This window comes from Capricornis sumatraensis, chromosome 5 (assembly GCF_032405125.1).
Source record: "Capricornis sumatraensis isolate serow.1 chromosome 5, serow.2, whole genome shotgun sequence".
NCBI classification, from domain to species: Eukaryota; Metazoa; Chordata; class Mammalia; order Artiodactyla; family Bovidae; genus Capricornis; species Capricornis sumatraensis.
In genome coordinates this window covers 90,187,232-90,763,947 of record NC_091073.1, presented here as the reverse complement: position 1 = coordinate 90,763,947, position 576,716 = coordinate 90,187,232, and the positions used below count along the sequence as shown (strand labels likewise).

Here is a 576,716-nt window from a genome sequence, read left to right as displayed (position 1 = left end):
AAATTTAGATACTGGTGGCTCAGTGGCAAAGATTCCACCTGCCAGTGCAGGAGATACAGGTTCAATCCCTGGGCAAGAAATATCCCCTGGAGAAGGGAATGGCCACCCACTTAAGTATTCTTTCCTGGGAAATGCCTTGGACAGAGGAACTTGGTGGGCTCCTGGGGTTTTGTCCATGGGATTGCAAAAGAGCCAGACATGATTTAGTGACTAAAAAAAAAAAAAAAAAAAAAACAATGAAATTTATATATTGTCTTTCGATAACTCTTTGAGAAAAGGACTTTGTGGTATTAGAAATGAAAACTGTAATAGTTATACATTCAGAACCTCTTCTTAAACCCTGATATTGTTCAACCTTTTCAGTCAGCTTCACCTTCCTTTCTAATGTGCTTGTGCTCTATTAGAAATATTTTTTACACATATTAAGGATTTGTTTAAAGGAAAATATCTTACCTTTTTTTCCATAAGAAAGTATTGTGACATGATGGTCCTAAAGAGTTAAGTAAAATAGTTTCTTCCTATTTTTCATGTTACAACATGCATTCTGGTTCAATTTTTAATCTCAAATATGTATTCTAACCATCCATTAATTTCAGTGGGATATGTACACAAAATGTATTTGAAGAGAAAATTGTACCAGAGGTTGAAAAATATTTCAAGGATAAAAGTATAACCGAAGTGTTCAGTGAGATCTAAATCTTTATTATTCAAATGATGTTAAATATACATCAAAGTTAATGACTCTTTTGGTGTCTCAGACACTTGCTAGTGCAAGTAGAGGTTACACTATTCTTTTCTGCAAATGGTTGGATGGCATCACCGACTCGGTGGACATGAGTTTGAGCAAGCTCTGAGAGTTGGTGAAGGACAGAGAAGCCTGGGGTGCTGCAGTCTATGGGGTCGCAAAGAGTGGGACACAGCTGAACATCTGAACTAAGGCCTCCAGAGTGTATGTGTCGGATATTGATGTTATTGCTCACATATTTCACTAGATGGTGCCATGAGCCTCTTAAATAGAGTACCAGACACAAGCACCCTTAATAATATATATTTCTTTATTTCAGCATTTCCTTAAATTGTAAAATAGTCTTTCTGAAAAAAATTAATTACTTTTGCACATTCTATATTTTTATGAATACCTAAACACATGCTTTTCTATCAATGTTTTTAGAAAGTCATAAAATTCCATTGGTGACTATAATTTTTTTACTCTACTTGCTATCATCCTGCCAAGCTGCTAAGGTTGCACTTGTAGTACCTTAATGGCTTATTTTTTCAGAATGTATACATGTCTACGAGAAAATTAGAAATAATGGTTGATGAAAGGTAAAGAACCATATCTGAAGTCAGATCAACAAGAGAATGGTCGTATAACCCAGCTCTCATAATCAGGAATCATCACAGTATAGTTTCTCTGATTTCTAAGATTTATTGAACAAAGCAAGCCATGAAGTGGGTTGGAAAATTATGGCCTCAGAGTAGAATCCTTCCCTTTGCTGATGTTGGAAAGCAGTTTCTAATTTCCAGACTACTGAGCCTCCATTAAACAGTAGGAGCTTGTCAGCATATAATTTCCACTAGTCTTTAGGAGAGTTTCTTTCTTTTATTATTTAATTAAAGCATCAGTGTGGAGATAATGGAGTAACGTGTATGAAGGACGAAATGTTCACAGGACTGGCTTGGACTCTGCTAGGTATAGGTACAAAGATCAACTGAAAATTGGAAACAGGAGGAAGAAACCCAGAGAAAGACTTGTGCAGTCAAGCCCAAAAAGGTCTTCAAGACAAGGATCTCACATAGTTTGCTCTATGGCATTTTGCAAGGCCTTGAACCCAAATTCTTAGGACACAATTTGTTAATACCTACTGCTGGGCTTCCCAGGTGGCGCTAGTGGCATAGAATTCACCAGCCACTGCGATAACAGTAGACGTAAGAGCCTGGGTAGAGAAGATCCCCTGGAAAAGGGCATGATAACCCACTCCAGTATTCTTGCCTGGAGAATTCCATGGACAGAGAAGCCTGGCAGGCTACAGTTTCTAGGGTCTCAAAGAGTTGGACACAACTGAAGCGACTGAGCTCACATGCTACTTTGCACACAGCTTTCCTGGAAGAAGATACTTTCTGATCAAATAGATCAAGTAACTAAAACTTACTTTAGTTATCAATAGGAGGGGGCAGGGATATCCAGAAATTGGGCCACTGCCCACTCTTTGACCTTTTATGGTCAGTTTAAGAATTGTCATGGCACCTGTGGGTGAGTTGTTTAGTATTTGCTAGTATATTTCAATGAGCATACAATGAGGATCAAGGTCTACTGGAAGTGGAATCTTCTGCCATTGTGGACCTGGCTGGTTCTAACTAGTTTATGTCATGTTCTAGCTGGTTCAAGCTAGTTTATGTGATATAGCTGAAAATAGCTATGTCATTCTTTTAAATGTTGTGCCCTGCCCCCTTTCCTCCCATCTCATTGGTAGAAAATACATATGTGTGTTTGTCTTAAGGAGAGAGTTCTAAATGTATAGGTTATTTACTAATTTCTGAAGAATTCCCTCTGCAGTCATAGCAGATATTGAGAAAGTATGAAACTGTCAGTTAATAGGTGTGTGATCCTGAGTGCAATATTAACACCACTGAGCCTCAGTCCCTTGTCCCTAAAATGGGGATAATACTGATCTTACATAAATGCTTACACGGATTAAGAAAATTTAGATGTCTAGCCCAGGCCAACACTTACTAGATCTTCAGCGGATATGATTTTCTCACTTTTCACAACTGCTCTACTCAGAGTGATAGGATGTTATTTAAAATGGGCAGGTAAGCACTAAATTGATGGTATTTTAAAACAATGTAACAGTCTTTATTTTCTCAGTGATTAGATTCACTATAACAGCAACATGTTGTTGTTGTTATTTAGTCACTCGGTCCTGTCTGACTCTTTGCAACCCCATGGACTATAGCCCAGCAATTTCCCAGACAAGAATACTGGAGTGGGTTGCCATTTCCTTCTACAGGGAATCTTCCTGAGCCAGGGACAGAACCTGGGTCTCCTGTACTGGCAGGCAGATTCTTTACTGTTGAGCCATCAGGGAAGCACCATAACAGCAATGTAAGTCTTAAAAAACTTAAAATTCCCTGCTTTCCATATCTCTAATTTAGAGATTATGCAAACAGTACTAGTAGCTCTCATAGTCTTATCTGATGGTTCTATAAGCTGATAGCTTTTCCCCTCCATTTCTCTTGTCTGGGAAGTAAAAAGAAAAGAGAATGCATCCCTAACCAGTACCCACTCCCCCAAGCCACGCAGGGAATTCCCCTGGATCCTGAGCATAGGGCAAAAGGAACCCAACAGCTATGAAGATTTTGTCTCTGTGTCCAGCTCCTTTCAGGAGAAGGAACAGTTCTAATCTTAGCTAATTGCTCCTGAAACAAAGAGTAGGATGTTGGCTAAAGGCTAAAGGGGAGGGGTTTGTGTCTGGTTTTGTCAGCAGTTTCAGGCAAAAAGGGAAAAGTCTGTGTTTGACTTTGTCATACAGGAGTCATAAGAGAGAGTGGACAGCAAATCTCAGCTAAATCAGATGCAGGAGGATGGCTCTTTTTGGTAATCTGATCTTCAGAACATAAAGTGGTGAGGGATTTCAGAAGACCAAAATTTAGACAGGTTTCTCAACCATCATTGTTTTCTGAAAACACAGTTCAGTTCAATTCAGTTCAGTTCAGTCGCTCAGTTGTGTCCGATTCTTTGTAACCCCATGAACTGCAGCATGCCAGGCCTCCCTGTCCATCACCAACTCCTGGAGCTCACCCAAACCCAAGTCCATCCAGTCGGCGATACCGTCCAACCATCTCATCCTCTGTCAGCCCCTTCTCCTCCTGCCCTCAATCTTTCCCAGCATCAGGGTCTTTTCAAATGAGTCAGCTGTTCACATCAGGTGGCCAAAGTATTGGAGTTTCAGCTTCAACATCCGTCCTTCCAATGAACACCCAGGACTGATCTCCTTTAGGATGGATTGGTTGGATCTCCTTGCAGCCCAAGGGACTCTCAAGAGTCTTCTCCAATGCCACAGTTCAAAAGCATCAATTCTTCAGCACTCAGCTTTCTTCACAGTCTAACTCTCACATCCATACATGACTACTGGAAAAACCATAGCCTCGACTAGGTGGACCTTTGTTGGCAAAGTAATGTCTCTGCTTTTAAATATGCTATCTAGGTTTGGTCATAACTCTCCTTTCAAGGAGTAAGTGTCTTTTAATTTCCTGGCTGCAGTCACCATCTGCAGTAATTTTGGAGCCCAGAAAAATAATGTCAGCCACTGGTTTCATTGTTTCCCCATCTATTTGCCATGAATTGATGGGACTGGATGCCATGATCTTAGTTTTCTGAATGTTGAGCTTTAAGCCAAGTTTTTCACTCTCCTCTTTCACTTTTATCAAGAGGCTCTTTAGTTCTTCTTTACTTTCTGCCATAAGGGTGGTGTCATCTGCATATCTGAGGTTATTGATAATTCTCCCAGCAATCTTGATTCCAGCTTGTGCTTCCTCCTGAAAGCACAAGGCTCATACAAAGTTCAACATTGCCAGGCCCTTCTGCCCTTTAGTTCGAGATGAATGAACTCCATTCATTGTTGAACTCAAAGGTGACCATGATCACCTGAGTGTAGTGAACCAGGATCTAAAAATCACTGATGGGGACTCTCGTTGTAGTTGTGTCTACAGAATTAATTGAATTATCTGTTAAGAGGCAGTGGCAGGGGTCAACTGTTTTAGAGTTCTGGAGATCAGTCATGCAAAGAGAGGGATGTCTTAAGTGAAAATAGAAATGCTAATATAAAAGTTTAGGTTAAAGTGAAGAGATAGGAGCGAAACCCTGATAATGTTTGGTCCAGTGGAATCCAAATGTTGGTGGGTGGAAATCTTTATATCACACAATACTGCTCATTGAAGTTAAGACATCAGTACTCTTCGTGGTGTTGTCTAGTCTTTTCATTGTGTAGTTGCTAAGTCATGTCCGACTTTTTGTGACCCCAAGAACTGCAGCACACCAGGCTTCCCTATCCTTCACTATCTCCCTGAGTTTGCTCAGACTCATGTCCATTGAGTTAGTGATGCCATCCAACCATATCATCCTGTTGCCCCCTTCTCCTCTTGCCCTCAATCTATCCCAGCATTAAGGCCATTTCCAATGAGTCAGCTCTTCACATCAAGTGGCCAAAGTATTGGAGCTTCAGCTTTAGCATCAGTCCTTTCAATGAAAATTCAGGGTTGGTTTCCTTTAGGATTGACTGGTTTGATCTCCTTGCTATCCAAGGGACTCTCAAGAGTCTTCTCCAGCATCACAGTTTGAAAGCATCAATTATTTGGCACTCAGCCTTCTTTATTGTCCAACTCTCATATCCATATATGACTACTGGAAAAACCATAGCTTTGCTAGATGGACCTTTGTCAGCAAAGTGATACTTTTGCTTTTTAATACTGCTCGCATAAAGACATTACGGCCCAAACATTTCACTAACCTTCCTTAGTGGCCCAGGGACTTGGACAGGGAGAAATCCAGCCCATGCATGGTCTTCTGTGGTGGTGAGCCCTTCAAGGTTGGTATCATGTCAACAGGCTTTGGGCTTACTGGGTAGCTCAGCTGGTAAATAATCAGCCTACAATGCAGGAGACTCCAGTTTGAATCCTGGGTTGGGAAGTTGCCCTGGAGAAGGGATAGGCTTCCCACTCCAGTATTCTTGGGCTTCCCTGGTGGCTGAGACTATAAAGAATCCACCTGCAATGCGGGAGACCTGGGTTTGATCCCTGGGTTGGAAAGATCCCCTGGAGGAGGGCATAGCAACCCACTCCAGTATTCTTTTCTGGAGAATTCCCAGGGACATAGGAGCCTGGCAAGCTACAATCCATGGAGTCACCAAGAGTTGGACATGACTGAGCAACTACTCACAGCAACAGGCTTGAGTTCAAAATGCTTCTTCAGAACCTTGGAAGAAGGCCAACAACAAGGCAACCTAGAGTCTCCATAAGCAGCCATGCCATCAGATTTCTGTTGTCAGTGATGCCAAGTGAGGAGGGAGGGAGAAAATTTGGAAACATTAGTTGAAGGGCTGTAGCCAGATAGTGAAGGAAGCAAGAGTTTCAAATTTGATAAGAGTTGACAATCTGTGCAAGTTTAACAGCATCCAGTCTAACTTATAGGTAGGTAACTAGTTTTTCCAGAGTCAGGAAGGAACTCAACTGAATCTTAACCAAACGAGACAGAGTTTGCATGTCCATCAGTTACCTGCAATTTACAAAGAGATACAAACTAGTTTAAAGACGATGAACATATTGCTGTGTCATCAGCTTCATCCATCCTAATCTAAGCCTCCACATTGAAAGACCCACCTTAACCCAAACTTCAAATTTGTTAATATCGGACCTTGATTTTGCCTTTGGAGACAGAGCTCTGTCAAGGGAGGCAAGACACAATAAGCAATAAACTCAGATTTGTCTTGTCAACAGTTGCATTAATTGTATACTGGGAGGGATGGCATTTGACAATTGAGTATCAAACACTGTTGGGTTGGAGAGCTGGGCAGTTTTTGGGTACCAATGATAAAAGGAAGTAGGAATATAAGACAGGGTCAGGTGTCAGTTGAAACTTCTTCCAGGTCTGTGTCTTAATGAGTCTTAGAATTAACAAATTTGAGGTAACCTTCAGGCTGAGAAACAGATGAAATTTGACATTTCTATAACAAGCAAAATTTACTGAAGTCTTTAAAGCAATTGATTCCATTTAGTTAAATTTGTTTTATACAATGTCATCCTCTATTAAGCATGCTTTGTGAAACTTTTCTATCCTGATTATGAAAAGGAAATCTCCCATCTGGGATTAATCACAATGTCCAAACAAATAAAATTCTGATTTTAAGTTTAGTAGCCATTTGTGTTTCATTCAATTACGTTTAAAATTAACATAACTTCTCACTAATATTCATCATCACCACCACCATCGCAAAAATTCAGGAAAATAAACTGAATAAAATTTAAAAGGTAAATGTTTTCTGACTCTTTAAGGTTATTGTTGTTGTTTTTCAGTTGCTCAGTCACGTGCTACTCTTTGCATCCCTACGGACTGCAGCACGCCAGCCTTCCCCGTCCATCACCAACTCCCGGAGCTTGCTCAAACTCAGGTCCATTGAGTCAGTGATGCCATCCAACCATCTCATCCTCTGTTGCCCCCTTCTATTCTTGCCCTCAGTCTTTCCCAGCATCAGGGTCTTTTCCAATGAGTCGAATTTTCACATCATGTGGCCAAAGTATTGGCGCTTCAGCTTCAGCATCAGTCCTTCCAATGAATATTCAGGATTGATTTCCTTTAGGATTGACTGGTTTGATCTCCTTGCAGTCCAGGGGAGTCTCAAGAGTCTTCTCCAGCACCATAGTTGTAAAGCATCAATTCTTTGGCCATTCAGCCTTTTTCATTGTCTAGCTCTCATATCTGCCTACATTGCAGGAGACCTGGGTTCAATCCCTGGGTTAGGAAGATCCCCTGGAGAAGGGAAAAGCTACCCACTCCAGTATTCTGGCCTGGAGAATTCCGTGGACTGTACAACCCATGAGATCCCAAGGACTCAGACACAACTGAGTGACTTTCACTTTCGCATCTGTACATGACTACTGGAAAAACGATAGCTTTGACTATATAGACCTTTGTCGGCAAAGCGATATCTCTGCTTTTTAATATGCTGTCTAGATTTGTCATAGCTTTTCTTCCAAGGAGCAAGTGTCTTTTAATTTCATGGCTGCAGTCACTGTCCACAGTGATTTTTAAAACCAAGAAAATAAAATCTGTCACTGCTTTCACTGTTTCCCCATCTATTTGCCATGAAATGATGGGCCCAGATGCCATGACCTTAGTTTTTTGAATGTTTAATTTTAAGGTTACAGTAGGTGCTTTAAAAATTAGAATTTGTAAATATACATACTCCTTAATTTCTGTATCTAGTAAATGCTTTAATGAAGGTTTTTATTATAAGTTTTTAAAAAAGGATTTAGCTATTAAAAGGGAAGTTTTACAACCCGTGTGAATAGACCTGTGAGAATAAATGTTAAATAGACAAAGACAGAGATGAAACTCTAATATATGATCATTGGATTTCTGGGTGCCACATTTCTTCATATTCTGGGTTTCTTGGGCTTATGTGTATTGTTACATTATAATTGGAGACTCCCACCCAGTTCAGAGCTGATCTTTTCACAGCTTATGTACTCTTAGGTTAGTTTTATCTAATAGCTTCAGTCAAAACTCAGTTTGCATAGAAATTATGCATGACAGAGAGGGAGGAAAAAGAAATTTTTTAAAGGGGTAATAGAGATACTACTATGTGGCTCTGAAACCAAAGTATTTTCCAAACATATTATAAACAAGAACTAAAACTGGTCCTTCCTTGGTATACTGGCAAACTAGGAAATCTTTAGCCATCTCTTTTGTTTCCAATGTCTTGTCAATATTGTAAAACACACACACACACGCATTAAAATATATATTTTTTAATACAGATACGATAAACACAGCCAGAAACTAAAACCTCCTGTTCATTTCAGTTTAGCCGCTCAGTCGTGTCCGACTCTTTGGGACCCCATGAAACGCAGCACGCCAGGCCTCCCTGTCCATCACCAGCTCCCAGAGTTTACGTAAGCTCATGTCCATCGAGTTGGTGATGCCATCCAACTATGTCATCTTCTGTCATCCCTTTCTCCTCCTGCTTTCAATCTTTCCCAGCATCAGGGTCTTTTCAGATGAGTCAGCTCTTCACATCAGATGGCCAAAGTATTGGAGTTTCAGCTTCAGCATCAGTCCTTCCAATGAATATTCAGGACCAGAAACCTGCTATAAACAAGCGTGTGTTACTCTCCCTTCTCAGGTGTTAATTTTTGAACTGGTGACTGTATTTGGACAGAGGATTAAAAGTTCACTTTGGGTTTAAAGGCGCAAGTGTGACTGAGCTCATTGGAATTACTGATTAACATTTATGAGACTCAACTTAGCATGGTGCTTGTTGGTAAATGTCAAAATCCCTCATTAGGATTTCATGAGTACAATCAATACTACTAAAGGAAGTCAAACAAATTTGGTTGGCGGTTGTTTAAAAACATACTTCAAAGGTACTTGAGACTAGAACAGGCAGCATTTCTGGGAAGTAATCTTTGGAATACACTTTAAGGAGCTCATTCTATTCCGGTGCTTTGCTTACTCCGTTTGCACTGGAGGTGTATTTCCTTTCTTTCTGCTCTATTTACCTCTTCTGTGGTTGCTTTTTAGCCACTAAGCCGTTATTTACCTGCACATGATTTATACTCATATATATATATATATATATATATATATGCATAATGGCTTCCCTGATGGCTCAGCAGTAAAGAATCCGCCCGCGATGCAGAAGATGCAGGAGATCTGGGTTCAGCCCCTGGGTCGGGAAGACCCCCTGGAGGAGGACATGGTAACCAACTCCAGTGTTCTTGCCTGGAGAATCCCATGGACAGAGGAGTCTAGTGGGCTACAGCCCATACAGTCGCAAATAGTCAGACATGACTGAAGCAACTGAGTACACACAGACATATGCATAGCCACTCATTCAGAAAAACATTTTTGAGTGTCTCCTAGGCTGCTGACACTCTGTTGGGTGCTGGGAACTTAGAGTTAGTGATAGAGACCTGTTTCTGCCCTCACAGAAGCTTCCAGTCTAGAGAAGGACACAATTACAACACACTGTGGTACCATGGACGGAGGAGCCTGGAAGGCTGCAGTCCATGGGGTCACTCCGGGTCAGACACGACTGAGCGACTTTGCTTTCACTTTTCACTTTCATGCATTGGAGAAGGGAATGGCAACCCTCTCCAGTGTTCTTGCCTGGAGAATCCCAGGGATGGGAGCCTGGTGGGCTGCCGTCTATGGGGTTGCACAGAGCTGGACACGACTGAAGTGACTTAGCAGCAGCAGCAGTGGTAAAACAAGATAAAATGGGGAAAAGTCCAGTGTGATTTCACAGCCTCCAGGAAGGGCACCAAACAACTCTGAGAATGGAGAAAGAAGTCAGAAACAATTCCTGGAAAATGTACAATAAAATGAAAAGGTAAGTAGGAATAAGCCATGTCAAGGAGGGAAGAAAGGCAGCAAAGATTTTCACCTGCCCTGTAGGGATGTGACTGAATCAATCAAACCTAGATTATGGGCACTTTCAGAGTAAAAACTCTGCCTTATTTATTTATGTAACCTTTCTGTCTAGTTCAAGGATTGGCATTTAATACAGGCACCATAAATGTCTGATGAAAGAAATAAAGGGAAAGATGCAGAGAGTTAGAGTGTGACCAGAAAGGAGACACAACCTGCTAGTAGGTGAGATTTTTTGATACCCCTATACAGGTGATCCTAGGCGGTTAAGTAAGGTAACAAAAGTTAATTTCATCAGGCCAAGGATGCCAACAAAACAGGTAAAGGGACCTCTCAAGAGTTATGTGTTCCATTTGAAAAGTGTAAACCATGACTCAAGTGAGAGCTGTTTCTCATAGTCAGTGGGCATGTGACGCAAGAGTAGATCAGCATGAGAATTAGACGTAAGCGTATGAGCCCAAGTGTGGATGAAAGATTCCCTGGCGGCCCAGTGGTTGCACTTCCAATGCAAGGGCTGCAGGTTCAGTTCCTAGGTGGGGAACTAAGATCCCACACACGGTGTAGCATGGACGAGAAAGTATAAACAAAACAAGGTGTGGATGAGATGTAAGGAAGGCATGAGAGCAGGAAAGAGTAAAAATCGATAGGTTAAAAAAGTGCAAAAAGAAAACACAAAACTCTTTGAGCAAGAAGTTAAACTGGGAATAAAAAGATAAACAAGTGGAAAGAAGCAAAGTACAATGCAACAGGAAGTAAGGTTTAATATCCATTCCAAGTCAAACTCATGAGAACAAATACAAGGAGAAAAACCTCCCAGACTTTCGGGGCTATATTATCAAATACCTAAAGTCAGTGGGCCAGAAAAAAATACACACCTTATTTTATGACGGGAACAAGAGTTTCTATGTTATGGAATCAAATTTTTGTCAGGCAAATAGATACTGATCATTTTGGGAAACTATTGCCCTGCTTTTTCTCCTTCAAAAGGGATTTTTTCTCTAACATATATTTATGGCATTTGTTTAACCACAAGGAAACAGTCAAATTATTTTGTTTATAACCTCAAACCCCAAAACTTGTTCAGAACAGAAATATGAACTAGAAAAAAATTACATGGTAAATCAAACCCTCATTTTGGGGCTGGGACACTATGCAAAGTGGTTTATAATTTGTTCTTTGCAGTGTAAATGAAAACCCCAAGATATTGGCAGATGAAGAAAACTTTTTTTTTCCTTTAAAATTATCTTTTAGTGTACATGAGACATTTCCCCACTCTATAAAAATGTGGAAGAAAAATTACCTTTGAGAAAGTGGTAATTTTTAAGTATAAAAATGTATTACTTAAGAAAAATGCAAATCAAAATTACACTGAGATACGACCTCTCACCCATCAGATGAGCCAAGTCTGAGAGTTGGAAAACCCACTCCATCAGCGAAGCGACAGGAAGACACGAGTGAAGGTGGTGGCAGTGCAGAAGATCGCAGCCACTGGGGATGAAAATTTGACAGTATCTAATAAAAGTGCACACGCATGTCCCTTTTGACTCAAGCAACACTGCTTCCAGGAAACTGCTCCAGATAAACATTCCAAAACATAAACACACAAATGAAGCAGAAGTAAAAATCAACAAAATAGAAAAAAATAGAGAAAAACCAATGAAACCTAAAGCTGGCTCTTTGAAAAGATCAATATAACTGATAAACCAGAAGTGAAAAAAAGAACAGAGAGGGAAATAGAAAAAATGAAGAATATCAACACAGAAGGAGTGAGGCGGCATTCTACAGATTGTATAGAAATTTTGAAAAAGAGCGAGTAAGATAACAAAAAGCAGAAAGATGACAAATATCTTTATGTTAATAAATTTTACAACTTATGAAATGAACAAACTTTTTGAAAAACCATTTTTTAAAGAAATGAATTTGTAATTATTGCCTCCAAGTCCACTTGACTTTACCACTGAATTATATCAACAATTTAGGAGGAAATAATATCAAGTTTATACAGACTAACAAAATAGAGGGGGCAAAACTGCTTTCCAGTTCATCTGATGGCATAAAAGCATAACCTGGATACTAAAACTTTATGAGAATCCTACAGAGAAGGTAATTATATTGCTCATAAACATAGACATAATATTTTAACAATATATTTATTTAAAAACTCATCAATTTATGAAAAAGATAATATGTATGACTGGGATGTAAAGCAAGATCAGCTTAATATTCAAGATCAATTAGCACATTAACTGAGAAATTTTCTATGTTTAATTCAAAAAAAAGTATTTGCTAAAATTTAATATCAGTTAATGATTTTTAAAACTCTCAGCAAACTCTAGAGAGAAATTTTCTCAACGTATTCAAAGGCATCTTTAAACAAACAATCAAGCCCTCAAAACTATGAAAAATTTTCATACCTGATCATCAAAGGATAAACACTTCCCTTCTAAGATGGGAAACAAGGAAGGGGTGGCCACGCTCTCCACTCATATTCAGCATTACTCTGAGATATTCTTCATGGTATGAGTGCAGGGCTCTTTAGCCCCCTGGAGTACTTCCATAGTGCGTCCAGCCTACTACCCCAGTCAGACCCCTGTCTGCTGAAACTTCGGGCACTATTCATTCAGAGCATCTATATCCAGGCCATGCTGTGGAACAGGAAGACTTGAGGGGACTGCGTGTACTGTACTGCTTCTCCATGTTTAAGTTATCCCTGGTAAAACCTGTATTACATCTATGCTGCATAATTCTAGTATTTATTATAGTGAATGTGATCCCTTCACGTGGGTACTGAATACAACTTGAAATTTATCCATATAGATTTTATCTATACACATTCTAAAAGATTAGCCTAGGAAATGGCAACCCACCGCAGTGGAAAATTCCATGGACAGAGGAGTCTGGCAGGCTACAGTCCAAGGGCTCGCAAAGAGTCAGACACAACTGCGCACAGCACAGCAGCAGTAGCATTCTAAAAGATATTTGTGAAAAGTTATTACGTGATTATTTTTAGTAATTGCAAAATATTGAAAACAATCTAACTGCCCAACAAGAGAATAGTGGTAAAATAAATCCTATACATCCAGAAAAGAGAGGGCTGAACAGTCACAAAAATGCCTGAAGAAACTCATTATGTAATAAAGTGTATTGATCTCCAAGATACTATGCTAAGTGAAAGGGCATTGCAAAGAAAATGTGTATCATACAAGAAGAAGTGAGAAAGAGATAGAAAGACAGATAGATAAATAGAGATAGATTTAGTTGAATCTGTATACCATATTTCTGTAAGGATACACACACACACATGCGCAAAAAAAAAAAAAAAAGTCAGTATTAGTTAATGGTAGAGAGGGCAATTTGTTGGCAGGGTAACAATAGAAGGGAGATTTTTTGCTATAGCTGCCTTCTCTTCTTCCTTTTGAATGTCGAACTGTCATGATGTAGTAGGTAATCCATAACTAAATCCAATTTAAATTTGAGAAATAAAGAAAAAAACTCCCTAGTATGCATCACAGTAATATGTCATTTTTTAGCCAGCACATGAAGTGTCTCCTACTATTACGCATAAGACAGGTTGAAATGTGAAAATGGGAGTGGAATCTAGATGAAGAGAGATAATAGTGCAGAGAAACAGCATGAGAATGAAATGTTGCGTGCCAAGTTCCAGGACACTGCAGAGACAATCTGCAGCTTGTAGGAGCCAGACTTGAAGTCTCTCCTATGAAAGGTTGATCCAAGTAGACACACAGGACTCTCCCACAACCCCCACCCTTTTCACCACTGCCGCTGCCAGGCCATCCTCCAGCTCAGTACCAAGGCTGTGTAAACACGGCTGTCTCTCACTCCTCCCCGACCCGACCTCATTTTATCTGATACTTGAAAATCCTTCTCCATGCAGTCAAAGCTAGCAAAGAAGATAAAGTAGGATTTGGAGGGAGATGAATAATTGATGGAAGAGGAGGGGAAAAAAATACTATGATCAAATCTGGGAATCTCACCACCAAATTTTAACATAATTTACATGAGAAAATTTATTTTTTGTTCCTACACCACTAGCATTTATATAAAATACTTTGCTTGGCAATGGATTTTTTTTTTTTTTAGATTTGACACCAAAAGCAAAAGCAATGAAACAAAATAAACAAGTGAGACTGCATCAGACTAAAAAGCTTTTGCACAGCAAAGGCATCATCCATCAGCAAAATGAAAAACCAGTGTTTGGAATGGAAGGAAATATTTGTAAGTCACACATCCCATAAGGAGTTAATATGAAAAATATATAAGGAATTCAATAGCACTATGGAACACAGTATGGAGTTTCCACAAGAAAATCAAAATAGAACTACCATATAATCCAGCAATCCCGCTTCTGTGTATATATTCAAAAGAAAGGAAATCACTGGCTTAAAGAGATATCTGTACTTCCATGTGTTCATTGCAGCATTATTCATAATAGCCAAGGTGTACAAACAACCTAAATACCTGTAAGCAGAAAAGTGAAGAAAATTTAAAACAGAATATTATTCAACCTTTAAAAAGAAGGAAATTCTGCCATGGATGAACATGGAGGGCATTATGCTAAGTGAAATAAGTCAGACAGAAAAAGGCAAATGCTGTATGATATCACGTATATGTAGAATCTAAAAACAAAAATCAGAAAGTAAAATAGTGGTTTCCATATCTTGGGGCTAGGGGAAATGGGAAGAGTTTGTGAAAAATGTGCAAACTTACAGTTAAATGCCTAAGTTCTAAGCATCTACTGTATAGCTTGGTGACTATACTTGCTAACACTTGTATAACTGAAATTTGATAAGATAGCAAATCTTAAGCATTCCCACCGAATACAACATACACACACACACACATATATACAAAAAAATTTTTTTAAAAATAGGTAACATTATGAAGTGATGTATTAAGTGGACTTGATTGTAGAAATCCTTTCACAAATTATTAATATGTTGTTGTTGTTCAGTTGCTAAATCATGCCTGACTCTTTGCGACCCCATTGACTGCAGCACACCAGGCTCCTCTGTCCTCCACTATCTCCCAGAATTTGCTCAAACTCCTGTCCATTGAGTTGGTGATACTAAGTCATCACATTGTACACTTTAAATATATTATTATTTTGTTAATTATACCGCAATAAAGCTGGGAGGGGAAGCACTTGGACAGACATCTTGATTGTAAACGAAGGAACTTTGTATTTCCACATGTAAACATAAAGTCTAAAGGTCATCACAGCAAATGAAAGGAAACAGCAAGTATCAGCAAGACTGATATTTGGACCCCATTAGTAAGAATTCACTTATTTCTTGAAACTAAATCTTATATTGAAAATCATTTGGGCACAGATAATGCTGGTTAGTTTACAAAGATTGCCAGAAACAGAAGATATTTTAGCATAGACCTTAAGGGACAGTGGAAAATTCATAAGAGCTTCAAGTTGGCAACTTTAACTTTTTTTCCTCATATATCACTGCCACAAAAAATACGTGAACCAGATGGTACTGCTTGGCTATTTATAGTTTGTGTTGAAACTTGTTAAAGACAGTTTGGATCATGATTGAGAAATCTTATCACCTCTTAAATGAAACATACCACAGGGTTTATCTTAGAAGGTGTTAGGAAGGCAGCTGGTGATTATAGTCAATGTTTCTTCTTTCTACAGATGATAAATCTAAAATCACCAATGGCCTTCTGGATGTAAGCAAATGTACACAGAAAATCAAAGACAAAATTGGGAGATATTGAATAAACAGGTGTCTATTGAATAGCCAGGTGTTCCTTGGGTCCCTGACATATAATGATGATGATAGAGAGACAGACAGGGGTTTAGATGCATATAAATACATATTTTACTTCAATGTATCTTTTCCCTTGAGTGAGTTGTAGATGTCATCAGAGCTGTTCAACAAGTGTTTCCTGTTCCTGCCCTTCTGGACACTTTGGAGATTTATACTTCTTTGCTCCCTTGCCTTTGGGTGAGGCTATGTGACTACTTCTAGCCAGAGAACTGTGAACAGATGTGCAGGGTGATACTTCTGCGCAACTACACCTAAGTGACAATGTGTGTATGTGTTAGTCTCTCAGTTGTGTCCGACTCTTTGCAACCCCATGGATTGAAGCTCACAAGGCTCCTCTGTCCGTGGGATTCTCCAGGCAAGAATACTGGAGTGTGTAGCCATTCCCTTCTCCTGGGGATCTTCCTAGCCCAGGGATAGAACCCAGGCCTCCTGCATTGCAGACAGATTCTTTATCATCTGAGCCACCAGGGAACCCTAAGTGACAATGCCAGACATCAAAAAGATTTTTTTTCCTCTTGTTATGCTAACCAGCAGCCACTGAGGCCATGGTTTCTCCTGTAGCTTCGGGCTTTAAACAAAGTTGGCAATAAGCTAAGTCTTGTTACCAACCTGTGATAGGTTTTTATTATGAACAATATCAGAAGCTAAGATAGCACATCTTCATTTGGCGCTCCTATATGTCTATCATAGAAAATTATTTTGAATTATTTCGTTCTGAATTTAATATCCTTATTTTCCTCTCTTGTGGAAATCCTAATCAACCTCCTAAAATCATTTTCTAACTTGCTGATGTTTGTTCCCCTAATGCCTATTTCTTTTTTCTTTACCTTCTGGAAGTTTCCTCCTTTTGTGAGATAGTAATAATGCCACAGTCCCTATGTTAACATTAATTCTAGTAGCTTCTATGTTTTTGCAATCAGAAGAACTTAACTGAGAGAGTTATTTTTTTAAAATAGTGAATATTCCCTGGTTTTTGTTTATTTATTTTTAATTTTCTGCAGCATGTGGATTTTAGTTCCCTGACCAGGAATCAAACCTACACCACCTGCACTGGAAGGCAGAATCTTAACTACTGGACTGCCAGGGAAATCTCTAAGAGAGTTATTTCTGTGAGGCAGCTATAGCATTGCAGATATTTGCCAGAAGTATCTCTTTGGTTTGTTGTTTATTTTTTATCCTGCTTCATGTAGAGAAAGAAATGTTTTCTCTAGGAATAGTCTTTGTCCTTTGTTCCTTTTTCATTAATAAATCATCGGCTGCTGCTTTATTGCTTACTGACTTCAGCATGACCTGCTCCAGTCAGGATGGGCCTGTGTTAAGATAACATTAAGTGCTGTATAAATTAGACCACAAACATTAAATGGCTCAAATATATTAGCTTATTTTTTCCCTCAGGAAAAAGCCTAAAATGTCTGGTTAACAAGCATTTCCTACATATTTAGAAATTCAAGGACTAAGTCTTTTTCCTATGTTAGTGAAAGTCTCTCAGTCTTGTACGACTTTTTGAGTCCCATGGACTGTATAGTCCACGGAATTCTCCAGACAAAAATACTGGAGTGGGTTAGCCTTTCCCTTCTTCAGGGGATCTTCCCATCCTAGGGATAGAACCCAGGTCTCCTGCATTGCAGGCAGATTCTTTATCAGCTGAGCCACAAGGGAAACCCTTTCCTATGCTAACGGTTCCTATTCTGTAGATCCACATTCTAGTCTGCATTCGGCTGGCAAAACAGGAAAGGATAAAGGAAGCATACTTTTCTCATAAAAGCTTTAGCCAGGAAAGGAACCACATCACTTATGCTGACATTGCATTAATACCAGGACAATTATAACTATAAGAAACACTGGAGAATGTAGTGCGGCTGTGGGACAGGGAATACATACAACAGGATTTGGGGTAAATAGCTAGCCCAGCAGTGTGGGAGAGAGAGTAATAAGGCCCAGTGAGGCCATGAGCAAGAAAGAGGCCTGATTCCTTTCAGAATCTAAGGGATTAAAATGCTGCTTCCATGCAACTGTGCAATAGAAAATAGCATTAAACAATAAAAACTCAGGATGCTTGCTTGGAGCTGAATCATTTTATGTATGTAACTGATCATAAAGACATGGCTTCGTATACAGTAGTAGGTTGGCACCTGCAGGCTGATACAAATTCCTAGTGGTGTTGACAGTATCTCCCTTGCTTGGGAAAGGTTAGGAAGCTTTAGCTGGGGAGAACACCAACATATGTGGATTCTGGTTCTCGTTATCATTTTTCTCTGACAAATAAACTGCACTCCACAGAGATATCTGAAATAGCACTTTTGTCCTGAAACAAAAGTGGAGAATTGCCTTGGAGGCAATCATTTGTTAACTGCTAAAATATCAATGAAATGTGAGAACAGAATAAAGATGTTTTCATATACACAGAGTTTCAAAACTTTTTACTTAATGTTTGTGTAAACTAAAATCAGAAAATATGATGCTAATACTCAGTACATAGATTCTCGTGGCTTGTCAGTTTTTTAATTAAAGGCAAGATAGTCTAGTGAGGGCTTCTCCAATGGCTTAGATGGTAAGGAATCCACCTGCAATGCAGGAGACCCAGGTTAGATGCCTGGGTCAGGAAGATCCCCTGGAGAAGAGATTGGCTACCCACTCTAGTATTCTCACTTGGAGAATTCCATGAACAGAGGAGCCTGGTGGGCTCCATGGGATTGCAAAGAGTCAAGCATGTCTTACTAGTGAAATGAGTTTAGATTTTATAATCAACCGCACTGAATTCAAATCTTTGCTTGAAATGTTAATAAATATATGACAACAGGAAAGAGGTTATATTGCTGTTGTCTGTGTCTCACTTTCTTTCATTGTAAAAATCAAGATGAAGATGGCAATCTCTCCGGGTTTCTGTGATGATCAAAGAAAGCATGTATGTGGAAGCATCTGATACTTAAGATGGGGACCGAGGGAATATTATTATATTATTTTAGATTCTTAGCCCTTATTAGCAATAAACACTCCCCACCTTCTATGTTTCATATGTATGTTTCATAAAAATTCTTTTTCTTAAAATGTGGATTTTTTTAAAATCCCTTATTGTGGTTGTTTAGTTGCTCAGCCATGTCCAACTCTTTGCAACCCATGGACTGTAGCCCACCAGGCTCCTCTGTCCATGGGATTTTCCAGGCAAGAACACTAGAGTGAGTTGTCATTTTCTTCTCAAAGGGATCTTCCAGACCCAGTGATTGAACCTGCATCTCTTCCATTGGCAGGCAGATACTTTACTACTGAGCCACCAGGGGAGCTCTTCTTTATGCCTATATCCATTTATATACAAGCACTGTGCTCTAGGGTAGACGATTTACCATATGTGACCTACGATTATTACACTAGAAACCATTATCTCCCAAAATACATTTCTTGCAGTTAGTTAAATGTGCCTTTTGACTAATATCCTCTCCAATGCGATCAATGTAACAACTGATGTGAGCCACCTCCAAGATATCTGGGGCAGTAACCATCAGGCTGATCCTGAAATCAGTATTTCCAGGATGATATAGCTCCCTTTAGTCTGGGTCTTCAATGATTGTATGGAGAAAAAAATCACCCTACTGAACTAAACAAGCTCCCAGGACTGGTTAGACAGAAATGAATGGTATTCGACTACTGATATTTTGTGGTCTTTTACAGAAACCTACTCTAATCAATATGCCAAATGAACATATTATTCTGAATCTCAGGATCCATATCTGTAAAACAAGAGAGTGGACCCAGTTACTTCTAATATTGCTTTTTACAAACATGTGCTATGATCCTTAAACTTAGCTTAGGAAAGGCATTCTATAAATATTAATGTGTTCCAAACTGTACAGAGCTACACATTAAATAGAATACTTAAATTCCAGATATTAGGAGGGGAAAGTAGAAAAACAGGCATAAATTTAAAAAAAGAAGAAAACAAGGTGAATCTAAGAGACAAGGAAAGGCTTTGGGCAAGAGGGAACGGAGGGGAGAAATAGATTACACAGCAGATCCAGAATAACCAGAATGCTGTTTGGCCTTGAAGGCTGAGGGCTGTGCTTCTCAAAGCAAACAGAGGGAGCCTTGTACCCACAAAGAACAAGACAGTGTAATGTGATCGCTTGACTGAGGAGAGAAGCAGGGTTAATTGAGAGGGGAAAAAGACTTAAGGAGAGTCAGACAAGAAAAACCCATGTTCAGGAAGAGTGAAATTAGAAACCCAGTTAGAACCACTGGAACCTAAGAATGGCCACTCTGAGTCAGACCAGGGGATCCGGCAGCCCACTTTTCTTTTGCCATCATTGACCTCAAACATGTGCCTTCTTTGCCTTTTCTGGTTTTATTACACTCTTTTAAAAGTGCAGCAACAAATTGGGAAAAAAAAAAAAAAAAGAAAAGTAGAAACCAAACTCCATAAGAACATGAAAAGTGGTTTTACAGAAAGCTGAAATGATGGTTCCAGTTTGTTTCAGAAAGCATTTGCTCTATCTCAAATGGACTCAGAAACGGAGTAAGTGAGAATGTTAACCAAGTACAGATGATGGCAGTAATGACGGGAGGTATCAGAGGGTAAGCTAAAAGCAGAGCATCTTCCCAAAGTCAGACAAAGGCCCAAGGTCTAGAACCAATCATTTAAGATGCAATAATAAAACATATAACTTTTTTGAGTGCCACCATATGCTAGCCACTGTGTTAGGGATTTCTCATGTGCTATTTCATATCTTTCCCCCAAATAACTTTATCCTCACTTCATAGACTTGAAAACTAAACTGTGGAATAGCTAGAGCAATAAGTGGGTTGCAATTTCCAATACAGTCTGTCTTATTCCAGTATCTACATGGATTAGCTACATTAGATTGGTAAGCAAAAGAAGTACTGAAGGGTAAAGAGCAAATAGCATCTTTACGAGAATCATAAAGATTCAAAGACTGAATCTACAGATAACTTTCAAAGGTAAGTTGGTAAGTTTCTTCCTTTGTTCTAAACCCAGTCTAACCAATTTACAATAGTTTCTAGACTGGATTCATGCCTTTCCTGTCTCTTCTCACTCCAGGGACCTTCCCCCTTCCCACAGGTCCCCTCCTACCATTCACACCACCCAAGACAACCAATCAACTGACCTGTTAATAATCAATTAAATTTTCTTTCTCAACAATTTGAACTAAGAGACAAAAGCTGTCATTGGTTGAGAGCAAGTACTTGAACCGAAAAATCCCACGGTGTCTGGGCAGACAAAATGACTACAGACAAGATGAGCAACTCAATGACACATATATGAAGTATATTCTTAAAATACAAGAAGAATGGAATAAAGGAGAATGAGAAGAGAAGAGAGAGAGGAGAAAACTCAGTGGCCCCTAAGAGTCTCAGCTCTCCTCTTTCCAGTTTCCATCTCCAGTGTCATGAATGTTTAACTCTCCCTTCTGCCTTTAGAAGTTCTGGGATTCCCCAGGTCCAGAAACTAATTGTTAAATAAATGGAACTATGTGCACGGTTTAACATTAGAAGACTCAATAGTGTAAACATTTCAATTAATCTCACATTGATTTATAGACAATATGATCTCAACCAACAGCTCAACAGTTTTTTGCTTGTTTGTTATTTATAGAAATGAACAAACTGGTTCTAAAGTATATATGGAAATCTGAACCCCTGGAATATCTAAAATCTTATGAATAGAGATGGAGGACTAATGCTAACAGCTATCAGTACTTAATATAAAGTGACAGTAATTAAGAGAGTGGTATTGGCATAAGGTGGACATGAATTTGAGCAAAATCTGGGGGATAAAAAAATCCTGGGGTCTCAAAGAGTCAGACATAACTTAGCCACTGAACAAAAAAAACATTGATTGAAATAAAGAAAATATAATAAATCAAGGAAATAGAACAGAGGCTCTAGAAATAAACAGACACACAAACAGACATTAATTTATAATCAAGGCTATTGTGCAGAGTTGCTGTATGCTGTTTATTTCTCCCAGCCCCATATGCTCATGTTGAGATCTAACCTCAGTGCAATTGCGTTAAGAGGTACAGTCTTCAAAGAGGGTGATGAAGTCGTAAGTGTAGAGCCTTCATGAATAGGATTCATACCCTTTAAAGGCAACCCCAGAGAACTCCCTGGCCCCCTGCTCAGTTGCTGCCACAAAGGGTCCCCAGAGCACACTTACAAATTTCCTTTCCACCACCTCAATCTCCCTCTGAACCTTAACTGATTCTTTTATTCTCAGCTATCAGGAAAAAAAAAAAAAATCACATGTCTCCACCCCATTTCAAGATGAGAATGAGCCCCTTCACTTGTTGTCCATATTCTGTCCTTCCACCCTTTTCTCATCATTTCCAGAATGTTTCCCATCTAACATCACACTTCACTGGCTTTCCTTTCTTGCTGTATAAAATCAACCCCCTCCCATTTAAAACAAAACAAAAAGAAGCTCCTGAATTTAAAAAATTATATTTACTCCTCAAGGCGGAGTCCTCAGACTCTCTACCATCTCTCCAAAATGAATTTCCCTTAGTATTCCCAGTGATCTGGCCCTAACCTAATCTTTTCTGACTCACACTATCTGCCTTTCTCTTTTCCAGCAACACAGAACCATGCACTACGTCTGCTCTCTGGCTTCACACACATTACTACAACTTTGCAGCATTTATTTCTCGTCATTTTCCTCTTGTGAAAACTCCATCAATCTTTCAAGGCTTAACTAATGTCACTTTCTCCGTGAATTACTTCAAAATTTTCCGGTCTATATTAAACTCTCACATAAAGGAAAGGTTTATGTTGTCACTTGATTTTTATAGCTTTTAACATATACTGCTCCATATTTTATAGCTTTATACATTTTTATTAGGGTATAATTGACATACAACATATGAATTTCAGGTGTAGAATAAAATGATTCAATATTTGTATATGCTGGAAATGATCACTGCAATAATTCCAGTTAACATCTGTCATCATATATGTTGCTGAATTTTTTTCTTGTGATGAGAACTGTTAAAATGCACTCTTTAAGCAACTTTCAAGTATACAATACAGTATTATTAACTATAGTCATTCTAATTGAGTTGAGAAACCATTAGAGGATTCTGAACAAGGGGATCACGGGATCTTTTATTCATATACATTTAAATCATTCTGGCTGTAGTGTTGAGAATAAAATGTGAGAAAACTTAGGAAATACTGAACAGTCCTGGAGAAAGAGCATAGGAGATGATGAGAAGAGATCAGCTATGGAGCTTTTGTTTTTTCACTATACCAGGTGACATGTAGGATCTTAGTTTCCAGACCAGGGATCGAACCCATACTTACTACAGTGGAAGCTCAGAGTACTGAAATTGGACTGCTAAGAATTTCCCTGGAACTCATTTTGAAGTGAGCATTCTTAGGCCTTGATAATGTATTAAATGTAGGCAGGGGGGAGGGAAGGTAATCATGTATGAATCTTCCATTTCTGTGTTGAGAAACTGGATAGAAGATAATAAGTTGGGGAAGGCTAGGGGAAAGCACAATTTTTTCATTAGAAAGTAAGGCAGGAGAGTTCTGTGTTTGATACACTAAGTTTTGGAAGGGTTAGACATTTTTAACCCTCACAAAAGTCTTACGAAATAGGTGATATCATTATCCTATTTTACAAGCAAAAATGCTGGATGTTTAGAAATATGTTTCATCGTCCTAAGAGTGAAGCTGGAATTCCTTCTCAGGTCTTTTTAAATGAAGTGTTTCAAAGATGCCCCATTGCTTCTCTATGAGGCATCCAATATAGGTCAGGATCAAGGCAGAAACAACTCAGTTTGGGTCCTTCACATCATTGAACATCAGCTATTTAAAAGACGCTTCTGTAAAATCAATCATGTTGGAAATTTTAGGTGTTTAAACTCATATATAATTATTATTTAAAGTGAAATTACCTTCCTATGCCTTGGGAAATATATTCCTCCTAAGAAACATCCTTCCATATCCTTGACAAAGGAAGTAAATTTGGATAGTGAGTGGAGTGCCTTTCACCTTTATATATAAGTACTTGAGAACTGCTTCATTGATTTAGCTCTGCTTCCAAGGAAAAATCTCAACTATTCTGTTGGTGAGCAAGAATAAAAGAATGAAAGCAGACAAGCAGCCTTTGCAAACATATGAATCATAAGAGTAAAAGCCTGCTTAGTTATCCCCCTATCATCTTTCAAGTTCATTTTTACCATAATCATCATAAAAGCTGTGGCTTTATTAATAATGAAGTGATTGTGATAACAAAATGAGACCTAAGTAAATGCCACACTTTTTAAAAACATATATTCGTGTTTTACTAAAAGCTTTCATGAATCAAATAATAACCTTCCTAATTCTAATAGCTGGACTCTCCTGTGAAATATTTATTATGGTCTTGACCAACAGCTTAATTTTCCATTGTACTCAAAGAGCCTCCATTTATATTAATTGGTGTGTGTGAGTAACCAGAATAAACCTTTCATTCTCAAACTTTCTAATAGTTGATATTTTGTTCCACAGAAATAACCATTTTCCTATGAGAATAATTATTATTTCAGTTGATCCAATCTGCCTTCTCTTTCTCAAAAGCTATTAAGCTAAATACAAAGCTTTGATCTTTTGCAGTATTCTGCTTCCTTGAACCTTCTATGGAGCAAAATGACTCTTGTACAACAACACCCTGGGGAGATGAAGTGCATATGGTGTAATTTCCACTTAACTATTGTAGTCTCTACTCTTGGAGACATGTTTTCTTATACAACTGGGCCTACGGTTCAGTCCAGTATGGTGATTAGGACAGTGATAAAGAATAAAGGCACTGCCTAGGTTCAGACCTACTGTTACCAACTCTCTTGAGTTTGGTCTTCATCTGCAAAGCAAGAATAATACTTATCCTTTACTATTGTATAGTATCCTAAACAATTAATAGATTATTTGAAAATTTAACTAATAAATGTACACAACACAATTCCTAGCACATATGTGAGACTAAGTATTTTTTTCCCATTTGTTTCTCCAGTTTGACCACAAATAGGTGGCATGTGTTTCATTTCTCTTTTACTATGTTTTCTTTTTCTCCTTTCATCCATCTATGAAGAACAAAAATTAGAGTTCATGGTCTAGTTGAAGAAATGAATAAATACAAGTTAAGGTTAATAGGGATCTATGAATCAAGTAACATATCTCAAAACTCTAGAAACATATGAACTGCACTTGAAGATTTTTTTGGAGATAATAAATGTAAGGGTTGTTACTCATAGAATGGTTGACACATAATGAAAGATAACATTTGAGTAGTAAAAACTGTACATTCTCAACTGAATGACTTCTGCTTAATTATGTATTCAATTGTACTCATCTCACACACTAGCAAAGTAATGCTCAAAATTCTCCAAGCCAGGCTTCAACAGTACATGAACTGTGACATTCCAGATGTTCAAGCTGGATTTAGAAAAAGCAGAGGAACCAGAAATCAAATTGCCAACATCTGTTGGATCATCAAAAAAGGAAGAGAGTTCCAGAAAAACATCTACTTCTGCTGTATTGATTATGCCAAAGCCATTGACTGTGTGCATCACAATAAACTGTGGAAAATTCTGAAAGAGATGGGAATGCCAGACCACCTGACCTGCCTCTTGAGAAACCTATATGCAGGTTAGGAAGCAACAGTTAGAACTGGACATGGAACAACAGACTGGTTCCAAATAGGGAAAGGAGTATGTCAAGGCTGAATATTGTCACCCTATTTAACTTATATCAGAATACATCATAAGAAACACTGGGCTGGATGAAGCACAAGCTAGAATCAAGATTGCCAGGAGAAATATTAATAACCTCAGATATGCAGATGACACCACCCTTATGGCAGAAAGTAAAGAAGAACTAAAGAGCCTCTTGATGAAAGTGAAAGAGGAGAGTGAAAAAGTTAGCTTACAGCTCAACATTCAGAAAATGAAGATCATGGCATCTGGTCCCATCACTTCATGGGAAATAGATGGGGAAACAGTGGAAACAGTGATAGACTTTATTTTTTGGGCTCCAGAATCACTGCAGATGATAACTGCAGCCATGAAATTAAAAGACGCTTGCTCCTTGGAAGAAAAGTTATGACCAACTTAGACAGCATATTAAAAAGCAGAGACATTACTTTGCCAACAAAGGTCCGTCTAGTCAAAGCTATGATTTTTCCAGTAGTCATGTATAGATGTGAGAGTTGGACTATAAAGAAAGCAGAGCACTGAAGAACTGATGCTTTTGAATAGTGGTGTTAGAGAAGACTCTTGAGAGTCCCTCGGACTTCGAGGAGATCCAGCCATTCCATCATAAAGGAAATCAGTCCTGAATATTCTTTGGAAGGACTGATGCTGAAGCTGAAACTCCAGTACTTAGGCCATCTGATACGAAGAGCTGATTCAGAAAAGACCCTGATGCTAGGAAAGATTGAAGGCAGAAGGAGAAGGGGATGACAGAGAATAAGATGGTTGGATTGCCTCACCAACTCAATGGACATGAGTTTGAGTAAACTCCGGGAGCTGGTGATGGACAGGGAGGCCTGGCATCCTGCAGTCCATGGGGTGGCAAAGAGTTGGACACGACTGAATGACTGAACTGAACTGAACCGATGTATTGGAAACTAAGAATTTGAATCAATATGTTTTTCAGGAAGTCTTAAGGCAGAAAATGAATCAATGCTCTATTATTTTACTGGTCTGGAGGTACAATAATTTAGGGATCATCATATGGTAACCCCAAGGATAGAGGAGCCTGGCAGGGTTGCATAGAGTCCCTAGGGTTACAAACAGTTGGACATGACTGAAGCCACTTAGCATGCATGCATGCACGCATATGGTAACCATTCTCTGTGCTCCTAAATAGAGCCACAGCCTTATAAATGTTGTCCAGAATTCACCAAGACCTGGTTCCTTGGGTTACCAAGAACACATTTTGTAGGCTCACCAGTATAAGAGAGGATGATAATAGGCTTAACATTTCCTTGGCCTGGAGTTCTCTTCCACCAGACACCTGCATTTCTATATTGAACTTCACATTATGGATAAGCTCCCAGGGACCACACCTCAGGAAAACAAGAGAGCATCCCCCTGCCTTGAAGTCTTGATCCTATCTTTCAGCTTTGGTCTTATAGTCACTAGACATAGTTTAACTTTATTTATGAGGGTTGAGATTTTTTTTTGTTACTGCCCAGTGATTGGTAGATTATTGGTGCTAAATGAATAACCATCTATTAAGTAAATGAATAAATCTGCACTTTAAAAAATTCTATGTATGTGTTATATTGATATACATATATATATATATATGGCAATCTTTGCTTTGCTTAGTAGTAGAGAACCATTAAAATGACCGTGCAAGCTGAAACAATGAAAAGCAATCATAACGGATGGGGGAAAATCCTGATTTTTCTATGACCTTTCAAAGTGAAAGTGTTAGTCACTCAGTCGTGTCCAACTCTTTGAGACCCCAAGGACAGTAACCCACCAGGCTCCTCTGTCCATGGGATTTTCCAGGCAAGAATACTGGAGTTGGTTGCCATTTCTTCCTCCAGGGGATCTTCCTGACCCAGGGATCAAATCCAGGTCTCCTGCATTGCAGACAGATTCTTTACCATCTCAAAACCCTAAAAATTATCTTACTGTCTAAATATATAGACACTTTAAAAATAATAGTAAAACTAACATTTACATAGTACACTATAATGTAAAATATTAGAAACATTGAAAATTAAAGTGGTTTATTTCTTTGTTTAAAAAAATTAGCAAGAATAGTTTAAAGAGTGCTTGCCTTCTCATCAGATAACTCACCACATGGAGTGAGCATCTTTATTACACCTTGATGAACTGTCATAATCCTTTCTAAATTCAGATCAGCTTGACCAACATTTTACCCTTTGTCCTTCCAGTAGCATGAAATACCTCTGGGATTTCCTTTAATGTAAGGTCTTTTTTCAATGTGACTTCTGAGACGCATCATCTTTTTCATTACAACCTTCCCCTCATTTTATGCTGATGAGGTCATCCTCATTAAGTTCTTCTGGCAGCATATCGCCAGAGCATTTTCAACATCACCTCTGGCAGCATTGTAACTTCATTTACATCTGATTCGAATCCCACAAAGTATGTGCATCACGCAATAATAGTTTTTGTCCTACTGAAAAAGTATTACTTGCTTTTGTTTCTGCCATAATGCCTAAATGTTTTCAACTGCATACACAGTTCTCCCCAGATTCAGTTAAACTTACCTGCTTTCTGCTGTAGTATCCAGAGCCTGTCCTAAAGTCTGTATAAGAAAATAGGCTTTAAAAATTAAAGCACCTCCTTGGCCCATTGGCTGGATTAATAACATTGTATTTATGTAAAAATACAGTATATTTTGCCTTTCACTTCTCTTCTATTCATAGCTATTTGTAAGGCCTCCTCAGACAACCATTTTGCCTTTTTGTGTTTCCTTTGCTTGAGGATGGTCTTGATCCCTGCCTCCTGTAAAATGTCATGAACCTCTGTCCATAGTTCTTCAGGCACTCTGTCTATTGAATCTAGTCCCTTAAATCTATTTCTCACTTCCATTGTATAATCGTAAGGGATTTGATTTAGGTCATACCTGAATGGTCTAGTGGTTTCCCCTACTTTCTTCAATTTCAGTCTGAATTTGGCAATAAGGAGTTCATGATCTGAGCCACAGTCAGCTCCTGGTCTTGTTTTTGCTGACTGTATAGGGCTTCTTCATTTTTGGCTGCAAAGAATATAATCAATCTGATTTTGGTGTTGACCATCTGGTGATGTCCATGTGTAGAGTCTTCTCTTGTGTTGTTGGAAGAGGGTGTTTGCTATGACCAGTGCGTTCTGTTGGCAAAACTCTATTAGCCTTTGCCCTGCTTCATTCTGTACTCCAAGGCCAAATTTGCCTGTTACTCCAGGTGTTTCTTGACTTCCTACTTTTGCATTCCAGTCCCCTATAATGAAAAGGACATCTTTTTTGGGTGTTAGTTCTAAAAGGTCTTGTTGGTCCTCATAGAACCATTCAACTTTCACTTCTTCAGCATTACTGGTCAGGACAGTAATAGACTTGGATTACTGTGATATTGAATGGTTTGCCTTGGAAATGAACAGAGATCATTCCTGGACCTAACATTCCAGGTTCCTATGCAATATTGCTGTTTACAAAATCAGACTTTACTTTCATCACCAGTCACATCCACATCTGGGTGTTGTTTTTGCTTTGGCTCTGTCTCTTTATTCTTTTTGGGGTTATTCCTCCACTGATCTCCCATAGCATCATGGGCACCTACTGACCTGGGGAGTTCATCTTTCAGTGTCCTATCTTTTTGCCTTTTCATACTGTTCATGGATACTGAACTATAAAGTAGTTGGACTATAAACAAAGCTGACTGCTGAAGAATTGATGCTTTTGAACTGTGGTGTTGGAGAAGACATTTGAGAGTCCCTTGGACTGCAAGGAGATCCAACCAGTCCATCCTAAAAGATATCAGTCCTGGGTGTTCATTGGAAGGACTTATGCTGAAGCTGAAGCTCCAATACTTAGGCCACCTGATGCAAAGAACTGACTCACTGGAAAAGACCCTGATGCTGGGAAAGATTGAAGGCAGGAGGAGAAGGGGACGACAGAGAATGAGATGTTGGATGGCATCACTGACTCAATGGACATGAGTTTGAGTAAACCCTAGGAGTTGGTGATGGACAGGGAGGCTTGGGGTGCTGCAGTCCATGGGGTCGCAAAGAGTCATACACGACTGAGCTACTGAACTGAACTGAACAGTCTATTTTTGTATATTATATTTTGTATATTGGGGTTAAAAAGCAAACTTTCCCATTTTTAAGTCCCCAAGAGAAATAAAGTGACAGTAGTAAATGCTTTAAATGTTAAACTAGTTTGCTTAGATTTTCTCTTTTCTACTGGGAACTGAGAAGCAACACAACTACATATATTGCTTTCTGGGCATGAACTGAATGACGAGTGTGTAGAGATCAAACATTGACAGGTTTTGAAAAGTGATGTGAAGGTTCACTGATCATGACTGGCATCTGTTATTTATGTAGTGACTTGTGAGCCAGCAGTAAAATTTGTACCTTATGTAATTACTCAGTAAATATATTGTGGAAACTAAAATTTGAACAATGGTGGTGTTGAGGTACTTGGTGTCATTAACTCAGGTAACTGAAATTCATGTGTGTTGAAATGATGCAAAGTGAGGACTCCCTATACACATATATATACATATATATATGTGAAGGGACCTGTTTCCAGAATCCAAATTTGCTTTGTTCTGGAACTGATAGAGAGAAAAGCAATTTAATAAAGTGTAGGTGCAGAAAATATAAGTCTAGCCAAATGATAACAGGATAAAAGAGCCAGAAAGATAAGAAAGTAGCAATGAGGGTAAAGAAGAAATTCACATTCTATCTCAACAAGGAATTGGAATATGCTTAGAGTCTGCATTCCTCAGCTAAATATCAACGTACGGACCCAAGGACAAGGAAGGATAGAGTGAGTCATCAGAAGACTGCCTGAAGGTTCTGCTTGATTTTCATTCATATAAACCTTGTCTCTAGAGATAAGTTCAGGTAAACATCCAAGGTGTGTATGGGGGTGGGTAGGGGAGTGAATTCAGTTGGCCTCTGCTGCCCAGGAGAGTAATTGGTACACCTGCCATGCCTGATAGTGTGATCTGGGAAATCCACACTTGCGCTGAGAGCAAAAGGAGGGCTCTGAGCAGGCTGATAATGTTTTATCAGGGAAAGGAGCAGCGTATCTTATTTGGCCTTCAAACTGCAAACGTAGCCACTGAACTCCACTCAGCCCCAGCCAGACACACCCACTCCCACTCCGCAAGATATTGCTTCACTGGCCCTGCTCGTCAGCCTTCCAGGCTCATATCAGGCACAGAGTTTCTCACCTTCTCAGTTTTGCTTCATTCACCTTTGCCAACAAGAAGGCTTGGGCCCTTGCATTCAGCTGGGTAGTCAACTTTGCTTTCCTCATTGGTGAAGGAGAGTTTTACCCCTGAGTCACTTCCTAGATCCAGCTCTAGACAGATCAGATCAGCCATTTCCCTTTCCCTAGAGAGGACAAGAACTTCCCAGGTGGCGCAGTGGTAAAGAATCCGCCTGTCAATACAGGAGGAACAAGAGACATGGGTTTGATCCCTGGGTTAGGAAGATTTCGTGAAGGAGGTAAAGGAAACTGACTCCAGTATTCTTGCCTGGGAAATTCCATGGACAGAGGAGCCTGGCAAGCCATAGTCCATGGGGTTGCAAAGAGTCAGCTATAACTGAGCAGCTGAGCCCGCGTGCACACACACACACCGACACACATACGCACAGAGGACACTGTTCGTCAAGCACCACCAGGGTATGCCCCCTTCCATGATTACTTTCCATTTCCCATCCATCAGTTAGATGTCCCCACATATATCTGCTGATTTCTTACTAGGAGTGTTTCATCACAAACTGTAAAATGTATTTAGTTCTTATTTCAGAACATGGAGTCAGTTATTTTCACTTACTTTCCTTTATTTTCACATGTTTTCAGAATCTTACAAGTGTTATCCCCAGACCTTGAGTGAGAAGGGCGCCCATTTAACAATTACAATACAGAATTGTTTTAAGTACTCCAAATAAGGAAGAGAGCTTGAGCTTGTTGGCAATCCCTACAGAAATTTATTCCATACAAGGCTTATTTCTGTGTACTTGTAGTTACTGTCTTTTTCTTGCCAGTAAATTTGGACATAGGATTTCTTGAAATAAGTTTTTTGTGTCTTCAAAAAACTAAGTGACTGATACTTGGGTAACACGTTTGATTAGGAATCAGGGTCTTAACTGTGAGAATAACACAAAATTTTCATATATACAAGACAATGAAAGAAGTCTTCTTTGGAAGTGCCCTGGTCAATCTTCATTCACTGTAGTACACTTCCCTTGTTGTTATTTTAGTCACTAAATCATGTCTGACTCTTCTGCAACCCTGTGAACTGTAGCCCACCAGGCTCCTCTATTCATGGGATTTACCAGGCAAGAATACTAGAGTGGGTTGCCGATTCTTTCTCCAGGGATCTTCCCAACCTAGGGATCAACCCCCTGTCTCCTGTGTTGGCAGGCAGGTTCTTTACCACTGAACCACCAGGGAAGCCCAGTATATCTCCCTACAGAATAGTAAAAAATGTCCATTGAGAGACGGGACATCAGGTGACCAGCTACATAAGGCAGGGCAGTTCAGTAGTGGAATTCTAAACATGGAGGGGCTTATAGTTAGTAAAATATGATACTATCAAGCAAAAAAAAAGAAAGAAAGAATACCGTTCAAGATAGCTGAAACAGTAGCTACAACCTCAGGCTTCAGGACAAACAGACACATTTCCCCCTGGGACTTATGCAGTTCAAAATTCTGTCCACATCCAAGTTCCTCAGACTTCAGTTGATCTTATGCCAGGATTCTCATAAATCTATTTTACATAAGAAACCCCAAAGGTGTTTACCAAATATACAGCTATTCTAACTCCACTCCACAGAGATCCTAAATCAATTAGTTTAAGCTGCTCTTATTCTAAGTACTGCCTTGGCCTACTGTAAAACACGAAAATATTTCTAATGCCTAGAGAAGAAACATTACTGCTCGTGTTTAAAGAATAATTAGAAAGAATGCTAAATGGCAAACATCTTTTATAGTTAGTGATGGGATATGTGTGTTTTGGACTTGCTTTCATATTGAATATAATCTACAGCAGTGGTTCTCTAACTTTGTTCTGCCTTAGATTTACCTGGAGGGCTTGTGAAAACAGATTGCTGGCCCTTAACCTAGCCTCTTCTTTCGAGAGTCTGAGGGTGCTGGAAATTTGCACTGCTAACAAATACCAAGAGTTACTGATGTTGCTGCTCTGGCACGTTTGGAGCACCACTATTTATAAGATATGCTTGTATAAGATATGTTTTGGTTTACCTGTTGACTTCTTGGTAAAGACAATTTAAAAATGAAGATGACTACACATACTGATTGAATGCCTAATACATGCTGATTCTACTTTGGACATTTGTGATATTCTGAGGAATCAGTCAAACACTGACTGCAACAGTTTGATGTAAATAAGTAACCAGAGATGTGACCGAGAACCATGCCATGTGTATGTGACTATATGTAATTGGATCTTAAGAGAACAATAACATTCAAGGACATTCAAGATAGCAAAGGCTACCTCATAGAGATGTTGTAATTAGCCCTCCAAGCTCCTCTGTCCATGGGGATTCTCAGGAATACTGGAGTGGGTTGCCATGCCCTCCTCCAGGAGATCTTCCCAACTGGGGGATCAAACCTAGGTCTCCTGCAGTGCAGGCAGATTCTTTACCATCTGAGCCACCAGGGAAGTGCTGTAAATGATTAATTATTTGCAATATATTGAAATAACATGTAGTCCACAGTAAGTGCTATTTGTGTTAATTAATGATTTTTGACAAAATATGTAATTTAATCCTAATGACACTACCATGTGGGTGCTGTTATTAGATCTGTTTTAAAGATGAGAAAACTGAAGCACAGAGGGCTTAAGTGACTTCCCCAAAGTCACAAATTAAGTGGTGGAACCACCTCTGTGCACTCATGAAGTTTGACTTCAGAATTTATTTTCTTAATCTCAGTGTTATATTGTTTCTCGAGAGAAGTGACTTGGCGAAGACAAAGTTCATAATATATACTATATTAAATATACTTAGAGCATATAACTCAACTGCAAGTCAGTCACTTTAAAAACATTAGCAGTAGGTCCACATTTCCTTCAGACCAATGAGGAAATTAAGCCATTATTATAAATATTCTTTCCAGAACTGAGACCACTGGAAAACAGGCAGCATAGTTTTATAGAAAGAACATTTGCTTTAAAGTCTGACAGCCCTACTCTGCTCTGTATCTGCAGACAAGTTATATAAATTCTCTGCGGCTGTTCGATCATCTGTAAAGTATTGGTGGCAGTACCAACCTCATGGCATTGTTTTGCAGATTAAATGGCATGCTGTCTGTAAAGTCACTATGACAATCCCATGCATAGGTGGATATCAAATAATATGAGTTCCTTCCTCCTCTAAAAATTATATACTAGAATATTTCCAGTTATGAAAATACAGTAATACTTCCCACAACAATGTCTTTCGCATAAAGAAAAAAAGCACATCTAGCCTATTCATAAATACAATGAACCACTAAGTGTGAGGTTTGACCTAAGACTATAATGTTCTATTGATGGTTTCAATGGGCTCCTGCCTTAATCCAGTGATTGAAGCTCTCCTGCTGCTAAGTTACTTCAGTCGTGTCTGACTCTGTGCGACCCCATAGATGGCAGCCCACCAGGCTCCCCCATCCCTGGGATTCTCTAGGCAAGAACACTGGAGTGGGTTGCCATTTCCTTCTCCAATGCATGAAAGTGAAAAGTGAAAGTGAAGTTGCTCAGTCGTGTCCGACTCTTCGCGACCCCATGGACTGCAGCCCACCAGGCTCCTCCGCCCATGGGATTTTCCAGGCAAGAGTACTGGAGTGGGGTGCCATTGCCTTCTCCGGAAGCTCTCCTGAGTAGATGGCAAAGGAGAATCTTTCTTCCATTTTTACTTAAGAGGCAGAAGTGAGAACCTCACTGAACTGTTAGTTTGCTTTTATCTCTCCACTTAAACTGTTGAAATTTTCCATATCCTCCTCCTTCTAATATCATTTTTAACCATAATTTTAATTGTCAGCTATCATTTAGTAGAGTACTTAGATTTCATCCCTAGAGAATATAGTACAATAGCTTTTTATTTTGAAACATCACTGGGTAAATGGATAGAAAACTGGAGTTGGGAAAGTCAAAAGTGATAAAAAGTGAACAATTGTATGTGCTATAATTTAAATATGTCAGCAAATATTACCTTTACTGCCCTGATTGTGGAAGTGATCCTATGTAGCCAGAATCGGGTTATGTATAAGTGCGTATACACACACACACACACGCACACACATATGCATACTTTTCTCATATATGTATACATAGATACGGGCCTCCTGGGTGGCACTAGTGGTAGAGAATCCACCTGCCAATGCAGCAGACAGAAGAGACATGAGTTTGATCCCTGAGTTGGAAAAATCCTCTGGAGGAGGCTACGGCAATCCACTCTAGTATTCTTGCCTGGAGAATCAGGCACAGGCTGACACCTAGATCAGTTCACACTGGCTTTGGTCTTGGTTTGAGCAGACGTTCTGCAGACACCAGGTTCTTCTTCAGAGAACTAAACACACACACCTAGCCCAGGAGACAGAGAAGCTGAAGAAGGATTCAGAAGATGGAACAGTTACAGGCCTGGCTTCCATTCTCCAAATCTCCCAGGAGAATTTCTCTCATGGCCCAGGGTGACCAGAAATGTACAGGAAGGAGAATTAAAGGTAGTGTAGCTCAGCCAATGGATCAATATTAGTTGGCATATTATTAACTTAGAAAGAAATACTGTTATGAATATTACTGAAAGGTTCATAATCAACAGACAGTTTAGAAAAGTCTTTTGTTTTTTCCCTCTCTCTCGTGAACAAGTCATTTTTCTTTAGCCTGGCTAGATGTCTTCAGACCTAGTTTCCCAATTGTCATTTTAAAATCTAATTCCATACTTTATGTTAGTTAGTTTGTATTTTTGTATCCATGAAGTTTACAGGGCATAGTTTTCTCAAATACAAAACATCTTGCAAAATATAGTTGTGTGCATTTTCATGTTTTCATAGATTATTTTTAAAGCTAGTGATTCTCATTACTTAAATTAGCACTTGGATGTAAATTAGGCAACTTAAAGTGACAAACTACTCTTCCAATTAAATCAGGTATTATTTAGTTACTAGGGATCTTTTACCGCTGATACGATCTTGCTACCTGCAAAGTAACATCTCTAAATCACAGATTGATGGTCAGGCTTCCAAATTCCAGCCTCTTTCCCTACCTGGTGAATTGACTTAGTAATATAAAAGAAAATGAAAAGGAATCCTCATGCTCTACTTTCTTCTTTTTCCTGAGTCCCAAACCTCTTTCTCTTTGTCTGGCCCTCACCTCATCCTTATAATTCACTGCAGCCAAATTTGCCTCTATATCAAGATATCTCCTTACCCAAAGCCACACAGATCCCCCAACATGCTTTTCTCCCCCACCAAAAAATCACTCTCCTTTCCTGGTCTTGAACAAAAATGTATTAATGCTCTAGCATTATAATATCTAAAGCAATAGGTAAGAGTACTAATGTCTCTCATTTCTGTCTTCAAACACTACTGCCACCCTGCTACGGAGACAGCAGCTGAGCCGCCAGGGTGGAATATTGCTTCACATCCTTCCAACACTTTCCTTTTAACTTTTTAAACCATTTTTTCAGCTAAATGCTATTCCTTAGGCAACTAATTAACCCCTTATGGGGCTCACAAAGCTGTGAGTACTTGAAACAATCCTCCGATCTTTCTTTAAGTTTCTGGGTAAATAGGGTAGAATAAACTCCTTTTATATTTTCAATATATCATAAAACATATTTTTTGGTGTTGCTAATTCATATGGATTTATCTTAAGGTATATTGTGGCATAGCACTTTATTCAAGGTGCTTTAATACTTCCTCCTGAGTTACATGGTGATTTATCTACTTATATGACCTTTTTTCACTCCACATCACTTTCCCCTGCAATTTATTTCCAGAGTGTAGCAAAGAATATGTAAGTAGTAGTATATGTAGTATGTAGTACTGATAAGTACTGATACATAGTAGCCATTCAGGATAGGATGGTTGGATAACAAAGGTTGTAAATGACTAAAATCTTCCACTAAATTGTATCTAATGTCCACTTCCTTCTTATCCTGAGGGGTAGCCTGAATCAAGAGGGTTGTGAACCCCATCCTCAGTAATCTGTATGAGCTGTGCCTTCCCTGGGCTTCCCAGGCGGCTCAGTGGTAAAGAATCTGCCTGCCTGTGCAGGAGACGCAGGTTCGATCCTTGGGTCAGAAGATCCCCTGGAGAAGGAAAAGGCAACCTCATCAAGTATCCTTGCTGGGAAATCCCATGGACGGAGGAGCCTGGTGAGCTGCAGTCCATGGGGCCACAAAAAGTCAGACATGATTTAGCGACTGAGCATGAACGTGTACCCTCCCCACACGCAGTGAGAAATGAATGCTGAAACCATCCTCAGGCAAAAGCGTCAGCTTAGAAATGCCATCTGGAGGGCCTTGTGACATCCCCACCCTAACATGAAATATCTGTCAGTGTTCCTAGTTGCAATCAACAGATGATGACTCTGACTGATTAAACAAACAGGCAGTTTATTCAAAGCATATCCAAAAATCTCAAAATTGCAAGGAAGGCTGGTGAACCAGACTTCAGGCTAATTCTCAGGAACCAAGCCCAAAACCTCACAAGAGAATTGGCCTGATGAAAGAGCCTGCTGTCGCTACTGCTTTTCTTCCCACTGAACACTGGAGGAAACTTGGCAGCCGTCACCCCATCCAGGCTACTTCTGTGCCAGCCACTCCACCTTGGACCCTCTGGGAAACGGCCCCCACCACTGCCAAGGCTGAGAGTTTAATGCATCTGTTGCTACATGCCCAAGCCCAAATGGAAGCTCCTCTCAAGGCCAGTACCTTCCTGTTTGTTCTGGTGCCTGCCTGCGTTTTATCTGCTAGGAAGTCTGGGGATTTGAGTTGTAACACAATAAAAAGCAGGCCTCATTGTGCAGTAATTTCTCCAAATACTTCAAAGGAGATGACTAACTTTTAAAATTACAGTTACTCTTTAGAGACCAGTTCATGCTTGTTCTTATGACTTATTAATCTCCATTTTCCTTTCAACACTCAGCTTTGAATCTCAGTTTCCTTAACCCTAGGTGAGAGCCTGTGTCAAACTCCTGGAAGGATGCTCACTGGTCAAAATAGTCCAGCTAACCTTTCTCTCTGTAGGATCAAGAGATGAGATTAAGACAGGAACTGTAACACTATGTCCCTTGTGCTCATGCTTTGCGACCCCATGGACTGTAGTCTGCTAGGCTCCTCTTGTCTATGTGATTCTCCAGGCAAGAATACTGGAGTGGGTTACCATTTCTTCCTCTAGAGGATCCTCAAGGCCCAGGGATTGAACTTGTGTTTCCTGCATCTCCTGCATTGGCAGGTGAATTCTTTACCACTGAGCTAGCTGGGAAGCCCAAACTTATGTCCGTACAGATAACTAATTTTAGATGACCTGTCTACAGAATCTGTTAATGAATCATATGGTTGAAATCAATTAGATGCAGCAAAGAGCTGCTCAAAGAAGTAGATGCTGTTAATCTTAGGGAAAATATTATTTGTATTTCTTAAACTGATAATGACTGAGCATATAGTTATAATTTCCTCTTTTTTTTTAATTGAAGTATAATTGACACAATATTATATTGATTTTAGGTATGCAAAATAGTGATTTGATATTTTTGCTAGAGTATATTCCATATCAAGTTGCAGTAAAATATTGATTATGTTGTACTTTTGTATTATAAATAGAATGATAAGATGTGTTTTGGTAATATTAATTTATAAGTGCCATATAAAAAAAGTCTTTTCAGAAGTCAAAAGTAGACAAGATTATACTAATGGAAAGCATCTAGTTGACAGTCATTTTTCAATTGGTGTCATAAGTTTTGCTTTAAACTTCAATGCATCTTCTTTTGCCTCCATTTCAACCATACATTTATATGACCAAACCTCGACTCATCATCTTCCTTCAAAAATATTTCACTCCCAGGTTCCTAAACTCAAATGTTCTTTCTCTGACTGTATCACTCTTTCCCCTTTCTCCTTCTCCTGTTGTGTCCACTGAACCTGTTTCCCCACTTCACTGTGACTGACAGGCCCTATTGCCGTATTGTCGCTGTTTAGTCATTGTCAAGGTCAACTCTTTTGTGACCCCATGGGCTGTAGCCCACCAGGCTCCTCTGTCCATGGAATTTTCCAGGCAAGAATACTGGAATGGATTGCCATTTCCTCCACCAGGGGATCGTCCCAACCCAGGGATCAAACCCACGTCTCCGAGTCTCCTGCTTGCAGACAGATTCTTTTAAGGTTGAGCTGCAGGGGAAGCCCTACAGACCCTAAGTTTTTCCAATTATCCTATCACATCACATTTTCTAATTTTACTTGCCATCCAATGAACCAGAATCCCATGATCACACCACACTTGTCTCTTTCTCAGCTTCCACACCGAAGTTGCCAAACTTTGCTGGAGTTAGAAAATCATACTAATGAGATTTGTTAAATGTGTGTCCTCTCACTTTGAGTGTCTATGCTGCTCATCCTCATTTATGTTCATCACTTCTTGTTAATGTCCTATTTCACCAAAATGGTTCAAAGAGACAACTCTCATTACACCCTTTCTAGATCTTCCCTTTGGTAGATTATTTAACTTTTACTCAATTGAGCCATCACCAGCATTAAAGCCATGCTGCCTATCCAGAGAAAAAGTGCTGAAAATAATGATAAATTATAAAGTGTGATTATATAAAATTTTAATATGTTTGTTCCCATGGTTATGACCCTGGTTCAGGCTCATATTCAAAGGCATATTTACCATAAAGCAAATAAATCAAGCTTTGAGGCCCTTTATTTGTACAAATCGCAAAACACTTGAAGGGATCTGTTTTCATTTTCTATTGATATATAATAAATTACTTTACAATATATCAACTTAACACAACACACATTTTATCTCATAACATCCTTGCATGCTTGATTCAGGAATCCAGATATGGCTTTATCTGGGTCCTCTGATTCAATGTTTCTCATAAAGCTTCAATCAAGGAGTTGGTCAGAGCTGGGATCTCATCCAACAGGAAAAGGACTGATATCCAAACTCATGCCATTGTTGACAGATTTCAGTTCCTCAAAGGTGGCTGGACCAGTAACTTTCTGCTTCTGTTTCTAACTGGCTGTCAGCCAGAAACCACCCTTATTTCCTTGCCACATGGGTCTCCCCAATATGACAACTTGCTTTATAAAACTAGCAACAAAGAGAGCTTGCTGGCAAGATGGAATTGGCTGTCTTATATAACTTACATAACTTGATCCCATTATCATTGTCACATTTCATTTGTTAGAAGCAAATCACTAGGCCAAAATACCCTCAAGGGGAGGAGGTCACAGAAGATTATAACTTCCTGGAGATAAGAATCACTGGGTCCATCTCAAAATGTGTCTACCCTAACAATATGTTCAGTGGGTCATATCTTCAATATTTTCATAAAATTTACAAAAATAAGATATGTTAATTGCAATTGGTTAAAACTACTGTTTCTCTCCACTTCTACATCCCTCCGGTCACAAACTCCCCAGCAACGTCCATAGTCCTGGGAAGTGGCACTGGAATCATTACTCATTCACAGGAATTTTGTAATACTTATCAGAGAAAATTATTAAGGGTTAGTTGCAGATTCTTTACTATCTGAGCCATCAGGAAAGCCCAAGAATACTGGAGTGGGTAATCTATCCCTTCTCCAGGGGATCTTTCCAACCCAGGAATCAAACTGGGGTCTCCTACATTGCAGGTGAATTCTTTACCAGCTGAGCTACCAGGGAAGCCCCACTTTCACTAGTATGGTCTCTTAAGTGGTTCGTAGTTACTTCCATGTGCAGCTAATTTATTGCTAGTTACTCAGGTATGTAAGGGATTCCCCAATGGCTCAGCAGGTCAAGAATCCACCTACAATGCAGGAGACACAGAAGACACGGGTTGAGTCCCTGGGTTGGGAAGATCCCCTGGAGGAGAAAATGGCAACCTACTCCAGTATTCTTGTCTGAAAAATCCCATGGCCAGATGAGCATGGCAGTCTATAGTCCAAAGGGTCACGAAGAGTTGGACATGACCAAGTGACTAAATACACACACAAAGGTATAGGAATGGCTTCCAGGAATATACCACTTGCCTACTATACAGACTCAGCCAGCCTTGTGATACAACGCAGAGGCCTATCTTTATATGAACATGTCTCAGGATGCCAGCACTGGCAGACTTTAGGGGATTTGAAAAGTACAGAGACTGAAGCTGGCTTCCCTGGAGTCTCAGATGGTAAAGAATCTGCCTGCCAATGCAGAAGATGCAAGAGACACTGGTCCAATCCCTGAGTTGGAAAAATGCCCTGGGAAAAGAAATAGCAACCCACTTCACTATTGTTGCCTGGAGAATTCCATGGACAGAGGAGCCTGGCGGGCTACAGTCCATGGGGTTGCAAAGAGTCGGGCACAACTGAACGACTAACACTTTCTTTCACTTTCAGAACTTGAAACGAATGTGGGGGCAATTCAAGATGAGATATATACAGTTAGAAGTGGAGGATTTGGTCCTTATCAGTGTCTAGTCAAAACAAGTTCTTTGCTGTCAAGAAAATGTCCAATAATGCAACATATACAATTATAAATGTACCACATGTTTTTTGTATTTCCTGAAGGCTAATTTGTGAAATATAATTATTAGATGTCCTGTGTTAAAACAATAGCACCAATGTCTGTGGGCAAAGTTGTATATTTTATGTATTTCATCATATCAGAGCACATCTTAGTGTGACATTACCAGTAGTGAAAGTCGCTCGGTCGTGTCTGACTCTGTGATCCCATGGACTGTACAGTCCATGGAATTGTTCAGGCCAAAATACTGAAGTGGGTAGCCTTTCCCTTTTCCATGGGATCTTCCCAAGCCAGCGTTCAAACCCAGGTCTCCCACATTGCAGGCGGATTCATTACCAGCTGAGCCACAAGGGAAGCACATTACCAATAGAAGGTTGTAAAATCAGGAGAAACCTTTTAAAATTACCAATAATTTTTAATCATTATTCATCATACTGCAAAAAAGGAAATCTTCCTGTTCTCTCTATAGAAAAGTATATTATAATAATATATATTATTATTATTATAATAGGAAGAGGCCATAGGTGAGTCTGCAACCAAAATATAGATGTAAGAAAAATGAAATACTGTGAATGTGTCTTGGGTGATTTTTATGATGAGAAGACAGTGAAGATCTTGAAATTTTTCAAGATTAGAGCAATAGTTTGTCCCACATTTCTGAAAACCAGTACATTCTTGGTGCTGTTATTCTGAGGGCATGGATGAAACTGAGAAGCCCCAGAGGGGAGCTCAGTTCTTTCTCCGGGACAATCCTCCCTTTCTCTGAGATTGCGGTGGTTGGTAGCTGAGTGTTCCCTGTCTTGGTGCCACTGCAGGCCAGTGCACTTGCTTGCACAAATCGTGAAAGTTCTGTTCCCAGGCTTTCCCAAATTAGAGAATTATGGGTTGAATTCTGTCCCTCCAAGAGAGAAATGTTGGAGTCCTAACCCACAATACTTCAGAATGTAGCTTTATTTAAAAAACAGGGCCTTTACTTAGGTAATCAAGTAAAAAGGAGGTCATTAGGAAAGGTACTAATCCAATATAACTGGTGTCCTTATAAAAAGGGGAAATTTGAACACAGAAACAGACATATACAAAAGAAAGACATGCAAAGACAGACAGAAAATGCCATCTCTAAGCAAGGAGTGCCTGAAGCTATCAGAAACTAGGAGAGAGGTACAACCCTCAGAAGGAGCCAACCTTGAACTTCAATTCTTCAGAACTATGAGATAATAAACTTCTGTTATTCAAGCCTCTCAGTTTACAGTACTTTGTGATGGCACCTCTGGCAAACTAATAAGCGTTTATTTCCATAGAAAAATGTATACCAAACAAACGTCTCCTGAATATTTATCCAATAGAATTTTTTCAATTTCTTCAGAATTATCTACATTTAAGCCTAAATGCAAATTCAGAAATACCCCCTAAAGCCTAAATGGTATATGGACATGAAAAAAATAACAACTAAAAGATCTCTTGATATGAACATTTCTTTTTTGGAACTGCCTTAACTTCACCAAGCCAGTTTGGCAGGGACTTCCTCCTCTGTGCTGCTACCTCTGACAGTATTAACAGGCAGTGTAGCCATTACACCCTTAGGGCAGAATGAATGAAGCCAACAAGTTCTTGAACTGAGAGGTGAAGAGGAATGTGCCAGGAGCACAATGTAGTTTTGTATTGAAGTCTCTCAATTCTTGGGCCAATAACTTATTTACTTTAGGGATTGAAGAAATCATTGTACATCCTGGCTTAGTGCGAAAGGTACTTTAAAATTCATCCAAATGGCTGTTCCTTGTAAAGGCGTGCCTATAAACGAACTCCTGTTTTTCTTCACAATGGACAGCCTGAAGCGGGTGTCTTCCATCTGGTTTTAAAAGGAGAAGAAGGGGCACGCAAATAACTGCATGTCTAGATGTTAATGGGAAAACTGGTGCAATCTAAGTAAGTTCTGTAAGTTAATTAGTAGATCATATCAAGGATAATTTCTTGGTTTTAATCATTGTATTATAGTTACAAAAGATGTTGGCATCAGGAGAAGCAAGTTGAAGCATATATAGGAATATTGTGCTATTTTTCAACTTTTCTTTAAGTGTAAGATAAGTTTAAAGGTAATGTTTTACAATTGACTTTTATTGGAGTATAGTTGCTTTAGAATGTTGTGTTAGCTTCTCCTGTATAGCAAAGTGAATCAGCTATATGTCTACATATATCCCCTCTTTTTGGATTTCCTTCCCATTTAGATCATTGGTTTTTGTTTGTTTGTTTTTTACTATAAGCTTCAAGAGTTCTTTTTTATGGCTCAGAAATGGACCTGTTTCTTATTCAGCAGATTTACGTTTGCATAATTTGTTGGGAAAGAAGATAAATGAATGAATGGAACCAGACATATTGTGTAAAATAAATCAAAGAATTTCATTGTTTAGTGAAAATGCCTTGGGATATATATAATATAAACATAGGTCTTTCCATGTCCATGCTTATACTCAGTCATGTCCGACTCTTTAGGACCTTTGGACTGTAGCCCGCCAGGCTCCTCTGTCCATGGAATTTTCCAGGCAAGAATACTGGAATGGATTACCATTTCCTCCTCCAGGGGATCTTCCTGACCCAGGGATCGAACTTGCGTTTCCTGCATTTGCTGCATTGCAGGTGGATTTTTTACCACTGAGCCTTGGGGGAAGCCCTTGTCATCAGGTCTTCGCTCCCTGAGAAAGTGCTGGGGAAAATCTGTTTCTCATCTCTTCCAGCTGTTAAGCATTCCTTGGCTTGCGGCTGCATCATTCTAATCTTTGCCTCTGTTGTCACTTGGCTTTCTCTCTTCTGTGTATACAGTCTCTGCCTCTCTTTTTATAATGCTTGTGACGACATTTAGGGCCCACCTGGATAGTGAAGGATAACCTCCCAATCTGGTGATCCTTAGTTTAGTCACCCCCACAAAATCTTTGCCATATGTAATGGATTAAATAATGTCCTAGAAAAATTCTTGTCTACCTGGAATCTTGGAATGGAATTTTATTTGGAAATATGATCTTAATTACCATCGTAATTACAGGAAGGATTAAGATGAGATTATATGGATTAGGGTGGGCCCTAAATCCAATGAGAGCATCCTTGTAAGAAACAGCAAAGGAAAAAGAGACACAGGAAAGAAGCCCATATGAAGATGGAGACAGATATGATGTTATCACAAACCAAGGAATATTAGGATCCATTAAAGCTGGAAGAGGCAAGGAATGATTCTCTTCTGGAGCTGTCAGTGAGAGAGTATGGTCGAGCCAACATCTTGATTGCCAACTTCTGGCTTCCAGAACTATAAGCCACCTGGTTTATGCTTATTTCTTAGCAGCCCTAGAAAACTAATACACCATAAAAGGTACCAAGGACAGGTTTCAGGGATTAAGATACAGACTCTATACTCCTTACCATACCTACTGTAGCCTCAAAAGGGTAGGTATATTTGCATATCACCTAGGGCAGGTGACCTCACATTGCTCTTGCTTGGTGACAGTAACTGTCCTAGATTATTTTATCAGACTTGTTGAGACAAAGTGGCAATCAAATGCCCCCTTTGGCTCAATTTTGGCTCCTCTTTTTGTATGCTTTTTCTCCTCCCCTGAGCCTACCCTATGTAAACTGGGCTAGCCAGGAGGGCTGTTTGTTTTATCTGAGATTCTCTCTCAAGTCCTTGGACCTTCCTTTTTCTATTTTCATGGGCTTTTCCCTTGTATTTTAGCCACCACTATTCTGGACTCCTTTTTCCTATTCTAACTACCTAATATTCCCCCCTCAAGAGATACGAGGCCCAAATCTTTGGGAATAGGAGCGTCGAGGTCTCTCTGGCTACATTCTGCTGAACTGGGATGGGAAGGGGCACTGGGCCTCCCCCTCTTGCTAGTCTCAAGCCTCAGAGTCCTTATAGCAGTGTCCATCTAAGAGTGAGTGATATTTTCTGTGGTTGGCTGTAATTTTATATATCCTTGTTGAACTGGCCCTGCCTGTTGTAGCTTGTTGACTTGGGCAGACACAAAACGTTTAGACAATTGATTATACATGGAACAATCATAAGCAGCATCAATATGGTGATGAGAGGGACTAGTAGGGGGCATTAGCCAATTTTGAACTTCCCATTGTCAGGAGGATCCCCCAAAGAGAGATTGTAACCACCCTGAGAATGCTCCAGCTGATTCTTTGAGATCCTGTAGGGTCTAATGTCTTTCTTGAGGACTGTGAGATTTTCTTTAATTTAGCTGGAGGTATTTATCTGGAAACAATACGTCTCATTCAAGATGGCTCGAGTCCCTGTTTGTTAAGGGATCAGGAGATCTACCCCCTGTCTATTTTGGAGTACAGCCCCTGCCAAGCTGTGTTGGCTCTTTAGAGCTGTCCTGAGAAATGTTATCCCCAGAGACCTGATTTTGGGGGTGTTCATTAGAATGGCACTCATTTATAGTCCTGAATAGGTATCTGAGATTTCCCAGGGGCTCACAGGTGTATTGACTGTCCTCTTCTGTTTTCTTCCACAGTTTGACTTGTGAGTAGTGAATCCGGAGTCATGTCCTGGTATCCTGACTGCTGTGGCAGTAGAAAGTATTACAGGGTAGGGGCCCTTTCCATGTAGGCTGGAGTTAAGCCTTTGGGGACCCATCCTTCCAGACTTGCTGCGTGTGTCTTTCTGTTGCCTCCCTATCTCCTGTCCCCTGTCTCTGTCAGGTTTTCTAGATGACCCCTACCCAACCTTTCATATCCACATGATCTCTAGGAAAGGATTCTGAGGTTCCCTTTGGTCCAGGTCTTTCTCCAAATTCAAAAGCCTGAAGGATCAAAAACTCTCCTAACATTCTAAAGAATCTCCTTCTAACTATGCTTATCTCTCAGGTGAGGAGGGAACCAAGGTTCCCCACTCCTGAACATCCTAAAGAATTCCCTTCTAACTACTCCTGTTTCTCAGGGTGAGGAAGCACCCAGCTTCCCTGACTCCTGAAATTCCCTTAACCCCTCAGATTCTTCTGATGAGATAAAGACCTCACTTGCCACCAGATGGAGAATGAAATGGCAACCCACTCCAATATTCTTACCTGGAGAACCCCATGGATGGAGAAGCCTGGCAGGCCACAGTCCATGGGGTCACAAAGAGTCAGACATGAATGAAGTGACTTCACTTTCACTTTCTTTCCTTCCAGACTTTAATTAGGACTTGAGTCCCTGGAGCATATAGTGGTGGCTCTTAAGAATCTTTTGGGCCCTGGTTGATATTCCACAAGTGTGTATCTTGTTGGAATTGCCCAGTGGCCATAGTATAAGACCACAGGGTCTGAGCCTCTGGATCTAGGAAGATGTCATTGACATAAACAAAAGGTCTCCCATATAGCATCTCAAAAGGACTAAGACCAATCTATTTCTTAGGGGCAATACAGGTGTAGAGGAGAGCTATTGGTAAAGCCTCCTTCCATCCCAAGAGGTCTCCTGGGTTATCATGTTTATCACTGATTTTAAGAATTGGTTGGCTCTTTCTACTTTTCCTGAAGACTGAGGCCTCTAGGCACAATGGAGGTAATGAGTAATGCCCAATGCTTTAGAGAACCCTTGGGTGACTTTAGAAGTAAATGATGTCCCATTGTCACTTTGTAATGACCTGGGCAGACCAAATCTTGGAATGATTTCATGGAGCAGTTTTTTTGTTTTGTTTTTTACCACCTCCTCAGCCTTCTGAGTCCAGGTAGGAAAGCTTTCAATCCATCCTGTGAATGTATCTATCATGACTAATAGGTATTTATACCCTTGAGAAACTGGCATCTGGGTGAAGTCCATCTGCCAGTCCGCTCCTGGGTAGGTCCCATGTTGTTGGACTGGCTGGGCCAGCTGGGGTCCTCGAGCTTCTTAGAGGTTGTTTACCTGGCAAATGGGACAGGAGGAGACCACTTGCCTTGTAGTCATTTTGGAAGCTTGTTCTTCTGAAGGACCTTTCTAGTAATCTTTGGAGGGCCTTTTCCCCTAAATGAGTAGTGGCATGTAAGGAGTTAACCAACTTCCATTGGAGGTTCCCAGGCAGAAAAAGGAGTCCCTCCTTTTAGAACCACCCCACATGATCTTCTTGAAAGCTCTCACTCATAGATTTAAGAGTCTTACCTTCAGTATAAGAAAGAATTTCTGGCAAATTAGTCTGTGGAACTAAGGTGGCAATCCCTATAAGGTCATGGTTCTGTAATGCTGCTCTCTTAGCTGCCTGATCGGCTGCTTGGTTTCCTCGTGCCACTTCCACGCTCCCTTTTTGGTGTCCTTTTCAGTGGGAGACTGAAACTTCAGTGGGAAAATGGACTGCCTCCAAGAGCCTAAGGAGGCTCTTTGATCACCATATTTGACTGGGGACCCTCTGGTTGTCAAGTGGCCCCTTCCTTTCCAAATAGCAGCATGTGCATGTAGCACCAGAAAGGCATACTTGGAGTCTGTGTAAATGGCTACTCTTTTCCCTTTTCTCAACTCTAAAGCTTGAGTCAGGGCTATGAGCTCAGCTAATTGGGCTGAAGTACCTGGTGGCAAAAGCTGTCAAGATTTTGAAGGCAGGGAAAGATCTCTTCCAAATAAGGGATTAGGACACTCGGGGACCACCAAAAACTGGTGGGAAAATATTCATCCATCCCAGCAACAAAGAAATGCTTGGGTGAATCTTTTGTAATTGTTTTTCCTGTAGCACCCCAAATGGTACAGGTTTGGGAGGAGAAGGCTCTGGAGTAGGTCAGGACAGATACAGGTACACAGGTAGCCCCTGTGTCAACCAAGAAATTCTTGGACCTACCTGCCACATCCAGTTGCATCCTTAACTCCAGCCCCATAATGGTTATCTATGACTGGCAGTCTGGCTGGAGCGGGTCGCTTCAGTCCTGTTGAACCATCATGAGGGAAGGCTTGGCACTTGACCTTGAGGCTCTTGTGACCCGAGGACAGAGTGCCGCCCAATGTCCCTACTGATGGCATTTATAGTAAGCCATTTTAGGAGACTTGTCAGTGGTTTGGACACTCTTTGGTCTAATGTCTCACCTATCTACAGATTAGGCATTTGCCTTGTCCTTTAAGGACTCAGGGGTTACCATAGGGCTCCCCTGGAGGGCAGCCAGCATCTGGGCATGCCTTGTCTCTTTCCTTTTCTCCCTTTCCTGGGCCTTGGCCTCCCTCTCCTGTTCGCTGTTATAAAAGGTATAGGTGGCTATCTGGACCACTCATCTTAGAGGCAGCAGGGTCCTGCTGGTGTAGCTGTTGTAACTTTATCCTGATGTCTGATGCACATTGAGACAGGAATTTGTCATTTAAAATCGCCTATCCCTCATAAGAGTCTAAGTCCAGATTGCTAAATTGTTGGAGAGACTCTTAGACTTTCCAGGAATGCAATCCAGTTCTGGTCAGACTCCTGAGTTATTGGTAAGACTGGGCACAGTCCCACAACTAATAGGCTTCCTTCTATTTCCATGGGTGGACTTCCTTAGGGATGAGTTTTTCTGAAGCTTATCCTACCCAGTACTGTTGCAACCTGAGAGCCAGGCATCCCCAGATCAGGGTGCAGATCCCCAGGCAGGTTAAGGGATGACAGCCTCCTGGAGATTGAACGCTGGGGCAGGTCGAGGCAGGTCAGCCTCCCAAGAATTGGGTCCCTGGGCAGGTTGAGGCAGGTCCACCTGCTGGGACCCCCAGGCTGGAGTTGGGCATCCCCAAGGTCTCCAATGTGACCAGTGCTGGGTAGGATTAAGAGGCTGTAATCTTAACTCTTTGCTGGTTTGTCTATCATGGATGGGAATAGATATCATGATGTAAGTAATCCAAGTTTGTGCCCTCAGACTGGGAACCTGGTGAAACAGCTGTAAGCCTTATCCTCTTAATGCTCTGAGGGACTGTAAGTCACTAATTTCCTTCCCTCAGTTCAGTTCAGTTCAGTCACTCAGTCGTGTCTGACTCTTTGCAACCTCATGAATCGCAGCACGCCAGGCCTCCCTGTCCATCACCAACTCCCAGAGTTCACTCAGACTCACGTCCATCAAGTCCGTGATGCCATCCAGCCATCTCATCCTCTGTTGTGCCCTTCTCCTCCCGCCCCCAACCCCTCCCAGCATCAGAGTCTTTTCCAATGAGTCAACTCTTCGCATGAGGTGGCCAAAGTATTGGAGTTTCAGCTTTAGCATCATTCCTTCCAAAGAAATCCCAGGGTTGATCTCCTTCAGAATGGACTGGTTGGATCTCCTTGCAGTCCAAGGGACTCTCAAGAGCCTACTCCAACACCACAGTTCAAAAGCATCAATTCTTTGGCACTCAGCCTTCTTCACAGTCCAACTCTCACATCCATACATGACTACTGGAAAAACCATAGCCTTGACTAGTCGGACCTTAGTTGGCAAAGTAATGTCTCTGCTTTTGAATATGCTATCTAGGTTGACCATAGCTTTCCTTCCAAGGAGTAAGTGTCTTTTAATTTCATGGCTGCAGTCACCATCTGCACTGATTTTGGAGCCCCGCCAAAATAAAGTCTCTCACTGTTTCCACTGTTTCCCCATCTATTTCCCATGAAGTGATGGGACCAGATGCCATAATCTTCATTTTCTGAATGTTGAGCTTTAAGCCAACTTTTTCGCTTTCCTCTTTCACTTTCATCAGGAGGCTTTTTAGTTCCTCTTCACTTTCTGCCATATGCGTGGTGTCATCTGCATATCTGAGATTATTGATATTTCTCCTGGCAATCTTGATTCCAGCTTGTGTTTCTTCCAGTCCAGGGTTTCTCATAATGTACTCTGCATAGAAGTTAAATAAGCAGGGTGACAATATACAGCCTTGACGTACTCCTTTTCCTATTTGGAACCAGTCTGTTGTTCCATGTCCAGTTCTAACTGTTGCTTCCTGACCTGCATACAGATTTCTCAGGAGGCAGGTCAGGTGGTCTGGTATTCCCATCTCTTTCAGAATTTTCCACAGTGTATTGTGATCCACACAGTCAAAGGCTTTGGCATAGTCAATAAAGCAGAAATAGATGTTTTTCTGGAACTCTCTTGCTTTTTCCATGATTCAGCAGATGTTAGCAATTTGCTCTCTGGTTCCTCTGCCTTTTCTAAAACCAGCCTGAACATCAGGGAGTTCATGGTTCACGTACTGCTGAAGTCTGGCTTGGATAATTTGGAGCATTACTTTACTAGCGTGTGAGATGAGTGCAATTGTGCAGTAGTTTGAGCATTCTTTGGCATTGCCTTTCTTTGGGATTAGAATGAAAACTGACCTTTTCCAGTCCTGTGGCCATTGCTGAGTTTTCCAAATTTGCTGGCATATTGAGTGCAGCACTTTCATAGCATCATCTTTCAGGATTTCAAATAGCTCAACTGGAATCTATCACCTCCACTAGTTTTGTTCGTAGTGATGCTTCCTAAGGCCCACTTGACTTCACACTCCAGGATGTCTGGCTCTAGATGAGTGATCACACCATCGTGATTATCCGGGTCATGAAGATCTTTTTTGTACAGTTCTTCTGTGTATTCTTGGCACCTCTTCTTAATATCTTCTGCTTCTGTTAGGTCCATACCATTTCTGTCCTTTATTGAGCCCATCTTTGCATAAAATGTTCCCTGGGTATCTCTAGTTTTCTTGAAGAGATCTCTAGTCTTTCCCATTCTGTTCTTTTCCTCTATTTCTTTGCATTGATTGCTGAGGAAGGCTTTCTTATCTCTTCTTCTATTCTTTGGAACTCTGCCTTCAGATGCTTGTATCTTTCCTTTTCTCCTTTGCTTTTCACCTCTCTTCTTTTCACAGCTATTTGTAAGGCCTCCTCAGACAGCCATTTTGCTTTTTTGCATTTCTTTTCCATGGGGATGGTCTTGATCCCTGTCTCCTGTACAATGTCACGAACCTCATTCCATAGTTCATCAGGCACTCTATCAGATCTAGTCCCTTAAATCTATTTCTCACTTCCAGTGTATAATCATAAGGGATTTGATTTAGTCATACCTGAATGGTCTAGCGGTTTTCCCTACTTTCTTCAATTTAAGTCTGAATTTGGCAATAAGGAGTTCATGATCTGAGCCACAGTCAGCTCCCGGTCTTGTTTTTGTTGACTGTATAGAACTTCTCCATCTTTGGCTGCAAAGAATATAATCAATCTGATTTTGGTGTTGACCATCTTGTGATGTCCATGTGTAGAGTCTTCTCTTGTGTTGTTGGAAGAGGGTGTTTGCTATGACCAGTGCATTTTCTTGGAGCAGTTTAAGGTATTTCCAATGGTAAACATTTAATTGTCATAGACCCACTTTAGGTAATAGCAGAAGTAATGACAAAGGAGTGGGTTATCTGGTCCTGTTAGAGGCATTAAGAGTATTTTAATAATAAGCAGGGTGGAGTGTTGTTGCCTACAAGGGGGCAGAGTCCTGGTTGTAGAAGTTAGTAAATGGCTTAAGAACAAATCGATAAGAGGCAACCGACCAGATGTTCAATAAAAGTGGAATGGAGATTTGACCCCAGGATATGTTTGTAACTTTAGGAGGAGGGTGGTAAGGATTTGGGCCCAAACAGCCTGCAGGGCTAACTCCTAAAGTGGCAAGCATTATCCCTGGAAGCCCAATTGCCCTTTAAGGGATGCCATCAAAGACGAATGTCTAACAGGCATTGTGTGTCTGTCACTGCCCTAGCAGGTTCACTGAGACATGCTGTTCTTGCACATGTTGTAGGAAACACAGAAGACAAAGGCCTGAATATCTAGAGGGATTGGATATTATACAGTATTTTCCTCCCAAGGCCCAGCTATTTTCTGGTTGTCCCTCCAGAAGATTGTAAAGGCAACATTGTGGGCCCAGCCAGGGCTCAGGAAAAGAGCATAAAACAGAAAGGAAGGGGGCGAGGCACAACTTTTTAAAGAATGCCCATAACATGAAAGTGAAAGTGAAGTCACTCAGTTGTGTCCAACTCTTTGTGACCGCGTGGACTGTAGTCTACCACGCTCCTCCATCCATGGGGTTTTCTAGGCAAGAGTACTGGAGTGGATTGCCGTTTCCTTCTCCAGAGGATCTTCCCAACCCAGGGATCAAACCCGGGTCACCCGCATTGTAGGCAGACGGTATACCATCTGAGCCACCAGGGAAGTCCTAAATCAATTAAAATCAAATGAGTCCAAGATGACAAGTCAAATTCAACTAAACCTTGATCCTCATTCTGCAAGAAAAATGACACACCCAGAGGTACTAGGGCAGTTCCAAGGCACTGTCAAAAGACCAAGGAGTGGATGGTTCCCCAGTTGTTGGAATGATTCTCCCACTTATTAGCATATGAAATTACCCAGCCCATATAAAACTAACCACACCACATTCCATGGCCATTGCAGTCGCACTCTTCAATGGCCCACACCCTGTGGAGTGTGCTTCTCTTTAAATCTGAGCAAATCCACCTCTTACCTATTGCTGTGTCTCTCAGTGAATTATTTGGCAATGAGACATCAAGAACCTGAGTTTCATTAGGTCCTGAAGCCAGACACCGTGGGTTTTGGCCGGGCTCAAGTCCTGGGAGAGAGGAGCTGAAGAACAGGAGGAAAAAGCAGTGGGAAAAACATGCCAAGGAATCCCCTTCATAACCTGCCAGAAAATCTGCTAAATACCTGATCTGTGCTCACAGTTTTCATTGGCCTGATCCTTGGCACAAAGAAGATTAAGGACAGAAGAACTTCACCCACTTGGGCAACAGCTACTAGGGCACCACAGATAGTGGAGACTTTGGGACACCCTGGGGCACTCACTGGTGCTTGCCTGTTTGCAGAGGTTCAAGGAAACAAGAAACAAGAGATTGAAAAGGAATTAAGATTTTGTTAGTCATATGTCCTTCCAGCCATAGGAGCGAGGACTTCCTACCCCAACAGGAAGTCTCCTGGAATCTGAGACTGAGCCGCGTGGGCTTTCTGCTGAGTTTGTTTTTGCTGTCCTGGTTTCCGGCATGGGGGGCTTCTTGTCACTTCTACTGCACTGGATTTTCTTCACATTCAGCTTCCACCGCGGGAGCTTTTGCTGTTGGGTTTCTGCTGTGCTTGGCCTCTGCCTCATGGGGGCGGAGCCGAGGTTGTTCCAGCCTGGTTAAATCTGAGAAATGGCACCATATATATCAGGGGAGTGTGTAATTTCCTCGGTTCTGTCTCGCTGCAGCAAAAATTTGAAGCAATGGACAGACTAGTGTTATAGCTCAGTTTTATCTAGAAAGCAAAGGAAAATACATGCTCAAGGCATGAGAGTGGGCCGATCCACAAGAGGAGCAAGCCCTTGGCTCAATTTTGGCTCCTCTTCTTATGTTTTCTCTCCTCCCCCTGAGCCAGGAGGGCGTTTGTTTTACCTGAGGTTCTCACTCCAATCCTCGGATCTTCCTTTGTTTTATTTTTGCGGGCTTTTCCCTTCTTTGTCTCTTAGCCGCCGCCATTCTGGACTCCTTTTTCCTATTTAGCTACCTAACAGTATCATAAGACAACTGACCCCCAATTCCAAAATACTGAAGAGGTGATAATTCAAGGGAAGGAAAATTATTTGAATTACATGTGAATATTAACTTACATAAATGATAACTGAAATATGCCAGGGACAATTAAATGAGAAGACATAATAGCATATGTAATTTATGTAATATAAACAGTAAGGCTCAGAGGAATTAGGTGGAGAGGGAGAAGGAATTTTGACTTGAGGCAAGTGGAGAAAATTTATGAAAGAAAAAGAATTTGAAATAGGTCTTCACTCCTGGGTACTTCCCTGGTGACTCAGTGGTAAAGAACCCACTTGCAATGCAGGAGATGTGGGTTTGATCCCTAGGTCAGGAAAATCCCCTGGAGAAGGAAATGGCAACCCACTCCAGTATTCTTGCCTGGAAAATCCCCTGGACAGAGGAGCCTGGCAGGCTACAGTCCATGGCGTTGCAAAAGAGTTAAACATGGCTAAGCTACTAAACAACAATAACTTCACTCCTGGGTAACAGAGGAGACAGGAAACCATTCTGCCATCACTCAGGACACGTGGACTTGAGGACTCTACTCTCTGAGCCCTCCAGTTTGTTAACCATGTTGGAGTTTCTGACCCTTGTGCTCTTGCGTTTCCTCAGTGAACCAGTCACTCTGGTCTTTCTTTTCTTGCCTCAGTTCAGTTCAGTTGCTCAGTCGTGTCTGACTCTCTGTGACCCCATGGACTGCAGCATGCCAGGCCTCCCTGCCCATCACCAACTCCCAGAGCTTACTCAGACTCATGTCCATTGAGTCGGTGATGCCATCCAACCATCTTATCCTCTGTCGTCCCCTTCTCCTCCCACCACCCCTGACTCATTCTACTCTGGCTCTAATCCTATTGCTCTCCCATCATTGCTTTTCACTCTTCTCCTTAGCTGGCTCTCTGCCACATCTCTTAAGCAAACATTCCATTCAGGCAGTAGTCTATACATCTCCCTCTTACCTCCTATATATTAGCCTGATAGACTTTGAGTTTCAATTCTCCACATAATAAACCAACTTCCTTTTCCTTCAGCAGGGAGGGTAGAGATCAGTGTAATTACCTGGCCCTGTGAAGCACAGGAGCAGGCCTACAGGCAGCCCCAGCTCTCTGTGTAGACTCTCACCCAATCCCTCTGTTTTTAGCTCCTCCGTCCCCCAGTCCCACATGCCTGCCATCCCAAGTCGGGATTTTCTGGATCTTGTTTCCTGCTGGCATGCTTCCTGCGGGTCTTGAAAATGGCAGGTTTCTTTATCATCTATATCAGCAGCCCCTCCTCTCTTCCTTCTATGTCATTTTCCTGTTATTTCAGAAGAGATTTATCAATAAGGAATATTAGCAGACAGGAAGCTGATTTAAAAACTATGGGCTTCCCCAGTGGCTCAGACAGTAAAGAATCTGCTTGTAATGCAGGAGGCCCAGGTTCTATCCCCGGGTTGGGAAGATCCCCTGGAGAAGGGAATGGCTACCCACTCCAGTATTCCTGTCTGTAGAATTCTATGGACGGAGGAGCCTAGTGGACTATAGTCCTTGGGGTCTCAAAGAGTCGGAAACAACTGAGTGGCTAACACACTTCAACTTATGCATTTGTGCTGACTTTTCTTTACTGCTTTGAATTTTGCATTATTTACAAATACATGCTTAATTTAAGGTCATGGCTATGAAGGGCTTCTCCACTGTATAATAAAGCCACCACCAGAGTTTCTTTGACCTTTCAAGCATCAGAGTTTACTCCTTTAGGCAATAAAGTGTGTCATACTGAAAAGCTCGAATATCTAAATTTCGAATATCGAATGTCTAAATTTCCTAGTGCAAAAGTTCTCATATCTTTAAAGGGAAAATTAAGGAACTAGTACTTATTAACTTGATTGTGCTCCTGTCACTCTCTAATTTAACTCTCATGAAATCTTTTGAGATAGGTTCTGCTGTATTATCAAGACTATTTTTATAGATGAGAAGCCCCGGACCAGAGGTTAAAGGAAATTTCTTAGTGTCATACACAGCTAGAAAAGAGAAGTGTAGGGTTCCTTCCAGGATTGCAGAATTCATGTTCTCCTACCATATAATCAGTTCACGTGACTCCCTGCCATTGCCAAGGCATGAGTTTGACAAATTCTGCCAAAATTGATGGGTTTCATTAAGATTCAAGTGATACGATATGACAGTTATGGTCTCTCCTGAAGTTGTCCTGTAAATCATGGCTTACAAATGGTTTTCTGTATGTCATGTCTATCTTTAAAATTATGCATTTACATCAGAAAGTCAAAACCACATTTCATTTCAAAAACCGCCAGTCAGTTAAATGCATTTTTCTTATTTGTACTTTAGTTTTTAAAAAAGTAGTTTTGGCTCAAAGCTAAGAACACTGCTTTTTTTCATTTTTCACTATCAAAACCCTTAAATACACCACCTAGCACATGTGGAACACAGTGGTATTTACCAACTTGGAGCAAATTTATTTCATTTGTGGTTTTGCTTGTTTTGTACCTTGTTTTCTAAAAATAAAAATAAATTCTTATTTTTTAAAGAGCTTTGGCACTTTGGAGCCAGACAGTCCTGGGTTTGATTTTTCAGCTCTGACACTCAGTAGGCTATGTGAATTTGAACACATTTCCCAGGTTTACCTCCATATTCTAAGTTGGTGGTTATGATAACTAACTTATGAGTCTGTAAAGAGGGTTAAAAGAGACAATTTCTTGAGAGGTCATGTGGAGTACATTCTTTAGTGATTATCTCTGCCTGATTGGTACCATGCAAGGAAACAAAAAAGAGTTTGATTCAGGCTAGTACAAGTGAGAGGAGTTATTGTAAAGGTACCTGTGAAGTAAAGTTCATTGAACAGTCATCAAGAATAAAAGCAACTTGCAAAACGGGCTTTGCCAGCTTTCTTTTAGGTGATTAACACATGGGCTCCATCTTCAACACCCCATCTCTGCTCCTCTCTGAATTCCTACCTCATTCTTGTCTTTCTGCTAATATGTTTCCTCTGGTTATTCACAATTTTGCTCCTTGTGACTTCTGCCTGGATGTGGTTTTGACTTACCACACTACCAACTCCTTCTTATGGCATCTTTCAAACACCCTCTTTTGCTTCTGCTAATAATTGTCAGATTATTTCATTTACTTTTTAATTCAGATTTTTTTTCAATTAAAAAAATCTTTAATTTTGTTTATTTACTTATTTTTTGCTATGCCAAGTGGCTTGTGGGATCTCAGCTCCCTGACCAAGGATGGAATCCGGGCCTTCAGCAGTGATAGCTCAGAGTCTTAACCACTGGACCACCAGTGTTAGTCTCTCAGCCATGTTCGACTCTTTGTGATCTCATGGACTGTAACCTGCCAGCCTCCTCTGTTCAAGGAATTCTCCAGGAAAGAATACTGGAGTGGGTAGCCATTCCTTTCTCCAGGGCATCTTTCCCATCCAGGGATCAAACTGGGTATCCTGCATTGCAGGCCAATTCTTTGCTGTCTGAGCCATCTGGGAAGTTCCTTAATTCAGATTTTTAAGATTAGTAGTTCTTTGATTGATTTAGTAGTTCTTTGATTGATTCAGTTTATCTTTTCAGTTTTTGACCTAGATTGTACTGGGTAAGTATATTATGGTAGGTAACTAGCTTAAACAAGGTGGAGAAGGCAATGGCACCCCACTGCAGTACTCTCGCCTGGAAAATCCCATGGACAGAGGAGCCTGGTAGGCTATAGTCCTTGGGGTCTCTAAGAGTCGGACACAACTGAGCGACTTCACTTTCACTTTTCACTTTCATGTATTGGAGAAGGAAATGGCAACTCACTCCGGTGTTCTTGCCTGGAGAATCCCAGAGACGGGGGAGCCTGATAGGCTGCCGTCTATGGGGTCACACAGAGTTGGACACGACTAAAGCGACTTAGCAGCAGCAGCTTAAACAAGGAAAGAGAGTCAGAGGGTCCTCCTGCAAAATGCCATGCAATCTTCTGTAAAAACTAAAGGTAGTGGTTGCCTTGGAAGTTATGTGAGTTGGTCAGATAACTCTGAAAAACTTTAGAACAGCAGTCTATACCCTACAAGTTTTAGTTTCCTTTTCCTTTTGATTTCATGGACCTTGAGTGACAAAATTACTCTGAAGATTCACCATTTGTCCCCTAATCTCATTCCATTTTCCTTTCTTAGGGGATTGAGTGATGTTTTCAGAAACAGGAAACAGTAACTAACCAATGGGCCCTGCAATTAGCTTACCATGTATTCTGGATCTACCAGAATTAGTGCAGGTAGCTGGTATGATGAAAAAGCAATTCACTAAATTTTTGCTGAGTTTCTTTGTAAGCTCAGCACAGTATTGGGCATTATGGTAGCTGTAAGAATCAGGCCCTGTCTTTAAAGACCCCTGTCTTGTTCACTTATAAAGTACTGATTCACAGGAAACAATCTAGAACAATTAATAAGACACCAGTGGGGGAAGCATAACTAGAATTGAGACTAGATTTGCTCTAGTTCTGAGTTTACCATCAATTAGGCAACTGAGATTACCACTAACTAGGCCTCAACTAATTTGAGATGAGGGAATTATGCTAGGTAATTTCTAAAATCCATTTCAAACCAATAATCCATGTTTCCATTATTTTAAGACCAAAAAAGGAGATTTTTTTGTCTTATAATTCTCCCCCTTGCCTTCCACCAGTTGAACTTAGACTCCATGCAATAGGATTTCTATCATATAAGTCTCTTTCACTGATTGAAATACATTGGAATGGCCTTTGACCCCCCTTCTATGCTCAGGTTAACCCCCATTGACCACTGAGAGGCAGATCACTCCCTTGTGGGAGCCATGCTTGGTATAGGCTTGGTGACTTTCCTTCATACTTTCAGAAGAGTCCCACACTTTTCAGATATTAGCTGGGTTCATCCTGGTTCTAGATGAGATTTATCCATCTCTTATTCCACAACTGTGTGAAAGGACCTGTGGCTTTGATAATAACACTTAAATCACAGCACATCTTTGGAAACTTCCATATCTTAGGTTTTCTCACTTTATTTTCACTGGTGCTTAAGCCTGGAAAGATCTTAAAAGTAACTTCCTGAATTGTAATTGTACCAAAAATGTCCAGAGTAGTAAGCAGAGTGCCAGACAATTGTGTGTGTGTGTGTGTGTGTGTGTGTGTGTGATATATAACATCTAGTATTACCTATTGGAGAAGGAAATGGCAACTCACTCCAGTATTCTTGCCTGAAAAATCCCATGGATAGAGGAACCTGGCAGGCTATAGTCCATGGGGTCACAAGAGTCAGACAAGACTTTGTGACTAAACTATATTACCTATAATGTATTCAGTTCAGTCGCTCAGTCATGTCTGACTCTGCAATCTCATGACTGCAGCATACCAGGCCTTTCTGTCCATTACAAACTCCAGGAGTTTACCCAAACTCATGTCCATTGAGTCGGTGATGCCATCCAACCATCTCATCCTCTGTCTGAGGTTCTTCAGTTCTTCAATTTCTGCCATAAGGGTGGTGTCATCTGCATATCTGAGGTCATTGATATTTATCCCAGCAACCTTTATTCCAGCTTGTGCTTCATCCAGCCCAGCATTTCTAATGATGCACTGTGATATAAGTTAAATAAGAAGGGTGACAATATACAGCCTTGACATACTCCTTTTCCTATTTGGAACCAGTCTGCTGTTCCCATGTCTAGTTCTAACTGTTGCTTCCTGACCTGCATACAGGTTTCTCAAGAGGCAGATCAGGTGGTCTGGTATTCCCCTCTCTTTCAGAATTTTCCACAGTTGATTGTGATCCACACATTCAAAGGCTTTGGCATAGTCAATAAAGCAGAAATAGATGTTTCTCTGGATCTCTCTTGCTTTTTCAGAGATCCAGCAGATGTTGGCAATTAGATCTCTAGTTCCTCTGCCTTTTCTTAAACCACCTTGAACATCTGGAAGTTCATGGTTCACATGTTGCTGAAGCCTGGCTTGAAGAATTTTAAACATTACTAGAGTGTGAGATGACTGCAATTGTGTGGTAGTTTGAGCATCCTTTGGCATTGCCTTTCTTTGGAATTGGAATGAAAACTGACCTTTTCCAGCCCTGTGGCCACTGCTGAGTTTTCCATATTTGCTGGCATATTGAGTGCAGCACTTTCACAGTATCATCTTTCAGGATTTCAAATAGCTCAACTGGAATTCCATCACCTCCACTAGCTTTGTTCATAGTGATGCTTCCTAAGGCCCACTTGACTTCACGCTCCAGGATGTCTGGCTCTAGGTGAGTGATCACACCATCATGATTATCTGGGTCACGATCTTTTTTGTACAGTTCTTCTGTGTATTCTTGCCACCTCTTCTTAATATCTTCTGCTTCTGTTAGGTCCATACCATTTCTGTCCTTTATTGAGCCCATCTTTACATGAAATGTTCCCTTGGTATCTCTAATTTTCTTCAAGAGATCTCTACTCTTTCCCATTCTGTTCTTTTCCTCTATTTCTTTGCATTGATTGCTGAGGAAGGCTTTCTTATCTCTCCTTGCTATTCTTTGGAACTTTGCATTGAAATGAGTATATCTTTCCTTTTCTCCTTTGCTTTTCACTTCTCTTCTTTTCACAGCTATTTGTACAGCCTCCTCAGACAACCATTTTGCTTTTTTGCATTTCTTTTTCTTGGGGATGGTCTTGCTCTCTAGCTCCTCTACAATGTCATGAACCTCTGTCCATAGTTCTTCAGGCACTCTGTCTATCGAATCTAGTCCCTTAAATCTATTTCTCACTTCTACCGTATAATCATAAGGGATTTGATTTAGGTCATACCTGAATGTTCTAGTGGCTTCCCCTACTTTCTTCAATTTGAGTCTGAATTTGGCAATAAGGAGTTCATGATCTGAGCCACAGTCAGCTCCTGGTCTTGTTTTTTCTGACTGTATAGGGCTTCTTCATCTTTGGCTGCAAAGAATATAATCAATCTGATTTCGGTGTTGGCCATCTAGCATGTCCATGTGTAGAGTCTTCTCTTGTGTTGTTGGAAGAGGTTTTTTGCTATGACCAGTGCATTCTCCTGGCATAACTCTATTAGCCTTTGCCCTGTTTCATTCTGTACTCCAAAGACAAATTTGCTTGTTACTCCAGGTGTTTCTTGACTTCCTACTTTTGTATTCCAGTCCCCTATAATGAAAAGGACATCTTTTTTGGGTGTTAGTTCTAAAAGGTCTTGTAGGTCTTCACAGAACTTTTTAACCTCAGCTTCTTCAGCATTACTGGTCGGGGCATAGACTTGGATTACCATGATACTGAATGGTTCGCCTTGGAAATGAAGAAGGATCATTCTCTCATTTTTGAGATTGCATCCAGGTACTGTATTTTGGACACTTTTTGACTATGATAGCTACTATATTTCTTCTAAGGGATTCCTGCCCTCAGTAGTAGATATAAAGGTCATCTGAGTTAAATTTACCCATTCCAGCCCATTTTAGTTTGCTGATTCCTAGAATATTGACGTTCACTCTTGCCATCTCTTATTTGACCACTTCCAATTTGCCAAGATTTGTTAGATTCATGAACCTAACATTCCAGGTTCCTATGCAATATTGCTCTTTATAGCATTGGACCTTGCTTCCATCACCAATCACATCCACAGCTGAGTGTTGTTTTTGCTTTGGCTCCATCCCTTCATCTTTCTGGAGTTATTTCTCCACTGATCTCCAGTAGCATATTGGGCACCTACCAACACACAAACACACACATACACACACACACACACACACGTAGATTTTATATATATATATATATATATATATAAATCTTTAAAAAATCAGGTATTTTGTATATTTTTATATAAGATACTTACTGTTCCTACTGCTGCTAATTCGCTTCAGTCATGTCAGACTCCGTGTGACCCCACAGACGGCAGCCCACCAGGCTCCCCCGTTCCTGGGATTGTCCAGGCAAGAATACTTGAGTGGATTGCCATTTCCTTCTCCAATGCATGAAAGTGAAAAGTGAAAGTGAAGTCGCTCAGTCGTGCCCGACTCCTAGCGACCCCATGGACTGCAGCCCACCAGGCTCCTCCGCCCATGGAATTTTCCAGGCAAAGGTACTGGAGTGGGTTGCCATTTCCTTCTCCAATAAGATATTTAATTTCTTTGTAATTTTTAGTACAGAAATAGGTCCCGTTCTGGGCCTTTTGCTTATGATTCTCCAACTGTGAGTCATGACATGTTTAAGTCCCATAGTTTTGACAGCTTTTAGTGACAGTTAACTTGAGGCTATCTCCACCTGAGATGACTGAGAATTGAAAATACAGTCTTCAGGTTTCAAACATATGAGGCTTCAGTTCAGTTCAGTTCCGTCACTCAGCTGTGTCCTACTCTTTGCGACCCCATGAATCGCAGCATGCCAGGCCTCCCTGTCCATCACCATCTCCTGGAGTTCACTCAGACTCACGTCCATTGAGTCAGTGATGCCATCCAGCCATCTCATCCTCTGTCGTCCCCTTCTCCTCCTGCCCCCAATCCCTCCCAGCATCAGAGTCTTTTCCAATGAGTCAACTCTTCGCATGAGGTGGCCAAAGTACTGGAGCTTCAGCTTTAGCATCGTTCCTTCCAAAGAAATCCCAAGGTTTATCTCCATCAGAATGGACTGGTTGGACCTCCTTACAGTCCAAGGGACTCTCAAGAGTCTTCTCCAATACCACAGTTCAAAAGCATCAATTCTTCGGTGCTCAGCCTTCTTCACAGTCCAACTCTCACATCCATACATGACCACAGGAAAAGCCATAGCCTTGACTAGCCGGACCTTAGTTGGCAAAGTAATGTCTCTGCTTTTGAATATACTATCTAGGTTGGTCATAACTTTTCTTCCAAGGAGTAAGCGTCTTTTAATTTCATGGCTGCAGTCACCATCTTCAGTGATTTTGGAGCCTCAAAAAATAAAGTCTGACACTGTTTCCACTGTTTCCCCATCTATTTCCCATGAAGTGATGGGACCAGATGCCATGATTTTCATTTTCTGAATGTTGAGCTTTAAGCCAACTTTTTTTGCTCTCCTCTTTCACTTTCATCAAGAGGCTTTTTAGTTCCTCTTCACTTTCTGCCATAAGGGTGGTATCATCTGCATATCTGAGGTTATTGGTATTTCTCCTGGCAATCTTGATTCCAGCTTGTTTCTTCCAGTCCAGTGTTTCTCATGATGTACCCTACAGTCTTCAAGTTTCAAACATATGAGGCTTAACAGATAAGATATTTTCCCTGGATTGACAAATAATACATTGTTATTATTTCTGTACCATCTGACTCCGATTGACTAGTGGTTTATATTTTTAATCACATCTTTTCAGAAAAGGAAAATTTACTTGACTTCCTTCTTCCTTTCTACACCTAATTCCATGAGAGGAAGAATTTTCCAGTTTTCTGTTTCTCTATTTGTTCTAATGCTCGATTGGGTGGAAGGCAAGAATAGATGTCAATAATCGCTAATATCAGGTTAAAGGAATTAAAAGCCAAAGCAGCTAGGATTCTAAGGAATACCATAGAACTAAAGGAAAGCACAGGCTGCCTGTCAGGTGATGAAGACTCCCTCGGCCTTAAAACAAGAGGGGAAGGCATCACCCAAGTGTAGGATTACCAGCCTTCAAGAAAGTGGAAAAAGAGATGTGTGTATTTTTTTTTTAATCTCAAATGGTCCATGAAGTTGATACAGGTTTTAATCTGAAGATCATTTCACTTTTTCAGTTAGCAGAGCTTAGGAGAAAACTGAAAACCAGTAGCAGAAAGGTAAGTGAATACTTTAGACAACTGCCTACAGAGGAAAATAGATGTTACCTCTACCAGAAGGGAGTGTTAACACCGGTAGAAGTAGATATAAGATGCTCAGATCATCACATATGATGCTAATCAAGGAGGACACTGGACATGTCTGCAATGAAAGGGCTATGTGGTTAGTATCCTCTTCTCTCTGCATCCTCATCTCCCACCCGCCCACCCATTCCCACCACAATGCAAGGGACTGTATATAGAACACAACCCAGGGAACTACAGGAAGCAAAGTTAATTGCCATGCATTTTCCTTTACACAAGTTAACTAATAGAGAAAAAAAAAAACAAACTTGTTAGTTTGTTTCAAAAAGTTTGACCTGGAATAATATTTTATGCGATTAAAAATCTGACACTTTGCCTTGCTGATCTAGAACCATTGGTGTTGCAGCAGGGGATACTACCATAGTCCCCTGGGGTATTTTGTAGAAAGGAAGCCCTGTTCTCTGTGAAGGAACTTCGCATCGCAACACTAAGTTTTCTCACATTTTCTGCAGGTCTTCTGTATTTAAATTCATTTTGGGTTCTCTGCATAACGTTCTTTCAGCACAGTTTCTGGCAAACTCGTGACCTAGAGCAGAAAATAGAATTCAATTGTCTCTTAGGTTTGTGTGGGGGGGGGGGGAGTGGGGGGGAGGGTAGTTTTGCTTGTTTGTTTAAAGTCTTTGTTGAATTTGTTACAATATTGCCTCTGTTTTATGTTTTGGTTTTCTGTCTGGAGGGCATGTGGGGTCTCAGCTCCCTGGAGGGGGATCAAACCCATGCCCCCTCCATTGGAAGGTGAAGCCCTAACCACTGGACCACCAGGGAAGTCCCTGTTTCTTAGTTTTAAAGAAAGGCCCTCTCCCTACTCGTCACCACAGAACTGGAGGCAGCGGAGGAGTTAGAATCGTTTCAACCATCACAGAACCCCTGATTCCTAGCCCATAAGGTAGGATATTGCAGCCTCACCCTCTGGGTTTCAAAATCAGGTATAGAAAGAAGCATATCTAATCTAAATCCAGGGAACTGTAAGAGGCTTACCAACACTGTGTTATTTCCTTCAGTATCTTCCTTGAATTTGGCCATTTACCTCTTTCATTGTGCCTACTTATTTGTCTCTCTGGGTCGGCTCACCTCTTACTTATCATCAGTTATTATCCCGTAATCCCTCTAGTCACTTACTGGAAACAAGGTGTTCTAGTTCAGTTGGATTTAATGGGAGCATAACGTACTCAGATTGTACCTCGACGCAGATCGCTTCCAAAAAGAACTTTGCTTTTTAACTACCTAAATATGAGGCCTGATGTCTTCGGATCTAGAAATGTTTTATCTTGCTTTTCTGGGTCCTGCTAAACACTCTGCAGGTCCGTAAACATCTGGGGTGGTGACAGCCTTCTGTGCATGGAGACTAAGGTCTGTAAAGGATTTTAAAACAGTAATAAAAACAACTAAAAATTAGCCTTTTTAAAATCATTATCACACAACAACACTCTACAATGATTGTATGGGAATGGGGATGGCCACCTCTCTAGTCCTGCCCTTGCTAAGCCATTCCTCTTGGGTCCTGAGCCAAGAACCTTGGGAGAGAATGGCATTTTCTTTGAATGGTTTCCCAGAACTTCTTTATGGTGTCTAGCCCTTGGCATTCACCTTTCAGATCCTCTGATGACTTATTTGGAGGTCTCCATGCCTCTCTCTGTGGGACTTGGTATCCTCTGTCCAGACATGTTTTCCTCTGTCCTAGTAATCTTATTGAAAAGTGGTGGTTCAAACTGGCTTCCCCATTAGTTGAGCAAGCCTTCTTGCTCTTTGTTCCAAATGAGCCTGGGATTTACTTTGCCCTTAAGCCAGTGGCTTCAAGTGTGAATTTCGTATTAAAAAAGCCTACTCATATTTGACTAACCCCCTTCCATCATACAAAATGCACTTTGACCTTGCCCTCTTTGCAAGCTATTATTTTTAAATTTGCTACTAAAATCCTATTTTGGTCTCTTTTTCCTCCATGGAAATCATCTTTGATTATTTAAAAATAACTAATGAGAACACATTGTATAGCACAGGGAACTCTACTCAGTGCTTGGTGTTGACCTAAATGGGAAGGAAATTCAAGGAAGAGGGGACATGTATATACATATACCTGGTTCACTTTGCTGTACTGCAGCAACTAACGCAACACTGTAAAGCAACTTTACTCCAATTAAGAAAAAGTCATCAAATAAAAAAATTCAGGTACATGTTTAACTAGAGGCTTAAATTTATTTATAGTTATAAATTTAAATGCTTATAGTTAGGTAGTTCATGGTATCAATAAACCTAAGAGTCTGGAAATGCAAAAGCAAATTTTTAGAAATTATTATTCTTGAAAGTACATATTTCCTCATATTTTATCTCTATAAAGCATAGTAAAATTGTTTTACTTTCAAAATTGGTACAACATAAAGACAAATATTAAGAGATGATATTTAAAAAGAGCCAGAATCAAGCAATTAATCAATAAAAATACCTAAACCAGAGTTTCTCAGATGGTAGTCTTTCACATTCCACCTTTACAAATTTTCTTCTATTTAATTTCCACTTAAATAGTTGTTCACTTAGTAACTGTCATAATCATGGTGTTTTCTATCAGTAGCTCACATGCCATAGTTTGGAAAATCTAGCTTTATATAAATCTACAGTATCAATAATAGACATTGTTCCACCAAGAAAGAGAAAACTTGTTCTTTCAACATACAATATCATTTTCTAGAGAAAAAAATATATTAATGTATTCATTTTGTCATGACTAATATATACTAAATATTGGTATTCATGAATGCCTTTCTGACAATTGATAGTGAACTAGTGAATGAAGGAATATATTATAAAGAACAGAAGACTAAATTAGCAATGTGTCTTCTCATGGAACCCTTCTGATTTTTCTCCCTTTCCTCAATAAAAAATTTCTAGGAGATTCAATCCTCTGAGACACCTAGTCTTCTGATTAAATTATCAACCAAACCCTCTGCATAAGTGATTTTTTAATCACTTGATACTTTCACTTTTGATTCACTTTGTTGGTATGGTTTTGAGTAAACTCTCAATGATCCAAAGATAAAGTTGAATAATTTGTCAGAGGACCATTGAGTAGTATGTAAAGAATAACTATATATAGAATGCTTTTGAACTGGTGTTGGAGAAGACCCTTGAGAGTCCCTTGGACTGTAAGGAGATCAAACCAGTCTATCCTAAAGGAAATCAACCCTGAATATTCACTGGAAGGACTGATGCTGAATCTACAATACTTTGGCTGCCTGATGCGAAAAGCTGACTCATTTGAAAAGACCCTGATGCTGGGAAAGATTGAAGGCAGGAGGAGAAGGGGACAACAGACAATGAGATGGTTGGATGGCATCACTGACTCAATGGAAAAGAGTTTGAGCAACTCCAGGAGATGGTGAAGGACAGGGAAGCTTGGCGTGCCATAGTCCATGGGGTCGCAAAGAGTTGAACACAACTGAACAACTGAACAATATATAGAATGCTCCATTTTGCTGAGTATCACTTACTGACATGCTTATTTGTGTTTTAGACTTTCAAAGTGTTCTTTTCATGAACTCTAACTGGTTAAAATAAAATTCTCTCATCTGTTCTTGTATATATATATATATATATAACCTTATATATATATAAATATAACCACATATATATATAACCATATATATATAACCTTTTATATATGTATAACCTTTGAATCAAAGAATGATTGTGGGAGGTTTTCAGAAAGTGGTAGCCTTCAATAACTATTGCAAAAGGTAAGAAATTGAGTTTTTCAGGTGTTCAGTAACCTGAACCATGATCAAACCGTGAAATAGTCCATTCTAGTTATTTTGCTCTTCGGAATCCATGTAATGTCTTTCAAAGACCCAGGAGAGTTGAGTAGCTTTTGAGGCAAAATGACTAGATTTTTTGATTCCCCAAATTGCATTAGGTTTCTCATCACTCTCATGAGAAAGGGTAGTGCAGACCCTTGGCAACAAAGCTAAAGAGGGAACAATGTCCTGACTGTCTTTCATCTGAGTAGTGAGATGACACACAGGAATCCCTGGGTTAATATGGGTTTCTCAAGCTATACCCTCTCAACTTTGAGAAAGCAACTTTATTTCACTATTTTTATTGCTCAGTTGTGCCCTTACTACCCAAACTTTGTCAAGGTTAGATTCAAAATCAGTTACACTACATGGGAGGCACATAATCCCATTACTTAGAATGTAGTTTCAACCTGGTTGTAAAAAGTGAGAGAGATTTTTGTGTAATGAGTAATATAGTCATTTTCTAATATTAAATCATACAGGTTAAAAAATGCAGTGATGTTACATGAAAACAGAACTGAATAGAGAATTACATTACATTGATTACATTTGACACCAGCAAAAATTCAAGTAATAGGTAAGCATAAAACATTCCAAGAAATACTGTAGCTTTGTAAATTGAACTGGAAAATGCTTGCTCAAATGATATGATAAATTCTGATTTTTAACCCTGAAGAAAATTGTAGATTTGTAAGGCAAACTGAACAACGACTCTATTAGAACCAGGAGTAGAAGGTAGCGTATTACTAAGGTGATCCAGATTTCTGAGGATTTCAAGATTGTGTCCTAAAAGATTGAGAAGACTAGAAGCTGAACTCCAGGTAACTAGGTGGCATTCTCTAATATAGCGTTGCATCCATATATGAGGGCTAGAGGTAAAAGTTTACCCTTTGATTGTCATATACTAACTTTACATCTTCATTTTTAATGTAGAAAATAATATAAAAACAACAAAATAAGCATAAGTGAAATAAGAATTGAATAGCTACAAAAATTTAGAAATCTTGGAAATAAAAACAATAGCATTATGGAAATGGAAACCCTGAGAGGTGGGAAAAATTCTAGAATGAAGAGAGACCAGTGAATTAGAAGATGGCATTGGGAATTCACTCAGAACTCAGAGAACACAAAGAAACAAAAACACATAAAAGAGATGAATTAGAAATAAGAAGCTCTGAAATGTGTTCAGTAGGTGTTAGAGAAGAACAGAAGGAAGCAGCAGAGAAGCCAACCTGTGAAGAGGTTACCGAGAGTTTTCCTAAACTGAGGAAAAATTAAAAGTACTCAATGTCAAAGTGATACAGTGCAGGGCCCTTTGGGCACAAAGCCTTTCTGTGTCCCCCATTTCTTTGATTATGGGAAATAACCTTCATTCAGCCTCTGTGACCTTCCCTTTGCTCCAGTGGGCAGATTCAAGCAGTTGATTCGGAAAGGGAGGAGTTTTGAGACCAAGAAGAAAAAACAGACAAGAGCAGCCTTAGCTCAAGGTCCTGTTTTCTCCATCAACGGATATGCACAACATCTTTGAGCTATTTTGCAGACACTGAAACCCCTCCAGGTAGAAGAAGTCAATGATTAACAATGGTAGACTGCTCACAAGCATGTAAACCCCAGACCAGTTAGACCTGAAGGTTGATGAGGCAGACTCCCATTTATCTCACCAGCAACCCATCAGAAGAATGTCCACAGGCTGATCACACCCTTTTTGAACAAATACTATAAAAACTTCTCATTATTTTCCCCAAGTTAGGTCACGTGGTTTGAGGGCATTATCACACTGGGCCCTCTTTGCCTGACAAGGTAATCAAGCTATTCTTTTCTACTTCACCTAAAACTCCACTTCTGAGATTTTATTTATCACCTCTGTACACAGAAGATGAGCTTTTGGCATGAAAAGTACAAATAAAAGTTAAATTTATGTCTAGGTATTTTCTAATGGAACTGTATATCCATTAAAGAGAAAAATCTGAAAAGCTATCAGAGAGATCACTTACACTAATTAGGCTGACAGAAGACTTTTGAGCTCTGCACTAGAGACCATCAGAAAAATATATAAAAATGAAAGGGAAAAAAATGTATTCCAGTATTACACAGCATGTTCCTAAAGAATAACTTTCCAGTATATGAAGCAAAATGGAAATTAAACACAGTGAGAAACTCACTATCATAGCAGAATGCTCATCATGGCATATTTTATGGTCGACAAACTTGGAAACAAAGACAATGTATATCATCAGGATAATGATTCAAAACACTGTGTATAATAATATCATGAGATATTATTCAGTCATTCAGTTCAGTTCAGTTGCTCAGTTGTGTCTGACTCTTTGTGACCCCATGGACTGCAGCACGCCAGGCCTCCCTGTCCATCACCAACTCCTGGAGTTTACTCACACTCATGTCCATTGAGTTGGTGATGCCATCCAGCCATCTCATCCTCTGACATCCCCTTCTCCTCCCACCTTCAATCTTTCCCAGCATAAGGGTCCTTTCAAATGAGTCAGCTCTTTGAATCAGGTGGCCAAATTATTGGAGTTTCAGCTTCAACGTCAGTCCTTCCAATGAATAGTCAAGACTAATCTCCTTTAAGATGGATGGTTGGATCTCTTTGCAGTCCATGGGACTCTCAAGAGTCTTCTCCAACACCACAGTTCAAAAGCATCAGTTCTTTGGCACTCAGCTGTCTTCATAATCCAACTCTCACATCCATACATGACTACTGGAAAAATGATAGCCTTGACTAGATGGACCTTTGTTGGCAAAGTAATGTTTCTGCTTTTTAATATGCTGTCTAGTTTGGTCATAACTTTTCTTCCAAGGAGTAAAGCATCTTTTAATTTCATGGCTGCAGTCACCATCTGCAGTGATTTTGGAGCCCCTCCCCCCAATAAAGTCTGCCACTGTTTCCACTGTATCCCCATCTATTTGCCATCTAAACTGGATACCATAATCTTAGTTGTCTGAATGTTAGCTTAAAGCCAACTTTTTCATTCTCCTCTTTCACTTTCATCAGAAGGCTCTTTAGTTCTTCTTCACATTCTGCCATAAGGATGGTGTCATCTGCATATCTGAGGTTATTGATATTTCTCCCAACAATCTTGATTCCAGCTTGTGCTTCATCCAGCCCAGGATTTCTCATGATATACTCTGCATATAAGTTAAATAAGCAGGGTGACAATATACAACCTTGACATACTCTTTTTCCTTTTTGGAACCAGTCTGTTGTTCCATGTCCAGTTCTAACTGTTGCTTCCTGACCTGCATACAGATTTCTCAAGAGGCAGGTCAGGTGGTCTGGTATTTCTATCGCTTTCAGAATTTTCCACAGTTTGTTGTGATCCACATAGTCAAAGGCTTTGGCATGGTCAATAAAACAGAAACAGATGTTTCTCTGGAACTCTCTTGCTTTTTCAGAGATCCAGCAGATGTTGGCAATTAGATCTCTGGTTCCTCTGCCTTTTCTAAAACCAGCTTGAACATCTGGAAGTTCACAGTTTATGTATTGTTGAAGCCTGGCTTGGAGAATTCTGAGCATTACTTTGCTAACATGTGAGATGAGTACAATTGTGTGGTAGTTTGAGCATCCTTTGGCATTGCCTTTCTTTGGGATTGGAATGAAAACTGACCTTTTGCAGTCCTTTGGCCACTGCTGAGTTTTCCAAGTTGCTGGCATATTGAGTACAGCACTTTCACAGCATCATCTTTCAGGATTTGAAAGAGCTCAACTGGAATTCCATCATCTCCACTAGCTTTGTTTGTAGTGATACTTCCTAAGGCCCCCTTGACTTTACATTCCAGGATGTCTGGCTTTTGGTGAGTGATCAAACCATTGTGATTATCTAGGTTGTGAAGATCTTTTTCCCACAGTTACTCTGTGTATTCTTGCCACCTCTTATGAATATCTTCTGCTTCCATTAGGTCCATACCATTTCTGTCCTTTATCAAGCCCATCTTTGCATGAAATGTTCCCGTGGCATCTCTAATTATCTTGAAGAGATCTCTAGTCTTTCCCATTCTGTTGTTTCACTCTATTTCTTTGCACTGATCACTGAAGAAGACTTTCTTATCTCTTCTTGCTATTCTTTGGAACTCTGCATTCAGATGCTTATATCTTTCCTTTTCTCCTTTGCTTTTCACCTCTCTTCTTGTCACAGCTATTTGTAAGGCCTCCCCAAACAGCCATTTTGCTTTTTTGCATTTCTTTTCCATGGGGATGGTCTTGATCCCTGTCTCCTGTACAATGTCATGAATCTCTGCCCATAGTTCATCAAGCACTCTGTCTATCAAATCTAGTCCCTTAAATCTATTTCTCACTTCCACTGTATAATCATAATGGATTTGATTTAGGTCATACCTGAATGGTCTAGGGGTTTCCCCTACTTTCTTCAATTTAAGTGTTCATGATCTGAGCCACGTTCTGCCCCCAGTCTTGTTTTTGCTGATTGTATAGAGCTTCTCCATATTTGGCTGCAAAGAATACAATCAGTCTGATTTCGATGTTGACCATCTGGTGATGTCCATGTGTAGTCTTCTCTCCTGTTGTTGGAAGAGGGTGTTTGCTATGACCAGAACATTCTCTTGGCAGAACTCTATTAGCCTTTGCCCTGCTTCATTCTGTACGCCAAGGACAAATTTGCCTGTTATTCCAGGTGTTTCTTGACTTCCTACTTTTGCATTCCAGTCCCCTATAATGAAAAGGACATCTTTTAGGGTGTTAATTCTAGAAGGTCTTGTAGGTCTTCATAGAACTGTTTAACTTCAGCTTCTTCAGCATTACTGGTCAGGGCATAGACTTGGATTACCGTGATATTGAATGGTTCGCCTTGGAAATGAACAGAGATCATTCTGTCATTTTTGAGACTGCATCCAAGTACTGCATTTCAGACTCTTTTGTTGACCATGATGGCTACTCCATTTCTTCTATGGGATTCCTGCCCACAGTAGTAGATATAATGGTCATCTGAGTTAAATTCACCCATTCCAGTCCATTTTAGTTCACTGATTCCTAAAATGTCAGCATTCATGCTTGCCATCTCCTGTTTGACCACTTCCAATTTGCCTTGATTCCTGGACCTAACATTCCAGGTTTCTATGCAATATTGCTCCTTATAGCATCAGACTTTACTTCCATCACCAGTCACATCCACAACTGGGTATTGTTTTCGCTTTGGCTCTGTCTCTTCATTCTTTCTGGGGTTATTTCTCCACTGATCTCCAGTAGCATATTGGGCACCTACCAACTTGGATAGTTCATTTTTCAGTGTCCTATCTTTTTGCCTTTTCATACTGTTCATGGGGTTCTCAAGGCAAGAATACTGAAGTGGTTTCCATTCCCTTCTCCAGTGGACCACATGTTGTCAGAACTCTCCACCACGACCTGAGTGTCTTGGGTGGCTCATAGTTTCACTGAGTTAAACAAGGCTGTGGTTCATGTGATTGGATTGGTCAGTTTTCTGTGATTGTGGTTTTCAGTCTGTCTGCCCTATAATGGAGAAGGATAAGAGGCTTATGGAAGCTTCCTGTTGGAGAGACTGAGTGAGGGGGAAACTGGGTCTTGTTCTGATGGGCAGGGCCATGCTCAGTAAATCTTTAATCCAATTTTCTGTTGATGGGTGAAGCTGTGTTCCCTCCCTGCTATTTACCTGAGGCCAAACTATGGTGGAGGTAATGAAGATAATGCTGACCTCCTTCAAAAAATCCAGGCATGTACTGCTACACTCAGTGCTCCTAAACCTGCAGCAAGCCACCACTGACCCACGCCTCTGCTGGAGACTCCAGGACACTCACAGGCAAGTCTGGGTCAGTCTCTTGTGGGGTCACTGTTCCTTCCTCCTGGGTCCTGGTGCACACAAGCTTCTGTTTGTGTCCTCCAAGAGACTTAAAGCTTAGTTGTTGATAAGAAACCTGAATACATTTTAAAACTGCATTTGATTAGAGGAGAAAGCAATGGTCATCACATTTTTTATAAACACAACAGTCTTGCTGGGGCTTCTCCTTTGTCCTTGGATGTGGGATATCTCCTCACAGCCGCTCCAACGACTACTGTCTTACTGGGTTTCTCTGACCTTGGACATGGGGTATCTCTTCATGGCCCATCCAGCCATTATTCAGTCATTAAAAAGATCAAATTAGAATCATGTCAGTTTCTGTTATATTTCCACCTAAAAGAGAATATCAAAATGCAGAGAGGTATATATAAAGTGATACCAATATTTAAACCTAAAATGATTCCAGTGAAAAAGAATGCCCACTCCATTCATATATGTATATATTGTATGCAATTATAGGAGAAAGAACCCTTCATGGATCATAACCTTGTCATGGTGAAGGGGCTTATAGAACTCAATGAAGCTATGAGCCATGCCATGCAGAGCTACCCAAGATGGACAGGTCATAGTGAAGAGTTCTGACAAATCATGGTCCACTGGAGGAGGGACTGGCGAATCACTCCAGTATTTTTGCCTCAAGAACCTCATGAACAGTATGAAAAAGCAAAAAGATATGACACTGGAAGATGAGCCCCCCAGGTCAGACAGTGTCCAATATGCACAGGGATGAGATGGTTAGAAAGCATCACCAATTCAATGGGCATGAATTTGAGCAAACTCTGGGAGATAGTGGAGGACAGAGGAGCCTGGCCTGCTGCAGTCCATGGGGTTGCAGAGTTGGACATGACCGTGACTGAACAACAACAACTAGAAGAAAATTATGGAAAATATATACAAGATTAATTAGAGAATAGTTGAAGGAGGTGTGATAGGTACAGAAACAGTGGAGGAGATGAAAATTTTAGTTCATTTCCATTATTACACAAAAAATAGTTTTGATCAGAGTTCCTCAGGAAAGGCTAAAATTCCTCAGGAAAGGCTCTACAGCAAGAACACAAACTAGTAGGAAGGGCCCCTATGGGGCATAAAGAAAAGGATCTTTTGTTGTATTTGCATAAGGTGACGGGAGGGTCTATCTGGTCCCCATGAACAGACAGGCAGGCAAACATCATTTGTCTAATATGTTAGATGGTCCATCTCTGCCACACCTTCCTGTGTAGAATGCTAATGTTTTCATTTCTTCCTGTTATTTCACCTTTGTTTTTAATATACATTTCTGATTAGAAACAGTTACTTCCTTTTATAAGTTGATCAAGAAATAGGAAGAAAGTCATTAAATGATTCCTGTCGATAATGTACAGTTTTGTTTTTGAAAAAAGAAAAGGCAAAAAAAATTAAAAATGCACATTTTTCCAAATAAAAACTTAATTCTCATGTGTCAAAGGTTGAGAATAGAAGGTGAGAAGGTAGAGTCTTTGAGGCTAGAGAACTCTTTTATGGAATTCTGTTATAAAATGAAGCAGAGATAGGAGTCAATGGCTAGAAATATTGGAATTAAGTCAGACACAACTAAAGTAACTTAGCACACCCGTACACATTTACACATACATAAATGAGGGTGCTTTATTTTGAAAAGGAAATAAAACTATATTTATTTATGGTTATCAGGGCCCAGAAAGGGGGCAGAGGGAAGGCATAAAAGACCAAAGCTCTCTACAAATTTACCAAGGCGGGGAGTTTCCAACCTCACTACTTCTTTCTAGTTTGCTAACTCCTGGTTTTTGAGATGCTTTAAAGCTAAACTCAGCAAGAAATGCAACCCAAAGATGTGACTGAAGTTGAACTGAACTGGTCAAGTTTCATGTTATGTATATCCTTTAATATAACCTTTTTATGCCAATAAGTGTGTCATGCATAAATGAAATGTTATGCTGGCTGAAGCCTTAGCAGTATTGGTCTGGGTCTCAGATGGGTGGTTAGAACTCAGCCTCTCATGATTTCTTTGCCCAGCCATGCTTATTCACATCTAGGTGCCCCATGGTTTTGTTGCTATGCTTGTGTAAATTTATTTGAGAATATAGGCATTGTCCGAGGCAAAGAGCTAAGTATCTAATAATCTATTCCTGAAAAGTGAAAGCAAGTGAAAGTGAAACTTGCTCAGTCGTGTCTGACTACAGTCCATGGAATTCTCCAGGCCAGAATACTGGAGTGGGTAGCCTTTCCCTTCTCCAGGGAATCTTCTCAACTCAGGGATCAAACTCAGGTCTCCCTCATTGCAGGCGGATTCTTTACCAACTGAGCCACAAGGAAAGCCCAGGAATACTGGAGTGGGTAGCCTATCCCTTCTCCAGTGGATCTTCCCGACTGAGGAATTGACCCAGGATCTCCTGCATTGCAGGCAGATTCTTTACCAACTGAGCTATCAGGGAAGCCCAAATGCATAAAAAGGAACATGGTGGGAAAACACTGGGATTCCACTAAGATGCTTTTCACCCATCAAATTCTTCCTAAATGATGGACATCCACCAAAGCACCTCATGCTTTTGTCTCAGAAACCAGTTTAGTTTAAATCAAGACTTAAGGATGGTCAGCGCTTGCCACCAGCCACAGGTCACTATTCAAATTTGGATTTAAATGTTAAAGTTAAATAAAAGGAAAAATTCTGCTCCTCAGTTGCACTAGCCACATGTGAGTGAACAGCACAGACATTTCATCATCGCGGAAAAGTTCTGCTGAAAGCGCTCATTCAACCATGGAAAGCTCCTGTAATTTATCTCATCCTCAAGATTGTTTCTGGTCCAAGGGATGCATAAAGAAACAGGAAATCTTGATGCAGCCTCAGAACCACCTTGGACTTCAAACAGACCCCAAACTAGAACTCTGAGCTTTTCCAATCTGGCCCTCACTCAGTGTAGACCCACATCAACCATCAGAGTTTAGAAGGAGGATACACTGAACTTTATGCCTCAAATGACATAATAGTGTCTGGGAAGATCTTTTTAAACTATGAAGTGCTATGCAAAAAATATTCTATTTCCCTAAGCAATTGCATTTACTTTGTTGTGGGAATCTCCCTAGGTTATTATATTCAGTTTTGGACTCTACAGCTTGAGACAAATGCAGAAAATTTGGAGGCAGTTCAGAGGAGACCCACAAAGATGATGAAAGGCTTGGAAAATAAAATATGGTGAAAGACAAAAGTCATTTATTCTAGGAGAAAATTTTACAATTATCTCCAAGCATATATTGTATATTATATGAAGAATGTTGTCCAGCTACACTTAAGAGATGTTATGGGCAGAATAGAAGAATTAGAGCAAATTAAGAGTGCAAGGGAAATTTCCTGATGATGGTGGCTGAGCTGGAGCAGGATACTGAGCAGGTTTAAGGAATCTTTTCTGAAAATACTTAAAAGCAGGAAACTCCATGTAAAACATTTTTTGGTCACTGACTCCTGAGGAAGCCATCAGGGATAATTCATGATGCATATACTGTAATGTTTTATACCATGTGCAAATCTGGTCCCAGTTGGGCTGGCCCGGGAATTGAGTCTGGAAGGAAATGGCAACCCATTCCAGTATTCTTGCCTGGAGAATCCCACGGATGGAGGAGCATGGTAGGCTACAGTTCATGGGGTCGCAAAGAGTCGGACACGACTGAATGAGCTTCACACATACCAAGCCAGACTTCCCTTGTGCCTTAGGCTTCCCTTGTGGCTCAGCTGGTAAAGAATCCACCTGCAATGCGGGAGACCTGGGTTTGATCCCTGGGTGGGGAAGATCCTCTAGAGAAGGAAAGGCTACCCACTCCAGTATTCTGGCCTAGAGAATTCCATGGACTATAGTCAGACACGACTGAGCAACTTTCACTTTCACTTTCAATCCAGGCCTCCTACAGCCAGATCAATAACTACAATGAGGGCCCCGTTTCACTGGGGGACTTTATGCTGGGAGTGATGGAGAGGATAGGTTATTGCCTCCCCAGAATCCATGTATCCTTTTCTTATAACATAACTCATTTTTCCTCTGACCCTCCCTGTAGAACCCAGGTCCATTTAATCATCTGGTTAACTCCCCCTGGTCACAGTGATTTATTCAGAAATAACAAGCAACACAGGTAAATCCAATGAGACTCAATTCCAGGATTTTTTTTTTTTCTAAACTGTTGCAAGTAGAGAATCTCTTTAGCAACTTGTTTGGGGGTGTGAGACAATAAGCCTCTTTCTGCTGCTGCATGCAGAGTAGAACTGTCGTGCTCCTGAGAAGCACTTACATTCCATTTCTCCAGAGCAGAAGTATTTGAGCTCCTGCCAGGGAACAAGCAGCTAGAGACACTGAGCAAACCCCTAGCAATGGAACCAGGGGAGGAAGGGGGAAGGAAGGGGCGGGCCAGCTGCTCTTCAATACACAGACTTTCCATCCATCTCTCTCTTTATGGCAACTCACTCTCTCACATTCAATGATCCTTGACCTCATCACAGTTCTTTGGAATGAATATGTGCTCATAAATATGTGCTCTTCTCCTCCTAAACAGTTTTCCTCTGCCCCTTAATTCAGTTATTACTGCACCCTGCTTTCCCTCAGCCAAACATTTACTGAAATTTCCCAGCCATGGATGTTCACTCCCCTGTCTTTTGAGTATTTATTTTTCTTTGCAATCTTTTTTGAGTATTCTTATCCCTTACCGTCATTTTAGTGTGGTCTTAGGAAGGAGATAGATGTCTTTGGTCAATTCATCATCTTCAAAGTATTTTTATGATGACAGCAAACCAAAATATGTAAAAAGAAGCAAAACAGAATGAGGATGAAGAAGGAGAATTAAAGTAAGACAGTGTTTGTTAGTTGTTGTCCTGACAAAATGACAGGGGTGTAAAATGGTCTTACTCAAGTGGTTCCAAAACCCCGCCATGTCCTTGCACATTCTCAGAATAACAGCTAACAAACACTTTGGAGAGGTTGGAGAGCAAATCCTTCTGGATGCTGGCAGAGACCTTGTCTGTAGATGTTTGCAACTACAATTTTCCCCTGGCCCAGTGAGAGTCTTATGTAAGTTAATTTGGTTGTTTGGGTTTTTTCCCTCTACTTCTGGATTAATTTCAGTTCTTTTCTCTTAGGCAGTTTTTTAGTTTACTTAACCCATATTTAATAACTAACTAACAAGTTCAAAGTACTGTGTTTTGTCCTGAAGAACAATGATGAAGACAAATCTTGCTTCAATTTTTTGTTCACTCTTTGGGAGAAAATCAGTCTGTATATTGCAAAATACAAGAAGAGAAGTATTTCTGAAAGAAGAGGGCATGGCAGAGCAGGAACTGGAGATGAGGTGGGTAAGGCAGTAGTTAAAGGCAATAAGAGGAAATATTTGGAACTAGTCAGTCCTTTGGCAGAGAAGGCAATGGCACCCCACGCCAGTACTCTTGCCTGGAAAATCCCACGGACGGAGGAGCCTGGTGGGCTGCCATCCATGGGGTCGTGAAGAGTCGGACACGACTGAGCGACTTCACTTTCACTTTTCACTTTCATGCATTGGAGAAGGAAATGGCAACCCACTCCAGTGTTCTTGCCTGGAGAATCCCAGGGATGGGGAAGCCTGGTGGGCTGCCGTCTATGGGGTCGCGCAGAGTTGGACACGACTGAAGCAACTTAGCAGCAGCAGCAGTCCTTTGGTGTCAAAAGGGAACATTGGTGTTTCCAGATTCCTCTTTAAAATTTCATCTCAATAGCAGGATTAGTGTTAGAGAGATTTACCCAGATATGTGCTGCTGTGCTCAGTCGTGTCCACCTCTGTGGACTGTAGCCCACCAGGCTCCTCTGTCTGTGGAATTTCCCAGGCAGAGTACTGGAGTGGGTTGCCATGCCCTCCTCCAGGGGATCTTTACCCAGGGATCAAACTTACATCTCTTGTGTGTGTCTCCTGTGTTGGCAGGTGGGTTCTTTATCACTAATGCCACCTGGGAAGCCCACCCAGATATGAGGGTGGAAAATCTGTCTGGTGAAAATATTGTTGCTGTAATGCACACTTTCATTCTATTTTTGAGCTATAATCTACAATATCTTTCATGGCCTTTAGTTTCTTATTTAAAAATCTTAAGGTTGTCCTAAAATTTTATTGTTTGAACCCAAATTCTGGCTTCTGAATAGTCTTCCTATCTCTACCACATCCTATTCCCCAAACCATCAAATTCTTTTACTTTAACCTTGATTTGGATTTCTGCCCTACTTGTTTCAGTCCCCACCTTAATCACATTTCTTTCTACCAATTTATTTCTAAGGTTTAAGCAAAGTTCAAATTAAATGTAGCAACACAAACACTTACAAAAAAGGAAGAAGACTATAATTTCTTATCGATGTAAAAGATACTATTTGCAACTCAAAGCATACCAAATACTCCCAAATCCAGGAGTGGATTTATATTAATTTTATTTTTTCAAGGATATCCTAAAATGGGATTTTTTTTTTTTTGCCTAAATGAATCATTCTACTGTTATGATAATAATAGCCCTCCCAAATTGAGAAAGCCTAGGTTTTTTGATACTATAATATACTGCAGAGTCATCACTCTATCATATAATTTGGACAGCAAACTTTAATTTTGTTTTCCTTTATGATTAAAAAGACTGTCTTAAAATTGGATGACTTTTTGAAATGGCCAAGAATTCTTCATTTTTGTTCTCTTATCAGAATCATCCAAGTTTGTGCCCAAAGAAACCTTAATTATAATGATAAAAAATTTACTGAAAAAAATAATACTATGCAAGCAGTGTTTTCTCCTTTTTCATATTATGAAAAGTGATAATATTAGTGTGGCATGCAAGGGTAAGCTGTCGAGGCTCCTGTCAGTCAGAAGCAATAAGCTGAGTAGTGAAAGGAATCCTACAGACGGATGGGACCTGTATTTCAGGATTCAGGTTCAACACCAAGGATCCCCAAAGGGAAGCTTGGGGTGCATCATAGGCTTCAGTACAATCGTTGCCTAAAGCTCCATCCATTCTTTTCTGTTGCTGTTGCCCACAATGCATGCCGTATGGGATCTTAGTTCCCTGATCGAGGATCTAACCTGCATCCTTGCACTGGAAGTCTGAAGAGTAGAGTCCTAACCACTGCATTACCAGGGAAGTCCTCATTCAGCCTTCTAAACCCGCACATCTGTCTACCCCACTTCACATCCTCACAACCTTGTGTTTTTGCTCAAAATGGACCAAGCATATGTGATGTCTTTTTCATAGCGGTTGAATAATTTTTAAAAATCAAGAGGAAATAACAGGTGAAAATAGAATTTTACATTAGGGTACTATTACTGCATTATGCATTATGACTTTAGAGTTAGACCTGCTGTGAGGGGTCGGTGATAAAACTATTGGGTATTTAACAGTTATCATATCAACCATTAGAAGTACACATTAATTCTCATTGTGACTTAAGTTGTATGAATCATCAAAAGCCCAGCAAAAGGCATTATGAATTCAAGAAGTGTCTCCTCTATTACCCATTTTAAAATGCCTTAAAATTTTTGTTCATTACCTTCTACTGACTTAAGTTTGTAAAAGATCCTATAAAGACAATGAAATTATATGCTAGTTTGAATCTGCCTGCAATGCAGGAGACCTGAGTTCCATCCCTGGGTTGGAAAGATGCCATGGAGAAGGGAATGGCAACCCACTCCAGTATTCTTGCCTGGGGAATTCTGTGAACAGAAAAGCCTGGTGGGCTACAGTCTCTGGGGTCGCAGAGTTGGACATGACTGATCTACTAACAGTAATCACTAACTGTGATTGCAGTTGTACAGTTCTGTTACAAAATAACTCCCATGATGAAGGAGAGGAGAGTCATAGTGGTAGAAGAAAGGGATATCTTTTTTCCTTTTTCAAAAATTAATTTTGTAATAGAAAAGAAATGCATACTCATTATGAAATCTTTAGATAATAAATAAAGGAAGATTTGTCTCAGGTCAAATACTGAAAAGGCTCAAAGACTTTTTTTTTAATAAATAAATAAACAGATATAAAATTCTAAGAAAATAGGATGATGGCTAGAATGCATTAAGTTTTGGATCCCAGACTCAGTGCAAAGCAGTTTTTCCAAACGTTCCAAACCTATCTAATCCTCAGAACAATCCAGTGAGGCAAGCATGCTATCTTCATCAGATAAATGAGAAGAAAGAAAGTAAACAAAATTAATTGGCCAGTCTGAAGATGCACAGAGCCAAAAAAAGATAGAGCAAGATTAGAAAGTTGGAAGGACCAATGTAAGTGCCCTTCATCTTGACTGCATTGCTGTAGGCCCATCATTGCAGGAAACAGACTTCAGAGAAGTTAAATCAGCTCACTATACTCACTTAACAAGATGGTGAACAAATGCCAGCAGTCCCCACACTATGTTTTATTTTATTTTATTTTATTTTTTTCCCACACTATGTTTTACATTGGACTCATCTGGGGGAGATTTTAAAACTCCTAACACCCAAGCTTCATTCCATATTCTTTAAGTCATAGTGTCTGATGGATGGAGGAAACCCAGTGTCAGTACTTTTAAAGATTCCCAAGCTTGCATGCTTAGTTGCTCGCCACAGTCCGACTCTTTGCAACCCCATGAACTGTAGCTAATCAGGCTCCTCTGTCCATGGAATTCTCCAGGCAAGAATACTGGAATGGGTAGCCTTTCCCTTCTCCAGAAGATCTTCCTGATCCAGGGACTGAACCTGGGTCTCCCACATTGCAGGTAGATTCTTTACCCTCTGAGCCACCAGGTGACCTCTGAACACAGACAAATTTAGAAATTACTAACTAATGCTGATTCTGGAGGTTTTGACCTAAAGCTCTTCCTGTTGTTCTAAGTATCACATAGGAAAACCACTGAACTGAAAATCCTGGAGCTAGACATTGAGCTCCAGACTAAGACTGCTTCCCAAGTGTGGAAACCTCCCCTTCCACCTCCACTTTCAAAAGAAACCACTGATATACATTATTCAAGCAATGAGCTATGCCCAGGGGAACTGAGCAATGGCAGCAAGATTTCTCATACACTAGAGAAATGATGGCTAAGTATATAGAAAAGTGTGAGAAAAAATTTGACAATTAGCAGTTATTTTGATACTGCTAGACAGCCAAAAGGGTAAATGAGGCCCAAAACTTTACTTGGGGACCTAATTATCCCAATGGATGTCTTCCATGAACAAATTAGTCATCAAATGGCCTCTTCCCTTGTTTCATGAACTCCAGCATATTATAAAAGAAACACTTATTTAGGAAACTTCTTTTTGCTATCTTTTGTAGAAGGCAGGGATTGAAGAGGATCTTACAAATAATCCAGGCCAACAATTTCAGTGTACAGCCAAGGAAAATGAGGCCCCAGATTACTGTTTTCTTCTCCTATCAAAGCCACAGGGCCCTGAGGATTTCATGCTCCAGTTTATATTATCTTGGGGAAATAACCTGGGGTTGGCACAGTGCAAAAAGGGAGAGTCAAAAGGCTTGGCAATGGCAGTCTGTCTGGGGAGGGATGAGGAAGTAAAATTCTGTGTTTTGCTTCCCTGGGCAAGTGATGCATTCTGCCCAGTATGACCTGAACATAGAATTTTTTTTGCTTTTTAATGTTAAAAACATTGTCTATCAGAGCTCTCTCTCTCAGAACAGGCTGTGCTAGAGGTTTTGGGATTTTGTATAGCAATGCAGCAACTTGCCTACTCTAGGGCTTTCAGAGGAAATGACAAAGAGTCCAAAGCCCCTGCTTTGTGACGACCCTCCCCTCACCTCCCACCGCGCCTCCCCCCCAACACCCCGCCCAGCGCGGCCACCCCGCCCCGCCCCCATCATCCTCCCGCAGATCTTGAGGTCTCAGGAAGGTGGGCTCCTTCCTCACCCTCAATTCCTACAGATCTGGAGTGCCTACCGAGACCTGAATGACCTATGACCTCAGAACTGCTGTGGGCCCTGGGCCTTTGTTTGCTCTGCATCTTTCACAGGAAACCAGACAGCTGAGAAAGGAAAGGAAGAAAGAATCAGGCTTGGGGGTGGTTTTCTGAGGATTCTCACTCCGATCCTTCCACACAATTACCATTACCTGGGGCTTCCCTGGCGGCTCAGACAGTGAAGAATCTGCGTGCAACGAGGAAGACTTGGGTTCAATCTCTGGGTCAGGAAGATTCCTGGAGAAGGAAATGGCAGCCCACTCCAGTATTCTTGCCTGGAGAATCCCTTGGACAGAGGAGCCTGGCGAGCTACACTCATGCGGTGGCAAAGAGTCAGACATGACTGAGCAACTAACACTTTCACTGTTTTCATATCATTACCTATATCCACACTGGTCTCCTAACTTTAATAACTTAAATTTTTTAAACTACATTTATTCTCTTAAGAAGATCTCTATAGAGGAGGAGAAGAAGGAACATAGGTTTTCTCTTGAATTACTAGAAGAAGTGTAAAGATTAGATACCTTATAGAAGTAAAATCTGTGCCTTAACATGGCCAGATAAAATATATCCTAGCAAACCAGTTCATTAATGACTGCCTTGTGTGTGTTAGTTGCTCAATCGTGTCCAACTCTGCGACCTCATGGACTATAGTTCGCCAGGCTCCTCAGTCCCTGGAATTCTCCAGGCAAGAATGTTGGTGTGGGTTGCCATTTATTTCTCCAAGGGATCTTCCCTGCCCAGGGATTAAATCCAGGTCTCCTGCAATACAAGCAGGTTCTTTATCATCTAAGCCACCAGGAAAGCCCACAAATAGATTATTTCATTACAGTGTTAGAAATGCTTCATTTACTCCCCGCAGTAAATATGGTAGAAGAAGATTACTCTGTTAGAGAGAGGATAACTGCAGGAGAGTGGTCGAAAATAATAGCAATTTTAGAAGTCAAATCTCAGATTGTGTTTGCACTGAATGCATGAATGAAATTTCTGACCTCTTTTCTACATGTAACGTCAATCAAAACAGCTCTTCCAAAATACATCAAATATAATTGGTTTTATTTGTGTACATTTTGCATTGACTCCACTCATATGTGGTCTTTAGGATGCTAGAATCAAGTAGGTTCTTTTTTCTGTGTCTGTATTTAAGCATTTCTAAAACTTGTAGGTAAACTGTCCTCTCTTTTAATGCCCATATCTCCCTCCTCCTCAAGCCACAAATAGAAAATTTATCCATCTGCAGCTGAAAAACTCCCATATCTCTTGTTCTCCATTCCTACTGCTCTAGGCAAATGTCCATCACCCCCAAAATCTTCTGAAAGTTTAGATTCATCCATCCTAAACCCATCTTTCCTCATGCCAAAACCTTCCCACTGTTATTCCCTTCGGCTACAATGCATTTGTAACAGGAATGAAAATTTGCTATAGAGAAAGATGACTCAAACTTACTTTCATAATATAGGACAGCTGGATGAATTATGACTTTTTTGTTCAGAATCGTTTACTTATATGAAGGCAGGCCCTGGAGCTCAGTCAGAATTGGAATAAGTGACATGATGAAGACATAAAATTCTCAGTATAATTAAAGATGTAAAAGAAACAATTTTCTTTGGAAGTCAGGAGAGATAAAGAGGTGAGAATCCTGCAACTAGAAAAGAGGCCTTAGACAAAAGATTTAAGTAGAAGGTAAGAAAGGACTAGGGAAAGAAAGAGCAAGTGAGAACATCCTTCTGGTGAGGATGTCTGTGGATCTTGAGGAAAAGTGACATATGTGATTCAGAGGGGCTTGGAGAACTCTCTTTACCTGGTCAGAGAACCTCTTTTTTTGTACCGTATATTATGAAATGTATAAGATTCAAGGCTACCTGTGTGAACTATAACACAGAGAAAAAATTCACCTCTGTAAATTACTATGTTAATTAAAAGGAAGGACATTCACTAAAAATATTAATCATGAGTTGGGAACTGAGAGAGAGGGCTATCATATTAGTAACATGAATCATTTATTAGTGCAACATGTGGTGGAAGATTTTCAATAGAGAAGATAGAAACTTCACTCTGGAGGAAGGTTCCAGATAGTACTAATGGGGGGATAACTTTGTATGTCAGACTACACCTGTTGGAGGAGATTGAAAACCTGGAACAAATTGCCCCAAGGTTAGACTATATCCACAGACACTTTTCTTTTCTGAATTTTGTGAAGGGTGCCTTTCTCCCTCACTCATCAATGTGGGAGTACAAGAAAGTTCCTTGGAGTAGTCCAGTTACATTAGGCATCTCCGTCACACTGACTTCTCTCTCCTCCCTCTTCTCCTTCTTTCATTCTTTAGAGAAACACAGGGCAGTGGGAAAGAATAAGCCACTCTAAAGAAATCAAGCCCAATTTCCCCTCTGGATTCTTCAATAGGATTGAAATCACTCCTTTAATGAAGTAAGTGAATTGAAACCTTGATAGGGTTTTGTTTAGGGTTGTTTTTTTCTTTTTTTTGGATAGGATTTTTTAAATTACTTATTTGGCAGGGTCTCAAGTGAAATAGGAGCACCATGAAGACATGGATTTTTGTCTCGTTGTTCAATACCTTAAGCTCAGCATCTAGAAAAATGTCTAGGCGGTACATGGTGCTAAACTCTACATGCTGAATGGAATAAATGAATGTTCATATGGCCCCATTATCCTCAAAGCCGATATAGATGGCTGTTACATAAAACAGCCCCGTGTTATGGGTGCTTCAGTGGATATAGGAGGTACAGCAGCGATGTTATGTGGTGTGATTCAGGGTGAAGGTGACAGCTGCAAGAGCTAAGAGCATCAGCAGGGATTAAGAGGGAGCGGAAATGATGTGGAATAAGAGATCAGGAAGACAGGGGGAGGAGGAGAGACCCTCCTTCCTCCAGAACATAGGATGGTGGCCTAAGCCAACTGCTTGGATTGGAGGGAAAGGTGACCCAGAAAGGCAAGAGAGGTAAATTGAATGAATAAACTGTGAAACCATTCTTTCCCTGTGGACAAACTCCTGGTCAGTCTAGATCTTTATCTAAGCCTGAGATTTGAAACTGGGGAAGGAAACCTCAATCATGTCAGATAAAGGACCAAGGGTAAGCCACACCTTGCCCCACTGTCAGTTCTTAGCCCTAGACCAGCACACCTGCACTCCAGGAATTAATGATGATGAGCTGAAGTGTCATCCTAGACTGCCTGAACCCGCCTTGCTTTTTTGCTGAATTGTTCTCTATCCCTGGTCCAGGCTCTGCCTAGCTCTTGACATAGCAGAACTAATTTCAAGCCTACCTTTGGTCTTTTTAATTTGACACCGACGACAAAAACAGTAAAAGCAAACAAGTGGGGCTATACCAAACAAAAGCACTTTTTAAAAATTATCTGTGCACTTTGTTTTGTGGTTGTGTTGGGTCTTCGCTGCTGCTCATGAGCTTTCTCTAGTTGCTTTGATCAAGGGCTTCTCTTCTTTGTGGTTCACGTGTTTCTCACTGTGGTGGCTTCTCTCGCTGCAGAGCAGCTGTTCTAGGTGGGCAGTACCCCAGTCTTCCCCCTGGTGACCGTAAGTTCATTCTCTAAGTCTGTGAATCTGTTTCTGTTCGGTAACTAACTTCACTTGTATCATTTCTTTTTAGATTCTGTGTATAAGCTATACCATGCAACATTTCTCTTTCTTCGTCTGACTTACTTCACTCAGTATGACAATCTCTAGGTCCATTCATGTTGCTGCAAATTCTCTTTAATGGTTTAGTAATATTCTGTTGTAAATATGTGCCATATGTTCTTTATCCGTTCCTCTGTTGATGGACATTTAGGTTGTTTGCACGTCTTGATTATCATAAATGTACACATAGAATCTTTCTTTTTTTTTTTAAGTCAAACTCATAGAAACAGGGAGTAGAAAAGTGGTTGCCAGAAGCTAGGGATGGGGGAAATAGAGAGAGGATGGCAAAGGGGTACCAACATTCAGTTATAAGATGAATAATGTCTGTGATTCAAATGTTTAATAAGGTAAAATGTTGAAAACACTGTACTACATGATTGAAACTTTTTAACAGAGTAGAACTATTGTTCTCATGTACAAAAAATGTAAATATATAAGGTGATGGACGGATGTGCTAACTAACTTGAGGGGAGGAATCCTTTCATTACATATATATGTGTCAAATTACCTTGCTGTGATTGGTCAGCTTATCGATTTCTCCAAAAACTGTGCTTGACATTATAATTAATTGTGAAACCAACCCAGTGTAGAATTGGAACGCCTCTTGGAGATCATTCAGACCAATACTCTTACTCTATAGATGAAGAAAGATGTAGAGAAGCTGGGTGACTTTCAAAAGTCATGAAATGAGCTGGTAGATAACCTAAGACTAGAACCCAGTCACCTAACCCCTAGTCCAACATTCTTTCTGCTTTATCATGCTAATTTTCTGAGAGAACTGTGAAAGTGAAAGTCGCTCAGGAGTGTCCAACTCCTTGAGATCCCATGGACTATACAGTCCATGGAATTCTCCAGGCCAGAATACTGGAGTGGGTAGCTATTCCCTTCTCCAGGGGATCATCTCAACCCAAGAATTGAACCCAATTCTCCCGAATTGCAGATGGATTCTTTACCAGCTGAGCCACAAGGGAAGCTCAGAGAGAACTGTAGTAGCTCACATTTGAAAAATATTTTTTAAAAGCCTTATTGACAGCATTCTGCAATTAGAATGGCTTAGCTGATTTTTTTCCTACCCTGAGCACCAAAACTTTTGATGTAATAATAAAAATTATTTTTAAGTATTTACTAAACTGATATGCTAAGAACTTTTTATTCTGTTCTTTGGTTACAAGCAACAGACAATGGCAAACTTTTCAGGTGGCACCAGTGGTAAAGATTCCGCTTGCTAGTGCAGGAGACATAATGAGACATGGCTTTGATCCCTGGTCCAGAATATCTCCTGGAAGAGGTCATGGCAACCCTCTCTAATATTCTTGCCTAGAGAATCCCATGTACAGAGGACCCTGCTGAGCTACGGTCCCTAGGGTGGCAAAGAATCAGGCATGACTGAAGTGGCTTCTCTCTCTGTGTGTGTGTCACACACACACACAAACACACACACAATAGACCATGACATTGCCATTTAAGCAAGAACAGTGCTTCTAAAAATCAAACAAAACAAAGCAAAAGTTGAAAAATCAGGTCTTAGAAAGGGCAGGAAACAGAATGCCTCCCAAGATCCAAGTAGCAACAATTCTCCTAGAAGGCACACTTCTCAATGTGTCTCCATTCAAAATTCAAACTTCTGGAAAGAGATTATGGTCACTCTAGCCTTCATCATATGCCCCTACTTGACATTAGAAGGTGGGGTCCTATGATTGACAGCCCTCCAAAATCACAGGTAGTAGCAAAGAAGCAGAGCCTCAAAAGTGAGATGCTGCATTAGCAAAAACAAAAGTTCCCCATTCTTTTGTTTAATCCTGACAACATGATGCAGTAGGTTATATTATTCCAGTTTTACTAAGAAGGAACTTGAGTGTCAAGAAAGTTAATAACATGCCTACTAGAAAGTGTCTAGGAAGCGACACTCACATGTCTAATATTTCTCTTGGCTCAATCCTGAAGCTCTTTCTCTTTTTTGAGCACTGTCTGGCCTACATTTTTGTTCCCCTCTCTTGGTGGCATTCCCTAGTCTGTTGCTGAGAGAAGGAATTAGTTAGGGTAAGATAGGATAGGCTCCCTTTATAGGAAAGGTCACTTACAGATTTAAAATTCTGGGATGAAAATGGAATGCATGACCATGATGCTCTATTTCTATTTCTGAAAAAATCACATCTTCCCTCATGGCAGGATTATTACTTAACCCCTTCACATCCACTACAGGTGGGGTATGCTACTGCTAAGTCGCTTCAGTCTTGTCCGACTCCATGCTACCCCATAATGGCAGCTCACCAGGCTCCGCTGTCCCTGGGATTCTCCAGGCAAGAACACTGGAGTGGGTTGCCATTTCCTTCTCCAATCATGAAAGTGAAAAGTGAAAGTGAAGTCGCTCAGTTGTGTCCGACTCTTGGCGATCCCATGGACTGCAGCGCACCAGGCTTCTCCACCCATGAGATTTTCCAGGCAAGAGTACTGGAGTGGGGTATGGTAATGTGCAACTCACCTTGGATTTGCACAGCTCATTTCTGTCACTGGATGTGTTCCTACCTATCACTTCAACAGAAGGTGGTAAAATTTGATAAAGATAAAATTCTGTGCTTTTATACATTCAGAGTGATCGTTAACAGCTCCTCTGGGACAAAAATAAAAAGAGCGTAGGTTGGGGAAAAATATAGGTCTACCCACAGTTTTGCAAGAATTTTTCTTTCTGTTTCTTCCCAAATAGTGATAATAATCAGCTCATAATTGATTAGGTTTAATAGATTTTTTAAAAAAATCTCATCTAGCAAAAAACCTCTTTCTTTTAAGGAGTTTTATGCTTCAAATTTTAATGGCATAGCCTTTTAACTATTTACTTTGAATTATGTAAAGACTAAAAGTGTGTGTTAGTTTTTTAAAATCTCTAATTACTTGGTTTAATTAATAGAGACAGTTTCACAGCATAGATGAAAACCAAAGCTTTTATGAATCACTAATTTATTTATCATAGGAATTAACTTAATTGCCTGTTTCATGGTTAAAACAGCTTTATAATCTTGGTTAAGTAAGTTGCAATACAATCCATGATATGTATTGTAAATGATGCTCACTTATTTTTTGTTATTGTTGAACTGAATTAGTATTGTTGTACGATACTTCCACTGTAAGGGCAATTTTCTACATAGAGCATACATGGTGATGAGGATGGCTTCTTATTAGAGAAGAGCACTTTAAAGGGTATTTAACCTGGAAATTTAGAATAAAGTATTTGAATAGCAATTGTGTTGTCATCTCCAACTGTACTTTCTTTGTTTATATGCTTATCCTCCAAGGAAGATGTTATGTTAGTCATGGTAGTCTTTTCTTTAATAATTCTTTGGACAAATATTTATTGAGTGCCACTTGGTATATTCTATCTCCAGTGGACCATGTTCTCTCAGAATTCTTCACTATAACCCGTCTGTCTTAGGTGGTCCTACAGGGCATGATTCATAGCTTCAGTGAGTTATGCAAGCCCCTTCACTACAAGATTGTGATCCATGAAGGGGAAGTGGAAGCAGTGATATATTTTATTTTCTTGGGGCTCCAAAATCATCATGAACAGTGACTGCAGCCATGAAATTAAGAGACGCTTGCTCCTTGGAAGAAAAGCAATGACAAACCTAGACACTATATCAAAAAGTAGAGACATCACTTTGCCGACAAAGGTCTGTCTAGTCAAAGCTATGGTTTTTCCAGTAGTCATGTATGGATGTGAGTGTTGGACCCTAAAGAAGGCTGAGCACCAAAGAATTGATGCTTTTGAACTGTAGTGGTGGAAAGACTCTTGAGAATCCCTTGGGTTGAAAGGAGGTCAAACCAGTCAATTCTAAAGGAAATCATTGGATATTCATTGGAAGGACTGATACTGAAGCTGAAGCTTCAATAGTTTGGCCATCTGTTGTGAAGAGCAGACTCTTTGGAAAAGACCCTAATGCTGGGAAAGGTTGACAGCAGAAGGGGAAGGAGGCAGCAGAGAATGAGATGGATAGATAACATCACCGACTCAATGGACATGAATTTGAGCAAACTCTGGGAGATAGTGGAGGACAGAGAAGCCTGACAGGCTACAGTCTTTGGGGACACGGAGAGTTGGACACAACTTAGGGACTAAACAACAACAACACTGGTTTATGGCACTATTCTGTGTCCTAAGAAAATGGTGATTGAACCAGGCTAAGGGGAGCTTAAATTCTTATGGCAGATAAACAATAAGCGAGCAAACAAGTACTATAAACTTACTATTAGTACCATGAAGAAAACAGAGTGAGGAACTAGTGAGTGCTTAAGTGGTAGGTCAGGCAAACACTCCCTACTGAAAGCTGAGCAGAACACTGAATGATGAGATAGAGCAAAGCTCTGAGGGAAGAAAATGCCAGGTAGAGATAAGAGCAGGTGTATAGACTCTGTGGCAGGAACCAGCCTGGCTGGTTGAGGAACAGCAAGAAGGTCAGTACACCCGGGGCCAAGTAAACAGGGAAGAGGAAGAAATGAAGTCAGGAAGATAAGAGAAGTGCCCGATTTCGCTGACTATGCGGACTTTGGACAGGAGTTTGGTTAGACTGGAAATGAATTGGGTATAGCTTATGAAAAGCAAACATTTTTGTGGTTATCATAGTGTATTAGTCAATCTGGAACAGAATTTCTTAGTCTGGAACACCACAGCTATACTTCAGGCTCCCAGTCAGCATTTCCATGGCCTGCTGTTAAATCTAAGTCCACAGCCAAGTGTACTCAGGCACCTAAGGCAAACCTGCTAGAGAGGCAGAGATCAAAGCAAAGACAGACGAGACGGCAGCGCACAAGCAGGAGAAGCCCTTCTGAAAAACCGCATTAGAATCTTGAGGATGGCAGAGAAGTCCAGTCCTACAACAGAACCACAGCCGCCTAGGGCAGAAGCGCAGAGGGCAGAGGTGGCAGGAATGAAGGTTCTAGCTTAAAAAATGAGAACTAATTGGCTAATGATACATTAGCCAATGTGATGTACAATGTTGATCAGAGATTCACACTTCTCTAAGAAAGTTTGAGAATGAATTAATTATAAATACATAGGAAACTAAGCAAATGAGAAAACAAGACAGCTGTCACCAAGGAAAACATTTTAAAAGAAGAAATAAAATTTGGCTCAGCTTCAAACAGAATTTACTTACTTAAATGCACTAAATATTGATTTAATTCTTATTAGTATTGTAGGAAATATCCTGTGTTTTAATAAGTTTTGTCTTGAACAATTGGGAAAACTGATACTAAATGAAAAACGCCAGAAGAATGACACTGAATACTGATTTCTGTGTATGTATATGCTATAAATGTGTTTGCATATATGTGTGAATATGGGTGAATGTGTGAATATCTATGTGTATATGTGTGTGTCTATGTGTGTATGTGTATGTTTGTGTGTATGTGTGCCTATGTGTGTATGTGTATGTTTGTATGTATGTGTGCCTATGTGTGTATGTGTGTATTTATGTGTGTGTGTATGTGTGTGTGTGTGTGTACGTATGTGTTCTGGATGGGATGAATTTCATATACCAAAAATCTAGCAAAAACAGTTGAAAATTTAAGTTAGTGGTGACAATATCTGTAAGAAAAATTTGTTATTTTTTAATTGCATTTTAACTCTAGACTATGCCAAGTTTGTCAAAAATGTTTTCTGACAAAATAAAAACTCAGGGTCATGGGCCAAACAAACCTGAAAATTAGGTAAAGCGGTCACTGTATGCTCTTACCTGGGAGTACTAAAAGCGTCAGTAAACATAGAGACTACAGGTCTATATATTTTTTTTATTTTTAAAAAATTGACCCTTAAAAGAAAAAAAAAAGTTAAAGTAAGCATCCACAAAATTGAGAGCAGTCATTGACAGCTGCCAAGAGTCTAAGGTGAGGAGTCTCTTACTCCATGAAAAGCAAATCTTTACTGTAGATTAGAATTTTTAATCTTAAAATTTGACTCTAATATACTTGATATAAAGTTCAAGGTATATCTGTGAAACAAAAACTTGAATAGATATTGAAATTTAGTGGGTTGAATGGAAGCTCCCAAAATGATACATCCATGACCTAATCCCCAGAATCTGTGACTATTACCTTATTTGGAAAAAGAGTTTTGCAGATATGATTAGGATCTTGAGATGAGGAAATCAAATACCCAATCATCTATCCAATTAGGCCCAAAAGTCAATGATGAGTGTCCTTATAAGAGACATAGAGAGAAGAAGGCAGACCCAGAGAAGAAGGTGATGTGAAGCTGGAGGCAGAGGTCGGACGGATGACACATGTGAACACAGTTGGTAATTCTTCCTTCAGCATCAAGCGAAAGTAATTGATAAATGCCTGGTTGTTCCTCCACCAAACACCGAGCCTTACATCCCCATCCAATCTATAACCCCTTCTTTGTTCCTCTTTTTCTCTTCAAAATTAAAGTTCTCCTTTGGTTCTCAAGCTTATGTTCTCTTTACCATATTTCATGTATACAGACATTAATGTGCGGTTGAATGACGAAGTACTTTATTGAGAATGGTGTGGGTTCCACACTGTTTAGAGAGAATCTAAGTGGAAAAATCTGCGTGTGCCCTGAGTTAGCCAAATAAACTCTCCTAGGTGGCTACCTGGTTATCAGGCACATGCGGGGTTCCTTTAGGTTGGGGTAAGTTATGGTGCTATGCTTAGCTGCTCAGTCGTGTCTGACTCCTTGCAACCCATGGACTGTAGACTGTAGCTCTTCTGCCATGGGGATTCTCCAGGCAAGAATACTGGAGTGGGTTGCCATGCCCTCCTCCAGGGATCTTCCCAATCCGGGGATCAGACACAGGTCTCTCATATTGTAGACAGATTCTTGACCATCTGAGCTACCAGAGAAGCCCAAGATACTGGAGTGGACCCTGTCCCTTCTCCAGGGGATCTTCCCAACCCAGGAATTGAACCGGGGTCACCACATTGCTGGTGGATTCTTTACCAGCTGAGCTACCCAGGAAGCCCACAAGTTATGGTGAGTAAATAAACAATTAGAGCAAGAAAATAGATTTACTTTACTTCCATAAGTAAATGACAAGTATTTCCCTAAGCAAATGCTTTTAGGAAGAGAGCCAACATTGTATAACTTTAATGATAAATCTAGTAAATAGGAATGAAAAATATACAACCTATGAACACTAATTAGCTTTTAAATTGGAGGATAAAAGTTTACCCCCTTTCATTTCTGTGGAACTTCAAAACAAACTTCACATGCGTAGTTGACAACAAAAACTGTTGAAATACAAGAAACACTACCAAGAATATAAATACTAATATATCTTTACTTTGTTCAAAATCTTAGTGACATAGGTGTGTTTTGTTAATCCTGTACAGATTGTATAAAATGAGAGTTAGGTCAGGTCCAATGTGTCTGTTTTCCAGATCCTATTGACAAAGATGGATTTATCTCATTCATCTCATTCACTTCCTTCATGAATTATGGGATCAGGAGTTAAACATATTCATTGAAATATGTTAATAGTGAATTGAAAAACATAATTTTTAAAAAAGTAGATGTTATTAACCTTTATTATTCTCCTTCCTTTAAAATTTCTCCCATGTGGAAATAGAAAACAAAACAAAACATAGCTTTAAGCAATTATAATAAATTAGCATAGTTCTTGATTCAAGTAACTTTCTGATTGATTATATGCTTTAATTTCATCTTTTACGCCCACATATGCTGTGAGACAACAATCTCTATTTCTTCTTATTTCTAAAAATCTATTATTTTCTGATATTGTGTAATCTCTCTCAATTTTGATCTATGATGATTAGAAAGATACATAGATTTCACTTAATCGATTACCTTTTTAAAAAATTCTAAAGATGGCAAATAGAGTTGTATTAGAGGCTGATACAAACTCATATTCACTAGTTCCTGAGGGTACGCTTCAGTCAATGCCAAGTTCACCTTCTTGGAGTGACTGGAAGGCTTGTCCCTCTCCGAGCTATCCTTTGTCCTTCATTTTCTATTACATTTCCTTCAGGTATTGACTTTGGCCTCTGCCCTTGAGCTTGCAAAGTTGATCAAAGTTTCCTGCCTTGGAAATTACAATCTCAAGTCCCCTCTTACCTCAAATCCTCCCCTATTGTATTGTAAGCTTTTTGAGGACCTGGATTTTTACATGTTCTTCTCCGAATTCCCAATTCCTTCAGCTGTACTTGGTACAAATAGATATCAAAAAAACATATATTCAGTGAATGGATTCTCACAGGCATTATTAGGGTAACTAAAAGAACTTTCTCTTGCTAATATTGAACAATTTGCTTAAAGACCATGGGGAACCCAAATGGAAAAGACAAAGAAGATGAAGAAACGGAAAAGCCCACCCTAGTAGAATAATAAACCACTTCTGAAAAAGGAGTCATCAACCAGCATCTGGGAAGATAGATTAGGTGCTTATTGGGTGTGGGCGTATTGATTGATCACATATATATCACAGACCGACTAAGATGAAGTAAGATATCTGAAATTTGAAACCAACGCTAAAACGCATTAGGGTATGAGCATTTGGAAAGAAAATTGACAGGCAAGAGATAGTCTTTCAAAAAGATGGCATCACCAGAAGCCATGTGGCTGCCAAAAGATTAGGCCAAGATATTTTCCCAGGCAAGTAGTGAGGAAGCCACATCCTAGAAAGCTGAGCTCATCTTAATGTCTAACCGTCTTCCTAAACAAGGGCTCCTTCTCTTCCTAGGCTCTGGATTAATTTTCATGTAGGAGAAATATTTTGGTATTTCGAGGGAGAAATCACTAAAATAAGATTTAAAAAATTTAGATGTAGTTATAATAAAGAAGAAAAGGTGGGGGAAAGCCAAGGCAGTCTAAAGCCATGTGGTAGAAGATTTCTTTATGAGTTGGGCACAGAGGTCTTAGGAAAGTGAGAGTTACACAGAGTTGGAGACCAGCCCAGTGCCAGGTGACAGACAAGAGCATTCATTCAAAAGGAAAATGAAAAAGCAGGCTCCTGGAGGGACAGAGATCCCCACTGACTCACTTACCTTATCTAGCTATGGGGACAACAAAAGACATCAGAGGCGGGCTTTCTCTGGTTGCGAACAGTGGGAGCTATTCTCTAGTTGCGGTGCACAAGTTTTTCATTGTGCTAACTTTTCTTGTTGCTGAGCACCAGCTCTGGGGCACACAGGCTTCAGTAGCAGTGGCACCAGGCCTCTAGGGCAGGAGCTCAGTAGTTGCGGTGCACAGTCTTAGTTACTCTGAGGCATGTGGGATCTTCCCTGATCAGCGATCAAACAAACGCATGTCTCCTTCATTGGCAGGTGGCTTCTTCGCCACTGAGCCTCCAGGGGAAGCTCTCTATTTGCTTTAAAATCTGCCATTCTGCTCTGTGATGCCCATCCCCTGTTTCTCTGTTACTTTTCTTCATTTCAATTTTTCTCTTAGCCTCTTAATGAAGTCATTTTATCATATTATAATAAAACTTGCCCAGAAGTTGCCCAGGATGAAAGAATTTTTTCTTCTCCTACCTAGATGAGAAGAAGCAGGGAGTAAAAAATAGCCTAAAGGTTGGTTTATGGTGGTGACAATATGTATGGAATTCACAGAGGGAAATGATGAATGGGATCTATGGAGGAAGCAGAAGTTAACTGTGGTAAAATGAGCCTCAGGATCTAGATTTTAATGGTGGTGTGTGCTGGGAGGGGGATATTGTCAGATTGTGTCTTTCTATCTACATTCTCCTTTTTTTTTTCCATAAAGGACCTGTTAAGAGCAATAGAGAATTGAAGTATTACCCGTTAAATGTAATTCCACTGCCTGTTTAAGGTCACTGAAACTTGACAGTGGAAAGTGACTATGCAAAAAATACAAAGATGTCAAGGATTGACTTTTAATATCTGAAAGTTTATCAAAATGATTAAACCAAACCTAAACATATCAGGTATGCTTAGTAATTTTTTTCAATACAATCGGTCAAATGTGTGTTAATAACCAACCACTTACCCTTTGCAGTATGGCCTTTATGAAAGCTTTCATAAAATGTTAACTCTATAAAATAAAATTCTGAACATGATATCCTTTGCACTGTAAGTTGTGGAAAAGTGTTTTAAGAGTGTTATACGAGAAGCAGTCTCACTCCCAGCCCACCAAATTCGTTTTACCTTTAGGATGCTCACTGGTACTTGAAGAGGAAATAGGATACACAGTAGGAAATCTGGCCAGTGGGGTGATTTGCTTAGCAATCTGTTGGTAATTGAGAGAGTTGTTCAGGTGACTGCAGTCTGATGTTTATGGATGGGCTTCAGGAGGTCCCTATATCTTCTGAAATGATAGGCATGTCAAAAAGGGAAAATGCTATTTTTAAACCATAACTTCCTTCTAAGGAGACTGAAAGAAGTCAAAGGAAACCACAAATTCTCAGAAAATGCTTGATTGCTGCCTACAGAGCAGGTGGCCCCTTTGTTGGGCTAAGCACTTGTATACTTTCTTTCAATATTTTTTCAAGGGAAAAAGATCTATGGTTTTCATCAGATACTCATCTGTACAGAGAGGCAAAGAATTTGACAAGAAAAGGAACTAACAAAGAGGACAACTTAATTTTACATTGAATATTTCTGGACTCTCCTAATATATATTTTTTTAAATCTCTATGTCTCTCTCTTTTTTTTTTTTTTGTTTACAAAGACAGATCAACATCTCCAGGAAATTAAGATTCTTTTTCAGCGTTTCCTCTTTTTCTTCTTTCTAGATATTTGTGCTTTGACATTGCTAAAAAGATTTTTTCAAAACCAAGATGACTCATTCCTTTCCTTGAATTTTTCAGTTTTGAAAGATTCTCAGCCTTTTCTTTTTGAAGCTCACTTCACAAATTTCCATTAGACTCTGGACTCATGAAATCCAGCTGGATCGCCTGTGCCCCTTGAATGTCTGCATGTGGCTGACCCATGAGTTTATGAAGGGTTTAAACCTGCCTTAAGCCAATTTGCTCATTACGTCATTCAGATTATCTGTTATAGTTACTGATAGTTGCCAAGACAGGTGATTGAAGGCTAATACCTACAAACTTGTCAACAGTGTATAATGAAAGCGAGCCTTAGATCGAAATCTGCCATATATACATTTATTAAACAAAGGTTTATTAGCGACATGGGCACAAAACAAGATAAGACTGTTGACACAAACGCTTCTATAAACTCTGTGAAATACCAGTTCTCTGTACTCTGAAGAGGTTTGAACACAACTTGCTTAAGAGATTCCATTTGATTCTGACACAAAATTCTGGAGGTGGAAACATTCTAGAGACAGTAACTTTGGGGATCACCTTTCAGAATCCAAGGTGTATGCGTGTGTGCTGTCACTTCAGATGTGTCTGACGCTTTGTGACCCTGTGTGCCCTGTGAGGCTCCTCTGTCCATGGGATTCTCCAGGCAAGAATGCTGGGGTGAGTTGCCGTTTCCTTCTTCAGAGGATTTCCCCGACCCAGGAATCGAACCCACATCTCTCCTGTCTTGTGCATTGGCAGGCAGGTTCTTTACCTCTGGCGCCACCTGGGAAGCCCAGAATACAAGTTACTAGAGCCTTATATCTTGATCATACAATGGGGATGGAATGGTAAAAAAAAAGTTTCTTCTAATACGTATATCACAGAGCCACTAATTCTGCCAATGAGTGAATACAGTTTGAACATTTGTTGTACTAACCAGCAAAGTCTTTGGTGTTGATGGGAGATAAACACAACTGTCATCCTTGCAGTATAGCTGCTTCTAGGGAGCTGCTGCTAAGTCACTTCAGTCGTGTCTGACTCTATGTGACCCCATAGACGGCCGCCCACCAGGCTCCCCCGTCCCTGGGATTCTCCAGGCAAGAACACTGGAGTGGATTGCCATTTTCTTCTCCAATGCGTGAAAGTGAAGTCACTCAGTTGTGTCCAACTCTTAGCGACCCCATGGACTGTAGCCCACCAGGCTTCTCCGTCCATGGGATTTTCCAGGCAAGAGTACTGGAGTGGAGTGCCATTGCCTTCTCTGTCTAGGAAGCTACCTTTCTTAAATGTGAACAGGTAACTCCAAACTTGTCAATTTCTGATTAAGGCACTGATTACTCTAGAGTCCAGCTCAAACTTAAACAAACATGTTATCACATTCTCAAATCTGAAGTGCTTTACGATAACATACAGATGTCACAGCAACCACTTAAGCTTTTCCCTCATTCCTGAGATGCCCACACATGACCTCTTCTAAGCTAAATCAGCTTTGCTACACCTCATGCAAAGAGCAGCTTTGGGGAAGTTGGGAGATTAGAAGCTTTCGTGGAAGGAGGGGTGTCTAGGTTAGGAAAGGGAACCACAGCTTTAGAGCCAAGAACAAGGAACCTGTCAAGGACCACTTAGCAAGAAGCGTCCCAAATCTTAGCCCTGGAGGCTTACTGTCCACTCAAGTTCACATTGCAATATATTAGGTTGGCCAAAAAGATGGAAAAACCGAATGAACTTTGTGGACAACACAATACCGAACATGTCTAATCACCTTCCTCCGGGATTAGCTTTGTTTCTAACTGGTAATTTCTGGCAACAGAGCTTTCCAACTTCTCTGTCATCTAAAATCATAATCTTGGTACATTTCATTTATGCAAGATTTCACATCCATTCAATCCTGAAGCTTGTCTGGTCTCTATTTATGGTATTTCTCAACCTACGACATCATTTGTGCAAAATAAAAAAAGCTGTGCCTTGTTCAAAAAGCACAAAAAAGCTACTGTGAAAGGAACTAAGTAGCCTTTCTCTTTCACTCTGTCCTGGTATTATTTTCATTTGTGATTCAGTGAGGCACTCCCTCAACATAGGGTCACTTGGGCCCCGGCTCATGATTACTAGCAGCCAGGTCCACTGTCCCATTAACTGCTAGATCACATTCCAGGCCCCAGTTGAGATGAGGGAAGCCCTCTGCCCAAATCCCCAGTGGATGATGACCCATGGGATTGTAGCCTCTGTGCCAGGACACGCTTAGGGCTTGGATTGGAGGAATGAGACAGCTTGCTCCAGTGGGGTTGCCCACTGAAAACACCATGCCCCTGCCAGCTAGGGGCTGGGCCTCCAGGCCCTCTGTGAGATGCAGTGGAGCACACATACGCATCTGTAATGCTCTCTGTGCCAGCAGGAGGCCTCACTGGGGCAGAGGGAGTAGTGATCACTTTGCCAGGGCAGGATGAGAAAGTTAGGCACAGCTTAGGATGCCAAGGGTAGGGGTGAGTCTGGTGGTAGAAAGCCCACTCTGGGGCAATAAGGAGGCCTGGGGACGTGGGTGGTATTACAAATGAACAGTGGCTCCAAACATCTGAAACTTGCTTCCTTGCCCCGTCAGATTTCACTTACAAAACACAGATTCGAAGATAAAATTGTTAAGAATTTAAAGACAGTGACCACAGAGCATTAAATTGCAAGCAGGGTCCTTGTGACTGTGGGGCCCTATGATGGTTAGTCCTACATACATATTGAGTATGTCAATTTGACTGGGTCATTTCGGTGCCCAGATATTTGATGAAACGTTATTCTGAGTGTTAGCATGAGACTGTTTTAGGATGAAATTAATATTTAAGGGATTTCCCTGGTGGTCCAGTGGTCCTATGTGGGAATGCCATTTCAATCCCTGGTTGAGGAACTAAGATCCAACATTGTGTTTTTATTTTGTGTCTAAGTCGTGTCTGACTCTTTTGTGACGCCCTGGACCATAGCTCGCCAGGCTCCTCTTTCCATGGGACTGTCCAGGCAAGCATACTGGAGTGGGTTGCCATTTCCTTCTCCAGGGGTCTTCCTGACCTAGGGATTGAACCTGTGTCTCCTGCACTGGCAGGCAGATGCTTTACCAGTGAGCCACCAGGGAGGCCCAAGAGCCCACATGTCACAGGGCAATTAAGCCCATACACTGCAACTAGAGAAACACCCTCTCTCCACAATGGAACGCTAACCCAGCCAAAAAGAAAAAGAAATTAACATTCAGATATGTGTGTGTGTGTGTGTGCTCAGTCATGTCTGACTCTTTGCAACTCCATGAACTATAGCCTACGAGGCTCCTCTTTCCATGGAATTTTCCAGGCAAGACTATTGGAGTGGGTTGCCATTTCCTTCTCCGGGGGATCCTTCTAACCTAGGAATAGAACCCATGTCTCTAGTGTCTCTTTCAAGTCTTTATCACTACACCACCTGGAAAGCCGCATTGTAATCTGTAGACAGGAGTAAAGCAGATTGCCCTTTCTGATGTAAGTGGGTTTTATCCACTAGGGTGAAGTTTGTTTAGAATAAAAGGCTAACCCTTCACTGAGTAAGAGGTTTCATCCTGCTTGACTGCCTCCAAACTGGGGAAGCAGCATTTTTCTGCCTTCAGACTCTGCCCAGGGCTTAAATCTTCTGGTCTTGGGACCAGAACTATGCTAGTGACTCCTCTGGGTGGCTAGCTGGCCAGCTCACCCTGAAGATTTGCAGACTTAGCCTCCATAAAAGCATGAGCCAGTTACATATATTTTCCTATTGGCTCTGTTTCTGGGAGAACCCTGACTAATAGAGGCTCCATGTGCCTGAGTGCTCCCCTGTAAAGCCTGCCTTGGGTATCTTCCATAACCTTCAGTTTCTTTTGATTCCCACCTTTGCCAGGTAAGCTCAGAACTTTGTCTCTTCTTGTGAGTGTCATGCCAAAGCTCCCAGCTACTCTCATTTGGGGCACTTTCCTGTCAGAGTCTCACAAATAAAATCAATCATTGTCACCCTCTTTTAAGAAACATCCATGGTTCTCCTTATCATAAATTTCCTTTATTACATTCACAATCCTTTGGGATCTAACCTCAATGTAAAACTTCCCTCAATATCAGCCATTTCGCCTCATTAATTTTAACTTCCTTCATACTTATATTTGGGTACTGAGGTCATTTCCACCACAATACTTTTGCCCACATTTTTCTTCAACCCTGAAATGAAGCCCACTGCCTTTTAAGGCCCAGTTTAAGCTATTTGGGCTTCTCTGATAGCTCAGTTGGTAAAGAATTCACCTGCAATGCAGGAGACCCTGGTTAAATTCCTGGGTCAGGAAGATCCCCTGGAGAAGGGAAAAGCTACCCACTCCAGTATTCTTGGGCTTCCCTTGTGGTTCAGCTGGTAAAGAATTCACCTGAAATGCAGGAGACCTAGGTTCAATCCTTGCATTGGGAAAATCCCCTGGAGAAGAGAAAGGCTACCCATTCCAGTATTCTGGCCTGGAGAATTCCACGGACTGTATAGTTCATGGGGTTGCAAAGAGTCGGGCACGACTGAATGACTTTCACTCACTTAAGCTATTTTTATTTATTTCACATAGCTCATGAGAAATCTACCTAATGCCAGTTTACAGTGGACTAGCTTTCTTGAATTTCTTGTACTTGACTCCTCTTCTCACTTGTATTTACGCACTTCTTATAGCTACTGTCGTTAAGCTTTGGCAAGTGTTTTCCCTATAATGTGACTACAAGCTATTCATAGATACCATGGTACATGGATCATCTTCCCTGGGATAATGTTATATTCCTATTTAGGAGCTCAAGGAATATTCTTAAAAGAATAAGAATGAATGGATAAGTTAACTATTGCTCATCGGTTAAATGGTGCCCCCCTGAAAGATATATCCACATCCCAACCAACCCCTGCACTTGTGAAGGTGACTTATTTGGGAAAAGTCTGGAAAAAGTTCCTTTGTAAATGTCTTATTAGATTGGTGCAAAAGCAATAGTAATTGAGGTACAAACATAATTGTGGTACAAACATAATTGTGGTTGACTTTTGTACCAACTACAATTACTTTTGCACCAACCTAATAAATTAGGGATCTTGAGATAAGAGCATACTGCATTATTTGGCCCTAAACACAAAGACAATTATCCTTATAAGACACAGAAGAGAAAACACAGAGAGAAAAGGAAAGGGACAGGTGAAGACAGACACATTGATTAGGGTGATACATTCACAAGCCAAGGAATACCGGAAACCACTAGAGCTGAAAGGAATACCGGAAGCCACTAGAGCTGGAAGGAATACCGGAAGCCACTAGAAGCTGGAAGGAATACCGGAAGCCACTAGAGCTGGAAGGAATACCGGAAGCCACTAGAAGCTGGAAGGAATACCGGAAGCCACTAGAGCTGGAAGGAATACCGGAAGCCACTAGAGCTGGAAGGAATACCGGAAGCCACTAGAGCTGGAAGGAATACCGGAAGCCACTAGAAGCTGGAAGAAGAAAGGAATTCTCCCCTAGATCCTCCAGAGTGATTTCAACCCTGTCGGCCCTGATTTCTGAATTCCAGCCTCTGGAACTGTGAGATAATCAATTTCTGCTGTTAAACCACCTAGGTTTTGGTCATTCGTTATGGGCAGCCCTAGGAAACTAACATGTCCATCTTTCCCTTGGGATCTTTGTAGAATTAGTCTCCATGATGTCTGTGTATAATAGTAGAACCATTTTTATCTCAGAAGCTAAAGATAAAATTGCCCTAGGCACTTCACATAATGTGTACTACTTGAAATCTTTAAAACGACAGGTGCAAAATTCTTCCAGCTTTTTCAAAAACTGACATTCAAATTACATGATTTTTTCAAGAATGCTGTCTAAATGACTCATGTGTATTTTAAAACCTTTTATTTTGAGATCATTTTAGATTCACATGTAGTAGTAAGAAATAAGAGAGATCCAGTGTACCCTTTTCCCAGTTGGTAAAATCAAATGGTAACATCTTACAAAATCTTAGTGCAATGTCAAAACCAGGGTATCAGTGTGGATACCTGATCTTATTTGGATTTCCCTGATTTTAATGATACGTCCTTGTATGTGTATTTAGTTTATGTAATTTGATCCTCTGTGTTGGTTCATGTATCCAACACCCCAGTCAAGAAACAAAAGTCTTCTGCCACAAGGATTCCTCAGACTGCCCTTTTTTAACCACACTGCCCTCCCTATGTCTCTGCCTCCACCTATCCTATCCTTAGTTAGTTCAGTCGCTCAGTTGTGTCCATCTCTTTGCGACCCCAAGGACTGCAGCACACCAGACTTCCCCGTCCATCACCAACTCCTGGAGCTTGCTCAAATTCATGTCCATTGAGTCGGTGATGCCATCCACCTATCCTTAAGGATAACAAATTGATGAATCTCAAGGGCACTAAGCTGAGTGAAAAAGCCAGTTCCAAAAGGTTAGATACCATATGATTCCATTTATATAACATTCTTGAAACAATAAAATTATAGCAGTAGATAATAGGTTAGTGTTTGCCAGGCAGTGTGTATCTTCTTGAAAGTAAAAGTTATTCAAAATCTCTCAGAAGACTTAAAGTTATCCTGTACAGCAAATTAATTCTGAGACTCAGTAAAATATTTGGGGAAATATTTTGTTTGCTTGTCATTATTTTGATACTGGGTATATTCAATTCTTGCTTTGGGAAATGCACTAAAATTCCCAATGAGAAGCCTCTGAAATGGATTATATGCTAAGCCCTTTGGTAGGGAAAATGACCCACTTCGTATGAGAGGTTTTCAGAGAGATATGATAGAACTTAACAACAACAAACAAATGAACAAACTATGGATGGAAATAATCAGTAAATAATCTATAATGAGAATAGAAAAGTATTTCATTCTAGCCAAACTGAGAGCTATCACCCAGGAGATACAGATTCAAGAAGCACTTTAATTGTGTTCCATCAGACTGCAAATTGGGGAGCAGGGAGAGTTGTAAAGGCAAAAATCACAAGGTTATAGTTACTTACAAGAGTTATCATTGGAGCTGGCAAGGAGTGCTTATTAAGTAAGGATTGGTTGGGGTCTGAGACAGTTGTGTGGTTACACAGGGAAACCTTGAGACCTTAAGGTTGCAGCTGGCAGCTGTTGGCAGATATAATTTTGAGAACAGCTGATGATGTCCTTGATACAGTTTGGAAAATTCAAGTTCTCAGTGATGTAGTAACATGGCTGAACTCACATCCACAATGGGCACCTGGCTCCATTTTGAATGCCTGAATTGCAGTTATTCTATTTTGATTTTTAAATACATTCTTTTGTTTAATGGTTACAGTAGATGAGCAATACATGTTCAACAGAACAAAAGACAGTCTATTCTAGGCAGCATAAAGTTCAAGACAACACCTGTATAAGCCAGAATGACTTCCTTATACCTCAATATGTAAAAATTTCTTCCATCAAAACAAAACAAAAAACAGAGACTTCCCTGATCCAGAGATTAAGATTCTGCCTTGCAAGGCAAGGGGTGTGGGTTCGATCCCTAGTTAATGAAACTAAGATCCCATATGCTGCCAGGTGTGGCCAAAAAGTAAAACAAAACAAAACAAAAACAGACAAGACTGCAGAACAGGTACAATAGTGATTACATAAGAAATAAGTTAAAGTTATGTCTCCAATAAAGAATGAGAGAAAAAAATTGGCAGATGAATTAAGGATTTGAGAGAATAAGTACTTTAGGTTAAGATAGAGGTACAGACAGTTAATGATAAGCCATGTGGCTTCTGGATTCCTGAAAGAAGGTAAATAGACTTGTGATAAGCTTGACTACTTAGGTCTATCATTGGTGATGGAGAGATGACAGTTCTGCTGGGTTGAATAGTGGCAAGGGGGTGAGGAGACACAAGGTGTCATCTCCTATGAGTCAGAAAAGCTGTACGTGAAGCAGTAGAACAAAAAATAACAACAGAGGCTTGCAAAGATGGGTCCCAAGAGTTTCAGGGAGAACCAAAGTAAGGCCATGCAAAGTTCCAGGACAACTGGCAGTCTGAACTGATAAGCGCATATGCTGCGTGCTAAATCACTTCAGTCGTGTCTGACTCTGTGCGACCCTATGGGCTGTAGCCTGCCAGGCTCCTCTGTCCATCGGATTGTCCAGGCAAGCAAACTAGAGTGGGTTGCCATGTCCTTCTCCAGGGGATCTTCCCAACCCAGGAATCGAACATGCATCTCTTATGCCTCCTGCATTAGCGGTACCTGGGAAGCCCTGGGAACTGAAAAGCATATCTCCTCAAAGTTTTGCAGTCAGATAAGTGGGACAGTGGGGCATTTAAGAATTCTCTGAGACCATATATAGCAAATGAGTTTTATCGCCTATGCTAAAAACCATACTAAATATTTTCCACTACTAAAGAAAAAAAATGCAAACTTTGTCAGGGAATTGTTATTGTTTTCATTTATGGGGTGGAAACTGGCTTGGACAGAGGAAGCAACTTGCCTAAGGTCACTTAGCAGCTAGTGACAGACAGAGTCAGCAACTATTGATAAATTCATCTGTCTGACTTCAAATCCAACCCAACATTCCCATCTCAATGATGGGGTCAGGGAGGGGTGTCCTGGAGGTACAGAAGAGAAAGGGAATTTAAGAAGGTGATATTATTTTGGAGTCTACAGAGACTAGATCCTAAGAAAATCAGTCATGAATATTCATTGGAAGGACTGATGCTGAAGCTGAAACTCCAAAACTTTGGCCACCTGATGTGAAGAACTGACTCCTTGGAAAAGATCCTGATACTGGGAAAGATTGAAGGCAGGAAGAGAAGGGGATGACAGAGGATGAGATGGTTGGATGGCATCACTGACTCAATGGACATGAGTTTGAGTAAGCTCCAGGAGTTGGTGACGGACAAGGAAGCCTGGCGTGCTGCAGTCCATGAGGTTGCAAAGAGTCGGACATGACTGAGCGAGTGAACTGAACTGAACTGATAGAAACTGAAGGTTTAATCCCTGACTCCTGTCCTTTTGAAAGTGAAGTGAGCAATTTCCCTGGCTTTTGCTTCATGAACAGAGATGGAAATTTTGACTATTGGATAGAACTCTACAAAATACCAGATGCTATATTTGAGCAGAACTTCTCTGGGTAAATAAATTACACTTGAAAATATGTACCAAACCTCATTGAGGCTGCAGCAATTCTACAAGAAACATTTCAAAATAAAAATGCAAGAAATGAAGAGGTTAGGGACTCATAAATGTCCTTTGATACTTAACCAGGATACAAGTTCAGAATAGCTCAGATGTAACAAATTTGGGCGGGGTGGGGAGGGCGGTAGGGGGTCGAGACTGAAGAAATTGCAATAGAAAATGACCTAAAATTATATCAAGTTCATGAACTTGTATCATGCTCATTTGGGTAAGTAGATAGATTCCCTTCCCTATCTGTGTCACAGGTGTGCCAAGGAAAGACATCTGGCACATACAGCCTTGCACAGATCACACAGGCTGGAGGATTTGGAAGTCAGTGGCATCGTCTGGGATTCTAATGTTTCTAACTTTTTCTTTGGACAGGTGATGTTGAAATTAGTACACGTTAGGGAAAAGGTTCAACGAATTTAAGAGAGCATGTGTTGTCATTCAGTTGCTAAGTTACATCTGACTCTTTGCGACCCCATGGACTGTAACATGTCAGGCTTCCCTGTCCTTCTCTATCTCCCAGAGTTTGCTCAAATTCATGTTCACTGAGTCGGTGATGCTCCCTAAACATCTCAAAAGATGAAGACTCTCATCTTTTGGAGTCCTCTACAAAAAGAACACACAAAAATGGCAACAATGCATGGAGTAGGTATTGTTTCATTTTATTCTGCTTGGTTTGCTACTTGTATGTTTGTAGACATCCTGTAGTTACATGGGATTTTTGGCCTCCTGGAGTGTTACTGAATTATCTTTAGTGACCACTAAATCCACTAGAGAACAGGTCTTAATGCAATACTAACCATTGGTTGATATTTTGTTACCCATATTCCTGTGGTTTGGCTCAACTCAGAGCAAACAATGCATTTCAGTTTAATGTAACTAGAGATCTTAGTGCTTAATAACAATACCATAGTCACAGTGAATCCTTTCATGCTTGGACTAAAGGATTTTTGTATTTGGTTCTTAATCAAAGATTGAAGTTACAGACTGAAGCAATTATGCTTTCAGTTCAGTTCAGTTCAGTTCATTCGCTCAGTCATGTCCGACTCTTTGCGACCTCATGAATAGCAGCACGCCAGGCCTCCCTGCCCATCACCAACTCCCAGAGTTCACTCAAACTCATGTCCATCAAGTCCGTGATGCCATCCAGCCATCTCATCCTCTGTCGTCCCCTTCTCCTCCTGCCCCCCAATCCCTCCCAGCATCAGAGTCTTTTCCAATGAGTCAACTCTTCTCATGAGGTGGCCAAAGTACTGGAGTTTCAGCTTTAGGAAAATATAAAATTTGCTCGGTATTAATTTAGTTCCTTCTTCTCAGAGGATTTTTCTGGCGGACATTTTTTTTTTTTTTTTAATGAGACTTAGAAGTGTTTTTAGATGACTTAATGTGAGGATTATTCATTAATTTACTTAGAATTATATGAATGTTAGAAGTGCAGTCACATTTTTCCATTGTCTGATTAATATATTTTAAAAATATCTTAGACATGTGTATCATGTTCATGTAAGATATGTTGGGAGTGTGTATATGTGTGTGTGTGTGTATGCGTTTAAGTTGATTTCTGGCTTCTGTATTTTTGCTTGGCATTACAAATAGGTAACCTTGCCATATTAGACTTTAAAAAAGTAGTTTTTAGATTATGATGCTGACTCAGAAATTTTTCTAGCTGGTAATACTTTATAAGACAGAATAACAAGCTATTTTTCTGAAGAACCACTAATAATCTTAATAATTGTTTATAATATACACTTGTACATACTTTCAGGGTAAGAAGTTTTCTTGGCAGTCATGAGTCCATCACATATTTTAGATGTGGGTTGCCATATTCAGTATATTATTTAACATGATTTATAACTGAGACAAAAGTGCCAAATTTTCCCACACTGAAAGATCTATTAAAAGATCTAGTTCAAACCAGAACTTCCTAGGGAGTAGAATAAAGACATCAATTGAAAATTCAATTTTTTGTGGTATCTGTAATTTTCTTACATGTTGCTAGAAAAGTAGTAATAGATGGAAAACTGGAGTCCTTTATGTAAACATACATTTGTTATAATGATTGCATTGTATTTTACATATGTTTCATGGTAAATTAAACCACTCATTTTGTATAGATGGTGTTTCTTATGTATCAAATGTACATTGTCTACACAAAATGAAGACAGTCCGCCAGGCTTCTCTGTCCATGGGATTCTCCAAGCAAGAATACTGGAGTGGGTAGCCATTTCCTTCTCCAGGGGATCTTCTGATCCAGGAATCAAACCTGGATCTCCTGCATTGTAGGCAGATTGTTTACCATCTGAGCCACCAGGGAAGCCCTATGTACCAAGTGCAGTGTCACAAAATCTGTAGGCATGCCAGCTTTTAAAATGATACTATTTTCCTTATATAAGGTTTTAAAGTAATCACACTCATAGAAACAGAATGCAGAAGAGTTGCAATGGACCAGACAGAGATAGGAGGGAGGATGTGGAGTTATTGCTCAATGGGTACAGACTTTCAGGTTTTCAAGATGAAAAGCGTTCTGGAGGTGGAAGACTGTGCTGATTACACAACAATGTGAATGTACTTAAATCACCAGACTGTACACTTAAAAACGCTCAAAAGGGTAAATGTATCTAAGGAAAGGAAAGGAGGGGAGTTTAGGGTGAGGCATTTAGGCAAAAGTCCATCTCACTCACTAGGCCAACACAGGCTGTGAAAAAGAGAAGTCGGGAAATTTGGCTTCTTTAAAGAGACACCTAGGAGTAAACTTGGCTCATGACCGGTCCCACTCACCAGGAAGGGAGTTGGTGGGATGAGAGGAGTGACACTCGTATCTTGTGGCTTTTACCTATAGGCTGGAGGAAGTTTGAGAGGCTTGGGTCTTTTTTCTTTTTTTATTATGTATTTATGTATGGCTGTCCTGTGTGCACTTTTCTCCAGCTGCAGCAAGTGGGGGCTACTCTTAGTTGAGGTGCGTGGGCTTCTCGGCTAGCTTCTCTTGTTGCACAGCATGGGCTCTAGGGCACTCAGGATTGAGTAGCTGTGACACGTGGGCTCAATAGTTGCAGTTTCTGGTCTCTAGAGCACGGGCTCAGTATGTGTGTTTGTGACTAACAACAGCAACAACTGCCATGTGGGATCCTCCTTGACCTGTTTCTCCTGCGTTGGCAGGTGGATTCTTTACCACTGAGCCACCAGGGAAGCTCAGTTTGAGAGTTCTAAATGCACATTTTTGTGACTATTCTGAACAACACTTTTTAAGCCACACCTGAGCGTGGTATTTCGGAGAAGGCAATGGCACCCCACTCCAGTACTCTTGCCTGGAAAATGCTATGGATGGAGGAGGGAAGGCTGCAGTCCATGGGGTCTCTGAGGGTCAGACACGACTGAGTGACTTCACTTTCACTTTTCACTTTCATGCTCTGGAGAAGGAAATGGGAACCCACTCCAGTGTTCTTGCCTGGAGAATCCCTGGGACGGCGGAGCCTGGTGGGCTGCCATGTATGGGGTCGCACAGAGTCGGACACGACTGAAGTGACTTAGCAGCTGCAGCAGAGTGTGGTATTTAACTCAGTGTATAGGTATCGCATTTGACACTTTTTATTATTTTTTGTTTTTATTATTCTACCTCTGTGTTTTTCCCCCCACCCATGATATTCTTTAAAAGCTTGTAGAGTTTCTGGCTATCCCTCTACAAGTTTGGGGATGGCAGTCCAATATAAGCATGCTCTAATATTTTAATGTAATCCCACTCCTAGGACTAGTCAGCTTGTATTTATGTATGTGTTTATTTTTAATTGTTGTTTGTTTGTTTTTTGTTACAAACCTTTCCCTCCATGTTTTAGTGACCTATTACTACATTAAAAAAAAAGAAAGAAAAGAAACCTACCATGGAACTTAGCAACTGATAACAGCAACAAACAGTGATTTCTCAAGATTGTGTGGGCTGGCTGGTTTGGATGGGGTGGTTCCCACATGTTGCTGTTTGGGGTCACTCCTGGTGTACTCAGCGAGGAACTCCACTCGGGCTGGACCATGCAGATGACTTCAGTCATCTGCTGACTCAGCTGAGTGGTTGGATGGTTTGGGCCTAACCAGGCCTCTCTTTCTCTCTATGGAGTTCCTTCCCACTCAGTAGTCTGGGAAGTTACCCAGCATCACTTCAGCTGCATTCTCTGGGTTAAAACAAGTCCCAGGCCAGCCCAGTTTCCAGAGGAGGGACACAGACTCTACGTCTTGGTGGTAAATGTGTCAGGAATTAACAGAAATGGGAGCAAGCATTGGTTGCTATATTTGCAGGCAATCTCTACTCCGTATACAGATCATTGTTGTTTAGTTACTAACTTGTGTTTGACTCTTTTTGTGGCCCCATGGACTGTAGCCCGTCAGGCTCCTCTGTTCATGGGATTTTCCAGGCAAGAATAAAGGAGTAGGTTGTCATTTCCTTCTCCAGGGATCTTCCCGATCCAGGGATAGAACCTGCAATTCCTTCATTGGCAGGCTGAATCTTCACCACTGAGCCACCTGGGAAGCCCGTATATACAGATAAGTGATGCCAAATGAAATATTCTGCTTGAGAATGGGCCCAATTAATATTCTGAGGCTTTGCATCAAGCTTAACCTTTAGCAATATTATGTAATTCTTATGTGGGAAATTGTACAGTATAAACTACAGTTTTATGTAAAAACTTGCAGCCATTGAAGAGGGAATGAATTTTCTTTTCCAAGTATAGGCAAGGGTGAGTTTTGAGGCTTGAAATTTTGGGCATAGGGGTTTGAATCTTGGCCCTGCCACATATGAACACAGAATCCTGGACAACTTTCCCTTTCTGTTATGCACTTTTCTCCTTGGTATTTAGGATTTAGGTATAATAGGATTATTGTGAGGATTAAATGCATAAATATATATAAAAAGTTTAGGAAAGAGCCTGGAACACAGCAAATACATAATAAACATTGGCTTTAAAAATAAAAATCATCATAAAAATGTGAATTATCATTACCTATTATTATAATGTAACATAGAAACGTTTATTTGGATTAAGCCTCTCAGAGCTGCAGTTTTCTGTAGTCTTATTAACTTTATTGTTAATCCTGACTATTTTTCCTGCTTTCCTGCCTCTTGCCAAGTAAAACAGTAGGTAAAAAAAAAAAAAAGCTGACTAACAGCTGTGCTAAAAAAATGATTTACCAACTTTTAAATAATGCAATCCAGTATGAAAAGATATAATTTACACTGTAGCCCAGGATGCTGTAATCCACTCAACTGCACTTTATATTGTACAAATATTTCATGAAACAGTATGTATTTTCAAGTTGTGCTAGGAACTCTGATTTTTTTGTTCTATTCTATTTCAGTGAATCAATAACAAAATGTCGATTGTGACCCACTATTACTAATTTCATTACCTACTGAAGGGTTTGAAGCTATATATTATGGTCATTGGTTATTCAGCACATGTTCAACCCAGAAATTGTTTCAAGTGTAGTGCTATAATACTATGCCATATGTTCTTTCCATACAGGCAAATTTGATTATGGAGCAAAAAGTTTCTTTTCACAAATGTGGCCTGACCTCTCTAATCAAGAGTCTTCTAAATTCTCTCTTTGGCCACCTGATGTGGAGAGCTGACTCATTTGAAAAGACCCTGATGCTGGGAAAGACTGAGGGCAGGAGGAGAAGGGGGCGACAGAGGATGGAGTGGTTGGATGGCATCACCCACATGATGGACATGGGTTTGGGTGGACTCCGGGAGTTGGTGATGGACAGGGAGGCCTGGCGTGCTGCGGTTCATGGGGTTGCAAATAGTCAGACACGACTGAGCGACTGAACTGAACTGAACTTCTCTCAGTGGGACCTAGGGATCAAGGGAAGGTGTGTAACATGTTGTATTTTTGTATCATAAGAAACGAAGTGCCATATTTGTTTGAAGCTAGATGGACCAGGCTAGAATTCCAACTTCACAACGTACTCCCTTATATTTTCAAACAAGTGATTTAAACTCAACTTTGGAGTCTTGGTTTTTTTATCAGTTAAAGCAAAACACAGCTATTATCGACTTCAGTCTGAGTTGTGAACATTAAATGGGAACACATTCCCAAATGCCCAGCAAGGTGCAAGCAAAGAAGGCTCTCAGAATGCATTTATTGCTTCTTTATCCTATCGTGGAACACAAACTTCCAAATTCATAGTTATTATTTAAGTTCTGTATTTTCTATTTTTCCAGGTATGTTGACTTGGTAGAATACTATGATTAAACCCTATTATTTCTTTAATGCAATTTAATTTCTACAACCATGTATTGTCTTGATATTCTACCTAATATTGCTAATAAGAATTATAGCTATTAATTATTTTGGAATGTGGATCAGAATTATGAAACAATTTTGCATTTGCAGCTTTTGGTTTGATCTCCCAGTTAACACATGATCGTGTGAAAAGGTGTGTACAGGAGAAAAACATTTCTGTTATGTTGCTAAATACATTACAGGATGCTTGGGGCTGGTGCACTGGGATGACCCAGCGGGATGGTATGAGGAGGGAGGTGAGAGGGGGGTTCAGGATTGGGAACATGTGTACACCCGTGGCGGATTCATGTTGATGTACGGCAAAACCAATACAATATTGTAAAGTAACTAGCCTCCAATCAAAATAAATAAATTTAAATTAAAAAAGCAAAAGAAAAAAAGAAAGTGAGGTGCAAAATACAAGAACTGCCTTTCTCCTTGAGTCCAACATTTAAGGTTACCAGCGTTCTACTGCTCAGTCAGGTAGTATCTTTGCCATAGGTGAGCTAGTTTAGAAGGAGTCAGGAGGATATAATGATCATCTCGAATATGGAGCTCTAAAATGGGACTGATTATTTTAAAATTTCTTCCTTTAAGGCGGAGATTATGGAAGTGTGACTGAAGGCAGAGGGTGGCGGACGAGGGAGCGCGGGGAGAGGCCGTGACACTTCTGCCCTGTCCTGGGGTGCAGACGGCCGCCGCCCCCTCCTATCCCACGTGGCAGTTCCAGACAGCCCGGCGCGGACAGGGGGCGGGGCCGCAGAGCCCTCCCTTGGCTATCCGGCCCTTCCTCAGGCCTGCACGGCGCCGGCTCAGTCCTCCACCGCCAGGGGGCGGGCGCGGCTTGCCGGCGGCGGGGGCCCATTGGTTGCGCCGGGGAAGCGGGGGAGGCGGCCCAGCGGCGAGCTGGCTTCCTCCTGGCCACTCGCAGGGGTGAGGGGAAGCCGGAGGAACCCGGGAGGAAGCGGAGGAGCGAACGGGAGGCGGCGGCGGCGGCTCCTGTCGGCCTTCTGCAAGACTGACCGCAGGGAGCCCGGAAAGCGGGCGCGCGCGGCGGAGAGGCGGGCTGGAGGCTGGTGAGACGGACCGGGAGGCGGACCGAGCCGCGGCCGAAGGCAGGGAGTCTGGAGGGAGGCTGGGGGGAGCCGGGCACCCACCTTCACCTTCATCCTCCCCTCCCGCCGCGATCGCCGGCCCGGGGCGTGCCCGGGTGGTCGGCGCGCGTCCCGCCGGGGGCAGGGCGCGACAGGAGCGGGGCACCGGAGCGTGGCGGGCCGGGGGTCCAGGCCGCCGGCCCCGCGCGGGCATCCCCAGCCGGGCGGCCAGTCTCCGGGCTCGGCGGAGGGCGGGGCGGCGCCTGCACCTGGCGCCCCGGCCTGGGGCTGGCACCTGGGGCGCGCGTCCAGCGCTCGGTCTCCAGCTCGGGTCGGAAATGCGGGCCGAGTGCTCTAAAGGGGCGGGGATGGAGTTGGATGTTGCGTTAGAACTCTGTGGAGGGCGATCTTGGCTCAGTTGTAAAGTTTTAGTGTCTTCTGAGCTGGAGGTACTTTTTATTTTTTAAACCTATCCAGCCCATTGGTATTCAGTATCACGGATGGACGTACTATTCTTTTTTCTTTTCTTTTTTTCCCACTTGTTTGCCGCTAAGCTCACAGTTTCTACAATATGTTACAATTTGTGACCCTAGATCTTAAATAATGAGTGATGGACTGACAATCTCCAGCTGAAATTTTTTTGTTTTCATCACTCTCTGCATTTTTAAAAAAATTTTCTTATCATACAAAACTGTTTAATTCACAGAACCTTTTCTTTGTTTCTTTCTATTTGACCAAAAAGAATATGAATACAGTTGCTTACGAGGCGCTGTGCCAGCTGCTTTCAGATGCACATTGATTTCTTAACGACCCATAGAGTAGGTCCGTTTGTGTATTTTCCCAATTTTACTGAGAAAATATGAACTCCCCTAGAGGTTAGGTTCAAAAAGATAGAGACTAGCAGGAGATCCCAGACCCCTTGAACTCTTAACTACCTTTCAGGGCTAGTGATATCCTGTCAAATTTTATAGGTTTTGGGGAGACCTTAATGTTATTCATGCAGTGCATTATTGAGTACAACGGGATCTCCATTTAACTTAGAAAATTCAAGTTACTAACACCAGCAAGAAATTGGCAGAATCAGCATCTGGTTGTGGTCATATCCATATCATTAACTATACCTCTTTTTAAAGGCTGCCAGTCTCAAGTTCTGTGGCAGTTTACTAATTAAATCACAGCGTTTCTGCCGCCCCCGCCCCCCACTTTATACAGGTGTGAGAAGCTTTAGTCTGTGTAATGTTATCTAAACTCATTTTTCTTGATAGCAAGAAATAAAGAGTTTGATGCAGTGATACTCTCCCAGGGAATCTCTCAGAATCACCTATAAATGAGACTTCAAAAAAGGACACAGGTCAGGTTCCTCCCCAAGACCCCAGTGGAGGGATCTTCTGTTTAAAAGGGAGTCAAAGTAAGACTGAGGGCCACTAGGTTAAAGTGACGTTTTAAATAAACTTAATAGCTGTTACAATTTTAAAAATAATTACTAAGTAACTAAATCTTTTTGTAATTAAAGAAGATACCTTCAAAAGGAAAAGATCATTGGAGAGAATGTCAGAGGATAAAGAGATTGTTGTTGAATGGTGATATGTAGTCCTTGTGGGGCATCAGAAGAGTCTTAACTTTTATTTAACCACATATTTTAAGTCTTAAATGGTCAGCCTCAGTATTTGAAAACTTGTATATTCATAATTAGACATACCAGAGTACTTATTTGTGCCTGCTGGTAATTATAGGTAACATGGATACCATAAGGCAGCCTTGGCTCTCAAAGCTACTGTACTCTCTCTGAGGTAGTGAGCCTTCCCCCACCCCCGACTCCTTACTTTTATAACTCCTTTCTCAAAGCTGAAAGGTCCAAGACCTAAGAAGTAAGAGATTTTGGTCTTATGTATCGCAGAAATGCATCTAGCTGAGAATTTAGTAAATAGCAAACATTTGTCTTAAACTTAGTCCAGAAGAGTTCCTGAACTTGGGATCAGAAAATTGGGATCTTAAGCAGTAATTCTGCAATTAGTTCATTGCCCAATAGAGGGCATTGATCAACTTATTTAATATCATATTTTGCCTAATTTCCTTAATCTGATTGGGGTGATTGCACATGACTCCCAAGCCCTTTAAACTTGAAAAGGTTTTGTGAATTTTATTCTGCTCTTAAAATAGAGTCAGCTGATATTTTCTCAGGGGAGAAAATTATGTTCCACTACCTCTGAGTTTCCACAGTTTCACCCCATCAGTATTCTTCCATTGTCTTCTTCACTGGCCTGTTCATTTGATGCAAGCTGTTTTTATTACTTATATCTCCCTTATTTCTAATCTAATTAATTTTCATCTGTTCTTTATTTTTCTAGCTTCACTCTGGTGAGTTTTTCAGTTGCCTTTAAAAATTAATCTACGCAACATAAAACTCACTATTTTCAAGTGTACAGTTCCGTGACATTTAGTGCGTTCATAGCATTGAGAGGTCATCACATCTTTTTTAAAAATAATTTATTTAATTGGAGGCTAATTACAATATTGTAGTGGTTCTTAACCATACATTGACATGAATCAGCCATGGGTATACATGTGTTCCCCATCCTGAACCCTCCTCCCACCTCCCTCCCCATCCCATCCCTCAGGGTCATCCCAGTGCACCATGTCAGGTCAGCCCTGAGCACCCTGTCTCATGCATCGAACCTGGACTGACGATCTGTTTCACATATGGTAATATACATGTTTCAATGCTATTCTCTCGAATCATCCCACCCTCGCCGTATCCCACAGAGTCCAAAAGTCTGTTCTTTACATCTGTGTCTCTTTTGCTGTCTCACATATAGGGTCATCATTACCATCTTTCTAAATTCCATAAATGTGTGTTAATATACTGTATTGGTGTTTTTCTTTCTGACTTCACTCTGTATAATAGGCTCCAGTTTCATCCACCTCTTTAGAATTGATTCAAATGCATTCTTTTTAATAGCTGAGTAATATTCCATTGTGTATATGTACTACAGCTTTCCTATCCATTCATCTGCTGATGGACATATAGGTTGCTTCCATGTCCTAGCTATTGTAAATAGTACTGCGATGAACACTGGGGTACACGTGTCTCTTTCAATTCTGGTTTCCTCAGTGTGTATGCCCAGCAGTGGGATTGCTGGGTCGTATGGCAGTTCTATTTCCAGTTTTTTAAGGAATCTCCACACTGTTCTCCATAGTGGCTGCACTAGTTTGCATTCCCACCAACACATCTTTTTAATTCTACATTTTTGTCACCCCAAAAGGAAACCTCATGTTCATTAAGCAATTACTCCCCGTTCCCCAACCTGTGGCAACCACGTCTGCTTTCTCTACAGATTTATCTGTTCTGAATATTCCATGTAAATGGAGTCATAAGATAGGTGATCTTTGTGTCTAGCTTCTTTTACTTCACATTATGATTTAAAGGTTCATCCCTGTTGTAACCTGTATCAGCATTTTGTTCCTTTCTATGACTGAGTAATATTCCACGTATAGATACATACCACACTATGTTTAGTATGCATCCATTGATGGATCCTTGTGAGTTTTTGTGTGCTAGTAAGAAAAAGTTATGGGGATGTTTGTAGCTGTGAGTCTGAATTGGTTTTCATCATGAGTTCTGCATGGCTTGTTTAGGTGGTATCATGGTTATCAGATGTACTGCTCAGCTATCCATGTGCTGTGCTCTGCTAAGCTGCTTCAGTCATGTCTGACTCTTTGTGACCTCATGGACTGTAGCCCTTTAAGCTCCTCTGTTTATGGGATTTCCCAGGCAAGAACACTGGAGTAGGTTGCCATATCTTCCTCCAGGAATCTTCCCGACCCAGGATCCAACCTGTGTCTCCTGTTGTTTCCTGCTTTGGCAGGGGGATTCTTTACCACTGTGCCATCTGCAGTTAGGATATCATTAAATGTGTCTTGAAGGACCCGTGATTGACAAAAAATGAATTTTTAATTGGTTCAGGAAATTTTACACTAGAAGCGTCTTCCTATCTGTTCCTTGCGAATGGCTGCTAACTTGCCTTCTTGATTTTGTGATAGAAATGACACAGTCTCCAGGCCCTTGGGCAGATGGAGTCTCTTTTCTCCTCCATTTCTTCACGTAAATAATTTGACTAACAGAATTATGTCTGCCCTGGTACAGTGAAATTCTGAAGACTAAGTTAAAGACTATATAAATGACGGGAATATATAGGGGACTTCTAAAACATTCAGAATAGGTACCTGTAACATCCCATCTGATACAGTGTAAAATACTGGAATTATAGGAAATGAAGACAGTTATACTCTATGGAAATTTGTACCTTTTTCTTGCCTCTTTTTGCAGTGATTTGTGAATTAGACACTTCTTTACTTATGTTTAACTTATAGTTAAAATGTATTTAGTTTTATTTTGGCTACTGATCATATCTCTCCCTCCCTCCTTCCCTTTGTGTCTATCAATCCATTCGTCCATCTCTCTTTCTCCTCTTGGATGGTATAGTGTAAGATTAAAGTAGGTTACATTACAGCGATTTAGTCAGCAATTGTGGAACTCTGCAGGAGCTGACAGAACGAATGTCATTTTGTCTTGTTTTCTGTTTGGGATATGTTTGTACTCTTAGTTAAAGAAATCTGATCCCCACTTCATTTCTTCAGTTGGATTATGAATTTTTAAGCAAAATTCTTATTTGGTAGAGAGGAAAGCTTCAAGAAGATATTGGGATGATTTTAATTTACACTCTGTTGTAAGCATTGCAAACAGGAGTTCTCTTTGCTCACAGTGTTCCTCACAGTGTTTCCAGGTTTATTCATTGCCCTTCTCTTTCTCACTCTTACCTGAGACAAGGCCCAGAGTCTAGCTGATTTCCATTGTTAAGGAAAGAATGAAGATTCTTGCCTTGTGAATTTTACCTTTGGGCTTTTTTGGCCTAGATCTGACTCCCTCCCCAGCCCTACTCTAGACTTCTCTGTGTGTTTGGATTGATGTACTGTTGGGCTGAAGTTCTCACATCTGAGCTTGGCTGAGGGTCACCTGGGGAGTTTATTAACCATGCAGGAGTTTTAATCCTCTCTCCAAGAGATTCTGGGCTCAGGAATTTGCCATGTATTGGGTTGGCCAAAAAGTTCATTTGGGCGTTTTCGTAAGATGTTACAGAAAAACCTTGATGAACTTTTTGACCAACCCAATAAAAAGCCCACCAGTAATTGTGGTGCCCATGATGTTGTTGTTTAGTTGCTAAGTTGTGTCTGACTCTCTGTGACCCCATGGACTGTAGCCCACCAGGCTCCTTGGTCCATGGGGATTCTCCAGGCAAGAATACTGGAGTGGGTTCCCATTCCTTCTCCAGGGGATCTTCCCAACCCAGGGATGGAACTCAAGTCTCCTGCATTGGCAGGTGGATTCTTTACTCCTGAGCCACCAGGGAAGCCTGTGTGCGCATGATGTGGGCTGTTTTATAGTTAGGGTTTCAAAGAACCAGATATGGTATTTCATTGAATCTACGCTGTTTGTAAGGTACGCCATTATTTTATACACTACTAAGAGGAAGAAATGTGGTTGTAAACCTCATCCTGACTTAAGACTTGTTAAAAGAAAGGAGATAGTGTGCATCTTAGAATCAGAAAGTAGAATGTTAGGTTCCTGAGACACCACAAGCCCCTCTTGTTACAGTGAAGGGTTATATGAAGCCGTGGGCTAAAAGAATTATAATGTAACAGTCCTTTAGACCTTATACTTTGTAAAATGTGTTTATAATAGAGTTTAACATACGATGCCTGTACTTGACATGTGTTTGTAATGAAGATTACACTGATGTCTTTGTTTTAAAATGCAGTGTAACTGTATCAGAGTGTAATGCACTCTAGTTTGGCCCCATGTTATTTTCAGCATACCCATTTCCAGTCTTTTATGTGTGGGTGTTGCAGATCAGTTCAGAAATCTTATTTCTAAGCTTCTATGTACTTTAGTGATTTCCGTTTTGTGCAGTCCATTAAAATTTGTACTTTATGCTACAGTGACATTGGTGTGGCTTGCTCATTTGAGTTCTTTTTTGTCATCCTTTCTTCTGTTAGAGAGTTCATAACCCCTGATGCCAGCTAGCCAGTTACATGCATATACACCAGCCACCTGTGCTGAGTAGTTTTAGGATATTGTGGTAGTAATCGGTGTCAGCACCAAGTTTGGTGTTGACTTAAAAAAAGTCACAGCCTAAAAGTTGAGAGTTGTGTTCTACTTGGTGGAATTTTTAGGACTTTAAGCCCAGGAGACAGCATCTCAAGTGACCCTGTGAGAACTGCTCTGCTGAGGAGAGGCGGGGGACAGGTTATATAGAAGTTTCGTAAAAAGGGACAGGTAGTCTGAACAGCAAAAGATTATTGTTAATTAAAGGAAGCCAGATAACTCAAGGAATTTACTGCAAGAGTCTGGGCTCACTGAAATCATTCCTTTCATATGCATCTCAGCTATCTGGGTCCAGTATCCTGCGTTTTCCACATCTTGAGCTTTCTTGGGACTCAGTGTAGGGAGTGGCTATAGTTTGATGGCTGCTAGATCACAGGTATTCTCTTTTCTGAATGCCTTAAGGGCTTAGGAACTCACATTGGAGGGCTGGAATCTCTGTGACTGAGACATTCTTGGTTACTGATGTGGCAAGAAATACTCCATTTTTTAGTGAAAGTCTCTCAGTCATGTCTGACTCTATACAACCCCATGGACTATCCTGCCAGGCTCCTCTGTCCATGGAATTCTCCAGGTAAGCTTTTTCCAGGGGATCTTCCCATCCTAGGAATCGAACCCAGGTCTCCTGCATTGCAAGCGGAGTCTTTACATCTGAGCCACCAGGGAAGCCCAAGAATACTGGAGTATTCCAGTATAGAAGGTAGCCTATCCCTTCTCCAGGGGATCTTCCTGACCCAGGAATCAAACCAGGGTGTCCTGCACTGTAGGCAGATTTTCTTCCAGCTGAGCTACCAGGGAAGCCCATTTCTCAGTGGGTCACAGTGAACCAGAATTCTGGCTACCAACTTCAAAAGAAACACCACAGTGGAACATTGGGGCCTGAAGAAGAGAATAGGTTAAAACGAATCTTTCTTCACCAATGAGAATTCAGTGAAGGACAGCCTCTCCTGCTATGGTGCTTCCTTCAGTGGCATCATTTTGGCAAATGGAATATTTTTATCTGTGGAAAGCTGCTTAGATTTGGGGTGGGGGGGAGGGGGATACGTGTCCACTTAGTGTCTAATCAGTTGGAGTATTTACAGAAAACATGGTTAAATGCCTGTTGATCAACTGAAGTATTTCAGATATCTAATATCTCAACTATCTGAAGAGGAAAGAACTTTAGGTCTCTAGCTGATTCATGTTGGTGGAAGAAGTTGTCCTGTGGAATTCTCGGTGTTGGGTGAACAGTTTTGCTCTTAGAGGGTGGTGTGTGTGGTCTGGCAGGCTCGGTTCCCTCTCCTTCCTTCCACTCGTTATTGGGGCTGAGTCAGGACAGGCAGGACAGTTGCATGGTTAGCACGGCTGCTTGTAACTGGCTTTTAACTGGAGGGACAAGACAGGATGACAGTTATAGTTTGTCTTGTCTCATTCTTAAAAGAATGGAGTTTTATCCAGCTGCTGCAGATCAGACGGAATATCTCTAAAGTGCTACTTTGTCCAGGCACTGCCAGGAGAATCAAATAAAAGCAAAGGATAGCAATTTATGGTAGGTGGACTACAGAGGAAAGCTGAGTGCACCCAGAATATTTCAGGGAGAGAGGTGCTCTTTGCGGTCATTTGTGCTTTTCCATAGTATGCTTTTAATTCTGTTTCTGAGGCCCAGTTAGATACTAATCCTCTTTTTAATGTAATTTCAATGTGATGCTCTTAGTAAAACCATATGATGCTAGTTCAGAAAAGTTTCAAATCCAGGATTAGATCATTTGTATCCCTCTCTTCTTGAGGTTTTCAGTAGAATATTACCATTTCCTTCTAAAGAAACTCACTTATTGGATCTATTGAATTATTATTTTAAAGTGTTTGGTCTGTTGCTTTGTAGTCTCATCTTTTTGAAGGCCATTTTGCACGAGAGTGGATACACTTACATTTTCCTCAGTCGACTTTGGAAAAAGTGAATATATTCTTGGCACTGTAGAATTATACAGATGTCCTCCTTTCCTTCCCCGATACTTTGTTTTTAGCTCCTTTTTCTTTTCTTTTTCCTTCTAGTAAGATTAGTTTGATCATTTAAAAACCTAGGATACTTTTCCAGTTGTTACGCAGACATCTAAAATTTTCCCTTTAATCATTTTCAGGTCATACTTCCACTTAGGTGTCTGACACATGTGTGTGTTAAAATGGTAGATTTTAGAAACATCCATTCTGTAGGATTCTGTATCAGAGTCTCCTATGAGAACTAAAATACTTTCAAGATAGTAATTGGGTTTTTTTCTGTTGCTTAACAGAAAAAAACAAATTCTGTTAAGTTCACAGTACTTATAGTGATAGCAACTCACGTATTTTGAATGTTAAGATTCTTTCAAGTGAATGCAATCTTCTCACCCTCTCCATTTTATTTCAAAAATGTATCCCTCTTGGTGAAGATGTGTGCACAGTGGCATCTGGATGAGACGAGTACTTGAGAACAGTCTGCACCTGATATAGTGACAGCTTTCTATTAAAGCAAAGGTTCCTTTAAACTAAATATTTTAAATTTTAAAAATTGATCAGACACAATTACTTATATCCTTTCGCCCTTTTTAAGTCCATCACACACACACACACACACACAAAAGCAATCACTTTTAAACACTTACCAAAGCAGTTAAGCTCTCCTCACCATCATTTTTACAGTTAATGAAAGGATATATAATGAGATTAATTTTTCTCCATTTTTTTTTCTCCTGGGATCCTTTGAAAAACATTCCAGAGTCTATAGATTTATTCCTGTCTTTACTGTAGGTGGACAGCTTCATCTGTAGGAAAGGAAAGACGCCTTCCTTTCTTTTGAAGAGGATCTGTGATGTTGCTTCTCATTGAGTAGGTGCTTCTTATATGGAGAGCAGTTGATTGTGAAAATGTGTGGTGAACATGAATGGAGCAGAGAATTCAGAGTTTTTGATCGGTCCTACTTCTCTACTGGTACTGGTCAGAGTTCCCATAGAAGCCGTATGGGAATTGTATCCTGCAGGTAGTCCAGCAAGAAATGTTGGCATATTTGAGTATGGTCAGGAAAGTTTTTAATTCCTCTATTTTAAAAGTTTTTTAAATTTCAATTTCATTTTTTATTCCTTTACCTCAGGTGGCAAATTATGACTCATGGGTCTAATGGGTCACAAGCCAAGATTGGCTTTTGTATTTTTAAGTGATTGAAAAGAAAAAAAGCAAAAGCAGAATAATAGCTTATAATGTGAAAATTTTAGTAAGTAAAATTTTTTTTTTTTATAACACAACTGGGCCCATTTGTTTCAGTACTGTGAACAATTGCTCTCTAGCTATAACCACAGAGCAGAGTAGCTTTGACAGAGACTCTGTGGTCCACTGGTGGCTCAGCTGGTAAAGAATCTGCCTGCAATGTGGGAGACCCGGGTTCAGTCCCTGGGTCCAGAAGATCCCCTGGAGAAGGGAATGGCAACTCACTCTGTATTCTTGCCTGGAGAATCCCAAGAACGGAGGAGCCTGGCGGGCAATGTTCCATGGGGTTGCAAAGAGTCGGACTTGACTGAAGGACTAACACTTTCACTTTGACACTGTGGTCCACAGAACTAAAGCATTTACCCTCTGGCCCTTTTATAGAAAATTGCCAGCACTTGCTCTATTTTATTTACATAAATGCAAGTATTTTTTGCAAATAATTTTCTTTAAATCCTATACTTTTATTTGTAAACATAATATAAGAATAACGTCCCCATGTGACTTTTAGCTGTAGCCTTCTTTAGATTTCAGCACTGAGTTTTTTTTCTCTTTTACTGCTCTGGGACTGAAAATTTCATCTACTACATTCTGATCTTGAGGGGATTTGGGTTCTCCAGAGAAACAGAACCAATAGGAGACCACCTGTCTATCTATCTACCTGTCTGTTAATATCTACCTTGTGTGTATGTACTCAATCGCTCAGTCATGTCTGACTCTTTGAGACCCTGTGGAGTGTAACCCACCCAATTCCTCTTTCCATGGGATTCTCCAGGCAAGAATACTGGACTGGGTTGCCATGTCCTCCTCCAGGACGTCTTTCTGACCCAGGAACTGAACTCGAGTCTCCTGCACTTGCAGGTGTATTCTTTACCTCTGCACCACCTGGGAAGCACACGTATATACCTACCAAAGATAAGTAGCTATCAGAAGGAATCAGCTTGCAGTTGTGAAGGCTGAGAAGTTGCAGGATCTGTAGTCGGCAGGCAGGAGACCCAGGAAAGCCAGTGATACGGTTCCAGTCTGAGGCCACAGGCCTGAGAGCCAGGAGAATTCAGTGGTATAAGTTTCAGTCCAAATCTGGAGGCAGGTGAAGACCTGAATATTCATTGAAAGGACTGATGCTGAAGCTGAAACTCCAGTATTTTGGCCACCTGCTGCAAAGAACTGACTCATTAGGAGAAGGGGACAACAAAGGATGAGATGGTTGGATGGCATCACCGACTCGATGGACCTGAGTTTGGGCAAGCTCCAGGAGTTGATGATGGACAGGGAAGCCTGGCGTGCTGTGGTCCATGGGGGAACAAAGAGTCGGCCACAACTGAGTGACTGAACTGAAACTGAAGATCAATATCCCAGCTTGAAGACTACAGGCAGAAAGGGTGAATGCTGCTCTACTCAGCCCTTTTTGTTCTCTTCAGGACTCCCAACTGATTGAACAAGGCTCACTCACTTGGGGAAGGCAAATTGCTTTACTCTAATGTTAATCTCATCCAGTAAGATTCTCACAGACACATCCAGAATGTTTAACCAAGTACAGTGTCTGGGCACCCAGTGGAGTGGACACATAAATTAGCCATCACAAGGCCTAAATGTACTTCAAATCAATTTTTTAGACCTCGACTTCTTTTCACGTTGGTCTTCTTGAGAAGCCTCAGTTCACGTGAATATTAGAATCGTCTGTTGATTCTCAGTTGATTCATTTAAAATTGCCGTCTGGGAGGAAACATTTTCCTGTACCCTTTTAGTTTCTTTTGGCTGGTCTAAAATTAACATGAAACAGATTAGCAGAAAATCAGAAGTTTAATAACATGTCTACATGGGGGAGACCCGGGAAAACTGAGTAACTTGCCAAAATGGCGGAAACTCTCACATAAAATACTATCTTCAGCTAAAGACAAAAGAGAAGGAATATGAGGGGTAGTGGTTTGGGACTTCAAAGGGGAGGAGGGGGCAGTTCCCTTGGAGAAAGAAGAGCAAATGTTTGGTAAATGTTTTCTGGGCCTTGCAGTGACCATGGGATACCTAGAGGAGTTTAGCAGGCAGATTTTTGTAGGTTCCTGGCTATCGAAGCATCTGGTTGATACTATCATTATCTATGGTAATAGCTCCTTCTGAATAGACCCGCTATAAATTCTTCAGGCAGCAAAGGGGGACGATCAGGATCTTTCTCCCTTGACTGTTTCCAACTGGAAATAATTAACACACCAAAGAGACCTTTGGGGTTGCAAATTTTTTTCCTTTGCCATTTGGCCATAACTGAGTTAAAAGTGGATTGAATGGACCGGTTCAGCTCAGTTCAGTTCAGTTGCTCAGTCATGTCCAACTCTTTGCAACCCCATGAACCGCAGCACTCCAGGCTTCCCTGTCCATCACCAACTCCCAGAGTCCACCCAAACCCATGTCCATTGAGTCGGTGATGCCATCCAACCATCTCATCCTCTGTCGTCCCCTTCTCCACCTGCCCTCAATCTTTCCCAGCATCAGGGTCTATTCAAATGAATCAGCTTTCCTTATATTTTGGGTGGATAATTGGTAGTATTTTCTTCTGGTTTAATTAAGTGATCGTTGTTTGTTGGTATACTTCATTCTCCTGAGGCCTTTCTGTCTTGCACGAAGTGTTCTAATACACAGGCTTAGTCATTTTGACAAGCCTTCAGAGCCATAGAGTGGCTAGTTGGCAGCAGGGATTAGTGATTCCCAGAGCAATTTGCAAAAGCCAGATTGATTGGCATGGAATTTTGTCAACAAGCTTCTTAGAACATGTCAGAGAGCTGCTGGGGTGAAAGGGAGGTGGAATTGTTTACAGTATCAGCTCCTTACTTACCTTTTATATGACCTTGAACAAATCTCTTGACTTCATCTATAATGCTGTAGGGTTGTTGGGACGATTACATGAAATAAGAATGTATGTGACTTACTCAGCTGTTTGCCTCATTACCTAGGTTTTGCTAACTGGCACAGCCTTACACTCATGGTGAATAATTGTTCTTATGGCTTATTTTGTTGATGTAGAATGGTGCTCTTCTAATTGACTGGATATAGCTTGAGTCCACTTCTCAAGGAAAGAATGACAGTATCATTTGACCTGTGTTTTTATCCATCATCCCACAGTTGACTGATTCTAACAAGGTCTGTTTATTCAGGCCTGATTTTAGCAAAACTCCATAAATTAAACCAGAGTAGATGGTTGGACTAAATGAAATGTTTAAATTATAAGAAATTTGAAGAAATCTAGTGTGTCAATCAGAGATCCTAATTCAGGCTCCCTCCTTCATAGGTTGCTTACTTAATTAGTGTTTATCCAGAATGGTGTTTCATTGGTCAGAGCAAGCACGGTGGCCCTGCTTGCAGTGGACTCTGATGGTTGTGTGCTTTACACATTAGCAACCGATGATACGGGTACATTGATCTAATATACTGGAACTTGTTTTGACCTAGACTACACTTTTGGGTGGGGATGGAGAGAGAAAAATGTATTTCACAAATATACTATTTTTTTTTTTAATCTTTAAAAACACTCTTCTTCCACCCATATTCCTGTTTTGGTAAATGGCTCTAATTTTTATATCTCTTTTTTTTAATGAATATATAAGAACAGTTATAAAATTCTCACCTCTTGACTCTGAATTAAAGAGCTCTGAATTTCTAGCAGAGGCCTTGTCCACCCTTTTGATGTGTTGTTCATTTTCTCCGGATCTCTTCTACCTCCATTTGATTGTTGGAGATTCAGCCTGAGGTGAATACCAGACTCCATTAAGATGTTCCTCCCCCGGGACAATTGTCTGTAAATGTTTTGTTTGTTTTTAATGTCCTTCTAAGAAGACAAGTTAGGAATGGTTTGGAATTAGCACATTGTAAACAGATGCTCCTTGATTTGCTCTCAAATATTTTCAGTATTCTTTCCTTATGCCGATCTACACTCTTGCATCATTAATTTGCTTCTTAAGCAAACTAAAAATGTGTTTGTGGCTGAGATTTGATGAGGTTTTAGAGATTTTATTAAATGTTATTCTCTGAGAAATTCAATGGAAAACATGAATTCAGCTAGACCATTGTAGTTGCTTGTATTGTGGTCTTACTAGTGGGAAGTTTAGAAGCAGGCTGGTTAGGCAAACCAAATGAGGGGCAGTACATAAGGCAGTGATTGTAATTGTACAGGTGTGACCTCCTTGGCAGGTAATGGAAACCAAGAAATAGAACTGCCGGTGTCTGCTCAACTGCTTATCATACTCCAAAGAAATTATCCCAGGCCACATTCAGATAAGAGTGAGGATATTTTGCAGTATTAGCTGGGAGGAAAGGCATGTTGTGTGTGTTGTGAACATAGTATTCTAGCTTGCTGGAAGTCAAAAGAGGATTTATAACTAGTTGGGGTCTTCATTTGAGAAGCCAAGTTTCCCCCCCTGCTTTTATGTGGTGGCTTGTGGCTACTTCAGTATCTGTTTCCTTTTAATGTTTTCCTGGCCTGTGGCTAAGTAAGTTGTTTAAACAGATATATAACATATACTTTTCCTATTATATAGAAGGTGTTTGGATAACTCATAAAGGAAAAGAAATCAATAATGCTCAGTTCAGCACTAGTATAAGTGTTGATACTTTCTTCAGGGTAGATTGAGCAGAAGGAAGTGAATTCACATAAGAAACACTGGTGAATTAAAGAAAACTGGATGTCTCACTTCCTTTCAGCGTCCTTCGAGGATCTGCTGTTGGTTTTATTTGAGCCATTCTATGAATTACACGATCAGACAGCAACATTGAAACATCCGGGTTAAAATACAATCTAAAATAAAGAAATATATATATTTTTATGGGTGTACTTTATTAATCAAAATTTTCTTTTGAATTCTTCTCCTGTACAAGAGATTGAGTAAACTGTGGAAGGTGTCCAGCTGACCTTCAGCACAAATTTCCTTTCAAACTCATGTACTTGCTTTCCTAATTTTTTAAAAAAATTTTTTGCCTATCTTGAGTTACTTCTTAGGGGGGAAACACACAAACCTATACACAGATTTTTTTTCCAGTACCTACTTCTTGTTGCTATTAGAATAATATAAAATTATAATTTATTTGATGTATAACATACACTGTCAATAATCATAATTGCTAGGGATATTTAAAATGGCAATTCTATATGTCTAAATATGTTCTTTCACAAACTTATATTGAAAGCATGAAGGGGAAGAGGAACCCTGGTACTCTTTCTGATAAGTGCTTTCCTATTTCCTGGTGCCTCTGCTATAAGTGCTTATTATAGTGACACCTGAACTGTGTCCTACTAAAAATGAAATGGCATCATATACTGGTGTGAGCCCTGGAGCAGGAGCAAGCAGACATAAATCCTCGCCCCATTTCTCAAGTAATTTGTCCCTGACTAGATAAGCAGCTTAAGTTCTTTGGATCTCAACTGAAAACTGAAGGGTTGGAACTAAATATCAAAAGTTTGTTACAGATGGGTAGTCACGGAGAACAAGAAGACATTATCTTCTGTCCACATGCCTGATGGCAGGTTTTCCCGCGATCCTTCAGTTAGGGAGCTGGGGGACAGAGTACTTTTAGATACACCCTCCTCTCAGGAACTTTTATGGTCCAGTGGAAGGAAACAGGCCCAGTGCTAAGGGGTTTTTTCATTAAATTTTAACATTGGTAGAATACTTAGAAATATCATGACGTTTATTTAGTTTAATATATACACTCCAAGGGCTTCCCAGGTGGTGCTATGGTAAAGAACCTGCCTGCCAATGCAGGAGGCATAAGAGACCGAGGTTCAGTCCCTGGGGCAGGAAGATCCCCTGGAGGAGGGCATGGCAACCCACTCCAGTATTCTTGCCTGGAGAATCCCATGGACAGAGGAGCCTGGAGGTAATGGAGTGAGTCCACGAGGTAACAAAGAGTTGGACATGACTGGAGCGACTTAGCACGCACGCACATTCACTCCAAATTAAACTCAATCTAGGGAGGAAGGCTCATTCTAGACCTAACGATATTTGCCTTTTCTTTCGATTTTAGGAGCTGATTGAATGAAAAGTGCCAGAGACTGAAAAACTAACCATGAGGGTAGCAGGTAAGATGCTTAATTCAGTAGGAATGACTTGACTTCTTGTGTAACCTGCTTGTTTTGTAATGACTGAATGAGATTATAAAAAAATAATCATTTTCTATACTGAGTGCAACTGAATATAACAAACTAAATCATTATTTAGCCTTTTCACCTTTTTCAGGTAGTTGGCAAATCACAAATGGAATCTTTAGTGGCTTCTGTATAAGTTTTTTTTGGGTACTTTTGTTGAAATTATTTATGCTAAATATTTTAAGTTAGGTTTTTTTTAATGTTTATGTCTTTGTACATGAAGCTTGTTCGCCTAGTTTTATGTATGTGTGTGTACGTGCACCCCATCACAGCCACTGCCATAGAAGGCATTCACATTTTGCATAGACATTTCCACTAAGTAGTGTGTGTCCATCCTAGGAGAGACCTTGTCATTTCTCAAAATCAAAATAGTCTTTCTTTTGATTATCATCTCATCAGTAAACAAAAGGAACATCTCTAAGAGTATAGATCTCAAAGTACATTACTTAAGCCCAGAGTAAAGCAAATTTCTCTTTCTCATATAATTCTGCATTCATTCTAGTTGAAATCAGCTTTGTCATCTAGTCCATTTCTCTGATTCTGACAACTAATACCAAGGTTAATTGATGCATAATTATTCACTGAATGCTGATTTTATGTTTGGCACGCTTCCTAGTATTGGTCTCAAAGGGACTACCATTAATGAAGGAATAGGAAGATTAGCTTGTTAGTTTATTGCTTTTAGACTAATTAATCTCTTCTAATTAAAAAAAAAGATCCTGGTTGCTTTGAAATATCCTTATAGCCATTATTCTTACAGTGAGACATTAGTAAATATCTCAAGTTTTTGTTTCTAGGTTTATGAAAAACAGAGACCCTCTTGGACTAGAGCAATCCATGGCTGAAAGGAAGAGGGAGTCTCATGGGTGGAGTGGGAACTGTGGTGTGCTGTGGGTAGGCCCTTCCAAGTCCAGAGGTGGATAGTGACAGCTCTGGAGGAGGCCCTCTGCAATAGAAGGTCCATAACTAGCCTCATGGAGGTGCTGCTGGTGTTCGCCTGCCTACCTCTCTCAGGGATCTTTTGCTTATTCTCTTACCAGTTAGCTTCTCCACCTCCAACTTCTCTGTCTCTTAGAGCTTTTGTTTTATCCTAGTTCCTTTCATGGTTTCTTATAATTGAGTAGGTCTTGATTTAAAATTAAGTTCTGTCACTAACTAGTTATGTGACCTTAGTAGGCAAATGATCTAGATTTTTCACCTTGGTTTCCTTATTTGTGAAATGAAAATAGTATCTTGAAAGGCTGTGCAAATGATACTGCGCTTATAAAGCATTTAGCTCTGTAGTAGGCACCCAGTAAATGCTGTGTGTATATATATTATATATATGTATATATTTATAAATATAATGTAGATGGTTTGTTTAACGTAGGCTTATGTTTAGTTTGGTATGGCATTTAGTCTGGAACATTCGGATATTATGAACTTGGTGTTTTAACCGTTCTAATATTTCAGTAGTGAACAGCCAAGGTTTCATATATCTACTTTAAGGAATGGGGAAAGATTGTTTGCACATGTCCCTGATGCTTAGAAAATGAGATGTTTAGACTGTCATGTGACATATAATCTTCCAGCCCTTGGTCTTAAATGATGAAGAACATACCACCTGTTAATCATTCATCTGTTTAGCAAACATATGTTTGTTGAGAGTATTACATATGTTGAGAGTATGTTCAAGGCACTCTGCTAGACCCCGTGAGGGAAGAGTTCAAAGCCCAGTGGAACTTTATTTCTTCACATAGATGACCCGTAGTCAGTCTTGAAAACAGGAGGCAATTTTGGGAGTGGGAGAAGGTACAGCGCAGGAGGCAGGGATGGGAACTGATTAATAGTTAGGCTTCCTCCTTGCCATCTCATTTCTATGTTTACAGAGCGTCATAAGCCCTTCTGATTACCATCAGTTCATTCACTTCCCTCCCCTGTAAGGATGCATTCCCAGTCATTTCAGGTTTATAAAATTAGGATGAACACAGCTCTTTTTTCCTCTTCCTTACCCATTAAGTTGAGTTTGGGTAGTTTCTCTGAAAAACGTGGTGCTTTGCTGTTAGTGAGAAAGCACTGGGCTGTGTCAGGATCCCCAGGCTCCTGTTCTTGTGCTGATGCTAAGAGAGCTGTAATCTTGGACATTTGCCTCACTTGGGGACTTTGTTTCCTCAACGATAGTGAGATGACTGTTGATCCTTCACATCAGTGTAAATGAAAATTTTAGTAACCTGAGAGGGGAATGGAGATTATACAGAAAAATATTAATATTGTTTCTGAATAAACTAATGAGATGTCTCTGAAATTCTAAGAGTGAGAATATGCTGTTCCTTTCTGGTCATTTTCATTTCTGTTCTTTTCTCATACTTTCACTTTGCAAGATTTGCTTAGCTCTGGAGGAGAAAGACAAGTGATGATTCATATTAAGCAGTTAATTAGTTAGCAGCAATGCTATTTGTAAGGCACTCAGAAATGGTTAAAGATAGGTGTGGAAGGCTAAGAGTGTTCACAGAGCTTACCATGCGACCATTTTATGAAGCAAATGAAGTAGGTGCTGAATTAAGTCCTGCAGGAGTGGGGAAGGCATGTCTTAAACTTCGGCGTTAAGTACAAGGGGAGATATTATTGTTCCCCATACCAGGAGTACTTGTGTGCTCCATGAGATTTGTGGGTTGGAGAGGACAGTAAACTCACTACAGTTCACTTGAGAACTCCTTGCTGAGTGGACATCCCATCTGTCGCCTTTGTGTCTCCAGAAGGTTCAGTGTTTTTGTGTCCTCTCTGTCTAGCAGTGCCCTTTATAATTGAAAAGGACTGGAAGTGAGTCATCCCACATACTTGGTATTGGTATTCCATTAGTCATGATACTTCTATGTAGTCAGTCAGAAGTTGATAGCAGGTCATCTCTTTTTACATGTGAGAACTCAGCAGATGACTTAAAAGAGTCCTGTGTCTAGGTTGCTAGCCAATCTCATACTTCCTTGATTAGCAAAGTTAATCAAATTGATTGTTGGTATACTTTTTGTTGTAACTCAAGTAAAATTAAAATCCAGTAATAAGTATTATTAGATATTTAATAGTCTTAGGGAGCTTTAATATACACATATACTTTTTCATGGTAATGCATAATACGAAGTTCTGTGCACTCATAAGTTCATGTTCAATTGTTTCTGCCCTTTATATAGGTGCTGCAAAGTTGGTGGTCGCTGTGGCAGTATTTTTACTGACATTCTATGTTATTTCTCAAGTATTTGAAATAAAAATGGATGCAAGTTTAGGAAATCTATTTGGTAAGTTTCTATTTTTTTCACCCTTTCTTGAATTTCATTTGTGATGAGATTGTCTTTAAATTTTTATGAGTTATCAACATTGAGTCACTCTACTGTTTGGTCTGTCTAGAAAAGAAAATGTGATTATATTGGTAAGTGCAGTTGATTAGAATATTCTAAAATACACAATAGAAAGTCTTACAATTAATTCTATATAAAGCATGAATCTTGTATTCAACCTTTTGAATGTATTTAACGGGGCCTATTTTACGTGTGCCTAGGGATATTAATCATGGCATTTTAAATGCACATTCTAGAAGATATCACACCCTATTTGAATTGGCTGCTTAAAAACTTGGAGCCAATTCTAACCCTCAATTAGCAAGTGATTAGGAGTCATGATAAAACATTTTAAATAGACATAGACATCCATCTTGCTTTTCCTACCCTCATTTTCTTCTGCAACATTTTTCTTTTTACCAGTTTATTTGATGCTGTGTTGTAAATGTCCCACTCTAAGCTGCCTTACTTCAGTTTTAAACAAAATCTTTTAAGTTTATAAAATAAGTTAACATTTGAAATATTTGAATAAGCTTTGGCTGAGCACTGTTTAAAGTATTAAAAAATTACTAATGAAAGGTCAGACTGTGAAACATAGAAACAGTGTTTTGACCTAGTAGGCAGAGATTAGATGAAACAGCCTATAGATCTCTAGAATAGTTCATGAATTTTGCTTTCCATAAGTTAGTATTTGGAAGGGATCCCCAAGACCTAATAAACTCCCTCTCACATCTAGTTTCAAGACTCCATTAAACCACTGTTTCTCCAATTTTTTGATGTCAGAGGAATCTCTAGGGAATCTTGATAAATGCAGGTTCTGATTCAATGTCTGGGATGGGGGCTGAGAGTCCGCATTTCAAGCTCCCAGGTGATGGCTGATTTCCTATCCAGAGACCATGTACTGATATTGGGCTTTAGACAGTTCTGACATGTAGTCCTTAATTTCTGTACATATTTATTTTTATACATTTTCAGGTGACTTTTCTTAAAATGACTACTTAAAAGTGCTTCCTTGTATTGCACTGAATTCTACCTTTTATACTCCCAAGTAATTTTAGTCCATTGGTCTTACTTCTACCTATTGGATCTCTCATATTGTTAAGCTGTGGTCATTCTCCACCAGGCCATCTTTGTGTAAGATTTTATCTTATCAATTTATGAAATCCTCCCTTTGAACCATTCTTCTTAATGTGCTGGTTATTTTCCTCCTAACCGTCTATTTTTTGGCATGCAACTTAAAATGAAGTATCCAGGATCAAGCAGAGAACAGTTGTTGCAAAGTGTAGAGAGACATGTCTTGACTTCTGGGCTATGTTCTGTTTCTGCAGAGGGCCAGCCTGGCTCCTTAGAGAGCACAGCTGGTTTCAGTTGAAGGGTGGAGCGAAAACAGGGAAGGCATTTAGGACTTGTTCCGTGTCGCTGTGGAAGCAGTGGGTTGTAGCTCGTTCTTCTAAGAAAGGTTATGGTAAAGGAAGATGGTTATGGGATCCTACTCAAGGCTGAAAGAAGTTGAACATTTTTTTTCCTTTTTGATGTAAGGGAGAGGCTTTGGCTTGTCGGTAGTCCTTGGGCAAAAAGTCAGTGAATTACAAATCAACGGGAAGAGATTGAACAGACAGAAAAGGTACAAATGAAAAATTACTTTGGGAAAAAATCCACTGTTTTCAGAGAGAAGAGATTGGGTGAGGTCACACTGTTTCTCTGGTTTGGATCATCATCTCTAGTTTGGATGGCTTATTTGGGCATCTCAGAGATGTTCCTGTGTCTATTTCTCATCTTTGATATCTGCCTGTGTCAGCACTGCCAGAGGGATTCTCTCAAAACTTTTGAACCTTCAGTATTTGCAGCTACTGGAGAGTAAAATCTAAACTCCCTCCCAGGGTAGCACTCAGTCCCAGCCTGCTTCTACCTTCCTGACCTGTCCTTCCCCTCACCCACTTGCTGTGTCCGTGTGCATGTGATCTACAGACAAAAACCCTCAGCCTTTGTTCATGCTGATTCCTTGTTGCTCGGTCTCGAGGTCATGTCCAGCTCTTTGCAACCCCATGGACTGTATAGCTTGCAAAGCTGCTCTGTCCTCCATTATCTCTTAGTTCAGTTCACTTCAGTCGCTCAGTCGTGTCCAACTCTTTTGCCACCCCATGAACTGCAGCACGCAAGGCCTCCCTGTCCATTACCAACTCCCGGAATTTACCCAAACTCACGTCCGTTGAGTCGGTGATACCATCCAACCATCTCATCCTCTGTTGTCCCCTTCTCCTCCCGACCTCAATCTTTCCCAGCATCAGGGTCTTTTCCAGTGAGTCAGTTCTTCTCATCAGATGCCCAGAGTATTGGAGTTTCACCTTCAGCATCAGACCTTCCAATGAACACCCAGAATAGATCTCCTTTAGGATAGACTGGTTGGATCTCCTTGTAGTCCAAGGGACTTTCAAGAGTCTTCTCCAACACCACAGTTCAAAAGCATCAATTCTTCAGTGCTCAGCTTTCTTTATAATCCAACTCTCACATCCATACATGACTACTGGAAAAACCATCGCCTTGACTAGACGGACCTTAGTCGGCAAAGTAATGTTTCTGCTTTTTAATATGCTGTCTATGTTGGTCACAACTTTCCTTCCAAGGAGTAAGCATCTTTTAATTTCATGGCTGCAGTCACCATCTGCAGTGATTTTGGAGCCCCCAAAAATAAAGTCAGCCACTGTACCCACTGTTTCCCCATCTATTTGCCACAAAGTGATGGGACCAGATGCCATGATCTTAGTTTTCTGAGTGTTGAGCTTTAAGCCAACTTTTTCACTCTCCTCTTTCACTTTCCTCAAGAGGCTCTTTAGTTCTTCATTGCTTGCTGCCATAAGGGTGGTATCATCTGCATATCTGAGGTTATTGGTATTTCTGCCATCAGTCTTGATTTCAGCTTGTGCTTCATCCAACCCTGCATTTCTCATGATGTACTCTGCTTATAAGTTAAAATAAGCAGGGTGACAATGTACAGCCTTGACATACTCCTTTTCCTATTTGTTACCAGTCTGTTGTTCCATGTCCAGTTCTAACTGTTGCTTCCTGACCTGCCTATAGGTTTCTCAAGAGGCTGGTCAGGTGGTCTGCTATCCCCATTTCTTTCAGAATTTTCCACAGTTTATTGTGATCCACACAGTCAAAGGCTTTGGCATAGTCAATAAAGCAGAAATAGATGTTTTTCTGCAACTCTCTTGCTTTTTCCATGATCCAGCGGATGTTGGCAATTTGATCTCTGGTTCCTCTGCCTTTTCTAAAACCAGCTTTTACATCTGGAAGTTCATGGTTCACGTATTGTTGAAGCCTGGCTTGGAGAATTTTGAGCATTACTTTACTAGCGTGTGAGATGAGTGCAATTGTGTGGTAGTTTGAGCATTCTTTGGCATTGCCTTTCTTTGGGATTGGAATGATAACTAACCTTTTCCAGTCCTGTGGCCACTGCTGAGTTTTCCAAATGTGCTGGCATATTGAGTGCAGCACTTTCATAGCATCGCCTTTTAGGATTTGAAGTAGCTCCACTGGAATTCCATCACCTCCACTAGCTTTGTTCATAGTGATGTTTCCTAAGGCCGACTTGACTTCACATTCCAGGATGTCTGGCTCTGGGTGAGTGATCACACCTTCATGATTATGTGGGTCATGAAGATCTTTTTTGTACAGTTCTTCTGTGTATTCTTGCCACCTCCTCTTAATATCTTCTTCTGTTACGTCCATACCATTTCTGTCCTGTATTGAGCCAATCTTTGCCTGAAATGTTCCCTTGGTATCTCTAATTTTCTTGAAGAGATCTCTAGTCTTTCCTATTCTGTTGTTTTCCTCTATATCTTTGCACTGATCACTGAGGAAGGCTTTTTTTTATCTCTTCTTGCTATTCTTTGGAACTCTGCATTCAAATGGGTATATCTTATTTTTCTCCTTTTCTTTTCGCTTCTCTTCTCACAGTTATTTGTAAGGCCTCCTCAGGCAGCCATTTTGCCTTTTTGCGTATCTTTTCCATGGGGATGGTCTTGATCTCTGTTTCCTGTACAATGTCATGAATCTCCGTCCATAGTTCATCAGGCACTCTGTCTATCAGATCTAATCCCTTAAATCTATTTCTCACTTCCACTGTTTAATCATAAGGGATTTGATTTAGGTCATACCTGAATGGTCTAGTGGTTTTCCCCACTTTCTTTCAGTCTGAATTTGGCAACAACGAGTTCATGATCTGAGCCACAGTCAGCTCCTGGTCTTGTTTTTGCTGACTGTATAGAGCTTCTCCATCTTTGACTGCAAAGAATGTAATCAATCTGATTTCAGTGTTGACCATCTGGTGATGTCCATGTGTAGGGGTGTTTGCTATGATCAGTGCGTTTTCTTGGAAAAACTCTACTAGCCTTTGTCGTGCTTCATTCTGTACTCCAAGGCCAGATTTCCCTGTTACTCCAGGTGTTTCTTGACGTCCTACTTTTTCATTCCAGTCCCCTATAATGAAAAGGACATCTTTTGGGGGTGTTAGTTCTAAAAGGTCTTGTTGGTCTATGTAGAACTGTTCAGCTTCAGCTTCTTCAGCATTACTGGTCGGGGCATAGACTTGCATTACTGTTATATTGAATGGTTTGCCTTGGAAATGAACAGAGATCATTCTGTCGTTTTTAAGAATTTGCTCAAATTCATGTCCATTGAGTCGGTGATGCTATCTAATCCTCTCAACTTCTGCTGTCCCTTTCTTCTTTTACCTTCAATCTTTTCCAGCAATAGGGTCTTTTCCAGTGAGTCGGCTCTTCATATCAGGTGGCCAAAGTATTGGAGCTTCAGCATCAGTCCTTCCAATGAAGTCAGGGTTGACTTCCTTTAGGATTGACTGCCCTTATGACTCTCAAGAGTCTTCTCCAGCACCACAGCTCGAAAGCATCAGTTCTTCAGTGCTCAGCCTTCCTTATGGTCCACCTCTCATATCCATACATGACTACTGGAAAATCCATATAATTATCTGACTCTGCTGATTCTTTACCTACACATCTTTGTTTCTCTCTCCCCTTCATCTGTTAATTGTTCTCGTTTTTCAAAACTGCACGAGTCCCCCTTCTTGGGAGAAATGGTATTTGAGTCTCCCTCTTTGCCCTGTTAGATTGTTGCTCCTTTCTGTAAACTGTCAGTTCTACTGCTTAGTACTTATATCTCAGTTTGACCTGATTTTATTCTGCCATAAATTATAGAATTTCTTTTCTTTTATTCTTTATCATGTATTTGGCTTTCCTTACTGGAGAACAAGTGTTGGGAGCAGTAATGTCTTGTTGACTCACCCGGCATCTAGCACCAGATCCTGTAGATAGTACATGCTGATTGAATGGAAAATGAATGTAGATAATTAAAGATTAGGACTTTTGTGTAGAGAAAGAGTATTTTCAAAGTGGGATTTGTTTAAGGCTGTGTTAGTTGACAAGCCCCTGATCATCAGCTGTGAACAAATACTGAGCTGCTTTAACTAAGGCAGATGTCTGTGTTAATTTTCATTTCTCCAAGTGTTAGGAACCTGCAAGTTTTTGTTGTATGTGTTTTAGCTATGTAGTTTAGGCATTCTTTGGGAAGATGGTTGATTTTCTTGTCATAATCGAAGTTGTACTCTGTATCCATGTACACAACCTTATTGGATTCCAATCTATTGAATTGGTGAAAATTTAATTTGTGTGGTTATTTTTAATTCTCATTTCAGAATAATTGAGCAAGAATGGAGATATAGTTGTATTTGTCATTTGTTGAGCATCTAACTTAAATTTAGCTTGACATTAAGATTGTTTCTATAATCAGTATTTTAGAAGGCCTCATGAGGTTAACTATAGTTCTTTGGATGGTGAATTTTTCCCATTTTTCAATTTGTTGATTTAATAACTTACTTGATCGTTTATGTAAATTTACATTTGAGTTGATTATTTAGTACTGTTTTAGAAAAGTAAGACAAACATTTCTAGAAAAGACAAATGAAAATTTTGCCTAAAATTAGTTGAATATACAAATATAAATTGTGATTATTTTCTTTAAGCAATCTTTAACAAAACTTTTTAAGATAATTATAGATTAATGTGCATTTGTAAGAAATAATATGGAGAGATTCTATATACTCTTTACTCAGTTTCCCACTGGTAACATCTTAAATTCCATACAGTATCACACCAGGACATCAATGTGGGTACAGTCTACCCATCTTATTTATGATTGTGGCTTAATACAGAATTAGTTTTCAACATGGATACTTAACAAAAATGTGCTGAAAGTATTCCACATTATTTTTGCATATATTGTTGCAGTCAGTCCTTACTATTCTATTGAGTTAATTTATTTTTACCTTTTAAATTTAAACCATTGAAATAATATATATGTAAATCACTTGAGCTATTATTAAAAACTAAAGTCCAAAATAATTATATTAGGTTTCTTTAGCCTGACTCATTGAAAGACATTCACTGAAAAAAACAAATCAGAAATGTTTGTTGTTTCCTTGAAGTGAAAAACTGTATATATTGAAAGACCTTAAGAATTAAAGTCATCAAGGTCGTCTGAGGAATTAAGTTGCAGAAAAGGAGGTATTTTTTTGTTTGTATGCTGTGACCATACTCTATAACCATCCTGTTTGATTTATGAAATTTTACCTGTTTACCCTCCAGATGTTAAAAATTCTCAGAACTGCAGGCCAGATAGAGGACTTTTGCTTATACATATTGGATAAAATTAGTTTTAATCTGAAAAGATGTTCACAAAGGTTTTTTTTTTTTTTCCCTCCTCTGAGCATCTTCTCCCCTTACTCTTACACAAATTAAATGGAGGTAATTTCCTCAAAAGTCTGATAATTAAGAAACATTTACCCCAGATTGTATCCCAGTAAAGTTTTTAAATTGAATAACATTATTACTTATTTATTAATCTCTCTCAAGTTTCCCAGTCATACCTTCTACCTCCTTTTCATCAGCCACACTCTTCCTTTGAATATTAGCAGATATTGATGTCTGTAAGATTTCTCTCATCAGCCCTCTCCTCATTTGAAATCCTCTCTTTGCATGACCTCATCATTTGCCAGTTTTCCAGTTTCTATCTTCATCCCCGGTCTCATTTATAGCCGGCTTTTAGACTTCCACCCAGATCATCTCAAAGTATCTTAAAATGAACAGGTCCACAGGGAACTCAGCATCCATCCCACATCCTATCTCCTTGCTAGATAGCAAACATCATGAGTGAGAGATGGTGTTTTTTTTTTCTTTGGCTCATGTGAATGGATGAAGGGATGCTTCTAAAGGTGGATGTCTGAGAAGTAAACTTGATTCCTTCCTTTATTTCATGCCTCCTTCAGGTCTTTTCCATAGTCTTGTCAGTGTTGCTGCCTTAGTTGTTCTGAGCCCGTCGACTACTTTCCAACCCACAGTCACTACCTTTCTTTCAGCTGCTACCTGTTTTTTACCTGGATTACTTTAGCAGCATCCCTGTCCTTGTGGACTCATATCAAGTCTGGAACCCTCTGCAGTCTATTCTCCATTCTGCAGTCAGAAGAATGGTCCTGAAAGCTCCCTATCCTGGCTTCCGGCTCCTCAAAGGACCAGTGGCTTTTGTACCTGTGATAACTAAACCTCAGACTGTCCCATTTTGGAGGGGGGCGGTGTGCAATATGAGTTTGGGTGCTCGAATGAGATCTGGCTTTGAAAACTGATTCTTGTCAATGACTGATTATGGATAGGACAAATCCAATCGGTGAACCTATCTGATGTCAGTTTCTTTCTCTTTAAAACAGAAGTGTTAGTGTTAGTTGCTCAGTCATGTCTGACTCTTTGCAACCCCTGGCTCCTCTGTCTGTGGAATTCTGCAGGCAGGAATACTGGAGTGGGTTGCCATTCCTTCCTCCAGGGGATCTTCCCAACCAGGGATCGAACCCCAGGTCTCCTGAACTGCAGACAGATTCTTTATGTTTTAACCACCAGGGAAGCCCCAAGGTGATAAGCAAATCAACTTGATAGAGTGCCCCACGTATGTGAATGAGCTGTTATATTACCCATGTTCTGATCCCACTGTCTTCCACGTATCTTTCTGTCATTAATTAGGTATACAAGCATTCCTGATTTGAACAGTGTTCTAATACCTGAGCCTGATAGTGTGTGTTTGTTTAGGTCTAAGTGAAATTGAGACTTTCTGGTCTACATACTGTTGATTACTGGTTGCTAGTTACTCTCTGATTTTCATTTTCTTATTTACAAAAGTGAGAGCTTTGGACCAGATGGTGTCTAGAATTTATCTTTCCCTTTTATGATATAATTAAGGAAATTGAAAGAATGAGCCCCAGCACCTTCATTTACTAACTGATCATTTTTTATTTCCTTCAAGTCTTTGTCCTTATCCATGTATGTTCTTAGTACTCACAGATAAAGTTTATTTTTTGCTTTATTCCATGCATTAAACTTTTCCCATGTGACTGCATTGCCTTTATGACTTCAGTGGTGCATAGTATTCTGAGTATTCTGTAGAGCTGATGACCTTCAGTTACTTAGTCATCTTCCTGTTTTTAAACATTTACATATTATTTTCAGTCTTAGCATTCTTTTCTGTTCTCTCTTTCAGTACTGGTTTTACAGGAAATTCACAGTTACCGAAACAGTACAGAACTAAAAACTAACTGTCTATTTATAGTCAAACAGCTGGCAAGCATCTATGACACCTCATGCTTATTAGCCACATCCGGAAATGGCTATCCACAATACTATTGATTATCTGTATTGTATTCTCAGGTAGATCTAACGGTAAGGAACCTACCTGCCAACGCAAGAGATTCGGGTTCAACCCCTAGGTCAGGAAGACCCTCTGGAGGAGGTCATGGCAACCTGCTTCAATATTCTTGCCTGGAGAACCCCAGGGACAGAGGAGCCTGGAGGGCCCCAGTCCATAGGGTCTCGAAGAGTCAAACACGACTAAAGCAACTTAGCACACATAGCATGGGCTAGGATCAAATGTTAGTGCTTTTAAGAAGCTCTAAGTGTAGATTTCTAGGTTAAGATCTACTGCATTCAGGTTAAGATTGATCAGGAAATTCTGGCTTCCTTTAACTGATACATGATTTTTTTTTTAAAGCCCTCTTAGTAATGACTTTTTTTTTTGTTTTTTCTAATTACACCTAGTACATTGCGATTTTAGGGAAATTGAACCTTTCTACCACCACTGGCCCTCTTGTGTTCTTCCCACCAAATCTCTCAGCCTAACCCCTGAGATAGATTCATGTATATTATCCAGGACTTTATATGCATATGTATACAACACCATACAGCAGCAACAGTTTTTAATAAGGCCATATAAAGGGAACTTTGAAATACTGTATGATATCACTTACATGTGGAAAAAAGATAAATGCAGAGGAACAGAGGTGAAATGGTGGTTACCAAGAATTGAGAGAGGGTGGAAGTCATGAAGGAGATGTTGCACAAAGGATACAAACTCCCAGTTTTAAGATTATCAGGTTTGGGAATTGAATGTTCAGTTTAGTTCAGTTGCTCAGTTGTGTCCGACTCTTTGGAACTGCAGCACACCAGGCTTCCCTGTCCATTACCAACTCCCGGAGCCTACTCAAACTCATGTCCGTCACATCGGTGATACCATCTAACCGTCTCATTCTCTGTCGTCCCCTTCTCCTCCCACCTTCAATCTTTCCCAGCATCAGAGTCTTTTCCAATGAGTCGGTTCTTCGTATCACATGGCTAAAGGATTGGAGTTTCAGCTTCAGCATCAGTCCTTCCAATGAATATTCAGGACTGATTTCCTTTAGGATTGACTGGTTGGATCTCCTTGCAGTCCAAGGGACACTCAAGAGTCTTCTCCAACACCACAGTTCAAAAGCATCAATTCTTTGTCGCTCAGCTTTCTTTATAGTCCAACTCTCACATCCATACATGACTACTGGAAAAACCATAGCTTTGACTAGACAAACCTTTGTTGGTAAAGTAATGTCTCTACTTTATAACATGCTGTCTAGGTTGGTCATAAGTTTTCTTCTGAGGAGCAAGCGTCTTTTAATTTCATGGCTGCAGTCACCATCTGCAGTGATTTTGAAGACCCCCAAAATAAAGTCTGACACTGTTTCCATTGTTTCCCCATCTGTTTGCCATGAAGTGAGGGGACCAGATACCATGATGTTAGTTTTCTGAGTATTGAGTTTTAAGCCAACTTTTTCACTCTTCTCTTTCACTTTCCTCAAAGTTCTTCATTGCTTGCTGCCATCAGGGTGGTGTCATCTGCATATCTGAGGTTATTGATATTTCTGCCAGCAATCTTGATTCCAGCTTATACTTCATCCAGCCCAGCATTTGTACAGTGTGGTGATTATAGCTAGTAATATGATTAGGATTTACATTTATAATAACAAACTAAAAACAAAATCTAAAAGTAAAAGCAAAATTCTCTATCAGTAATAAAATAATGCCCCCATAATTCCTCATGATTGTTTGTAGTAAATTATGTAGCCTAAAGTTACTTTCTCACTTTTCTTCTAAAGTAATATTCATGTTTTATTTATTGTATGCTAAGTAATAATTCAAACACATTTAATAGATCTATTACCTCTATCCATGTTAAAAAGTGATACTTGCCAGTAGCCTTATTCTTTCTAACAAAAATAACTTTTTTTTCCTTAGCAAGGTCAGCATTGGATGCAGCTGTACGTTGTAAGTATTTCCTCTCAATATTTTGCATATAGTTTATTCTTTTTCTCTTAAGTTATAAGGAAACTATTTGATTGGATAGCTCAATATTTTGGGTGTTAATTTATAATGGATATTTTGTTCCATTAATGTTTTTTAGCTTCAGTATTTTAAGTATAGAAAGTACGTAAAAGGAGAATTCCTAGTTAGACTTAGTTTGTGAGCAGATATTCAGTGATGCATCAGGCATATGTGGAGTGGAAATGAAGAGTAACAATCCCAAACCTCCCACATCCTGGCTTTGTAAAATAAACCTTAAAAATAATTGGATAAATTATATTTGCCTTCAGTGAAGATCATGTTACTTGTTCCATTTATATTCATTTTTAGTTTGTTTCCTAGAAGATTATGTGTTGGTTTTTTTTGTTTGTTTTGTTTTTATTTTTGAGGTTCTTTGAAACTCTCAGGAAAAAAAAAAAAACTAGCATGTAGTTTGAAATATATATATATACACACACACACACATATATATATATATATATCGTGGTATTTGCATAATACCCTTTGTGGTTTGAGATATGAAGCAAACTAAACACAGAATCTGTTAACACTTTCTTCTAATTTTTCTCTCCAAAGCTACAAAACCTCCCAGATACAAATGTGGAATCTCAAAAGCTTGCCCTGAGAAGCATTTTGCTTTTAAAATGGCAAGTGGAGCAGCCAATGTGGTGGGACCCAAAATCTGCCTGGAGGACAATGTGTAAGTGCTTCTCAGTTTGGAAGTATAAGGTGCACTATTAAACTTCAGCAAATTGAATCTGAGTTTATTGGATCTTTTGAAAATGTATTGGGCATGCCTTTACTAAAGAAAAGTGATCTCCATTTCCATCATGCAATTTTCCCCACTCATTTAAGGAGTCTTAAAGTTCTTAAATTTTGTGTTAGGGTGTGGTAAGAACATAGCATTTATCCAGCTTCATGTATAGATGAGAGATTTTTCTGAATGAATTTTCTAGATCGCATCTGATAGTCATAGAAATAGATGGCTATTTAATTTTGATTCCTAAGTAATAGGGGAAAAGTTAATTCATTTGAATTAATGAAAATTAAAGTTCCCTTCCTCAGTCATACCAACCACATTTCAAGTACTAATAGCCACATGCAGCTTGTGCCTGCCCAGTGTAACAGCGCAGGTAGAAAGCATTTCCATCACTGCAGAAAGTCCAGGTAGGATTATTTTTGTCAACTAGACTGCCCTAGATAATGAAGGCTTTATCTTACAAACTAACATTTCTCATTTTAAATGTTTGAATGCTGCCTGCATTCAAAGTGTGAAATAGCCCAGTAATAACCTCAAGTCCGTCATGGCCCAGAACTGCTTGCCACTAAACTGAATGGTTTCCTTTATTGAGATGCTCTGCAAAGTATACCTTTTAGGCTTTTTTAGTCTCTGACTCCTGTGTCACTTGTCGTGAAGTTCCTGGATTAGAAAAATGTTCTTTGACCCACTCAATCTAAAGTTGGACACCTCCACCTCACTTCAGTCAGCCCCATCAATATTCATCACACCCTTGCCATCACACATGCTCTGGGCAGTGTGTGCCATATTTTCTAATTATTCTAATTATCATTTCTAAGTTCCTGGCTCTGAAGTCACAAACCCTGCTTTTTGTTGGTTGCTTCTAATCGGGTCTTGTCTGAAAAATTAGATATATGATAGGCTTTACATAAAATAATATATGTGCCATTAAATTATATAAAGAGTGAGGTAATTTTACAGATAGGAGGAAATGAGGCTTTTTTTCCGAGCTTTTTGTCTTTTCTTTTTAATATAGAAGACACTAACATTTTTATTCTCACCCCTCTTTTCAGTTAGCTGTATGTAGGATTTAGCCTCTTAGAATAAAACTTTTACTGTAAAATTAAAAGCTTGAGCCAGGTGATCCTAAGGTCCCTGCTCATTTCCTTTATCCTCATGCTGATGATAATCCATTGTTCATCCATCGTCCTCTGATGTCTCATAATAGTCTTGCTTTACTGAATTGAAAGCATTTGGCTTTTCAAAGTTTGTATATTTTGCATTAAGTAACATCCTTCCCATTACCTTAGAATGTTCCATTCCCCTTTTTCACCTTGTTCAGCTAAAGGGGCCAGATATTTGATCCTGAATAATAAGTAGGAAGTTCTCTTAGAATGCCCAGCCCATTCATGACAGACTATCTTCATATTATCTCTGCCCCCTTGAAGCATGTAAGTTTTAATTCAAAGAAGAGATCAAACTAGTAAATAATAGCAGGTTGTCTATTCACAGATTATAATAAGTTAAAAAGAAGAGAGAAGTGTATTAAGCAGTGGAGTCTGGTTAAAAAAAAAAAGTATTGGCTCAGAGCCAGAGAATTTGGTTCTAGCATAGGGGGTGTGTCATGTAGAATTTATATTTCAGTTTGTTTAACCATAAAACTGAGACAGGCCACCTGTCCATCCACTTTTCAGGAATTATTCTGCATTCCTGTGAGAGAGTGAATAATTGATGGGATTTTATAGCTATGCCCCAGGCCCTGAAGTCTAGTCCTTGAAAGGGGACTGAACTATTGACCAGGGATCCCTAGTGGAGAGCTGGTAAAGACAGTTCAGTCTAGTGCTTTCTTTCCAGTATGTTCTAATTCTGTATTGAAAGATTTTTCCAACAAAAATTTTAAAGAAGTCTGAATTTTCTTAGCGTCATTCATTCCATTCACTTTTTATTCAACAGGTATTTACTGAGCACACTTCCTGCTCTCATGAAACACACAGTCTGGTAGGGAGAAGGATATTTAATAAGTAAATGCAAATACATAGAAATTGTGGCATACCCTGCCCAGAGCAGCAGGGTGTGGCAGATACTGATCGGGGCAGTGAGATGAGATCAAGGTGTCCAACTTTAGATTGAGTGGGTCAAAGATTGTTTCTCTATAACAGTGATGTTTAGTCTGAGAATTAAAGGATAAGAAGGAAGACCACCAGGGGAAGACCATTCTAAAGAGCACGCTTGAAGGCCCAATGTGGGAAAGAGCTGGAGAGAAGTGGATAATGGCCAGGTCATTGGAACTTACAGACTGTGCAGAAAAGGAAATGAGATCTTTTTTCTGAGAGTGCTGAGAGGTTGTTGAAGGTTTTCAAACTCTGGCATGTCTTCACTTCATTTATATTGAAGAAAATGATCTGACTACTGAGTAAAATGATGAGAGAAGTAAAAGCAGACAGAACAATTGGAGGGCCTTTCCCAGGTGCCGGTGCAGCCTTTCGATTGCCCCCCCGCCACACACAGTTGGCAGGAGACTTGTTTGCATGTGTGCTCACTGAAATATCTAAGTGCATCCAAGAATACATAAGTAGAAGTTTTAATATTTGCCTACACATGCTCTAAGTATACGCAAACTCATTTTGCAGACTACTAGTCCAGATCAGTGCTTCTCAGTGGGGACAGTTTTCTCCCGAGGGGAAACTTGTCAAAGTCTGTAGACATTTTGCGGCATCAAAGTTATGGAAGTGCTGCTTGTAGAGACCAAGGATGCCCTTAAATTTCCTACAGTGCACAGGACAGCCCTTCCTCATGATTTATCAAATCTATGATATCATCATAGACTAAGATTTAGAAACCCCAATACAAACAAAGATTAAAATAGGGTCATGATCATGATTTAAAGGGCAAGTAGATGCAGTCAAGATCTATTATGGAGATTAGATGGATTTGAAACTTCTAATCAGTTAGAAATATTTAGAAAATCCCAAGTATAAATATGAGGTATCACATAATACATGAATTATAGCTTTTTTTTTTTTTTAGAGAATTGGGGATAATTTTTTTAGATATTGGGAATAATACTTAATCTTTTATTATCATCTTAATGTTTGGTACAGAAGTTGTGTGGTGGACTATTTTGAGGGATTTTTTTTTTTTTTTTTTCACATTGACGAACAAGATAGGATTTTTGGCTGGGAGGACCAAAAGATAAAATCAAGGATATGATGTAGGTACTTATGTAATCATTTTAAATGTAACCATATAAAAATATAAGAACCATTCTAAGCTCATGAATAGGAAAACAAAACAGCTAGCCAGACAGCTGGCTAGATTTGACCCATGGGCTGTAGTGTGTTAAACCCTTCTCTAAACAAATCATTTTAAGGCATAATAGCTGGAACATGGTGTAGGTATTTGAAACAAAACTGTATTCAAAGGTGTAAAATCTGTCTATAGAGTATATAATCTCTTTATTTAACTATTTTCCTGCAGGTGTGGAGTGGTGGGGGGAACCTTCATATTCATGAAAGAGAAAAGAAAGTATTTCAGCTTGTGTTAGTACTGGGTGATTAACCTGTATACATTTAAAATCTTTACTTATTTGTCCTTTGCTGACTATAGGTTTCCCCTGATTGAAGTCTGGTTTTTAAAACTTGATAAGCTACTGCCCTCTTGTGGGAAGCCCATGTCACCATGTAGCTTTGTTGCCTTTCTTTGCTCTCTGATAGACCCTGCTGCTGCTGCTGACTACAAATGATCTCTCCTGGAGAAGACACCGTGATGCTTAATTATAACTCTAGCGGTTAATTAATCATTATTGTGGCTTCTTCATGTTAATGATGGCTATAACACATTTACAAAAGGAGTAGAACAAATGTACTTCGAAACTTCCCTCTTGTATGCAGCGGTCTTGTTTGGTACTTCTTACAGACCACCTTTCAAACCTGGTTTTGCACACATATAGAAAAGATCTATGTTTTATTTAACTATTCCTGGGTCAGGAAGATCTACAGAAGGGATAGGCTACCCACTCCAATATTGGGCTTCCCTTGTGGCTCAGTTGGTAAAGAATCCACCTGCAATGTGGGAGACCTGGATTTGATCCCTGGGTTGGGAAGATCCCCTGGAGAAGGGAAAGGCTACCTTCTCCAGTATTGTGGCCTAGAGAAGTCCATGGACTCTATAGTCCTTGGGGTCACAAAGAGTTGGACACGACTGAGCAACTTTGACTTTGACTTTCGCTTTTTCAGTTTTACAGAACAAGTGAAAATTTGAAGGCAGATTCACAAGTATGAGTAAATAGTTAAATGCTACTAAGTGATGTCCGACTCTGCGTCCCCATGGACTGGAGCCCTCCAGGGTCCTCTGTTCATGAAATTCTCCAAGCAAGAATACTGGAGTGGGCTGCCATTTCCTTCTCCAGGGAATCTTCCTGACCTGGGGAGGGAACTCTGCATTGTAGGCAAATTCTTTACCATTTGAGCCACCAGGGAAGCCAAGATTTTACAAATCAAAATTTTATGCTTTTCCTTTTTCAATAGCTCTTGGAGTAGAGTTTTTCTTTTACTTTTCAGTTTTGAAAAAATTACAGAAATTGCAGGCAGTTGCAAAGATAGTACAGAGAGATCCCACGTGCTCTTAACCCATTTTCCCCATGGTTAGATCTTATGAAATTAGAGTACAGTATCAGAATGGAAATTGGCAATTAGTACAGTGTCTGTGTATAGTTAGGACTAGAGATCTCTTCAAGAAAATTGGACTCTTCAAGAAAATCAAGGGACTATTTCATGCAAGGATAAGCAAAATAAAAGACAGAAACAAAGGACCTAACAGAAGCAGAAGAGATTAAGAAGAGGTGGCAATAATACAAAGAAGAGATTTACAAGAAAGGTCTTGATGACCTGGATAAGCATGATGGTATGGTCACTCACACATCCTGGAGTATGAAGTCAAGTGAGCCTTAGGAACCATTACTACAAACAAAGCTAATGGAGGTGACGAAATTCCAGCTGAGCTATTTAAAATTCTAAAAGAATTTAACAGCATGCTGTTAATGTGCTACACTCAGTGTTTCAGCAAATTTGGACAACTCTGGCAATGGCCACAGGACTGGAAAAGGTCCAGTTTTCATTACAATCCCGAAGAAGGACAATGCAATGACTGTTCAAACTATTGTACAATTGTGCTTATTTCATGTGCTAGCAAGGTGAAGGTGAAGTCGCTCAGTCGTGTCCAACTCTTTGCGACCCCGTGGACTGTAACCTACTAGGCTTCTCCGTCCATGGGATTCTCCAGGCAAGAATACTGGAGTGGATTGCCATTACCTTCTCCAGGGGATCTTCCCGACCCAGGGATTGAACCCGGGTCTCAAAGTAATGCTCAAAATCCTTCAAGCTAGGCTTTAGCAGTTTGTGAACCAAGAACCTGCAGATGTACAAGCTGGGTTTAGGAAAGGCAGAAGAACCAGAGATCAAATTGCCTACATTCATTGGGTCATGAAGAAACCAAAGGAATTGCGGAAAAACACCCACTTCTGCTTCATTGACTATGCTAAAGCCTTTGAATGTGTGGATCACAACAAACTGGAAAATTCTTTAAGAGATGGAGTACCAGACTACCTTACATGTCTCCTGAGAAACCTATATGCAGGTCAAGAAGCAGCAGTTAGAACTGGACATGGAACAACTGACTGCTTCAAAATTGGAAAAGATGTACAATAAAGCTGTATTTTGTCACCCTACTTATTTAACTTATATGCAGAGTACATCATGCAAAGTGCCAGACTGGATGAATCACAAGCTGGAATCAAGATTAACCTCAAATACACAGATAATATCACTCTAATGGCAGAAAGTGAAGAGGTACAAAGAACTTCTTGATGAGGGTCAAAAAGGAGAGTGAAAAAGCTGGCTTGAAACTCTATTCAAAAAACTAAGTTCATGGCATCTGGTCCCATCACTTCATGGCAAATAGAAATCGAAAAAGTGGAAGCAGTGACAGATTTTATTTTCTTGCACTCCAAAATCACTGCAGATAGTGACTGCAGCCACAAAATTAAAAGATACTTCCTCCTTGGAAGAAAAGCTATGACAGACCTAGACAGTGTATTAAAAAGCAGAGACATCACTTTGCTGACTTTGTTTTGAGACAGTTGTATAAATAGAATCATATAATATGTAAGCATTTGAGATTGCTTTTCATTCAGCATAATGGTCTTGAAATATTATTATGTATTAATAATTTGCTCCTATTTTAATGCTGAGTAGTACTCTATGGATATACCACAGTTTAGCTATGCCTCATAAATTTTAATAAGCTGCATTTTCAGTGTGCACTTCAGGCTTCTTTGACCCATAGGTTATTTAGAAGTATATTGCTTAGTTTCCAAATGTTTGGAGAATTTCCTGTTATCTTTTATTATTGATTTAATTGTGGTTGGAGACACATTTGATATGATTTCAGTACTTTTAAATTTGTCAAGGTTTACTTTATGGCACATGATATGGTCTATCTTAGTATATGCTAGAAGAATGAGTGCTTGGAAAGAATGTATATTTGTCAGCGAGTACCCACTCCAGTGTTCTTGCCTGGAGAATCCCAGGGATGGGGGAGTCTGGTGGGCTGCCATCTGTGGGGTCGCACAGAGTCAGACATGACTGAAGCGACTTAGCAGCAGCAGCAGCAGAATATTCTTTAAACGCCAATTAGTCCCTAATGGTTAATGCTGTTGTTGAATTCTTGTATACTCTTTTTAATTTCCTGTCTTTCAACTGTTGAGAGAGGGATATTGACATGTCCACCTGTAATTGTAGATTTGTCTTTTTCTCCTATCAGTTCTACCTGGGTTTGCTTCACATGTTTCATACCTTGATTGCTTGGTACACACATTTGGGATGGCTGTGTCTTCTTTCTAGATTGACCCTTTGATCATTATGCAAACCTCCTCTCTGTCTCTGATATTTTTCTTTGCTCAGAAATCTATTTTAATTGATGCTAATATAGCCATTCCTGTCTGCTTTTGTTTAAACAGCTTTATTGAGATATAGCTCATTTACCATACATTTACAGTACATTCCTTTAAAATACACAGTCAGTGGATTTTAGTATATTCACAGATGTGTGCACCCATTACCACAGTCAGCGTTAGAACATTATCATACCCCAGGAGGGAATGCTGTGTCCTTCAGGTACTGTCCCCCTGCTCCTTTCCTACTGCACTCTATCTGCCCTCTCCCCAAGCAGCCCTAAGTAGCTACTAAGTTTACTTTCTATCTCTATAGATTTGCCTATTTTGGACATTTTATATATATATATAAAATATGTAGGGTTTTTTTGTGATCAGCGTCTTCACTAAGCATAGTGTTTTCAGGGTTCATCCATGTTATAGTATATATTAGTACTTCACTTCTTTTTATGGCTGAATGATAGTCCATCGTATAGATAAGTCACTAGTTTCATTAATTTCATTTCCATTCATTAGACTTCTGGGTTGTTTCTACCTGTTTCTTATAAACAGCATGTAGTCAAGTCCTATTTTAATCCACCACCCCAATTTCTATCTTCATTGGATATTTTTGACTTATTTATACTTATTATAATTATTGATGTGTTCAGGCTTAAGCCTGCCATTTTATTACTTTCTGTTATCTGGTTTTTGTTTCTGTTTTCTTTTACTGCCTTCCTGTGAGTTATATGAACATTTTTAAAGACTTCTTACTTATTTATTGAGTGTATCTCTTGGTATAGCTTTTTTAGTGCTTGCTTTTGATATTTACTATCTGGCCCCTTAGAGAAAAATTTTGCTGACTCAAGGTCTAGACTTAAGAAAATGAGGGAGAAAATGTTCATTGTCCAGAGTAAAATTAAAAGTATGTTATGTTTGTAGGTATTAGGAATAGCACAAAAGTTGAGGATGTTATCTTTCAGTGAGTCAACAAAAACATCACTCACATCATTGACAAGTGAAATTCCAGCATATGTCTTTATTGTTCACTATTTCAGGTTTTTCTGACTTTGTTTTATTCTTTAAGTGAAATAACATCCAACATTTGTGTTGGAATTTTACTCGTTCATCACTTGCTACCATAGGTTAAATAAAATGAGTTCCATGAAAATCATAACACATTCTGTGAGAATCAGTGGCTAAGTGAAATTTATAATCAAGTATGTATTTTATTATTTGGAAATTGTGTGCTTCAGATCCTTTCTGTCAGTAAAATTTATAATAAACTTACATTGTTGGTTGAGAATGTAATTATTTCAAATAGGTAAGAGATAGAAACAGTCTAAATATCTGTTGATAGATGGATAAAGGATGGGTGGATGTATCATGTATGAGTACAGGAGTGTGTATTCACATATATGCATACTCACTTCCCCACCACCTCAAACCACTTCTTAATCATTTAACAGCACATCACTGTGAATTTTTAGAATAAAAGGTACCTACACTTTGAGTTTAATAATTTTAATTCAACAAACTGAACTGATAACAAGGAAATATTTTGCTCGTACCTTCCATTTCACCGTATTTATTATCTTTATGTGATGGTCTGTGAACTGCCCGCGGAGGTTGATTACCGCAGAATGACATTGCAAGACTTATAGTTCAATGCTGTAATTATATGAATACAATATTCCTTCTTCTGGGTATTGAGAAATTTTGCATCAGTAATCACTAAGAGAATGTTCACAATTAAGTTAAATCTTCTTGCTTTCCAATTATAAAAGATTTTGGTAGCATCTCACCTCTGTTTCATGTCATATTAACTTTGCAGAAAGTACACTAGAGTTTACCCTTGTTTATTCCCTTGAGAATGGTGCAGGCGGTGAGCATAATGTCCATGTGTTTGATGGATTTTCTAAAATGGTCTTTCATAATCTGATGCAGGGCAGCAATAAAGAGTCTAGTATTTTGACTGTAATACGTTTTAATATATATTTCTATTTGTAAAATCATACTTAAGAATGTTGCTTTTAAGTTATTCAGTGTTAGACTGTCTTCTCTGACCTGGTAGATACCTTTCAATCTCCACTGTAGAACTAAACAGCTGTGTGTATATACAATATTCGCAACTGGTTTTTTTCTTTTTTTTTTTTTGCATGTACGGCTTTCCCTGATGGATGTTTATTTGTAATATCTAATTCTAAATTTGTCTTAACTTTTCCCCCTTCAGTTTAATGAGTGGTGTTAAGAATAATGTTGGAAGAGGAATCAATGTTGCCTTGGTAAATGGTAAGAATAATTATTTTACTTTATGGATATGGTAGATAAAAAGGTATAGTGATATATAGGTATATTTATATGGCCCAAAATAAAATATACTCATATCAAGAGATCAGGTAAGAAAGAGTCAAGCTTGACATTAAAACTCTCCCCCCACCCTCCCACAACATCAGCTATGAATAGAGATGAGACAGTGCATTTCAGTGTTTACATCACGTTCTCTTGGAAGCATTCAACTTGCTGTGCAGTGTATAGAGAGTCTCCCATAAGATTGTCAGGATACAACATTATCTAACAATTGATGAATTCTTGCTGCAGATATTAGAATCCTAACGTAATATATCAGAATGATCTCTGTTCGTTTCCAAGGCAAACCATTCAGTATCATGGTAATCCAAGTCTATCCCCCAACCAGTAAACTGAAAAAGCTGAAATTGAATGGTTCTATGAAGACCTACGAGACCTTTTAGAACTAACACCCAAAAAAGATGTCCTTTTCATTATAGAGGACTGGAATGCAAAAGTAGGAAGTCAAGAAACACCTGGAGTAACAGGCAGATTTGGCCTTGGAGTACAGAATGAAGCAGGGCAGAGGCTAATAGCGTTTTGCCAAGAGAACACACTGGTCATAGCAAACACCCTCTTCCAACACCACAAGAGAAGACTCTACAGATGGACATCACCAGATAGTCATCACCAAAATCAGACTGATTATATTATTTGCAGCCAAAGATGGAGAAGCTCTATACAGTCAGCAAAAACAAGACTAGGAGCTGACTGTAGCTCAGATCATGAACTCCTTATTGCCAAATTCAGACTTAAAGAAAGTGGGGAAAACCGCTAGACCATTCAGGTATGACCTAAATCAAATCCATTATGATTATACAGTGGAAGTGAGAAATAGATTTAAGAGACTAGATCTGATAGACAGAGTGCCTGATGAACTCTGGACAAGAGGTTTGTGACAATGTTCAGGAGATAGGAATCAAACCATCCCCAAGAAAAAGAAATGCAAAAAAGCAAAATGGCTGTCTGAAGAGGCAGTACAAATGGCTGTGAGAAGAAGAGAAGCAAAAAGCAAAGGAGAAAAGGAAAGATATAAGCATCTGAATGCAGAGTTCCAAAGAATAGCAAGAAGAGATAAGAAAGCCTTCCTCAGTGATCAGTGCAAAGAAATAGAGGAAAACAAGAGAAAGGGAAAGACTAGAGATCTCTTCAAGAAAATTAGAGATACCAAGGTAACATTTCAGGCAGACGGGCCCAATAAAGAACAGAAATGTTATGGACCTAACAGAAGCAGAAGAAATTAAGAAGAGGTGGCAAGAATACACAGAAGAACTGTACAAAAAAGATCTTCACGACCCAGATGATCACAATGGTGTGATCACTCACCCAGAGCCAGACATCCTGGAATGTGAAGTCAAGTCGGCCTTAGAAAGCATCACTGTAAACAAAGCTAGTGGAGGTGATGGAATTCCAGTTGAGCTATTTCAAATCCTGAAAGATGATGCTGTGAAAGTGATGCAGTCAGTATGCCAGCAAATTTGGAAAACTCAGCAGTGGCCACAGGACTGGAAAAGGTCAGATTTCATTTCAATCCCAAAGAAAGGCAGTGCCTAAGAATGCTCCAACTACCGCACAATTGCACTCATCTCTCATGCTAGTAAAATAATGCTCAAAATTCTCCAAGCCAGGCTTCAGCAATACATGAACCATGCGTGAATTTCTGGATGTTCAAACTGGTTTTAGAAAAGGCAAAGGAACCAGAGATCAAATTGCCAACATCCGCTGGATCATCAAAAAAATGTGAGTTCCAGAAAAACATCTATTTCTGCTTTATTGCCTATGCCAAAGCCTTTGACTGTGTGGATCACAATAAACTGTGGAAAATTCTGAAAGAGATGGGAATACCAGGCCACCAGACCTGCCTCTTGAGTAATCTGTGTGCAGGTTAGGAAGCAACAGTTAGAAGTGGACATGGAACAACAGACTGGTTACAAATAGGAAAAGGAGTACATCAAGGCTGTATATTATCACCCTGCTTATTTAACTCGGAGAAGGTAATGACAACCCACTCCAGTACTCTTGCCTGGCAAATTCCATGGATGGAGGAGCCTGGAAGGCTGCAGTCCATGGGGTCGCTAGGAGTCGGACACGACTGAGCAACTTCACTTTCACTTTTCACTTTGATGCATTGAAGAAGGAAATGGCAACCCACTCCAGTGTTCTTGCCTGGAGAATCCCAGGGACGGGGGAGCCTGGTGGGCTGCCGTCTCTGTGGTCGCACAGAGTCGGACACGACTGAAGTTACTTAGCAGCAGCAGCTTATTTAACTTGCATGAAGAGTACATCATGAGAAATGCTGGGCTGGATGAAGCACAAGCTGGAATCAAGATTGCCAGGAGAAATATCAGTAACCTCAGATATGCAGATGACACCACCCTTATGGCAGAAAGTGAGGAAGAACTAAAAAGCCTCTTGATGAAAGTGAAAGAGGGGAGAGAAAAAGTTGGCTTAAAGCTCAACACTCAGAAAACAAAGATCATGGCATCCGGTCCCATCACTTAATGGCAAATAGATGGGAAAACACTGGCTGACTTATTTTGGGGGCTCCAAAATCACTGTAGATGGTGATTACAGCCATAAAATTAAAAGACACTTACTCTTTGGAAGGAAAGTTATGATCAACCTAGATAGCATATTATAAAGCAGAGACGTTACTTTGCCAACAAAGGTCGGTATAGTCAGGCCTGTGGTTTTTCCAGTAGTTATGTATGGATGTGAGAGTTGGACTATAAAGAAAGCTGAGTGCCAAAGAATTGATGCTTTTGAACTATGATGTTGGAGAAGACCGTTGAGAGTCCATTGGACTGCAAGGAGATCCAGCCCGTCCATCCTTAAGAAGATTAGTCCTTTGTGTTCAATGGAAAGACTGATGTTGAAACTGAAACTGTCGTACTTTGGCCACCTGATGCGAAGACCTTACTCATTTGAAAAGACCCTGATGCTGGGAAAGATTGAAGGCAGGAGGAGAAGGGGACGACAGATAATGAGATGGTTGGATGGTATCACCGATGCAATGGACATGAGTTTGTGTAAACTCCAGGAGTTCATGATGGACAGGAAGGCCTGGTGTGCTGCGGTCCATGGGGTTGCAGAGTCAGACGCAACTGAGCAACTGAACTGAACTGAATGTGACATAGACTGACATGAATGCAGGTATATAGACTGACAGAAGGTGGTGGACTGTTTCGTATGGTGAGGGGCTGAATGAAGAGTCAGAGTCAGTTGTAATTTTTCAGTATTGTCCACACTGAATCTTGAACATCTCAAGGGTTCTTGAAAAATCACATCTGAATATATGAACCTGTGAAATGAGACCCAGCTGCATACTTCTCTTTTTGGCACAGTCACCCTCTGAAACTGTGTAGGGAGAAGAGAATCCACACCCAACTTCTCTAGTTCATACTGTAGGAAAATAATTTCTATAGCTTTCACAATGAGAGAGATATTTTTGTTTCTAGTTTCTGCATTTTCCTATGTAAAAAAGATTCTATACATATTTGTCCAATTGATAGCGAAAAAACGTTTTAAAAAGAAATTAAATACTTTTTTTTGCAAGACTGTTTTAATAGAAAATAGCGTGGATTCATTTATCTATTTTTTTTAAGGTTTTTGTATTTGTGGGTAATTTTTAAATAAGGGAAGATGGTAACACATAAGGATGAATTTGAATTGTCTAAAGTCAGTAGTAATTTCTGTTTGCTACTCTTCAACTTGCAAAACTAATGAGAAAGTCCTATTCAAAAATTACCCTTTTAGAAAAAAATTTTAGATGCATGCAATTCAAATTTTAAGTATTTGTCATAATAATTCTCTGCTAATGGATTCACATTGGACAAGATCATATGTCTTATACAATGTACAGTATATTTCAGTTGCATAATTTGCTATGAATTCAATCTCTTTTAGGCAAAACGGGAGAACTAATAGACACCAGATATTTTGACATGTGGGGAGGAAGTAAGTATGAATTACGTGTAACTGTTCTGTTGCTTGCACTAAATCATACCAATATAATGTAGTGCATTGATGAGAAAATAATGGTACTATTTTGTTTTCATTTTGTTTCTTTTCACTGAATGTCCAGCTCATATTTAAATGATTGGTCATACTGCATACACTTTGCTTTTTTATAAAAATTGTTGGTGATGTGTATAATCACACTTCAGATTTGTTAAAGTCTGAGTCCTGTTTTCTGCAGGACAACTAAGTCAAAGCTTTAGGCTGCTTTGGGTTTCTGTCTGAAATTTCTGAAAAAAAAAAAAAAAGTAATTTAAAGAAGGGCTTAACCAGTGTAATCGTGTTTACCTTACTGAATTGATTTTTTTGCATAAAATTTTCAATCTCAAAACTAAGTTCATAACCAGGATTATTATTCAAATAGATGATTATTTGAGAGAAGGAGTAGAATTTTCTTTCCAGTTTATTGTACTTAGAGCACTCCACAGATAATCTTCCTAATTTGGCAGTTCCAAGGAGCAGGTGGAAATTAGTCACCAGCCTGCAGAGGGGAAGGACCTGGCACCTCAAAGAAGATGGTGCCTGAAAGAGAGAGACTTCTTCCTCAAGTCTAAATGAAGGCCAACACTGATTTAACCGTTGATTCTTTTCTAAGTTGAGGCTCTCCCCTGCACCTCCTCATCCACTTTATGAATTCCCTGGGAGCCAGCAGTTGTTAGGCTTCCCAATTTTATCTTGTTCTCAGACCATTGAGCTTTTCTAATATTTCTTCAGCCTGTAATGAGATGCCATGTATTATTTATTTTTTAAATGAGATCAGAACTTTTCATGTTGTCAAAATGTATATCAACTTAAAATAGGCCATCAGTTTTAGATTCTAAAGGAATAATTGGTTCTACCAAAATTTATCACATGGAAAACCTCTTATAAAACTGTTGTTAAAATCACTCATGTGACCAGAAGCTCTGGTATTTCATCTCAGGTCAGCAAACTACTGCTGAAAATACCCCTCAAATTTAGAAGTAGTTGCCATCTTTGGATTTAAATGGAAGTGATTTGTTAGCTGCTCTGTTACATTTTTTTCTGAATTAAAAATGCTGTTATTTTAAGATAGAATCCAGTTTTAGAGAAATCTTTGGAATCTTTGCTGTGGAAAAAAACTGAATAGTTTTGAAGTCGTATTAGACTTGGGCATTTAGGAATCTGACATTGTAAGGAGCTCAAGATGTAGAATGATTTGTATTGCTAGTTCCCAATCAGCCTCTTTGGTATCACTAGTTTATAGTCACTGACATGGTTTAATCCTTTGTGAATCTTAATACTTAAGCAGATGAAGCAGGTAATGGCTGCAGTATTTGCCTTAATTAGTTTGACTTTTAGTGATAACTAGCTTACATTTCTTCCCCTAGTTTATAGTAAGTAGATATTCCCAGAAGATTCCTTAAATCACTATGGATGTGTGTACACTTGTCCCACAGTATCTGCAGGGTACTGGTTCCAGGACCCTCTACAGATAGCCCGTAATCTTCAAGTGCTCAAGTTCCATAATTGGCCCTCCATACCTGCACTTCTGCATCCTCAGATTCAACTAAATGAGGATCACATGGTACTGTAGGATTTATTGAGAACAAATCTGTGTATAAATGGACTTCTGAGCTCAAACCCCTGTTGTTCAAGGGTCAGCTGTGCACATATTTATATTATTTTTTTAAATTATAGATCCTGTTGTGCAGTAAATAAAAGTTCTTTTTTTTAGAAAAGTATCTGTGCAAACAACTTTACATATACCCAGGAAGTCCATCAACCTTTCTCCTGTCTCCTAAATTTCTTACTTGAAATCATGTCATACTTTCATATGCTATGGATTTTTCATTTAGTCCCTGGAATATCAGTATGAAACACACACAGGGTGAATCAGAATTGGGAAATTTTAAGTTGATGTGAAACTTAATTTTTATCCTGTTCATAAGATTTGTCTCTCTTTTGGTTTCTCTACATTAGAAATTATCAGTTTACAAACACTTCATTTTTTGTACTGTTAAGTTCCAAGAGGTTATCATGATGGTTAGTCATTAAAAAAAAAAAAACAAAAACACTTAACCCTTTCTGTTTTTTTTCAGATGTGGCCCCATTTATTGAGTTTCTGAAGGCCATACAAGATGGAACAATAGTCTTAATGGGAACATATGATGATGGAGCAACCAAGTATGTACATTTCAAAATTTACACAACTTTGCAGATCTATAATTTATAATAACATAAGCAATACATTTTCAATGAAAAAATTTATAAAACAGTCAAGTAATCCAACTTTCAGATAAACACTGTTAACTTCTTAAAATTTTTCTTTCTGTGTATTTATCATTCATCTATGATTGTGAAATTAGAGTCACATTGTACATAAAGTTTGTTATACTCTTTTATGTTCTGTTTTTAACAACTGTATATTGTTTTCTCTGACAATAATATTCTTCAGTACCATTTTCTTACGGCATTTCCCAAAGTGTATCTGTCCTGTGAAACCCCAGTCCTTTAAAAGTGTAATGGCTCTTCTAATCTTTTATCGTGGTAAGTTTCTAGGTCATTTTACCCTCCTGGTTGCATTTCTTGGGCATTCTCTAGGTGATCACTGTCCCTCTTAAAATGAAGCCCCAAGTTGGACATAGTGTTCCCGAACTGGTCTGGCCAGTACAGGGTACAGTGGAGGTGCTCACTCACCATGTTTAAGAAGTTACGGTTACTGTTCATGAAGACTAGCGTTGCATTCATGTTCTTTAGGGAGTCACGTCACAGTGTTCGTCAACTTAAAATCTCAGATCTCTTCATTTGATCTCCGAGGTTTTTTTTTTAAATCACTGACAAGTCTGGTCTTTCTCCCCATTCAGAACTTGGTTTTGTTTAATGTGAATGAAGACTTTGTATTCATATATCCTCATTAAATTTAATTTTGCTGTTATTGGCCCACTTGGTCTTGATGCTGACATATGTCCTGTGAGATTTCCATTGTCTAGGCTTTGTACTCTCTCCATAGTCATTCATATTTCTAAATCTAAGTCAGCAATGACAAACATATTTACTACAGGCAGTGTGCCACCAACTGGAGACCACTTCTAAGGGATTCATCTATTAATCAGCTGCAGAAACTACTTTTCCATTTCCAGTGTACTCTAATAATCATACTGTCCAGTTGCTGTTTAATTATTTAATTTTCTGAGACTGTCAGATGCCTGCTTGAAATTCGTGGATGATGCTAATTATAATACCCTGGCTTACTGCCCCCAAACTCCTTTTAAAGTTGAAAGTATGAGATGATGTTTACTTGGCTTTATTAATCCAGCCCCCTTCCTACTACTCTTTCTCTTTATTTTCTTATTCTTTCTTTAATACTCACAGGACCTCCTTCTTGTAATCCTTTCTAAAATTTTGCTGTGAGTTAGATTTAGTTTTATTGAACTATTGTTTTTAAAAATTTCCTTTTTCTTAAAAAAAAAAAACTGGAATATTTAACTTTTAACGTCTTAACATCTTCACTTTCCATGATGCTTCTAAAATAACTGACATTACCTTGAAGATTATATTAACAAGTCCCTTAAGAATTTAAGTGTGTGACATGTGGGCCTCGAGGCTTAAATATAAAGTACTTAATATGGACATTCCTGAGCTACTGTTCCCTTTTTATGTTGATCAAAGAGTGTTTGCCTCCCTGGAAAAGACAGTTGTGTTTTGATCTCGATATCCTATCATTCTCCTGAAACAGTGGATCCCTTCATTATTTATACTTGGTAGCAAAATTTCTCTCTGTGGCCTTAAGTAATTTTATGAACCTCATCTCATTTTGAGCACTCAAGTCTTCCTGGTAGTAGTATTAAAAGTGTTGTCATTAGTAACATGGTTTGCCTTGTATTTTTGCACACTTCCTTTTCTTAATTTGAACCCATCATGGGATAGATGTGGACTCTGGCAGTTCAAACCCAGGTTGTTCCAGGGTCAGTTATATATCTCCACTGCATCTCACACTGCACTACCTTTTAAAGAAATGGGATATTTTGACATCTGCTATATCAAGCACTCAAAATATTGGCTGTGTAGCATGGTTTTCAACTTTTCTTTGAGCCATGAAATCATCTTTTACTTAGTTACATAGAAGATAGCAAAAAGGAATAATAAAACCTCTCAAATTCTACATAAGCAGATTAGAAAACTTCAGAAATTGTTGAGGAAGTTGTCTTGTTAGAAACTTGTAGTTATCTAGACACAGGGACATGTGGCATGGGTACCCAAGCCCTCCCATTCACTGGGAGGAATCCAGGACTCAGCTTATAGACCTGCTCACTCAGAGCTATGATTTGTTACAGCAAAATGATGCAAAGCAGAATCCACGAAGGGCAGCTAGTTCAGAGCGGAGTCTGGAGGGAACCAGGGCACCAGGCCTGAATTTCCAAGAGTCCTCTCCCAAGTGGAGTGACAGAACATGCTTAATTCCTCTGGCAACGAATTGTGACAACACTGGGACGTGCTGTCCACCAGGGAAGCTTATTAGAGCTCATGGCCCAGGGTTTTTACTGGGAACTGGTCATGAGGCACCGTCTGCCTTATACATCCCCAAATTCCAGATTCCCAGCCAGAAAGTAGGTGTTTGGCATAAACTACTTTGTTGGCACAGTTTAGACACATGAGAGCCATCCTGATCAGTTCTGGGAATGGAGGGACCCTCCCCAAATCCAAGCTTCCAGAGCCAGTCAAGGACCAGTCTTGCTCTTAGGCCTTTCTAAGCCCTGCTGTAGTAATCCTTTTCTGCTTAGGACCTCAAGGTATTCTCAAAGGAAAGTAAGGAAAGATGAGCAGAATCAAAATGGAAAGCTTAGTTTCATGTTGCTGCTAGATTGGTTAGTTTATTCATGCAGATCAAAACAATTTCTGAAATTTGAAATCCAGAAGGAAAAGACTGCCCTTCATTATATTTCTTAATTGTAAAAATTTTTAGATAAGAAAAAATTGCAGGTACTTCTGGCATGGGGCCAGGCCTGCATTTGGGTAAACACCTACTGTGAAGGCATTTTTTTGTGTATAAAGCAATCTCTTGGCATTTGTGAACCTAACATTCAGCTATTTACAAGCAGCCCTGAAGCCTGCACCCTGAGGTGCAATTTGTGATTTTCCTGAGATGTAACTGACTGAAGCCCATAGGCCTTCCTCCAGGAGGTTGTCACTAGGCTGCCCTAGTAAGCATGACCTCTGTTCTGCACCATTTATTGTAGATGAAGCAGCAAAACTCACTACAAGTACTGATGATACCAGTAAAATGTTCTAATTAAGGGGCCAGCAGTAGAACATTTGAATAAACTAAAGAATGGAATGTAATAGTCTGCAGATCCATGACATACTAACACTGTTCAGAAACAAGAAAACAGTTCATACAGTACTTTCAGGAGATGTCCATCTACTACAGAAATTGCTTACCAAGTAAGCAGATGAATGAAAGTGATAGCAATTCATGTAAGGATGATTACAAGAAATACAGCTACAGACCCACTTTGGGGAGAAAGCCAGATGCAAGTACGTGTAGTTGTGTGTGAAGTTGTCAGAATCTTCAGAAACAGACTTCACTGGTCCTTTTGCACAGCCATTTCATTTATTTTGCTTTCCCTTGGTTATAAATGCATCACTTGATATAGTTATGAATCTGAAAGACTTAAGTATTCCAGGGCTGCCCCTGATTTTCTCACTGATTCTTATGACCTTTCCCAGGAGGGCAGCAGTGCCCAAGCTGTGGTTAAAACAGATTCACTGCCCCCTGGATGTGACTAATTGTGAAAGGCTAATGACATATGTAGCTCTGTCCTGTTCATGAAGCTTTTTTTTTTAACTTAAAGTATCCTGTTTATCTTCAGGTTAGTTACATGAGAACTGTCTTGCCAGTTTCAGATACTTCACATAAAATATTTAATGCCCTAAAAATATTTGAAAAACTTGAATCATTTTGTGAACATTTGAAGTTAACAGAAAAAGTCAGGTCTCTTATATTTGCATTTAGAATTGAGTATAAACTCATTGTATGTCAAATAAAATTATTTTTAAAATGTTATCAATCCCAATCAGTAATCAGGACTTTCCTATTGATAAATGTGTTATTATCTCTTCAGGCAAAAATTACTGTTATGAAGTAGATATAAGTAAACATAGTGTTAGAAACATCCAGATTTCTGTTAGCACTTACCTTAATTCTACTCAAATGTAATTTATAAAGAGTGTAGTGGAGATTAAAAGTGATTTTTAATTTTACGAAGATGTTGACTACTTAAGAGCTTGTATTAGCCTGAATAGGTACCTACTGACAAAAAATGACAGTTTCCCATTTTTATTTGATGGAATGTAGATGAAAATGAACTGTTGTTGTGAAATTAAGACACATAAAAGGTACTTCTAAACAGCATAAGCTAGAAATTTATTTGCTAGATTTCATAACTTTCATCATTAAAGAATTCAAATAGTAGGAATGTTACTCTGATAAAATTTATTTTTTTATGTTCTCTTATTTAAGCCAGGGTTTTCTCATTTATTTCATGGTTGTATGTTAAATATTGTAAGTGTATCAGTATTCGTTAGACCACATACAGTACACTACATTTACTGTATCATTCTTTTTCTCTCTCTTCAAGACTCAATGATGAGGCCCGGCGGCTGATTGCTGAACTGGGGAGTACATCTATTACTCATCTTGGTTTCAGAGACAACTGGGTCTTCTGTGGTGGAAAAGGCATTAAGACAAAAAGCCCTTTTGAACAGGTTAGTGTCTCAGACTTCATAATTAATGGGCAACAGCAATTGTGTGAAACCATACAGTATGTATTCCTATCCCAGTTATTTGCAACTTAGATAAAGCAGACATTAAATATGTTTCCATAATATGTTTCCATATTTTTCATAGGTTCCTGGCAATCAGTTATTTGGAATAATCATGACACTATTTTAATTTTAAAATTAAAAAAATTGTCTAATTCTACATGAAATTTTTTTCCTATGTGACAATGCATTGGCCTATGATTACTTGTATCATAAGACCTTTAGGAAGTTGGTTATTAAAAATTTTAGCTGAACTTTTGATATTAGAATCAGGGAAGTACAGAAATACTTTAGAACTTAGTAGAATGTAAACTTATTTTTGACTTACAAAGGATCTTTAAAGACCATCTGTGGTGTTTTGTTCTTTCAGCTCTTCTTTGAAGGTCTGCCAGTGTATGCCAGACCCCAGGCATTGCTCATTTAATATCTTGAATACTAATTTATATGTTAATAGAAGTGTTACTGAAATGAGTATGCATAATTATGTTATTGCAGATATGCAGTTTGCTAAAGTACTATACTGTGGTTGTGTTCCAACAGCACATAAAGAACAATAAGGACACAAATAAATACGAAGGATGGCCCGAAGTTGTAGAAATGGAAGGATGCATTCCCCAGAAGCAAGACTGACTTGGAGAAAACTGAAGGGAGCACACTTTCACTGTTATTGGGAAAGCTCTACCAGAAAAACTACATGTAAATATTTTAAGAGCATGCAGCCATCTCGGTGTGTGCATGTCCATTATCTCTTTTGATATCAGGATTATTTATTGCTAACGTAAATAGCTGTCTTTGTAAATAGTCATCATCATAAGCAAATCACTGAACCATTTTCAAGCACATCTCTCTAATGGTACAATGTTCAGACCATGATGCTAATGGCATCTTTTAATTCTAAAAGCATACCAATGGATAACTGAACAGATATGAAAAATATATTGATATATATACTAGTCGCTGTGAAAATCTTTCATGGAATGATATGGATTTTAGGGAGCAGACTTTGTTTTCTTTTACATATATATATGTATATTGCCTTCTGATGATGGTATCTTTTAAATTAAAAAGATATTGGGCTAGTTGTGTGTGTAATGTTACCTTACAGTCTGACTCCCCTGTTGTATTTCTTTTCTTAGTCTTTCTCTTCCCTTCCCAAGAAACCTATAAATAAAATAAGAAAACATATCAAATACATGAAAAGCACAACAGAATTCTTTGTTTAATGTATACAGTACAAAGTAAATATATAAATGTAGATGGCATTCAGAACTGTAGTTTGATGGATTTTGTGTTAGCAGTGCGAATAACTTGATTTTGCATAAGCTATTCAGAGTGAGGCAGGAGGGGGCAACTCCCCAGAGCTGAGGAATCTGGCCAGGTTCCTTCCCCAGCCTTAGTAGGTCATTCAGGACAGCATATCAGTACAGTTAGAACCTTACTGGCCTAAGTTTTCCTTATTTAATTGTTCTCAGCCTTAACCAAGTGGTTTAGAAAGAGGCACACTTTAATGTCACAATGATTTTAGACTGTAAATCCAGAGATTCTGTATTTACTTTCATCTGACTTCCTGATAGTAATTTTTGCCTGAAAAGAAACAACATATTTATTTATCAATAAAAAAAAGTCCTAATGAACTGATTGGGACTGAGAACAGTTAAGAAATAATTTTATTTGATACACAGTGACTTCATACCCAATTCTACCTAAAAATATAAAAAATCCAACTTTTTTGTTAACTTCGGATGTTCACAAAATGACTCAAGTTTCTTAAAATATTTTTAGGGCATTAAATATTATGTGTGAAGTATCTTAAGCTGGAACATAAAAAATGTAATGAACAAACTGCCACTCACAGTAAAAGGCAGCACTTCAATTTTGGATCTAAATTTTAGATGCCTTACATAAAGAAAAACTAAAAGCAGTATTTTTTATTTTGCTATAAACTGAGTTAGAAGTTATTAAATATCAATGAGTTTTGGGGTACTGTTTCTTCCCTCAAACTGAATGTAATTCATGAATCAATGCACCTTACATTCTAAGCAATTTTTGTAAACTTTTCAGATTTTTGGTGCTGATACAGTAAATCACTTTCAGCATGTATCTTTTAGCATTTCAAATACTTCCCATGATTCTGTAAATTTAAAAAACAGCTATTTTACAGTTCCAGGGTTTGTGAAATAAGTATTGCTTTTTTTTTTTCAAGTAATGAGAATAAATATTCTTGGTTTTGCATTTGTTATTTTATTTTATTTTTTTGTATTATCTGGCAAAGTAATATACCTACAGAACTTCACATTGAGGTTTTATTGTCCTGCTTAACATGCAAAATTTAAGTCACTCCTATGGTTAAACACACTAATATCCTCAGGATATATCTTAACATAAATAGGATTTAAGTATCTAGATGACAAGACTTCTATTTCACGATAAGGACTAACATGATAGCTTTATAGAGGTGTGTAAAATGTCAAAAGATTGGCTATTTAATTGCTTTCATGCAGTTTGCTATTGTTTCAATTCTGTCTTGTATGGTTTATGTCAACATAACTTTGAAAGCAATAATTTTACTGTATTTTACTTTCAGATAACTTTTAAAAATCAGCATTGTAAATGCAACAATGCTCATTTAGTGTTCAGAATTTTCATTAAAATCAGAAATTTGGCATTAACACTTTGGTCTTTTAAATGGTGTTTAAGGACTTATGGATGTATATTTTTTATTTGTAATCATAGATGCAGTCCCAAGAAAAGTTTATTATGATATGCCTGTTAAAATACAGCAAAGACAGTAGGAAAAGAAGTGTTATCGGGGAAATTAAATAAAAATTGAGCCAGAATCTTTATATTCCTGACTTTGATTAAAATTTATCATTGTTCTTTCTATGTTGTATTCATTTTCAAATGAATTATATGATATTTTGTAATTTTTTTGCCAGATGAAGCTCAATGCCTTTAGCCTGAAATGCACTTTATACTTAGTTTATACATATTATAAATAAATTGACCCCTCCACAAAGATGATAGTTTCATTCAATTTCATTGACACGCCCCATTTTTAAATGAAAGAATGAGAAATGTGCTGTGTTCAGTTAGGAAAGCAGTTGAAAGTAAAAATGCATTTAGAGTATTTTAAAAAATGAACATGAAAAGGGAAAAACTGCTTGTGTTGATCAGGAAAAAGATTTGCCACTCAACCTCTTCAGTTGGGCCTCCTCATGTAAACGAGGAGTTGTAGGATAAAGTACCAGAATTTACTTTTTCTTAAGCATTCCTCAGAAGCATTCCTTTGCTGTCTCTTCCCAGGGTGACTCTTCTGTTGCATACCTGGTTTTTGGTCGTTACATTTCAGTAGCTAGTTAATCTCTGTTTCCCTCAAAGCTCCCTTGATTTTTTTTTAAATTTACTTATTTTTAATTGAAGAATAATTGCCACTGATGAAAGAAATCAAAGATGATACAAATAGATGGAGAAACATACCATGTTCATGGATCAGAAGAATCAATATAGTGAACATGAGTATACTACCTAAAGCAATCTATAGATTCAATGCAATCTCTATCAAGCTACCAATGGTATTTCTCAGAGAACTAGAACAAATAATTTCACAGTTTGTATGGAAATACAAAAAACCTCGAATAGCCAAAGCAATCTTGAGAAAGAAGAATGGAACTGGAGGAATCAACCTGCCTGGCTTCAGGCTATCCTACAAAGCAACAGTCATCAAAACAGTATGGTACTGGCACAAAGACAGAAACATAGATCAATGGAACAAAATAGAAAGCCCAGAGATAAATCCACGTACCTATGGACACCTTATCTTTGACAAAGGAGGCAAGAATATACAATGAAAAAGAGACAATCTCTTTAACAAGTGGTGCTGGGAAAACTGGTCAACCACTTGTAAAAGAATGAAACTGGAACACTTTCTAACACTATACACAAAAATAAACTCAAAATGGATTAAAGATCTAAATGTAAGACCAGAAACTAGAACTCCTAGATGAAAACTTAGCAAAACACTCTCTGACGTAAATCATAGCAGGATCCTCTATGACCCACCTCCCAGAGTAATGGAAATAAAAGAAAAAATAAAAAACTGGGACCTAATTAAACTTAAAATCTTTTGCACAATGAAGGAAACTATAAGCAAGGTGAAAAGACAGCCCTCAGAATGGGAGAAAATAATAGCAAATGAAGCAACTGACAAAGAATTAATCTCAAAAATATACAAGCAACTCCAGAAAAGTAAGCAACCCAACCAAAAAATGGGCCAAAGAACTAAACAGACATTTCTCCAAAGAAGACATCCAGATGGCTAACAAAAACATGAAAAGATGTTCAACATCACTCATTATTGGAGAAATGCAAACCAAAATCACAATGAAGTACCTAAAATCTCACACCGGTCAGAATGACTGCTATCCAAAAGTCTACAAACAATAAATGCTGGAGAGGGTGTGGAGAAAAAGGAACTGTCTTACACTGTTGATGGGAATGCAAACTAGTACAGCCACTATGGAGAACAGTGTGGAGACTCCTTAAAAAACTGGAAATAGAACTGCCATACAACCCAGCAATCCCTCTGCTGGGCATACACACCGAGGAAACCAGAATTGAAAGAGACACATGTAACACAATGTTCATCGCAGCACTGTTTACAATAGCTAGGACATGGAAGCAACCTAGATGTCCATCAGCAGATGAATGGATAAGAAAGCTGTGGTACATATACACAATGGAATATTACTCAGCTATTAAAAAGAATGCATTTGAATCAATTCTAATGAGGTGGATGAAACTGGAGCCTATTATTCAGAACGAAGTAAGTCAAAAAGGACAACACCAATACAGTATATTAACGCATATATATGGAATTTAGAAATATGGTAATGATGACCCTATATGCAAGACAGCAAAACAGACACAGATGTAAAGAACAGACTTTTGGACTCTTGGGAGAAGGCAAGGGTGGGATGATTTGAGAGAATATCACTGAAACATGTATATTATCATATGTGAAATAGATCACCACTCCAGGTTCAGTACATGAGACAGGGTGCTCAGGGTTGGTGCACTGGGATGACCCTGAGGGATGGGATGGGAAGGGATGTGGGAGGGAGGTTCAGGATGCGGAAAAATAATAATAAAAAGAAGTAAAACAAAAAGAATAATTGCTTTACAATATTGGTTTCTGCTGTATATCAACATGAATCAGCCATAGGTACACATATGTCCCCTCCCTCTTGAACCTCCTTGCCATCTCTCACCCCATCCCAACCCCTCTAGATTGTTATAGGGCATTCAGTTTGAAAGCTCCCTCAATTTAACCTAGCCTCAGCCTCTCTTATTGTTCCTTTCCCTGACCCCGTCTCCTTTCTTGAGGTTCCAGTAAAATCAAGGGTTCTTGTGGTTTAGTCACCAAGTCGTGTCCGACTCTTCTGGCCCCATGGATTGTAGCCCACCAGGCTCAATAATATGGGGTGGGTTTCCATTTCCTTCTCCAGTAGATCTTCCCAACCCAGGGATCGAACCCACATCTCCTGCATTGGCAGGCAGATCTGTCATCCTGCCCCAGAGCCTTCCCCCATCCAGGGAGGGTTACAGTACCAAGGGCAACTGAATTAAGGACACACTTTCAACACTACAATGTCTCAGATTCTAGGAGTCCTCAGAAAGGAATAGGAATTGCCAGCCCTTCATTTAGAAACAAAAGAGAGGTTTCTCTGGGATTTGTTCCACGGGTAGTTTATAAGCAAACAACACAGCCAAGACCTACAGCTACTTCACAGGTACAGCGAGCTGCCATTGCTAAGCTCACTGTTCAGCTCTATAGAAATCATGCCCATCACTGGAGTGCATCAACTATTGAAAGAACAAGTTGAAACTCAGTTGGCAAAAGATATTCCCTTCATTGTAAGCTCCTAGTTTCCATATAATCAGCCCATACTGTGACTGCAACCATGAAATTAAAAGATGCTTGCTCATCGGAAGAAAAGTTATGACATATCTAGAAAGCATATTAAAAAGCAGAGACATAACTTTGCCAACAAAGTTCCGTCTAGTCAAAGCTATGGCTTTTCCAGTAGTCATGTACAGATGTGAGAGGTGGACCATAAAGAAGGCTGAGCACCAAAGCATCGATGCTTTTGAACTGTGGTGTTGAAGACTCTTGAGATTCCCCTGTACTGCAAGAAGATCCAGCCACTCAATTCTAAAGGAAATCAGTCCTGAATATTCATTGGAAGGACTGATGCTGAAGCTGAAACTCCAATCCTTTGGCCACCTGATACAAAGATCCGACTCATTGGAAAAGCCTCTGATGCTGGGAAAAATTGAGGGCAGGAGGAGAAGGGGATGACAGAGGATGAGATTGTTGGATGGCATCACCGACTCAATAGATGTGAGTTTGAGCAAGCTCTGGGAGTTGGTGATGGATAGGGAAGCCTGGCGTCAGCTGCAGTCCATGGGGTTGCAAAGAGTCGGTGATACTTTAAATGAAGCCCCTAGGGTTTCCTTATTGTTGACCCTGTCCTTTACATGCTGCTGCTACTGCTGCTAAGTCACTTCAGTCATGTCCGACTCTGTGTGACCCCATAGATGGCAGCCCACCAGGCTCCTCCGTCCCTAGGATTCTCCAGGCAAGAACACTGGAGTGGGTTGCCAGTTCCTTCTCCAATTCATGAAAGTGAAAAGTGAAAGTGAAGTCATTCAGTCATGTACGACTCTTGGCGACCTCATGGACTGCAGCCCACCAGGCTCTTCCATCCATGGGATTTTTCCAGGCAAGAGTACTGGAGTGGGGTGCCATCACCTTTACATGCTAGTCATGTTTCAGCCATAGAGGAAAGTTAAGTCTGCCTCTTTTTTCTTCCAACCTGATCATATCAAGTGTTATGGTCTGAATATTTGTGTCGCCTCAGAATTCATATGTTGCAACCTAATCCCCAGTGTGATGGTATTTAAAGCTGGGGCTTTTGGAAGGGGATTAAGGCTAATAGAGCTTTGCCAAGAGAATGCACTGGTCATAGCAAACACCCTCTTCCAATAACACAAGAGAAGACTCTACACATGGACATCACCAGATGGTCAACACCAAAATCAGATTGATTATATTCTTTCCAGCCAAAGATAGAGAAGCTCTATACAGTCAGCAAAAACAAGACTGAGAGCTGACTGTGGCTCAGATCATAAACTCCTTATTGTCACATTCAGACTTAAATTGAAGAAAGTGAGGAAAACCACTAGACCATTCAGGTATGACCTAAATCAAATCCCTTATGATTATACAGTGGAAGTGAGAAATAGATTTAAGGGACTAGATCTGATAGATAGAGTGCCTGATGAACTATGGACAGAGGTTCATGACATTGTCCAGGAGAAAGGGATCAAGAGCATCCCCATGGAAAAGAAATACAAAAAAGCAAAATGACTGTCCGAGAAGGCTTTACAAATAGCTGTGAAAAGAAGAGAAGTGAAAAGTAAAGGAGAAAAAGAAAGATATAAGCATCTGAATGCAGAGTTCCAAAGAATAGCAAGGAGAGATAAGAAAGCCTTCTTCAGCAATCAATGCAAAGAAACAGAGGAAAACAACAGAATGGGAAAGACTAGAGATCTCCTCAAGAAAACTAGAGATACCAAGGGAACATTTCATGCAAAGATGGGCTCGATAAAGGACAGAAATGGTATGGACCTAACAGAAGCAGAAGATATTAAGAATAGGTGGCAAGAATACACAGAAGAACTGTACAAAAAAGACCTTCACGACCCAGATAATCACGATGGTGTGATCACTCACCTAGAGCCAGACATCCTGGAATGTGAAGTCAAGTGGGCCTTAGAAAGCATCACTACGAACAAAGCTAGTGAAGGTGATGGAATTCCAGTTGAGCTATTTCAAATCCTGAAAGATGACGCTGTGAAAGTGCTGCACTCAATATGCCAGCAAATTTGGAAAACTCAGCAGTGTCCACAGGACTGGAAAAGGTCAGTTTTCATTCCAATCCCAAAGAAAGGCAATGCCAAAGAATGTTCAAACTACCGCACAATTGCACTCATCTCACACGCTAGCAGCTCAGACGGTAAAGCATCTGTCTGCAATGCAGGAGATGCGGGTTCAATCCCTGGGTTGGGAAGATCCTCTGGAGAAGGAAATGGCAGCCCACTCCAGTATTCTTGCCTGGAAAATCCCATGGACCGCGGAGCCTGGTAAGTTACCGTCCATTCGGTCACAAAGAGTCGGACATGACTGAGTGACTTCACTTTGCTTCACTTCACACGCTAGTAAAGTGATGCACAAAGTACTTCAAGCCAGGCTTCAGGAATACGTGAACTATGAACTTCAGATGTTCAAGCTGGTTTTAGAAAAGGCAGAGGAACCAGAGATATAATTGCCAACATCTACTGGATCATGGAAAGAGGAAGAGAGTTCCAGAAAAACATCTATTTCTGCTTTATTGACTATGCCAAAGCCTTTGACTGTGTGGATCACAATCAACTGTGGAAAATTCTTCAAGAGATGGGAATACCAGACCACCTGACCTGCCTCTTGAGAAACCTGTATGCAGGTCAGGAAGCAACAGTTAGAACCGGACATGGAATAGCACACTGGTTCCAAAAAGGAAAAGGAGTACGTCAAGGCTGTATATTGTCACCCTGCTTATTTAACTTCTATGCAGAGTACATCATGAGAAATGCTGGGCTGGAAGAAGCACAAGGTGGAGTCAAGATTGCCGGGAGAAATATCAATAACCTCAGATATGCAGATGACACCACCCATATGGCAGAAAGTGAAGAGGAACTAAAAAGCCTCTTGATGAAAGTGAAAGAGGAGAGTGGAAAAGTTGGCTTAAAGCTCAACATTCAGAAAACTAAGATCATGGCATCTGGTCCCATTACTTCATGGCAAATAGATGGGGAAACAGTGGAAACAGTGGCTGACTTTATTTTTCTGGGCTCCAAAATCACTGCAGATGGTGATTGCAGTCATGAAATTAAAAGATGCTTACTCCTTGGAAGGAAAGTTATGACCAACCTAGATAGCATATTCAAAAGCAGAGACATTACTTTGCCAATGACGTCCATCTAGTCAATGCTATGTTTTCTCCTGTGATCATGTATGGATGTGAGAGTTGGACTGTGAAGAAAGCTGAGTACCAAATTGATGCTTTTGAACTGTGGTGTTGGAGAAGACTCTTGAGAGTCCCTTGGACTGCAAGGAGATCCAACCAGTCCATTCTAAAGGAGATCAGTCCTGGGAGTTCATTGGAAGGACCAATGCTAATGCTGAAACTCCAATAATTTGGCCACCTCATGGGAAGAGTTGACTCATTGGAAAAGACTCTGATGCTGGGAGGGATTGGGGGCAGGAGGAGAAGGGGACAACAGAGGATGAGATGGCTAGATGGCATCACCAACTGGATGGACATGAGTTTGAGTAAACTCCAGGGGTTGGTAATGGACAGGGAGGCCTGGTATGCTGCGATTCATGGGATGGTAAAGAGTGAGACACAACTAAGCCACTGAACTGAACTGAACTAAATCATAAGGGTGGAGCCCTAACAAATGGGATTATTGTCTTTATAAAACAGACCCCAGAGAGCTTCTTGGCTGGGCTTCTCTGCCATGCGAGGATACAGTGAGGAGATGGTCATCTGTGAACTAGGACATAGCCCTCCAGACACTGAATCTGTTGTCACCTTGATCTTGGACACCCCAGTGTCCAGAACTGTAAGAAATACACATAGTATTTATAAGCCACCCAGTTTGTGGTGTTTTGTTATAGCAGCCCATACAGACCAAGACACCAAGCCAGACGGGGACCGCGTAAATGACTAGGATAGCAAGATCATCAGAAAGGACACAGCTCTTCACCTGAGGTTCTCCTTGCCCTCCAAGCTCTTGACTATATACTACCTACCCTTCTACTCTAAGGCTTCCCTGGTGGCTCAGATGGTAAAGAATTTCCCTGCAATGCAAGAGACCTGGGTTCTATCCCTGAATTGGGAAGGTTTTCCCAGAGAAAGGAATGGCTACCCACTCCAGAATTCTTGCTTGGAGAATTCCATGGACAGAGGAGCCTGGTGGCCACAGTCCATGGGCTCTCAAAGAGTCAAACACAACTGAGCAATTAACACTTTCACTTCCACTCTACCCACACTGACACCAAACTCCCTTTCATAGGCAGAACTTAAGCTTTTGTGTATTTCCATGCAACTAGCTTTCAGATGATCACATGATACAGTTCCACATGCTGGCCCCGATGAGTATGTGAAATTATGTGACTTCAGCCAGAGGCAAGGCATGTTTTCTGATTCCTTCCTGTGGCAGCAGCTGAGTCTTAGAGGACAGTCTGCTGAAGCTCCAGGATGGGAGACACAAAAACCTTCAAACACTCCACTCATCTCCTGGGACTGTCATCAGGTCAGAGGAGATGCTGAGACCTGACGGACCCCCTTGACCCTACCTAGCATTGGCTTCTTGTGAAGGTTCTTACCACACACGGCAGTTCCTGGACAAGAGAGGAATCTTGAATGGGAACTTTGAAACCTTTCTTTTTTTTTTTTTGGTTTCTGGGATCAACAATTTCCTCACAAGTCTGTTGTTTGAAGTTTACTCATTTGACTTTCAAACACATTTTCAGCCATGCATCATGTGTTCAAATGCAGCCCTGCTTGTCTACCTACCACACAAGCACTGTTGCTACTGTTTAGATGTCACCTCTCCAGATGAACTAGCTGGGGCCAGGAATTCCTTGCCAGTCTTAGCCCTCTGCATCACCAGTGGAATGAGATGGCCACCTGACAACTGGTTTCTATGTATCCCTGTGTAGTGGGAACTTGTTTAGAGAAGGAGTGTGCGCTTTGTTCGGCAAGAACAGAATGAATTTCAAAGAAAATGTCTCTAGGTCAAGCTCGGAGCAGAGGAGAGATGTGAAAGCAAATGATGCTGAGGAGTAGTTAGAAATATGTTCAGGCATGGGGAAGTGGTACCCGGAGGGTTGTAGTTAAGAGTGGACAGTGAGGATTTCCTGAGGTGTGAGGAATGAGCCTGTGTCCCCTTGACCGAGGGGAGTGCACCTTTCCCAGATTCAAGTATAAGGACCTGAGATTTAAGATCAGTAAATGAGCTAATGCCTGACTCTATAGAAACCTTTGGCCTGGGAACGGAGTTGAAAGCCATTTCTTGCGGAACTGTTAACACCTTGCAAAGAAGCGTTAAAATCCCATTATGAAGAAAAACAAACCCCATTACGAAAATACCCTGGAAACATTTCCCTGTAGTTCTTGAGCCCTGGGAGAGTGGGTCATGGGCACGGTTACAGGCGTTTGTGACAATTGAAATTTTGAGACAGTAGTTCCTATATTTAGTTAATGAATTTTAGATGTAGTTTCTCAAGAAATGATAAATGGCATTTGGGTGACTAAAAAGAGCTCAAACCAGCAGAGGGGAGAATTTTTTCTTAGAAATTTATCTTTCAGCTTGTAAAAGTGTTAAACCTGAATCTAATACATATCAGAAATGTGAAAGAGGATTTATCACATTCACTTTTTCAGTCCCCCCTTTTGCTACTATGCTATATGCTACTTCTTGTCTGGCTTCCATAGAGCCTTGTGAAGAACAAAAATGTGTAAATGTGTTGTGTGCCAGAAAGTTTGAGATCAAACAATTGAAATGGATATAACTTTAAACTTACCCAAAATTATATGTCAATTTTGTCTCAATAAAGCTGGAGAAAATATAAAAACAATACAAAAATTTTTAAAGATTTTTTAAAAAGTAAATTGTAGATGTACTAAAAATAAAAAGGTAATTACTGACTTACATTTTGTTTATTTATATCTATCATTGGCTTATGAAGACATCAAGGTATGTTTAAATATGCAGTTGAATTTAGTGATATTCCCCCTTTATGTTCAAGCATGCTAATTCACTTCAGTAGTGTCTGACTCTTTGCGACCCTAAGGACTATAGCCCGCCAAGCTTAGAGAATCCCTGTCCATGGGGATTCTACAGGGAACAATATGGAGTGGATTGCCATTTCCTCCTCCAGGGGATCATCCCAACCCAGGAATCGAATTCGAGTTTCTTACAACTCCTGCATTGGCGGGTGGATTCTTTACAACCAACTGGGAAGCCCGTTCTTCTTTTATCAAAGAGTAATTAGGGGCTATCGGGAGCCACCCTGCCTCTTTCTTGGTTAAACATGGCCAGGTGGATATGGGCCATGATCATGGACAGCTATTTGTTGCTGACATGCAGAAGAAAAAGCTTCTCAGTCTCTTTGAAAGTGAATCACCCAAGGGTTCAGAATGGTATTTTAACAGAAGGAAACAGGCAGCCCTACACCCCTCTTTCTCCCTGCTCTTCCAATTCTCATACACAAATCAGATCCTTTCACTTTTTCTGTGAATTTAAAAGTCACATGTGAGACTTTGTGTTGACTTTGTCTACATTTATGATCACTCTCCCTTTACAACCAGTGGGCAAGGCTGCTTTTTCTAGCATGATTTTGTTTCAAGGGATTTTAATCATGCAAACCATCTCTAGTGGTATTACTTTGGATGTGGATGTAAACCATTGCCAAAAGTAAATTTCATCCATCTATTAAAAATAGCACCTTATGTAACAATTGGCTGTAAGCACAACAATGAAAAGGATGCACATATTTATATAATGTCACACTAAATTAGTTTGATCTTCACCCCGAGTCATTTCCTTTGGAATGATTGTTAGGCTCTTGAAGCATAATCCAACTGTTAGCCACACTGGGATCTAAACTAGAGGGAAGTTTAAATCACTTAGACCTTAGAAATCAAAAGGCAGTGTATTTTAATTATATTTCATGGTGAATTCTAAGAACTCAATTCTCCCATCACTTCTCTCCAGCTTCTCAACCAAGTTTATATAATCAAACCAGGGAGGAACATCCTGTAATTGTCATTATATTTACAAATCCCCAAACTCTTTAAATGATACACTGTAAACTCTGTACTGACTATTTTGTTGCTGTGAGAGGCACCATAATGATATGATGGTTAAGGAAACAGTCTCTGAAGCCAGCCTGTTCTGTGTGACCTGGGCCAGCTACTTACCTCACCATTACGATGTCTGTTTCTGTAAAGTGAGGACTACAAGAGTGGTACCTATTTTATGAGGTTATCATGAGGCTCAAATGTCTTAATATATATGATTTATTTTGAATAATGTCTGGTACATAATAAGTTTTATCTAAATGTTTACTAATATTTTCTTTTTCAAAAGAATTGAGTCCTTGGTGTACCACTGTTTTTCCTTTTGTGCTGGACCACCCATCTGTCCTTCTCAGTTTACCTTATTATTCTACTGCAAGAAATGTCATGAATTATTACATCTGGTCTACAATGAAACTGAAATGAAAAAAAAAAAAAAGGCATCTTGGCCAACTTTCCTTAAGAAAGTCTTGTTTTGCAGAATATACATGGTTCCTGGAGATATGATTTGAATTTTTCTTTCGTCAAGTCAGCTAAGTGGATTATAGTGTTCTCAATCACTAACTGGCTCCAAATGGTGGGTTTAATTCTCAGTATTTGATGAAGAATTTGGAAGGTGATGTAAAAAGTATCAGCAGCTCACCAAACAGACTATAAACAAATATTTTGATGGAAAGCTTTTCTGGTTCCACATCTGAAGTAAAACCAAACACATCAGTACTCTCTATACTTCAGAAAATTAAAATGTTTCCTAAACACATGACTAGAACTGAGAGAGAGTCTGGGCATAGGGGACACTTTATGGTAATATACACTCTGGGTTTTCTCTGTAGAGTCATCCCTTTCCTATTCTCAAACTATGTGGATTTAGTTGGAATGAACCCCACAGCCATTTCCCAGCGTGGGTCTTGATTGCTTTAAAATGATCAGTGTATTTATCATCAAAACCCAATTCCCAATGACCATTCTGATTGGCTCAGGGATAGGCACAGCAACCAATCAAAGTCAGTGATGACTTTTGCTGGGCATTCTGGGAAATAAACATTCCTTCTCTCTTGTGCTGGAGCAAGGAAAAAAGAACCTCATTCCTTAGAATGGGAATGTGCCTGTGCCAATGCTCAGTCGTGTCTGACCTTTTGCCAGTGAATGGACTGTAGCCAGCCAGTCTTCTCTGTCCATGGGATTTTTTTCTAGCAAGAATACTGGAACGGTTGCCATTTCCTCCTCCAGGAGATATTCCCCATGGAGGTTTCAAACCAGCACCTCTTGTGTCTGCTGAATTGCAAGGGGATTTCTTGACTGCTGAGCCATCAGGGAAGCCCCAAGAGAGTATTATATCTGGAAGGACCTGTGACAGCCATGTTGCTGAGAAAAGGAGAGCCTGGAGCTGCTGAGAGTAGGGTTTGGGGGGTTGGCACAGAACCCTGCAGAGCCTGCAGTAGAAGCCAGCTTCTCTAGGCTGGAGATGAAGAGATCTGAGCCCTGGGAACACTCAGACTTTTGGATCAAACTTAACCTGAATCAATCACAACTCTATACTTTCCAGTCACTGAATCAGTGTATTTCCTTTAATGTTTGTCAGTCTGGGTTGCTTTTTTTTGTTACCTGCAATATAAAGAGCCCAAGTTGGTGCTAGTGGTAAAGAAGCTGCAGCCAATGCAGGAGATGTAAAAGAGGGGGGTGGGGAAGATGCCTGGAGGAGGACAAGGCAAACTACTCCAGAATTCTCGCCTGGAGAATCCCACAGACAGAGAAGCCTAGCGGGCTACAGTCTGTAGCGCACAAAGAGCCCAAAACAACTGAAGCAACTTAGCATGCATGCAAGAAACAGCTCAGGCACAACAGCTTAGACTGGATAATTGTTTGGGTCCCAGAACACGTATTTATTTCAAGAGCACCATGATGCTACCTGTACTATGAAGGGCACTGTGAAGGAAATAGACCAAAACTAGGCTGTCAGCTGGTAAAATACACATGTGAGACATTCAAGGATGGCTTCTAAGCTGATGCCAGGGAGAAGGGAAAGAATCCAAAGACATAGCTCAAGAGTTAGGAGTTATTACTCAGGCATGCAGGAGTGGAAAGAGGGGTGGGGGTGTCGAGTTGGCACCAGTTTTTCAGAAACGGGGGAATAGTAATCATGTTTTTGTGAATTAAAGGCTCCCCTGTTCTCACAATTGGTTCCTAAGATAATTATGAAAAGTTTTCTAGTCAATAGAAAGAAATGGTCATTAATGGAAACTGCAGCCTTCATCGTTTAAGAAAGAGTGCTTATTTTCAATGCAGATAAAATATTTACTTAGCAAAAAAAAAAGAAGGCATACTAATAAATGTCAATTATTCAGGTTACTCTAATCAGTGGATGCTAAAGAATGGCAAACCACTCTTTTAAATAAGCACTATATTCATTCATTTGTCATTTTGGAGTCTCTTATTCAGTAAATAGTAATTTTGCTAAACTTTAAGGGTCACAGTTAAATGTTTAGCCTTGATTTTAATATTAGATCAGAGTCATTTTCCATGGTTTGCTCTTTTTCACAAATTATTGCTCTGCCTTGGTAAATTAATTGAAAGGAAATAGAATGAGACTGGGGTGGGCAGGGAAAATTTTCTTTAGCTTATTTTAAGAAAAAGAATATTCTTTGTCCATTCTGAACTTAGAAAACCTCTTTTTTTTCTATATGATACTGAAGTATTTAACAATTTATATATATATATATAAAACACAGCATTTACATTAAAATACAACCTTAAATACAGCCCTGTAATTTTTACCAGGAACCTTGTAAAATAGGATGAATATACATGCACGAATACTAAAACAAGAAAGACCATTCAACATTCACATGAAAAAGCAGCATTAAACACAATGTAATAAATATCCAGGATATCAAATCCACAAATTGATCATTATTCTGATTTAGATCCTTTTTCCAGTTAAGCCTTTTACTGTATAATTTATTATAATAACCTTACAAGTTAAACATAACTAATTAAAAACAGAATTCAACTTAATATGACTGCTGAAATAGCACAATTATCAATATATTGCAGCATATTTTAATTTATAACATATAAAACTGCCATTTTGGCAGGAAATACACATCCATATAACTAACTGCTCCATGAATTTCTTCTGCAATGTATAAAAAATGTCAGAGTCAATAGTATGAAAGGAAACAGAAGCTAATATTATTTCTGAGATAATTTTATTGCCTTAGCTCTTGGGCTTTGGCAAAAAATATCTTAAGTTTCAATATATATCATATAATTAAATACAGTATTTACAAAATAGAAAAAAATCCAGCAAAGTATTGTAAAAAATACTGTCTTTACATATTTAAAGTGTGCCTTTCCTTACAATGCATGAGAGCCTTTTATATTTTTACCTCTGATTGTCCCATATGCTTTCAGAATCCCTTCTTCCACCAATAATTCAGGGCTGAGATTTTAAGAATGGAAAGTAATCAATAACAAGAGTGTAAAGTGAAAGGTAAAGGTTGCTATATACCTTCCTGATGTTTTTCTAGATAAATTCTCTGGGTTAACAGTCACTTATAATCCAAATCATACAGTTTCCTTTTTACATTTTGCTTCCTTTGTTTTGTCACTAAATAACTCTAATAAACATGTTTTAAGTGATGTTGTATCACTTAGGAAGATTCTTTCTTCTGAAATGAATGAAAGTTTATGTAGGCATCTACCACTTCTGTTAACCTGTCACCATCTTGTTTCTATGCACAAACAGTATTATTTCTTCATAAAAAACTACTGAAAGAATAAATGAGATTCGTGTTTACTGTTCCTTGTTGCTACAATAGGTGTTTTAAAAAATGACTAATATTCACCCACCACTACTGAGTTCCATAGTCCAGGATCTTATCCTGAGTATGGACCAGGTCTCTTGGCATGAAGACTATTTTCCATTCTTCTTTACGAGACAGATGGTCTTCCTTGTATTTCAATTTATAGTCCCTAAACCACCAAAATGTGAACCCAAACTTTTTTCATTTCAGAATCCCAAGAAATCCGCATGCTTGGTGTGTGATTAGACATCAGATAGGAGGACCTCTGTGAGGGGCTGGAGGATCTGGGAATTCGGAGGAGGAGGCAGGAGCCAACTTCCCCAGCTCTGCACAGTGGGAGGCACCCTCTGGATGGTATTCCCATTATACTTCTGCCACTGAGGACTCTTGCCCAAGGCTGGATGGAGTGGTTACTTGCAAGTGTGGACATCAGTCATGCTTTCACACCTCCTGCAGCGGACATAACAGCACCAGATAAATTTGCATTCACATCTCTCCACGTGCCTGACCACATGGGTGTTGTAGCCTCGGCCACAGCAGAGGAGGTTGCAGCCATCTGCGCCCTCCGATGTGCGGTTACACTCTCTGCCTTGAGTCCCTGGGATCCCGAGTTTCTTATCCTCAACACAGTAATTGGGAGACTTATTGACGTAGAGCAGATCATCCTTGCGGATTGGTATTTTCCTCTGATCTTTTTCTCTCCTGTGCATTTTCCTCTTTATTTTGTCTGAGATTTGGACACTGTTTTCATATTTATCCTTCAACAGATGGCCAATCTTTTCAAAAGAAGACATGGTTTTCCAGCATGTTTTCACAGCGCAGGAGCCGGAAACTCCATGACAACGGCAGTCTAAGGACATCAACTTGGCGACAGCCTGCAACCAACAAGAATTGAGTGAAACATCGTTTATGAACTGTTTTACCCAACAACAAAAGCACCACCCACCTAGTCACTTAACTTTCTGGATCTATTTCCTCCTATATAAAAGCAATGGTTATATATTTTAATGAAAATAATAAAATTATTTTAAAAATACTTCAATTAAATAAGAAAGATAAAATAATAATAATTTTAAAACAAGGATGGTTTTGGACCTGAAAAATTCTTTTAGATCGCTTAGAACCCAAATGTTTGGTCCTTCTCTTGACCCTACAGAGCAAACCTTTCTAATTTAAAACTGTAGGCCAGGCTAATAATGTCACCAGAGATGAGCTGAGATAACAAAGGGAAGCTACTTTGATTTCTTTTTTTTTTTTTTTTGCTACTTTGATTTCTAATCTCTCACTTAATCTTGGGTGTCAGAGGTTGTTCATTCATGCCTCCACGTTCCTGATACCATTCATTATAGCATCTGCTACTTGGAGTGTGGTTCATGGACCAACAGCACCAGCACAGACATGCAGACTCTGAGCCCCCCCACCAAACCTGCAGAATCAAAATCTGCATCTTTGTAAGATCCTTGGGTGACTTGTATACACACAAAAACACCTGTGGAACTTTACAAATAACCCCTGAGATTCTCACTTTTGTCAGGGTGGGGTCAAGGCAATGACTTCTACAAAGCTGCTCAGATGATTCCAAGAGCATCCAAGGATGAGATCTACCAAACTGAGTGTGCTCTGGTTTTATCATTGCAAAAATCAGTTATGTTCACAGGGGTTTGGAGAGGTGGCATGCTATCCCCTAGTCACAGACCACTTGAGAAACCCTAAATTGGTCCAAGAAAGATGGAGCTGGACAGTGTGGCTGCTCCCAGCCAATTCTTCTCCTCTTCTGGAAAATTAACTCAAAACATATGTCCTATTCTTGATGGATCAGTAGCACCATTCTAACATGGAAAAGGAATAATATTTATATGATTTTTCACTTCTAAGTGCTGAGTTATTTTATTTAGACTGAGGAATTAAATGAGATTACATACATAGGTAAGAGCCCACTGCCTGACACACATTAAGGTCAAAATAAATGCCCCCTTTCCCTGAAGAGGAAAGTATAGGAAGAGTTGAGATAAAATTTCAAATAGAGCTAACCAAGCGAAAACAATACAGAGATTTCTAAAACAAAAGTTTTAGAGTTTTAATTTCTTACATACTGGGCTAGTCAGCGTAACTTCCTTCAATCCCCAGAGGATGGCAGAGCAGATTAATAAATTGTCAGGACTAACTGGAGAGTTGACATTCTGTCAACATGCCGGGTAAAATAAAAAATGATCTATCCATTCAATAACCTGGAAATTATGTGTGTAATCTCATCAAAGAAAGGAAAAAACCGCACAGCTTAAATTCCACTTACAGTTCTTATCAAAACTGTAAAAAATGACAGGGGTTTATACTTAGCAATTTTCTACCACACTTGACATTGACATGTATGTGGAATGTTACATTTCTTAACAAATTAACTAAAGTTTCTGTACTATCTAATGAGACAGAGTATTTCAAACAATTTATTGTATTTGCAGACTTGAATGAGAGCATATGGTATTGATTTGTGTAATATTCAATAGTTTTTATTAGTGTTTAAAGTAATAAACCAAACAATATGTAAACATTGCCCTTTATAGAATGCAACACATATGCTTTTTTGAATTCTAAAACTAAGGAGCAAATAGATATGTCTATTTCTTATTATCTTCAGTAAAATTTATCTTTCAATGATACAAAAACAATTCATAGAGTATGGTGCACAAACTGATTCAGTTAAATTGATGGCATTTGATATTCACAAAACCTTCAATTCTTTAAAATATCTCCAGGCAAATAAATGTTAAAAATATTGCAGTCGCCAACTTTTGTTCCGATTTTAAGTGTCCGAAGGATATAAGAAAAAGAGAGCTCAGTCAATGCCAGGTAGCTATAAAACAAATCGTCCAAAGAAAGCCAAAAATCTAAGAATGTAAGTTTATGCATTGAAACCTGATCATCCTTCATTACAGTCATCACTTGATTTAGGACTGCCTCTTGCTCAGATTCTAGACTGAGCAGCTCACTTTTTCTTTTTATTAAGCAGTTCAGGCATCATGTAAGGTGTTGCCAATTTGCGAGACATGGAGGACAGAACGGATGCTCACCAAAACACTTGAACCATTTTAACTCCCTTCCATCGGGAAACTGCATCAAGAGGATGCAATAAGGACCAACTTCTTCAACAAATGAGACACTGCTAGGAGCTCAGTGATATTGGGAGACTCGGATCTGGCAGGTTTTCCTGTAGATCCTCAGCCCGTAATAGTATCAGTCCAAATCTGACACACTAATGCCCAGGTTTGAAGGATAAAAGAGAAGACTGATTTTGAATCTGGGGATAACACTTGCTGAATTTCTACTGAAATTTGGGGTGAGTTTACTGCCCTAAAAATCAGATACTTTTAAATACCTGGAGTTAACTAAATTTTCCAAAGGTATTTTTAAGGAATTTTATTCTACTATCTTTTAATTCCATTACCCTTTAGTCCTTAAAAATAAGCGTAAGAAAAGAAAGCATTTTTATTATACATTTGAATATTATTCACATTTATATTCTATGATAGAAAGACAAATAATGTGACACACAATTTAAATGAAGATATCTTTGTAAGATTCCAAGGAAGAAACTTGGGCAAATATGGATAAAATAAAGCAATGCAATCACCACAAGGAGAATTTGATGAAATGCAGAGTTCAAGAGCAGATAACATGCAGACACACATACACACAGGATTTAACTCTACGGAGCTTAGTGCTTCTCAGAGCACATTTTCATAAATTATTTTACTTGATTTAGCTTGATAGGAAAACATCCCTTGCATATAGTAGGTAGTTAATGAAGAACATGTACCTGTATTATTCCAATTTGACAGAAAAACTAATAGCCTGGTTAAGACATTTGTCTTCCATAAGGAAAATTGGAAATATATGATATGAAGTCTTTATATGCAGCAGGATAATTTCGGTAGAACAAAGAAAAATGAAAGTGGAAAATTCAAATATATTTAAGAACACTCCAAAAATACATAGTCTGAAGTTTTTCAGCTGGGAGTTTAATTGATGTCAAATAGCCATTCTGAGCTGCAATGATAGCAGAGTGATTTTCTAGCAGGAAAAGTAAGAGAATAGCAAGAGAATGAGTTGTGTGTGGTTATGAGAAAATTCCTTTCTCTACTTAGTTGAGTTGTTAAGGTTTATAACGATATTAACAGAGGAATGTTTTATTAACTATTGCAAACAGATGTGCACTTTTTGGGATAATATTTTTAAACTAGGGAAGAGCAATTAGGAGCATAGCATTTAATCTACTGGGCTCCCTGTGTTAAGTTTTGGTTTGATAAATTTCTGATGAAGTGAAATAGGAAACATGCATCATTAACACTTAATGTAAAAATAGAAACTGCTTGAGAAGTGGTCCAAGAAGTGACTGGCCCCACAAATTTGACTCAGCGGTAACACAGCTGGAGATGACCATTTTCCAGTATATTGCGTTATCCAAACTTCACAGAAATGACCAAAAAAAAAAAAAAAACCTATTATGGAACATTTTGTGACATTTCATTTTGTCCACTGTCAGATAATCTGTTTAAGTTTTTATGAAAATGGTGACATAAATTGTATGACTATATGCAGAATTCCTATTTCTCTGATCCATTTTGTCCTTTTCAGTTAAAAAATATATTTGTATCTGCTGAAAAGCAAAACATTTGCATGTTATTCAAGTACTTATAAATATTCTTGAAACAGGTCAATGAAATTTGGGGGTGGGGCCCATGCCACTTTTTTGAGTTACTCATCATAAAACAAATTATGGGGTAGGGAAACTTAAAAGTTTATGAGGTGGACATGGGAAGAATGGAAATATTTTAAGCACACCAAAAGAAATACCCATAAATATTCCAAGTCACATTATTCCCAGAAGTTCTGCCCTTGGAAGACATCACATCATTCTGTTAGCCAATCACCATTCAGCAACATTATTCTTGGAGTCATAACTTTAGGAATGGTGTCAGAAACCAAGTGGGAATTAGAGTATTTAAGGTCAGCGGTTAGAAAATAATCTATTCTGCTCACAGCACTACTAAGCGCCAGTACCCACATTGCTCTGAATGCTTTCCTACATTTGGAGCTTGGGATTTTGAGATGAGGAAAATCAACTCAATTGAATGCAGACCTTGAAACCTTACACAGAGGAATATGCCTATTAAATTAAAATCCTAATGGCCAATATTGAAAATGTAGTTGTTTGTTCTTCCATGTTAGATAATATCTTGGAAACCTGGTTGATTTTGTTGTTGTTGCGGTAGTGGTGGTGATGGGTTTCTTTTTTTTTTTTGACCACCAATGGAAAGAAAAATATTAAAATGTTTTGAATTGTAATACTTCATGAGAAAAGACCAACGAAAACATCAATGTAGTACCCTCAAAATATCCAGGTAATATTTTGTAATATTTTAAGATTCCATCTTGACCAATGTGGAAAAAATGAGATTCAGTAGAAAAAACTGAAATTTATCCAAAATGCATATATACCTATAAGCTGAATTTTTTGCTGCATAATTAGAATAATAGCAAAAACCTCAGTAAAGTGAGTAGACTGTTTTATTGCCAACAAACAGTGGATTTAAATTAATGCTGAATAGTTGTATGTTTTTAATAAAATCAGAATATAAATAGATCAGATCGAAGTTAATAGTTACAGAGGCAAATATTATTACTTAATTAAAAAAACACATAAGATGGAATAAAATTAAATAACTGCCTAATATCACTAATGAAAATCATTTTAGAATACTTCGGGACTTTTCATACGGTTGGAGACAACTGTATTCAAAAAGAATGAATTATCACATGAATTTCCAAGTTTTGTGTTCTGATTAAAATCTTTTTTTGTCTCTACCCAACTATTCAAAGAATGACTAAAGAAGTTTAAAGATCTAAGGTGACAATAAATATTCATTTAATTGTTTTCTTGTTTTTAAAACACACTAATTTGACCTGGAGTTTTTCTCTAGTTTAACTCTAGAGCTTTAAAGAACAAATGGTAATCACATCTAATCTCTATTACATTAATATGCTAGAAATAATAAAAATTCCTTTATTAGATGTTATTTAAACTGAAATGAAAACTCATTCATTTAATCTTTTTAAATGTAAGACTTTATCAAAAAGAGACATGGTGTCAGCAGGAGTTACTTTAGTGAAATAAATTAACTTAGAATTTCAAAACAAAAAAGTAAAAAGCTTTCATAGCTATTTATTGATTTTCCTATTTCTTAATTTTCCATTTTGAATCAATATTCAAATTGAATTGAATATTCAAATTTGAATTTGAAATGTTACAGTCATATATTGAGTTTTCAGTTTTAGTATTTTAAACCAAAGTGGTTAAGTAAAGAAAACTGGCAGAAACTTGCAACTATTCCAAGTGGGTTCCATTTATTCACTTTCCAAAAATGTAAAACAAATGCAACATATACTTTAAATATTCCTGAGAGATACCACAATTTACTTTAATTTATTGCAGGAGAATGTGGCAGATTGCAACGACTACTTTGGGACCTTTGCAGGTTATTGAATATTTACAATAATATAGGATATGTGGTGATATTCTCGTCCTGAAAAGATTATTACAAAATAGAAAATATATATTCCTAAGAGAGGTTTTAACTGTTTTTGGAAAGTCACTATGAATTGCCAAGTAATTCAACTATGTTGTAGAACTCAAAGCTTATAGCATCATTATTCATTAAAGTAAGTATATAAAAGTTAAATTAAGCTACAAATTACTCCATTTTAAGAAAATTTAGTATTAAAATTTCATTTATAAGGTTAATTAGGTAATTCTTCAAATTTTCCTCTCCTTGAATCTTTAATAATTTAAAAATACCCAAATATTTAATACATCTACAGTTCCTTTACATTTATCTATACTTCTCAGTTTTTACAGTGAATCTACATTGCTTTATAATAACTAGTTCCTTTAAATAAATTTTGTTTTTTACAAAAATTATTGAGCTATGTATTCTGTAATGTATTTGAGAACATTTTGCTAGAGAAAGGACAGACTGATAACTTCTTTAAGATGCCGTTGCCGATGAAAAAATATATTTAAAAAAATAATGACAATTCAAATTTGAGAAAATGAAATTTGATTCAGTCCCATTAGAAAGGCAGATACTGTAAGTCTTATTTGGGTTTCTACAACTAATCATCTAAAGGGGTGGAATAAAATGACCCAACAGGCACTAGTACTTCTATTACTTTATAATTGGTGTTTTAGGTATACGAATATACAATCACAAATATTAATACATTCTGTAACAAGATTCAAGTCACATCAGATGGAAACTTAAACTAAATCAATGTGGTCAGTACAGGCTCATGAAAGAAAAAATATATATAGTTGCTGTTATATATTTATAATAAAAATTTCATATATATATGTATATTTAGCCCGAAATTGTTTCGTTTTTAAACCATCTGACTATTTGGTCAGATTGATCTAGAAGTGTAACCCTAGTGCTATTATACCTAAAGGCACTGGATTGCTATTCCATTTTCTAATACATACCTGCCTTCCAGCTTCATTGTTATGTAGGTTCATTGCTAACAGTACTTTGCTTTCCTTTGCCGTGGTGTTTCTGATGGGGAAATCTAGGAACTTTCTGCTGAATGACATGCCGTACTGGACATCATCGGAGCATCCCCCCCAATGCCAGCCTTCACTCGCCGAGCCGCCGTTCTGCAAGGTGGTGTCACAGGAACACTCAGTCATGTTGCCTGCGCTGCATGACCTGGTCACAGAATGCACCAGGCCTGCAGCCATCACAGCATAAATAAATGCTGTTTCCTTGGTGCCTAGAATAAGAAATAAGTTGCTCAATGAACGAGCCATACCATTCTCTGCTTATGTTCATAACAAAGCCGCCTACTTACCCTCTTATCAAGAAAGCAACTTTTCAAGGGATGCTTTAATGAGTACACGTTTACAAAGGACAGTTTCATATTGTCCTCATCTTTTAAAAAAGCAACATTAATTTTCAGTATGATTTTCCTTTATTGTATGTCATTAATTGTCCTCATACCTTAAAATCATCTGTTTGTATTTTAAATTTGAGATATATGTCAGCACCCAGCTCAGTACTTAATAGACAATGAAAATTCAACAAGTACACATTGAATTTAAAATCCCTTGCATGGACATCGTATATAGTAAGACAATGCCCCAAGGAGCCCCACTTATCTTTCTCTTTAAATTTAAAACATTATCACAAAACACAGGCTGAAAAATTGGTGTGACTTTTGTTTGCACAAAAAAATACATGTCAGGATGCAAACCAAAATTAAGTAAAGACTAAAGCAATTAGGAGATAAACGTTATACTTTACTTTCACATCAAAGATGTTTTAACGATATACTGAATAACAATATTAATATGAAAGTTAAATATTATATTCATATTCCTATATACGGTATTATATCCTCTCACACTACTAAGGGCAATTAAAGATAATTGAGATGTCATCGGTAAAAAAAAATTGTTATGGAAAATCACTGAATACTGAGTATGGATATAACACACCTGCAATAGGTTTCAAGCTAAAATCTTTGGAAATTGAAGTGCTATTAAAATATTAGTAAAATGGACTAGAAGGGACCCAGCAGGCGACTTTCCCCCTCCTTAGAGATGTTTAGATTGAAGTAGAAACGTTATCACGCCGTTGTCCAATAAACCTTTTCAACAGCTGATGCCTCTACATTTCAGGAACTGTGAAGAACACATCCTCTTTTTTCTCTTTTTTTCTTTTTGCAGGGAGTCAGTGCTCTTTCGGAAGGGTGTGCCGGCCAAAGCGCAGCGGGGCAAAAGCGAGGCGGCGGTGAGTGTAGGGACCCGGCGGGGAAGGGTCAAAGGTGGAAGGGGAACGGAAATGAGTATGAAAAATGACTAAGAATCTTTCAGAGCCCAGGTTCTGAAATTCTCTGAATCTGCTGACACCTCTGTGCCTTTATCCTTACTAAGTCGCTAGGCACGTGGGAGTGGAACTTTGTTTCCCTGCCGATTCCCGCGCCTCGGATGTGCGCACAGAAGAAAGGGTAGAAGGAAAGGAATAGAGGGGAAAACCAAAGTCGTGCTCGAGTTAGCCTCACAAGGGTTGTCCGGGACAGTCCCTTTTAAATCGCCATTATTCCGTCTACGCGGTGTTCCCGGGAACCAACCACCGTGGGGTTTCGCTGCAATTAGCCACTTGTCCAGGGCTCAGTGCGCAGCGGAGCTACTTAAATCAAAGCAGATGCGGCCTCGGCATTCCCTGCAGCCGACATCATGTTTCTCCAGCTGGTCCCCCACGTAGGGGGGCGCTACGGGGTCCGAGGGGTAGGCGGGGTGGAGCGTCAGAGTTTTTCTTCCAGCTCCAGCCGGGCGCCGCGGGAAAGAGGAAGAGCTACACCTCCACGCGCTGCGCTCTGGACCTGGGGTGTCACCTCCTCCCCACCCCAGGACCGCACCTGTACCCGGATCTGGCTTCCGTCGCCCCCCAGTTTCCTTCCACTAAAGGACCTCTCTGGGGAATTTAAAGAGCGACGGGACCGTACGAGCAATGTTTAATTTACAGGAATTGCAGGTCTCGCCCGCAGTCCTCAGTCCGCGAGTCCCGGGACTCACCGCTGCTCAGCTCGTAGCCAAAGAGAGGGCTGGTGCCCGGTGGGGAGGCGGCGGCCACCAGGCAGTTCCATCTCTCGTGCCTGAACTGGCTTCTGCACTCCTGAATGCCCAGCCGGGCGCCCTCGCGAATGCTCGGCAGCAGGTACGGTTTCCTCTTGCACAGCTCCTTCTGGCGGCTGTTCAGAGGCAAGTTGGCACAGCCCAGCTTCTCTGGAACCCCAAAGGAGGCGATGCCCAACCACCTGTAAGACACGGCCGCCCCTAGCGTAAGCCGCTGCCCTGCTCTCCTCCCCAAGCCCAGATGTTTACCCGAAATTTAGGTCACCCGCCCTAGGACTCCCGCCCCTTCTCCCCCGTCCCAGCTGAGAGTTCCCTGAGGCTGGGCACCCCCTTTTGCCACAAATCCCGTGCGCCCCTGCTGCCCCCATACTCACATCCAGTTTCCTTGGGCTCCGCAGGGGAACAGCGCGAGCACGGCTGCCCACAGCGCGCACAGGCGGGACAGTCCCAGGAGCGCTGCTCTGTCCATGGCCCCCGCATGGAGTCCCCCAGCCCCAGCCACTCCTCTTCGACCCTCCCCACCCAGAGGCCCACCAGGCCAGAGGTCAGTTCCCCCGCACCAAGTTGTCCCTTGCCTCCCTTGTCCCTGCAGACAACGTAAAAAGGCCAGCTGTAGTAGGTGTTCTCAGCAGCTTTCCCCTCGCAAGCGGGAAGCAGCGTGAGGAAGTTGAGAAAGTAGCCTGGGGCCCTCCTCCGGCGCCAAGTTGGAGATGTGCAGGAGATGCGGGAGCGTCCGTCGCATTCCAAGGTGAGAAACTTCTGTTGATGTAGCTCTGTCTCCATCGCCCCGGGCCTCTCCTCCCATCTCCTCCCCCCTCCCTGGCTGCGCCTGGAACCTGATTGGCCCAGCAGCGGCCCTCATCTCATCATCCCGGGACTTCAGGCTCCCATTGGTTGAGAGCGGACTCCGCGGGGGGCGCTCGGGCCCGCTGCTTCCCGACAGCAGGTCCAGACCCTGTATTGCTGACCTTTCCTCCCGTCTCAGTCTCCCGAGAGTGGGTCTCTGCGGGAGGAATATTGATACAAGCCGAAGACTATAGGGGCGCTTCTGTCTTAATAAACCTGGGCGAAGGTGTGGGTTGAATGGGCGATGTTTGAAAGCCACCCACCCCAGTCGCATATGGATTAATTATACTCTGGGTGGAGTGGCTGGAAATTCTCACTGCACACGTTTCTTTCCTCTCCTTTAACTCACAGAAGAATAATTTTTTGAGTACGAGTTGGTACCAAAAAGTTGACTTTTCCACACCCTGATTGAGGTCTCAACATGTCAGCAGACTTGAGAATGAGAGAAATACTGTCAAGCTTGACATCTATCGTCATCTGTGCAGGCATTTACTTTTATCGAAAGGGAAGATTCTAGCCTAGCACCTATTAATAATCTATCATATTTAAATTGTGTTAGGTGATTTCATTTTGCCGATTTGTCTTTTTTTTTTTTTTCCTGCGATCTTTGAGATCACTGTCAGAGATGAAGGGCAGAGAGTGGATGTGAGTGAGAACTGTCTGGAGAGTTCTAAAAAAAATTGAGGGTCGTGTTCTCCTCAATGCACACTATGCCTTTCTCAGGGAATTTGGACACATTGAAGACAAATTTTAGAAACTTATTTATGAAACACCTACTGTGTGTCAAGTACTGTGAGAATTTCTGAAGACTAGATCCCTTTCCTTAAAGGCACAAACCAGCCATAGAGACAAGCCTGAAACAAATTAATTTGAGATTATTAATAAAGAAAAGCATAGAATCCAGCAAGTTACTCTTCTGGAGTCAGAGTTCAGATGCAGGAGAATGTTCTGGCATCTGGCAGTTTAGAAAGATTAGCTAACCAGTGTTTTCCAGGATAGAAGATCTCTGGGGAGAACTCTGAAGTCAGATGGCACATGCTTTTAGCTTTGGTATCAGAAAACTGTCTCACCTTTTTGGGGACAGGAAATGTGTATGAGAGGCATCACCTACTCCTCAGAGGACTTCTGAAATGTTAATAAACTCTCAGGATATACCAGCTTGTGTGTGTGAGTCATTCAGTCATGTCTGACTCTTTGTAACCCTATGGGCCTTAGCCCACCAGGCGCCTCTGTCCATCTAACTCTCCAGACAAGAATACTGGAGTGCGTAGCCATGCCCTTCTCCAGGGGATCTTCCCAACCCAGGGTTTGAACCCAGGTCTCCTGCTTGAGGGCAGAGTCTTTGCCATCTAGGCCACCAGGGAAGCCCAGCTTAGTGGGTTCCAAATTCCAGGCTTACTCAAATTAAAGATTTATTTTATTTGCTTTATCAGCAAATATTTGCTGATTCCCACAGTACTTGACACACAGTAGGTGTTTCATAAATACGTTTCTAAAATTTGTCTTCAATGTGTCCAGATTCCCTGAGAAAGGCATAGTGTGCATTGAGGAGAACACAGCCCTCAATTTTTTTACTTTATTTGCTTCATATCCTCTCTATTGGTCCAGAGCAATAAAAGCTCACTGAAATTCCCATCTTCTCCCATTCATTCCTTTATCCAACAAATATTTATTGAGTGAACGCTATGTACCAGGTCCTAAAGCCACATTGTAATTTTTAGAGAGTCAAGTTGATGATAGGGTGCAGTTACAGATCCAGAAATATTTTGGCTAATGGCTAGTGGCCTCTCTGAGAATCAGAGCCTTCATCCAAGCTAACTTTATTCTGCAGACCTCTCCGGGAGGCATTGTGGAGCATTCCCTGCTGAACCCCTGCCATGGGGCCCAGTACACCAGATACTGGTTTTGAACACAACTTACTGAAGGGATTAACGTGGTGAGGAACATCCTGAGCAGATACCTAAGTGGCTGAGATGGTGTAATTAGAGAAGAGGCTTCCTCTGCAGGGGAACTGAGGGATTGGAGAAGGTGAATACTTGAGGCTGATTTTTCGAGCCAATGATGATAGATGTTTTAAGGAAGTTGCTGGATTTGTTTCTTTTAGAAAGATATACTGAGCCTCTGTTATGGGTTAAAAAGTGGGGCCAGATAGCACTGAGTTAAATAGTAGTGGAGTTCACAGCCCCATTGACAAGACTGACAAGGAGGCAGGGGGTCATAGCGAGTGTGGTGAATGCAGTGGGGATACATGGCGCGCCAGGAACACGCAGGGGGATTACCTAATCTAGTTTGGGAGTGGGGTGACTTGAATGTTGCCTTTGTTGCTACTCTTCCATTCAAGCACTGTCCAGGCATCCAGATAAACCTTGAGAGGGCCACTCACAGCATTCTATTCTTAGAGTCACTGGGTCAACAATATTCAAGTCCAAGACACAATTTCAGGGCCTTGTACCTCTTGTGTATAATCTGAGGCCTTAGGGATCATTCTGTCCATACCTTTAAAGCAAAGAAAACATTTCTAGAAGGTGGTCCAACTGAAGAATTAAGCTTATCATTCAATGAGCAGACATTTAAGCACTTATTTTGCATCAGGCGTCTTGAACTCTCATGCACTGAGAGCCTACATCCCCTCACCCCCTGTCCCTCTCACCACCCTGTGGTTTCTCTTAACTCTCTGTCTTTCTCTTTTCACTCTACACAAAGATTCAAACTCCTCCAATGGGCACTCATTTTATAGATAAAGAAATGAATTTAGAGAGATTAAGAAACTTGCTTAAGACCACCCAGTTAGAAAATAGAAGGGTCAAAAATAGATCTTATTTTGGAAGTCTTGTGCTTTCTACCACACCATACTGCCGCAGAACCTGATTAAAAAGTACTGACTGGTTGCTTTCACTCTCTTTTTTTTTTTTTTTGGACCAAATCGCAGGTATCTGATCTCAAGGTCCAAACTCCTCTTTCGTGATCTTTATACCACAGTTCACAAGTCTCTCAGTCAAAAGAGTTGTTCTGTTCTCTGAAGATTAAACAAAAAACAAAAACAAAAAACCCACAATGGATAGGTGGGTCTCCTGAGGAGGTCTCCCTGAAGTCCAGTCTCTCAGAGGCGAATGATGGTCTGCGTGGACACCCTTCTGTTTCCCACTCTTTGCTGTTTGGATTGTGTGCACTGGGAGAAAGAGTGGAAAGAACATTGGGCTGAGTTGGGTGACGGGGCTTCCTGTTAGCAGGTTTTGATTTGAGTCTCAGTTTTCTCACTTGTAAAATGATGAAAATCTCTTTGGGTTCTAAAACTCTAATTGGAGTTCCCACAGGGCTGGAGAGAGGGAGGTGGTGTGTGTGGTTTTGTGTGATTGTGTATGCCGTGTGTGTGGTAGGGTGCGAGGGACTGCCTTGCTAATGAACTTGCACTCCTAGGAGGAGGAACCTTAGCTATTGGGTTTGGCAAAGAGAGAGGGGCCCCTGGTCTTAGGATGGCACAGGCTAGAGTGTTTTGGCCTCGATTTTTTACCTTCAGTTCCACTTTTCCTTGAGGATTTCAATTTAAACTAATTATTGACAGAAGTAGTATGTATTATATAAATGTATAAATTATGTTACATTTATAATTATATAAATTATCATTATTTATATTTATAATTTATAATAATATAATTATTGTAATCTGATCAGGTCACATGAAACTATAGAAGATGTGAAAAGTTACAGATATCTTCTTTATCTTGAAATATGAAGGTGAAGGGCTCCTTCAGAATCTAATTTGTACCTCTTATTAATTAGAAGTGGTTCATCACTACTATCACTAGTGGGGATTATGCTCTCTTTAGCTTTAAATTAAAGCTAAAGCATAAAGTTAATGATGAGTCAAATCCAAACATATCCACAACTACATGTTTCAAATTGCTTATTTCTTTAACAGCGAGAAGGAGTCTCATTTCCTATCTACTATTTTTGGTTTGTAATTGGGAGAGAGCATGAAATATTAACTGGTCAACAATGTATAATGTGGTGCTTATTGTCTTATGCAAGCTTTCTAAAAATGATATAAAGATAATGCCATTAATTGTTCATAAAATGGGAGCTACAATTATATCATCTCATGATCTGAGCCCAGCTATCTAAAATTTGATTAATGCTGTTAAGCAAAGCACGGTGTAATTCCAAGTTTGCACAGGTTACTGAAGCATCTGTAGCTTCTTGATCCCGCAAGGAAATACTTGATTTGTTTTTGTAGCAGGGGTAAGGTGTTTTTAGCTACATTCTAGAAAAGAGAATGTAGAAGGGAGAGTCGGAGGAAATACTCATTTCACTCAAAGAAACTTTTCTAAGAAACTGAATCTCACCAGTCGGGCCAATTGAACCAAGAGAAGTAGCTGCACAGCAAAAAATCCCACCTCCCACCCAGGACGATTGTAGATTATTAGTTGTTGAACCCAGCGGAGACTGTGCCTTCTGGTTGTTTTTCCCAGTCCCTGAGAAACTCAGCAAAAAGTCTGCCTGAACAGATATGCCTTGGACTCTGCCTTTGGCAGTCCATCAGAGAACGAGACTTCTAAGGGCCTTGTTGTAAGAATTTCTGCTGCAGATCACAGAGACTTATGTACTGGAAACTGATACCAGAAGCACCCCAGCTGGTCTTAACTCCCATGATGGAACAGAAGAGCAGAGGTGACTTTCTACATAACTGGGTCCTCATCCATTCTATTTTAAATTCCACCTGGATGCTACCAGTGTGGAAAGGAGCGCAGGCTTGTGACCACTGGCTCTGGTGGGGGGGGAGGGAGCGGGGAATGGCATTCTGGATGTCCTGCTGCCCTTTGGTGGCCTGAAAAGCCGAACGGAGCAGCAGAAGCGGCACCAGTAATGAAACCAGGAGAAGGGGCAGGGGGTGGAGAAGGATGCTCTCTTGTCTTCCTTTTAACATTTTCACAACTCTGAAAGTAAAAAAAAAAATTTTTTTTTGTTTACTTGTCTTAGAAATTAAGATTGAAGAAACCTTATTAAGTGTTTATTGGAAAGTGGCTTATCTCTAGTGATATTTTGTACTGGTTATGCAATCTTTTGGAGAGAGGGAATAAAAGTAATATACGATCCTTGACAAACAGGACTGGTCACTATTTGTCAAAACTGAAATCCATGGAGAACGTTAAATCTCTCCATACCCCTTTTCATTTTTTTTTTTTTCTGAATTCTGCAAAACAAAGCAACTCAATTAATGAATTGTTGTTGACTTTAATAAGTTATCATGAAAACTACTTCAGAAAACCTGGACTTTCATTTTTTTTTTAAGGAATACTGTTTATGGAGAGATCGCTGGGCTGTCTATAATGGAAAAAAACAAATTTTCTCTCTTTTTTCCTTTCTTTTTACTAAAATAGAGCCATCTCAAACTTTAAGGCAAAAAACTTCAAGGGGAAAGAAGTTTTAGAAAGAAGTGACGGTGTCTGTCTTATTCCAACTGTTGGTCTGCATAATTCATTTAATTGTTGTGATGTAATAAATATCCTGCTGTCAACAAAATGCCAGTCAAAAATCAATAAATGCTGAAACTGTGTGTTGGAGTCTGTTCCTACGTTTAACCACTGGATACCATCTTCATTATGGTGGGCAGCGTGTGGAAGTGGGTTTGTTAAGTCTGGTCAATTGACAATTATCATTTCGTGTTTACTCTTCTTCACCCAGTGGTGAATCACATTTAAATTTAGCTTTCATTTGTTCACTTTCCGGACTGAAACCTTTAATGACTTCTTATTTACTCTTACCCAAATTTTAAACCCTTTGGTTTGACTTCTAAAAATTCTTCACTCAGGATTTCTCTTTAGCTGTCATTTTTTATTAAATTCACTGTATTTCCTCATGCTTATTCCCTCTAGGCAGCCCAGCTTGTTTCTTCCCTTTTCCACAAGCAGAGTCTGCATGTTTCTATTTCCACTTCTTGAGAAACACTCCTTCTCCATGCCTAGAATTTTTTCCCTTTCCTTTTTACTTCCCCAAGCCCACCTTTATGTCACATTTCTTCAGGAAACCTTCCACAGTTCACCATATTAAAGCTTCTCTGTCTTCTACTTCCCCCGAGGTAGCTACTAGAAAATGCATCATTTAATTTACTTCTGCTTTCTGAGGGTTTAACGTGCCTTTATTGTAAGTCACCAATTAGATTATTAAATTAGTCACCAATACAAACCTCTTCATATCAAAGAATACAAGGAATTGTTTTGCAGCCCTCTCAATTCCTACAACCAGGCAAATGTGTAGTAGATACTCGATACTGGTTGTGTAGTGGTTGTTTTAAAAGATAAAGCATCTCTTTTAATGCTGGAATAAGTGAAGCATAAAGTCGAAAACTGTCAGCTTTGACATCGTCTACTAATTTGCCACTTTTCGATTGGAGATTCGCCATGACTTGTACCTAGGACGTTGCATTAGTGCGGGCCACGTGGTTTGCACAGTTTCCAAGGGAACCACCAGATTGCTAGGTCTAAACTATTCACAGCTTCAGTTTCTGCTAGTGTTAAAATCAGTATATAAACGGATACTCTTAAATCTTTCTGACAAATCTGTAGCCCTGCCACATGCTCTTTCCAGGTATGTCTGTTGAGCTCTGCTAATAACTCCGACTTTTACCGGAGCTGTCTCCAGAGACGGCTTTTATTCCAGTAGGCAAGTGCTCAGAGCCCAGGAGATTTACAAGCGTTCAGAGACATAAACACGGATGGCGGAGAAGGTGCGAGGTGTGTTCCAACTGCAGCCCTCTCACCTTCTGTTAGTGATTACGGGAAGGGAGGCATCAATACAAAAACAGCCGGTTCGAGGGCTCTCAAGTTCGCAATCTGATGAAGTCTTCTGGTGCCAGACCAACTTCTGGGGTTGTCACATGGCTTAGGGAAGCAGCTTCCAAAATGTGCTGAAAACCACAATATTGATATGCTGGGCCACATGCCAGAACAGAGCCTGAGTCCAGCGGACTGGGTAAAGGATTCCAGTTGCTACTTTAGCACCAGCGTATTGTCTGCAATCCCCAGGGCACACTCATGAAACCAGCACCAAACACAGTGGAGCCACTTTTTAATGCTGTTTTGGGGAGAGAGCTAATATTTGCCTTATAGGTTAACTGAGTTATGGCAGGCTTCGGCAGAGCAGAGTTTTCCTTCAGGAACTGATTTGGCCTTCAGCATATCTTAATCTTAGAGTGATTGTTGGCAGTCCAGGGTGGGGTTCGGCTCTGGAATCTTCCCCTTTGCTACTTCCCTCCTCTCCCTGCCCCAGGGGTTCTGATGAATAAAGCATGCACACAGAGAACTGAACCAGTTTGGGCAAAGTATCAGGTTTATTAGTCGAGCTTTGATTATGCAAAGCGAAGTTTTCTGTTCCTTCCCCCTGAATTGAAGATAGCAAGACAGAGCCAATAGATCCACCCAGTCTCACGCTGAGAAACCAGGCCTGAGAGAAAAGGCTGGCAGGAGGCCACGGGAAGTGGAGAGGTCAGCTCACTCTCCTGAAACATGTCCACCAGGCCTCTGAAGACAGCACGTGGGGCCATCTTGCTTTGGAGGTACCCCAGTGCTCTCAAGGACCAACTGATGCCGCTCTTTCTCTGCAGGGGAGGAGTAACCATGAGATAGAAAATAAGGCACAGATTTCCTCATCATGGAAGAAAGAAATGAGAGTACCGATACTTGAAGGATGTTCTCACTTCCTGGGGCAGAGAGAGCAAGATAATCAGCTAACTACTGTTAATCAGCGGATAATCAGTCTGCTGCCTCCTGTAAAATGCAACGTTGCAAGCCCTGGAGGGGGGCAGATGGGTAGGCAGATGAAGAACCCCCATGGGAGCTATGGGCAGGAGAGCTACGACATGAAGGCTATGGACTGTATTCTGAGAAAAGGCAAGCTATGCAGTGAGGATTAGCATCGCTGTAGGGAGCTGTGAGTCAAGGGCACAACGATGCTCATTGCAGCACTAGCCCTCTGTGCCCTTGGAAGACACTCTTGATTGTACTGACAAACCCAGGGGAACAGATGGATGAATTCACCAAAAGACATAGTGTCCCGAATAAGACCATCCTCTTCCACTTATTTAACCTCAGAGCACATTATTTGGTTTATTTTTTGGCTTGTGGTTTCCTTTGGTAACTGTAAAATTAATTCCTGGTCCCTCACAGGTTGTCATCATCTCAGGGAAGTAGCCTAGAAACATGTTGGGTGGTCTAGAGTAATCAACACAAGGTTAGAAAGGTAGATGAGGAGAAGTCACAAAATAGGTCATTAACAGGAGGCTTAACATAAGAAGATACATTTGAAAACTATATATGGTCATATGGATGTAGATGAATGTTCATTAAAACGCTGAAGAAATATTTTGATTAATTTCATATGCACAACTGTTTGTTGATAAGTTGCACACAATTTTACACCAGACAAAACACGTTAGAGCTGCTTATGATTGCATATAAAGAAATAAGCTATATTTTTTCAGGTTAATTTAAGTCATTTGATAACACATAACACAGGGTTATTTTTGTTAATTGTTTGCTTTAGGGTGTGTCTTGACTTGGCATCCCAAAGCAAAAGAAAGGAGTTGAAAGTCATAAATATATTTCACAGCTGGAGAAAACAGAAGAACCACTTAGAAAGATTAAGGTCACATAGCATTGTTTACCTTTCTGACTGAGTTCTATTCAGTAGCCTCTTGGACTCTTTCTTTCTTATAATATTTCTGTGCTCTTTCCCCTCATATTTAAACTATATCTACCATTCTGTAATCTAATCAAAATAGTACAACAGAAAATCGAGGGAACGTTGCAAGACAACTTAAATAAAATCATCCTTCTACTAAAATTCTCACAATACTACAGGTTTTTAAAAATTATATATATGACATAATTAAATAATTTTCTAAATCCTGTAACAACAACAACAACAAAACAGCAGTGGCCTACTTCCCCATTTGCCGTATATCATTCCATAAGAATAATAGCTTTCAGCTCTTTTAGCTGAATTCGTTTGGTATTTTGCTCCAATTTGTTAAGTATCATCCTTGTACTGTTACTTCTTAATTTTGAAAATTTTAGGCATTGTCTGTAACTTTCCACTATGGAAGCTGAGGTTTTGTTCTGTTTCCCCAGCCCTACTCCCTCATATGTATTTTTTGTAGCCTTTATATTCCCAATACAGATGTCAAAAAATTGTGGTTAGATCAGCAGTCAGTTTTTATTTTATTGTGACACACAATGTTATTGATGCTAAGCTATGTAGTATACCATGATTATTTCCTTCCTTTTCCTTACTTGCCTTTTCTCCCTATTTTCCTGTTTTGCTTTCGTTTTTTTAAATTTGTTTTTTGGCCAGTCTTGCTCATGTGGGATCTTAGTCTCTTGACAAGGGATCTAATTCTCATCCCCTATAGCGAAAGCTCCGAGTCTTAACCCTGGACCACTGAGGAAGACCCTTATTTTCCTGGCTTCTATGTGCTTATCACAAATCTAACCCCAAACCTCCCGATTTTCTAAATTTCCTCAAATGAGTCAGTGCATGTGTGTGCTTGCTAAGTCCCTTCAATCGTGTCTGACTGTTTGGAACCTTATGGAATGTAGCCCATCAGCCTCCTCTTTCCATGGGTTCTCCAGGCAAGAATACAGGAGTGGATTGCCATGCCCTCCTCCAGGGCATCTTCTTGACCCAGGGATCGAACCTGAATCGCCTGTGGCTTCTGCACTGGGGGCAGATTTTTTACCACTGAGCGACCAGAGCAGCCTCAGATGAATCAGAAGTTTCATCAGTTTTATCTTTTTGACAGTGCATCCCCACATCCTATGACCTGTCCCCACCTGGAACGGTTGCCTCCACATCTGTGATCTGCTTCACCATCATCCTAGAGATCACATATTTCTTGTGTCTTTGTAGAAACCTCAGTTTCTGAATCTTATCTATTTCCCATTATTGGTTTAGTCCTCTGTTCTGGGGGAGCACATAACTCTTGTAGCTTCCCAAGAAAGAGTGAATGGGAGTTAAGCTAAGCTTTACGAGAACTTGCCTGTCTTAGAATAGCTGTTTCCTATTCTAGCAGTTTGACTAGTATTACATTCTAGGTTAGGGATAATTTCCTTTCAGAATTTTGAACACACTTCACCATTGTTTTCTAGCTTCCATTTTTACTATCAAAATATCAGAATGTACTATATAATTCCAGATCCTTTTGTATATGAATTGTTTTCCTTTGATATCTTTTAAAATCTCTTTCTCTATGATATTTGGAAATTTCATGATGGTGTGGCTAGATGAGGGTGTCTTTTCACCTACTCTAGACTCTGAGTAGACCATCTCAATGTGAAAATTAGGCTTTTATAGGTAAAACATTTTTAAATTGTTTCATTGACGATTTTCTCTCCTCTGTGTCCTTTCTCCTTTTTTAGAACTTTTTTTTTGTGACGGTTGGATCAATTTTCTGGTTCCATAAGTTTTGTAACTACTGTGTTCTAATGTCATGTCTTTTTTTTTTCCCCTCTAATTTCTTTGAAAGTTTCTCAGTTATATCTTTTTTTGCTTCTGTTGAATTTTTCATTTTTGCTAGTATACATATGGATATGTGAATATATGCATGTGTGTGTGATTTCCAAGAGATCTTCTTTACATTCTGTGCATGTTTCATTTCAGAATTAATTAATACCCTGTGGTGATTTTACGGATGTGGTATCTTCTTGCCATTTTTAGTATATGTATTAGTTTCTTATTACTGCTATAGAAATTCTCACAATTTTAGTAGCTTTACAAAAACATATACTTATTATGTTACAGGGGCTTTCCTGGTGGCTCAGTGGTAAAGAATCTGCTTGCCAATGCAGGAGATGCAAGTTCCATCCCTAGATCAAGAAGATCCCCTGGAGGAGGAAATGGCAACCCACTCCAGTATACTTTACTGGGAAAATTCCATGGACAGAGGAGCCTTGCAGGCTACAGTCCATGGGGTCACAAAGAGTTGGACACAGCTGAAGCGACTGAGCACATATTATGTTACAGTACTGGAGGTCAGATGTCTATAGGGTTGATCTGTGGGTCAGCAGGGCGGCACTCCTTCTGAAGGCTCAAGGGGAAAATCTCTTTCCTTGCCATTTCTAGCTTCTAGAGGCTGCCTGCATTCCTTGGCTGCTTCAAGTCACTCTGACCTCTGGTTCTATGACCTGTGACCTCCTTCACTGACTGTGACCCTCCTGTCTCCCTCACATAAGGACTTTGCTGATTATGTTGAGATCATGTGGAAAACCTAGGAATATCTCTCCCTTTCAAGATTCTGACCTTAATTACACCTGCAAAATCTCCTTTGCCATGTAAGGTAACACATAAATACATCCTAAGACTCAGAACATTGTAGTGGGTTGCATGGTGTCCCCTCCAAAAAATACCTCCACTGCCTCATACCCAGGACCTGTGAATATGATCTTATTTGGATTTTTCTGAATTATATTTCTTTGCAGACATAATTAAATTCAGAATCTTAAATGATATTGTCATGGGTAATCTGGATGGCCCACAAACCCAATGACAAGAGCTCTCATGAAAGATGGCAGAGGAGAAGACAAAGAGGAAAGGGAGGAGGCCGTGTGAAGACTGAGGAGGACCTTGGAGCAGCACTCCAGGGAACATTTGGAGCCACCAGAAGCTGGAGGAGGGGGACTTCCCTGGTAGTTCAGTGGTTAAGAATCTACATTCCAATGCAGGGGACGCGGGTTCAGTCCCTGGTTAGGAAACTAAGATCCTGTGTGCTTCAGGGCAGCTAAGCCTGAGCACCACTATGAGAAAGAAGCAGATTTCATGTGCCACAGCTAAGATTCAATGCAGCCAAAAGTAAGTAAATAAATACTGAAAAAAAAAAAAGAAGCTGGAGGCAAGCAAGTATTCTCCTCTAGAGCCGGCACTGGGACTCTAGCCCTACTGAGATCTTTTTTTCAGATTTCTGGTCTGCAAAACTGTGAGTGAATAAAGTTCTGCTGTTTTTAAGGCACTCTGCGGTATTTTGTTATGAAAACTCTGAAAAACCAACACAGATGTGGACATATTTGGGGGGCCATTATTCTGTCTAACATAGTATATTAATGATATTATTTGCAATTTTCTTACCCCTGCTTATTGCTTTCTTCAGTTTGTTTTGTCTCTATCTGTCATTATAGAAGCTTGCCTCAGATGTCTGGGGACCCTTGTTTTTGGCTCAGGATTACGAGTGGCATATTTAAAATTAGTTAGCTCTGAGCATATGGGTAGGACTTACTGATTTTGGATTTTATGTTAGGGTGATCTCAATGGATCATTTTAGTAGCAAATCTTTAATACCAGTATATTTATGTCTTGTCTCTTAGACTAGTCAGGTTTCCCCCCAAAAGACTATCCCAGTCTCCTGTTTTGATGATATTGGCTAATGTTTTTCAGTCTAGCAGAGGGGAGGACTTGAGAGGTTCACTGTTTAAATATTGTGTGGGTTTTTTTGTTTCAGTATGACTAGCCTTGTACAGAAAATCTAATATAGACCTCACTGAAATATCTTAGTAACTTAAAGAGTTAAGCTTCCACACTGGAAACACTTGAATCAAAATAAAGGACAACTTTTATTACTAGGAAATGTAAGAAGTACAGTTAGCAAAGGAGTTACCATGGTTAGGTTTATTCTCAAAACAAGAAAATTCTCATGATTCTGAAGACTAAGCTAAGAAAAGGATTAGTTCTTTTTAAAAGTAAAAAATACGACATTTTTCTTTTTTGACTACAATTAGCCTCTATCTGATTAAGAGCATCTCTGTATTTTGTTAGCAATGCATTTACCTAATGGCTATAAAGCCAAACACACATCTGGATAATTGAAAATGTCAGCTTCCAATTGGAGACGATGACCCATTGTTGCTTGTTTGTGGCACAGCCTCTAAGTTCCACTTGCTGAATTTGTGGTTAACTTTTAGACCATTTTGGCTGACTGATAATTGTGACACCAAATGACATACGCTACCACTTAGTAAGTTTTCTAAACCCCCTCTTTCTTTCTCCCCTTAATTCATCTTGCTCCCATTCCTTCCTTGTCTTTATTCTCATGTTCTCTTGCTCACTCTTTTTGGTTTTCTTTCCTTCTTGTAACCTGATGACCAAAACTGGCTTGCCTTCCCAAATGGTGCACTAGCCAAAAAAAACAAAACAACCCTGATCTTTCCAGAACTGCAAGAATTGGTGGTTTAAGTGTTTGAATCCTGTTCCCCCAAGAAAACTTTGGCCAGTGGTCATCTTTCAGTACGACGTAGAAATAAACACTGCAAAGTGGAGTACACTCTGGTTAGGCTAACAGCTATGCTTTGTATTTGCGGGGAAAAGACAGAATAGAAGTTTTTTGTAGTTTACCGTCAGGCCACTAAACTACTTTACTTTCTGGAGACCAGATACAATGTGCATATTTAGTCAAATTTTAAAAATCCTTTAAAGTCCTTTACAGCAAGGAATTTCACCACTGTGTTCTTTAATCTGCCTCATTCACCAGTGACTATTCCCATCTTAGAAGCTTAATGAACATGTGTTCTCATATAAGTGATCTGGAGGAGTTTGTGTAGAAGCTCTGGGGGAGAGGACTACTGTCATTGTACACTTGACTAAGTAATTCATTTTCTCCCTGAAAAATGCACCTGCACAGAGCCATGAGAATGGATAAAACACTTAGGACACAGCTTACCAGATGAGACAAATTGGTGCTGGCAGTCTTTGAGATAGTTGGCATCGTAGCCCGATTGCACTGACATCCAAATCCTCTAAGCAGTAAAGGAGGAACATAAGCTTTTTATTTCCATCAACAGTTAAGCCGATGAGTGATCGTCTCCATTTAACAATGCTTTACATCTTTGGCAACCGTCTAAAAATGGCCTGCCTTTAGATGCTTCGGGCCTCCTGCTTAAAAATGCAGTGCAAACAAAAGCACAATCTTTCATTGCTTTATCGTGTGAATGATCTGAATGATCTGGAGGGGTTTGTTTGGAAGCTCTAGACAGCTGAGAGGACCGCTGTCATAATACTCTTGACTAGGTAATTTTTAGTTTGCTTTGGGCAATGCAAACCTGCAAATGAAGAGCTAGAAGGGGAAAAGATGTGGGTCTTCTAGCTGGGTCTTCTGACTAAGCTAAATTGATAACATGGGAAACAACGGTAGGTAATAGGAATAGCCCAATCAGGCCATCTCTGGAATCTTCACCTCTCCAGGTGAAATATCTGAATTCCTTTAACAGTTCCACAAAGGTACTATATTCCAAGTCTGCTGCTCAAGGATACATGATTTAAGTTTCAGCTTTTAGAAGTGAACTTGGCATGACACTTGGGCACATTGGCAGCCAATGCCCCTTGCTTCTCAGGCACCTTTTTTTCTCTGAGGAATCTTCTTTGCCAGGGGGTTCCCCTCAAAATCATACCCTGTTCCTCTGTTTACTCAGTGCATTGAGTTTAGCCAGCTACTGGGAGCAAAACTGTAAATAAAATCACTCATACTTGAAGGATCTAACAGCCCCAATGTTCCAAGGATATGAACATCTTAAGAGACCCTGAAGGTAAATGTAAGTGATTTCACTAACTGAAAGTATTTCCATCAGAAGCATCTAGTAAAATAAGGAATTGTGGACGCGGTGGGGAGCCATCTGATAACAAAGCAAGGAAGCTTTCCTTTTGCTCTAAATTCCAATCAACTGTGCAGAAGTAAGAGCATTATTTTCAGCCCTCTTACACCTCTCATATGCATATTTAAAAGGCATATATAATGCCACTCGCAAAACTAAATTGCTGAAGACTATATCTGCCATCTAGTTTTAGGAAAAAATACGCAGACAAATCTTTTAGTTAATCCACTGTTGCAAAAAATTATGGAATTGATGAGTGTAAAAGATGCAAGCACCTATTTGAAACTCACCAGAAACAGATGTCTACCTATGCTTTTCAGTGAAAACGTTATCCCTCTATGCATAGCACTTTCAATTCCATAATTAGATTCAGTTGCATTGTTAATGTACTGTTGACATTAACTTGTATCTCATATACACAAGACTGGGAATACACATATGTTAACTTGAAACAGCTGTTTGCAAAATTACTACAATATGGCCTATACTTCTTTTAACCATTATGTCCTTCCATTCAAACATGATTTGCATCTGTAAGCACTTATTATGTATAAAATTAAAGGAAGATTTATGACATAAAAATGATAAATTTTGATGCTACATTAATATTGCATTTGACAGTTGCATGGTAGAAAAAGAAAGTTAATAGAAATCTTTCTACAGATCAGAAGCTGCGCCTCACTGGTATGCACGCCGGAAGGGGCATCTTCCCACATACCCTAGGGTCCGGGTAGCAGACAACTTTGGGTAAGACCATCTCTACAGTCTGTCTCTTATCTCCTCTGTTCTTGGGAATGGCAGAATCTTTGAAATAGTTATGTGATGCTCCTCACTTTTTCCAACAGCCCCATTTCTGGTTAGCTGATATCTGAAATTCCCCAACTAAAAATGTCTGACTTTGTTCTCAAAACCTCAGTACCCTTGTGAGGGTTTGAGGTATTGGCCCTCATGTTTCATTGAACCTGGGCATGATTTCGTCAGACCCTCTCCAGTTTTGATAAAGGCAGGGAGGCAACTGCTGAGATGACCAATGCTAGGGGACAGCAAAGAGAAGGCAGGGGCACCTCTGTCTTGCACAGACGGCGAACCTTAAGGCCTGGCACTCAGGTGTCAGCAGCTCTCCCACTGAGTGCCTAACAGTGCCTCCCAGAGCCCAGGCGGACAGCTTCAATGTGTGGCTCACACCTACCCCAGCTACTTCTTCTGGGCCTTACCTTAGTCCAAGGGGTTCCATGGGAACCGACCAACAACTAGAAGGGGTTTAAAAAGCACACACTGTTTATTGGGCTCCCCAAGTGGCTCAGCAGTAAAGAATCCACCTGCAAGGCAGGAGACACAGGAGACATGGGTTCGATCCCTGGGTTGGGAAGATTCCCTGGATAAGGGAATGGCAATCCACTCCAATATTCTTGCCTGGAGAATCCCATGAACAGAGGAGCCTGGCGGGCTACAGTCCATGGGGTTACAAAGAGTCGAACTTGACTGACTGACTAATACTTTCAACTTTCAATGCTATTTCTAACATAATGCTTTGTCAAAGCCTCTTGGATGAGTTCTATTTTTGAGGATGATTTCTAACTCCCCCAAAATGGTAGAATTGGGTACTGCATTTATTTTTTCATGTTAGAAAAATTCACTGAATGTCTTTTCTGTGCTAGGCAATTTATTTCTAAACTGAGAATGCAAAGATAAAAATACTAAATGAAAGATGCCAGCTGCAAAAGAACACATATTGTATAACTCCATGTACAGGACATATTCAGGGCAGGTTGATCTATAGATACACAAAGTAGATGAGCAGTTGTCTAAGGCTGGGGTGGAGAAGAAAAAAGGGTGGAGAGTAATCCCTATATTTCTTTTTAGGGGGACAAAAAATGTTCTAAGGTTAGATTATGGTGATGGTGCAAATAAGTAAATTCACTAAAAACCATTGAATTGCACACTTGAAATGGACACATTTTATGGTATGTAAGCTATATCTCAGGTTTCCTGGGTGGCACTAGTGGTAAAGAATCCACCTGCCAATGCAGGGGACTCTAGAGTAGCAGGTTTGATCCCATGCCCTTGGAGGAGGGCATAGCAACCCACTCCAGTATTCTTGCCTGGAAAATCCCATGGACAGAGGAGCCTGGGGGGCTACAGTCCATAGAGTCAGAGAGACTATGAGTTGCAGAGTCAGACAGGACTGAAATGATTTAGTATGCACACACAAACACATTCAAACTGTATCTCAATAAATAGTTAAAAGGAAATAGTAAATAAGCGCAACCAAACAAGCAAAACACTCAGTTCCTTCCTTGTGGAGTTGATATTCCAGTGGGTACAAATTATTAAACAAAGAAAGATAAATGTTGAGATGGGGTGGGGTGTGAAGTCAAGAGCTCTGGGGAAGCACAAAGAAAGGCCACTTTGACCAGTATTTGGGGAATCAGAAGAGGATTTCTAGAGGAGATGACATCTCAGCTGAGAGGCAGCAGCCAGAGAAAGGAGGATGAGAGAGAAATATATGCTGAGCTCCGACTCTGTGTTAGGAATTACGTGGTAGAAACATGAGGAAGAGTTAATCCCAGGCCTTGAGAAGCTCAGGTTAGTGGAGGGAGCATGTAAATAGGACATTATAGATAGTTATTATATAATGTGGTAGTGCAATGACAGAGTTGGAATATGGGGGCTGCAGAAGTAACAAAAAGAGGGGAAAATCCACTTGAGGGAGACAGTTCCATTTTGGCCTATTGAACTGTAGAACTGTGATCTTCCAAGTGCATCTTACACAACCTGACCTCACCCTAGCTTGCTCCTACTCAGTTACTTAGTTCTGTCCGACTCTGTGCAACCTTATGGACTATAGCCCTCCAGGCTCCTCTGTCTATGGGATTTTTCAGGCAAGAATACTGGAGTGGGTTGCCATTTCTGCCTCTAGGGGATCTTCCCAACCCAGGGGGTTCGAACTCACATCTCCTGTCTCCTTCATTGCAAGCCAGTCATTGGTGAAGACAGGATTCAGTTAAGCCACCTGCTCCCTCCCCATCTAGGTCTGCCTTTACCCGTGGGAAAGACCTGCGAGATCAGAGCAGCTTAGGGAAGACATGAGAAGGAGGGTCGGGGGGAGGTGAGAGATAGGGCACATCAAGGCATCCCCGACAAAGAGTAATTCCCCTCGGGGAGCCCTAGTGATCCATTTTTATTCTCAACAGAGCTTGGAGCTGCCCAGTTCTCTTTCTTTCTCCAAGCTCACTTTATCACCTTAGTGGAGTCCAAGCTTTGCTAGCATCTTCTGCTGATCGTTTCTGGCAGTTTGGTTGCTTGTCACTTCCCGAGACATCTGCCAGAAACCACCTCTCGCGTGCCCCTCAGGGCTCTGCTTGGCAGACACCTCCAGCCACATTCTCCACGTGTCTGGACGAGCACCTGCCTGAGGCCTCCAGAGATGGAGAACCTGCTATTCTAAAGGTTTTCTACAGTGTATAAATCCAAAATAAGAGGAAAATTTTAAAGAAATGAGTACAATGTCTACATGATATCTGGTACCTCTCAGCTATTTAATTTTGTGTGCAGGTGTATGCACACAAAGACACCTATATTTGCACACATATGTGTATTTTTTTCCAGTATGAACTTTTGTTTAAAATAATCCAGAATCCCTGTTTCTGAATCCCTTATTTGACACACATGCTCTGCCCAGACACAAACCAGAGAAGGCTTGATTTTGGCCTCCAAGTTTGTGCTTTCATGTCTGCAGACACAGGATGACAAGTCCGTGCTCAGTGGTAAAGGGAAGGCATTTATTTTCACTGTAATTGAAAACAGTTTACTGAAGATGCTGCCCAGGGAGGCTTCCATTGGAAGAGAAATCGACTTTCAGCAACTCAGTACTTCAAAGGCTCATGACGACCCCAGGTAACAGAAAAACACCACTTAGGCCAATTACCCACTTGAGACTGCCCATCCTTCTGGGAAGCGGAAACTCGAGATACAATGTCTGTATCAGCTTCATCTCAGAATCCATAAATAATTCATGGAAGGTTTCCATTTATTGATAGAGTAGGTGGCCAAGAGAGTTCCGGTTATTTACCAATAACATGGCCCCGGAAACTCCATCCTATTGAAACGATTCCTGTTCTTGGCAGGAGTAATTGTGCTAAGGTTGTATCCACACCCTTTTAAAAACATGCCATTGATTCTGCATAACTAATGTGAACATTGAAATGGGGACTCTTTAGAGACAAGTATGGACAGAGACCAGGTTCTCCCCAGGGGGTATGCACATGTAGTGGAACCTGGTGAACCCACATCTGTGTCATCTGATGACTATACTCATTTTAGGCTACAAAGGCATTGTTTCAGTTCCCTTCTGTGTGATTCTTAATTCAGACCAAATTTATCTTATAAGTAGAAGAAGTAGCTGCAAATAATTTCATGCCTTGCCAATGACATGGGCACTGATTTTTAACAAAAGACTCATAAACTCTTTTTATGATACTGTAAAACTGGTGTGCTCATGCCCATTAAAACATAAGCTTTATGTTACATGTAATTAAGGTGAGGAGGAGAGAGTAAAAGTGTAAGTTTTAAAATGTCTCTTGTATTACATATTAAATTCATGCATAAAATACCGCACACATTCCATTTCAAAGGCAAAGCTGAGGATAAACAGTAGAGTGAACGATCCCATAGGTGAAAACAAAGAAATGAATTGAAAAATGGATTGCTATTTCAAGTTCTCCAGAGGTTATACTATATTGGTGGTTAGAGGTCACTTTCTATTTTTTCTGATTGTAAATAAGAAGATATCATTAAAGGCACATCCAGTTGCTATTTGGTTAGTCTAAGTTATAATTTTTGGTCCAATAAAATTTGAAAATTATTATTTATTTTTTCCTTAGGAATGAAACCCTCCAAGTGACTTGTGTATTAAGAAGATGCTTGAAGAGATGTCCAGGGTCTGTCAAAGACAGCTGGATAGGGTGTTCATAATTTTTATCCATCCCAGAATCCATTGTGGGAAGAGGCTCTCTTCTCTATGTAGCCCCCTTTTCTGACCAAGTCTCATGATGATGGATCTAATGCATAAACATAAGCCATACTGGTTTCAGTGCTGGCATTTTATACCATCCTCTCATCTCCACACATTGATTGCAAAGGGACGTCAAGAGTTTTGAATCTCAAACCTTCAGCTATTAATGTAAGAAAATCTACAGGAGGCTGAACAACCTCTTATACTGAAGTGGAGATTAGTGTTAACAACATATGCCCATTTTATGTTCATGTTAATTTTTTTCCTAATATTCGAATTAGTAATTTAATTTTAAGAGCAGGCAAATTATAAGCCAAATAAAGAATTAAATTATAGACTGTAAATAAAATAAAAATGTTGACCTTGATGCCATAGACTAAGATTTTAATCTATAGATTTTGAACAGATTTTATTATTTAAAAAGATGGAAATACAATTGAATAAAATATGTAAATAAATCACATACCTTCACCATTAAATCACTTAAATGAGCATTAAAAGCTGCATCAAATTGATGTATTTCACCAGCCAACCATAAAAGAAGGAAAATCATTATGAAGCTATTGAGAATCAGTTGAATCCATTTGATACTTATGACACCATGTTGTTTCTGAATCCTGAGGTCCCTATGGTCAACTGTAATCACTTTGCTTTTTAAAAAATCTAAACATGTTAATGATTTTTATAGGAATTACTTTTCCATGTAATAAAAATAATAAGAACCTACGCAAACATTTCTTATGAAATCATTGATTAGATATATTAAATGTCTCCTCATAACCTAATCTAAAATGCAGTTTTCCCCCAGATATGTTACACAAAGAGTTGGAAAAAAGACTTTGTAAAAAACTAAGTGAAAACAGTTCTTTGCAGAGAGTGCTATGGACTTGGGAGAAAATACCAGTCAGCATAAATCAAATTCAAAACCTGATATACCTAAATATGATGATCCTTTTATAGTGTTTTTTCTAATGATGGCTGCTTTCATTTTGCTCCTACCATTAGCTGGGTTTAAGTAATTATTTTTATTTACACTGCAGAGAGACTTACAAATTGTAAATACCCTCCATAAGATTTAAGAATTCGTATTTTGATTGTGTATCGAGTATGTTAAAGCATAGTGGTCCAACATTTAATAGAGCTATAAAACAAATTCTTTATATTTCAATAAACATAAAGAAAACAAATGGAGCATGATTTTTAGGAGAAGACTGTATGGTCTGAATTGGTTAGAAAAAAAATAAGTTCTACAGCTCCCTCCACCAAGTGACTGAACCGTGAAAGAAATATGGAAGTTGATAATAGCAGTTACTCCAGCAATAAAAACATGATAAAGGGCTCTTTGACAGTATGAAGGCCTGGAAGCTGTGCCAAATACAAAATCTAGTTTGTAGGGGCTGGCAGTATCCTGCTGTCTTTAGTAGGTCTTTGGGGTTTCCGACAGCTTTTGGTCCATCTCCGTAAGTTGAAGTGATCTATCAAAATGCCTTAGTTTTGAAGAGTAGTCAAAGTCATTTCAGCTTTAAATACATATTTTAAAACAACACTACAGCAGTGTTGGCAGAGCAGTTACTCCTTGCTTTGGTCAAAATGGTAGAATCTGCTGTAGTGTAATATCATTTTGTACTTGGATACGTGTTTTTGAAGTTATCAATGACATTTTGGTCTTTTTTTTATAAGATGAAAATTTGCAGAGAAAACTTTAGATACTGATGATTCTTTCAGTATTTGCTCAAACTAAGGAGCTCATAAAATAAGATTTAGTAAGATCCTCGCCCTGATCGTCTCTCTACGTTCTGAACTTATTGCTATATTAGATACCAGCCACTCCCCTCCACCCTCTCCCACCATGCCAAAGCACTGTGGCTTTGAAAAAACTCTTACTAGGTTACATAATTTTTGGCCAGTTTCTGTATTTCTTTTTGGAATCATTCAGTGAGATGAAACTAAAAAAGAAAGTTCAGGTGCAGAACAGCATTATTTTTTTTTCTCCATAAACATTACCAGAACGATTTCCATCTCAAAAACTGGTGATTTTATCCAATGCTTTCTAAGTGGGAATTGTTCTGTAGGGCCGACTGCAGCACTGAGCCACCTACTTGAAGAGGACTGAATGACCCAATGTAAAGCTGATGGTGAACCTTCTTGTTTGCACATCCCTAGGGGACCCTCTTTGCTTACTTGGATGGCTGGCAAATAGTGTACTGTGCCTTTAAACACACACACACCCACATATATAATCAACAAGGATGCTTGGGAATGCTAATGCAGTTATTCTTGACTTTTAATATTATAAATGTTTTCTTTAGATTGGATGCCAATCAATTCTTGCCAAAAATAATCCACTTAGCTTTAACTTTTACATCAAAAAATTAAAATACCTACTCTATTTTTCTCATTCAAATTATGAATTTGTCAAACACACACAAATACAAATGCACACACAAACACACACCTATTTTCTTAAGGTAATGTCTTTTTTTCAATCAAAGAGTTAACTAAAATGATTCTTAGCATTTCGGTTCCTTGCAGACAAAATTTGTCACTGTATTGTATTCAAAAGCTTTGTCATTGTAGAGCAGGGGGTTCATCTGATCAAAATTTATAGAATATTAGGGTTGGAAGGAAGTATATGGTCATATTATTAAACTATACTTTAGTAGTTGAGTCCACAGGATATTTTGGTGTATGGTGGTGTTGCTTTAGTCGCTAAACCGTGTCTGACTCTTGCAACCCCATAGACTCCTCTGTCCATGGGATTATCCAGGCAAGAATACTGGAGTGGGTTACCATTTCCTTCTCCAGGAGATCTCTTCCACCCAGGAACTGTACCCAGGTCTCCTGCACTGCAGGCGGATTCTCTACTGACAGAGCTACAAGGGAATTCCTATATGGTGTGTACCTTCAGTAAAAAGGAAAATAAAGCATATTCTCCAAACACGGATTATTACTAGTAAGACATTTATTAATTGTATTATTACAATTGTTTCTAAAATCCACTACTCTTTCAATGGTAAAGAGGTAAATGCAAAGCTAACCTCAGTCAGAAGTGTACTGCAGTTAGGCTGGCAGTAAATTATAAGAAATATCCACTGACTATAATCTGTTACAGAGTACGTAATACATTAAAACAGGATAGAGGAGCTACATGAATTGGCAACATTTTATATCATTAAAAAAGCACTATAAACCAAAAAATGATGCTTACACATAGCTGTAGATACTATAAAATATTTCATTTTAAAAGTTAATTCTGTACCGCTCATTTAAAAAATTTATCACCTGTTTTTAGACACAGGTATGTAATGTTTATATCAAGTGATATTTGTGCTTAGATATAATTTAAGACCATTAAATATAAATTTATGTTTACTTTCATACAAAAATATATATAAAAATAGAGTATTTAAAGGAAGTTTATATTCATACTAAGGAGCTGATCAATCAAAATAGATTTGTTTTTGGTATAGTATTGGAATTGAGGTATTTGTGCATTTGGTAATTTCAGCTAAGCACTGAATTAGCCCTTTCAGTATTTTTTCCCCAAAAGAAAAATAATCCTTTAAGAGTCATTGTAACTGTGAGATGTTATCTCACAACAGAGCTTTTGCACAATAAAGAAATTTACTATTTTAATATATAGAAGAGAAAGTTTTCAATTACTAGGATTAGATATGTTGTATATATATGCCAGTTTTATAAAAACTAATTGTATGTCTACTCTAAATTTGGATTAGATACACTCTCTCAGGAAAATCAAAATATGTTTACTAGCAACATAGTAGTATTCGAGAACATATACGAATGCTTTCTGGATATAAATGCCTATGCAGTTGAGAATGCTTAATACTTTGCAAAATATTTACATAAAATATTAACATAATCACAGTATTAAATTATACAGGGCTCTAATAGCAAACAAAAGCTTTTTTCTTAAGTAATAACATCAATAAAATATAATACAGTAACCCATAAGGAACTATATCTTGTTTTTCTCACTTTAATATTACATACTTAATCAACTCAGACTTCAGTTACCCATCCAAGTTCACGGACAGGCTAGGAGGGAATGTATATGAAAAGTAGAAAGAGTGCAAAGTTAAATATATTGGTGTTTTAACTCTAAAATATTATATTTCCTATTTCTTTCATAGAATCTCTTAGAATTCCCTGGAGGAACATTCCTGTTCTTTTCCTTTCAGTGAAAGGATTTAAAAATCTAGGAAGAAACTGTTTTCATAAGCATTAGATTCACAAAGCCTAAACCCTCATCAATGTCAAGTTTTCTCCTGGTAAAGGCAAGCACAGCACAATCCCCACTGGCAGGTGGAATGTAATTCCTCAAACCCTTTTCAATTTTAAGGTACCAATAAAGATGATAACACAACACTCAAGAACATGATCTTTTCCCCCCACTTATCAAATGTCTATATTTCTCTTTATTATCACAGTGCAATACCGGCCCACAGGGGATCTAGTTTATGATTATATTTCAGGTCACCCTTTTCTAGTTCTGTCTTTCATCTTGAAACCAACTGATTTCCAAGAGCACATTCTGATTTTATAAAGCTGTAGAAAAAAGTGTAATGACTTTTTTTTTTTAGCTAAATGTGCATTAGTGTATATGTGTGTGCCTGTGTGCCTGAGTGTGTGTGGTAGAACCAAAATACGGCTGATGACCAGGATTTGGCTCTTAGACCATTGTCCAGGGGAGTGGCTTGTATCCAATTCCAAGTTCAGTCCTTCTGCAGGGCCTCCACAGTCCTTTCACTGGCACATATCCTGCTGAGAAGGATTTCGGAGCAAACCTGATTAATTGGACCTCTGACATGAAATGGTGATTGAACATTTGTCATAGAGTCTTGTCGTCTTTGTCGTAATTTGCTTTGATTGCTGAAATAGTTTCCCACAGTATGATTTCTTGATTGTTTCATTTTAAGAAAGTGATCCTCTTTGGATAATTTTGATTTTACCACCTGCAAATAAAAGAAAAAAAGTAGTGAAGCAAAATCAAGGACATTTGAATCCAAACTACCGCACAATTGCATTCATCTCACACACTAGTAGAGTAATGCTCAAAATTCTCCAAGCCAGGGTTCAGCAATACGTGAACTGTGAACTTCCAGATGTTCAAGCTGGTTTTAGGAAAGGCAGAGGAACCAGAGATCAAACTGCCAACATCCGCTGGATCATGGAGAAAGCAAGAGAGTTGCAGAAAAACATCTATTTCTGCTTTATTGACTATGCCAAAGCCTTTGACTGTGTGGATCACAATCAACTGTGGAAAATTCTGAAAGAGATGGCAATACCAGACCACTTCACCTGCCTCTTGAGAAACCTGTATGTAGGTCAGGAAGCAACAGTTAGAACTGGACATGGAACAACAGCCTGGTTCCAAATAGGAAAAGGAGTACGTCAAGGCTGTATATTATCACCCTGCTTATTTAACTTATATGCAGAGTACATCATGAGAAATGCTGGGCTGGATGAAGCACAAGCTGGAATCAAGATTGCCGGGAGAAATATCAGCAACCTCAGATATGTAGATGACACCATCCTTATGGCAGAAAGTGAAGAAGAACTAAAAATCTCTTGATGAAAGTGAAAGTGGAGAGTGAAAAAGTTGGCTTAAAGCTCATTCAGAAAACTAAAATCATGGCATCCAGTCCCATCACTTCATGGCAAATAGATGGGGAAACACTGGCTGACTTTATTTTTTTGGGGCTCCAAAATCACTGCAGATGGTGACTATAGACATAAAATTAAAAGATGCTTACTTCTTGGAAGGAAAGTTATGACCAACCTAGATAGCATATTCAAAAGCAGAGACATTACTTTGCCGATAAAGGTCTGTCTAGTCAAGCCTATGGGTTTTCCAGTAGTCATGTATAGATGTGAGAGTTGGACTATGAAGAAAGCTGAGTGCCAAAGAATTGATGCTTTTGAACTGTGGTGTTGGAGAAGACTCTTGAGAGTCCCTTGGACTGCAAGGAGATCCAACCTGTCCATCCTAAAGGAGATCAGTCCTGGGTGTTCATTGGAAGGACTGATGTTGAAGCTGAAACTCCAATAATTTGGCCAGCTGATATGAAGACCTGATTCATTTGAAAAGACACTAATGCTGGGAAAGATTGAGGGCAGGAGGAGAAGGGGACGACAGAGGATGAGATGGTTGGATGGCATCACCGACTCAATGGAGATAAGTTTGGGTAAACTCCAGGAGTTGGTGATGGACAGGGAGGCCTGGCGTGCTGCGATCCATGGGGTTGCAAAGAATTGGACACGACTGAGTGACTGAACTGAACTGAAGAGCAGGATAACTAACTCACAAAGTTGAACAGCATCTCTATACACAGATGTTGCCCAAATGGCATGAGTATGACTGACATGATTAAGAATCAGTGTAAATTATCTTTCAAAAGGAAAAAGGTTGAAATGAAAATTTATGCTGCTTTTCTTACCTCAGGGCAGCTGTCTCCAAGGCAAGTAAGGAGTCTCAGATGGTGTCTTTACCACACTGCTGTGAGTGTGTGTGTGTGCACATGTTAGTGTATTTAGGTTCAGTTCAATTCAGTCGCTCTTTGCGACCCCATGAATCACAGCACGCCAGGCCTCCCTGTCCATCACCAACTCCCAGAGTTCACTTAGACTCATGTCCATTGAGTCAGTGATGCCATCCAGCCATCTCATCCTCTGTTGTCCCCTTCTCCTCCTGCCCCCAATCCCTCCCAGGATCAGAGTGTGTTAACAAATAGAAGACACTGGCATCTTGCTGAGTCACTGATTCAAATGTGGTACTCTAAACCTATCATGGCATCCTTTTAGAGAATGATAACTAAATGATAACTAAAAGGACTTTCAAAGGAAAGAGAAAATTTTTTTGCACCTCATACCCACAAACTGACACTTACAGTCAGCAGTTTCACTTCTCTGGGAAAGAGGTAAGTTATGGAACCTGAAGGAGCTGCCTAAGTTCTATTACGCTAATAGTTTTATAAATGTTTGTACATATGTAGATATATTTTTATCTTGAAACTATAAACATTTATAAAGCATAAAAGAGTATCTAATAAAAAAAAGTTTCCTTCCCATCTCTGCTCCTTATCTCCAGTCACTCAATTCCCTCCCCAGAGGCAATGTATATTTTAGTTTTTTTTTCCATTCTCCTCACAGATATTTTAGGAATATCAATACACACACATACAAACAAAAAGGCCATATATACTGTCTATTTGTACAATGTATAAAACACAGCTCTGGTGAAATCCTATCATTGTCAGCTTTAATCACTGTGTTAATATACCACAGGGTGTTAGCAACAAAAGTCAGAGAAAATGAGGTGGGGACCAAGAGAGACTGGGGTGGGGGGAGGGTTGAGAAGTAGGGAAAAGAGAAAATATTGGCAAAAATGTTTGGAATGTGTTTGCAGATGAACAGCAAATCTTTTAATTTCATCATACTAATGCAATTATAAGACATTATTTTCAGTCAGTATGGACACATTATTTATTTATTACTAATGCCAACAAGGAGAAGGCAATGGCAACCCACTCCAGTACTCTTGTCTGGAAAATCCCACGGACAGAGGAGCCTGGTAGGCTGCAGTCCATGGGGTCGCTAAGAGTCAGACACGATTGAGCGACTTCACTTTCACTTTCATGCATTGGAGAAGGCAATGGCAACCCACTCCAGTGTTCTTGCCTGGAGAACCCCAGGGATAGGGGAGCCTGGTGGGCTGCTGTCTATGGGGTTGCACAGAGTCGGACATGACTGAAGTGACTTAGCAGCAGCAATGCCAACAAAGGTCCATCTAGTCAAGGCTATGGTTTTTCCAGTAGTCATGTATGGATGTAAGAGTTGGACTGTGAAGAAGGCTGAGCGCCGAAGAATTGATGCTTTTGAACTGTGGTGCTGGAGAAGACTCTTGAGAGTCCCTTGGACTGCAAGGAGATCTAACCAGTTCATCCTAAAGGAGACCAGTCCTGGGTGTTCATTGGAAGGAATGATGCTGAGGCTGAAACTCCAATACGTTGGCCACCTCTTGCAAAGAGTTGACTTATTGGAAAAGACTGATGCTGGGAGGGATTGAGGGCAGGAAGAGAAGGGGATAACAGAGGATGAGATGGCTGGATGGCATCACCAACTTGATGCACATGAGTTTGGGTGAACTCCGGGAGTTGGTGATGGACAGGGAGGCCTGGCGTGCTGCGATTCATGCGGTCACAAAGAGCTGGACACGACTTAGGGACTGAACTGAACTGAATTGAAGTGAATGATTAATGAAAGCAACACTAGCTCAAAACAACAACAACAACAACAACACTAGCTCATATGGGTTTTAAAAATTCTTTTGAAGGCTATGTAATGATTTAGGTACGTATTTTTTGATAAAAGAATGCAGTGAACACAGTTCCAACAATATAGAATATGTGAAAAAAGTAGCATTTTATTTGGAAGGTAAGTCTTTTTTTGTTAAGTTGTGAGTGAGCAGAAACCATCTCAGAAGAGTTGTGTGAATAGAAAGCCTGTAACGATCTATACAAAAAGGTTAAGGGCAGTCATTTTTGGGTGGAGGAATGACAGGCAGTTTAAAATGTATTATTTGTAACTTTTTGGCCCTTACTTTTTAATTTTACTATAATAAATGTGCATCACTTTATAATCATACAAACACTAAGCTATTCCCATTTTGAAGAAAAATATAACAGCAATATGTTTTAAAGCCAATTATACCCTGCTAAACCCAAAGAAATGAATTGTTTTTCTGTAACTATGGGAGGTTTGGCTTTTTGTGATCAGGCCCCTCAGATGAAGTGACGCTTAAGAAGTTCAGTGAAGTCAGTGGGTTGTGGTGAGGAATCCTTCTGGATCATAATTTACAGCTCGATCTGTAGTTAACCACTGATTAGCATTCCAGGTCCCAAAGTTGTATATTTCTATTATGGGTCACCTTCCACCTCTGGTTATATGATAATCATAAATATGATAGGCTGGGGAGGTGCACCAATGTTTTCCTGAAGGTTTTGTCCATTTTGGAGACGGTTTGTATTCATCTATAGCAAGATTAGGGAACATTCTTAAGAAAGTTGACTTGAGGAAACACTCAAGCATAAATAATGTAGTCAACCCTGAAAAAATATTATTCCCGTGTTCTGAAGCCAAAATAAGGTTAATTTTGTTTATATAATGTTGTCTTAAGTTCTGGCTTTTGCCACTGCCTGATGATCTGCATGCTAATTACAATGAAAAATAAAAGGAGATTCATCCCAATGCAAAAAGATTCTATTCCTTAAAAATTATTTTAATGTTTTCTGTGATTTCAGGGTTGCATTTGATGTTGCATTAGAAATGTTGGATAATGCTAGTTTAGATGTTTACAGCAATTTTGAACACGATTCATAAAAGGACTATACAAAAATATCTATTTCCAGTATATTTGTATACACTTGGGAGTAGTGTCAGTCTTTTGCCAGATCACATGATATAGTTTTATTTTTGATAAAATAGTCCTATTTTTAAATCACTAAGATGATCTCTGAGAATTGAAGATGGAATGATGGGGATCTCCCCCCCACCCCCCGCCCGCCAACTCTGCACCTTCTGAGGGCCAGTCTAATGCCTCCTACAGTGCCAAGGCTTCTATTATGGTATATAAGACTGATTCCTACCCATGATGCCGGGGATTGACCCAATACTTAATTCAGTTGGTTTTCTTTGAATACTATTTTTCAAGAAAAAATCAAAGATAATACATTTCCCAGTTCCTTTTGTTAAGCCAGTATTACTCTGATGAATCCTAAAAGCAGACAAACCTACAGAGAAAGAACTATTTCAATTTTGATTTGTCAAAATGCAGACATAAAAAATCCTCCCAAAATGCTACTGTAAATTTACTTTCATATCATTTTAAAAAATCTATCAGTACTATGTGTTGTATCACTCTGTCTCTCTCTTTAGTCGCTAAGTCGTGTCCGACTCCTGGAACCCCATGGACTGTAGCCTGCCAGGCTCCTCTGTCCTTGGGATTTGCTAGCATATACAATTTATTTCAGGAATGTTAAGCTTCAATATTATGAAATGTTTTGTCATAGAAGGTTACTGAAGAATTATTTGTAGCTATGAATCGCAGCACGCCAGGCCTCCCTCTCCATCACCAACTCCCGGAGTTCACTCAAACTCACGTCCATTGAGTCAGTGATGCCACCCAGCAATCTCATCCTCTGTCATCCCCTTTTCCTCCTGCCCCCAACCCCTCCCAGCATCAGAGTCTTTTCCAAAGAGTCAACTCTTCACATGAGGTGGCCAAAGTACTGGAGTTTCAGCTTTAGCATCATTCCTTCCAAAGAACACCCAGGGCTGATCTCCACGGGTCACAAAGAGTTGGACACGACTGAGCGACTGAACTGAACTGATATGATATTTGCCTGAAAACTCAAAGGAACCTACTGTAAAATAATGAAATATTTTGAAGTTAATATTTAAAAATTAAATAGTTCTTCTATAATCTATCAACAACTAATAAGAAATAGAGAAAAGATTTCATTACAATATTAAAACAACTTCATCAAAGTTGATGATGATCTATAGGGCATAGGTGAAGAATGCATCAAAAATTTAATGAAACATAAAAGAAAACATGAATAATATAAAGATATAACACGTCAAATCTTTCCAAGTTAATTAAAGTGCTATTCCAATTTTAATCACAGCAGGATTGGGGGGTACATGATAAAGGAATTCTAAAACAGATCTCAGAAAATAAATGTAGGAAAATGGCCAAGATCATTTGGGAAGGAAAAAAGAAGCAGTGATGAGAAGAGATTTCAATACCAGATATTCATTCATCAAAGGGACTTGAGTTTAGCTTCAATCTACCACAGACGCAATCTGCTGGCTGTGTAAGCCAAGTATGGGCTTCCCAGGTGGCTCAGTGGTAAAGAATCTGCCTGCCATGCAGGAGATATGGTTCGATCCCTGGGTCAGGAAGATCCCCTGGAGTAGGAACTGGCAATCCACTCCACCAGAATTCTTGCCTAGGAAATCCCATGGACAGAGGAGCCTGGAGGGCTGCAGTCCACAGGACTGCAAATAAGTCAGACGTGACTGAGCAACTGAGCAAGCATAAGTCAAGTAGAAGTAAAATTCAACACTGAGAAAAAATAGGAATTTTCACACTGCAAATTAAAATGTATTTTATAAACTGCCTGTTCCTTAAAAATTTTCATGGAAAAATAAGGCAATTCTAAATAGGACCCAATGTCATATAAATCTAATGACCATAAATGTTGACAGCCAACTAGTTTTAATTACATGGAATGAAAATCAAGTGTGTGTGTTTAAAATGGAGCTATGTACCAAATTTCCCTGGTGGTTCAGCTGGTAAAGAATCTGCCTGCAATGTGGGAGGCCTGGGTTCGATTCCTGGGTTGGGAAGATCCCCTGGAGAATAGAAAGGCTACCCACTCCAGTATTCTGGCCTGGAGAATTCCATGGACGGTATAGTCCATGGAGTCGCAAAGAGCTGAACACGACTGAGTGACTTTCACTTCACTTGATGTACCAAACTGCAAATAGGATCTCCAGTGGAGAAGGGAGTGAAAATTCAGGGGGTGTGTGTAGTACAAAAACCAAAGAATTTATGTTTTTATTATATATACCTCAAGAATTTTTAGAATTAGCAAGAATTCATGTAATCATTTTAAAAGAGAAAAGCAGTAGAAGATGATGCTGTATATTATAAAATCAAAACATGATTTATTTTTGCCATATAATACCCATCTTTCAAACTTAGAGTTCTCTCTCTTAAGAAACAAACACGTGGAGTAACTCAGATATGGTCCCTGTCCTCACGGGGACTGCATAAAGACACATGTCTAAGATACTTGAAGTAAAAACAAGAATGAAATGACTTCCGAGACATTGTCTGAGACTAGATCCCCAAGGTCAGGTACTCTGTTGTTTCTATATAATAAGTAGTTCCTTAGTAAATATTAATACATTAAGGAGACAGGGCTAATTCATGATGGCCATGATATCTGTCCACACAGCTATTATTTCTTTGTAAAATTTGGTGTCTGGCATTGTCATCAAACTGCTATCTCCGAGTTTCAAAATATTACTGTATTTTACCCACTCTTATGGACTCTAAAGTGGAAGAAAAGGAGTTAGCTATATTTTTAAGTCTTGGAAATACTATGCAAGTGACTGACGTTTGATTTCTGTAAAGAGTGAATTGTTTCTTTCCTTTGATCTCGTGTGTGGAAATATGTCCATGTGAGTCCTTCCAAAATCAGAGGACTGGTTGGGATTACTAAATTCCAAACAGAGTGGTAACTGGAATGTGGCTTTGAAAGAGAGGTGTTAGCAATACAAACGTTAGGCTTATCTCTGGGGAATAATAATAGTAAACAACAAAATGAGCTCTTAGAAAACAAAGGCGAAAAATTTAGGCCTTGAACCAGAGACAAAGGATTCTAGATATTTGTGTAGAGTGGTCACCTCAATCAGAGACAAACATGAATGGCTGGATGCTTCCAAATGCTTCTCTAAATCTGCGTGCACAGGATGTGACAACTGAGATACTGACATGTCTACCTAGAAGAAAAATGAACTGCTACATATGGTTAATAACACATGACCAGGTGACTGGGCAAATGTTTACATTACCTGTGAGCGTTAGATGACGTTTTTGTTTGTTGCTTGCTTTTTGTGTGCTTTTTTTTGGCCAGTTTAAAATAATCCAAAGAAGCTCCTTGTCTTTAGTTTTGTTTTTGTTATTTTCTTTTTGTGACTTTGCTGTGTCAAATTATATTTAAAATTAGACAGAGAAAGTGAAGGACAATGGGTTCCTATGAAGTGTGTTAGGTCAGCATTGTCCCATAATCACAAGCATAAGTGTAATAATAAAAATTATTTTTGTCTCAGCAATATTCAAATTTAGATTAAGTTACAAGTAGGAATAGATTTTCAAGTAAAGATTATAGTGTTTCAAAACTGTAATAGATTTTTAATATAGTTTCTATGGAAACTTGGAAAGGGGTAATTTTGGAGCTGGAATCAAGGGCTATAATGATAAGATATAGGATATGTAGATGATTACATCTCTTTGTGACTCAGTGTAACAAAAATTCTGTGCTTTGGTGTGTAAAAGCAACTTTTACTTTTTCTTAGGCTTCGTATATGTTAAGAGATCTCCCAACTTATGATTGTAGATCTTTCCACATCCATCCATAATTAAGGACTTGGGCACACAGACATTTTAGAAGGCATACAAATGGCCACAATTCTACTTAATTGGCTTGGGTCAATGGCTGTTAAGACTTCCCAAATATGAAAAATTGTTATAAATTACACAACAGAAGTACATGGCAACTTTTACTATTAAGTTCATGTAATGTCAACACTCAAAATTGATTTCACATAGTCATCAGAATGAATGTATTACCATGTCAATTAATTGCTGCATTTAAGTTAGAAGTTAGCAGTTAGAAGTTAAGTCACTCAGTCGTGTCCGACTCTTTGCAGCCCCATGGACTGTAGTCCACCAGGCTCCTCCATCCGTGGGATTCTCCAGGCAAGAATACTAGAGTGGGTTGCCATTTCCTGCTGCATCTAAAATAACTATGAATTTTCAAAAAACTGATATACAAAGGGAAAGCTTGGTGAACTGGAAAAGTGTCAGGCAGATTACAAGTAAATACCTTTTCTAAAACCGATCTTGACTTGAATAATACCCAAGGAACTTCTGACATGGTTTCAGATCCACAGAACAAATAGAAAACAATTTTCAGTGATGCAAGTGTTCCAAAATTTCTAGACCAGATTAGGGAGGATGTTCTGATTACAAACGTGTTTCACAATCATGCCTGGGGTCTGAGGAATGAAGGTAATAGTTTTCTAAGGTGGGAAAACATGAGCTTGACCAGGCAAAACCAGCTAACATAGTCTTTGAAGATAAATGGATACTACTGAGGTACTTTTTATTTGGTATAGTCATTCTGAAGACAGGACATTCAATTCACAATCCAGTCGTGAAATTTATGATCAGCTGAAAAAAATAGCTTAAGAATTCACAGAAAGAGAATAAAAATAAAGTGACAAACAATAGCTAGAAGCCAGTCCTTAAAATTCCATTTCAGGAAATCATGCAATTTTTACAGATAATAAGGAGTTCTTTCACGTACCTCCCCCACTCCCAATATTTAATTATAGCCACATGAAATAAGCTATGTTTTGAGTGAAGGGAGTCCAACTTCTGAATGGGTCAAAGATGCTGAGGATTAGAGGGCAAGACTAAAGTTTTCTTTAGGAATGAGGTTTTTCTTTTCTTTCTTTTTTTTTTTCTGGTGTTTCTAGATACACAGTGTCTCTGTCTTCCAACCTACCTCCAAATTGTCAACCCTTCTTGCACTGAGAACTGAGCCTCTTTAATTCCTGCCCCAGTCAGAACTCAGTTCCTGACTCTGGAAACAAATTCTCCTCTGACGTGGAAAGATTCATTAGAAGGAGTTACAGACCTACAGTAGTTTACCGATTTCAAGTTAAACTGTCGGTTCTATCTTGCACTTCTACACAGTTCCCCAGAGACTAATGCCTTGTCTTAAACTCAGTTTCCAAAGTGGCTGAATAGTCATGTCACTGAATTCTTGATACTGTTGGAATGACCTTTGTTAGTCAAATTGATTTCAAACACTATTTAGATGGACTTGTTGTGTCCTGAAATCTATTTTGATCTTAACTCACCAGTATTTGTTTCCCTACACCTCTCCTGAACTTAGAATTTTTATTTAAGAATATGGCACTATTGGGAGTTCCCTGGTGGCCTAGTGGTTAGGATTCTGCACTTTCACTGCCATGGGTTTAATCCCTGGTCAGGGAACTGAGATCTCACAGTGGTGCAGCACAGCCTATACATATTGTTGTTTAGTTGCTAAGTCTTGTAAGCCTTTTTTGGATCCCAGGGACTGTAGCCCGCCAAGCCCTGGGTCCATGGGATTTTCCAGGCAAGAAGTGCTGGAGTGTGTTGCCATTTCCTTCTCCAGGGGATCTTCTCAACCCAGAGATTGAACTGGAGTCTCCTGCATCAGCAGGGAGGTTATCACTGAACCACCAGGGAAGCCCTAGTCTACATATACATATGGCATGCAAATGTTATCAGGACTTGCCAGGTGGCACATTGGTAAAGAGATGCAAGAGGCATAGTTTTGATCACTGGGTCAGGAAGATCCCCTGGAGGGCATGGCAACCCACTCCAGTATTCCTGCCTGGAAAATTCCATGGTCAGAGGGACCTGGTGGATTACAGTCCACAGGGTCACAAACAGTCAGACACAACTAAGTGAGCACTTGTGCACAAAATGTTATCTAGAAACAATTTGTGTGGACAAACACTTTCCACTCTTGGAGTCCCTGGAAGGATTTGCCTAGCAGTATTCTGGAGTTTTTAAGAGAGATCTTCTTTTAGGCCATTTCATTTCTCATCAGAAGAGATCTCCAGCCTCCTGTCTGAGGTGACATGCGATTGATTGCTGGTATTTAGGGGGCTTTGGGACTTCAAGAACTCTACTTTTCAGAAGCCAGTCTCAACATTTGGCTTTCTGATTTCAGCCTCTAGATTAGTTTGCTCTTTGCTATACCTGTGTTTCTGAGTCTAGACTCTCTGCTGTTCAATTTTAAAGGAGATCACATGTGTATGGGTGTAGGTTCTTGGCTGCATGGATTGGGGTGAGGGACTCAGTGTCCATCAGATTTGCACAGACTGTCAATCAATTGTTTTCCGATGTGTGCTGCAGCCCTGCCTTCCTCAGCACCTGGCTCCTTCAGGTCTGAACCATACAGAGGATCCATGAGTCAAGCCTGCCCATTGGTGTTTCTCTTCTGTAGGTACTTTATTGATTTTTAGGGAAAATATAAACTTTTGCTTTTTTAAACTATGAAACAGTTTTTAAATTTTTAATATTTTAAAGTTTTTATTGAAATAGAGTTGATTTACAATGTTGTGTTAGTTTCAGATATACAGAAAAGTGATTTAGTTATGCATATATATATACACATACACATACACACACATATATATCGTTTTTCAGATTCTTTTCCATTGTATACAAGATACTGAGTATAGTTCCCTGTGCTGTACAGTAGGTCCTTATTAGGCATTTTACACTATAGTTTCTCTTGCAAGCTAAGTCAAACTTCTTAAAATGAATTAAGATTTCTTTTCTGTTATGAATTATTTCTTATTCTGTCTTTTTTTTGGGTGATGGTGGTGGTGGAGATTTATGTCTTTAAAATCTTTTTTGTGGAGTTTCAAGTGGAAGAGAAGACAAATGCTTGTGGTCAATCTGCCACATTTAATCTGTACTCCAAGAGTGATTTTAGACCTTATTCTCTATGCTAGGTTTCCCAAAATATGTTTACTGAGGTGTTAATAGTTATTATTAAAAAAAGAAAAGTGGTCTGTGGTCAACATTTTGGGAAAAACTGGGTCAAACTAAGCTAAACAGTTTCTTTGCTGGTAAGGGCTATTGGGATCATTTAATATACTAATATTATTTAAGAATCCTTAAAGTGGTAGTATTTCCCAAACCGCAGATCTTGCTTTCACCAGGCTAGAACACTAAGACCTAAAGTAAGAAAAGTGCTAATCAAAGCAGTACAAAGTCCATCTCAGCTTGGCACTTAAAGGTCAGTAGTTAAACCTCCAGAAATGAGTGTTCACTGCATAGAACATGAAATGAAATAGTGATGGGTCAGCATCTCTTCCTAAGGCCTACCAACATTCCACACTCCAAGACTGCAGAGGCAGGGCTGGATAGCTGCCTCCTGGGTTATCATACTAGTGCAACATAGAGTGACTGACACTTTTCTGTGTTTATTCTCCATTTGATTATCCTTCTTCAGAGAGACACCCTGATGTTATTGGTGTTACCACCATTCAATATAGGATGCTCCCTATGGAAGACAATTTTGTATCAAGCTATCTCAGAAAAGGCTGAGCTCCATTATGGCTAATGCGCTCATTCTCACCATGTACCAATCTTTAATCGACCACTAGAAAAAGCTAGAATTCACTTGCAGATGAACTTGAATATCAATTATTTTAAGGAGAAAGAACTCTTTAGAATTATGTTCTTAAAAAAAAAAAAGGTGTAGGAATGATAGATAGTGAAAGCTTCTTTGACTTGTCTTTACCTTTAGAGATACTGAAAGATTTTACATGATACTGTTCGATTGGGAGTGTAGAAACCTAACACTTGGTGGGGGCAGGAAAGATGTATTCAAGTAGTTGAAAGTGAAGGTTCCAAGGGCAGGATATTGTAATAGTCTGGGGCAAATGAAAGATAGGGAAGAAGACCTTCCATATCCCTTGTTCACTGACCAGCTTTTTACCAACTATTTATCACCGTCTTTAACCTGGTCCTCTCCCATATTATCAGTGGCCTTCCTCCAATAATCCCACCTTTTCCTCTAGTCTTTTTTTTTTTCATTTCTTTGTTTCTTTCTCTCTCTCTCTCTCTCTCTTTTTTTTTTTTTTGCCATGCTGCACACCATATGGGATCTTAGTTCCCCGCTGGCCCGGAATCAAACCTGTGCCCCCTGCAGAGGAAATGTGGAGTCTTTTTTTTTTTTTTTAATTGATTTTGGGCTGTACTGGGTCTTCATTGCTGGGTGGGCTTTCTCTAGTTGCTGCAAGTGAGGGCTGCTCTTGGTTGCAGTGTGTGGGTTTCCCATAGCAGTGGCTTCTCTTGTCGCGGAGCACAGGCTCTAGAGCAGTCTGGCTTCAGTAGTCGTGGCTTCTGGGCTCTAGAGCAGAGCTCAGTAGTCGCAGTGCACTGCATTAGTTGCCTCTCGGCATGTGGGATCTTCCTGGACCTGAGATCAATCCCATGTCTCCTGCATTGGCAGGCGGATTCTTTACCACTGAGCCACCAGGGAAACCCCGATGTGTGGAGTCTTGACCATTGGCCCACCAGGGAAGTGTCCCTCCTCTTGTATTCTTTATGTATCCCTTAGTATTAATTGTTTCCTCTCTGCCCATAAACATGGCCAAAATTATTCCTCCTCTAAATTGCCCCAGACTGATTTCTTTTTAAAATCCAATATCTTTCCTTCTTTCTTATTGTTATTTGCTGAAAGGTTTTACCTTTTCTCATTTCTTAAACCTCTTCATTCCTGCCCTCCATATTTTACTGAAACTACTCTTAATTTTGTAAGAAAGGACCTTCTTAATGCCAAAATCAGTGACTTTTAAAGTCCCTGTCTTAACAGAGCTATCTATTACACTGGACAACATTAACCCTATTCAATCTGTCCTTATATATTTTCACTTTTTGGCTTTCCATGGCACCCCAGGCTACCAGAGCTTTCCTCTAACAGTTTATTCTCTAAATTCAAATGCTCCTATTTCTCTAAACTTTGCTTAAATATTGGTGTTTTCAAGAGTTGCTTCCTGAGCTCTCCTTACTCTACTCACTTTCTTTGTATGATCTGTGTTCACAGTTTTGTTCATTACCTATTTTTTGAGGGCTTAAAATTTCTTTTTCCAGCCCCATCCTGTCCCTCAAGCTTCAGATGCATTATCTCCAACCACCTACTAGGGACCTCCACCGGGATGTCCTACACACATCTTGAACATGACATGTTCAAAATAGAATTAATCATTGTTTCCCTAAGCCCCATACCTTCTCAACTATTCTCTGTCTCGGTTGCTGATTCAGTTCTCTAATCTGTCAGTCAAGTTAGGAATCATCTTTGATTCTTCCTACTCCCTCATGCCACTCATAAGATTTCCAGATATTTTTTTACAAAGAGGGTTTCTATTGTCTGTTTCTCTCTTATCATTGCGTCTCTTGTCTGGGTTTGGGTGAGCCTTTATCATCTCTCACTTGGCTTTTTAAAAAGTCTACTTTTTCTCCCTGACTTAGTCCTTTTCAAATCTGTCCTCTTCATAGTTGTCAGACTTACCTATTTGAAGTAAATATATGATCATTTCACTTCTCACCAAAACCTTTCATTGACTCTCCATCACGTAAAGGATAAAGTCTCAGCTCTTACCGTGATCTGGCCATGAACTTTTCCCAGTCCCCTTTTATAACCAATGTTCTACAATATACAGAATTGTTTGTGGTTTCCTGAGAACAGCAGGCTATTTCAAAGCTACTTTGGTTCACACTGTCTTAAGGGGTAGGAATGATTCCTCCTGCTATTACTTTATTAACTTTGCTAGAGCACATGCATCCTTTAATAATAAATGGGTAGTTTAGGGTCACTCAATCTTCAGAGTGGATTAGGTACCTCTTCTTGGTGTTACTACAATACTCTATTTATATCTCCCTCTCTCTTTTTAGGTCTTTATTGAATTTGTTAAAACATTGATTCTGTTTTATGTTTTGTTTTTTTTGCCCCAAGGCATGTGGGATCCCCAACCAGGGATCTAACCTGCACTCCCTGCGTTAGAAGGTGAAGTCTTAACCAATGGACTACCAGGGAATTCTCTATATCTCTTTAACATACAGTTTCATAACATGGATTTTTATACCATGTTGATGATAGAAAGTGTATCATATTTATTTTTGCATTCCCACTGCTTAGCTCAAGAACTGGACTCTTCTAAATGATTAAGATAAAGAATAAACAAGTCAAGGCTATTGGAACATAGTACAGGGGAAAGACGGAAAAATATTTAGGAGATAAAAAGGATTTGGTAACTAGCTAGTTGGAAGTTGTTAGGGGGCTGAAGAAAGATAAGGAGGAATCAAGGATGACCATAGCTTGTAAATGACAGTGAGTAAATTCAGGAATACAAGAGAAGAAGAGAGCTTCAAGGGAAGATTAATTCTAAATATGCATGTCAAGTTTGAGATGCTCATGGGAATTCTATAAAATATTTTCCTACTTTATTGACAGCACTGAGTACAGCAGTTACACAGACACTCAAAATTTGTTGAATTAGATTTCCATTACTAACTTGTTAAAAGTAGCCATGATGAGAGTTAAATTCTTGGATCTACTATGCAAGATAATTATATTTGAATCAGTTATTTTTTCCTGAAAAGTCCATATTTCAGGTTTTTAGCTAGATGAATTTAAAGATGTTTTTCTTCATTGTGCTCATGTTAAACTTTGAAAGTTTGAAGGAAAAAAAGAAAAACTTTAGGTCCAAAATACAGAAGGAAAACCTTTCTAGGTCAGATAAGCATTTGTTAATTTAATTAAGATTAAGTAATAACAGGAAATCATTTCTGCCCCAGATCTGAAAACCTCTTCTTCCCAAGGTGCTAGAATCAAAGGAAACCTGTTGATATTAGGGCTGGGCAGTGATGTTGGAGTGTTTGGGTATTTTGTTTTGTTTTGGGTTTGACTGATTCAAAAGCTAGAGCTACATCTGCCAGAAAAGACAGGCATCACAGAGAGTCTGTACCACTGGTTAGACTAACTAATAATCACATAACAATTGGTTGTGGATTTGCCCTTCTATAACCAGGGGTGGGCTGGTAATAATTCTGCATCCTTTCCAGGTTTTAGCTCACTCACAATTGATGTTTGCCACATAACTAAAGGCACCATCCAAAACCACTCTTGGGCAAGAGCTACCTGGATCCTGTTTGTTGTCCTGTATAAACACTGGGAAAACAAAATTCCATTTCTACTCATGAAGAGAAACACCTGCTTTTCTAATCAGCAGGAACATTTTAGACAAAATTGATGCATACCAGTTGGAAAATTGTTTATAGATTCATGATGGCAACACACCCTCTCTTGCTGCTTTGACAGATGAAAGAGACACCCCGAGACCTTTAATCTCACCTATGGCGACAGGGGCCCACTGGAGCTGGTTTGTTATGTCTATGATAGAATTCTCACTACAAATCAAAGAGAACACACCGAGATCTTACACTGATGATTACAGCAATCTTTCTCAGGTATCTGTGAATCTATAATGGGAATGGTTTCATTGAATACCAAAAGATACAAGGCTCCCAAACTCAAATTCTTTTTGCTCTAATACAACAGATCTTAATTCTTGCTTTTACTGTACGACAAATTCCTTTGCCAGCTCCTGAGTCGAGCACAGAGGAAAATGTGGTTGTTATTAATGAATTTCTGCCCTTTAATGTTTTGTATGAGACCAATAATCTTCATTTTCCCAGCTTGCTACATTCATCATTAAACCATCCTTTTTTGCAAAATGCTTTAGATATTCTTGATTGTTTATAATAGGCTAACAGTGATTTAAGATGTTGGGTGACAGTTTAGAAAGCTTATAAAACACTCAGTGTCAGCACTGGAGACTTCCTGAGGTACAAGTGGTACAAATTGTTCAAGAGTTAAGCAACAATTAGGCCTCTGTGATGAATGACTTTAGAGACTTTGTGATGAAGGGAGTCAGTTGAGAAAGATGATCTTATCAGTTCTATGTTGTAACTGGAAAGGCAAATGCTCCCACAAATATTTCAGCTCCAACATGAAAACATCAAAATGGGTAACACTGCTCCAGAATCAACAGAGAAAATTTGGGTGATATGTATATACCTTACCATCAAGATGGCACACATTAGAAATAAGGATTAATAAAAAATAATTTGTATATAATAACTGTACACAAAAATTATAAAATCAAATGAATGAAGTAATTTTCCCTGACATGCTTAACTCATGATTATGAAAATTAAGGATTTTTTATTAATAATATTTATAAGCCAATATTCTAGTTCTGATGACTCAAAGAGTTTGCAAATTCCATGATTCTCCCTGTCAACTAGTCGATCCTGTGGCAGAAGATATATATAATGCAATCATGTGGGAAAGGCATCTTCTGTTTTTATCATTTATTTATTTATTGGCCACACCATGTGGCTTGTGGGATTTTACTTTCTGACCAGGAATTGAACCTGGGCCTTCGGTAGTGAGAAGGTAGAGCCCTAACCACTGGACTGTGGGGGAATTCCTGCATCTTCAGGATTTTAATTGGAGCCATGTGAGAAATCACTGGAAGATTTCTCTTTTCAGACTTCCAGAGCACTGAAACTGAAAAAAAGAAAAACAGATATCCTCCCCCAAAATACTAACTGAAGACACATTATGTAAAAATAAATAAATAAACCTTCTCTAAATGAGGGGAAAAACCCAATCTGTATGTTGTCTTTCAAAGTCCCAGTTTCTGTGGGTTGACAACCTTTGGCTTGCTTTTGCAGCCAACTCTGATACAGGGCTGGCTCAGTTGCAAGTTCACTGTTTCTTCCTCTTCCAAGCTGCCTGCTCTTGTGTTTCTCAGTCTTGACCTCTTACAAATAGGATAGGCCCCAGAAGGATATTTTCTTATGGAAGAAGTAAGTAAACACACAGTATGCTACAGCTTAAAATCTGTTCTTCAATGGCATGGCCAAGCTTCAAGTTACTAAAATCTAAACTTGAAATGCCATGCTTTCTACTGTTGGTGCAGCCTCTTGCCTCTCTGAGATGCAGTTCCATATATCACACAAAAGTGTAACCTGACTCTATTTGCAGAATGTACAGAAAAACCAATGCAGTGTCAATAACTTTTGGATATTCATAAAAATCTGAGGATCAAGATGGATTATAACAGTCATCTTAGGGCTGAAAAACAGGATCAGAAGAAACCTTTAGAGTGGTCATCTCACTCGTGACTGCACTCTGGTTTACAAAGGGACACAAGAAAGAACATTTGAATCAGTATCTGAGAGGATTATCAACCAAGACAATGTTCACTGCAGTTTCTGCTGAAGCTCCTGAGATCTAGAGTCAACAATAGGAGCTAAGTAACCTCATCGTCGAAATCAATATAGTGCTAATATGTGCAAAACTTGCCAAAATGTGGACAAAATTCAGCTGAGCAAACCCTTGTCTGATTAAGAGCTGGGCAAAGGAGAATAAGAAAGAGAAAGAATTTCTATGAAGGACATTCTTAAACTTTGTGATCTTTTTCCATCTTGGGTAGTTGCTTCATTCCTGCTTTAAGCTAAGTGAGACGGGACTTTAAGACACCAAATTTGAGAGGTAGACATGTGTCCTCTGGGGACTGGAAGCATGAGAACTGGTATGAGACATGATGCTATGGATCAGCTTTGAAGTGGCAGAGAGTGAGAGAGCAAGAGTGAGAGTAGAGAGAGAAGAAGAGGAGCAAAAGAGGCCGGGCTGCCCTGGGAGCTCACGATGTGTCTGGCAACAGCACACCAAGGGTTTCTTGTGGACAACATGGGGGCAACTAGCAAGCCCCCCGTGTCATGCTGTATATTTTCCAAGAGGATGCCTGGAGAAGCAATGACCCGCAAACAGGAGGATGGACAATTGGAAGCCAAGGGGCTAAGGAAGGAATACAGCTGTAAGGGAAGTATTCCTCTGTCAAAGAAGCTATTATCAGAGGGCCCAGTAGGGGTGTCTTCAAGGAAGCCCACATGAGCACCCTAGACAGAAAGAATTACCATGCTATCCCCAGAAAGTACATTCATGGATTAGGCTTATGCTCCTCAAGTAAGACTTTTGTTGCCCTTAACATCACCCTAACCTGACCCAAGGGCTTATTCAGTGGCTCAGCAGTAAAGAATCTGCCTGCAGTGTAGGACACATGGGTTGGATCCCCGGGTCAGGAAGATCCCCTGGAGAAGAGCATGGCAACCCACTCCATTATTCTTGCCTGGAGAATCCCATGAACAGAGGAACCTAGTGTGCTACAGTCCATAGGTTCAAAAAGAGTCAGACACAACTGAAGCAACTTAGCATGCATGGATGCAGGCATGCAACCTGACCCAGTGGAGAAAGGGATGGGAGAAGAAGAGAGGCAAAGCATGATGCAGAAATAGGAAAGAAGCCTCCTGTACACTTTCTCTTTGGGCTTTTGAGACTGAGGCAAGGCTGAGCTGGGGGAAAGAAATCATTTCATGTCGTTATAACAGAGGTCTGGGCAATTTTAGTACTGAAGTGAGAGTCTCCTTATGCCTGAATGTGACTGAAGTCTTATTATTATCCAAAAGTGGCATTAAAATTATGGGACCAACAAGAGTTTACGCAAATGCAGGGAGGAAATAATGCACAGAGTTTGAAAGGATGGGGTGGGGAAGCAAGGAAGAAAAAATATTTTCTGCTAACACTTTATCAGCTAAGACTATTTAATTACTAGCTACAAATAAAAATCAATTTTACCATGAGGAACAAAAAACTTTTCAAAACACAGTCTCTTCTGTTAATGTATTGGATAAACCAACTGAGGAAGGTAATCTATCAATTTAGCCATTAAATTGCCTTGTTTTCAATCTGTTTCCATTAAAGACACCTCCCACCTTCTGTGGACAGAATTTCTGGCGGAAGTCTCAGAGTCTACTAGAAGAGGCAAGTGTTCTCCATCTTCCTGCTTATGTTGGCCAGCGATTCTAGTCTTCAGGTGTCTATATAAACACTAATTATTTTAAAAGTTCATTTTGTAGAGCCTCGAGTTGTGACTACTACTTTATTTGGCTGAGTGATGATGAATACATTATTTAATCTCCTCCAGACATAGTTTCTTTGATGCAAAATAAGATTGAAAATGCAATTAAAGATGCAATGAAATTTTAAAAAATCAAAAGCTACAAAAATCAGAAAGCCAGCATAAATACCTCATGGAAATGACACCCGCATGTCCCCTGCAAAAACTCTTTGTGTCGCCCCATGGTTATAGCGAATGTGTCAACCACTTCATAGCCATATTTTTTTGCAGCTTCCAGGATAATCAAATTTTTTTTCCATAAATTCTGAACTTCACTCTGTATTGGAAAAGAGAAGAGTGAGAATTTTGATTAAAAGGACTGTTTTATGATTTAAAAACTTAAGTTAAAATCACATAAAAGTCATCTTTTTTACAGATTGATCTTACTGTAAGACAAAGAATGAATTTCTTTAAGATGTGTTCTAATTTTTTCAAAATATAAATATCTGTGCATATATAAAATAGCAATACATCAATGTCTATAGTAGCACAGTTCAGAACTTTCTTCTCTGAAAAGTGGTTAGGTTTATTGTCCACAGAGATCCACTGTTGTATCTAAAATTCTCAATTTAAAAACCAAGACTTGAAAAATCACAAATTCTATCTCCATTTACTAGAATTTTTCATTTGAATATTAATTAGTATCTGTTTTGCATTCAGCTCTGTGCTGAGGGACAGGTATACAAAGGTAAATAAACCATAGTGACTGTTCTTAAGACAGAACATTCAAACAGGAGAAACAAATACGTAAATATTTACTAAGTCCTTTATTGGAGAGAAATTTACCAGAATCTGGGCTTCCCTGATGGCTCAGTGGTAAAGAATCTGCCTGTAATGTGGGAGATGCCCGAGACGTGGGTTTGATCCCTGGGTCAGGAAGATCCCCTAGAGGAGGGCATGGCAACCCTCTCCAGGATTCTTGCTTAGAGAAACCCATGGACAGAGGAGCATGGCGGCCTAGAGTCCAAAGGGTCACAAAGCACCTGAGCTCCTGCACACAAATCAGACTCTGGCTTGGGACAGAAAAGGGAATAGCTCTGCAGGGGCATGGCAGACTTCAAGAGGGCTTCCTGAGCAGAGTGAGGCTTGCTGTTGGGTGGGAGTGGGGAAACAGGGGGAGTGGGCTTCTGGGAGCCCCAGAAGTGATTGAAGTCTCCATCTGTCACTTCTGTAATTCAAATTCCTCCCTCCCAACCCAACCATGCTCAAGACATTAATGGAGATCAGCAGAGGTTCTAGTTTAGGTCCACTGTTGAGAAGAGGGACCCCTTCACTAAGTATAATGGCTCCAGGATTCCTCATTGGCTTGACCAAGGCTTTCTCAGACTTACCTGTAGTCTGAGACTCTTCATACCTAATCCACCCTTCTTCCACTCCCTTTGTATCAGACACATTACAGCCAAACACGGTTCCCAGTACATAGTGGACACTCAAGATATATTTGGTGTAAGACTGAGTGATATGTATTGAGTGGTGTGGTCTGAAACTCTTCCCACCTACCCCTGCCCCCTCCCTTTTATTCTTCTCAGATGTTCTTTCCAATAAATCCCCTTATCTGGTTGATCCTGTCCTGGTGTATGTCTCTTTGAGAACCCATACTGCCATGGGGAGGGAATTGTATTCCCCCTTCCTTTTCTAAAGATTAAAAAAAAATTTTTTTTCAAGGTAAAAAAGGAAATAATTATTTGCATTTGTTAATCCAACTGTAAGATAAAAGAAGCAGTACAAAGGTGTCTAATTTTCTGTCTTTTCTATGCTTGCACAGCTATTTTGGTGACATACAAAGAAGAGTGTTTCTCCCCAAATAAAGGTAGTGAATAGAGAAGGATCATAAAGGAGAAATCTGGAAGAAAAGGAACAGATGGGAAACAGTCTGTGTCGTCACCTGAAAAATACTGCTCAAGGTGCTCAATGATGTTTGTGAAGTTTTTTCTTGTCTGGTTACAAGTACCCTCTCAGCTTTAAGGTGCCCAGTTATAAAAAATAGAAGAAACTTTGCAGTAAGTGGTTTCTAGAGAAAGGTCAGTTCTCTGAGAAAGAGACTCTGAGCCAGAAACTGGCATGCAGGGGGCCACCAGGAGGATTCCCCCCTCCTTGGGATCAACACCTCCAAGGGAGTGAGGGAAGACAAACTGGGTAGAGAGAGAAGTTGAACTGCAGTATTGTTGCAACACAGGCTTTTGCTGATCTCACCAGAAGTTCTAGAGCTGGGAAAGCCCTTCTGAGATGGTCCAAATTTAGAAAAGGGGCTGAGTTTTGATTGAGGCTCTGCCCAAAGGAAAAGAGGCTTTCTGAGAGTCTCCTGTGTGCTGAGATTTGTGGTTTGCATTTGGGGACCAGAATGAGCAATGCAGACCTACCCCCCCCCCCCAACCCCGACCTTGCTCCCACTAAGATTAGACTAGAAGGGGAGACAGACAACCAAGCCCGGGATCTGTTAAGGGACACAAACAAGGGCACCAGTTACAGGAGCTCATGGCAGGAAGAACCAATTGAGTCCAGGGTCTTCTCAGTCCAGAAGTCCTCAATTAAGTTTTCTCAGAGGAAACTGCACTGGAAGGGTGACCAAAAGCTTCCCAGGTGAGAAGGTGGTGGAGAGTGGGCTCCAAGAAGAGGGAACAGTAGCTTTAAAGATCTGGGGGTGACTGAGAGCTAGTCGTTCTTGAGGAGCCGAAACACTCAGTGGTGGAGTGAGTGTGTGAAAGGAAGGTGGAGGCCACATCTTGAGTGGCCACGATGAGGATGATGAATGCCAAGGTCTGATGACGAGTTCAGGTTTCTTTTCCGCCTCCACTTACTACCATAACTTCCTCTTTTGTTTTATCATTTCCCTTCCTCTTCTTCCTTCCTTTCATCTTCACCAAGTCTGCAAAACTGAGGAGCACCATCGAAGTCCTGACGGCAGGCGCAACGGTTCATGGTATCTGGCACATGGTAAGTGTCAAAGATCTCTTTGCTGAGATGAATTCATTCTAAATCTACCTGGAGGCATCACAGTTCCTCCAGTTCCAGTTGAGAGGCCGCAATCAAGGAAGAAATATGGAGCTACCAGAGTCCTCAAGAAGGAACTGCAAACATGACCTACAGACCTCAAATAACATTAAAGGAGATTCAACTCATAACCCATAGAAGAAATGATCAAAAGACCCCTCCTCTAATCCCTGACTGTCTTAAACCCTTCAGCTACCCTAGATGCCAAATGTCTCAACTCACTTTACATGACCTTAACCCCGCCTGACTTCAAGAAGCTGAATTTGGTGGTTTTACTTTGGCCACTTTCTACTGTTTCTCATGCTTTTGCATCACAGATCTGGTGGCCAGGAAAGTAAAGTTTCGAGAAAGGAGAGGGGGATCTTGTGATGTGTGCTGGACAAAGCCAGGAGCACTCGTAATTGACACAAAAATAAATCTCACTTGGTTGACACATTCAATGGACAGCTTCCTGTCTCCCCAGTTCCCAGTGCTTCCTGAGCTCCCCCTGAGCAACTGCACACAATCTGGGCTGTCTGTGAGCTCTCCTTGCTGAGCAAGAGCAGCTGGTTCTCTTACCTACAGATGGTGTCTTTCTTTTATGAGACTTGTATTTAGTGTTGAGACTACCGATTTACTGTCTTCTATGAGAACTGATCAGAGGCCTCGACTCCTTTCATTTATAAACATCCAACCTGAGGCAAAATTAATGATACTACTTCAATGTCGAATTCTGAAAGCAATCAGTCAGAAATCCTCTTCCCCAAAGCCACTCTTTTCCAAATTACTCATTGATACTGACAATTTCATATATGATTTTATCAGGAACCTTTACAGTGTCTGAAACATGAACGAGGTAAGAGGATACTTACAATATAAGCCCTCTCATCTAACCCTCAGGTTTTTATTTTTTCAAACCCTGCTCCCACTTTCTTCTTTATGAATTCAAAGCATTATTTATGGGCTGGTGTCCCCTTATGTTCCCTTATGGGAAACAATGGAAACAGAGACTTTATTTTGGGGGGATTCAGAATCACTGCAGATGGTGACTGCAGCCATGAAATTAAAAGACGCTTACTCCTTGGAAGAAAAGTGATGACCAACCTAGATAGCATATTCAAAAGCAGAGACATTACTTTGCCAACAAAGGTCCATTTAGTCAAAGTCATGGTTTATCCAGTAGTCATGTATGGATGTGAGAGTTGGACTGTGAAGAAAGCTGAGCACCAAAGAACTGATGCTTTTGAACTGTGGTGTTGGAGAAGGCTCTTCAGAGTCCCCTGGACTGCGAGGAGATCCAACCAGTCCATTCTAAAGGAGATCAGTCCTGGGTGTTCACTGGAAGGACTGATGCTGAAGCTGAAACTCCAATACTTTGGCCACCTGATGTAAAGAACTAACTCATGTGAAAAGACCCTGATGCTGGGAAAGATTGAGGGTAGGAGGAGAAGGGGACGACAGAGGATGAGATGGTTGGATGGCATCACATGAGTTTGAGTAGGTTCCGGGAGTTGGTGATGGATAGGGAGGCCTGGCATGCTGCAGTCCATGGGATTGCAAAGAGTAGGACATGACTGAGTGACTGAACTGAACTGTCCCCTTATTTCCAGGAATCATTATAACTGATTTGAAATCATAATCCTTAAGTGTACCATCTGCTTTGAATTTTATGAAGGTTGTTGAATATTATACAGTGCCTTTGGGGTCCTTTTTAAGACACCAGCAAGGATCCTTAGAGGAACCATGAAATTCACACAGCCTGGAAAATATGGATTTACCTGTGTTAAGAAGTGCACTCCATCCACTGGCAAATGAAATCCAATCCCCAACGTTTTGATGATCACAAGGATATTGAGTAAGTTTTCCCTGTGAAATAAGCAGATCTCAAGTCATAAACTCTGATGACATTTCTAGATGTCTGTATTTACACAAGCAAGTGGGGTGGAATTCCTTTAGAATGTGATAATTGCCCTATAGGACTAAATTCTCATTTTATAGAATTTGCTGTACATTAGTGCTTTGTGTGTGTGTGTGTGTGTGTCTGTGTGTGTGCGTGTGTCTGTGTGTGTGGATAGTTTTATGTGTCAGTGGGCATGTTTTGATCTGAAGCAAATGGAGACTTGGATGCTAAAGAGCCATGTTGTGATTGGATACAAAAGTATTTTTGAAACATTTTAAACTGGACTTGAACTGCTGGATTTTAAATTACAAGTTGTCCTTTATGTAAAATCTTGATAAAATCCACTCACATCAAGAGTAATTTTTTTTTTTTTACTTAGAATACAAATGATAATTATTGTTGCAGGAATTTACCTTTTTAAAACCTTGTGAATAATTTGCAGGTGATTGGAATTAAGCCACTGAACACCACCAACAACCAATACAGTCTGGCTGGTATTCTCCAGGGGACCTGATCTGAAATCCAGAAAGAAAAACAACACGTGTTGCTTTGAAACAGATGGTAAACATTTTAACAGCACTGCCTCACATTTCATTGAACCCTAGCTGGCATCCTGATCACAAGACTGCCTTATCATTTCTACCTTGTTTTCAGCCATATTATTAATACTTGGTATTTGAACTTTTCAGCACGTCTGAAACACAGCAAACAATCATGACTGCTAGTAAAACATCACTACATTGTGGTATGGTTTCATTCAAAACTGTTCCATTGTACCTTTGCAAGAGATGTTCAAGGGCTTTTTCAAATGTTGGTCTCAAGGAAGCGCTCATCCAAAACCGGGGATAGTAGGAATAACTGATCAAGGTCTTCCCTCCATTGACATTGTGGTAGAATTTAGTGCCATGCACCTTCTGCCAATCCTGCAGGGTTTCATTTAATCTTTCAATCAGATAGTACATTATCCCTCTGTTGGTTGAGTCTCCAATGAAAAGAATCTACAAGTTAAAAAAAAAACTTTGCTTTCAAATCTGATGTGTACAAGATATAGAAGACAATATCAAACAAGTAACCTGATGAAAACAGAGACATACATCCAGTTGAAGGACAGCCCTTTAAACTGTTAGAAACGACATTAATTCTTCTCTCCCAAGCCTATTCTTTTTCCTTTTCCATATTCCTAGTAGTGACATCATCTACTGACCCACTAACTCACGCTTAAAGCTCTTTGCTTTCTTTATGCTATCTTTAATTTCTCTATCCCTCTTAGGCACTTCACTTTCTCATCTAATCAGCTTAACATGTTATTGATTCAAATAGGCATGAGGTATTCTAGTGCTGTAAGAGTACTTAGAGATGTTGCAATCTTTTTGTTTTGTCGATGAGAAAACTGGGAATCCACAGAGGTTAGCTAGCTCAATAGAGGTCATGCTACTACTTGAGAAAAGAGCCACAGAACTAGAATTTGATTTTGTGAAAAGCAGTCTGTGTTCCAGGGTGCACATCCCAGGGCCATTTGCCATGGAAGCCTCTCATCTATCACCTCCTTTAAATTCCATAAGCACAGTCCTGCTTGAGGCTCCCATGGCCTCAAAGGTGTGCTATTGTTAGTGAAGTCGCTCAGTCGTGTCTGACTGTTTGCGACCCCATGGACTGTAGCCTACCAGGCTCCTCTGTCCATGGGATTTTCCAGGCAATAGTACTGGAGTGGGTTGCCATTTCCTTCTCCAGGGGATCTTCCCGACCCAGGGATGGAACCCGGGTCTCCCGCATTGTAGACAGACGCTTTACCGTCTGAGCTACCAGGGAAGTCCTTGTGCTACTACTAACACTTGCTTAATGGATCTTCTTGAACCATGTGTGTGAGCTGCCCAGTCATGTCTGACTCTGCCACGTCATGGACTGTAGCCTGCCGGCTCCTCTGTCCATGGAATTATCCAGGCAAGAATACTAGAGTGGGTTGCTGTTTCCTTCTCCAGGGAATCTTCCTGACCCGGCAATCAAACCCAGGTCTCCTGCAAGGCAGGCAGATTCTTGACCATCTGAACCACCAGGGAAGCCCTCTTGCACCATGGCTGCCCTCTAATTCATTCTCCACGCAGTAATACTGTGATAAATTTCCAAATGTCTCATCTCCCTTTCATGCTCAAAAACCTTATCAGCTCTCCATGTTCTGCGGAGTCAGGTTTTAACTCTGAGGTTCAGTTAACATTTACTGAATTTTTATTGCATATCAGCTTTTGCTAGGTGGAGATTTTACACTGAGTACTCACTTTTAATCTCCATAATCATGAGATGTGGGTCATTATCTCATTTCACAGATGAGGTATTTGAGGCTCAGAGAGATTGAGGTTATAAATCTAGTAAATGGGGAACACAGGACTCAAATCCAAGTCCTTGATCTCCAAGTACAGGGTCAATGGCCCCATCCTCTCAACACTTTCCTTCGAGTAAGCAGGTCAGATTTCTACTTTTTCACTGAACATGATTTGCAGTCAACAACATCTGTTTTTCCTCGTGCTAATCCATCTGCCTAGAAAGCCCTGCCCTCTGCAAAATAGTCTGTGTAAATGCTACACAACCTCCAGACTTAACACAGACTTCTCTCCTAGAGGGTCTTGTCCAATGCCTCAGTCAGGATGACCCTTCTGTCCTCTGTGACTTCATTATAATTTTCAGTTCCATTACTGATTTTATCAAAGACTACATGAAATTACAGCTATTTGTGACTCTATCTTTTTTCTTATATCATATCCATACATATTTAAGGTCAGAGTCAAGGTTAATTTCTAAATTCTGATTTCCTCCATAGCATTATGCATGCATTTAAAAAAATATTTATTGAACTGAAAGTCAAAGGGACTTTTGTTAGAGACAATTCCTTTTAATGTCTCTGGATAAGGTTTAATTCCTTCTTCAGTTCTCTACTCTTTCTGTTGAGATTTCCCTTTGCATCGTGTGCTGCATGCTAAGCTGCTTCAGTCATGTCCAGCTCTTTGTAACCCCGTGGACCATAGCCCGCCAGGCTCCTCTGTCTATGGGATTCTTCAGGCAAGACTACTAGAGTGGGTTGCCATGCCCACCTCTAGAGGATCTTCCTGACCCAAGGATTGAGCCCACATCTTTTATGTGTCCTGAACTGACAGGCAGGTTCTTTACCACCAGCGCCACCTGGGAAGCCCCCTTTGCAATAGTCACGCACATATTCTAAAGTGGTCACTGCCATCACTTGTCAGGCACTACTGCATTCATCCATCCATAATGAATTTAGTGAGACTCTGCAAAGGTTTATTCTTTCATGGTATATTCAAGGAGCAGTGTGAAGAAATCCGGAAGACATTCTCTTTCAGAATTTCCCTTCCAATCACTATTACAATGAGCATCGCCAAGCTCAACAGAGTGACCTAAGATGTCAAGGCCCCAGTCACTGATCCTCTAGGTCAAGTTCCATCTGGAGTGTCAACATCCCAGTATAAGAAAAAATACTCTGTGAAATCACTTGAAATTTTCCTTACTGGATTTGACCTATAACTATTTGTTTGCTTTTCTGGTCCAGAATTCTGATTTTAAAAAAGAACTCTGAATAATCAGAAAAGCTCTTCATTTCAGAGACTAGTAAAGACCCAGCTTCGTTTGTGTTGTTAATAGTTTGCTAAGGCTGTCATAACAAAGCAACACAGACTGGGTAGCTTAAATAACCCACATTTATTTTCTCATGATTCTTGCCTCGTAGTCCAAGATCAAAGTATTTGCATGGTTGGTTTCTTCTGAGGACATTTCTGCTCGACTTGTAGATGGTCGTCTTCTCTGTATCCACATGCAGTCTTCTGTGTATGTCTATGCCTTAATCTCCTCTACTTACAAAGACACTAGTCATATTGGATTAGGGCCCAGCATAACGACCTTAGTTTTCCTTGTGTATGCGTGTTCAGTCTCTCAGTCGTGTTTGACTCTTTCTGACCCCGTGAACTGTAGCCCCACAGGCTCCTCGGTCCATGGGATTCTCCAGGCAAGAATACTGGAGTGGGTTGTCATTTCTTCCTCCAGGGGATCTTCCTAACCCAGGGATCAAACCAGGTTTCTTGCATTGCAGGCAGATTCTTTACCATTGAGCCACTGGGCAAGCCCCCATTTTTCCTTAATTACCCCTTTTGAGGCCCTGTCTCCAAATACAGTCACATTCTGAAGTACTGAGAGCTAGGACTTCAAACTATGAATCTGGTTGGGTAGACACACAATTCAGCTCTTAATATCAGTAAGGGACCTTGGCAATTCAGTTGAGCTGAATTTCCACTACAGATTTTTCTTACAGATTCTTCTTACAGATTCTTTCCATTTCAGTATCAAGATGCAGTCCCTCCTAGCATTATCTCTGGGCAGCCAGTAAGATCACTGGGTGTCTGTGTTGTGGGCTATAGAAGCTGAAGAAAATCCAAGTAGCTGCCTATTCCTAAGAGAAAACATATTTTCTAAATGTCCAGTATTTTCTGTGGGGTTGTAGGAAAATGCAGACCACCAATGCATGACAGAGGGAAAGAATCTGTTTTTCAGAATTTTAGGTACTGTTATTTATTAATCAGATGATCTTAGACAAAGTAGGTGACCTCTTCGTGGGTTCATTTCCTTATGTGTAAACTGGGGAAAATAATGGCAATACCATAAAAGACTTTACTGACCTTTTAAATACTTATTTCTGGCACCCAGCACACAACAAGTGAGAGCCATCATGAAGGCACAGGACAGGCAAGAAGCGTTTTGGAATGCTTCTGAGTGCCCTGCAGTGCACCGCTTGGTTGTTTGTTGTTCAGTTACTAAGTTGAGTCCAACTCGTTGCAACCCCACGGACTGCAGCATGCCAGGCTTCCCATCCTTCACTATCTCCCAGAATTGGCTCCAACTCATGTCTTTTGAGTCGGCGCGCTGCTAGGCACTTCATTTTATTTTTATATGACACCAATTTAATGCCATCAATTTGCTTTGTTTCAATAGGAAATAGTTCGCATGATTTTTTTCTTACAAGCATTCTGTAACTATCTTTGATTTCTCATTGATCCAAGATTTAGGAGAGGGAGCTTCAGTTTCCAAGTGGCTGCATTTCTGTATTGTTTTGTGTTACTGTAGTATGTTCTTTGGCTGTTAATTGTTGGTTTTATGTAATATGTACTCTGGGATCAGTTGACATGTGAGATCTTAGTTCCCTGACTAGGGATCAAACCTGTGCTTCCTGTAGTAGAAGTACAGAGTCTTAAGCATGGGACTGCCAAGAAGTCCCTAGGCACTTTAAATTCATTAGCTATTTCAAAGAAAAAGTCGGTGAAGATAGGAAGTGTCTAAATCGCAGAATCCTCTCTCTTGTCCTACTAACCCTGTTACAGACTCTCAACAAGGCTTGTAGGTTGCTGGTGAAGCACGTTCTGAATCAAGCAGACTGACAACCTCTGAAAATCCCCTCATGTCTCCACTGCTCATCAGTAACTAACAAGCTCCAGGGAGAAGGAAGGAGCATCTGCAAAATACCACCACCATCTGCAAAACAAGTTCTCCTAAATTGCATACAGCAAGATAGCATTTTCTGAATCTAGCAGACACAGCTCTGATATAGAAGACTATGTTCTGGAGAATTATTCTATCCCAATGCCTTCCTATTCATGAGAGATAGAAATGATAAATTATAACTAAGATGTAAATGCACTTGTGAATTTAAGATTGCTGGTTCTGTAGAGGAAGCCGTTTTTGGAAGAGGTTAATTGGTATTCTTAACTAAAAGATTTCTAACTTCAAAATAGCTTTTAAAATGCACACACAAATAATACTAGGAATAAGCGTGGTTCTTTTCAGCACATGATTTGTATTTGGCCTTTATTTAGATCATTCTACTTGGTAAATTTTTAAAAGGAAATGAGCAGGCTATTTGTTTTCAACTTCCATTGTAAAGGTCTAAATTATCATAACATATACGTACAACTAGCCATACAATTTGTAAAAAATTCTTCTTTCCTGTGAAAATTACTACCATATACTAGCATGCACAGGTGTTGGCTGGCAGATGCAATCAAAGAAGAACCAATATGCAATTATAAAAATAATCAGTTAGCAATAAAATATTAAAACAACTGTTTTTCCCCTTATCAATATTTTTTAAAGTTCCAATGACATTAAGCACCACAGGGGAAAGTTTTTTCTTTCTTTTTTTTAACTGTTGAATTTCAAGTGTCCAGAATAGTGCCTAGAGTAAAAATTAGTCTTTATTTGTTAATGGAAGGTTGGAAACTTTGATGTTGTGTATATAAATTGGCAGTTTTCCACTTTTAAGAAATACTTGAGAATGCCCATGAAAACATTTTAAAAGCACAATAAGTTGGAAGCAACATAACATATACCTATCAGGTTGATTATATTAAGGTATAATCATATACTTTAATTTGCTTACTCTTTAAACAATGATATTGAAATAAGGGTATATTCTGATGTGGAACATTTTAATTTACTTTTATAAAAAGCTGATTATAATCAGAATATAAATATTATTGAATTTTTGGAAAAGTAAAGCATATGAATGCATAGAGAAGACCCTGGTTGTTTTGAAGTGATGATACCATGACAGTTTATTCTTTTTACTAAAAATATGCATTTTCTAAATGAACATATATTGGCTTTTTATGTGAATTAAAAAATCAGTCAGCAATAGCGGCAGCAATTAGATTAAATCCTTGTGTTTAAAAGCATTTTGAAAACTCATGCAAAAATAATCAGCTTAAGTAACTTTGCTTCTACTTCTATAGAACAATGGACTAAGAGGGAAGGATTATGCATTGGCTCAATAAAGCCCATCACAGGAATAATGTTAATAATATTTTGGATTCCAGTAGCAGCTTTATTCCAAAGATTGAATGGTATTTTCCTATGCAGCATCTCTCTTCTGGTCCTGGGGTGCAATGCAGGGAGTCTACCTCCATCAATGTAGGCTCTGGAGAGGAGCAGAAACGTTTGTGTCTCAATGTGGCATGAGAAGCTGGATCTCAGCTCATCATCAGGAAACAAAGATGTGTTTAGAAGAGTTTTGCATCTGTTTCTATTCCCCAAACTTGACATGTGGGGTGTCACTGAAAAGTATAAGGTCTGGTGTTTTTCCTACTATTTTTCATACTGCCATGGACTATGAGACTTAGAAGCACACCTTGTTCTTAGGCTTTATTAAAGCTTGCACTTAATTTAAAAGTCTTCTTAAAAACCATGCAATGGTTTAATTATCTTTATTTTCTTTTCTAATTTCTCAACATGATATAGTCCCTGCATTAGGTGACATAGGCTAAGTGCTATTAACAAATAGAGCCTTGAAATGTATAGTGGCCTAAACACTATTGACGTTAACTTCTTCAGGAAAACGGTCCAGGTGGTTCGAGGCAGGGGTATGTGTAGGGGCAGGGAGGTCATTCAGGGTTCCAGGGTAGTAGACTTGGCCTTCCTCACTACAGTTTCTGAGAACTCACTGGGTGTTGACATCCAGCCGGGGAGGAGTAAAGAGCTGCCAGGTTTCCTACAGGCCCACCCGAGGGATGGGCCTGTCACTGCTGCTCACATGCCATTGGTTAAAACCCGATCATATGGTCACACACCTGACTGCAAGGGAGACTGAGAAATGTAGTCAAGCTTTGTGCCAGGAAGTGAAAGAAATGAGTTGATGATCGCCTAGCTAGTCTTTACCACATTCTCTTACATGCTAAGTGTGGGGAAAAAGAAAAACCGCTAAATTCAGATTTTCCACCTGTGAATTGGCAGAAGTATGAAGCATATAGAGGGCTTCCTCTGTAGCTCCGTCAGTCAAGGATCTGCCTGCAGTGCAGGAGACCCAGTTTCAATCCCTGGGTCAGGAAGAGCCCCTGGAGGAGGAAATGGCAACCTACTCCAGCATTTCGCCTAAGAAATTCCATGAACAGAGGCGCCTGGCAGGCTACAGTCCATGGGGTCACAAAACAGACACAACTAAATGACTAAGCAACAATGTGAAGTATATGAAAGGCTAACCTTATCATCCATACGATGCCTAAAAGGACTTCTACTCTTAGAGAAATTGGTTCTCTGGGACAAACACAAACAAGAACAATCATTTATCAGTGAAAATGCAATAAACACTTTCAGAATTTTTGATTAACATACAAAATAAAACAATTTTCACCCCATTTTGTTTCATCATGAATAAAGGGAACTAATGATGACGACACCTAAATATGTAAATATTTTACTCCATTACCTCCTTTCTCCAAACTCACCAAAAGTAACAAGGAATAGTTAGCAAAGCAAGTTATAAAGAAATGAAGAGGGGCAATGGGGGCTCACTGTGATAACTCAACAGGGAGCTTGTTAGGGTCTCAGATTTTTCTGATCTGTTGGAGCTGGGAAAGAAGTGGGTATATGTAGAATCAACAGATAGGGGGAGAAATTCTTGACTTAAAATAATTTTCTATCTTCCTTTCTTTCCTCTTGCATAAGTTCTATCTTCAATATTCACAGAAATGGGGATATTTCTTCAGAGCAAACAAAGTGCATGCAGATGCCAGCGGAGATTTCAGCCAGTTAATAGGAGCCCACTGGGACCTTCCAAGAGGGAAATTATATAGGAGCCCCTTGTCCATTAATCCTGGCAACACCTACTCACTGAGGCGCTTTCATCGTGGTAAATAACGGAAATGAAAGTGAAGTGAGGAATAGTCTTATTCATCACATCTAGTCCAGGGCCAAGCATAGCCTATACATTTAGAAAGTAACTCCCATGAGCCTCATGACTGAGCACCACCACCCTCATAAGATAACTGCCAAGTGAGGGAGTAGAGGGTGAGTCAGCTCTAATATGAAGCTGAGATCAATCAGATGGCTAATGATATTTAGGGCAGGATGAAAATCAAGCTCAACAAAGCATTTCTGTATGAAATGTAATATGATTGCAATGAATGTTTTTCAATGATGCATTTTGATCAAACTGGCTATAGATGACCAACCAAAGTGCTCTCTGGGGTCAAGAACAGATGAAAATTGACATAGAGGCAAGTCACTATAAAACTCATGAAATTTGGCAAAAATGAAAACAAACAACAATATCACCTAGACATGCATCGTCTAGCTTCTTGGAACAAAAGTGCCTTCTATTTTGCCCTTTTCTCTGTATTGTGGGCTTTGTGTGTATGCCATCCTTTCCTGGTAAGAGTCAGGTACACTCCTTTCCTTCTTTTCACCTCTTTTTATTGAAACTGACAAGCAACAATGAATTGTGTAACCATAATGGAATTCACATATTAACCAGAACATACTATTATAAGTTGGGCGTACTTCAAATATGTGAACACCTTTAAGTCCAAGACAGTACTTAACTTGCAAACATTGCTTTAAAAATGTAAGCTACATTTCCTGTTTTAACAGCTGAGCATAAATGCTTTCAGTAAATATTGCCTTTTTATATTTTCCTTTCTTAATTGTACTCTTCTATCAGGTATTTTATACTGAGGAATAAAATTACTGAGTTTGTCAGCTGAACTATGTTTTCAACTAGCAAACAAAACACAAGCTCATTTTATTCAGTTTGGTCAGACTCCTAAGTTTTTTCAGTTATAAATTTCATTATCCTCCTTCTAAACTATTTCTTATGGATTTTGCATTGTGATTACAAAACTATGCTCTGATAAATTTTTATAAATGTTCCATTCAAAATTTACTGAGTAAGAAAGAGGTGTGTATGTATTTAGAGACATTCATCAGAGTACAATTTGACACATAGCCTATACTTTTTCAATGGATTTTGCTTTGACTCAGCATGATGGTACATCATAAAACCTATGGATATTTACAAAAGCCTACAAATTAAATAATTCATATCTGGATAAATTTAGAGTTTAAAAGGGGTCTCATATTTACCTGCCCCTCCAGACACGAACAAGTATGCCATAGAAACTGATACAAATGCTCTGAGGAGCCCTGTGTCATCTTTTCTCAGAGACCAGCCTCCCATTCATAGAAGTAAAGGCTAATGAGTGAAGTATAAAGTTTGGCCCCTCTTACACATGGAGTGCAGTGACATGCCCAGTCAAAGTTACAGGAAACTTGAACCACCTCTTAAACCCCAACTGATTCGTGTTTTGTTTCTTCTCTACAGGTGGCCCTCCATTTCCAAGTATAGCTTTCCACTCATCAATGTTAAGCAGTAGTAAATGATGTAAAAGGTCATAATAACCACATAAGGAAATTCAACTGAGAAAAATGAGTACTTCAAGATTTTAAAGAAAGTAGAACACTATCTGAAGGCCTAAATTTCCAATAAGTCTCATGGGCACAGTCAAATTCTGTCTCCTTTAAATTTGGTTCTTTGGAGAAAGATAACTCAGTTTAATGTATTTCCTTAAAGGTCACCTTGATTGAAATTTAAAATAAAGTTCTGTTTTTTGTAGCACAACGTATTTGCACTACTATACATGGTAACAGTGACATGTTGGATTCTCACTGTAAAGCTTTCCATATTAATTGAAATTGAATTTTCCATATTAATTGAAAGCCTTCAAATGAGGAAGGGCACTGCACCATTAAAAACTGCATGTCTAGGTATGTCTCCACTTTTACACAATCCAAGATACATAAATTGAAGCAAACTGAACATGAGTAACTCAGAATCATCTCCAGGTACCCTTCACCTGCTTGGTTCCTGCCCATTCTCTGTTCCCTCCATTGTCTGTTCCCTGCAGTAAGAGAAAAATCAAAGGAAGCATTAAGCTCGAGTGATATGACCCTCATTACAGGTTCTTTTGAGAAAAATGAAGATTTTTTTTTCTAGTTCAATTAAACTATTTCAAAGTCATGTGATTGGTAGATTGCTTATAACTACCAACACCACTCTGCCCAGGCACTTTCTCTTTCAGCAACTCTTCAAGGCTCTCCCAGCCTGGTCAGGCATCAGCCTCTGGGCTTTTCCCAACCTCTGCAATGATTGTGCTGTACTGTAAAGATCACACCTCTCTCATTTGTCTTCTCCTACACGTTTTACTTACTTTTACTTTACTTACTAGATATCTGGCACCTTGGAGGATCCTGCTGTGCACACCTAGAACAGATTCGTAGCTCAACAAAAGCGAGGTGAATGAATAAACAAGGCGACAGCCCAAAAGTTAGAAAAAGTGATCTGGGCTTAACTGTGTTCAGTGATCAGCTGGATTCCACTCTGTGATAACACGTCAGGGAGAACTGAGATTGCAACGTTTCTGACCTGGGGCAGCAGAGTTACTCTAAAGTCTTCAACGAATTAAAAAGGCACTTCATTCCTGAGAGCCAGTCAGAGGCACTTACTGCTCCCTGCTGTACTTAGGCATTTGTAGTGAATTTCTGTATAACATCACTCAAATGATATGTTTCTTTTCTTGAACGTTTGACATGGCAAAAAGTGTTCCCTACCGACCCTCCCCCAAAAGTTGAGCGTTTATAAAAAAATGCTTGTGTTACTTCTTTTTGTATTTTTGTAACGATATGCTTTAACATGTATTGGACTGGTCCAAAGGTTCACTTAGGTTTTTCTATAATATCTTATGGAACAGCCTATGGTAAAATCCAAATGAAATTTTTGGCCAATCCAACATTTGTCTTTGAAATAGAATGGTAACTATAAAAAGTTCTGGGTAGGATGAGAAACTGTCTCAATAATGAAAGGAAAGAGTTTCAAGATCACAAGTATATTTACATTTTACTCTGGGAGAATGAGAAATAGAGAATGAGAAATAGAATGAGAAGGGACAATATTCTGTTACCAACCCCTAATCATAAGTGGAACTTTCTGCAAATAAGTGCTCTTTCATTGTCGTAATTGTGAATATTGACACGACCATCTCTGTGCTATGTGGTGTATGAGTACATAAACCTGTCTGCACATTACCAAATCCTGTGATTCGGAATACAAAATGTCTTTCTGTTTTCCCTTGCTTTTCATCTCCACTGCCTCTGCCCAAGTTCTGATGTATACAACTTTAAAAATACAGATTTTGGGATTTAAAAAGGTGCTCACCTATTGTAAAAATAAAGGTAATACATACATGTATCCCCTGCTTTCCAAAAGTTCAATTTATGCCACTTCTTTTTATGAAAGACCTATGTTAGGACAGGCTTTTTTCCTAAAAGCAAAAATTCTCTTTAGGTTTCTTTTGGTGAGCAAAAACAGGTACTAACATAGGTGTTTCAGGAAAGCAAAATACTATAAATTGAACTTTCAGCAAATGGGGAGTACTCTTTAGCTTCCTCTATTTCGATTTACCAAAGACTTCACTGGAGAGCTCTACTTGTGGATAGTGGAGGACACCTGTATGTGAAAAGATATCTTTACACTTGATCCACCATAATTTAGGCTTCCTAGGTGGTGCACTGGTAAAGAGTCTGCCTGCCAATGCAAGGGATGCAAGAGACGAGGGTTCAATCCCTGGGTCAGGAAGATCCCCTGGAGAAGGAAAGGGCAACACAATCAAATAATCTTGCCTGGAAGATTCCGTGGACAGAGGAGCCTGGTGGACTACAGTCCATGGGGTCGCAAAGAGTCAGATATGACTGAACACACACACACACACACACACACACACACACACACACACAACCATAATTTATTACGTGATCTGGCTTTGTGGCCATGTGACCTGGGCATTCACACAGGGTCTGTGTGTATAAGGGTCTGTACTTGCTCTCTTGCTCTGCTTTTACCTTCTCAGAACTAATAATAATTACTGACTACAGGGTCCCGCATTTCCGTTTTGCCCCCAGCCTGGCAGTATATATGGCCAGTCTGGTCACCATCCCACTCCTTTCCGACTCCCCTGCACTTACGTAATCACTCTTAAGGCTTGTTGCTTCCAGAAATTTTCTGTGTATGTAAGCATGGAGGCATTAGGTTTTACACTGATGGAATTATTCTATACATATTCTTTACTTTCTTTGCCTCCTCAGTGTCGATGATGGAATTTTTCCATTAAGCAGCCTCTGCCTCCCTGGCATCCACACCCATTTTATCCTCTCAGCAGGCATTCTTCATGCTGCTTGCAGGATGGCTTTGTTAATTCTGGTTGTGCTCTTCTGATAAAAATGTACAATACTTCCTTATTGTGTATAGAGTAAATTAGCATCCTGGTAAACAAAGCAGACCAGGATGCTAATTTACCAGGACCATGGTCCTACCATTAGGACCATCATCAGTGTGCTGGTAAATTTGAGTTTCTGAGCTTGCATGTCTGAAGGACAGTTCTGGACCCAAACAGTCACTAAGAGAAGCCCTGGCTGGTCTGTGTGGGGATCCCCTGATCTGAACACACGCCTTTATTTTCAGTCTTCATAACACCATCTCTCTCTAACAGGTAAGATGAAGATCTTCCCTTTTTCCTATCATTACTTTGTAGAGTTGCTAATAATTTGCCTTGAACAAAGACAGCATTGTGGTCTTCATGCTTGTGTCCTCCCGAAATTCAGTTGTTGAAACCCTAACCCCATCCCACCCTCAACAGGTGACAGTAGTAGGAGGCGGAGCCTTAGGAGGTAATCAGGTCTGTTATTGTTTAGTTGCTAAGTCATGTCTGACTCTCTGCAACCCTTTGGACTGTAGCCTGCCAGGCTCCTCTATCCGTGGGACTTTTCCAGGCAAGAATACTGGAGTGGCTTGCCATTTCCTCCTCCAGGGGATCTTCCTGACCCAGGGATCGAACTCATGTCTTCTGGGTGTCGTGCACTGGCAGGCAGATTCTTTACCACTGACCCACTGGGGAAGCCCCCATCAGCTTTAGATGGGGCCATGAGGGTGCAGGCTTCATAATGGGATTTGTGTCTTTATAAGAAGAAGAAAACAGCAAAGCTCTCTGTGTCTGTTTCTCTGTCTCTGGCTCTCTCTACTTAATATGTTACAGTGTTAGTCGCTCAGTAGTGTCCGACTCTTTTGCAACTCTATGGACTGTAGTTCACCAGGCTCCTCTGTCCATGGAATTTTCCAGGCAAGAATCCTGGAGTGGTTTGCCATTTCCTTCTCCGGGGGAATCTTCCTGACCCCTGATTCAGGGATGGAACCTGAGTCTCCTACATTGCAAACTGATTCTTTATCATCTGAGCAAGGTAGCCAACAAAAGTCAGGAGGCCCTGATCCTGAACTTCTCAGCCTCCAGAACAGTGAGAAATAAAAATCTATTTAAGACACTCAGGCTAGGGTATGTTAAGACTGACAGGTAAGAAGGTGTTTCACTTTTTATAAAGTTGATTAATCTGCAGCATGGGATTAGATCATAAAGATTCACACCTTTTTTTTTTTTTTTTAAACAGATGAAGAAAATAAGCCTGAGAAACAGTGTCCCGTCCAGAGCCATAGACTTTAGTGATGAGTTTTAACATCTACTTTCAGGTTAATACATGGTGACATCTTGGAATCTTCTTGAAAACTCTAAATTCTGAGGTCAGAATGATATTCTGAAAAGGTATGAAGAAGCTTGACTTCTGGGCACCCCTGATGGCTCAGACAGTAAAGAATCTGCCTGCAATGCAAGAGACCCAGGTTCAATCCCTGGGTTGGGAAGATCTCCTGGAGAAGAAAATGGCAACACACTTCAGTATTCTTGCCTGGAAAAGTCCATGGACAGAGGAATTTGGTAGGCTACGGTCCATGGAGTCAGAGTCAGACACGACTGAATGACTAACACTTTCACTTGGAATCTTCGTGAACACTATAAATTCTGAAGTCAGAATGATATTCTGAAAGGGTGTGGAGAAGTCTGACTTCTTAAATCAACAAGTACTTTCATTGCTTCCAGTCCTACACTTCTAGGACATGGAGTTTGGATTGTCCAGATTGGTGGTGAAAACTGCCTAAATTGTGGCAGCTCACATACATGTATGATCATAGATGAATTAATCTCTCTGAACTTCAATATTCTTAAGTAGAAAGCTGCTGCACAGATTTGTGATTAGGAATAAATAAGATTTTAATGTATTCATTTACTTAACACATCTTTATTAAGTGATCATTATGTATCAAATTCTTGTCTGGAGAATTCCATGGACACAAGAGCCTGGTGGGCTACAGTCCACGCAGTTGCAAAGTCAGACACAACTGACTGACTAACACTTTCTTTTTCTTTATGATTCATAGATCATCTTAAAAAAGTTGGTTTTCTAAATCAATCTTGCCTGTGTGTGAGAGCTTACACAGAGTTTGTAAGGAAATGTCCATCTAATTAAAAACTACTTTAAAATCTGGAGGATTACTTACTTCACATTACCCAAGCATTTCAGTCTATTCGCCCAGTTTGCATGTCCGAGAACTCTGCAGGAATCTACCTAGTCAGAGCACGCCTAGCAAGGAGACACCACATGTCCAAGAAAACCAGCTTAGAAGCTGCACTAAAGAAAAAGCAGTCTAGCGAGGTCCACGCGAGACCTGCCCGAGAACGTGAGAGAAGATCAGGAAGGTTAGCATGTAAAAACAGTGTCATGCACGGGGTAAGCTGGAGCAGAAGTCTTACATGCAGAAACATTCCACTGCCTGTGTGAGCCACAGATGGCCATTTCAACTGCAGTGCCTTGTGAGAGTTGCAGTTGACAAGGCCAGCTGCTCGGAACCACCAACTGTCAGTTGATGTGGCCAGCTCTTACCCATGTGTGCTGAGAAAACCAGCATGGAATTGGGTCAGCACAGAACACGATTTTAATAGCCTCAATCTGTCAAGTAGACTTCTTTGGAAACAATGAAAAAATTGAGCATTTTGAGCAAAAATCATTAAAAGGCTCTTCTATGATAATGCATCCATTCAAAAAGTCAAACTCCATCCAGTTAGTCCTCCTCTGCAGAGTGAAGGAGCAGGCATGGGTCTAGGAGTTACAACTGTGTGGTTTTCAGTTCTGCAGGCGGCATAAATGAAAAGCCTCCCCTGAAGAATCCAGAACCTACCTTCCTTCCTCCCAGGCACTGCTGGAGTTGAGGCTTAGTCACGACACCGTATTGGCAGTGGTGAGGCTGCCAAGTGATTTCTCTCCAGTCACAGGTCCTATTGTCTGAACAACTAAGGCAAGGCACGATCCACTGGCCTGAAATAGATAGCAAAACTTCTTCGGCTCAGTTTCTATGGGTGAAGTTACACTTTGCAAGAAAGTCTAGAATTCAGTGATGGATGGCACACCATCACAGAGATCACAGCGAGGAGACCACACTCATATAAACCCAGGAGAACAGTGCATGGCTTCCTGCCAACCAAACAGAATCACATCAGGTAGTCATGTTCTGAAATAACACAGGTCATGCTGAAGTCAAGTGCAAATTCTGTTCTGTGAAAACACATGCTTATAAAAAAATTAAAGTGTTTGGATACTACTCAATTATTATTTATTTTCAAACAGTACATGAGGTCTTTCATAGGACTGAAGTCTATAGGGAGTCACTGACACTGACATAGTTGGCCACACATATTTCCTAGCCTAACACATGCTCAGTTACCGATCCAACAATAGTCATATTCTCTGCTGTCAAGAGCTTCAATGTATAATAAGACAGTTATTTTAATATTCTGATAATTTACTGTTTTGAAGAATAGTCTTACTTTGATATATGGCCTTTTTGCTGTGAATCACTTCTTTCTAGCTCTGTTGCCTTAATTTTTTCATCTGTTAGAAGAGAAGTGTACTATGCTTCTCACATGATTGGTGTGAGGATTTAATGGGATTATATAGTTAAAGGACCCAGAACAATTATGTATTCTACTCACCTTTGTTACTAGCTAATTTCAGGCACAGAGTAAGGCACAAGCTTTGGTCAACGTTTATAAGATAAATGAATACCCTTAAAAAGCTGCATGTAAGATTTTTCTTATTTCATGGATAAAGTAAAATGTATTCAAATGTTGCAGCTTTTAGGGTGAGTGGACACATTGATAATTTATTAGAAAAATATCAAGACATAATTTGGATTTTTAAAAATAATTTTCTTTATTTTTGGCTGTTTTGGGGCTTCCTTGTTTCGCTGGCTTTTCTCTAGTTGTGGTGCCTGGGTTGCTCATTGCGGTAGCTGCTCTTGTTGTGGAGTGAGGGCTTTAGGACCAACAGGCTTCAGCCATTTCAGCTCTTGGGCTCTAGCGCACAGACTCAATAGTTGCGGCGCTCGGGCTTAGTTGCTTCGCAGCGTGTAGGATCTTCCCAGACCAGGGATCGAACCTGCGTCTCCTGCATTGCAGGAGCCACTGAGCCACCAAGGAAGCACCTGGATTTCAATTTTTGTTTTCTCCCATTCACCTTTTCAGAAATGGAGACTGAATCAGCATGTTAAATACAGAGCAGTTATTTGTATTTCCTGTGGAGAATACCTTGACGTCTCCAGCAAACATCCACTGTACCCCAAAGATTTCGCTGATGTTACTGCTTCACGTTTCTCTTCAAAATATGGAGGAACTAAATATTCCCGGCTACTTTTTGAGTTACAAATGAAAGTTTTAAACAAGTTTATCCCTTCTGGCTTTGATTTGTGGTTCTGCTAACAAAAGTATCTGGTGTGACGTTCATTTTGCGTGCATACTAGTCACTTCAGTTGTGTCCAACTCTTTGCAACCCTATGGACCGTAGCCCGTCAGGCTCTTCTGTCCATGGGGTTTTCTCAGCAAGAATACTGGAATGAGTTGTCATGCCCTCCTCTAGGGAATTTTCCTGATCCAGGGACTGAACCCACATCTCCAGCACTGCAGGCGGATTCTTTACTGTTGAGCCACCACTGAAGCCTGTGACATTAATTTTAGAGTGAAGAATTTCTACTTTCAGGGGATGGTAAAATACACTTTGCATTTCATGACTCAGGAATGTCAGAATTGTGTATGTGAGTTTTTGTGTGGGTGGAAATAGTTACAAATAATAAAACACAGAAACAGATCTAGTTTAGGGCTCTTACTGGTAGATCCCAGAAAGGGAAAAAGTATGTGTCTATTAAGAGAGAAAAACTGGGAGAGACAGAAGAAAATAGAAGGGAAAGGAGATGAGAACAGCATGCCTTCCAAGGAAGAAAAAAAATACAGCAGAACTGCTCTGGGGCAAATTGTGTCAACAGGAGCAGGAAGTTGAAATACAGGACAGTCCAAAAGCAATGTGGACTTATTTATTCCTCTCATCATAAATTTTTTTCTTTGCTTTGATTTTTAAACTTAATGAGAATTCCAGGAAACTGCCTTATTCAAAGTCCACCCATTAAGTAATATCTCCAAAATTTCAGGTCTGGTGAATGACCTTCCATTTCTCTATATACATATTACTTTCTATCTAGGAGGATTTTAATTCAATACATTATTGATGTATCTACTCTCTTAGGTATTAGGCATTCTTGTTGGTAAAATAAGATAATGAAATAGTTATCTAAAAAGAAATAGTTATTAAATATTACTAAAAAAGAAATAGTCAACATTTTTATAGTGCCTCTCAGATGTTGGATATCCTGAGCACTTAAATACGTTAATTTATTTAATCTCAGAACCACCCTTTTATTATCCCCATTGCAGTATTAACTGGGGCTCAGAAAGGTTAAGTAACTTGTCCAAGATCTTTCAGCTAGGAGGTGGCTGTATATTAATTTAAAACATACAGGATTGGAGCTGAAGACTGTCCCAGAGTCCATGCTCTTAACTATAATGTGAAACTTCAAAAATCATAATCAGGTGAAGGGTTAAATTACAGGTATAAAATTGCTATTTATACATGTCAAAAGCTTAAGAATAGGTAATTCATAATTGAGTAAAACGAGTGGAACTCAAAGATCTTGGGCTTTGGAGACAGCCACACCTGAGCTCTGCCTCCATGGAGCTCTGTAGACCTCAGTGTAGTATATAAAGTCATCTGAGGGACTTCCCCGGTGGCTCAGTGGTAAAGAATCAGCCTGCCAATTCAGGCAACACAGGTTCAATCCCTGGTCTGGGAAGATCCCACTTGACATGGCACAACTAAGCCCGTGTGCCACAACTACTGAGCCTGTGCTTAGAGCCCACAAGCTGCAACCACTAGAAGCCTGGCAGCCCTAGAGCCCGTGCTCTGCACCAAGAGAAGCCACCGCAATGGGAGGCCAACATATCAAAAGGTAGAGAGAAGTCCCCGCTGACCGCAACGAGCAAAGAGCCCACTCAGCAAAGAAGACCCAACACAGCCAAAAATAAATAAACAAAAAATTTTAAAAAGTCAGCTGGAAAAGTTTAAAAAATGCTCACGCCCAGGCTGTGCCCTAGACAGATTACATCAGAACCACTGGATGTGGAACTCAGGCATCAATGTAGTTTTAAAAGCTTTTCAGGTGATTCCAATATGTAGTCAAGGTTGAGGACCATTGTTTATCTTAGAAAAATTACTTAATCTTTTCATGATTACACTTACTTCTCTATACAAAAAATATGTGTAGCATCTGCCACAGTGCCTTTATACTAGATGTTGATGAATATATTTCCTGCCCTCACCCCACTTCACCCTCAGCAAACCATGGCAATTCAGAATAAAGACATCACAGGAGTCAGAGTTGTCTGGCAGGTTCCATGGGAGCAGATAAGATGTGAGGAGGTATTTGTGAATAGATAAGATTCAGAGAGGTATAATGGGTGATTTTAAGTGAAGAGACAGACCTGACTGTAGTGAGACTGAGCAAGTGACTGTTGTCCATGACAGATTGTATATACTGGGGAGAAAAAGAAGGTCTGCTTAGTGAAAGGTGTTTCCAAAGTTTGGAGATGTAGAGAATAGTATTAATACTAAAAGCTACAACACCGAACATTCACCGAACATTTGGGAGCGGTGTTGGGTTGTGAGTGGCAAAATGAAAACTGTTCTCAAAAGTATTTGTTTCTCCATCCAATTCTCTTTTATAATTCTTCTGTGGGTTTCATTCAGAATATTCTAATTCTGATTTCACCCTACATACAGAGTTTGTAATCAATAATCCACTTCCTTCACATATTTGTTTGGCTCCTAATACAATTTGATTTAGACATGGCCTTCAGTTCATCCTTCGTCGAAGAATTCCTCAAGAAAATCTCCTTCTGAAAAAGCCTTTTTTTTTTTTTTCCATAGAGATTTTGTGGGTTGTGGATGCAGTTGGAAGGGGCCTGGGATCACCTCTTTTCCATCCTTTGCTTTTAAAGTGAGGATAACTGAGACCCAAGATGCTAAATAATGCAAGTAGGATCATGTCAATGACAGGGCTGGACCAGAATTGAAGTCTCAGTCTCCAAAGTGCTGATCCATTCATCATGTTAGGTTAGAGGAGCACAAAGCCATCAGCTGAAAGGACAATATGGCCCAGCAATCTCTCTGGTAGCACTGACAGAAAAGCCACAAGCAGGTTGTCATAACACATGTATTTTTGTTTTTAAAAGCTGAATTTTCTCAGTGGGTTCATGTATTCAGAGACTGTTTTAAATAGATTATTATTTTTTTTTCATAAGATGGTGGCACACTGGGGACACACATGTGTTTCTGCCAATGATATATTATTTAATAATACTTTGAAAGGCTCAGTTTTCCTCAGAACCTTGAGTTTCTAACAACATGTGTATCCTCTTTGCCCAAACACTGTCTCCCCCTGTAAATTTGTTGACAGCTAATTTTTCACAAACTGAGATCTGTGGCCATTTGCTGCTAAGGCTGAAGAAACGTGACCAATTGCATGCATAAAGATGCTAATATGGGTACCATTAGTTTGTGAGCATAAAATCACATGCACATAAAAAAGATACCTGATTGGGTCCCTGAAAATTTAGCCCCAGTGGTTTATACTACCATATATTTATAGTCATAACTCTTTGCATTTTTGTATTGCTTAACAATGTTTTTTTATTGTGAGTTAGTAATACTACTTGAAATAGACATCTGTATAACATCTGCAGGACTGGGATTTCTTGACATTTTAAATGATTCCAGCTCACCAAAAATTGTCAAAAAAGGAGGACATACATTCTATGTTATATTTTTAAACAATGAATGAATCAAAGCTGTGATTTCTGAAATAAAATATGACATATGTCATAGGGAATAACATTCTGAAGAATGAAACTACCTTTGGGGAGAAGTTATTTAATTTATCATTATAGCTTTATATTTAATGCAAGTTAGATTTCAGCCATTTATGTGAATTGAATTGGGTGATATAATAGAGAAAAGAAGTTAAACTTTGTGATTTAGTGAGATGTAAAATCATATAAACAATAGCACTAATTTCTGACTCTATAATGCTATAAAACAAGGCAGTTTTTAATTGAGAAGAAAAAAATCTATATTTTCAGTATTATTAGAATTATTAAAGTATAAGTTACTATATTTCCTTCTAAAAAGATATGATAAAAGTTTTTTTTAATATATTATAAAATATAATCTAAACCATTTTCTTTAAGGGTAATTCTCATTCAGTGATCATACAAACTTCTGTCTGCAAATTAGAAGAATTATTTTTTTCTTTCTTGGGCAAAATATTTTATTCTTAGGTTGTATTTTATAGTTAAATTATTTTCAAAACTCAACTTAATAAAAAAAATCACTCAAATTATATTAGCTGGTGTTATTCAAAGAACATTTTTCAAGGAGAAAAACAATGGATCCATTTCTGGCAGATAACTGTAATGTGCTGTGAAAATAAGGTTTGGGGACCATTCTATGAACTTATAAGCTAAATCTAAAGCACCTAAAATAAGCATCCTTCAGTGTCATCTGGTGTGACAACTTCTTTCAACAGAGAGGAGTTCTACCATTAAATCATCTCCAGGAATAAAAGAGAGAAAAAGAAAAAAAAAAATCCATCCTTGCATACTTATCTCTGAACTCACTCATTTACCTTGAATCTTTAGGTCTCTAGCACCTCAAGGGTAAGGGGGTTACTGCTGGTTGATTTCACAGTCTTCTGTGAAAGAAAGGAGGCCTTGAATCTTGGTTTTAGTTCAGCAACAATTTTTTAATCATATATTAGACACTGAAAGACGAATAAGGTACAGTCTTTGCTCTGGACACACTTGAAATCTCATGCAGCCTTCAGGACAAACTTATGGCTGATGCGCCTTTGACATGTTAATGCACCTGCCTTGTGCTACATGTAGATATACTCATATGTATATATTATTTCCATTATAAAAAATAAAATAAGCATGATTATATAAAAATAAAGGTACACATATTTTCATCTTTACTGGCTTCTTCCCTGTGCTGTTCTGTACCTCTCTCTCTCCTTGCTTGGCTATATTATTCCGCTTTGAAGACTATTGATAGAGAGAGGAACATGTGACTCAGACGCCTGAAACATTACGAGGTAAGTGCTATCTGAAGACATGTGCATAGTATATTCTGGGTGCATGTGAAAGTGTTCGTTACTCCTGTCCGACTCTTTGCAACCCCATGGACTGTAGCCCACCAGTCTCCTCTGTCCATGGAATTCTCCAGGCAAGAATACTGGAGTGGGTAGCTGTTTCCATCTCCAGGGGGTCTTCCTGAACCAGAAATCAAGCCCAAGTCTCCCTTACTGCAGAGATTCTTTACCATCTGAGCCACATAAAAGAGAAGCAAATCTGGGGGTGAGGAGGTAAAGAAAGACTTCCTGGAGAAGAGGATATGGCATCAGGAGAACTTGGATCAAGATGGGAAGATGACTTTTAGGAGCAGGGATAAGCATGAACAAGAGCTGGAGTCCTGCAGCCGATTATCAGTATGAAATGAGGTCCAGAGTCTCGGAGGAGTTAGGAGAGATAGGATAGGTCAGATTATTGTCAGACTGAGGAATATGGGTTTGATTGAGGAGTCAATATTTGTTTTGTTTCAAAGAAGCCTAACTACCCAAGTTCGCAGAAGGCTCCTGTTTTATGGCAGCCTCTGTTGTAAGGACTAGGTACAGAGACAGCTTCAGAACAGGGCTTGGCAAAAGTTAATATAAGTTTAACAGACAGAAGAAATTGCCACTTCTTGAGGAATCTCAGTAATGTACCTTCAACTTTTTATTGAAGAACTTTTGACTTGGTTCAGTAGGAGGAATCGAATTAAGTTGTTTTATGGTTCTCATAAATTGTCATCTGATTAAAAAAAATACCTAGACATATGGATGTCTCCTTTGTATACAAGAGTATATATCTCATTTAGCTGAGAATCATAAATCATACCACCTGACACACCATAATGGGTAAATCCCTCTCTATGCACTGTCTGTAATTTATTATTTGGGACACATGTTCCAGAACTGGGAAATGCCCACGTTTGTTAGCCATGCATGCCAAATTGCAATTTGTCCCACCCATTTGTGAAACTCATTTCCCATTCAAGCTGTAGTGTGAAGTTCATGGCAAGGGTAGAAAAGCTCCTGAGTGTTTTCTCAGACTTTTTAGATGAAGGGAGACCTGGGGTCAGGAGGCCAGAGCGGTAACCAGGAAGCACAGAGGAGATGCTCTTTGCTCCTCTTACTGCCTTGGAGGTATTTTTAGTCCCACCTTTGGCTTAACCTCACTGGTCTCCACTCAAAGAAGAATGCTGAGGAAGGAAAGAAACAGGGGAAGTGGACAGTGCCTCCAAAGTGTCTCATTCCAGATCTGCCCTCGGTTTAGGCAGGATTGAATAATGCAATTTGAATTGTTTAGAAGTGGATCTTTCTATTTATTTACTTTTTCTGTTGGAGTATAATTGTTTTACAATGTCATGTTAATTTCTGGTGTAGAATGAAGTGAATCAGCTATTTGTATACATACATCACCTCCCTCTTGGACATCCCTCTCACCCCATTCATCCCACCCTTCTAGGTCATTACAGAGCTCCAAGCTGAGCTCCTTGTGTTATACAGCAACTGCCCGCTAGCTATCTATTTTACACATGGTAGTGCAATGGCACCCCACTCCAGTACTCTTGCCTGGAAAATCCCATGGACGGAGGAGCCTGGTAGCCTGCAGTCCATGGGGTCGCAAAGAGTCGGACACGACTGAACGATTTCACTTTCACTTTTCACTTTCATGCACTGGAGAAGGAAATGGCAACCCACTCCAGTGTTCTTGCCTGGAGAATCCAAGGGCTGGTGGAGCCTGGTGGGCTGCCATCTATGGGGTCGCACAGAGTCGGACATGACTGAAGCAACTTACAGCAGCAGCAGCAGTGTATATATGCCTGTGCTGTCTTCCAATTCGTCTCACCCTCCCCTCCCCTCTGTGTCTACATATCCATTCTCTACATCTGCGTCTCTATTCTTGCCCTGCAAATAGGTTTGCATGGACCATCTTTCTATATTCCATACATATATGATATTTGTTTTTTCTCTTTCTCATTTACTTCACTCTATATGACAGACTATAGGTCCATCCACATCACTACAAATGACACAATTTTGTTTCTTTTTATAGCTGAGTAATATTCCATTATATATATATATATATATTATATATTATCTTCTTTATCCATTCCTCTGTTGATGGACATTTAGGGTGTTTTCCTGTATCCCAGTGTTCACTGTTTACAATAGCAAGGACATGTAATTTGAATTTGACATCCCAATTTTCCTGCCTCTATTCATGTTCAATATATGGGAGACATTAGTGACCACTCCCAAAGATTTTTTTTTTAACTTGAAGAAATGATATAAAACTGAACTTCTATCCTTTGCAGTTCTTTGGGTTCACAAAGTCAACTTATTTTGTACCTACTCTGTAGAAATTATAATTTTAAGAGAATTGGTAGAGCCTGAATAACTGAGACCCCTTGTCCTCATCCAGCTTACAGCCTGGGAACACTGACATCAAAGTCAATTACATACTTAACCATTTAATAGGGTCGCAAAGAGTCAGACACGAGTAAGCAACTGAACAACAATGAACAACAATTGTTTAAATAATTGTGGAAGCTGCAAAGGAAGAAAAACACTGGGTGCTATGAAAATAGACAGTAAGGAAAACAAGTCAGAGGCTCAAGGGAAGGCTGTGACTCTGTGCTATGACTTTTTGACTGAGATCTATGATGAATATGCATTAAACTAAGGAGAAAGCAGAAGGTGAAAAGAAAAGCATTTGATTAATCAAATATTTCACATACTCAAACAATGCATTTTCATTAATTATATGTGTGGCAGTTCATACTAATTAAAAAGCACCATATCACCTTGATTTTTTTTTTGTAGAAGAATAGCTTAAGCAACCATCTACTACTTATGTATATTAAGGGATTTTTTTTTAAAAAAGAAATGATATCAGTGTAATAGTCACCTTTTGTATCCCCAGATGGACAAGTCTTTAGTTCGGGCTGTGAAATGGCTTCAATGTAGTCAGAGGAAATAGGCTGTAACCCACAGGTTTCCTCTGGCTGAATCAGCAAACCACAATCCTGCATTAAAATGATAAAAGTTAGCTGTCATAGTAATTAACCTGACCTGTAGTAATAAAATCTCAAAAATAAGACTTTCTCTGCCAAATAACCTTTATAGATAAAAGGGAGCAATCCATGTTTACCCTTGATATTTATTCGATAGTTGTTTTTGCTATTAATAGCTGCTTCTATTAGGGGATTCATATAGATTCTAATGATAATCTTTATTTTGGCATTGATAGTCATGTTATTGCTCTGCCAATTTTTAAAGAAATAGGTGTTAGTTATTTTAAAAAAATATACCTTTGTGTTGTTGACTCGTTAAAAAATATAACATAGTATAACAGAGGGCAATACATCAAGGGGGGAAATGTGATGTGAGATAACAAATAGGAAATATTTGGGGAGAATGTTAATTTAAAATGCGTTTCATTTCAATACACATTTATTTAAGATCTATGATTTACTAGAAATGGAATCAAATATGTATATTTTATCTAAAACATTTTACCTATTTATAAAAGTAGGTAGGTAACAGCTCACTGCAATGAAACTCATTAGAGAAGAGGCATGTTCTGCACCAAGCAAGGCCTTCTGTAGTCTGCCATATGCACTGGCAGAGAGGCAATTCATTGGCTTTGAAATCTTTCCTCTTCTCCAGTATATCATCCTTCTCTTGTTTTCTCTTAGCTTATCCTACAAAGCTGTAGGCACTTGTACCTGTCCTATGTCCTTCAAACCGACCTCATCTGGTTCCACTGCCACCCTTTTCACTGGGCTCTCTCAGTCTACCACGATTAAGGTCAGGTTAAAAATGCAATGATATCTGTTAGGAATGCTTTCTCGGAGAAGGCAATGGCACCCCACTCCAGTACTCTTGCCTGGAAAATCCCATGGACGGAGGAGCATGGTGGGCTGCAGTCCATGGGGTCGCAAAGAGTGGGACATGACCGAAGCGACTTAACAGTAGCAGGAATGCTTTCTTCCTAATTTTGCATGGAGAGCATCTTTTTATGTTTGAGGTCTCTTGAAATGGCAGCACAGTGATGCATCAGCTTCTGTCCACATCAGCATCCTTTGTTTCCTTCATCGTCTTCACCATTTGGTAATTGCACTTGTTATTTGTGCCTTTTCCACTAGACTGAATACTCCACGAGAATGGATAATTATTTCGCTCACACATAAATCCCATCCCTGGTGTACAGTAGACAACAATAAATATTTGCTGAATGTGTAAAAGGTTAGAGTTAATTGTCCCCCCTTTCATATCATGCATTCTCAGTAATGGAGAGAAATAATTAGTTTGACCTCTTCTTTGCTCTGTATTTCTGCCTCTAACAAGCAATTTCTAGTCACCTTCTCTCACACTTTTAAACATCTTAACCACCAACTCAAATTCCTGGATCTCACACAAAAGATCCAGGGCATCAGGGAACAAAAGGAATGGGGGTAGTGTGAGGACTTTTTAAAATCTTGATTCAGTACACATATTTTCATTTTTTAATTCATGACTGAAGTTGAAGTTTTAGGAAACTGTTTAAAATTAGAAATATGATTTGTGTTAAAATGTTCATTATATTATAATAAAGCAATTAAAATAGCATAAAGTTTATAATGATGTGAGAAGATTTAGTTTGAATAAACTTCTATGAATGATATATGTTCATGTATGTGTGATACCTATCTATTCATCTATCTATTCATTTGTTTTTAGTGGAGACTAGACCTTTATTTAGGTCAAACCTGAATGGTCTAGTGGTTTTCCCTACTTTCTTCAATTTGAGTCTGAATTTGGTAATAAGGAGTTCATGATCTGAGCCACAGTCACCTCCTGGTCTTGTTTTTGTTGACTGTATAGAGCTTCTCCATCTTTGGCTGCAAAGAATATAATCAATCTGATTTCGATGTTGACCATCTGGTGATGTCCATGTGTAGAGTCTTCTCTTGTGTTGTTGGAAGAGGGTGTTTGCTATGACCAGTGCATTTTCTTGGCAAAACTCTATTAGTCTTTGCCTTGCTTCATTCTGCATTCCAAGACCAAATTTGCCTGTTACTCCAGGTGTTTCTTGACTTCCTACTTTTGCATTCCAGTCCCCTATAATGAAAAGGACATCTTTTGGGGGTGTTAGTTCTAAAAGGTCTTGTAGATCTTCATAGAACCGTTCAGCTTCAGCTTCTTCAGCATTACTGGTTGGGGCATAGACTTGGATTACCGTGATACTGAATGGTTTGCCTTGGAGACGAACAGAGATCATTCATGGGAATACCAGACCACCTAACCTGCCTCTTGAGAAATCTGTATGCAGGTCAGGAAGCAACAGTTAGAACTGGACCTGGAACAACAGACTGGTTCCAAATAGGAAAAGGAGTATGCCAAGGCTGTATATTGTCACCCTGCTTATTTAACTTATATGCAGAGTACATCATGAGAAACGCTGGACTGGAAGAGACACAAGTTGGAATCAAGATTGCCGGGAGAAATATCAATAACCTCAGATATGCAGATGACACCACCCTCATGGCAGAAAGTGAAGAGGAACTAAAAAGCCTCCTGATGAAAGTGAAAGTGGAGAGTGAAAAAGTTGGCTTAAAGCTCAACATTCAGAAAATGAAGATCATGGCAGCCGGTCCCATCACTTCATGGGAAATAGATGGGGAAACAGTGGAAACAGTGTCAGACTTTATTTTTGGGGGATCCAAAATCACTATAGATGGTGACTGCAGCCATGAAATGAAAAGACGCTTACTCCTTGGAAGAAAAGTTATGACCAACCTAGATAGCATATTCAAAAGCAGAAACATTACTTTGCCGACTAAGGTCCGTCTAGTCAAGGCTATGGTTTTTCCTGTGGTCATGTATGGATGTGAGAGTTGGACTGTGAAGAAGGCTGAGCGCCGAAGAATAGATGCTTTTGAACTGTGGTGTTGGAGAAGACTCTTGAGAGTCCCTTGGACTGCAAGGAGATCCCACCAGTCCATTCTGAAGGAGATCAGCCCTGGGATTTCTTTGGAAGGAATGATGCTAAAGCTGAAACTCCAGTACTTTGGCCACCTGATGCGAAGAGTTGACTCATTGGAAAAGACTTTGATGCTGGGAGGGATTGGGGGCAGGAGGAGAAGGGGATGACAGAGGATGAGATGGCTGGATGGCATCACTGACTTGATGGATGTGGGTCTGAGTGAACTCCGGTAGTTGGTGATGGGCAGGGAGGCCTGGCATGCTGTGATTCATGGGGTTGCAAAGAGTTGGACACAACTGAGTGACTAAACTGAACTGAGACCTTTATTTAAGGCATTATATATCTATCAGATTTTTTAAAACTATGTATATCAAATATTAGGGAGGGCATGGAGAAATAATTACTATTATACACTGCTGGTAAGCAACACAAATTAGTTCAGGTTCTTCAGAAGGTAATTTACACTAACCTCAAAAATTCACAGATTCCATAGCCCCGAAGTTAGAGTTCTTAGAGTCTACTCCAGAGAAACCCTCACGCAATGCATAAAGAATATGTATAAAGACAGATCTAATGGACTAAGATGGGAAGATTTCCCAGGCATATAATTAAGGAAACAACTGAAGACCTTGTTTCATTCCAGAATAATATATTCCAAATGAAGCATACTGAGAACCTGCCACGCAGTCACCTAAACTCAGGTATTTCATGCTGAGATGTTGTGTTCAATCTACTAATAATGCAAATAATGTTGAAAAGTCTGGATTTAGATAAAAGTTTGCCTAAAGATGATTGCTTGTTTGGGGTCTCTCAGGTGGGCAGGTGTATGATAGTGTCCTAGTCCTCATTAGGAGGGCATTAAAAAGAGCCTAGATCACAGGTGCCAAAGTCCCAGATGGTCTCCTCTGTCAAAGTTGGACATGTCATTGGTCTATCAATCAATAAGATTGTTAGGTGCACTGATGGCTTGTCCTGTGAGGAACCAAACTCAATTTTCGATGAGTGGATGTGGGCTATTTCAGATACATTAGTCACAAGCAGCCTTTTCGAGAGACTATATCTGAACTGAAGGATATGAAAATCCTTCAGAGGGGATGAGACTTTCAAGCAGAAGGAATTGCATGTCAAAGGTCATTAGGTGACTAAAGGATTTATCTGACATCTTAGGCACAAAAGAAAAACATTATTGAAAAAACTGATATGCTGATAACCTATGTGTCATTTTTTTCTTAAGATGCACCTCTGAGGTTATCTACCCTAAACTCCTCTTCAGAGGAAGAATGATAATCCATGATGTGGTTCTGAACAATTCTGGATACAGCTTTCCAATGGAAAGATTGATTTAATACCGAGAACCTGCAAAGCGCCTTGCTGTGAAAGCAGGTCCCTGACCTCAAGCATAATCCAGCTTATCATCATAAGTTTCTTCTTAATCCTGAACTGAAATCTCCATCTTATTTGTTCTAATTGTCCTCTTTGGTGCAGCTTAGAACAAATATATTGTAATAATATAGAAGCATGTTCTGACTTGACTTCAAAGATGCTGAAACAAATGACTGACAATAGAGAATGATAATATTTTTAAATGTTCAGTGTTGACACTTACTGAATACCCAAGACTCCACATACAAGCCTATGATAACACAGTAAACATAATACAGAGCACAGAGAAATGTAGTTTTGTAAGTGAGAGCCAGACAGGGTGACCACTCCTGCTGCTTACAACCCTGGTCAAACCAACATGGAAATATAACATGCAGCCAAACTTCTCTCTTCCTCTAAGTATTTACGAAACCTGTTCTCAGACCACATGAATCATTGACTATCCCTTTAGATCTTAAAAGTGATAAACCTCACTAATAAAAAATTAAACAATTTTTGAAAGGGAAAAACTCATTAGCATCCATCATTCTTTCTTCACTGGTGTGATTAGCAATTTGATCAAGTTCAGGCATATTCAAGTAAATGAATAATAGCTCTTCTGGCTTGGAGCCCCTTAATCTAGATATGGAAATAGCAGAATTTAGCAGAGATGCTTAAAATTAACCCCAGAAAGCTCCACCTTTAGAGTGTATCCCTTTGCTGGAGACTTCATAAATTCCTGAATGGACTGTCAGAGCTTTCAATACAGTGTAACAAGATAATTAACAGATTTTCTCATTCAAACATGTGCATAGTGTGTGTGTGTGTATGTGTATATATATATATATATATATATATATATATATATATATATAATGATTTTAAAAATGTGCTTAACTTTTCATGAAATGCCTTAGTGACTAACAAAAGATATTAAGGTGCCCTTGGCTTTGCTCTCTGCCCTACCCATGAATACATGGCCACTGTTCTTGTTACCAATTCTCCTGGAAGTCCATCTAGTTTTTACAGAAGTATTTGCCCACAAAGGGATTAGTAGTTTTCATTTTTAATGTGATTTTGCTTTGTTTTTAGAGCAATATCAAATTGGACTATTTGATCTGGTGTGTGTGTGCTTAGTCGCTCAGTCATGTCTGACTTTTTGTGACCGTTTGGGCTGTAGCCCATCAGGCCCCTCTGTCCATGGGATTTTTCAGACAAGAATACTGGAGTGGGTTGCCATTTCCTCCTCCAGAGAATCTTTCCAACCCAGGGATCAAACCTATGTCTCCTGCATTGGGAGGTGCATTCTTTACCCACTGAGCCATCCGGGGTAGGTATCGTGAAACCTTACCTACTTTCTGGCCCCACTGAATCATTCTTTTAAGATCAAACAGTTCTCCATTTCTTCCACTAAATAATGAAAAATGTCCACATTTTAAATTTTAAAATATACAGCCATTCCTCGTGATGCCCAGCTTTTCCCAGAGGGACCCATTCCCTTTCCCTGGGATGATGCTATTTTTCGTAAGTTAGTTGTGACCGCTCAAACCTGACAGTCTTGGCACAGTTGCTTCTCCCGGAGAGGCAGAGTCCTCTTTCAGATTAAGACTGTACTTTTTCCCATAAGACACAAAGTTCCTGATGAGCTAATTTCACTATCTTGTTCCAAGGGGATGAATTATTTTCTATCTTCACATTTTCTCTAAATTTAACAACTGCTTTGCTTGTGTTGTAGTCAGCCAGCCATAAAATAGTAGCTATTGTGAGATTCATAGTATCAGACACTGAATGAATATGTATAGAATAATCAGCTGAGGTATACATTAGCGATAAATCATTACAGCATAGTCCATCTGAAATTGTCTTTTACATACCACAGTGATCCTAAAACTGAATGTTTTTCATAAAGAAAAGAATGCTCTCATATAAATGCATATTAAAGGAGATTTATTTACTTTTTAGAAGATAATTGGAAATAACTCACAAATATAATTTTACTGCTAAGATTTAATCCTACAAATATACTTGGTAAAGTTTACAAAGATTCATGTGCAAGGAAATTTACTAGAGCACTGTGTAATAACAGAAAACTTGGTACACCTTAATTGTCCATCAATAGGGAACTGACAAAACAAGTTAAACGTCCATATGATGGAACACTAATTCTCTGAAGAGAAGAAGGCAGAGTAAAGGTATGGAGAGACAGATATTAAGAGCAATAAAGCAAGTTTCAGGACATTAAATACATTTTGATCTTATTTAGTAAAATAAAGTGCTAGAAACGTGCATATGCTTGACTGTGCATACACAGATTCCAGAAGGACACGCTGGAAACACTGGACAGTGGCTCCCTTGGAAGATTAAGGATGGTAGGCTAGAGACGGGGAAGCAAAAATGAACTATTTTGAAGGTTTTACCATTGGTATGAATCAAGTTTGTTTTTTAAAAAATACAAATTTAAGTAAAGAAAATAACATTTAAAATGGCAAAGTAAAAGAATAGGACATCAGAAAAGTATTGGTAGCTCCTTTGAAGGTATATTAGTTTCCTATGGCTCCTGTATAGTACTACAAACTGGGTGCTTTGAACAAGTGAAGTTTGTTTTACAGTTCTGGGAACTGGAAGTCCAAATCATGACATTGACAGGTTTGGTTCCTACTGAGGGCTGTAAAGGACTATGGGTCTTCATAGTCATTTAATACTGTCCTGCATCCACAGAGTTAATAGTTTATCAGAGGAAATATAACTAAAAGGGAATTGAGTACATGTTCCAGGTAGAAGGAGGAAAATGAAGCATTCTAAAACTGAGTGAGGATTATAGCCATTCAAGCTCTAAGTGCATGGCATTTGGAGAACAAGACAGCAAATAGACAGAAATCAGTAAAATTATTTTGGAATCATGATTTTAATCCTAGGCTCACTCAAATGACACAAAATTTAGGATCATGGCAATGAATGAAGCTTCTTTAATTTTTTTCTGTTTAAAGATTCTTATCAGAGAAGTTGCTAGTCTCTGTCCTCTTTTATAAAACTTATAAATTTTTTTTACTAAGCAGCTGCTCTTTTAAGGGACAGTACAAAATTAAACATTTTTATGGAGGAGTAAGGGACATTTTGACTTTAGTTTGTTTTAATAAAATATTTGCAGTGAACAAGGTTTACCTATATAATTGCCTTATTTTAAATTTTAATGAAACTAAGTAGCCAGTCAAGTCATTCTATTTTGTGCAGAAGGGACCTCTAACAACACTGCTTTAAAAGTCGATGTGTTTCAATGCTTGCTGTTATCCTGTTTTAGACAAGATCGGGTGCTTTCAGGGTGGTATGGCCGTAGATGTTATCCTGTTTTAGTAAGAGTTCAAGTTTTCAATTTTAATTGTTTTTTAAAAATAATAGAACTTCATGTTAGGTAGCTGAATTGTGTATGAAGTTTTGAGTTGCTATTTGTATTTTGGGCTTCATAGCCTTGTTTATAACACATTAGAATCCAAGTAGTAATGAGCTATCATATAAGATAACATCATTGTTTGTGTTTCTTTCCTCAAATAATCATCAGCTGAAAAGTGGTGGTATATTATCCTAAGAATTCTTAGTCCCCTATGAACTCAGGAACAAAGGAAATTGAAGCAAATTATAAACAGATGAATTAGCTCTAGTCAATTAAATTTACTAATATGACCTCAATATTTGGAACACTTCTTTATATTTCTCATGCATTACAATTCCCTCAACTAGCAATATACAATTTTCTCTTTTTTTAATCTTAAATTGTTCATTCGCTAAGTTGTGTCCAACTCTTTCTCCACCCCATGAACTGTAGCCTGTCAGGCTTCTCTGTTAATGGGATTTTTACAGGCAAGAATACTGGAGTGGGTTGCCATTTCCTCCTCCAGCGGACCTTTCCAATCCAGGGATCGAACCCATGGCTCCTGTCACATCTCCTGCACGGCAGGTGGGTTCTTTACCACTGAGCCACCAGGGAAGCTCTGTTGGGTCTCCAAATTAAACAGGGTGAGGCCAATGTGATCCTGCTTGCTGGAGTCCATTCTGAAAGGCACCCTGTATTCTCAATTTAGAAATACATCTGAGTCTCCAGGATTTGTAGAATTTGGACTGGAAAATCTAGTGAGACAGGGGCCTGTGAAATGACTAATGCTTCCCATTTCCGGTGAGCTCCAAGGAAAGCAGCCTTTGTTGTGGTCTTTCAACACTTTTGGTTTGGGTTCCAGATGGAGTCCAGAAGGGTAGATGAGAATGCAAATGAAACAAAGAAGAATGATTTTATGTCTGGATATTTGAAGAACTTCAGTTCTTTTTGATTTGTGAACAAAGCATGTGGAATTGGAGCTGAATGTATAACCATGGACTCTCTTGCACGTTGACGAAACTGGATCCGTTTGGGAAATGACAGAACAATAATAACAATGACAGAAAGAAAAGCTTATTTCATATTCCAAAGGAGCAAATTAATTATTTGTAGACTGAAGCAGAAATACTACTGTGAGTGAAAATAGGCAGTAGGTTACAGAGATATTTTAAAAGATGTATATTATCAAGAACATGACACCAAATGTAACAAACATTTGCCACATATAAAACAGCAAGCAGGTCTTCTCAGGAAACAGTGATCAGTCACAGCGACCATAACTGCTATGGTAAGTTTTGCAACATGGACTGCCCCACTTATAAATAGTCCACTAATAAAGTATAGAAGGTTGTGATTGTTAAAAATGCAGCTTTTGGGACTTCCCTGGTGGTCCAATGGTTAAGATCCTATGTTTCCAGTGAAGGGGGCACAGGTTCAATCCCTGGTCAGAGAACTAAGATCCCATATGTTGCAGTTTTCCTAACTCTGGTAAGAAATTCAAATGGCACAAATAGAGCTGAATATTTTAATAAAACATATAGTTACAGTAGTTTTGAACATCATGGGAGCACTTCCTGACTTCATTCATCGTGGTAACTTCTATACAAAGACACCTACACCGATACACACCTACACACGCACACACAGGTACACATACAGTGATCCTTAGAATTGTGAGACTTTAAAACCTAGGGGAGCTTAAACCAAGTGAAATATGTTAGGTTACAAAATAGTTCTATCATTACATGTCTCAATTTATAAATTCCGCCTCCTTGAGACTGTAATAGTATTTTTAGAGTACTAAATAGCATTTCTAAAGACTCACTAATCAGCAACCTGTACATCTACAGTTAAGCTCAAAGCACACTATATGTAGCTAAATTCTGTTTAGAAGAAATGCTGATACACCCAAAATTAAGCATCAAAACTGCTTTGATATTATAAGGTCAAAATTTAATATTACTTTTTAGTATAAACATATCCTGATCACACAGAGTTGGACACGACTGAAGTGACTTAGCAGCAGCAGCAACAATGTAAAATGAGATACCTATAAAAATAATTGTGCTCTGACAGGAAAACCCTTTCTTTTCATTGTCTTATATTTTAACCCATGTTAGTCAGACTAAAGGTCGTCCCCCTAAGATATTCCATAGTTACACAGGAAAAATGTAACTTTACAATGGAGAAACCCAGTGAGCACTACCCTCATCAAGTGATCAAGAGAAACACATCATTTCTGCAGTATTCTTGCCACAAATGTTGAGCTTCATCTAGTAAGGAGAAAACACGATACAATGCAAGATTGAGAGGCATTCTGCAAAATAACTGACCTGCATTATTCTAAAGTATCAAAATCATGAAAGATAAGGAAAGACTGTGGAAGTGTCATAGATTAAAGAAGATAAGGAAAATGACAACTAAGAGCAATTAAAAATTGGAACGGAAAAAAAATCATTGGAAAAACTAGTGAAATTCATATAAGGTATTTGGTTGAGTAAATGTGCTGTGCCAATATTAGCTTCTTAGAATTGATAAAGTGCCATTGTCATATACAATGTTAATATTAGAGAAAACCGGGTAAGGGTATTTAAGAACTTTCTGTAACTCTAACATTAACATTAAATGTGAAAATATTCATGTAACTTGATCACCATATTTTAGAATTTTCTTGAAGGGCAAAAAGAATGTTCTAATCAGTCAAAGCCTTTTACAAAGTTTTGCTGGAGTTCCTTTCATACGGCAGAGCAAGTAGCCAGGTCTTATTGGTGTTCATCGATATCCCATAGGGTTTGATCCACAGGTATTTTGCTCTTAAAATTTATAGGAATTGTGGGAGGAGAGTGTACAGGCTAAAGAAATACCTACTACCCTAAATAGGTGCTGCTGCTGCTGCTAAGTCACTTTAGTCATGTCTGACTCTGTGCGACCCCGTAGACGGCAGGCAGCCCATCAGGCTCCTCCGTCCATGGGATTTTTCAGGTAAGAGTACTGGAGTGGGTAGTTCATACCTATTTATGGACTAGCTCTTCAGGAGATAAATATCTCCTAGTGAGCTGGCGAAGATCAAAGGAAATGCCATTTATATTGAATAAACAGAGAGCCTAGGGACTTTCCTGGTGGTTCAGTGGTTAAGACTCCATGCTTCCAGAGCAGGGGTGCAGGTTTGATTCCTGGTTGAGGAACTGCATGCCAAGAAGCCAAAAAAAATTTTTTTAATCAAAAAATTAAAAAAAAAACCAGGTTATGCCAAGCATGGGGGAAGGGACATCCTACACACCACTGCACTGAATCTTTACAATGGCTTGAAGTGCATATTTTCCTTATTCAACAGATGAAGAAATAAAGATGTGTAGAGTTTCGTAGAAGCTTTTCTGAAAGCAAACACCTTAGCAAGCAGAGTAGCTAGAGTTGGAACACATAGGTCTATCTGACTTCAAGCCCATGCTTCATAGACTGAAAAACAAAACAAGATAAAACAAAACACACTGTACTAAGACATGAAGATCATGTTTATGAAACATTTAGACCAATTAACTCTTCATCAGGAAAGACTCTTTCTTCATGGCTACAGATGGCATCTCTAAACATAACCAGCTGCACTTTAAATGCTTACAGTTGGTCAAAAGTGGGGACTAGGCAAGGGTGTGTATGATTCAGGCCAAATCTATTCCCTCTGGTGGAAAAATAAAAAGCCTCCAAATACCTTTCCAGCTTATGGTTTGTTACTCAAATAATTTTTATTTTTAAATACTAGCACATTAGAAAATTAATTGTTAGCTAAAGACAACATTGATTCCCATGGTAGACAATGAATATTTATTACTGCCTATCATCAAGGAATACAGTTTTCACGTGATTTTCAAAGCCATCAGTACTCATTTGTCATGTATTTTCAGTTCTCCAAAGATGTTTATAGTTTATGACATTTATTCATTTGTTTGTTTCAACTGATTCCTTTAACAGACATTTGATCAGCATCTCCACAGGCCAGCCACAGCCCCTGCCCTCATGGAGTTCTAGCAGAGAAAACAGATATGTAAACACACAATTGCTGTAGAAAGCACTTAACGGTGGTAATGAAAATAGTTCTGGACACAAGCTTGGCACAAAGGAACAAGATCGATGCTGTTTTACAAAAGAGATTATAACTGGAACTCTATTGGAGTTCACCAGGCAGATGGGAGCTGGTGGGCTTCCAAGCAGTGGAAACAATGGAGCCAGGCAGGGGTGATGGTGGCTCAAAGCAGCTGATTTCCCATTCTAATGCTTACAAAAATGTGGGCATCCTTTATAGCTGAAGACTAACTGCACCCTAATTTATAAATCTCTTGCTGTGACTATTAGCTTGGGATTCAGTCCTCAGCCATAAAATGCACAGCACTATCTGGAGCAAATTGGGAATGGATTTTGCCTACTTGTGTTTGTGTGTGTGTGTGAAGTCGCTCAGTTGTGTCTGACTCTTTGTGACCCCGTGGACTGTAGCCCGCCAGGATCCTCTGTCCATGGGATTCTCCAGGCAAGAATACTGGAGCGGACTTGTGTTTGGGGGCTGTGCAAAAACATATGGTGTCAGTTACAAAACTCTGAAGCAGTTTATCTCAGAACCTACTCCCGCCATATCAGCTCAGGCTTTGATAGTGTCAGTTATCAGCAAGCTTGCCCAGGAAGGAGTGGGCATTTTCCTGTGGAACATGTGCTATCTTCCTTGGCATCCAATACAAAATTAAGGGTTGCCCATTTTAATGGAGGAACTTAAGACTCCATGACCCCATTATAAGCAGGCATCCTGGAGAAATGTCAAGATATAAGATTATCATTGAGTTTGTCCTAAATTCCCCAGGGGTTTTACATGAGCTCATTATTTCCTGAACTTGAATCCTGTTGCCATGATTTGATCATTACTGGGTAAGTGGTTGTCACAACTCCCTGTGTGGGATGAAATACCTCTTTCATTCAAAGCCAAGTCTGATGAGTGAGTCCTTATAGATCACATCTCTCTAAGTCTCCACAGCTTTAGCCTCCAAAGGCTGCTGTGGTGTGTGTGCCCCAGGATGCCTCCCTCCACTCAGCTGAAACCACTGGGTCTTTCCTCTGCCCAGCGGACCTGCCTTCTGCCAAAGCTTCTCCATAGTCCACGACCACGTGGCATTTCAAGTTGATCTCTACAGTACGTCACTTCTTTGCATGAGTCAACAGCTGTTATGGGATTCCGCTGTCACCAATCAGATATGCTTGCCTGGCCTTGCAGAATCAAGCTGTAGGGAATGTTGCTTTAAAGTAAGAGGCCTGGCTTTGTTCTAGAACTCTGCAGTTGTTACCCTGCCCAGATCTGATACTTGGTTGCTCCTTGGTGTTTTAGCTTTAAACGGCCATCTGTGTTGGGCTCCGCTGTATTGACTGACTTTGACAGGTCAAAACCAAAACAGACATAGCACTTGGCAGGCTTAACTCTCACTGGTTGCCCCTCCCTTATACCAGGTATTCTTTGTCATGGGAGCTGGGATAAGACTAAATGGTTTAACACTTAAAGCTGATGACTGGGGAAAAAATAATATCTAAGAGGATAAACTGTTCTACAGATTGGCCACCGTTTTTTGTTTTTGTTTTTTAAATCATTCCTATGGTGTTTCATGGGCTTCCCAGGTGGAACTAGTGGTAAAGAACCTACCTGCCAATGCAGGAAATGGAAGAGTCACAGGTTCAATCCCTGGGCCTGTAAGAGTCCCTGGAGGAGGGCATGGCAACTCACTCCAGTATTGTTGCCTGGAGAATCCTATGGACAGAGGAGCCTCGTGGGCTATAGTCCACGGAGTCACAAAGACTCAGACACGACTGAAGCAACTTAGCACGTATGCATGCATGGTGTTTCATAAAGTTTCAAAATGCTAATTCTACTCTAAAATCTTTATTGAAATAAAAATGATATAATAATTCAGAGAAGGCTATATGTTTCCCAAAATATGTTCCATGAAATACAGATTTCTGGGAGGCTAGTAAGTAGGTATTAAGTCAAAAAATAATGGCATAGACCAACTAAACTAATTTTTGGCAAAAACTTTAGATTTTTTTTTTATTTTCGCTATCAGTAGTGCAGTGTTCTAAAATAACTTTGTATCATTTAATAAAGCTGATTCTGAAAAGTGTTTAACAAGTTGTCACTGTTAATACTACAGATAATTCAGCTATCTCAGAGCTTTAATTTTCTGAGGAGAAAGTCACTTTTGAATGAAATCTCAACTATGTCTTAATGAACCCATGATCAGGAGAATCTCTTGAGCTGGTCAAAAAGTTCATCCGGGTTTTTCTGTAATTACCAAAACATTTTGCAAATGCAATACATAAACTTTGTTGTTTTGATGACTAGTTTGTGTCAAAAATACTGAACTAAGAAATAGTATGAGATCACTTGTTTCTATGATGAGGTTGTGAGTGAAAATCTCGTATGTGGCAGCAAAGACCAAATCAAAAGAAAAACCACAAAGCTATATGGAAACAATTTACAACTTAGTCTTTTTAAAAATAGTAAAATCATTTACTACTTTCTAAAAATTATAAATAAAAGGAATATTCTGTGATGACAGACATCTGCCTGGCATAACTAAGAAATCATTCCTGGGAAAGAATAAGTTCTTGAGTTAGGTGCAAATTTTCCTTTTGTAGTAAGTCACATATTATGTACATGATATAATCCTATTCTAATTCATTTCTTTGCTCATTTATAGCAAGTGTCCTGGATATCAATAACAAAAGTCATTATTCAGACTGTACACTATGCTACTAAATTTAATTCTTAAAGTCAGATTTCTTTTCTGAAAACCATCAGTCACATTTATTTGCTACATCAGATGTTATCCATTTTTATGCCCCTGAAATTGGTTACATACTAAATAGTTTGCCTATGAAGTCTGAGTCCTAGAAAACAGGGTCACTGGGGCCAGGGTGGCCCATGAAAAAGGAATAGAAGGGTCTGGATTTAATACGATTAGTAGTATGGTGGTTAAGGGTGAATGCTATTGCGTAAGACTGCAGAATTCAGATTTCAGCCCCACCACTTTGTAACCCCGGGTAAATTGAACCCCTAGTTGGGTAGTTTCCTCTTTTGTGAAGGCCTGCCTTATAAGACTGTTAAAAGGATTAAACACAATACACATAAACAATGAAAAATCATGCATGATCCACAATGAAGGCTCAATAAATGAAGCTACGATGAGAAACTGAATAGCATGTGCCAATGGGCACATTATGTACCTTATACAACACAGCTATGAGTTAGAAGGTGTTAGTTGCACTAAGAGTAATTCTAAACAAATAACACTTAAGTAATTTACCACATGTGTGGTCAGACTTCAGATACAAGTCTGTATAATTCTAAAACCCATACTCATTTCCTTATGTCATTCTGGAATTTAAAATAAAAAATCTGGGTTAACACTAGGTTCTAACGAAGAGAAACTAAAGAGCCTCTTGATGAAGGTGAAAAAAGAGACTGACAAAACTCGCTTAAAACTCAACATTCAAAAAGCTAAGCTCATGGCATTCAGTCCCATCACCTCATGGCAAATAGATGGGGAAAATGGAAACAGTGACAGACTTTATTTTCTTGGGCTCCCACATCACTGTGGATGATGACTGCAGCCATGAAATTAAAAGACATTTGCTCCTTGGAAGAAAAGCTATGACAAACCTAGACAGCCTATTAAAAAGCAGAGACATTACTTTGCCGACAAAGGTCCATATAGTCAAAGCTATGCTTTTTGCAGTCAGTCAGTTCAGTCACTCAGTTTTATTCAACTCTTTGTGACCCCATGGACTGCAGCATGCCAGGCTTCCTTGTCCATCACCAACTCTTGGAGCTTGCTCAGACTCATGTCCGTCGAGTTGGTGATGCCATTCAACCAACTCATCCTCTGTCATCCCCTTCTCCTCCTACCTTCAATCTTTCCCAGCATCAAAGTCTTTTCAGATGAGTCAGTTCACATCAGGTGGCCGAAGTATTGGAGTTTCAGCTTCAGCATCAGCCCCTCCAATGAATATTCAGGACTGATTTCCTTTAGGATGGACTGGTCGGATCTTCTTGCCATCCAAGGGACTCTCAAGAGTCTTCTCCAACACCATAGTTCAAAAGCATCAATTCTTCAGGGCTCAGCTTTCTTTATAGTCCAACTCTCACATCCATACATGACTACTGGAAAAACCATAGCTCTGACTATATGGACCTTTGTTGGCAAAGTAATGTCTCTGCTTTTTAATATGCTGTCTATGTTGGTCATAGCTTTTCTTCCAAGGAGCAAGCATCTTTTAATTTCATGGCTGCAGTCACCATCTGCAGTGATTTTGGAGCCCTCCAAAATAAAGCCTCTAACTGTTTCCATTGTTTCCCCATCTATTTGCCATGAAGTGATGGGACTGGATGGCATGGTCTTAGCTTTCTGAACATTGAGTTTTAAGCCAACTTTTTCACTCTCCTCTTTCACTTTCATCGAGGCTCTTCAGTTCTTCTTCATTTTCTGCCATAAGGGTGGAATCATCTGTGTATCTGAGGTTATTGATATTTTTCCTAACAATCTTGACTTTTCTTGTTTTTTCCAGTAGTCATGTACAGATATGAGAATTGGACCATAAAGAAAGCTCAGCACTGAAAAGTTGATGTTTTCTAACTGTGGTGCTGGAGAAGACTCTTAAAGAGTTCCTTGAACTGTAAGGAGATCAAACCAGTCAGTGCTAATCAACCTTGAATATTCACTGGAAGGGCTGATGATGAAACTGAAGTTCCAATACTTTGACCACCTCACGCGAAGACCCTGATGCTGTGAAAGATTGAGGGCAGAAGGAGAAGGGGGCAATAGAGGATGAGATGGTTGGGTGGCATCATTTACTCAACGGACATGGGTTTGAGCAAAATCAAGGAGATAGCAAAGGACAGGGAAGCCGGGCGTGCTGCAGTCCACAGGGTCACAAAGAGCAGGACACGACACAGAGACTGAACAATGATGCTAGCCGTGTAAATGGGACATTTAAATTACTTTCTCTGAGCCTTGGCTTCCTCACATTTAAAACAGAGATTTATTGTTCATATACACCTAGCATTGTTCCTATTCAAAAAATAATGTATCAGAAGGCACTAGTCCTTTGTAAGTCACAACAGTGCTTTTTTGTAAATTCTTGATGACCACTATCTAATCTATTACTTATTAACTGGCTGAAAATACATGTAGCAGCAGTGAACTCAATTAAATATCTATATAACTTAAATTTCCTTTGAGTTGGCTTAACATTTTCAGGTTTCCCCCAGACCATCACCACTCTGGGGAAGTTTCTTACATACATATGAGAAAAAATTATCATTTTTTATTTGCAGCTGTTTTATGAAAAACCAAGATTAAAGAGTATATATATTTATTTTTAATTCTTTAGGTTGCAAATAAAAATCATTTATTCCTTATAATGAGAATTAGACATTCAAACACTTTTCTCATATTTTAAGAACAACCGTAAATCACTAAGAATTAGAAGATGGCTTGATACTGTCAAGCAGTATTAAATGGTACAAATAGGTTGCACGCTAAGAAAAAAAATTATTGATGAAACTGTATCTCCCCAAATATACATAGGAACAGGGAACCAAGGATATTCCCTTCATTATGGAATAGGAGAGAAAAAACAATGTTTTAAAGACCTGCTTTTAAAGTTCACAACTAACACTAAATCATATTGGTTTCAATAAGTCAACTGTAAGTTAAAACCATTTACTTGAGGATTAAGAAATTGTGCTCCTTTCTGCTATTACTAATCTTTAAACTTTTTAAAAATCACTTTATAAGTGTTAGCTTATTTAATTCTTAGTGAAGTTAAATAGCAATAAACAGTCAGTCTTCTGAAGCCATAGGTTCCCCATGTGTGGATTCAACCAAACACTGATCAAAAATATTCAGAAAAAAAAGGTTCCAGGAAGTTTCAAAAAGCAGAACTTGAATTTGTCATGCTATTTACACAGCATCTACGTTTACAACTATTTACATAGTGTTTACATTGTATTAAGCACTATAAGTAATCTAGAGATGATTTTAAAGCAGCGGATCTCATCCTTCTTGGGGTTCTGTGGTGTCTCAGTGGGTAAAGAATCCATCTGCAATGCAAGAGGAGACATGGGTTCTATCAGTGGGTTGGGAAGGAAGATCCCCTAGAGAAGTAAATGGCAATCCACCCCAGTATTCTTTCCTGAGAAATCCCCATGGACAGAGGAGCATGGCAGGCAACAGTCCACGGGGTCAAAGAGTAGGACATCACTTAGCAAAACTAAAGCACTCAGGGATCAAACCCATGTCTCCTGTGTTGCAAGCAGATTCTTTACCTGCTGAGCCATCTGGGAAGCCCCAAACCATTCCCACACCAGGGACCAGTTTTTTGGAAGACAATTTTCCACAGACTCAGGGAGGGGGTGGTTTGGGGATGATTCAAGCACATTACATCTATTGTGTACTTTCATGCCACTGCTAATCTGACAGGTGGTATAGGTCCATGGCCTGGAGGTGGGGACCTCTGATTTAAAGTATACAGCAAGATGTGTGCAGATTACATAAAAATCCTACACCATTTGATATACATTTAAGGCACTTGAGTACTCTCAAAGCAGATGCCAAGGGATGACTGTATATGTAAGTCCTTTCTAATGATTTAAAAAACACCTTCAGTCATTTCCATATTAGCAAAATAAAATGCATTATGAGTAGAAAATAATTAAAATTAAACAAAAGATAGAAAGCTTCAAACTTCAGATGTTACTTAGAATATCCATTGGTCCTTTTTTTTTTTTTTTTAAATACAAGAATAATAGAAACCTGTGTCTTCTGAAGCTTTGCCTACCGCAGCAGCCACTGTCTACTTGAACAGCACAGAGAAAGCCATTTGGAGTTCTTTTTGGAGGCTGCATACAAAGTATTAACATAAGTGTTGATGGAGGCTATGTTTTTATTTTGTAGCCAAGAAGTTATTTATCATTCATTTACTCAGAGGTCATCTGTTGTGCTCTACCCATATGCAAAAAACACAGAGATGTATGTGATGAAATAACCCTAGTTTTCAAGAGTGTTAAAAGGAGGTCAGATTTGAAGGATGTGTAGGAAGAGAAGAGGAAACAAGTATTTTCAAGAAAGGGAATAAATATGCATGATCTAACAATTAGAAAGGTGTGGTATATTTTAAGAACATCAAAGACAGAGGTATGGCTCATCTTTAGGTTTTGTGGGAAGTAGGAACCGAAGTATGCAGTGATAAAAACTATACCAAGGGATTTGGATTTTATCTTTTCTTTCTCATTTACTCAATTATTTGCTAAGTATCTATATTCACTATGAAGTTAGAAAATAAAAAATAAAATTTAAAAGCAAATATAAAGTCAGGTAACATTTTGGCTTTCCCCATGCTTCTATACATGCACACTGTTCCACCTGTGTATTATACACATATTTATTACATGTGCAACTATTTACTGCTCACCATATTTTATAACCATTTCTTAAATCTTGATAATATATTATGAACATGATGGAAGAATATTAATGGTGACAGGGTGGAGTAGGATCTTGTAATACAATTAGATCTATTGTTTAAAAACACATACAGAAACTAAACTGGAGACTTCTGACTCTAGAGGCAGGAAGGTGGGTCAGGAAACTATTAGAAATGTTCAGGGAAAGGAATGAAGGGCTGAATTAGGATGATGAGAAAGTGCCTAGGATACAAGAGGTGTGGAGGAGGAAGTTATAAGCAGTGAAGGGGAGAGGGAAAGGGTAACTTTTGGGAAGCTGTGGGCTCCTAGATGGAAGGGAAAGGTCTGAATACAAAGTGAGGTGGAGGGGGAGGTATTCAGCTTAGGTGTTGAACTGGAAATATTTGTGAAATAAGCACTGACTGTCCATTGGACAGTAGGATAAAATACTTAAATGTAAAGAGAAGACAAATAGGGCGATATTTATCAAAATACTGTTTCTCCAAGTCAGAGTAATGTTCCTTTGACTAATCATTCACTGTGGTTATGAGAAGTTGCACAAGTCCACCCGAGAAATGATTGGTCACATTTCTGGGATGATGATGTGCTACCATTATTCAACTTAGCAAAAATTCACTGTCTCACTAGTGGGTACAGGCTCAGACCCAAAGTTTGTGGCCTAACAGTCAAAATCCTTTACAACTGAAATGAATCTTTCTCACTTGAAGGCCTTTTCCCTGTTGTTCCTGTCATCACCCTGTATTCCCCCCACAATCTACCCGTTGTTCCCCTACGCTGTCACCCCTGTCCAGAAGTCCTCGGATGCTCGGGGCCACAAAAAATCGTGATGTCTTGTGAGAGGTCTTTCTTGGTTCCCACTCCTCTTCCTGTCCAAAAGAGGGTGTTTGCTGCATTGTCATAACACATCACCTTTATCAGACATACCATACTCTATCATAACTGCTTGTTTACAGGTAGGTATTTGTTCTCTTCAAGTTTCCTCAAAGATTGATACTTATGTATCTATATATTTGTTTTCATATATGTATATGTGTATATATGTATATGATTTATTCATCTCTCTCCCCTCATACATATATACATATATATGAGCACTCAGGTGGTCTAGTGATAAAGAACCGACCTGACAACACAGGAGACCTAAGAGATGCCAGTTCAATCCCTGGGTTGAGAAGATCCTCTGGAGGAGGAAACGACAACTCACTCCAGTATATATAAACATAAACATAAACATAAATATAAATGTATGCATCCCTGGTGGCTCAGGTGGTAAAGAATCAGCTGGCAATGCAGGAGACTCAGACTTGATCCCTGGTTTGGGAAGATCCCCTGGAGAAGGAAATGGCAACCCACTCCAGTGTTCTTGTCTGGAGAATCCCATGGACAGAGGAGCCTGGTGTGAGACAGTCCATGGAGTCGCAGAGTCAGACACGACTGAGAAATTAACACTCACTTCATATACCCCAAGAACTAGACACCTAAATAGTATACAGACAGTAGTATCTACTGAGTAAATATGGGTTTTAAGTCACTTTGCTTTGCTCAGTATATGATTTGCATTAAGCCATATATTTAATCAATATTAAATATCAATTCAATTCTCTTTCAGCTTCTTTGTATGAAATGATATGTCCTTTGGTAAGAAAAAAACCTGAAATTAGTGCTATGGAGAGAATAATCAATATCTCTCAGTGATTTACATAAGTTAATGGAGCACCTCCTTGTACAAGTTTTTGTCAATATATCTGAGACCTGGGCTGACCATCATGAGATTTGTATTTTTCACTTTAACATAAAAACGTGTAACAAACACCAGTGTTGATGGAAGTGTGAGGACCCAGACATGCTCACACATTGTTTATGGAAAGTGATTTGGCAAGGAATATTAAAGATCAAAATTCTCATTAGTTTTCATCTACTAATTTCACTTTGAGGAATCTTTATGCTAGAAATAAGGGTGCAACTATACAAAGATTTATATCCCAAAGAATGAGCAAATTTATGATAGCAAAGAATAAAAAAAACATCTGAATGCCTGTCAATAAAGGACTAAGTAAGTCAATATAGCACATTTACACAATAAAATACTATGCAGCCATTAAAAAGATGGAGGTAATTTTCATCACTGTTCTAAACAAATGTATAAACATATTAAGATTGGAGGAAGAGAAAGTTTCACACCACTACTTCAGCACTGTCTAATTTTTCTTTAAAGACACATACATATGCAGATATACATACAGATATATCAGTATCAATGTAGTCAAAATCTGGAAGAGTATTCTCCCAACTGTTAACAGTATTTACTATCACAGCATAAGTGCGGGTAATTGAATGAGTGGACAACACATTTTCACCCAATATTTGATTGCTTTTTTAACTGTGAAAAAACAATGGGATTATGAGTAACTCTTTTCTTTTGATTCTCAGGAGTACTTCAACCAGTAAAAAGAAAAAAGGGAGAAGAGGGATAAATTGGGACATTGGCATTGACGTATACACACTACTATATATTTTATGCTATATTTTATTTAGATATTTTATAAGTTACACTTTATGACTAATAAGAACCTATTACTGTATAGAAAAGGTTTCCTAGGTGGTGCTAGTGGTAAAGAACCCGGCTGTCAATGCGAGAGACACAAGAGATGCGGGTTTGATCCCTGGGTCGGAAAGATCCCTTGGAGGAGTTCAAGGCAACCTATGCCAGTATTCTTGCCAGGAGAATCCCATGGACAGAGGAATCAGGTGTGCTATAGTCCATAGGGTTGCAAAAAGTTGAATATGACTGAGGCAGCTTAGCATACACGTACTGTATAGGACAGGGAGCTCCTCTCAATGCTCTCTAATGGCCTATATCTAAAAGAGAGTAGATGTATGTACACATTTATAACTGATTCACTTTGCTGTATACCTGAAACTAACAGCATACTGTAAATTAACTGTATTCCAATAACATTTTAAAAATTTTTTTAAAGATTAAAACAAAAATAAAGCAAATTGGTATGTACCGATCTAGGAAAGATATTCATATTATTGCAAGTGAAAAACACATTACAAACAAAAATTTATGTTGAACTGTCTCATATTTTGCTAAATGTATATAATAGTTAAAAGGCTAGATGTGTATATACCAAACCGTGATATTTGGGGCAGGATTAGAAAAAGTGTTCATGATGTGCTATAAACATTTCATAATACTTGAAATAAAAGCAATTTTTAAAAAGTAAAACAAATAACCACTAATGAAAGGTCATCATGGTTTACTTTATACCCTAGATATGTTCTTTAGAAGTTCGGTGCAAATTGAATTTCAGTAAGGAAGATTATATTTTAATTAGATCAGTAGAGTTTTCAATTATGCAAAATATCATTCTGTAAAGTGAATATACTTTTTTGTGATATTAATACTCACGACTCCCGGCTGCCCATTTTGGCCTATTTAAGACTTGTCCTTTGGAGAAATAGAAGTCAGGGGTTCTTAATTATCTGTTTAAATCTTGTCAGAGGAAAAAGTCATTATTTTGCTTTTATTAGCCCTCTCAGGGAAAGCTCCATGCCCCACTTCTATGCATTTGGTCTCTCTTCCTTCTTTTGAGGGAGGGGCTCTGTTTCTGGCAGTTGAAGCTCCTTTTAGCATTGACATTGCTTCCATTTCAAGATGGAAGAAGGAAGGCTACTGTTGTCTGTACTTACACAGAGGAAGCAGATGGCTGGATTTGCCCCAGTTAAATCCTGAGCCAGTAGCTGTCCAGCAGCTTTCCTGTCAGAGGGATAAACTTCTTCTTGTGGGCAAGAAGTTGATGGCCACATATGGTCCAAAGTCAGCTTTTATCAGCCTGTTTAAGGTAACAAGCTAAACGGCTGGGTAACTCTCAGCTTTCTCCCTGTTTCCTACCCATGTTCTAGAGTCTTTCAGTCTCTGAATATTTAAAACACACTGAAACTAAACAGGTCACAACGCCTTCAAAGACAGCAAAGTGTTAGCTCGAACCCAGGCATCTCTCCAGGTGAATGCTTTTGAGAGATTCAAGATAAGCAAGCAAAGTGAATGGTTTCAATTTTATTTAATTATCCAAAATCATATGCAACTCTATTCTTTCATTTGGAACTACTGAAGAAGAAAATTAGTTCAGTGTTAACTGGAGATCAGTTTCAGAAAATAAAAATAAAAATAAAATACCAGAACCTCTGAAAGTGTGAAAGATTATATCCAAATATAAACCAGAATAATATGAATTAAATCCATATTGTATCCTGAAAATAGACTTTCCTAAATGTCAACTGAAGAGTGTCCAGAAAATGTTCTACAGTGTGAATCATGAGTTAAGAATACAAAATTACTTACAGGTTGAAAAAATAAAAGAGGAGTGAAATCATTCAGTTCAGTTCAGTTTACTCCAAACGGAAGTGCTGCATCATTGACAGGTAAGTGGGATTTATAAAATTTCAAGTTATAAAAAATTTATTATTGGGTTGGCTAAATAATAATAATAATAAATAATAATATCTTATGAAAAACTTCAATTAACTTTTTTGATCAACCTAATAATTTCTCTGTTTCTAAAGGGCAATATTTCTGATGCTTTCATAAAACAAGGGAAGACTTTTATTGTCCAACAGCATATAAATTTTTTTTAATCCTCCAAAAAGAAAAATTATAGTAATTTCCATATCTGTTCGCAGAGTCATGCTGTTTCCTCAGTATTTAAAATTCACTGAAAATCTTAATCCACAAAATAGACCTCAATTTCCAGAGTGGGAATTAATGTAGCCTTTTTTGAATCAATAATGAAAAGGAACTGAGTTTCAGAAAAGAAAACCAATGTTTTATGAAGGTGGCCTGCAGAGCCAATTTGAATCATCAAGATTAAGCAATGACCCATTCTTGGTTATATTTATCTGACCATTTTCTTCAGGAAAAGAACACTAATAGCTACATAAAACTCCGACACATGTTGCACAGAAACGACTATATAATCTGCTATTATTTCTGCCTGTAAATGACTACATGTCTTGCACTAGCCTGCGGCAGAATTGACTGCCAGGAAACTTGACCTGCATCATGGGCTTAATGAAGCTCTAACTTTCTGTTTATAATTCTTTCCACTTTTAACTAGTATTGTATCCAGGGGAAATGAGATAATGTGCTTCTCCTTTTTAGATTGTCTGGGCTACTGACCAGTCCTCTGAGTAGGGACGAGCAGAACCGTTTGGACACAGTGCAGGCACTGTGACCAGCTCTATCCATCGCTCTGGAGGATCAACCAGACCCAGCCCAGGTGGGACCCCTGGGAATCTTGACCCACAGGAGCAGGGTCTGAGACCTGGCTCCCTGTAGTGGCCAGCTGACGGGCACACTTTGAAATATATCTGCACAGAATTTCCTCCTGCCTTTTCCCAGATGAAACTGAACAAGGCTCAGCTTCACCAAAACTTTAGAGAAGTTTTCCTTCAGCATTTCCAGACTTTTTCCAATACTTTTTCTCATTCAAGGGCTTCTACTTTGTAAATCTGTTACGGATTTTTAGGTTTCTGATCTGTTGAGTACCTAGGTCACCAAGGCAAAAAGCAAAAGACACCATTATTTTTGTAATTAAACTGTAAATGAACTTTGCTGTACACTGTGTGCTCAGACGTGTTCAACTCTTCTAGTTTGTCTTTTAAGCCCCTTTGGCTCAGAAGGTAAAGAATCTGCCTGCGATGTGGGAGGCCTGGGTTCAATCCCTGGGTCGGGAAGATCCCCTGGAGAAGGAAAGGGCAACCCACTCCAGTATTCTTACCTGGAGAATCTCATGGACAGAGGATCCTGGCAGGCTATAGGTCATGGGCTCGCATGAGTCAGACATGACTGAGCAACTAACACTTTCACTTCACACCTCTTGGAACAAATGGTTTGAAGCTGAGACATCATTAAGTAGGTGAAAGAAAGTTTTAGAGTAGGGATTTATTTTCCTGTGAGTGTCCTGGAATGCTGGTGACTGTGGTGAAGCTCTCCTTTCCAAAACCTTCTATGTCTCCTCTCTTTGACAGTGAAGAATGGGGCCATGAGGGAGTTGTGGCAGAGAAGGAGATGTCTTGGCTTTTTTGACTATGTACCTGGGAACAGCACTGCCCCATTTCCTCAACTAGCAAGAAGCTTCCTACCTTTTATTCCCCCATGTCTTTTATTTCTCTCCTATTCTTTCTTCTAATCTTTTATCCTTGGACACCCAAATGTGACCTCTGGGATAGTACAGAATGGCATGTTGGCAGAGTGGAAGCCACGCTGCTGGTGGCTTAGCAGTTGACAGAGGAGGAGAGAAAGATGCTAAGATGACTCAGCAGTCACAAGGACAGAGAAACAATTTATTTTAAATATGGAGGTGACTTGTATGTTTGCTGACAGAGAGGAAGGAGGTGGTACAAAGGATGAGTCTGAAGGATAATGAATCGATGGGACAAGGCTTCCAGGAGACTGGAGGTGGTGAGGTTTGAGGGCAAAGAGAGGTTAGCTTTTGAGAGAGGAGGAATCTGTGAAGGTATAGAAGAACTTGGAGACATTGTCGGTTCATACCAGCTGACTTTGATCTTGCTAATGATCTATTCAGACTTAGGGCATAGGGATGAAAGCTTTGAGAAGAGTGGAAAAGATTTGGAATGAATGGATCATGTCCTCTGCTGGTGGGCCGGGTGTGACATTTTTATTTATGATGGGCTATATGTCAGTGTGTCTTAAAAAGAGACCAACAGAATTTAAAAAAAAAAAAAAAGGATCAACTGTTTTCAGAAATTAACAAAAGCTTAAACTCAATGGGGAAAAATTCTAGAAAAAAAGTGTAATCAACGTATTTTGCATCAAGATTGTTTTGGAAACCAAGTACACAAGCCTTACTGGAGGTGCTTTGGAAAATATGTCAGAAGACCTGGCTTACAGCACCAATTCAGCTATTTAATAGCTTTGTTGTCATTGGCAAGATCATTGCTGCTGCTACTGCTGCTAAGTCGCTTCAGTCGTGTTAGACTCTGTGCGACCCCATAGACGGCAGCCCACCAGGCTCCCCCGTCCCTGGGATTCTCCAGGCAAGAACACTGGAGTGGGTTGCCATCTCCTTCTCCAATGCATGAAAGTGAAAAGTGAAAGTCAAGTCGCTCAGTCGTGTCCGACTCTTCGCGACCCCATGGACTGCAGCCTACCATGCTCCTCTGCCCATGGGATTTTCCAGGCAAGAGTACTGGAGTGGATCTTGCCTTCTCTGGGCAAGATCATTAACTATTTCCAAATCAGGTTGTCCACTTGGAAATGGGTATCCACTGATACACTCAATAAATATTTATTGACTGCCCACTACATGCCAGGAGCTCTGTTAGGGACTGCAGGCCCAGTAAGTAAACAGGACTTGCTCTGTTCTCAAGTTTCCATCAGTGGGGTGGCTCCCAACCTTGTTTCTTTTACCAAGAGGGCCAAATGAGTTAACACACCATTAATCTAGAGGAGGAAATGGCAACCCACTCAAGTATTCTTGCCTGGAGAATCCTATGGACAGAGGAGTCCAGCAGGCTGCAGTCCATGGGGTCGCAAGAGTTGGACATGACTTAGTGACTAAACCACCAATGTGTTTTGATAATTCTTGAGTCCAACTGGAGAAAAATGAATCTATAGGAAGTCTTTTTTTTTTTTCTCTTGAAACAACTGTCCTGTTGTGATCATGATCATAACAGTGGGGACAGTTTCTGCATAGAAGACTCTTCCTCCAAATGATGCCCTACAGCTCTCGCAGGCTTAGAATTCCTTCCTTCACAGCCTCCCAGCCAGCCATGGCAGCACTGTCTCTCACTGGGAAGTGGGGAGCTCAGCTTTACACAGGGCTCATGATAGCCTCACCACTTCCTCGTGTCTCCAGTGACTGGCCGCCCTATGCTTGTGGCTGGCTCCTCTGAAGACACCAATGCTAATTCCAGCAGGGGCACGGCACAGAGGCATGCTAGCAGCCAAGTGTAAGCCAGAGAGTCCTTTGATCTGCAGCCTGGTGCATTCTTTGAATGGTCAAAACTTTGGAAGGACAAGCTCAAAGAGTATGGTCTGGTGATGGGAAGCCAGGTCAAAGGTAATGCCCTGGAGAGGATTTCTGGGAGTAGAATTAAGAAACTGCCTTTTCTTTTTGATGTCTAAGTCTAGAATGGAAAACATATCCCCTGAGATGTGCTTAGAAGCTCTGGAAAGAGTCTATCATGACAGCTATAGCCCGTTTTTTTATTTCTTTAGACTACATCCCACGTTCTTTAGCATACCCTTTTCCACTTCACATTTTCATTTTCTCTAACATGCAAATACTGTTGTCAGTGGTGGAAGGCGGTAGGAATCTTTCTCTTGTGTTTAGGCTCAGGAGTTAAAAAACCAGGGTGTTTTAAACAAGAAAACACACAGGCTGCAGGTTAGGTGCAGAGCAAAGGCAGAAAGAAAGATGAAGCGGGGTCTTTCTGCTTTCTCTCTTCTGTCTCTCTGCTTTCTGTCTTTGTCTGTGAAGGACTGTGTCTCTAAAGTGGATTCAGAAATTAGATTCCTAGAGAGTTTACCAGCTTGCGGCAGAAGCCCATTGTTCCACATGCACACGTGAGGAAAGCAACACAAAGCTGTGAAGAAGGCAATTTCCTGGACATTCATCTCAAAATATTTGATTTCAGTATATCATGTGCTTCTTGGGGCAGAAAAGTATATTTTCCAGAGTTCCTTCCTCAAGTTCTGATTCTTAACCTCCCCATCTGACACATTTGTCTCAGATCTCATTTTCTCAAAAACCTAAAGCTCTATCTGGGAACGGCAGAAACTCCCACACGTGTTACAGCGAAGGCAGGTTTTTGTTTGTTAAATTCTGGTATGTGATTCCCTGCCTGGCCTGATCTAAGTTTTGTTCACTGATTTTCTTGCCCTCTCCTGTTTTCTGATTTGCCGGGAATGTGAATGTTCTCCTGTGAGAGACCCTGACGTGCACTGCCTGCCGGGAGCTGGGAGGCGTTTCCTAGGAACAACCCTGCCTCTCACTGTCACTTCCTCATTAGCCTCAACTTGGTGGTGTGCTCTGTCTCTCTTCTTGAACTTTTAAAGTTCATTTCTCTTTAAGGGCTCTATTCTGCATTGGTCTCTACTAAACTTCTATTCAATTCAATCCCACAAATACTGATAATTTTGCTTTGTTCAGGGTGGGATCAAGATGTGAATAAGACTCTCTCTCCCTTTTCTTCGAAAGAACATAAAAACATTTGAGGGAGACCACCAACTGCAAAATGGGTCAAATGCTATAGTAGAGGTGCTGCTGGACACTCTGGAGAAGAATGAACCTAAGGTACATCCACATCCTCAGGAAGGCTTCTCAGGACCTCTCTATTCTGCCTCTTTTCAGATTTCCAAATTCCTACATCCCTTAGTTTGGGTTTAAATCAGCATTTTCCACAGTTGTTTGTAACACTAGACCCAAGAGATGTTCTGTGAAAAAACAATTTCATGATCAATTAAGAATAGGAAATATCATACATACATTCTCTTCTCAGAAATCTACACTGTATATCAGCACATCTGAGGCAGAGAAGCAGAAGAAACTTTGTTTAACCCAGAATATTTAACCAGAATATTTTAACCCAGAATATTCTGATCCTATAAATCCAGAATATTCTGATTCAGAATATTTTTACCCAGAATATTTAATCCAGAGTATTCTGATCCTGTAAATCACACTGATTTATAAAAAGGCCTGATCCGGAAGCTGAAGCTCCAACAATTTGGCCACCTAATGTGAAGAGCCAACTCACTGGAAAAGGCCCTGCTGCTGGGAAAGATAGAGGGCAGGAGGAGAAGTGGCAAACAGAGGATGAAATGGTTGGATGGCATCATCGACTCAACTGGATATGAGTTTGAGCAAGCTCTGGAAGACAGTGAAGCCTGGTGTGTTGCAGTCCATGGGGTTGCAAAGACTCAGACACCACTGAGCGACTGAACCACAATAAATCACACATCGCTCTCTGCAAAACACCTTATAGGAGTAGCCACAGTTCTCAGACCACACTTTTGAAAACATTACCCTAATTGATTCATTAAATGATGAATGTGAAAATATTATGAAAATCCCACTTGTTTGCAAGATTTTATTTTTACCACCATGTAAACAGATTTTCTTTTTTTCACCTTTCATACCAAATGGATTCTTCAGTGTGTAGAATCCTGCTGTCTGGGAACTACATGTAGCTTGTCTCAGTTTGAGATGCATTGAAAATGTAAAATACACAGCAGCTTTAAAAAACAATACTGAAAAAAGAATGCAAACCTTTCATTAACAATTTATATTGACTACGTATTGAAATAATTGGGGTATACTTGGTTTAAAAACATGATTTAAATGAACTTTTGCCTCCTATCTCACTAAAAAAGTTACTTAAAAAAGAACAATTGGTAAATATAATTTATTATCAGCAAGAGATAAGTAAATACCAACATATAATGGGAAAATATAAGATGTGGTATTTCAGTTATTTTTGTAACATGTTTATGAGAATATGAGGTCGCCCTTTCCTTTATTTTTTAAATTAATTAAGTTGTTTTTACTTTTGGTTGCACTGGGCCTTGTTGCTCTGTGTGGGTTTTCTCTAGTTGCGGCAAATGGGGGCCGCTTTCTAGCTGTGGTGTGCCAGCTTCTCATTGCAGTGGCCTTTCTTGTTGCGAAGCATGGGCTCTTGGGCACACTGGCTTCAGTAGTTGTATGGCTAGGGAGCTCTAGAGCACAGGCTCAGCAGCAGTGCCGCACACGCTAAGTTGCCCCAAGGCATGCCGGATCTTTCCAGACCAGTTATTGAACCTGAGTCCCCTGCTTTGTAAGGCAGATTCTTAATCACTGGACCACCAGGGAAGTCTTTCCCTTTCCTTTAAATTACAAAATTAGAAAAATCAACTTTGCCTCTTTCTTTTTTACTTTTTAAAATGTGACTACTAGAAAATTTAAAATTACATATGTGACTAGCATTATCTTTCCACTGATGGCACCGGCCTAGAAAACAGGAATTGCATTTTTCCCATATTATGTACTTTCCTGTAGCACATAGATCTTTACCCAATGAAGATATTTGAAACACACTTATTGGGTGAATTAATTTGGTTGCCAAGGTCGGGAGAGCCACTGAATTGAATCTTATTCTCAAAGGTATTCACACCCTGATTCATTGTTACACCTGCTGTGTGGACTCTTCCTGTTGTCCATTCCCTGCTTCAGCCTATGAATCTCAGAGAACAAGGGCCAGTAGTGTTGAGCTGATACCACTTGAGACCTCTTGTAAGGTCCTTCCTAGCTCTCCGGTCAGAATGCTAATGTGCACTTGAAATTCCTATGTCAGCTAAACCCTTCTATAGCATTTCAGTAAATTTTGATTGATTTTAGGCATTTACAGACTACAGGTATTCCTGGGCGTTGACTCTGTACTTATCAAATAGGTGGCCATTGTTTCTCATAACCTTTCTCATGCTACCCCTTGCAGGAGAAAAAAAAAAAAAGGATTAAATATCTCCACAATTATTGTTGCAGGAAGGCGGATCCCTTCCAGGGCCTGAAACTGTGCTCTTGCCTAAAACTTGGAAATGAATTGTCCAAGGAGACACATGTGCTGACAAAGCAAGAGAACTTTATTGGGAAGGGGTGACTGGATGGAGAGCAGCAGGGTAAGGGAACCCGGGAGAACATCTCTGGCTTCCGGTCTTGGGTTTTTTGGTGATGGGGTTAGTTTCAGGGTTGTCTCTGGCCAATCACTTGGACTCAGGGTCCTTCGTGGTGGTGCATGCACCCCTTAATCAAGATGGATTCCAGCAAGAAGGGTTCTGGGAGGTGGTAGGACATACCGACTGATGTCTTCTCTCTCCTTTGGACCTTTCCCGAATTCTTCTGGTTGGTGGGAGGTTGTTCTGCATTCCTTAACAGGACCAGCTGTTGTAAGATAGCTCATGCAAGTGCCTACTATCTAGCCTGGCCAGGGCTGGTGGATTCAGTCAGTGTTTTCCCTAATATTATCACAGTGGCTTCAGGGAATCTTCACAGATGAGTACTGAACACTGAAGGTCCATATAGTAAAGCTAGGAAATAAACTGATTTAGGCTGTGTTTTCATAATAGAAATGGTATCAAAATCACACACTTTGATAAGTCATCCCACGTCTGTAACATAATCATACCCATGAGTGGAATCTTATAACCACCCATATCTACAGCCAGGAGAAGGAGTTTAAGGTGGCTTTATTTCAGCTGAGCATATGTAGCAGCCTCTAGCCCAGAGAATTCCAGAGAGTGGTGAAAAGACAGCCCTGATGGCAGCTGAGATGAAAGTTGCCTAGAGAGGAAAACAGCAGGATTGGGCAGTGCTCTCCAAGGCGTAAGTCTGAATCAAGAAACAGAGAACACCACCATGGAAAATAAACTGCAGATGCTTTCGGTCAGACAAAACTGTGCCCGTTGCACTCACACTCACCATTGGAGGAGAATTATAGTGAAAATGAATCTGATATATGAGTCATCTTTCATGCAGAAACACAGCGTGTACACAAGTATACATGCACCATACTGATGTAATGATCAAAAATGAGCTTACATTTGGATCTATAGAAAATCATCAAGGGAGATGTAAGCCCATGACATTCAGGACTTTGCATGTGAACAGTATGGCTTCTTATTTTGTCAGACTAATCCTACACAGTCATCTGAGACTTTCTAGTGTAAGGATGCCAAGATGGAGGGGAATGGAAGGGCTTTCCTTCTTAAATAATAAAAATACTCTGCTGGAAATAGCTTGTCTTTTGCATAATAACTGCCATCCCCAAAACTATTTTTTGACTCTTTTATAGCAAACGAGTTGAAGCAGTGTTTCTTCATTGCAATCCAACTGGAAAGCTTTCGTTATTAGACAAATTGAAACACATTTCTGAACACATCCCCCCAATATTAAAAGATTAAACATCAATGATTCTCCATGGGTATTACCCACGGACCATATTTCCTGGCCTGGCCTTTAGCATTTTTATAATTTGGCCCAAGGTACCACTAGTCTATCTTTACCTCTATAATCGGCTTTGGATACTCTACAGACTAGAAAATTGGGCAGCTTTTTCCTTCACTCTTGTGATCCAGCAGCCCCAACCTCCAACTCTGCATGTCCAGCTCACACTCAAGAGCCAAAGTTCAGCCTAGCTCCACAGTTCTCCCAATAGCTAGGCCTTTCCATCCTCTGGGTCCCTTCAGCACTTTCCTAAGCATTTTTCTATCCCTCCCCCTACCTCCAGGAGTATTGAGTTAATAGTTCTGCCTGAATTAAACCCCAGCTCTGCCAATTACTAGGTGTGTGACATTGGCGGTTACCTAACCTCTCTGTGCCTCACGTTCTCAAACACAATAATTAGCGTAATAATAGCAACTACCTATGGGGTTGTTCTGAGGAATAAATGAATTTCCATTAAGTGCTTAGAACAGTGCTTGATTTTTGTAAGAGATCTGTTATTAGCAGCAGTTGTCATAGTGATGGAGTTAGTGGTGTTACGAGTTTTGTATCCCTGTCAGCACTTCATGTGAACTTGTACATTATACATGATCAATAAACATTTATAGACTAAAAGAGTAAGTAAATAAACAGAAAGCAAGAAATTTTAAAGTGAGAATCAATGTACTAATCTGCTATTATTTTTAAAAACGTATCTAAGAATTCTCTCTTAAGAATGTCAGGACTTACTAGATACTCATCAGGGGGAAAAATTGTAATTTTTTAAAAAGAAAGAACTAAATAAAACAAAGCTCTGTTGCTGTCAATTTGTAGATGAACTAGAATATTCCCCGTGTTGTACAATACACCCTCGTAGCCCCTCTTACGCCCAATAGTTGGTATCTCCCACTCACCCACCGCTGTATTTCTCCTTACCCGCCTCTCACTGCAGGTAACCACTAGTTTTGTTAGGGGAACCACTGACTGAAACTGCCTACCCTGGCATGGTGACCACTTGCTTGAGCTGTCTTACCACAAGAGGTCCTGGTAAGGAACACAGAACTAACAGGTCACCATCAACCGGAAGAACTCAGGAGAGGTCAAAAGGAGAGGAGGAGATGCCAGTCCATGTGTCCTACCAACCTCCCAGAATCCTTCTCGCTGGAATCCATCCCGGCTGAGCAAAGCACCTGCCAGCAGGAAGGACCCTGAGTCAGAACGATTGGCCAGAAACTAACCCCATTACCACAAAACCTGAGACTGCAAGCCGCAGGGCAGAAGCGGTTCTCCTGGGCCCCCTTGCTCTGCTGCTCTCCACCTGGCTGCTGCTGCTGCTGCTAAGTCGCGTCAGTTATGTCTGACTCTGGCGACACCATAGACAGCAGCCCACCAGGCTTCTCTGTCCCTGGGATTCTCCAGGCAAGAACACTGGAGTGGGTTGCTATTTCCTTCTCCAATGCATGAAAGTGAAAAGGGAAAGTGAAGTTGCTCAGTCGTGTCCGACTCTTCGCGACCCTATGGACTGTATCCTCCGTCCATGGGATTTCCCAGACAAAAGTACTGGAGTGTGGTGCCATTGCCTTCTCTGTCTCCACCTGGCACTCCTTCCCAATAAAGTCTCTTGCTTTACCAGCACATGTCTCCTCAGACAATTCATTTCTGAGGGTTAGACAAGAGCTCACTCTCGGGTCCTAGAAGGGGTCTTCTTTCCTTTAACAGCTTGGCTGAACTACTTTTTGAAAATATATATTGTAGTGTGCAAGTCTGGAGAAGAAAACATTTATCTTAATTTTTACTCGATGTCCTTCATCTGTAAAAACTTACATAAAATGAAAACTGAGTTCAGTTAAGGCCGAATGACAGCTAAATGGAGTTGTAAGTTTCCAGATGACTTTTATGCCCATTATCTCATTAAAGCCTCACTGCTCTAATGAGCTAGACTTGTGGGGAAAGATTTAAAAATAAAAACTTAAATAAAAAAAAAGCGTGGTCTGAAATGTCGCTGCATCTAGTCTTCCCATAAGCGTACAGTAGCTCAGGGCCTGAAGAATCACTCTCTGGCCTTTGAAAATCAATGTGCATTTAGTGGAAGAAAGTTGTAGCCTTTCAGTTACTGTATTTTTCTCTGCTGTCATGTAATGATGTCCTGCACTAAATTTAACATGTCTCCAGACACCTATTTAATTCGCACAGCTGGGAGACACGACAAACCCAGCCAAATCTGTTTTCCTAGAGTACCTACAAATCTGCCCCTTAAAAATTTATTTGCTTCACTATAATGGTCTCCAACTAAACTCTAATAGATTTTGCCACAGAGCTGCTGCTTTAATCAGAGAAGAGAATTTTATGGGTTTATTAATCGTGCACTTTCTCAAAAGCTACTGATTAAGCATTTGCCTTATGGTTGCAAGCAGTCAGAAGGTATACTGGAGGCTGCTGGCTTACTGAATGTCAGTCTGCAGGTAGCTGTCATGCGAGGCCCACAACAGACTGCATACAGATAGCGCCAACTGAGCAGACTAACGTTTCAATTCTCTCCAGCTCTTAGCAACAGATTGCTCACAGCAATCTTTCCCCCCATCATCTTATTCACAAGGGCTATTCCAGCAAGCAAGAGCAAAATTCCTCCCTGGTCCTCACATCCCAAAGCAGCTAAATTATGTCTGAAAACTGAACGACATGCTTGGCCAAAGAATGTATTTTACCACGAGACAGCGCTTACAACAAAGTTTACTTTGGCTTGCTCAACCAACAGACCCACTGAACACCATCTCCCCCTGCCTTCTAGGAAAGCGGCAAAAGTCGCTTCAAGTGTTACATTCATGGTGCAAAAGCAACTGCCAAACAACACAACAAGGCTTCTTGGACTCCAGAAAAACCCCTACTTCTCCACAGTCGATTTATAGCGCCTTCATGAGAACACACATTCAGACTAACGCTGATCAAGCTTGAGGTTTTGTTAGAAGTCATGACAGACCACAGGAATAGGCAGGGTAGTGTTTTTGCAAGAAAATTAAACTTACATTTACTTCCTTGTTTTATAAATAAGATAAACACTTTCTTCAAAATTCACAGCTGTCTGGATGGCCCTTAAGTTTCTTAAACATATATGCAAAATTTCCCCTATGCCTGCAACAAGCATTACTACGTGGAGATGAGATATTCTTGAGGTAAACTTAGTTATTATTCCATGGCTTGCCCAAACTTTCCTACACTTGGCTCCAGAATAAACATTTAAGCAGTATTTCATATTCTGAGACTAGCATAAATGTGTTAGATGTACTTCTCTGTTGACCTAAAATAATCGAATTTTTAAAGACACTAAATCTTTACTTGAATTATCAGCATTAGCTATGTTGACATACCTTCAATCACTTGAGAAATGAGCAGTTCTTTGTTTTAATAAGGGCTCCTGCATAGTGAAAGGTGCTCCCCAGCATCCCCAAGAAAAATTAGATTAATTAAATGATGGAAGAAAAAAAGGAAAATGTATTTTTTTAACTTATGTGTCTTCATAATCAGGTTGCTAATTCTATACAAGGATTTCTAGGCTTAACGGTGTGAAGAAAAATGAAAGTGTTAATTGCTCAGCCGTGTCCAGCTCTTTGTGACCCCATGGATGTAGCCCTCCAGGCTCCTCTGTCCATAGGGTTTTCCAGGTAAGAATAATAGAGTGAGTTGCCATTTCTTTCTCCAGGGGATCTTCCTGACCCAGGGATAGAATTCAAATCTCCTACATTGCAGGGAAATTCTTTACGGTCTGAGCCACCAGGGAAGCCCAGTGGTGTAGCTACCTGTGTAGATATCTTATCATGTCTACTAAATAGGTCTGAGGTCTTACACATTTATATTTGTATTTCCTAATTTTGAATGAATATTAATAGACTGATTAATAAAAACAAGAGACTTTAGTATGATGGTCTGTATATTGTAAAATACTAAGAAAGAAAAACATACCATTTCTAGAAAAACTAATAATGGGGATAACTTTAGTTCTTATCTAATAGAATTTATAAAATTAAAAACTCCTTTTCCACTATGAAACATTAGAAAGCCCCAAAACACAAATGAATTCACATTCACTTCTGCTCTTCATATTATACTACATTTTCTAATAAGCAATGAGGCACACTGAATTGACAGATTTAACAGGAAAAAAACCTCAAACCAAGTTCAGCAGGTAATTGGAATGATCATCCATTACCGTTTCGCTATGTGGAGACAACACATGCTTTGCTTCAGTGGCCTAAGAGAAGAGAAGTCGCTCAGTCATGTCCAACTCTTTGCGACCCCATGGACTGTAGCCCACCAGGCTCCTCAGTCCATGGGATTTTCCAGGCATGAAAACTGGAGTGGGTTGCCATTTCCTTCTCCAGGGGATCTTCCCGACCCAGGGATCGAACCCCGGTCTCCCACATTGTAGGTAGACGCTTTACCGTCCAAGCTACCAGGGAAGCCTTTCACAGGCGCCCGGAGGGGTTCCCACCCACCCCAGGGACGTGGCGGGGGCCGCGTGCACACACCGCACACGGCCACAGCCCACGCGACTACCGCCGGGTAGCCCCCTTCCGATGGCCGCGGGGGCAGTGACCGTCTCTTCGGGGGATGGCAGAGTCTGGGAGAGATGGAAGGCACCTCCCGACTCCCCGAAATATTTGCAAATCGTATATTTGATAAGGGCCTATGGGGTCGCAAGGAATCGGACACGACTGAGCGACTGAACTGAACTGAACTGAACTGAACTATACTCTAGAATATCCCACATTGCAGACAGATTCTTTACCATCTGAGCCCCAAGGGAAGCCCAAGAATACTGGAGTGGGTGGCCTATCCCTTCTCCAGGGGATCTTCCCGACCCAGGCATCGAACCGGGGTCTCCTGCATTGCAGGCGGATTCTTTACCAGCTGAGCTGCCAGGGAAGCCCAGCTTCAGTAGCCTAGGAAGCTGATAAAATACATTTGTAGTTGGCTTATGATAATTAATTATTTTAATCAGTATTATTCAGGTAGTGTCATGAACATTTGTTACTGCTATCATTTAAAATTATATTATAGTCAGTTCTTGCTCATCCACAGTATAGAGGCCAAGCCTGCAAAGATATATGAAGTCCACAGATAATAATTTCTATCTTATTTTCTTACACATACATAAGAGAATACATTGGATTTACTCCTGGATTTTTGTATCAGGCATTTATTATTCATATCTCAGTTTTACAGGTTAATGAGAAATAGTCAAAATTTTGCATAAGTCAGAACTAGAATTAAATCTTTCCTATCAACCCTGGGCAAGTGATTGCCCTTTTAAAACATTAAGTTCCTCATATGTAAAGTAGGGATGATAACACATATGTAGTGGGGTTTGGGAAGGCAAAGTAGGTACATGTATATATATACCTTAAGGTATATATGTGTGTGTGTGTGTGTGTGTGTGTGTGTGTGTGTATACCTAAATATACAGGTACCTAATGAAGCAGAGGGGCTTTCCTGATGGCTCAGTGGTAAAGAATTCCACCTGCCAATGCAGGAGATGCAGGTTCGATCATTGGGTTGGGAAGTTCACCCAGAGAAGAAAATGGCAACCTACCCTAGCATTCTTGCTGGGAAATCCCACGGACAGAGGGGCCTTGAGGGCTACAGTCCATTGGGTCGCAAAAGAGTTGGACAGGACTTGGTGACTAAACCACAACCACAACAAAATTGAAGCAAAATACACAGAAGGTGGCCAGGAAATGGCAGGTTCCCCCATTTCCCCTACCTTGCCCATTCTCTCCTCTCCTTCATTTGCTTATAACCTACTCTTCAGAATCCTGGAGCACATCATAACATAGCTGAAGTTTTCAGATGACCCAAGAAAAGATGAAGAAATTATAGAAGAAATTGAATTAATGTGATTTTATTAGTTGAAATGATCCAATAGAAACTTCCACACTAAAGAACGAAAAACTTCAACATCTACCAAACAAGGCTTAAAGGTATTAGGGTACTAACAATGGTTTATTTTTTTAACTAAAGTAACCCAGATTGTTCACATTTTCCACCATTTAGCTTGGTATCTTTAATACAATGTTGGCCGGACTAACTGCTCTCACATTTCACTTCTGGTTCTTTCTCTTTTAATTTTTTTTTTATCGAACATTTGTTCATATGCATTGTAAAAACAAACAGAAATTAACCATAGTGATGGCTAAAACATAAACCACAAATATGACTGAGTCAGAGGAGGTTGTTTTGGGTAACCCCAAATTCCATGTCTCTGTGTATTTCAGTCCCTGTGTCAACTTATTAAATGATAAATGAAAGAGATCTGATGGACAGAAGAAAACTTAATTCATTTTAAGAGTTCTATATGCTCTAGGTCAGAACCCAGATCCAAAAGGAAATGTGATCTAAGTTTTGAAAGCAGTAGAGTCTTAGAATGATTTTACTTGATAAAGTTCCCAGAAAATACATGGTTGAGTCTGGCGACAAACTGTCAAAAAGGCAGGGGGAAGTACTCTGCTTCTCCTCAACTGAAAACAGAAGAATCTTATCTAATTTGCCTGTCTGTTCTTTAGTTCTGATATAAGTGTACTCTCTTTGTCACTGGGGATGAACATTCATTGATTTTAAAACATGTGTTTTGCATTCAGACAGAGGCACGAAGAGAAGATAATTTTTTTCTGAAAATCTCTTTTGTTTTCATCTTTCTTCTATTCCCCCTGAGACCGAATAAGTATTAGTCATTCAAATGCACAATGTATCAAGCATTTGATGCAATATTAAGATATGTGACAAGTACTAATAAGGTAAGGTTAGCCCTTACCTTAACAGAATCAGGTAAGGTTAGCCCTTGTACTCAAGGATGCTATTACTTGATTTCAGAGACTATACATCTAGAGAGTATATTAAAAAGCAGAGACATAACTTTACCAACAAAGACATCACTTTACCATCTAGTCAAAACTATGGTTTTTCCAGTAGTCATGTACAGATATGAGAGTTGGACCACAAAGAAGGCTGAATGCCAAAGAATCGATGCTTTCAAATTGTGATGCTGGAGAAGACTCTTGAGAGTCCCTTGGACTGCAAGGAGATCAAAGCCATCAATCTTAAAGGAAATCGACCCTGAGTATTCATTGGAAGGACTGATGCTGAAGCTGAAGCTCCAATACTTTGGCCACCTGATGCAAAGAACTGACTCATTGCAAAAGACCCTGATGCTAGGGAAGATTGAGGGCAAGAGGAGAAGTGGGTGGCAGAGGATGAGATGGTTAAACAGCATCGCCAACTCAATGGGCATGAATTTGAGCAAACTCTGGGAGATAGTGGAGGACAGAGGAGACTGGCATACTACAATCCATGACTATAAAAAGAGTCAGACACAACTTAGAAACTGAACAACATAGAAAGCAGCACATAAACTCACATACGTCATCCATCATATACACAACATATTCTCCCTGCTGTAGGAAAGGATAAGGGAAAACTGTGAAAAAGAATAAGATGACACAAAAAAGTACCAAAGATATTTAGGAAGTAGCCAATAGATGTAGCAGTAAATGCAAATTCAAACATAATGTTGAAGGTTACATTGACTTTCCCCTCCTCAATTTCATTCTTCTCTGCCTTGGCTCTCAGATTTGCTCATAAGACTAGAAATAGAATTGTTGTAGAAGATATTTTCAAGTATGTAAAAGTTTATTTATAGACTCACTCATAGACTCATTATCTAGGAAGTATTTTTGTTATTGCCATTTAGACAAGAGACCAAACAATAGTTTGACTAAATGTTTTTGTGGACCTCACCATAGTGTCAGTATGTGGTTATCCTAGGGAAATTGCTGAAGGGAAGTATATAAATTCGAATTGGGCAGATAACAGGGTTTCCTTTTTTCTTTATACCATCTTTCTCCATTTCTGTGATGAGCTTGCCAATTAAAAATACATTTTGATTGAGGTCTGAAACTGATATTTTGGACTCAAAATTCAATGAAAAAGAACCACAGAGGCATGCGACCAATAACCACTTAAATTTAAGCAAATTAGAACTCTTCTGTTTTGCCACACTAGTCAGAAAGCCACAGGCATTCCACCACCCCAAAAAGATCTGGAGAACTGACGGAAAGTATAAAAAATGAACACAGATTGTACATAATTGTACTCCTACATTCTTACTCCAACAACCATAGAAACAACCCCAAATTTCAATTCAAAGATCTCCCTTGCAAAAATAAGTTTTTCTAATAACAATTTTGACTAAGTTTTTCACTCAAGTGTTTTTCAAAATATGCCCTTAAAAATTCATCCTAAACAGCTCATAGTTTTGATAGAAATGAGGCAAATTTACATTAAAAAATTATCCTTAACTTTTCTTTTGTACTTTTTACACTTGAAAAATAGATCCATGTGGATGACTTTTAGGGATAAAAAGCATTAATTAATTCTGTTTCACAAATATTTACTGAGAAATTTGACTAAATCAAAACAATTCATTGGATGTGAAAGATACGTAAATAAAAGAGTCCTGGCCATTAAGAGGCCTTCCCTGGTGGCTCAGGCGGTAAAGAATCTGCCTGCAATGCAGGATATCCTGATCCAGTCCTTGGGTCAGGAAGATTCCCTGGAGAAGGAAACAGCTGTCCCTCCAGTTTTCTTGCCTGGAGAAGTCCATGGACAGAGGAGCGTGGTGGGCTTCAGTCCATGAGGTGGCAAAGAGTCTGACGGGACTGAGGGACTAACACTTTCACAGCCATTAAAGTTCTTAACAGGGAAGATACACCCTTATAATACAGTGTGATACATGATCTGTGACAGGTAAGAAAAGATAATCTGATGAAGCCTGAAGTTTCCTCCTACACTTGGTCTAAAACTTAGAGTGAGTTCCTAGGAGAGATAAATGTGAACTGAACATATTTACCAGGAGAATGAGAGGAAGTCATTTTTTTAAGCAAAGAGGTGCGTGCTAAGTCGCTTCAGTCATGTCTGACTCTGTGACCCTATGGACTGCAACCCACCAGGCTCCTCTGTCCATGGGATTCTCCAGGCAAGAAGACTGGAGTGGGTTGAAGAGCCGTGACCTTCTCCAGGAGATATTCCTGATCCAAGGACCGAACCCATGTCTCTTATGTCTCCTGCACTGGCAGGGGGGTTCTTTACCACTAGCACTACTTGGGAAGCAAAAGGGTAGTGAGTATAAAGGGAAAGCAAACTAGAGGAAATAACGGTAAAATGAGGAGTCAAAAAGATGAGGCAGAAGATGGGAACTGGAGCCAAGAGGACCATTAATAAGGAGACTCGATGTTACCCAGAAAGTGTGGGGGCCAAGAGATTTACGGGTAGAATAAAATCATAGTTACCCCTGAGAAAAATCACTTCAGTGCCTAGAAGTGCATGAGACTAGAAGTAGAGAGAAAAGTTTGTCAGAAGTCCAGGTGAGACATAATGAAGTATAAAATTGAAAAGATATTAAAGTTACAGAAAAGTTAAGACTTGTTGATCCATAGGTGTAGTCAGAGGTATGCAGAAAGACCACAGTCTTAGAAACAGGGACTTCCCTGGTAGCTTAGTGGTATAGAATCAGCTTTACAATGCAGGAGACACAGGTTTGATCCCTGATCCAGAAAGATCCCACATACTACAGACCAACTAAGCCTGTGTACCACAACTACTTAATTTGTATTCTAGAGCCTGGGAACCACAACTATTGAGCCCAAATGCCACAACTTCTGAAGCCCCCATGCCCTAGAGCCCACACTTGGCAACAAGAAAAGGCACCACAATGAGAAGCCTGTGTACCAGGAGAGAAGTCCCTGCTCTCCAAACTAGAGAATGCCTGCACAGCAACGAAGGCCCAGTGCAGCCAAAAATGCATTAATAAATAAAGTTATCTTTTAAACATCTTAAACAAATCTTCCTAAGTATATTGCTTAATGTATTTCTATCTTCTTTTGAGAACCGCAAGGATTTTTGCTACCTGACTTTACAGCTTGATCGTAACTTAACTCATAGTGACCTTGGAGGCAGACAAAAATGAAGGCTCACCCAGATCGTCTGAAATTCTCCATGAAAAGGCACCCGTTTTCTACATTGTTTGGATGTAGAAAATTAATTAGCCTTTCTTTGACAACTTTCAATAACTCTTTTTTTTGGTCTAAAGAGCAAATGAGTTTCAGTGCTCCCACTTCACCAAGGGAACCAAGTGAGTTTTTTGGTTGGGTTTTGTGCAGCAGCAACACTGAATTACATATATTTCTTGATACACACAACTGCTTTCCATCTTACTTCTGATGTCTTCACTCTCTGTATAGCTGAGACTATGCCCTCCTCCACAGCAATCCCTTCTACCAGTCTTTCAAAATCATCTCAGATGTCACCTCCTCCAAGAAGTCTTCCTTAATACACTGAAATCGATGCTTTACATTGTAGACTACAAGATATAGACTTACAGTGTCCTTTGCCCAGTAGGGCATAAATTCCTCTTGAAATCTGCAAACTCTCTGTTAATCTCTATACACTCTGCTCAGTGTTTTTAGAAGACTTTGAATTTGAGTTTACATTCCAAAATGTGGCAAAAGTATGCATCATGTGGTTTCCACCACCACCCCCCCAAGTACCTATCCTCTGAGATTTGGGAATCTTTTCATCATTCTTTTTTTTTTTTCATCATTCTTCTAATCTCTCTTTCCCTAGTACCCCACAGCCCTAGCCTCCAACTGACCTTGACATTTACAGGCTAAAGGAACAAACACTGTAACAGCCAAGACTAGCTAGACAGAATTTAAAACTCAGTGATGATTTAGGGATGGGGAAAATCTGATTTGATGTGTGTGACTTCGGTAAACTAGTTTAAAGTTTAACTTCACATGACTTCACCAAGATTTAATAAAGTTCTGTCATCACATTCAGTTTCAATTCTAGACGTTTGTTAAATGTTGTAGAATAATTCAGAGCTGATTTCATTTTTCAGTTTGAGAATGTATTATTTAAGAGAGATTTTGATGGTTAGAAAGGATATACATTTCTCTGACAACAGGAAATAAAAGCGGATGGATAAAAAGTATTTTATTAACCATCACCTGGTTATTGATTTATATTCTTGTTTTCCTGAGTCTAGAAAAACTTTGTCTCTCTAATTTTTCTAAAATTAGAATTGAAATTAGTCAACAATACATGGGATTAGAGCAGCTTAGTGTCTGAAAAACACAGGGCTAGAAGTGAGAAAATCTTGGCCTTTGTCCTATACAAAATATTTAGCTATGTGATCCTAGACAGAGATTAACTGCTTTTGGCCTCGGGCTCTTCTTCCACAAATTAGGAAGAAAAGGGAGAAAAGGGGCTAGAAGTTACTTTCAACCAATATGGCCAAATTGAATCGATCCCTAGGAAGGCAACTGTGCTATGTTAATAATAACATGCATACATGCCAAATATTTCATTTGTCACAAATTACTTTATGAGCTTTTCTAGGACTCTAAGGGCTTCCCTGACGACTTAGACCATAAAGAATCTGCCTACAATGCAGGAGACCTGGGTTCAGTTCCTGAGTTAGGAAGATCCCCTAGTAAAGGGAATGGCTACCCACTCCAGTATTCTTACCTGGAGAATTCCAAGGACAGAGGAGCCTGGTGGGCTACAGTCCATAGGGTCACAAAGAATCAGACACAACTGAGTGACTAACACTACCAAGGACTTTAAATGACCTTGTGGAGTTCTAAAGAATAAAGAGATGTTTATACTTCACTTGGCCATTTCTAAGAAATATCCTTAAATTTTACAGTATCAGATAAACAATGGGTCAGTCAGTTCAGTCATTCAGTCATGTCCGACTCTTTGCGACCCCACGGACTGCAGCACACCAGGCCTTCCTGTCCATCACCAACTCCCAGAGTTTATTCAAACTCATATCCATTGAGTCGGTGATGCCATCCAACCATCTCATCCTCTGTCATCCCCTTCTCCTCCTGCCTTCAATCTTTTCCATTATCAGGGCCTTTTCAAATCAGTCAGTTCTTTGCATCAGGTGGCCAAAGTACTGAAGTTTCAGCTTCAGCATTAGTCCTTCCAATGAATATTCAGGATTGATTTCCTTTAGGATGGACTGGTTGGATCTCCTTGCAGTCCAAGGGACTCTCAAGAATCTTCTCCAACATCACAGTTCAAAAGCATCAATTCTTTGGCACTCAGCTTTCATTATAGGCCAACTCTCACATCCATACATGACCACTGGGAACAATGGATGAATGCATACAAATACACAAATCTTTTAAAGAAACTGAGTCATCCCTGTTCTCAAAACCACACAACCCCTTCTTCCCCAACAATAAAATCTAGCTTTTAATGTTTTTGGCAAGGTTTTTCACAATCTGTCTCCACCCCCCAGGCTTCCTGTACCCACCTCGTTCTCGCTCTCTGCTCTCCTCCTCACACTCTCTGCTGGAGTCACACTTCCTCCTCTACTCACTGTTCTGCAAATCAAGCGTATGAACACTTCTAGGTCTTTGCACTTGCTGCTCCTTTTTGCCTGGGCAGCTCTTCCCAGCGAGTAAGGTTCTCAGAGCAAGGTTCAAGTCTCTGGTCAAATGCCATCTCATCACAGGCAGTTCTCTGATCAACTACTGAAAAGCCCCTTTTTCATGTTTTGTCCTTTTACTATGCTTGATCTGTCTTCATGGAACTTCCCAGGTGGCACTGGGACCCGCCTGTCAATGCAGGAGACATGAGACTCGGGTTCACTCTCTGGGTGGAAATATCCCCTGGAGAAGGAAATGGCAACCCACTCCAGTATTGTTGCCTGGAAAATCCCATGGACAAAGGAGCCTGATGGGCTCCATGGTGTCACAAAGAGTTGGACACGACTGAGTACATGGAACATATCTGTCTTCATAGCACTTATCACTATCAGACAAATCTGCATTCTGTATGTGTGTGTGTGTGAGTGTATTTAAATTTTCAATATCTCTTCAACTCAAATGCAAATTGTATGAAAGCAAGAATTTTGTCTGTTTTTGTTTATTGCCTGGTTCTTGTCCACTGTTACCGCCTGGTGTCTGTAATAGTGTCTGATACCTACTAGACACTCAGTGAATACTTGTTGACTTACTGTGGAATGAATAAATAAATCTTTACATCTTGATCCTAAATGGATATCTAGTTCAGATGGCAACTTATATATTAAAAAAGAACTTAAGAAAGTGAACAAAGGTTTGGCTAGAACCATCTTCATCCTTTTCAAAAAATTAGGGGGACTTAATTACCCATGAATAAACTATTTTTCATAAAGTGCGAGGCATCATGGCTAAATTATTTATGCTAACAATCTTTCTTTGATTTTATGGGTCTTCTTCACACAGATTTCAAACCTATCCTCCATAACGAGAAAAGCTCCTCTGGATGATGGAGATGTTTAAAGTGAGGGTAGCACCGGACACTGTTATGTGACAATATATGTTCAGGACTCAGGAATGCCAGAATCTCACCACAAGATGTAGCCATTTTTCTTTGAGAGGTTCCTGAGATAATCGTACAAGGGATGATGTTAACTGGAAGCCAAAGTCACCCAGCTTCTTGTCTGCGTCCCAGTTTTCTAGTAAACTGGGCAGGTCACATAGACAAGGAGCCATGTCTCTGTGTCCCAAGATCAAATCCCAGTCTTATCATCCTTCTACCCTCTTTCCACTGAGATAACAGAGTCCCAAGTCACACTTGAGATGAGACAGACTTTTCTGTGCTCATCTTAGTCTAATTGTCAGTCACATTACACATATTTTAACCACCCCTCCTCTTGTTTCTTGGCTCTGTGGTGCTACACACTCCAAATTTTCTTTCTTCATCTTTGTCTCTCCCTGCCCCTTTTCAGCCTTATTTTCTGGTTCCTCCCTTTCCCCACCCCTAAAAGTTATGGCCTTCAAGCCTCAATTTTTGCATCTCTTTTTCCCTCACAAACTCCATCTAGGAAGTGCTATCCATTCCCACAAAGTTATTTAGATCTAATTTTTTATTTGTAGAATGTTAAGACAAAACAAAAATAGATTAATTGGTATACTGAATGCTGGTCTTCAACAATTAGCAACATATGGTCAATCTTATTTTATCTAAACTCCTATTCCCTCACGTACTCTCACTTGATTTTTTTAGTCATTTCCAGACATCATGTCATCTCATCTGTAAATTCTTCAATGTGCACGTGTGCTAAGTCGATCAGTCACGTTCAACTCTTTGTAACCCTATAGACGGTAGCCCACTAGGCTCCTCTGTCCGTGGGATTCTCCAGGCAAGAATACTGGAATGGGATGTCAGGGACTGAACCCACATCTGCTATGTCTCCTGCATTGGCAAGTGGGTTCTTTACCACGAGCACCACCAGCAAAGCTCCAAATTCTTCAGTATGTACATCTAAAAGATAAGTACTTTTTAATGTAACTAAAATATCACTCTCAAATTTTTAAAAATTAAAATTTCTTAATCTCAGCAAATATCCAGTGTTCGTTGCTTACATGTTACTCTTATTGTTTATACATGTATTTCCATCATTGCTTCGTTTGAATTATGAGTCTAAAAGGATCTAAACACTGCATCTAATTAGGTGGTACTATGTTCTTCCTTATTGCATTATATTAAGAAGCACATAGTGTTTGGTTGTTCAATCTGTAAAATTAAATAAATAAAAAAATTTAAACCTATGTTTCAGACTTCATATCCACATTGTAATATGGAAGAGACCAGAGTCTGAAAAGTCAGCTCCTCTCCTTGTCCCTCCAGGGTGAGAGACTTTGTGATTTCTAGGCTGCCTCACCATTCTGTTTTGATTCTCAGTTCTTCTATCATCTGTGTATGCAATTCCTTCAATTAAATTAACTCTGTTTGAAAGATCTGGAGTGTCTCCTGTTCTTGGCTGATCTCATTGATACCAGACAAGAAGATCACAAGTTTAGTTTTGCTCACGATGAGTCTGTGGTGCCTTTAGGTGCAATGAACATAAAATCTAAGCTCCCTGTCAGGGTCTACAAAGATCTGATGATCTGGTCCTGGGTACCTCTTCATCCTCTCCATTCTCTCCAGGTACCGCCTTCTCCCTAGTCCAGTCACTTTCTCACTAAACTGACCTTTTTTTTTCCTTCAAAAATGCTAAGCTCTTTCTTGCCACAGACCTTGAAACAAGCACTTTCCTATGCCTAGAATTTACTTATCCTAAGTTTTCTTAAGACTGGTTTCCTCTTATTTGAAATATCCCCTTCACAGCGAAAGATTCTCTGACAACCCTGTGTACAGGGCTCCTTGTCACTGTCCATCATTTCTCTTACAGCACTTTGCATAATCCATAATGACTGTATCTTTTATTTGGATGTTTGATGCCTAGATCCTCAAGTATATTTTACATTCCATAAGAGCAGGACAAAAATTATGTTCCCAACAAGACACATCTTGTTGACCACTGTATCTTAGTGCCTAGAAAACTGTATCCACAATGAAAAGAATGAATGAGTATGTTTCAGAACTTGCCAGGTATGACAGGGAGCAGCCTGCAGATGGATCTACAGTTTAGGCTGCAGGGAAGGTGGAAGCATCAGAGTCAGGTGTATCCAACTGCAGAATCCATCTAAGCACAGTGTCCTAGCTCACTGAGATATAGACGTAAACACATTCCCTTTGTTTTGTGTGTGTGTGTGTGTGTTTTTTTTTTAACCTCCTTGTGATGGTTTGAGAAGGTGGGTAGGGAATTTTTGTCTTCCAGAAAAGACAAAACAAATTTGATCAAACTGAATCACTGGGTAAGGAATCCAGTTATTGACCAGCTTGATTAAACCAGTGCCATTAGACTTATTAAGATTTAAGATAATTTTAAGATAAAACTGTTTCTACAATTTATAGAATATATAATTATTTCATTTCCTAGAGTATCACAAAAGATTTTATTGACAAACTTAGATATCTATAACAATTGATGTTTTATTTTTGTAATTTTGCTGAATATATGCACAATATCCTATGTACTGTGAATCTTCTAAGAGTTATGCATTACGCTGGTGTTCAGTTTTTCAGGCACCAGAAAATAAAAAATTCATATTGGCCTGGGGATAGCATTTCTGTGGAGGCATAAAATATCAGGAATTCCAAATAGAGCCATAATGACTCTCCTTTATAATAACCATATAGAAGATAAGTGCTAGTGTCTCACCCACAATATTCAAACATTATTTCATGAACTTTTAAATTTGTGGAAAAAGAAACTTACTACAAATTCTCATGCTTGGAATTTCAAGGTAATTTGCAAGTTGTGACGTAAAATTCAAAGCATATTTTATCAAAGATAGAGAAAAAATAAAGACCACAGCAAAAATTTGGATAACATTTGCGTATTTGCTTTCCTGTCTGCTCAAAATTGTAAATAAGAAGGTCTTGGATATGCAGTAACACCTTGGGTAGGAAGGCAAATAAAAACATATGAAACTAACTGCCTTTCTTCTCCTGGGTCTGTTTTCTTAATGATGTTATGGAAAGGCAACCAACCAGTATAGCTACTAAAAACATGCATTTCATAATAATTGGTGTTGTATCAAGTTCATTCGGTATAGTTCTTGACACTCTTAATACATTATCATATATAGCTAATTAGCTGTTTGAAAAGCATTCATAATGTCCTGTGTCAGGTGACTTCATGCCCACTGCAGTTACTACCTGCCCACTGCAATTTTCCCAGCACATTGCTTCCTCCAGGCTTGTTAGAATAGGGCTTATGGATTGCTTGAGCAGAGAATCTCAGTTAGCAGCAGCAAGCGGTGCATCTAAAAATCCATTAGGAAACTGTGATAATTGGACACAGGTCAGCAATAGCAATTCATCACAAGAACCCCCAGTTAACACGGTTTGCCCATAATCACCAAAGGCTGTTGCTTGCTGAGCTTTGCACTTAAAAATTACAGTGCTTCATAGAGATGGGGAATGAACTGCAGAAGGTAGTCATATTGAACTTGACCTTTCTTTCTCTAGTTTCTTCCACAACCTCCACTATAACTTAGATATTGATTCCACAGCTTAAAATTATATTCCTAATTCCAGGCAGGGCTTCCCTGGTGGCTCAGTGATAAAGAATCCACCTGCCCATGCAGGAGATGTGGGTTTGATACCTGATTTGGGAAGATACCACATTCCATGGAGCTACTAAGCCCATGCGCCACGGAACTACTGAGCCCATGTGTTGCAACTACTGAAGGCTGCACGCCCTAGAGATTTGCTCCACATCAAGAGAAGTCACCACGATGAGAAGCCCATGCACCACAGCTTGAGAAATGCCCCTGCTCACCGGAATTAGAGAAAAGCAGGCACAGCAGTAAAGACCTGGTACAGCCCAAAATAACTATAAATAAATAAATAAGATTATTCTTACAAATACCCAGAGACAATGCACCGTTTTTCATAAAGAACGTATAGAAACATATAGAAATGATGCTATTGCTAGAGAACTTCTGTTTTACTTTGGTTCTTAGGGGTGGTGACAGGGTTGCACTGAGCCACACCTGGGCTTGCACATCTTATACTACCATTCATGACGAACAGCATCCATTTCTGAAATTGGTGTTTCATGGCAGACTGCTGTGCAGCATTTACTGAGAACACAGTGAGGTTAAGCTCCTCAGAAAGGAATCCCTATGTTGGCTTCACTCCTTACTTAACCATAATAATGTAAAAGTTCCAGACACAGCAATAATTATTTTTATGCTTTCAACCTCATACTTAACTGAATATCGTTTCCCTCCACCGGGCTCTGCAAGGGTCACATTGCTAAAGAAGTTAACTGCTTTCAGAGAGAAGAAGTTGTTCATTTTTTATCAAAAACTTATTAATCCCCCAATTCCTCATTAATTCACTATCGGTGGAAAGGGACTATGTTTCTACTGTATCCATTTTACAACGAATTTTTGTTCACCCACCTCCAGTTCTTAATCTCATTTCTTTGCAAGGTTTCTGATTCAAGCAGTTGTTAAGTATATTCAAAGTATGACTCAGAAAAGAGTTAACAACTGTCTTTAGTATTGCTAAAGTTGGAAGAAATGGAAAACCCACCCACTGGTTTTCTGTATGACACATGATGTAAAACATATTAAGAGGAAATATGTGTCCCTTAAAAATTTAATAAGAAAGGTTACGCATTGTATGGCTTTTGATGGGTGTAGTAAAACCCAGAAATAATGAAAAACAGCTTCAGGATTAAATTAAAATAATCACGTTATTTATTTTATATTTATCTGAAACTGGACCAGACTCTCAATGGCGTTTCCATTTCTACTGTTCACAAAAAGTGTTTGTTTGGCCTCAGTTTTTCTGCAGACTTAAGGTACTTACTCACTCTCCTCCACCTTTTTCATTGTCAATTTATCATTTAAATGATAGGAAAAGTGGCTAAATCAAAACGCTTCAGCATCGACTAAAGAATACAACTGTGGTTCCACTTCCTTCCCCTTGGGTGAAGAGTCACACAAAATAAAAAGTTTTTAGAGAAAGTGCTGAGAATGATTGCTTCCCCTGCTACCGGACAATCATGTCCCACTCTTTGCAACCCCATGGATTGTGGCCCATCAGGTACCTCTGTCCATGGGATTTCCCAAGCAAGAATACTGGAGTGGGTTGCCATTTTCTCCTCCAGGGGATCTTCCTGACCCAGGGATTGAATTGATGACTCCTGTGTTTCCTGCATTACTGGTAGGTTCTTTACCATGGATCCACCTGGGAAGTACCTCTTCAGTTATTAAAACTTAAACTTGTTATGTGCCTTATTCTTAATATATATATTATAAACAAGCTTTGAAAGTAAAACTGAAATCCACCTGGCAAAAAAAGAATACCAATAATGTTCTTCTACTCACGTCTATGAGCTTCCCTGGTGGCTCAGATGGTAAAGAATCTGCCTGCAATGCAGGATAACTGGGTTCAACCTCTGGAGCTGGAAGATCCCCTAGAGAAAGAAATGGCTACCTACTCCAGTATTCTTGACTGGAAAATTCCATGGACAGAAGAGACTGGTGGGCTACCATCCATGGGGCCTCAAAGAGTCAGACATGACTGAGTGACTGTGCACATTCATATCTAATCCCCACTAGTAGGTGAGATATTTCATCTAGTTAAACATTTACAGGAGTGGTTTGCTACAGCTATTCATTCACGTCTCTGCTGTTGGTTGCTTTGTTTACTAGAGGCAGAGGCCTGTGGGGAAACATGAAGATGAAACCCACTCTGTACATGATGCACAGAAGACTCCCTTCTGAACTACGCTGCAGATATCTGGAATTCCTGAGAGTCCGCACTGCCCTCCCATCTCCCCTTGGGAAGCTTTTTGAGGATAACAGCCCTTTATGCTCTCAAATCTATGTCCAGATTAATATCCAGTAAATTCTTCTTGGCTGATAACTGTCACCGACTCTAGCTTTCAAAAGTTGGAAAATCTTGGAAGCAAATATCAGTTAAATTTCAAAATTGTTGCTGCCATATGCCACTTCATTTCCTGCTGACAGCTACAAAAAGAGGAAATCCTAAGCCGAATGGAAGAGAAGCTGCTGAAAACCTTGAGGGAACGAACTTATTGGGTTGTCAAAGCCAGATGGTTTCTAGGCCCTCAAAATCTAGATAAGTGCTTGGCACTTGGGGGAAGCTTGTGGGTTCTATGGGACATGATTACTATGAATTATCTATAAATATTAATAATTGCAATTCTTTGGGCAGATTTTTTACATTTTTGTAAGGGTTTGTAGAAAAGCTAAATGAGCTTATTTCTTCAAAAGGACAAAGGTTGGACCTTAGGATATTATTATAAGAGTAACTCTTTGAAGAAAAAAATGCTAATTATAAAGGGTAGGGATTCTCTGGGGGACCAGTGGTTACACTTCCAGTGTAAAGGGTGTGGGTTCCATCCCTGGTCAAGGAGCTAAGATTTCACATGTTATTCAGCACTGCCAAAAACAATAAATAAATGAAGAAGTTTAAGATGTAAAGGGGAGGAAGGTAAGAAGAAGGAGTGAGGTAAAAAGAGGGAACTAAATGTCTTTCATATACCAGGCATAGTGGTCCTCAGACTTCATAATTAAATAATTGTTTAATTAAATAATCCTCCCAGTGGCACAGCCAAGTGTGTATTATTTATCCCCATCTTAGAGATGGGGCGAAGTAATTTACTTGAAATAATCCCAAACTAAATGGGACACTGGAATTTAAACACAGGGCTGTCTGTCTGGCTCTAGAATTTATGCTTTTACTAGTGATGCTTCTTTCTCTGTGGCTTGCTGTTTTCAGTTACAGTGAGCATCCTTTGAACGAGAAGAGAAGTCTCTGCCTTAGAAACATAATGATGCTCAATATGTGTGCATGCTCAGTCATGTCCAACTCTTCGTGACCCAATGGACTGTATGTAGCCCACCAGGCTCCTCTGTCCATGGGACTCTCCAGGCAAGAATACCAGAATGGGTTGTCATGCCCTCCTCCAGGGGATCTTCCCAAGTGAAGCGAAGTGAAGTGAAGTGAAAGTCTCTCAAGTTGTGTTTGACTCTTTGCAACCCCATGGACTATACAGTCCATGGAATTCTCCAGGCCAGAATACTGGAGTGGGTAGCCTTTCCCTTCTCCAGGGGATTTTCCCAACCCAGGGATCGAACCCAGGTCTCCCGCATTGCAGGCAGATTCAGGGATCAAACCTGCATCTCCTGCATGGCAGGCAGATTCTTTACCACTGAGCCACCGGTGGAGCCCTCAGGGACGCTCAATAACCCCAAAGCAAATAATGAAAGAAGAAAAAGAAGGAGGATGGGGGGGGGAGGGAGAGAGGAGGAAGCCAAGGAGGGAAGGAAGGCAGGCAGGAAGGGACGGATGAAAGGGGCAGGAAGGGAGGGAGGGAGGGAGGGAGGAACAGAGGAAGCAGGGAAGGGAAGGAAAATGGCTTCCTGAACGGTAGCCAGTTACTCTCTGCATTAAGTGGATTTCTTTCATTTTGATAAGGGCTGGTCTGCTTTTAACGCAATAATAAATACCTCAACATGGCCTACCTAAGTTTCCTGGTATTTATTATTTTTATGAATTTTATATGAATTTTTATTTCAGGAAATGTAACATCATTAAAATGTTAAAAAGCCCTTATTTAAGTATTTGGTATGGGCTGACAGTTTTAATTTTACTGTAGCTTTTACTGTGGTTTTTATTGTTTCTTATTGTTAAAAGAACAAATATATTTTAATATGTTGGATGAGTCCAGTGCAGAATTTTCTTGTGAGGGAAGTAGACATGTGTGACACAGCTGAGGCAGATAGACATTAACAGCCCCCTAAATAGTTTTCTCTGTTTATTTTGGAATAGATATGGCTTTGAATTTCTGTATATCAGCTTTGTCCAGAAATATCTAATTCAGAATCACATTAAAAGTTGTGAGACTGAAAACATAAATAATAATGCATCTAATATTCTTTTATTTAGAGTTGTCTGATGATTATACCCCAGATCTGCCATAAACTAGGCTTGTGACCTCTGGAAAACAACTCAACCATTCTGTGCTTCCTTCTTCACATCTGTAAAATGGACCAAATAATACACCTTTCTCACATTTCTCACAGCTTTACTAGGGTAGATTAAAATATTACAAATCTATTCATGAAAGTAACAATACTTGCAAACCGTTAGCATTAGCTGAGCTGACATTTTGGCTAAGAACTGACTAGTATCTCTTAAGAGATGAAACTGGAAAGCCCTTCTAATATTATATTTCTGATATAGAATATAACTTTTTAAAAAATTTATGATTACCATTAAAAATCAGTAATATATTTATGTATGAATCAAAGAAATATTTCACGAGGAATATATTTCAAACAATTACCTTGAATTCCATTTGAAGAAATACGTAGATTGCAATATAATTCAGTCATTACTAGGATATGGGGCTAGTGGTTCTTTACTGATCAATATGCAAATATGAAAAAATTTGAGCAGTTGAGAACTTCATGACCAAGTTTATTTTTTCATTTTTCATATTGCTACCCCTACGTGAAATAGCCCCTAGCTCTTATATGATAGTAAAATACTTCTAAATTTGAATGGATACCTGAAGAATATGCCCTAAGCAAGATAGGGAAAACATACACCTTTTTAAAAAATGTGAAACAAAATCTATTTGCAGGGCAGGAACAGAGATGTAGACTGATAGAACAGACTGTGGACACAGTGGAGGAAAGGGAGGGTGCGACGAATTGAGAGAGTAGCATTGATATATATACATTTACCGTGTGTAAAACAGATAGCTAGTGAGAAGTTGTTCTATAACACAAGGGGCTCAGCTCAGTGCTCTGTGATGACCAAACAGGTAAGACGGGTGTTCAGTTCAGTTCAGTTGCTCAGTCATGTCTGACTCTTTGCAACCCCATGAATTGCAGCACACCAGGCCTCCCTGTCCATCACCAACTCCCGGAGTTCACTCAGACTCACGTCCATCGAGTCTGTGATGCCATCCAGCCATCTCATCCTCTGTCACCCCCTTCTCCTCCTGCCCCCAATCCCTCCCAGCATCAGAGTCTTTTCCAGTGAGTCAACTCTTCGCATGAGGTGGCCACAGTACTGGAGCTTTAGCTTTAGCATCATTCCTTCCAAAGAAATCCCAGGGCTGATCTCCTTCAGAATGGACTGGTTGGATCTCCTTGTAGTCCCAGGGACTCTCAAGAGTCTTCTCCAACATCACAGTTCAAAAGCGTAGGGGGATGGGATACGGGCGACGGGGGTGGGAGGGAGGCTCACGAGGGAGGGTATATATGTATACTTATAGCTGATTTACTTCGTAGTACAGCAGAAACTACACAACATTGTAAAGCGACTCTATCCCGATTTTTAAAAAAGTGAAATAGATATTAGCTGAAAACACTTATCTCTCCAGCAGTATGATAATCACTCATGTGAAGGCATAGTGAATTATTTCATAATGAATCAATGAAGACATAAGAATCATCACACACTCTTATGCAATATGCCTGACTGCAATAGAACTCTTGCTGTTGGGTATTTCTTGAAAATGATAACAAATAGTGATTTAGAAAGTTATTTTGCAAAATGAGTCAGGTTAGTTTGGAGATAAATGCTCAGACACATCCCTGCTCATCAGCACATTAGTTTTAAAAATTACCAAGTATTACAGATGAGGTATTCATTCAAAAAATGACTGACCATGATAGTATTCTATTTCTACCATAAAAGGCAGATTTAACTCTTTTGCTTTTTTCTCTTCATTTTGTCCCCATTCTGTACTAAAGACAAATCCAAGGGGTGCAGAAAAAAATGGGGCTAATAACAGCAGATTCAAGTAGTACAAAAAAGTATGTACTAAGGTGTAATTCACTGGGGGAGTGGCCGCAGGATTAAAAACACATAGGGAACAAGAATAACTAGAAAATGTACCAAATAATTCGAGATTTCTGTATGAACTCTATGTAGTTGTATAAAATTAATTATTTTTAGGATGTTACTATCCTGCCGGTTTCAAAGTATTAATATGACTATTAAGTTCTCTCCTCACCAGAAGGACTGTTTACTTTGTTATTTTTGACTTTTCTAAAGTCTAACTTCTGTTATGTGTTTGGCTAAAAATTAGAATCAGAGAAATGTTGAGTTTAAACTACCAATTACATTGATGAACATATAGAACCTAGTGTTCTTTAAAAGAAAATGGACAAAACAGATGTATTCTGATTGAAAAGGAAAAGAGAATGTATTTGTGACTGTGCACAGTAGTGGAGAAAACCAAACTGAGAGCTTCAGAATTCTCCAAAGAAAATCAAATCTGCTGCCACATTAAAAGCCTATTTCCAGTGTTTTCTTTTATGAGAATAATATATTTCTAAAAGTTGAACAAACAATTTATATATTGATTTCAAAAAAGTAAAATAAGCCATCAGCTGAAAACAGCTGTCTCCCTGCAGTATGACCATCTACTTGTGTGAAAACATAATGAGTTTGGTTTAGGAATCATCACACAAATCTCCCACAGTTTGCCCAAGTGCAATGGAATGCTTCCTGTCAGTAATGTGTCAGGAATACAATGGAATATTATTCAGCTATAAAAAAGAACACAGTTGAGGCAGTTCTAATGAGGTGGATGAAACTGGAGCTTATTATACAGAATGAAGTAAGTCAGAAAGAGAAACACCAATACAGTATATTAATGCATTTATGGTAATGATAACCAAATATGCAAGACAGGAAAAGAGATACAGATGTGAAGTACAGACTTTTGGACTCTGTGGGAGAAGGTGAGGGTGGGATGATTCGAGAAAACAGTTCTGACACCTGTATATTACCATATGTAAAACAGAGGACCAGTGCAAGTTCGATGCATGAAGTAGGGCACCCATAGCTTGTGCTCTGGGACAACCCAGAGGGATGGGGTGGGGAGGGTGGGGTGGGGCATTCAGGATGTGGGGACTTGTACACCCGTGGCTGATTCATGTTGATGTATGGCAAAAACCACCACAATATTGTAAAGTACTTGCTGCTGCTGCTGCTGCTAAGTTGCTTCAGTTGTATCCGACTCTATGCGACCCCATAGACAGCAGCCCACCAGGCTCCCCCGTCCCTGGGATCCTCCAGGCAAGAACACTGGAGTGGGTTGCCATTTCCTTCTCCAATGCATGAGAGTGAAAAGTGAAAGTGAAGTCGCTTAGTCGTGTCCGACTCTTAGCGACCTCATGGACTGTAGCCTACCAGGCTCCTCCATCCATGGGATTTTCCAGGCAAGAGTACTGGAGTGTACCAGTTGCCATTGCCTTCTCCGGTAAAGTACTTACTCTCCAAATAAAATAAATAAATTTATATATGCCGGGTTGCATCTCATATTTTTCCAGGATTTTGGAAATCCAAGAAACCTCCTTCATTGAGAGGAGAGCAAAGTGATGTGAGCTTTGTCAAAGTCACACAATAAACAGAAAAAAACCAACAACTGCAAATAAGCTCTGTGCTGTAAGTGTGAAATTGTTGATTGCCATGTGTATCACCAAACACAGCACAATTGCTTTTAGCTCCTTTTTCTTCCTTCACAAACACTGTGAATAACTGAAAACAGTAAATATTTATTAATGAAACTTTAGACTACCAAAGGAATATAACTAATTTGGCTTCTTATTCTATTAATTAAAATGTACTTCTCCCTCACTACTTTGGACCAGGGCCAAACAACAACTTTTATACAGAGTGATTATGAAGCTAACGTAAACTGCTGTGTTGAGATTCAAAGTCATTGCCATTGAGCTGCTATTCATTTCAAATCTTAAGCATCTGACACACAAATTCATGTTAGACAATAGAAAATCAAATGAGGATATGAAGCAAGTAAAGTGAGTTCCATAAATAAAGGCTGAAAGATACAGGATCATGAAAAAATCATCTTTTGGTGCTGTTTGGAAAAAGGTACCAGAAACATTCCATTCTGTACACTATTGTGATAGTACGTCAGCAAGATGTAGGGCATAAAATCATCTTCAGATAATAATCCTCCCAATCCTTTAAATTTATTGCCCCTATACATTAAAACATAAAGGGCCACGTTTAGCTGGACGCTTTCTGACATGCTCCATTTGACCTCACTCCAACCATCAATCTCTACTTCATTCGGAGCCAAACTTCTTACAGAGCATATGCCTCTAGTGCTATTAATTTCTCTTATTCACTCCTTTCTTACTCCTAGCAACCTAGTGCCTGCCCTCATCATTCCAGAGAAATAGGTCCTTCTGAGATCTCTAACCTCCTAACTGGCTGGGCCAAGAGGTCAGCTCATCCTCTCACTCCTCTCCAGAATCTGATTCCACTGATCACTCCTTTTGGAATATGTTTCTCTCCTGATTTTTCAAGGCATGGTACATGTAGTTTCCCCTCCCACATCTCCGACCTTGTTTTTCTGTTACATGTGCTGGCCTCTTCCTTTCCTCTACTCTCTACATATAAGGCTATTCCAGAATTCTCCCCTTGGATATCTTTTCTCCCCTATCTTTCTTAGATAATCTCATTTGGCTTCACAGACTCAGCACTTTCATACTGCTGCTGCTGCTAAGTCACTTCAGTCACGTCTGACTCTGTGCAACCCCATAGACGGCAGCCCACCAGGCTCCCCACTTTCATACTAATGACACCCATATCTCCAACCCCAGTCAACCCTCCCCTTCAAAATTCTCTTGAGTTTGCCTGATACCTCTGGCACATTTTCCACTTGTGCCTTCAACTCAGCTGGTCCGTTGAACATCCTCATCCTCTCCACTGCTTGTCTTTCTTTGCTGGGTATTTCTTGGGGCCACCATTTGTGTTCTGTCATCTAAGCTCAGATCCTTCCATCACATTTCACTGCTTCGGCTGCTTCGCTCCCTGATGGGTACATTCCTGTCCATCACCACTGTTGTGCACACTGCAATATCGTATACAACCTGCCTATCTGGCTGCTCAACTTCTTTTCATGTTTAAGACTCTCTTCCTTATACGTGCTTCACGTGGGTGTTTCAGATCAAACAACCCCCACTCCCTCTCTGCCCTGCCATTAGAGCCTTAGGTTAGTGCCCTTCACTGTAACCAAAAAAGTACACATGTGTTAGTACCGTAGCTGAAAATACACACATGTATTAGTGTAGCAACTAAAGGTTTCACAGATCACAAACACAAGTATGTGGAAGTAAAGCTTTCATTCCCTGAAAAAAATTAATTTCTAGTTCAATGCCTACTCCTCAAAGCAGTCAGAGGATGGGAAACTTCCAGATGCATTTGTCTTTGGTGATAGGGCCATCAGACATTTGATGGGGCTGTCTTGGGTACTATCTCCTGAATATCCATGCTGTCATTCCTCTTGCTTTCCCAAGTTTCTGGCTCAACTCCCTCTCCACACCCAGTCAGGAGGTGCATTCAGAAAACTGCAAGAGAGATCTGCCGTGCTACTGAGTCTCCAACAGCTTTGTGGTTCTGGTGACAGAAAGAAGTTGGTACAAAGGCTCCTCCTCGGGACACTTCCCAGTACCAGCTCTCTTTCTTCCCTGCTGCTTCTTACTTTTCTTCCACAGTTCGGAGAACCATCCTGTCTTAGGGGTGGTTGTGTGGCACTGGTTCCTAGAAACCTTTTCTGTGGGGCAGAATTCAGCTTATTGAATTGACTTTATCTTTTGTTCATGCTATAACAGCCTTACTACCTAGGGTAAAAGCTACTTCCTGCGGTGAAGGCAGGTAGAGATAGCCAGACAAAGAAGAGGCATAGGTTAATATTACTACATTATAGTAGCAGACCTTAAAAAGCTATAGGGAAACATCCTCCATATAGGACAATCACTCAGCTGCAGTGCATCGCTTCCTAGAGGCTATTCATTGGAAGGAGCTGCATGAGTCAGACCCCCTGACTTTAGACTATATTACAAAGCAAATTCAGGGAGATAGTGAAAGACAGGAAAGCCTGGTATGCTGCTGTTCTTGGAGTTGTAAAGAGTTAGACATGACTTAGTGACTGAACAACAACAACAAAACTATAGTAATCAAAACAGGATGGTACTGGCACATTAATAGAAATACAGATCAATGGAATAGTATAAAAAGCCCAGAAATAAACCTGCATACCTATGGTCAGTTAACCTATGACAAAGGAGGCAACAATATACAATGGAAAAGAGTCCATTGTGTACAATGGAAAAGAGTCCATTGTGTACAACGGAAAAGAGAAAAGAGTCTCTTCAATAAGTGGTGCTGAGAAAACTGGACAGCTACATGTAAAATTACAACATTTGCTAACATCGTATACAAAAATAAACTCAAAATGGGTTGAAGATCTAAACGTAAGACTGGATACTATAACTACTAGAGGAAAACCAGAGGCAGAGCACTCTGTGACATAAAGAAGAGCAATATCTTTTCAGATCTGTCTCCAAGAATTACGGAAATAAAAACAAAGATAAACAAATGAGGCCTAAGTCAACTTAAAAGCTTTTGCACATCAAAGGAAACCATAAACAAAATGAAAAGTCAACCTACAGAATAGGAGAAAATATTTGCAAATGATGCAAATGACAAGGGATTAATCTCCAAGCACAGGCAGCTCAATATCAAAAAAAAAAACAACAACAAAAAACACAATAAAAAGTGGGCAGAAAATCTAAATAGACATTTTCCCAAAGAAGACATACAGATGTTCACCATCACTAAATATTAGAGAAATGCAAATCAGAACCACAGTGAGGTACCACCTCACATTGGGTCAGAATGGCCATCATCAAAAAGTCTACAAATAACAAGTGCTGGAGAGGATGTGGGGGAAAAGGAACCCAGATAACAGCTGAGGGGAATATAAATTAGTACACTATGGAAAACAGTATGAAGTTTCCTTAAAAAGCCAAAAATAGAGTTACCATATGATTCAGGAATTTCACTCCTGGGCATATAGCCAGAGAAAACCATATTTCAAAAAGATACATGCACCTCAATGTTCACTGCAGCACCATTTATAAAAACCAAGACAGTTGGAAACGACCTAAATATTCACTGATAGCTGAATGGATAAAGATGATGTGGTATATGTACACAATGGAATATTGTTGTGGTTGTTGTTTAGTTACTAAGTCATGTTCAACTCTTTGAGACCCAATGGACTGTAGCCCACCAGGCTCCTCTGTCCATGGGATTTCCCAGGCAAAAATAATGTAGTGGGTTGCCATTTCCTTCTCCAGGGTATCTTCCCAACCCAGGGATCGAACCCACATCTCCTGCATTATCAGGCAGATTCTTTACCACTGAGCCACTAAAGGGAAGCCCCCACTGGAATATTACTCAGCCATAAAAAAGAATGTAACAATGCCGTTTGTACCAATATAAATGGACCTAGAGATTATTATACTAAGGGAGGTAAGCCAGACAAAGACAAATATCATATTATATGGCTTATATGGGGAATATAAAAAAAGTGATAAAATGAACTTATTTAAAAAATAAAATAGACTCACATAGAAAGCAAAACTTATAGTTACCAAAGGAGAAAAGGAGGAGGAGGGATAAATTAGGAGTTTGGGTTTAACATATACTCACTACTATATGTAAAATAGACAACCAACAAAATACTACTGCATAGCACAGGGAACCATACTCAATATTTCTGTAATAATGTATAAGGGAAGAGAATCTTAAAATAATAAATATATATGCATATATGTATATAGAACTGAATCACTTTGCCACACACTTGAAACTAACAGAACATTGTAAATCAACTATACTTCAATAAATTCTTTTTAATTAAAAAGAATCTAAAACCACAGACAATATTTTCAAGGACATTATCTCACCATATACCTCAACCAAGGCATTTCCAAAGAAGGAATCATTTAAGGCAAACATACAGCCAAATATGTGAGATTTGTTTGTTGGTTGGATTTCAAAGTTTTAAAGCCTTTGGTGGAGAATTTTTTTCATGAATTGAGAGTTTTCACATAAAATTAGTATTTTCTAATATTTTCCAGGAAAATATTAAAAATGGACAATGGCAGGGAACTTACATGCAACTGGCTTGAATAGAGGTTGAAAGGATAAGGAGAGGAGGAGGTGGTGCCAAGGAAAGAGAACTAATATCAACTCAGCACCTTCTATGGACCATATGACACGACTCTCTGTTTCATTTAATCCTTGCAGTTAAGGGGGTGAGATTCCATTATTCCCACCTTAAAAAGCCAGTAAGTTTCACAGCCAAGAGAGGAACCTGTATCTCTCTAAGAAGCCATATTGCTGTTTAGTCACTAAGTCATGTCCAACTTTTTTGTGACCCCATAGACTGTAGCCTACCGGGCTCTTCTGTCTATGGGATTTCCCAGGCAAGAATACTGGAGTGGGTTTCCATTTCTTTCTCCAGGGGATCCTCCTGACCCAGGTATAAAACTTGAGTCTCCTGCACTGGCAGGCAGATTCTTTACCATAGAGCCACCACTGAATGGGAAATAATAAAACTGACCCCATTCCAGCCAAGTCTCACTGGTCATTCCCATGGAAACAAACACATCAAAATACAATATGTATTTGTTAGCCTTCTGTATGTCTTCTTTGGAGAAATGTCTATTAGCTCTTTGGCCCATTTTTTGATTGGGTTGTTTATTTTTCTGGAATTGAGCTGCAGGAGTTGCTTGTATATTTTTGAGATTAATTCTTTGTCAGTTGCTTCATTTGCTATTATTTTCTCCCATTCTGAAGATTGTCTTTTCACCTTGTTTAAAGTTTCCTTTGTTGTGCAGAAGCTTTTAATTTTAATTAGGTCCCATTTGTTTATTTTGGCTTTTATTTCTAATATTCTGGGAGGTGGGTCATAGAGGATCCTGCTTTGATTTATGCCGGAGAGTGTTTTGCCTATGCTCTCCTCATGAAAAGATGCTCAACATCACTCCTTATCAGAGAAATGCAAATCAAAACCACAATGAGGTACCATTTCACACCAGTCAAAATGGCTGCTATTCAAAAGTTTACAAGCAATAAATGCTGGAGAGGGTGTGGAGAAAAGGGAGCCCTCTTACACTGTTGGTAGGAATGCAAACTAGTACAGCCACTATGGAGAACAGTGTGGAGATTCCTTAAAAAACTGGAAATAGAACTACCATACAACCTAGCAATCCCACTGCTGGGCATTCACATTGAGGAAACCAGAATTGTAAGAGACACGTGTACCCCAGTGTTCATCACAGCAGTTTATAATAGTCAGGACATGGAAGCAACCTAGATGTCCATCAGCAGAAGAATGGATAAGAAAGCTGTGGTATATATACACAATGGAGTATTACTCGGCCATTAAAAAGAATACATTTGAATCAGTTCTAATGAGGTGGATGAAACTGGATCCTATGATACAGAGTGAAGTAAATCAGAAAGAAAAACACCAATACAGTATACTAATGCATATATATGGAATTTAGAAAGATGGTAACAATAATCCTGTATGCGAGACAGCAAAAGAGACACAGATGTATAGAACAGTTTTTGGACTCTGTGGGAGAGGGCGAGGGTGGGATGATTTGGGAGAATGGCATTGAAACATGTACATTATCACATGTGAAACAGATCACCGGTCCAGCTTTGATGCAGGATACAGGATGCTCAGGGCTGTTGCACTGGGATGACCCAGAGGGATGGGATGGGGAGGGAGGTGGGAGGGGGGTTCAGGATGGGGAACACGTGTACACCGGTGGTGGATTCATGTAAATGTATGGCAAAACCAATACAATATTGTAAAGTAACTAGCCTCCAATTAAAAGAAATAAATTTATATTTTTTTAAAAAACAACAAAATACAATATGTAAGCTGCCACCATTCCCTACTGCTCCAAAGCAAGCAGAGTATAGATATCAGAGTTCTCTTGCTTTTTCAGTAGCTCTGTGGAACACTTCTAGCCACTATCATCATGGGTGTTCCTTTCCAACCATTTCAGAAATTCCCATGATAGAAATAATATAAATAACTCACATTTTACTTCAGATTGCCCTGGTCTTTTTCCAAATGGGAGACTACCTGCTGAAAAAAATGTACAGTAAGTACATTTTTTGTACAGCTGAGTGGTTCTTTCTACTGTTTCTATAAGTGAACAAAGTAGTGATTTTTCTTTCTAAATCAAATCTGTTTGACGAGATATACTTGCTGTGACACAGATAAAAAAAAATCTGTCTCCCTCTAGGAGCCACTGCACCTTTCACATATTTGTGAACTGCTGTCGGGCAGGCTCCTCTTCTCTCCTTTTGGACCTATTTGGTTCCTTTAATCATGGCTAATAAATCAGTCCTTTCATTCTCTTAATGGTTTTCCTTGCTTTTCTCTGAACACCATCCAATTGGTTTATATGCTTTTTAGTGATGAACAAACCAAAACTTAATGTCATATTACAACCGTGATTCTTTTGCTGCAGTGTTCCAGATGTGATATTACAAAAGCTATCAATTCTCCATGCGTGTATGCTTAATCACTCAGTCGTGTCCATCTCTTTGAGACCCCATGGACTATAGCCCGCCAGGCTCATCTGTCCTTGGGGATTCTCCAAGGTAAGAACACTGAAGAGGGTTGCCATGTCCTCTTCCAGGGGATCTTCCCAATCCAGGGATTGAACCCAGGCCTCCCACATTGCAGAGGGATTCTTTACTGTCTGAGCCACCAGGGAAGCCCATCAATTCCCTATAAAATACTTGAAAAAATATCGAAGGAAAACCAAAAGACGCAGCGACAGTGGTGGCTTCTATGAAGCCGGTTCTGGTGGTGTCACTCTGTGAAATATTTATAGAAATTCCTCTCTTTCACTGTTATTTGGTAGGCATTGTCTGTCATTATTATTTAAAAGAGCAATTATGAGATTCATGATACTTCCAGATTTTTTGAAAGCATGTGAAATCTTTATTACTCTAACCCTTTCTCTGTGGAGAGGGTCTGCTGGCACTGGACTAATTCCTTCGTGCCTCAAACCTACCTGTCCTAAATCACCAAGTGTCAGTCATTCCGGTCTCCTCAGCGCTGAAGGCCACTCACCTCAAGTCAACATGCTGCTTCTTGCTATTTCTATGAAAAAAGATAAACCATACCCCACAGTCTGGCTGCCTTGCCTGACCAATCTTCTGTTATCAGGAGCTGCTTCCCAGCTTCTCTCACTTCAGAGGCTCACTCTGGTGCCAGCTTTACTTCCTCTACCCCTCTACCTACGCTGGGTAAACCGCCGTGTCATGCTGACAAGCTCCAAAATATGACAGACCTTAACCCCAAATTTCTTTTAACTTAAAAATTGGACTTTCATTTTAAAGATAATCCATTTTTTATTTTGCAGCTTTCCTGAAATATTCATATTCGAATCCAAGAAACATTAGGCAGTAATAACCTTGATGGGTTTTAGTTAAGGCAGAATGAAAGCATAGTAGAGAATATGTGGCTCCGAAACCAAACTGTTCACATTTGAATCCCAGGTCCACTATCCTGTGTGATCTAAGAGACATTTAGCTGCTCTGAGCCTTGGTTTTTAAAATTATAAAATGGGGGCTTAATAAGAGTATCTATTTCAAGGGCTGTTGTGGCAATTAAATGAATAACAACTCTTATTTTGTGAGTGAGTACCTATAAACACCTCTGAAGAACGGCATGCCATTGAGCTAAAACATAAGGGAGGATATAAATTCCCTTCTAGCCTCTCCCCCAAATGGTCTGTGCCTCAAGGATGTTGATTTCTGGTTGGAAATTCAACGCATGTACACACACACAAAGAAAGCAAGCAAGCATAAGGCAGTGTATATGCTTTATACACTCATTTGTATAAAGTCTGAAACTATTAATCACTAAGGACTTGAAAATCCTTTAATACTAAATCTAGGTGATTCTTCTTAGCCTGACAGGCAGAGCCAGCTGGATGTGTCTACACACTGAGAAATCAATTACATGCATTTTATTCACTTTATCATAGATTATATTGTTTGGCACCTCACTTTGAGCAGAATGATAAAAAATCCTAAAATATACAGGTATTTGGTCTAAGCTATATACTTATTTATCTATCATCTCTCCACTTTTGATAGGTCTTCCTTATATTTTAAACAGGCACATAAATCAAATTTCTGAAAGGATTTATAAAAATGCTTGCTAAAATATTTTATTGACACCAACGTGCATGCTCAGTTGAAAAGTCATGTCTGACTCTTTGCGACTCCATAGGCTATAACCCCACCAGATTCCTCTGTCCATGGGATTTCCCAGCCAAGAGTACTGGGATGGGTTGCCATTTCCTTCTCCAGGGGATCTTCCCAACCCATGCATCTAACCTGCATCTCCTGCGTTGGCAGGTGGGTCCTTTTACCACTGAACTACCAGGGAAGCCCCATTGACACCAATACTACTCTACTCTTCTATGAGAAAACAACTTCCTACATTCTTCAAGTTTCATAGGAGCTTTATTAAGTATGCTGCTGCTGCTGCTGCTAAGTCGCTTCAGTTGTGTCTGACTCTGTGCGACCCCATAGACGGCAGCCTACTACAGTCAAGTTAAAAAAAAAAAAAGAAAAACCTCCAGAACAGTTCAAATTCAAAATAGAGGGGGGAAAATTAGAAAAGAAACATAAACAGTATGTCAATCTGGACAAAGTTGACAAAACTGTGGGATAAAAGAAATATATTCTTGGCATTCAGCACTTGCCAGGCATTGTGAACTAAGCACTGAACTTATAGAAAATATGTAAATAATTCATAAATCTGTAAATATGTCTCCTAACGTTCAAGGAGGATAATGATTGTAGAGGATAATGATTTCTGACCCTCCAGCACCACTCTTTCTTCACAGTAGACCTAATCACGCGGCTAGTGTACAGAGGGCATTGGGACTCACATAGGGATGCAGTGTGTGAGTTACTAGCTGTCTAATCTTGATGGGTTATTTGTCTACCTTTCCCTCCTCTCAGGCTCTGTGTTACCACTCTATGACTACTCTACTCATAGAGTAGAATTTTCACTGTGAGCCACCTCAACGCCTTCCTTTTCAGAGAAAGGTGTAAATGTGTGTGTATGTTCAGTCGTGTCCCACTCTTTGCCCACCAGGCTCCTCTGTCTATGGGATTTTCCAGGGAAGAATACTGGAGTGGATTGCCATCGCCTTCTCCAGAGGATCTTCCTGACCCAGGAATCAAACGTCAGATTTTATAATGAATGCATTTTAATTGAGGAATAGTAAATAGAGATCTTTCAATTATTAAGCATTGAGAGATTTAAAAAGAGGAAGAAATCCCATTTTATCCATTTTGTACTAGGAATATGCAGGCTGTATTTCTCAGTTGGTAAAGAAACTGCCTGCAATGCAGGAGATGCAGGTTTGATTCCTGGATCAGGAAGATCTGCTGGAGAAGGCATAGGCTACCTACTTCAGTATTCCTGGGCTTCCCTTGTGGTGCAGCGAGTAAAGAATCCATCTGCAATGTGGGAGACCTGGGTTCAATCCCTTTGTTGGGAAGATCCCCTGGAGAAGGGAAAGGCTACTCACTCCAGTATTTTGGCCTGGAGAATTCCAGGGACTATATAATTTATGGGTTTTCAAAGAGTGAGACACAACTGAGAGACTTTCACTCACTCCCTCAGGGAAAATTTGGAAAAGCAAATAGTATTTTTCAGATAATTTCATAGTATTATTTTATTGTATTGATTTAAGTTTAAAAAGAAAGCCCAAATAGATTATATTATTTTAATAACATGTGTAAGCTACAGAAAAACATAATATCTAAGAGGGCAGGCTTAGGAGGTATTGTGGATAGACATAACAACACTGTGTACTGTTTAAATTCTTGCGCCCAATGAAGTCTGCAAGCATGTGAATAAAAACAGAATTTGGAATATGGTATTTCGCTAACAAAGATACAGCTATTGTTAAAATTTACTGGCTAATGGACACGTCAGTTCAGTTCAGTTCAGTCACTCAGTCATGTCCGACTCTTTGCGACCCCATGAATCCCAGCATGCCAGGCTTCCCTGTCCATCACCAACTCCCGGAGTTCACTCAACTCACGTCCATCGGGTCGGGGATGCCATCCAGCCATCTCATCCTCTGTCGTCCCCTTCTCCTGTTGCCCCCGATCCCTCCCAGCTTCAGAGTCTTTTCCAATGAGTCAACTCTTCACATGAGGTGGCCAGACTTACTGGAGTTTCAGCTTTAGCATCATTCCTTCCAAAGAAATCCCAGGGCTGATCTCCTTCAGAATGGACTGGTGGGATCTCCTTGCAGTCCAAGGGACTCTCAAGAGTCTTCTCCAACACCACAGTTCAAAAGCATCTATTCTTCAGCACTCAGCTTTCTTCACAGTCCAACTCTCACATCCATACATGACCAGTGGAAAAGCCATAGCCTTGACTAGACAGACCTTTGTTGGCAAAGTAATGTCTCTGCTTTTGAATATGCTATCTAGGTTGGTCATAACTTTCCTCCCAAGGAGTAAGCATCTTTTCATTTCATGGCTGCAGTCACCATCTGCAGTGATTTTGGAGCCCAAAAAAATAAAGTCTGACACTGTTTCCACTGTTTCCCCATCTATTTCCCATGAAGTGATGGGACCAGATGCCATGATCTTAGTTTTCTGAATGTTGAGCTTTAAGCCAGCTTTTTCACTCTCCTCTTTCACTTTCCTCAAGAGGCTCTTTAGTTCTTCATTGTTTGCTGCCATAAGGGTGGTGTCATCTGCATGTCTGAGGTTACTGATATTTCTCCCGGCAATCTTGATTCCAGCTTCTGCTTCTTCCAGTCCGCGTTTCTCATGATGTACTCTGCATAGAAGTTAAATAAGCAGGGTGACAATATACAGCCTTGATGTACTCCTTTTCCTATTTGGAACCAGTCTGTTGTTCCATGTCCAGTTCGAACTGTTGCTTCCTGACCTGCAGATAGGTTTCTCAAGAGGCAGGTCAGGTGGTCTGGTATTCCCATCTCTTTCAGAATTTTCCAGTTTATTGTGATCCACACAGTCAAAGGCTTTGGCAGAGTCAATAAAGCAGAAATAGATGTTTTTCTGGAACTCTCTTCGTTTTTCCATGATCCAGTGGATGTTGGCAGTTTGATCTCTGGTTCCTCTGCCTTTTCTAAAACCAGCTTGAACATCAGGGAGTTCATGGTTCACGTATTGCTGAAGTCTGGCTTGGATAATTTTGAGGATTACTACACTAGCGTGTGAGATGAGTGCAATTGTGTGGTAGTTTGAGCATTCTTTGGCATTGCCTTTCTTTGGGATTGGAATGAAAACTGACCTTTTCCAGTCCTGTGGCCACTGCTGAGTTTTCCAAATTTACTGGCATATTGAGTGCAGCACTTTCACAGCATCATCTTTCAGGATTTGAAATAGCTCTACTGGAATTCCATCACCTTCACTAGCTTTGTTCATAGTGATGCTTTCTAAGGCCCACTTGACTTCACATTCCAGGATGCCTGGCTCTAGGCGAGTGATCACACCATCATGATTATCTGGGTCATGAAGATCTTTTTTGTATAGCTCTTCTGTGTATTCTTGCCACCTCTTCTTAATATCTTCTGCTTCTGTTAGGTCCAGACCATTTCTGTCCTTTATCGAGCCCATCTTTTCATGAAATATTCCTTTGGTATCTCTAATTTTCTTGAAGAGGTCTCTAGTCTTTCCCATTCTGTTGTTTTTCTCTATTTCTTTGCATTGATCGCTGAGGAAGGCTTTCTTATCTCTTCTTGCTATTCTTTGGAACTCTGCATTTAGATGCTTATATCTTTCCTTTTCTCCTTTGCTTTTCACCTCTCTTCTTTTCACAGCTATTTGTAAGGCCTCCTCAGGCAGCCATTTTGCTTTTTTACATTTCTTTTCCATGGGGATGGTCTTGATCCCTGTCTCCTGTACAATGTCACGAACCTCATTCCATAGTTCATCAGGCACTCTATCTATCAGACCTAGGCCCTTAAGTCTGTTTCTCACTTCCACTGTATAATCATAAGGGATTTGATTTAGGTCATACCTGAATGCTCTAGTAGTTTTCCCTACTTTCTTCAATTTAAGTTTGAATTTGGTAATAAGGAGTTCATGATCTGAGCCACAGTCAGCTCTTGGTCTTGTTTTTATTGACTGTATAGAGCTTCTCCATCTTGGCTGCAAAGAATATAATCAATCTGATTTCAGTGTTGACCATCTGGTGATGTCCATGTGTAGAGTCTTCTCTTGTGTTGTTGGAAGAGGGTGTTTGCTATGACCAGTGCATTTTCTTGGCAAAACTCTATTAGTCTTTGCCCTGCTTCATTCTGCATTCCAAGGCCAAATTTGCCTGTTACTCCAGGTGTTTCTTGACTTCCTACTTTTGCATCCCAGTCCCCTACAATGAAAAGGACATCTTTTTTGGGTGTTAGTTCTAAAAGGTCTTGTAGGTCTTCATAGAACCGTTCAACTTCAGCTTCTTAAGTGTTACTGGTTGGGGCATAGACTTGGATTACCGTGATATTGAATGGTTTGCCTTGGAGAGGAACAGAGATCATCTGTCGTTTTTGAGATTGCATCCAAGTACTGCATTTCAGACTCTTTTGTTGACCATGATGGCTACTCCATTTCTTCTGAGGGATTCCTGCCCCCAGTAGTAGATATAATGGTCATCTGAGTTAAATTCACCCATGCCAGTCCATTTTAGTTCGCGGATTCATAGAATGTTGACGTTCACTCTTGCCATCTCTTGTTTGACCACTTCCAATTTGCCTTGATTCATGGACCTGACATTCCAGGTTCCTAGGCAATATTGTTCTTTACAGCATCGGACCTTGCTTCTATCACCAGTTCCATCCACAACTGGGTATTGTTTTTGCTTGGCTCCATCCCTTCATTCTTTCTGGAGTTATTTCTCCACTGATCTCCAGTAGCATATTGGGCACATAAGTGATCATAAAGTAAGTGTATTCATTTCTCTATATTTATTTTTTTTATTATTATTTTTGCAGCATTTTACTGACTTTATTCCCTGTGCTCTGTGCTATATCCTTGTGAATTATTTTATAACAGGTAGTTTTTACCACTTAACCCCCTTCACCTATTTCACCCACCCCCACCCCTGTCCGTGTATCTGAGTCTGTTTCTGCTTAAATTTAGATATTACATTTTTCATTTGATAATCTATTGTTTCTATTATCAGTTAAAACAAATTTACTTGTTGGAACACATGTAAAGACGTATTGAAGAAAAGCAAGCATTTAAATTTGAGTAATTTTAGTGTTTAGCACATGAGTTTTTCTAAATTTACATGGTAAAGAGAGATTAACATTTACTGAGTATACCAGAAATTCTTTAACCAACACTACAAATCATTTGACGATGGCCAAAAAAAAAAAAAAATCCTCCTTGGTAAGTTATATTAGATTAAAAGATATAAAGAGCTCATCTTTTGAATTTCAAAGATAGAAGAAAACTCATTTTTAATTACACTTTGACATCCTCATCATAGTACTTAAGACAATTACAGCTAATTTATTATTTGTATATTTATTTATTAAACATTGATTTTTTTCCACTAGATCTGAACTCTATGAGAACAGAGATTATGTTTATTTTAATCTGCACTGTATTTGGAACATTGTAGTAATAATATTAACAACAACAATAACGTGTTAAATTTTATTGAGTGTTTAGGGTTTGTCAGACCCTTTTCAAGCATTTTATATGTATCATTGTAAAGTTCATTTAATTATATTTGTTGTGTTAATAAGTCCATGCATAAGGACTTAAACTTATAGAATGAAGTACCAAAGACTCTTTTCCCATGCAGAATGGGGCCCAGGTTGAAAGGGCCTGTAGAGATCAGATACTTCATATAAATGATTAAAACATAGAGGCCACAGCAAAGATCCTCATCATCAGTAATCGTCAGGAAAATACAAATCAAAATCATAACAAGATGTTGCTCACACCTGTCAGAACAGCCATCATCAAAAAGAACACAACGACAAATGTTGGCACGGATGTGGAGAAAAGGGAACCCCTATACAGTGGAGAAGAAAATGGCACCCCACTTCAGCATCCTTGTCTGGAAAATCTCCTGGACAGTGGAGCCTGGTGGGCTGCAGTCCATGGCGTCGCAAAGAGTCAGCCATGACTGTGCGACTAACACTAACACTATACACTGTTGGTGGAAATGTAAACAGTTGCAGCCACTGTAGAAAACAGTATGAAGGTTTCTCGAAAAACTAAAAATAGAACTACCACATGACCAGCAACTCCACTTGGGGAATATAGCCAAAATTTTGTAGTTACTATAAATGGAAAAGTAACTTTTTAAAATTATATTTTAAAAGTGTAACTTTAAAGTTGCTTCATCAGAACATTTTGTAAGTAGGTGCACATATACTTATGTTGTATTTGATACTAATTTGAATTGTTATCTGTCATTATAAATCTAGAAAAAGTTTTGAAAAATCTAGTTGAAGTTTTAAACTTCAATTTGATTTTCTCTTTAACATGCATGAAACATCTGTAGAGTTTGCCATATGGAAGTGCCTGGCTTTACAAGTAGTCTTTTTTCTAAAAAAAAAAAAAAAATACATTGGGACATGTTTTGGCAAATAAAATCATGACTAATATAAAATCATTAATCAATAAATATAATGCTTAAGAGAATACAGAATTTTGATCCTGTGGTTAAGGAAGACTACTTTTGAAATATTAGTATCTTCTCACTAACTTCTTAAGAATTGTAAATTTTAAAAAACCACTTTAGATTTTCAGAGTGAAAGTTTAAAAATGCATAAACAGTAAAGAGGTCAGCTGATAAGTAGCTTTTATTGAGCAACTCTCTACATTCTACAACTCTGATAAGTAACAAATACTCATGCAATTATGGTTCTAAAAACTAGGCCAATAAGAAAGTACTCCACATACACAATGTAGCTGAGTTGAATAAGGACCTCAGAAACAGCTCAGCTCTTGCAAGTTTAAAAGCAATAGACTCTTGAGGTGAACTAAAACTAACATGTTCAAGTACATTCCTTCATGCCATAAAATCCACACAACGCCATTTGACTTTTATATGAGATCCCAAATACATTAGGGCATCTGCTTCAAATAATTATAAGAAGAAGACAATACACCTATTATTTTCATTAAGTTTCCTAATCAGACTTTACGCTATGACCCCTTTCAACAATCCTATGATCTTAAACGTGATACCCCACCTTGCTAGAACATGATGCTTAGAAATCAAACAAAACTGGCTGAACCTAGTGAAGGATGAGGGACTCAGTCCTTGTTTTGTTTCAAAGAACTTTTTCCATAAAGAAATGAATTACGTTGACTGCCCCTTATTCGTAAGGTCCTTCCTCTCTCCCACAAGGGCTAAGGAAGGTTTCTAACACTCTTTTGCCACCCTCTTGGCTGCACTCTGATTTCATGACCTTCGAGTTAATCCTTCTTTTCTTCCTATTAGCAAGTGTAAGTGGGCTGACTTCAAAAGAACTGTAACAGGTCACAAGGTTTAATGGGCATAGAGATAATCATCTAAATTACATTTCTAGGTCTGATGGGCTAGACAGACTCAGAGGGTGACTCTACCAGCAAATTTGCTGTTGATCAGCCAGGTTGGTGGGTCTGAATGAAGCCTTTGCCTTCCTCCCTGAGGGGCTGGGTCGCATTGACTGATGAGTAAAGGCAGCTGCATTAACTTTCTTCTCCCACAAAATGTGTCACGTCCCAAAAGGACATGAAAGTCAAACGTGGCCACAGCTCAAACACCAGACGCACTCTTTTCATCTCAGTGGAATTATCTGCCCTCTCCTTGTAGATGGTGATCCTGAGCACAACAGTTGTTGCTGATTTTCACGATCTGTTAACACTTAGGAATTTTTACGTTAAAGAACTTTTTTTTCCTACATTTGTTTCTTGTAGCATCTAGGAAAATGCCATAACCCACTGTGTGTATATATATATGTGTATATATATATATATATATATTTTTTTTTTTTTTGCTGCATGATTCTTAACTTTAACAGGAAGACGAGACATGGAATGACTCTAAATATAAAAGGAACCAAAGTAATTTTGCCTCTTAAAATTCAAAGACAAACATCCCTTTGGAATTGGCAGAGGGAAAAATATACGAGTTGTTTTTACGAGGCAGGCTCATCCAATCTGGTTACAAATTTCATTGTCTCATGGAGAAAAACAGCAGGCTTTCCTCTGATAGAGTATGGTGTGAGAATATATGTTTAACTAAACCCCCAAAAAGAATGAACTGGAATAATTTTAAATTAATCAATATGCTGAATATAAGAACAAATATGATACAGTATCTCTCATATCTATAACACTTTATAGTTTACAAAAGGCCTTTCTATTCATTATAATTTTATTCTCAATTAAAATCCAATGAAATAGGCTGGGGAAAATATTATTATCTTCACTTTAAAGATCATAGCAATTTTCTGTTAAGTGCCATTTCAATGTCATTAAGGTAGTAAGTGATATAGTCAGCACAAAAAAACTGGGTCTTTCAATGCCACACCCAATCCTTGTGCATAAATGAGTAACATTTCATAAAATGTGGTCTTCTGGTGGAATGCACCAGTGGCTTATAAAAAAAAGATATTCACTCAATAAAGCCTTCTTGGCAGAGGTGGTAGGTAAATTAGGTTTACACAATCAGCCTTCTAAAGTGAAAAAAGTAAAATACACTGAATTGATTTAACAGGAAGGATGTTACTATGTCAAAACAGCTACATATATTATGTTTCTAAAACCTTGGATGGCTCTGAATAGCACAGAGTGTATAAAAGCCACAAATATAAGAAGTCATATTTTGGTTTGATGTTGAAGTGACCGTGTTGAAATTTAATAAACAAATGGAATACAAATGATTTAAGTAAAATCCCAGAATAAAAAGAAATATTGGACTTTTATAAATGCCAATATTAAAATATTTTAAGACCTTTTTCTAAATTATAAAAATTTCACCTTCACTATTCACCCACATACCAAAAAGAAAAGAAACAGAAAGGAAGAATTTCGAAACTTCAGACTCAGTGGTGGTTAATTACACAGAGGGCTGAGGTAGGAAGGGGATGTACTGTGAACTCTGTGGTAAGGTCTCTTGAGACTGGGGACAGAATGAAAGAGAAGGAAATTAGAGTGTGGAGGGTATTAATTTCTAAGAAAAGGACTTTTTAATAAAGCACAGATTGGTCAGATGATTACTAAACTTGCCATCGCTCTCTGATGACTGAATACTAGGAGGAATAGAGTGAAGATTATTTGAAGATATCGTACAATGATATGTCACCAAACATGAATCTGGTTCATTAATGAGAACAGCCTTTATTTTCAATTTAGAGGTTTCAGTTTTTTAATGCTTAATAAAAAGAAGTGGACTTTGGCTTTTAAAAGTTGTTTTTTTGTTTGTTTGTTTGTTTTCTACCAAAATAGATATAAACGAAAAAAAAAAAAAAAAACCTGCTTATTGGATTCTCAGAAGGAGCTTTTATCCAAAACAGACTACTGTGTTTGGTATGTCTTTTACCTGATATTTGGTGATGTTTTCCTTTTGGTCTTGGTTCCTTTTTGTCTGCATAGATTTGAATTACATTTAACAAAGGCAAATAAAACTAAAAACATAATTATCCATGCTATCAAAATAATCACAGAAATACTGTCTGATATATAAGCAAAACATAAATGCCTTTGACAATTTTGGGGAATCAAGAAAAACAAAGGAAAACATCTTTGTTGTTCAGAATCACTTACGGGAAAGGTTAGAAATGTTAAGAAAATGAATAAAAACACATTTGTACCATATGCCATTAAACAGAGTAATCAATATAAGGTTGAAAGTCAAGCTTACGGGATGCACCACTAAAGGGGTTTATTTTGTTCCCTGGAAAAACAATATCCCTGGTGATATCACCTAGAAATTAGTCTTTTCACACACCACAACAGAGTATTCTGAGAAGCAAAGAAACTCTTTCTTATTATACAAATAAATGGACAATGAAAAAAAGGAAAGAATTGTATTGAAAAGAGAATGCATCTGAGCTGTGTAATCCTAAAAGCAGGTCCTTTTTATATGAGAAGGAAGGGCATATGTTTGAGGAGTTTTCATCCTCAAGTCTAAGAATCACTAGAATAAGGAAAAGCAGTGACAGGAGAGAAAACTAAAAGTAGAACTACCATGTGACCCAGCAATCCGACTCCTGGACAGATAACCAGAGAAAACCACAGCTGAAAAAACACGTGCACCCCAGTGTTCATAGCAGCACTATAACAACAGCTAGGACATGGAAGCAACCTAAATGCCCATCAACAGAGAAATGAATAAAGATGTGGTAATACAGACAGTAGAATATTACTCAGCCATAAAAAGGAATGAAACTGGATCATTTGTAGAGACATGGATGGACCTAGAGACTGTCACACAGGCTGAAGAAAGTCAGAAAAAGACAAACAAATACCATATATTAATGCATATATGTGGAATCTAGAAAAATGATATAGATGATATTATTTGCAAAGCAGAAATAGAGACACAGAAGTAGAGAGCAAACATGGACACCAGGGGGGAAGGGAGACTGGGGTGAATTGGGAGACTGAGACTGACATATATACACTATTGACACTATGTATAAAATTGATAAGGAGCTTCCCAGGTGGTGCTAGTGGCAAAGCACCCACCTGCCAATGCAGGAGATGCAAGAGATGCTGGTTCTGTCCCTGGGTTGGGAAGATTCCCTGGAGGGTGTCATGACAACCCACTCCAGTATTCTTGCCCAGAGTGGACAGAGGAGCCTGGTGGTCAACAGTCCGTAGGGTTGCAAAGAATCAGATATGACTGAAGCGAGTTAAGAACATAGGACACATAAAACAGATAAGGGCTTCCCCTAGGGCTCAGCAGTAAAGACTCTGCCTGTAATGCAGGAGACACAGGAAATGTGGGTTCAAACCCTGGATCAGGAAGATCCCCTGGGCAAGAAAATAACAACCCATTCCAGTCTTCTTGACCTGAAAAAATCCCAGGGACAGAGGAGCCTGGTAAGCTACAGTCCAAAGGGTTAGAAAGAGTGGGAAATGACTGAGTGACTGAGCATGAGCATGATGAAGCAGACAACCAATGAGAACCTACTGTATAGCTCAGGGAACTTTACTCAGGGCTCCGTGGAGACCTAAGTGGGAAAGGAAGCCAAAAAAGGGGTGATACATGTACGTGGACAGCTGATCACTTTTCTGTACAGTAGAGACTAACTCAACAGTGTAAAGCAATATATCCCAACAAAAATGTTTTAAAAAGAAATAAAGACACTGAAGGCAGCCAACTATGGCCAGAAAGTGAGTGCTGATAAAATGGTCCAACCCTCTCTGGGGCAGGGTATCACACGGTGACACTTAAGAAGCTAAGGTCTCAATAGAAGTGAACTAAAGAAGTTACTAGAGTGAAGATGAATTAGATGGCAAACTGCAGGTCTAATCCTCCAAATCTACTTTGGCACACAGCCCCTTTAAACTCTGGGCCAAGTAGTCAGCAGTGGGACTGGCCCGCGGCATTTGGAAACGCGAATGATCAGAGTCTTAACGAGCCCCTTGATTCAGACGTGTGATGTTCTAAACTTTTGCTCTGTGGTATTTACAAACACACACACAGTGGAAAAGAGAATAGCATCTTGCAGTAAATTATGACTGGGATATCCTTCTAAGTTCATTAGTGAGGTTTTTAAAAAGTCATTTCATCCACCCCACCCTGTGATGCATGAATTCTTTCTTTAACATTGCCACCAAGTGGCCAACAGTCTATGTCTTGGAGAAGGAAATGGAGTCTATGTCTCAGATACTTTGACGAGAAACTGGTTGCTTCTTTTTAAAAAATTATTTTTATTGAAGTAGAGTTGATTTAAAATGTATTAGTTTCTGTTGCCGGAGAAGGCAATGGTAACCCACTCCAGTACTCTTGCCTGGAAAATCCCATGGACAGAGGGGCCTGGTGGGCTGCAGTCCATGGGGTCGCTAGGAGTCAGACACGACTGAGCAACTTCACTTACACTTTTCACTTTCATGCATTGGAGAAGGAAATGGCAACCCACTCCAGTGTTCTTGCCTGGAGAATCCCAGGGATGGGGGGAGCCTGGTGGGCTGCCGTCTATGGGGTCGAACAGAGTCGGACACGACTGAAGCAACTTAGCAGCATCAGTGATTCAGTTAGTTATACAAATACATATATCCACTCTTCTTTAGATTCTTTTCCCACATACATCATTACAGGGTATTGAGCAGAGTTCTTTGTGCTGTAAGTAGGTCCTTATTATTTATCTATTTTATATATAGTAATACGTATATGTCACTCCTAGTTTATCCCTCCCCTCCCTTTCTCCCTTGGTAACCATGTTTGTTTTCTACGTCTGTGACTCTACTTCTGTTTTACAAATAAGTTCATTTGTATCACTATTTTAGATTCCATATGTAAGCAATTGCTCCTTGAGGGCACCTATCAATACTTCATTCTGTCTTTGGAGAGCTCCTGGGATGTGAAGCATCCACTTACACTATGATCAGTGATAACAGGAGTGATGGTACCAAGAGCGGCATCCGGACCAGAGGGCTCTCATGGTGTGACACTGTCGTTGGCTTCTTCTACTTTCCTTGATTCCTATTTTCCTCTTTAATCTTCCTGCAATAGCTCAGTTCTCTAAGTTATCAGGTATATTTTGGATAAGCTCCTTTTCCATTTAGGTTGACTAAGACTGATTTCTGTTTCTTGCATCCAAGAACCTTGCTTATTAAAGGAGATCATGATGTAAGGCAGTGGGAAATGGGGGTGGGGGAATAAATAATGAATTTGACGTTAAAGATGTTGAATGTGACAGAAGGTAGGTTATCTAAGTAAAAATGATTCATATGCAAGTTGGAGAAGTGGGCAGAGTTCATGAGGAAGGTTGAGATTGGAGGCAGGTATTTTCATCTTTACATTTAAAGTCCTAGGACTGGGAGAAGTATTCACAGAAGATGAACCCTATGTGGAATTCATCCATCTCTTGTGAAAGGGTATTCAAAACTTCTCTGTGCAATTGTTTCTTATCCATACTCAGCTCTGAGCTTCGGGTGACTGAGCTCTTAGCAGTTCTAGAGATAGATCTCTTTGGGGGTCAGCCAACCAACAGTAAACAGTTGGGTAAAAAATCATAGGTAATGAGATTCATGGAGATTTTTCAAGAACGTTTAGGCATGGGACATGAGGACATGAAGTCTATTACAGCCATGGCCACATGTACATCTGCAGTTGCCCCAAAGTTCCCAGGTGGAGTCTGGGGGAGGCTATACACCAATGAGATGGAGAGGAAACAGGTGACACCACTTCAGAACTGAGTCAAGACTTCACCTGAAGTCAAAAATATAGGTGTTTTTTCACTTATATTAACTAGTAAATCCTCTTTATTTTAAAATTCAGTTCAAATTAGGTTTTTAACATAAGTGACATAAGTTGTTTTAACTGCTGGATCCCTTCTCCTTAACTCCCAGTCTTCCTTCCCAAACATATTAAGTTTGTCATTTGTAATGTGAGTGAAGTATGTTATATCAGAAGATATAAACTGATGAATTAAATCTGATCACAGCAATTTTATTTGTTTGTTTCTTTGGCTTGGAGAGGACCTCTTTTTAAAAATTATTACCAATATATAAAACCTGGGGGGGGGGGTCTTCCATTAAAATCCAAATATTTCATTTTTTTCTTTTGAAGACTCAGATCTGACAATGCAGAGTCAGAATTCCAAACCAGAACATTCATCAAGAACTGAGTAGTTGATATTCACTTTGTATAAGGTATATTCTTTCTTTTTTTAAAAATAAACATTTATTTTAATTGGAGGTTAATTGCTTTACAATATTGTATTGGTTTTGCCATACATCAACATGTATCTGCCATGGGTGTACACGTGTTCCCCATCCTGAACCCTCCTTCCTCCTCCCTCCCGTACCATCCCTCTGGGTCATCCCAGTGCACCAGCCCCAAGCATTCAGTATCATGCATTGAACCTGGGCTGGTGACTCGTTTCATATATGATGTTATACGTGTTTCAATGCCATTCTCCCAAATCATCCCACCCTCTTCCTCTCCCACAGAGTCCAAAAGACTGTTCTATACATCTGTGTCTTTTTTGCTGTCTCCCATACAGGGTTATCATTGCCATCTTTCTAAATTCCATATATATACGTTAGTATACTCTATTGGTGTTTTTCTTTCTGGCTTACTTCACTCTGTATAATAGGTTCCAGTTTCATCTACCTCATTAGAACTGATTCAAATGTATTCTTTTTAATGGCTGAATAATACTCCATTTGTATATGTACCACAGCTTTCTTACCCTTTTTCACAGTCCCTATCACTTCCTATTGCCTCACACTTGGCCTAGTTCTGTCTTGCATGTTACCTACTTCTGAAAGGATGTGTTTGCAACACTTCATGGTCAGTGAGGTCTGTACCAGGCCTCTTAAGTACTTCATTTAAGTAAAAGGTAAATGAATGTGAACAAAAAGCAGTGAAACTGCCAGTCTTAAAAGAGGAACTAACTCACACTTGGAAGCTTAATCATGCTTTTTATATAAGGCTTACAGGAACTTATCTGGAGCAGAACATGATTTGATTATGAAAAATCCAAAGTTCTGACAATAGACACTTTTATTTCATGGCTGAGAAGGTTTTCTCATTTGTCCTCTAGGGCAGAAATACCTTAGTAGGTTAGGAGCAGCTAATTGTACAACAGTGAATATCATGAGCTTTAAAACCAGACAGACCTAAATTTAAGTCCCAGGTTTTCCCCATGTTGGCTGTGATGATAGTGTCCATCACATAAGGTTGTCATGTAAAAAAACAAAAAACAAAAAAAAACAAGTGATAAAACAAGCCAAGAACAGAAGATGGCATATAGACATTTAATATGATAGACTGCTCTACTGCATGAGTTTATTCCAATAATGTATAATGGTTCTGATAGAGATGAGGAGTTTCAACCTGTAAGGTATAAATAAGAACTAATTTTATTTTTTCTAGTAACTACAACTGTCATGCTCTGTTGACTAACCTATACCCTGTCTTCATGGGCCTGGATCCCTTAATTATATTAAAGCTCTGTATCATTACACCTCAGTCATTGTCAGTTATAAAAAGTCTCATTTTCATTAGAAAGACTTAAGCCTATTTACTAAAAACTAATTTTTTACTAGACCAAAAGCTTTCCCCAGGGAAGGTTAGACTTGCAGCTCCTACAGCTTATAATGGACTTAATTCTAAGATGGCCCTTACAGTTTTTGGCCCCTGGTATATATACAGGTTCTTCCAATTATTCAAGAAAACCCTAATCTAGGTGTTGAATTATAACATCCCAAATCGGTTGACACTAAATTAGGGAAATTAAATCTGGGTTTAGAAATCAGAGACAGGGAAGACAGAGAGAGAGAGAGAGAAATCCTACTAGTTGTGAGAGATTTCCCCATTTCTGGCTCAGGAGATGATGAGAACCACACAGCAAGGAATGCAGGCAGCCTCTAGGAGCTGAAAGAAGCCCTCAAAACAGAAACTTCAGTCCTACAGTAGCAAAGAAGTGAATTCTGCAATGACCTGAATAAACGTAGAAGTCAATTCTTCTGCAGAGCCTTCAGCCAAGAATTCCACCTGACCAACACCTTGGTTTCAGCTTTGAGTCCCTGAGCAGAGAACCCAGTCATACTGTGCCTGGATTTATGAACTACCAAACTGCGAGTGAGTAAATGGATGTTGTTTTAAGCTGATGAATTTGTGATAATTTATTGCATAGAAATAAAACTCTAATACCAGAAGGCTGGAGGTAGTGGATGGGATATGTTCCCTCCCAGCTTTCCTAAACTCACTCCTCTTGATTTGAGTCAGGAGGAAGGAGAAACTAAGAGAAATCTTTTCAGCAGTCACCACTGTTGACCTAGCTCCTTGTCTCCTCGACGTGGATGGAAATTGTTGCTGTAGTTCAGTTGCCCAGTCATGTCTGACTCCTTGTGACCCTATGGACTGCAGCATGCTAGGCCTCTCTGTCCCTCACCATCTCCCAAAGTTTGCCCAAGTTTATGTCCATTGCATCAATGATGCCATCTAACCATCTCATCCTCTGATGCCTTTTTCTCCTTCTGCCCTTAATCTTTCCCAGCATCAGGGACTTTTCCAATGAGTAAGCTGTTCACATCAGGTGACGAAAATACTGGAGTTTCAACTTCAGCATCAGTCCTTCCAATGAGTGTTCAGGGTTGATTTCCCTTAAGATTGACTGGTTTGATCTCCGTGCTGTCCAATGGACTCTCAGGAGTCTACTCCAGCACCTCAGTTCGAAGGCATCAATTCCACGGCACTCAGCCTTCTGGGTGGAGGGGGATGGAGGTAGCCTTGAATAAATGCTGATGATGAAGCAGTTGCCTGGAACACAGAGTCTCAGCCACCTTTTCCAGCTGATACTGATTTAGAAACACAGGATGTCTCATGATGAGTCTCTGATGAGCTTCTAAAATCCAGTACTTTTCTACCTTCTACAGCTTCAACACTGGGGGCTATGGCTTGGGACAGACATATCTCCAGGCCCTGAGATATACCCCTTGGAATAGATACAGTTCTAGGTCCTTTTTCTTTCTTAGGCTCTGAACCCTACCAATTGCAATATTTCAGAAAGTTCTTTCTCCTAGTAGGATAAGGCCATTCTGCAAGCCATATAACTAAGCAAGCATCCAACCAGGTAAATAAACACCTTTCTCTCCTTGAAATCATTTCCAAATTCCACCTCTTCAGGTGAAATCATAAACCTCTTTCTCCAGTTGAAGCAGAGGGAAATGGGTAGGCTTACTTCTTGACAATGCATTCCCCAAGGTCAATTTATCTCTTTCTCAGTCCCCTCATATGTCTCTTGATGCTGAGTATATAAAAGTCTGAAGTTAAGAAGGACTTCTTACTGAGACATAAAGAATTTAGAAACTTTGCATTATTTGGTTACCTTCAGGGGCAGGAATGATGCCAACACTCTGTGTGTGTGTGTGTGTGTGTGTGTGTCTATGTGTCTATGTGTCTGTGTGTCTGTGCATGCTCAGTCCTGTCCAACTCTTTGAGACCTCATAGACCATAGCCCGCCAGGCTCCTCCGTCAATGGAGTTTTCCACGCAAGAATACTGAAGTGGGTTACCATTTCCTATTCCAGGGGATCTTCCCAACCCAAGGATCAAACCCCCATGTCTTATGTCTCCTGCATTGGCAGTTGGATTCTTTACCACCAGTGCGATCTGGGAAGCCCTGATGCCAACACTGCCCTCCTACAAATGTAATGATGCATTTTAACAGTTTGGAAAGGTTGTGCTCCTAGGACATAGAGCATAATAGCTTTAAAAAACAGAACATATATTTTGTATTTAGCTTGGAAGTATCATTTAATTTTATAAACATTAATTAAGAATCTTTCTAAGCTTCCCAAGTGGCACTAGTGGATCTTTCTAGAATCTTTCTAGGCATTGTAGTAAGTGGGGATGATAAAAGATCTAGAATTTGCCTGAAGAAACTTACTCAGTCTGTATGTATGCACACAAACATCCATGCACACATGTGCATGTGAAAGAGAGAGACAGAATGAGGAAGACAAAGAGAGGTAGAGAGACGGTAGAGAAACAGAAAAAGTTCCAGAAATAGGTTGCTAGTTAAGTACAGTGTTATAAGAAAGATGCCCACACAGATTTCACCATCTTGAATAATACTGTGATAATAGGTAGGAGAATTCATTGCATTTAAAATAACACTTGAATGAGGCTGTGAGTGCTCCTTCTGGTGAAAAATAAGAGTTAGGTTCATTAAAAAAATACATTTAAACATTTCAAGACTTAAACATTACTCTGCCGACAAAGATCCACATAGTCAAAGCTATCGTTTTTCCAATAGTCCTGCATGGATGTGAGAGTTGGACTATAAAGAAAGCTGAGTGCCGAAAAATTGATGCTTTTGAACTGTGATGTTGGAGAAGACTCTTGAGAGTTCTTTGGACTGCAAGGAGATCAAACCAGTCCATCCTAAAGGAAGTCAGTCCTGAATATTCATTGGATGGACTGATGCTGAAGCTGAAGCTTCAATACTTTGACCACCTGATGCAAAGAACTGACTCACTGGAAGAGACTCTGATGCTGGGAAAGATTGGAGGCAGGAGAAGAAGGGGACAACAGAGGACCAGATGGTTGAATGGCATCACTGACTCAATGGACATGAGTTTGAGCAAGCTCCTTGAGATGGTGAGGGACAGGGAAGCCTGGCAAGCTGCAGTCCATGGGGTCACAGAGTTGGACACGACTGAGTGACTGAACAACAACAAAGGACTTTGGGAATGTCATGAACAGATTGCTGTATTTAAAATGGATAACCATGAAAAACTTATGGTATAGGACATGGAACTCTGCTCAATGTTATGTGCCAGCCTGGATGGGAGGGGGGTTTGGGGGAGAATGGATACATGTATATGTATGGCTGAGTCCCTTCACTGTTCACCTAAAACTATCACAACACTGTTAATCAACTATACCCCAATACAAAATGCCTATGGTGTTAAAAAAATTAAAAAATTAAATTAAAAAAGAAGATTTAAACATGTGTTCTCTCTCAAATTCTCTCTTGGCATAATGAATCTAGCTTCTTCTAAGGAGCTAGACTATGTTAAGAGCCAAAGGGAAGTTCAGCCTAATGCATCCATGTACTTCTGTTTGTGTTTTTTGATAAAGCAAAACAAAACAACATGAACATGAACAAACAAATACAAACTTTTGATCAAGTCAGAGGCCCTCTTTGATCTCTCCCAGAGAAGGATCTTACTGCAAAGTGGCCATCCTTCTCTATCCATGGATCCTCAGGGGAGTTTCAAAAATCTTAATTTTACTCTTCAGAAGGATGAATTTCACAGAAGAAATTCTTTTATATTCTTGTTTGAATATAAAATTTAAAATTTATACCATTTTTATTATTATACCCAATTAAAGTGAAACCTTTATTCTATGGGTCTGCAAAAGCAACTTTTGAAGTCAGATGTATCTATCAACATACTTATTGAGAGGCCTTTTTTCCCCCTACAGTTCTGGAAAGAGTTGGAAAGCCAATGTCAACATGGTTTAGATATTCATAATTGTTTACACATGTTTCAGTAACAAAATATATTTGGGGGGGTTGGCATTTTACTTTAGGATTTGAGGCAGCTGGAAATTATTATCATTATGGGCAAAACTGTACTAACTAGATAATGGTGTTAAAAAGAATACCATATTCCTGGAATATTCTTTCTAATATGCAGCACCTATTATTTTATTAAGTTGAGTTTTTAAAATATGGATTGGCTGTTGTCCAGTCAGTTACACACAAAGATATCTAAGGAAATAAGTTCTCAGAATTAGTATTAAATAGAAAATGACTATGGTTTACTATTAGTAATATTATTATTGTTATACAGAGAAACCTTAATAATCCTTTTAAGGAATAGATAGCTAATATTCCACATATTGCAAGGACAGATTTTTATTAAATATTTAAGAAATTGGACATTGTTGCCAATCATGATACAAGGTATTCAATACCTTGAAAATGTGTACAAATTCTTTTCATATTTGCTTATCTGGGGGGAAAAATGATGATTAATAAGGGATTCTGTGACTCCCAAACTTAAAGTGTTTCTTCTAAGGAGCTAGATTGTGTTAAGAGCCAAAGGGAAGCTAGGTTCAAAGGAAATTCATCTAATATTTGTGCTCTGGTTATGAAAGGGGGTGAGAGGCTGCTCATTAGCGGCATGTCGCCAGTTGGCAGGAGGGCTGTGGGCCAGACGGACGGGTTAGTGTGATCACAGATGGAGTTAGCATGGGAAAGAGGATGCCAGAACGTCCCAGGCAGTGCTTGCTATTTTCAGGGCTTTACACGAATCATTACTTTTTCATTCTGTGCCAGTATTGACACAGACAAATGTATTTGTTGACTGCCTATTGAAGAGTGGCAGACTACCAAAATAAGTCTCATCCTTGGAGACATCACTCAGAAAGGATTTTTAAAAATTCTGATTTATAACTACCTCTTAATATAATGTCTCCCTTTCATCAAAATGATATTGTTTTTATATCAAGAGAATGCCACTAAGACTTAACAAATAAGACTATGGAATGGCAGAACACATAGTCTAAAGACATAGACACCTCCTTCTATTCAAGGAGAGTGGTTAGCAAATTTGCAATTGATCATTCATTTTATAAATTTAGAAATAGCAAGTTTGCATTAGAGACTTTCTTAAGGATGGAGAACTGGTTCAACTCAGGAACTAGGTCTAGGTCTGGATTCCAATAGCTGTTCTACAAAGGGTACAACTACTCACTGCCAGGAGAGTTGATTACCAGCCCATGGGTTTGAATCACCACTTTGCACTGACTGGAAATGACACTTGGCAAATTATTGATGATGAACCTTGGCAAGTTATTGAGATTTACTTGTATCCAGGTGAGGAGAAAGACAGCCAAGATCCCCCCAACTCCAAAGTTCAGTGTGATGTTGGAACCCAAGATTGACAACTGTCATAAAAATGAATATAACTGCTGCCCACAGAGCTACCAGTCAATTCTGTCACTAGAGACATACTCACTCTCCTCCACTTGCATCTCCCCATTTACAGTTCCGGCCACTGAAGCCCTTCTCCCGACAAGTGTAAAAACACATGAGGGCTTCCCTCCTCAGGACCACCCCACTTTATTCATTATATCCTCTGATATAAGAAGATTTTTTTCCAAGTTCTATTGAGATAGTCATGACAGTAGTCATGCAGTGGTCATGTATGGATGTGAGAGTTGGCCTATAAAGAAAGCTGAGCGCAGAAGAATTGATGCTTTTGAACTATGGTGTTGAAGACTCTTGAGAGTCCCTTGGACTGCAAGGAGATCCCACCAGTCCATCCTAAGGGAGATCAGTCCTGGGTGTTCATTGGGAGGACTGATGTTGAAGCTGAAACTCCAATACTTTGGCCACCTCATGCGAAGAGTTGACTCATTTGAAAAGACCCTGATGGTGGGAAAGATTGGGGGCAGGAGGAGAAGGGGACGACAGAGGATGAGATGGTTGGATGGCATCACTGACTCAATGGACATGAGTTTGGGTGGACTCCGGGAGCTGGTGACGGACAGGGAGGCCTGGCGTGCTGTGGTTCATGGGTCGCAAAGAGTCGGACACGACTGAGCGACTGAACTGAACTGATTGAGATATAATTGACAAATTTCTGAAGGTTCTTTGTAACCTCACTCATCAGATGCCTTTTATAGAAAAAAGAATGACTACAGGATCCAAACAATAACCTGCAAATTAACATTTGGAGCCAAGTGTTTTGAAAAACATATACTGAAATAACTCAGCAATCTAGGTTTGGAGTGGAGTAGACTAGCTAAGAGCATAGCATGTAAGTAGCAGAGCTCTACAGCTGGGATGCCTGGGTTCAAAAGCAGCCTCCGCTACTTCTAAGCTGTGTGACATTGGGAAAGGTCTCTGGACTTCCATTTCTGCATCAGTATAATGGGAATCATCCAAGTTTCTACCTTGTGTTTTGCTTTGAGTTAATAAATGTAAAGCAATTAGAATAGGACCTGGCACAAAATACATGGTGAAAAAAATGTGAACTACTGTGCATTTTAAATATACTTGAAAGAGACAAATCTCTCATCTGTGAAGAGTATTGATATTTGGAAAACATCAAAGTCATTTGGAACAAAGTCTGATTTTTAAAAATGTGGGGGAAAGTTTAGAAGTTTGGGTTGAAATTACAATGTATATATAGAATAAGACTCGTTTTCGCATTTAACTTATTATCAGGTATAAATAAGTTTACTGGCCTTTGAAATGATGGTTTTCAAAATGATAATCCTTCTTTTAAAAGCAACTGTGCATACTAAAACATTAAATTACATTATGGTTATACTTTGTGCCTGATGACACAAAGGCATATTGTACTTTGCTGTTCATTTTTAAAAATGGTAAGGAGAGCACCGATTTCCTTATCTTTAATGGAATCTACCAGAAGGATAGTGCCATGTTAGGAAAATAAATACTTCCCCTCTTTTTGTTGAAACCTCTTTAAATTCTCAGTCTCTCAGCTGAGATTGGGGAAAAGACAACATATAAAATTAATCATGCAACTATCAAAATTAAAACACATGTATTTTCAATTCTGGAATTTTTGTTTTAGCACTTGCACTACAAAATTTATAGTATAATTTAGCATGGGTGATTTGTTCTACAAAGCCCTTCACAGGTTTATATCTTGTTAAATCTAAATTTAAATATAAGCAATTTTAAAAAATCTCCAATTCATTCTGCTAGACCTCAATAGAAAAAAAATTATACAGCTTGTATTAAACTTTCCTCCTATACCAATCTTGAGACATATTTTATTGATCTGCTATTTATATTTTGCAAACACATAAATTGAGTTCTTCCTGTGCCCAAGGATTATTCAAGCTCATCACCATATTAACTCAGGTTTTCCTTAAAGCCACCCTAGGGGGTCAGTACTATTATACTGCTGACAGATGAGTAACTTTTCATAAGGTCTCCAAACATGCACATGACAAACTGCAACTCAAATCTAGGCAGCATAAATAATGTTTTGATGAAAATATTTAAGAGTGGCTATTTCACTTGATGAAAATGTTTCCCTCCCTATTATTTCTAAAACCTTTGAAATCTGGGTCTCTGAACTTTATCAGGAATTTAATTTTCAAATAACCTATCAGGTCAAGAATTCCACATGCAAAATTTATTTTCCAAATCCTTAGGTCTGGAAAGATCATCCTGAAGCATTTGGGAGGTGATAGGGAGGAGAGGCAGAGGAGGTGAACCCTCTCAGCAAAAGTCAATGAAAGTCTGCACCACATTGTTAAACAATGAGGTTCTGAAGAGCTGGGGGGCCACTGGGGGTGGAGAGGTCTGATCTGCTTTGAAGAGTGAAGTCATGCTCAATGTTTTAAACTCATTAGTCCTGCCTTAGGAAAAAAAAAAAAAAATGGATGCGGGTAAGAAAAAAAAAAGACAAATTAGCAGCATTTTCAAAAGAAGTTAAATATGTCAGGCAGTCAAGTGTCCTAATTCTGCCTCGAGGGAACATGTGTCAAACCAGCTTGTAGTTCTGCAATTGGTAAAACCATCTGCAAAAAATATCCCGTCCCTGATTCCTGTTTCTACAACACACGCCTATGGAAGGAAATGTTAGAGTTGCTCAACTGCATGTGGAAATTTTCCTGGCATTACCTAATTGAGACGTGGGGCCCACCTTTCTTTGAACAACAACAACAACAACAAAAAAAAAAACAGTTTGTTATAGCCTGCTGAAAGAAAGCATATCAATGGCTTGGAATAATGAGGATAATAGAAATTGCCCAAATGACATATTATTAAAATTTCCCCCAGGACCACTATGACCTACAACTCATAACCACAGATATTTACTTCTAAGCCAATATTAGATTTGGTGGCATGTTGCTTTGAGAACTAATAATAATTGCCAATTCTCTGTGCTTATAAAGATTATTGAAAGACCACCCATAACCCCAAAATGTACTATAATTCTAGATACTAATTTCATCATTAGAACTACAAGTTAAATAATATATGCCAATAGTACAGTTGCTGGGCCAAAGCAGGTGCTCAATAAACTGAATTACAATCATGTACCTTTATGCTGGAAATGAAATTGTCCTTTTTCTGCTTGTTGCTGCTAGTGATCTTCTGCTTCAGATTATGAGTTACGAGCATAAGTTTTTTTTAACCTGGGCTTTTTCATATCTGAAAGTGTATACAGCATTGGGTGTGACTATACATGATTCCTTGAAACAAGGGCTCAACATTTTCAAGAGAGATTCAAGAGGATATCTGCCTTCTCCAAAGGTTAAGAACCACTGGCCCAGAGACATCATTTGTCTTCACTTGTCTTACACAGAGCCAAACTATGTTGTTTGATGAAGCCAAAAATGTGTTTTTAAAAATGGGACTTCCCTGGTGGCACAGTGGATAAAAATTCACCAGCCAATGCAGCGGTCAAGGGTTCAATCCCTGGTCCAGGAAGATTTCACATGTCATGAAGCAACTAAGCCCATATGCTACAACTGCTGAACCAGCACTCTAAAGCCCACAAGCCACAACTACTGAAGCCCATGCTCTTGAGCTTGGGGCCTGTGCTCTGCACCAAAAGAGGCATGACAAGAAGTCCACACACTGCAATGAAGAGTGGCCCCTCGCTGCTGCAACTAGAGAAAGCCTGCATGCAGCAACAAAGACGCAACGCAAACTATCCTCCCCCTCTTGCTTTCAAGAGGGAGGGGGACTGATTAGACTGTTCACCCTAGTACCTAAGTTCTCTCCCCTCTCTTACCACCGCCCTTGTTACCCAGGTCTGTACCTTTGCTAGAGTTAACCTGGACTTGAGAAATGGATAAGAAAATGGAGAAGGAGACGTCAAAGATCTAGGGATCCTCTGGAGCATTAAAGCACCCCCCCAAAAAAATGGGACTTGGGAGTTATCAAAAAGGGACTTTGTTTAAATGCTTCTCTTTTAACTACAGTCTCCTTCTAAGTTGCAGATGTCACATTTGAAATCCGGTTACTCTAACAGAATATTTTATTTAGAAACCTCCCAGGTTTTTGTTTTTTCTTTTTGTTTTTTCTATTTCCCCATCCAACTCTGAAATCAGACTATTCTTAGAATGCCAGAACATAAACTTCAAACGAACATGAATGTATACAGCAGAAGGATGCACTCAGGGAAACCTCTGGATGCTGTCGGAAGCCAGGAAGATCTGATTCTCTTGTAGAGGGTCTTGGCGCTGGTGCGCTAACGGTAGTAAAAGTTTGTTTCTTCTTGTAAAAGAAGCAGATGTGACTTGGAGAAACATGGAGAACAGATGTGCTGAACAAACGTTTTCATTTAAGCGGTAATTTATCTGACTGTAAGTTACATTAACTCATGAGGTGAGTGTTTAACATAACTCGTTTTCACCAACTCAGAAAGATAATTTATAAAAGCACTAAAAGAGATTGTGAATTAACATAACCCTCTCATCTTTGCCTGCTTTTGCTTTTCTTTTAGGAAAATGTATAGACTTTTGTCCCTATTTAAAAATTTTTTAACTTTTTATTTTATATCCAAGTATAGTTGATTAACAATGTTGTGATAGTTTCAGGTATACAGCAAAGTGCTTCAGTTATATATTTGTCTGTTTTTTAAGAAACTAATGCCACACAAAATTCCCAAACCTTCAGTGTCTATGAAGGCTTACCAGGCACCGAGGTGGGGCTCTGCACTCAGAATGTCTGGGCACACAAACCGCTCGTGAAAATAACAGATCATTCCCCTCGGTGCTACATGGACTCGTGAGAATACTAGTAAAGAAGTGCTCAGGCTTAGAACATAGAATTTGAAACAACTGCAGAAGGCTAAGTGTTGAAGTCAAGGACACTTAATAAGAAAGAATGCCTACAGTCACGGTCATTGCTAATGAAATGGATGCCTCTGCCGTAGATCCTTCTGAGGGAAGTAGACGATGAGGGCCACTTGGCACAGTGGGAACCATGCCTGCAATACACTCTACTTTTAGCTGCCAGGAAAATGTTTGAAACACTTTTAAATTTAGAAGGAAAAAAATGAAATTGTAGGTCCAAGAAAAATCTCTACAAAGATGGGTTTAGAAAGATGAATATTAGTACTTTCATTTTTATATATATGTGTGTCTGACTCTTTGCGACCCTACAGACTGTAGCCTACCAGGCTTCTCCGTCCATGGGATTCTCCAGGCAAGAATCCTGGAGTGAATTACCATTCCCTTCTCCATTATATATATTACATATATATATATTATATATATATATATATATAAACACAGTTATAAAATATAATTTGAAGTATTTTTCATGAAAGAAGGGAACCACAAAGGCCAAAGTGCAGAATCCATGAACTTCAGGAATGCAAGTGTATGGAGCAGCCTAGGTTACTCACTGTCCTTTCTAAACTCTCAACTACTTCTTCCTGTCCCGAGTCCTTTACAATTCCAGCAGTTTCTCAGCACTACTGGCTCCTACTTCTTTCGCTGTGCTTTCTTCCTGTTCCTCCTCCTTTATACAATGGCAGGTAAGCCGTTGAGGGGGATCGGGACCAAGAGTTTTCACGATGACGATGATGACAATGATGATGCTGATTCAACACTGCCTGAGCACTTGCTCATGCACTAGGCTTATGATAGAACTTTGCACTAATTAGCTAACTGAATCCTCAGATTGATGTGGTAAGATAGGGTCTATTACTAGTTCTCTTCTTAAAGGTAAGGAAACCTAAGCTTAGGGGAGCTTATATGCCTTGCACTAGGAGACACTAGTGCAGTGAGGCAATGTGGACAGTTAAAAGCAGAGCTGGGACCACAGTCAGGTTTCCCTGACAGCGATTACCAGCAGGAACCTTGAAGTCCATGGCTTTTAACCACTAGGTTAGGTAAATGATCTGACATACTTTGCTGAGACACAAAATTTGCTCTGATAATTTCCACAGAGAAAACTGACGGCATTCTATTTATAAGACAAGAGAAAATACTCTGACTTTGACAAAGGAGACATTCTCTTCCACATGTTTAAAAACTAAATGCAGTATTCACTCACAGCTTTCAGGAACCTACTAATTTTCACTCATTGTAGGCTTCCATGACAGAGAGATAGCATAGAAAGTCACTGGAGGTGGAAATTTACACTTGAAGAAACTGTGATGTCCGTGAGAAATATCAACCAAAATATAAAGCATTTAATATAAAATCTAAATAAATATAATACAAAATACAAATTAATATAAATAGAAGTCAATAAACATATAAATAAATATAAAAATATAAAATACTTAGCTTAAGATTTAGTTTCCTCTTTAGAAGGGGATGAGGAGAAGTAGAAAATAAAATCACTTACATTATCTAACCTGCTTGTGAGGATTAAATGAGTCTAAAAGTTAGGAGTTTTTTTCACTTTGATAAATGTGTCATTGAACTATTGTCAAATTGTCAGCTCCACATTGCAGCCTTTTCACTATTATAAAGTATGCATGAATAAATTTTTCAAAATTTTGAAAAAAATGTACTGTGGAGGTTTCTAATAGAAATATTAAGGTAGTGAGGTGTGTTAAATAGTGAAAGTGATTAATCGGAAATTGCTCTAATTGTATAATCAAGCATCACGTTTTTAAAAAGCCTGTGCACTGGAAACCACTTTACCAATTAGTAGCAATAATAGTATTCTGGCTAAGTAGAATTCTAATATGTAAAACATTATAATCTGATTTAAATAGCAGACACCAATAAAGATAGTCAGATATTAGGATATATCTAGTAAGATATTATATACTAGCTTGAAACTTTCCTCACAGGTATACGTTCAAAGGGAAGACTGATACTTGATATTACCCACCAAAGTAAAGATTATGAAGACTTCAGAATTTTTCAGTGACTCTAGAACAATATAAAATGTATCAACTGTAGGGAATTCTCTGACAGTCCAATGGTTAGGACTCCATGCTCTCACTTCAGAAGGCCCAGGTTCAATCCCTGGTGGGAGAACTAAAATCAACAAGCTATGCAGCTGGCCAAAATAATAATAATATTTTGAATAAAATTAAAAATTACCACTGTACATGACCACAGAAACAAGTTTAGTTAACTAAATTTTAACAGGCTGAATTCTGGCTGAATGAGTGTTTCCTGAAAAGGTCAAAAAGATTGTTAAGTGTGAGGAGGGTTTTAGATTCTGCTGTCCGGGTCCAGAGTAACCATTAAGAGGATTGATCTGAGTCAGATTCATATTCAAATTCCACCTTTGCCACTAATTTCATATGTTACTCAGAAAGCCTGGGTAAGCTTCTAACTGTTCTAACTCATCTGAAGTCTTAGCTTCTCTATGTGTTAAAGAAAGGGAAGAGATAAAATATCATCTGCTTAAGTCTGTGGAAAACACTGAGTAAGGCAAGAAGATAAAGAGCTTAACACGATGCCTGGCACATAATGAAAATTCTATAAACATGACCTGACTACTCCACACTCTGCGGCTGCTGCTGTCAGCGTCTTCCCCCACAGCACACGGCAAATTTCTAATAACTCAGGGCAGAGCAGATTTAAACAGTTGCTGGTTGGGGGCATTTCAGTACAACACAGACTCTATTGTTGGAAAACTAAATTGCATTCCTCTGGTATGTTGAGGTGAACAAGGTAACTAAAAACCACTAAAATGAATATTTAATCAATACTGCAACTGTGGAAATGAACAAAGGTTTTTATTCAGCAATCATTACTAAATGCTCTTCTCTTTTATTATAGATATGTGCTAAACCAAAACAACTATCACATGAGTTGTTTTATAATAATCTTCTGTGATGTTATTAAGATAAAAAAATAAATGGGAAGATTATAAAGCATTTCCAAATGCTATAACTGGAGTCATTCACATAACTGGAGTCATTTAAATAACTCAGCATCTAGATTGCTAATTAGTGTTTTTATAAAATGAAGCCACAAATACCGGTTTTAAATGGGTGGCCAAATGCTGGACATATCACTTCTTTAAAATGGTATTTTGTCTTTCCTTGGTATTTTCCCTTTTTTATTAATTGCAAATAATTTTAAAATGAAAGTTGTTTCTAGCAAACAGATCCATGAAATATAGTCTCCTATGCTTTTGTCATATGACCTTTCTCTAGATTTTATTTATGACTCTACTCTGGCACAACACTTTGGGAGCAAAATGTATATGAGACTATAGATCATCTATACAAATCAATTTCTGTGGATGCTATATTGTTATCCATGTCAAAAATTTTGATTTGGTAAGAGATATTAAATGAAATATTTTCCCATCTGTATTTTAATTTCCTTAGAACATAAATATATCTTATTAATTCCTGCACATGACATATTCTAGCAATAATAATGGTTTATTACTTTCTAAATCTTTCTTCCTAACAGCAAAACACTATCCTATTTATGGATAAATCAAAATGAAGTAGTCTAGGTATGTTAGCTGACTTTTTATGTTTCATTAAGAATCATGTTTTCTATAATTGAATGTGTATTTCTGATTATAATTACATTAGACAGAAAAGACAGCAAATCAGTGAGTAGAATAAAGAGCTGTCAGAGTCCTATCACCAACTACAAAGATGATTAAAAGTATAAGGATGAAAAGAGATAAGAAACATTCTTCAACAGTCAGCATTGAAGGATTACCTTTAAACTATTCATACCTCTAATAAATCCACTACAGATTTACTAGCCTTATTAGTAGAAAGTAGAAAAGCAGGACCTCTTATTAATATACATCAGTGGTTCTCAAGTAGGGCCAATTTCGCCCCTCAGGGGACATCTGGCAACATCTGGAGATATTTTGGTTGTCACAGCTTGGAGAGGGGTGTGCTACTGGAATCTAGTGAATGGAGGCCAGTGATGGTGCTAAACATCCTATAGTGCACAAGACACTCCCCCAAATGAAGAATCACCCAGCTTCAATACCAGCAATGTGCAGGTGAGAAGCCATGGTCCAAATCTGGTTTCTTAATATCAGCCAAGCAAATTAGCCCTTTCTCCCTCACTGATAATAACTAAACTAAGAGTCTTCTCTCTGACTGTCATATGCAAATTCCAAATGGCAATATAATAAGAAACAGACACTAAACTCAAATAGAGAGCCCATGGAGGGAAAAATCCTACCTCTGCCATTGATTCCCCGTCATTCCCAAGGCCTCTCATGCCTAGTCAAGTGTCTAAAGCAATCCACATTATTTATTCATTATCTGTTCACTCATTTTATGGTTTCTAAAAGGAAGGTTAAATAAAACCCAGTGCTTATTAGACACTTTTCCATGTTATATGCTAGAGTACTGCTGTGGGACCACACATAAACTTTAAATTAAGACCTTCTGGAAAGGATTCCTATAAATGACTGAAATACTTTTCTGCAATCATCAGTAGAATATGTCCCACAAGAATTTTCTAATATTTTTCTTTATATTATAGTAACCCATTCTAAATATGATCTATTGCCTAAGGTAATTGTATAATAATTAACTTGTTTATGATCAATATACTTGAGAAGGGAGGAATGTCTGGGAATATATTATATATTTTCCCACTAATGTATTTTTCTTATATTATTGAGGTATAGTTTATATCTAGTATACATAATTTATATATAGCTAAACATACTTATAGGTAATATTTTATATACAGTTAATTGAACAAATCTGAAGTGCACAATTAAATTTTTATACATCTATAAACCATCTGGCTATATATGTAACCACCATCCTGATTAAGATATAGGACATATGCCCTAAAAGTTTTTTCAGGCTTAGAAGCTCCCACACCTTTTAGGTAACCACTATTTTGACTTCTATCACTGTAGATTAGTATTGCCTGTTCTTAAACTTCATATAAATGAAATAAAGTATGTCTTTTTATTTCTGGCTTCTTTTCCTCAACATAATGTTTTGGAGATTTATCCATGTTTGTATGTATCAATAATTAATTAATTTAAAATGTCTCAATAGTATTACATTGAATTTATCTAGTGAAGTTTTTCCTGGTTTTAGATTTTATAAACAGCTTTTAGATATTATTCAATTGATATGAAGATTTCTTGTGCTTAAAAGAAATGAGTTATCAAGCCACAAAAGGACATGGAGGAAACTTAAATGCACACTACTAAGTGAAAGAAGCCAGTCTAAGAAGGCTACTGCTGTATGATTCCAACTGTCTGATATTCTAAAAAAGGTAAAGCTACAGAGAGAATGAGGAGAAGCAAATGGCAACCCACTCCAGTATTCTTGCCTGTAGAATCCCAAGGACAGAGGAGCCTGGCAGGCCATGATCCATAGGGTCGCAGAGAGTCAGACATGACTGAAGCAACTAAGCACGCATGCACAAAGAGAATGAAAAAAAAATGAGGACTGGCAAGAGTTGGTGGGCAGTTGGGAAGATGAGTAGGTGGAGCACAGAAGACTTTCAGGACAGTGAAAATCCTTTGTATGATTTCATAATGTTGGATATGTCATTATACCTTTCTCCAAACCCACAGAATGCACAACATAAGGAGAGAATCCTAAGGTAAACTATGGACTTTTTGTGATTATGACGTACCAATGTAGGTTTGTCCCTGGTAAAAAATTTACCAATCTGATGTGTGACGTTGATAAGAAGCCATATATATGTGAAGCTGGAGATATATAGGTAATTTCTGTACCTTCTCATTTATTGTAAACTTAAAACTACTCTAAAAAATAAAATGTTTTAAAAGTAAAAAAAAACAAAAAACAGATTGCTTGGATGCATCTTTTGATGGACCTATGACTTCATTTATCTTCGGTATGTAGCTAGTAGCATTGCTGTGTCATAGGATATATGTATGTTAACTATAGTAATACTGCTAAATATTTTCAAAATGGGCAAACACTTTATATTCCCAACAGTGTATGAACAAAAAATTGTTCCACATCTTCTCCAACACTTTGTATCATTAGTTCTTCTAGTGTTTTTCACTGCAGTGTGTGGGCAGTGGTATGTCCTTATCGTTTTAATCAACATTCTCCTGATGACTGATGGGGATGACTATCTTTTCATATGCTTCTTGTCCACTGGGTTATCCTATTGTTCTGAAGTAAGTGCCTTTCCAAGTCATCCTCATTTTTTGGACCACTTTCTTAAACCCCCTAGCTCAGGAGAGCTGCAAATGTGAGGAAAAAAAATCAGCTGGCACCAATCAACCAAGAGGTTACCCAGCGGTCTGGCTGCCAAGCTCCACTGTTGCCTTTTTCCGTCACTCATCCCACCTAAGTATTCCTGGTTTGTGTAAAGGGGGCTTCTCTTCACCATCCTCCTCAGGGTGGTTCTTCCTGCCAACCGACCAGATCAATACGAACTTCTGGACGACAGTAACACCTCCTCTGCTGGTTTATTCTTTCTCCCTGGACTGAGGAGGAGAGTTCATGCCAATGTTAGCAGGGCCTAATGCCTATTTGCCTAGACAACTGTAATCAGGCAATGGGGGAAATGGGCACGCTCCAGGGGTCCGTATCCTCACTGAAGTCATTATGGACAGGTCTGCTTCTCAGCAAAAGACACAGCAGTCGGCGGTTGCAGGGCAGGGAGCTGAGCTGGCAGCACAGGCAAGGACTGGGACTGCTCCTCCTTTCACAGCCCCCCATGCGCCACTCTCACTGTGTCCACCCACCCTGGCATGAGACCACCTCAACAGCAGTGTGCTTTAATCACAGGGCTTTGCAATACACCATGGGTCAATGAGATGTCTTATTTTATTAACATCTAGGAAACAAGGAAACCCAAAGGAAACTTAAAAAGTATCTAATCCAATTCCTCATCTGGTCCTTGAGAGATGGATTTCCAGTTGATGCTTGAATACCTCCTGGGTCAGAAGAGTCCCTACAGCAAGAGACCCCATTCTGCCAGAAGGCAAGGTAACATAACATGGACTTCGGAATCAGGCACACTCAGATCTGAATCCAAGCCCCACCACTCACTAGCTGTGTGACCTTGGGCAATATCTTTAACCTCTATGATCACTGGGATTTCTCTTCTGAAACTGAGGCTAAGAGTAGAATTCAATCCACAAGGATGCTGTATGGATTAAAGAGACTACAATTAACATAAAGCATTTAGGACACAGCCTGGCACATAATAAATGACAGTCAATAGAATCTATTTGGGGGCAGTTTTGACCTTTAAAGAACTCTTTTATACAACGTGGATCAAAACTCCTACACTGGAATCTGAGTTAACAGCTTCTGGAGTGACATCAAATAAACTCTTTTTAGTTTCCAGTGGGAGGGACAGCCCCAGTGTCACAGGATTGGGAAGCATGTCTGGGGAGGGTAAACAGGCCAGGTTAGCAGAAGCATAAAATACACTGACAACTAATAAGACATGAGGCTGAAAAAACACATGGACTAACCTGAGGGAAGTCAGTGACGATGGGAAGTGGGGCTTGGAGCATTTTTGGCAAAGCTTATGACAGAGTGTGCTTTAAGTTGATGACAATCAAGCTTGTAAAAACTGAACTGGAAAAGAGTCAGTCAGATATGAGGAAACAAAGCTAGGGACTATTTTAGAATCTGAGTCAACAAGTAACAAGAACTAAACCAGAATAGTGTCATAAGAAGGACAAAGGATAACTCAGAGATAAGTGAGACAATCATGGAGATTTCAGCTCTGCAACGTCTCTACTCACGGGATCATCTCCATTCCTACTGACACCTCTCTAGATATTCATGATGTATGTATTTACAATTAAACCTACAAGCGCTCTCCAAATGGTAGCCAGGAAGGAATATATACTCCTGAAATCTGTGTTTGTGTTAAAATATCCAGCATAAGGATTTTACATTTTTATAAACACTTAGAAATTGAAGATTTTTCATACTGATCTACTAATGCCCATTAAATGGGTTTTGCATATTGCAGAGTAATTAACGAGTCATTTACCATGTTTTACTTTTAGAGTAGAATCAAAATATAAACCTATGCCAATACGTGTGGGTGTCAATTACATTTCAAAAGATACAGCAAAAATTCAACAGTACAAACCTAACTGGTGACAAATGAAAAGTAAAAACACATTTTTTCATGTCCTAATGTAGAAGTTTTATTTTCCTTTTCACTCCATATAAAGATCAGGTTTTCTAACCAATAAAAAAGTAGTCACTGACAGAGACTTATAAAAATTAAAATCTACATTAAAATGAAATCTATTCACTTTTTAAAGTGAAAATAACTGTTGTTTGTAACCATAAGTAGTCTGGAAAAATATAATTCATACTATTAGCTTTCCTTCAAAGATGATTTATCCCAAGAGTTAGTTTCTATCTAAAATATGAGAGTGAGATAAGCAAAAACAAAAGATAGAGTCACACACCAAAGAAGGTGAGACTATTTCGTTTGGAAATAACTACACACACACTGCATACACATACTTAGACAAAAACACATCTCCCTCTAGGTTTTGGTTTCCTCCCTCAGGAACATTTTTGGTGTGGTTCTATTATTTGTTTCCCCAGAAGGAAAAAGATTGAGGGATAGCAACCCTATAAAACAAAATGCAAAGTAGACAATGAAAGGAGCCTAATCTTGAAGCCTTCTCCAGAGTCTAGACCTGTGTTTCCTCAACTGTGTTCCACAGAAGAATATTAATAGCTAGTGCATTAAAAGGCGATGGCACCCCACTCCAGTACTCTCGCCTGGAAAATCCCATGGATGGAGGAGCCTGGTGGGCTGCAGTCCATGGGGTCGCCAAGAGTCGGACACGACTGAGCGACTTCACTTTCACTTTTCACTTTCATGCACTGGAGAAGGACATGGCGACCCACTCCAGTGTTCTTGCCTGGAGAATCCCAGGGATGGGGGAGCCTGGTGGGCTGCCGTCTAGGGAGTCGCACAGAGTCGGACACGACTGAAGTGACTTAGCAACAGCAGCAGTGCATTAAAAAGACATCAAAAAAGTTTGAAAATACTGGACACTACATATCCTTTTTTTGAAGAGGACCGTATTTAAATAAGTACATGGAATGTTTGGGGAAGTCCTACAGCCAGGAAACCTACTTTATTTTGTTTAACCCACTGCTTCATAACCATGCAACACTACTCTTTCCCATCTTTTCTTTTTTAAAGTATACCTACTAGTATCTTTCAGAATACTAGTTCTGTCCTGCTTTAGACCAATCTTTATGCCATTGTGAAATTCCCTTTGAGTTGCTAGTAGTTCATACATCACAGGTATATATTTTCCTGAAAAACAAAAATCTCAGCAATGAGTACCCTCATAAAGTAGTGTTAAATTCTTTTTGTTATTTTTGTTTTAGACTACATCACATAGTTTGTGGGATCCTAGTTCTCCAACCAGGTATTGAACCTGGCCCCTGAGCAGTGAAAGTGCAGTATCCTATCCACTGGACTGCCAGGGAATTCCCATGTTAAACTCTTGAGAAGAGATGAAACGGTGGTGGTGGGTAGAGGGGGAGAAAGAACACTCCATATCACCCCTACATTTAAGAAAATATGGTATCCATCCTACTCACTCAGGCCCATTTGGCCATTTTTATCTTTTATTAACTGACTATGCTTCATGCTACCACTAGCATATCAATCACTGAGACATGACATAGTTGCAATTATTCTAAGTGGATTAGTACATATGGTAAGAGTATCAGTGACGACTTCCCTGGAATTACTTGTAGCCAGGGTATATGATGTAAGCAAATGCAGAAGGTTATACATAGATTCCTAAAAAAGGAAAACCGAGGAAAGAACCACCAAATAAGACAAAGCCTCTGGGTAATGTGTACCCTCCTCCAAAGTCAACAGGACTACAGAATGGTATGTCCTGCTTACAGGAGCAATTGTAGCCTTTAGAAATGATTAGGGTACAAGAAGTGAAGAAGAAATATATCTACTCAAGAAAATTTAATTTCATTCATCTGGTGTCCCTTTCATAAAATAGTTTCATAAGTTTTCCTCTCATTCTTTAAAACAAATTCCACTGAATCTAGTTTAAAATTTCAAAGTAGTTCCAGGGACAAATCCAAGAAATACAGCACAATTTGAAAAGGAAATGTAAAACCAATTTCACAACTAAGTGTGAGCACTCAGACTTTTTTTCAATATTAACCACAATAAATCCACTGCACACTCTCAGTGCAGGGAATAGCTACCACATTTAAAAGAAAATCACTCGTAAACAAGGTGTCTTAGATACCTGGCTGGGACTCTTTTTTGAAATGAGACCACAGTTGCTTGGATTTGAAAGCATACATTTTTCCCTCCTATTAATTTTCATTTGACCTTTTTTCACCTGAGTAAAAGGATCACTCCCAATGCATCATGTGTGTCAATGTAAAATCCACTTACTTGAACAAATCCGCATGCTGTGAAGTCCTCAAACAAGGGCAGACTTGGACGGTCTTCTCGATAGATGGTGAGTTTGTATGTGGTCAGGGTCTCACCCTGAGTTGGAGATTTATCCACCACAAGCACTGAGATTTTGTTCATCCCTAAACCCAGAGAATAGTTGGCAAAGCTGGAGAGAGAACAAGAAAGAGAGACTGAGAATGAGAGAAAGAATCCAAATTGATTCATATATCAATATTTTTGGCTCAATAATTTGCATTAAAAACAGATAAGATCTGCACCATTTCATAAGAAATCTAAAATGTGAAATATTTTAACTTATGTTTCTTTGTGCTTTGGTATGCCAACATTTATCCAGCAGAGCAAGTCAAGTCCCTACCAATTACAGGGAAGGGAACTAATATATATTAGCCACCTGTAAAGGTCATACATTATCCCATTTAATACTCACAACTCCATACAAAAACTAAGGCTGTTCCCATTTTAAATATAGTAGAGTATGGTAAAGTCAGGGTTAGGGCCCAGGTTGGTCTGCCTTGAATCCTCTTTTCTTTTTATGATCCTGCTTTAGCTCCCAGGAATGTTGAGTGCATTTCTTTCCCTACAGCATGGGAAAATGAGTATGTTTCTTGTCATGGACATGGCATGTCATAAGGTTCTATCTTCTGTTCAAATGATAAACCAAAGAGTTGGTGACTCTCAAAAGAGTCATTAGGAAAAAAAATATCATGAGACTAGGAAAGTTAGTGTTACCATGCCCACAAATTTTATCAAGTAATCAGCACCTGAATATTTAAAAACTCGAGGAGTTGGTTTGGGATAGAAGGAGGCTACTGTTAGGAAGGATTAATTCTTCAACAATCTAAAAACATGAAGATAAGAATAAACTCCGTTTTCCCTCAGTGAATCTTCTTTAATATTTCATATCACAAGATCCTCTGTCATTACAAATTGTTAGAAAGATTAAACACGAACATGGTTAACAGGTCATCAGAGCACTTGTGTTATTTTAACCACATGGCGTCTGTGAAGCAGAAGGATTTCACTCCCTGGCAATCCTCCAACAGATACTGTGCCTCAGGTCTTCTGAACCATCTTCAAAAGTTGTCTCCAAGGTCTGCTTCCTGCTAAGATGTCTACCCTCAGCCCCTATCAACATCCTCATACCTTGGTCCTGCCCGTTCCTGCAGGTGCACCTTGCACTGACTCTTAGAAGTCTCTGCTCCGACTGTCAATGTTACCACATCAAATGGGACTTCAGAGTAATAATCTTTGATCTTCGGGTTAAATTCAGGACTTAATTCCAAACGCGGGTGTGTGAAGATCTGCTTGATATGACATTGTGCATCTTTATCTGTTTTTTAAAAAAATAAAAACAATGACAAAAACTGTGGCAAGAATAAATGTTTAAAAATCAAATACAATTAAGGTTTTGAAAACTCGTTTGCATAACTTTGGTAATCGCTGCTGATTTTCCATTTGGTACTCTGGTAATAGCTGATTTGTGGCTTCACCTGGATCTTCTATTTGCCAAGTTTTGTAGACTTTGCCTCATGTAACTGTTATTGACTTTAGTTGATATTTTTTGCTCAGCCTTTAAAAATTTTAAGGCACAGCAAGTCAGAAAATGTCTCTCCAGTGGATTGATAACATTTCATAGCACTTATAACATCTATCAACAATACGTGAACTGTGAACTTTCAGATGTTCAAGCTGGTTTTAGAAAAATCAGAGGAACCAAGATCAAATTGCCAACATCTGCTGGATCATCGAAAAAGCAAGAGAGTTCCAGAAAAATATCTATTTCTGCTTTATTGACTATGCCAAAGCCTTTGACTGTATGAATCACAATAAACTGTGGAAAATTCTGAAGGAGATGGAAATACCAGACCACCTGACCTGCCTCTTGAGAAACCTATCTGCAGGTCAAGAAGCAACAGTTGGAACTGGACATGGAACAACAGACTGGTTCCAAAATAGCTAAAGGAGTACGTCAAAGCTATATATTGTCACCCTGCTTATTTAACTTCTGTGCAGAGTACATCATGAGAAACGCTGGGCAGGAAGAAGCACAAGCTGGAATCAAGATTGCCAGGAGAATTATCAATAACCTCAGATATGCAGATGACACCACCCTTATGGCAGCAAGCAATGAAGAACTAAAGAGCCACTTGAGGAAAGTGAAAGAGCAGAGTGAAAAAGCTGGCTTAAAGCTCAACATTCAGAAAACTAAGATTATGGCATCTGGTCCCATCACTTCATGGGAAATAGATGGGGAAACAGTGGAAACAGTGTCAGGCTTTATTTTGGGGGGCTCCAAAATCACTGCGGATGGTGATTGCAGCCATGAAATTAAAAGAGGCTTACTCCTTGGAAGGAAAGTTATGACCAATCTAGACAGCATATTCAAAATCAGAGACATTACTTTGTCAACAAAAGTCGGTCTAGTCAAGGCTATGGTTCTTCCAGTGGTCATGTATGGATGTGAGAGTTGTACTATAAAAAAAGCTGAGCGCCGAAGAATTGATGCTTTTGAACTGTTGGGTTGGAGAAGACTCTTGAGAGTCCCTTGGACTACAAGGAGATCCCACCAGTCCATCCTAAAGGAGATCAGTCCTGGGTGTTCATTGGAAGGACTTGATGTTGAAGCTGAAATTCCAATACTTTGGCCACCTCATGTGAAGAGCTGACTCATCTGAAAAGACCCTGATGCTGGGAAAGACTGAGGGCAGGAGGAGACGTGACAACAGAGGATGAGATGGTTGGATGGCATCACCGAATCAATGGACATGGGTTTGAGGGGACTCCAGGAGTTGGTGATGGACAGGGAGGCCTGGCGTGCTGCGATTCATGGGGTTTCAAAGAGTCAGACACGACTGAGCAACTGAACTGAACTGAACTGATAACATCTTTCAAGCAACTGTGTAAATGGGGGGAGATGATTCTGTGGGGTAACAGAAGGATACCACTAGGGAATAAGGAAAATTTCTTGATGGGAGTATCATTAAACTGTTGCTGAATTGATGTGTAGCTCAGAAGCAGTAGGGTGGGGCAAAGAATGTGAAATCTAATATCATGCCACACACTTAGACATGAAAACCCCTTTATACTCTGGCTACCTTAACCTAAGTGCCCTAAAGTAGTGCTTTAGAAAGAAGCAAAGTGCTATTCTCTGCTCAATTTTGTTATAGAACCTAGCATATTACTTCACGGGCTTCCCAGAGGGGGCTACTGGTAAAGAATCCACCTGCCAATATAGGAGATATAAGAGACGTGGGTTCAAGCCCTGGGTTGGGAAGATGCCCTGAAGGAGGGCATGGCAACCCACTCCAGTATTCTTGCCTGGAAAATCCCAAGGACAGAGGAGCTTGGCAGGCTACAGTTCATAATACAATCCAAAGAGTAAGACAAGACTGAAGCAACTTCGCATGCATGCATGCACGAGTATTACTTCATATCATTGATTCTAAGTCACTTTTTAAGAGTTTCTATTTTTTAAGAGCTCAAATTTTACAAAAATATCTTAGTGAGAAAAAAAATAAATATATATCTCTAGGCACATATACCAGCCACCACTAAACTAGATATATTGTGTTCATATTTGAAATAAACAAACTACTCAAAAGCAAATGTTTTTCAAATAAAAACATTAACAAGTTTTTTTTGCTCCAGAAACACTTTTTTATAGTCAAAAAATTTCAGTAAAGATAAAAATAGGAAATTCTATAAAAATCAGTAAAATGAAAATGTCTTCTGTTGCCTTTAAGTAAGATTTTCAATGATATTTAACAACATAGCAACAAAAAAGATAACGCCAAATTTGCCATAGGAAGCTATATACCTGAACTTAAAGAAAAAACCCATCATTCTGTTAACTGTTGTCTCTTCCTTTCATGTTATATAGCTATCACACGATTTCTCTAAAATCAAATCTAATGATTTGTCTTCAGTTCTTTAGCATTTTCTCATCACCTCCATAATCTAGACCAAGCCCCCAATATAGCTTACAAGGCATTTCCTAACCATTCCTTGGCTTTTCCCTCTCATCTCCCATCATATTCTAGACTTTGTGATCCAACAATATGAAAATTTTTATATTTCTTTTTCAGACAAGGAGATAGATATACCACCAAACTTATAGGTGTTTTATTCTACATCTGAGAACTAGGTGTCAGCTTAACTCCCATCATGCCCTTAAATGATGAAAGTGAATACATTTCAGTCACATTCTATGACTGTTTTCTCAACTGGAAGAAAAGGAAGAAAGAAAAAAGAACTACCTGAGGGGAAACGTCGTTAAACTGCCATTGGACTGATATGTAGCTTACAGACAGTTCAGTTCACTCGCTCAGTCGTGTCTGACTCTTTGCGACCCCATGAATCGCAGCACGCCAGGCCTCCCTGTCCATCACCAACTCCCAGAGTTCACTCAGACTCACGTCCATCGAGTCAGTGATGCCATCCAGCCATCTCATGCTCTGTCGTCCCCTTCTCCTCCTGCCCCCAATCCCTCCCAGCATCAGAGTCTTTTCCAATGAGTCAACCCTTCGCAAGAGGTGGCCAAAGTACTGGAGCTTCAGCTTTAGCATCATTCCTTCCAAAGAAATCCCAGGGCTGATCTCCTTCAGAATGGACTGGTTGGATCTCCTTGCAGTCCAAGGGACTCTCAAGAGTCTTCTCCAACACCACAGTTCCAAAGCATCAATTCTTCGGCGCTCAGCTTTCTTCATGGTCCAACTCTCACATCCATACATGACCACTGGAAAAACCATACTCAGGTACAAAAAGAAGTTGTTTCTTTCTCAAGAAGAAACAACTACTGAGGTACAAATTAGGAATAATAATGCGTACATATATTGTAATTTCATTGTAGGGAAAAAGTCAATAAAAATAACTAGTCAATTTGGTTCAGTAACTCAGTGAATTCAGTACATACTTGCTTGATTGATTTTACTTATTACCAAAGATTGTATCTGGGTGATGAAGGTGGACTGCATCTATAATAATGATTCTGCTAGCTCCTAAAGTGTTTTATAATAAAGGAGAAAAAAATGAAAGGATAAGGGTGAGATTGTGTTACTAGATTTCATCTTGAAAAGTACCATAGCTTTTCATTCAAATTCAAACACTTATTAATTCATTTTTTCATCAGATTTTTTTTTTCTGGCATAGTCTATGTTCAAGGCACTGAGATAAGTACAGTAAAAACAGGTCCTTTTGGGTCATGAGATCTGATTCTGTTGGAGACTATGAACCCAACGTAACACTTTAAATAAGTTGGAGTTCAAGGATATGGAATGTGCTTTCAAGATTACCATTTCCTAGGCAGAAAGGGAATATAAATACATACGCTATACTTTTATTGTTGAAACTAGATAGCTGAATAACACGGTGGAAGATTTTTTTTCAAAATAGTAATCATAGGAAATGTATTTTAATTTTACATATTTTAATAAAATAGTCAGTGAGACTTAATTTCCCTGTAGTTAATACTTTGACTTAATAATGAACATTTTCAATGCGGCCTGCTCATGGTGGTTCAGATATCTGGTAAAGATATCTGAATTCAGATACCTGATTCAGATATCTGCAATGTAGGAGACTCAGGTTCAGCCCCTGGGTTGGGAAGTTCCCCAGGAATAGGGCATGGCAACCCACTGCAGTATTCTTGCCTGGAGAATCCCCATGGACAGAGGAGCCTGATGGGCTATATAGTCCATGGGGTCACAAAGAGTCGGACACAGCTGAGTGACTAAACACTCTGCCCATTTCAACACTGAAAATCAGACCTAGAAGAGAGAAACTGAGTAATCATTTTCTTCAGCAAGAAATCATTTTCTTTAGCAAGTGCTTGTTTTTGGTTTCATCAGAAACTCTCCACCTCTGGCTTAAGCGCTGCATCCTAGACCCCTGCTTGAAAGCTGATTTCATCCTGACATCATCTTCCACTGAATCATCAGTGTTGCTGCCGACAAACACCTGGTGTTTCCTTGGCATTCTTCCCAATCCAGTCCCAACTTGTCTCAAGCCAGCTTACCTTAGCTCTGCAGAGAACGCAGTGTGAGGCAAGGTGGGAAGCAAGCTGCTGAATGTATTTGGCAAGTACTTATGGGAAAGCTGTTTGAAGTCTTGGTTGCTTTTAACAGATTTCTTTTAACCGCAGAATTTTGTTGCCCTCTTGAGGGATAATCGTAACTCATATTAAACACAAAAACAGCCTAGACACTGAAAGATAATCCCAGCTGTTCTAAGGCATCACTGAGTTATTTTTTAATCTTAAATAAAAGTAGGAAGATTAATTTTGAAGTCGCAGGTATGACTAGTTTTTAAGCAATAAAGAAATCTGAGCAAAGTTGAAGTGCTTATTTAACAGGTTTATATCCTCTACCCTATGTTACCTGGGAACTGAGAAAAAATGACATTATCTGGTATCGTTTTTCCACTTCATAAATGAGGAGACAAAAACCAAAGAGGGGAAATGGCTTTCCTGATGTAACCCAGAGCCTGGCACACTAGACTCTCAACAAATGTTTATTTTAATCTTGCGCCTAGTTTTCTCAAAACTAGTCCTTTTCCCACAACACACCAGGTACTAACCAGTTTCCCAAGAGAACTGAGTAGTATGTACTTTTCTAGAAGTGGGAGATTGGATGGTAAGTGCAGAGAGGGAATGGTGTAAGTAATACCTGTTACTTTTTCCTGGTTAGCAGCACTTCATTCAAAATGGTGTTTTTTTCTTTGAAAAGCTTGTTGATTCTGTTAAACCACATTTTGCATCACCTGTCAGCCTATGCTGACTTTAATGAAAGCATTAAAACATAATTGCATTTTAGAAGAGACAAATTGAATTGGAAGACTTTTATTTATAATAAATTAGACCTTGGCCCATAAATTTTATTGTTTTCACCTTTAATGATTTATCAGAATAGATTTTTTTGTAAAAGGCTGAATTTTCAGTGTATGTTTTCATATATGCATGCGTGCTAAGTCACTTCAGCCACGCCCGACTCTGCGACCTCCAGGGACTGTAGCCATCCAGGCTCCTCCATCCATGGGCTTTTCCAAGCAAGAATACTAGAGAGGGTTGCCATTTTCTTCTCCAGGGGATCTCCCCAACTCAGGGATCTAACCCAGGCCTCCTGCATTGCAGGCAGACTCTTTACCATCTGAGCCACCTTAAAGAGCTCATTACAAAATGTATTTATATTACTGATTATATCTTGATTAAATAAATTCATGAAATTTAAGAAAAAAATAAATTGAAATTTGGCTTAAAAACTTTTAATTGTTATAAAGAAAACCACACTTAAGTGCTATCCATTGCATCAACAATCTGATGGAAACAAATCACTGTTGGATGGTGAGAGTCCTAAAAATCAATACACAGAGAAGATGCCAAGCTCTTCCATTTAAGTGGTTCCCACAGCAAAGTATTAGCACTGTTGGGGCCCCTCAAAATAAGTTTGGAAGTTACTGTTCTTAAATAAGCAAAGATACAATATAATATTTCATTTAAAAAAATGGAAAGTAAAAAAAATTATGCAAAAGTGACAAATACTGACTCATTCGGAAAACGCATAACTTCTGAAAATTTACACAAAATACATTATCAGCCTAATGATCTCCAAACATGATGATTTATGCAAAGCAGAGCTATGCCTAACTATTGATTATGATTCTCAAATACTTTCATTGGAACTCACCATCATGGCAATGTATTTCTTTGGTTTCATTCATAATTTGTGGAACCACAGCTAAAAAAAGAAATGTACATTTAAAAAGGAAACTGTTAATTAAAATACAGAGAATACATATCCAGGTGTCTGAAACACAGGTTAGTTGAATGAAAGTTATTTTATCATTTAATTGTTATTACATCAGAAAGCCCTTCTAAGTTCAACTGAAAGCTATGGTAAGATCAAAGAAGTGATTAGGTAAAAAATAACAGAAAAATGATAAGTTCACATAAGAAAACATTAAGAGAGAAAAATGAATGGTCTACATGCCATTCATTGCCTGAAGGTGACCTATCAAAATTTCTCTTGTTCTATTATGATCTTACGACTATAATTTCCCAAATCACTAGAATCACATAAATTCGAACCCAGTTGGTTCCACTGACATTTACTCTAAGTTTCTGAATTCAACCAAACATTTATCTAAAAAACTCCTAAATAGAGATTGATGGGACAAAATAAGAACACTCAGATTGCTTAAAGAAATCATTTAAAGATTTAAAAAATTGTGGGAGAGAGAAGAGTAGTTCAACATCAGTTCTTCCCTGAGCTTAATGCTTCATTTTATTAAGTCAGTGATTCTCAATCTCTACCGTGCCTCAGAAGCATCTGAAGGGCTTGTTAAAATATAGAATTCTGGGCCTTAAACCCAGAGATTCTGATTCAGGAGATGTGAACTTTCTAAGCTTTCCAGATGATGCTGATGTTGTTTGTCTAGGAGCCATACACTCAAAACCAATGTATTGGATTAAAACTTGATTTGTAATAGGAAAACTTTGACTTCTTTAAAAAAATGTAGACATGTGTACTTTTCATCTTCTTAAAATTATAAATATTTTATTTTCATGTGACAAAAAGCTCAGATTTTTTTAGAAGAAAAAAATATAGGAAACAGGTAGGACTAAGAGAGAAAATCAAAGTCACTATTAATTTTCCGTGAGGTCCATGTGGCATGTAGTCAAATGTTTCATCGAATAATATATCTTAAACATCTTTCATGTATAAATATTTTCCTATAATATTAGGGTGGATTTATATTTTATTGGTTGACTATGAGATGGATAGATAACTTCATTGACTCAGTGGACATGAATTTGAGCAAACTCTGGGACACGGTGGAAGACAGAGGAGCCTGGTAGGCTCCAGTTCATGGGGTTGCAAAGATGGACATGACTTAGTGTCTCCGTTATGAATAACAACAAATAGCTTAATCCATTCCACTATTACTGCAATAATGGTAGTTGTTATTTTTCCTTTATAATTTATGCAATTAAATTTTTGTGTACATTCTTAATTATTTCTTTAAAATCAGTATCTAAGGGTGAAATTTATGGCATATATTAATAACTTTTAAAGCTTTTCTTACATGTTGTTAAATGGTCCGTTAAGAAAGATTGCTCTAATTTATACAGTGGCTCAGACAGTAAAGCGTCTGTCTACAATGCGGGAGACCTGGGTTCGATCCCTGGGTCGGGAAGATCCGCTGGAGAAGGAAATGGCAATCCACTCCAGTACTATTGCCTGGAAAATCCTATGGACAGAGGAGCCTGATAGGTTACAGTCCATGGGGTCTCAAAGAGTCGGACAAGACTGAGCGACTTCACTTTCACTTTTGCTTTCAGCAAGGAGAATGTTCATTTCCCTACCTTCTCCCCAGCTCTATTATCTTTAAGAGGAAAAAAATCTCTCCAAATTTGAGGGGAAAACAGCATTTTTTCAGTCTAGTTTTAATTTCTGACTTCTAATAAAGCTAAACATTTTTTATGATTTTGGCCAAACAATACTTATTTTCATGTTGAAAGAAACAGGAGGACATCTTTTACCTTTTTTATTTTCAATTGTATCAAATGGTACTCGTGGTTTTTTAATGTTTCCATCCTTTGTGAAAGAATTCCTGCAAATGCAATATCAAACAACCCTGGATCAATGCACTGAACAAAATTCATGGAAATTACATCTAACACACTATCTTTTTTTCCTGTGTGAACACAGTTATTTTGATGAACACAAAGAAAAACATTCTGAATTTCATTCCTCTAAACTGGCAATCTTGTCTTAAGTGAAGTGGATGGAAATCTCATCATCTCTAATCAACAGAAGCCCATATAAAGAAAACCAGGGCAAAAAGTCAGTCTTTGGTCGAAAAGGGAACAATCTCTGATAGCCTAGGTCCAACAGAAGTGATTCAGGAATACACATTCTTATTGGAATCTGTTTGGCTAAAATTACAAAGTCTTGTAGCAAGAAGCTTTGGAAAGTCTGAGGCACAGACTGAGAACATCCACATAATCTGAGAAACTTAAGCGTACCATGCAGAAAATGACCTGTCCTGCCAAGGCCTCTATCCTTAAACTCTGATTAACAAGGATGAATATTAAGGGTTAGATATATCTTGGTGTGTTTGCCTCATTTTTCTGTTGTATAACTAAATGCTCAGCCAGATTGCCCTTTAAATCCTCAAATTTAGGACCAAAATAATCTAAGTGGCAGACAGAAAAAACTGTTGGTCCTTATGACAGAGAATACCGGGTAGGATGTGACTTGATTTCACTGTGCTGTGTTGGGAGGCTCCATTTCTGCTGCAATGAAACAGAGATAACAATGCTGGCCTTACTTCACAGGGATGCTATGAAGATTCAAGCAAATGCGCTGTGTTATTTTAATTTTTAAGATTTATTGTCCCAGATATTGTATGGGACACTGTGGTAGAGATGAATAAGGCATTTTCAATTCCCTCAAAATATAAACATTAGATAGAAAATTAAGAAGAATCAGGAATTAAAACTATTGTTAATGATGGAAGGTGTGATAACTTTATTGCGGTTTTATTTTCAATTCTTTTTACCCTTTAGTATATGCAATGATATAATCGGGGTGAAAAATAACATGTCGAGGACTTTAAAATACTTTCCTCCTCCCAAGGAATGAAGAAATAGATAAAGCAAGGATGGGGTGAGATACATTTACTATAAGTTTGAGTGCCAGGCCAAGGTGGGAAAAAAATTATTTCATATGAAGCAAACACTTTAAGTAAAGCACATAAAAGATACAACCCTGAAATGCATATAAACTGAATTTTATAAAAGTTACTATATCAAGGGAATGAAATGTTTTGTATGTTAAGGCATCCCCCAAGTGATTTCTCATGTAATTTTTTGAATAACTTGTTTTGAAAATGTGGATTTTCATGGAAAGCATGTGATTAGAGCAAATTACACCTGCTACTTTATTTCCAGTGAAGTGAAAATTAACAGACAGTACACACACATCAATTTTAGTGTTTTCATTCTGTTCAGATTTCCACTCATTCTGTTAGGACCCCTGGATTCTGAGCCTCAGGGCACAGACAGAAGTGACACTTTCTCTAAATGTTTGCTTTTCTGTCTATTTGTCCTCACCTTGTTGCTATCAGTGGATGACGTTTATTTAAAAGGGTGAAGGAAGTCATTAAAACCCACAGATAATATAGGTATGTAAAACTGGCCTTTAGAGTATGAAAAACTACAGGTGACCATTGTGAAGATAGGGGCAATTATGAATGACTACATCTGACCTTCCTGTCAGCATGAGATCCTGGTATAAAGAATAAGACCAGAAAGAAGAGGCCAGGGTTGTAGCTGCAACTCAATTAGCTGCTCGGCTTGAGCAAATGACCCATCTTCTTAGCATCTCAGTTTCCTCATCTGGAAAACGTATCTGACACCGATCCTTCTTGTGATATAGCATGAATGATAATTAAATATATACATATATACTCACTGGTAAATTTGAAGATAATTAAATTAACTAGTCTTTCTTAAAATGGCCTAGAAACAATTGTTTCTTGATAAAGATTTCAAGTTTACTTATCACAGTGTTATATAAGTCTTTCAAACTTATCTTGCTTTTCCTATAAATGAAAAAAAAAAAAAACATTTCGCCCTTTTTAGATGTAAAGTGACCTTTGGATGGTATAGGAGCAGGAAACAGCAAGTATATTAATACTTAACTACTTATCTGTGATTCAGCATACCACACGCCATGCAGTATATGAAGCTTATCTGATATAATTTTGAAACAATTCTTGGTAGGTTATATAATCCATAATTTACAGGTATGGAAACTGAATTGCAGAGGAAACTCTTAGCTGCTGTAATTAATAAAATCTAAACCTAGGATTTTTGAATCCAAGTTGTTTGATTCAAAAAAGTCCTAACTTTTTCTAACTATATTTAACAATGACATTCAGTAAATTCCATTGTTGGAAAGAATCAGTTAGGGTTAAAATTAGGCTCAAATCCAATATTCTGAATTTAAGACAAGTCAATTGCTTGACTGTATAACAAATGCGGACCTTGAGAGAAACTTGGGGAATAAACTTTCCAAGCCTTGCATATCTCAAACGAACTTAACTTACTTAAAGTCAAAAACAATACTTAAATAGACTTCTTGGTAAATCAAGTCTGCTCTTCCTCTATTGATAATGATGAATGAGACAGTCTTGGATTGAGTGAGTGCAAAGAACAAACAAAGGGACATTGAGCTATGTTATTTAAAACCTAACTTTCAAACAAACAAAACCTTCTATCAATCCTCTTACTTCGGAGTATTGAGGGAATAAGGCCAACTGCATAAAGTTGTGGCAATTAAAGTGAGTTCTGGACCTGGGAGATGTCCTAAGAATTCTTCAACTATGTGATTATTTGTATTTTTGAACTATAAAAAAATATATTCCTCTAGGATTGTTTTCACTGTCTCCTGAGGCAGAAGGAAATAGGAAAGTCAGTGGAATTGAGGCCATTCAGGAGGGTGACTTCAGAGACACCGACGAGCATGGCACGGCCATCTAGTCTTTGATCCCTCTAGGTAGTTGGGTTTATTTCTGTTTTCCTGGCAATAGACAAGTCAAATACTTACTTAATTCCATCATATAAAAGGGAAGTAGACTTAGCTGGCACCGTGGGCACTGCCCCTTCCTCCACTGACTGGGGGTATTATTATGTTCACTGGACCAGCAGACTCTTATCCCTTCATTACTATCCCTCATTAGAATGGAAGTGGATGGGGGAGGCCAAGAACTTTTTCTCCTGGCCAAATGCTCCTCTCTGAGATTCCATCTTTAAAAAAAAAAACTCTAATCTTGTGGTAGAGACAGACATATTTATAAATTTGGATATGTTTTGTCCAGAATAAACTCATGCCTCAAAAACTCTAAATGAATGTTCATACCATCCTGGCCTCCACTCTGACGGATAGTTCATAAAACAAATCTCACCTAATTCTTTCTGTCTGGTGCTCCTGAAATTCAAGGATATATATCACAGGATGAAACTAGCTTGAAACTTTTAATTTAAAACTTGATTTTTGAGTGGAGTCAAGTCTTGCTGCTTTGAAAAACTGTTGGATATATTTTTGTTACAGTGTTTGAAGACCACTAGAATCATTATGGTTTCAATGTTTTAAAGAAGCTTATTTTCCAGAGCATGAATTTTTGGACACATTTCTTTTTGTTGCTTTCTTTAATGTAGGCAATGCCTTTTGAAATCAATCTTTAGAGATTTTTGGGGTTGCACAATTCAAATTTGTGGCTCTCTTACCATTCCAGCGGGTGTAGCTCTGCCTTTTTATTCAGGAGCTGAAATTGTTCAAATACACTTAAAAGAGACCAGTATTGAGTCAGGATGGAACCAGGTTTTCCCATAGGACTTGCCATACCATAAAATTCATGAATCAGAGATTGAAATCCAGGAGTAGTAGATGGGAAGAGCTGAAAAGGAATATTCAAGATCAGAATATCAGAATAAGTGATAGAAAAGAAAATATAGTATTATTTGGGAAGGCTTTATATTTATTCAGATATTTTCATTAGGCATTTATTAAAAAATATATCAGTTCCATAATTTAATTTTCTGTGTTAGTGTCAATGTAAATGCCACTTTTTAGAAGGAACTAATTTTGCTGATGTTTATATTTTCAAATGGGGTGAATTTTATTTCTCTTTTCATTGAATGAAAACAGCTATCTCCTTTCTATAGATACTGCAAAACAGCTGAATAACAGAGTTAGGTAGCAGGAAAAATAAAATGAAATCCTCTTGGATTATAAGTGTCTTTTAAATGTCAGGATCAGAGATATTAATCCAACCAAAAATAAAAAATCTATGGTCATCCTCTTTCTACTCTGAGAGTCAGATATTAATGTTTGCCTTTTCTCCTAAAATATAATTTTTCTCTTCTTCACATTGTGCCAAGACAAGTTCTTTACTTTCCCAATGTCTTAAATTAAGAACTCCTGAAGGATGAAGCCAGGTCTCTCTGATTATCTTTGTAGGGTCTTGAACCAAACTGTCACAAATGTTAACACTTACTGTATTTAAATTAATTAAAATAATCATCAATTAAGTTATCTTTTGAGTAATAAGCTTACTTTGAATCCTCTAAAATATGGGGTTAAGTAATAAAAACAAGTGTCAAACATTCACTAATTAAGTTGGTTAAAATTCATACCTATAGAATCTGAATACAAATGTTTAAGTAAAAAATAAATATTTTATCCAAACAGATTAATAATAAATTATTAGTAGACTTTTAAAAATGCTACTTTAAAGAAATGCTTTATATAAACAAACCTTACATAGAAAAATATGAATCCAATATAAATTATCTATATAAGGGCAGAACTAGAAACAAAGCAAGAATGAAGCATATAGATATATGTGTAATAAATTATCCATTGATACTGATCAATAACAGAATCTAGGAAAATACATAGAAAATAAAATAAATGCCATTTATACCTTCAGACTGAAACCAGTAAAAGTTAAAATAATTTCTACATTTTTTCCCTTTGGAGTTTGCTATAACAAACAGGTAGTTTTAAAAAATATTATTATTTTATTGAATAATGTTTACTTGTAGGGGCATAATAAGCAGAAGGAAATGCTGGATACATGTAAATGTCCCAAAGCAAACAGCAAACTTCTTTAGGAAAATATCAGCATTTCCCCCTTAAAAATTAGCAAAGCCTCCCAGCTATATTTATTCCACATTCTTTTACCTTTAGTAAGTCATGTATCTGCATACTCTTAAAGAATATGCATTCTGCTCATCTTAATCTTCATATCTCTAACAAGAAGCTTACAAATATTTCTATTCCCTGAGGAAATATCTTCTAGTTTTAAGTAAGTCAAAAATCAAGCAGCTCATGGCTGATCTACTACAATCTCAGTAATCAAGAGGAATCAAAGGTCACTTTTGCTTTACCAGTTGGAATTGTCCCAAACTCCCGAGTTCCTTTATAAAAGTCATAATTGAGTTAATCTCCTCTAAAGAAAGGCACCGATTTAGCTCTTTTTGATAATTTTCACCCTATAACAGGGGGAAAAAACACAACTCTTAAGCAATTGTTCCAAAGTCAAGCTATGTTTAGCACAAGTCAAAAGCCAAATTTTAAACTCTATAACAGCTGAGCTAATTAATTCTAAATAATATAGCAACTTCAACTCGTCAAAATGATGTCAGAATACAAGAAAACTTCATGTTTGACAAAAGAACCTGAAATAGCTCGGTAGTGCTTTGGCAGCAAGGTTGGGAAGTTGGGCCCAGAAGACAGAATAAGTGTGACAGTTTGGAAAGGCAGGAGGTCTTTTTTTAGCCTTAGAGGGAACCAAAGATCAGAGCAGGAAATTTACACGTGAACCTCATATATGTCACACGACCATTTTCACATTTCACGGATTCCAGTAAACAGACTTAGCCCCACCCCCATTTTCCTCACATTTATTTTTTCTAATGCATCCCTGAGAGCAAAAGATACATCTTTTAGTAAGATACACATCTTACTATTTTCTCCGGGTCAAGTGGTTCTAATGGTTTTAATGACAATCCACTCACTAAGGAAGGAAAACTGGGAACTCAAGGAATGAACCGATAAGATCTTGGGAGACAAGAGTCTATAACATCTTAACTCTCAAAACCATCTCTCTGTAGAGCACCCTTTGTTGGTGAGACCTTTCACATTCTACTTTTCCAAATTTTCCAATTACAGTTTTAAAACAGAAAGATACAGAGAAAACGATACTACACCTAGATTACCAACCTGTACAGATTCTTTCATACATCAAGAAAATTTGTGCTAACAGATCACAAAAATTAACCAGTCTTACTCTGAAGCACTATTCCCTAATCATCATCTAACCAAAAATGTTAACCAGATGTAACTGCTTTAAAAAAAAAAAAAAAAGAGTATTATAACTTCAGCCCCTTGATTTTAATCTAGAGCACTAATTGCTTCCAAAAGGTTCAGGTATTCCTTAACAGTATTCTATTGTACTTAACATGTATTATGCATTATAAGAACAAAATTCCCTTGGGAATTAGAAGCTGATTTACTTCATTTTCAACCCATAATTTCATCATAGTCAGTCATCCACATACTTAGTAGACACAAAACTAATATTGATCCTTATATCAAAAAAATATTAAGAGGTTTATATAATAGGTACAAATCAATTTCAAATGAATTATCAAGTTGCTTAACTGCACAGTAAAGAAAATGATACTTAAAGATGAATTTAAAATACCTGTCAGTAAAAAATATGCACTTACCTTAACTACAGCTGATCTATAAAGTCTCTGAAATATCTCAGAAAATATGGAAAGGGAAGAGTCATTAGACAGGAGAAAACTGAAAGTATCTTTTAAAAGAAATTCTTCTGTGTTTTGGTCCTCAAAATTCATATCATCATCATCTTGAAAATTTAAATGCTCATGCACCTGTGGAAGAGTTAAATAACAGCAAATATTTTTTGTTGACTTACTTTTAATGCAGTGGAATCACTTCTAAGACATGGTTCATTTCCCATTGGATTATAGATCAGAACTGACATCTAGTGGTCCTTTTGGAGGTCAACAATTTTATAAAAATCTAAGTACTGTTCTTTCGAAAATATGATCCCCAGGTGGTGATAGTGATAAAGAACCCATCTGCCAATGCAGGAGACTTAAGAGACATGGGTTTGATCCCTGAGTCAGGAAGATCCCCTGGAGGAGGGCATGGTAACCCACTCCAGTAGTCTTGCCTGGAGAATCTCCTGAACAGAGGAGCCTGGTGGGCCACAGTACATGGGGCAGCAAAGAGTCGGACATGACTGAAGCAACTTAGCACACATGCATAAGAACATTACTGTTTTATAGAATCATATCAGTTTATCTTAAATCATTGATGAACTCGTGTTCATGGAAATAATAAAAAATACCTCTAAACAACAATTTTTAAAAATCATAATGTAAACTATTAGATATGTGGGTAAAATAATGAATAAATGACCAATAAAAGATGTAGATTCATAAAATTTTAGAATTTTAGGGATAAGTCTTTGAATCGACCAAATGTTTGAATCACGTATAATGCAATCATTCTCCTTGTGTAATAGCCTGAAAACCAGTCAATACAGTATGAAGTCAAACTCTTGTTGAACATAATTTTTTCTTTATTTATTGAGGTATAGTTGATGTACAATATTATATAAGTTGCACATATACAATATATATGCGCTGTGTGCTCAGTTGCTCAATCATGTCTGACTCTTTGTGATACTCTGGATTGTAGCCCACCAGGCTCCTTTGTCCATGGGATTTCCCTGGCAAGAATACTGGAATGGGTTGCCATTTCCTACTCTGCTGCTGCTAAGTCACTTCAGTCGTGTCCGACTCTGTGCTACCCCATAGACGGCAACCCTGGGATTCTCCAGGCAAGAACACTGGAGTGGGTTGCCATTTCCTTCTCCAATGCATGAAAGTGAAAAGTGAACGTGAATTCGCTCAGTCGTGTCTGACTCTTCGCGACCCCATGAACTGCAGCCTACCAAGCTCCTCCGTCCATGGAATTTTCCAGGCAAGAGTACTGGAGTGGGCATAAATTTTATTCTGTTTCTCTTGCCATATCATAAATTAACTTTCTATAGACTAACACAGTCAACTTTTAAAACCTTCTTGCCACTAAGGGAAATTTTGGATTAAAAATATGTTGGAGAAGATGACGACTGAGTGACTGAACTGAAATGAACTGAAAATAATCAGAGTGTACAAAAAACATGCTTCAATTTATATATATTCATACAAATATTGAAAACAAATATTTCAAAAATTCCTGTGGTTTTAAAATTAAATTATAGGCCAGTTTTAAACTAAATATCTATATGTAAAGAATAAAGGAGTTAACTTTTTTATAAACCCATGTGAATAAGCTAGGTAACCTGCTATTTTTTATTAACTAGATGTCTATTTTCCTGCATTAACACATACTCAGCTTTATGCCACATTTACTTCATTAATAGAGGTTGAACCAAAAAAAAAATCTATGTGTTTGTTCAACAGGGAAGCAGAGTGGGCACTGTAACTCAAATCATAGACTCTTCACATACTAGTTAATTCTTTGAACTACAGCAAGAATACTGGCGCGGGTTGCCATTCCCTTCTCCAGGGGATCTTCCCGACCCAGGGGTCAAACAAAGCCACATGCACCTGTGTCACATGCATTGAAGGCAGAGTCTTTACCGTCTGAGCTACCAAGGAAGCACAAATTTAAGTTTGTTGTAAATTTGATGCAAGTTGCGTTTACTGATTGGTTACAATGAATGAAAACAACAACAACACACACACGCACATACGCACACACCCTTCAGCCAAAAGGAAAGCTCCCGTGAGCACCCTGGCATACTCACCTGAAGTACTACAGGGGACCTGACACTGCCGTAACCAATATCAAAAGTTAAAAGTTGAAAACATAATCTGCATCTGAAATAAAAACACAAAGTAACAATAAAAAGGAACGAAATAGTGCCTTTTGCAGAGAGGTGGATGGACCTAGAGGCTGCCAGGCAGAGTGAAATAAGTCAGAAAGACAGTGTCACTTATGTGTGGAATCTAGAAAAGGGTTAGAGATGAGCTTATCTGCAAAGCAGAAATAGAGTCACAGGTGGAGAGAACAAACTTGTGGTTCCCAAGGAGGTAACGAGGGTGGGATGAACTGGGGGTTTGGGATTGACATATATATATATTACTATGTATAAAATGGATAATTAATGAGAACCTACAGTATACCACAGGGAGCTCTACTCAATGTTCGGTGGTACCTGCTGCTGCTGCTAAGTCGCTTCAGTCGTGTCCGACTCTGTGCCACCCTATAGACGGCAGCCCACCAGGCTCCCCCGTCCCTGGGATTCTCCAGGCAAGAACACTGGAGTGGGTTGCCATGCCCTTTTCCAATGCATGAAAGTGAAAAGTGAAAGTGAAAGTGAAGTCGTATCTGACTCTTGGCAACCCCGTGGACTGCAGCCTACCAGGCTCCTCCATCCACGGGATTTTCCAGGCAAGAGTACTGGAGTGGGGTGCCATTGCCTTAAATAGAAAGGAAATCTGAAAAAGAGTGGATAGATGTATATGTGCAGCTGATTGACTTTGCTGCATAGCAGAAACTAACACAACATTGTAAAACAACTGTACTGTAATAAAAATAAAATAAAAACCACAGATGATAACAAAGATAAATTATATTTGCTATGTTTACTCTATTGTTTGGTACTGTATCATTAATAATCACTGTGGTTAAATTTCAACATCTATACTGATTACAAAAAGAAGTAGCTCAGATAATCTAAAATTAAATACAATTTATCTTTGGATTTGGAGCCTGTTTAATTACCTACAGAAAATACAGATATATAAAAAGTATTCATAACACATTAAATGAAACAATCAAATTGACTCCATAAACACACAATATGAGAAAGGAACCTCTCCCACTTCTCCATGCTAAGCCTTCTTATTCACATAGAAAGCATGATAAAACTGATATGGAGGCACCTCCTTTTCTTAACATACTAGAATTAACATTTCCCTAGAAAAAGGCATTAAATTATATTCAAGTAAACTGGATGAGATGTGGAGATAAGAGTTATTGAATTTTGTTAATAAAAGCATATAAATAAAAATATAATTAGTCAATGGAAAGCATATATGATAAAAATAGGTGAGCTTGAAAGGGGTTACAATTTAAAAAATAATTTAAATATTAACTGTGCTTTATTTTTTGTCACCACTGTTTAAATACTGTGAGTCTTTAACATACTCTGAACTTTTAGGGTCTACAAATGACAAAGACATAAGTTTAGAAGTTCACATTTTATACTATATAAAAATTTCCAAGTAGCACCTACTTGTGATAATTAAGATACATTTTCATTAACAATCAATTTTTAGAAGGTAGGTGTTTTTTTTTTTTTAACATTAAAATTTGCTTTTACCTTTGGAAGATCTTCGGTCCCAGAGTAGATGTTTCACTGAATACTTCAGTTGCTAGTAGGAGTTTGCTAATGGCTTCCTTCATGGTATCAAAAGCCTGAAGAGGTGAACTGGCTCTCAGGAATGTCTCAAAAAATGTTTGCAGCTGTGAACAAAGTAAAGGATTCATATGTTTAAAGGACAATTTCAGTTTGTCTATCATTTCCAAATGAACAATGTGAAAGAGCTCTCTTTGACACACTCAAAAAAACTCCTTAAAAAGGAAAATTTGATCATCTAAGACATATATAAAGTATACTGAAAGAGTATATAATATATGTAAGGTATATTGTATAATAAATATATATTATCACATATTATACAACGTGATATATATTATATACATTTAAAAACATATATCAAGTTTTCTGATTGAATGTGAGATACCAAAATATCTCACAATTTAAATTATTTTAAAGGTGCTTACTCCATTATTCTTCTCATTCCATGGCATCTAACCATGGAAAGTGAAGTGCAAATATCACAGAGCTTGTGATCAAAACCGCCAAGTTGAATTTGGGATGCTTCATCTGGGTAAACTTGGACTTGCAACTCACTTTGAATTTTTGTGTCCTTTTTTTTAAAATTAGTTACAACCTACCAACAAGATAGTTGCCAGATCAGAAGAAAGTCACTGTAAAATATGAAATTTAAGTCTAAGCTTTTTATTATTATCCCTTTCCTGCATTATTTTTGTATGAGAACAAAAATAACTACATCAAAATTGCTTCTTCTTCTTCATGGTGTGGGAGCTCTAGCCAACCAGAGAAGAATCTAAGAAAATCTCAGTGTCCTGAAATTTTCATTTCAGGCTTTGTATGACGGGAGAGAATGGGGCCTGATTACAAAAATGGGCAGGATATTAGGTTTATGCCTTCATAGAAACACAAATAGCTATTTTTATTTGCTTAAATATTAAAACAATCACAACCACAAAACTATATCTTCAGAATGCTTAACACTAAGACTCAAGTCAAACTTTTTAAAAAGTATAAAATAAAACTCATATTGATTCATAAACTGTCTCTGGGTAAGCATATACTTTCAAAAATGAAGAACAAAAAATATTTTCAGAAAAAACATGCAGCAGGTATACTATTAATATTTTTGGAAGAACAGACTAAATTTATCTAAGCTGTGTAAGACTGCAAAGTGAAAAACTTTTGTTGCTCTAATAATGAAGGACAGATGCTGGTAAAAATCACGTGAGGGAGATGGTAAATGTATCTTTAAAATATACAAGCAAAATTCCCCCAAGAGAAACAAATGCTGACTTCATAAACTTTTCCCAGCTGAAAAACAGAAACATAATGAGATGTACACTTTAAGACCCTATAAACACGTCATTAGCATTTGGCAATAGGGATGTTTTTCCTTCTCTAAGGACTAAGGAAAATGAATGCAGTAATTGTATGATCAAAAGAAAACAAATCCAGGCTAACACTGAAAGTATCAACACCCTTGAGTCAAAACAGAGTAACATGTTTTTCCAAATAAAACTAACTCATCACATTTCACTCAGTTCACCATATTACATAGAAAGGGTTACTGATAATATTATTGCATTTTTCCATTTATATGTTTTCTGAATATCACAGGGGTCAAGGTTAATAATTTAAGAAGGTTGGAAACATTTGTGTAACACATAGGACATGTAAGATTGATTATCAAATTATATCCTCCATGGTGAAAAATAATTAGCAAATTAATGTTTAGGGTTGTATTTATTCTTCTACTGTGGAAATGTATATTTCTTAATTTTTGACTATAATTAATTTTTCACCATGCGGAAAGCACTGTGTGCTGAACTTCGGAGGACAAGGTACTTAGCACAGTAGCCTCTATAGATTTAGAGGCTAAAAGCCCCAGGTTCAACTTTGATTCTGTGTCTGTTACTAGTAAATTGTGAGGCCTTGTGAGTTTACTAACAGCAACTTTATAGACTTATTGCTAGGATTAAATCAGAGAATGGACTCTCACCTAAAGTCTACCACCACCCATCAGACATCAAATACTCAGTACACATTAGCTTCTTTTATTAATTAAAACAAAAGTCCACAGCCTTCCTTCAAAGATGAACATTTTAAAAATATCTGATAAGCTTTTCAATAAAATATATTTACAAGACAGAATATAGAGACATGGTGAGTAATAGGTCCCATCACTGATATGTGTCCCAGCAGAAATGAAAGCAGAGAACTGAAGGACCAAAATCTTTAAACTCAGACTGCTAAGAGGAGGACTACCCTCAACCTACAATCATGTAGCAGGGGGACAAGACACAGCTGCCATTACAAATAGAAATGTGGAGTGGGGAGACAGTGACATTTAAAAAGCACATTAAAAAAAAAAAAGACTTCTTTCATTTTTCTATTTGTTCTGTTACCAGTCTTTGTCTCTATATCCATTTCCTTCTATTTCATTACATGCATTTCCACTTACCTAAGTCCTTCAAGTCAAAGAAGATTTTAGATGAGTCATTTCTTTAATTTATTTAGTACAGTGGCAAGCAAACTACACATGTAAGAAGTAAAAGCAGACATGCAAATACTTCTTTTTTTTTTAAATCATCAACTTTCAGCAGGTTGTCCAGAGAGGGCAGAATAGTTCTATCAATTACTGAAACTAATCCAGGGAGGGTAAGTGGAAGAATTCTTTGAGTGTTTGCTCATTTTGTTATTTGTTATACTAACTGTATTTTCTTGGTCAAATACCCGAGTTCTATGTATCTCAATGTGCTCACGTGTAGAAAAAGAGAAATGTGCTTAATGATCTCATGAGACAATGTCAGTCTGAAATTATTTGATACTAATTCCATTCAAAGTTATCAGAACCCAAAAAACACTTCTCACTCAGGAGCTTTCTTAACCCAAGCACAAATGTTACTTGAAATAACATCTTCACCTTCACTGTTAAGTTAAAGTCAGCCATGAACTCAAATATCATGGAGACATCCTCGTCTCTAGACCAAGACTTTTAATAGATGTTTTAAAATTACCTAAACATGAGACTATAAGATCCCAGGGAAAGCAGTGTCTTGGTAGCAAGGTAAAAATGAAAAAAAGAAGATCTTAAAATGTTTCAGAAGACATGAAACTGTTTTATGAACTATAAATTTTCCTGCTGCTGCTGCTGCTGCTAAGTCGCTTCAGTTGTGTCCGACTCTGTGCGACCCCATAGACGGCAGCCCACCAGGCACCCTCGTCTCTGGGATTCTCCAGGCAAGAACACTGGAGTGGGTTGCCATTTCCTTCTCCAATGCATGAAAGTGAAAAGTGAAAGTGAAGTCGCTCAGTCATGTCTGACCCTTAGCGACCCCATGGACTGCAGCCCACCAGGCTCCTCTGTCCATGGGATTTTCCAGGCAAGAGTACTGGAGTGGGGTGCCATTCAGTGCAAAAATGAAATACAAATTTAATGCAAAATAAATTATGTACAAAATGACCTTGTAAGGTCAGGGCTGTAAAACCAGGCAGTTAAAGCATCACCACTGGTTTGTACTTGTGTAAAATTCAAGCAATAAACCAATAAGATATTTTTAATTTTCACATCTATCCATTTAAGGAACTTCCTGAAATATTTGTAAATGGGTCGAAATAATCAACTAAAAATGGAAGGACAAGAGAAACTGAGGATGAACTTTAAAATATTTGTAGGAAAACTTCAGTTAGGTTTTTGATATCTTAAAATATTTCTAAATTGCCCTTATATTCACCTCATCCTCCGACTCCACTTTTCACCACCCCTCCGGCAATAGATTCTGGGCTTCACCCAGCTGATTTCCTTGATCCGCCCATAGGATCTTCGGCAGATTGTTCTCGGTGGCAAAAGATGCTGTTCTATGTTAAACTTGCTAACTGTCCATGGCGGTGCTCTCACCACCAATCTGTGAGATCTGCTGGGGCAGACACTGTACCATTTTATCTTTGAGTGGCCAGTATCTAACACAGGACAGGTATTAAGTAAATACTGTTGAGTAAATAAACCTAAGTACAATATTACAGAAACCACAGAGACTTTGATAAAAGAAATAGCTCACTGAAGCTTCTGGATGACATAAATTTTCTCCCTACGACAATACGTGTATCTCTCATTTCCATCTCATGAGAGAGGGAAGATGAGCATTATTCTGGTGACCTGTAAGAAAATCTTTGAAAAATAGAAGGTCACAGCTGTTCAAGAGAATTTCTAAGATAAGAAAATTTAATATGAGTTAAAACATGGGATGAAAAGTTAACCACTATTAGAGGGCTCTTTTTTTAAGTCGTGTGCTTGACTAACTGGGAAACTCAGGCAGAATGTTGTTATTTCAATATTTTGAATTTTCAGTAATTAATAGGATTGTACCTTATTAAAGTTTACCAGAATTTCTCTCAATATTAATGTGGGAGAGAGGAGCTCTCATTTTCTCAAAGTAAAGAAGTAATTAGTACTTAAGATTTTGTACCAACAAGCATATGAGAAGATCTCAATATCACTAGTCATTAGCAAAATGCAAATCAAAACCACAATGAGATATTACCCCACATCCATTAGGATGACTACTATCAAAAAACCCATAAAATATTAAGTGTGAGAAGGGATATGAAGAAATCAGAACCTAGAGCACTGTTGGTAGGAATATTAAGTGGTACAGACACTTAGGCAAAACAGTATGGAGGTTCCTCAAGAAATTGAAATAGGATTATCATAGGATGCAGAAATTCAAATTCTGTATGCAGAGCCAAAAGAATTGGAAACAAGTTCTTAAAGATTTATTTGTTCACTCTTGTTCACAGCAGTATTATTCACATAGCTAAAAAGTGGAAGCAACTCAAGTATATATCCATGGATGAATGGATAGACAAAAGACAGTATAGACAGAGAATGTAACATTGAAAGTAAGTGAAACTGTTAGTCGCTCAGTCGTGTCCAACTCTTTGAGACCCCATGGATGTAGCCTGCCAGGCTTCTCTGTCCATGGAATTCTCCAGGAAAGAATACTGGAGTGGGTTGCCATTGCCTTCTCCAGGGGATCTTCCTGATCCAGGTATCGAACTCGGGTCTCCTGCATTGCAGGCAGATTCTTTACCATCTGAGCCGCAAGAGAAGCCCAATGTAGTATTACTCAACCTTAAAAAGGAAAGACATACTGCAATTCAGATGAACCTTGAAGATATTATGCTAGGTGAAATAATCTAGTCACAAAAGACACTGTATGATTCCACTTTTATAAAGTATCTAGAGTAGTCAGGTTCCTAGAAACAGAAAATAAAATAGTGGTTGCCAGTGGCTAGGGGGAGGGGAAATGCAAAGTTGTTTCCTGAGTATATAATTTCAGTTCTGCAAAAAATTCTGGACACTGATTGTGTGTGTGTGTGTTAGTCCCTCAGTTGTGTCTGACTCTGTGACCCCATGGACTGTAGCCCACCAGACTCCTCTGTCCCTGGGATTTTTCAGGGACAGAGGAGCCTCCTCCATCCATGGGATTCTTCAGGCAAGAATACAAGAATGGTTTGCCATTTCCTTCTCTGGGGGATCTTCCCAACCCAGGGATGGAACCCAGGTCTCCCACATTGCAGGCAGATTCTTTATTGTTTGAGCCACCAGGGAAGCCAATCATACAACAATATAAATGGTACTGAACCATACACTTAAAATGGTTAAGATAGTAAATTTTATGTACACATTGCATGCATGCATGCATGCTCAGTTGCTTCAGTCGTGTCCAACTCTTTGCGACCCTATGGACTGTAGCCTGCCAGGCTCCTCTGTCCATGGGATTCTCCAGGCAAGAATACTGGAGTGGGCTGCCATGCTCTCCTCCAGGGGATCTTTCCAACCCAATGATAGAACCCATATCTCCTGCATCTCCTTCACTGCAGGTGGATTCTTTACCAATGAGCCACAGAGGAAGCCCTTACGTATACATTATCACCATTTAAGAAAAAATTTAAACAATACTGCAGTTTTCACAGCCTCACTCCCTCCAACAACCGTGCTTAAACACTTGCTAATTTTGTACCATGGAAGTCAAAAAAAGTACCTTTTTAATGATTATAAATTATGCACAAGAAACAAAATAAAAAATATTTCCTCCCTTGCTCCATTTCTCAGCTCCTGCAAATAGTGGAAATGGTTCCATCTCTATTCCATTTCCTCAGAACCACTGTTTTATTGAGAAACAATCATTTAACCTTGAAATTGTGTTTAGTATGAAAAATACCACATAGCAAGCTTTAATGCTAGTAGGCACAATCCAGAATAAAGGACACATTTTCTGGGTTGGCCAAAACATTCATTTGTGTTTTTGTATGACATCTTTGGACAGACCCAAACAAACTTTTTGGCTAGCCCCAAATGACCAGTAGATCTTAAAGGATTTCAACCCTGAATATTCATTGGAAGGACTGAAACTGAAGCTCCAATACTTTGGCCACCTGATGCGAAGAGCCAACTCATTTGAAAAGACTCTGATGCTGGGAAAGACTGAAGCCAGGAGGAGAAGGGGACGACAGAGGATAAGATGGTTGGATGGTATCACCGCCTCAATGGACATGAGTTTGCACTAACTCCAGGAAATGGCAGAGGACAGGGAAGCCTGGCGTGCTGCAGTTCATGGGGTTTCAAAGAGTCAGACACGACTGAGAGACTGAACAACGAATATGACGGAATGCAAAGTCTGGGGAATGATCATTTCAAGTTAAAAGGCAATATCACTTAAGAGATCAGATGCAATTTTATCCATGATAGAACTAAGGACACAATTAAATACATGAAATCTAGAATCTATGTTCCTTTCCGAATTAAAATGGGAATAAGTATGCATTCAAATCTACTTCTTTTTAATACAGTGGAATTTAAGTATATAGTCCTTGATCAATATTATTATTTTCTGTCTGTTACAAAATCAGCTAGGATCTCTCTGTCTTACTCTGACCTAACCATTCTCTTGCCCTAGCATTTACCAAACTCTTAAAATGTATCTGAAGGAATCGGAATACCTCAGAAATAGGCAGACATACTGACTTCTTTTTATTAAGTTAGTTGAGTCTTTGTATCCACCGCTTCCTCAGATAGCAGGGCAGGTAAAGAATCCATTTACAATGGAGGAGATGCAGGAGACACGGGTTCGATCCCTGGGTCAGGAAGATCCCCTAGGGTAAAAAATCCAACTCTCTCCAATATTCTTGCCTGAAAAATCCCAGGGACAGAGGAGCCTGGTGGGCTGCAGTCCAAAGGGTTGCAAAGAGTCAGGTAAGACTGAGCAACTAAGAACTTTTGTATCCACTAAGACAACAAGGCAATGGCATCCTACTCCAGTACTCTTGCCTGGAAAATCCCATGGACGGAGGAGCCTGGAAGGCTGCAGTCCATGGGGTCGCTGAGAGTCGGACACGACTGAGCGACTTCACTTTCACTCTTCACTTTCATGCTGGAGAAGGAAATGGCAACCCTCTGCAGTGTTCTTGCCTGGAGAATCCCAGGGACGGGGGAGCCTGGTGGGCTGCCGTCTATGGGGTCGCACAGAGTCGAACACAACTGAAGTGACTTAGCAGCAGCAAGACAACAAGAGAAGGGGATGACAGAGGATGAGATGACTGAATGGCATCACCAACTTGATGGACATGAGTTTGAGCAAGCTCCAGGAGTTGGTGATGGACAGGGAAACCTGGCATGCTGCAGTCCATGGGATTGCAAAGAGTCAGGACACAACTGACTGACTGAACTGAACTGAAGACAATAGTATTTATTGTTAGAATGAAAAGGGTTCAACATTGGTACTTATATTTATTTTCAATGTAACCATGGAGAATATAAGGGTTTACTTAGAGCAACATGACTTGACTCCTTGAGCTCCCTCCAAAGTATATTAAAAGAACACACAATGATTTATCATGAAATATATAACTTCATTAAAAAACTGAAAACAACCTGAGTTGTGGAGGATTTGTCAGTTATTGATTAACGTCCTTATTTAAATGTGTCTGTTTCAGGGAGGGGTTGCAGAATTTTTGTAAAAACCATATTTAAGTGTGTCTGTTTGGGGGAGGCGTTGCAGAATTTTTTCACTCTGGAGCAATTATCGTCATAATATTAGGGATAGATGAGTGCTAGGTTTTTCTTTTGAAGAGCAGAGGGGTGTCTATGCAGGAATGGGAGCAAAAATCACCTGCTTTAGAGGCACAGTTTCAGCGAGATGAAATTTTAGGAAGGTGTACATGCGAAAGATGAAATTATCGGCATTGATTCTCTTGAAACTATCTCCGGGCCTGTGAATCTGAAGAGTCTTCATGGCTCCCCAGAGGCTCACAGTACCCCACTGGAGGATCACAGCTCTGGATGTGTCTGCTCCACAGGACACATCTGCTGCCCACCAGAGGGCTGTGGCAGGAGATGAAGTGCTGGGAGCATTCTAGGCCTTAGCAAGAAGTCTCCTTCATGTTTTAAAGGAGCATGATTTAGGGGGGGAATCCGATATATAAAAACAGAAGAAAAAGAGGAAAAAGGATGGGAGAAAGGGAGGGTAAAAATGACTAAATTACAAACCTAAGCACTGATGTAAGCACTGATTTCATTTCATGCACATGTGGTATTTGAATATAATTCTATATTACACTTAATAATACTCACTAACCTTAGCCAAGCTGACTCCATATGTCAGACACTGTGCGTTTCTCATGCACTGTTTTGTTTATAATCATGGCAATGCTATGAGGTCGATGCTCATTATCTCCATTTTATTGATGAAGAAACTGAGGCTTGAGAACACAAGTAATCTGCCAACATTTTTACAGTTAAGAGGTAACCAACATGAAGCCAATTTCATATTGAATCCAATCTGCTGCTGCTGCTAAGTCGCTTCAGTCGTGTCCGACTCTGTGCGACCCCAGAGACGGCAGCCCACCAGGCTCCCCCGTCCCTGGGATTCTCCAGGCAAGAACACTGGAGTGGGTTGCCATTTCGCTGCAAAGCCCCAGCATTACCTCTGCCACTGTGGCTTTGAGTACACTGGGTTTAGGAAAGTGGATGGACCCTGAAATACTGAAGAATGAATCATCTGTTTTTACTTTCATGGAAAATGTATTTGAAATTGTCACAATTCTCATACACCCACACATCTAAAGTATCAGTTCAACACCTTGAACATGTGCGTAGTTTTTCGAGAAACTAAGAAAATTTCTATATAACTTAAACCAAATTGCCTAGGATCAAGAACAAATTTTGTGTTAAGTCAAATGATTTAAGAACATAAATATTCTCATCATTTGCTTTAGCTCACTGAAAATTGGCTAGCTTTAGGGTAAACCACAGGAAAACTAAATTAATTGACTGAACTTAAATTAGGATAGTTTTTACTCATTCTCTGGAATTAGATCAAAACTCCAATATTTAAGTAAGTGTCATGCTTCCAGTGACATGGATAATTTTATTCATTTGTACTTCTTAATAACCCTAAGCTTTAAAGCATATATTAAAATTGGAAATTCAGAAAGTAGATTCTTAACCAGTTTCATGGTTAAAAATTTTTAAGTTTCTCATACATATATAAGAGGATTGATCAGGAGCAAGGAGCCAAAATACAAAAAGCTATGCAGAGCATAAAAATTTAATTATTTGCTTTGAATGGTAGAGCCCTGATTGAATTATATTCAACCTTCTCACAGAACTGGCAGGTTATCTTTATGGCTCCTTCCAGAAGCTCTCAGTAGGATATAAAGGATCAGAGAGATTTTAGAGTAAAGAGCAAAAGTTGAAGTTGTAAAGATTTTATCATTGGACTCTGTGGATATATATCTACTCATTTTCTTTACATGAATGCCATTGTTCAAGCAGGTCACCAGTATTTCCATTATAGTTAAAACACAGATCTTCTTTAAGCCACTGGTAAAATAAAGTCTGTGAGTTATCTGGAAATTTTTCCATCATTTATTAATTGTCTTGAGTAGAAAATGATATTGCAATTTGGTAATATTTACAATCAGTAATATTTGTAACATTCAGTACAAAATCAGAGGGATGCATTTAACAGAAAGAAACCTGTCCCATATATCTATAAATACTCTCAAATGAATAAGAAAGTAAAAAGGGAAAATACTTTCCATTTACCTTCCAGATATTTTATGCAGAGCATCTATTTTAGGTCTTATTAAGTTTCATGGTCAATCACAAAAAAAAGGAAATGCATTCATTATAAAAATAATGAGTTCTGGGTGTACAATAAAGAAAATGATAGAGCAAACTGCCTTAACATATGAAGGCTGTAGTACTAAAGTTTGTTAGATCCATGCTAGAATTATCACAGCCTTCTGCTATGTTCTCATATGTCTCTCATATCTATACCTCTCTTACCAGTGTTCAAACAAAAATCATTCTTTTATATAGAATATTTTAAATGAATATTTAAATATGATGCATAATTTAAAAGCTCATAGTTCAGTATTCTAATTCAATGTAATTCTATGTAGCCCAAAACAATGTCTTCTTCTTGTGGTATTGACTACTAACTTCTGTTTTCCCTACCAATCCCAGGGACAAGGGAGCCTGGTAGGCTGCCATCTATGGGGTCGCACAGAGTCGGACATGACTGAAGCGATTTAGCAGCAGCAGCAGCAGCAGCAAATCATTTACTCCTTCATTGCTGCCAGAGTCATCTTTATGAAGCACAGTTCAAATCATCAAGGTTAGATGTCCCAAATATTTACAGAAGGTGGTATAATAAACAGTAGAAGCCCTTTTACCCTTTCTGCTACAAAGGGACAGCTATTTTTATATGAGAGCTCAAAAAGGGACATATGCTATTCTTAAACATTTTAATTTAGAAAACATGAATGTATATTCCTTTGTCAGTCTTACAAAGCCAAACCTATGGGTGAACTGACTGGAATTGCCAGTTATCTAACTTACAGAAACCCCGCCCATGAGTGGGTTACAACTGCAATTAAAGCAAGAATATAAAAATACTTGCCAAGAAATCTCGGCAGAATCTTTCCAGGTCTCGAAATGCCACCCCCTCAAACTCTGAAAGTTGTAGTTATGGTTGTTTGGTTGTTAAGTTGTGTCCAACTCTTGAGACCCCAAGGCCTGTAGCCTGCCAGGCTCCTCTGTCCATTGGATTCTCCTGGCAAGAATACTGGAATGGGTTGCCATTTCCTTCTCCAGGGGATCTTCCCAATGCAGGGATCAAACTTGCCTCTCCTGCATTGGCAGGTGGATTCTTTGCCACTGAGTCACCTGGGAAGCCCCCTGAAAGTTGTTACATCACATTTAATCCACCTGCAGTTTTCCTAAATTGATTCTTTTATATTCAACTTTGCTCTTACAGAAGCAAGTATGTCTTTTTTTGCACTTCCAGTTCATCAGAGCATGACAACTTAAGCATACAGATACTTGCCCTGGGCACTGAACTCTTGTGTCCAGCAGTCAGCATGCTTTATGGAGGGCACACAGGGCATGGCCTAATATTGCAAGGAGTGAAGCAGTAATTAAGAGATATTTTATTCATTGGAGATCTGAGTCCTAATTCTAATCACATTTGTTAGCTCTGTCATCTCTACGAAATCATGAATCTTCATTTCCTCATCCATAGCATGGGTGAGGAACATAGCACCCTGTTGTAAGAAATGCCACGGGAAGAAGGAACCACCCCTATGGACCGTTGAACAGGGCCTTTTATTGGGCAGTTGCTCTCGGGCAGAACTCCCAGGGGCGGGTAAGCAAGGGAGCAAAGGGGGTCTGCGAAGCAAAGGGAGTCTGCGGGGTAAAGGGAGTCTGTGGAGTCTGCGAGGTGTGAGGGGTGGGGAAGGGGTTTTATAGCCCGGGCCGGGGCTCTCATATAAGGAAGAAAACGCAGGCTCAGCGGTGATTGGTGTTCAAGGGCTCCGTGTCGGTTCCTGATTGGACGGCGAGGGCTTCGTGTCGGCTCCTGATTGGTCGGCTTGGTTGCTGGCCCGTCTCCGGGGTGTGTCTGCAGCGCCCTCTGCCGGGGCATGTCCCGACATGCCCGGGCATGCCTCAGCATGCCTGACCTTTCGTCCTGACCTCGCCCTGACCTTTCATCCTGGCCTTGCCCTGACCTATCTGCCAGGGTTCTTAGAAGTATCAGATGAGACCATGTACGAGAATACATTCAGATGTATGAAATTCAGTGGGGTCCTTTTGCATTCTCTGTGTGCATGCTCAGTCTGTTCAGTCGTGTCCGACTCTTGTGACTACATGGACTGTAGCCCACCAGGCTCCTCTGTCCACAGGATTCTCCAGGCAAGAGTACTAGAGTGGGTTGCCATGCCCTCCTCCAGGGGAATCTTCCTGACCTTGCATTGCAGGCAGATTCTTTACAGCCAAGCCACCAGGGAAGCCCCTTTTACATTCTACTGTGCATGAAATTCAGGATTTTAATGACCTGATTCTAACATAACTCTTCTGGTTCCCCCTCTGCCTCCACAATCCTGAGGCCTTTGCCTCTTTCTTCTTTCTCCATCCTTCCTACTTCAGGCTACCCTGGGATTCTTCCCACCCGGGAATACATACACATTTTTGCCAATGAAAGCAGCTCATATTTCTGAGTTTATAACCCACCTTCCACCTGCGTGCTTCATGATGTTTATCCAAAGGAAATGCAAACATGCTCTCCCTACTTCTAAAGAAACCCTACTCATTTTTCCAAGCTCAGCTAAAATACCACTTATTTTATGAAAACTACCTCACTTTCTCCAGACTGGAATAATTCTCACTCTTGACTATCCCTGCAAACCAGCCATTTACTGCACTCAGTTCTTATTAGAATAACTTATAAATATGTGTCAGTGAAACAGTATTCTTTTTCAGTCGACATATGTCTTTTGCACTCACTGGAGAGCACCTTGAAGGCAAAAACCACCATTTCTCTCAAGTCCCTCTCCATACTGCCGGCACATAGGTACCCCTTCAACAGTTTCAGAACACAACTGAGCTGAAGTGACTATGGAAGATCACAGAAATCATCAACATGGTTTTTCCTTTATTTTTGACTCCATGATCAAACATAAAAATTATACACATACAAGAAGATAGCGTGATTAAACACCCTGATTTCCCACCACTTATTACAGGGAGATTTTTTTCCTCCACTTTTCTTTATGACGGGCATACAATCATTAGAAGTTTCATCCTCAACTACAGGGGCTAAGCCATTAGACAAGACGCCTTCCTCTCTATTTTCCTCTTTGTCTCCTGCCCCTAATTTGAATATTTCTCTGCTCTTTCGTTTAAATTCTACCGGCGAAACCTGCCATTAATCTGCTCTAATGTGAAAATCTTCCTTTTCATTGATGTGGCAGTTTGCAAAGACTGGCCGCAAATTCTTTCCACTCCTGTTGGCACACCACTTCCTCTCATGCAGAGGTAGGGTCTATTTCTTGACTCACTGAACCCTGGCTGAGCCATGTGATATTCTTTGGTAATGGGACATTAGCAAAGGTGATGTAAACTGTTTTCTTTTTCTGGGGCTGCTGTAACAATTTGCCTCAAACATGGTGACTTAAACCAACATATGACTCTGGAGTGAGACTGGAGACTGGGATTGAGGTATATACACTATTGATACTATGTATAAAATAGACAACTGAAGGGAACACATTGTGCAAGGCAGTGAACTCTATTAATAGGTGCTCTGTGGAGTCCTAAACGGGAGGGAAGTTCAAAGGAAAAGGGATATATGTACATGGAATGGGTGTTGCTGTTGTTCACTTGCTCAGTCATGTCTGACTCTGCAACCCCATGGACTGCAGCATGACAGGCTTCCCTGTCCTCCACCATCTCCTGGAGCTTGCTCAAACTCATGTCCATTGAGTCGGTGATGCCATCCAACCATCTCGTACTCTGTCGTCCCCTTCTCCTCCTGCCTTCAATCTTTCCCACCATCAGGGTCTTTCCCAATCAGTCGGCTCTTCGCATCAGATGGCCAAAGTATTGGAGCTTCAGCTTCAGTATCAGTCCTTCCAATAAATATTCAGGGGTCATTTCCTTTAGGACTGACTGGTTTGATCTCCTTGCTGTCCAAGGGACTCTCAAGAGTCTTCTCCAGCACCACAATTCAAAAGCATCAATTCTTTGGCACTCAGCCTTCTTTATGGTCCAACTCTCATATCCATACATGACCACTGGAGAAACCACAGCTTTGACTATTTGGACCTCGGTTGGCAAAGTGACATCTCTGCTTTGCAATACACTGTCTAGGTTTGTCATATCTTTCCTTCCCCAGGAGCAAGAGTCTTTTAATTTCATGGCTGCAGTGATTTTGGAGACCAGGAAAATGAAACCTGCCACTGTTTCCATTGTTTCCCCATCTATTTGCCATGAAGTGAGGGAACCAGATGCCATGATCTCAGTTTTAAGCCAGTTTTTTCCCTTTCCTCTATCACCTTCATCAAGAGGCACTTTAATTCCTCTTTGTATTCTGCCATTAGATTGGTATCATATACATATCTGAAGTTGTTGATATTTCTCCTAGCAATATTGATTCCAGCTTGTGATCTATCTACCTCAGCATTTTTCATGATGTACTCTGCATATAAGTGAAGTAAGCAAGGTGACGATATACAGCCTTGATGTATTCCTTTCCCAATTTTGAACCAGTCTGTGACTGGCCCTGGTGATTCAGTGGTAAAGAATCTGCCTGCCAATGCAGGAGATGTGGGGAAGATCCCCTAGAGGAGGAAATGGCAACCCACTCCAGTATCCTTGCCATGAGAAATCTCATGGACAGAAGAGCCTGACGGGCTACTGTCCATGTGGTTGCAAAAGAGTTGGACATAACTTGGTGACTAAACAACAACAGATACATATACGTATGGCTGATTCATTTTGCTGTACAGTAGAAGCAACATAATATTGTAAAGCAACTATACTCCAATAAAAATTAAGTAACAAACAAAACCCCACAAATAAGGGGGGAAGCAACAGAAATGTATTGTCTCAAGTTCTGGAGGCCAAAAGTCTAAGCTCAAGGCATCAGTAGGGGCACATTCTCTCCTAATGCTCCAGGAGACAATCTGCTCTTCATTTCTCCCAGCTTTCTGTGGCTGTACGCATTCCTTGGTTTGTGGGTATGTAACTAACCTCCACCTCCATCTTCACATAACCTTCTCCTCTGTGTGTCTTCTCTTCCTCTACCTGTATCTCACATCTCCGTTTGCCTTTCTGTTATTTATAAGGGCGTGTGTCATTGGATTTAGGGCCCGCTTGGATAATCCAGGATGATCTCAATTTGAGACATTAACCAAATGAAATCTGCCAGGGTTCTTTTCCAAATAAGGTAACTTTCACAGGTTCTGGTTGTTAGGACATGGACATATCCTGGAAAACACCCTGATGCTGGGAAAGATTGAAGGCAGAAGGAGAACAGGGCGGCAGAGGATGAGATGGTCGGATGGCATCACTGATTCAGTGGACATGAACTCAAAGTCTGGGAGATGGTGAGGGACAAGCAGGCCAGAAGTGCCACAGTCCATGGGGTCACAGAGTCAGACACAGCTTGGCGACTGAACATCAACAACAAAAATATCCTTTGGGGGTCAACTGTTTAACCCACTGCCCAAACAAACGCTTGAAAAGAACTTGGCCTTTAGGCCTTGCTCATTTGCTATTCTTGGGCACCCAGACAATGCCACATTATAAAAGAACACAGAGTCCCTGCTGGATGATGAGAAACACGTGGCCAAGACATGGCCCCAGATGATACCCAGCCAACAGGCAAGCACGCGAGTGAGGCCAGGCTAGACCGTTCGGCCCCACCAGCTGCCTGCAGAGATCAACAGAGCCTGTCCAGCCAACCCACAGTCATGAGAAATAGTAACAATTAGTTGCACAAAGCCACTATGTTTAGGGGTGATTTGTTATGTCAAGAAGCAATCTGCTTTTTTCTGTGTTTAAATTGTCTTGTTTTCTTCTCTTTTTGATAGAAGAGAAGAAATTTCTCTGCATTTCTTTCGTTCCTCAACTCTCCATTTGAGGGAAAAGGTGATCTCAGAACTTCACGCTTCTTCATTTTCAGTGCCTAGAAGGTTCAGTCAAATGCCTACTGCTTCTGGTTTGACTTCATTTCAAACATGTTCAGCCTCACTCTGGCTTCCACCCCAAACCCTTTCTACATGCTCAGATTCCTAAGCATCCTCTTCTCACTCTCTTATCAAACTACAATGCGCTTGATCTTCTGACTATCCTCCAAGGAAACTGATCTGAGAATTGAGGTACCATCTTTTCAAAAATAATCTTTGAACCCACAGTGACTGAGAAGGCACATCTGCCTGGGCTGTTTTACTAATATGGACCTGGACACCTGGGACCAGCCTATTAACCCTGGGACGGATGAGCAACTAGTTATTGAGATATTCTTCGCTTTATATCTTAGAAGTGATGGGATACCTCTGTTAGAAATGGCAGGAGGGAGAGAGGGATGGGGAGGAGAAAGGCAGGGAAGAAAGTGAGCGGGGGGAAAAGAAACACCAAATTCTAAGACAAGGATTTAGTCTGTGTGGTGCTCTCAGGCAGGTTAGGAGCAAAGGAGGCCTACCAACCAGAAGATGGTGACGGGTGACCTGCCAGGAGAGCAGGACTTCCTCTTCTGCCTCAATTTCCTCACTTCCCATTTCTCTCTCCACTCCTTCCGCACGCTCTGTCTCAGGAAAGAGCATCACTATTCATATGATGGTTCCTCCTTGAACCCTCTCGATCTAGCCTCTCCCTCTCATCGGTGACTCTTGTTTCGCCCTCCAAAAGGGGTCATCAATTTGTCTCCTCCAGATCATGGCTGACCAACACATCCAAGCCACCATCCTCTTCCCCCAGACGCCTGGTAACTGACAGTTCTATCTCCACTGACAATCCTCTTCAATCTGTTCTCCGCACAGCAGCCAAGTGGGTGTGAAAATGCGAGGACAGGACGCTCCTGCCTCCGGGCGTTGGAATGGGGCCTTCGCTGGGGATGTTTGGCCACCAGCTCTTCTAAGGACACTCAGACTTCTCCATGAATTCCTGCTCAAATGTCACCTGGTCCGGGAGATCTTTCTACCTCCCCTGAAGTGGTCAATTCCATCACTTTCTTCACATCATCCTTTGCCACTGGATTCTTAGCTACATTAAAAATCGGCATTATGCCAAGTGAAGTAAGTTAGACAGCAATACACGAGTAGGGGAGAGGGCGGTACAAAGTTCTGATATAAGACAAGCTCAGGGATGTCTGGTACGACACGGGGGATACAGCCGATGTTTTGTAATAACTAAATGCAAAGTGAGCATTCTAAATTGTAAACAAGTTATTATCTGGATTTCTTTGTATATGTATAATTAGTTTTTATCTGTATTTCAACTACCATTCAACAGAAGAATAAACTCCAGGAAAAAAGGCCTTCATCTTGTTTGTTACCTTATCAGTCAAACCTAACACAATGTCTAGCATATGAGAAGTGCCCAGTAAATACCTGCAGAAGGAATCAAAAGACTCATTTAACCCATAGGAAACTAGTCCTGTTTTTCAGATAGAAAAAGTGGTTCAGAGAGATCCAAAGACTAGCCTGAGTTCACAGAGTTGGTTCAAGGATCGTCTTACTGCACATCCATTCTTAGGCCCCTAGAGGTCATGCTTTGGGGTTTTTCTTTTTAGTTCTGTAGATCCAGCAGTATAGACCCAGTACTAAGGATTTGTTTCTCTCTCCTTTAGAGTAAAAATGCAACTGGATATATGCTTCTCATTCAGCCTGAAAGACGTCATCATTGTCCTATTCATATTTTAAAATCACATTTCTTTTTTAACAGTAACTCCCAGAAAGCATGAAAATGTAACATATTTCCTCAGCATAATGTTTTTCTTCCGTGACTTCTGAGTTTAGTGTGATAATTTCACTCTCTGTTACTTGAGGACATATTCTTTGTGTAGATGATTTGGGTAATCAAGTATGTGGAAAAATCCTCCTGCCTTCCAAATACATCTGGAATCAAATTTCTGGTAGAAATCATTTTGGAACAGTAGTTTTTTTAAACAGGTAAAGGAGACTGATGGCTGGAACTATTGGATTCTGGAAGACTAGAGACACCAGGCATCAAGAAACTGGTTTAGCGAGGGACACGACCACGTATAGATACATAAGCTACAATACTTTGGCCACCTGATGCAAAGAGCCGACTCACTGGAAAACACCTTGATGCTGGGAAATACTGGAGGCAAAAGGAGAAGAAGATGAGACAGTCAGATAGCCTCATGGACTCAAAGGACATGAGTCTGAGCAAACTCCAGGAGATAGTGAAGGACAGGGAGCCTGGCATGCTGCAGTGCTCGGGGCTGCAAAGAGTCGGACAGGACTTAATGACTGAAGAGCAACAACAACAAATATGCAGGGATAGCTGGAATTCCTCTCTTGTTGACAGTCCCTTTCTCCAAATGGTAAAACTTGCTTCACAGAGGTTTTACTAACGAGGTTTAAGTACAGAGGTGAGAGAGAGAGGACAAGCTGTTATGAGAGAGAGGATAGAGTGAGGGGTGCGGGGATGCTCCATGTCAGGAAATGAGGAAGTCAGAGAATGATTGCTCTACTGGAATATGCTCAAAGAGAACTTAGCAAACAAATAGTTTGTATATTATAGTACGTATAGAATATAGCATATGTCCAGAATCTTGAGAAAGAATCCATCTTCATCTGCCTCAGCAACGTTCAGAGAAATGAAAGATAAACTTTCAGTTCCGCCTCACAATACTAGGTCATCTATAAAATTCAAAGAAATTCAGGTTAAAAACCAATTTGAGGTTCAAGTTGAAATCAAATAGCAGTACACAAAAAGATACTCAGATAAAAATAATGTGCTCTCAAATGCTCAGTTGAAAGTGCTAGTGATAATGTTATAGTAATTTTTAAAAAATTGTGTATTGCAAAATCTTCTTAAATGGAAAACAATCTCCTGTAACTTACAAATGTTGATATTCCAAATAATTGTGTGACCTAGGCAATTTAAATTGCACTGAAGATTGACCACCATTCAGAATCTCTACTTAACAATATATCCTTACCACCGCAACCTGGATCATCAAATGATTTTTAAAGGATAAATATGTATAATCCAGTGAAAGACAATGGTCAAAGATTTGCTCTCCAAGTACAGTATTTTTGCGTTCTCTTTTTCCTTCACTGTTGGATAGTGCAGGAAATACCTACAAAGACCACTTGGGGGCAATACAGTATTTTTGTTTTGCCTCATCACATAGCAATGTAGGTTTCTGAGAAGACTGCGGTTTCTTTCAAATTTGAAGCCACATTTTAATATATGGAAGGGAAAAGGCTGTATTTCATCTTAAACTTACAATGCATAAATCACATAAGACAAATGCAAGTCAGATTTTCTCCTGAAGGGAGCAAAAGTCTGGCTTCCTTTAGCAGACAAATCAGTCTTACCTAGTTGGCACATCTGGGAATATTTCGTATCTAGAGTTTGTCACAGCCTTAGAGATACATCTCGATGAATAAAGGAAATTGTTAATAGAAATGTTTAAAATGACAAACATGCAATAATCTTCAGAACATACTGGTGCAAAGCTATTTTGTTTCTCTACCTAATGTGAAAATGTAAATATCACCTGTCTTCTCCACTAGGTATATGTTTTAGAATAAACTTAGGCATTAAAGTAATTAAATTTTAGTGATATTTGCTGTCATTGTCTTTACTATTATTAGTTTGCATTCACATCATATTTTGTAAAGAGGTTATTACTGATGATTCTTTTCAACAATTTGATGAGTGGAGTCTCTATTCCAAGCCATTTCTCTCCCTTCTGCCTGCTGAGTATTAAGTATTGTGTCAAGTACTGAAGGTTTTTTTTTTTAATCAAAAATAAACAGAATCTCTTCTTTCAAGAATTTTACATGTATTTAGGCAAGTAAATTTTTTTGCTTAGTTTTTGTTCTCTTGATTCTTTCACTTTATCTGATTTTTTTTCCTCCCAATATATTTTCTTGCCCTGAACATTACCACAGGGATGCAAAACTCAGGTGAGCCTTGTTGTCCAAGTCCAGGAATCAAAGTTATGAAATTAAATTTAGCAAATCTCTTGGTGCCTTCTCAGAAATGGAAAAAATCAGGAAGATGGCAGAGTTTTGCCTTGATTTGTGGGTCCATTACCCAAAGATTCATCTTAACAAATCTTTATCATTTGGAGGTTAGTGAAGGAAGAGACTGGGCTTCCCAGATGGCACTAGTGGTAAAGAACCTACTTTCCAGTGCAGGAGACATAAGACCAGCGAGTTTGATCCCTGGGTCGGGAAGATCCCCTGGAGGAGATCCCCATGACAACCCACTCCCGTATTCTTGCCTGAAGAATCTCACGACAGGAAGCCTGGAGGAGTAGTCCATAGGGTCACAAAGTCTGACACGACTAGTGACTTAACATGCACAGACGCACGAAGGAAGAGATTATGGTGCCTCTGTCTTTGAATATCTTCCTGGCTTAGCTAGCTCACCTATTGAAGAAATAATGAGAAACTGAAAAATTAAAATGGTGTTCTCTGTGGATGCTTAAACTGCTTTAGAACATTACTTACAAGAGACCTCATTTTTCAAGCTCATTTTTTATTCTAAACAACTTGTTTGTTTGTTTATTCATAATCTTCTGATCAGCGAAGTGTAACAGAAATCAAGGCAATACATCTGTATGGGATAATGACAGAAAGAGGACGAGCCTTCACAGACTAACTTGCAAGAGCTCCTATGATGTCCACAGGCCATGGACTTCTATTGGTCTTTGCAAATCCTCGACGTCTTCCTCATTCCCACCCAGATGTCCACTAGATGGCGCCAGGGAGAAGTGCGTTTTGAATAAGACAGGCAAAGGGCTTTAAGGTGGAAAGTGAAGAGAAGTGAAAGCCGCTCAGTCGTGTCTGACTCTTTGCGACCCCACGGACTATACAGTCCATGGAATTCTCCAAGCTAGAATACTGGAGTGGATAGCCTTTCCCTTCTCCAGGGGATCTTCCCAACCCAGGGATCGAGCACCGGTCTCCCGCATTGCAGGCGGATTCTTTACCAGCTGAGCCACAGGGAGCAGGCAAAAGTCCTAAATCCCCAAATACCACCGAGATCTGCCATCTCTTAAGCTTCCTAAATGCATTCACTTACCTCACCTGATCTCACACCGAAGTCCCTGAATATCGGTTAACCTCCATTTTTCTGGATAGATAATTGACACTTATCCATTGTTTTTTTTTTTTTTTGCATTGAAATAATAATTAGCAAAGTATTCATTAAGATTAGGTTTCACCTTTATGTTGTCACTACAATGAATATATAATAATGTGCCCATATCAGATAATCATATCAGTTCACTACATCAGTTCAGAAGAGATAACAATTGACAGAGATGGTTTATATAAATTTATTGTATTTATTCTCTGTTGTAGAATCTACTCTTAAATATTTCTTCAAATTTCAGTTTTTGGCAAGTTACAATTAATAAGATAAGTAAAAATGGTAATGATAGACAATCATTCAATGACTAATATTTTTTGTGCACCTGGCACTCTCCAGAGTTTGCCTACAGTTCTGAAAGATTAGGGTCATATGTTTAAATGGTCATTTTGGATCAAGTAAATGTGACCATAATTAATGAATACTTTTCTTCCTATTTAGGCTAATAATCCAGATTCCATAAAAGAATAAATGAATGAATGTATAGAATTACTTGAAAGCTTTTATGGGACAAGGTGGAAATGAATGAGTGAATGAAAGAAATGAAAGTTTTCAGCACAAGAGATAAAGCTGCCTTCAACACACCAATGCCATTAACAGCATAACATTGTTTTGCATTTAGGCACTTTAAAATCCTGTGCAAAATAATCATTCTTTTTCTAGAGCAAACAGATCTGAAATAGTATTTAACATCAGTGTGGGTTGATAAGTGTTAATTTTGCAATTATTATTTGGGTTTTATTGTAATTCAGCTCTAGTCACACATTTTTTAAATTTTATGCTGGTTATCTATAATTCCTATTTATATAAAATCATACTTAAAAATGAACACCCTGATGCAATTTTAAAATTTAATCCAAGCAAGAGTAGACTAAGTAATACATCAGCTCATTTCACAAACTCCCAGAAGCAGGGTTTTATTCACATTCTTCCTACAGCTGACATAAATCTCCCAGGCCTACAGAAGAGCCAGATGCTCAGTGAAAAAGTCTTTTACAAGGTCTGTTCCATAGTCTGCAGTCTTAGACGTAAAATGAAAATCAGAAGAACACTTCTTCAAGTTGAAAAACTGTATTGTAACTTTATACCTGCTTCCAAAGATATTACTCATTTTTACCTTGGGAATATATGAGCTATCTCATCTGACATTATGAAAGGCACAGCATAAATATCGACGACAAATGAGGCTAACTTCATCCCTGCAACTGTGTCGTTTCCAAAACTGAATAAGAGATATATGCATCCATGAAAAGGGGTCCTTGTAAATAACAACATGCCCCTCTTTGCCAAGGTTCACTCTCCCCTCTGTACACATCTGCTGATTCCATCGATGTGAGAGGGAACCGGAAATGGAAGAATGGTCCCCCGAAGGCCAATGCAGCGGGGATAGACAGCTGGTGATTTAGAGACTGGGCACGAGCTTGCTTTAACTTTGGTTTACATTGGAGATGATTCTCATAGATACTGACTTGAGCAAAGCCAGCAATGTCCTGTGTTTTCCCATTTTTATCAAAGTGGCCTTGCCTAGAAATTCAGATGATGACATCTGTCTATTATATTTACTGGAAGGCACACAGGGGCTGAATTAAAACAGTTAGGGAGAAAATAGCCTTGAGCAATTTCTTCACATGGTTAAACATTTTTAAATGATCGCTGATGGAATTCATTCCAAGTTTGTATCAAGAGCTGATTACATTCAAGGAATTATCCTCATGTAACTTTTGAATACCAAATATCAACAAAAGAACATCTTCGAATATGGAACTGCAGATCGAAACAGGAATTTATTTAAATTATGTCTCAGCTAGACAAAATAAGGCTTCGGCTAAGTCTTCTTCCAGAAATCATGAGTCACTCCAGCAATGCATTTTCATCAAAGCAGTCAGCTATGATCACAGGTATAAAGAATCTCCAGACATCATAAAGAAGTTACAGATAAGAGTTTCCTCTCTGTTGGATAACTTTACAGTGGATGAAGGGATAATTGTGTCTTTTCACTCTAAAAACCAAATTTAAATTTCTTGCAGTTAATCTATATGACCTGTGTTTAAAGACAGCCATGGATGTTTTTGACTGAAAGTTTTGGTTAGAATGACTGTGGAAGAGTTTGCCTGGTCAATTCATAGGTATAACTGGAGTGTTTTATCATTGAATTGAGGGGTTTTTTTTCAGGGAAGAAATTTCTGAATAAAATATAGCTTGAAGTTGGATTTATTCACCAGGAAAATGACATTGCCTTAACAGCAGCAAAAATAGTTGTTTTAAAACTGGATCATAGGATATAGTAATCAAATCTTGCATTTGCCATTAATTTTCTTACCCTTTTTCATCCTCCCCTGGTATATTTGAACAGTCTTTGGAAATCTCAAACACTTATATTTTAAATTATTCTTTTGTACAGAAAGAATTTTAGAAAAATTTAGTTTATAAAGCTTCTACTTCCATTATTTCTCAAATTTGCATTGATGATATTTTTCAACTCTCTCTAAAGCTTTACCACATAGAGTATCTCAGCACCAGACCTAATTGGAAATAAATGAGCTCACAGTTAAATCTGTTACTGCTTTCATACTCCTTTAGCTGCCAGAATGTTCTATAAATGGCCACTGATAACCAGTTTAGTGGGCTTGCTTCACTGCCCAGTGCATAAATCACTAATGATTCAGCCCTAGGATTCAGGACTCAGTACACAAACACACAAATTATGTCTTGTGGAATTTTCAGAATAGTATTTAATAAAACATTGGTATCATCTGGTTGGGCTTCCCTAGTAGCTCAATCGCTAAAGAATCTGCCTACAATGCAGGAGACCTGGGTTCAATCCCTGGGTCCAAAAGATCCCCTGGAGAAGGGAATGGCAATCCACTCCAGTATCCTTGCCTGGAGAACTCCATGGACAGAGGAGCCTGGAAGGCTACAGTCCACGGGGTCATAAAAACTCAGACACGACTGAGCCAGTAACACTCACACATATCACATGGCTAGTCTTTAAAGTAGGTCTTGGTCCTATCTGTCACATTAGCATTGAAAACATTTCCATGTATTTTTTCACATCTAAAAATATCACATAGAAGCTATATTTCGGAGGGTGGGTGAGTGATTTAACAGATAAGTATAATCTATGTGTTTTAATGGAAGCTATAAGTACTTCCATTGAAGGGTAAAAAAATAGACCCTGGCTTTCTGAATCTATCTGCAGCACGGAGTATAACTGGCCTCTAGAAGGAAATCACTGCTCTCTGGCACATTAACCCAGGAAGCTGCACTACCTCCCCTTTGAGAGCAGATAATAGTATTGTCTAGAACAGTCAGGCAAGATTTTGAAAAGACAAATCTCAAGGACAGGATGAAAATGACAAGAGCTACATGCTTTCCTATGCTAAGACGGCAGCTTGCATCTGTCCTGCAGAAATGACAAAGATATGAATAAGAAGAAACAATGTAGTGAATAAAGCCTGAAGACCTAGAGAAAATCAAATCACAAAGAGCTTTCTTTTCCTACAGTTTCTTTTCCTTCAGGAAATACTTTCACCAAAAAAAAGTTATCATTTTTACCAGGATTGGGGGAATGTGGTGCTTAAATAAAGGAAAAAGAAAAAAAAAAAACAAACCACAACTTAAAAACAATTACCTGGAATATCTAGGAGCTTCAGTTTCCCAGCAAGATGGTGAACTATTATAGGTTAAATGAGACTGAAGTATGAATTTAACTAAAGAACAAATCAAAACTTGTGTGACAGTGATTCTGAAAGATATTTTTGAACCGGCTGGGACAGTGGTGGCCGTGGGCAGTGTTAGTTGCTCAGTCGTGCCCAACTCTTTGCGACCCCATGGACTGTAGCCCACAAGTCTCCTCTGTCCATGGAATTCTCCAGGCAAGAATACTGGAGTGGGTTGCCATTTCCTACTCAAGGGGATCTTCCCAACCCAGGGATTGCATCGCAGGCAGATTCTTTACCGTCTGAGCTACCATGGGCAGGGATGACTGCAATTAAAGGAGAGTGTTGCCAGAGATTTCTTTGAGAGGACAAGTTGCAGTAAAGCATTTTTGCTTTCCTCCAGCCTCTCCTGGGTGGTCCCTGAGAACAATTGCTGACTGCTCCTTCTCTGTTAGGGATGTGAAGCCTACAGGATTCAGGGTGCTGAATGTCTCCCTCAGGTGAGGAGCTGATGAGATGTGTGGGGTTGGTCACATCTGGCATTCATTCCTCCACCTCCTTCTCTCCCAAACCCCGAGATCGATGACTTATAACGAAGGGAACTGTCTCCTCCCAAGACTCTTCTACTTAAGGGAGTGAGATTCTGAACACAGAAGTCACCTGACACCATGGTGGCAGAGAGAGATGATGAAAAGTGCTTTTGCAATGCCTGGAACTCACCTTCAGCCGTCTTTTGTCGCTGTTGTGGGTTTTTTAAAACGTTTATTTATTTGGCTGCATTGGGTGTTAGCTGCAGCAGGTGGGACCTTTCATTGCAGCGCTCAGACTCTCTCGCTGCGATGAACAGGCTCAGCAGTTGCCACGTGCGGGCTTAGCTGCTCCCCAGCATGCGAGATCTTAGTTCCTCAGTAGGGATCGGACCCGCGTCCCCTGACTGGCAAGGTGGATTCTTAACCACTGGATCACCAGGGAAGTCTTCCATCCCCTTCGGATTTACCTGGCCTTCCCCTGATATGATAACTACTAGAATAAATAGTATCTGGAGGATAACTTAAGCTCAAAGAACAAAAGAGGGCACACGTGAAAAGTACAACCACCTCGAAAAAAAGGTAATAAACTAAATGCCATATATCATGCTTCTAAAACCATGCTTCTAAAGCCACAGGGGCTCTGTGGCAATGGATAGAACATTGGACTTCTAAAATTAATGAGCTAGGTGTTTGCAGCAACATGGATGTTAGAGATTGTCATAATGAGTGAAGTAAGTCAGACAGAGAAAGAGAAATATGATATTGCTTATATGAAGAATCTAAAAAGAAATGATACAAATGAACTTATTTACAAAACAGAAACAGACTCACAGACTTAAAGAATGAATTTATGGTTACCAGCGGGGAAGAGTGGGTGAAAGGGAATATTTACGGAGTTTGGGAATGGCATGCGCCCACTGCTATATTTAAAATTGATAACCAACAAGGACCTACTGCATAGTTCAGGGAACTCTGATCAATATCATGTAACAACCTAAATGTCAAAAGAATTTGAAAAAGAATAGAAACATGTATATGTATAAAGAAATCACTTTGCTGTACACCTGAAACTAACACAACATTGTTAATCAACTATGTTCCAATATAAAAATTATAAAAGAATAAAATTAATGAGTTAGGAATTTAAAATAAGCATGATTAATATCCTCATATTAGAAATAATGGTAGATGGTAGGAAAATGAAATATAGAAAAGGATCATTAAAAAGAATCAAGAGGAAAAACAGTAAGAAATCAATAGCTGTAAGTAAAAATGTACATAGTTCTCAAGTTGAGAAGGAAATGGCTACCCACTCCAGTACTCTTGCCTGGAAAATCCCATGGATGAGGACCCTGGTAGGCTACAGTCTATGGGGCTGGAAAGAGTCAGACATGACTAAGCCACTTCACTTTCTCAAGTTAAGGGGTATTAGCACATGAAATGAAGGGGTCAAAATTTGAACAACAGAGGAAAATACTGTGGCAAAAATATTACAAGAAATAATGGAAACAAATTCCCCAGAATTAAAGAGTAAAGACTTCAGGCTCAAACAGAAAACACAGATAAGAAAGGAAGCAAATCTAGGAGGATGCTGTGAATAATCAGGGGATATGAAGGTGACAAATTCCTTGATAAAGTTTGATTATGGCATTGTTTTTTAAGAAAATAACCCCACCCAAATGATTATTTCAATCAGAATTTTTAAATCTACACTGTGATGATGGGATATGGAGAAGTGGTATAGATAGCAAATGGCATTAGTCATGAGGGGGCAGAGTGGAAGATACTAAAATTTAAGAACTTCATAGGAGAAAATAAGCATGAGTGTATGTCTCAAATGAAGGATATCCACAGTATGTTACATTAAGAATAATAACTTTTAAGCTAACAAAAGAAAATTTCATCTCTACAGTGAAAAACAGGAAAAGATATTTTAAATGAAACAAATGAATGCACTGAAAATTTAAAAAAATAAGATAGAAGGAATAAGTCCTAAATAATCTATGTAAGTCAATTAAAAATCATAAATTAAAAAATTAAGATTCTCAGATTGGGTGAAAACAATAAATTTTAAGACTCTACTATTAAAAAATAGATTTACTACAAAGATATGTCAAAAGGGAAAAATTTTTAAAACATATGCGAAAACAAAAATATGAACCAAAAGAAAATTCACAAAAATCTTAACATAGACTGAAATAGAATTTAAGCAGTTGTATCCTAAGACAAAAGAAAGCAAAATATACTGGCTAAAGGAACTATGGGCTTCCCAGGTGGCGCAACGGCAAAGAAACTGCCTGCCAATGCAGGAGACTCAAAAGACATGGGTTCGATTCTTGGGTCGGGCAGAACTCCTAGAGTAGTAAATGGCAACCCTCTCCAGTATTCTTGCTTGAAAAATTCATGGCAGACGAGCCTGGCAGGCTACAGTCCACGGGGTGGCAAAGAGTTGGACACGACTGAGCGAGTGAGCACACATGCACAAAGAGGAACTGTGGAAAAAGAAGTTGTAGCCGTCATAATAGGTAACAAACATGATATCAGAATATTCAACTACCGGAATGACAGGGAGAAGCAGACCAACAATTTTAGTCAGAGATCTTAACACATTCCACTTAGCAGCTAGTAGATCAGACAGGAAGAAATCAAGTATCTGCAGAATATGATTAATAAGTGAGCCATTAAATATATATAGAATTCTATACCCATGTAGAGGTTTTGTTTCTAAGCACTCATGGAAGATTTTTTTTTAATATAAAGATTATTAGTCATTAAAAGAAAGCATGGATAAATTCCAAGATACCAGTAGCATACAGGATTTGTCCTCCAATAATAATGCAGTAAATCAGGGATTCATAACAAAAGGATAGCTGAAAAAGAATCCTTTCTTTATAAATTGAATATGTTATCAAATCCTTGAGCTAAGCAAGGCAATCATAAAGAATATTAAAAAGTATTTAGAATTAGATAATTTGAAATTTATGAGACATGACTTAACAGGGCATAGAAGGAATGCGTAGCTTTAGCCATTTTTGCTAGGAAACAAAAATGTTAAGCATGAAGGAGGCAAACATTCAAATGAGAAACTAAAAAGGAACAATAGAGCAAACAAAATACTAGAAGCCAAGAAATGATGCAAATAACAGCGTGAATCTGTGAAACTGGGAACAACATCAAAATGATGAAAAAATTAACAAAGTAAAAAAAAACTGTTTTCTTTAAAAAGATTTTACCAACCAGCAGAAAAACTTCTGACAATTTTAATAGGAAAATAAGAAGAAAATGCATAATGCTTATCTACAAAGGATAAACTGAAAAAGATGAAATAGCTGCAAACACAACAGATATAAAAATAAAAACATTATAATCTAGTATACAGTAAAGAATTAAAACATTTGATGAAACTGGTAACCCCTCCCCCAAAATACCAAACTGTACATGAAGAAATTGAGAACTTAAAATCAACCAAAATGTTTTCAATAAATTGAAATGTCAATGCTGTTTTTAAAAAACCCTTCAAATCTATTCTTTCAAGAGACTTGTATCAAATTCTTTGAGGGCAATCTAATTCCTCTCTTACATAAGCTGATTCAAAAAACTGAAAAAGAGTGAACGTTATCCAGCTTAACTTTATGAAGCTACAAATACAAATAATGTAAAATATAAAAATCATACAAGAAACATAAGAAAATATGAGTCCACATCATTTAAGAACATAGGTATAAAAATTTTACAATTTTTATGAATTCAACAGAGGATTGAAAATAGTCCAGAATAATCAAGTAGGTTTTATCTCATGTATGCAGGGAGCTTGTAATCAAAAGAAAATCTAGCAACAAAATACACCAGATGAACATGAAGATAACCATGATTAACTGAAATGTAATGATAGACCCACTGCAGTTAACTGTACTATTCTCCTTGCTTTGGCAGAGATTGTAAAGGTTAAATACATAAAACCTACTGTAAGCGTTTTACTTAACAGAGAAACCTGAGATGTGTCCATCTTAAATGATACTCAACTCAAGAACACTATGAATTCTACTTTTAAAGATAGTATTGGCTATCCTGGACAACATTAGTCAAGAAAAAGAAAAAAAAAAAAGGAAGAAAAAAAGATAACTAAGAATTAAAGGGAAAAGAGATTAACATGGCTTTATTTGCAGATAAAACATCTAGTAAAACCAATGATGTTGATAGTGAACTTACTGAAACAAGTTTATCAAACAGAAGTTCGACTCTAAAAGCAGAATTTCTCAATCCTAATAATGGGCTTCCCTTGTGGCTCAGATGGGAAAGAATTCGCCCGCAATGCCTGCAATCCTAATAATGGGCTTCCCAGGTGGCACGAGTGGTAAAGAACACACTTGCCAGTGCTGGAGACAAAAGAGATGAGACACGGGTTTGACCCCTGGGTCAGGAAGACCCCCCAGGAGAAGGAAGTGGCAACCCACTCTAGCGTTCTTGCCTGGAGAATCCCGTGGACAGAGGAGCCTGGCAGGCTTCAGTCCGCAGGGTTGCAAAGAGTCAATCACGACTGAAGCAACTTAGCATGTACGGACTATCCTAGTAATAACCAACTGGAAAATATAATTTAAAAACCAATATAAAAAATACTTTAGAGAATCTTGAAGTAAATTTAAGCAACACTATATAAGATCTCTGTGGAGGAAAAAATAATAAACTCTAACAAAGGACAAATAAAATGACCTGAATAACAGAGAGACTTAATATTATAAAAATTAATTCTTCAAAAATTAAACTATAAATTCAATGTTATTATATATTGAAATTTTAGTAGGATTTAAAAAGTATACTTGATATTCTAAAATGTTTATAAGGAAATAAATGTCTACCATATAGTTAACGTAACCTTGAAAATAAAAAGTAAAAAAGGTGAACCTCCCCTGTCAACCATGAATAAATATTTATATTGCCAAAATAATAAAAACAAGTGGGCCAACTGAAACAGAACAGAAATCCCAGAGGCATCCCCGTATACAGGTGGAATGTTATACAATACATGTGACAGCGGATTCATAGGGAATAATAAGTTTTTAGCTCATGAGAACCAATTATATAGAGAAAAAACCTGCATCAGAGGTGGAACTCTAATTTAATTAAATATTTATATGTCCAGAAAAAATTATAAAGGTAATGGAAAAAATGGAGAAGTACATCTTTGTGACTTAAGAGATAAGAAATGATCTCTGAGACCAAATTTCTGAAGAGGAACCATAAGGAAAAAATGAATTTGATTAATCAGTTGAAGATTTCTAATCAAAACAGAACACTGTAATAAGGTTGTGAAAGTGAAGTCACTCTTTGTGACCCCGTGGACTGTAGCCTACCAAGCTCCTCCGTCCTTGGGATTCTCCAGGCAAGAATACTGGAGTGGGTTGCCATTTCCTTCTCCAGGGGATCTTCCCAGCCCAGGGATCAAACCCGGGTTTTCCGCATTGGAGGCAGATGCTTTAACATCTGAGCCACCAGGGAAGCCCATATAATAAGGTTAATAGATGACAAATTGAGCTATTTGCAAGAATGAGTTCCCACTTTTCACTTGACGCAGCTGGAAAAGGTCAAATATTGGCCTAATTGTTGGGGCATGGAAATGGATATATGCATTCTGAAGGGCAAACTGACATTATTTAATTCTATCAAATGAACTCCTATCTTATGACCCAGCAATTCCACTCTGGGTATGTATTTTTCAGAAAATGATATGCAGGTTCTTAAAGAGTCAAACAGAAGGATTTGTACATTTGAAGTATTGTTTGCTTCAGCTAAGAGTTGAAGCAATCAGGATGTCTATCACTAGAGCTGTGGATAGATACACATTAGCAATACCATAAATCAGTGAAAAGTAACACAGAAGATGTACACACAGCGATGTGCATGGTTTCTTCCTAAAAGTATGCAGTGCTGCATTAAAAAAAGTTAGAAAAAAATTATCTAATATAATACAATTTATATACTAAAAATACTGACATGTATAACAAAATAAAGAAGCTTATTTTACAAAAATATGCACAAAAAATACACATTAAGTCATTATAATGATGGCCTTTGAGGGGTTTCTAGGCTCAGACAGTAAAGAATCTACCTGCAATGCGGGAAACCCAGGTTTCATCCCTGGGTCAGGAAGATCCCCTGGAGAAGGGTATGGCAACCACTCCAGTATTCTACACTGGAGAATTCCAAGGACAGAGGATCTGGGTGGGCTACAGTCCATGAGGTTACAAAGAGTCGGTCACGACTGAATGACTCACACTTGAGGGGAAGGAGAATTAAGTGGGAACTGGGAATAAAATGTAATAAATAGAATAGATAAAACAAGAAGACTGCACACACAGATGTTGCAAGTTCTACAAGGACAGGGATTCTGATCTCTGCTCAACAAACATTTTCCAAATACATGAACGTGACATGAGTTGAGGAATATGATTCTTGTATCTCATTATATCCAAGTTCCAATTACTTGGTTGAATCATAGGAAATTGCAATTTTTTGTAGGTCACAATTGTCAGCAATTTCATACAATTCAATTTAACAGAAACGGGCAATTGGAGAATAATTAATTAAAGGTTCTTAGGGAATATAAATATGGAGAAGGAAATGGCAATCCACTCCAGTGTTCTTGCCTGGAGAATCCCAGGGACGGGGGAGCCTGGTGGGCTGCCCTCTATGGGGCTGCACAGTCAGACACGACTAAAGCGACTTAGCAGCAGTAGCAGCAGCAGGGAATATAAATAGCCACTGTGAAGACTTGTAGGAGATAACACAAAAGACAAACCAAATTAGATTCCAGTTTTTCATGATTAATTAAAAATCATATACACCGATATAATATACTGATTATTGTCCTTAAATTTAACTACCCTTGAGACCTAAGTCATCAACACCATTTCCTTACAATATCAGTTATCTATTTTACTAAGCGATGTAACCCTTGCATCTTTTATCATGCTTATCTGTTTTTTCACTGACAATATTTAAGCGTGCCTTTTAAAAATCTTTCACTGTTGGAAGATTTTCCAAAACTTAAAGTGTAGTTTATGCAAGATAACTTCTGAAAAGTATCAATTATAGTCACTTTTAAATCTCTTGAAATTATGAGGTACTTGTGCCTTCTCTTTTTATTAAACCATTTTATTCTGATTAGAATACAAAAATCTGTACATATTTAATATATACAAGATGATGAGTTTAGAGATACATATATACCTATGAAACGATCACCGCAATCAAGTTATAAACATATCTATACCCTCCAAAAGTTTCCCTCCACCCTACCTATTTGTTTAGTGATAAGAACACTTGAAATCTGTCCTCTTAGCAAATCTCAGTATTATTCACTATAGGCACTATACTGTAAGTATATACATCTCTAGGACTTATTTAACATAACTGAAATTTTATACCCTTAGACTAACACCTCTCCAGTCCCTGGTAACCACCATTCTATTCTTTGCTCCTGTGAGTTTGACTAGTTTAGATTCCTTCTGCAAGTGGGATTGTGTGGTATTTGTTCTTTGAAGGCATTTTGTTTAATTTTATAGTAGTAATTGTTCAGAAAACAGATAAGAGGAAGGGGGAGGAAACTGAAAGAAAGCATGTATGTATTTCCTCTTACCTGTGACTTGGACAATTAATTTTGTAAAATCAGAAACTCTTTAAAATTTATCAAATATACTCTTAATAGACTTTATTTTTGGCTGAGCTAAGCTGAATTACCTCTTATAACTAAACTTTTTGGAGGTTATTATTAAATTCTTTCCTGAAAACTTTCTCATCATGCTTTATATCAGGGCTCACTATGTCAGGCATCCTTGAGAGAGGTGTTTTTTACTCAACAAATATTCCATATTGAATGGCAAAATGAAATAGGCACTATGTTTCCTAAAAATAAAGCAAAAAGCATAAGGGCAAAACTATATTTTCCTTTGTTGCACTGACTACATTTTTCTTAAGTAGAAAGTCAACTCAAGAAAAACAGACCATAGCTGAAACTAGCTTTACAATGAGTCAAAGAACCGATTAAAATGATAAATTGAGGGAAAAAAAAAAAAAGATGTAGTCTTTGTGATCTCGAGTGAAGCTGTTTCTAGGTAATTTTTGAACTACACTTATTAAATGAAAATCTCTGCTTGCAGCAATAAAACGATACAATCTTTGTTCCATGGGAGTTGATAATCATAAAGGTCAAAAAAAGGCAGCCCAACTCACTTTACTTATCTTCGGTATACTTTGTGGGAAATAACTGCTTCGATGGAAATTTTACCTTGACAGTGAAGCGTTTTTTCTTTGGTGGATTCCAAACAATGCCAGTCGAATGAATGAATGCACGCAGCGGAGTTAAGGATGTCACCAGTACATATGCTTTAAGAATTACAGATAAATCTTTGGCTCTCAAGAGTGTTTCTTGTGGAGCAAGGGCTGTGGTTTGATTCCTAAAAAATACAAAACAGAATTAAAGCTCCATAATTTGGAGTGAGTATGTAATTTGTAAATTACCTCAGCACTTTGTACACCCCATCTTTCGCTCCTTGGGCCCCAGCCTTCCGTGTATGGGCTTCCTTAAACAAAGGCTAAAATGATACCCAAAATAAGGTTTAAAGATCTAAAAAAATGTTACCATTAGTGACATCTGGTACCATCCCAACGAAAGAGGTCCATGTAAAAGCTTAGGAAACCCCTGACGTCTTCTTGTTCTGCCCTTATCTACCTGAGTTCTATCTTTTCCTTTACAAGATATGGTTTCTCAGTAGTGGACAGATCATGAAAAGTATGCCAAAATACTTTCCCCACTAATTTGATTCTACTTCTGGTGGCTCAGACGGTAAAGTGTCTGCCTACGATGTTCGATGCCTGGGTTGGGATGATCCTCTGGAGGAGGCAATGGCACCCCACTCCAGTACTCCTGCCTGGAAAATCCCATGGACGGAGGAGCCTGGTAAGCTACAGTCCATGGGGTCGCAAAGAGTTGGACTCAACTGAGCGACTAAATGTTCACTTTTCACTTTCATAAACCACAGGTGGCGCTAGTGGTAAAGAACCTGCCTGCTAATGCAGGAGGCGTAAGAGACCGCGAGTTCGATCCGTGGGTTGGGAAGATCCCCTGAAGAAGGACATGGCAACCCACTCCAGTATTCTTGCCTGGAGAATCCCCATGGGCAGAGGAGCCTGGCGGGCTACAGTCCATGGGGTCTCAAAGAGTTGGGCATGCCTAAAGCATCTGAGCACTCTTGCACACAATAATCTACACCATATGATCATTAAGGGTTAATTTGAGGGATGAAGTTTCAGGAAACACTTCAGTCTAAAAAAGGAAGGGGAGGGAACCACTAGTTGAATATTCTGTGATGAAGCAAATAGACTCTCATCATGTGTGTATGTGTGTTAGTCTCTCCGTTGTGTCCTACTCTTTGCAATTCGACTGTATGGACTGTAGCCTGCCAGGCTCTTCATCCGTGCAATTCTCCAGGCAAGAATACTGGAGTGAGTTGCCGTTGCCTTCTCTAGGGGATCTATCTGACCAGGGGATGGAACCTGCGATTCCTGCATTACAGGCAGAATCTTTACCGTCTGAGTCACCATGGAAGGCCACCAAATGGTACCAAAATGTATGTGTGTGTGTGAATCGATCAGTCACGTCCGACTCTTTGCAACCCCATGGACTGTAGCCCACAGGCTCCTCTGTCCATGGAATTCTCCAGGCAAGAATACTGGAATGGGTTGCCATTTCCTTCTTCAACCAAAATGTATAGCTATTTTCTCTTCTGCACCCTATTTCTGTATTTCAATTATCTAAGTTCAGTCAATGAAAAGAGAGTGCTTTTTCATCTTTTGAAGTCTACATAAGCAGAAATGCATATGATTCTTCAAATACTACCTAAAAATTATAAAATGACATGAGGCAAACTGTTTTGCGCCTTGGATAAGATAATTAAAATCTCTTAGTTTTTCACTGTAATTTATCGACATGAAAAAATCATTTCCCTGGGAGCAACTTAAGTAACTTGGTACCCTACAGTTGTTTTCTCAGAGCCCTAAAAAAATAACTAGAAAAAAATCATTCAGCCATACTCATAGACTAAGGTTTGTTATTTGAATATAAAATAGAAGTTAAAATTTTATAGTTTCACACTGTCAAGCTTTTAGATTCAATTTCCATTAATGTAACTTTCTAGATAAGAGTCCTATTTACCCAAATGTTTATTCTATGGCAAGAGAGGTTTGAATTAGTCTAGAAGAAAATAGATGGTACATTCTTTATTAAGAAGAGATAGTTGAAAATTTATGTAACAGAACCTAAAATTTCAAACATGTAAAACCCCTAGATGTGTCTAGTGCTTTTTTTCTTATTGGTTATCTTCTAAAATGCGTGCCTGGGGTAACAATTCAAAATGATTAGCTTACAGCTGTTCACGTCTCCAGTCCCCTGGTTTCCACATCTGCGACTTCAGTGTTTTTAAGAGGTGACTTGAAGTCCTCAGCTTTAATTGTATGCTCTGATTCAGACACACAGAAGGGCTCACCAGAAGTTGCAATTCTGGAAAGATTCAAAAGAGCAAAAGACAGTCATTTTATTGTTTCCTTTTGGAGTGGCTTCCGAAATAGAGTCTTGCTGTGTTAACCTCCTGGGTCCAAGGGAAACAGGCAGCAAATTTTCTCTCCATTCTGAATCAAGGTTAGATCCATCAAGCACGAAGGCATGTTTAGAGAGGCCTTTCCTTAGTGGTATGTTCTCTTACCATATACTAGTAAAACAATTGTCATAACATTAAAATTTTCTTGCTCAGTAGATACAATGTGTCCCTCTCCCTCCCCAGGAGGGTCTATCTTCGTATGGCTTAGAGATGTACTCTTGATTCAGGGAATGGTGGTGTAGGAGCTGACTTCTGTTTGTGATGAGAATACTACATAGACAACTTGAGTTGACTTCCTGACAATGCAGTCCTTCAAAAGCTAGAGTCTGTCATGCTTCTTGACCTTGATAACCTCAAGAAGTGTTTCATTATTTTGTAGAATATTATTTGTGCTTAGTCGCTTAGTCATGTCTGACTCTTTGAGACCTCATGAACTATAGCCCACCAGGCTCCTCTCCTCTGTCCGTGGGATTTTCCAGACAAGAATACTTGAGTGGGTTGCCATTTCCTTTTCCAAGAATATTATTTAATGAATTTTTTAAGTGTATAAAAGTAAAAACCAACAATGATGACTTATTTAAGAACACATATTGATAGAAGGTAATTCTGTATATCCATATCAGCATATACAGAATTACCTTATACTTCTTAATGGTTTGGGGTGTTCCATTTAATGAATATATTTAATTTAACCATTCCCTTATTGCTGTGTATTTAGATTATTTTTGTAATTTTTTCTTCTGCTATTTCAAAAATACTACAATGAACACTCTTAACATCTAATCTGGTGTACTTTTACAAGTTTATCTAGGGATGAATTCAAATCTATATGTGTAATTTTTGGGTCAATGGGTAAATGCATTGTAAATTTGATCAAAATTACTCAATTGCCTTCTGAAAAGGTTGCCCCAATTTCACGCTCTCCAACAGCATATTAAGAGTTGTTGTTTCCTTACTGCCAGGTCATAGAGCTTTATGTTTAAATTATACAATTTATCTAGCTCCCCAAATAGAATAAAACCTTTAAATCATTTCCCCCCTTGTGCATGTTTCATCAATACTAACACAGTCTAATTTAAAATACTTCATGCTCTTAAGTAAAAGTCAGCAGAAGTCAAGCTGTTCAATGTATTCCCATATCTCATTATTTAGCACAGTGTGATCTTTCTCAAAAAATGATAGCCTGTTTGTAAGACTTCCTTATTAATGAAGTTCTAATATATCATAATAAAGGAAATATTCAAATTGCTTGTTTCTAGAGGTGACAAATGAAGAGCCATTAAGGTAATTTCTTTCCCTGAGCATCACAACTACAAGATAATTTAAGCATTAATACAGTCCTTTACCTTTGCAGTAAGAAAATAGGTGTTCTTCCCCCCGCCCCCCTGCAACTAAATAGACGTGGGTGATTCACTGGTAGAATTCTTGCCTGCTATGCAGGAGGCCAGGGTTCAATTCTTGGCCCGTGCAGCTACAGGGTCCCCTTGGGCTTCCTAGGTGGCTCAGATGGTAAAGAATCTGCCTGCAATGTAGGAGGCCTGGGTTTGATCCCTAGGTCAGGAAGTTGTCCCCCAGAGAAGGAAATGGCAACCCACTCCAGTATTCTTGCCTGGAGAATTCCATGGACAGAGAAGCCTGGCGGGCTATCGTCCAGGTTGCAAAGAGTTGGAAACATGACTAAGTGACTAAAACCTTTACTTTCCCTTTTACCTTTGCTACCAGGAAGCACAGCACCAGTTTGAAGTCCAAGCAGAGGTGACTTTGTAAAACCTAAACATATTAAGTGTTTCGCCAAGGTAGGAGTTCAATGGTTTTGAAGAAGTAGTCAGCAAATATGTCAAAAGAATACATGATTTCATGTCATCTTAGTTCAAGTGGAGAAGCCTAAACATGTAGTTGAAGCAATCCAATGTAGGTACTGCCAAGAATATGTCAGATTTCCAAATCAGCCCCTGAATGTGACAGTAATAAAATTGAATATTGATTAAAGTAAATTTTACCTTTTGTGATATATATATATATATATGTATGTATGTATCAGACACTCCATTATATCATTCCAGGTTTGGAGGTTACTTTGAACAATTCTAAAACAAAAATCAAACAAAAATCCCCACAACTCTAATTAGACCTCCCCTGACACCTAAAATTACTTAATTTCCCTTGATTACAGCTAAAAATTATAAATAAGTTCCATCAATATCTTTTAAAACTGCAACTACATTTTATCAAGCTTTAGTAAATAAATGTGGGAGCTTTAAGTATCCTAAGTTCTTGTTTAACAGAGTCAAAAATTTGTTGGTAGTCACTGTAACCTATAATGTTATTGCATGTGTGCTAAGTGGCTTCAGTCATGTCTGACTCTTTGTGACCCCCATGGACTGTAGCCCACCAGACTCCTCTGTCCATGGAATTTTCCAGGAAAGAATACCAGAGTGGGTAGCCATTCCCTTCTCCAAGGTATCTTCCTGACCCAGGTATCAAACCTGGGCTTCTCGCATTGCAGGCAAATTCTTTACCATCTGAGCCACCAGGGAAACCCAAAACCTTATTGGGTATATCTGTCAAGGTGTTCTCAGTAAACCAGTTCAATCCACTTAAATATTCCCTTCCCTTTATCCCTTGACCCTCAAACAGAGAGGAGCCTAAAAGTCTCCTACCAACAATGTCAAAACCAGCTTCTGGGTTTGGAAGGAATTTGGGAGATGAGGTGCTATTTAGTCTTCTAAATGGCCTTGTAGTTCATTAACATGCTTATTTTCAGAAAGTAATTAAATACTGAGGGCTAAGTATCTTTCAGGTTTTGCTACCTCACACTTTGAGTTCTCAATGGGTAGCAGATACAGATGCGAAGTATCATACGTGCTCTTATCTATTGACTGTTCTTGGCTCTTCTGAAGGAGTCCTGAAGGCATAAATTGACTGCTCACTTAGAGTAAAAAGAACAGTTTGTTAGAGATGCATGAAGACTGCTCTTTCGTACATTCTAATATCTGGTTGGCTGGGTCCTAAGTACCTGATGACTGTTGTGTTGTTTTCTATAAAGGAAGATTAAACTTGGGGTTTCACTTTACTTCTTACCAACCAATGATTAATGGGCTTGTGACACTGTCAAGGAGTCTTCTAGAATACAGGATGTCATTCTCCAGGAATCTTTTGAACTTCCCACATCGCAGACCATAAGACTGATATAAGTATGCAATAAATATCTGTTGTAGCAATGAACTAGTTTGGGGAGGGGATGGTGTTAAGCTAATATGCAGTTGGAGAACAATGAGCATTTCAATGTATTAAAAGATTTTATTTGGTTATTTATTCTTTCACTTCTATGTGGCATGTAATTACATACATCATAGGCAAAGACTAAACACTGGAAAACACTTGTACTAGCAAAGATTAGCTGCCAAATTTACATTGCGTTTGATTTAATGTTTTACCCCGTGGCTAATAATGAATAGGAAAGTGATAGTGAAAGTATAATTATATTTCACCAGTGTTTAAATTTTGTCTTGCATTTCATATTAGGAAGCTAAATTTAGCCACTAATTTCTTACTTTAAAACTTCTAGCGAAGATAAAAGCCCTTAATTAATAATTAACAATTGGTTTTGAGATTAGAAGTGTAGATAAGTATTTATGAATGTATTCACTGTTCTTCCTGCAGGAGGGCATTTACAAGTCTTGCTCCTTAGCCTGCAAGATAGCCTCAGAACTTTCATGTACAGCAAACTTAAACAGAACAATTGATATATGTACAAGCTAAAGCTGTAACCAGGAAATTATCAGTCAGGGCACTGGGAGAAAAGAGATGGATGACAGAATCAAAGCGAAGACACTACCAGAGACTAGCTAAAATAGATAATCAACAAGGACCTCCCAAAGAGCACAGGAAGTTCTACTAATACTCACTACTCTGTAATAGGGCTTCCCGTGTGGCACTAGTGGTTAAAAAAAAAAAAAGCACTTGCCAATGCAGGAGACAAAAGAAGCTCAAGTTTGATCCCTGGGTTGGGAAGATCCTCTAGAGAAGGGTATGGCAACCCACTCCAGCATTCTTGCCCGGAGAATCCCATGGACAGAGTAACCTGGTAGGCTGTAGTCCATAGGGTCGCAAAGAGTCAGACACGACTGAAACAACTCAGCATGCACACACTCTATAATAACCTGTATGGTAAAAGAATCTGAGAAAGAATTAGATGTCTGAATGTGTGTAACTAAATCACTTTGCTTTTCACCTGAAACTAACGCAACACTGTCAGTCAACTCTGTGTGCGTGCGCGCTCAGTTGCTTCAGTCACGTCCTACTCTTTGCAACCCCATGGACTGTAGCCCGCCAGGCTTCTCTGTCTGTGGAATTCTCCAGGCAAAAATACTGGAGTGGGTTGCCATGCTCTCCTCCAGGGGATCTTTCCAAGCCAGGAATCAAACCCTTTTACATCTCCTGCATTGACGGGAGGGTTCTTTATCCCCAGCACCACTTGGGAAGCCTGAATCAAGTATGCTCCAATATAAAATTAAAAAGAGAGACTATCAAAGAAAGAGTTGATAACAAAAGCAAGAGTAGAGTTGCAAGAAACAACGCCAGGCACTGAAGCTCCCAGGGCTGAACGACAGAAGCTCTTACCACGCCTAGCCCAGCAGGGAGCTGATTACAGACCCAGGCAAAAGGCACAGCTGTGGGAGAGGACACAGAGAAGCAAGGGTGAGTGCCGCAGGGAGAAGCACCCAGGCACTTCCAAGTCAGGGTCCTGCAGGGAAGCCGCTAGGGGATAAATGCTCTCCCCGTGAGCTCTGGTCTCCACTGGCAGGGATGGCTGTTCTCTCAACATGGTGTTCGTTAGAGTGGTGTGATTCTCTATGATCTCATCAGGACACTGCACCAATGGGGCCGCTCCAGTGGGGGGCAGAGACGGACACCAAAAGGTGAGCTGTCTAAGGCCAAGAGGCCTCAGAGCAGCAGAGCCCCTGAACCCATGCTGAGCACAGGAAGCCATGAAGAGAAGGTCACCAGCAGACAGCCAAGGGACCGGCTGCGCCTTGTAAGGAAGGAGCCATTCCGTAAGGGAGGGTTTCGGGACCCAGGTTTTGTTTGCTTTTACCACACAAGCTGAACCTGGGCCTGAGAAGACCTGGGTAAAACCCATAAAGATACCTGTTCTAAATTGTCCAGCTCATTGTAACTTAGTCGCTAACCAATATATATATATTTTAATTTTCAAATGATATTCTAAATAACATTTATTTTAAAAATTCTAATTACTATCTATAAATGGGTTCTTATTCATAGGTTATATGACCATGGGCTAATTCCTTAAGTTTTCTAAGTTCTGTGTCTTTATGTGAAAATGAGAATAATAATAATAATGTTAAACAGAAGAACCTATCTCATATGGATGCTGACAGGATTAAATACAGAATTTCCTTTAAAGTCCTTTGCAGAGCACCGGGCATATGTTAAATGTTCAAAAAAACATGCTAAATAGCTACTGGTTGTAGTAGTTTAGTATAATATTTTTCTATAGCATAGAAAACCTGTTTGTCACTTTGCAAGCTTCAAAGTGTAACTAAAATGCTATTCCTTTTGAATTCATCCAACACTAAGGGGTTCTCACCACTGCTGGCTATCCAAAAAAGGCTAATCTATTAAATTTTCTTTTATGTGATTCTTAAACATCTGACATTTCACGTTAGTTAGTTAAGAAGAAAGCAGAACTATGCGTAGTGAGCACAAATATGTAGTCTAAAATTAAACAGAGCAGCCTTACTATAGAAGGCTTATAAAGACACGTGAAACTTTTAGTGACTTTCCTCAAGGTTAGCATGTGGTTGACCAGTAAAGCTGTTAAAAGAGTTCTTTATTAAGGATAGGTTTCCATAGATGGGGTAAACCAAGGGCTAACCCAGTTACTACAATATTTATGTCTGTTCTGTATTTTGTTCAGGAAAAGACCTTTGCAAACAACCAGTACAAGGAGTTCTTAGTCAACAGAAACAGATCTTAGTTAACAGATTTATTACACATAAATAAAACTCCCTAGACAATTCATGACACATGGATGAAACTCCCTGGACTACTTCAGACCTACACTTGAACTTAAATGCTATAATCTGAGGATTTATATACTTTAAACACATCAATTCCTTAACACAATTTTACTTTTATTTTAAGCAAGTGGCATTAGCTAAAGAGTACCTTTGAGAAAATGGATATACCAAACACATAAAGGCATGATTAATACATAATTCTAGGCTGAAGTCAGGCAACTCAAAATTCCTGTTTCGAGACCTGACATTATTAGATTATTACCTATGTGGCTTTGATACCAATAGTTGACACTCTATAGTTTCAGCATATCTTTCCTATGTTTGTTACTACATAAGGGTGTCAAACCACAAATACAAATGGCATAGTAATTCAATACAGTACTTTTTTGGGGTAAAGAATAACTTCCACTTTACTTTATAGGAAATGAGATGCAGTCCACATCCTGATACAAGTGGAGACACAATCTGAGCCATAAAAATGACCAGATCAATTTCATAGCAATGTACTTTAAAGGAATAGTCATTGCATAAAGTTTCCACCAACTAACCAATCAATCAATCAACTGCTTACTGAGAATTCAGTAAAGTAAATGCAAGCCATAAATGCCCTCCTTTCTGTTCTTTTTCAGTGGAAGTGTCAAAGTCATGCAATTCTACAAAAATAATTTTCCCCATGGACTGCTCCGTGTGTTGACCATGACAACATAAAAACCTTGAATTCTGCTCATTTTCCTCGGTAATAAAAGCTATGTCTAGACTACAACTTCAATTTTCTTGCCATGTGACTTCACTGCAATGACCAAACAGCATGAAAGACTTGTTTTCTTACCTTATGGCAACTTAATTTACCTTGATGCTTTTCTACATAAATTTTCCAGGGGAAAACAAAAGGGAAGAAAATACTTTACTACTTCAGTAAGACCAAAGATGAATAATTTGGTATAAATCAGTGAGCATCATTAATAACAATTTGAAACACAACCTCCAACAAATATTAGTACCTAGAATGCAACAAATATGATAACAGAGTAGCTGTCTAAGCCCACTCACTGTGAAAATAAGTTAATCACTTTATTAATATTAAACATTTTCTGGAGTAAACTATGAAACTTTATTGATATCATCTACATCAGAATAAGTAATGACTTATTAAAGGTTTGTAACAGTGATTCAAAATTCTTTTTAAGTATATTGAAGGCAATCTCAATTTAAATGTAATACACAAATACAGTGAGTCATTGCACCTATTTTAAATGAAACCATGCATTAACATAGCTCATCTTTAATGGCAATTTCACAGACCAACTCCATCTTCAATTTTCACCCTATATTTTTGGTATAATAAAGTATACATGATATTTCTATAAATTTCCTTCTCTACTCCTATAGTATTTACAAATAAACTTATTATATGTGAACCAGTACATATTTAAAATATCAATATTTTCATAATATCTGACTCCAAGAGTGAGACAAATAGAGAACATGCAGAGACTAGAGGCAGTTGCCCAAATGAAATCTAATGAGGACCAGAGGTCCCAATGCCAGAAATAGGTCAAGAACATGGCAATACGTCAGAAAAGATTTCTGGTTATGACACTGAAAAAATATATCCCAACAGAACCATTTTGTTCTCAGCTTCTTTCCCTCCAATTAATCAGCAATATGATTGGAGTCTGTGGCTGTCAGTTTTAGCTGGGTGACACAGGAGTCCACTCTTCATAGATGAGGACACAAATAGACAAGGGTCAGAAGCCAGGCAGAATCTAATCAGAGTTTCTGAAACAGTGTCTCAGTTCCACCCTAAGCTGGATAAGCCCATCAACCAGATACATTTGGCCTATTTTGCATCTTTGGGGCTTCCCTGGTGTCTCCGTGGTAAGGAATCTGCCTGCAATGTGGGAGTCGTGGGTTCAATCACTGGGTCGGGAAGATTCCCTGGAGGAGGAAATGACAACCCACTACAGTATTCTTACCTGAAGAATTCCATGGACAGAGGAGCCTGGCAGGCTACAGGAGCCTTTGTGCAAAGGAGCCTTTGCAACCTTGCAAAGAGTCAGACACAATAGAGTGACTGAACTAACCAAAGCGGGGAAGAGTCTTCATATCTGAAATGTTAAGTAACTGTTGGTCTTTAAAGATGTTAATTAGGTGATTAATTTTTAATTTTTCCCCCTAAACTCTCTACTCTGGGTAAAATTTAGGCCAGGACATTAAACTCAAATAACTATTTTCTAATAAGAATACTCTTCATGTTTTCTCCATACGTCTCTCATCTTTTGTACTGCCAAGGTGCTTTTAGCATACATGTGCATGTGTGTATTATATGTATTACCTAATTTATATATGTGACATTTAATATATAACACAAATACTTATTTGTATTACATAAAATATTAATTCTATATACATATAGTATTTTCCAGAGATTTAATACACTATAACTCAGACTACAGAGTTTTCACATCAGCATTTTATTTCAATTAAGACCACTCATTTGCATGTTCCTGTAACAGCAATCCCAGACTGAACTTCCAGGTCTAAACTGCTACGTGTTGTTGTTGCTGTTGTTTAGTTGATAAATCACATGCAACTCTTTGCAATCCCATGGACTGTAGCCTGCCAGGCTCCTCTGTCCATGAGATTTCCCAGGCAAGAATACTGGAGTGGGTTGCCATTTCCTCCTCCAGAGGATCTTTCTGACTCAGGGATTGAACCCATATTTCCTGCATTGCAGGTGGAGTCTTTACCACTGAGCCACCAGCGAAGCCCAAGCTGCTATTTATACTTTAAATAGGTGGGTAGTGGATACTAAGTCATTTATATTTTGCTATTTCTTATGAAACACACTAAATGTTTTAGGGAAGACAATTCTCTGGCACCCAATAATATCTCAGTCATTTTCAATAAATTAGGGATGGGCAGTTATTGCTTTAAAAAATTCTGTGAGCTATGGCATCACTCAGGGGTTCAAAGTCATGAAATGACAGTCATACTCTCTGCTAGAATTTGACTCTGTAGACTCAGTCAATGGAAGCTGAATCAAAAGCTTGGATTGTAAGTAGTGGAAAACATTCAAGCTCATTTTAAGTCGAAAGAATTCAAGCTATCTTTAAGTAAAGGGAAAATGAATGAGTAACAGTGAAAAAAATATCAAAGTATAGGTTTTCTGTTCCTCTTTTCCCCTTTAAGAGAGAATGATACATGCTAATTTGAGAACCAAGTTTGTAATGTTGTTTGAAGTAATGGGGGAAAAACTGATCTTTAATCAATATAAATGAATCAGAAAGAGAAGAGTGAAAAAGGAGACCCAAAAGGAGAGAGGATGTACAGGATGGGGTTTTGGTGAGCTGACAGGGTTGCCTAGGGGAAAAAAAAAAAAGAGGGTTATAAAAGCAGAATTTGGCAGAAATTTCACTATGTGTTGAGTAAGGCTAATTCCCCTTTAGCTGCCATTTTGTCCCTAGATCTCCTTCCTTCCTAAAAAAGGTACTGAAAAATGTAAACAAACCTTGAGGTTTATTTACAAATAAACCGTGTTATTGTTGGAGGGGGTATTTTATTTGTTTGCTTACCACAACATAATGCTCAGCATTCTCTCAAAGGGGCCATATTTTCTGGGTCCCCTGCCACACCCAGGGCCAAGGTCAGGTCCCTTCGGCTCAGTTGGCTGCTGGGGTGGACCACTACGAGAGAAAGGCAGGCGAGCAAAATCTGATTTGGAGAAAAAGTGCATGAGGTCTCTATTAGGAGAAAAGTTGAACTTAAGAGTGTTCATTCAATTTCCTAGATCTAGAGTGAAAAGTGGCAGAGGTTCTTGGCCGCCACCACCCACCAAGTGATTAGCAATTCAGGTTTTCAGCTGGCTGCCTCACAATCACTCGCCCAGCCTCCAACACGCCACTATGGGCTGATTTCTCTGAGAATGCTGCATTTATTCCGCATTTTCTTCAAGAAATCTGGCTTTTATTTACTAAATTGCTTAAATCATTCACAGTATCCATTGGTCTCAGGAGCTTCAGGTGACATTAGGACACATATTTCTGACCAGAAATTTTCAAAATTGGCATGAGACTCTAGGATTTGGGGTTGTTTTTTCAGTTTTGCTTCCCTCGTGAGCTATATTTCATATAATTAAGGACTTTCACCCACTAAACGGCTTGAAATGTTGTGCCAGTAGCTTACAAACACGAAAATATTCTATTAAAATCTGTCTTAAAGGTAAAACTTCTCTTAATTAAAAGAGTACACCTGGTACTTTGCTTATTTTGCTCTTGGCATAACACATGTAGATTTACCAATAAATCATGTAACTGGCAAATTTTAAATATCACTTTGTGGGTGGTATCTTTGCTTTTTATAGCCTTCTATGAATATAGTTTAAAGTTCTCTCCCTTCAATGACACAGGCTTTTCTAAAACTGTTGAATGACCTACAGAGGACTAAGAGAAGGAATCTAGAAAAAGGAACATTACCAAATACCGAGCTGAAAAGATAAATTAGGCATAATCAGTTTACTTAACCACATAATCTTTCTCTTTTTCTCCTTAATTCTGTATTTAGAGAGAAAGTAAATATTCCTGCTCCTGCAGTATTGGAACACAAGAATATAAATATAAATAGTCATAGCTTTATATTTGAAGGATAATTGCAGCCATACTTCCATATTCTGTTCAAGAGAAATATTTCAGGTACCGTCATAACATTGTTAGAACTCAATGATGTTAAACACAACCATCCCAACCCCCAAAAACAGGAAAAGAAAAGACCCCCACTTTTTGTTGTTGTTCTCTGAAACCATATAGTCAATGAGGGATGACAAGAATGCAATCTGGTTATTATTTACGAGCGTATTGGAGTTTTAGTGTGACACCAATCTGAATTCATCAACCCTGGGATTTCTTTGGAAGGAATGATGCTAAAGCTGAAGCTCCAGTACTTTGGACACCTCGTGCAAAGAGTTGACTCATTGGAAAAGACTCTGATGCTGGGAGAGATTGGGGGCAGGAGGAGAAGGGGACGACCCAGGATATGGACTTTCAGCCAATGGACAAGACAGTGACTGGTACCCGGGACATGGCTCCAATAGTTTCAGCAGCAGCCAGAGGAGAAGCAGGCACCCCATGAACTTCAGGATCCCTGACACTGGGCATGGGACAGCACAGACAGTGGCAGGTGCAGCAGCAGTCTCTTCCACGTGGAACTCTAGTGGTAGGACACCTTTGGTGGGTGTGACCAGTGGTGTACACTGGCAGCAGAGGACCATAGGGCAACAGAAGTACAGTAACTAGTGGATGTGGTATCAAGTGTAAGAGGATTGAGTTCATGGGCACATAAGATACACCCTCTGAGACAAAGGGGGGCATTTGAGGCCATCACAGTGATTGAGACTGCTACTGAAATTTAATGGATGAGGGTTATAAATGCTAGCTCTCTGCCTGTCTAGGATAAGGCTGATGTTTATTTGGAATGCATTGGTAAGGTGCAGAGCCCGGTGCCTGTTTGAATAATTAGATGTCTATTCTCATGGGTCAGGGCACGTACCGCAACACCTGCTGCTATGATGAATATCACTCTGTGCAAAACAATAAATTCTCCCCTATCCCATATCACTTTTGAATGTCTTGCTGGACACCGATGTGGACGAAAAGCCTGTTGGTAATTATTTGAACCTAGATCTTGACTCCACTTTATATATAAGCCCTAGGCATTTTACTCAACTTCAATATACACTGAATTTTTCAGGAATGCAATTTCATAGTCAAGCAAAGAAACACTATACTTTGTTTTGCTTGTGGCTTTCTCAAGAGTTGTTCACCAATAGCAATGTGAGGCATGGAATCTTGGTTTTCTTATGATATTAACTGCACCAATCTGAATTTGCACCTGTCACATTCAGGGAGACTCAAAATAAAAGGGGGAGCACTTGACTATTTCATTACACTTTATGATATCATTATGCCTGAACATTTACATATTGGACTTCTCTGGTGGCTCATTGGTAAAGAACCCGCCTGCCAGTGTAGGAGACCCAAGAGATGTAGGTTCGATCCCTGGGTCGGGAAGATCCCCTGGAGGAGGACATGGCAACCCACTCCAGCATTCCTGCCTGGAGAATGCCAAGGACGGAGGAACCTGGCAGGCTGCAGTCCATAGCATTGCAAAGAGTCGGACACGACTGAAGCGATTGAGCACAGCACCAACATTTACATATTACATTACAAATTGCTATACTACAAAGCACTTTCCTTTGGGGCTTCCTAGGTGGCGCTAGTGGTAAAGAATCTGCCTGCATTACAGGAGACAAGAGTTTGATGTCCGGGTTGGGAAGATTTCCTGAAGAAGAAAATGGCAATCCACTCCTATATTCTTGCCTGGGAAATTCCATGGACAGAGGAGCCTGGCAGGCTACAGTCCATGGGGCTACAAAGAGTCAGACATGATTAAGCACATGAGCACTTTCCTTCTATTTGTCCATTACATTAAGGATTGTTGAAAATACGTGTATAGGTTAGTTATAGACACTTCCTTCTAGATCAACAAGAGATCAATAAATAAATTTATCAAAAAAGAATGTGAGGTCAGATAGGAATGAATGAAAAGATTGTTCTAGGATGATCCAAAAGTGACTGGAAGCAGGATTTTGAGAGAAGGGGGCTGAAGATGGTGAGTGTAGGTGGAGGCAAAGAAATATTTTTGTGACCATTTTAAGAATCTAGCTTTATTCCCACATTAGTGAATCCTAAAAAACATGGGTCTCACCAACTAGATAAGACCACTTGTTGGTAGTACTTATCAACTAATATTTATGGAAATGCTTATTAAATACTTAACATTTGTGGGTTGCTGGCTCTGTGTGAGAGGCATTGTTCCAAGTACTTTACATGTAGAAACTCTTATCCTTTTACCAATCCCCAGAGGCAAAATCATTATTGTCCCTACACTGCAGACAGAAAACGGAAGCATAGAGAAGGTAAGAAACTTGCCCAAGGACAGTGGGCTATTAGGAGGCCAAGAAGGGATACACACATGCAACCAGATTCAGTCTGCTCTTGCCACTCCCCAGCAGCAGATGCCCAATTAGGTCAAAGCAATTACTTCCTCTGAAAACCATTTTCGAGAACCATTAATCCCACAGAAATCATATATCACCCACAAAACATAATTTGGTTCTGCTTACATTTATTAATTTCACATCCCCAGAATGGTGCTTTATAAACCCTCCTGGCAGCACAACCAGTGAATTCTAAAAGCCCTTCCTTGAAGGTCAGAAGAGTAGCCTTAAAGAGCCAGGACAATTAATACTTGGTCCTTCCACATGGCCCGAGGTGGTCACTGTCATTCCAGAGGCCCAGACCTCAGGTTGGTGGTACACCCACATCTGAGTTGCCCCGAGCCCCAGACCTATGGCTGTGGTGTGGAGTTTGCCACAGTAAAATTTCTAGTTTGCCTAAAAATGGTTGTGGATGGTTTGAGGAGCTGACCCTGAGTAGGCACATCAGATAAAAGGTAACGGAAGAAAGGTAAAGAAGACCCTCAGAGGATGATATGGCTGGATGGCATCACCGACTCAACAGACATGAATGTGAGTAAACTGTGGGAGATAGTGAAAGACAGGGCAGCCTGGCATGCTGCAGTCCATGGGGTTGCCTAGAGTCAGGCACAACTTAGCAACTGAACAACAACAAAGAGGACCCTCAAGAGAGAAAGTGCCAGTGAGTGATGAGAACCTGAGCTTTTGATTATCCGAGGGCTCTCAATTCCCATCTGTTACTGAGTTCCCAATTAAAAGGCTAAAACAAGCAAACAAAAAAGACTAAAAGAAAAACAAAACAGAAACAATTTCCCACCTGCAGCAAATTCACTTAACGTCTCCTTATATGTAAATATTATTGTAAATAAGAAACTACAAGAATTACGTTAGTGGATTGAATAATAATAATAGAGTGGTAAACAAGTTCTCTTTTCACTAGACCCAGGTATTATTAGGCTTCCTTAAATAGTTCCTTTCTTATTTTCTTGCATTATAAAAGATAGACTTAAAATATAGTATAGAAGCTCAAGCTTATTACAAAAGGTAGTGCATGGTAACTAAGATATGGATCTTCGCCTTTCCAGCTGTGTATGTAGCTCAGACATTCTTGGAGCTTCCATTCCTTTATCTAAAGAAGATACATCAGTATTTGCCCCACAGATGCTTACAGAGGGTTAAAAGAGTAACCAGATAATGTCCTTGACACGGCGACTAACACATGATATGTAAAGAATTAGTGTTACTACATGTTATTATTTGAAGGTAATTTATCTATAATATAATCTTGCGGCATAAATCATGAAGACCCAGTGTATTTATAAAACAAACACAAAACTAGGACTAATCCTGTTTGACCTGTACTCAACCTCTAACTTTAGATAATGCTTAAGCATAAATAGGCTTTCTTTTCATCAGAATGTCTCTAAAAAGAACAACATATATTGCTGTGACAGTTTTATGTCAATCTGAAAAGCTGAACATCTCATTCAATTTTCCTCTCCAAATCGATTCATGGATATCTTGAGTAATGCAGAAATAATGCCTTATATATTACTTTTATAGATTTACAACACATATTCTTCTATAAAGCATTTTCATGACAACTCTGTGAAGAAAGAATGGTCAGTAAAATTGTTTCCGTCTTACAAGTCCAAAAATGAGGCACAAATGGGCTACATACTTTTCCCAGGGTCACATTACTATAGGTCATAACTGGGTGCATTTTTTCTCATATGAAGACCACAGGATTCCTGACTTGAAGGCTGAAGGTTAGAATTCTTCTGATCTCTTAGACTAGGATTCTTACCAGTATTTATGAGCATCTTATGAAGGTTCAGAAATGAAAGAGGCAAGACAGTCCTTCAAAAGACCCTGTCAGCTAATGTGGCTAAATTACCTACTTTTGTCTAATTAGGGGTAAGTTGACCCTTCCATAAGCTACACATTTTCTTCTGAAATGACCATCAACACTGGGATTGTACTGCTGCTATGATTCTCTGCATACTAAGTCGCTTCAGCTGTGTCTGACTCTTTGCCACCCTGTGGACTGTAGCCTGCCAGATTCCCCTGTCTATGGGATTCTCTGGGCAGGAATACTGGAGTGGGTTGCCATAATCTTCTCCAGGTGATCTTCCTGACCCAGGGATGGAACCTACATCTCTTGGGTCTCCTGCATTGGCAGGCGGGTTCTTCACCACTAACACCACCTTATGACTGTATGGTATCATCAATTAAAATGCCTCAGAAAAAAAGAGAAAGTTCCATATTACCGTTAGATGGAGGTAACAGAAATTAAAAAAAAATAGTCCCCAAAGTGTGAAGCAGTGAATCACAGGATTTGAATGGGGTTTACCATAAAATAAGAGTCTGTACATCTCTCCCAGACAGAAGCACACCCAACCCATCATCAAAGAGTAAAGCATATTCCCAAATGATCCTATTCATTCAGTTAATTATACTTCTGCCAAGACATGTATCCTTCCTAATCACAACTTCAACTACAAATGAAGGAGTCTAAGATTCTATTTAGGGAAATAAATGTAATTCACTTTGTTTGTAGCTTGCAGCAACGCTTATTTTGGATTTTTATCAATATATATTTCAACGGGATCTGTCAGACTGGAAGACATTAAATGCCCATTAAAATGTATCAGCCCTAATATACTGTATTATTAATTATTATGATTACAATAAGAAGTTCAACAGACTAGCCATTAGAGCATCATCTTCCAATGAATAATGTGTTATATAACATACACTTTATGAAGCTGTGTGCCTTAAAGCTAATGTATCACTGTAGTGGGTTTTCATTTCCTAATGTTGATGATATCTTACAAGTCAAAAATTAGTTCCCAGTTCCAAAGTTCCATGAAAATGGTCAAGCCACGAGCACTGCAAATCTACTAACATTGTTTTCCTTTTATAACAGTTGCAATTTTGTTGTTGTTCAATATCTACCTCTCCCACCAGAAAGAGACTAGGTAAGAGATTCAACATACTATATCCTCCAACACCAAAATCTGTGTGTGTGTCTATCTCTCTGTCTCTGCATATATACACAGGAACAAATGAATCAAAATTATAGAACAGTTCTCCTTTGCTTATTTAGTTTACTCACAAAGCAAGGCAAGTGTATAAGTTTCGGGATTTTACCACTTAAGCAGCTAAATCCTAGAACCTGATTTCATTCTGCACTCTTCTTAATCTAGCTCTTGTAATCTCCAAATAGTATAACCCCTGATGGCTTAACATAAAGGGCTTTGCCATTCCCGTAAGAAGTTTTTTCCATCTATTTTGAAGTAAGTTATGTCTTGGGGCCTGCTGTAGTCCATGGGGTCACAAAGAGTTGGACATGACTGAGTGACTGAATTGACTGACTGAAGTTTTTGGGGGCATTTCTTATCAGAATATCAGATTCCCTGCTATCATTTCTGTTACAAACACAGTGGATCAGGAAGAAATGACATGGGGAATATTACACTCACTGCTTGGGTGATGTGTTTGCTGAGGCAAGAGCAAACAAACATGGTAGAGTTTATTTTAGAGGACAGTATACTGAGTCATGGAACGTGTCTACACACAGCGAGGAATAAACTATTGATTAATAGTTGCAGGCTGGGCAAACAGGATAAACAAATCTATGAAGTACAAGCAGAGTTTACTGAGTTTTTATTATGTAATGCAAAGGAACCCAGTTTTGTTGTTTAAAGCTGTTTATGCTTTAACAAGTTATTCAGATGCAACGCTACTCTCCTATGCATAGCATAGAAATAAGTAAATGGGGACTTGCTGGAAAGATCTGAATGACAAAAGCGAGGATCTCTCTTATCACCTCTTCTTTTATGGTCTGTTGAAATCAGAATTAATCATCAGAATCATACACACTGTTGAAAGTGGGCTATGCAAGCTTGCTCCTCATGTGTCCCAGTGTCTGGCACAAGATAACAAACTCTCCAAGTGAAATAAATCAATATTACCTACATGATGGCAGGAGATACACAAGTCATGCACCAGAAATGTAAAGTTCACCAAGTCAGTTCAAGTTTAAAAGGTCGGGGCCACTGAACCAAAGAGCAGAGGGATCAATCAGCTCCCTCAGCTCATCAGTCTCAAGTACAGTCTCAGAGATGTCAAGGACTTGCCAAATGTTTACTGGAAAATGGACATGTTGTCCCTTTCACACTGGCCTGATGCCAAAATTACGAAGTATGACTCCATGCACAGCACCAGAGCAAGAAGCACCTTTGGGTCAATGAGTTTGGTCTAGCTTCTTTCAAAGAAAAAGCGAGCCCCCCAAAGCTCAGCATGCTGACCCTCACAGCCTAGTGCTACCAGCCTGCACCGACCCTCCCTCCTATCTTGCCTGTGGCCAGGTGTGAAGCACTTCACAGTATGTATCCCAGACACATCGATAAGCCTGCATCTTAGTTTACGAGATATGCCAAATGGAAGGAAGATTTATGTAGTTTACAACTAACAGGCTATAATAAGCAGCAAATATTTTTTTTTCCCATTTTCAAGGAAATGAAGCAAGGCGATGCTATCGCTTTCTCAAAATCTCCACTTGATTCTGTCTGTGATTAGTTCATTTAGAGATTTATGGCTCACAGGCAGAATGATCAGTTTTATGGATAGGTCAGACTCGGGAAGTGATCACTGCATTCACATGATTCAACAGTTTCCATGAAATTCTGACTGGTCTGCAATGGAATCTAAAATTCTTATCCATAGAATTATTATTAGGGGTTGAAGTATATATATATATATTTTTTAAAAAAAGGTATACTTGAAAGGGAAAAGTATAGCTGAATGAACTGATTTCTCATATTAGCTAGCTCTGGAGAGCAGAGAAAGGTCTGAGAACTAGAGTTCAAGGCAGAAAGTAAGAAAAAGGTAACACGGGTATTCTCTTACTTTAAAATGAATCAGGTTTCCCTGGTGGCTCAGTGGTAAGGAAACCACCTGTCAATGCAGGAGACATGGGTTTGATCCATGATCCAGGAGGATTCCACACGCTGGAGAGCAACTAAGTCACCACAAGGATTGAGCCTGTGCTCTAGAGTCTGGCAGCCACAACTACTGAGCCCATGTGTTGCAACTACTGAAGCCTAACAGGCCTAGAGCTTGTTGCCCGCAACAAAAGAAGCCACCATAACGAGAAGTCTGTGTATTGCAACTAGAAGAGTAGCCCTCGCTCACCACAACTAGAGAAAAGACCGCACAGCAACAGAGACCCAAAACAGCCAAAAATAAACAAATAAATAAGATTATAAAACGAATCATTTAGGCAGACTGAGATGTCTGCCGGAAGAATTCCATCTGTGCTGTATACTAAGTCGCTTCAGTTGCGTTCAGCTCTTTGTGAACCTGTAGACTGTAGCCCGCCAGGCTCCTCTGTCCATCAGATTCTCCAGTCTAGAATACTGGAGTGAGTCTCCATTTTCTTTTCCAGATCTTCCGAACCCAGGGATCAAATCCGCATCTCTTATGTCTCCTGAGCTAGCAGGTGGGTTCTTTACCACTAGTACCATGGGCTTTATCATAACCAATCAATTAATATTTATCAAAAATTGATAATAACTGACATTCATTCTTTTTGTCTGTCCAATATCTTTCTTCCTCTGGGGATCTGTTCTCCTCTCACCAGATGGATCTGGTGAACTACCAATCACAGTTCCTTCCTCTTTCTATCCTTAGCTGTTACAGGCTGAAATGTATCCCCTGAAAATTCATGTTAAAGCCCTAGCTCTCAATATCTCAGAATGTGACTGTGTTTCGAGAAAAAAATCTTTAAAGAGATGATAAAATTAGATGAGGTCATTAGGGTAAAAGCAGGAAAAGTGAAAGTGAAAGATGCTCAGTCATGTCTGACTCTTTGTGACCCCATGGACTATACAGTCCATGGAATTCTCTGGGCCAGAATACTGGAGTGGGTAGCCTTTCCCTTCTCCAGGGGGTCTTCCCAACCCAGGGACTGAACCAAGGTCTCCTGCATTGCAGGCAGATTCTTTCCCAACTGAGCTATCAGGGAAGCCCCAAAGCAGGTACAGGAGAGAGCCACAGCCTCGTGTTAGGACAGTAAAGGGAGCTTGAGCAGAGAGTTAGGCTGGGAGATAATGGGAAACCAGGGAGAAATGTAGGGACCTCAGCCTGTTCAGAGCCTTGAATGTCACCCAGAGGAGTTTGGAGGAGAGAAAGTCAAAGTGAAAGTGAAGTCGCTCAGCCATGTCTGACTCTTTGCGACCCCAAGGGCTGTAGCCTACAAGGCTCCTCCGTCCATGGGATTTTCCAGGCAAGAGTACTGGAGTGGGTTGCCATTTCCTTCTCCAGGGGATCTTCCCAACCCAGGGATCGTACCCAGGTCTCCCGCATTGTAGGCAGACGCTTTACCATCTGAGCCACCAGGGAGAAGTGGCTAAGAAAGCAGACTCCAGACTCATGCGGACTATGTGCAGATATCATTTGTTAGATGTGTGACACTGAAAAGTTTACTTAATTTCTCTACACTTGAGTAAAATGGGAATAATAATGATGACTACCTCACAGAGACATTGTAAGTACTAAATGAATTAATATATATGTGTATATATGTAAGTATTTTTATAATAACACATATTATTAATATATATTTTACACAGATCTTGCATACATAGGTAAAATATATAATAATGTAAGATATATATATAACATATATTAGGGTTACTTTTCTTTTATTCTTAAACAATATGGTGTGAATATTTTTCTATGCCAATAGATGTATATCTGCTATCATTTTTAATGTCTTCACAGTTTCCCACTGAAAAATATGCCATGATTTATTCATGCTTGAATTGAATAGTAGTCTAGTATGTAAAAATTGTTCATGAACGGGGAAGGTAGCGAAAATTATGTAGTTTCACTAAATTTAAATTTTCTTCTTTCTTTTTGCTTATCTGTATTTTCTGTTCTTTTCATAACGAATGTATCTCACTAGCACAATAACAGCATAAAAAAGGGAACAGGAATTTAAAAATGCATGTCTGATCATTTTTCAAATTTGATTTCTATTTTCCTTCTCATGGTGGCCAAAAAGGAAAGAGAAGAACATTTCTACAAACTTCCATGCTTGAAAATATAAATCACGCTTGATAAATAGAATCCACCCCCACTGACCACTGTTCATGCTCTTTATCCTAAAGTTCCTTATCGAGAGCCATGGTTCCCAGCCCAGAGTCTTCAGAGGATTTTTATGGGTCAGACAGGTGGGAGGCAGTGGCCTTTGGGGGCCACAAGGGGAAAAACAGAAAGGGCAAAGAAGAGGATAAAGAGGGAAGGACCCTACCCTTTTACATCAAACCAAAGTCATTTCTTCCTACATTACATAGGGTTTCTAGGATTTGTGTGTGTGAGGAGGTTTTAAGTGGTTCTTTTTTAAAGACAAAGAAAAATAATCCACCTCACATCCATGCAACCAAGATCAATGCTCTCTCGTTCTGATTTAGGTTTTCTGGCTACAGCTCAGACATCTTCACTTTCTTTCACAGGATCCACAGAGGAAAAATGCTGAAGCACAACGTCAGCAAGAAGTATTGGATTTATTTCCTCTGTCCTGAATGCAGAACCATTAAGATGAAGAAAACTGCCCAGAGAGCTGATCTATAAGAAGCCCTAAAACATTACTGGATAAGAGAAGAGAGACCCCTCTTACCACTGTCTCTCTACTTTGTCCTTAGCCTCCTCTCTAAAGAAATGGTGAACATATATTTAAAGATTTGGGGGTTGAAATGGTACAAAAATACAAGCCTGTACATAAGAAGTCTATATGAATCTCCAGCCTGCATGCCTGAGGAGAACCAACAATGTGATAAAGTGCTAAGTATATTGTTTTAGACAGGAATAAGGTGACCAGTCTCTGGGCTGCAATGATAATCACCCAGAAATGGATATCAGTCATGTAATTTATTGGTATCTTTCTGCTTTGTATGTGTAATATGATAACAGTGCTCTAGTTCTTTCATGGATACAAATACCTTATTACTCAAAATGGGTAATTATATCTCAGAGGAAGGAGACAGTATTTTCCACTTCTCCTGCCGGCACTCTGCCTCATAGAACCAACTCAATACTGAATTTGTTCAGTGAGTAAAGGGATAAATCCATCCAAGCATCGCCAAAGCCCTCTAATGATCAGCAGGGTCCCCTTCCACCACTCTATAAAGAGTTATTCGCTCAGTCATGTATGACTTTTTGTGACCCCATGGACTGTAGCCCATCAGGTGCCTCTGTCCATGGAATCTTCCAGGCAAGAATACTGGAGTGAGTAGCCATTCCCTTCTCCAGGGGATCTTTCCAACCCAGAGATGGAACCCAGGTCTCCTGAACTGCAGGCAGATTCTTTACCATCTGTACCACCAGGGAAGCCCTTCCACCACTCTAACCCCCTCCACCAGTATCCTCTCCAGTTTTCCATTTAAAAATATTAGAGGAACTATTATATACCAGGGATTATGCCCATACACTGGGACTTGAGAACAGGGTGTCTTAGTCCTTGTAGAGAGACAAACATATACAAGTACAACTAAGACACACTGTGACTAGGCTATTCTGGAAGCTTTCACAAGTACAATAGAAAGAAAGAGGAAAGAAAATGTATCTGTCTCACAAAATCAGGTGGACTTTACTTGGAAGACAGTCCTGAGTAAAAAGAGCTTAGATTTTCAATATAAAATATATTTACTTCATATTTGCTTCATTTGCAAAACAATATGCTCAACTGGGAAGGACTGTGTCATTTTCTTATCACTTAACTTTTCTGAGACAAACAGCTGAATGACAGATGTAAGCTCCCAGCATCTAACTTGTTTAGCCCAACTGATGGCTTGCTAAAACCATAGGGGACATTCTTTTAGAAACCACACCCAAACCACCCAAATATATCCTGATCAGGCAAGAGAGTGTCTTCTCTACTCCACTGAATTGAACAGAGCATTAAGAACCACAATTTGCTTCCATCAGCCTTAGAATGTATGGAAATTCCTCTGATAGTTTCCTGTATTGTGAGTGCTAGGGCTAGTATTCAAAAATTTTAAATGTGTTTTCACAAGTATCCTAGAGGGAAATTAGGACAGAATGCCTCAGGGGGCACTAGCTACTTGTGTTGGTGGTGGTGGCTGAGCTAACAATTGCAGGAGTAATATGATTTTTTTTTTTCCATTTTAGCAAGTGAGGAAGGCATCGAAAGAACAGAGAACTTATGTGTTTTCTTCAGCGTTTACTATGTGGGAGCAAAGAAGACAGATTGTAAGATTTTTCTGAATTGGTGGCTTAAGAGTTGATGTTTAAGGAAAAATATATACACTTGTAGGGAAATACTCCAAGTGGCAAACTCAGTGGCCCAGGCTTGGTAGGAAAGAAATGCCAAGGGACTTGGAGAAAGTGGCAGAATTACGAGTAACAAAAGTGACCTCTGAGGTTCCAGGCTCAGAGATAGTGAAGGAGTGAAAAAGCCAGAAAGCCAGTGATTATAAAGTGGTGAATTAAAGCCTCAAAGATGGATATAGTTGTCTGTAATGCAAATTACTAATCAGCAAGGCTGCTCAAATGGGAGGCTGAAGATGAAAGGAAATGAAGGTCATGGATTTGATGAGATCAAAGAACTGTGATGATGAATGGGTCATTGGTGTGGGCATCAAAACTGACAAGAATGATGGCAGCTCTTAAGTCTCCAGAAGGAGTCAACCCAGGTGATGATTTTTCATACTGAATATTCTGAATGATCAGGATGTTAACAGATGAGAGGAAGAAGGGGAAGCAAAGAGATGCCAATAATTCCTCCCAACACCAGAGATTAAGGTTTTAGTAGAATACCCAGCTTCACTGTCCTTAGGGATTAGGGATTAGGAAAGAAAGCTACCATTTCATGAGGTGAATGGAAGCTGGAGTTACCAAGTGTGTAGAGAAATGCAAATATGCTAAGAGGAAGGAGCTTAGAGAAGTGTGAGGACACAAACGCGGGATAAGAAGGACCAGGCTACCGGAGGGTCTGAATGTTAGCGGTAACTGAAGTCTACAGGTCTGAGAAACATGGGGGGACGTTACGTGTCCAACATTGCCACTCTGTCAAGGTCTATCTTGGCAATGTCACATGGTACTGCCTTGCATCTTCCTATGTTTTCAACTCCTCTTCTTAAAGTCCAAATGACTTACATTAATGAGTCTATAAATTTGATGACAAGCCAAATATTGAAAATGCACAGGTCATTTGATCTTACAAGCTTCTGAATTGTTATGAACTTCTTATATCACATACTAGGCTTTCATAAAAACTTGGGTGTGTGACTTCTGGTCTCAATAAAATCTATCCCTGGCTCAAGTCAGAGCATAAGAGCTTACCTGGGCCTTGCTGTTTAGTCCCTAGACAGACAGCAGTGAGCAGGCCAAATAAATCTGTCTTATTTCTGAAAGAAACGGGGGGAAAGATCACTCTAGCTAGTGTTTATAATGAACTGGATTATTCAAAAACAAGAAAAGAAATGGGAAGGGTATGAGAGCACGTTGACTTGGACAAGACTGGTCATGGTAGAGATGGAGGAAAGTAGACAGATTCAGTAAGTTTTGGGAGTGAACGGCTTGCTGGTAAACTGAATAGGAATTTGAATGCACTTCCAGAAATTCTACCAATTAGAAAGTCATTGCGTTTGCAAACTTATTTTATAAAAATGCAAATACATGTAAGAGGCTTATGACTGGGGTGAGGGTGTAATTTAGTTTGAATTAGTTCCATCAGCTTACTTTATTCTATCACCTAGCTGAAGTCAGCCATACTAAAGAGGTGAGGGTTTTACTTGGGGAAAGAATGTTTTGCACAAAGAATATAATCGTGTGTGAGACAGAAGTGGAAAGGCAGAAGTGTGAAGGCACATTCAGAGGACACAGGGAGGCAGTTCAGCATTTGAGAGCATGGAGAAGAAGCAAACTCTGATGTTCTCTGAAAGTCTGCCTGATTGCCTCATAGAGCTGTGTCCCCAATTTTCTTTAATACTGGGAACCTCATTACTCACATTCTTGTTTGAAGGAGAACATTACTGCAGAGGAAAGGAAAAAATGAAGTCAATAAAAATTCTCAAATGGTATTAAGCATTGATAATTTCCATGTTGCTTTGTTTAAATTAAAGCTAGTCTACTTGATTCCCTGAAAATATTTCACTGGTGTCATACGATAAACAGAAATTTTTAAACCTAGAATTTTAAAAACAATCACCAATTCCATGTAAGATAAATAACTAATACTGGTTGATATTTGAAAATAAGTTCAATTATGTTATTAAAAGATATATTTTATATTTGGTAGTAAATATCTATATTTTTTAAAAGTCCAGGTTTGTTGACATATAACAAAAGAGTTAAACTCTGTTTATCCTTTTCCTTTTCTTTTTTTATATATTCACATGTTACTGAACAGATGAGGCCAGAGATCTTAAAATGTTCAAAATGCTATCTTTGAGTACAAGTTTGGGTACATTTCAAATTTCACATGAAAGCTAGTACTCAGAACGAAGATAAAACTGGAAAGAATGAGCAATAGCCAAAACTTTGGCACACTACTAACCAAGGCTTCTTGGATGACATAAAAGAGAACAAAACCAACTGACAAATAAAACAGTTTCCCTGGTGTTTTGTTTAGTACTTATTTTTCAAATATAGAAAAGAAATCTTTTTATAAAAAAATGAAACTTAATAAAAAGCAATTTCCTGGTGGTGTGCAGTGGTAAAGAATCCACCTGTCAATGCAGGAGATGCAGGAGACATGGGTTCGATCTCTGGGTTGGGAAGATTCCTTAGAGTAGGAAATGCAGCCCACTCCAGCATTCTTGTCTGGAAAATTCTATGGACAGAGGAGTCTGGAAGTCTACGGTCCATGGGGTCACAAAGAGTCAGACACAACTGAGGACACATGCACGCACGTGCAATAAAAAGCAACAAAAGTCACTAGTAAAAAATTTGGGCCAATGAAAAATTCTGAAGCATTTGTCTTCAAACACAAGCACATTAAATGGCAAGATAACAATAAACCTTTGGGCTAGCCAGTAAAAATTCCATGGATTTGTGCCTTTCCATGTGAGTCACAAGTCTAATAGCAGGTACGCTCTATGCAGCTGGGATACTGAACAGACCGTGTTAGTCTTACAGGCTGTCTTTAAACTCTCCCCTACATCTGGCTCAGATTCTGTCCTGCCACACTTGCAAGGTCCCATTCAGATTCACCAGGATGATCATCCCTGCCTTCATAGCATCCGTGTTGGTACCTACTGCTCAAGATAAAGCCTGGCACAGCATGTCTGTATGGGAAAAGGGCACAGAGGAATTATGGAATCTCAGAGTTATTAATAATTGCCAAATGTCTTATTTTTATCGATTAAAAAAAAAAGCCTGAAGTGCAAACCAGGCTTCAAATCTTGTTCCAAATTATACATTGATTAAGCTTCAGAACTCAAACCTGTCAGGTATTCTTTTCTGAAATCATTATGAGACACTTCTTCAGGTATTTTTCACATTTTTGCATCATTTGCAAACAGAGGCACTAAGAATCTGTTCTGAACTATCTTTTCAAAGATATTTATGCAGCAGATAGTCTTGAAAGATACAGATGGTGTCTGTCTCCAGATCAAAGAGGTTTTGCCCAATATAACAAAAATAATGGGTCTTTCTGGGGCAAAGGGTAGGCACACTCATGGACCTTATGAACATTCAAACTCTAAGCGAGGAGCTCTGCTCTTGAAATGCAAACTACTTAGTATACAGTGTCACCACCTAGACCTCTTCACTTGCCCTGTGGGAGTTGGGATTCACTGAACCACTGCAAATGCTGATAATCTGTCTGCCTTTCTTGCTATAAATAATAAAGTCATTTGTCTCTGACCCAGGAGTCTCCTGTCTTCTGCCAGCTCCCATGAAACTGGCACGCAGACTTGTGAACTTGGAAGAAGGTGAATTCTGACTCTTCACAGGTTCAGCAGAAACATAAAATTGTAGTGATAATCCATCACATAAAGAGAATAAATATTGAAAGTCCTGTTGTCGGACTTTTCACATCTAGGATGACCCAGTTACCATTTTGGAGTTCTATGTGTTAGTATATTAATAGTATGTATATAAATACGTATTAGTTGTCAAATAAAATTATATACACATAATTCCATGGACTATATAGTCCATGGAGTTGCAACTGAGCAACTTTCACTTTCATAGACATACCTGTATACTTAATTTTTTAAATTAAATCTGTGAAATGGGTCTCACTATCCTCACTTTATAGCTTAAAAAAAACAAAACCAACAACTCAAATTTAACTCACACACCTTATAGGTGGCAGAGCTAAAAATCTCTGGTTTCAAAATCTGTGTTTTGTCTGTCTCAAAATGGCATAGATCACTTTAGTTTTAAATAAAATGACTAAAGTATATAGTATTATGTTTAGTTTTACCATCTTTTTAATAGTACCTACTTTTTAAAATATTTTTAGGTACAGGCATGATGCTATCTGATCTGTATTCAATATTAAATATTCAGTATTCACAACAAGTAATGTGTTTTTTAATCTTATTAATATTAATGTTACATTGTATACTGCATATTCATAGCCATTGTCTCCAACATAAGCTATTGTTTATAAAGTCTATACCAAAAAACAGTGCTGTAGACCTATTCCTTTAAAGCTACACATCTAAGAAAATTATCTTCAGCTATAGAAAGATAACATTACAGGAGAAATAATTCCATTAAAAAGGCTGTATATTCCATGAAATTACCTTGTTAGTCACAGAGATACATAGAAAATTACAAACTAGACAGAGTGAGGAAAAGACTATACATATCTAGAACTCATAGATGATTTTGAGAATAAGAAATGTTTAAAGCAGCAAGTAGACTAAAATTTTTTAATCTTATGGAAGCAAAATGTAAACTTAGATAAGAGTTGTTTGGGGAATTTTTTGGAAACTGGTAATTCATATCTGGCTACAAACAGGCTTTCATTAATATGCTTCTATTCTGCTAACTCCAGTGCTTATCAGTCATTTTGAAATGCAAACAGCAACAAAGAAAAACATACTTTGAAAATATGTAGGTTCTGTTCAAAATGTAAACAAATGTTTTAATAATTGACTTAATTAAAGGATTTCTAGATACATATTAATAATGTACTGATGGGAATAGTCAGTTTACTTACGTCTCACAAAAACATTTTTTTAAAAAATAATATTCACTAAAGTTTACATAAACAAAAGAAAGAGATCATGGAGTCAGTTATAAGTGTCACATAAAATGATTCCTGCATAACCAAGTTTATATATCAATTATTTATTTTAAAGAAAGTGAAAGTGAAAGTGAAGTTGCTCAGTCGTGTCCGACTCTTTGCGACCCGTGGACTGTAGCCCACCAAGCTCCTCCATCCATGGGATTCTCCAGGCAAGAATACTGGAGTGGGTTGCCATTTCCTTCTCCAGGGGATCTTCCCAACCCAGGGATCAAACCCAGGTCTCCCACACGGCAGGCAGACGCTTTAACCTCTGCACCACCAAGTACTTTAAATTGAAAGATTAATTGCTAATTTATGACTATTTTAATCTTTGGTAAATGACAATAGAAGATGGTAGTCTTTATAGTGGGACATATCAACGTGGTACATGTTTGCTGTAGAAGCAGAAACCCCATGGAAAAGCTGATGGGTTAAGATACCAGTTTTATGATTCAATTCAGAAACAAATCAATTTTAAAAACATAATTAAAACTATGTGGATTTAAATATTAATGATATAGTGTAATACTTTCTAGGGACAAACATTAAGTGTGTTTTAAACTAGAAATCTGAGGAACTTTTTCATTGATGAGTTTTCAAGTAGGCTACAACTACATAGGTGAAGACTCATATGCAATCTGGTATTTTCTTTCCACTCTGATACTCTACAAGGAGGCGAGATGGTAATTTTTGTCCCAAATTTCTAAAGTTGTTGAGACAAACTGAGAGACCTCCAGGAAGCAGAAAGAAATTTGTTAAGATTGGAGTCACTTAAATATATTTTTTAAAAACCTCAAGGTTTATATAATTAAGAAGTACTATAATAATTGCTTTTAAAATGAAGCAACAATTATTTTGAAGACAAATACACAGGAAGAAAAAGAATATTCATCTAGAAATTTAGAAGGCAAAACTAAGAGAAAGAATTTCAACGTTTTGTGCTAGTCCTTATTATCAAGGTCTTTCTCTTTGGCAAAACCTTGTGATTTCTAGAAGATTTGTGAAGGTGGCATTGATGAACAAAGGAGCTTAGTATGCTGATCTGAGGGCTCCTTAGTTGGTGTCTGCTGAGGAAGCCTATATATCTCACAGATTTATGCATAAGGAAACAAATGAAAGATTACCTGGAAATCTTCTAGTGAGTTGACATAATCCTTCCTTTCTGCAAAGCTGATGCTGTATTTCTGGTAACGTGTTTACCTGAAAGAAAAGGGAAAAGTTCTAATGAGTTAAGCATTCATAAACACCCAGGCAAAGAAAACACAAACAGCCCACAGGGTACAGGTATGAAGTATCGTCTATACCGTTCACTCCCTATCTTCAAATCTCTGTAAGTCAGCAAATGCAAAATAATAGAGTGGTTTATCTGATAATAAAAGATAAAAATTGCCCTTAGGAATTTTCAAAATATTTGGGAACATTTTTTAAAACACAGACATACTTCAATGTCATGATATTGAATCACAGACATCTAGTGCTAATGCTTAACCTGTTAGCATTTACAGTTTTCACTCATGCTAAGTTGCTTAGTCGTGTCTGACTCTTTGCAACTTCATGGACTGTAGCCCGCCAGGCTTCTCTGTCCAAGGGATTCTCCAGACAGGTATACTGGAGTGGGTTGCTATGCCCTCCTACAGGGGAATCTTCCCACCCCAGGGATCAAACCCACATCTCTTATGTCTCCTGCATTAGTAGATGGGTTGCTTACCACTAGCACTGCCTAGGGAGAAGGCAATGGCACCCCACTCCAGTACTCTTGCCTGGAAAATCCCATGGCCGGAGGAGCCTGGTAGGCTGCAGTCCATGGGGTCGCTAAGAGTCAGACATGACTGAGTGACTTCACTTTCACTTTTCACTTTCATGCATTGGAGAAGGAAATGGCAACCCACTCCAGTGTTCTTGCCTAGAGAATCCCAGGGACGGGGAAACCTGGTGGGCTGCTGTCTATGGGTCACACAGGATCGGACACGACTGAAGCAACTTAGCAGCAGCAGCAGCAGCAGCCCTACCTAGGAAGACCTTTTCATTTCATGCTACGTCTGTGCTGTTGTGTCCTACTCTTTGCGACCCCATGAACTGGTGGCCCTCGTCCATGGGATTTCCCAGGCAAGAATACTGGAACTGGTTGCCATTTTCTTCTCCAGGGGATCTTCCTGACCCACAGGATGGAACCCATGTCTCCTGTACTGCTGGCAGATTCTTTCCCGTTGCACCACTTTTCACATCATAGAGAAGGGTATTTATTGCTTCAAGTATGAAATCCAGTCACGACAAAACTCTATTTTAACAGAAACTTGCTCTTGGGAAGCTTTATAAATGTAGTCATAAATTCAAACACATATTTTAATTTATAAAGAAAAAATACAAACAATTTTTCTCTTTGGAATTTATAGATCAACTAGCTATTCTCAACGGAATCCCCCAAAGAACATCAAATATGGTAACACTTCATTAAAACTAACAGAAAGATTCACTATAAATTAGCTTGAAAATCAGATTCATTTTTGACCAAATATTGATTACTTTCAAATTAATTCAGTCCATCCTAAAAATGTACTGTATTAAGAGTTTCTTTCAGGCCTACTGACCTGACTGGATAAAAAATTCAGTTGCAGCTGGAGAAAAGAGAAAGAATAAAAAAAACATGAGTTTTAGTCCCATTTCTGGTGGGTAACACAGTCAGAAACTTGAGCATATCACCTTACTTCTTTTTTTCAATTTCTCCATTTGAAAAATAGAGCCTTGGGTCTCTAAATACCACTTCTGCTCTAAGCTTTGATCAATTCAACAATTCAACCACAAGTTGTAGTTTTTAAAAAATGATTCATTTAAAGTGCTTTGAAACAGTTCATCGATTAAAAGTTTTTTAATCCTCGCAATCTTGTTAACTCTATCCGTTTATTCAGCAAACTGTAAACTTCAGCTCAGGTCAGGCATAAATTTTTTAATGTTCTGTTTTTTTTTTAATTTTTTCAAGGGTTGAGTATTTTTTATTCCTCTATAACTTTTAATGCCGAAAATCTCTTCTATAAAAAAAAAACAAAAATTAATTTCTCCTAATAAATCCATTTCTAATATAGTCTCATTTTAATTTCCGAGTGTACATAAAAATAATGTATTTAACTCATGTATATGTAAACTTTCCTATTCAAGTTAGTCTGTGCAAAAGACAGGTCTTCCCAAGTGATGCTAGTGGTAAAGAACCCGCCTGTTAATGCAGGAGACATGAGACGCAGGTTCAGTCCCTGGGTTGGGAAGATTTCCTGGAGGGGGAAATGGCACACACTCCAGTATTCTTGCCTGGAGAATCTCATGGACAGCAAGCTTGCCGGGCTACATTCCATAGGGTCGCAAAGAGTCAGACACGACTGAAGCAACTTAGTATGTGCATACAAAAGATAAATAACTAGTAAGACTCAATCCAGTTACTGAATCTCTACATTTGCAAGATTCTGTGTTATGAATATTTTACTTTATTTTTAATTCTTTTTAAAATTTTTTCCCATTTGGGTTATTACAGAATATTGAGCAGAGTTCCCTGTGCTATACAGTAGGTCCTTGGTTATCTGTTTTAAACAGATATTGGTTATCTGTTTTAAACATAGACGTATATACATGGGGTTTTCCAGGTGGTATTAGTGGTAAAGATCCTGCCTGCCAATGCAGGAGACATAAGAGACACGGGTTCAATCCCTGGGTTGTGAACATCTCCTGGAGAAGGAAACAACAACCCATTCCACTATTCCTGCCAGGAGAATCTTATGGACAGAGGAGCTTGGTGGGCTACAGTCCACGGGGACACAAAGAGTTGGACACAACTGAAGTGACTTAGCATGCATGTACATGTCAATCCCCCAAACTCCCAGTCTATCCATCCCCTCCCCATCCTTCCTCTCTGGTCACCATAATTCAGTCTCTAAGTCTATGAATTTGTTTCTGTTTTGTAGATGAGTTCATTTATATCTTTAAAAAACATTTTTTTTTTGCATATAAATGATATCATATGATACTTGTCTTTGTCTGACTGCTTCACTTAGTATGATCATCTCCAGGTCCACTATCCATATTGCTGCAAATAGCATTATTTCAACCTTTTTAATGGCCAACTAATATTCCACTGTATGTGTGTACCACATCTATACTGTACTAAAGCCCAGGCTTCAGCAGAACCCATTCTTGGGAACATAGGACTTGAGAAAAGTGGATAGTATACTTTAGATTTTAGGATGTCTACATTTCTCAAATTCAAAAGTGATCACTTTTAGAGTCTAAATGTAGGAAAAGAAGGGCCTTCATAAAACCCTAAAATTTTCAATTCAGAATTCCTAAGAGAGGTTGGAGGGAGGGGACAGACCATTGCAAAGGTCTGGGGAGTCCACCATAGAGGTTTAGTGGTTTTATGTTGTTATTTTTACCACACAAAACACATTTCTAAATTCGATTGTGAAAAGGTTTAAAAGCCCATATACTTGAACCATTTTCCTCCATTTAAGGAAAAAAAAAAAATCACTCAGTCGCTACTGAGTAAATAGAATCTGTAATGACAGAAGGGCCAAGAAAGAAGCAGCATGAGCTAAGTAGCAGGAAAGGCTGTGTACAGGTCCTATTTAAAATCTCCACCCACTTCTTGAAGGGCTCAGAGAAAATGTGCTACTGTTGCAGATGCTTACAACATCCTTTTTATACCATCCTGACTTCTACAAAGTGAAAGAAAGTAAGTGAAGTTGCTCAGTCGTGTCCAACTGTTTGCGACCCCATGGACTATAGCCTACCATGCTTCTCTCTCTGTCCATGGGATTTTCCAGGCAAGAGTACTGGAGTGGGTTGCTATTTCCTTCTCCAGAGGATCTTCCCAATCCAGGGATCGAACCTGGGTCTCCCACATTGTAGTCAGATGCTTTACCATGTGAACCACCAGGGAAGTCAACTTCTACAGATGGAAAGGAGTTGCAGAGCCCTGGTAAAACGAACTACAGGAACTGAACTAATGGGACAGAAGAATGTGTGTAGATGCTGCAAAGACAGAGTACAGCTTACACAGATTTCAGAAACAAAGGGTACTTGCTGTGTCTTATCAGAGAGATGCTCCTGCCAATGCAGGAGATGCAGGAGACCTGGGTTTGATCCCGGGGTCAGGAAGATCCCCTGGAGAAGGAACTGCCAACCCACTCTAGTATTCTTGCCTGGAAAATCTCATGGACAGAAGAGCTTGGCGGGCTACAATCTATGCAGTGGCAAAGAGCTGGACACAACTAAGTGACTGAGCCTGAGCATGAGCAGGATCAGAGAGATGACTTTTCACATGAGATCTTGTGTCAGGATGATGAGCTGACTGAGGGCCAGCCAAGCACTTGCTTCAGAAAGCCAGAGCCAAGCCAAAGGAAGCAATTGCTCTCACTGTTGCATCCCCCACCCAATGACATGCTTCCCCTGCTCTTTGCTCCAAAGCACATCTCTGGAATTAATAGAGTTGAAGCAGATGACATGACCCAGGCAACACGTGAAACAAGAAGTAATCATCTCCATTCTACGCTGGAACCGAGCACCAAACTAAGCAGTTAAACTAAATATACACAAAGAAGTAAACACACATGACACTATGGGTCTTAACAGCTGTGGTAAATCAACTTTATTACACATATTTTAACTTTGTATTAGTTAAACCTAATAATGTTCTTTCATATCCTATTGCTTTTTATTCTTATTTTTACATATATCATAAAATATACAAGATTTGCTTCATTATCAAGTGGGACATAATCAGAGAAGTTTTCATTGGGATTAGCTGACTTGTATACAATGAGCTTCTCTGGCTTAATACTGCAATAATTATTTTCAACAGAATTTATTTTGGGCTGGGCAATTTTAAGGGCAAGGCAACACTACAGAGAAGGTACAGAGATTTCCCATATGCCCATTCCCCCCACCCTCACACAGCCTCCCCCTTCATCAACATCTCCCCCAGAGAGAGAGGTTACGACTGAGGAACCTCCATGGACACTTCATTACCAACCAAAGAGGCACTTCTAATACATACTGATCTCGTATTGGGTTTGAATGCTTTATGTATACATGTGCGTGTGGATTTTATAGAGACTGCTGTTTTTCCTGGCCCAAAAGCTTCTGTATCTTTGAAAGGATTTGAATATATATGAAACAAATGATAATAACACTTGAGCCACAGAATATTTCTGAGATCAAACTGAGAGAAAGGAAATGTGCATTTAAAAATATTTCAATCCCAATGTACCTTCTACAAACCTAATCTGTGGTAATCTGTCATTTAAATTGTTTCTATTACATACTGTCAGAAGCAAAAGTAAAAAAAAATCATTCTTATTTTGAGATATATTTCATTAGAATATTAATTATGAACATTCAGAAAAGGTTTATTAAAAAAAAATTAACGCCACAGTAATACCATTAACTCATAAGGAAAGCAGATATTTGAATTTGGGTTATTTACATAAAGTGTAGGAAAGCACCCAAGGAAAATTTTGCTTCTGGTTTCTCATGAACATTGACAGTGAAACACATGTCACGTTGTATCTTAGGAAACTGTTCTTTTTCTTCATTAGATCTGTATAGATATTTACATCTTTTATTTTATCAAAAATCAGATCTTCTCTGAAAGCTGTTTGGTATTATCCATAAGGAAGAGAATTAATGGCAAGAAGAGACCTAGCTAATCAAAGAAAAAAAGTCTTATTATCATCCACATCGCTCACATGCAATTATCACTCCATCATATTTACCTGAAAATGACCTAACAAGCTTTAAAATAAGAGGCTTTGCAGTAGTTCTCAGTGCTCCAAGGACTAAACACAGCATCCCAGATTCAAGGACTGTGAACTCTACAAACATTCAGAGTTAGAAAAGAGTCTCCCTGCTCTTAAAACCCTACGACATGCCAGAGGTGTGACAGAGCCCCACTTACTTAGTGTTATCCCAAAGAGTGGACCTCGCTTCATTTTTAGCATCTCATGAACCACCAAACAGTTTTAAGTTCCTTTTAGTCTCTCCCTGGCTAGAGAAACTCCTGGTCATTCATCACCTATAACAGATCTTAAGATCATTTTCATTAAGCACTTAAATTCCAAAGCTCTGAAATGGTGAGTAATTCTAACATGAGCCGGTGACCTTCATTCTAAGGTCACTGACAATCCTAACACATACCAAACAGATCTGAAGCAACTTCTGTTTTGACTATTTATGTTTACATAAACAAGTCATGATTCACAAAACTTCAAATCATTCATGCTCCAAAGTGACAGTTATCTAACATGGATCATTTAGAATTTATGTATTCTTTAAGAATATTGATTAGACTAGGGTTTAAATACAGTGGCGAAATATTTATTTAGAAAGGTTCGACAGTGATATGGTTAAGAGCACAGAAGTTAAAGTAAGACGGCCAGAGTTTGAATCCTAGGTGCTTCATTTATTAGTAAGGAAGATTTAAGCAGTCTTCTTAACCTCTCTTTGCTTTGGTCTCTTCGTATATAAAGAATGGATATAAACAAATACAGTAAGCACTTAGAATGGTACTCAGTAGGAGGCTATGGCAAGAGACTGCAAGGTAGGAGTAGAGAGCAGGTGAATATTTCCTTATCTTTCTGGCTTCCCTCTGTAGGGCTGTGATCTGGTGATGGTTGCATTCTTGACATATGTAGCCCCTTCCCATCAATCTTCCTTTCTTGTCTCTGGCTCTTACTAGGTTCTGCTATATCATTTTTTCTACATACCCTTCTTCAGATCAAGGGTGGTAAAATCTTATAATGTAGCTGGTCGCTGAGTGCCTCTAAATCTTTTTGTTTCTCTTTTCCTTCCAAAAGCTCTGTAAATAGCTCTGTTATTAGTTTTTCCTCAGTTAACTTCTTGAGTATGGCATTAGTTTCCTGCTGGGGGCTGACTGAGATACACAGCAAATGTTGTCAACTTTATCCTGTAGCTAAAATGGGAAGCTGTGCAAGATTTTAATGACAGGAGTAATCAGCTTAAGTCAGCAATTTGTATTTTTCACTCTGATAACTGTGAGAAGTATGGATTTCAGGGGCAAAACATTCTTGCTTTGGAAAAATCAGTGAAGAGATTTTGGCAACTGTCCTGGTTACACATGGTGACTGTCTGATCAGACTAAAGGTAGTAAGTTTGGAAAGTAGGTATGATATTTGAGAACTATTTAGAAGCTAAATTCCTTAGTATTCGTGATTGACAGAATGCAGATGACATAGGAGAGAAAGGACTCAAAGGTGAAGGCTAATTTCTATCTTAGGAAGTGACAGAGTGATTAACCACACTTATGACCAGCAGCGCAGTTTTGCAGAGCTTCTAAATGCCAGCACAGAAGTGAATTTACCAGAGACAACAATGAATCCATTTACTCTTCATTGAATCTGAGGTGTTTGTGCAACATTTAAGTGGAGATGTTCAGAGAGTAGTTATACAGGAAATCCTGAAGCCTGGGAAACTGCTTGGAACTTCAGATGTAGATTTGGGAGTCGTCAATTACAAATGATAGTTGAAACTTTAGAGGTGGTATTGGGGAACAGAGGCATTTAAAGAATGGACAGAGGAAAGGTGGCTCTGAAGAACACAGAAAGGACAGCCAAAGATGCAAAGATGTACAAGAAAAAGCAAAAGAATGTGCTCCTCCAAGGGAGGGGCCAGAAGGAGGAAGGGGTGATCACCACTGTCCACTGCAGAAATACCAAATGATCGGGGAGCTTCTATAGTACTCTTTACTACTGAAAGACATCTATTGGTTTGGACATTTTTCTCATAGGTTTGTTAAAGGTATCGTAAGTATGTAAATTTTCCAGCACAATGACTAGCACACTGTAAGCCTTTCGTTAGTTTTTCTAAAAGTATTTATAAAAGTTTATACACAGGAGTAAATATTGGATGTCAACTTTAAAAGTTAACTTAAAAACTATAAACTTTGTTGTAATTCAACTTAACTTTGAAAACATCAAAACAAGGAATTAGTAAATAAAATCTTTACTACTTGGATAAACAAGTGACCAGGATAAGCAAAAATCCATACGCTATTTATTTCTTTGGAGAAGGAAATGGCAACCCATTCCAGTACTGTTGCCTGGAAAATTCCATGGACTGAGAAGCTTGATAGGCTATTTCTTAGGCCAAGTCTTGCATCCTACTGGGTAAAATTGGATATTGATTTGTAGGAGTTGAAGTTGAAGGCATGTATGTGTCCTAAGTCACTTCAGCCGTATCTGACTCTTTTGGACCCCATGGACTATAGCCCATCAGGCTCCATTGTCTATGGGAGTTTCCAGACAAGAATACTGGAGTGAGTTGTCATGCTGTCCTCCAGGGAATCTTTCTGATCCAGGGATCAAACCCGCGTCTCTTATATCTCCTACATTGTCAGGCAGTACTACTAGTACCACCTGGGAAGCCCCAAAATGGTGAACGTTTTGTGGGGAAGTGTAGAAGGAATGGCCATTGAAACTTTCTTCAAAGACGCAATGGCTCCAATTTTTCAAGACTTTTTTTTCAACATTATGGACCAGGAAATACTGTTGTTAAAAACCATAGGTCTATTACAGCACTATTTACAATAGCCAGAACATGGAAACAACCTAAATGTCCATCAGCAGAGCAATGGATATAGATGTGATACATATATACAATGGAATATTACTCAGCTATTGCAAAGGAACAAAACTGTGTCATTTGTAGAGACATGGATGGACCTACAGACTGCCATACACACCGAACTAAATCAGAAAAAGAAAAACAAATACTGGATATTAACGCACATATGTGGACTCTAGGAATATTTTATAGGGGAACGTATTTGCCAAGCAGAAATAGACACAGTTGTGGAGAACAAAAGTATGGATACCAAGGGGGAAAGGGAGAACAGGATGAGTTGGGAGTGACATAAATACACTGCTGTGTATAAAATAGATAACTATTAAACAGCACAGGGAGCTCTATGCAATGCTCTGTGGGGACTTCAATGGGAAGGGAATCATATATATATATCTCCCTTGGCTTCCCTGGTGGCTCAGACGGTAAAGCATGCCTGCAATGCGGGAGACCTGGGTTCGATTCCTGGCTTGGGAAGATCTCCTGAAGAAGGAAATGGCAATCCACTCCAGCACTCTTGCCTGGAAAATCCCATGGACAGAGGAGCCTGATAGGCTATAGTCCATGGGGTCACAAAGAGTCGGACACAACTGAGTGACTTCACTTTCACCTTCACTTTCATATATATATCTATAGCTGACTCACTTTGCTGTACATTAGAAATTTTAATACAACATTGTAAAGCAATTATACTGTAATAAGTAATAAAAAAAGGAAAAACATTAAATTTAAAATAAGTAAATATGGTCATAGGAAACTCAAAAAAATTCCTATAGGTCTGATAAGATTTGTTCACTTTTTGAAAAAGAATGTTTACCTTTTGATGTAAATTTAATTGGCACATGTCTTCCTTTGATATGCAGGGTTTTCCACCAGATGTCCTAGAAGAGAGGCAAATAAGCAGATCCCAAGAGTCCAAATCACCTAATAGCAAAAGAGCATGGAAAAACAAACACTTTATCAGATTTGTAAAGGCACCATTTACGTCTTCAGACTAAAGAATGTAAACACAAGTAACAATGATTCTGAATATACTTAAAAGACAATATTCAAAGTAACTAAAATTCAACTTTTCTAATTAAGCAGAACTTACACTTTCATTTTGTATCTTAGGGAAAATCCAATGATCTGAAGTTATATCAAGAAATTCCTCTAAAAGACAAAATTAGAATGTTTCAAGTCACTAATTTTATAAATTTATAAAGTCTCAATTGGAAATTGGAAGGAAAGAAGATTATAAAGTATTTTTAAGGGATGAAGGAGTTGTAAATCAAATAACAAGAAGCCAAAACACGGAATATTTTGTTCTGGGCTTCTGTATTACCATTAATTTTCATAGGTCTTAAAAATAAAAAATTTTTTAAAGATTGTTTTCTACTTTTTTATAATTTTATTTATTTGTTTATTTTATTTTTGGCTGTGCTGGGTCTTCGTGGCTGTGTGAGCTTTTCTCTAGTTGCAGCAAGTACGGGCTACTCTCGAGTTGCAGTGTGCTGGCTTCTCATTGCTGTGACTTCTCTTGTGGGGCACAGGCTCTGGGGCACGTGGGCTTCAGTAGTTGCAGCACATGGGCTCAGCAGTTGTGGCTTCCAGGCTCTAGAGCACAGGCTCAGTAGTTGTGGTTTATGAGCTTAGTTGCTCCGCAGCATGAGGAATCTTCGCGGAGCAGGGATTGAACCTATGTCTCCTGCGCTGGCAAGCAGATAGATTCTTTACCACTGAGTCACCAGGGAAGCCCCCCAAAATACTTTGATCCATTTTTTTACAAATAAAAAGTTGGGCTAAGTAGGAAATAAAATCCAATGAAAAATTTAAGACAGGTTTTTTTAAAAACAAATTTATGTTCTAGTTATAGTCAGCAAAGCTGACTTTAAAATACAGAGTATAACACAGACTAAAGCAAATTATATTTTAGCTCTCTCACCAGGAACAAAGTTCTTTGCCAGCAGATCATAGTTACTTGCCAAAATAATCTCTGCAGAATACATTCTTGCATAATGCTTAAACTTTTAAAAATTAACATATATGTGGCTAGATGGGTTTATGGTCCCTTATTCTTTTTGATCTATTTACATAAATTTGTGTCAGCATATCCCTGCATATAATTGATGCTTAGAAACATTTGTTATATGAATGAATGAAAAAGTAGCTGATGACAGGAGTAGTAAACACATTACTTCAGAGAAAATATAGAAATATCTATCTCCAAAAAAATTAAAAAAAAAAAACAGAAAAAGAACCTTAAGTAATACTCAAAAGAATTGGTACTACTTGGGAAATTTCTCCATTTTAGATGGAAATTCAGCTGAGAAAATGAGGCAATTTCTGTACACATGGCATCTTTTGTTGATCAATCCTAAGATAAATGATCCTTCAAGTAACATTTAGTATTTGTTAGTATTTATGCCAGACCTCACAAGTCACTTCCTGCATTGTTAGTAGCTTCAAAAAGCTAGGAAATATTCAAGGCCATCTTAAAAATGTCCTAGAATTTCTGATTTGATAGCCTAATGTTTTCAAAGAAGAGCCATACTGGGGAAAAAAAGGTTGATGAGGAAGAATGATCTATGATGATTAGGGACGAAATTTCACTGTTCACTACTCAAGTCCTTTTCCCTTTGACAGGTCCTGTGCGGTCTGAGCTATTGGTCTATAGTTGTCCTGTTGCTAGACGGGAAACCTCTCAGCCCAACCAGAGGATCCAGGCAACTGAACTCAAGTTAACATCTGAGCTTTCATCCTAGAGCTTTTCTGCTTGCTTGATGTATCCCAAAATGCTGGAGGATAGCACAGTAGTTCAACAGATCAAGGAGAATTGATGCTGGTGATGGGGAGCTGGGAGAAATCTCATCCAGTAATAGCCATCAGGCCTCAGATGTCAAGGGACTCCCCTGTCGCATGCATCCTCACTTTGAAGGAAACTACAAATAGATTCGCATAGTCAAAACCTAATACTCTATGACGATCCCAAAATTTTATTTTAAATGTGCATCTGGCATTTTCAGCCAAAACCATTTAATATGGATTCAACAGGGAAAACACAGAGACTATTTTCATTTGCTATTGCTTTTAGCCCAAGAAACTAAAACACTAGAAGAATCCTGCTGTCATAATACACACAACTAAATATTTTAAAAAGATAAGAATAAGCAGAGAGGGAAGAATTCCATATTATGGACTACACTGTTTGGGTGTTAAAATCAGAATATGCTTTGTATTCCTCTAAGTCTGAAGCATGCCCCTCTTCACTACCCAAGGCATACACACAATTTCTAGAGTTGATAGAAATATATATTTAAGTCATAAATGTTTGAAACTGGAGACTCATTTAAATAATTCAAAGCATTCAATTTACTAAGAACCTCCTCTGAGCCAAACACTTTACTAGAAATATGAAAGTCAATAGCAAAACAAAAGGGCAGTCACTGCCCTTAGCAATCTGTAAGGGATCTAAACATCAGAAGGAATTTAGGCTATTTCATGAAGCATCACACAATTTCTTGACATTCATAATGCTACCCCTCATCTCTCAAAAATATTTAATTAATATTTTAAGATAAAAGTTAATATTTCAAAGCCACTTTATAGTACATCAATTTCCTCTTAAAATAAAGGAAACTATAACTCAAAATTTTAAGTGATCTCTTCATATGGTTCTTGCCTAATTCTTGCCACCATGATCTGAAAAAATGCTGATTGTTTCCACTCAAAATTCTCATTGTTATTTTATTGTTACTCTAGCTCTATTTCCTAGTTAAATTTTCTAGTTAAAGTAGACCTGTTCACCTTCTCTTCATTTCTTACTCTCTTCAAGTCGGCTCCTCTCCCTGACTCCCACAGCCCTTTTTTAAAGAAAAGGCATTATTTGTTTCATGAGTGGTGCTATGTATTCAAGCTTGGTTTCAGAAAAATACCCCAAAGCCATGCTGAAATCTAGAAACTGTGCAGAGAGAAAATCACACTCAGTCGTGAAATAAATCACATTCAGAAGTCTGCCTTGGAGCATCTTGGATACAAATCTATGCCCCAACAAGACTAGACGTATGAGTGTTTAGTGGACAATGCCTGCATGGACAGCAGAGACTGCAGACGCACGGGGGAGTACCCGCCGCATATGAGGTTTGTTTGGCTTGCACCATGTTTGTTTTGGTTTTAATTTTAAGCACTTGCCAAAATGCAAATGTCAGCACAAGTCACATAAAAATCCAGATTTCAGCTTTCACTTGCAAACTGAGAAGTTTGGGATTCATATCCCACAAGGCAACCACTGACAGTTGAGGGCAGCTTCCCACATTTTCTGTAGTTGACTACAGTGGTCCTGCCTGGTCCCACCTTTGCCTGGGCTTTTTGCCTTTAGTAGTAGCAAACAGTCCTTAGAACTGGTTGGTGTAAAACACTGGTGTGTCAGTTTTCCATGAATCGTTCTTTGAGCAAGTGGATGTTCCAGCTTTTAATGAATTAGGCTTGTTCATTAGTAAATGGGTTTTGTTGAGATGACTGTATGCAAGTTGATATTTGCTCAGTTGGTCTTTAAAGGATGTCTAAACATACCCTTTGATTTCCATTTTTGGCCATGCTTTTCCACAAGGTTGAGTAAGGTCACTTCAATTCCAAAGACATTTGGTTGTTCATGCTAAAGTTGGCAAGGGCTTAAGTGTGGCCTCTTAGAGTCTTCTTTCTCTAAGAAGCCTGGGGGAAAAAAAAGTCAAGACTGCCCCAAAGCTATCTTTTTCCCATATGTCTTTTTGGTTGGATTGTTAAAGTGGGCCAGGTTCCACTCCTAGGTGGACCTGCCTTCATTTCTTTCTTGTTCACACTCTTTTTGGATACTCTCCACATTCACTGTGTCTTGGGCTGTTGCCACAGTTATAAGTGGTCCAAGACAGGCTCTTTCTAGACACTGAGGCAAGTATTTTTGGTGTTGGTCTTACTTGATATGTTTCTTCTGCCCCCCGAATGTTGACATTAGTTTAAGAGCTGAGAAGTCAGATGTGAATTGTTGCTGTATGCAGAAACTAACACAACATTGTAAAGCAACTATACTCTAATAAAAAGTAATATTAAAAAAAGATTTGGATTGAGGAAAAGACAGGCAATGCAGATCCTGGCCAATTTGGATGATGGCTTCTTAGGTTTTCCTGGCACAGGGAAAGATGACCTTTGTGTGACTCAGCCTAACCAAATGCCAAGGCCACACCATAAACAAGGAAGAATAGCAATAGTAGTGGTAATGAATCAAGAGCAAATAGTTCTTGAGTACTTATAGTATACCAGGTACTGTTCCAGGTATTTGCATTAATGAATTTATTCTACACAATACCCTGCTAGGTATATATATTTTTTCTTTTTTCAGTATAGAAAGGTTAAATAACTTGCCCAAGGTCAGCCATCCAGTTCAGGGTGGGAAGAGAATTTGCATATAGGAAGTCTAGCTCCAGAAACCCTGTTTGTGATCATTACATCATTATTGCTTCCAAAAAAAAAAAAAAAAAAAACTGGAAGGCAAGAAAGACATCTAGCTTTTGATGCCTTATATACATTAACTTATGCAGAACTTCGAACAACACTGTGGAGTAGAAACAATTATTACATATACTTTACAAAAGAAGGAACAAAGAGGAACTATTTAGCTTTGGTGTTTTCTCAGTTATTGGTATTTTTCATTGGGGATCATGGAGAAAAAAAAAAAAGACCATAACAAGTATAACTTAGGTATTCCTAGAACCTCACGCAGCAATAGCACCCTAACACATTATTAGTGATACCATTGATAACTGAAGTAACAGAAATACTAATGTATAAAAGATCTCTCCCAACTGCAAATGGACTGGGGAATGATAAATATTAACTAGGTTTCTACCTACTTTTGAAAAGAAATCTCTAGAAGTTTCTCAGATTTTTTGATGGCTGTAATAATTTCTTTCCCTTTTCTGTCACAAAGAAACCAGAGCAGGGCTAGCTCTGAGATCAGGCTAGCCAAGCCCTTAAGAGAGATCACAGGACATGGTTCTAGGGAAACAAGATGTGGATGTTCATTCTCCATCTCAAAATTACAAAAACATGAAAAATCTACAGGATTCTTCCCCCAAACTATGGAACACTATTGTTCATTATCATGCCTCCACAGCATTGACTCTGGAAGCAATGAAACTCCATAGATAATTTTAGAAGGCAACATCAGGTTCCAGATGTATTAATTCAGACATAATATGGTGGCGCTGATTGAGTTTTTATCCTTCTCTAAGCTGTTCTCTGGAACAACCTAATGTCTCAATATAAAAAAAAAAGCTATTTTTGAAGGTTTTTGTTCTCACTTTTTTTTAATCAAGCATCTGCCCTAAGGAGTGAGGCTGCCTTTAGAATATTCCAGTTTCTCACAGGCCAGCTGCCATGTAAAGCAAACAATCATTTCCTGGCTCTCAAATGACCTCCTTATTGATAAAGTCTGCTGGATCAGTAATTCAATCCAGAGAACAACAGAGAGCTCTGAGATAGCATCATTCCTATAAGTGCTGTTTATTCTCAAGGAATGACAAGTCTACTTCTGCTTTATTTTTCTCTATAATATCATCATCATCCAACATATTATATACTTCTTGTCTATTTGTTTATTGTCTGTCTCTCTCCATTTGAATGTGAGCTTCATGAGGGTTGAACTGGGTCTATTTTATTCACTGCTGTATTCTCAGTATCTATAACAGTGGCTGGAAGTTAACAAGTATTTGCTACCTGTTTGCTAAACATGTAAATGAATGAGCAACTGAATGTGATCAGTTGCTAAAGTGAAAGTGAAGTGGCTCAGTCACGTCCGACTCTTTGCGATCCCGTGGACTGTAGCCCACCAGGCTCCTCCATCCATGGGATTCTCCAGGCAAGAATACTAGAGTGGGTTGCCATTTCCTTCTCCAGGGGATCTTCCCAGGGATCGAACCCAGGTCTAAAATTCATATCTTAGGATATTGAAATATTTTTTTAAAAATTAAAAATGGATGAATAATTTAAAAAAATTAGAGTAGTTTTTAAAAAAGGACATAAAGATACATTTTATTTCTTAGTAAGAATGAAGGAGAGAAGTACATAAGAACAAAGGTAGCTATTCATTGCATTTAAAGAATTATAACATCAAGTATGAAAACTAATAGAAAATTTCAAGTGCTTTACTTATTAGAAACTTTTCTGTGAACACATACACTATATTGAAGCAGAAAAGACTTAAAATATATGACTTGGAAAATAAACTTGTCCAGGAACTCTTAAGATACATAGCCTTAAAACCAAGTCTCATTTACTCATTCTATTAATACTATTATATTCCCTAGGGATACAAAAGCATGATGCCCTAAAATTTGTTATTTCCATGTGAAATACTAAAAAAGCTTAATTTTAAAATAATAGATAATATTCTTTCATAATATAACAATGATTTAAAAATATATAATATTCCTTTATGATATAACAATTATTAAATGATATATAATATTCATTTATATATTATTATATATGATATTTATATATTATATGCATTATATATTCCTCTATAACATGACATGAGGACATTTCATATATTCACTGTCCCAATTTTATACCCTTTTCTTAAGATTCTTATTCATGTTCAGTCTCTCAGGGTGGCTCAGATGGTAAATAAGATTCTTACTGCATAAAAAGTCTTCCTTTCTCTGTATCCTTCCTTTACCAGAATTAGTAGATAGTTTATATTCATGAATACTTATTAACTTGTTGATAATAAATTGGACTGTATGTTTGATTCTACCACAAGATTGTTTGAGTATAAAACAGCCATTCCTGAATCAACTTGCGTTAACCAGTTCCTTTAACTGTATTCTTCGTATGATGGATCTACAGAACGGTAACACAGCACTCATAATTCATGGCTTTACTTTAAGGACAACAAACATTCAAGTTGTTGTATCTAACACTGATTATAGCAGATACTTACCAGATGTTTATTGGATTTTCTATTTCAATTTTCAGAATTTATTTTAAAAGCAATCCTTATATTGAAACTTCAGATTTTCAATGTATTATATAACATGGTCTCAAAATCTAATTAAGTTTGGTTTCTTGCCCCAAGAATCTGGTCATGGATTTTTGCTTGTTATGCCTCTGGCTCCTTATCCTTTAAAGAGCTGATGATGAAAACTTCTGTGTTTCACCAGAGAGAAATTCTAAACCATTCTCTCCCTTGATGTTCTAAATCCACACTAGAGATAAAATTTTCCCATCCTAATGTTTATCCACTTTCTGCCCTAACAGAGGTTTGGAGATTGTTTCTGAGAAGAGTTTTGAGCTCCTGAGATTCTTCTATTCACCTACTCACTAGCTCAAAGAGGCAACATTTTAAGCTTTTGCAAAAGTTAAAAGACTCCTGCTCTAAAGAAACTTTTCATTAAGAAGAGCATTAAAAAAAATAGATCTGTTTATTCATATGAAATAAACCTGAGAAATGTTTACTTTAGAAGGCTTGCTGAAGTTTCCTTCCACAAGTTTTTAAAAGTGACTTTATTTTTATAAAGATATTCATGCCACTTTTGCAGTCTTCTATTGAAATATAACTGACTAGATGTGTGTGCCTGTGTGTTTAAAGTTTTACTGCTTTAAAGACTATTGTTTGTCTGTGAGAAACGTCTTATTATTGCATTTTACCAAATTTCTGAAAGTCTGGAATTCTCACCAACTTAGGCAACCTTAAAATAAATGAACTCTGCAGCAATTTAAAAATCAGACTGTGCCTCTCACCCAGGTATCCGTTTCTAATACCATTCTCCAATAAGAAGAAATCAGGGATCTTTGGAGATATGGCTGATTCAAGAGCTGGAGAAGTTAAGTATATAAGATGAGTCTAGGGCACTATAGTCCTAGAAAATGAAGAAAAGCTTAAAACCAAACCAGCAAATAAATAAACAAAAGCAATGATGGAGGTATATTAAAGAGGCATGGGAGCCAGTGGTCAAAACTGGGACAATTTGAGAAAAAAAAAAGTAATATTGGATTATAACCCAAAGTATAAGATAAATATCCACTAGTCCATACGGATATAAACAAATTATTGAATTAAAAAAAAAACAAATGAGGAGGAAGAGACAAACCTTTGGTGTGGAAAAACACCAAATAATTTCCATAGCTACTACAAACTCAAGGAGGTAGATCACAACTTTCTGGTCCTTCAGCTTGAGTTGTGCACAAGAACACCCTTCCGAAGAGTCTCGTATAGGAAAGGGGAATAAAAAAATAATTTGCAGTGAAAAAACCTGACAAACACTACCTCAGTTAGGTGATTAAGGTTCATATTGACAGTGAGAGTAATGTGTATAGTCCATCCCCTTCCTTTGAAACTATATGAGAGGAATGATGCTTTACCTCTGTGGTCTTACTCCCCCAAACCATACCCCAGACTAATCAGAAAAACACCCAGGCATATCCCAGTTCAGTTCAGTTCAGTCGCTCAGTCGTGTCCGACTCTGCGACCCCATGAATCGCAGCATGCCAGGCCTCCCTGTCCATCACCAACTCTCGGAGTTCACTCAGACTCACGTCCATCGAGTCAGTGATGCCATCCAGCCATCTCATCGTCGGTCGACCCTTCTCCTCCTGTCCCCAATCCCTCCCAGCATCAGAGTCTTTTCGAAAGAGTCAACTCTTCGCATGAGGTGGCCAAAGCACTGGAGTTTCAGCTTTAGCATCATTCCTTCCAAAGAAATCCCAGGGCTGATCTCCTTCAGAATGGATTAGTTGGATCTCCTTGCAGTCCAAGGGACTCTCAAGAGTCTTATCCAACACCACAGTTCAAAAGCATCTATTCTTCGGTGCTCAGCCTTCTTCACAGTCCAACTCTCACATCCATACATGACCACAGGAAAAACGATAGCCTTGACTAGACAGACATTAGTCAGCAAAGTAATGTCTCTGCTTTTGAATATACTATCTAGGTTGGTCATAACTTTTCTTCGAAGGAGTAAGCATCTTTTAATTTCATGGCTGCAATCACCATCTACAGTGATTTTGGAGCCCAGAAAAATAAAGTCTGACACTGTTTCCACTGTTTCTCCATCTATTTCCCATGAAGTGATGGGACTGGATGCCATGATCTTCGTTTTCTGAATGTTGAGCTTTAAGCCAACTTTTTCACTCTCCTCTTTCACTTTCATCAAGAGGCTTTTTAGTTCCTCTTCACTTTCTACCATAAGGGTGGTATCATCTGCATATCTGAGGTTACTGATATTTCTCCCGGCAATCTTGATTCCAGCTTGTGTTTCTTCCAGTCCAGCGTTTCTCATGATGTACTCTGCACAGAAGTTAAATAAGCAGGGTGACAATATACAGCCTTGACGTACTCCTTTTCCTATTTGGAACCAGTCTGTTGTTCCATGTCCAGTTTTAACTGTTGCTTCCTGACCTGCATACAGATTTCTCAAGAGGCAGGTCAGGTGGTCTGGTATTTCCATCTCTTTCAGAATTTTCCACAGTTTATTGTGATCCACACAGTCAAAGGCTCTGGCATAGTCAATAAAGCAGAAATAGATGTTTTTCTGGAACTCTCTTGCTTTTTTGATGACCCGGATGTTGGCAATTTGATCTCTGGTTCCTCTGCCTTTTCTAAAATCAGCTTGAACATCAGAAAGTTCATGGTTCACATATTGCTGAAGCCTGGCTTGGAGAATTTTGAGCATTACTTTACTAGTACGTGAGATGAGTGCAATTGTGCGGTAGTTTGAGCATTCTTTGGCATTACCTTTCTTTGGGATTGGAATGAAAACTGACCTTTTCCAGTCCTGTGGCCACTGCTGAGTTTTCCAAATTTGCTGGCATATTGAATGCAGCACTTTCACAGCATCATCTTTCAGGATTTGAAACAGCTCAACTGGAATTCCATCACCTCCACTAGCTTTGTTCGTAGTGATGCTTTCTAAGGCCCATTTGACTTCACATTCCAGGATGTCTGGCTCTAGATGAGTGATCACACTATCGTGATTATCTGGGTCATGAAGATCTTTTTTGTATAGTTCTTCTGTGTATTCTTGCCACCTCTTCTTAATATCTTCTGCTTCTGTTAGGTCCAGACCATTTCTGTCCCTTATTGAGCCCATCTTTTCATGAAATGTTCCCTTGGTATCTCTAATTTTCTTGAAGAGATCTCTAGTCTTTCCCATTCTGTTGTTTTCCTCTATATCTTTCCATTGATCGCTGAAGAAGGCTTTCTTATCTTTTCTTGCTATTCTTTGGAACTCCGCATTCAGATGCTTATATCTTTCCTTTTGTCCTTTGCTTTTCACCTCTCTTCTTTTCACAGCTATTTGTAAGGTCTCCTCAGACAGCCATTTTGCTTTTTTACATTTCTTTTCCATGGGGATGGTCTTGATCCCTGCCTCCTGTACAATGTCACGAACCTCATTCCATAGTTCATCAGGCACTCTGTCTATCAGATCTAGGCCCTTAGATATGTTTCTCACTTCCACTGTATAATCATAAGGGATTTGATTTAGCTCATACCTGAATGCTCTAGTAGTTTTCCCTACTTTCTTCAATTTAAGTTTGAATTTGGTAATAAGGAGTTCATGATCTGAGCCACAGTCAGCTCCCGGTCTTTTTGTTGACTGTATAGAGCTTCTCCATCTTTGGCTGCAAAGAATATAATCAATCTGATTTCAGTGTTGACCATCTGGTGATGTCCATGTGTAGAGTCTTCTCTTGTGTTGCTGGAAGAGGGTGTTTGCTATGACCAGTGCATTTTCTTGACAAAACTCTTAGTCTTTGCCCTGCTTCATTCTGCATTCCAAGGCCAAATTTGCCTGTTACTCCAGGTGTTTCTTGACTTCCTACTTTTGCATTCCAGTCCCCTATAATGAAAAGGACATCTTTTTTCGGTGTTAGTTCTAAAAGGTCTTGTAGGTCTTCATAGAACCGTTCAACTTCAGCTTCTTCAGCATTACTGGTTGGGGCATAGACTTGGATTACTGTGATATTGAATAGTTTGCCTTGGAAACAAAAAGAGATCATCTGTCATTTTTGAGATTGCATCCAAGTACTGCATTTCAGACTCTTTTTTTGACCATGATGGCTACTCCATTTCTTCTGAGGGATTCCTGGCCACAGTAGTAGATATAATGGTCATGTGAGTTAAATTCACCCATTCCAGTCCATTTTAGTTCACTGATTCCTAGAATGTCGACCTTCACTCTTGCCATCTCTTGTTTGACCACTTCCAATTTGCCTTGATTCATGGACCTGACATTCCAGGTTCCTATGCAATATTGCTCTTTACAGCATTGGATCTTGCTTCTATCACCAGTCACATCCACAGCTGGGTATTGTTTTTGCTTTGGCTGCATCCCTTCATTCTTTTTGGAGTTATTTCTCCACTGATCTCCAGTAGCGTGTTGGGCACCTACTGACCTGGGGAGTTCCTGTTTCAGTATCCTATCATTTTTCCTTTTCACACTGTTCATGGAGTTCTCAAGGCAAGAATATTGAAGTGGTTTGCCATTCCCTTTTCCAGTGGACCACATTCTGTCAGACCTCTCCACCATGATGTGCCCGTCTTGGGTTGCCCCACGGGCATAGCTTAGTTTCATTGAGTTAGACAAGTCTGTGGTCCTAGTGTGATTAGACTGACTAGTTTTCTAGTCAAAACATATGACTGGTTCTCAGACTGCCAAGGTCATCAAAAAGAAGGAAAGTCTCAGAAACAGTCACAGCCAAGAGAAGCCTAAGGAAACAGAACGACTAAATGCAATATATCTTGGATGGGATTTTGGAACAGAAAAAGGATATTAGGTAAAAAAGTTTAAAAATCTGAATGAAGTATGGACTTTAGCTTTTTGTTTCATTTTGTTTTGTTTTTAAGTCAGAATAAATATACTCTCCAGAGAAAATAAGATGATGACTGTTAAGTATATGTGGCTGTAGCTAGACACATATTAATTATATATCTCATTACATATCTTATATGTAGCCCAGGTGGCGCTAGTGGTAAAGAGCATGTCTGCCAATGCAGGAGATGTAAGAGACACTGGTTCGATCCTTGGATTGGGAAGATCCCCTAGAGGAGGAAATGGCAACCCACTCCAGTATTCTTACCTGGGAAATCCCATAGACAGAGGAGCCCGGTGGGCCGCAGTCCATGGGGTCACAAAGAGTCAAGCACGACTGAGCACACATTTTATACTAAAAATGTCATATTACAAAACCAATCTGCACTACAATGCAGAAAGTGAAAAATAATTACTCTCTCCAAGATGGATTCTCTGATAATAATTCAAATGGTATTTAAAATACAAAGGGCTGAGAAACATATCAAGTTCAGGGTTTGAGACCCTCCTCAATACATGCAGCTCCCCCAATTTTTAGCCTTTCTTTTCACTTGTTACCATTTGTCTCTAAACCCAAACTGCTTGGTTGCTTTTATTTACATTCATTGCTTTAGCTATAGCTTCCCTGCCACTGATTCTCAAATTTACATTTCTCAACTTTTCTTTTGTTTCAGATTTCCAGTTACTTCCTACAACAGATGCTCTGCGGAACGCATCAGAACCTGTAATCTCCTGCCAAAAAACTGTCAGGCCTTCCACTTTTGTTACCATCAAAGGTGTAGCCACCTTCTCTCCCTCAAGCTGGAAAGCATTACATCATCTTCAACTTAAACTAGTGTCCCATTCCACTTGCCATCGATTTCCAATTCCCATTCAGTCTAAATTAGAATTTCTTAAATATTTCCTGACCTTTTCAAATCCTATCACAGTCTCTAAGATTTCACATCTCTGAGAAGCCTCCTAATTACTGGCCCTGCTTCTAATTCTTTTCCCTTCACTAATCCATCTTCCTTCCCTAGGGCCATGATTATCCTCTGAAAACAGAGATGTTATTATCGCCAGCATAATACAGATCAAGTTCTTTAGCAAGGCAAGGGAGATCCTTCCCACTGGCTCCAACCTAGTCCTCTAGCCCTTTCCCTCAAAGCAGCACCCCAACCCCTACTTCCTCTTAGCCACATGGACCCTTATTGGTCCCTGAGACTCCATACACTTGTAGACCTGTGTGCCCTTGCCTAGAGCTCATTCTGGTGAATGCTCTTGCCTCCAAAATCTGCTTGAGAAATCATTGTCACATACCTAGTGTTCCACTTGTGACATCTTGATCCCCACATTCAGGATGGGTCACTTCCTTTACTATTCTCTCAGAATGTTTTATTTCTTTTATTCATACTACTTCTATTGTATCTGGGTTTAGTTGCTACTCTTTGCGACCCCATGGACTGTAGCCTGCCAGGCTCTTCTGTTCAAGGGATTCTCCAGACAAGAATACTGGAGTGGGTTGCCATTTCCTCCTCCAGAGGATCATCCCGATCCAGGAATAGAACCCAAGTCTACTGCATTGCAGGTCGATTGTGTCGTACATTACAGTTAAATATGGACATCTTTCCCACTCAAAAATGGTCTTTGGATCTTTAACATTTTCCTATACTGAAAGCTTGTTAGAAATGAAAGATTTCAGTCCTCAATTTGTGTGTGTGTGTACATGTGTGTGCACGCTCGCTAAGTCTCTTCAGTCATGTCCAACTCTTTGCGATCCCATGGACTGTAGCCCACCAGGCTCCACTGTCCATGGGGTTCTCCAGGCTAGAATACTGGAGTGGGTTGCCATGCACTCCAGGGGAACTTCCTGACCCAGGGATGGAACCCGTTTCTCCTGTGGCTTTTGCACTGCAGCCAGATTCTTTACAGCTGAGCCACCAGGGAAGCCCCTGGATCTGTAACATTTTCATATACTGAAAGCGTGTTAGAAATGAAAGATTTCAGTCCTCAAGTTAGACCTCACCAAATCAAATTTGTGAATAACAATGTCCCCAGGTGATCATACACACAAATGAGTTTGAGAAACACTGATATACAGCTATACCTCTGCCCTGTAGTTCCTAGAAACATCTTACCTTCATAATGCTCTCTCTCCAACCACACCAATTTTAGAGTTTTACATAAATAACTGTGCATTACATAAATCATGTCTAGTGTCAATATTAAGATATTCTGATGCCTGGCTATGATGTCCTGGTCATAATCCTTGTTATGAGAGTGATACTTTAAACTGGGTTCTTCAGTCTTTTGGACTCTATGGGAGAGGGAGAGGGTGGGATGATTTGGGAGAATGGCACTGAAACGTATAATATCATATAAGAAACAAATCGCCAGTCTAGGTTCGATGCAGGATACAGGATGCTTGGGGCTGGTGCACTGGGATGACCCAGAGAGATGGTATGGGGAGGGAGGTGGGAGGGGGGTTCAGGATTGGGAACACATGTACACCCATGGCAGATTCATGTTGATGTATGGCAAAACCAATACAGTATTGTAAAGTAAAATAAAATAAATAAATAAAAATAATAAACTGGGTTCTTTTATTACTTGAGTTCTTGACATGAGTTTCTGATAGACACTCTTTACACTGAATTCCACAGTATAGTACAGGAGGTTTTAGTGTATAATTAGCAAGGTGCCACTTCATTTAACCAAATATTATTCCTTTTTCCTGTTTTATTAAAAGTCATTTTCCATGATTTCTTTCAAATGCAGTGAATAAAACCTAATCATATCTAATTTGACTCTGTATAATAATGCACTGGGAACTGTGAGCAATCTGAGAGGGAGGTGGGAGTCACTGATTTAAAATTTTATTCTAAGAATAATTCCACACTAATTCAGCACAGATGAGAACTAAGGCTTGACAAAATATAGTTCACTAGCATGGGAAAAAGGATCAGTTCTATCAATGGCTTATTACTTAATGCCACAAACATTTTAAGGTTACACAGCTCTTATTCATAAAGCATTATTTTCAATAATCTTTGAAGATTTACTTTAAACAATTATAATATTTCCATGAGATATTTATGAAGCAAGTCTTATCTTCTATTTTCATAGTAAGTAGTAGGTAATCTAATGCGCTTATTCAAGGTCATTCCAAAAAGCAGATGTGAGGAATAAAACTCAGACCTCCTAGAAATAATAATACCAGTATTGGTGGGATATTATGAAAATTTAATGAGTCAATATTTGTAACATGCTTAGAACAGTGCCTCGTATTTGATAAGCTTTACATAAGTATTTGTGGTAAATGAATAGACAGGTGGGTAGGAGGTAAGATACAGGCAGATAAATTTGAGATCTCAGTGATAATAAGCCTTGCAGCTTATTATTCAGGGCTTCTATTAGAGCCATATAAGAGTCATTTAGAAAACACAGAAAATAATCTCTCTCAACTCTGTGTCACTCCTTCATGTTTCACTAATAGGCCTTCATACCATAGGAGGAATGTATGTTAACTCACCAGATACCCACTCATTGTTGGTTTTGCTCTAAAGCAAGAGAGGACCTCATCAATATGAGGCCTCAGCTAAAATTCATACACATTATCTAGAACTGGGATCTGCAGTTTTCTCTCACTGGCAGTACAAGTGCATTTGCTAAAATATGTGACACCTTTGAGCCCTGAAACTGCTGATGAAGAAAGGTACTTGTCATAAGGGAGTAGCAACGAGTCCCATGGGGTAGGTGTACACTGACTAGGTAGGCCACCCTGTGGGGCCCTAAAATGGGTGCTTCAGGTAAGAAGGGCCTTGGTAAGGGTAAACAGGGCTATTGGCTAAAACATATTTCATCCACTGCACGATTTTTGTAAAATTGGCCCTGCTCCCAGGAGCCAAAGGGGTATCAGAAGTGTCTCCTGGGGCTAATAATTGTGTCATCTATGAGATGAAGAACATTTAACCCAATATGAAACTATGCCAAGTACTTTTAAAGTGTATTGTTCCTATGCATCTAAGAAGCATATTTTTTTCCACATATTTTAATAGAATTCTGAAAAATCAGAATTTTCCTCTAATCTTATAATATTACTTTTCCACTCCTCCAAAGATTCTTCACACATAATTTCCTATTTTTCTAATTATTTATTACTCAAAAATTGTAATCTAATTTCCCTCATTTTGGTTATCCTTATTTGAAGCATCTTCTTTTTCTTTGACAATGTTAATTTTAATCTATTATCTTCTGATGCTTTAACTTCTATCATATAGATTCCCAAAAATAATATTACTGGCTTAAAAATTGTAAGTATTTTAACTGTTATAGATGTTCCAGATTGCTTTCCAAAAAAAAGAGTACAATATTTCTCACTTCCACACTCAATGTATGAAAGCTTTCCTTGGAATATTCACCAGTAGTAGGTGATATTACCAAATTTGAAATTTGCCAGTCCTGTGACTGTAAAGTGATATGCTATACTTTAAATGGTCTTTCTGTAACTTTGTGAATTTCATATTTTTTCTTCTTTATTTTGCCATTTAGATGTGAAAATACAAACTGCTTATTCATATCCTTCATATAAAAAAAGATTTGCAAATAAAAAATTAAATTTAAAAAGACAGCATTTAAAAAATAGAAATTGTTTTAAATTGATATATAAGTAAAATTACCTTCCCTATTAAAAAATTTAAATGATGTGACATTTTTAACCTCACCAGATTAAAAATGTGATAACATCTAAAACTGAAGATCCATGGAGAAATAACACTGTTGATGAAAGTTAAAATATGAGCCATCATTTTGTAGAAGAATGTGGCAGGAGGAAGCATAGTTTTGATATTTTGCCCATTAATACAATAATGCCAAATTATACCCAAATCTCAAAAAAATCAATATAAATAAATATTGTGGTAAAGTTGTATTTTATATTAACAAAGTTAAAAAAATTCTAAATATCTTTCATATACTTTCAAGAAACTAGGATGGTATTGTGGTTAAAATCTCACGTTTAGAGATAGACAGCCCTTAGGTCAAACCTCAGCTCCATCATGTATGATATGTGCTACTCAATTCTGCAAGTGTGAAACAGAAATAGCTACCTTGTGGACTAGAAGTGAGAAGTCAATAAGTTAATGTATACAAACTGTATAGCACAGTACATTTAATTAGTGATTTAAAAAGGCTAACTTGAAAACTAGTGACATGACACTTTGTTACAATTCTTAAAAACTACATTGACATGGAAAGACATTATAGTCTTTATTTTTATCAAAATATTAAAAATGTATCGAGAATTCCCTGGTAGTCTAGTAGTTAAAACTGTGCTTCCACTGCTGGGAGCCTGGGTTCAATCTCTGGTCAAGGAACTAAGATCCTACCAGCCATGGCCAAAAAAAAATTTTTTTTTAAGTATCTGTTAAAACATGTGGAGTAAACTTGCAAAAAGAGGCAGGAGGCAACTGTGTTGTCTCTGGAGTGATTTTTGCTTTTACCTTTGTACTCGCAAATGCTTGATTCAATATTCTATCAAAAACATAAAACATCTTGATAAATGGGAAAACTATTTTCTAAAAATGTGGTTTGAATATGCATCCAAATAAAGTACTATTATTCTCTATGAAAAACAGACATTGAGTCTTTTCAAACACTGTACATCTTTCAAAGCACTCTATGATGCCAATCAACTGCTATATAGAAATGAAAATAAACATAAAATTAAGCTAGATCTCAATCATTTTACAGTTCCAAATGTCTCTGATATAAAATACTCAGTGTGACAAAGTGATAGAATTACGTTCCATAAGACGAGAAACAGTATCAGTCTCAGGGTGCTATAGTCATGCTGTGTACAGTTATGAGTGGGAGATTTCAGACAACACGAAACAAAGTCTTGCTGATAAAACTTAATATGCTATTTCTCCAAAAATGAACAAATAACGAACATGAATCCTTGAGCAAACAAGCCAATGGAAGGGCAAACACTCATGATTCCTGATACTGGCCCTCTTGGATGAGCCTTCAGATTACCATGGAATGTGCCTGCCATTCTCACATTCCCAGCATTCCGGCCGTGATACTAGTACCAATTTCTAGCAGAAACTTAATCTGTTTTATACTCCAGCTGTGAACTTGGATTTCCATCCCACACTTCCATAGAATAATTTTCTGAGGGCATTATTTATAATAGCAAAACATTAGAAATATCATAAATATCTAACAATATGGGAAAGAATAAGAACAATAAAGTAAATATTACATATATCCGGCAATATAATGTTAAGTAGCCTCTGAAATAATATTTACCAAGTTTTTATGGCATGTATTTCTGACATAATAGTGTGCTAAAAAAAAAATCAAACTAGAAAATTGTATAAAATGTAGAAAAAACTTGTAAAGAAGTATGTCTTTGTTGGCATTTTAGGCAATCTCTCTCATTCTTTATTATTCTTTTTACATATTTTCTAGTTGAAATAGACCTTAAATAAGATATACCTAGTATATCTAATCCAAAAATCTTCATCTTCTGTAAAATGAAAGGAATCTAAGAACTTAATTAAGTAATTTAGTCATGGTTTCACAAAGACATAGAAACCCAGGCCAGAATTCCTCTTTTCCACAGTACTACCTTGTTTATCCTTCAGTTCAGTTACTTAATCATTTCCGACTCTTTGCGACCCCATGGACTGTAGCACACCAGGCTTCCCTGCCCATCACGAACTCCTGGAGCTTGCTCAAACTCATGTCCATTGAGTTGATGATGACATCCAACAATTTCATCCTCTGTTTTCCCCTTCTCCTACTGCCTTCAATCTTTCCCAGCATCAGGGTTTTTTCAAATGAGTCAGTTCTTCACATCAGGTGGCCAAAGTATTAGAGTTTCAGCTTCAGCATCAGTCCTTCCAATGAATATTTAGGACTGATTTCCTTTAGGATGGACTGGTTGGATCTCCTTGCAGTCCAAGGGACTCTCAAGAGTCTTCTCCAACACCACAGCTCAAAAGCATCAATTCTTCCATGCTCAGCTTTCTTTATAGTCCAACTCTCACATCCATACATGACTACTGGAAAAACCATAACTATGACTAGATGGACCTTTGTTGGCAAACTAATGTCTCTGCTTTTTAATAAACTGTCTAGATTGGTCATAGCTTTTCTTCCAAGGAGCAAGCATCTTTCAATTTCATGGCTGTAGTCACCATCTGCAGTGATTTTGGAGCCCCCCAAAATAAAGTCTGTCCCTGTTTCCACTGTTTCCCCATCTATTTGCCATGAAGTGATGGGATGGATGCCATGATCTTCGTTTTTTGAATATTGAGTTTTAAGGCAGCTTTTTCACTTTTCTTTTTCACTTTCATCCAGAGGCTCTTCAGTTCCTCATCACTTTCTGTCATAAGGGTGCTGTCATCTGCGTATCTGAGGTTATTGATATTTCCCCTGGCAGTCTTGATTCCAGCTTGTACTTCATCCAGTCCCGCATTTCTCATGATGTACTCAGCATATAAGTTAAATAAGCAGGGTGACAATATACAGCTTTAACATACTCCTTTCCCAATTTGGAAACAGTCTATTGTTCCATGTTTGGTTCTAACTGTTGCTCCTTGACCTGCATACAGATTTCTCAGGAGGCAGGTAAGGTGGTTTGGTATTCCCATCTCTTTTAAGAATTTTCCAGTTTGTTGTGATCTACACAGTCAAAGGTTTTGGCATAATCAATAAAGCAGAAGTAGATGTTTTTCTGGAATTCTCTTAATTTTTCTATTATCCAACGGATGTTGGCAATTTGATCTCTGGATCCTCTGCCTTTTCTAAATTCAGCTTGAACATCTGGAACTTCTCAGCTCACGTACTGTTGAAGCTTAGCTTGGAGAAGTTTGAGCATTACTTTGCTAGCGTGTGAGATGAGTGCAATTGTACAGTAGTTTGAACATTCTTTGGCATTGCCCTTCTTTGAGATTAGAATGAGAACTGACCTTTTCTAGTCCTGTGGCCAATACTGAGTTTTCCAAATTTGCTGGCATATTGAGTATAGCACTTTAACAGCACCATCTTTTAGGACTGAAATAGCTCAGCTGGAATTCCATCACCTCCACTAGCTTCATTCATAGTTATGCTTCCTAAGGCCCACTTGACTTCACGTTCCAGGATGTCTGGCTCTAGGTGACAGCTAGGTGCTTCTCTTTGGGGGCATATACTTTCCATTTAGAATAAATCATCTGTCCATAGTTTTACCTTGATTCCACTATCTTCAAGCAAGCCCATCATGTCCAAAGACAGTGTAAATTCAGCTACCTGTTCCTATCCTTTTAAAACGGTATCACTGGTCTTGACTGTAAATAATTAAGCTTTGCATGTACAAAGGTTTTACATGTTGACTCACAATTAATGGGTTTAGCATCTATATAAATTTAGGAGGGGCTTCTCACCAAGGTAGAAGATTGATTTGGGGTCCCATGGAGGCAAATGGGAAACAGTTTGGCCATTAAATACTTAAAAGGGCAAATAGGCAGAATATCCTTGTGCTTCTGGAAGACTGAAAATCTGTAATAAGGAACGACCTAGGACACTAGTTTTCAACAAGTGGTCCTGGACAGCACATTAGCATTACCTGGCAACTTATTATTTCTCAACTCACCTCCACATTCTTACTGAATCAGATCAAGTGAGAGTAGGGCCCAGCAATCTGTGATTTACCAAACCTTCCAGACAATTCTGATACACACAAAATTTGAGAATCATAGTTCTTGCAAATCAGCAGATATTATGGTAAAGTTTTGCCAAAAGTATATTCCCTAAACATTCAGGCAAAGATTCTCTTTACCTTCTGGTAAGTATAAAATAGAGAGTGAGCAATTAAGAGAGTCAGGGCAAGCTAAGAGACATCTTTGCCCTCTACACCCTTTAATCGCTTGTTTGGTCACTCTGATAACAAGATAGAATGCTAAGTGGATTTTTTAAATTCCTAAAATTCCCGGCTCTAAAGAGATCATTTTGTTGCACAGATGATGAGATTCACATATGATTTTCATATTTTTCCTTAGTGAAAGAGCTGGAAAGAGTTATTATTATTATTAAAGGCTATTATTAACTTATTAGCAGAATTCGTCTTTCTTTGGAAACATAGACATCACTGACTTGACCCCGCTGATACAAGGTTACAGGGAACTTTCACTAGAGGCGGTGGGCCTGTGAGTTCCGTTCTTCAGTTGATAGACACAGCCCAAAGCACATTTCATTTAGTCTACAACAGTAATTTCCTATAAAGCACTCACTATTTTTTCTCTAAACTTCAAAGAAGCAAATGATGCTTGAATATCTGAAATACTCAGCTCTGTTATTAATATATTTATAGGTTTATTTTTTCAATGGCTTATTCATTTAACTGTGTACCTACTAGGTATACACAAGACACTCCTAGGCACAGTATAATGAATAAACAGATGAATAAAAAACTCCCTGTTCTACAAGAAGTTTATTGTATAGAAGGGGAGATGAGATTAACAGACAAAAATTATTAAAAAATAAAACACAAGTATAATCTAGGCATCAGAGTTGTAAGAATAACGAGTGATGAGGCCTTAGTTAACTTGATTACCATTTTGAGTTTGAGGGGAATTTATGGGTTAATTTTGGAGAAGGAAATGGTAACCCACTCCAGTGTTCTTGCCTGGTGAATCCCATAGACAGAGGAGCCTGGCAGGCTATGGTCCATGGGGTTGCAAAGAGTCGGAAACAAAACTGAGCAAATGACACTATGGGTGAATTTAGATATTCATTTGGATTTTGAGAAATGGTGGAAAGGAGGAAATTCCAGGAGACAAGTCTAAATAACACTGCAAAGTAGAAAGCTTTGCCATGGGATCAGGCAGAGGTGAGTAGGTTAATCAAAGTGGTTCTCCATCCCACCCATACATTAATATTACCTTAAAGTGAAAGCCGCTCAGTCATGTGTGACTCTTTGCAACCCCATGGTCTACACAGTCTGTGGAATTCTCTAGCCCAGAATCCTGAAGTGGGTAGACTTTCCCTTCTCTGGGGGATCTTCCCAACCCAGGGATCAAACCCAGGTCTCCTGCATTGCAAGCAGATTCTTTACAAGCTGAGCCACAAGGGAAGCTCAAGACTACTGGAGTGGGGAGACTATCCCTTCTCCAGGGGATCTTCCCTGGGATACTTTAAAAAAAAAAAACCTGATGCCTGATATCCAGAGAAAACTATAATTCAAAAAAGATACATGCACCCCTGTGTTCACTGCAGTGCTGTTTACAACAGCCAAGATATGGAAACAATGTAAATGTCCATCAGCAGACGGAGGGATAAAGAAGAAGTGGTACATATAGACAATGGAATACTACTCAGCCACAAAAAAGAATAAAATAATGTCATTTGTAGCAACATGGATGGACCTAGAGATTAGTACACTAAGTGAGGTAAGTCAGAAAGACAAATATCATATGATATCACTTAAATGAATAATGTAAAATATGACACATATGAACTTATCTACAAAGTAGAAATAGACTCACACATAAGAGAACAGACTTCAGGTGCAGGTTTGGGGGCAGGGAGGGATGGATTGGGAGTTTGAGATTAGCAGATATAAACTATTATAAAAGGAATAGATAAAACCATAGTCCTGACTAGACAGACCTTTGTTGGCAAAGTAATGTCTCTGCTCTTTTATATACTATCTAGGTTTATCATAACTTTCCTTCCAAGGAGTAAGTGTCTTTTAATTTCATGGCTGCAATCACCATCTGCAGTGATTTTGGAGCCAAATATATAAAGTCAGCCACACAAGCTGGAATCAAGATTGCCGGGCGAAATATCAATAACCTCAGATATGCAGATGACACCACCCTTATGGCAGAAAGTGAAGAGGAACTAAAAAGCCTGTTGATGAAAGTAAAAGAGGAGAGTGAAAAAGTTGGCTTAAAGCTCAACATTCACAAAACGAAGATCATGGCATCCGGTCCCATCACTCCCTGGGAACTAGACGGAGAAACAGTGGAAACAGTGTCAGACTTTATTTTGGGGGGCTCCAAAATCACTGCAGATGGTGACTGCAGCCATGAAATTAAAAGATGCTTACTCCTTGGAAGAAAAGTATGACCAACCTAGATAGCATATTCAAAAGCAAAGACATTACTTTGCCGACTAAGGTCTGTCTAGTCAAGGCTGTGGTTTTTCCTATGGTCATGTATGGATGTGAGAGTTGGACTGTGAAGAAGGCCGAGGGCCGAAGAATTGATGCTTTTGAACTGTGGTGTTGGAGAAGACTCTTGAGAGTCCCTTGGACTGCAAGGAGGTCCAACCAATCCATTCTGAAGGAGATCAGCCCTGGGATTTCTTTGGAAGGAATGATGCTAAAGCTGAAATTTTATTTATTAGCACTTTATTTATCAGTACTTTGGCCACCTCATGCAAGAGTTGACTCATTGGAAAAGACTCTGATGCTGGGAGGAATTGGGGGCAGGAGGAGAAGGGGACAACAGAGGATGAGACGGCTGGATGGCATCACTGACTCGATGGACGTGAGTCTGAGTGAACTCCGGGAGTTGATGATGGACAGGGAGGCCTAGCATGCTGTGATTCATGGGGTCGCAAAGAGTCGGACACGACTGAGCGACTGAACTGAACTGAACTGAACTGTTTCCACTGTTTCCCCGTCTATTTCCCATGAAGTGATGGGACCAGATGCCATGATCTTCGTTTTCTGAATGTTGAGCTTTAAGCCAACTTTTTCACTCTCCTCTTTCACTTTCATCAAGAGGATTTTTAGTTCCTCTTCACTTTCTGCCATAAGGGTGGTATCATCTGCATATCTGAGTTATTGATATTTCTCCCGGCAATCTTGATTCCAGCTTGTGCTTCTTCCAGCCCAGCATTTCTCACGATGTACTCTGCATAGAAGTTAAATAAGCAGGGTGACAATATTCAGCCTTGACGTACTCCTTTTCCTATTTGGAACCAGTCTGTTGTTCTACGTCCAGTTCTAACTGTTGCTTTCTGACCTGCATTCTGCTTAGGCAGACATAAAAATCACTGAACACTTCTCCAGAGGGAACTGACAGGAGCAGAGCTGTGCTTATGGAATATTAAACTGGCACTTGTGGGACTTCCCTGGTGGTATAAGACTCTGCCTTCCAATGCAAGGGGTATGGGTTCGAAATCTGGTCAGAGAACTAAGACCCCATATACTGCAGGGTGCATCTGAAAATGAAAATAAATAAATAAATAAACCTTGTTTAAAAACAATTGGGAATACTGGAGATCAAAATGAAACATTTAAAAAATAAAAATAAAATAAAATAAACTGGTCTCTGTGGTGAAGATGTATAATATAAGGAAGAGACCAGCATCTGGGAGAGTAACTGTTACTGTGATAGCACAAGAGAGGCATAGAAACTGTAAGGAGTGTGGAGTCAAGGCTGAGAAGGCACACCACAGGCTGTGGTTCCTATTGTGTGTTATCCTTGAAGGAGAGAAAGGATCTGATGATAAGGTTTAGAGTCTACAAGGCTGAGGGCTCACAGTCAGCATTACTAGTTAGGAAAACATTCCTCCCCCCCCACCAAAAAAAAAAGAAAAACATTCCCAGAGAATGGAAGCATCATGCATTATCCATTATTTATACACATCGAGGCCCTGGGACACACAAATGAAAACATCTATCAGGTACTAGGAAAATCAATGCTTTCTCAAGACTCTGCCTATAGGTGACAGATTAGGATTCAACATTATTTTTAGGTTATATCCCCAGAGAAATTTTCTTGAGATATAAGTGACTTCTAATATCATGTTAATTCAGGATATACAAGATGATATTCTCTCTCTGTCTCTCCACATATATATCTATTATATATATATCACATAGCATATATATGCTATATGCTTAGTCACTTCAGTTGTGTCCAACTGTTTGTAATCCATGGATGGCAGCATGCCAAGCTCCTCTGTCCACAGGATTCTCCAGGCAAGAATACTGGAGTGGGTTGCCATGCCCTCCTCCAGGGGATCTTTCTGACCCAAGGAATCCTCCTGCATTGCAGGCAGATTATTTATCACTGAGCCACTGGGGAAGCATGTGTGTGTGTGTGTGAACCGTGAACTTCCAGATGTCCAAGCTGGATTTAGAAAAAGCAGAGGAACCAGAGATCAAATTGCCAACATCCATTAGATCATAGAAAAAGCAAGAGAATTCCAGAAAAACATCTACTTCTGCTTTATTGATTACGCTAAAGCCTTTGACTGTGGATCACAGTACACTGGGGAAAATTCTGAAAGAGATGGGAATACGAAACCACCTTACCTGCCTCCTGAGAAATCGATATGCAGGTCAAGAAGCAACAGTTAGAACCAGACATGGAACAATAGACTGTTTCCAAATTGGGAAAGGAGTACATTAAAGCTGTATATTGTCACCCTGCTTATATAACTTATATGCAGAGTATATCATGTGAAATGCACAGCTGGAAGAAGCACAAGCTGGAATCAAGATTGCTGAGAGAAATAACCTCAGATATGCAGATGACAGCACCCTTATGGAAGAAAGTGAAGAGGAACTAAAAAGCCTCTTGATGAAAGTGAAAGTGGAGAGTGAAAAATCTGGCTAAAAACTCAGCATTCAAAATTACTGCAGATGGTGATTGCAGCCATGAAATTAAAAGATGCTTGCTCCTTGGGAGAAAAGCTATAACCAACCAAGACAGCTTATTAAAAAGCAGAGACATTACTTTGCCAACAAAGGTTCGTGTAGTCAAAGTTATGGTTTTTCCAGTAGTCATGTATGGATGTGAAAGAGCTGGACTATAAAGAAAGCCAAGCACCAAACAATTGATGCTTTTGAACTGTGGTGTTGGAGAAGACTCTTGAGAGTCCCTTGGACTGCAAGGAGATCCAACCAGTCCATCCTAAAGGAAATCAGTCTTGAATATTCATTGGAAGGACTGATGCTGAAGCTGAAACTCTAATACTTTGGCCAGCTGATGCGAAGAATTGATCCACTGGAAAAGACCCTGATGCTAGGAAAGATTGAAGGCAGGAGAAGGGGAGACAGAGGATGAGATAGTTGGATGGCATCACCGACTTGAAGGACATAAGTTTGAGCAAGCTCCAGGAGTTTGTGATGGACAGGGAAGCCTGGCATGCTGCAGTCCATGGGGTCACAAAGAGTTGGACACAACTGAATGACTGAACTTCCTGATACATATATAGTAAAAGTTGCTCAGTTGAGTCCGACTCTTTGCAACCCCATGGACTATACAGTCCATTGAATTTTCCAGGCCAGAGTGGGTAGAGTGGGTAGCCATTCCCTTCTCCAGGGGATCTTCCCAACCCAGAGATCGAACTCAAGTCTCCCACAGTGTAAGCAGATTCTTTACCAGCAGAGCTACCACGAAGCCATATATATGTATTTATAGTGTGTGTATGTGCACGTGTGTGCATATTGAATAATAATAACCACAATAAATCTAATTGAGATCTGTCACCACACACAGAATTATACTTTTTTTTTTGGTAATGAGAACCTTTGCAATATACCGTCTTAACAACTTTCAACTATACAATATAGTATTGTTAAGTATAGTCACCATAGCTTAGATGGTAAAGACTCTGCCTGCAATGCAGGGTTCAATCTCTGGGTCAGGAATATCCTCTGAAGAAGGGAATGGCAACCTACTCCAGCATTCTTGCCTGGAGAATTCTATGGACAGAAGAGCCTGGTGGACTACAGTCTATGGGATCGAAAAGAGTTCGACACCACTGAGCGACTAACATTACTACTACACTAACTACAGTTACCATGCTATATAATACATCTCCAGAATTTATTTATGACTGGAAGTTTGTCCCCTTTGACCACCAACCCCAGCCTCCAGCAGCTGCTAATTTGTTTCCCAGAAGCGATTGTTCAATCCATAGAGTAGAAACGTTTCCTGAGGGAGTATCAAGCCACGTGGAAAATAAGAGGACTAGGGATAAACATCTTGGAGAAAGCTCTCATCTTGAAGAAGAACATAAGGAAGGACGGGACAGGAAGGTGGGAGAAGCAGGCAAGGCACAATTAAGGAAATTAAGAGATGGGAATACCAAACCACCTGACCTGCCTCTTGAGAAACCTGTATGCAGGTCAGGAAGCAACAATTAGAACGGAACATAAAACAGACTGGTTCCAAATAGGAAAAGGAGTACGTCAAGGCTGTATATTGTCACCCTGCTTATTTAACTTATATGCAGAGTACATCATGAGAAACGCTGGGCTGGAGGAAGCAGAAGGTGGAATCAAGATTGCCGAGAGAAATATCAATAACCTCAGATATGCAGATGACACCACCCTTATGGCAGAAAGTGAAGAGGAACTAAAAAGCCTCTTGATGAAAGTGAAAGTGGAGAGTGAAAAAGTTGGCTTAAAGCTCAACATCCAGAAGACTAGGATCATGGCATCTGGTCCCATCACTTCATGGGAAATAGATGGGGAAACAGAGGAAACAGTGGCTGACTTTATTTTTCTGGGCTCCAAAATCACTGCAGATGGTGACTGCAGCCATGAAATTAAAAGACGCTTACTCCTTGGAAGGAAAGTTATGACCAACCTAGACAGCATATTAAAAAGCAGAGACATTACTTTACCAACAAATGTCCATCTAGTCAAGGGTATGGTTTTTCCAGTGGTCATGTATGGATGTGAGAGTTGGATTATAAAGAAAGCTGAGTGCTGAAGAATTGATGCATTTGAACTGTGGTGTTGAAGAGACTCTTGAGAGTCCCTTGGACTGCAGGGAGATCCAACCAGTCCATCCTAAAGGAGATCAGTCCTGGGTGTTCATTGGAGGGACTAATGTTGAAGCTGAAACTCCGATACTTTGGCCACCTGATGCAGAGAGCTGACTCATTTGAAAAGATCCTGATGCTGGGAAAAATTGACGGCAGGAGGAGAAGGGGATGACAGAGGATGAGATGGTTGGATGGCATGACCGACACAATGGACATGGGTTTGGGTGGACTCTGGGAGTTGGTGATGGACAGGGAGGCCTGGCGTGCTGTGGTTCATGAGGTCGCAGTCGGACACGACTGAGCGACTGAACTGAACTGAACTGAAGAGAGTAAAGGGTTTGTAAGAAAATGGTGGACCCTATAACACCTATTCAGTACTATGACAAGTGTTTATTCCACTGGTTCCTACATTTCACCAAATTTGTAAAACTCTGCTAAAGTAAGATCAAGGACATTAAGAAATTATTAATCTCAGTGAATTTATATTAAAGCTTAGTTTATATTCTACTCATGCTCAAATCTGCTCTTCTAGCAAAAATATTGCAATCATAAATATAGTGGCTGGATTTGTGACAAAATGGAGTTTTTTGGCAAATTCTGAAAGGATAATTTGGGGAGGTAGAGTGTGGTGTGGTGCAAGTCTGATTATTGAGGATTAAATAGAGAGAGATTACCAAAGGGGGAAAAAAAATCTCCTTTCCCTTAAGTCTTTGTTTCCCAAACTGTGGTTTTGACTTCTGCAAAGAGAAGCTGTTAAGAGGAAGTAACTTTAGCTAAAAATAAGATAGAAACCATACCGGATATCCAGAGGGAAACAGTAATTAAAGAGGAAGTGACTTGGGATGTTTCAACAATATTTGTAACGAGAGTAGAAAGTAGAAGTGATATAAAAATTGAGAGGCAGTCCTGAAAATCTGGTTAGATGCTCCCAAACTCCTACCAGTTTGAGGACAAGGTCTAAAATATTTCAAGCAGCTAAATCTGCTAATGCACTAGCATAGAAACACACTATGTCTGAAGTCTCCAAATTCCCTTAAATTAATCCACACATTCTGTCTCTTGAAAGGTCCCATAAGAAGGAGTTTGTTTTCCTTCCTGGAGTCTTTCTCCTTCTAAATATGATACAAATATTTGTTTTTACAAATTCAATCTGTCATTTAAAGCACAGTTTAGTCTGTGGCAGAATCAAACAAAAAACTCTAAATTTTCAAACAAACAAAAAATCCCCCAGTATTTTCAACTCTAAAGAAATATGAAGTGAACAAGGACCTGTAATAAATTACCTGATAAAAGTTCCACGCCGCATCTTTTTAAAAAAGTGGAAGCAGAAGAAAGTGCATTTAAATTAATAGTACAAAGGATCTTCAAAGCGGCATTAAACATTTCCCAGCTATGGAAAACTCAAATACCCAATCTGGTTTCTATGAAACTTAAAAAGATCAAACAATTAGAAAGAAACTAGGCTTGAAGGAGAAATGCTAGGGATTTCAGTAAACATCTGGTTACCATTTTCAATTGAAAGAACTAACCCACTTAAGGAAGTAGTTTAGTTTCTTTGGAGTAAAAATGAGACAGTGGCTTTTTGTTCCCTTTGCACAGTGGAGGGTAAAGGAAACATCAGAGTGGGGAGATCACTCATAACTCAGCTTCTATAAATAAGAAAGTTTTGTTTGTTTTTTTTTTTTCCCCCAAAACTAAAGTAAATTGAACTCGGGTCCCTGTAGTATAAACAATTCAACCAAGTTAAGGTTAAATAAACATTCCTTGAGCGCTCCCTTGCCAATTAAGGAACACATTCTGTTTGGGAGTAAATACATCAGTAATTCTATGAGCGATGAGGAAAATAACAATAAACCCGAACACACAATTACCATGTGTCATAATGCAATAAAATAGAACGGTGCGGCCCTATGCCATTTCTTTGATTCAGTTTCTTTTCTTTTCTAGTTTGATTAACTCAGGGCACAGAAGCACTTCTGATACCGTCCAAAACCTATTACTTGCCTAATAAAAAACGTATGTCAAGTGCGTTCCAGGCAAAATACCGACAAAGCGAAACACTGTGCCTTTCAAATGTGACCTTTCCTCCTCTGTCTTCCTGCTGAACAGTCCTAGTGCATATTAAACTCAGGAAGGCAGCAGGGGTGCTGGTATGGGGCTGGAGGGGAAAAGGAATGAGTTCATTAGGCTCTCAAATTGTAAAGGATCAGAAGAAGCATCTGCTATCAACCTGCACCGCCAGCCTAAAGGGACCACTTCCAGTTCGGCCTTCGGGTCCACATTTCTTCGCTCCATCTTAGCTTCCTGCTCCTCTCTTCTGCCAGAGGACAGGAGACTAAAGGCAAAGACTAAAGAAAAGGAATTCTAGAATAATAGAGGTTTAAAATCTTGTCTTGACTTGTGGACACAGAGGGAAAGGAGAGGGTCGAAGGGAATAGCATTCCAGGGAATGATCCAATAGGGATAATCTAGAATAGGGAAGAATCGAGACAGTAGCATTGAAATATGTACACTATTACAATGTGTAGGATAGATGGCTAGTGGGAAGCTGCTGTATAGCGCAGGAGCTCAGCCTGGTGCTCTGTGATGACCTAGAGGGGTGGGATGGGGGGTGGTGAGAGGGAGGCTCAAGAGGGAGGGGATATAGGTATACATATTACCTGATTCATGTTGTTGTAGAACAGAAACTAACACAACATTGTAAAACAATTATACTCCAATTTAAAAAAATATATTGTCCTGCTTCCTCTGATTTTGTGTGTATGAGTGTTAGAACTCATCCCCAAACTGCAGATTTGAAAAAGGCTTGATGCTGATTTTATGCATTCTCCTGAGTGATAAAGCAAGCCCTCTGCAGCATTCCTGCTTTGCTCTTATTCCATCAAAACTTCCTACTCTTTGAGCTGGGCTATTCTATTGCTGGGTAAGTCTGATTGATACAATGTTCATCCTTCAACAGGTCCTGGGCCTTCTAGGGTTACTACAAATAAATCCTGTACTCAAGCGACCCGTTAAACAGTGGGGATACAAAAATATTGGCCCAACTACTTGCAGGCCTCCCAGAAATGGTCTTTTCAATTGGAACAATCTATTTTCTTGTTCCTGCTACAGTTCTTGGTTTGTACGGCAACTGTAGAAATATGCCTCCTCAAGTATACATAAATAATTCCAAGCCAAAGATAAAATATACTCTGCGTCAGAGTCTCCCGAACTACATATTACTCAGACTCTACCCTGGGTGCAAGCTTAAAACTTTTGGAAAATATTTATTCTCTCTTAGGCCATTATTCATTCTATGAACTAAAACAATGATTTACTAAATAGTACCTGGATGCTAGGAAAGAGAAGAATTTGATGGTGACTTTCTTTTCCTTTAAAGAGGTACAAGCTATAAAAATCTTGGGTCATATGACATGTTTTTCAAAGCAAGGGACTAGAAGTGAATGTTTCACACAATGCTAAGAACTCACCGACAGGACCTAAATGACATGATAGGGGTTTTCACCTTTAATGCTCTCTACAGTCATGAGCAGCAAAAGCTATAAGCTTACTTTTCTGTGTCCTTTACTCGAGAGCAGCTTTAAGTAACTCTGTGTGTTCCTCTGTTTTATGGAATATTAAACCTTCAATGAATCAGTTATCACCTCTAAGCAGATAGCCTGCACATCTACACCTCCTGCCTGACCTCCAGTCTCTGCTAAGTACATTTATGTGAAAATCTCAAGGCACCTGAGCCTGCAGGTGTTTAGAACCAAACACATCTGCCCTTCCTGCAAAAACAACAGGTTGAGGAACACCGCTTAATGTGTCAGAAGAGTCTTGAAAGCCAAGGAAGGGGAAAACTGAAAAACAGACACAGGCATTAAAAACCTCAACAGTCTAGAATTGTTTGATGTATAAAATATTAGCTTTATCTCCTACCACATTTGTGGTTGCATTATTTTTGTTATATGAGCAGATTTGAGCATGAGTAGAATATCAATGTTTCTTTAAAGTTACATAAAAATGAAAGGCTGAAGAATTAAGTTTTAATGTGAAAGTCTAAGGTAGTTCACTATTTAAAGGGCTCAACTGTACTATTTCATCTTCATTTATTTATGTATTCTAATAAATATTTATTGTGTGCCCCTATGTGGAGGGCATAGTTCTTTGTGATGAGGTGAGCAGACAGGGATCCTGATCTCAAGGAGCTGATAAATTTTTTTAGAAGTGAAGTTGTTTTTCCTAATGAAATGATCCAGGAGACCGTGTGTCAGAATTTTAGGAGGGTTAACAACCCAGATCGTTTATGAAAAAATATGAAATTGGGAAGGAGACTTGAAAAGAATAGGACTTAATAGGGAGATTTTAATGCAAGATTTCCAGTAGCAGCACCCTTCTGCTACTGGTTAAGTTGTGTCTGACTCTTTGCAACCCTATGGACTGTAGCCCACGAGGTTCCTCTGTCCATGGAATTTCCCAGTCAAGGATACTGGAGTGGGTTGCCATTTCCTTCTCCAGGGGATCTTCCTGACCAGGGATCGAACCCATGTCTCCTGCATTGCAGGCAGATTCTTTATCACTGAGCCATCAGGGAAACCCCCCCTTTAAGGTACCTCTACACAAAGGAATCTTCACCATCTCCTTTCTGTATCTAGTTCCTGGCAGCAGTAGCAATATTATCTCCCATTTTTGGAGTGCCTACCACATGCCATTCTCAGAACAATCTCAAAACAATCCTTTTCAGAAGAGAGAAAGGAGGGCTTTGAGAGGCCAACTTGCCCAGGGTAGTGTAACCATTAAAGATAACACCAGGGAGTCCAACCCAGGTTCAGTCTTACTGCACAGCTTATTGTCTTTAATTACCACAGTCCACTACCCTCCCTAAGAAAGCAATTATTGTGGTTAAGCTCTTCTTACCTAATTGAAATCTCAACTTCCTTATGGCTTCTTTTGGAATACAAATAAACTAAAGAAAAATCTGAAATACATTTTCCATTACGAAAGTTAAGACTGATCTGCAGTACTTGTTTCTCTTCCACACAACCAGCAGAAACAGCTTTTGGCAAGTAGCCATTATAAATAAACCTTCAAAATGAGACTAAATTTCAAATGATACATGGATGTGTTGGACATTTTTAAGAGTGCAGGTGAATGTAAATAAATTTATGGGATGGAAGAAACTATGAAATTATAAACAGGGAAGGAAATGGGCTTTTCCTTTTTTTAATACATTTTCCACAACATTAAGTAGTAGTAACATCTCGCTCTGCTAACTGTTTCTTTAATAGTACATCCCAAGAACACAGCTGGGAAAATTACAGTGTCCTTCTTAGTGGGGGGAAAGCTGTAGCAATATTATTTAAAGTATCATCTCTATAACACAATATAGCAAATGTATTGATACAAATATCGATAAATACTATTTATCACAGCATTAATCCTATCCCTTCTTAGAGATGCTTTCATTATGTCATGTTGTCATGTCACACTCTCAGCTCACATCCACTTCGTCTGCAATACAAATGTTGCTCTGGCCCTTGACCGTACATACCATCATCAACTTAATAATCCTTTTGAAAAAGTTGTTTTAAATGTACTATCTGGACGTGTCAGAGATTAAGGGGAGGCACTACAGTGTCCCCTTCTTCCCGAGAGCAAAACCTCTCTATTCTTTCCCCTGTTGCCAAGCTGGGTACTTGGCAGCTCAAGCCAAAATTAGGTTCAAATTATGGTAACTAAGAGGAATATCCAGTTTGAGCCCTACTTTTATATTTCCATCTTAGTAATCTTATTATTATATGTTTGCCTATAAACCATCAAATCCTTTTTGAATGAGGTTTCAGTTAAGTTAAAAACCTAACCTATCTCAGTCCTTGAGTTTAACCACCATCATGAGATTAAATGACATAGAATTAGTCTGGATCCACAGGTCAGCAAACATTTTCTGTAAAGGACTCAATGACAAATATTTTAGGCCTTAAGAGCCATATAGTCTTTGTTGCAACTACTTGGCTCTGCTGTTATAGTACAAAAACGGACAAAGACAGTACAAAAACAGATGAGTGGCTGTCCAATCAAACTTCGTTTATAGGCATTGGCCCAGATTTGGTCAGTGGGCCTTAGTTTGTCAACTCCTGGCAAGAAAATTTATATAGTCTTTCACTTTTTATATTTCTTCAAAGACCATTCTGTATAAAAGCCCCAAGTTACAAAAATAAGAGCAATTTGAAATCATAAGACAGTCTCCAATTCTGCAGCTTGGATAGCAGTTGGCATTTGTTTTTCACATGGACTATACAACACAATTCAAAAGTGCAGGGTATACTCAAGAGTGGACAGAAAATTGCTAAATATACTCTACCCTTCAAATATACATAAATAGTTCTGATCCAATGATGAAGTCCCTTGAATCAGAGTCTCCTAGAAAACACCTTTCTTGGATGTCACCATGGGAATAGGTTAAGAACTTTTGGGGGGAATACCTGCTCTCTTTTAGGACACTATTCTTTTCCATGTACCAGAACACTGATTTACTATATAGTATTTAGATATTAGGAAAAGGAATAATTGGTTGGTCCTTCAACCTTTTCTTTTAGAGACATATATTCAGAGATTTCTATGGTCTTACAACTGCAGAAACAGAAGATATATTTTTCCAAAGTCGGAGGCTAAAGGACGATAAATGTGTATGTTTCATATTCTGCTGTTTTGTAGGCATAAATCTGTAAAGACAATTGTCCTCTTACTGTCCTCAAAATCAGCTTAAAGTTGAAATACTTATTAACAACTATACCAATAAATCTTCAGTATTTATAGTTCAATGGCATATAGCAAGCACAATTTTGTATCATTTTATTACAAAATGAACTCTAAAGATTGCTATTTTTTGAACCAATAGTATATCCCTTAGGACAGTGTTCCTCAAACTAAGCTACACATCAGAATTACCTGTGTCTGTTTTTAACATACAAATTTCTGGGCCCCACTCCCAGACTACTGAATGAGAAATATTGGCTGGGCTTTACTTTGTTTCCTCCCAGAACTCTGATGGGTGTGGACAAAGTGGTTAAATTCTCACCACATATTCTTGTGAAGTAAATATCATTACTGCCTTTAATATGTAAACTATAATAAGACTCAGAGAACAAGGCCAAATATATACGGATCTATTGTTGTTCTGGTTAGAATCACCAATTTCTATTATATCACAGAATAGAATTAACCAGGGGAAAACTTAATACCTATATTTGAATTTTCAACCTAAGACTGCTTACTTTTCCCTTCAATTAATGTTTACTAAATTAGCAATTAAATGTAAGATGAAGCCCAAACATTAGTCTTCAAGAACAGATTATACTTAATAGTAGAATGTTGGCTGCCTGGACTAGCCCTCTTTTAAATTTTTTCCTAATTTTTATCCATTTCTAGCCTTAAAAGTTTTTTTTTTTTTTAAGGGACCCTGAAAAAGCCACCTGTGCTTCAAAGGATGGCACAAAAAAAGAGATCAGCAGAAATGATGGGGGAAAAGTCAAAACAGGACTAGAAAGCCGGTAGAATAAATGGGAAGAACAGGGAAAATGTGTTTTATATTTATTTTCTTAGGACCGAAAATGTGCTTTATAAATGTGTCAACTCTGCACCTTGGTACTTAATAACATTTGTAGAAGTGCTTCTTTTGTTTTTAATGTAATCTTTTCAAATCTCAAGTTAGCAAACAGCAACTGATGAAAAGAAAGATAAGGAGAGTAGGTCTCCAGATCATTCTGAATTGCTTTCACTTCCACCAAGCTGCTTAGCATGGGGAGATGAAGTTTAAAGGGGCCAATTTAGGGTCCCACTTTCTGTCGCTGTACATGTAGTAAGACAAGCATAAGTTGAATATGTGAAACTAGAGCAAAATAAATTTTACACGAATTAAATCTCAAGAAAACATTTTTGACAGTAACTGCTTCAATTCAAACAGTCTATAGATCAAATGTGTGGCCATGGAAAACCAGCTGCAATTTAAAAAGTGGCTTTTTTTTCTATACGTTAGATAATCAGAGACATATTAGATGATGGTCACAGAAATTTTTTATCTCAGGTATTTGATGCACAGGCTCTCACAGTGAAAACTACAAAATCAAATGGAGAACCAACAATATCCCATACTTGTGAAATTGCTACCCTTTCTTGAGGCCTATCCAGGAATAATATCTTACCATATAAAGCAAAAGAATAGCAAGAAAAAAAGCAGTGAATGTTTTCAAAACTAAGGAAATGTTGGCAAAGGGAGCCAAATCAGTATTTACACTGACAAATTCAGGTGACATCATCTAGTTATCTTGTACTACTATGCCCAGCAGCTCCTCTGGCTGCCAGATTCAATTGCCTTCAGGCTTTCTTTGCACTTTCTTGGTATTTGGAAGCTGCAAAGTAATTCTTCTTTTTCTTATAAAACTGACCCAAAGGACATCAAGGGAGAGAAGAGACATATTCCTTGTTTTGCAGGTGGATAAAATGGAAACTGAAGTTGAAAGCACAGATAACCCGTGTTGTGCCCATACGAGTAGCAGTACCGAGGGGGCAGAAAACACATGAATTTCAGACAATAGCATTGTGTTATCAGGGTCAAGGCTTTGCAGGATTCCAGGACCACAGCTCATGTGGCATGAGGGTGGTGCTAATAGAATCACCTTGTTCAGCGGTGGGCTAAAATAATTTACAAGATGAGAAGACAAAGTGTTTTATATCTTTCCTTAAGACTGACAGCTATTCTGGTCAGTGGTGTTCTGACAATATCATTTATGGATGTTTTAGAACTTTCAGTTCAGTTCAGTTCAGTTCAGTCACTCAGTCGTGTCAGACTGTTTGTGACCCCATGGACTGTGGCACGCCAGGTCTCCTTGTCCATCACCAATTCCCAGAGCTTGCTCAAACTCATGTCCATCAAGTTGGTGATACCATCCAACCATCTCATCCTCTGTTGCCTCCTTCTCCTCCTGCCTTCAATCTTTCCCAGCAGCAGGGTCTTTTCCAATGAGTCAGTTCTTTGCATCAGATGCCAATGTACTTTAGACTCCAGAGGGGTCCTTCTTAGAACCAACCTCAGTGAGGTTTGTAAACTTTGTCTCCAGCTGCTTCCATATTCCATGGCTTTCACCTTCCCTTTTGCTTTTCTTATTTGCTTCCAAAAGCTCTATATTAACGTACTTCTCCTGGGGGCAGAGGCTGGCAAATGGCATTCCTGAAGACTTGTCCTAATGGACTGTATTCTGAACATTTTTAAGTTCTTTCTTTTCATCAAAGTAGATCTTTTGAGGCTTTTTCCCCTGGGACCTTGGTTAGTGAAGTAGCTTATAACTTTATCACCAACATTGTAAAAAAAAAAGGTGGTAAAGCGTGGCCATGGCTAAGTGTTCCCAGCCTCTTTCATGACCAATGTAAACTAGCATTTTAAAAAGCAAAAGTGAAGTGAAAGTTGCTCAGTCTCAGCTGTGTCCAACTCTTTGTGACCCCATGGTCTATACAGCCCATGGAATTCTCCAGGCCAGAATACTGGAGTGGGTAGCCTTTCCCTTCTCCAGGGGATCTTCCCAACCCAGGGATCAAACCCAGGGTCTCCCACGTTGCAGGCAGATTCTTTACCAGCCACAAGGGAAGCCCTTAAAGAGCAAGGGGGGACCAAATTGAAAAGCATGTGCTATGAGGATGTCAGGATGGCTGACACTGAAATGACAAACGAAAGTTACTGTGGCACCGGGATCTATATTTTCCTAGAGGAAAACACCATGGAGGTCAGCAGTTGATTCAAATTGCTTTTCCTCTCCTCCCTTTTTGATAAATAGGAAAACAAACACACACTGTGCCATCCTAAAGAGAAAACTCTAATTGGCCCACAGAGAATGAGTGCTCCACGTTCTGGTAGCTGTAAAATGAAGGATTAATGCAGGAAAAGACCCTGATGCTGGGAAAGACTGAAGGTAGGAAGACAAGGGGATGACAGAGGATGAGTTGGTTGGATGGCATCACCGACTCAATGGACATGAGTTTGAGCAAGCTCTGGGAGGTAGCAAACAACAGGGAAGCCTGGCATGCTGCAGTCCACAGGGTCACAAAGAGTCAGACATAACTTAGCGATGGAACAACAACAAAGGGGTCAAAAGAGGGAGTGAGCAATACGAAGATGAAGAGGACAAGCACAGAAGTGAGATCTGGAATCTGGGGGGTTCAAATCCTGCCCCTCCATTACCACAGTTTAAGATACAAGGTGCATCCCTAAACTATTCCAAGCCTTGGGTTCCTCTTCTGCAAGTGGGGGAGGGATGAATATTTCTTTCTTAAATTTATTAGAATATAGTTGCATTATAATGTTGTGTTAGTTTCTGCTGTGCAGCAAAGTGAATCAGTGATACATATATCTATTCTTTTATAGAGTTCCTTCCAATTGAGGTCACCACAGAACATTTACTGGGTAGCTCAGCTGGTAAAGAATCCACCTGCAATGCAGGAGACCTTGGTTCAATTCCTGGGTTGGGAAGATCCCTTGGAGAAGCGAAAGGCTACTCACTTCACGTTCCTGGGTTTCCCTGCTGCCTCAGATGGTAAAGAATCAGCCTGCAATGCAGGAGACCTGGATCTGATCCCTGAATTAGGAAGATCCCCCAGAAGGAAGGCATAGCAACCCACTCCAATATTCTGACCTGGAGAATCCCCATGGACCAAGGAGCCTGGTAGATTACAGTTCATGGCGTCAAAAGAGCTGGACATGACTGAGCGACTAAGCACACACACAGAGCACCGAGTAGTTTCCTGTGCTATACAGCAGGTTCTCACTAGTTATCTATTTTATGCATAGTAGTGTATATAGGTCAACCCCAATCTCCCAGTTAATTCCTTTCCCCCTTACCCCTTGGTGTCCCTACATTTGTTCTCTATGTGTGTGTCTCTATTTCCCCTTTGCAAATAAGTTCATCTACACCATTCTTCTAGATTCCATATACATGCAATATTACACTAATCTTTTTCTCTTTCTGACTTATTTAATTCTGTGTGACAGTCTCTAGCTCTATCCAGGTCTCTGCAAATGGCACCACTGTGTTCTGTTTTATGGCTAAGTAACATTCCATTGTATATATGCACCATATCTTCTTTATCCATGTCTCTGCTGATGGACATTTAAGTTGTTTCCATGTCTGGCTATTGTAAATAATGCTGGAATAAACATCAGGGTGCATGTATCTTTTCTTGGGGGTACTCAGAGGCTTTCAGTGATGATTAAATGAGGTCATGAATACAGAATACAATATATCACATGGTTAGTCACTCAAGATCTGTCAGCTGTTATTGTTACTGCCCTTTTTGACTCTCATCATCTACTCAACTTCCTTTTCAAATAACTTATTTAAGAACTTGTCTCTTGTTTTTCATTTCAAATGGCAGAAATAAAAAGTACTTGACTAGAAACAGTGTGTGAGATAAATATCTACACTTCTTTCGCATTTAGAGCCAATCTGTGATTCACATTTAAGGTGGCTTCTCAAAACAATTTCCAGCACTTGCAGTCAGATGAAGTGGCAATTTTCTTAAAATATGGAGCAGTTTGGTGCTGGGCAGAACATGTATTCAGGCTCATAAACATAAACATTTTTATGCAGCATTTAAAGATGAACTATGTAACTCCAAAATGCTGCAAAAATATAAACAAAATAATTTCAGGAATAAAGAAATGCAGCTAAAGGAGAATGGAGAGGAAGCTAAAAAAGAATCCAAGTTTTCTATGGTGCAAGAAAGTTGATCATGGGTAAAAATTTGCTCTTGTGAATTTTTTTAGAGGAAGACAGTAGCACATTCCAGGAAGTATTTACACTAGATGACAAGCAACTTTGGTAATTACTTCTGACTCTGACCTTTTTCTAGTAGCCCAGGGTCGGCACCGAGCCTTTCTTCAGAGATGACAACCATATAGTGATGCTGAGTGAGAATGCTCCGGTGGAGCTGAAGCTCCCTTTGGCTGGAGGAAGAAGGCCTGTAGAGAACAGCCCTTCTGCCATGGCTGCTGAAGTGGGTCTCAACTGACTGTTTGATCTACAGGGGGAAAAAAAAAAAGAAGGTATAAAAATTCAAGAGGAAAACAGGAGCACATTTTCCTTGAAGGAGATCATTAATGTAAATCGGGAGCCATTCAGAAAGTTGACTTTGAAGGTTTTCTCTGGCAATGCTCTGAAAGGCGCCCAAGGACGAAAGCAACCTCATTTGTGAGAACTGAAGGTGAACTGTATTTTTCTCACTATTCCAGAAAGATGAAGATTTCAAGCCATTAAATACAGAGTTCCTGGAGGAATACTGTGATATACCGAGCTCAACTCTGCCTGAAAAATAGAAACTAATAGCAATGCTTTTGATCTGCATTGTGCTTTTCTGTAATAGTTCCAGCTGCCTGATCTTTTAATAGTTCTTTTAGGTAAACACAGTAGAGGAAACAGACCCAGGGAAGATGGATTTTGTGCCGGAAGGACATGGGGGACAGCTGAAAAGCAATCCCAGAGCTCTCTGCAGGCACAATGCTGTCACTTCTCTCCATCAGGATGCAGCAAAATTTCAGTGCCTCTCACTGAGACAGGATGGATCTTCATGTGAGAAGAGGAAGGTATCACTCAAGAACCTTAGATTTTAGGCTCTTCCTTCAGCTGTTGACTGTTCCTCCAAACAAATATTCTTTCTCACAATGATGCTTGAAGTATCATTAACAAAAGGGAAGTTTTGAATTGGCAAGTAGAAAGAATGCTGACAATGAAATTCATTATATGGTTTAAGCCATTCCTAGTGACTCAGACAGTAAAGAATCTGCCTGCAATGCAGGAGACTCGGGTTGATCCCTGGGTTGGGAAGATCCTCTGGAGAAGGGAATGGTTACCCACTCCAGCGTTCTTGCCTGAAGAATTCCATGGACAGAGGGCCTGGCAGTCTACAGTCCATGGGATTACAAAGAATCAGACAGGACTGAATGACTGAAATACACACACACATACACATATGGTCTAATGTGGATACTGTGTGTTTTCCTGAAAATTTTTGTGATTAAACCTTGATAAAGTAGACATTTTTTACTACTGAAGGAATGATAAGATTGAGTGGAGTTTAGGGAAAAAAAAATGGGAGAGGCCAAAGAAGAGGAGACAAAGGGTTGGAGAAGGCAGATGAGGGGAAAGAGGTAAAAAATGAAATTAGAAATCCACATTACTTTTAGTGGCAGCTCTGAGTCAAATTGTCCATTTTGTGGCCCTCAAATATAATTTGTACCATGTCTTTTCACTCCTTAAATTTCTTCATTATTTCCCATTACTGACCGAATCAATTCCACGTCTTTATCACAGAATGCAGGCCACTTGAACTTAAACCCCTCTTCCTTCTCTGGTCATGTCACACTTTTAATCATTTCCATTCCTAATCCTAACCGGCTGCTTCGTATAGACTCCACTGTGCCTTCTCACAACAAATCCTTCCTCTCTCTCCATTCTTCCATTTAGCAAACTCCAGATCAAGCAGTACTTCTTTGGGAAATTTTCATTGACAAACATCCTTCCATCAGCACTTACAAAATTGTGTGTCTCTCTGATTTGAGTTCCCTAACATGCAGCCTGCATTGTCCCTGTGTCTTTGGTAAACACTGTACATATTCAATAAATGACCATATCAAGTAAAATAATGGACCATAATGCTCTATCAAGATCTGATCTTTGAAGATATATATGAAAAGAAAGAAGAAACCGATTTAGCTTGTTAATCCTTTGAAGGCAGGCACCATATTCTATTTTTCATTACATACAAATGATGGCTATATGAAAATCAATCTACAAAGCATGGTATAGTGCAGAAGGACACAAAATCTGAAGCCAGGATGCCAGCTTTGAATCTTTTGGTTCCACCAGCACTAATCCTATGACCTTGGACAGTACCTTCTTCCTAAGACTGCTTTGAGGATTAAGGAGTTAGTATTTGCAAAGTGCTTAGAATTGTGCCTGGCATATATGCTTAGTCCCTCAGTCGTGTCCGACTCTTTGTGACCTTATGAACTGTAGCTCGCCTGCTCCTCTGTCTATGGGGATTCCTCAGGCAAAAACACTGGAGTGGGTTGCCACGCCTTCCTCCAAGGGATCTTCCCAACCCAGAAATCAAACCCAGATCTCCTGCATTGCAGATTCTTTACCAGCTGAGCTACAGAGATGTGCCTGGCATATAAGAAGTGCTATATGTGTGTTTTTAAGATAATCATATGTCAAAAAGAGCAAAGAGTCAGGAACACAGTTTCCATATTTGAGCTTTGCCTGGCACATGCTAACACAGGCTCATAATATGTGTGTGATGAATACAAAGGGAAGAAAGAGAACGCCAGCTATCACACCTTCTGTGCATGGTACTTTGGGAAAACATAATCAGATATTTCCCCTTGTTGCTGCTGCTGCTGCTAAGTCGCTTCAGTCGTGTCCAACTCTGTGCGACTCCATAGACAGCAGCCCCCCAGGCTCCCCCATCCCTGGGATTCTCCAGGCAAGAATACTGGAGTGGGTTGCCATTTCCTTCTCCAATGCATGAAGTGAAAAGTGAGAGTGAAGTCGCTCAGTCATGTCCAACTCTTAGAGACCCCATGGACTGCAGCCCACCAGGCTCCTCCATCCATGGGATTTTCCAGGCAAGAGTACTGGAGTGGGTTGCCATTGCCTTCTCCATTCCCCTTGTCAAAGGACTGAATTTTACTGATAATGAGCAAGAATTGATAAACTCAAGAATTTAACTGAAAATTGGAACATAATTACTCAGCAAATGTTCTGATTGTTTTAGTGATAAACTTTTAAGGTGAATTTGAAACCAAATACAGGCTGAGTCTTTGGACTCAAGAGTTAGAGGGAACCAGTAGCAAGAGCTCACAGGAGGCCAAAATAAACAAAGGTGGGTCTAGGTGAAAGGGGAAGACAGATGCTTCCAAATATATCAGTGTCACTCAAGCAAAATGCAGTGTCCAGAATTCCCATCTCACATTATTTTCTTTCGAAATCACAGGATGCTCCTCTCAGTTACAGCTGGCTCGGGTACAGGAGTGACTTCCTATGAGAAGACTGTGTTTTCAAACTTTACCTTCTTGTTAATTTGAAAGATATAATCCCTCTTCCCCACCCCTCCCCTAAACCAGGATCAGTTTATGTAAGAGCACCATAATCTTACCAGCATTATCTTACAGACAGCATATTCTAAGTAGAGTATTAATTACTGGCCATATTTTATCATAACCTTTATAACACACTGAAATTTTAACTCACGTCTCAGACTACAGAGAATAAATAGGAAATGAGCTTGTCCATCAAATTAGGTTGTGTTATCCTGTAATACAAACTACCCCTGTCCTTGTAATATTTATAACAGCCTGTATCAGCAGAATGGCCCAATACCAAGGGGCGAGAGCAGTTTCAGCCGGTCGGACAACAGGTGCACTGCACGGCGTCTGTGAATTACAGTTATGTCAACCGCACCAGCCAGTGCGGGATGATCAAACGCCCGGAGCAGCACTTTTGGAAATGAGAGCTTCTGATGACTCCTACGATTTTGAGAATGTATTTTTAGCGGAAGAATACATTTAACCTGGCCATCACTACAATGACTGAACTTGAGACTTGTGGATCTGCTGGGGAGAATTTAGAAAAGAATGTGTGTTTCTGGCCATTTGACAGGCTGAACCAGGAGTCACTTCCCTGTCTCCCTTCTTCCTCAGAGATCTGCACAAAAGTCCATCGGCAATTGCTTCGCTAGACTACACAAAAGTTGCTTCGTACTGAACACTCACCGTTTTTACTGGAAGGACTTCAAAACCTGAAGTCTCTATGCTGCCTGAGGATGAAGTGTTGTAATACTCAAGGTGGAGGGCTAGATGCAGGGACATGGAGCAGAACAGTAGTGCGGGTGTATATTAGACGCTCAGTCACGTCCAACTCTTTGCGACATCATGGACAGTAGCCCACCAGGCTCCTCTGTCCATGGGATTCTCCAGGCAAGAGTACTGGAGCGGGTTGCCATTCCTTTCTCTAGGGGATCTTCCCGACCCAGGGATTGAAGCTGTATCTTCCGAATTGCCGGCAGATTCTTTACCACAGAGCCATCTGGGCAGCCGTCAGAACAGAGGAGGGTTGGGAATCAAACATCTGGTCTTGGGGTTCTGGCTCTGCCCCTGGCGTGCTTCCTCCACTGGGAGAGTGACAGTCATCTCCTCACATTAGAGTTTTCTCACATGTATAGTTGAAGTAACAACTCTTACTTCATGAGATTGGATGGGGAATTAAATCACATTTCTATATGAAAGCATGCACCACAGCATCCCACCAATAAACCATGTGAAATATATACACGGAAAACTGATATAAATCAATATCATAATGTAACTGCTTTTACATTAGTAATTAAGTTTTTCAATTAATACAATCTGGTCCCTGTCATAACTTCTATATACCCTGGTAAATATTTCTCTCTGTAGGGCTTATCATCTTTCAAAGCAAAAATATGATTTCCTTATTATTTTATTGTCCATTTCCCCATATCATAAAAGAAGGCAAAAAGAAAGCATATATTTTTGTCTGTTTTGTTTACTTTTGCTTCCCCAACCGAAGAATGGTATACTTGGCACATAGTAGGCACATAATAAATTTTCTTTGAATGAATGAATACAACATCTTTTTTTTAATAAAAAGTCATTTTTATAAATACTAGCATGAAAGATTTGGATAGAAAGTGGTAAAAATTTATAAATTTGTTTCATTAGAATTTTGAATAGTGGCAAGAATGACAGAGTCAAATTCTTGAGCAAAGTAATGAATTTACAGTAAAAGAATTCAATAAAGAACTATATTATAAAGGCACTATATTTCTCAGTCAGCTCAGTAGCTCAGTTGTGTCCAACTCTTTGCGACTCCTTGAAATGCAGTACACCAGGCCTCCCTGTCCATCGCTGTATTTCTCAGTTACTATTAAAAAGTCTTCATCAAGACTTACCACAAAAGCAGGAAATACAGCTTTTGAAAAATATAGTAGAAATGAGAAATAAAACTTGTTTTTTTTCCATATGATGCAAAGATTTTTTCCGGATTTATTAAAGTAGCCATGTATTTATGATATCTTTTGATGTTTGAATACAAATCATAGAGTACACCTCAGATGTGTGTCATATATAACTAAAGTTAAATTGCCAAACTGTCTAGATTTCTGGCATTTTAGAAAGATTGTAGAGTCTATCATAGTGAATTACGTTTTAATTTTTCCACTACAAGAATACAGAATTTATTTTTTCCATTGGTGAAATGTACACTTATTTCAGAGGATTCAGGAAATAAAATGGATGGCACGTTCTAGGATGCAAATCCTATACATTTTCTGCTTAAACATTATTTATAATTGTAGGACAGTTTAGGAATTGTAGGTTTCCTGGATATACAAGCAGAGCCTCCGGGAATATTCCCTACTTACATGACCTCTAGTGACCCTTGGCCTCCATCTCACAGCTGACTCAGCTACACTTGAGCGGATCACTGAATGATCACACCTTTCTCAGAACTACTTCATGACCCTGAGTACCCTCTAAATGCTCCCCCAAACCGTATGTTGGGGCTATCCCAACACCCAACATCCAATGTAAGGCAAATTTACCCATTTGTAGCTCTATGTAAATTCTAAACAAGTAAGAGAGAAACAAAAGCAATAAATTTCAATATTAACAAAAAAAGATCCACAATATTGCTTTGATGAAATGGCACCCGCTTAAATAGCAACTACCGAAACTCATCTTTACCTGTTCCTCATTCTCATTTTCCCTTTGACACTCTCACAGTTTATAGACATGTGTTTACAATCTGCCCTTCCTACAAGTCTGTATGTTTCAGAAGGGTCTAGACTTCTCTGCTTTGGTCATTATTGTACAAAAAGCTTACTGCTAAATAAGAGGGAATGGAAGGATGAATGAGCAAATGAATAAATGTTAAAGGCAAAGTATGAGTTCATTACTTGTAAATATATGCATGCCCTTTCGTTATTTTACTTACTGTCAGGTGAAATAATCTACTGCTGCTGCTGCTGCTGCTAAGTTGCTTCAGTCGTGTCCAACTCTGTGCAACCCCATAGAGAGCAGCCCACCAGGCTCCCCTGTCCCTGGGATTCTCCAGGCAAGAACACCGGAGTGGGTTACCATTTCCTTCTCCAATGCATGAAAGTGAAAAGTGAAGACGCTCGGTCGTGTCCAACTCTTAGCGACCCCATGGACTGTAGCCTACCAGGCTCCTCTGTCCATGGGATTTTCCAGGCAAGAGTACTGGAGTGGGGTGCCATTACTAGGAAGTCTCAAAAGAGGCTTCAACATCTGCATCTCAAGTCATAAGGTATCCATGACCTCTTCATCCCTAATGACTCTCTCCTCTGTTTCACTGCAACCACACACTCCAATGGCCAGATCTGTATCCTTGTGGTCCCCCAAAGAGCCCCATCTCTGAAATTATAAAGTAATATACTCCATTCTCTGATTGCATTCATCTACTTCCAGCTCTTTTTATCTATCCCTAATACATCAACTCCTCAACCACGAGTCTTTCCCTCTAATGCCAACTTTCTACTGGCCTCCTTTTCACCCTCTTTCTCCACATCTCACGTTCCAGGACCCAATACTCTCTACCTGGTACATTAAATTCCATTGTTCACAGTCATATGGCAAAACCTCAAGCATGGATGAGCCAGGGACACAGCAGTAAACAAGGTAGGCAAGTCTCTGCCCCAACAGAGCTGACAGCCCATCAAGGCAAGCAGACATTAAGCATCTGGTTATAATCAATTATGACATGCCAGGTAAATCAGGAGCAAGAGGATGCTGTGAAAACTCTGAGCTGAGAGAGTCAAGGAAGATCTCCGCAGCCCGCCTGACCTGCCCCTGGGCTGGGGTGGTTGAGGGCTGCTGAAGAAAAGGGGCCAGATGGACAGATCCTGGTTGGCAAAGCCCATGCAGTCTTCCCACTCCCTAGACCATCCAGCTGTGCTTCCTGGGTCAGTTCTCTCTCACATGCTCCAGAGTGACAGACCCACTCTTCAGCTACCTCCTTATTTCTGCAGATAACTGCCTCCCACTGACAGAGGAAATCAGCCCTCCTCTTAGAAGGAAACACACTGAGTTAACACAGCAACTCTTTTGGCAAACCTAGAGCCTATCCACATAATAATAACATTTCCTCTTTTCTTCTGATTTCCATAGCAAAGAAAAACTACCCTCTTCTTATCAATGATCAGTCACTCTGCTTATTCTCCAAACTCCTGCTCTGCCCAAGCAACAGACCTCCTCCCAAGCTCCACCCTCAAACCCCTGAGAACTTGATCCTTCTTTTAGTTCCTTCTCCTGGATCATTCCTATCCCCTCCCCCTTCTCTCCTACTGGCTCTTTCTCAGTGTGTATGCATTTACTTATTTAGTATTTCTGAAAGCTTTCTATGTGTCAGACATGGTTCTCAGTTCTGTGAAATACAACAGTGAAGAACCTGGATAAAGTTCTAGCCCCTACGGAGCTTAGTTTTTAGTGGGAGGAGCGACAGACAGTTAATGAAATCATGCAAGGTAAGTTCCTCCAGAGATAAAATACCTGGTCAGGGTAAAGTGTCAACAATGACCCAGATGGCCATGCTGCTGTTGCTTGTATGTGTTAGGAATGTTGTGTATGAAAGACAATGAGAAGAAGCATAACTCTTAGAGAAACAAGAAGGGAATAGGCATTAAAACAGAACTCCTTGAAAGTCAGCAGCAGAGGCACTTTTTGTTGTGAGTGGTAAATATGGTCAGGCAGGCAGGCAAAAAGAAATAATTGGTAATGAGGATAGAAGTGGAGGTAATGCCACATGACCTGTCTCATTAAGTAACTAGTTGTAATTCAGTTGCTCAGTTGTGTCCAACTCTTTGCGACCCCATGGACTACAGCACATCTTTCCTGTCCTTCACCATTTCTATAGGAAGTAGTGAGTAGGAAACCAAGACACAGTGAGCAGTAGAGAATTTAAAAGTTGATCTCCTTATGCTGGTCTTTCTCCCTCAGTTCAGTTCAGTTCAGTTCAGTCACTCAGTCGTGTCGAACTCTTGGCGACCCCATGAATTGCAGCACGCTAGGCCTCCCTGTTCATCACCAACTCCCGGAGTTCACTCAGACTCATGTCCATGGAGTCGGTGATGCCATCCAGCCATCTCATCCTCTGTCGTCCCCTTCTCCTCCTGCCCCCAATCCCTCCCAGCATCAGAGTCTTTTCCAATGAGTCAACTCTTCACATGCGCTGGCCAAAGTACTGGAGTTTCAGCTTTAGCATCATTCCTTCCAAAGAACACCCAGGGCTGATCTCCTTTAGAATGGACTGGTTGGATCTCCTTGCAGTCCAAGGGACTCTCAAGAGTCTTCTCCAACACCACAGTTCAAAAGCATCAATTCTTCGGCACTCAGCTTTCTTCACAGTCCAACTCTCACATCCATATATGACTATTGGAAAAACCATAGCCCTGACTAGACATACCTTCGTTGGCAAAGTAATGTCTCTGCTTTTGAATATGCTATCTAGGTTGGTCATAACTTTTCTTCCAAGGAGTAAGCATCTTTTAATTTCATGGCTGCAGTCACCATCTGCAGTGATTTTGGAGCCCCCCAAAATTAACTCTGACACTGTTTCCACTGTTTCCCCATCTATCTGGCATGAAGTGATGGGACCAGATGCCATGATCTTCGTTTTCTGAATGTTGAGCTTTAAGCCAACTTTTTCACTCTCCTCTTTCACTTTCATCAAGAGGTTTCTTAGATCCTCTTCACTTTCTGCCATAAGGGTGGTGTCATCTGCATACCTGAGGTTATTGATATTTCTCCCACCAATCTTGATTCCAGCTTCTGCCTCTTCCAGCCCAGCGTTTCTCATGATGTACTCTGCATATAGGTTAAATAAGCAGGGTGACAATATACAGCCTTGACATACTCCTTTTCCTATTTGGAACCAGTCTGTTGTTCCATATCCAGTTCTAACTGTTGCTTCCTGATCTGCATACAGGTTTCTCAAGAGGCAGGTTAGGTGGTCTGGTATTCCCATCTCTTTCAGAATTTTCCACAGTTTATTGTGATCCACACAGTCAAAGGCTTTGGCATAGTTAATAAAGCAGAAATAGATGTTTTTCTGGAACTCTCTTGCTTTCTCCATGATCCAGCGGATGTTGGCAATTTGATCTCTGGTTCCTCTGCCTTTTCTAAAACCAGCTTGAACATCTGGAAGGTCACAGTTCACATATTGCTGAAGCCTGGCTTGGAGAATTTTGAGCATTACTTTACTAGCATGTGAGATGAGTGCAACTGTGTGGTAGTTTGAACATTCTTTGGCATTGCCTTTCTTTGAGATTGGAATGGAAACTGACCTTTTCCAGTCCTGTGGCTACTGCTGAGTTTTCCAAATTTGCTGGCCTATTGAGTGCAGCACTTTCACAGCATCATCTTTCAAGATTCGAAGTAGCTCAGCTGGAATTCCATCACCTCCTCTAGCTTTGTTCGTAGTGATGCTTTCCAAGGCCCACTTGACTTCACATTCCAGGATGTCTGGTTCTAGGTGAGTGGTCACACCATTGTGTTTATCTGGGTCGTGAAGATCTTTTTTGTACAGTTCTTCTGTGTATTCTTGCCACCTCTTCTTAATATCTTCTGCTTCTGTTAGGTCCATACCATTTCTGTCCTTTATCAAGCCCATCTTTGCATGAAATATTCCCTGGGTATCTCTAATTTTCTTGAAGAATCTCTAGTCTTTAGTCTCTAGTCTAGGCTTTCTCCCTAGGTACAGATTTTATGAACTTTGATGCCTTTTATGAAAAACCATGGCAGGGAAGAGGAAGATGAGGAAAACTAGACTTACTAAGGTAGAGGGAGGATGGGTCCCCTGATAGAATTTCAGAAAAAGACACATCTACTACCTAGATCACAGGATTTCCTAAGAACTCTATGATCCTGTGATGCAGAAATTAAGTCTTTTGGTTTGTTTGATTTTGTATTTTAATGGAAGCACTCAGTGACCTGGGAGCTGTTGCTGCTGCTGCCAAGTCGCTTCAGTCGTGTCCGACTCCGTGCGACCCTAGACGGCAGCCCACGAGAGGGAGAGCTGAGACCTGTCCTAAGGAGGCATGTAATGGCGCCGGGGGGACACTGGGAGGCAGAGCCCTGTGAGGGAAGGGCGGTGAGAACACTGCACTGAGGAGTTGGGTTGGGTGGAGAAGGGAGGCAGGAAGAAGCAGAGTACAACCTTTAAAAGAATGACATAATCGTTGAGGACAGGACACAAACTGGTTAGAACAAACTAGGTCCAAGACGGTAGACAAGTCGATTCCCACTAGACCTCGAGCCTCAGTATATGCTCCCTGCAACACATCAGCAAGCTAGGTGACAGCCACAGGCACCATGACAGTTCCGAAGCCGACCAGAAAGGCCAAAAAGTGGAAGGTGATCCAGTTTCTGGAAATCCCTGCCCTTTTCCCAAATGCTTGAAATAATCCACCCACTCATTAGCCTATGAAATTATCCACGCATATAGAAACTGACAACTCCACACCCTGGGGCCTCTCTTGCCTTCTGAGGTGGCCCACAGTCTGTCTACGGAGTGTGTATCTCCCTGAGAAAACCTTCTTTTGCTTTACTATGGCTTGCTCTTGAATTCTTTTCTGTGTGAAGCCAAGAATGCACTCAGCAGCTACCCCAGGGACTCACCTGAGCCCTGGGAGGTGACCTTCCTCTTATGCCCCACTTTCTTTCCTGCACCAGAAAGAGAGGCAGCAACGGGACAATCACCCCTCAGAGTGTAAGTGAAGGAGAGGTAGGGTACAGAGGATGAAAGCATTCCAGAAGTGGGAAGAAGGTTCCCAAAGAAAGGATGTCCAGTGAAGATCTTAAGTAAACAGAGGAGAAGTGTGCAAGCCTGACACACGAGAAGAAAGACAGGTGGGCATAAAAGAGAACAGAAGAGAACAACAGCAGAGAGCCTGACCTGGCCTTTCTAAGCTAGAAATTATTTAATGAGAAACGAGATCAAATTGTCTTAGTCCACTGGGAACAGCTTAAGATACATAGTATGGTTTTTGTCTACCAGAACAGACTTCCAACCCATCGATAAAATGCGAAGCATGTAAGCTGATGATTGTTGTTTAGTCACTAAGTCATGTCCAACTCTTTTACGACCCCATGTGAAGGAGGAAACAGACAGAACAGGCTCCATCTTGAAAGCAGGACTCCATCTTGGGCCAGACTGTGGACTTTGAGCTATATGCCCAGTATCTATGGAAATGATATACCAACTGGAAAACCAGGCCCCCTGGATGGAAGAGCCCCAAGGCTCATACCTAGACCCTCTGTTGCCTAAAAGAATACCCTAATTATCTGTGTAACTGAACAGAATCATAAATTCTATTATGCTTACTGAGGTATGACCACAGGCCTATTGATAATTGTCCACTGTTAACTAGGTAGGCTTAAGGCATATGAATCACGGGTTAACTTTGATTGACTCTTTCTTCTCCTTTGTTCAGACTAGTTTCAGGGAATCTGGGGAGGTGGGTTTGGGCATGTACACTTAGGGTATATAAGGTTTTCAGAAAACCTGGTCGGGGTCCTTGGCTACAAGGAGACTCTGCCTTGGGCCCGCCGGTGTAACAGACTGCACTCCACTATCTGCGTTGTCCTTCTGAGTGAGTTTGTTTCCCAGAATGCGTGGCTACAACATTTGGTGCATGGGCCAGGAAACTCCTCACTTTGAGGAGACAAGTCCCATTTGGGACTACTCCAAGGCCTTGCGGCTCAAATATTCTAGAGAGGGGAAGGCGCCTCGCCCTTCTGGATGGATTCTGCTTCTCAGTGCCCGGACCTTTCATGTTAGCAGGTAGTGGACGGCAGCAGGGGAACTGAGTGCTCAGGTGAGGAGGAACCCACCCGGTAGGGTGGAAGAGGGGGCCTGATCACCTCCCTGGGTGGGATTAGAAGGGTCACAGACCCACAGGAGCCTGGAATAGGCAGGTGGCAATGATTGCTTGGTACACAGGTTGACGAGCATGTTAGGGCTTAGGAAGGAAATTTGTGAAGGTCATTTAGGAGGTGGTGTCCACGCCATCTTGGGAAAAATTATTACCAAGCAACTGCCAGGGGATTTTTAGGAGAAGAAACTTGGTTTTTGTATGCTCGTATTCTGCCCTCCCCAAGGAGGCATCCCATCTGCTATGAAATTCTTGACCCCCTCGGAATTGTCAGGCTAGAAGGAGGGGATGCATAAGTAAGTACAAATTGGCTTTTCTGGAGACAGCCTGGGACGTGGGATATTTAACCCATCTGTATTTTCATCTACACCTGATCAAGCCCACCGAGGCAGAATGGACTTTAAAAGCTAAGGGAAAAACAGTCTTGGATCATGTGGTGTTCTGGTTTGGCTGTGCTGACCGGCAGGTGAAGACACACTGATCCCCCTTCTCCCTATGGGATCTGGCAGGTAAGGCTCTTCTCACCCCAATTAGGTAGGAGGCAGAATGGCAACGTAAGTGCCATTGAGTGGAAATATCAGAAGTACATAGGGTACTGAGAACTTCGTAGACAGAACAAAAAGGAAAAGTAGAAGAAGGTCCGAGAAGGTAAGCAAGATGGGGGGAAGTGAATCTAAGGCCACTGTATTGGAGTGCAGGGTTAAAAATTTAAAGAAGGGATTTGGAGGAGACTATGGGGTGAAGATGAAGCCTAACCACCTCCACATACTCTGTGGGGGTCAAATGGCCCCCTATGGGAGTAGGATGGCCACCAGAGAACACCATGAACTTAAAAATAGTGGAAGCAGTCTATACAGTAGTCACAGGAGAGCCAGGACACCCGGATCTATATCCATATATTGACTCACGGCTAGGGTTAGCTCAAGACCCTCCTACTTGGACAAGGTTCTGTATCCAGAAGGGAAAGGGAAAAATATTAACGGCACAAAAACTGACTGATGATAAAAAAAGGAAATTCTACAGGATTTGGATGGGGATGATCTGACCCCTCCCCCATACTGGATAATGACACGCCTGCCTCCCAGTGCTCCACCAGGACCAGAGGCCGCCTTAATGCCCAATCCAGGGCCAGGTGAAGTTCCTGCAGCAGCCCCTACTCTTCCACCAGCTCTCCCAGAGTTCGTAGAGCCGCCATTTCGGCAGGCTCCAATCCCAGCAATGGAGACCTCTGGTCAATGCCCCCAGAATTCCACCTCAGCTGGACCTCCTAGATTGTATCCACCTCTCCCAGTGAGTACTGATGGGAAGGGGGAAGAAAACACAGCAATTAGACAGAAGCTGCGCTCCGACAAGGAACAGGGGGAAGAACCCCACTACAGATGCATCTCAGAGGGTATAACAGCCTCCAGTTCAGGATGCATGGGGCACTACCATCTGCCCCCTGTAGCCTATTATTACCAGCCATTTTCCTCTACGGATATATTAAACTGGCAGAGACACGCTCCACCATACTCGGGGCAGCCACAAGCCATGATTAGGCTAATGGAGACTATTTTTCAAACCCACCACCCTACATAGGATGACATAATCCAACTACCAGTCTCCCTTTTCAGCACTGAGGAAAGACACAGGATCCTAACTGAGGCCAGAAAATGGATAAGAGAAATGGCACCTGAGGGTCCTGCAAGCCCGCAGCGGTGGGCAGAACTAGCCACCCCTGATGAGTCCCCAGTGGGGACTGTAACACAGAGGAAGGAAGGGGCCACCTGGAGAAATATCAGGTGAGTATTTTACAAGGTCTCAAGAGGCGGGGCCTGAAAAGCTATGAGTATTGCAAAACCCCCTGAAGTGATTCAAAAGGAAAGCGAATCACCCTGAGTTCTGCGAAAGACGGTGCGAGGCCTGTAGACTTTATATGCCAATAGACCCAGCCAGAGGCTGCTGGGTCTCAGATGGTGATAAATGCAGCCTTTGTGTCTCTAGCCTACCCTGAAAATGTCAGATGGGGGGACACCAAGTGACTCATAAATTTTTATACATCCCTGAATGCTCAGTACCTTTCTTAGGAAGAGACTTGCTGTCTAAATTGGAGGCACAAAAGACTCTTTGAGTGGACTCAACCACCTCTTTACCCTTCCTCTCAGTAACCGCTCAAGATGAATGGAGGTTGTACAATCTCCTGGAAAGGAAACCGGATGGGCTAAACAGTCAGGTTCAATTCAGTTCAGTCGCTCAGTAGTGTCCGACTCTTTGTGACCCCATGAATCGCAGCATGCTAGGCCTCCCTGTCCATCACCAACTCTCGGAGCTTACTCAAAGTCATGTCCATCGAGTCAGTGATGCCATCCAGCCATCTCATCGTCTGTCGCCCTCTTCTCCTCCTTCCCTCAATCCCTCCCAGCATCAGAGTCTTTTCCAATGAGTCAAATCTTCACATGAGGTGGCCAAAATATTGGAGTTTCAGCTTTAGCATCAGTCCTTCCAATGAACACCCAGGACTGATCACCTTTAGGATGGACTGGTTGGATCTCCTTGCAGTCCAAGGGACTCTCAAAAGTCTTCTCCAACACCACAGTTCAAAAGCATCAATTCTTCTGCACTCAGCTTTCTTCACAGTCCAACTCTCACATTCATACATGACCACTGGAAGAACCATAGCCTTGACTAGATGCACCTTTGTTGGCAAAGTAATGTCTCTGCTTTTGAATATGCTATCTAGGTTGCTCATAACTTTTCTTCCAAGGAGTAAGCATCTTTTAATTTCATGGCTGCAATCACCATCTGCAGTGATTTTGGAGCCCCCCAAAATTAAGTCTGACATTGTTTCCACTGTTTCCCCATCTGTTTCCCATGAAGTGATGGGACCAGATGCCATGATCTTCATTTTCTGAATGTTGAGCTTTAAGCCAACTTTTTCACTCTCCTCTTTCACTTTCATCAAGAGGTTTCTTAGATCCTCTTCACTTTCTGCCATAAGGGTGGTGTCATCTGCATATCTGAGGTTATTGATATTTCTCCCGGCTATCTTGATTCCAGCTTGTGTTTCTTCCAGTCCAGCATTTCTCATGACGTACTCTGCATAGAAGTTAAATAAACAGGGTGACAATATACAGCCTTGATGTACTCCTTTTCCTATTTGGAACCAGTCTGTTGCTCCATGTCCAGTTCTAACTGTTGCTTCCTGACCTGCACACAAGTTTCTCAAGAGGCAGGTCAAGTAGTCTGGTATGCCCATCTCTCTCAGAATTTTCCACAGTTTATTGTGATCCACACAGTCAAAGGCTTTGGCATAGTCAATAAAGTAGAAATAGATGTTTTTCTGGAACTCTCTTGCTTTTTCGATGATCCAGCGGATGTTGGCAATTTGATCTCTGGTTCCTCTGCCTTTTCTAAAACCAGCTTGAACATCTGGAAGTTCACAGTTCACGTATTGCTGAAGTCTGGCTTGGAGAAATTTGAGCATTACTTTACTAGCATGTGAGATGAGTGCAATTGTGCAGTAGTTTGAGCATTCTTTGGCATTGCCTTTCTTTGAGATTGGAATGAAAACTGACCTTTTCCAGTCCTGTGGCCACTGCTGAGTTTTCCAAATTTGCTGGCCTATTGAGTGCCGCACTTTCACAGCATCATCTTCCAGGATTTGAAATAGCTCAACTGGAATTCCATCACCTCTACTAGCTTTGTTTGTAGCAATGCTTTCTAAGGCCCACTTAACTTCGCATTCAAGGATGTCTGGCTCTAGGCGAGTGATCACACCATCATGATTATCTTGGTCATGAAGGTCTTTTTTGTATAGTTCTTCTGTGTATTCTTGCCACCTCTTCTTAATATCTTCTGCTTCTGTTAGGTCCATACCATTTCTGTCCTTTATTGAGCCCATCTTTGCATGAAATGTTCCCTTGGTATCTCTAATTTTCTTGAAGAGATCTCTAGTCTTTCCCATTCTGTTGTTTTCCTCTATTTCTTTGCATTGATTACTGAGGAAGGTTTTCTTATCTCTCCTTGCTATTCTTTGAAAATCTACATTCAGATGCTTCTATCTTTCCTTTTCTCTTTTGCTTTTCACTTCTCTTCTTTTCACAGCTATTTGTAAGGCCTCCTCAGACAGCCATTTTGCTTTCTTGCCTTTCTTTTTCTTGGGGATGGTCTTGATCCATGTTTCCTGTACAATGTCACGAACCTCCGTCTATAGTTCATCATGCACTCTATCAGATCTATAGGAAGGAAATGGCAACCCACTCCAATGTTCTTGCCTGGAGAATCCCAGGGATGGGGGAGCCTGGTGGGCTGCCATCTCTGGGGTTGCACAGAGTCGGACACGACTGAAGCAACTTAGCAGCAGCAGCAGCATAGAGCTTCTTCATCTTTGGCTGCAAAGAATATAATCAATCTGATTTCGGTGTTGACCATCTGGTGATGTCCATGTATACAGTCTTCTCTTGTCAAGAGAAAGAGTTAACTCAATAATTCCCTGAGGTCTGGGCAGAAGACAACCCCACCCCCTAACCAGGCTTGCAAAACAAGTCCCACTGGTAATAGAACTTAAACTCAGTACAAGTATGTCAGCACCCGCCTTGGGCCTGCCAGACCTTGCTAAGCCATTTACTTTTTACCTGACTGAAAAGGACAAGGTGGCTATGGGAGTGTTAGACTATGGGACCTAGGACAGACCAGTGACTTATCTCTAATAAGCTGGAAAATGTTGCCACTGGGTGGCTGGGATGCTTACGGGCAGTTTCTGCAGTTGCCTTACTGGTCCAGGAGGCAGCCAAGCTGACTTTGGGCCATGATTTGATCATAAGTCTCGCATGAGGCCAACATTCTCCTGCAAGGGGACCCCCATGAATGGCTGTCAACATCCCAGATTACTCAATAGCAGGGACTGTTATGTGAGAACCCCCATGTTACTACTGAGCCTTGTCGGGCCCTGAATACAGCCACTCTCTTTGTTGTGGGAGAAGGTGGGCCCTCACATGACTGCAAGGAAATATGCCAGCAGAACTGACTTGAGACCAGCCAATCCTGGACCCAGATTTGCTCCTGTATACGAATGGCACCAGCCTGGGGAAACAAGGACAATGACTGTCGGGATATGCAGTAGTCATGGAAGAAACCACTGTTGAGGCTAGCTCTCTGCCATCACACTGGTGCGCTCAACAGGCCGAACTATATGCTCTAATCCAGGCCCTCCAGCTGTCAAAAGGACAAAATCTCAGAACTGCACTGCCTGCTCACAGGTCAATGCTGCCTCTCGGCACAGACAGAAACCTCCAGGGATTCAGGTGAAAGGCATGCTGCCCTTTAAACACCTGGAAGTGGACTTCACTGAAATGAAACCTCACCGACACTACCATTACCTGCTGGTCATAGTATGTACGTTCTCGGGATGGGTAGAAGCTTTTCCTACCCAGACTGAAAGAGCATCAGAAGTAGCCTGGTGCCTGCTTAGGGAGACAGTTCCCAGATTTGGATTTCCTACCAGCATTGGATTGGACAATGGCCCGGCTTTTGTTGCTGATTTAGTATAACAAGTAAGCAAAACTTCAGACATCAAGTGGAAATTACATACAGCATATAGGTTCCAGAGTTCTGGGATAGTGGAAGGAACCAACCAGACACTTAAAGAGACACTCTCCAAGTGGATCTTAGAGACTGACTGTTCCTGGGTGAACTTGTTTCTGACGGCTCTGCTCAGACTCAGGATGACCCCAGAGTCCCAAGGCTCTTCTCCTTACAAAACTGTGTATGGGAGGTCCCCTCCCATAATAAAACAGGTGTCAACAAATTTGCCTCAGGTAAGGGGAGATGAGGTTTCACAGCAGATGGAACAACTGGGTAAGGTAATAAATCAGGTAACTAAGTTTGTACAAGAAAGGGTGCCATTCCCCCTTGGGGAACAGATTCACGAATTTGTGCCCGGGGATCAGGTGTGGTCAAGGACTGGAAACACGACTCCTTGGCCCCACATGGGAAGCCCCACATGGGAAGGGTCCATATACTGTTGTTCTAACTGGCCCTACTGCAGTTAAAGTTGCAGGTGTCACCCCCTGGATCCTCCACATGAAGGTGAGGAGGGCATACCACCCAGACCCAGAGGACGCCGAATGGACTATACGAAAGGACCCCACTGATCCCCATGAAACCAAGATCATCTTAAAGAAGAAAGAGAGATGAAGCTCTACAAGCAACTGCTGCTTCAAGGACTTGCTGATATCATCTTGAGACTAACCATAGTTTCAGTACAAAGAGGACCTGTGCTATAATTAAAGTTGAATGTTGTGTATATATTCTTGATTTATCTGGCTATAAATCAGCCACCCTAGATGACATGAAAGGTCAGGTAAAAGTTACGTCTGATGATAATCTTCCTTTTTGGACTTTGGTCCTATCTTGGGTGAAGGGTGATTGGTAGAAAATAATATTTACAATTGTTATAGTTGCCTTGATAGTTCTGCTTTGTGGACCCTTTATTTTACAGTGTATTATGAACTTTGTAACCCAAAGGTTGATGTCATTCTCCCAAATTGGAGGTCAGAGAGTCAGGGTGCAATATATCCCTATGAATGATGCTCATACTATGAGTTAAGAGCATCAACTGGGGGGAATGAATGAGGAAACAGACAGAACAGGCTCCATCCTGAAAGCAGGACTCCCATCTTGGGCCAGACTGTGGACTTTGAGCTGTATGTCCAGTATCTATGGAAATGACATACCAACTGGAAAACCAGGCCCCCTGGATGGAAGAGCCCCAAGGCTCGTACCTAGACTCTCTGTTGCCTAAAAGAATATCCTAATTATCTGTGTAACCAAATAGAATCATAAGTTCTATTATGCTTATTGAGGTATGACCACAGGCCTATTGATAATTGTCCACTGTTAACTACGTAGGCTTCAGGCACATGAATCACAGGTTAACTTTGATTGAATCTTTCTTCTCCTTTGTTCAGACTAGTTTCAGGGAATTTGGGGAGGTGGGTTTGGGCACGTACACTTAGGGTATATAAGGTTTTCAGAAAACCTGGTCGGGGTCCTTGGCTACGAGGAGACTCTGCCTTGGGCCCGCCGGTGTAATAGACTGCACTCCACTATCTGCATTGTCCTTCTGAGTGAGTTTGTTTCCCAGAACACATGGCTATAATGCATGGACTACAGTCTGCCACAGTCCTCTATCCATGGGATTTTCCAGGCAAGAATACTGGAGTGGGTTGCCATTTCCTTCTCCAGGGGATCTTCCTGACCCAGGAATCAAACCCATGTCTCCTGCATTGCCAATGGCTTCTTTTACCACTGAGCCACCTGGGAGACCTGATGGTAAACCCTGAGAATGTTTCATCTTCTCTGTCTAATGCCCTTCTCCTTCCTAACTCAACCACGCTGAGCCCAAGAAGGGTGAGCAGTATACAGCTTGCACAGCCAGAGGAAGGAGAAGACCACCCAGAGAAGAGCAACTTACAGGATAGGAAAAAAGAGAGAGAAAAAAAAAAAAGGCTGCTTCTCAGCTCTTCAAACTCCAGCCAATGCATAGTCATGCTGGGCATACACAGCTTCAACTGTGTGTTGCTCCTTCCTTCCCCAGGTTAACCCACACACAGAGCAGGAATCTTGGAGATTAGGGAGAGATTAAAAACAAACCAAGAACACAGAACAGGGATTTCTCCTCTAGTTCCTATCTGGAGTCTGCTGCTGCAATTTCTTACTTCACACACCTCATAGCATAGTTGCAGGCTGCCTAGCTCAGTATCACTGAAATGCTCATCCATTTCAACCATCAAGGAGGAACTTAGATTCCCTCTCTGCTCCTCCTAAATTTGTGTTCCTCTTTCCTAGCTGTTTTGAAAGTCACATTAAGCATCTTTTTCAGCCTCCTCCAGATGTAACAGGGAAGAACAGGGTCTGACTGTTCTTCCCTGTTACTTGGAGGCTGTTCCTCCAAGGAATTCAAGACTCTTTCCCTTGAGAAGCCACCCACGATGCACAGCTGTGGCCCATCGGTTTACTATTTGCTGTAACTTTCCAGACATAACAAAACCCAGCTGAGATTACAAAAACACAGGACTAGCTGGGAGATGGTGGTCATGATAGCTTCCTTCAAGATATCTTAAAGAATGAGACAGCTTTCAATGAGAACAGAAGCAAATGTAGATTGCTTTTTCTGTGGGCAAAACTGATTTCACTGTCTATTTTGGATCAAATTAAAAACAACTCTGTGTCCCTCTTTTGCCTCTTCTTCCTCTGCTTTCCTCTTTATCTACAATCCTTTCCCATTTTCAGTCTTCTATTAATTCAATACTTTATGACACAGAGCTTCAGAGGAGGAAGACGTCATTTGCTTTCCATCCTCAAGCCCTGCTCGTCTATGCTGGTCTTAGAGTAACAGCTCCCCCGCCCCCTGGATCTTATCACAGTGTCAGCAATAGTTAAAGGACATCCATAATGAAGAAAATACAAAATTGACAATTCCCAATTATGAAATACCAAGCAGAGGACAAGGAGAGACCTTGTTCTTTCGAAAAATGTTAAAATAATAGCAAGTCTCTGTCCCCTCATGCCAAAACAAGGAGTTAATTCAGCAGTTCAGTCTTAAAATAGGAAGTCCATACAAAGGCAACGTAACAGAAAGGAAATCACACTGGGGTCATTACAACAATATCAATAACTAAGCATCATACAATCCACCAAAGAGTTTCATGGATAGATGCCAGAGACTCTAAGTTAGAGGCTTTGCCAGCAACTCCCTCCAGGACTTCTGAATGCTGTCTCTGCTCTACTCCTCTGGTCCCCACCCCTAGCAACCCCATTCATTATCTCCTGACGCCACTTAAGCTCCACTAGTTGTACTTCCCTTTCCTCATCTGCAAGTAAACCTTCCACCCTACTTTCTTCACTGTTGTAAGGATCAAAGGAGACTCAGTGAAACAAAAGCTTTAGGATATATATATCCCCTCATAAATATAAACTGATTTAAATGTATCTTCAAAATGATCACACTGGGACTTCCCTGGAGGTCCAGCAGATAAGACTTACACTGCTTACACTTACTCCTGCTTATACTGCAGGAGGTGAGAGTTCAATCCCTGGCCTGGGAATTAAAATCCTGCATGCCAACGAGTGCAGCCAAAAAAAAAAGTGATCACATAAAAGTGATATTGAAAAATGAAAATATTTTACATTGTTAAAAAATAAACTGAGGCATATTTAAAATTTTAAGAGTTTATTTGGGCAAAATCCCAACTGGACAGCACCAAAGCTGAAGTGATTAGGAGCACTCAACTACCTGGAGCTGAGGGAAGACTTATACAGAGAAAGTGTGGAAGAAGAGAAAGAAAATTACTCATGGGCTGTAGCCTAACTGTTATTTAGTTAATAAGTTGTATATGATTCTTTTGCAACCCCATAGACTGTAGCCTGCCAGGCTCCTCTGTCCACAGGATTTCCCAGGCAAGAACACTGGAGTGGGTTGCCATTTCCTCCTCCAGGGGAACTTCCCAACCCACAGATCGAATCTGTGTCTCCTGCCTCTCCTGCAAGGCAGGCAGATTCTTTTATCACTGAGCCAGCCTAAAGCCTAGTTGGCTGTTTGTGGCTGGTTGTCTTTGGCATCCTGAGCCATTCAGGAACTTAGATTTTGGTTTGCCTACAGAGGCCACATAACCTCAGAGCTGCCTTAATCTAATGGCCTGTTTAATTAATTTAACAAAATTAAAACCTTAAAAGTTTAAATCATATAATTTCATATGGGTTCTATCGCAAGTACAGAATATGAAAGGGTTGTGTTTATATATTAGGGGCATTAAAGTATCTTAAAATAATCAATGGATCAGCATTTCTACTATTCTTCTCTGACAAAAACCAGTGTCAGAGCAAACATATTATGAAAACAACAGATGGACATTGATACTATATATATGGTGGACACACTTTTTAAATTTGGGTATTGGATAAAAGACAGTATTTTCATTGCACAACTAAATATGATTTAATTTTATACCTTATTTCAGTGTTCCATAAATAAATTCACAACCAGGATATAAAAAGCCCCTTATCACATTACATTTCCTCTTTGGGGCTTAGAAAATGTAACCATAGCTTGGTCTTAGAACCTTCCCTAGGACTCACCTATTAACTTCCTGAACCGCTCACTTGCATTCTCCATTTCAACTCTGCTCTCTGTAGCCTCCCTACTATCAGCCTTGCTGCATATTCTCCCACTGCCCACCCTGCCCAGTTAATGACACTGACCCTCCTCTCAGCCCGGCAGTCAGTCCAGTCTGCACTGCACCACTGCACACACACAGAGTCCGGGCCTCTGCATGAGGCCATCATGAAAAAACTTGTGGTGGCCAGCTAAGAATCTCTTCCAACACCATAGCACACACACCCTCCCCTGGACTGAGAATCCAGCCTAAATAAAGCACCTGTTGGATGCAAGCATAGAATTCAGGCACTTAAATGGGGATTAAGACGTCCATCCAGTGCCCATCCAGTTGCCACATTCAGGCCCCTAGGAGAGGGTCTTCAGGCCACTTCAAGAGTTTACTGTTGTTAATCCATGCAGACAGCATCCCTGACTCCTTTCTTTTCTCCTCAGCACTCACATTCGAGTACCAACAGTTTATTTGGATTCTCCCCAGAAATCCAGGGTCCCCATGAATGGCACAGATACTTAAGGATGGAAAGCCAATGCATTCCATGTAGGTGACCCTGCAGCTCCAGGGCAGCAAAGGCGGGCTCCAGTTCTTGGGGGAATGAACGGCTACAGTATACAGGCACACATCTCACAAACCCAGAGGAACTTGCCTCACCCTACCCACGCAGGGGCCAAAGTATTAAAAGGAATGGGGGAACAGGTGTTAAATATCCAAACACAAAAGTCTGCATAAAGCAAATATCCCACCTTATACCAAATGTGGAGACCAAGTCTCCTTAAAGTGAAAGTGTTGGTCGCTCAGTCATGTCCAACTCTTTGTGACCCCGTGGACTGTAGCCCACCAGGCTCCTCTGTCCACAGAATTTTCCAGGCAAAAATACTGGAGTGGAGAGCCATTTCCTTCTCCAAGAGATCTTTCTGACCCAGGGATCGAACTTGGGTCTCCGGCACTGCAAGCAGATTCTTTACTATCTGAGCCACAGGGGAAGCCAAGTCTCCTTAAGTACACATTTATGTTTTGGCATACATTCTGTTTTTGTGCTCACTCTGAGCACCATTGTGGCAATTCACTCCATCTTGTCCCTTCAGCTCACTGGCCAGTACCAGTATACAACCTCAGGAACTATCCTGAGCGGCACCTTTCCCAGCTTGACTGAGCCTTGAGAACCCTCCTCCCCATGCTTCCCTTCTAGAAGCTTCCTTCCAGTCTGCCTTGTTCCTCCCCACACTGCCAAATCCTGAACTATCACACCACTGCCTTGAAACACAGCTTCACATATTCCTCTCAAAATCTTAGGACTCTCCAAATTACACACTCATTTTAGAATGTTTAAGTAGTTCATGGCCAACTTTTTTGCTTTAAAAATCAAAAACTGGCAGGAAATGACAATATCCAGTAATACCACAACATAAGCACTATCTCCAGAGGAAGGAATAAGACATCATCTAATATTGCTATCAAATTTTCAACACCCTAAACTCTATAATCCTTTCCATGAGGGATGAATTTGTGCTATAGAAGAGCATTTGGCCTTCCCCCCCCCCCCCCCCCCCCCCGTGACTAGCTAAAAAAGTAACCTCCCTTGCTAGAAGTCCAGTTTATTCTTAAAGGGTCCAGCAGATGGTCTCCTAGGTCAGGCCTGAAGAAGAAAGCATCTCTTTAAACAGGACAGATTGCTTTGGTTTTCTCAGGAAAGCAAGAGGGAAGGACATCTTACAAGTGGAGAAGAACCTGGATGAACCCAGGGGAGATCAGTGTTTAAGAATCCAATTCAAAGTACAAAAGAAGAATTTAAGCACTGCTGGCCACCACAGGAAGTCCTATACTGGACATAGTATCAATTGTACAAGTTCCCATTCATCCATTCATTCCACGTGTTATGTGCCATTTCAGTTCAGTTCAGTTCAGTTGCTCACACGCCAGGCCTCCCTGTCCATCACCAACTCCCAGAGTTCACTCAGACTCACGTCCATTGAGTCAGTGATGCCATCCAGCCATCTCATCCTCTGTCGTCCCCTTCTCCTCCTGCCCCCAATCCCTCCCAGCATCAGTCTTTTCTAATGAGTCAACTCTTCGCATGAAGTGGCCAAAGTACTGGAGTTTCAGCTTTAGCATCATTCCTTCTAAAGAAATCCCAATCCCTGCCCTGATCCAACTGCCTGTAATTTATTAGAAGGTTTTGTGTAAATGCTGGACTTCACGGGGAATGGCTGCTTTATTATAAGCACTTGGTTTCTTTGTTGGAGGTTTTGCTAAGAATTGTGCTTAAGATCATGTGCACATCACTGGATGATAAGACATCCTCCCATTTATGTCACAGAAAAGGGCTTCCTTTTAAAGTGTTGTTTTATAGTAAACACAGGAGACAATTCTAGCTTCTTGAGGTTTATATTTCCAACAGGATATATATATATCCAACAGGATATATAGACAAATATGTTGTCTTTGCTCTACAGCAAACAAGTGTGTTTAAAGCAGACATAGTATTATGTTAACCACTGTTTCTTTAAAAGAAATCAGCTGACCTCCAAAGCCTCTGTATCTACGCTTCCTTGAAAAAGAAAAATAACTGTTTCAAATCTATCTGCTCTATCTGCTCTTAAAATAGCTTATGCAGCATTAAAATACATGAGAAAGAGGTTTAGCGTATGTATAGGAAGTATCAGATATGTTATTGTCATTATTTACTCAGAAAAAAATAGTTAATAATAAAGGGAAGAGTGAGGGAGAAAGCCCATTTGAAATCTCCTCTGCCCTCTGGGTGTGGCCAGCAGGGAAGGTTTACTGCTTAATATGACAGTCAACTTTCTGGCTGATACTTTGCAAAGGTCAGGCAAGTCCTGCAGTACTACAGAAAAGTTAATTTCCTGTTCCATTTTGCCTGACGCATCTGTGCAGTTTGGCTAAATTCATGCTAGATTTTCCACCAGGGAAGAACCAGACTTAGGGCTGAGACTATTGGAATACCAGTATACTTCCTATTGCTTGTTAAAGAAACAGTGAAACTCAATTGTGCTTAGTTGCTCAATCCAACTCTTTGCGACCCCATGGACTGTAGCCCACCAGGATCCTCTGTCCATGGGGATTCTCCAGGCAAGAATACTGAAGTGGGTTGCCATCACTTCCTCCAGGGGATCTTCCAATCCATGTATCCAACCCAGGTCTCCTGCACTGCAGGCAGATTCTTTATTGTCTTAGCCGCCAATTATGACAGAGCAATTCTAGACTTCTAGTGGCATTCTGAAACATAACTGTATAACCTGACATTTGTAGAGCACACAATACTTATAACTTTCTAATGAAAAAAGGACTATTCCTGGTATTCACAGTTATGTTGCATATACGTGCATTCTTTTCCCTCAAGACACGCCAAATGCAATGAAAATATTTCCATGACGTTATACTTTGGGATGTGTTAAATTAATTGGACAACAGAGGATGAGATGGCTGGATGGCATCATTGACTCGATGGACGTGAATCTGAATGAACTCCGGGAGTTGGTGATGGACAGGGAAGCCTGGCGTTCTGCGATTCATGGGGTCGCAAAGAGTCGGACACGACTGAGCGACTGAACTGAAATTAATTGAACAATGAGACCATGAGACGGAGGTGACTCTAATGCCTTGGCGGTCTATATGAGCAGATCAAAGTGGAGGTTTTGAAACTGACACTTAAGGACAACCAGTCACAAGCAGCAAAGAAGGTTTTAAGCTACAGCCAATCAACAACGTCCTTGCTCTGCTTCTACATTTTCTCCGTAGTAGTTTCTCCTGCACCTTTTCCCTCCAAGCGCTCCTAACCACTTCCGGTTTGGCACTGCCCAGTTGGAATTAAGTTTTGCTCAGACTAGAAAATTTTCACTATGCTTCAGTGTGTATGCATGCCTGTTAATCACTTCAGTCGTGTCTGACTCTTTGCGACACCGTGGGCTATGTAGCCTGCTAGGCTCCTCTGTCCATGGGATTCTCCAGGCAGGAATACTGAAGTGGGTTGCCATGCCTGCCCCCAGGGGATCTTCCTGACCCAGGGATCTGAACCGGAGTCTCCATCTCCTGCACTGCAGACAGGTTCTTTACGGCTGAGCCACTGCGGAAGCCACATGCCTCAGTTTATCGTTTAACAAATATGATGTTTATTCCCCTGCCTTTGATAATCTCAGTGTTTTCCAAAGCATTCTGCCTAATTTGATCAGGTAACATCTGTGTAACAGGCATTTCCATCTGGAAGCCACAGTCCAGGAAAATGAAACCCCCAAAAGTCAGTTATCCAAGGTCACTTAACTTTTCAGCGTAGGTACTGGGTCCCTGGGCTTCCCTGGTGGCTCAGTGGTAAAGAATCTCCTTGCCAATGCAGGAGACCCTGCTTCAAACCCTGGGTCAGGAAGATTCCCTGTAGGAAGAAATGGCAACCCACTTGAGTATTCTTGCCTGGGAAATCCCATGGACAGAGGCACCTGGCGGGCTACAGTCCATGGGGTCGCAGAGTCATAAGTTAGCGACGCTCACATTGGGTTCCCATCTCCGTGTATCCTCTTTCACCTGGAGACGGTGGGGGGAGGCGGGGGGGAAAGCATGATTTGCCTCAGATACACAGACCTTTAACAGTTGTTCAGGAGGTTTCCAGAAATCTGCACTACCAGCCCAAAACCATCTACTTTTTCTTATGTCAAAACAAACAAGAAACACCAGGATCCTGGAGCAACATTACCATTCAAATAAATTCTCCTTTCTTCCCCTAGATTGTCATCAGGCTTTTTCCCCTGCCTGACTCTCCCAGCCTGAAGTGCTGCTCTTCCCCAGATCCTTATCTTAGTCATAGTCATAATACACTTGGACAGCAGATAACAGTTTCTTTTTGTCAAGATCAGGTGTGAAGTATGTTCTAGGAAATTGGTTATAAAAAGAATTAAAATGTCAAAATGTATAAATAATTTACACTTTGTAAACCAGGGGACATGAGCTGCATTCCCACTGTCTGCAAGCAAACACTTTCTTGAGTGGGAGAAGAAGGCAGTATTGTGCAGAACCCTGGAAAACCAGTGGAATGGGTCTGCATTTGACTGCACTGAGAGTGTCAAAAGAGAAAAGGGACAGACAGTTAGCATACAACATGCTGCTTTAAACATTTGCCTAAGCAGATATAAGGACATGGCAACCCACTCCAGCATTCTTGCCTGGAGAATCCCAGGGGAGATCCCTATGGGGTCGCACAGAGTCGGACACGACTGAAGCGACTTAGCAGCAAGCAGATATAATGGAGAAAGAACACAGGGTGAGGATCAAAAATATGTACTATATATATGAAACAAATAAATTTAAAGTGCTTATTTTTGAGGTCAGAGCTTAAACACAGCTTCTACGAATGCCAACTCTGATTAGCCACCATGCTTGCTGTTTTCAAACATGTATTCAGTTTTCATCAGTAAGGTTTAGTTAGCCTCATTTTCCCAATGACAAAATTGAGAGTTTAAAATCTAGGTAAAATGTGTCTGTGTGTGATAGCTAGTAAATGACACAGATGGAATTTGAACCAATGTGGAGGAAAGCCCATGCTCGTTCCACAACATCCTGATGCTCTGATAGACTGCTTATTCAAATACTAAACAGGTATGGGGTTAGAAGCCTTGCTGAGGATAGTCAGGCCTGTTCTCCCCAGAAATACTGAGTCTCTGAGTCTCCCCCTTAGAGAGTTCTTCTGACTGGGTGGCAGTATAAACAGACTGGTGGGGGTTCCTATTCAGAGTCCTCAAGTAAGGATTAGCAAAATCAAATGTAGTTTTATTTCAGAGCACACTGATAGGGCCCATTTTGTACTCTCAGGTCTACGTGCTTTTTTAATTATTACTTTGGTTCATCTCTTAAGTACCCATAGCCTCTGTTAGTGAATTTAATTGAAAGTTTAACAATTTTTTTCATTAATATCCTTATCTATAACAAAATCTCAATACATCTTTTATCATTATGTTCCTTTTTTAACCCTGTGTCAGATAACCAGGATGTTTTGTTTTGCTTGTTGAACCCATCTCTCTAAAGTACAAAAGTTGACAGAGGACTTTTACCTTGCAGATTGCCAACTTTGGTATAGTTTCTGTTACAGAACATAATTTCTATTTTAGAACATGAGCTCATCCTTTTGGTGAGAATGGCTCTCTAGAAAAAATATCCAAAGGAAACCAAAGGGAAAAATAAAACCTAAACATTCCTTTCACCCCAAAGGCCACAGACTCAAAGTTGATCATATGAAGCACTTTTTATAATGTCAGTGTATCTCAGAGGTTTCCATTTCAGAGGGTTTAAGCTTATGTGATTTTCCAATTCCATTGGAACAAGAAACAGAATTGCTTACAGGGAGAAAGAGGCAGAGGCTATTGCTGCTATTGTGAAAAAACAAGAGAGAATGACACCTATAAACTGATTAATTCCTTGATTCAAATGAAATTTAACAAACATGCTTAAATATAAGCTTCATCAAGACTTCAATAAAGTTTGTCTGCTACTGCTACTGCTAAGTCACTTCAGTTGTGTCTGACTCTGTGCGACCCCATAGACGGCAGCCCACCAGGCTCCCCCGTCCCTGGGATTCTCCAGGCAAGAACACTGGAGTGGGTTGCCATTTCCTTCTCCAAAGTTTGTCTAACATAAGCAAAATTCACAATTGCATAAAATCCTCTCAGTATGAACAATTTTTAAAATTTCATTGTAAAAATTTGACATAGCTCTAATCAACTATCTCAGAGAAATCCACAAACATTAAATGCTCATCAGTAGCCCAACCAATTCTAGGAAAATCACATACCCGTTAGTATGCTGACAACATCTCCTGAGAGCCTCTAATACATAGGCTTCTCTATTTAGATGCCATCAGCGCGATTTTAAAATATTTACATCCAAATCTATTTAAAATATAAAAACATGTAAAAGAAAAAGCTCAATTTTGGAAAAAAATCAATCTGTTAAAAAATGGAAATTGCTTGAGACAAAGAGGTGAAATGATGGTGACAGAGAAGTGAAGAGGGTTGGGTATTACCAAACATACAGGTTGCTAACATTTCTTTTTTTAACTTATGATAGATACTTTTGATGCTTTTGAGAAGACTCTTGAGGGTCCCTTGGACTGCAAGGAGATCAAACCAGTCAATTCTAAAGGAAATCAGTCCTGACTATTTATTGGAAGGACTGATGCTGAAGCTGAAAGTCCAATCCTTTGGCGACGTGATGCGAAGAACTGACTCATTGGAAAGACCCTGATGCTGGGAAAGATCGAAGGCAGGAGGAGAAGGGGACAACAGAGGATGAGATGGTTGGATATGGCATCACCAATGTGATGGACATGAGTTTGAGCAAGCTCTGGGAGTTGATAATGGACAGAAAAGCCTGGCATGCTGCAGGCCATGGGATCACGAAGAGTCAGACATGACTGAGTGACTGAACTGACTGACTGACTGACCGACTGAGATACTCGAGGATGTTTATTTACAGGAGAAGAATCCCAAAGAGACAAAGGAGCTGAAAAGAGCAAGAGAGACAGGTGATAACTGATGAAGCTAATTCAATTAGCAAAATAGCAAGATCATTACACCAGGCGAACGTGCAAGAAATGGTACAGAAAGGACTTCAAGAGATACTGGTACAGAAAAAGACGGAGTGGAGGACCTGTGAGTTCAGCAAAGGAAAAAAGAAAGAGGAGGACTTCCTCTCATTTCCTAGCCTCTGCTTTAATGAGGACTGTCTCTGACCCTCCAACTCATGATTCATTTATTTATTCATTCATTGACTACATATTTATTCAGTGCACATTACATGTCAGATACTGTTTTGGCACCCAGGATGTAGCAAAAACCAGTCAAATAAAGCCCTTGCTCTTAAGGAACTTATATTCTATGGAGGGAGACAGACAGTAAACAAATATATATTTATTCAGGGTCAAAATCTTAACTGCTTCCCCCTACTCTACACCCAACTCATCTCTCTACATCCTTAGCTCTAACATGTGGTTAATGCTAGCCTTGTACACTTAAAAAAAAAAAAATTCAGTTCAAACTGCAGACCTTGCTTAGAGATAAGCAGGCCTGACTCTGAGTGACATATCAGCCTCCCTAGGTTTCCTCTTGATTCTGAAGGCTCATTCTACTGTGAAAAGGCAATAGCTGAGAGGCTGGAGAAGAGGGAGAGAAACTCGACAAGGCTTTCCTCTCAGACTCTCCTTACCCAGGTCCTCATGTTCATTACAGCAATAACTTTGCTCACCTACTTTGGGAAGGCCAAATGTCAGGGTCTATAGAAACTACAGAGATGGGTAAATCCTTAAGAAGATTCAATAATAATTATTCTGATAGTTAACACTAACTGAGTACTTCCTACTTGCCAGATACCTCAAGCACTTCACATGTTTTCTCTCATTTAAGCCTCGTGTTAGCCTTGTAAGATGGGTGATAATATATACATTTTCAGGGTAGAAAACAAAATACTGAAGAGGTCAAGAAATGTTCCCAAGGGAGCAAGGTAATGAGTGCTACTGATTCAACTTGAGAGCTCATGGGCTGAACCCATTCTGCCTCCCCCATTTTATCAGTTTCCCAGGACTGCCTTTTCAAAGTACTACACACTGAGTGGCTTAAAGCAAAAGAACGGTCAGTTCAGTCACTCAGTTCAGTAGCTCAGTCATGTCCGACTCTTTGTGACCCCATGAATTGCAGCACGCCAGGCCTCCCTGTCCATCACCATCTCCCGGAGTTCACTCAGACTCACGTCCATCGAGTCCTTGATGCCATCCAGCCGGTACTGTCTCACAATTCTGGAGGCTAGAAATCAGAAACCTAGGTGTTAGCAGCACCGCGCCCCGCCCTCTTGAGGGCTGCAGAGGAATCCTTCCTGGCCTCTTCCAAGCATCTGGCGGTTTCTTGGCGACCTTTGGAATGCCTTGGCTTGCGATTGCGTGACTCTCCTCTCTGAGGCAGCGTCCCAGTTGGTCTGCCTGCCTTCAGTTCAGTCCCCTCCAGTCCATTCTGCAGTGTGCATTCTGGAGTAGTCTCTCTACACACAAATCTAATCATGCCACATTTTGCTTTTCATTCTTTGGGGGTTCCCTGCTACCTTCAGGAGAGAATCTAGATTCCGTATCATACCCTCATTTCCAACATCTAGACATCTAGACCCTGCTGAACTCTCTCCCTCATCAATTTGCCTTCTTGCTCTGCTTCGCTTAACACATTACACACACACACACACACAGAGGCTAATTTCTTCTGTGCACATGCATTGTTTTTTCTTTCTCTACCCTTTATAGTTCCCTCTCATCTTTCAAAATATTGTCTTAAAGTTATGGGTTTCCTAACATTCTATTTCTTTACTTGTCTGTCTCACAGTGTCTTATATTGGGTTGGCTAAAAGTTCATTTGGGTTTTTCCATTATATCTTATGGGAAGACCCAAATGAACTTATTGATCAACTCAATAATTCTGTATCACCAGTACCTGGCACAGTGTCTGGCACATATAAACTGCCCAACAAAATTTACTAAATGAATAATTAAGTGAATGAATGAATGAAAGGGATGAGAAGGAGAAAAGCTAAAGAAAGGTTTGTTCCCCGCCCCCCCACCCAGTGGGAGAGGAGAGTTCTTAGTGAAATAGTTACAATCATCTCATTTAAAGAAAGTGATGTCATTTCCCAAGAGTGGGTACATATTTAGATATTCTGTATAATTTCAAAAAGCAAAATTAGCACAAATATTGGAGCAGACACTAGATCACCCTGCCTCATGTACCCTTCCAGTGGCCATTTCACGTGCCATTGTTGTGACTATAAAGCTGTGGGACACTTCACCACTGTGGCCATCACAGACCTGGAAACTCCTGTGCACAGTACAGATTGAAAGGGAGGCTGCTGCTGCTGCTAAGTCACTTCAGTCGTGTCCAACTCTGTGCGACCCCATAGACGGCAGCCCACCAGGCTCCCCTGTCCCTGGGATTCTGCAGGCAAGAACACTGGAGTGGGTTGCCATTTCCTTCTCCAATGCATCAAAGTGAAAAGTGAAAGTGAAGTCGCTCAGTCATATCCGACTCTTCACGACCCCATGGACTGCAGCCCACCAGGCTTCTCCGTCCATGGGATTTTCCAGGCAAGAGTACTGGAGTGGGGTGCCATCGCCTTCTCCGTGAAAGGGAGGGGGACCACTCCAATTTTTCCCTGGTGGCACTGCAGTCGCTGAAGCCTTGACCACTCCCCCAACCCATGGCCGCCCAGAGAGTCAAGGCAACACTACTTAGAAGTAGCATGGGACTAATTCTAACAAACGAAACGCAGAAGAAAGAAAACTAGAGAGACAGATAAATTGCTTGTCCTTCCTACCCTTTGCCCCCGGTGCCTGTTCTGGGATGTAATAGTTTAAAATGGCTTCTCTGGAAATCTCCCGAGAATTCACCCACTTGTGTTTGCTCTCCTTCTTCCTTTATTTCCCCTTCTCTCATGTCCCTGGGATTGTACCAACTGATAAAATGTTAGTTTCTAAGTGTTTGCCATGGGCTCTGTTTCTGGGTTATACAAGAGGTTTTTAGAAATTTTCAGATGTTAAATATATTATGTATTATGAGGAACACAAGCAGATTTTAAAAAGTATTTACAGTGAAAACATTCATTTACATTGGTTTATTGTTGGACACTAGGACAGTAGTTGTAGGGAACAGTCGCTACAGAAAGAGTAAAGAAGAAATGGAGAACGAAGAGTCAAGCAACAGAGAAATAAGTCAGTCTCCTTGTGTAGAATCAACAAGAGATAATCAGAAACACATGGCTCTGGTGAGTACAAATATATTTCCCAAAGAGCTAAGTTTCCATTAAAGGAGCAGATACCAAGGAGATTTTCTTCCATTGTGTCTGTTTATAACTTAATATGCTCCCTATGTTATGAGATATTGAAGTATTAGATTCCAGGAAAAGAAAGAAATCCATTGAGGGACCTATTTCAGTGAAGATAACTGAAACTGTCTTCAGTTTATGCATTACATTGAAATAATTTTAAGAAACAGGACAAGCAATGAATGTTGAGAGAAAACCCAGAAGAAATGACACAAGTACATCTGCTTAGCAAGGCTCTTTGGAAGCTCAAATGGAAAAAAGAATTAACATTTGGCCAGAAGAGCATTTCCTCACTATGGAAAGTTGGCATATTCTATATGTCATGATCTCAATCTGTACCAAAAACAGTTTTAGACATTGAACCAGATCCCAGTTAGAAAGGTGTAAAGAGCACAGTCACTCACCTTTAAATATTTGCTACTACAGAACCTTCTATTACTTGGCAGATAAAGCACAAAAGTTTCTGAGAAACAACTGCAACCAAATCGACTGGGAAATACTTCTTGCTTATTCATGAAAGTATGAAAACTATGATTCGAGAAGTACTCTGTGAGTATACTTTGGTTTTAGACTGTTTATGCCTGCAGACACTACAGCGTTCATTGAAACACTTTTTACAAATGTTCTCAAGTGGATTCTTTCAGATTTTTTTTTTCCTTTTTCAGATTTATAAACTCAGACCCAACTTACACTTTTGGAAGGGGCAGTTTAAATGCAGTTTAAAGTTTAAATGTACTGCTTCTTAAGCATTTCTTATTTCCTAGTATTTCCTTAGGTCTGAATATCTGAAGAGGATCATTGTTTCTCCCACATGGACAACCACACATACATGTACATATAATTCTTTGCATAAAATGCTTGGGTTTGGCAGACATCTTATGCCTCCAAATACTTTCTGGAATCTGTGAACCTTAGGTCAAAGCCAGATGTTTTAGGTAACTTTAATAATCACCTAAAGATGGATGGAGTCAAGTAAGGGAAAGCCCTAGTAACATGAATATTTTGGTTTGACAATAAAACAACAAACCCCAAAATTTATAGCTAGAAAAAATGCTTCTTCTAAATAATGCCTAAAGAGCTATATTTTAGGTCTTGTGGGAAAATCTAGGTAGCGTTTCATCAGTTATCTTTTTAATGAGCTTCTTAAGTAGCTGTTTTTGAGAAGGATCTATGTACAGACTCCAAAGACATTTCTTTCTTCATTTGAGCTATCTGATAGAATAGTTAATCTTCAGAAAGGGATTTGTGATTCTTTTCTCGAACATATATTGCAAGGAGAACTCATTTATATTTAACCAACCTCCACATGACACTTTCTGGCTCTAAACCAATGGTTGGCCCAAGTAAAGCTGAAAATAGAGGTACACAGTGAATGTTTGGAAATTCAGTTTTCATATCTATTGAGCTTCTGAACTGCAACTGTGATTTCAGAATCTTGCTTATAGTTAAAATATTTAAGACTGTGGAAAAAAAAGCATCATGTGTTAGGCATTTTTAGTGAAGAACATTCTAGAGTGAATGTTTTACACCAGCAGCCAATAAGTTTCAGATGGTTTATAAGTGGCAGAAGGTCCAAAGCTAAAATGGAATTTTCTGTGACAGCCTACAAATAACAGTTAACATATGCCTAAGTTACAGGCAACAGCAGGAGTCCATTGTAAAGTCAAGTAGTGAGTAAGAAAGGCTGTAAATTAATGAGTAAAAAACTTTTTATCCAAATTCTTAGCAAAAAATTTAAGTACTTAAAGAGCAAAACCATCTCAAATATTTTTAAAGAAATTACACTCATTGGAAACAAACAAAAAAGTGACTTTCAAAGTCAAAGCTTATACCCATCATGAATTTGAGGTGTTAAAAACACAAATAAGGGTTATGTTAATGATTATATAAACTAATAAAAAACACAAATTCCTCAGTTACTTTAGAGAACTTAATGTTTGATTCACACTTGCCATTGAAGTTTCATCTAGATGTGTTCCTAGTTTCATTATTCGCTTTTTTGGTCATATTTCTTGGTCAAGATATTTCTTGACGCTACTGATAAAGTCACTCAAACGTTTTCAAGTTGTCTTTGTTCAAATCTGATATTATCTTGCATTTCATTTAGTTCTTTCAGCTGTGGTTTCACAAACTGTTATTAGAGCTTTGAATTTACTTTTATTTAGAGAATCAGCACTGCAACAGGGACTGGGTGAATGTACCATGTCATGATACTTGCCTAAACTGCCTTGAGTGTCATCATACCCACATTACCAAACTTAAAGAGGTATACGTCTGAAATGAAATATGTGAAAGGTTTTTTTTTTTGTCAACATTTTCTCTTTTTAATTTTCAAAATTCTTTTTAGTGTGAAAGTTTTTAAATCAAGATGGTATGGTGTTAGCAATGATGGTAGCAGTAAGTTGATATTTGACAAGAAATTCTGCTCCAAACAATAACCATGATCATAGAATCTACCTAGTTCTACAAATGTAAGCTATCGCTTACATAAATTATCTTACTGCACTACCTGCTGTAGCATAGAAATCAGTGATTTTGTTATCATGAATATTTGTGCCTGTTTTTCTGTTTTAGGCTGGTTTGTTTTCATTTTACTAACAGGCACAAACAGAGTGGAATAGTAAAAGAAAAACTCTGTATTTCCTTGTGCCTTGTATTTTATTCAACACTTAACAAGTAAGATTAGTAAAGTTAATTAGGATAGCATAAATATAAAATAATCTGCATTTTCCTAATTTTATAAGCAATAAAATGCACTGTGTCAATTCTTTTGAAGAAACCTATTCCGCTATTTTTAAATGCTTCAGAAATAAATATATTGCTATAGAAATGTGCTCAGCAATAAAATAGACATAACCAATTAGAAAATGTAATTTTGGAGTAACTTGGAGTCTAGGATGGTCCGGCCATTCATACAGACTACCTTGAGAAAAGAGACAGTCAATGTTTGCCAAGTTTTATGAATCTTTGATTTATGTTCCCAAACTGTAAATCTTCAAATCTCTTAGAACCCCAATTTTAAGAAAGAATTCACATCACCCCCATCCTCTCCAAATGGTCTATTTCATTTAGCTGAAACAAAGTGAAATTCTGAGAGAGAAAATAATGACCAGGACTCTCCGGAAGTAAAAAAAGAAGCTGAAGCTAGCATGTGTTTCGCTGTCATAAGGTCACTCTCTGGGCTGTGTATACTCTGGATCCTTTTCAGACCTCATGGAAGTTAATTTTAGTCTTACAGAAGGAACAGAGAGAAGGAGACTGCTATCTTTGCTGAAAATGTCAGGGCTAAGCTTATGTCCAGCCTTACCTTTCCAATCTCCTGTGCATTGTCAGAGAGAAGGAAGCACTGCTTGTCCAGGAAGAATCCTTTGGTGCATCTGCTTGCTTGGGTTTTGGTGGGTGTGTTTGGGGCAGCCCCGGGGCCAGCAGCTGCAAGCTTCTTTGTCCCCCAGAGTGTCAGAGTCTGGTAGAAGAGACAGATTGCCACCACCAAGCCCACCAAGAAAGGCCGGGAGCAAAATCGCCGACGACAGAGGAACATTAGACGACAGATCATGACCAGTTTCGCTTCACTTGGCCCCTGTCCACGTTGCCAGAAAAGTCATAGCAGCTATTTTTTGTCAGCATGAAAAAGACCAAACTGTCTTCTTTTTCCACAACTTTAAATCACATCAAGATAGCGCCATCTCCACTTAAAAAACTTTCCGAAGCGTCCTGCCAAAGAATCATAGATCCCAAAAGCCTGAGGCGGTTAGTAAAAGCCCTTCCATGGAGGACAGTAAAAAGTGGCCGGCCTGGCTTTAAAAAAAAAAAAAAAAAAAAAATCAAAATAATAAAAGTTGTAACTAAGAACCTGAGCGTACCCTAGGCTGCCAAACTGTTGCTTCTGGTAATGTCTTATTTTTCACAACATCCTTAAACTCACAGTAAAAGCTTCACAGGAAAAGAGAAGCAACACCAACTAAAGTAAATCTGGAGGCTAAAAACAGCCCCGGAGAACGCAATAGGTTTAAACCAAAGTGCCTGTTGCACAGCTGGAAGCAGGCCAACTCGCCTTAACAGTTCCTCACTTTTCCTCCGGTTTTAAAGCAGTCCCGTTTTCAGTCTTTCGTGGTTCTTAACTGTTTCTTTCCCTTCATTCCGTTTTAAATTGCCACTTTCCTCTAAGCCTTCAAGGCTTTTGACAGAAAAAGGAAATACACGGTCTGAAGGGGCATGGTTATCATCCGCAGGGTTTGGCTTGTATTTGCTTCATTCCGTTTCAAGTTCAAAGTTCTCTGTACTTACTCAGTTTTCATCCTTTTAGTCAGAAAAAAAAAAGTTTCCATGATCCCCTAATGGATGGCTGATTAAAACCACTCGGAAGGAAACACCCAGTCGTATGATTCCAATTCATCTCCCACCCACAGACACGCTCGCACAGACAACACAGACCCGCACGCGCGCGCTGGCCGCGCTCGAGGCTAGGATCCTGGAGCCGGAGGAGCGGGGAGCCCGGCCCGCGGGGAACCAGCCCCCGGCCGGCGAGAAGGCGGGGCTAAGGCCGGGCTCCCCGGTCCCGGGCTGGGGTGGGAGGGTTGGGGGGCGGCCGGAGCGCTCTATGAGTCCTGCATCTGAGACGCCTGGCTTCCCCAGACTGGAAGCAACGTTGCTCATTTCCCCCTGAAATGTGGCTGATCACCCAGAGCTGCAGAATTTTAAATCTATATTTTATGTCTATCCCCTTATGTAATTTCTTTTCCCTAATCCAGCACTGAAAAAACAAGTAGGCTTTCATCAACTGATGACAAAGGTCGAGGGGAAGTGTAAAGCAGACTCGGTGCGTGAGTTGAGAGGATCTTCACTTGAGGGAACTGCGGTCACCGCTATGGGGATAAGAGGGTCACGGGGACTTTCTGGACCTCAGCACATTAAAGTCTGTTTTATGCACTGATTTCACCGGAAATGATCTATGATCTTTTTTTCTGCTCTGAACCCAACTCCTATCACATCATTACTCCTCTCCTGGACTAAACTGAATCTTTAATTGCCTGACACTGGGTTCCCCCAAGGACTGGATTGTAGCTGACATTGGTAACTTTGGCTCAGCAGAAAGGGGTACACAGCGGGCTTTGTCTAGAAGTCAACTCAGTCTAATGCTATACAGAGTGCCACCAGGAACCCTTAGCAGGGCAAGTCTGCAGACTCCATCCACTTGTGCAGAGTCAGCTGAGGACATGCCACGGAGAAACCAAACTGTCTAGTACCTGCTGCTCACCTCTCTGGATACCCAGGACTGGCTCAGGCTCATAGCAGACATTCTTCCATGGCTCCTCTAAATAGGTTTTTGTGACCTGTTTCTGACCCAAACTTGGTCCTGTGAGCTGAGGTTCTCCTGTGAGGCCACACCCCTTAAATGATCCCATCCCTTTAGGCACGCTCCTGTCACTTATATTTTGTGAGACGGAGCGCCCCCTACGGGTGCCTCGCTATTATAGATTCAGAGATTAGGGCGTCAGCTTGTTGAGACCAATACTTGAACACCTTAAAGCTTCAAAGAACAAGCATTCACGCTAAAGCCAGATTTACCTCGAACCCTTGCATATATCCCCTCCAGTATGTTTAATATTGCTTGATTTATAGATTCAGAGTCCTCAATCCCATGACAAATGAAGGCACAGAGGCAAATGAAGTGGCATTCGACTTTCAGAAGCCAAGGAAGTATGAAGAGGAAACAGCTAAACAGCAGAGTTGGAAGATATAGTTTTGGTACATGCAGTGTAATTGAGAGACAGTAGGAGTTATGATATCTCTAAATTGGAATTGTCCCTGTGTTGATGTGATCCAAGGTGAGACCAAGTTCTTCACTAGATGAAAAGGAGCGGACATGTATTTCTATCAAGGCAAAAGTCTGAAGACTGAGTATGAGGAACCTGAAGTGTTATTTTGCTGCTGTTATTTTGCTGTTGCTGCTGCTAAGTCACTTCAGTCATGTCCGACTCTGCGCGACCCCACAGACGGCAGCCCACCAGGCTCCTTAATTCCAGGCAAGAACACTGTTGTTTTGGGGCATCATTAAATTGTTGAGTACAGGCTATGAGAGAAAGCACAAACCAGATGCTAAAATCATATTGTCTTTGAGCTGGGAGAAGTGAAAGACAACAGCATAGTTAATTTTACAGCTAAACTTCAAATAACAGGAATCAAAAAGAAGATGGCAAATTAGTGTTGTAGAAATGATACCGGCAGATTGAAAAACCCAATTTTCCATTTTAACCACTGAGTCTGAGGGAGTGAGAGAAGACAGTAAATAAAACAGTATCTGCAGAAGTGAGAAAAGGGAAAGTTAAGAGTGGGACGGTAGGAAGAAGAGGTGGAAAAAACGATACACATAGACTAGGGAGTCCATTGACAACATTTGAGGTAGCCCCAATCTGGATAGAATCATGGCACTGCCTCTTATCACTGGTTTTAAACAAGTGTTTTGTGAAATGAAGATAATATTAGTGCTTCCTTTGAAGTGTTGTTGGAATGACTAGATGACAATGTATGAGTTCTGTACACATGTGTTGGAAGAATGCACGCTGTTAGGTCTTTGATCCTGGGGATGAGCTCAGGATCTGTTTTGGTGGCAGATACATGAACAGATAATTATCAAATAATGGGCATCTTGGAGAAGCCTCCAAAGCAAACATGAGCACTTGGTATTAGTCCTCTTTCCTTTATTCTGTGAAGTGGGGTTGGGTGGTCAATGCTAGTTTGGGAAAATGAGAGCAACTGTGGGATGGGAGTGAGTAGAAGGTGGAGGCTACAGGTGGGAGGTATTGATGCCCTAAATGCGATGGAAGGTGAAGTAGCATGTGTTAGAGTTTGGAAGCATCAGAACAGGGAACAGTAAAGACAGAGAGTAAATTGGTTCAGTGAGAACAGTAGAAGGGTAATACACAGAAGCCGTATATGAACCTGTGGATTCTGGCAGTGTTTCAGACTGAATGTTTTTGTGCATACAATTTCATAAAGTACCTCTTCTCCTAAATCATTTCAGTATTCAAGGGCCTGTATTTAAGCAGCATTAACCTGGGCCAATAGAGTGACAGGTCTTTTAGAATTCTATAAACTCAAGGTTGGACAAGCAATCTTCCTCTTTAAAATTCTCCAAAACAAAAGATACTCTTCTATCAAACATATGTTTCATTTTGGTTTGGGTATGAAACGGAGGTGAAGGGGGAGGTTAAATTTAATAGCTGTTGTTTGAAAAAGTTACTTTAAAAATTGTTTTATTTTGTAACCTAGAGAAATAAATCTATCTCTAATAGAGAAGGTTCCAGTATCTGATCAGGAACTTTGGCAGTCATTTCTCTCTTTGAGTGTCAGCTTAGTCATAAAATACGGACTTCAGTGACCAAGCTCAAAGGTCACCTAAGGCTCCAAGGTTGTGCTCATAGGGAGATATTTTTGACATGGATTTCCTCTCTGTTGTATCCTGATAAGAAGAGGAAATCTTCAGATTCTGGGCCCTCTTGGTTTCCTCAAGGCTTTCTCGTTCAAGAAGGCTCCTGACTACTATGATGTAAAATCCAGCTATACATACTAGTGGTGATGCTGTGAGTTAAGTTCTGGGGGTACTGTCAGACACACCTGAGTACTCACTTTCCAGTACCTCCGCCCTAGAGGATTTGTCTGACCTCTTCCTAGCTCCTACCACCTCTCCTCTAATACTGACTATGGAACTTGCCCCATAAGCTCCAAATGTAACAGGATGCTTTGAAATCACGAACTACATATTTAATCTTTACTATGTAAAACATCATTCCAGGTGATGTGGAAAACAGAAAACATACGATAAATACCATAAATGACTAAAATATAATAAACACAGTGGCAAATTGGTCAGGATAGGGTAACTTCTGTAAAAAGTAACCATGAAATCTCAGTGGCTTGATGAAACAGAAGCTCATTTTGCACTCATATCATTTTCCAGTGTCGGTTTCTATTAAGGGGCTTCCCTGGTGGCTCAGAGGTTAAAGCGTCTGCCTGCAATGTGGGAGACCCCAGTTCGATCCCTGGATTGGGAAGATCCCCTGGAGAAGGAAATGGCAACCCACTCCAGTATTCTTGCCTGAAGAATCCCATGGAGGAAGGAGCCTGGTAGGCTACAGTCCACGGGGTTGCAAAGAGTCGGACATGACTGAGCAACTTTGTACCAAAGGTCCTTCCACCCAGTGACTTTCCATATTCTAGAATCTTGGATACCCACTGAGATCCTCTGAATCATACCAGCAGATGAAAAATGATAAAGGCATGGAGAATTATGTAACAGGTCTTTTGGGACCAAGCTTCAAATTGGCATATATACTTTGGCCCACATTCTGTTGCTCTGAGCCCCCTCATATGGACCCATCTAACTGAATCTGAGGTGGAATATGAGGAAAAGGAAGAGGCTGGTGCACATATGACAATCCCAGCCACAACTAAGGTGGAGATAAGTCAAGTGCCATGAAGAATCACAATCAGGAGTTCACTTCTTTTTTTTTAAATTATTTTTTATTGAAGGAAAATTGCTTTACAGGAGTTCACCTCTTTTGAGAGGTGATAAGGAAAGCTTCAGGAAAATGGCAGTTTCTCAACTTGACCTTGAAAAGTCACAAATATTTCAACTGCTGAAGGTTTTAGGTCTTAGTGGGAGACCACTAAAGATAAAGGGCTTCCCAGGTGGCGCTAGTGGTAAAGAACCCGCCTGCCAATTCAGGAGACATAAGAGACGTGGGTTCAGTCCCTGGGTTGGGCAGATCCCCTGGAGGAGGGCATGGCAGCACACTCCAGGATTCTTGTCTGGAGACTCCCATGGACAAAGGATCCTGGTGGGCTAAAGCCCATAGGGTTGCAAAGAGTCAGACAAGACTGAAGCAATAAAGCATGCATGCATGCACTAAGGATAAAACTGGAGAGTTTGGTTCTGATCAAGGATGGCTATAATTTCTAAGTTAAAGGGTTTATTTAGCCATCTGTAAGACAGGAATCCAGAAAGGTCCTTCCGCAAATGATTTATTAATGAAGATATTATGGTAACTGTCAGACTAGGAAGACCATTATTTATGATTATCTGAATATACTGTTATATTACCACTATCCTTAGTTGTAAACTCACAAAGCAAAATATTTTGTTTTTTTTTAGGAAGAATAAGGACAATAACAGGCTTTCCTGGTGGCTCAGATGGTTAAGAACCCACCTACAATGTGGGGGACCTGGGTTCAATCCCTGGGTTAGGAAGATCCCCTGGAGGAGGGGATGGCAGCCCACTCTAGCATTCTTGCCTGGAGAATCCCTATAGAGTAGCTTGGTGGGCTACAGTCCACGGGGACAATAACATGGGTCAAGTTTATGGGGTTACTCTCAGAGGTGCAAAATATATGCAAGATTGAACAGAAAAGTCTATGTGCAATGTCATATTCTTGCCTTAGTCCCCTCACTGTCCTTGTGGAGGAAAATGCTACACTGGTTTAAGGTCTGTGCAGAGACACCTGCACATGTGTTATCTCCCGGAGCCACATAAACACAGAGCACTAATTTATATCAGGTTTAGGATCATGCGTCCTTTCACCTGTCTTTAGAACTTTACATCTACCGCTCATGATAATGAAAAACCAGAAGTTCAGTCTGCAATTAGGCTGAGGTCTGGTTCTTGATATGCTGGAGGAGTATGAACAGAAATCCTAAAACAGACTTGCAATTTTCCTGCAATTTCTAGTGCAGTCAACATTTAATTTTTTTTTTGTTCTGTAGCTAAGTAGTGTCCAACTCTTTGCAACCCCATGGACTGCAGCACTCCAGGATCCTCTGTCCTTCACTATCTCCGCATTTGCTCAAACTCATATCCATTGAGTTGATGATGCCATCCAACCATCTTATCCTGTCACTCCCTTCTCCTCCTGCCCTCAGTCTTTCCCAGCATCAGGCCTTTTCCTTTTAACTCAGTTTCACTGCCTCTCTCCTAATCATTATACGAAGTCACTTTTTCGTACAAATCTATGGATTTCATCTTAAGACCACTGAAACTTTATGGGGCTTTTTGTGCATTAAAAAAAAAAAAATCTCTCTTCCTTTGTAGTGGTTAAAACCACTACAGGTTAAAACCACTCTAGGCTGCTGAATGGTGAGCTCAGGGTTTGCAGATATCCGGGAATTGCATTAACGGGTAGAAGAGGCTTCCCTCAGGCACAGCATTTGTTCACTTTACACATGGAAATAAAATACTAGAGTGAAAATCTTCATTTTCCTACTATCTTTTCCTTGATTCACATTTGTTTGAACAGACACATTCTATAGTCTCTAAATTCCTAGATGAACAAAAAAGTCCAGATAGACTTCATCCTCCAGAGTAAGTGCTTATCATTTTAAATTGTCCACCAGACCAGTGTTTCTGAGCATATAAATCTCCTGGAGATTCCATATGACCACACTTGTGGGTGCCCTTTTGAAATGGGATGTTCAACGGGATGTACTCTCACCAGCTCTCTGTAGTTATTGACCTGTCACTCTATTTTTCACAAATTTCTGTCACCATAGGCATTTTAAATATGCTTGCACCAGTACCCAAGATGAGTTTTTTAAATCATATTCTGTTCTGTCTTCTACTAGTGTACTTATAGCTCTTTACAGTAGAAACTGCTGACTGAAACTATTTAACTCACTTCCCTATTATTGTAGCATCTATCAGCATCTTTTTGCGAGTAATTAAAAAATTCCCATTTCGTAAGGTTTATACATCATAAATTCACATATTTTTCCTTATCATTGCCATTTCCCCACAAGAAATATTTCACATCTTGGTAACATGTAAGCCAGTGGGGGTAATTTTGTCCCCCAAGGGGCATTTGGCATTGTCTGGAGACTTCTCTGGTGGCCACAACTTGTGGACCCAGGGGAGATGCTACGGACATCTGTGTAGATGCCAGGAACGTGCTAAACATCCCACAGTGCAGCACACCACAACAAAGAATCGTCTGGTAAAAAGTGGCAACAGTGCTCAGGTTGGGAAACTAAAATTCACCAAGGGAAGGGCTTGTTGCACAATTTTTCCACGTGGCTGCCAAAAATGGTCTGTCACCTCATTTAGAACAGCGAGTCCCTGAGCGCCTTGTGGCAATCACACAGTTAGCTCCATTGGGATTTTAACCATTTCTTGAATGTGTAATTATACTGCTCCTCCAAACAAATGCGATTTGGGCACATCATTTCCTTTCAGCCTTCCAAGTTTGCTTTTAAGATTCACATCCTCTACATAGGTAGAACGGTAAATATTTAAACCAATGAATTGTATCTCTCCAATGTTTTACTCTCCTTTGGATATAAACTTACATCTTGGCATACAGCCAGAATTCCTAAGCTTTTATCAATTAATACATAAAACATGAACAAATTTCATTTGTTATATCATACAATCAAATTACATTAATTAGAAATTTCATTCCTCTTTTCTGCTGATTTACAGCATAATATTCCTTGGAAACCATGATAAATTATTTCAAGATAACCATTCTTTTAAAAAATGTAACCACAATTCAATCATCCATTTTTATTTTCAGAAAATGAAAAGTATTGAAAATTTGCTGGCACTAAGTTTGTTCCCTGAAAGACTGATGCATGTAATGGGGGATGGGAGAGATAGGTTTGGTCTTCTTACTCCAATGAAGGCTGGCATTCATTTAGCCAATCTAAGTGACTATAAGAAGGAAACGTTCTTTGACAGAGTATGGTTCTTCCCTTACATGTATACCACACAAAGTCTAAAGATTACATCTATATTTAAATCATATTTTCTCTTATATATATGCTTATTTTTTGTTTTGTTTTCAACACATAAGGGGATTCTTTTTCAAACACTTACAAATGACAACCATTGGAAAAGTGAAAAAATCTTTTGGTACACTTGGAAACCCATGAATAAAGTATCTTTATAATCAATGCCTCAAACTATTCAAGAAAACAATTATTTGTCATAATAAAGATAAATATACAAATTCATCAAGGAATAAAAAATCGATAAATTCTAGTGGAACATACTAGGGAGGTCACATTAAAAGCTTCTATTAGGCTAGTTATAAGATTAGCAAAACCATTCTAATGAACTGACTCATATTTACATTCAGGGTTATTTAGAAATATTTCTGCCTGGTCCCTTGTATTCCATTTGACCTAGATAGCTTTTTAAAGTTATCTAGTACCAATTATAATTGTCCTTATTTTAACATATTAGCATGGAAGGTCCCTCTACTAGAGTAGGTTTAATGGTGCAAAAATAATTAAAATACGGTTACTGTTTTTTTCTACAAGCAATATTCAACTTACGAATGCTTTAAAATAGTTCATCATTAAAGACTAGCAAGTATACACCTTCCTGTGAAAAATTACTCTTAGTCATTAACAGGCCAGTAGAAGTGAGGAATGAGAATATGCTACACAAACACTATACACATTCCTCAAGCTCACTTCTCACACTGGCTTCTGAATTTATAATGAGCCACAGAAAAATGACTATATATATATATTTTGGGGTTTTTTTGGTCGCACCGGGTGGCATGATGGCTTTTAGTTTCCCATACCAGGGATGGAACCCAGGCCCTCTACATTGGGAGCCCAGAGTCTTAACCAATGGACCACCTTGAAGTCTCGTAATGTTCTCTTTACAGTCTCCTTTGCCAGGAGTGATAAAAGTAAGAGGCTCTGAAAAATTTATTAATTATTAAGTTTCTTTCAAATAAACATTTTAATATGTCTAGACTTCTAATAATGTGTTACCAAAGTTATTTATTAAGCTAAAATACTGACTTCTAAGGTATACATGACTGACTACTTTAAAATGGAAATGGCCAGAAGAGGTTATCTCTCTTTTATCAAACTTCAATTAAACATAAAACAATTCTGAAGTCATTTCATCTTTAAATCACTTTAAACTTTTTCTGTTGTAGCTAAATCAAAACATGAAATATTAAGATCCTGGGTCAGAAATTACAATCTGTTTTAATAATTTATATTTTACCATCTAAATAGGGAAATCTAAAAATCTTGATGAACAATTCTGATTTGTAGCTTCAAAAATTGGGAGAAAAGATTCACCTTAAATTTAGAATTTTACAGCCATTTGCAAGACTTAGTCTTAATTTTGTCATCTCTAGCTTATAATCTCAGTAACAAAAGTGCCATGATTTAAACTTAAATAATCAGAAAGTATTCAACTGACAATATGTAAATGCTGTCACTACTCCCACTGACAAATAACTGCATGGCGCAGTGAACAGACTCTCATGAATTCATGGCTCATGAATAGACTTTCACTCAGCTTTCTAGGTTCCTCCTCTGACAGCGCATTTCCCTATACCACATCTACTCATTTCAGATGACTTTTAAATTCCCGGAATGTCCGTGACACTAAAACCATTTCACCTGCCTGGAAAACCATCTGTTTTTAGGCATCATTTATTTAAATAATAGCTCGTAAGTTAAATTTCTCGGTGTTCCTAGAACAATGGGTACATCCACTGATAGCACTTCCCAAAATACAGCAATTACTTGTTAACATGTCCACCCTTCCCACTTCTTCCATCCACCCACAGACACACACACTCACACACACCCCTCACACAAATACCTTCATCTGTGTAATCTCAACATTGAAATGCTTAACGTTTGATTATAAAAATTAACATTTTTGAGGATATTCTTTTTTCTCTTAAAACCCTTCTGTTGAAAGATTTTTTTTTGTTTAATGTGAAAGTTGAAGGCAAACACTGCAATGTCTACACATTTAAAGAGAATCTTACCCCTTATGGTACATTAGACATTTGTTTTTCTAAGTCTAAAATAATTCATTATGTCAAGAAGACTACTGCTGAGGTCTAAGGACAAAGGGCACTAACATTGTACAAAACAAAGATGGTTGAAAATCTAAAAGATGTGGGATTTGCTTTGAAGGATAAAAGAGTAAAAAAAAATGGACTGCCCTAAAAAAGAATGATTGTACGTTTATCAAACACTCAGCTTCGTTTAGGCATTTCATTAAGCCATTTATTGCTTCAAATGTGTCACCATGAACATTTTAATATACACTCCACAGCAGTAAGGCCTCAATTTTCACCACCTATAAACTGTGAACCCACATTCGGATTTTTCTTATGCCACCAACTGTTACATGAATTTTGTACAACAAAGATTTTGAATGTGTATAATACCAAAAATGCTCATATACCCCTTGATGTAAATGTCACAAAGAATTATTAATAGTTGGCCACATTTTTTTTTTGATGAGGTAGTTCCATGTTTGGCCCATTATATAGATCTCAGATATTAACAGGTTCTACTCATTACTAAATAATTGCACAAAATTTTGGTTTACTTCTTTATACATGCTTCAAAATATTCAATGTTTGAGCTTAAAATTTGTCAAAATGTTTTTCTGAGTGATTTGGTTAAGTAGTGGAATTCACACACTGAAAGGGACTAGCTATAGCAGCTGGAAACAGGGATGTTCCTGACTCTGACAAAAACTTTCTCTTAAAATAAGGCTGTACATAAGGCTTTTTCCTTGAACCAATTCCTATAAAACAGTGAGTTTAGAAAAGTCATTATGTATAAGATTAAACAATACCACTGAGCATCCCCAGGCAACATGCTAATAAGCTAATTGAATACTACATTATATATTATTTCTTTAGAGTTTATAAAATCTCCATGAAAATACTGAGTATCATGAAATCATGAGTACCCACAAATGAACCTAACTTTGTTTCACTGGCTGTCCAGTTATAAAATTAGACTGCAGCAGCTCAGAACTGTGGAATCTCGAAGCTGGAAGAGACCTTGAAAATCCCCTATCTAATCCATACCCTTTTGGGTAGCATTGCATAGATTTTACAGTTTTCTATATAAGTTCTAAGAGGCTCATAAGTGGTTTTGATTAAAACATAAATCTGATGGGCCCAGTACATTTCAATATAAAATAAATATGACATAATAAGTATTTCTAAAGTTTTAAGGATTTTTCTACCGACAAGACTCAATATTATACCTTAAATAAAACTTTCACTATGCAAAATTTCTAGTTTAAATAGCACCTATAGAATAAAACTTTCAGGATTGCTTACAGACATCCTGAAGCTGGCATCACCCTGGTTTAATAAGGGCCAGAGTGATTAAAGAAGTGAATTAACTGGCATACCAACATGTGGTAAAAGGAAAAAGAGAACTGAATTTTAAGCTCCAATCCAAGGGGTCTCTCTACTTTAGTTTGGCCATAGTGCCTCAAGTCAAAACAACTATAATGATTATTTCCGTTTGTCTGCTGTAATTAGACTTCTTTCATGTCCCTTAGACTGAAGGAAAAGCCAGGGGGATGTTCTAGAAAAATACATTTGCATTTCAAATTTACATAAAAATGTCTTTTCCTTATTTTTGTATCACAAATTCCAAGCATTATTAAAGACATAACAGATTACGCAGCATTCTGTGTCCTGGGCCTCTGTCCTTTTGAGATTATGAAAATTGGAAGTTAGTTGGAATTAAGAAATTTTCATTATTAAGTGTGTAAAGTATAAATACAAGTAATTTTTTAAAAACTTTATTTTAACACCTAATACAATTCCAATTTTAAGGATTACTTGCACAAAAAAATAAACACATTTGGTATAAAAATGTTATCACTTTAACACCCTTTCCCCTCAGCCCTCCCACCCCCACCCTCATGAACTGCACTCTGTCTGGATGCAGAAACATATAAAGACTAATGGCCCAGATTCGTTTTTACCTACAGGAGTTTCTGTTTATGTACCCAGGTACTCTAGAGGACATCAGCCCACTTTATCACATGAACCATTTCCTTCAGCCCGCTGAATTTAGTTTCACAAAGAAACAAAGCTTATTATGAAGGCATTTAAAAAACCATTATCTTTTTAGAAGCACTTTTTTTTTTGCAACCATTTATATACAGTGTTACATAACAGCTCTGGAGTACAGTACATGCAGCAGAACATACCTGTTGAATATAAAATACTCTTCTTAAAATCTTCATCGTTGGAATTCTTTGAAGTCTACATTATAGAATGCCCATTACTTGGAGAAAATGGTTGAGGAGTACAAATGTCTGCATACGTTGGCCACTGAAATAATCCAAGGCTAACTGGAATAATATCTGGAGCACACCAGGAGTGCATAAATAATTTACTTACATTATTAAAATACAACCCATAAAATTTAAGTTCAAGATCTTATAGGATTGTCTATGTAAATCCTTTAAGTGGTTGCCTGCAAATGCACTGCTGCTTCTTTTTTTAAAGTCCTATATAAAATGTTGAAGCTTTTTTCTTCCACAAACAAAATGGCCTCCCTTATTTGTGCCGACTGCCTCTCCTCTTCATGGCAGCAGTGCACTGTGGACAGTACCATTTTCCTTTGGGGGCCTCTGTCAATCCAACACATCCATAATGGAACCATTCTATGGGGCACTAGAATGCAAAAATGCCAAGTAGTTTTTAGTAAAAGATTAGGAAGTATGTTAAAACATGCCCGCCCAGCAGATTAAATATTCATAATTAGATTGATGGCAACAGAACTTAGACATCTAGGAGATGGCTTTATAGATCATTTAGTCCAACTGGTAGGGTTCAGAGATGAGGAAATGGAGACACAAAAAGTTATATGCATCTTTGTTAACTCTGAGCTTCACATAATCTACTCCCATAATCTTAAAATAATGAACACAAATCATTAATTTTTGTTAAGCTGGAGAGTATGTGGATACTAACTCACAAGGACAAGAAGTAAGATGGGTCTTTCACATAGCAGATAAATGTATTTTAAAGATTTGTTTAATATTCAGCCTTATTTATTTCCTCATAAAGTAGAACAACCTACTTGTAATTAAAGATGTAGGGATTTCCCTGGCTTTCCTTTTTTGGCATTTATCTATTTCTAGATATGCAGAGGGAAAGAATTCCACTGTGTAATATATTAAGTGGTTCTATACTCTGACAGAAAATCTTAGCACTCCAAAGAGCACAAAATGAGAGGGATCAGAGAGAGTGTGATGCAGTATTCATAGAAATATCATTCATCTTTTCCACCAAGCATCCCAGAAGACAGTTTACAATGGTCTTCTTGGGACGGTTTTGCAGTTATCATGAACAGCCCACAAGTGGGTCTGCAGAGGGAGGTAGAAGGAGAGCCTTTTCTATGTGAACCATGTTATGGGGAGCCTGGCAGGTCAGGGAAGTACACACTTTGGTGTGTCAACCCTGATCAATCTTCAAATTGTTTTAAAAATTTTAAACTCTTATTATCAACCTTAGGAGCCTGACATTATTGATTAGCCCTTCTTTAGAATTCAGGCTTCTGTCACTTCTCTGGAGGAAAAGATGGACAAAGGGAGCTAAGCAGTGTGACAGTAAGAAGAGAGTGGAAATTACTAGACAAAAATATTCTCAGCATTCAAGAAAAACGTATCTCTAACCCAAAATGAGCTTCAAGGAAAATAAACAGGAATTCTTTTCTTCGAAACCTTATTTTTTAATATCAGAAATGGCTCTTACTGGCTGACACCTGCAGAGCACAGCAGGAAATATACACTAATGGGGGAACAATAACCCACATAAGAACCCTCACCTTTGCATCATTTTTCCTGAAAGAAAGCATTGCTCTAAAGTTCCAGTTCTTCATTGTGATAAGAGAACCAAATCCTAGCAAACACAGAACTCTTTGGCAAACGGGGAAAAGGGTGTTTCTAATTTTCATACAATCTGATGCCTTTTGAGAAATGTAATCTGTACATAAAACCATAAAATTAGCTTTAAAATAGTTAAAATAGGGAACACATTAAGGGGACACTATCTTATTTGGGGGAGGAATATTCCAGCCTTAATATAATTAACATAACTGCAAACCTATCTCCTTAGACTGAGACACACTAAACAAAAAATATACATTCCATTAATAACAATGTGAGACCTGTTTTTTCATTCCTAAGTAGAAAAATTTAATACTTACATCTTGGTTATCACAGCCCACCATCTCACCATAGGATACCTAGTTAAAAGAAAATTAAATATTTTTATTATGACTATATAACAAGACCTAAATTCAAATAATTGTTTATGATACTGTAAAGAAAATAGAGGGAAATACACAAAATATACAACTGAATTAAGAAACAGGGCATGTAGCTTTATACAGTTTATCATTTTTTTTTTTTCCTGAAGGATTTTTGGGGCTACGGGTGTACAGCAGGATAACACAAAAATTACATGCTCTTTGACCGTCTATAAAAACTTGTTCTATAAACTACCTTGACAAAGGAGTTAATTTTTTGAGTGGTTCCTTTAATGAAGATTTTAAGTTTCTTTCTTGGTTATATACATAAAGTTTTGTTTTGTTTTGTTTTTTACTTTTTCTTGGGTCATGTTAGGTCATATATATTTTTGCAGCCAATAGTCCATTTTATTGAAACTTCTAAATTATCTGTTTATTACATGTCATTTCTCATTTTTCTTTTTGCTCTTCATCACTAGCTGGAGAGTATGTGGATACTAACTCACAAGGGCAAGAGGTAAGATAGGTCTTTCACATAGCAGATAAATGTATTTTAAAGATTTTGTTTAATATTCAGCCTTATTTATTTCCTCATAAAGTAGAACAACCTACCTGTAATTAAAGATATAAGGATTCCCCTGGCTTTCCTTTTTTGGCATTTATCTATTTTTAGATATGCAGAGGAAAAGAATTCCACTGTGCAATACATTAAGTGGTTTTATACTCTGAGAGAAAATCTTATCACTCTGAAGAGCACAAAAGGAGAGGGATCAGAGAGAGTGTGACACAGTATTCATAGAAATCTCATTCACCATTTTCACCAAGCATCCCAGAAGACAGTTTACAATGGTCTTCTTGGGACGGTTTTGCAGTCATCACGAACATGTCTTTTTATCAGAAGCAGGAAGAGGATATAATAAAAAGCCAGAGGTATTTTACTGGAGTAAAAAGAACACTAAAAAAAAATGAAACAGCTCTTTTCCTATTTTATTCAGATTACGCTTCTACAGACATGTCAGACTTTTACCTGATTACAAATGCAGTATCGTGGTTCGTTTGGGTCATAAGTCCAATCAACCTGACTGTTGGAATCAGATTCTGGTACTACTGTTGTTTGTTGGGAAATTTCCTGTACAACAGTTGATGATGAAGAACATGATGATAAGGAAGAAGAGGAGGAAGAAGATGATGACTGTTGGCTTGCAGACTTGTTGTTGTTTCTGAAAAAGCAGTATCAGTTTTATTGGTTGAGCATCCAGAAGAACTTAATTGAGAATAACTTCTAATTAATGGTATGAAATGAAATAACAGTAAATATACAAAATACTCCTTAACCCTCAAGCCATCTGATAAATGGATTTAAAAGCACAACTGTTTAGAGCAAAAAGAGCGACATTTTTCATAATAGCTTATTTTTGCTTCAGATTTTCTTGTTTTCTGGAAAACAAAGATATTTTAAAAATCCTTTTAAAATATTTCAAAGTTTTTAGAATAAACTTTTAATCTGTTACTTCTTACCACTGATTTAAAGAGTAGGCAATACTTTTAAGAATTAGTTATGGCTTCCATACAGACATTCTTTGTATTTTTAAGCAAACTGAATACTCTTGATCAGAATCAAAAATACAAATACATGTAAGCATTTGATGGAAATGATAACCATCAACTGATATGCGAATACTCACCTGTGCAGAACATGAAGCAGAGTGTGTTAAAATTCACAAGAAATTTACCATTACACATACGCTAATAAGTTTTAAAAATATGAAACTTTATCATCAGCAGTTATAATAAATTTGGGTCACTAAATGAATTTTTAGATATTTAGGGTTTAGATATTTAGCACTTTTGTGGTAATTCTACATTGATCATTCTTTTAGAGATTCATCCACAGGAAGCACAGGAATACAGAAAATACAACATTTACTGACAGAAAATATATTTAAAAATAAATTGATACAATTACAATATTAATTCTTTTGGACTAGCAATTGAACTTTCATTATGTATGAACACCTAACACATGCAGGTACTTTGGAAAGATGGTGCCAAATGCTATTAAGTTTTCATATGTGTGCTAAATCGCTTCAGTCGTGTCTGATTCTTTATGACCCTATGGACTGTAGCCTGCAAGGCTCCTCTGTTCATGGGATTCTCCAGGCAAGAATACTGGAGTGGATTGCCATGCCCTCCTCCAGGGGATCTTCTGGAACAAGGGTCATGTCTCTTGCACTGGCAGGCAGGTTCTTTACCACTAGCGCAACCTGCGAAGCCCCTTTCACATGTATGAGTTCATACAATCATCCTAAGAATCGTATCTATAAAATCTAGGGATATTTTCATAATTTCAATTTAGGAGACATAATACTAAGGACTAAGACAATTTGTTCTTAATTAAAATGAAGACCAGAAACACATGGCAGAATAAGGGGTTATAAGTTAGAAAAGGTTTCATTAAATGGTTTATCTTAATGAACAAAAGAAAGTAATGAGAGGTCATCTATTAATAACCACAATTTAAGACTTTAGAAAAATTAAGGTTTCTTAGAACTTTCTAAGGACTTTGCCTCTTTCAAAGTAAGTCAGTGTGAAGTAAATGTCATGTCTTCCCACCTCCCCAGAGTTCATCCTGACCCATTATATATATATGCATGTATATACGCATGTGTGTGTGTGTGCGCCTGTGTGCTGAGTTGTGCCTTACTCTTTGTGACTCCATGGGCTATTTTCTGCCAGGCTCCTCTGACCATGGGATTTCCCAGGCAAGAATGCTGGAGTGGGCTGCCATTTACGACTCCAGGGCATCTTCCTCCCCAGCCAGGGATTGAACCCGGGTCTCCTGTTTGGCTGGTGGATTCTTTACCACTGAGCCATTTGGGAAGCTGCCTCTGTTTACTACACGGAAGCCCAGCTGGATGCTAGGTAGTCTGCACACGCAGTAAAGGTATGAGCTACTATAACAATAAAACTTACTTGCTCTTTCTCCCACTCCTTGAGTCGGCTGTTGATGAGCTGGCGTTCTGTGTTAATGTAGTCATGAGCGCTGACGATGATGAATAGCCAGCTGCTTCCCGGGGCATGGAAAACTCTTTTCCCAGCTGAAAGTCATTATTCTTAAATGCTTCATAACTGGCCTTTAAACTTGATGTCCTTCGTCCTTCTTTCATCTTAAAAAAGGCAGTCATTGATATTATTAATACATATAAATATGCATATTTTCTTTTGTCTTACTATTTACAGCATTATTTTGGCTTACCTAATATTATTTTGTTTTAAACCATTATGTTCATCATTGCAATTTAAGTTATTTTACATAAAGATTTAGGATTAGTTTTTACCCAGTTATGAGGTAACTACAGAATGGGTAACTTAATTTGGAATATAGATAGCCAGCACAGAAGTGAACAAACTCAAGGCAACCCAAGTTCTGAGGCTACAGAAAAGGCCCTGGAACAGGAAGAAAGAATAAAGTATTGTCCCAGCAGGAGCTGTGACTTATAGTCAGGAAAATGAGTGTCCTGAGCAATTACTGTGACAAGCGATCTGCACAAGATTGTATGAATCTATTTTTGACTTTTCACTATCAAATTACTGCATATTTATTTCTTTAAACATCAGCTATCATAAAACTACAATTAAAAATGAAATTATTCAATGCAAGAAAACTCTTTTTGTTCACATCAAGTTATTTCTACTAGAGTCTGACAAGGATTCAGACAAAGCTTAACACTCTGTATCCAAATCCTTTCTTTTTCACCTGAGCTGTAGCTTGAACTGCTTGAGCTGCTGCCATGGTAATTGCCCCTGCACCAGTTCCTGAAGATAAGGAGCCAATATTATAGGATGCCAAAGGTTGGGAGGAATTCACATTGTAAGCGTTGTTGGAAGCGGCCGTGGAATTATTATTTCGACAACCTGTGTAGAATTAAAGAAGGAATGAAAATGGTTAGACAGAACAAAATGTTAGTGAGCTTAAAGTATATTACTTCTCAGCACAGATATAATCATTAAATTTAAATTTTCATGTCACATTTTTTCTTCTTTCTTCTTACAATAGACTCTAACCAGGTAAAGAATCTGTATCAGTTCAGTTCAGTCGCTCAATCGTGTCCGACTCTTTGCGACACCATGAATCGCAACACACCAGACCTCCCTGTCCATCACCACCTCCTGGAGTTCACTCAGACTCACGTCCATCCAGTCGGTGATGCCATCCAGCCATCTCATCCTCTGTGGTCCCCTTCTCCTCCTGCCCCCAATCCCTCCCAGCATCTGAGTCTTTTCCAATGAGTCAACTCTTCACATGAGGTGGCCAAAATATTGGAGTTTCAGCTTCAGCATCGTTCCTTCCAAAGAACACCAGGGCTGATCTCCTTTAGAATGGACTGGTTGGATCTCCTTGCAGTCTAAGGGACTCTCATGAGTCTTCTCCAATACCACAGTTCAAACACATCAATTCTTTGGCGGTCAGCTTTCTTCACAGTCCAACTCTCGCATCCATACATGACCACTGGAAAAACCAGAGCCTTGACTAGATGCACCTTTGTTGGCAAAGTAATGTCTCTGCTTTTGAATATGCTATCTAGGTTGCTCATAACTTTTCTTCCAAGGAGTAAGCGTCTTTTCATTTCATGGCTGCAATCACCATCTGCAGTGATTTTGGAGCCCAAAAAGATAAAGTCTGACACTGTTTCCACGGTTTCCCCATCCATTTCCCATGAAGTGATGGGACCAGATGCCATGATCTTCGTTTTCTGAACGTTGAGCTTTAAGCCAACTTTTTCACTCTCCTCTTTCACTTTCATCAAGAGGCTTTTGAGTTCCTCTTCACTTTCTGGCATAAGGGTGGTGTCATCTGCATATCTGAGGTTATTGATATTTCTCCCGGCTATCTTGATTCCAGCTTGTGCCTCTTCCAGCCCAGCGTTTCTCATGATGTACTCTGCACAGAAGTTAAATAAGCAGGGTGACAATATACAGCCTTGACGTACTCCTTTTCCTATTTGGAACCAGTCTGTTGTTCCATGTCCAGTTCTAACTGTTGCTTCCTGACCTGCATACAGGTTTCTCAAGAGGCAGGTCAGGTGGTCTGGTATTCCCATCTCTTGAAGAATTTTCCACAGCTGATTGTGATCCACACAGTCAAAGGCTTTGGCATAGTCAATAAAGCAGAAATAGATGTTTTTCTGGAACTCTCTTGCTTTTGCCATGATCCAGCAGATGTTGGCAATTTGATCTCTGATTCCTCTGCCTTTTCTAAAACCAGCTTGAACATCTGGAAGTTCACAGTTCACGTATTGCTGAAGCGTGGCTTGGAGAATTTTGAGCATTACTTTACTAGCGTGTGAGATGAGTGTAATTGTGCGGTAGTTTGAGCATTCTTTGGCACTGCCTTTCTTGGGACTGGAGAAGGGAATGGCAAACCACTTCAGTATTCTTGCCTTGAGAACCCCATGAACAGTATGAAAAGGAAAAATGACAGGATACTGAAAGAGGAACTCCCCAGGTCAGTAGGTGCCCAATATGCTACTGGAGATCAGTGGAGAAATAACTCCAAAAAGAATGAAGGGACGGAGCCAAACCAAAAACAATACCCAGTTTTGGATGTGACTGGTGATAGAAGCAAGGTCCAGTGTTGTAAAGAGCAATATTGCATAGGAACCTGGAATGTCAGGTCCATGAATCAAGGCAAATTGGAAGTGGTCAAACAGGAGATGGTAAGAGTGAACGTCAACATTCTAGGAATCCGCGAGCTAAAATGGACTGGAATGGGTGAACTGAAATCAGATGACCATTATATCTACTACTGTGGGCAGGAATCCCTCAGAAGAAATGGAGTAGCCATCATGGTCAACAAAAGAGTCTGAAATGCAGTACTTGGATGCAATCTCAAAAAAGACAGAATGACCTCTGTTCATTTCCAAGGCAAACCATTCAACATCACAGTAATCCAAATCTATGCCCCAACCAGTAATGCTGAAGAAGCTGAAGTTGAACGGTTCTATGAAGACCTACAAGACCTTTTAGAACTAACACCCAAAAAAGATGTTCTTTTCGTTACAGGGGACTGGAATGCACAAGTAGGAAGTCAAGAAACACCTGGAGTAACAGGCAAATTTGGCCTTGGAATACAGAATGAAGCAGGGCAAAGGCTAATAGATCTTTGCCTAGAAAATGCACTGGTCATAGCAAACACCCTCTTCCAACAACACAAGAGAAGACTCTACACATGGACATCACCAGATGGTCAACATGGAAATCAGATTGATTATATTCTTTGCAGCTAAAGATGGAGAAGCTCTATACAGTCAGCAAAAACAAGACCAGGAGCTGACTGTGGCTCAGATCATGAGCTCCTTATTGCCAAATTCAGACTTAAACTGAAGAAAGTACGGAAAATCACTAGACCATTCAGGTATGACCTAAATCAAGAATCTGTATAATTAACCTTAAATGCTGTCATTCCCCTTTATTTTAATAAAAACCAAAAAAGATACAATCACACTTAAGATACTAAACTCACCTAGTGTATTTTCCTTAGAGGCATCTGATGTTAGGGTAGATAAAAGAGCTTCAGATTTAAACTTCTTTTCAGGTAAATGATCTGTTGTTGTATGGTGAGAAGTTGGATTATATTTCCTTTCTGAATATAAATAAAGAATTTATGTGTTATTAAATTTTAGAGAACTATGGGCAAGGCATAATACATTCATCTGATTATAAACCAAAACAACATTGTTTTCTAAGAAGACGAGAGAAACAGAACTCTGTGCCACATGTCTTATTAACAGCTGACTGCTCAGACATTTAAAAAACTTCAGTAGCAAAGCAGTGAAGTAAGCCATGATGCATACTGGTTTCATATATAACATGAGAGAATTTTTTTTCAAAACATTACCTACAATTTAAAATATTTTTCAATCAACCTTTCATATCGAATTGATTTGTCAAAAAAAAGGCATCAATACAGTCAATCTAGTCAGCTAGCATCTGACTAAACCACTCATTTACTCACTAACTCAACCATTTGAGACTTTATTATATGCCAACAGTAGGCTAAGCACTTGAGAAAGGATGAAAAAGAACACTCCCTAGAGAGAATCAGGTTATTTGTATCTAGTGAGTATACACTGCTGTTAGTACCACACATTCTTCCTTTGAGAATGCCATGCAAAACAGACTACCTGTTCCCAAATCAAATATGCTCTTCCCAAATGAAGAAGATAAATCTGCCAGTAGTTGCAATGAAAAACTGTATCTCACAAGATAAAAGAAAGGGGAGGGTATCTGTTTCTCAATCAGTTGTGCAGAGCTAATGAAAGAGAATATACAGATGATACAATGAATTTTTAATTGTTTTTAAGATTTTAGCTGTCCTAAATCATACTTACTCTCCACTGGAGTATGTGAGTGACCATGGTGATTGTTCACTGGCTGTGAAGGAGTGTCTAATTCCAGAGATCCTAAAAAAAAACAAAAAAAGAAAAGAGAGAGAGAGAGAAGCACAGAGATACACTGCCATGAGATGTCACCATAGAACTTTACACACCAATCAACTACAGGACTGTGGACCCTTAACCAGCAGAGGACCAGCAAGCTCTGATGTCTATGCCTGTACCATTTTAGTCAAACACATTAGAGGGTCATCACTGCTGATTTTACCCTGAGCCAATCTCATCCTCTTTCTAAACAGTAAGTAACCCATTTTTTAATATTCACCTTTAAGTACAAAATGGGTCAAGGCATGCTAATGTCTGGCTGAGGAATTCACCACATTTGGTACCACATAAGTGGACGAATGGATGTTATAATTTCATTACTGATGAGACCTAAAAAACTCAACCTAGAGTTAACTGAGTTGAAGACCTTTTAATGGGAGATACTGAAGTATCAGGCGATGGGACATTACTATAGGAAAAAAAATTCTTTGATCATTAAAATGATATATGAATGTAAAGACTTCTAAAAGAAGTTAGGGATTTTGCTTGTGAAACATGATGCATAGAATCTCTACCTCTAAACTTTAAAATACTTTTAAAGAAATGTCCTCAGTTTATCTTGGTCCCTTGAGATGAAATTATGGCAGGGCACAGGGTGGAGCAGTTTTCATAACTTGATCTGATGACTTTGATATGTTTGTGTCCTTACAGAGGATGCTTCATTAACCTCCCTGAGGTACTGAATAGGCATGGATTTACTGCTACTCACAGCTATTATCAGCATTTCAAGAAAATAAAACATTTTATTTTGTCTCAAGATACTTGTCATCCTCAGATAGGATTCCCCTGGAATGAAAGTATCACAAATAAATTAGATAATCATCTAAAGTGATGGACCTATTTGGGAACACAAAAATGTAACTATTGTACCAAGATGGATTCATGTGTGGTTGCTGCCCTAGCTGACCTGTAGAGAGTATATGAATAGAGATATATGTAACCTAACACTCTAAAGAAACCTTTCATCCATGTGTAGAACCAGGTATATGTTCTTGCTACTGATATGCACCAAGAAAACAGATGCCTGAACCTTTAGTTAAATTATACTAGAAATCGGCCATAATACTGACTTGATTCAACTAACATTTACTGAATGCCTACTCAGGGCTTACCATGGTACCGTCTGCTTTTATGGACACTGTCTATTTAGGTTGAAGAGCTAAATTTGTTCAAGAAACAGAGCTCATGTCTCCATTTTGGGGAAATCTCCTGAGTTAAACCCTAGGAATGATAAGAGTAAATTATAGCAGATCAAGTCCAAACAGTCCAACTGCTAGGGACCAAGTGATCCCACCAGGTGCCTCTGTCCACCAAGGACCAGGATCTGAGAAGTCTGTGGAACCACTGTCTCCTCAGTGATGTGCACATGTATTGTCCAATGTGATGGAAAATTGTAAATTTTACTTACGCCTCTCTAATATCTCTGTAATCCCAGCATTATCAGCTTCCAGCTCCATTTTAAATTTAGCCAGTTCCTGATCCAGCTTTCTCAAGTGTCGATCTACCTGTTTCAAAGAAGATCAAAGATAACCACCACAATTTGGGACACTATCACAGTGTCGGTTTAATGAGGAAGCCTAAATCTTTACTTCTTTTAGTGCATCTGCTCTGGATCCTTGAGCAAGTCAATTAACCTATACTACAGGTTTTTATTCTATAAAATGAGGTTACTAGGCTAAATACCTCCCAAGTCTCCTTGAATACACTTTAAGAAACCAGAATTGCAATTTGTCAGCAAATGTTTGGAGGAAGTAGGCTATGAAACATAAGCAAAGATGAGGGGTGGGTGGCATAGGAAACTTTTCATATATGCCTTGGGATTACTTTTAGCCTAATCTCCTCCTCCTTATAACAAGACCATCCACACTGCCAGACCATAATAACTGTTACTTACAGTAAGGAATGAAAGATCCTCAGTCTACAAACAAAGAGCCTCCTATACTTTACACATACATTTCTCTAAGGCAGGAAAGCATACCATTATACTTGTAAACATTTATGGAAAGAGTTAAAACAAAAGGGGTTTTTAGCCAGAAAGTTCCATTCCACAAAAGCTTGGTCAAAATGGTTTTATTGAAATACTGTCACACTTGGTTAAGTGGCAAAATTGTATATTCTCATTCACCTAGAGATCTTTGGACTGACTTCTGGAAATTTTATAATACCTCAAACTAGCAACAAGTTTTCATGTATTTTTTTAAGCTTAATATTAAATATCTTGATACTTTTTCAAATTTACTACTTTGAAGTCAAATCAAAAAACCAAAAAACAAAGTCTTGAAAAATATTCATGTCATATTATTAGCAATACCTTTTTTCAAATTCTAATGTCCTTCTTAATCACTGTCATAATTAAGAGTAACTTTCTTACAAATATAAAAATATCTCTAATACATTAGAGGGCAAAACAATTAAGTAAGACTTTCAATGAAATTATGTGTACTTAAGTGAGGAGGTAGGGAAGAAGAGTACCAAAAGACAATCTGTGGGTGTTAGATGCCAGGAAATGTGTTTGGTGCATTAAAAGGACTATAGTCCTTGCTCAAACCTTTTGAGATAGTACTGTCTCCATTTCATAAGTGAAGAAACTAGACTCAGAAAGGTTAAGCAACACCTGCAAATTCAATAGCTAATACATTACAGAAACAAGATTTAACTCTAATCTGTTTGTAATAAACTGTGCTTCACTGTTTATACTTAACATTGCCTTCTGAATTTCCACATGCAGAAGCCAATTTCTTAACTGAAAGTAATACAATTCAAATTGAAAAAACATAAAAATATTGTCTTGTTATTTATATTTTGTATATTAACAGCAATCATTGGGATGCTGGTTTGTGACTTTTCAATAATTCAAAGCCCAATTTTCCTTCTATCTTCACACACGTGTTATTTTTCAGAGCTTGGTAGAAGCTGTAATTACAATATTTAAAATCCTATAGGGTCATATCAGAGAAGGCAATGGCAACCCACTCCAGTACTCTTGCCTAGAAAATCCCATGGATGGAGAAGCCTGGTAGGCTGCAGTCTATGGGGTCACTAAGAGTTGGACACGACTAAGCGACTTCACTTTCACTTTTCACTTCCATGCATTGGAGAAGGAAATGGCGACCCACTCCAGTGTTCTTGCCTGGAGAATCCCAGGGACGGGGGAGCCTGGTGGGCTGCCATCTATGGGATCGCACAGAGTCAGACACGACTGAAGCGACTTAGCAGCAGCAGTAGCAGCATAGGGTCATATATTGTAGACACATGCTCCTATTCAAAGAACCTGCAGGTAACCAAGCATCCTTTAATGGAACCGCCCTTTCAGTAATAAAGTGTGAACACAGACCTCTTATTCAAAAATATCGCTTACATTGTCAAAATTTAATCTCAAGGGAAATCAGAAAAAATACTCATGCTTAAATTCCAAGTCTACTTCATGCAATGAAAATACTCCACCACCTTTCTTACCTACACCTATATTACTAATAAATACTGAGTTCCTATTGTGTGCATGGCGCTGGGTAAATGGACAATACCTGAAGAATGAGAGAATCCCTGCCTTCACAGGAATTAACACTTAACTGACAAATCAAGATTTATATAAGATTTTTAACATAATGGTATAAACAAAAAATAAAGTCTCCTAGATGTAACAAAAAGAAAACAAAGGGTCAGAAGTCGCACATAAAGAAAAAACATAATACTGGGATCTTGTAAGCATAAAGGAGCTATGAATATGTTAGTGAAGAATGGACTGTCTTCAAATAGATGGAAGGAAGGAGTAATAATTAAAGAACTAAAGAATGTATAGAGATACAAAGACAAAAAGCATTTTTGTCAGCAGTGTAGACAGTATAGAGGTGATGCCTGCATAGGTGTAGACAGTACAGAAGACAAGTGTTAGAATTTCAGCTGGGAGGGTGGGGATGGGGTGAAATGAAGAAAGGACACATACCTCCCTAACCCATTCCATCTCTGCATTTAAGAGCCACTTAATTATATCAAAGACAGTACTAATAAAGTTTATTATACCTGAAAATATGGAAATAATGATGGAGTTCCCAATACTAGATAGCTCAGAAAAAGCAATGGGACCCAAAGAATTAATAACTCAAAAAACCAAATTCATAATTAAAATAAACAAAGACAGAAAAGCCTCAACCACACCGTGGTGGGGAGTTCTGTAAGGTAGCTTCCAATTAGTCCTACCTCCTGGTAGATTAAAAAAGATTATGAACTGATTACTATTATAAGCAATTATCAGACGATAAGAATTCTTTTTATTCGAATCATCATTGTTGTACTAAATCAAATTTGAAGCTGGAAAGGAAGCAGATCACAAGATTTAACTTTAGCTATAAAGCACCAGAATATTTAAACCAGTATTAAACAGCCATAGCAAGAGCTGAACTGAATGTGACTGAAAGCTATTACTACCTATTGGGTTGGTCAAAAAGTTCGTTTCAGGTTTTCCTATATCACCATTTGGAAAAAAACAAACATTGTGGCCAACCCCACATGTGACTCTGAACAGGTAAAGCACCAATCCTAGCTGATCACCATAACAGCCCCACAGCTATGAGTCAAATCAAGAATCTAAGTTATTCCATCCCTCCACCTGACCCTATAAGATGGCTAAGATTGATTTATGATAGCAAACAGGGTACTGAGCCAATTGAGAAACTTTCCATTAACCATAGGTTTCTAACACAAGGCTGACCACAAAGCCTAATTATTGATTTGTCCCCCAGTTAATGTCAATAAGTGCTAGCCACAGACGTTTCCTTATTCTACAACCCTAAATCATAACTTACAACCCCAAAGCATAACCTCTTTAAATGTACTATCCTTCTGACCTTTTCAGACACAAAGGAAATTCTATCAAGATTATTTTTCAGCATATTTAAGATCACAAAAACATTTAAGTCACACGTGGCCTCTGAATGAAACAAATAAATCCTCAGCCTTTAATTATTTTTGCATAGAGCTGTAATCCTTTAGCCTTGCTCTCTTGTCTCTCCCAGTTTTCCAGTATTCAAATTTCAAAATGTGTCACCTGATGGACTCAAACTGAACTAAATATAGCTTCTTAAAAGTTTTTCCATGATTTTATGGCTTCCAATACTGACAAATTCTGAAAGTTAGATGTTGAGTTGCCTTTCCCAATGAGCACTCAGTCTACAATGTTCCAAGCTGAAAACCATGGCAATAAGAGATAAATTTCTATTCATGAAGAAATCGACTAACAGTGAATAAGGAGGGTAAACAGCAGAAGAAAGGAAATGATGGCAAATTATTTCTCTGATCATCTATCATGAAAATGATTCTTCACATTCTGAATTATATTTAAACTGGATAAAAATTTGATCCACCTTTAGGGTGAATCAAATAGTTAAGGCCTTAGCACATAAACCACATCTAATCATTCTCCTAAAACACAATAAGGATAGGAGACAAATCAAAAGGTCAAGCTCACATAATATATTTCCTTAATTAAGAGTATCAGATGAGGAATTCTCAAATTTATAGGTAAAATGTGGGCCTGAAATATAATCATCTGAGGAATAAACCAGGATATAAAAAAGGAGCAAGTTCAAGGGTATTTAGGAATGTAACAGGCTGCTAAAACCATTCAGGCATTCACAAAAAGCTCAAGCTTTATCACAGTATATATAAATCACCTTTATTAGGTATTGTAATCTAATACGGCCTTATGACAGTGACATCTGGCTGAGGAACACAAAAAAAGTGTTTAATGACTATAAGTATCAGGATTCTAGAAGGAAATTATTTTAATAAGAAAGGTTTTTTTTTTTGGTCTGTTAGTCAAATTTCACTAAGCCTACTTAAAGTCTTCGTTTGTTTCAATTAATGTCTAATTTCAAAATTTCTTCATTTGTGAATATTTATGTGGTCTCTTTCGTTTTTCCTTAATAAATGAGGTAATATGGTGCTGGTCATAGGAATAAAAAAATTTACTACCGTTTTAAAAGTAAATAAAATATTTCAGTGAAAAAGAATACAATTAAATACTGTGCCATAGAAAACATTGAGAGGCAAAATCAAACACAATTAATTATACTAAAATGCTGTATCTTAAAATCTGTAAAAATAATACCTGCTTACTTTACACTGTCAAAATAATAATATGCTTCAGTTCAGTTCAGTTCAGTAGCTCAGTCGTGTCCGACTCTTTGCGACCCCATGAATCACAGCATGCCAGGCCTCCCTGTCCATCACCAATTCCTGGAGTTCACTCAGACTCAAGTCCATCCAGTCGGTGATGCCATCCAGCCACCTCATCCTCTGTTGGCCCCTTCTCCTCCTGCCCTCAATCCCTCCCAGCATCTGAGTCTTTTCCAATGAGTCAACTCTTTGCATCAGGTGGCCAAAGTACTGGAGTTTCAGCTTTAGCATCATTCCTTCCAAAGAATACCCAGGGCTGATCTCTTTTAGAATGGACTGGTTGGATATCCTTGCAGTCCAAGGGACTCTCAAGAGTCTTCTCCAATACCACAGTTCAAAAGCATCATTCTTCGGCACTCAGCTTTCTTCACAGTCCAACTCTCTCATCCATACATAACCACTGGAAAAACCATAGCCTTGACTAGACAGACCTTTGTTGGCAAAGTAATGCGTCGGCTTTTAAATATGCCATCTACTGCTACTGCTAAGTCACTTCAGTCGTGTCCGACTCTGTGCGACCCCATAGACGGCAGCCCACCAGGCTCCCCCGTCCCTGGGATTCTCCAAGCAAGAACACTGGAGTGGGCTGCCATTTCCTTCTCCAATGTATTCAAGTGAAAAGTGAAAGTGAAGTTGCTCCGTTGTGTCTGACTCTTGGCGACCCCATGGACTGCAGCCTACCAGGCTCCTCTGTCCATGGGATTTTCCAGGCAAGAGTAGTGGAGTGGGGTGCCATTGCCTTCTCCAAAATATGCCATCTAGGTTGGTCATAACTTTTCTTCCAAGGAGTAAGCGTCTTTTCATTTCATGGCTGCAATCACCATCTGCAGTGATTTTGGAGCCCCTCAAAATAAAGTCTTGACACTGTTTCCACGGTTTCCCCATCCATTTCCCATGAAGTGATGGGACCAGATGCCATGATCTTCGTTTTCTGAACGTTGAGCTTTAAGCCAACTTTTTCACTCTCCTCTTTCACTTTCATCAAGAGGCTTTTGAGTTCCTCTTCACTTTCTGGCATAAGGGTGGTGTCATCTGCATATCTGAGGTTATTGATATTTCTCCCACTATCTTGATTCCAGCTTGTGCCTCTTCCAGCCCAGCGTTTCTCATGATGTACTCTGCATAGAAGTTAAATAAGCAGGGTGACAATATACAGCCTTGACATACTCCTTTTCCTATTTGGAACCAGTCTGTTGTTCCATGTCCAGTTCTAACTGTTGCTTCCTGACCTGCATACAGGTTTCTCAAGAGGAAGGTCAGGTGGTCTGGTATTCCCATCTCTTTCAGAATTTTTCACCGTTTATTGTGATCCACACAGTCAAAGGCTTTGGCACAGTCAATAAAGCAGAAATAGATGTTTTTCTGGAACTCTCTTGCTTTTTCCATGATCCAGCGGATATTAATATGCTTAGGCAAAGCCATACATACAGTCTTCTCTAAACTGTATTCCACGCTTCAGTTTAAAATCCTTCACTGGCCTCCCGCTGCTCTGAAACTAAGAACACTGCTCCACTGGCTTTTAAGCCCTACAAGTGTTGGGTTCTGCATGTCCCTCTCATACCACTCTTCTTCTTTTTCAGGACACACCAACCACGCTGGCCTCTTTCCTCGTTTAATCTGTCAGACCCTTTTCCACCTAAGACACTGCGTTTGGTCCATCATCTGCTTGAAATGTTCTTCCTTAAGGTTGTCACATGGCTGGCTCTTTCTCACCTTCCAAGTACTACCTCAGAGGTCACCTCCTTAGGACTATGCTTATCCTGATAAGCAGACTCTTCATAGCCTCCCCTGGTTATTCACTCTTTCCCCCTTTCCACAATGTTTATTTCCTTTATAGCACTTAGTAAAGTCTCCAATCATCTTTATTTAATAGTTTGCCCTATTCACTGCCCAGCTATATCATTACTGCCCATTCTGCACCAGTGACCACTCATATCTGGAGATCTATGAATATTTGCTGAATGAGTGAAAGTTATACTCTCCCACTATGTAGAACTGTACAGACAGAAGTACCACTGTTTACTTGGTAAAGGATCTGTAAATAAAAATTATTCTATTTTGACACTTACACTACATCCTGTCCATTCACCTCTGCAGCACAGAGCACTCTAACCTTCCGTATGTTAAATGCTACAGGAATTTAATGAGGGTGCATAATTGATTTTTAACATTTTAACAATTATTTATTCATGAGAAATGATGTTAGTGAGAGAAGTAAGACAAGACGCTAAGAGTTAACTCTTAACACAATGACTTCCAGGGCCTAGCAATTCTCAGATAAGATGAATATACTAGTAGAAAACTTGTTAGAGAAATGAGATGAAGTGAGTTTATTAAAAAGTGAGGGTCTACGATCTGCCAAGCTATGAGGTGGGTGGGTGTGGGTGTGTGTGTGTAGACAGATACAGGTAAGAGATAGAGAGACAGATGTAGATATATGTATATAGATGTACCTATATTTGTCTCTGTATTTCTATCTCTCTCTGTTGAAAGAGAGAAAGAGAGCCAGAGAGCCATTGATCCAATCTTCCTGGAAGGCACAAATCAATACTGTAACTTTACAGATAAGGAAACTGAAGTTCCAGGATTATATCACTTTTCCAAATTCCTGCTGTCAGTGAAGTGGCTGAATTCACATCTGCATGAGTCCATTACGGGTCCTTGGTTTTTAACATATTCATTACATTGCATTCACTTTGTTACATCACTATTTATTATTTCAATCTCTAGCCTAAATAATCCATCTCCCTCATAAAACTCCTAATTTTTAGTTTCATTCCATGTTTTTCCATGACCTCTGAGTGAAATGCTTTCCCCTCAATATTATGCTGAATCCAGGCACCTGAGGTTCTAAATAAATTCTGTTCAAAACTCATCTCATATCCTCTAAGAAGCCAATAGTAACTCTGCTTGATTTAGTTCAATCTTTACCAGATCCCCTTAATATCCAAATGTATTCATGTTTATTTGTTAACATGTTTCTATAACAGGCTCTCCATTTTACTGTGGGCATGTCTTCCCAACTAGGTAACAGGCACCTTGAGGTCAGGAGCATTTATAACATTTACTCTTCATTCCTCCACTGTACCTACATAAAACTCCATTACACCAAGTACAGAGTCGATGAACAGTGTGGTTTGTAAACAAGAGATGGATACACACACACATTTATAAAGCATATGTTTGTTATACATACTTTTTCCAAATGCATGAAATACTTTTAATAAAGGTGTAAAAGTAGTAAAATAAAATAGAAACAAAAGATTATAACCAAAGAACTACATGGTTTAAAAAGCAGGTAGTTTTGAAATAAAGGTTGACAACTAGTCACTATATGTGAGGAAGAATGATAACAAACAAATTAGCCTGTATTCAAATATAAATGTCTTTCTCTTTGCTTATAGACTTAATTCAAGACCAAAACAATTAAGAACTTTATTTGGGTTTCATTCCACCATAAATCAAGCCACCAGCCCACTCTACCCGTCTTTAGGCAGCATCTTTTATGAAACTGTTTTTAGAGTAACTGATGGACAGGGAGGCCTGGTGTGCTGCGATTCATGGGGTCACAAAGAGTCAGACACGACTGAGCGACTGAACTGAACTGATGAACAAAAGAGCCTAGGTTGTTACAGCCATTAAAATACTTTCACTATATAAAAGCAATTAACCATTTTCTGTGGTTTTATACAACATATATTTTCTAGTTTAGTATAGCACTCACAATGCATAGCATATGGGGTATGTACCTTTTATCTGTGTCTTACTCACCAATGACACCTATATTAACATGTACCCGTTCAATAAAAAAACTGTACCCAGACAAGACTACAAAAATAAGATATGAATCAATATGCTAAAGCAAATCAAAAGGAAACATTTGTCTCCAGCTTTAACTTGCTTTGAGGCAGAACCAAAAAAGAGCATTTCCTAAAACATAAACTTTGGGACACGCTGTACATTAAAACAAAAGAAGAAGAAAGACTATAATTATAACAACCTGAGAAATATTGCATATATCTATCTTCTTAGTGATTTCAATCATTAAGAAGTGCTGCTGCTACTGTTAAAAAAAGAAAAAAAATTTTTAAGTTTATTTAATCTTGTATGTCCCAGTTTTGCCACGTGTGCCAGTTGTTGAGTACTATCTAATGACTATCACTTAATAGACAGCTGAGTACTATCTATTCACAGATTCAAATAAGTCCCTTTTTCACTTTAATCAAGACTACCAAGAACTGTCAGCACAATCCCCTTAGGTGAGTTCTGCCACAGAAACAATCTCAAGATGTTTTATCAGGCAAGTAAACACACTACCTTAAGAAGATAAAAATTAGTAAAATAAAGTTAAACACCTATTTTAATACAAAAAAAGCCTAACATCAGCTACAATCTTACAGTGACGTAGATATGGCTAAATGTAAGGTTCTTAACTTACTGACTGTGGACTCTCTCTCTTCCACAAAGAAATCAAAAAGTGGACAGTGAACTCTGAAGTTAAATGGGATCCAAAGAGCAGTAATTCAGTTTAGTCTGTCCTTCCTACTACATTTAAGTCAACACCATTTAAAACATAATCCATAATTCAAATACTTATGGCTATTAATTTTTACTTACCAAGTCATATATCTGGTTTGCCAACTGAACCTTCTCGTCTGCATCTTCCAAAGCTTTATAGTAATCCTGAATAAAAACATTCATGTTTCAGGAACAAATAAATAATTTAAAAATCTGTGTATCCAGGACCTATAACTGCATTTGCATTATCATGGCTTGTTATCACTGTCAGTCATTACAGGGCTTCCCTGGTGGCTCCGATGGTAAAGAATCAACCTGCAATGAGGGAGACCTAGGTTCAATCCTTGTGTTGGGACAATCCCCTGGAAAAGAGAATGGTTATCTACTCCAGTATTCTTGCCTGGAGAATCCTATGGACAGAGGAACCTGGTGGACTCCAGTCCATGGGGTTGCAAAGAGTCAGCCATAACTGAGTGACTAAGCACTCAGGAACATACATTATACATGAGCCATAAAAATCCAGTTAGGTATAGGGTGGGGATGGGATAGTATTAGAAATTTTAGACAACAACCAAGGATTAAAGGAAGATGTTCAGAATTCCTAGAAAAGAGATAACAAATAAACACCATCCAGGTCTAGCTATACTAGTAAAAATTATGTCAGCCAAAGAGTAATTCTTTTTCTTTAAAAATAAATGTTATTTAGGATTCATCTAGTTTGTAAAGAGTGTTTACACTCTCCATTTTTAAAACTTATTATAAACAACTACTGAAAGGCTTCTGACCTGCACATCCATTGTGCAGTTGTTCTGTGACTCTCATTTTAAGCTAGGTATCAATTCTCTCCAGTACAAAACAAACTATTTTTTCTTAAATTCTACGAATTTCCATGAGCTGTCAAGAGTTTTTAGGGTATATCCAGGCTGTGCTGCACCAAAAACTTAGTAGGAAAAGGGGATGAGGAATGACTTTAGGATGTATATGTGTGATGTCTATACTCACACACACTTGGGCCTCCAGGTATCCTGCAAGTCAGGGTTAATTCTACAAAAGATTCTCATGTTTTTGTTCCTAACAGAAATAAAATTCCCTTCATGTAGTGAAACAGGTAAGTAGTTTCCAAATTTCTTTCTCAGTTGATTCTTGAATAATTCTATGAAGGGTAAGGGTAAGGGAGCCATTATTACTCAGATATTAAAGGACATGTCCCACATCACAAAGTCAAACTGCAGAGTCATGATCAAACCCAGGGCCTGTAAAACATTCTTCCAATATGTCCCCAAATTAACTAGACCATATCTCTAAAGCAAACCTTGAGGAGAGAGCTGCTACCCATTCTAATCTGGAAGGGAGCTCTAAGCACTACAAAACTTGTCAGGATTCTGTTCTCGTATGATTCCACCAACATAGGTACTTAGCAATATATGAAATATGCTTCAAGGTTGCTAATTTTCATCCCAGTCTGTTGCCCAAATTGGAAGATACTATACTGAGTTGGTCAAAAAGGTCATTTGAGTTTTTCCATAACATTTTATGAGCTGAATGAGCTTTTTGGCCAACCCAATAGATCTTAAGACAAGGGAACTTTAATTCCCCATAACTAGAATAAAACAAATTAAAAGAAAAAAATGTACTTTTTAAATGGCTTTGTAACTCTCTGATTAGTCACTGATTATTGAAATACTTTTCTAAATTACCAAAATGCTTCAATGTTTGAAAGTTCCTACACCTGAAGCTCTAAAATGTAACGAATCATTTTTAATTTTGTAAGTCATTTTAAAATTCTAAAGAGCTATTGATAACTTTCTCTCATTTTGATATCCCCCAAACTATTTAATATTAAAATGTCTTCCTCAGCTGTGCTGTGCTCAGTTACGTCCAATTTTCAACTGCTGAAAGTCGTGTTCAGTCTTTTGTGACCCCAGGGACTGTAGCTTGCCAGGCTCCTCTGTCCATGAAATTTTTCAGGCTAGAACACTGGAGCAGGTTGCCATTTCCTATTGCAGGGGATCTTTCTGACCCAGGGATGAAATCCGAGTCTCTTAGGTCTCCTGCACTGGCAGGTGGATTCTTTACCGTCACGACTCCTGGGAATCCCCTATCTTCCTCGGAGAGTTCCAGTATTTACAGGTAAATCATCCAGAGCGTTGAACACACCTTTTTGATGGAAGCCATTTGTTCTTCTCGCCACTCTGGCTTATTTTTCTTTGCATTCATGAAGAATTCACTGACTCTTTGTTCTAGCTGATCCATTGCATCTAGGACATAATAAAAACATTTCATATTTAGATGACCAAACTCATATACTGAATATACATGCTTTGATGTGAAGAAAGATGTGATGTGAAAATATCTGACTACATACACTCTTTTACTTGGTCTGTAACTTAAATATGTCACGTTCTAATAAAATAAATAAATAAATAAATCTTAATTATCTTCGTAAAGAAAAGTTATAACCTTCCCTACTGACAATTTATTTTTGCAATTTATTTTGTAAAATATCTGATCACATACATTCTTTTACTTGGTCTGTAATTTAAATATGTCATGTTGTAATAATATAAATATGCTTTATGTAATAATATATATTATATTCTAATATATACTATAAATATATACTCTAATAATATAAGTATACTTTATAAATATATTTATAAATGTGATATATATATAATTTACTAATTACCTTAGTAAAAGTTATAATTTTCCCCTAATGAAAATTTATTTTTGTTACTTCAAAACTTTCGGATAGTCAAAGTAGTCAGCAAACGTAGATAGATCCCATCCCATAGTTGTTGACTAGTACAGGCTTGGGGTCACAAACTAATGATATTAAGTCAGGCAGATGTGCCCAAACACAATTTCTTGTTGAAAGCACTACTAGATAATCTTCACTTTTCTTTCAACAAGAAAATGTGATAAAAAGGTTTTAACCTTTTGCTATATACCATTAAGCACCACATATACAATATTATTTATTTGAGATAAGTTTTTTCTGAAATGTGTGCTAAGAACAGTCATTTATATGCTAAAAGAGAAAAAATTAAAGGGATTTTGTTGCTGGGTAAACTGAGGAAAACGTTTTACTATATTGTTTGGGAGCTTTGCAGTGCATAATAATGTATCTCTTACCTTACAAAGAGGTATCTTTAATACCTATTAAATTTAGACAATTCTAATTATTGTAAAAAATGAAAGTTTAAAAAAACCTCTGATTTATATAATCAAGTCGAAATTGTTAGAGAACTTAACATTTGTGATATAAAGTACAAAATAACAACTACCCTTTATTGAATGCCCACTTTGTATCAGGTACTAAACATTCTAATTTATGTGTATTTCTTTTAATCCTCAAGACAATAAAAATCCCTCAGAAGTGGTAATGTGGTCAAGGCCAATGAATTAAGTCAGTAAAGCCCTAAAATGAACTCAGATCTATCTGATGACTATGCTCCATCCTGTATAAAACACTACTTTAGCAAATATTTAGCATTTCAACTACATTAAAGTTAAAACAAATTTTGTGAGCAAGGTGAAGAAATATAGAATTCAGACTTCTACATTACAATGTGAACAGCAGGTGACTTCCATGATGTATCACCTTGCATTATGTATCACATAAAAGAACATTCATGATCAATGGGTATGGAAGTATGTGCAGCGGTGACAGAGAAGTGGGGGGACAGGCTCTTAGCTACCTCAAGATTCCCACTCTGGAACGTTCTGTTCTCTGATTGCTTTCCGTGATACTCCTTTCCTCCTTATCATACCCCAAAACCCAGATCTTCCCCTAACCATACTTTTCTAAGAAAATCTGTCAGCACAAGAATTTACCTCAATCTGAATTCTATTTATAGTCTAAATGCAGCCAGAACACAGGGGATCAAGATATGTCTTCTGCAGGAACAGCCCTTAACCAGTTAAGGAGTACTTACACTTCTCCAAACCAAAAGAGTGACACACAGCCAACAAAGCACACTGGGTTATACATTTTAATTACGTATCACATAATTCATTTCACATTCTTAATTTTTAATATAGTGTATCTACAAGACAGCTGGATAAGCTATATTATACTCATTTCACAAAGGGGTAAGGTGTGTGAGGTTCTTTCAGAGCATGATGGACTACAAGGGTACTGAGCACTGTTTTCGTGTTTCAAAATTTTGCCTTGTATTTACCATGTTACCTCTAAAGTTATTTATTCTCTACCCTCTCTAAATCAAAAACATGATCATATAAACTAAATACTGCTCTGTGAAACAGCAAGGTTATTTTAGGGAAAATGTATCCAGACTACCAAACTATAACCAAAAGAAAACCAAAAAAATTTTGCTACAGCAAACAAGAAGCTTTACTGTAAAATTTTATTTCCTTTCCCATTTTGACTGACAAACTATCATACTGTTTGACAATTGAGAATGCATCCTTTATCATGTAACTTTTCAAATGGGACATTCCAAGTTCACCACGGTCTCTAAAGAACTACATACAACCTGTGCTTCTATGTGTTGTCCGCTCTTGAATTTTGCCTAGCATGAACTTTAACAGAAATAGAAATGCTGAAATCTACGTTCTACACATAAAGCCTCAAGTCAAAACCTTCGCAACATTTATGCCGATGTGCACTAAATCGTATCTACATACTCAAAGAAAGTACAGAAACTTTTATTGCACAGTCCCAAATTCGAGAAAGGAGCATACATGCTCTAATGCCACCTTCTCTTGTAAAAGTCAGGAGAAAAGTAGTGTGGTAGACAGAAGAGGCAAGATTTGGCATTGCCAGTTCTTTTTGACAACTCCTTCTGTACTAGCGAATGAGCCGGAGGACAGCCAAACACCAGAGCCGCTGACGTCGATGGCACGTAAGTCTGTCACTGAACGCGCGCAGCGAACAAGGGCAAACGCGCCGACTTACTCTGCACCTGCAGGTCCATCTCGCGCATCTCAGTGAAGCGATCCCTCAGGTCCATTGGAAGCTGCTCAATCACTGTCAAAGGGAGATTCCGTCAGAGGGGCGGGGCCAACGGCGAAAGTACGCGCTTACGTCACTGCGTGAGTGCGTGCGTCGAGGGGGGTCGAGAGAGCCCGCAGCCCACAACGAGGCTGGCAGTTACCGTGAGAAAGAAACATCCCCCGCCTCCCCCTCCCTCCCGCCATCCCGCCAGCCGGTATACTCCCGCCCTCACCCGCCCGCAGGTAGCCCGGACTGGCCAGCCAGCGCCGCCCACTCACTTTCCAGATAGTCCTCTAGGTACAACATCGCGGCCCTTAGAGCTGGGGGAGCGAAGGGGTCCAGGGGTTTATTTGTGTCACTCGCTGTCGCCGGAGTTTTGTCCCTTCCAATATGGCGCCTCCGCTAGCAGCACCCGCTCGGCTCCGGCGGAAAAAAAAAAAAAGAAAAAAAAAAAAAGCACTTTGGCGCCTGACGGCGCTTGCCTCACCGCCGCCCGGGGTGATCATTGGCTGGCTGAATCAATGACGTAAACCGACTGGACCCCGCCCCCGCGCCCTTGTGGGAAGTGTAGTTTTAGTCCCTCCCCAACAAGCTTGAACTTGCTGGCAATTCTCCACGAGAAAACTACAAAAACCAGGCGCCGGTGCGAGCTGTGCGCAGCAGAATCTGAAATGCGGTGCCGCTATTTATTTGTTGATTTTTTCACGGGGGATGACGGGAGTTGTATGCTTCTGCAGAACACAACTGGGAAGAACTTTTCACCTGTTCTTTCTTGCTGTGATTCCATGCCCCGACGTTTGTGAGTCATGGATTTCAAGTAGTGCTAGGCAGACGGCGAAGGTTCCAACTCTAGAATAATCAGCAAAGTTCGGGCAATTGGGATTGTTTAAAACAGAGCTCGTTGCTGGAATGTATCCTCAGTAAACAATCCTAAAGATACAAATGGGACGTCTGGTTGGCTACCGTATAACTAAAATAGTTTACACTTAGAACATGAAATAAATATTTCCTGTGTTGAAAGATGCATCAATAGTTCTCGATAGCCTCTTATATATTGTATTTTGAGGTCCTTCTCGTCTTCATTCTAATGTAATTGACCTATACGTACACCTTCACGGGAAAAAAAGTGAGCAACCAGGAGTAACGGATGATGTCTTAATGTCTAATGGGTTATTTTTGCAATAACTATATAAGGTTGAATCAATAAACTGTATTAAACGTCTGTCACCCCAGACGTTGTCTT

At 39.4% G+C, this 576,716-nt stretch overlaps 4 protein-coding genes across 4 annotated transcripts; 1 reads left to right on the top strand and 3 right to left on the bottom strand.

Annotated features, from left to right (window-relative positions):
* The first annotated feature begins 113,927 nt into the window (after nt 1-113,927).
* FAM3C (FAM3 metabolism regulating signaling molecule C) lies at nt 113,928-167,388 on the top strand. The gene is made up of 10 exons (XM_068972636.1): nt 113,928-114,055; nt 129,456-129,510; nt 132,741-132,845; nt 143,543-143,572; nt 144,185-144,308; nt 153,509-153,567; nt 157,531-157,581; nt 159,702-159,786; nt 164,241-164,367; nt 164,965-167,388. The coding sequence occupies exons 2-10, from the start codon at nt 129,498-129,500 to the stop codon at nt 165,052-165,054; spliced, it is 684 nt and encodes a 227-aa protein (XP_068828737.1). The 5' UTR covers nt 113,928-114,055; nt 129,456-129,497; the 3' UTR covers nt 165,055-167,388.
* Nucleotides 167,389-181,608: 14,220 nt separating this feature from the next.
* On the bottom strand, nt 181,609-191,355 carry WNT16 (Wnt family member 16). Its single transcript, XM_068973394.1, has 4 exons — nt 191,261-191,355; nt 190,827-191,068; nt 188,736-189,022; nt 181,609-182,073 (listed from the first exon to the last, which is right to left on the bottom strand). The coding sequence occupies exons 1-4, from the start codon at nt 191,353-191,355 to the stop codon at nt 181,609-181,611; spliced, it is 1,089 nt and encodes a 362-aa protein (XP_068829495.1).
* Nucleotides 191,356-215,699: 24,344 nt separating this feature from the next.
* CPED1 (cadherin like and PC-esterase domain containing 1) lies at nt 215,700-537,823 on the bottom strand. The gene is made up of 22 exons (XM_068973158.1): nt 537,575-537,823; nt 501,136-501,313; nt 461,494-461,600; nt 452,183-452,258; nt 423,477-423,609; nt 421,339-421,507; nt 387,643-387,785; nt 386,062-386,134; nt 383,945-384,112; nt 382,601-382,705; nt 380,936-381,105; nt 377,183-377,253; nt 375,327-375,377; nt 368,791-368,977; nt 367,624-367,792; nt 265,929-266,046; nt 256,658-256,794; nt 241,501-241,721; nt 241,137-241,238; nt 240,602-240,689; nt 235,984-236,130; nt 215,700-216,349 (listed from the first exon to the last, which is right to left on the bottom strand). Exons 1-22 carry the CDS (start codon nt 537,821-537,823, stop codon nt 216,110-216,112), a joined length of 3,102 nt encoding a protein of 1,033 aa, XP_068829259.1. The 3' UTR covers nt 215,700-216,109.
* Nucleotides 537,824-549,993: 12,170 nt separating this feature from the next.
* Nucleotides 549,994-575,779, bottom strand: ING3 (inhibitor of growth family member 3). Its single transcript, XM_068972865.1, has 12 exons — nt 575,752-575,779; nt 575,435-575,506; nt 572,671-572,771; nt 570,613-570,678; nt 561,230-561,326; nt 559,714-559,785; nt 558,846-558,965; nt 556,080-556,237; nt 555,296-555,489; nt 553,350-553,542; nt 552,281-552,319; nt 549,994-550,743 (listed from the first exon to the last, which is right to left on the bottom strand). The coding sequence occupies exons 1-12, from the start codon at nt 575,777-575,779 to the stop codon at nt 550,627-550,629; spliced, it is 1,257 nt and encodes a 418-aa protein (XP_068828966.1). The 3' UTR covers nt 549,994-550,626.
* Between the last annotated feature and the right edge of the window lie 937 nt (nt 575,780-576,716).

What these genes read in the sequence shown, in the direction of transcription:
- FAM3C (XM_068972636.1), top strand. An exon ending in AAGTTTAGGAAATCTATTTG is followed by an intron (nt 132,846 to 143,542) that starts GTAAGTTTCTAT and finishes TTTTTTCCTTAG; the next exon opens with CAAGGTCAGCATTGGATGCA. An exon ending in CAATGTTGCCTTGGTAAATG is followed by an intron (nt 153,568 to 157,530) that starts GTAAGAATAATT and finishes AATCTCTTTTAG; the next exon opens with GCAAAACGGGAGAACTAATA.
- WNT16 (XM_068973394.1), bottom strand. Translation starts at nt 191,355, where the DNA reads ATGGACAGAGCAGCGCTCCTGGGACTGTCCCGCCTGTGCGCGCTGTGG. An exon ending in GGAGCCCAAGGAAACTGGAT is followed by an intron (nt 191,069 to 191,260) that starts GTGAGTATGGGG and finishes CGTGTCTTACAG; the next exon opens with GTGGTTGGGCATCGCCTCCT. An exon ending in ACAATGAAGCTGGAAGGCAG is followed by an intron (nt 182,074 to 188,735) that starts GTATGTATTAGA and finishes TGTTGGTTGCAG; the next exon opens with GCTGTCGCCAAGTTGATGTC.
- CPED1 (XM_068973158.1), bottom strand. Translation starts at nt 537,823, where the DNA reads ATGATCTGTCGTCTAATGTTCCTCTGTCGTCGGCGATTTTGCTCCCGG. An exon ending in AAAAACGCTTCACTGTCAAG is followed by an intron (nt 387,786 to 421,338) that starts GTAAAATTTCCA and finishes CTTTGTTCACAG; the next exon opens with CTGCAAACATTTTTTGAGAC. An exon ending in CTTGAACATCTCTTGCAAAG is followed by an intron (nt 241,239 to 241,500) that starts GTACAATGGAAC and finishes TCTGGATTTCAG; the next exon opens with ATCAGGTCCCCTGGAGAATA.
- ING3 (XM_068972865.1), bottom strand. Translation starts at nt 575,779, where the DNA reads ATGTTGTACCTAGAGGACTATCTGGAAA. An exon ending in CAAACCAGATATATGACTTG is followed by an intron (nt 561,327 to 570,612) that starts GTAAGTAAAAAT and finishes TCTTTGAAACAG; the next exon opens with GTAGATCGACACTTGAGAAA. An exon ending in CAGTTCAAGCTACAGCTCAG is followed by an intron (nt 555,490 to 556,079) that starts GTGAAAAAGAAA and finishes GCCTTTTTTAAG; the next exon opens with ATGAAAGAAGGACGAAGGAC.